Raw genomic sequence first — 465,638 nt, 5'->3', positions numbered from 1 at the left:
TAAACAACCTCACTCCCTGTTGTGTCTGTGGTAAGGCTGAATACCTCATCCTCTGTTGTTTCATTTCACATGTTATTTATAACATTGCTCATGTCAAACACTCTTAATAATACTGGACAAATCTTGAATGTATATTTTATTAATGAGAGTAAATGTTGAGAGGATGTTGCCCTTCATGGAGGAATCTACAATGAGACTGCCCAATTCAAAAATGTAGGGTATACTATTTAAGTTGGAGCTGAGGAGGGATTTCTTAATTCAGATGATTCTCGGTCTTTGGAATTCTGTTCTACAGAGGGTAATGGAGGCTGGATCAGGGAATATATTGAAGACTGAGTTAGAAATATTTCCAGTCAACAAGGAAGTCAAAAGCTATGCTGATAAACAGGAAAGTGGATGAAAGGTCACAGGCAGATCAGCTTTGATCTTATTGAATGGTGATACATTCTTGATTGAATAGTTAACTACTATTTTCATTTCTTCTGGAAGTGTCTTATCTTATTCTTTGGGCCTGGGGGCTGTAAGCTGTGGGAAGATGGAAGATAATTGTGAAGGGGGCACAAGAGTGTATACACGAAGTGGGACATGGTAAAGCCAGGAAAGGAAGGAGCTCATGTGGCAGAGGGGATTCATCCTTTGGGCAAGAGCACCATGGCTTCAAGAGAAGCCACCAGCTGTCCCCGAAGTGTCAGCAGCCTGGGGTGTTAGCAGAACTGTTGCAGTGAGGTAAAACCAAAGGAACTGCGGACGCTGTAAATCAGGAACAAAAACAAAGTTGCTGGAAAAGCTCAGCAGGTCTGGCAGCATCTGTGGGGGAGAAAACAGAGTTAACGTTTTGGGTCCGGTGACCCTTCCTCAGAGTGAGGTTGCAGTGAGGTACTCACTGAATTGTGTTACCATACCTACTAGGTCTAACATTCCAAGGTGTCAGTCTCTGGGGTGGATTCGGGTGCACGAGACAGCTTTATCTCAGGTCTCAATCCTCTCACTCTCAGAAGCCAAGGGGTAGGTGTGCTAACCTTCCAGGAAAAGATATCCTTTCCTTTGTACCACTCGCTCAACTAAGAGCTCCAGGCATCTGCTGGTGAATTGAAGAACCATATTCCCCATATCCAACATCTTCATGACACTCCATTGACACAACAAGGCAGCTTCAGAATGCCAACGCATCTGGTATACATGATGTGGATGCAAGGAATTCTGGTCTTTCAGTGGATATCCAATGTTTAGCAAGTTGTTCCGAGAACAGCACGTGGTAAGACAGGACTGGAATTGGATGAGTGGAAGGTAGTTAATGAAGTGAGGTTATATGGTAAGATAGGGTGAGAATACATGTTAGGTTTGCAGCACTAATATGACACAACTCACACCACCAAAAATAAAGATTCACCCCTACATATTTAGAAAGATTTGGATTTAGAGGAAATGCAATATAACAATATCAATCACGGTCAGAAATCACACGACACCAGGTTATAGTCCAACAGGTTTATTTGAAGGAGACTTACTCCTTCTTCAGGGGTAAGTGAGAGAGATGGCATCAGACCCAGAATTTATAACTAAAAGATCGAAGGATCACACAACTGATGAGGATGTATTAAACAAACCTAAGATGCTGTTAAATCTTTAATCAGTTAAAAGTTTTTAAATTGAATAGTATGTATATGTAAATCCCCAAACTTCTTCAAGCTAAGTTGAAGGATGCCCTCATAGGAACAGGATACGATGCTCAACTCGTTGATCGCCAATTTCAACATGCTATAGCGAAAAACCATAATGACCTCTTCAGAAGACAGACACGGGGATATATCCAATAGGGTTCCCTTCGGCGTCCAGTACATCCCAGAAGTGGAGAAACTATACCATTTTCTTCACAGCCTTCAGAACATCATTGATGACAATTAGCATCTTGCCAAGATCTTCCCCACACCTCTACTTCTCGCCTTCAAACAACCGCCAAACCTTAAACAGACCATTGTTCGAAGCAAATTACCCAGTCTTCAGGAAAACACTACACGACCCTGCAAGACATGGACACGACCATTGCACGTGGAAACACCACCCACCATGTGCATGGCAGATGCTCACGTGACTTGGCCAATGTTGTCTATCTCATACACTGCAGGCAAGGATGCCCCGAGACATGATATATTTGCAAAACCATAAGGGCAGTGCGACAACAGATGAATGGACACTGCACAACAATCACCAGACAGGAATGTGCCCTCCCAAAGGGGCAATAGTACAGCAAACAGGGACTTTCTGCCCCAGATCTTTGGGTAAACATTCTCCAAGGTGGACTTCAGGATACACAACAACGCAGGGTCACAGAGCAGAGGCTGTTGGCAAGTTTAGTACCCATGAGGATGGCCTCAACCGGCATCTCGGGTTCATGTTGCATTATAGGTGACACACTACACTATATACTCTCACAAACACACTCACACACACCCTCTTTCACACAAATCTGCTGTCATACACATACACTATCCCTCCCTCACAAATACATGCGTGTGCATGCACACACACTCATAGACACACACACACATACACACACACACACATTTGCATCTATGGAGTGAACTTGTATTTGCAGATACAATCTATTTTGTTCAAAAAGCACACAATTTATGACAGTAGTCAGTGTGGTGTTTTATAAATTCCTACTTTAGAAATAAAACCAACTGACTCCAAACCAAAACAGATCCTAAACAAGGCCTCACACCTAACATGCATTGTCTGACCTAAAATGTCACCTCTTCTTTACACTGACAAAACCTTTAGTCCTCTCAGGGCAGTGACTTGAACGAAATTCAGGGATTTATGTATATATATTAATCAGTTAAAACCTTCTAACTGATTAAAGATTTAACAGCATCTTAGTTTAATTCATCCTCACCAGTTGTGTGACACTTTGATCATTTAGTCATAAATTCTGTGTCTGAAGCCACCTCTGTCACTGATGCCTAAAGAAGGAGTGAGGCTCCGAAAGTTTGTACTTTCAAATAAACCTGTTGGACTACAGCCTGGTGTCATGTGATTTCTGACCTTGTCCACCCGAGTCCAACAGCAGCACCTCCATCATATCAGTCAAGTGAGAATAGCACTCCATCCAATATACATGAAGGGACGAAGTTTCGTTTGAGCATTTGTCAGATTAAAGAATATTTGAAACTAGAACATTACCATAGAAGTTTTAGGACATGACTGTCATGCAAGGAGTGCCAGTTATGCCTTAAGTACCAATGCACCTCTCCTGATGAGGATGAAGATCACACAGGAAGTCTGGAAAGCTGAGATTGGGTGGTGGGAGGGGTGAGAGCCAGAGAATGACCTGCAATGGTTCCTATTTGGTTGTAGCTACAAGTGATTTCTTTAAGAATTGCTGATTTAGTTCCTTCCTGGCCCCAGAAAACTGACCACAACAAGTTCGCTCATACTGCACTGATAATGCACTTTATAAAATCAGGTAAATGTTTGAGTCCAGAAGGCAGGCATTCAGCACATCCACACCACATTTCTGAATGAGCAATTCACTTAATTCAATTCTACCACCTTCACATGATAACATTGCAAATCCTTTTCGAATCCTTCAGTGCAGAAGATGACACAATGGTGATCCAGAGGCCCAGGTTAATGCTATGGGGATTTGGGTTCAATCGCCCATGGCACCTGGTGGAATTTGTATTGAATTAATTATATGTGAATTCACAATGTGTATAAATGGATGTACCTAAACCAATAGACTGTAATGATTCAAGAAATCAGCTCACCACTATCTTCACAAAGGCAACTGGAAATGGGCAATAAATGCTGGATCAGCTACTGAAGCCTGCATCCCATGTATGAATTAAAAACAAATCTAGCTTTGCTTACTATGACAACTGTCATCGACTGTGGTAAATGCCTATCTGCTTCATTAGTGCCCTTTAGGGAAGGAAGTCTCCCATCCTTACATTGTCTGTCTTACGTGAGACTCTATTTTGCCTAGCTAGCAACACCCACGCCCCATCACAGTAGGGGTTTGCTCCTATAACGCGATAGCTGTATTCTTGTGCAACTTCACACTAAAGAAAATCGCTGTACTGTACAGTGGAGAGTTTGTGTTATCCAGACAGTATCCACTATTGATCAATCATGTTACAGCCAATTCGCATTAATGGAACACGCATTATAGCAGAAATAACTGTATAAAGAAAAGAATTGAACCTGCTTGCACTACAATCTCACCAAGTGCATTTCAGATCTTAACCACTCGCTGTAGGTAAAACATCTTCTTCATGCCACGTTTGTATCTTTTGCCAATGACTTCACAGAAGTGTTATGGTGCAGAAGGAAGCCATTGAGCCCGTCGTGCCTGAACCAGTTCATTAATTAAACATCATGAAACTCGTGCCCTCTCTTTCTTGATCCTTTCACAAGAGACAACAGTTTCTCTCCTTCCACTTCATCCAGGCCCTTCAAATTTAGGATATCTCTATCAAATCTTTTTTCAGCACTCTTTCCTCCGAAGATAACAGTTCCAACTTGTCTAATTTTTCCTCATCCTTGGCAATTCATGCTGCTATAGATATCCGTGTGAAAGATATCTCATCATCTCTCAATTTGTGCTGTCTGTGACAATGGAAAATGCTTCCTGGCTTGCTGGACAGCAAAAATAATGTTTCCCCATTCCTTCCATCCAAAACATTATTTCTTTTTAAAGAATCGTTAATCTCTACAGTTTCTTTTCTCCAATATACTACCTGACCTACATGAATTTTCTTGATAGTTTTTACAGTTTTAAGGTTTTTCTAAAGTACATGTAGTATTCCACGCATGGCTCAACAAATGTTTGTAAAAATTAATTACTATCCTTTACTCTTTCATCTAATGTCCCACAAATCATTACCTACACTTGCATAATATGACCTATTTGAACCCCTAAATCTCACTGTTCATCAACCTTTTGGTGTCTTTCCATGAAGAGCAAACTCATATTTCTTGCCTCTTCCCGAAAGATATTGCCTCACTCACCCAATTTAAATTCCATCAGCCACCGTTCTGCGAGTTCTTGATAGTTTTCCGAAATATTTTACAGGCCTTCTTAATGTTGGTTAAATGTCCCACTCCTAAACCGTCAGCATGTTTTGTGGTTGTATTCCCTAAGTCTAAATCATCTACAGATCCTTAAAAATGTACTTATCTTTTACACTTAAAAGGACCCTTAAAAGTGATAGTAGAAAGGATAGGCTCAAACCAGACAAGGATTTTACTTCTTTCCTGCCACATTCTGTAAGGTTGTTCTGACAGGCAGCAATAAATGGGCCTGAAAGAATTAACAGTCTTGGATTCTTTCAAATAAGCAGAAAGCTTCAAATAGGTATCCCTTTCCTACAGTGTGAGCTGCTGTGGAGCCTTTGTTGGTCCTAATCTCTGCCAAGGCCTAAAATGCTGTTTCATTGCAAGTCTTAGTGGGTGCTTCTGCCTTTTAATTCTATAATCAGTCCTTTAGACAGAGCAGGGTGTTTCAGCATTTATTTTGAAGCCAATGGTGGGCTCGTAGTTAGATAATAAAAATAATGCTAACAGCTTGCAAAGGTGATTGGAGCTGGAGTAGAATTATAAAGACAAGTAGAAATGCTGCCTTGTCAGAATTAGAGAATACCAAACAATGTGTCAAATGGTACCTTATTTTGTTTGCCATGCATTTATAAGACGTTATAATAATGCCTTTGCTATTCTTTTAAAATTCTCCACAGGACATTTGTGGACAGTGCCTTAAGCAATCTCTTGAATAGAGAACTCTCCGTTGAAAAAGATAAATCTGCTGACAGTGTTGAATGACCCTATTTATTTTACAGGCTCTCTCAGGTGAATTTTGACTCAAGTTAAATATTTGAGGTACCATCACTTCAATCTCCTGTCAGCATTTATTGTATTGTTCCATCCTCTCGCACTGCTGACCATTTATCTTTCCTCTGCCTTTACACATCTTTCATTATCTGTGAGCCAACATTAGCTTTTCAGTTGATTTTGAGAGTGGTATTAGCAAAGGAAATGATTTTTTTTCATCTTGGTGTCTTTTCTCATAACTGTTCTTTTCAACACACTTCAAAGTATACTTTGTGAAAATGAAAAGATTGTGATGATTTAGACACTACAAAGAAAAGTCCTACTGATCTCTTTCTGGAGGATAATGAATTTTGTTTCTGACCGTGAAATAAATGAAGCATGGCTTTAGCCTCCTCCATCAAAGCCTACTACTCTTGAAATTTATTGTTGCTGTCATTCCCCTTCCATAAAGAATTGAGACTCCATTATTAAAGAGTTAAGTTGGAGCTGGAAGATAAATGCAGAGTGTAGTTACATACGCAATGCTAAAAAGAAGTTTCCAACAGCACTTCCCTTCAAAAGTGGAGAGTGAGCAATTTAGCTTGAAATGTATTTCATTTAGATAGCAATGTAAGTGATCTCCTCTCATTTCCTCAGAGAGGAATTGCTGGAGACTGTTTTGACATTTTGTTTGGTTTTTAAACTGCATTTTTATGTTTTTTTTTAGGCGCCTTCACTGATTTGGGTGATTTAGAGAATTATATTGTGTGATGCACAATATTTCACAATTGTGCAATACTGTTTGGATGAGTAAAAGCTACATATCTATCCATCATCGTTCATCCAATTCAAAAGCAGGCTTGGGAAGTTGTTGAATTTATTTTTAAGAAACTGTCTATTGTACTCCAAAATAACTAACAAATGATTCTGAATATTTTCAGAAAGTTGCTTTCAATATTTAAAGCTTGAGTTTCTCATGTGGACTGAACATTGTAATTATAATGTTTACTTAATTGATAAACTGAAGATCGGACATATTAATCAAACCGCTTACAGTTAGTTATTGAATATTACAGAACAAGGGGTGGAATTTTGCCCTCCCTGGTTTGGCTTAGGCATGAGGAGAACGTTGGGAAAATGCTAGAGAGTGATAGAATCAGCATCTTGACATTAAGAAAAAGTCCTGCAATTTTCCCCTTTGCCTCAAATGGCAGCCTCCAGTAAGCTTTTTGCCAGATGCCAACTATATATTTCTACAATTTACATTTTACTAATACCTCAACTCATCTTATTTATACACCACTTCCAATTCTCCTCACCTTCCCTGAGAAACTAGACAGCACAATATGTAAAACAATCCAGCTATCTAGTAGCAGCAGCTCATTGATTGCTTGTCCCAGCAATCATCTAATCATTTCTTCAGTACAAGGTCCCTGCATGCTTCATGGATACCACCCTATTTGATTTTTCACCCACGCAAGTGGATATTGTCAATCCCATTGCTTCACCAAGCCTGCTGTTGGACCAACTCTCATAGCACGCTGTTCCTCAGCTCTTTGGCAACCAGGGATGCTTACAACTTACAAATTTCTCCCAGGCTGCTTTGCACACAGGGACCTGCATGCAACCCATCTATATGCACAGGATGCCTCTTATGGCTCCTTTCTTGCTTTCTTAACTCACTCTGTTTGCACTCAGAGACTGCCAGTCGCTGTCTAATCCACAAAGCACACTCACTGACTTCAGCACGGACTTAGTGGCTGCCAGCCAATGTTTTTGGCTCACATTGCTCTCTTGGTGCATAGCATGTTTATTTCTCAGTTACAGGATGCCGAACTCTCTGATTTGCTTTGTTTTTTTCAAAGTAGGGGAAGAGGCAGAGAGGTTTTCATGGTGGAGAGCATTGAACAGCCAAAGGAGTGGGCATGTCCCAAACTTTGTCAATGTCACACCTGCAAAATGTGTCAGTTATTGCAGCAAACATATTGTATCTGCTTCAAAAAAATTGTTATGCTTTCCACTCAAAGACTGATTCCAGAGGTTTGGCCATAGTCAGTCAGGTGTTTGGTCCTACCGGTGTCTATGGATACATGTCTTTGCACTTGGGGGTCTGAGACCCAGTCTTGCAGTGCAACTATTCCAGGGATGACAAGTAGGCTGCTTGGGGTTTGTCGAGACAGCTAGATATGCTCAGTTGAGACTGTCCTGCCAAGTCAATCTGGAGAAAGTGATAACTGAAGCTTGAGAATGGACCTCATTGTCTTGGACCACTGAGGGAATGGTGACAATTGATGTGATAGTTACAGATAGTAGAATTGGAAGCAGTGGTCCATCTAGTTTTGTTGTTTACTTTAGACTTTGTAGCAGTTTGGCACACCTGAGTGGCTTGCTAGGCTATTTCATAGAGAAATTATGAGTCAACCACATTGCTATTGTTGTGTAGTCTCAGGTAGGCCAGATCAGGCAACAGCAGCAGTTTTCATTCCCTAAAAGATGTTCGTGAGCTAGATGGGCTTTTACCACAATCAACACTCTTTGCAATGAGATGAGCTTTTAATTCCAGATTTTATTGAATTCAAATTTCACCAGCTGACATGCTAGGATTTGAACCCATGTCCTCAAAACAGTAATCTCAGTTTCTGAATTCGAATGACATTACCTCTATATCACTGAGTCCTGTGTCTTAACTGTTTCGCAGCCTGGCTTTCTGGAAACAAGCAAAGTGTTTTCCTCCCCTCCCTTAAAAGGACCAAATCCGCTTTGAGTGTCCAGTAATCAGCCACATATTGTGGGTAATTGATTCAAATTTATCCCCTTATGTGCTAGTGGGCTTTTACGGCTGTCACTACAGTTTTAAAAGCTTGTTTCCCCTCTTACTGATGGTAAGGCTTTTTGAGACTTATAGGGTTCCATCAATTTCTCCTGAGGAGTTTTCTGTACACAAATGTTTCCTTCATAGTATTTGCTCAGTTCTTGGCTATTCTGACTGCCATCTGGTCCTAAAGCTGTATGGGTGATTTATTGAAGAAATGAATTTTTAAATTCCCTTCTCCAGATGGCCTGGCTCTTGATCATCACTGGTGTCGTGTCTTTTCTAGCCAGTGGATCCCATTGCTGCCTCCATCTTTTATCAAATGCTTTCCACTCTATGACTTTGGGTTCACAAGATACTGGTTGAGCAGAAGACAAAGTCAAGAATGGTCTTGAAGCTTAGATATTAAAGTGACACGGTTTATATATGGTAACCATAAGTATAGCAGGTTTGAAATATTAGCTACATTGGGTAAGGACTAATTCATATTCTTTATGCAATCATATGCGTGTGCTTTAAAGACTCTCTTTCATTCTAGAGTGTAGTGAGGCATGGTAACTTTCCTCACTGTATTGTAATCTGGTCTAACTCTGCTCAAATTGTGCATGTCCTATTCAGTGATGTGCAGTTCTATAGCATCATCACAGGGTTGTTGCAGTGAAGTGAAGCTCTTCTGTAACACACGTGGATCTGAGGATCTTCAGGTGCTGCTCTCTTCTTTGATTACCAGCCTGTCATTATCCTCTTGTGGTCTAAGGCAGACCTTCTCACCAATTTTTGTACCAAACTTGCTGACATTTAGCCCTTTTTTTTTAATGGCAGGTCTCAGTTTTTGCCCTGTAATCATCTTGCCACCATCTCTATCTGACCACATGTGCTGTTGGTTTTATTATCTATCCCACTGCAATTTCCAGATTCTACTATTACATTATTTCATTCTCCCATGACACAGCAATGAATCCTCCAATTTTTTTTTACCTTCAACACACCTAGAAATCCATCACCTCTATCCTGTTCTACTCAGATGCTTCACAGCATCTTTTTTATTTATTTCTATGTCATATCTGTACACATTGTATCCAGGAATATTAGAGTCATAGCATCAGAGATCAAAAACACAGAAAGGAGCCCATTAGCACATTGCATTTGAGCCAATCGAAAACAGCCACTTGACTTTTCTAAGATACCAGAGTGTGGAGTTTGAGGAATACAACAGTCTAGGCAGCATCAGAGAACCAGAAAAGTTCATGTTTCAGGTCAGAACCTTCTTCAGAAATGGGGAGGGGGAAGGGAGCCCTGAAATAAATGGAGAGAGGAGGGATGGGGCTGGGAAATGTAGGTGGGATGTTGATAGGTGAGTGCAACTAGGCAGTGGTGGGGATTGGTCAGTGAGGTGGGAGGAGCGGATAGGTGGAAGAGAAGATGGACAGGTTGTGTCAGGTCAAGGAGGCGGAGATGAGAGGGAGGGTGGTCATAGGTTGAGGAGATTTTGAAAGTGGTAAAGTCTACATTGGTACCGTTGGGTTGTAGGTTCCCAAGGCAGAAGATGAGGTGCAGCTCCTCCAGTTTCCGGATGGTGCCATTGTGACACTAGAGGAGGCCCAGGATGGACATGTTGCCCAGGGAGTGGGAGGGGAAGTTGAAATGGTTCATGACTGGAAGGTGTTGTCGTTTGTCAGGGACAGAGTGCATTTGCTCTACAAAGCAGTCTCCGGGCCTCCACTTGGCCTCATCAATGTAGAGGAGGTCACATCAGGACCAGCGTCAGGATAATTAATCTAATCCCATTTTCCAGCCCATCACCTTGTGGCATCACAAGTGCACATCTAAATAATTCTTAAATGTTACAAGGGTTTCAGCCCCTACTGCGCTTTTAAACAGTGAGTTCCAGATTCCCACCACTGTCTGGGTGAAAAAGATTTTCCTCACACCCCCTCACAACCTGCTGCCCCTTACCTTAAATCCATAGTCAATTATCCCTCCATCAAAGAGAAAGGTTTCTCCCTGTCCACTCTACCTAAGCCACTCATAATTGTATATATCTCAATCATGTCCCTTCTTAATCCTGCCTACTCGAAGGAAAACAATATGTTTTTGCAACTAATGCACCTCACTTTTCTGCATTAACCGACCTTCAGTTTATTATCAGATACCAGGAAGAATGAATGAGCAGTGTATGGGATCCCTACTTCTTCCACTTTGATGTAATTGTCCGTATAATCAGCAGGCAGAGTCTTTAGAAAATTGAAAAGTCCCCTATCTCCCTGTCTGTTTCCAGACTATTGTTCCATGGTTCTTTCTACAGATGTCAGCTGCAACTCTTGCTGCACAGGTTAAAAGGCTTCTTTGGCACATTTGAAGTGATCCCGTTTTATCAATTATTTCAATTTTCCTCCCCAAAATCATATTCATTACTATACTAAATTGTTTATCAAAGTTAGATTAATTGAACCAATTGTAATTACTTGCCTTCACCCAACTAATTATGAAAAGTAATATATTGTTGGTTTAGTACCTCTGGGCTTAATTTATGAATTGCAATGTGCCCTTGAAATGTATAAAATTCTATGTACAGCAGAGAAATACCTAGTAACTGTTTTGTAAATCAGGACAAATGTCCCTGTCAAACCACCATGAGCTCCAGGAAGGCAAATTTTATTCAAACCCTCTTAGGACTGACAAATAATATTCATGACTCTTCTGAATGTCCATTTTGGAGATCAGTAGGATAAGTTTCAAAGTCATTCATAGTACAAAAACTAAAATGTCAGAAAAACTGTCAACAAACTCTGTGTCATTGAACACAGCACAAAAGAAGTGCAATTGCAAACAAAAAAGGAACAAAACATGGTGATTTTTAGTTCAATGATGATTTTGCAATACTGTGAAGGAACAAAGCAATAAGAACACAAATGAGTTATGTTCAGATAAAGAAGAATTTTTTTTATATTTGTAAAATTCATCTGTGTTATGTAAAGCAAAGGAATAATAGCCCAAAAAATGGTCCGGTAATGTAATTGACCCATCTTAAATCACTGAATTTTTAATGTGGGCTCCCAACCTTGAGAGAGCTGGAAAGGGAAACTGGAGGAAACCTTTCTGCTGTCTTAGCCATCCTCTCTTGCCCATGTTTTTTAACAATAAGAGTTTTCATTTTCTAATTTATCCAGGAACTGTGGGCTCACTGGCTGTGTCAACAACCATTATATGATTTCAAGAAGTGGTGGTGAGCTGACTTCTTGAATTGCTGCAGCCCATTTGTCATAGGTAGACCCACAATGCCATTAGGGAGTTCCAGGTTTTTGACCCAGGACCACTGAAGGAACTGTGATATATTTCCAAGCCCAATTGGTGAGTGACTTGAGAAATGTGCTGCCCTTGTCTTTGTAGGTGGTAGTGATCATGGGTTTGCATTGGTGCTATCTAAGGAGCCACGGCGAATTTCCAGTGAAGGGATAGGCGGCATTGTGGTTTGCTGGTTCTCATTCACAGTAATTGTGCGAGAACTTGCACTAACAGATAACTTTGTGGAGAAATGAAAAGCATTCATATGGTCAGAGAGAGCCACAAAGAAAAATGTTTTCACTCATGCAGTGAATCAATACATTTATCCCTCCTGGGGCCTCTGCTGGGTGTCTGGCAGCTTTCACCAGCCGGCACAACCATAGCAGATACCTCACTAGGTTCTGATGAATGGACATGAGATATTACACTTCGGACACAAAAGCAGCTGACAATACAATCTAAATGAGGAAGGTGAAGGGAAGAAAAAGATTTGGAGACAAGATACCTAACTCTCCGCTCACTGATGGGCTATGAGATCAAAAGTCCAATTAGAATTCTGAGGCATCTGTAAGTAATTAGAAGTTTACCAGGTAATATCTAAGAATGTTGTTGAAATTTTATACACATCTGTAGTAAGGTGGCAGTACAACTCTAGCCCCAAATAATAATATAGTTCCAGGTACAAATGAAAATCACAGATACACAACTTACTTTCTTCATTGATATAGCTGCGCAGTGCTTGTTGCATTGGAAAGTACAAGTACAAGTTATTTTCAATTCAATCTGTTCAAAGATGTTGTTACTCACCTCTGGGATGGTTGAGACTTCAACTGAGATCTTTGGGCTCAGTGGTAGGGATACTGAAAGCTGTGACACAAGACCATTCACAAGAAGTCTTTAGGTCACATTCCTTTAAGCAAAATTTGTCTATTTATTCCAACATTATTATTCTTGTATTATGGCAAGTTGGTGTTCGGGTGGACTTTCATAATAAATTCTAGTTCTTTGCATTGGCAGAGGAAGAGGAAGTAAGAGGAAGCAAAGTTTTCTTGATGTCTTATGAAGAGAGAGACACTTCAACCAGGCCAAGTTATTTACGGTAGGTTATTATGGGTATATCTGACATTGAGAATTTGTTAAGGCAGCACTTTGAGAAAGCAGGACCAAATGATAAAATTAGAAATCACAAGACTAATGTCAAAATAAAGGACAACATGCAGCTGATACTTTGCGAGGCAAGGCCAGAGTCACAGTAAGTATCACGAAGCAGAGGTAAAAAGCTGAATAGAGAGAAAGACAGGGCAATGGAGAAGGTGAAGAAAAGTGAACGAGCTGTATTCATTGTTGTCTAAGTTAGGCAATTAGAAGCTGTTCAGTAAAATAGATCTGTCAACTGCATAATTGCAATCAAAATTAACTGACAAGCGTAAAGAATTTGTTGCCATTCATGCTTGTATGGGTTGTACCAGTATGTGAGGCTACTGTTTATGGCATCATGAGTCAAATGTTCATAGGGAAGAAGGGATTGTGCTGTTTCTTAAATTATATTCTAATCAGCAGTAAGACTGAGGAAGAAACAATTGTGAAATCCAGAATAAAGTTCTTGATTGTCTTCAAAGTTATGTCATGAAAACTAAAAGCAAATGTGTTGCTACATGATATCCAGTATAAATAGAGTGGACATGTATCCACCTGGTGCACAGGATGATTTTGAATGCAAAGGGACAAGAGAACAAATAAAAGTTTAAAATATTAACAGAAATTATTATGTATAATTCTAAATTTATAGCAAATGGAATATAGTCTACCAGTCTACAGGTGTGAGGCTGAAAAAACACAGCAGGTCAGACAGCATCCAAGGAGCAGGTAAGTCAACTTCTCAGGCCAAAACCCTTCATTAGGTTTCACCTAAAATGTTGGCTTTCTTGCTCCTCTGATACTGTGCTTTTCCAGCCTCACACTTATAGACTCTGGCTTCCAGCATCTGCAATTCTTATTGTCTTCAATTCACATGTGCTCCACCATCTCAACTGCTCCAAGATGGAATAGTTTGCCAATGGTCTGTGGAGTGTACGAAATCATTTGAAGAGGTGAAGAAAGCATTGACTATTTATGCCGTTTTGACTCACTATGATTCTAAGAAACGCTAGTCTATTGTATGTGATTGGGCTGCTTTCACACATCCAGAAGACAGTGTGGAGAAGCAACTGCATCACTTTAGTGAAGTTAAAGGATAATATACACAAGATGCATTGGCAATCATGAGTATGTAATAAACTTCCAAAAATACCTGTACAGTAAGGGGTCCACTTTATTAACTGCTCACCAAGCCCAAATGCTCATATTTGGCTTGAGGAAGGGTGTAACATCCTTGCTACTAGGATGGATTCACAAACTAATGGAAATGGAAGAAGACTTGGAAGCGTTATGATCTGGGAGGAGAATAGTGTAGAAATTCAACAGGTCAGAGACACTTTGGTAACATTTACAAAAAAGTATCAGATAAATATCAGTCGGAAGAATGTAAACAATAATAACAAATAAAATCCTAAAAGCATTGAAGGAGCAGAGGACCAGGGTAGAACTGTATATAAATCATTGAAGGTGACAAGACAAGTTGAGGGGTTGGTAAGGAATCAATCAACAATCTAGATTTCATTGAAAGGGGCATAAATTACAAAAGCAAGGGAATTATATTCAACATGCATCAAGCTGTGGATCAGACATTTCTTCAGCCAGAGAGTGGTGGGCTTGTGGAATTCATTGCCACGGAGTGCAGTGGAGGCCGGGACGCTGGACGCCTTCAAAGCAGAGATTGACAAATTCTTGATCTCAGAAGGAATCAAGGGCTATGGGGAGAGTGCGGGGAAGTGGAGTTGAAATGCCCATCAGCCATGATTTAAATGGCGGAGTGGACTTGATGGGCCGAATGGCCTTACTTCCACTCCTATGTCTTATGGTCTTATGGTCTTATAGCATTACACCCAGTTTTGGTTGACACAGCTGAAGAAGGATGTGAAGACTTTAAAGGGAGGACAGAAGATATTCAAGAATGAAGAGCTTCAGTTACACAGATTAAAGAAATTGGAGACAACAAAGTGTGGAGCTGGATGAACACAGCAGGACAAGCAGCACCTTAGGAGCACAAAAGCTGACGTTTCAGGCCTAGACCCTTCATCAGAAAAGGGGGAGGGGTGAGGGTTCTTAAATAAATAGGGAGAGGGGTGAGGCGGATCGAAGATGGATAGAAGAGAAAATAGGTGGAGAGGAGACGGACAAGTTAAAGTGTCTGTCTCTTCTCCACCTATTTTCTCCTCTAACCATCTTTGATCCGCCTCCCCCTTTTCTGATGAAGGGTCTAGGCCCGAAACGTCAGCTTTTATGCTCCTGGGGTGCTGCTTGGCCTGCTGTGTCCTTCCAGCTTCACACTTTGCTATCTCGGATTCTCCAGCATCTGCAGTTCCCATTATCTTAGAGCAATTGGAATTGTTTTCCTTCGTAAAGAGAAGGTTGAGTTGAGATTTCGTAAAGTTAATTAAACTCATCAGGCATCAGGATAAATGAAAAATAGCTCCTGTTATAGAATGAAAAAATAATGAATATAATTGGGAACTGAAGCAATAGAGACATGAGGAAAAAGCTTTTCAATCATCAAGTGGTTAGGATCTGGGTACAATACCTGAGTATGATGGAGGCAGGTTCAGTTAAGGCATTCAAGAGGGGAATGGATTATGATCTGAAGAGGAAGAAATGTCAGGCCTATAAGGAATGGCACCTGGCAGATTTCTCCTTTGGACAGCCAACATAGGCACTGAATGGCATCTTTCTATGTTGTAACCATTCTACTATCCTGTAAAGATATCCAGAGAAGCAAGGCAGATTAATTGAACCTATGTAGAAAAAAATGTTCATTTCAATATTTCTTGTCACATGATAATGTTTTTATTTAACACATTGTCATGAAGGTTTTCTTTTAACTTGTAAATTACAATGGTCAAACCATTCATATAGTTATGAATGCAAGAAGAAAAAATTGTAATCCAACCTGTTGGACATCAAGTACAATCAATATCTTTTTAATCGTTTTGTATTCTAGAAAATATAGGTGGTTTTGTTAATAACATGTTCGTTAACACGAATTGGCTCTAACATGATTGATGAATAGTGGATGCTGTTTGAGTAATGCAAACTTTCTACTGTACAAGTACAGCGATTTCTCTATATTGTGATTTTCTGTAGTATGAAGTCACAAGAAAGCGACTATCGTGTTATAGGAGATATATATATATGTTTACATTTTAATATATGAGTTTTTTTAAGTGGGAAGAAGTATAGTGTAGCATCCTCCCCATTAGCCTCTCTATTGGAAAAAAGTAAATTATTGCTCTTCAACATGGCAGCTCATACTTCAACAGTACACAAATTACTGTTTTTCCCTTGATTCCCATTCACTTCAATTTTCAAATTCATTCAAATGCTGCTCAGAAATCAAGGATATTATGTCCTCAGGAATTTAGTCTTTATTTGGACCAAGGCTGCAATGAGATCTGGCCCTGATAGAAGCCTGATGCAAACTGCCATAGTTGCATAGGCCTTATGAGAAAAATTGGTTTACTCCCATTATTACAGAAATACTTAGTGCAGGCTTTAAGGCACACAGACTAAAATGGTACTCTGACGTGGTCAGAGATGAATTCTGTAGCAAATAGCTTGTTAATGATAGCAGTGGTAGCATTTGAGATGGGGTGGCGTTGTAGTTAAAAAAAGGCCATGGTTCTGGAATCACTTTATTGTCATCCATTTTGTATGTCAGCCCCCAGTTAAAACTGTAAATAAATTCTGTTTGACTGTTAAATTCCCAACCATGGTCGTGTTGCTATTTTGAGTGCAATGTGAGCTCAAAGAAGGAAGCGGGAGATATTAGCTGTGCTAAAACCCCAAATCTGGTTTTGACTTCTTTGTTGAAGCTCTCACCCCAGGTTTGTGGAGAAAGATTGATTGTTAACACCATTCACAATGATTTAGGCATTTGAAATAACTGCACAAGTCACAGTCCAGTCCTAGAATGAGGAGACTCTCTGAATCTCCTGTTTATATCGTATCAGCCAGGGCTCCCTGTTTGGCCCAGGTTAGCAATCCCAACCAAGGATCTCAAAGTCAATAAGATCCACCTGGCCCTCATTCTAACCGCTATAACTCTCAACCCTAAGTCCGGGCAAAGTATACCTGTTCTTTCTCTTAATCTTCTCCTGGGCTGTTTTCACCTGAGGTCCAGTTCCTCTGACTCTGCCTCGGACACAGGCAGCATGTACTCCTGATAGCCCATCTCTTGTTCCTGGTGTGTCTCGAGAGGTTTTGTTGCCTTATTCAGGCAGTAACTGAATCGAGGCTGCATCTATCTCCATGTCTGTGGTTTCTTCGAAGCTCGATGGATGAGGAGAACCCACAGTTTCTGACAGGTCTTTCTGGCTGTTATAAGGGCTCCTCCCCATTTGCAAAGTAGCAGCTTTCATGTGATCCATATGTTTGTTCAGGACTGCCTCACATACCCGATCTTTATATGTCACAGAACCTGACCTCACACCAAACTCGCCTCATACCCACACAGGGCCCAGACTTCATCCCTTGAAGTAAACTCTCTCTCTCACTTAGAGGAGGCATGTGGTCAGCACTGGCGTCCTGCTGCCATTTCACCCTTCCCCATAGGCCTAAGAATATCAAGTTAACTCTCGAAATGTTTAGCATCTGGTACCTCAGGGAAAAATTAAGTTCCAAATACTGAAAATGCTATAGGTCCACAAGTAGCCATAAGGATTACTTATAGTTTTTCATCCTGCCCAATGTTATTCACCCCAAAATTTAAAAAAAATCCTTTCCTCATACTGGGCCCAGTCTTCGATGGCAGGGTTGAGTCAAGCTTCCAAAATAAAGGCATAATGCCTGAAATGCTTACCCCAATTCAACCATTACGAGCAAATTTTCCCCAGAGGCATATAGTTTTCTTGAATTACTGCTGAGATAACTGCACAGAGTTCAGTATCCATTAGCAAGCCACCCTTTATTTACACATGCACATTCCATGGACTCTCACTAACCAGTCCCTAGAATGAGGAGACTCTCTGAATCTCCTGTTTTCTTTTCTCCCTTTTCCTTAAACCCATTTTTTCCGAATCAACTTATTCAGTGACATTAGTCACACCTCTGGAGTAGGTGTAACTTGAACACAGGCCTCTCAGTCCAGGGGAATCTTCTGTTTATATCTGTCAGCAAGGACTCCCTGATTTGGCCCTGGTTAGCAACTTCAATCAAGGATCTCTTCATCAATAAGATCCACCTGTCCCTCACTCCAGTCACTACAGCATTCGTGGGAAAAAATGAAGTGCACAATTTTGTAGAATTAGAAATTGCAAGCTATGGACATAAACATTTGTATTTCGAGTTGTCAAGTGTCCAAGTTAAACTCTACAGAAATACTCAGTAGAAAGAAACTGTAATCAGAAATGAACTATGACGAATTATGTGAGTGAATCTGTCCTTATGATCTGCCAGAGGCCATTTGATTGTATGAGATATTTGAGTTATTTGAGTCTCTCTGTCATTAATCAAACAAAATCTTTAGTGTCTATCATGGAGTTTAGGATGAAACAGAACCAAAGTAAAGAATTGAAAAGCTTTGCAATTGATGAAGAGTTCAATCATGGCTCTGTGTCATGGAGAAATTCATAAACATATGGGTTAGTGGAGTAGCACAAAAGGGATTAACATCTATTTATGGCTGAAAGAACTGGGAATGGGCCACATTTCAGTAAATTAGAGTACCTTGGAAGCAAACATTTTCAAATACAATTGTGAAAGTGGTAATGCCAACCTTCACAGGACAGCTGCTCCTTCCAAGCTTACACAAAAAGCATTCTAAATGAAACAACTGAGAGAAAATGATCAGAATAGAAGCTGCACTTGAATACTCGTTGTATCCAATGTAACTAATGCTAAGTGCATGCAAAGCAACTTAAATGGCAGGCAGAATGCAGGAACTGTGAAGGGTGAAGCAAAGACTCATCACTCATCTTTTGTTGAAGCAGCAGATGCAATAGCAAAATACTGCTCTGTAAAGCAGATATTGATGAAAACTAAGGTCAGGGCAGTTTACAGGTTATACAACTGCTGAGAGAGACTCTTCTCTTAACAGTAAATAAAATGCCTCCAGGTACAGAATTGCTGTATGTAACATGAAAAGGGTCCCAACCCAAAACGTCAGCTTTCCTGCTCCTCTAATGCTGCTTGGCCTGCTGTGTTCATCCAGCTCTAAACCTCATTATCTCAGGAATTAGACCTGCCTGTCTTTCTTTGGCAGTCCCTCAAGCTCGAAAAAGGCTTATTCCCACTTGGCAGGGGGCGGGGTGAGGAGGGAGTGGGGTGCGGGGCCAGGATCTTACAGTGGGGAGAGGAGTGGGCTCTGGAGTGGCTGAATCCTCCAGTCCTGGAGCCCCAGACCCTGCCACCAGAGGGGCAGGTGGTGTTTGAGGAGACAGGTAAGTGGGACACCCCACACACTTCCTGCTGCTGGTGCTTGGCCTCCACATGCTCCACTCAGTGAGACTGAAGTGGTTGATACCTTTACAGATATTTCTTCTCCAGTTTGTGCTTTCTCGGGCAAACAATTCCCACATGTTGGCAGGTCTGTTGCATTTGTTCAGGAAGGCTTTCAGGGTTTCCTCCACATACTGTTGCAGTGATCGGAGTAGAGTACTTATTTAGGGAGGCTTGTATCGGGTGTGTGGACAATGTGGCCCACTCCTTATAGCTGGTCGCGCACACACAGTGCCTTGATACTGAGGGCCTGGGAGAGGATGCTCACATTGGTATGCCGATCCTGCCAGTGGATTTGCAGGAATTTGTGAGGGTAACACAGATGGTAACTGCCCAGGGATTCTACAATGGAGGCTGTTAAACAAAATAACAGCCCACTGTTAGGCAAGGTCCTGGTGTAAGGCAGGCAGCAGGAATCAAAGTCTTTATTTTTCAGGATGGCAGATGGTGAACTAGTAGAGTTTCAGAGGGGTCCATATTGGGACCACAACTATTAATGATATGGATGGAGGAAATCAGGGAATTAATTGCTAAGTTTGCAAATAGCACAAGGATTGGTGGATGGACTGGCAATGTTCAGGAAGTGAGAAGGGTGCAGAAGGAGTTTGACAGGCTAGGAAAGGGGCCAAAGAAAAGGCAGACAAGAACACATAGAAGATAGAACAGTACAGCACAGTACAGGCCCTTTAGCCCACGATGTTGTGCCGAATTTTTACCCTAATCCTAAGGTCTATCCATGCCAACCAAACGTCCTAAATTAATCTAATCCCACTTGCCAGCATTTGGTTCATGCCCCTCTAAACCCTTCCTATTCATGTACCCATCCAAATGCGTTTTAAATTTTGTAATTGTACCAGCCTCCACCACTTCCTCTGGGACCTCTTTCCAAACACCACACCATCCCCTGCATGAAAAATTGGCCCCTTTTAAATCTTTCCCCTCTCACCTTAAAACTATGCCCTCTAATTTTGGAGTCCCTCACTCTGAGGGAAAGACCTTGTCTATTTACCCTATCCATGCCCCCTTGATTTCATAAACCTCTATAAGGTCACCCCTCAGCCTCTGACCCTCCAGGGAAAATATCCCAACGTATTCAGGCTGTCCCTATAGCTCAAACCCTCCAAATCTGGCAACATCCCTGTAAATCTTTTCTGAACCATTTCAAGTGTCACAACATCCTTCGCATAGCAGGGAGTCCAGAATCCCATGCAGCATTCCAAAAATGGCCTAACCAATGTCCTGTACAGCTGCAACATGACCTTCCAACTCCTATACTCAGTGCACTGACCAATAAAGGCAAGCATATCAAATGCCTTCTTCACTATCCTGTCTACCTGCGACTTTGAAGGAACTATGAACCTGCACTCCAAGGCATCTTTGTTCAGCAACACTCCCCAGGACTTTATCATTAAATGTATAAGTTCTGATTTGCCTGTCCAAAGCACAGCACTTCACATTTATCTGAATTAAACTCCATCTGCCATTCCTCAGTCGATTGGCCCAATTGATCAAGATCCAGTTGTACTCTGAGGTAATCTTCTTTGCCCATCCACTTCACCACCAATTTTGGTACCATCCGCAAACTTACTAACTAAACCTCCTATGTTTACATCTGAATCATTTATATAAATGACAAAAAACAGTAGACTCAGCTCCAACACTTGCAACTCACTTCTGGTCACATCCAGTCTAAAAAGCAACCCTCCATCACCACCTACTGTCTCCTAACTTCACACTAGTCCTGTATCCAAATGGCTAGTTCTCCCGATATTTCTTGTGATCTAACCTTGTTAACTAGTCTACTGTACAGAACCTTTTCAAATGCCTTACTGAAGTCCATATAGATCAAGTCCACTGCTCTGCCTTCATCAATCCTCTTTGTTACTTCTCCAAAAAACTCAATCAAGTTAGTGAGACACAATTTCCCCTGTACAAAGCCATGTTGACTATCCCTAATCAGTCATTGTCTTTTCAAATACATGTCAATCCTGTCCCTCAGAATCCCCTCCAACCACTTGCCCACCACTGATGTGAGGCTCATTGGCCTATAGTTCCCTGGCTTTTCCTTACCACCTTACTTAACTAGGGGCACCATGTTAGTCTTGGAGATTCTGGATCTCCTGATCATTCTCATTGATCCAGAATTGATGTTTCCAGATCGATAGGTCAAGTGTGTCCATGATGGTGCTGGCTCTGTTGACTTTTAAGGCATACCATGGGCTGTGGGTACTCTGTCTCTGGCATATTGGTCATCACCAAGTTGGCTGTGAGGTATCACCTAAGTAGGTGTATCTTCTCAAGGTCTTTTGAGTCCAGCAACTTTGAGTCTCCAGCAGCAGAGATTTCTCAGCCTCCACTGGTTTGTGGCCACTTTGTTGGAGATGGTAGAGAGGTTTAGTTGGTCATCAGTCCAGTAGTCATTGGCTTTGGTCATGGCACAAGTGATGTGAACATCTTTGTTGTCCCTCCCTCAAACAATGAAGCAGTCTGTTAGGTATCAGTGCCTGGAGCGACAGCATAGCTATGGGGATATGATTTGTTCCTTTGGAGCAACAGGGAGATTGTTATGACAAGATCATGTTCTGGGCACTTCACCAGAGGGTGACTCCATTGGAGTTTGCCTTCCCTGTACCTTCCTTGTCTGACATGTCTTTCCGAATGTTTACATCCTCCTGACTCACGCATTGAAATCTCCTAAATGTTTTAATGAGATCACCTCTCATTCTTCTAATCTCCAGTGAGCAGAGATAACCTGGTTATTCTTTGCCTATAAGACAATCTCTCCATACCAGGGATCATCCTAGTGAACCTTCTCTGAATTGCCTCTAATTACATGATGTATTTTCCTAATGTTCTCTAACAAATGAACACAGGTCTATTCAATAGAAGAAAAACAACGCTATCTGTAATCTTTCTAAACTGTCATATATAAGACAGTTTAGAAATATTAACATAAACAGCAAAGCAAAGTTTAAATCAATTTCCTGCAATATTTCTGACAGATATTCAATTCCAGCAAAATAGAATGCCTACCTCAATTCTTCAATTTTTTACTTAACTGACTTTTGTCAATTTCCTTCATGAGTTGTTGAGATGGCTTTACAACATCTCTCTGAATCTCCTGGCAAGAGCCTTATTTCAATCCTCATGGTCTAAACTTATATTCAGTTCTGACACCTTGAAAAGTTTGACTCACATGCTCACCACTGAGACAGCTAGAAACTAAAATCCCATCTACTCAGTTGAAAATGTCTTCCGAACTGAAAACGTGAGCCTTTAACTCTAGAGTGAAAGCTCTCTGATGAAGGGTCTAGGCCCGAAACATCAGCTTTTGTGCTCCTGAGATGCTGCTTGGCCTGCTGTGTTCATCCAGCTCCACACTTTGTTATCTTGGATTCTCCAGCATCTGCAGTTCCCATTATCACTAATAGCCTCTAAGCTGTTTTTCTCTATCTGTCATAAATTCACAGCATATGCATTTTCTCATTAGTGCCTTTATCATCCTGTTAGATACCTGACTGGAACACATGCTTTCTTGGAAATTAGGACTTCAGTTCACTATTCCAAATGACCTTCTGACATCCGCTACGTAACTGAACTATAAACACACATTAACCTCGATTTTAAAAATACAATTTACAAATGATAATACACAGTATATCTTTTATCACAAATAGAAAAAGAATGACACCTTTAAATATGTAACCTTATTGCACAATGAAAAACATTCCCCTAAGCAACATTGAATGAAAATGGCCATGTAAAGCAAAAGAAGTTGTAAATCATGTTTTAATTATGCATTTACATTATTCCAAAATGAGAATAAGGAGAAATTTCTTCACTCAAATCAATCTGAATCTTTGGAATTCTCTGAACCAGATTGATATGAACAGTCCATCATTGTATATTTCAATGTTGATGTAGACAAATGTTTTGGTGTCTTGGGGAATCATCCATGATCATATTGAATGGCAGACCAGGCTCAAGGATCTGGAGAGACTGTCCCTATTTGCTATGCTCTTATGATTATGGCTTTGCTGACCACAGAATAGTGTGTGCTCCAAGATATGGGCACCAGCTTGGAGAATTTAGTGCCAAGGTTGGTCTACACATCAAGACAAGACAATAATTAGTGGACAGTTACAAAGCTTCCTCATCACTATCAGGAAACAGAATATGAAGGGCATTTGCTAGGAAGTAGACTCCAGGGAGGATGATGTGGAGTTTAATGGCCACTCAAGAATATGTAAAGTAGTATCAGTTTTCCAGAAACTGTACTTGCATCCAAAAACCATCAACATGGTGATGACGCTGTAGTTCCATTGTAGCACCAGCTGCAACCTAAGCCAGTGAGAAATGAAAGAGAACAGCAAATGTATAATATTTGATCCACATCTTCCACCGTCAATGTCTATGCGAGATCCAAGGCGTCCCATGGAGACACAACAATAAAAAATTGCTACACAGACTGAGTCGGGGCGCCTGTTAAACATTGTGATGGAGAAATATCTGAGCCTAGCAGCCACACTTCCTTTGCCTTTTGAACATACACCTCATCAGCATGGCGGTAGAATGGGCATCACTAGATGGGAAAAAAAGATGGGGCTGGTCAAACAAGGCCTGAAAATCTATTTAAAGAGGACATTCGAAAGCAAGACACCAGCTGAGCTGGTGATTACAATACACCAGAGCTGGCGGCAGCACATTGTCTCACATGAACAGAGTATTTAACTCTTAATAAAGAGAGTATGATTATGGAAATATCTAAAATCAAACTGCAAGGAAAAGAAAAAGCTATAAAACTGTAACATCTCTGCATAGTGCATAGAAATTCAAAGCAGGAGTAGGCCAGTTAGCCCCTTGAGCCTGCACTGCTAATTAATAAAATCATAGCTGATCTGATTACTCTACATTCCCCCTACCTCCAAATGCTTTTCGTTCCCTTTCTGAACAGGAATCTGCTTCTGCCTTAAAAATATTCAAAGGCTCTTCTTACACCACATTTTGAGGAACAGAGTTCTAAAAATACACAGACTGCTTGGACAAAATGTTTCTCCTAATCCCTAATCCCTGCTTTAAATGAATCAACCCCCTATTTTTAAACAGTGCCCTAGTTCCAGATTCTCTCCCATTCACCCTGACAAGACCATTCAGCATTTTCCATATTTCAATTAAGCTGCTTTTTACCCTTTCAAACTCCAGCAGATACAAGCCAAGCCTGCCTGCCTTCCTCTTAAGACAATCACTCCAAGCCAGGTAATAGAATAGCAATCCTTCTCTGGAGGTCAATACCATACACAGTACTCTGATGTGATTTCACCAATTCCCGGTATAAATGAAACATAATGCCAGAAATTTTTATGTAATTCATCTCATCAAAGAAAGGAACGTTCCATTAGCTTTGCTAATTACTGTTTTTAGTGCATAATAACCTTCTCTGACTCAAACATGGGGATGCCCAATTCCCTCTCCATCACAGTGCTCTGTAATCTTTCACCAATTAGATAAATGCCTGTTTTTATTCTTCCTGCCAAAATGGAGATGTTTTCCGACATTATACTTCATTTTCCAGATCTTTGTCGATTCAATTATTCGATCTGTATCAAGTTGTAACACCTTTATGAACTCCTCACAAGTCACTTGTAAAAGATTTGGGCCCAAGCATTCATACATGTAGCACACCACCCATTACATCTTGCAAACCAAAAAATGACCCATTTAGGTTTGATCGGTTTCCTATTAGCCAATTTATTCTATCTATGGCAATATGTTGACTGCTACTCTAAGACATTGTATTTTCTGCAATAGTATTGAACCATGGCCAGTTCCAACAACACTCAAGGAGCTCAAAATCATTCAGCCTGTTTGAATAGTAGCCCATCCACTACCTTCAATGTTCATGCCCTTATCATTGATGCACAGTGACAGTATTATGTACAGTCTGCAAGATGTACTGTGGTAACATACCAATCATGCTTCAACAGCACCTTCCATCCCATGGCTAAAAGGGCAAAGGCAGCAAACGTATGGGAGTACCACTATTTGTAAGTTCTCTCCAAGACACACACTAACCTAACCTTGGATGCTGTTGCTGTTCCTTCAATGAAGCTGGGTCAAAATCCTTCAAAACTCTTCCTAACGGCACTATGGGTGTCCCTACACCCTAAAGATTGTAATAGTTCAAGAAGACAGCTCACCATCACCTTCTCCAGGGTTATTAGGGATGGGCAATAAATGTTGTCCCAGCCAGTGACACTTATATCCCATAAATGATTATTAAATAACATTTGATGTGGTACTTTCTTAAATGCCTTCTGCAAATCCAAGTTTCCCTTTATCCACTATACATGTAATTCTTCAAAATTTTCAATAAATTGTTTAAGCATGACTTCCTCTTCAAAAAACTCCCAATTGGCTAGACACCGCTTTGAGGATAAGTATCTCTTACCACTATTATGTTTCATGGGGTTGGGCTAGCTTCTCCAGCAGTCATGTTCCACAGATCTCGTAGAGACATGAACCTTAATGTGGATTTAGGAAATTTTTGACAGGTAAGTTCAAAAGTTTCCATGATCTGTCCATGCCAACATAATGCCAATTCATGTCACCAATCCATCTCCAAATGGCCCCCATATCTTCCATGCCAATTCACTCAGTATGCACTATGTACAAAACAAAGATAATAACAATGATATGTGTAAATCTGCTTGGAAAATAAACAAAGCATCCATTTGTAATTTTATAGAAAAAAGTGGTGTTTTTACTTGTTTGTCAAGATGAGTCAAAGCTAACCCTATTATCAACCATGATATACCAAGGCTCATTATTAGACGATGAATTAGTTTGTCCGTAAATTGATGTGCATATAATATGCAACAAAGGAGGAAGCGATGGCCTAATGGTAATATGGCTGAACTGTTAATTCAGAGACCCAGGTAGTGTCCTGGGGAGCACGGGTTGAATCCCACCATGGCAGATGGTGGAATTTGACTTCAATAAATATCTGGAGTTAACAATCTAATGTTGACCATGAATCCTTTGTCGATTGTCGGAAAAGCCCATCTGGTTCACTAATGTGCTTTAGGGAAGGAAACTGGTCCTTACCTGGTCTGGTCTACATGTGACTCCAGACCCACAGCATTGGGATTGACTCTTATCTGCCCTCTGGGCAATTAGGGATGGGCAATAAATGCTGCCTGGCTAGCCACGCCCTCGTCCCGTGAATGAGTAAAGGGAAAAAATGTATATAATATGCAAGCATTCTAAGAGATATTCAGGTTTTAATTATTTTTATTGTGAGTTCAGTGGTGTGATTGTGATGCTATGTCATTTCTTAACGGCTGTCAGTATTATATAGATTCTCCATACTGTAAATCTTAAAGGTGATATGAATTTGAAAGATCTTCTCTCCATTATTTGGTGAAGTGCTGCCACTTTGTGGACATCTTAGCTACTTTGTTGAGAGTGCAGACAGATAGTCGACTCTTGGCATAACTTTCATCATTTTTCTTGAGTGGCCAAACTAATGTTGCTGTTACAGAAAATAGACCTTAGGCAATTATCTATTTCAAAATTGACATGAATCATATGAACAATTCTATGCTGAATTTGGTCCAGAAGAGTAATCAGACACAAAAGTAGCATGAGAATATAAGAATGTAAAAAAGAGAATGTAAGGGCTTGGACAAAGACATAAAGGAGACCTTAAGAGAAGAGGATGTCATGAAGAGGCAATGAGTTTTACAGAGGCAATTCCAGAATACTGGGACTGAAAGCATGGCCATCATTGCTGGGCAAATCAAGCTGAGGATGTGCAAATGACTAGAATTGAGAGAAGTGAATTCTTTTGATGGGTAAATTCAAAAGTTTCCATGATCCTGCCAACCTAACACAATGCTAACTCATGACCCCATCCATCTCTAAATGGCCTCTCATATCTTCCATGACAGTTCACCCAATACGCACTATGTACAAAACAATTGTAATAACAAGGTTATGTGTGAATCTGCTTAGAAAAAAAGACACCATATTTATAATTTTTTGGAGAAAGGTGGTGCTCCTACAACCTGTAAAAATGCCAATAAAACATATATATCAAGCTCTAGATGAGTGCCCTACCTCAAAAAACTGATCATATGAGTGGAAGATTGTTTACATACCTAGAAAGAATTCTTGAGTTTTAGTGATTGACATTATGTGATCATAAAAGTTAAGATAAAATTTTTATTTGTACAAAATTGTGATTTTTGAAATGCTTAAGCTTCTGTTAATTATATTGTAATAGTCTATTAAATACCATTTTAAATGGTAATAGGGATTTTTTTTCAAAAATTATGAACAACTTTTTTAAAAGCAGTTTCATACATCTGTTATGATTGTAATAAAATGGACTATAAATTTTTGACTTCCATTATTTGATTTTTAATGGCTGAGACCTTTCAAGAATTAAAATGTTTTCAAAAATGGAAGAAAACTGACTTAAGATATCTACAGTGATCACCCTACCAGGTGGAGCCAAGCTCTCAAGAAATCATCAATAAACAGGACCCAAAGTGAATTGAAATTAGCATCATCAAAATGTTTGAGTCATGGAGATCATGTTGGAAGTTGTGTGTATAGAGACGAAGGCATCCAACAGAACATTTAATTTGGAAAAAAAATGAAGTCAGACAATGGAATACACAAAATGAATTATATTTCAGGCAACAGCTTTGATCAAAGACAATGAGAGAGAGAACTGAAAAGCATGCACACTCTCTCAGAAATAGTAGGAACTGCCAATGCTGGAGTCTGAGATAACAAGGTATGGAGCTGGATGAACACAGCAGGCCATGAAAAGAAGGGCCCAGACCTGAAACATCAGCTTTCCTGTTCCTCTGGTGTTGCCTGGCTGCTGTGTTCATCCAACTCCACACTTTCTCACTCTCTCTCTCTCTCTCTCTCTCTCTCTCTCTCTCCATTGTCCAAGTCTCTTGGAAGACAAGAACCAGTGAAAAGCATTTTGGAAAAACAACACAATTCACCAAAAACTCAAAGTTGTGTACAAATTTTCACTACTGTTAAGGATACATGTTAAACAACCATGGTCTCTGTTTAAACTTAACACGTCAAAATGACTAAGAAATTTATTTTTTATAAATGTCTATTCTTGGTCTTCCATTTATTACAAGACACTCTTCCCATTTTAACTTTATACCTTCCTTTGTGTGTGTGTATTTGATACCTTATTTTTATCATTTTCTCCCCAGGTTAGTCGGCAATAAAATTCTTCTTTCCTTTGCTGAAGAAAATGTTGTAATTAGCTGCTTTGTTTATAAATCAGGAAACTACGTTCTAATTGAAATTTGATAGCTGCTTGTTAGAAAGGAATTAAAAATCTTCATTGTGGTTCATCACAGGTGTCAATGGGACATTGCAACTTGCTTTCCTTGTAGACAATGCCAACCCTAGGTAGGCATTCCAAAAGTTTGGGAGTTATCTTTCCCTTATTAGCAGCCAGCTAAAAGCATTATCCTTCTTACAATTCAATGTCTTAAAGTAAGCAAATGCAACATAGGTTTTGATGCCAGTCTTGGACCAAAGGTAACACTCACACCTCTGAGTCAAGGATGTATGACTGCATGCCTGAATCTGGGCTAATCTAGTCTTACAAATCAGTGCTATACCGAGGAATTGCTACAATGCTGATGGCATGATTTTGCAGACAAAATGTCAAACCCCATTTACTATTTCAGTTAGACATAAAATGTATAATACTGAAAAAGAGCAGGGAGTTCTCCATAAAATGTTGGCCAACACTATACATCATTCAACATTCCAAAAGAAGTGTTCTGATCACTATCAAATTACCCATTCTGTGGCCTTTCTGTGTATAAATTGGCCAGTGCGTTTTCCCATATTACAACAGGGAACATGTTTTGATGTATTTTATCAGCTGTGATTAATTTAGCAACATTCTGTAGTTTTGAAATGCAATGGATACACCACAAGCCATCATTCCTGAGAGGAGCATTCACCTATTAGTATAAGGGTGCAGGTATCTGACAGAAATTATTCAAGTCAGATGGGTCAAATAGCCCAGATAGCAAATCACACCTGAGTCTCACATTTTCCAGGTCTTGCACCAATGATGATGTTCAAGTATGTCTTGCCTTGGACCCCACCATCTGCCTCCATTTCCCCATCCTGTCACAAGGAAACCGGTCACATCAAAAATGATCAATCTGCATCTTACTGATGTGACAACCCCTGCAAAAGTAACTAACAGCAGTTCATCTACTGAGACAGCAAGAACTGCAGATGCTGGATTCAGACATAACCAAGGGTGGAGCTGGAGAAACACAGCTGACCAGGCAGCATAAGAGGAGCAGGAAAGTTGAGGTTTCGGGTCAGGAAGTGTATCAATTGATCTGCTAATTAAGTTATAACAAAGATATCAGGTATAACCAACTCAGTGACTCTTCAGCTCTGTGGCTAAAAAATGAACCAAATTTGAACCCCAATCAGCTCAGATAGAAATAACTTAAAGGTCCCATTTGAAATTTTCACCAAATGTTTAAGCTTAGAAGTGATACAGCATACTTTTGAATATCTTCTAACCACTGTAGAGATCATTGATTTATAGACTTTTTTTATTCCTTTTAATTATTATACACAAGTCCTGTCACTTTTAGGTTCATACGTTTCAGTGCAGCTAGAATCCAAAGGTATAAAAATTGTTTGATAGTGTAGAATTTAAACATTATCAAAATGGTGACAATTTTTCATCTTGCTCTCATCAGGACTGGGACACAAAAAACAAAAACAGGCGCTAACTTATACTGCATGAGAAAAGGGTGCTGATTAGTCACTCCATTGTTGGTACAGTGAACACAGTTAGAAGTTACAGGCTAAACAAAACTCACAAATGTAAATACCTACTAGTTTTTAGGGAACTATGGATAAAGGCTGCCATTGGTTTTTGTAAAATTTAAAGGTACAATGTTAAGTTTGTAACAGTGTATTGCAAATGAGCAAGAACATACGTCAAACAAAAACAGTACCTTACCAAATTTTAACCAGACAATATCATCCCACCCTCACTGGACAACAAACCCTTTCTACATCTCAATAGTTAAAGTTTCTATAAAAGTACACACAATTCCCAACTTATGTGTCTTTTTAGACTCTGGTTAACAGAAATCATGGATCAGTTCACTCAGATGATCCCTTTGCTTGTCAGGACATGTTGTTCATTGATCTCATTCTCTTCCAGGCATATTCCACTTTTCTTCAGGAGGCATGGAGACGTTGGTTCTCAAATTATAAGGTTTCCGACTTATTGATTAAAATCCACAGTTTATAGTAACTGGTGAGTTTACAGTAACTGTCAGATACCTGCACCCTTATACTAATAGGTGAATGCTCCTCTCAGGAATGAGGGAAAATAAACCTGCTTTTTTCAGAGAAGAGGATACCACTAGCCCTTCTGGAGTCCAAAGACTTCTGGTTATATCATTCACACCCACTCGGAGCAACAGCATTGTGCTATCTACAAGGTGCCCATGTCCCATGAATGAATTAGATAAAATTCTGTTCAGCTACCTGGAGCTAATGTCACAATGGTTGGCAGGCAGAAGGCTTCTGTCAGTGATAACAAAGTGTAAAGTTGGATGAACACAGTAGGCCAAGCAGCAACTTAGGAGCACTAAAGCTAATGGTTCGGGCCTAAACCCATCAGTGACATTTGATCGTTACTCCACAAACCAATTAGCTACTCACTAGTGGCCGAACCTCCCTTTGTACACATCCCTTTGAGGTCAGTTTCCTGTAACTAAACTTCCGCACTGTTCACACAAACAACAATGTAACCAACACTTAGAATACATGCTGGTCGCTTGCTTTTTAAAAATGCAGCAATTGCTTCCACAATCCTTGGTTTTTAAAACTGTCCTTTTCCCACGTCAGTCATCAGGCAGAATCTTGTTACTTATGGACACAAACTGCTTCAGTATCTCAGAAATTGTAAACAGTGCTGAACATTGTCCAATCAGCAGTAAACATCTTCATTTCTAATCCTATGATTCAGGCAAGGTTATCGATGCAACAGTTGAAAGTGGTTGTGTCTAGCTCACTATGACAATAAAATGCAGTAAAGTCCTTTGACTGAGATGATTGACCTTCAATACCATAACCATTTTACTTTGTGCTAGGTATGACTTGAATTAGTAGAGAGTTTTCCTTCTGTTTCCCAATGATTTCCAGTCTCCAGGTCTCTTGTTAATGTACTAAGTCAAATTGATACTAAGGGTAATCACTCTCACCTCATCTGTGGAGTTCAGCAGAATCCAAACTATGCATCAGTGAGCGGGTTGTCATTCTGTATGTGTTGTTTGATAATGCTATTGATGACACCTCTCATTGCCTTGATGGTGATCAAGAGAAAACTGATAAGTAGTTAATAGGCTAGTTTGAATTTGTCCTGCTTGGCACATCTGGACAAGTTTCCACATCATTCAGTTAATGCCAGTCTCATAAAAAACGGGCTTGTTCTGGGGCACAAGTCTTCACTGCTTGTGGCAGGATGCTGTCAGAGCCTATAAACCTTGCACAATACAGTACCTTCAACCATTTCTTAAAATCCCTTAGAATGAACCACATTATTTAAAGATTGACATCTATGCTGCTCAGGACCTCAGGAGGGGGCTGAGATCATCCACTTAGCACTTCTGGTTGAAATGCTCTTGCTCTTTTGCATTGATATGCTGGGATTCCTGATCATTGAAGATAGGGGTATTCATGGATCTTCCTCCTCTAGTGAATTATTTATTTGTCCTCAACTGGATATAGAAGATCTGCAGAGCTGAGGTCTGACCCATTGGCTGAGGAAGTTCTTGGTGCTGCCTAACAAATGCCTTTTCCACTCTTTGGCATTTAAGAAGCCATGCGGAAATAAAAACTAAAAGTGCTGGAAATAATCAGTTGGTCTAGCAGCATCTAGGGGGAGACAGTTAGTGTTTCAAGTCAAATTTGACACTTCATCGCACATTAAGTATTAACGGCATATCCCGCACATCTTTCACTGATCCAGTATTGATGCTCCTTGAAAAGAAAGAGCGGCTCAAAAAGGCAGCTCACCACCACCTACTCGAGGAGATGGGCAGTAGACACCAGCCTACTGATATTCCCATGAATGGCTTTTATTTAAATCCATTGCCAGGATGGGGATTTTAGATTGAAGGATATGCTGAACCATAGGTTTTCAGATTGTGCTTCAGTATAGTTCTGCTGTTAATGGGTACAGCAGTTCGTCAATGCCCAATTTTGAATTATTATGTGAGTTTGGAGTTTAACCTATCTAGCATAGTCGTAATGCTACACATGGTGGAAGGAAACCTCAATGTGAGAATAGGACTTCATCTTTGCGCTGTGAAGTTGTCACTCTATCTATATTTTTACTGCAGATGCATCTGCAATACGTAGGTATGTGAGAACTGGGTCTATCAGATTTCTCCGCTGAGGACATGTGGCAAGTAGAGAGGGAAATACTATCTGACAGATAGTCCTTCAGGACTCACCAACTCAGTCATTAGTGTTGCCATAGATGGGCATTCAAGTCCACCTTCCATCATATGTTCTACACTCTTGCCACTTTGAGAGATGCACCAATCAATGATAGTTTCACCATTACTGACACCAGCATTTCACATTTTTGTTCATTAACTAATTCCAGTTGCCATGGTGAGATTTGAACTTAAGACCTCGGTGTATTAGTCTGGGCCTTATTAGTCTAGTGCCTTGCAACCACATCACAATCTCCCTTTGGCAACAATTATTTCTTTGTTACTGGTGATGCTTTAAAAATCCACTACAACAGTTGAAACAAGCCATTAGATGAGGCTTAGTTTTAATTACAGGTGATGAACAAAGATTTGTAACTGCTTGTGATGAATGTTAATTGCAGTTTCATGAGCTGATTGAAGTATCTTTAACACATTGAGTTCATTTACTCATACTTCTCTTTCTTCACCAGATCCAGTCCCGTAGGGCTCAATGAAGATTTCTGTTCTATATCTGTCTTCAGTTAAATTCTGCATAGCAGAAGAGGTTTCAAAAGACTGTAGCAAATGTTTCATGCATGAAATAAATTGAAAATTACTGGCAAGATGGGAAGTGATAGATCTTTCTCATGTTTTCTAGAAGCCAAAGAACTTCCTGCCTTATGATTTTCTGAATGCCCTCATTAGTCTATTTGCTAAAATATGGAAATTAATGGTAGCAGAACGGAGATTTATTATATATTCAGTCCTTGGCTTTGCAGAAATGTATTACTGGTGTTCAGTTTTCACACTTCCTAGTGATGTTACTTTAACACATTAAAATGCATTTATGATGCTCTTTGTATTATTGACTCTACTTGATTTCACAGTTTATGACTTCTGTACACTTTATACCAAAAATCATACACATTCTGATATTACTGTGTCTGTCCCATCATACCTCAAGCATTGTACAGCGAATGACATCATACCTAGTGACCTATCAACATAAAACTTTGGCAAAGACAACACTAAATAGATCATAATATCCTTCATTGTATGAGTATATTTTCTACAACTTTACAGGAAAATTGAGCAGCCTAGCCAATAAGGACTGAAAAGTTAAATATCCCAATTAAAATCAAACATTCATTGCTTTTAAGGCCTTCTTCTGAAAACTCTGGAGTTGCCAAGTTCTTTATAGATTGCAATTTTGCAAAAGCATCATGCAAAGCAACACACATGCAACTACAGCACTTCCCTGGCAATGTTGCCACATGCAGCAGGCTGCCTTATGTGATCCATTGCTTCTCTCCCTAAAATTTGCACTCTATCATAACATAAACTTACATAATGAATATTGTATACACTCATCTAAGGCATCCTCTGTCTGTACCAGTATGGGTGATCCTTTGCTGCACCCAGAAAGGTAATAGATCACAGCAGTCATAACAATGAGTAAATGTCGGTACTGACAATGAAATACCACTGCCTGAAGTTATATTACACGGAAGAATTATTTTGCGCTGAACACATATGAGGAGTCAAGAATGCTAATACTGAAAGCAGGAGTGTCAACATGAAGTCTGCTTAAAGAGTCACAACTGTAAGTACCAAAAGTGACAACAAAGCAATTATTTGTGCCATATGTGTTTAATTCCCTGCAGTAATGTAAATGGTAGCAAATTCTGTTACTTCACTGACTTGGTGGATCTAAAAGTTCTTCCTCAATTACCCACTGATTCTGAGAACATTTGCTTTATGCAGCTCACCTTGTGATGCCGTGGTGGTGAATCCTAAACATGGCCCACTTACATGCCCCAAAAACTACTTTGTAAGCTACACCAAGAGATTTTGATTACACTTCTGACAAATATGGGGAGGAAAACAGCTATAACACCGGGTCCTTTCCTTATTGCCCATTTGTGTTTTTTGAAAGGAAGGTTTGCACGTCTTTCTTGACCCCTGAAAATGTGTGGAAAATTTTAACAAGAATAGTAAGAGAATAATGTATTCACACCAAAAATCTAATGCTCCATCAGTCACTGTCCCACACTCTCTCACACATATATACACAGTTGAGAAAGATAGAGTGAAAAGAGAGCTATGTGCTTCATTAGTTATAAACAAAGCCCAGTTGTAAAGCACGAGATTATAGAACATAGAACAATACAGTGCAGAACAGGCGCTTCAGCCCTCGATGTTGCGCCAACCTGTGAACTAATCTAAGCCCCTCCCCCTCCACTATTCCTTTGATTCTCCATTGAAAACTCCTGGGGCAGGCTAGTTGCACTCTGGTTGAATTCAATACCTGAAATTATTTTTCCCAGTTGTTGCAGGATTCTCTCAAAGAGACAGAGCCCTTACAGGTCACAATGTTGGTTACATGTAGTCTCCTTACAAGGACGGAATTCTGCATTGCTGGGCTCAGAAAAGAGCACAGTGCCTTGTGGGTGTCCAGTTTTGATTTTGTAGATCTTTTCAAACTCTACTCCAGTTAACATGGTAGAACTGTTACACTGAAATCCATTTTTCTCTTGTGTCCACTTATACTTGGTAAGTTAGCAAGCTGTGAAAATCGTAAAATTTAGTGTACTTGGCGTTCATTGCCCAGCTCAAGGAGTGATGTTACGAAGTTTTAAATACCTGACGTAAAGCAGTCCAAGGGTCACTGCAGAACCTTTCAAGAAGTTGAGTCAGCCAGATTAGTAAAACAATGAGGAACAAAGAACTAATTTGTGTGCAGGTGAAGCACTACTATTATCCCTGTGCTACTGAGAAGGCAATTGAAGGGCAGTTGCTTTGTGTCGTTGCAGTTCAAGGAGAAGTCCCAGGAGCTATTTGATAGCTCCATGCAGTCAGGTTCAGAAAGAGTTTCAGGAGTCATCTAGTTAGGGCATAGAAGAAATCTTTGTATAATTTCTAATTTAAGTTGGCAGACGGTGAGGTAAATGAAACCCATAAGCAGTATTTATTTGGTTCACCCTCACAGTACAGCACTCAGAAAAAAATCAGCAGTAGTAGTAACTTAGTGAAACTAGCTGTCTGCATAAATACTGGAGTTCTGGTTATGAGTAGGTGCTGAAGTGCAGTTTCCAGAAACCAAGGGAGACGTCGTCCCAAGAGAGTCATAGACAGGACGTGAGTAGTCATTGGCAGAGTGGCTTTTGAGGGAGTCCAGAAGCTAGGTCTTTGAAAGATAAAAATTGCAACCCTTGTAAAGTTTTGATGACATTTGATGACCCACACCATAACTGATGTCTGAGCTGAAAAGAATTGCTGAGAAATCCAGGCAATCTATCCTGACATTATTTTTTATTTGTTGTGCTCAAATGTATTTAACCAATATTATATTAGATATTATATTATATATTATATTATATTCTTTTATTTACTTTATGTTAATTATGGATGGTAGATTATGAATTGTATATTACTAGATATAAAGTAAATTGTCTTACTCTTCTAACTTTGTATAGAAATTAAATATATTTATCTTCTCAACAAGCTTGTTGGGATATCACATGTTGATCACCTTTTTTTAAAAATGTTACTGGTCTCTTGCTAGATTGTAATATAAATGCTTACGATCTACGAGATGCATTGCAGAAATTCAGCAAAGATCCTTAGGCAATCCTTCCCAACCCATGACCACTTCCATCTAGAAGGACATGGGCAGCATATACATGGGAACACCATTACCTGTATGTTCCCCTCCAAGCCATTCACCATCCTGACTTGGGAATATATTGCCATTCCTTCACTGTCTTGGGTCAACGTCCTGGAATTCCCTCCCCAACGACATTGGGGGTCAACCCAAAACACATGGACTTCAACAGTTCAAGAAGGCAGTTCACTGCCAACTTTTCAAGGGCAACCTAGGGACGGGCAATAACTGCTGGCCTATGAATTGACTTTTTTTTAAAATTAGCACTCTAGTCTGGGATCAGAATACAATAGAGGCTATCCTCATTATGAAAATGGGGCTTTGGCCTTACCAAGAGTGTGCAGTAGTCTCTCCCACCAATATTGTCATGGACAGCTGCATTTGCATGTAGGGGTAGCACCTTAGAGTGGATAAAATATTTGCTGTTTGGCAGAAAACAGACAGTGTGCATAAATAAATGCAGGAGTCTGTGCTAAGGTCTTAACTTTCATAGATTTCTTCAATGAATTAGACATGGGGACTAAAGGTATGGTAGCTAAATTCACAAATGGTATCAAGATAGGTAGAAACTTATGAAGGGTGTTCAAGGAAGTTGCTAACGGACATAAATACTTGAGTGAGTGAATAGGATCTGGTAGATGGAGCACAATGTATAAAATGGGAAGTTGCTCACTTTGGCAAGAAGAATAATAAAGCAAAATATTGCATAAATTGCAGAATTATGAGGTGCAGGGAGATTTAGGTCATGTGGTGCATGAGTCATGAAAGCTTAGATATACAGCATGTAGTGAAGAATGCGAATGAATTGCTACCTTTTTTGTTTGAAATGAATTGAACCTAAAAGTAAGGATATTATGCTACAGTTTTACAGATTTTTGGTGAGACCACATCTCAAACATACTGCACAATCTTGGTCTCTTTATTTATAGAGGAATGTAAATGTTTTGGAGGTGGTTTGCTAGATTAATGATTAGAATGAGTAAATTGCTGTATGAGGATACTTTGAACAGACTGGGCTTATTTTCACTGAAGTTTGGAAGAGTGATATTCTAAGGCACATCAATATTAAGAAAGAGAAGGCTGTCTTCAAAAATATTAAGGTAGATAAGTCCCCAGGTCTGGTGGAGCCTATCCCACGATACTGAAGGAGGCAAAGGAAAAGATTGCTAAGACTTTGACAGGAATCTTTGTATCTGCATTAGTCACAGGCAAGGCCCCAGAAAACTGGAAAATAAGCAATCTTGTTCCTTTGTTCAAGAAGGGCAACAGGGATAATCCAGGGAATTTTAGGTGATGAACCTTACATCAGTGGTAGGGAGACTATTAGAGAAAAATCTTAAGGACTGGATTTACTTGCACTTGGAGAATAATGGACTTTTCAGGGTCAGCCAGCATGGCTTTGCACATGAGGTGTTATCTCACACACACTTGACTCATATTTTTGAGGAAATGGTGAAGATGATCGATAAGGATGAGGCAGTGGATGTTGTCTACATTGACTTTACTAAAGCATTTGACAAGCCCATCATTGTAGGCTAGTCGAGAAGACCAAATCACACAGAATCTATGGTGAGTTGGAAAGTTGGATTCAATATTGGCTTGGCTGTAGATGACTGAGGGTAGTTGAAGAGGGATGTGTTTCTATCCAGAGGTCTGTGACTAATGATGTTCTGCAAAGATCAGTTCTGGGACCTCTGTTGTTTGTCATGTGCAAAAATGATTTGGATGAAAATGTCGATGGTCTGTTTAGTAAGTTTGCAGATCGCAAGAAAATTGGCAGAATTGTGGATAACAAATAATGACATCAAAAGATGCAGCACGACATAGATCAGCTGAAAATTTGGGTGGAGAAATGGCTGATGGAGTTTAATTTGGATTAAGTGCAAGGGAGGTCATTTTTGGGAGATCAAAAGCAATAAGGGTCTAAGCCCGAAACGTCAGCTTTCGTGCTCCTCTGATGGTGTTTGGCCTGCTGTGTTCATCTAACTCTACACCTTGTTATCATGGATACGTGGAGTCTCTTTCCCAGGGTGGAAATATCAAATATTAGGGAGCATAGGTTTAAGTTGAGAGGGGTAAGTTTACAGCAGATGTGCAAGGAAAGCTTTTTACTGTGAGAGTAGTAGGTGCCTGGAATGCATTGCCAGGGGAGGTGGTAGAAACAGATATGACAGCAAAGTTTAAGAGGCAGTTAGACAGATGCATGAATAGGCAGGGAATGGAGTGATATGGATCATGTGCATGCAGATAGGATTAGGTTAGAATACTGTCATGTTTAGCACAGACATGGTGGGCTGAAGGGCCTGGTATTCTGCTAATTATACCATCTTTTGTTGTGTCTTTAACAAATTTGTTAAACGAAGTAATGCTATCGTACTGAAAGTATACACAAATTTCCAGCAAAGCACATGGTTTCCCAAGTAATTTTATGCTTTCTCATTTAGTTTTAGGAACAGGGGATTCAATTACATCCGTCACTTTCATTGTCTTCGGCAAAAATATGGCCCAGGTAAATTACTCAACTTTCACATTTTCATTTTTGGTAAAATTTATTACCGTACCACTTAACTATAATTGCTTAAATAGATCTTCCACTTGTCTCACTTCCCCTCCCTATTTATAAGTATGGACCACAACATCATCTAAGTAAATGATGTAGTTGTGGACCTAAGCTACAACTTGGTTCTCAAGCCTACAGAATGTAGCTGGGGTGTTCTTTAATCAAAATGACATCGTTCTCTATTTCTTTAGCGCACGTCGTTAATTGCACTTGCCATTTTGCACTCAGAGCAGCATTTAACTACAGTCTTTTAGTTGTAGTTAAAGCTACAATTTGATTCGTGACATTTTCCTTTTGAGTTTTCATTTTGACTCATTCTTAAAAGCTCCAACAAGTTCTGCGAGATTCTATCAGTAAGTCAACCTGTAATTACATAAGGAGAGTCCTTGGCAGTAATCCAGCTCCCTCAGAACCAGCTCTCAGAATGAACAAAACCTCTGACATTCCTGTTTATATCTATTAGCCACGGCTCCCTGATTGGACCAGATTAACATCCCCAATCAGGGAACTCATGTACTATGAGGTCCACCTGGCTGAACTTGTTACAATCGCTACAAGCACATTTTATTTTACCAAGCCTTTTATGGTCATAATCTAACCATCAAAATTATTTTTCTTAACCCTCTTAAACTGAATATTGATTTGCTCATACTGTTCCTTTAAATTCTGGAACCTTTGCCGAAATATCTCAGGCAATAATTTATTCAGTCAATACAGTTTTTCACAGCATCGTCATCCAGCGAAACTGCCTCTGACAATTAAGCATAAATTTCCTTACCTGTCAACTTATTCTGCACATGCAGTGTCCATTCCTTGCTTGCCCAATTCATTTGTCTTGCCATTTTCTCAAATAAGTAGTGAATAGATTTTAGCTGTAGAAAAACAACTATAAATTGTTAACTCACAGCCTTATTAGATAAAACTATAACCTCCTCATCTTACACACACGGGCACAATGAGATGACAAAAGAAAACTGATGTTATGGATGCGGGGGTAAAATTGAGAATGCATTAAAATGGCACCTGTCCACAGGGTTCACCAAGATAATCCGCTTTGTCTTTCCAGGACTTGCTGATTTTCAATCTCTCTTCTTTAAGCATTTTCACTTCCTTACATGAGGCACTGAGTGAATGGTTTGCAAAATATAAAGTATCTGTCTTATTGAATAAGGGCCACAGCTTTAATTAACTACCTAGCCTGTTGAGTATTTGTTGCTTGCCCTGTTTATATTTCAGGTTTCTGCTATCTCTACTACTTTGCTGCTTATTATATGCTACATGCTGTGTATTTGCAAGATTGATTTGTTTCAATTTAAAATGAGGAAAAAATTTATCACTCCTGGAAACGTATAGATTTTCTGGAAACAAAGCCAAAGTCTTTTGGATGTTGCTGTTCAGATACTGATTGGGACCAGGTTCAAAGTGAGGGCGGATCTGTAGGAACAAACATATTCTTTGTAATTACCAGACAAAGCAGCATCTGTAATGGGCATCACACTGAAAGCGGAAGTTTTGATGGTTTCATAAATAGAAGTACCAAGTACAAAAATCAAGAAATTATGTTCAATCTGTATAAGACCATTCAAACCCACCATCTATGGCTCTCAGATGTGAGCACAGGAAACATTTAAAGGATGCGCTAAAGTGGTGTGTGGTCATTCAGGACTTGGAAACAGGCAATGTACCAGGGCCTATAAGTTCTCTCCCTCACCTTGGTCCAGTGACCTATTATGTCACCAACTGTGCACAGAACCTTTAACTCCATGCACATGGGTCTGTGGGTATCACATTTTAACAGGAACATGTATTATTAGGAGAACCATTCTCTCAGAACACACTGATGATGAAGTTGTGCTTTCTTGGCAGTAGCCATCCTGAAACAGTCAGCAGCTCCCAGCATATTTGAGCTTGGTGAAAAGGGCTAGTTGTTCTACACTTAGCTCATTATTTCCCTCCACCATCTGACTAAACACGCACACATACAAGAACCATGTTGCCACCAGGAATACTGTGGAGCAAATTGACGTTTCTGTTACCCAATATGCCAATGTAGAGGCCTCTACTCTGGTTATGTCCTTACACTCAAGGTTGTCTGCTGCATCATCCATGATCTGAGGATGCAAACCTCTCTACTTAATGGGAATCTTAGATGGAAGAAGGAAGAGGGGTATCCAGGATACCATTGTTCCAATGGATTGTCTGCGAATGGTTATTCAGATTCTGGTTCTCCTAAAGCCTTATCCCCATATCAGTCAGGGGTGCCAGGCAAGCATGCAACTGCAAGAAACAGATGTGGTAGTGGAGAGTGTGTAAATGTTGTCTGCCTAGCAGAGGCCAGCAGGTGTGTGCGTCACAGAATTACATTTACTTGATTTACACCTTGATAATCCTGGTTATCTGTGAAAGTGCAGATTGCTGGACTTCTAAAGGATAATGCAAGCCATTTTGAGCAGTGGTTATCGTAATAGCAAAGTGCTGTTCAACCTTGCAACTCCCAGGAAAGTGGACCACAGGAGGGATCGTCGTAATAGGGGACACGGAGTAGACACCCTGGTCAGAATGCTTCTAACTCTTACCCATGCTTTCACTATACCAACCTAACACATCATTCAGCCTCACCCCATCATGGTCTTTCCTGTTCTAACAACCAAGTCTGTTCTGCACAAACCTACCAGAGGACCGGAGAGCCAGAGCCCATTGCATCTGTGATCAGAACGTGGATCTGAGCAGCCTGTCTCTACCAGTGCTGAAGCAAAAGGGACTATACCACGTACAAGTGCTATGAAGAGCAAGGAGTCTTCTCGTTTCTGATGAATGATCAAACAAATGTTATCACAGAGTAATGGGTAACTGTGGAAGGGATGCTGAGTTGATTGTCAGACTCCTTTACCCTTATGGACAGGGCGAGAGGTGAGTTGTGGCGGGGAGAGGGCGATGGAAGGTGGATGTTGACTATGGCTACTAGGTTGGTGCAACCCAACTGAGACCTGCACTGGCATCCTGGGCAGGACTATGCAACACTGCTATTGCACCAACTACATCACATTTCTGCATCTTCTACCCTTCCTGAAGGTCCAAACCTCATTGTACACAATGTTTTGCATGATGCTGTACGCAAGGTATCGAGCAGAGCACAGCTTACAGACCATGACTGGTGCATATTGAAGGGCATTTCCAGCATCATGAGGGTTTGCTCAATGACACATCTCGGCATCAGCTTTTATTGTATTACTCCTTGTTACATTGTTATTGGTTACATTTCTTGTTGGTGAAATCCCATTTTAAGTGCTCCCTGCAAACAGCCAGTAAGTTTATTTCAATGTACATACAGGTGAGGATGAGTGGTGTGGTGCAGCATATAAAAAAAACATGTCAGCTCTGCTCACCTGTATTCCTCACTTCATTGCGATTTCACATCCACTGCACAGGATGCCATGTGGTTTATAAAACCCCTGGGTGATTCTGGAATGTCCCAACTACCACATCTTTGCAGTAAACATACAGATGTTCTATCCTGTGGGAAAATAGGCAAAGCTTCAAACCCAAACACTCATATCTCGATGAAATCTAGAACTAATCAGTGACAAAATACTGATTCTAGGGGTGGCACAGTGGTGAGCAGCATGGACCTGGGTTCAATTCCATTCTTGGGTGACTGTCTGTGTGGAATTTGCACATTTTTCCTATGTCTGCGTGGGTTTCCTCCAGCTGCTCCCAATTCCTCCCACAGTCCAAACATGTGCACGTTAGGTGGGTTGGCCATGCTAAATTGCCCATAGTGTCCAGGGAATGTGTAGGCCAGCTGGATTAGCCATGGGAAATGCAGCCTTGTGGGGATAAGGAAAGTCTGAGTGGGATGCTTTTCAGAGGGTCAGTGTGGACTTGATGGGCTAAATGGCCTGCTTCCACACTGTAGGGGTTCGATAATTCCAGCAGCTGCAGTGCTTTGTTTATGCACTCTCATTCTGATGGGTATTGTCAGTGACAAGTGTACAACTACCTTTGGCTTAAAAGCATCAGTCAGTTGAATGATCCATTTGTTAGCAGCTGACTGTGAAATCCTGTCAATGTCAAAAGCTAATCCCTGAAAGGTGTCAGAGACAAAGAAATCAAAGGTAGTGGTAGTTTTGATGGCTACTGGTAACAGCCACAGCACCAGGTCTGCTTTAAGCAGTCTGTAATTGGCCTAGTACAGGTCTCCGAACCTACTTTGATTCTCAGACATGACAAAGGAAGCTGTCTGCCTGCCTGCCTAAACACTCCAGGCTGTGCTTATAGTCTCCTATCAGCTGCACCCCTTTGCTTATCCTCTGTCATGAGGAGTGGCAGGTCTGAGGAAAAGGCTACAGCTCTAGCCTAGCAGGAGCTTTGCCTGTCATTTACTCAGCCCCCTCAAGTGCCACTGCCTTTTACCCAGGAAACTCATGTTCAGTCAAATCTCAAAAATCACTGCCAAAATAGTCTTTGATTAATTACTAACATAGCTCACATGCAGCCAAGAGCACTGTAATTAAAGGCAGAGGTCAGTACTGGAGCCTGCTTCTCAAATAAAACACTGTTGACCTCTAGATATGCCCAAAAGTTAAAAATTCCCTCTAATGGTGGAATTTACCCAGGATCTGAATGACATGAGTGAAAGCAAGAAATATGGGATAAATGAACGAGAAATGCACAAACACTAGGAGCAATGAGTTGTGTTTTGCAGCTACGTTCCTGACATCAAAATAAGATTCTGCCTTGTGGACAGCCAGAGACCTTTTAAGAGAGCTTATCGCTTGTTTTCACACATTATCAGCTAATTGAACATCATTTCACCATTCACATTCTACCACCCACCGAATATAAACTACGCACCAAGAACTCCTGACCTGTAAAGCAGAGAACGTACTTGGTGACTCCAACATGCAGATTGTTCCTTTGAACTTCCACCTTGAACATCAGGCGTCAACATCTAAGGTTATGGTCTATTAAGAGTGACACCTTGTGATCCATTGTCATAAATGCTGCCATCTGACACCTTCCACCCTTTTGCAATCTCAAGGTATACTTCCAATCCACTTGCATTATGTTCACTTCTGTACTTAAGAATGCATTTTGGAATGCACCAGCATCGCTTATTTGAATGCTATCACAAGGATACTTTGCACACAGGGACATCTCTGGGCAGGTTACTTGCTCTCTTAATGCTAACTTACATAGAGATGTCAAGAGAATCTGGGTATGCTCTGTCTTGGCTTCCCTTTTTTGCACTTTGCTCCTTTGTCGAGAGCGTGATGGTTCACAGTACTGTTGCATTGCCTTGCTACCCAGCACAGACACAAAGCCAAGCAGATTGCCACATTGATCAGCAAAGGGGTGGCACATTGTTATGTCAGTTTCACACTTTCACCATATACAGTACCTGACACAGAAAAGCACTGCATGTGGCAGAAGCAAATAGCCATGTCTAAAGTGCAAAGGTAGTCATCAGTGAATTGCAGGGAGACATCCATCGATCAGAGGATTCTTGGTACAGTATTGTAGGTCTAGGGACCATCTGGCATCAGTCCAGGTATTTCATAGAACATTACAGCACAGTACAGGCCCTTCAGCCCTCGATGTTGTGCCGACCTGTCATACCAATCTGAAGCCCATCTAACCTACACTATTCCACGTACGTCCATATGCTTATCCAATGACGACTTAAATGTACCTGAAGTTGGCGAATCTACTACCGTTGCAGGCAAAGCGTTCCATTCCCTTACTACTCTCTTTCACACAGTCAGTGAGGCACACAGGGCTTCAGGATCAGGACCATCTCCTCCTAAAGAATGAGATGCCCATCAGACACCCTACCTCTCAGCATGGGTCTTTCTGTGCTACTGTTGGCTGCTTTCTCTTGAAATGATAGAACATGTGGAACTGCATGAGATAGAAGTAGTTAGTGCTGGCGCAGGTACGGGGAAAAGTGGTGAGATGTGGTTCCTGGTTAGTAAGGTGATCAAGGGTTACAGGGAGAAAACAGGAGTATGGGGGTTGAGAAACAAATTAGCAACGATTGAGTATGCTCCTCCATTCAAAAGTCCCAAATGGGCTAAGTCTGCTCTGATATCTCTGGTCTTATGTACAGAATAAGTAGACAGTATATAGATGGTGCCTCGATTATAGTGTGGGATAGTTTGAGGTGGGTTAGAGGGAGGATGTAAGATGTTGCAGGCAATAGGGAGAATAGAGGACCATAAGTCTTGGTGAAAGGTGGGCTCAGTAGTAGAGATAGAGTATGAGGTTGCAGAGACGGGAGAGTAGCACTTATCCTGGTGGATCGGAGAGAGTCATTGACTTTGTTCCGATCCACTACTAGGCATTCCTCCAGATGGCTGAGAGTTACCCAACTGATAACCATGGGCCAGGTTGGCAGTATCTGGTGTTATGGCCTCTTCTGCTGGTCTCGGGGGGGGGAGGGGGGGGGGGGGATGGATGTCTGCACCACCCCATACAGAAGGATCTCCAAGTGTTTATCCCTTTCTCTGCTGGGACAGATGTTGCAAGCTGTGCATCACTGGAATAATAGTAGTTGACTGGGTGCACAACTGCCTTTTAAAGATGGCACCAATGCCAGCGTTATTCCAGCAAGTATTTCCACCTATGATGAGTGGGAGACCATAGGGTGTGGCAGGTAGTTAATGAAGTGAGTTTTGGATAATAATGAGAGAAAATCTGCGAGGTCCTGTGAAGACAGCTCCTCCATGAAACTCGAAAATGGCACTTTATTAAAATATAGCCCCGTGGGTCTGAAAATCTCCAGAAACCTCACATACAAAATGATTGAACTTAATGCATAATATTAAATACTGATGTTACCAATCAAATTCCAGAGGTCATGTCACACATTTAATTACAAAATGAATCAACTTATATTGAAGGAGTAGGTACATCAACGGAAACAGTAATAAGAACCTTCCTGTCTACAATTAATGTGACAGGAAATCAAAGAGAAACACTCTCAAAATTACAAGCAAGTTTCAATTAAATAAAGAGTAACCCACAACTGTAGTTTACGGACTGGAAGAGTTTATTGAAGAGATGTTCAGGAATTGTTGAACACTATTAATTTTTCATGCGTTTTAATTTTGCGGTTAAATAGTAATGCATACACAACAGCAGTACAAATGACTCACTTACAAGATCCTTTCAAGAAGGGAGCAGTGGGATCTGATTAGGATAAATCCAGCACCGAACACAAATATAGCTTAGCAAATGGGGAAATTGACTTAATGATATAAAAACAACAAAAGTTGAGAGAAATATAGTTCATCTTAAAACTAAAACTGAAAATGCCTGAAATGATCAGTACATTTTTTGATATCTAGAAAGGAAAACATAACTCTTCAGGCCTAGTGAAGATATTGGGAGGAATTACAGTCTTGATCTTTCTGGATGCTGTAATATTAATTTTTATATTATTGAGCCATCGATCAGGCTTATAGTGTGGGTATAACTCAACTACAACAGTCACCATCTAAATGACATGAATGGCACCATAACATATTGGCTTTACGCCCAGCAAAGCGTTATGCCAGAACCAGAGGGCAGGGTACATTTCAAAAATGTCCTGTTCCACAAAGCAAAGAAAAAAAAAATAAGAATGCTGTCTTCAAATCTCTGAAGCAGTCCTTTTCTATCCCCTACATTTCTATTACTAAATTTCCACTTTTGTTCCAAAGTCAGGGATTAAATTTGACTGGGTGTCATATCTTTCTAGAAAGCTTGATGATGTGACCCCACCTCTCCAGGTTTGGTCCTGAATGTCTAAGCTTGCGCACACACACACAAATCTTGTTACATTGTTAAATTCAAGACCAATCCTTTACACAAGGCTCTTTACCTGTTCCATAGATATCCACTTTAATATTAATAGTCTTTGTCCATGGCCCCACAAATATCCACCATCTTTCTGTTTTTTGTCTTGATTTTAATCAGTTATCCAGCATGTGTTTTTAAAAGTTAAAAGACTAACACAGAACTTAAATGTTAAGAACTGATTTTAAAACTGCCAATGAATATGACCAATTATAACTCAAACTGCAACACATCAGCAACTTTAAAACTGCATCATATACAAGACAAGGTGGTAGTGGTGTGCTGGTATGGCCTCTGGACCAGTAATTCAGAACACCCATACTCTGTGACCATGACTTCCAATTTCACCATAGCAGATGGTGGAATTTAAATTTAAATAATAAGCCTGGAATTGGAAGTGCACTATGAAGCAATTAATGATTTAGAAAACCCATCCTGTTCACTCATGTCCATTGGGGAAGGATATCTGCCTGCATTAGTGATTCCTGGCAATGTGGGTGATGCTGAATTACTGTCTGAAACACCCTAGCAAGAATCTCATTTTAAGGACAATTAGGGATAAACACATCCAAAACCCATAAAAGAATTAGAAGAAATAAATCATGGGTTGGATACAACTGTCTACATTATGATTAGCTTTACTTCCATTATATCTTCAGTTATTAAACCTAAAAAGTGTAAAGCTTGTTGTAAAACACAATTACATGATGCTATAATATGATGGTGATATGCAACAAATCTCAAATTTTCAAATTAAACAAGTGAAACTGCTGTACGCTTTGGTGCCAGATACAGGCATATAATCCAAAAATCCAAAAGTTGAATTATCATTCAAAACAACAGTATAAAAATTGTAAAAGGTATTAGAGGCTGACCAAAAAAAATGCTTTTTTAAGCATTACTAAAAATGTTGTCAAAAACAATAAACAATTTTACAAAGACAGCAACTAGTAAGTGATTATGATACAATGGTTTGACCTCGCTGACTTAAGTGGATTATTTCAACTATATGCAACAAAAAAGTTGCCTTAAAATTTACATACAAAATATTTATAATCCAATGAGCTGTTTTAAATAATTTTAAAACTATGAAAAATTTCATAGCGTTTATTAATCCATACATTTTGAGATTTATTTTGAAGAAAAAAGTACCACTTTATTTGATATCGTGTATTACCATCACATAGCTGTCATTTTAAAGTACTTAAGGATTTGGTTCATTCGGAGGACGAAGTTTACGTGTGTTGAAGTAGCACACCACTTGCTGAGGCAATTCAGCGAGGACACTTTGTGCAAGAGCTTCTTTTGTTGCCTGTAGAGATATAAATGTTCGTCTAATTAATATAAACAAATCAATTTAACTTGAAATCTAACAATTGTTTCTGAAATTTAAATAAAAATGCCACATCTCAAAAATATATCAAACGCATGTAGAGATTCAAATAATCTCTACATTTTATAAATGTAGAAGGGGAAAATTTCCTAGTAATTAAAGCCCAAGACAGAATATGTTCTTGAGAAGAGTCAGCACATTCCTGCCAATAGCTCAATAGTACTTCCGGCAAATTTGCATTCATAATTAAAATTGTGTAACCACAAAGGAAGAACTACAAAAAAGGTACAAATAAGTCAGGTAAACTAAAGCACATTGTTGTTAATAACTTTTGTTATAGAACAGAAGGTAAAATAGTCACAGCAAATAAAACTGAACTTAGGATGGAGGAGGCTACCACCTACTGGTCAGGCCACTGTATTATAATGATGCAAGTCATGAGTCAATTCCAGTAATACTCATCAGTAAAACAGATACTCCAAATCTGACAAACGTCGCTTTATAATTTGGTTAAAATGCATCGGTGAGAGAGGATTCCAATAATACATGAAAATAGAGTACAGAGTTAAGAGTTTGTGGGTAACTCCTGCAAAGATGTAAAGAGTTACTTGGCCATAATGAAGCACTTATAAAAGTTAGATAACAACGCTTTGGATTCTACAGAAAATCTAAACTAGACTTACCAGTTTTTTTTGGCAGGACAGTGCAACTTTTAGAATAAAAGTGGATGCAAAAAATAAGACCATTCAATAAAAGGTCCAAAGAAAAGTTCCCAAGTGTGATGCTCACAGTGCCGATTTTAAGTTACACAAAATCTCAATCTTACTACCATGTGATTATGGATACAGAATTGGACTGTTTTTGAGGTCTGTATTGGTGGATGGCTAAAGAGGCTAAGCTGATGCACTAATAATCCTTGGTACTTTAAAGGAAGGCAAGGCATTTTAGGACTGAGATGAGGAGTGGGATCAAAGGATTAGATGGTTCTTCTGATATGCTTAATTTGGTTTACTCTATAGTGAGACAAGTATTAACACGGAAAAAAAGTCAAGCATCCAGATATTATTGTTTTGCAATGAGTACATATACTTAAATGAATAAAAAAAACTTTGTGAACATGGAAACAGGCAATCAAATCACTTCACAACTCATTTTCCTATTTTATTCAATAGTTGCAAACTAATCAAAAATTGTAGTTTTCTCCTCGAACTTTCTTTCCAAATGGGTACAATGCAGTTACTCTTCTTATAGGATTGAACTAGAAGGAGTACTTAAATTGAATTTCATGTCCATCAGGTCACAGTGAATTTAACTACCCAAAATAGAGATTTAGAAATTGTAATAATCTCAAGAATTTATTAGAAATGGGAATATTGATAAATTATAAAGAAAAACACAAAACCTGCAGTGCATAAAGCATATGGTGATTAATAGAAAGCATATGGTGATTAATAGAAAGCTGCTTACTTCAGTAATGACAATGACAATAATGGTACTTGTTGTTATTTATACATAAATAGCTAATGTGGAAGCAGAATCTTACACTAAGACATGGTTAAAAATACAGATGTTGCTTTCCAATTTGTGCCACTCCAATATGAACTGCATGGAAATGGACAGCTCGTTAACTGCTTCACCGTGGAAATGTATTGAAAGTATGAAAGTTGTTTTACTTACCAGTAGGTGATCAATTAAAATTAAACTAGCCACAGAAAATTATATACTAGCAATTCTACTCAAATTGCCATTTAATGACATGGGTTAACAATGGCTCTAGCACTAAAAATAAATCAGGAAGCACAGAATCTTATTCTTTCAAGGTAGAGTTTCAGCTTTTCAATAGAACTGGTGATCTGGGCAGACGTTCTGAAGAAATTAATTTAATTCTTCGAAATAATATTTCAGGTTTCCATTCCAACCTATCTGCATGGTCACAAAGAAATTGTTTTACAAAATACAAAGTTGGACATTGGTTTTGCAACATGATTCTTTTTCCCCCATTTTTTACATTCAAAAAATTCTTGATACACTATTTTGCTGCTGCTAAGTGTATTTTTAATATAGGTTTATCATAAATAATATAAATCAAAAGAACTGTGGTTGCCAGAAATCTGACAAAAAAAAATCAGAAACTGAAGAAACTTACCAGGTCTGATGGCATCTGTGGAGAGAAAACAGTTCTGAAGAAGAGTCACAGGGCTTGAAACATTTGCTTGTGTTTTCCCTCCATAGATACTTTCAGATCTGCTGAGTTTCTCCAGCAATTTACACTAGGGTTTATCATAAAGGCAAGGACTTTCAATAAATGCCTGGTACATCAGCTATATGTAATTCAATTGTAAACTAAAAAGTGTAGAGGTCCATTTACTAGCTTTATTACTATACAATACAAGGTATCGACTTAATCTTCAAATTCCTCTAAGTCCCACAGATACAGTCAGTTAATGGAAACTTGTTGAGCTGATTCATTCAATTTAGGGTTTGTGGAGATTAGTTCATGGGGTAGCTTTCACAGCAAAGATTTTTAAAAATTGATACAATCCATTACTGAAACTCCCTTTACAATGGACATGCTAAAAATTTCTTGACACTGAACATTACAGAATCCCAAGTGCTGAGTGTCAAAAGCATTTTTGTTTATTTTTTCTTACTCTCCGAAGCTAATATTTCATATTCCTCCATTTCACTTTCTGTATCTGACTTGACATTAAACTCATTTGTTCTAATTTACCCTTATAACGAAGTTATCTATAAAGTACTGATAGCAGAGACATGGATGACTTACTCCAAGAGTTCCATGCAGTGTTTGTGTTCCATAAAAGCTTCCTCACACCTATCATCTAATCCCATCAACACTTCCTTGTATTCTCCCTCATCGGTGCGGCCAGGTGGCCAGCAGCAGCAGTATTTACAAGAATTGGTTAAGAGTTACAATCGAGCATGTTGGAAATTTTGACGAAGCTAGTATAAACTCTGGCCTCAGTTAAAACTGCAGCCAGGAAACGGCATGACCTGCAATTTCCTGTGTTGACCAAATAAAACAGGTGTCACGTGGCCAGTTAAACAGACTGGCATTTTACTATCTTCTATGGAGAATGGAATGTGACTTTAATTTTTGGGAATTTTTTTGACCAGCAAGACTTCATTGGCTGGGATCAAACAAACAATGCGATCAGGCTTTGATCAATTCATTTGCTGAGTGCCAGAAAACTTTCTGGAAAAGGAGCACATTTTGAAGTAAGTTAGTAGAAAAGAAGAATTTTTTTTCTGGAGAAGCCTTCAGGCCCACATTTGAGAAATACATGCCCTAAAGTTATCCTCAGAAGAACAGAGCCATGAGGTGTGATCTACAGAGAGCAAAGTTGGCCACTTCACTCAAATTGAGACAGTATTTGATCCAAGATAACAAAGTGTGGAGCTGGATGAGCACAGCAGGCCAAGAAGGATCTTAGGAGCACAAAAGCTTTTGTCTGGAGGGAGGAGGGCAACTGCTTCAGGTCAGGCATGCCTCTCTGATACAGTATTTGATCCAAGATGAACTTTGAGTTGAAGTTAGAGTTGGGATTAAATATGAATTAAGTAAAGTGAATTTAAATAAAGTGAGTTAAAGTTGAAGTTAAGTTAAACTATGGGAAACGTAAATATTGCAATGATGCATGTTTTACACTTAAACAGTTTAAATAAAAGGGCTGTTTAATTTTTCTATGTCTGTTCCCTGTCTTTGTCTGTCATACAAGAGGTAAGAATACCTTGGGTAAAAGTTTGAGTCTTCCTTTTCAGGCAATATCAGTTTATTAAGATCTTAAATATGTCCAAACTATTTCCTGTAATTTCTTACCATTTCAAGTTCTACATGCTTAGCACCATCTCAGTAAAGTGGTGTGCGCTAAACTCCCTGTTGCATTTATTAATGAAAGTTTATATTCATGGCTCTTAGTTTTGATCTTGCCTACAAGCAGAACAATTTCTCTATGCACACCCCTTCAATACCTGTCATAATCTCAAAAGGCCCGTTTCAGACCACAACTGAGTCTCTCTGCCCTTCAATGGCAATATTTGCCCGTTTATCTTGAGCTCACACCAGGAACTCCATGGCAAAGTAAATTTGAATAGTCAAATGACATACCCCTGCTCCTAGATTTTTCACATTCTTATTCTGCTGAAACCATCATCATCTACATCTTGAGATTCCAATAATTTAACTCTTGATTATCCTCTCACTCCAAACCCACTGCAAAATTCTCCTGACCATATCTTAACTGGCTCCAAGTCCAGCAAAGTGTCACCTTGAACATTTTCAAACTTGTTTTCAAATCCTAACAAGACCTTGTCATGCCCTATCGTTGTAATCTTTTCCAATCCAGAAACCCTCCAAACTCTAATTTTATCCTTGCCAGATTTCACCTTGTTTCTCCATCAGTAGTTGTGCTGCCAATACCCGGAATTCTGAAATTCCCTCCTTTAGCATCTCTAGACACCTTCAATCTCAATTCCCCTGTACCTATATATCCTTATATGGGTGTGTCAAGTTTTGTTTGCTAACACTCCCATGAAGTGTTATGCACAATATTAAAGATACCGCATAAATACAAGTTATTCCTGATGTTGCACTTGACTTTAACTAAAGGACATCTCAAAGCAATGTAATCAGTCCAAAGACAATTCATTTTGATGAATTCTGGAGAGAGAGTTGTTTTTAAGATATTTATCTAAATATGCTTAGTTTACGAGAATTTGGACTTAGGGTTTGAACTGCAATCTGCAACAATGGAAACGGGCAGGATAGAAGCCAGTACAAGAAACATGGTAGCTAAATTGGAACTGGTAGATGAGATACATGTCAGTTAATCCAATAAGACAAACTGCATTTCTGCATAAATCTGTACATAAAGTCAGTTTTTACAATAAAAAAAACCATGAAATAAATTCTTCAGACAGTGATGCTACCATTGTAAATAAGTAAAACTTACATTGTGAAACTTCCTAAAAGGCACAAACTGGACGATATCTCGAATAGCTATTTCCCCAGTGGGTGATTTAAGAACACATTCATCACCATCCAAAAATTCCATGGCACTGAAATCTGCTCCACCAACACCAACAATGATGATAGACATCGGCAATTTGGCAGCATTGACAATGGCCTGTCTGGTGTCATCCAAATCTGTAATCACTCCATCCGTGATGATCAGGAGGATGAAATATTGCTGTTCCAAGGAAAGAGAATAGCAGTTCATAATTTGCTATTCAATGTGCTGTAACTGCATTTTATACCAGGCACAGTAAGTACATATTTAATGGATACATAATTTATGTTATACATTAAATCTGCATTTATAATCCCACATGGCGATTAAAATCATGGCTGAAGTTTTTAAACTTGAAGATAAAGGGATGTTAGAAATATTAAAAGCATTCAGCAGATTAGTATGAATATTTATGATGACTAATATTTTAAAATACTTCATTTCTAATATAAATTGCAAACAATTTTCAAAACAGCTGAAATTAAAAGAAGGGCGATTCTCTTCTGCAATTCCAAACAAAAATTAGGTGATACTGCTGCACTGAATGTGGGAAAATTCAGGGACAGGCACCAATACCTTGTGGTGCTGACTGGGATTGTCATCCTTAACCTCTATAGGGGCTGCTGCTGCTGCTTCCCTACTCCCAGTATGCAAATGAACTGACTTTACCCCAGACTGTCATCCTTTCCACTCATTGCCACTTTCTGGGCTTGAGGTTGAAGGTGACAACACATCATTAGAAACAATAAGGACTCCCTTTTTGTAGCTTCTTCCTTCCAGTTTGCTCTTAATATCCACCCTCGGCTTTACCCTCAGCCAAAGTCAAAGTCAGAGAGTTATAGAGTAATGCAGCATGGAAACAGGCCCTTCAACCCAAACTGGTCCATGCTGACCATGGTGCCCACTCAGTTAGTTCCAATTGCTCGCATTTGATCAATATCCCTCTAAACCACTTCCATCCAAGTACCTATCCAAATGTTTTTTTTAAAATGTTGCTGTTGTACCTACTTCAACTTCTTTCTCCGACAGCCCATTCCATATATGCACCACTCTCAGTGTGAAGAAGTTACCCCTCAGGTCCTTCTTAAATCATCCCCCCACCCCCCACCTTAAACCTATGCCCTCTAGTTTTCAATTCCCCATCCCTGGGAAAAGGACTATATTCATTCATCCCATCTATTCCCCTCATGATTTTGTACACCTTGAAGAGGTCACCCCTCATTCTGCTATGTTCCAAGGAATAAAGTCCCATGCTGGCCGACCTCTCCCTATAACTCAGGCCTACTAGTCCTGGTAACATCCTCTTAAACCTTCTTTGCACATTTTTCAGTTTAACTATATCTTTCCAATAACAGGGCGACCAAAACAATACACAATATTCCAAGGCAGCCTCACCAACAACTTATACAACTGTAATGTAACGTCCCAACTCCCATACTCAGTGCCTCAACCAACAGAGGGCAGCATGCCAAATGCCTTCTTCACCACCCTGTCACCTGCGTTGCCATTTTCAATGAACTATGTATTTGTACTCCTAGGTCCTTCTGTTACACAACAATCCTCAGGACCTTACCATTTACTGTATAAGTACTACCTTGGTTTGACTTTCCAAAGTGCAATACCTCACATTTATCTGTATTGAATTGCATTTGCCAATCCTCAGAACATTTCCCCATCTGATAAAGATCCTTCTTTAATGTTTGATAACCTTCTTTGCTATCAACAATACCTCGTAATTTTCTATCATCTGCAAACTTACTGATCATGCCTTGTACATTCAAATGCAGGTCATTTATATAAATAACAAATAACAAAGGTCCCAGCACTGACCCCTGTGGCACATCAGTAGTCACAGTTCTCCAGCCCGAGAAACAACCTTTAACCATCACCCTCTGCTTCCTACCATCAGGCTAGTTTTGAATCCAATTAGCTAGCTCTCTCTCTAGATCCCATGCAACCTAACCTTTGCGACTAGCTTGTAGTGTGGGACCTTGTCTAAGGTATTACTGAAGTCCATTTAGACAACACCCACTGCCCTATCTTCATCCATCCCCTTGATCACTTCTTCAAAAAACTTTTAAAAGATTTTTCAGACGTGACTTCCCACATACAAATCCATCATAGCTATCCCTGTTCAGACGTGAAATATCCAAATGTTGGTTGATCCTGTCCTTCAGTATCCTCTCCAATAGCTTGCCTACCACTGATGTCAGGCTGACTGGCCTGTAGTTCCCCGGCTTCTCTTTGCTCCCTTTTTTAAACAATGGAATAACATTACCCATCCTCCAGTCTTCCAGAATGTCACCAGTGGCTAAAAAAATGAAGCAAAAATCTCTGCAAGGGCCCCTGCAATTTCGTACCTAGCCTCCCACAATATCCGAGGATGGACTTGATCAGGTCCAGAGGATTTATCCACCTTAATGTGCTTTAAGGTTGCAAATATGTCCTCTCTGGTAATGCGTCTGTGGTTCAAAACATCCCCACGTTTCCCGCATTTCCTCAGCATCCATAAACACCGAGGTGAAATATTTATAAACCCGAGGCTCAACACAGAGATGGTCATGCTGCTCTTTAACAGGAACCTATTCGCTCCCTAGCCACCTCTTTACTCTTAATATAGCCATAAAACCTTTTGGCATCATCTTTAACCTTATCTGTCACATCCATCTCATACCCTCTTTTTGCTTTTCTGATTTCCTTCTTAAGTGTGCTCCTACACTTTTTAAATCGTCATCTAGGGATTCAACTGAGCCCAAAAGCTTAAAGTCTTCAGTGGGTGCCTGGCTTCTGACCTTTAGAGAGCTTATGCCCCTTTTAAAAGGTCTTTCACTGTAAAAAATTCCTTCTTTGCAGTAAAGTGTTCTGTTATAATAGCTAGCAGGCTGTCACGTAAATGCAACAGCTCCCACTTCAAGAAATAGATCAAAATTGGGAGATCAAATCAAGCCTGATGGAACCACTGACTCAGAGGAGAATTCACCTCAAACTGTCTTGCTCATATGTAGTTCTCTGCTAATGTTAGACTATTCATTCGTGAAGAATAGCTTCACATGAGAAATGAACCCTGTAGCCCTTCAATCAGCCTCAGGCAGTAGAGGAAGATGGAAATTAGACTTCAGGGATTCCATGCCATTATTTATTTTTCTCCTTCTCTCAATGCATATTGGCATTGAAGCCCTGTACACTACTCAATACTAACCCACATGGCAATATTTTTTGACAGTAATCAAAAACACTCAATTTGACCATTATTGGTATTAGTTGTCTGATTTGATTTTGGTTAGGTAGTGTTAGTACTTGTGAAAGTGAAAATCTCTAACTCCAGTAAGACACTGCTTTGTTTCTTCAATTCAAACTGACTAGGAGATTCCAACTTAGCCTTCTGTGCTCTCGTGAATGCTAGACTTTTAACCTTTCCATTTGCAACAACATGGCATCCATGGCAGTCATCATCATCACTGTGTCAATCTACAATGCATTTTCTTTACTCCCAGTTTAAATACTTAACATGGCACACAGTAATATTTTGGAGCTTCAATTTTTGCCAGACACTGCATAAAGTTAGCACTACTTCATATGGAATGTAACAGCTTGGTGCAATATAACGTAATATTTTAAAACTAAAATACTTCATTACTGCAACAGAGTAACCTTCTTGAGGCACTTTACAGAGAAATGTCCCAAACGTAAAATGTAAAAATACTCACTGAAGCTATTGCCTGCTGTGCTGCTGCTGCAGCAAATCTTGCCACATGATTTATTATCGGCGAGAAGTTTGTAGGCCCATGGAGCTTGACTTGAGGCAGACAGTTTCGGTAGGCATCTACTATTCCCTCCACTCCTAACAAATGCAGACATTTGGAAATTTCAAAGAAAGAACACTTACAGTCATTCCAGTAACTAGTTTTGCAGAACAACAGATGAAATGGATTCCTGCTTTGCTGTTTCGCAAATCACCTGTTACAGAATGATGTACCATTTGGAATAATGCTAGGAAAGAACTGTCTGCATTTATATATCAAGCTATTCAAAAATACTTTGCCACCTAGCTCACCTATCCACTGGTCGCAAGCAATTTAGTTCCTTTCGTTAAAAAAAATTCAACAAACAACCCCTGCCTCCTACTGTTGCCCTAATGTCAGAGTAAATGGAGACAGCCCCTGCTGGATGGCAGTAGGGAAGCCAACTACTTTTCTTATTAGCCAGGAAGGCACCCAACCAGGCAGATGAAGAATTGATGCCCTCAATTTAGCACTTAAGTGCCTTAATCGCAAGCAAAACAAGAACATCCAAAATGGACCTAATTGCATAAGTGGGAAGGAAGGTAGTATCTCTCTATGGCAACTCAACCAATTATTTGCCCTTCTCTTCTCCTCCAGAGAGAAGGAAATTGTACCCTAAAATTGATATGTTGGGCTTGATGACCAAAACATGGGAAAAGATATGGAATTTAAGGAGGATATTAAATGAAGAATTTGTAGAAGTGGAATCATGTCACATAATGAACTGACGTTTTACAACCTAATCGTCCAAGACTGAAAATACAAGATCGATCATCGCCTATTGAAATGAACAAAGCAAGTGGGGAAACTGGCCTATTGGAAACATTGTTTGCATAAGGTTAAATTTTGGTGACCTTAATAGTAGGAGTCACAATTTTTTTTTAATTAAAATCACAGAATATTGGCATTGCAGATAAAGCCTATATTTACTGCTGATTCATTATTGCCTTAGAGAAGATTTAAACACTACAGTTCAAAATTTTCAATCTGGATGTCTCTTCTGCAGTTCCATTGAGAGTATTAATTTCACATCATCTTCTTCAAAATGTACACCTATAAACTGCATCCTAAATATTCTGAAATAAGTCGCTGATAAGAAATTACTTTCAAAGAAATAAAGCCACTATTTGAATATTAACTGAAAATACTAAAGAAACTCAGCAGGTCTGGCAGCATCTTTGCAGAGTGAAGCAGAGTTCGATCTTTTTCAGAATTATATTTAGCAGTACTTCACCTGATTTTAGATCTCTTAGCATCAGGGCTTACAAGTTACAAACAGCAAATAGAACAGCATAATCACTATCATTTCAGAATACGTTATATTGATTAGCATATGATCATTTAAATAAAATCATGTCAACCGTTCTCAGGGCATTTAAATATATTTTAGATCTTTCAGTCTTGTGTACAGACTAAACAGTTTAAAGAATTATTATTTGATTAAAACTCATTTTGCTTAAAAAATAAAATCTGATATAACCTTTCACATAATGTAGAACTTGAATTTACAGTTAATCTTCTAAAGCTTTTGCAATATTTATGCCTTTCAATCATTGTTTAGATGTTATTTTGTTTTTGTCTGATCATTCCCACCCTAAGCAGACAATGTCAAATTGCAGTGCTACAAAATATCGCCACCTCACACAATAGTGTAAATAGTTCATTATGAAACAGGGGTGGCACATGGCTCAGTGATTAGCACCGGTTTCTTCCCACAGTCCAAACGATATGCAGGGTAGATGGACTGGACATGCGAAATTGCCCAGTGTCTAGGGATGTACAGGCTAGGTGGGTTAGCCATGGGAATGCAGCAGTACAGGGACTGGCAGGGAGGAGATGTCTGGGTGGGATGGTGTGGACTAGATTCCACAATGTAGGGATTCTATGAAAAAGTTTTGTTTTTCCATAACCACAATTTTAAAATAGGTTTATAGAAAGTAATAAAAAAAAAGGAAGTGCCATACCTGCACAGAATGGATTGGTAGGGTTGAAATTAAGTGGAAATTCATGTGATACCTGCAGGGGAAGAAAGGTAAAGCATAAATTGTACTCAAAATATAAAATCACACTTAAAATCTCTTTCATCAATTGCTGCATATTTACCTGCCAGTTAGGGGGTATTTGTGCACCAAATCCAAATGCCGGAAACAATTTGTCTCTTTTAAAAAAAAACAATTAAATTCAGAGATAATGGGAACTGCAGATGCTGGAGAATCCAAGATAACTAAGTGTGAAGCTGGATGAACACAGCAGGCCAAGCAGCATCTCAGGAGCACAAAAGCTGATGTTTCGGGCCTAGACCCTTCATCTGATGAAGGGTCTAGTCCCGAAACATCAGCTTTTGTGCTCCTGAGATGCTGCTTGGCCTGCTGTGTTCATCCAGCTTCACACAATTAAATTCAGAAACTGCCACTAAACAAAGAAGCAAAGAAAACAGATATAATCAACAAATTCCACAAAAAAATGCTGTAACAGCAAGTCTAGCAACCTATGTTCACAGGGGCAGCACGGTGGCTCAGTGGTTTAGCACTGCTGCCTCACAGCGCCAGAGGCCCCGGTTCAGTTCCGACATTGTGCAAACTGCACACAGACGAGCCCATTCTCCCCGTGTATGCGTGGGTTTCCTCCGGGTGCTGCAGTTTCCTCCCACAGTCCAAAGATGTGCAGGCTAGGTGAACTGGCCATGCTAAATTGCCCATGGTGTTCAGGGATGTGTAGATTAGGTGGGTTATAGGGGGATGGATCTAGGTGGGATGCTCTGAGGTTCGGTGTGGACTTGTTGGGCAAAAGGGCCCGTTGCCACATTGTAGGGATTTTAATTACTTACGTGATGACCACATGTACCCAGAATGCCTTATTGTATATGTTTATCACATTCAGGTCAGAGTGTAATTTTCTTGTCAAAGGTATAGTTTGTGCGCTAACCAGCTAGAACAGAGCTTCATTTTGGTAAAAGTTAAAATGTCTTCAGGCAATTCAATGGAAATCATAAAAAATAAGTTTGTCAAGGAATTGAGGGCCTCTGAATCTAACTCGAGTAGACAAGTGACACACACTGCTTCTTTTCAAAGAAAGTCTGGCAGGCCACAAGCCAGGCTGTGGTCCCAGCAAGCAAGAGCTGTTAGCCAATCAAAAAAAACTGGCAGTTCTTGAGCTCTGCAGTACCAATGAGAAAGTTGACAAATGTCCTCTTCCAGAGTCTATGGATCCAGCCATAGTTAAGGAGCCAGCAGAAAGGGTTGCAGGAACCCAGGTGCGGGACAAGGATACATCAGGGAGAGGGATTTCTGGAGGAAGGGGAATGGCTCTCAACAGATCCCTACTTTTTGATGTCAACATCCTTCAAACAAGTATTTGATTGAAAGATACCCCCACCAACGTGGCCAGTGGCCTGCATAGTTTGGCAGTGTTCACTATATGCTAACAGGTGAAGTTGTAGCTAGATTAATCCCCATGATTGGTCACGACAGGGCATCAATTGCCTACGGAAAGATCAACCGGAGGTGAGAAGGCAGCAGTTTCATGCATAACACCTACTTTCTTGCTTAATTAAACGCTCAGCCCGCCTCCAGGCTCACTGCCCGCAACAGCACGATTGCATTCAACATTCCTGCCCTCCAGAAAGGCTTTAAACTTTCAAGTCCCCAGGCCAATGGTACTGCTGACACCAGTCCAAATCACCTTCTAATTGATGCAGCCTTTACAGGAGCCTTCTATTGCACAAAACTAAAGTGACTGTTCAAATTAAATAGAATTAGATATAATACAGAAAGAACGAGAGATGTATGGGTGAGAAAATACAAAATAATGGTCATGCCGAAATTTATCTTGCTGCAGTTCTAGTTGTTCATCCCAATGGCAATGGAGAAGAACAATAAAACTTCTGGCCTTGCCAGATGTGCTTACATCCTGAAATTGAATTAAAAAGCATGCGCAATATTACCAATATGAAATGTCGAATGAAATGGCAGGAGATAACGTATCAATAATTAGTTTACAGATATCTAATCACATAGATCAATCCTGGAAGACTTTCATTTGAAAATTTGGAATGCCAAATGATTTTAAGATTTATCTTAAGGACTTGAGCTGGAATTTTCATTTTACCACCAGACTGAGCAGACCCACCTCCAGGTTTAAAAGAGGAATGTTTTGGAGGTAGTCCCCAAACCCCCACCATCAAAATCAAAAATGACAGGGTCAGGAGAAGTACTGAGGTGGACAGATTAGAAAGTTCACCTCAGTTGTCTGGTACTTCTTCATAATTGCAATAAAAGCAGTTTAGCCCTCTAGCCCTCACCCGTCAAGGCCCATATATCCCCATGGGTAGTCTTTATTACACATGCTTAGCTGAGACCCCAATTCAATGAAAGCATGACCATCAAGAGATTCTGTTTAGACAAGCGAACCAAATTGTTGGTTTTGCTTGATTTACATCTTGCATTGGTTGTAGCAAGCTGTTCTTTGTGATCTCTCTTGTGTCAAATGTTTGTGGACAAGGTTAAGATGGAGGAAATGCTTGAAGCCTTTTGATACTGTAGTAGTCTGCTTGACAATTTTATTGAGTTCCAAAGACGAATCATTCCAAGTTCGTAGTTTCTCTCTGTTTCTCTCTCTACTGCTTCACCTGGAAGGTGTGTTTGGGACACCAGACAATGAGGTGAGAGGTGGTGAACAGGCCACGTGGCATAGTGGAGTGAGCAAGTAATAAGGCTGATGGAGAAGTGGACCAATGTGTTATTGGATGGATCAGTCCTTGCAGCATACTGACAGTGAGGGGCAAAGGAAAATGTGTTTGATGGTGGCATCCTACTGGAGATGGCAGAAAATGGTGTTTTGAATAGGGACATCGATGGGTGAAAAGTAAGGATAAAGGGGAACCTTTTGGTTACAGGTCAAGGAGGGGAAAAGATTGGAGGACCAAAGTGTGGGAGATGGGTTGGACACAGCTGAGGGCCCTGCCAACCGAGGTGGGATGAATACTCAGTTGAGAAAAAAAAAAGGTCATGTTGGAGGCATCCAGGTTGACTGTGAAACCAGTTTACCCATCTTCTGACAAGAATATAACCATAGTACAAGTAGACCAAGAAAGTGGCTGCATGATGAAAAATTAAGTCAGGCAGATAAAATAAGTAGTAATGCATTACGTATCGTAGTCTTGAATGATCATTCCAACAGACCAGATTGCCATCAGGTATTCATTAAATCCATTAGGACTAATATAATGTAGAGAGTCAGGTTTACGAGGGTCTCCATTTGAGCCTGTGAAATCAATACCAACCTGCAATTAAAGCAGCAAGAAAACATTTGCTAGAAAGTATTATAAAACAAAACTACAGATCCTTAACATGACATCCATTTAGCATTAATGAAGCTATGTTAGTTTTATTAAAAATGAAATTCTTTAGCTTTATTCTCCGCATTGCATTTTATTAGACTAAATACTGAAGCATTTTCATGTTCCCCCTCTGACTGGCAGGCATGTTGATTTTTTTTTTAAAATCCATTCATGGGATGAGGGTATCGCCAGCTAGGTCAGGCTTCATTGCCCATCCCTGAGGGCAATTATGGAGACAAACACATTGCTGTGGGTCTGAGTCACGTGTAGACCAGATCAGGTAAGAGTGGCAGTTTAGCTCGCAAAAGAATATTAACAAACCAGATGGATTTTTCCAACATTCAACAATACATTCATGGTCATCAGACTCTTAATTCTAGATTTTTATTGAATTCCAATTCCACCGTCTGCCACAGTGGGTTTTGAACTTTGCTCCCCAGAATATTACCTGACTCTCTGGATTAACAGTTCAGTGATAATACCACTAGGCCACTGCCTCCTTATTAACAGATCAATCTCTCGTTACTTGCTTTTGATTTCAATAATAATGCAATTATTGAATAGTAATTCATTTGGCACTATGACTTTAATAATAACTAATTTCCCTAATTTAAAGCACCCAGTAAGGAACTCACTTCTGGGAAGTCCAGGGATTGGATTTGCACTCACAAAGTGGGACTACAGCCACTGTTGACCTCAAAACAAGCCACCTATAGACATTTTGTGGGCTCTGAAATGCCAATGCCCCATTTTGAATTAACTTAAGTCTGATCTTTATCTATAGAGGACAAACCAGGTTCAAAACCAGTAAAGTTAATGAGGAAACTGAGCAGTCTCAGGAATTCTCACTGACAGAAAATTCAGATGTTAAAAATTACAGATTCACTTTAAATTATTTTTCCAATAGAAGAATAATGAAATGGGGCACAGCTTTCATTTAACATTGTAAAACTACACAAAAAGGTACATTACAGGATGGGTGGTCTTGGTGAAGGATAGAACATGGATATCTCCAAGATGAAAATGGTCTGGTACATCTTGGAAATATTTCTGTGCAGTATGTGGAGATCTCATTTCTTCATGACAGTGTTATTCTTAATCTCAGGAATGTTATTATGAGCAGATGGTACAAAGGGCTGCTTCATACATCCAATAGTGACACTTTTGGGATGGTGGCAAACACAGACCAGTCAGCTCACGCAGCCAAATCTGGCACGCAGCATAACAAAAAAAAACTGATAGCGTACTTCAACAAAAACTTACACTGATTATTTTTCCAGTACTTCAGTAAATACAGTAAAATAGTGCAAACATACAGTTATCAAGACTAGCAACTACATGTATGACATACATGCATGCATGTTCATAAGAAAGGACAGGTGACAAATGCACAAATATAATAGCATAATAAGCTATTCAACAAGAGGGCACATGGATACTGCAGTCATCTAAACGAACCATCTGAGATTAAGCACTATCACTCCATGGATAGAAACAAACTAATTAGGACCAACACCACCATTCATTACTTAGGAGAAAATATATTACCCAGGTATCAGTTTTGTTGTGGAAATTATATGGAGCAAAATAAAGCACAGAATAAAACAACAAAAGTAAAGTAAGCCATTTATATTGGTATGACAAAGGTCACATATTAATTTTCATACAGCATAGTATATCCCTATTCTCATTTTAGACCATTGCAGCCAAACTGTAAAATGAGAACAAAAAACAAACTAGAAAGAGATTAGCAATGAGGAAAGTTATGGATGAATGTAAACTCCAAGGATTAAAATTAATGAGGTCAACCCATTAAATGTGTAGAAAATTAATTTGTTAATTTCAACTCATTAAAAAATTAGGTTGACTGCTAAAACATCCTTACATTATTCATTTTCATTCCCAAAACAGGACGCAATTTTGGGCTCAACTTTCTTCATCAACTCACATACTTGAACAATTTACTCACAATGAAGTTCATCTGACAACCACCCATAATGTAGTCCAAGAAAGAGTATTCTTTCACAATCTGCAAATTAAATATTTAGAAGAATGTTGGATTTCAGTATAACAAACTGAATATCAACATATAAATCAGTGAATATTCCTACCTGAATATTAATATATTAGGCATAATGAACAAATGCTGGCATTGCCTGTGACATTCACATCCCATGAACGAGTAGAAAAGAAATCTGATCACTTAAAAAGCATTCAATTGTTTCAACCAGTGAGAAGAATTGTGAAATGCTTTTAATTATTTAATAAAGGAAACCACTAATTGTTTCTATTGATAAATTGTCCAGTTTGAAAACTAAATTGAGGAATAAAGAATTAGCATCATTCAAATCCTCAGGCCAGCTGAAAGCATTAATTACTTGCTCCCCATTTTCAGCCACTACAGCACAGGTTACTCACTATGAAGTGCAACTCTATGACAGACAGAGTTTGCAAATTATAGTGACATACCTGCCCATGGTACTTCTCACAGCAACATAGTGATCACAGACACAAAGTGAAAGTCAAGCATCACAGTGATAAAGTTATTGTGCTATAACGTAATGTGCCACAGTTATGACACTAAAAAAATTTACTGACATGAATTTCCCAAAAGAATGGGAAAAACACCTAAATTAACAAATCCACTGAAGCTGAAGAAATGCGAATGTATGCGCACAAAATTATTGTGAAACATGAGTAATTTTCCTCTAAATAAATCCATTAGAAAGAAAGTCATAAATCAGGATACCAGGCTTACTTAGGCTTCAGATATTCAACAGAAAAAGGTTGCAACTAGCCTAGTGTGGATTTGACTCCATTTTTCTTCAAAACACAAATAAATCCATGGAATTTGCGATAGGACTAGCTTCTCAAAAATGTCTCTGTTTTGAAAAGCATACTGTCAAAAGCTCTAAGTGTTTGTTGATTTTTAAGGAAATAGAACTACGGTGAAAGTCAGTTATAATGGCAATCAAGAAATCACAATTTTGATGCTAGCACAGGGGTATCATGGCTCTCATTTGTTGACATGACAGAAAATCGCACAAGTGGGGTGCCACAAAATCCTGGTGGCAGTGAAGTGGGGTTTCAGAGAATACTGTGAGAATCCACGCCTGTGCCCACATGGAATAAAAAAACACTGTATGAAACTCACCAAAATTGACACCGGGCAGATTTCTGGCAAGCTCATACTGTTCAAAACGATGGGGTAGAGGAAATGCTACAAAATCTAAAACTGAGAGATTGATAGGCAGAAATGGTCTGGGCAATCTCAAGCCAGCACGACACTGGCATAGGAGAGTTTACACAAGGATAGCTCAAGCGGGACAAATTCACGTCATTTTTGCATACTGTCAGTCAGTGACACTGAAGGACTAGACAGAATCAGAGCTCATGAGATAACAAAGTGTGGAGCTGGATGAACACAGCAGGCCAAGCAGTATCTTAGGAGCACAAAAGCTGATGTTGTTTCGGGCCTAGACCCTTCATCTGATGTGGAGCCAAATTGCTGAATATATTCAAGAAAGAGTTAGATATCTTTGTAGAGTTTAAAGGCAAAAGACAGTATAGGGAGAAAGTGGGAATGTGGCAATGAGATAAAGTTTCAGCAGTTATCATATTAAGTGGCAGAGCAGGCTCAGGCCAAATGGCCTACTCTGGATCCTAGTTTCTATGTCGGTTAAATCAAATGGCCTACCCTCATGCGGGAAAGAAGACGTAATGGTAAAAGCCAGTTGTAATGTAGACAACTGAGTCCAAAAGCTGAACCATGTCATAGTTGAGCTTTGAATTGTCAATAAATTAGAAAAGTTCTGAAGAAGGGTCTAGGTCCGAAACGTCAGCTTTTGTGTTCCTAAGATGCTGCTTGGCCTGCTGTGGTCTTCCAGCCCCACACTTTGTTATCTCGGATTCCCCAGCATCTGCAGTTCCCATTATCTCAGAATCAGAGCTCAAACCGTTCAGCTTTCACAAAAACCAAGGGACATGTACAGATGGAATCATAGAATCCCTACATCATGGAAACAGGCCATTCAGCCAAACAAGTCCACACCAACCCTGACAGCATTCACCCCCAGACCCACCTAATCGACACCTCCCTGAACACCATGGGCAATTTAGTACGGCCAATCCATCTAATCTGCACATCTTTGGATTGTAGGAGGAAATCTGAGCACCCGGAGGAAACCCACACAGGCATAGGGAAAGTGTGCAAACTCCACACAGGCAGTCATCCGAGGGTGGAATTGAACCTGGATCCCTGCGCTGTGAGGCATTAATTTTTCAAAGAAGAACTGAGACCGAATGTACTGCAATCTAACATTATTTCTGGAGACAGATTCTCGGAAATGCAGGGTTATTTTAAATTATAGGTACTTTTTAAATATTTTAAATACAAGTTACATTTTAAATATTGTAGCAAGTTTATGTCTAAACAAAACTCACTTTTCTAATTTATTGGCTCCTCTACAGGATGAGGATTCAAAGCTCAACCATAACATGGTTTAATTTTTGGACTCAGTTGTCTGATTATAACTGGCTTTCACTATTACGTCTTCTTTCCCGCATGAGGGTAAGCCATTTGATTTAACCAACACAGAAACTAGGATCCAGCGTAGGCCATTTGGCCTGAGCGTGTTCTGCCACTCAATATGATAACTGCTGAAACTTTATCTCATTGCCACATTCCCACTTTCTCTCTATACTGCCTTTTGCCTTTAAACTCTACAAAGATATCTAACTCTTTCTTGAATATATTCAGCGATTTGGCTCTACAGCCTTCTGGGGTGGAGAATTCCACAGGTTCACTGCACTTTGAGCGAAGAAATGCCTGCTGCTTCTCGCAACCCTAAATGGTTTACCCCGTATTCTGAGATTGAGGGGAAACCAGGTTTCCAACCCCGATCAGAATCCCGGGCCAATGTAATTTTGATAAACTAGGGAAAACAGTAAAGTTGAAAATGAAATTACTAAAGTCAAAAGACCTGATCCTTTCTGGTTTATAACAACAAGAAATCTCATCGTGGATCAGTAAAAAGAGGTAAACATGCATATTCTGGCAAATATGTTGTGGTTGGGTGGCACACAGGTTCATTATTCCACAGATGTTACATTACCCTGCTGGATAACATCATCAGTGCAGGCTCCGACGAAGGGCTGTTGTGTTTTCACACCTGTTATTTAAAGTCTGGTGTCCATTCAGCTGGGTTACCTCACTTCTGGTTTTCCTTCACAGTGGAGTATATATAGGGCCCAGCTCAATGTGTTTGTTGATGGCCTTCTTAGTGGAGAACCAGGCCTCTAGAAATTCCCATGCTTGTCTCTGCTTGACCTGTCCCATAATCCTGGTGTTGTCCCAATCAAACTGGTGGTTTTTCTTATCCATGTGGATGGAGATGGGCGAGTATTGGTCGTGTCTTTTTGGTGCTCGTTTATGTTAGTGTATTCTTGGGGCTAATTTCCTTCCTGTCTGTCCACTGTAATGTTTGTCAAAGTCTTTGATGGGAATCTTGTATATGACATTGGTCCTGTCCACAGTGAGTACTGGGTCTTTGGTTCGACTGAGCAGTTGGCGTAGGATTGATGTGTGTTTGTGTGCTACTCTGATGCCCAGCGGTTGTAGGTGTCTGGTGGTCAGTTCAGAAGTGTTCTTGATGTAAGGTAACACGAGGAGTGTGTCAGGGTGTGCAGTACCTTCCTGGTGCCATTCATGTAGTAGGTATCTTCTGACCCAGCTTTTCAGATATCCGTTATCATTGAATACTTGGAGGAAGTACTCTTCTTTTTGGCGTAGATCTGTGTTGCTGCAGCTACCCAGCAGGGTAATGAAACGTCTGCGGAACAACGAACCAGCTCAGCGAGGCAACCAACCACAACGTCCACAACTCGAACTACAAATCTACTCTAAAACCTCTAGCAAATATGATTAATCTCAGCAAGACAAAATACAAACCTGCACATAGTTGTGGTGATAGATTGGGCAGGACAGGAAGGGTCACAGAAAGTACTTAAGTTTACTGTTAACTTATGAAAAGGTCTGAAAGGGTTAATATTAGAGACTGTATCAAGTTTCTCCAAATCTTACGATATGAGGATCTGGGTGGAAAAGGATCTTAAAAAGAACAGACATGCATCGTAGGTCTCCCAATAACTTTAGTAACAATCATGAAATAAACTAACAAAATAACATTAAGAGACCATTTGTGTCAGATGACCCAGCGGGTTACCTTAACCACTTTAGACCAATGACACCCTGCTTCCTCAATCAGAGGATGAGGATGCAAAACAAAAGAATGAACTGTGGATGCTGGAAATCAGAAACACGTACAGAAATTGCCAGAAAAGGGGGTTGTAAAGAAGGGTCACTGGACCTGAAATGTTAACACCGATTTCTCTCCACAAATATTGCCAGACCTGCTGAGTTTTCCAGTAATTTCAGATTTTGTTTCAGAAGAGGAGGACAGTTGATGCAATCTGTCAAACCTCATGCTGGCAGTGATTGGCCTCACATACTCAGACACTAACTGATTAGATAGAAAACTGAATAAAACTTTTAACAAATTTTATAAAACAAAGCCTACACAACACTCACCTGGCACAATTTGAAACTCACTATCCCTGAGTTTTTGTATCTTCGCTTTTTTTGCTTCTTCTTTGGGTTAATACACTCAAACTCTGCCTGGAAATGAAAGGAATCAATGCACCACCATTATTCAGCTGACTTAAGATGTTCACTGTGAAAACAGAAATCATACTAAACTGGAAGGAAGAAAGGAATGTAATTAACACTGGCTAATTCAACAGTCTTTTATTTTCCCTCCACGTGGTTTTATTTGTATTTGGAATTATTCCTATGTTAAGCTTGCCAAGAATGCTGCTAAATCTTTTCCACAGCTTCACACAGTCTGGTTGCTATAGTCAGTCACACAGGTTGGAATCTCCCCAGGCCCTGAATGATGTGGGCTATGCTGAGAAATCTGGACAAAATTCCATGAAATATCAAGCAAGGCCTTTCTTGATGTTGGTACAACAGTGGTCAGAAGCTAAAATGGGATGCATTTTGTAGGCCTCACACTGCCTAGTTGCAGGGTTTGTATCATTCATTATTAGTAAATCTTGCTTTATTAGGTTGTTATTCTACCATAAACTAAATCAAAATTATTCTGAGAATTGCCAACATGAAAGTCAGCTCAAGTAGATGGCAATGCCAGTTGAGATGTGAATCTACTTGCTCCCAGATACTTGGATATCTACCATCAATGTCGAAGGGACACACCATGGACAGTGGCCACATCTACCTCACATCTACGGACGTGTATCAGCCTCACACACGCTCTGGTGCATCTCCGCTTCACTTTAAATACATCTTCTGCACTGTCATGCTGTACTTACTAGCATCCATCATTGCAATGTTGTTGCAAGGTTACACTGTGCATAGCAACAGGCACTCAACTCACGAATTGGAGCTGGCTGAATCTTGGACTTGTTGCTCTCTTACAGAACAATCACTTAGCGGCTATCTAGATGCCAAAATCACCATTACCTCAGCTTGTCTTGCACCATGGCCCCTCAGACAAGGCTGAAAGGCTTCGCACAGGTACAAAGCCAAACAGCATGCTTACCAGCAGCCAGTCTGGATATCTTGTATAGCACCATTAAACATGTGCACAACATGCTAGCAGCTTATGCTGCATTCACTGTAAGCAAATGGGCATGAGTCAAAGTCTAAGGGGAGTAGCCTCAATGAAGTCCATGAGGCAGCAGTTAGGGTGCCAGTAAAGTGAAGTCAAACACAGCCTCCGATACCAGTCAAGAGGAATGGGGGTCAGGAATCAGATCAAGGATTTGGTTACGGTCAACCCTGCAACTCCAATACAATCAATCCAGGGAGTTGTAGAAACATAATTGAGTAACTGAATAGATATCTTCAAGGGTCTGGTCACTCTCGTACTGGCTAAGTCACTCAAGGGGGTAGGACATGGTCAGTCCATGGGTTCTGCCCATGGAAAACCCAGATGTGTTATCAGCTGGCCTGCACTGTGGTAGGGAGGCTAGGGAACTTCATCATAAGGGCTGAACACTGGGATGTGGGAGGAATAAAATTCTGAAGGGGGAGCAACTCAATAAATAAGGGAGATGAAATAATAGAACATGGGAGGGAAAGGAATCATACGGAGGGTTCACTCACAGTCGGACCAAAAAGGGCAGGTACAGACTCAAATAGATGGATTGAGTAGAGACTTGGGGAGGTGCAAAGCCTATGGGGTTGATAGGCAGGATTATCAGAAGGCAACGTTCAGGGGTTTGGCACATGGAAAGCTGAAGCCCGGAAATCTCTGTCCAAGAAGTGGTCACCCTTTTCCTTCCATCATGATGTAAATAACAAAGCGAGCAATGGAAGTGAAAATGGCTGCAACCTTACCCAGAGTAGGCAGGTTAAGTGTTTACACTGAAGGGAGCAGGCTCCAGTTTAAGCAACGTGAGACCCTTTAAAAGGGTGTGTATTATATGTACCTCCACACACTGATACTGGAACACACCTCAGAACTATACTCCAGTGAACTTTAGGCATTTGCCTACTCTGTGAAATCCAACGTCTTGCCCCAAGCAATCATGACCATTTAATGAAGGAAAATTGCTGAACCCCACAAATGCTTCTGAAGTAAAAACATTATCTGTGCAGCCGAAAAGATGCATAGCTGCCAAAGTCAAGTCTCCTGCAATTTACTGACTGCCTGCACATGATAGACAAGTTGCTCTCTTCACACCTTGGCTCATGCAATACCACACAGAGGTAAGCATAGGTAGCTTAGTAATCAATCATTGCTGTTGCACAAAGATTCACACACACACATATAGTGAGAAAACAAGAGTGATAACTTATCCATGATAAAATGTCATCCATGCCATCCATATGCCCTTAGATGGGTCTTCAATTTCTTTGTTCTACCACGATGTCTCAGTAGAGATTTAGGTTTTGCAGCTGAGATGCAAGGAATCTGCCCTACTGTGAAGCCCACTTGGTTGGGTGACCTTTGTCTAGGCAGCCCAGACATACTCAATACATTTTTACCAGATTTACATACAGTCTTTGCAGCTTGAACTCCCTCAGGGCTGAGATTGGTAGGCAGGGCAAGATGAAAGGCCCAACCTCTTCGTGAGTATCCTGATGGGAGACTCCTCCAGGGCCTGTGATATTCCCACTCCTGCTGGGTGCCAACTAACATTGCCTGAGGAAGCAGGGTCCCAAACGTATTGTTGCATGGTTGCAACCTTTGTGTCATGTTGCCCAGTGCTCCTGAGGCTGTATGTGCATTTGTATGAAGTCCCTAATTGATGACACCATCGGGTTTTCTCCCGCCTGGGCCTGTGAAGGAGTTGACTGGTCTTCTGCAGCCCTCCACCACCTTCCCTGGCCCTTTCCAGCTCCAGTGAGGAATGAATGGAAGGGTAACACAACAGTTAGTGTTGGCACAGCTGGGAGGGCAAAAGATGGTGAGGCAGCCTGAGTGACTGAGTGGGTAGTGGCAGGCCAGGCTGGCAGAGTCTGGTGGCATGCCCTCTTCTGGCAGTCCTCAGGGAAGAGGACAACTCAACCCCATTTATCAAGGCTCGAGGACCCAATGCTCAAAGTGAGGTGCTAAATTTCCTTTGCCTGTCACCAAGGTCGGGGGGGGGGGGGGGGGGGGGGGGGGGGGTGTTATGTGCAGAATGCAGAGCTTTTCTGGAATTCCAGTGCTTATCTGGTTGCATGACAGCTTATTAAATCTATCACTGTCATCAGTACTGATAGTATATGCCGAAAACCAGCTGTGGTGAGAAACAGAACTGGCCAGGAAGTGGGCTGAGCATCAGACAAGAATGGTGCAAAAGGGTCAGAGCAGGTAGTTAATGAGGTGAGTTTGGGTTGATTGTGCGAGAAAATTCACTGGACTTCAGGGTGAAACTCTCAATGAAATTTGACGAAAATGACACTGTCAAAGAAATGCTAAGCTTTTCAGCCCAGGCTTACTCCCAGAAGTAGGAAGGCTAATCAGACAAGAGGTCTGCTAGACATAAATCACATTAGAAGGTTACTTCCACACCGAACACAATTGCTGTCACAGTGGGCAGGTATCTGTTGCATTGGGTGAAAAAGACAAGCATCAAGGAGCAAAAAAATTGATTCATTATTGGAAATGCAGGTTTAGATTAAAGCGAGTCATACTTTTGCGCACTGATCAAGGACAGCATTGGATCCTAAAAATCTCTGCTCTGTATCCAACATTAGAGGGTAGCACAATCCTTTCAACATAAAAGCTATACTGCACTAAGCTAACAGTACTGTAAACTTATGTACCTTAAAGATTTAATGACGTGTGTCAAGCTGGCTAGAAATCTTTTTAAAATCTGATTTCTACTGAAATAAAACTTAAAAAGTTAGCTACTAAAATATTACATAAGAAAGAACACAGTCGGCTTTGTTGCATATCAATTTAAAGTCCTGGAATTTCCATTACAACAGTAATGTCAAGAGCTACACCAATTACTGAATCGATCTATCAATGGGAATTTAAACAAAAATTTCCTCAGTGGATCATTTAGTCTCGTTGACACATCACAATAATGTAAAATTGACTAAATGCTTCACTATCAATATTTGCATTTATGTTGCACACGTAAGGGAGGACCTTACTTTCAAAGGTCAGGTATATTACTTTTCCAATTTTGATGGGAAATTCAGTACAACTACTTCAGGTCAGCAACCCAATGCCATGGTGCCAGTCTCCAATACAGGAGACTGATAAAATCCATCCCACAGTTTGCGAACACTCAAGTGCCCCGGGTCACCGCAGCCGGAACGCCACTGCTTTCGCTATCAGATATCTGGGCCCATCCGTACCCTGGAGCCAGACCCCTGCTGCTGGAACCGTGTTGCCATTCTTCGGCGCCACCTTGCCTCTGGCAATATTGGTCGATCTCAGCAATGCAGCCGCTGCTGAAGCTGCCGGGTACCGAACTGGGCCCATGACACCAAAACAGCCGGTGCCTCATTCTGGCTTACGCTGCTGCTGCTGCCACCTCCTGGAACTGCCACTTCAGCTAAAAAAAAACTCACTGCTGCGTACAGTCCAGGGCAAAACCGCTCCTGCCAGAGCCAAACGCTCTGGGAAGAAGATCGCAGCCGAAAAGAAACAAAAAGAGCAAAGTAGAAGAAAGAAAATAAAAAAGCCATATGGAAGAGGACCAGCCCTGTCTAAGGATTCAGCCCTGAACACTGAAACTTTGCTGCCGACATCTTGGTGGAGGCAGATTGCTGTTAGAAAATGAGTTTCCAGGTTTTGATCTGGGTATGACACACACAAACAGGGGTGGGGGCAAATATGCCAGCAATGGTTTTCCTATGCATCGGTCGCCCTTGTCCTTTTCAGTGATGGAGGTCAATGTTTGGAAGATGCTGCAGTGTACCTTGTGCATGGTGCTCATTGCTACCAGTGACACTGGTGGAGGGAGTGAACGTGGAAGGTGGTGGATTGGCAGCCAGACAGGTTGCTTTGTCTTTGGTTGTATCAAGCTTCATGCATGTTGTTGAAGCTGCATACATCCAGGCAAATGGGGGCATATTCCAGCACACTAAAAACTTGTAGTGGACAGGCTTTGGAGAATCAAGTGGTGAGTTACTTCCCAGAGTGGGGGACTCAATTACTAGGGGTCATGAGTTCAAAGTGAGAGAGGAGGAAAGTTTAAGGGAGATATGCGTGGCAAGTTCTTTACACAGAGGGTGGTGGGTGCCTGGAACGCGTTGCCAGCGGAGGTGGTAGACGCAGACACATTAGCGTCTTTTAAGATATATTTGGACAGGTACATGGATGGGCAGGGAGCAAATGGACACAGACCGTTAGAAAATAGATGACAGGTTAGACAGAGCATCTTGATCGGTGCAGGCTTGGAGGGCCGAAGGGCTGGTTCCTGTGCTGTAGATTTCTTTGTTTCTTTGTTTCCATAGAATTACTAGCTTCTTGACCACAATAGTTGTGTGGCTAATCCAACTGAATTTCTGACCAATGCTAACTTTAGATTAATTGATCCTCTTGGAACCAATAATTTACTTTTCAGACCATTCAGTAAGATTTCTTTACCAAAACAGAATAACATAAAATCCTTTTTTGAAAGAAATGAAAAATAAAAGGCCTCATTTATATTTCCAAGATTGTCATCAATAACTCCCAAATTTTCAAGTTACACACTCCATTATCTCTCATACCCTTCTCAACCCTGCCTCAATCATTCCTATGGCCTCATCCTTATGACCACCAGCATTGGACTGTGGCCACTGGTTCCCCACCCTGGCTATGTCGTCAACTGTCTCGGGGTTCAGGTTTGCCCCTGTACTTCTCAACTCTTCATTTGCTTCTTTCTCTCATTTTCTAACTGTCAAACTGGCATTCCAACAATTATTTTGTTAAGTGTTTAGCTACACTACAAGTCAGTATTCCATTAGGTTACATGTCGTGGATCAAAGCCAAGTGAAATATTTCAGTAAAGTGAATAATTGGACCATGACTGCAGATATATTTCAGTCTCTAATTTTGAAGTTCTCCTCTCTGTTTATTTTTAAATGAAGTTTTGATGACAATATTTGGGTGGGCTGATGCATATGAGATTGATGGCAGCACTTCAGCACTTGAGCAATGGTTTATCAGATAGGGTGGTGATTTCGGGGTGGAGGTGCAGTTATGTATTTAAAGCATTTACCATGTTATTTAAGTCAACTACATTTTTAGTTTTGAATTTCCAAAATTCACTACTTTAGAAATGCATTCTCCTGTCTGTCAAAGTCAGACAGCTCTGTGTTCTAGTCATACAAGAAGCCATTTAAGGGAGAAAAGAGAAATGTTGTGTTATCCACCTGGTACCCAGGTGCAGGGTCTCTCATCTGGGCTGCAGAGGAACTTGCTGTAGGAGGGGAAGATCCAGATGTCATGGTCAACTAGGTACCAACGATATAGGCAGAAAGAGGAAAGAGGTTCTGTGGAGGGAATAAGAGCAACTGGGGCTAAATTTAAAAAGGAGAACTGAAAAGGTAATTATCTCTGAATTGTAACCTGAGGCATCAGCAAATTGGTATGAGTCAACAAGATTAAAGAGGTAAAACAAGTGTACCTCAAGAAAAGGGATTTGCAAAATGTCTATGAAACGCTTTTTATAGAGCAGTGTGTGTTAGAACCCACTAGGGAATGGGCAATTCTGGATTTGGTGATATGTAATGAGGCTGACCTCATTAGGGGAACTAAAGTGAAGGAATCGCTGGGCATCAATGACGATAACATGGTAAAATTCACACTGCAGTTTGATAGGGAGAAGGCTAATTCAGATGGAACAGTACTACAACTGAGCAAAAGGTAACTACAAAGACATGAGGTAGGAGCTAACCAGAGTTGGATTAGTAGGAGAACCTAGCAGGGAAGATAGTGTAGTAGCAATGGCAGGAGTCTCTGGGGATAATTCAGGAGGCACAGTAGAAAAATTAATCTCAAGAAGAAAAAAAATAATCACACTAAGTGCAGGATTAGACAAGGGAAGTGAGGGACACCAAAATGGCAAAAGAAAAAGCCTACAGCATGATGAAGTTTAGTATGAAGCCAGAGGATTGGGAAAGCCTTTAAAAACCAACACAGGATAACTATAAAAGCAAAAGGTGGTGGGGAGATAGAAGACGAAATCTGAGAGTAAGCTAACAAGTAATATAAAGAAAGATTGTCAGAGTTTTTCTGATACCTAAAAGCTAAGAGAGAAGCAAGAGTGTGCATTGGATACTGGAAAATTATGTTGGCTTAACGGGGAACAAAGCAATAATGAATAAACTGAATAGGTACATTAGATTTCACAGTGGGAGACACCAGCAGCATAAAAGAACTTCAAAAAAGTTAGGGGACAGTGGTGACTGTAGTAGTCATCATGAAGGTGGGGGTGCTGGGAAGCTGAGGGATCTGAAGGTGGATAAATCACGTAGTAGGACTACCACAGAGTTCTGAAGGAGATAGCTGAGGAGATTATAGAGCCATTCTTGGTGATCTTTCAAACATCACTGGAATCAGGGAAAATCCCAAAGGACTGGAAAATAGCTAATATAACATTCCTGTCTAAGAAGGGAGTGAGGCAGAAAATGACAGGCAACTGTAGGCTAGTCAGCTGGATCTCGTGGTTGGTAAGATTTTAGAGACCACTATTAAGGACAAGATTGCGGAGTATTTAGAAGTGCATGGCTGAGTCAGTATGGCTTCATTCAGGAAGATCATACCTGACAAATCTATTAGAATCCTTGGAGGAGGTAACGAACAAGTTAGACACAGGAGAACCAGGAAATGTGATCTATTTGGATTTCTGGAAAGTCTTTGAGACGCCACACAGGAAACTGCAAAATAAGACGAGCACCTAGTGCCAGGAGCAATTTAAGGGTGTATATATAGAGGACTGGCTGACTGGCCAAAGGCAGATATAGGGATAAAGGGGTCTTTTTCAGGATGGCAGCTAGTGACTTGGGGAGTTCCACAGGTGTCAGTATTGGGACCACAACTATTCACAATATACAATAACAATCTGGATGAAGGAAATGAGGGCATTGTTGCTAAGTTTGCAGATAATGCAAAGATAGGTTGGGGGACAATTAATGTTGAGGAAGCAGGGAAGCTGTAGAAGGACTTGGACAGAGTGGGCAAATAAGTAGCAGATTGAATACAAAAGTAGGAAAGTGCGAGGTTATGCACTCCGGTAGGAAGAATGGAAGGATGGATTATTTTCTAAACAAGAACAGATTTGGAAATCTGAAGCACAAAGAGACTTGGGAGTGCTAGTTCAGGACTCTTTCAGTTAACAGGCAGGTTCAGCTGGCAGTTATGAAGACAAATGCAATGTTAGCATTCATTTCAAAATACATTTCTAGAATCCAGGTATTGCTGAGGCTGTATAGGCTCTGCTCAGACTGTATTTGGAATAGTGATCAGATTTGGGTTCTGCATCCGAGGAAGGAAATGCCGATACGGGATGGTGTCACGAGGAGGCTTACAAAAATGATCCCGGGGATGAAGAGCTTGTTATGTGAGGAACGGTTGAGGACTATGGGTCTCTACTCGATGGAGTTTAGAAGGATGAGGGGTGGGAACTGATTGATGCATACAGAACACTGAGAAACCTACATACCATGGACATGGAGATGTTTTCACTGTAGGAGAAACTGGAACTCAACGGCACAGCCTCAGGGTGAATGGATGACCCATTAGAACTGAGATGAAGAATTTCTTCTGCCAGAGGATGGTTAAGCTATGGAACTCATTGCCACGGAGGGCTTTGGAGGCCAGGCCATTCAGTCCATTTAAAACAGAAAAAGATAGGCTCTTGATTAATAAGCTGATCAAGGTTTATGGGGAGAAGGCAAGAGAATGGGGTTAAGAAACATATCAGCCAAGACTGAATGGGCCAAATGGCCTAATGCTGCTTCTGTATCTTATGGTCTATGGTCTATGGTCTAATCAGCATCCTGCCAGTAACTACCACCTGTTCTTCTCCAACTTTGTCTTCTCAGCATTTCTATACCTCCTTTCACTTTCCCAAACATTACTATTTGTATTTTTTCAATTCCCCCCAATATGGTCATACTATGGCGTCCCTGCAAATCTCCTCTCAGCACCTGGACATATTTCTCCCCACAATCAAACACCCAGGGGGTGAAAGTCGACTTCTGAGATATCACAAATGTATGATGAACAAATCACTAGCTTGTTTTGCACCCTGTCAACTGCTGAAGTCCATGAAAAAGAAAATTGAGTAAAGTGTAAAACAGGCTGTCAATTCGCAATCATCCAACATTGCATTACTTTCAAAGTCAAGTTTCATCCACTTCAACAGTCTTTTCCTACACTGTCACATCTGTCAATATTACCAAATACTCCAACCCCTAAGTGGGGGCGACTCCTGCAATCTAGTGCTTGCTTACTTGCTCACAACCAGGACAGTCTTCTCTATGACTTCCATGGAAGATTGGACTTTAAAAGAAAGTTCGAAAAAAAAATCACTTTTTCATTCACCAGGAATAACCTTGCCTGTTAATGTATGGTGCAGTATAAAGCTTGAAATTATATATCACTTATTTCAACAGGGGCAATACGGGAGATCAGTTTGTATCTTTTTCTAATCTTATATTTGATAGAACTTGCACATTTACCTCCCGTTACACATTCCAATACACAAGTCTCAGATATTGACCTGCTGCAATTCAAGTCAACCATCATCACTTTATTCCTCAGACCATCTTTGATCCGTGGCCTTGCAACCTACTAGCGCACCCCCATTTCCTTGTCCAAGTCTTTGAACTTATTGTCACCTCCAAAAATCAGCTTCCCTCACCCATCCCCCAAATATGGTTTGCAGATTTACAAAACACAAACAGCCCTTTTCTAAAGTCACAAATGATAGTTTGTGATTGCAACTATTGTTATCTCTTTATTCTTCTCAACCTGTTTATAACCTTTGCGTTTGGCATAGCTTTCTGCCTGAAAAGCTGCTCTTCTACTGTGCAGCTCAGTGAGGCTGCCATTGCTTGATCCATTCTTATTCATCCTGCCGTAGCTAGAAAATCATCTCTCATGGTGATGCTTCAAGTATGAAGGCTCCACCTTGAACTCTGGAGCCCCCAGAGTGCTGTATTTGCTCGTCCTCTTGCCCCAGCTACTTACTGCCTCTTGGAAAAGCTATCTGAAGGCATAGGTTTCCATGAGGACACCCAATGCTATAATTACCAGTAACTCTAAATGATCTCTTCACTCCCTCAGATTTGTCACTCTCTTGTCTGAAATTAGTCTTGGATGAGTAGAAGCTTCCTCCAAACAAATAATCACAAGTCTGGGACCATCCTCTTCTGTCCCTGCTACATTACCTAGTCACAACTGACTAACTCTACACTTTCACTTTCACTTTTAGACTGAAACAGAGAATTTGAAACTTAAGGACTTTTTTGATTCCAACATCATATCTTCTACATCACCGAGGCTGCTTATTTTTACCTCCATAGTGTTGACCATCTCCTTTCTACCTCAGCTTACCAGCTGCTAAAGCTCTCAATCATGCTGTTGCAGCAAACAGGCTGAATTACTTGACTGTTCTCTTGGACAGCCTTGTACCTTCCACACTCGGGGCATGAATGCAACCAAAACTCAGCTGTAGATGGTTCAGTGCGAGTGAAACTGCAAATCAACATCACTGCTCTATGCACTCACCTACATTGTGTTTTGGTCCAGCAATTACTTATTTTAAATTTTAAAATATTTTTAAAACCTTTTCTGCAACCTTATCTATCCCTATTTCTGCAGGGTCTTGCTGAAATGTTCTATGAGAATGTTGTGTTCCTCAATTGCTTGCCTCTGTGTATCCCTAATTTTAAATCAATTCATATGAGCAATCGCCTGAAAACTTAACCTGGGTCCTGTCTCAACAGGAAAAAAAAAAGCAGGATAAAATTGCTGCGCCCTTTTGTAGCAGAAACATAGTAACTTACTGGTGAACTCTGCGATGCCATTTGCAACACCTCCATATTGGTTTCAAACGTTCCGATTAGATCATGTGATCCATCATTGTCATAATCATAGCAGGTTACCTGAAATAAAAAACAACCTTCATCGAGTAGGCTACAGGGTACAAGAAACCAATTTACTGAAGGCAATACATGTGAAAGTATTTTGCTAATTCCTAAAGTACTTCATAGCTCTGAAATATTTTACAAGTTAACTCTTGGTTTATAGGTATGTTTTCTCTGAAAACTTTAAAGATCGTTTCTGCACTCAACTAATACATATACAGGTGAAACTAAAGCAAAAACAGAAACAAAAAATCAAAGCCAGCATTTTTCACGTGCTTATAGGGTGGAATTATCCCCTCCCTGGTTGTGGTGTGGGGAATGAGAGAAAGTTAGGAAAATACAAGAAGAATGGAAAAACATTAGAACCTTGATGTCAAGAAAATGGGATCAGTTCTTTCACTCAAGGTTTAACTGATGTCTTCATAATCTCAATAATGAGTGATAGCTATTTTATGTCAGTGCATCTGCATCTCATTCATACTCCAAAGTGTATTATACATATGCCACTTCCAATTCTCTTCACTGTGGGGCAGCACAGTGGCTCAGTGGTTAGCACTGCTGCCTCACAGTGCCAGGAACCTGGGTGACTGACTTTATGGAGTTTGCTCATTTTCCCCCATGTCTGTGTGGCTTTCCTCCTGATCCTCCAGTTTCCTCACACAGTCCAAAGATGTGAGGACTAGATGGATTAACCATGGGAAATACAGGGTACAAGGACAGGGTAGGGGGGTTGGGTCTGGGTGGAATGCTCTTCAGAGGGTCAGCGTGGACTTGATATGCCAAATGGCCTGTATCCACACTGTGGGGATTCCATGATTTCCAAGAAACTAGATGGTTCAAAATCTTAACATACAACTTAGAGCAGGAGTCTGGCAGCTGCAGCTCACAAATTGCTTATCCCAGGCATCATCCAACTGTGTCTTCATGTTCCATGTTTACCATCCTCAGACTCTTCATCCATGCAAGCTGGCAGCAGCCAACCACCAGCCATGGATTCACCATTCTACAGATCTGCGCCAAGCTTGTTTTCTTAGTGCTGACTCCACTTTGCCCTCATTTTCCAGGATGCTAGCCTCTGCACATTTAATACTGTTTCTTCCTTACCACACAGGCTCATTATTGGTTAGTTACAGCCTTGGTTACAGCTGCCATATTGCTATTTGGCACTGAAGGAGAGGGAAGAGATGTGTGTGTGTGTGCGCGCATGTGTGTGTGGGGTGTAGGAATGCTAAACAGCAAATGTCAGTCTATAGCATTGGTCTGCAAAAGCATCACAATTGCGGCATGTGCAACTTACATGGTAGCAAAAATACTTGCTTCCAGCAAAAGTCCAAAAGTCAAAGATGAGCAGTTCTTAGTGCATGGCAGGGAAGGGAGATTACCAGTCAAAGAATATTCCAATCTAGCACGTGGCCACACTGAGTTAGGTGATGCGAGGTATTGCGGCCTGGAGACTGGGCCATGGACTGTCCTGCAGGTCAAATGAAACTAGTCCAGGTGTTATGGAGGTATTAGCCGAGAGAATGGGCCAAGGTCAGTCATGAGGTATTAGGCAATAATGGTCAGGGGCTGGATAAAGGGGCAGTCAGTGGAATCCTAGGGAGAGCAGGCAACTTCAAGGATGGAGTTCATCGCACTGGGTTGATTGGGATAAAGGGCAGGACTTCACAGATCATAGAAGTGGATTGAAACCACCCTAGTGTGAGGGGAATAGGGAGAGGCCTGTGTAGTTCCTCCTCTCTATGAGTGTTTGCTAATACCACCATCACACCAAAGGGAGTGGTCACCTTGAGTGACATTAAGGTCCCTCATCCTGCTCTCTCACTGCACTGATATTGCCACTCCAGAGCCAGCACTGTATTGATAACGTTGGTAGACTCCACCACACTACAATCTTCTGCCTCTGACAAACCCGCTTGCTGTATTTTGACAAGTCATTAATGGCCAAGACTGCGGGATCATTTTCTGCCTGGTCTCTAGTAGCCCCCGAGTGCCAGAGACATGGGACTTCTCTTCTTCGGCTGAACGTGGAGACAAATGTGTGGTCCAGGCTGCTTCTGAGCCTAACCCAGATATAGCATCCATCAAGGTGTCAGGACAATGCAAGGAAAAGCCATTCTGGTGCATTTAAGATTTTGTGGATTCCCTCTCAGAGACGGAAGTGGAGCTGAGAATCTTCAGTACTGCCTCTTCCTGGTGGAAGTTTGCTGGGTACCACTAGTGCATGCATAAGAGAAAAATGAATCAGTTGTGTAAGAGGGATAAAAACTGGTGCAGTTTAAGAATGAATTAGCAATATAATGTTAATGGAAAATGGCTGTAAAACAGAACAAAGAAGCTTACTGCATAGGTTGATCATTGAGGCCTCCATGCCCCCATGAGCAATACTGCTGTTCTCTGGTCAATTCTAAGATTTTTTTCCTTGTAGGCAAACAGGAGTCTAAAATCTGGCATTCAACTGCTGATCTTGGTCCCCTCTGCCTGCTGTGGGCCAATATTTCCTGCAACGAGACAAAGAGAGGGATAGATCATGAAGAAATGGATGGAAGAACAGTTAATGGTGATTCACGACTAGCAAATGTCATGAGGCATCTCCAGGAAGTGCAGAAGGCAGAAAAAGCTAGTAATTTGAGAGGTTGAAGTGCATGACAGCCAGTGAATGGTCAAACTGCATGCAGTGGTGAGAGCTACAGTCTACAAGCCTTAGCGAGAGTTGTGTGCAGTAGCAGAGACAGTGTATGAGTGGTGACACGGTGAGTGAGCATTAAAAGAGAAGGTGGTGGCACTTACCCTTGTGGAGCACAGAGGGTCGCAGACTTTCTTTCTGCCGAATGGTCCTTCTATCCTGGGACACAGCAGTGACTTGGGCCTCTATCTAGATCAAGGCTGGCTCACGAATAAAGGATAGCCTTCCTCTTCACCACCCAACAGCACCTCCAGGGCATGATACAAGAAGCAGGATGCGATTTTTCCTTTCTGGATCACATCTTCAGTGATAACAGTGGAACACAACAGTGCGTGACGTGGTTCTTAGCCTTCAGCATTTGATGTTAGGTGCTGCTGGACTTTAACAATGGTGTCAGCAGCATGAACAATGGAAATCTTGACAATGGCAAGTACTTTGGGACCTTCCTTGTACCATTGTGTGGAAAGACAAACAGAAGAGCGTGGTGGTATAATTTGTCAAGTGAACAGCAGATGACAAAAGTGAGAATGGTCACAGTGAGCCAAATCTGATCAGAAACTATGAATTATATCTGGCAAATCACCGACTGAAAATGGGAAATTATGCCCATTATTCTGAAACTAGCTTGTCACTTGGAAAAATTTTCGAACAAATAATGTCTTTAAACAGTAACGGCAGTGCCACTCCTGTTCAGCCATTGCCACGAACACTACGCACTGAATTTGATGTTGGTGGTGATGCTGAATTGGAAATACTGCTGCAGCCATTCTGAGGCACAACTGCAATCAAACACCAAATCAGACACTTACTTGGATGGTGTCAGCAAGTTCATCATGTTCAGGAGCATTTTCCACTCAACAGCTACCAGAGGTCAGGAACTCTCTACTAATGCCAGCACCATCAGGAACGGTGGTCACTTCTGGTACTGCAGGTAGCCCAAGCCACAAGATCTTTGCTGGATAATAAAATGTGAGGCTGGACGAACACAGCAGGCCAAGCAGCATCTCAGGAGCACAAAAGCTGACGTTTCGGGCCTAGACCCTTTAGGCCCGAAACGTCAGCTTTTGTGCTCCTGAGATGCTGCTTGGCCTGCTGTGTTCGTCCAGCCTCACATTTTATTATCTTGGAATCTCCAGCATCTGCAGTTCCCATTATCTCAGATCTTTGCTGGAGCCTGGAATGGATTTTGTGCTCCTGAGATGCTGCTGGGCCTGCTGTGTTCATCCAGCCTCACATTTTATTATCTTGAACTTAGGTGGCGTTTCCTTGTTGGGCCAGTTGAGGAGGAACCTCTCCCTCCCTCCCCACCCCCCGCCACCCAATCTCAAACCAGAATTTCTAGTAGGTAGCTCAGATGCTATGATTGCCATCTGCCACTGGTTGAATACCAGCTACGCCGAAGAAGTGATTTTTAAGTGGCCACTTAAGAACTTCAGACATCCAAGTAGTAAGGTTATATATAAAAGTGAGGGAATAAGGAAGACAGCAGGATTGCCACATTTTCCTGTCTGATTTTACAGGCAATAGCGCCCCCAGCCCTAACCCCATCCCCATCCCCATCCCACCCCCCTTCTGTAATTAGCACTAAATTCCACCCAATATTCCAGTATACCTTACAAATAATTAGGTGCATGAAATAAAATTGAAAGCTGAACAGCAGTCACAAATCCAAGAAATTATCACACTCAATAAAGGCAGCAACAAATGTGTATGTTGGTAAACAGATGTAAAATTTGACAAAAAACCTCTGCTCATAGGCTTCAAGTTTATTTTCCACAAAATAAAAAGACTGCATGCCAGGCTAGGTAAATCAGTTTTATAGCAGGAAACAGGAAGGTGAGCACGTGAAAAAAGTGACATCCAAAGAATGGGTACATGAGGATGAGTTAGAGTATCACACTTTAAACTAGGTGGTAGTCGTTTGCACAGTCTAACCAATCCTCTCCCACTGAAGCTGGAGTGAATTTTCAGTCAATGACCTGTTTAATAATCTTTTCAAACAATAAGCTAACTAAACATTCTATTATTATTCAGTAACGAGAATGCAAGCTGAGAAAAACATGTCAAAAAATCTCTCTGGTAGGCAAAAATGAAAAATACCTTGATTGGTTTCTGTAAGTCACTGTTGCAAAGTGACTGCAAAGGAATTTTATATGGTTTCCAAGTGGGATTCAAATTTTTTTTAATAACCTGAAAATGACAAAGAAACATTAATGTAATAGCTGAAGGATCATAAAAAGTAATTGCTTTTCTACATCTGTTGTCACCCATAACTGTACTAAAGTTTGGCTTATGGAAAATATGACAAGTATAGAGGACGGCATGGTGGTTTAGTGATTGGCACTGCTGCCTCACAGTGCCCACAGTCAAAAGATGTGCAGATTAGGTGCATTGGCCATGCTAAATTGCCTACAGTATCTAGGGATAGGCAGGATGAGTGAATTAGCAGTGCAGAGGTAACATGGGTATGGATGCTCTTCAAAAGCTCAGTGTGGGCTGAATGGTCTGCTCCACACTGTAGGAATGCTATGGTTCTAACTGAAAATGTTACCCCCACATATTTAAGGACGTGTTTGTCTAAAGTAGTTTACAAACATTAACTGCTTTTGTTGATTGATGTTGCTTCCCCTCCAATATTCACATTGCATTGCACATGCAGAATAACTGTCTTGGGAGTATTTTCTTCAATTAATGAACTTAAATGGAAATCAGCAGAAACTAATTCACTCAAATGCACAATTTACTATTTTCTAAGAATAATGTTGCAATTATCAAGGACAAAAAGAAAACTCCTTGCAGGCAAGAATTTGTCACTGAGCTCTTTATCAATCTCCTTTCCTCCATATTCCACACATTACAGCTTGCCTGAAACTCCGCTGTCCACTTTCTTCCTTCTCACACTGTTCAGAAAACTACCAATTCCTTCTCTCCAACTGCCTCAAACTTAAAATTTTCATTCACTTATCTATATTCCACCATGGCCTTGCTGAATCGTTGTAATAATTTTTACTGTCTTTACAATGCTTTAGACGCACTGTGTTCCTCTGGCTCCGGCTGTGTGCTTCCATTATTCTACAACCAATGACAAACCCCTCAGCCACCTGGACCCAACAAGATAGAAAATTGTTCTTTAAACTGCTTTGTCTCCCAACCAAGTTATCCTCTTTTCAGATATTTTCTAAAATTTACCTATGACCAACTTTTAGTTAACCCTTCTCGTTCTGTTTTCAACATCCACTTTTAGAAATAACTCCATGAAACACCAGGGAATAATTCTCCACATTAAAGGAGCTATATAAGTTTTCAATACTGTTGAGATTATTGTGGATTGCATTGCAGCCATTGGACTGAAATTCATTTCCTGCTAATACTCCAGTGTGATGATGAAGCAATGCTACAATGTCAAGTTCAGCACAGAATTTTTTTTTTATTAACCTATTTTTCTGATCAACCAATTCAGAGATTTTATTATGTGCCTCTGGAGCAGGTGGGACTTCAACCACTATGAATTTTTTTTAAAATTCATTAATTTGAAACATGTGCAGTACAATGACATTAATTGGTGTATTTCATAAGAGTCATACAGCCCAGAAACATAGCCTATGGTCCAACCACCTCCTGCAGTTACAAAGCATTGGAAACAGACCTTTAGACCCAACTAGTCCATGCTGACCATGTTCTCAAACTAAACCAGTACCATTTATGTGCATTTGGCCCACATCCCTCAAACCTTTCCTATTCATGTGCTTACCCAAATGTCTTTTAAATATTGTAACTGTACCTGCATCCACCAATTCCTCTGGTAGTTCATTTCACACTGTGTAAAAAAAATTTCCCCTCATGTCTTAAATCTTTCTCCTCTCAACTTAAAAATATTTTCTGAAGCAGGGTCCATTCCCGCTCCTCTGATGCTGCTTGGCCTACTGTGTTTATCTAGCTCTACACCTTGTTATCTCAGGTTGTCCAGCATCGGCTGTTCTCATTATCTCTTAAAAATATACCCCTAGTTTAGAACTACCCCACCTTAGGAAAAAGGCCTTTGCTATTCATCCTATCTCTACTCATGATTTTACAAACCTCTGTAAAGGTCACCCTCAACATTCTACGCTCCAGTGAAAACATCCTTGCCAATTCAGCCTATTTTTAATGACACAAATGCTCCATTCTCAGTAACATCCTGTTAAATCTTTTCTGAACCCACTCCAGTTCAATAATATCCTTCCGATAACAGGATGGCCAGGATTGCTCACAGTACTGCAGAAGATGCCTCACAAACATCCTGTACAACCTCAACATGACATCCCCAATCCTATACTCAAAAGCTCTGAGCAATGAGTCATGGGCACTCTAACCATGCCTTCTCTCCTATTTCATAAAAACCACCCCTCCCAGCATGCTCATGAAGGTGGAATGAATTTTGACCATGGTATATCCTGGTAAGGGAGGGATGCGTAGCAAATGAGAGAAGTGGAGTTTTATTATATTTGTGCTTCATGAGAAATGGGCCCCACATTTCTACTAATTTAGCTTTATGGATTAAAGACAGTAGAGTTTCTCAAAATCAATTTAAAATATCAGTACTAATTTTCCTTTAGCCAGGTGAAATGTAACCTTTGTTACCCACAAAATCTGTGGCTATGTTTCAATGTAATGTCAAGTAGTAACAACATTATTTCAAAAATATAGTATACCTTAATTAAAAATCTTGGTCTGCAATTTTGAAACTTCCCACAATAAAACAAACTAACCAACTTGCTGTAGATCATTTGGAAAGAAAAATGACTGTTACCATACCATTTAACGAGTCAGGACATTGTATGAAGCAAAGGCACTATTACGATTGATACAAAATTTACAACATCATTGTGCCTTTCAGAACATATTTCTCACCTCTGTCCGATGCACCATTTGCCACTTTCCATCTTCTGTTTGTTTGCAGAATTCCAAATAAGGGTCTGATTTTCCCCAAAAATCCTACTCAATACAAGTAATAAAAGTAAAACACTAACTTAGTTCTAGAGATAAAAGAAACCCTTTAATACTGTAAATCGGTAAGTGGCAATAAAACAAAACTTTATATAATAACTTAAAGTCTGTGCTCTACCTTTTTGTCCAACTTGCGTGCTTGAACTTCAAAATTTACCACTCGGTTATCTTTTACTTCTTCTGCAAAAATCTACAGTAGATGAAGCCATTAGAAAAAAGTTTTACCAAAAAAATTACCTCTACTAGTCCATCTACTCCATTTATCACCTTTTTCCTCAAATCCCATCTGCATGCGAGACTTGGCATAAGTAAATCTTGCTCCAGGAAATCAGCTATGCTATCTTATACCTAGTTAAACAAAAACATACAAGTAGGGCCAAACAAATCTCCAGCCTGATGGGAAAGCTACCTCAGTTCCCTTCCTGCAGCAAAAGGTGGTGAGATAACAAGTACTCAGGCAGATTGGGAAATACTTATTCATGTCTAGAACGCAAGGTGAAACAAGGCCACTTTTTTTTAAAATATAGGTTCATGGGATGAGTGCGTCACTGGCAAGTGAAGTGTTTACCACCCTAAAAAAAATTGATAGTAAGCCACCTCTTGAAGTGCTGTTGTCCATATGCCGTTTGGGAGGCAGTTCCAGCATTTTGATCCAGCAACAGAGCAGGTCAGGCTATTTAGTTTCAAGTCAGGAAGATGGGAATGCCCATATATCTGCTGCTCTTTTTCTTGGAGGTAGCAGAATTCACAGGTTTGGAAGGTGCCATGAAAGGAAGTTGGGTGGGTTACTGCCTGTTGTAAATGGTACACACTGCTGCCACAATGGTGGAGACAGTGAATACTGAAGGTGGGATGCCAGCCAAGCAGGTTACTTTGGCACTGAATACTGTTACGCATGATTAATTTTGCAGCTGTATCCATCCAGACAAGTGCACAATACTCCATCACACTCCACACTCATGCCTATTACATGTCCAATGGACATGGAATAGCAGAAAATATAGTCACAAAGTTTCTACACTTTAGGCGAAAGTACTTTATTACAAATAAATCAATTCTCACCACAGAAATTGAAAAGTATGAACTGTCAATTTACATTTGCTAGCTAAAACCAGAAACCTCCCTTTGATGCAGAAACCTCCCTCTCTGATGAAAGGTCCAGGCCCGAAACATCAGCTTTTGTGCTCCCGAGATGCTGCTGGGCCTGCCGTGTTCATCCAGCCTCACATTTTATTATCTTGGATTCTCCAGAATCTGCAGTTCCCATTATCACCTCCCTTTAAAGCCCTATACAAACATAGACAGGCAAACATGGATGCTATGGCTGGTTTAATAGCTATTACAAAACACAGTTGAATGACACTAGTCCACAGAGTGCTAGGAAAGTGCAACGATCCATTAGATATGGGTCTAAGGGTGGGATGAAACTAAAAACAGGCAACCAATGTAATTTGCTCTTAAGGAGCAGTACACTTCAAAATGTGTGCTTGTATTTGCAAATAAAAATTATCAACTATTCCACCAATGTGCCTTTGAAAACAATTTTTGGATTCCCTTTTCATGACATGTCTGAAGGAGAGTCAGGTCTGGCTGGTAGCACTTCACCAGGTGCATGGCTTAAATTCAGGGAGGTCCAAGTAGTAGTAAGCATTTCCATGCTTACTGTGCAGAAGAAAGCACAAGCAGTTTACTACAGAGAACAGTATGAGAAATCTTGCTAGACTTCACAAAAAAGCCCTCAATGAAATTCAAAGTTCTGACTCTTGGCCAATCTCTGGTAATATTCAGCACAACATCTTTCAAATCAACTGCAAATACATACTTCACACAAATCCCATTCTTCACCAGACCAGCTGGACATTGTAATCACGTGGGAGCTCCTTCAAAGTTTGTTGATTTGCCGGATCCCATACGTACCAAGCAACAAACACTGGGACTGTAAGCATGTAAACCTGCCAGTGCCACAAAAACCCAATCAGGAAATTAAAGGGTTCACCTGACCACTATCATGCTCTAGTCACCACATAAGGTATTTTAGCTTCTACCGTGATTGTCCCTTTTCCTGCCGGCTTCCCATTGTGCAACACAAGTGGCCTGGTCAATTTCTTGCTGGAGACGATCTGTCAAAACAATTCAAATGTATTAGTTTATCGTAAAATAATTAACATAGAAACAAAAGCTAGAAGTCTGGGGAAAATCATCATTGTGCTCTAACAATAAACCTACATGCAAGAATTACACATAATGAACGAGTTGCCACTCTGTTACAGAATGAGTATTGCTAAGAAAAAAAGACATGTTCCGAAAGGGGATAAATGGGAATGTGGAATTCAGAATGGAAGATGATCAGCCATGATCTTATCGAATGGTGGAGCAGGCTCAAGAGACCGAATGGCCTACTTCTGCTCCGAATTCATTTGCTCATATATGCACTGCACACATCAGGGCAGATTAACAGTGTACGCTGAAACATAAGAGAATTTATACTAAAATCCATCACGCTGATATCATATCTAGAAACATTTTGACTACAAAAGAGAATGATGATAATTACTGCAGTGCTTAATAAAGGATACAATGACAAAACTATTTCCCATAAGCCATGGAGCACAAAATTAAACAGTTTTGTAGAAGTATTCAAAGCTCCAGCGACTTAGCAAACTAAAGAATGAAATATATGTAATTACCTGGCCCAGAGTACATTCAAATTCTCCGAGGAAATCATCATCACCCAGATCAAACGTTTCGTTATCAATATCATAAACTCCAAATTTCAGTTTCTGTACTTGTTCAAAATAGTAATCTATCATAAATTTCTTTGAAAATTTTGGGCTAAGGCAGTTCTTAACCATTTCTGTGCGGCCAATCTAGGAAAGATGAAGGAATGATTAACCAATTATAATAATATTTCTAATTTGAGCTTACTAAACCAAAAATCAGAAATGAATCAGAGGGTTACTATAGCACAAAAAGCGGCTTTTTGGCTAATTAATGTTCACACCAGAGAAATCTTCAAATCAGGTCTGAACAAATTTACAATCTTTTGTGACCAGACACATTACACTAATCCTATTCCAAAGGAATCAAAATCCAAATGCTGGAGGTTATATAATGCAACGTCAGGCCATTTTTCTCATCAATGCCACCACTTGATGGTACAGCAACTGTGCACACATGAAAACAGTTCTGTAGTCAAACTTGGACTCACTGAAATCAAATGGACATTACAGTGTGGCAGAATGGATTCATCAGTACAGGGTACCCTTAAACAAATAGCACAAATAGGTATTGGGCTGGATCAGACATTTAAAACAGGAGGCAAGGCTAGAGTGTTGCCGATTATAGGCAGCATCCAGCAGTATCGGAAGTTTGGGAGACGGAAGGAATGAGTGAGGATTGCACATTGGTCAGTGGCGAGCTAAAAGGGAGGAGGATGCAGGGCAGCATCCAGCAGTGAAAGAAATTGGGCAGAAGCCATTAGAGCGTGTGTGTGGCTGGCTAACAATCTAGAGGCCAGAAAGATGTCTTGCAAGCTGACGGCCACTGTCCAGAGGGTTCTTTTGCAATGATGTAATGCAACCATTGGTCACCTGCGCATACACAGGTGGTCAACAGCCAACTTGACATTGATAACACACTATCCATGAATGATAAACAAATTCTGAACTAGCTGTATTGTGTCAATCACACTTCTTACATGTGTACTAAAAAGATTTAGGAAGTTTCAGTCACTCAGTTTGGCCAATCAAACATCAAATCTAGCTGACAGACCATCAGTTGAAACCTAATAGCTTGGCTTCTGTAAAAAGATATCAATGCTAGTTCTAATATAAGTAGGAATTTATTATTCAAAAAGTTAAGTTGCACCAGTTTCACTCCATTGAGTGGGTGTAAAATAATTATGAATGCAAATGAAATAAAATAAAAACAAATTTAAAACTGAAGAAACAAGTAATAAATGATATTTTTCAGTATGTTCTATAGTATTGGTTACTGAATTAACTATAGGGCAGAAAAACAACAGTAGTATGATTTCTGCCCATTTAGTAGTCTACCTCCACTTCTGGAAATTAGTGTAATTATAACACATTATGCCTCTCATGGGAATAGAAAATATGTAAGACATTTTAAAATATTTCTTACCTCAACCCATTGGTTTCCACCAGTATTTAGCAGAAGTGCACACAGTGGATCAGATTTGGAGAAAACATCTTTATCCAGTAGATTTTCACATGAAATGCTTAATTCCACCTTACTCACACAATCTGCCATCTGCTAACCTGAAAAGCACATTATAATAAATGTATTACTGTAAAATCAAATGGTTACTACTTTGATGCTTGATGTTTTAAAAATCTTTTCAAAATGTGCAATATAAAACCATAAAAATACATTGTGAACTTAACTAGAACCTAGTTTCACTTTAAGAAAGCTTTTTGTCCATTCTTGTTCTTCAAAGTCAGTAGATTATCAGATGGAACTTTTGTTATTGTCAACAGAAAATATGATCAGGAGTAGGCCAATCAGCCCTTCAAGTCTGCACCACCATTCAGTATGATCATGGCTGATCATGCAATTTCAGTATCCTACTCCTACTTCCTCTCCATATCCCTTGATCCCTTTAGCCGCCAGGGCCACATCCAGCTCTCTCTTGAATATATCTAATGAACTGATCCCAATAGCATCTTGAGAGAGAGAATTCCACAGATTCACAACTCTGTGTAAAAGTTCTTCTTCATCCCAGTCCTGAATGAGTTACCCTTATTCTTTGACTTATTCTTCATGGGATGTGACATTCCTAGCAAAAGCAGTATGTGTGCCCCATGAATAATTGCCCTTGAACAAGGTGGTTGGCTTGGCCATTTCAAAGAGTTGTTAAGAATCAGTGTTGGAGTCTTGTTCAGGCCAGACTAGGTAAAGACAACAGATTTCATTCTGTGAAGGACACTAATAAACCAATAGGTTTTTAACAACAGTGATATTTTCCTGAGCATCTTTGTGGAGAGGAACTTACAACTTCAGACTTTTTTTTGAAAATTTGAATTTAAATTCCACCAGCTGTCATGGTAGGATTTGAACTTGCTTCCCCAGTGCATTCCCTTGGACGTCTTCGTTACTATTCCATTGACATACACACTACATCACCATTCCCCATTTTGTAACAATGACAAAATTTAAACTAAAGTTACACTCCTGGTCTGGTTTGAATTGTTTTTTCTTAGCCAAGCAGCAGCACAGAATCCTTGACTTATAGGAAGAATTAATTCATAATTACACTTACAAAATATGAATGGTCAGATGAGCAAAGGATTTCACTCAATTAGATTGGACACAGACTGGCAAGATGGAAAATCGTTACTTTCTTGGAACTGCACTTAACAGTTGCAAAAAAAAAAGTGGGGGGACAGGAGAAAAAATGGCAGGAAAAGTTGACAACAAAAAGTACAATAAAAAAAGTCTTGCTATCCAACACTTCGCAAATTTTAAAGACAACACTGAAACTTCTCTTCACGATCTCATTGCTTTTCCTTCCATCAGCAAGTCCTGGCCAATAGCCAACGATGGTGTTATGACTGCATATAGTCTGTTTGCTGTACAATCATGTTTCTTGGTTGGGGGGGGGGGGGAAGGAAAGATTATTACTGCACCGTTTGTTTTCTGGAACTGGTAGATCAAGCAGCAAGAGTGAATTTGTCACCAGACACACGCCATCAACAAACAAGTCCATAAGTTTGTACAATAAATTCCCCTCTTTAGCTCATTATCATTATTATTTATATTTATAAACTCTCCACATTTGTTGAACTTTTTTTTAAGAAATATCTGCCCTTAAGATACAGGTAGCGATACGGTCACGTGTTATCCGTTCTTGCTAGCATGAAAATTTGGCAGTAGGTTGGGCTTACAGCTGAATTATTATAGTCCCTCTAGTGATGGTACTTCCACAATCAGACCGAGACACTGATTAATAATGGTGAGTGAGGATGTTGTCTGGAGTTAGAATAACGTGTCTCTTGCAAATGAACTGGCTGATGATGGTGCTGCCCTACCATTGCAGCTTTTATTTTTCTTTCGTGATAACAGGCTGCAAAAGAGGATGATACTACAAAAGTATCATTCATGACTTGGAGCAATTCATGCTATTGATCGTACATGCTAGAATCAAAACGTACTGGAGATTACTAAAGTAAATGACAGCAACATACTATAATCAGTTGTTGAGTTTCTGAAGCATACTTGCATCTGAACCCACATGGCCAAGACATAAGTATTTGGGCATAATCCTGACTCACTCTCTATAAATGCTTTCGGCTTCCATGAGGAGAGCTATTTGTTTATGTACATAGTCACTTTCCCGTTTTATCGTAAGCAGGTCATCGATATTATTCATCCAGTGCACATTTTTGTCTAGCAAATAGGAAGGTCGGACTGGGGCTGTCACCACCAGCACTGAAAGTTTTGAGTAAGCTGGATGATTACAGAGGATGATGATCCCAATGATTTGCTGTCCAAATTATTTCTCTAGACTTTGTTTCATTCAGGGACACAACAAAATTCATCGTAGCTCTTGGATTTCTTATGGTGAAAATCAAAAGATTCTATCATCAACTGAAAGAAAGCTTTGTCACTCATTAGAACATAGAACGTAGAACGTAACAGCACAGTACAGGCCCTTCGGCCCTCGATGTTGTGCCGACCTGTCATACTGATCTCAAGCCCATCTAACCTACACTATTCCATGTTCGTCCATATGCTTGTCCAATGACGACTTAAATGCACCTAAAGTTGGCGAATCTACTACCGTTGCAGGCAAAGCGTTCCATTCCCTTACTACTCTGAGTAAAGAAACTACCTCTGACATCTGTCCTATATCTTTCACCCCTCAATTTAAAGTTATGCCCCCTCGTGCTCGCCGTCACCATCCTAGGAAAAAGGCTCTCCCTATCCAGCCTATCTAACCCTCTGATTATTTTATATGTTTCTATTAAGTCACCTCTCAACCTTCTTCTCACTAATGAAAACAGCCTCAAGTCCTTCAGCCTTTCCTCGTAAGACCTTCCCTCCATACCAGGCAACATCCTAATAAATCTCCTCTGCACCCTTTCCAAAGCTTCCACATCCTTCTTATAATGCGGTGACCAGAACTGTACACAATACTCCAAGTGCGGCCGCACCAGAGTTTTGTACAGCTTCACCATAACCTCTTGTTTCCGGAACTCGATCCCTCTATTAATAAAAGCTAAAACACTGTATGCCTTCTTAACAGAGATAGTGGGAGCTGCAGATGCTGGAGAATCCAAGATAATAAAATGTGAGGCTGGATGAACACAGCAGGCCAAGCAGCATCTCAGGAGCACAAAAGCTGACGTTTCGGGCCTAGACCCTTCATCAGAGAGGGGGATGGGGTGAGGGTTCTGGAATAAATAGGGAGAGAGGGGGAGGCGGGCCGAAGATGGAGAGAAAAGAAGATAGGTGGAGAGAGAGTATAGGTGGGGAGTAGGGAGGGGATAGGTCAGTCCAGGGAAGACGGACAGGTCAAGGAGGTGGGATGAGGTGCCTTCTTAATGATGACATGCCTTCTTAACAGCCCTGTCAACCTGGGTGGCAACTTTCAAGGATCTGTGTACATGGACACAGATCTCTCTGCTCATCTACACTGCTAAGTATCTTACCATTAGCCCTGTATTTTGCCTTCTGGTTACTCCTACCAAAGTGCATCACCTCACACTTGTCCGCATTAAACTCCATTTGCCACCTCTCAGCCCAGCTCTGCAGCTTATCTATGTCTCTCTGCAACCTACAGCATCCTTCGTCACTATCCACAACTCCACCGACCTTAGTGTCATCTGCAAATTTACTCACCCATCCTTCTACACCCTCATCCAGGTCATTTATAAAAATGACCAAGAGAAGTGGACCCAACACCGACCCTTGCGGTACACCACTAGTAACTGGTCTCCAGGATGAACATTTCCCATCAACTACCACCCTCTGTCTTCTTTCAGCAAGTCAATTTCCGATCCAAACTGCTATATCTCCCACAATTCCATTCCTCCGCATTTTGTACAATAGCCTATAGTGGGGAAACTTATCGAACGTCTTGCTGAAATCCATATACACCACATCAACCGGTTTACTCTCATCTACCTGTTTGGTCACCTTCTCAAAGGACTCAATAAGGTTTGTGAGGCACAACCTTCCCTTCACAAAACCAGGCTGACTATCCCTAATCAATTTATTCTTTTCTAGTTGATTATAAATCCTATCCCTTATAACCTTTTCCAACACTTTACCAATAACCGAGGTACGGCTCACTGGTCTAGAATTACCAGGGTTGTCTTTACTCCCCTTCTTGAACAGGGGAACCACATTTGCTATCCTCCAGTCGTCTGGCACTATTCCTGTAGACAATGACGAGTTAAAGATCAATGCCAAAGGCTCGGCAATCTCCTCCCTGGCTTCCCAGAGGATCCGAGGATAAATCCCATCCGGCCCAGGGGACTTATCTATCTTCACTCTCTGTAGGATTTCTCATACCACTTCCTTGTAGAAGGCTCCTTTCAAATTGGGCTCAACCACATTAAACCTGGCCTGTCAAAGTGACAGTCTGTGTGTAGTCTCTAAATGTTCTTGATCTCTGATAGGGTAGAAATGCATAACAGTGTCAGAAGTGGTACCTTCAACTGCAATGTTTCTGTCAGTCTGTGTTAGATGTGACTATCCCCTTTATTTACGGTGATCAAGGATTTCTTTAGAATCTTGGCTACTTCAACACCGATAACAGATTAGCAAGTCATTCGTGCAATTTACTATGCCTTCTTCTGTGTCACTTTCTAGCCTAATAATAATTAAACTTATTAGCTCCAGCATCAATAAATCTATTTGTAGCATGTAGAAGGCAAAATATTGAAAGTGATACATAAAAAGTTATACATTACTCAAGAGTCACCCATTTAAAAAAATTACATTAAAAATGTATTCTCTCAGAGGATCAGGAGTTTCCAGAATGCTTCCTGCAAAGATGGGAGGAGCAGAGCACTGAAATATTTTGAAGGCAGTGGTAATAAATCTTTGTTGAGCAATAGGGTGAAAGATTATCTGAAGTTGGTGGGAATGCAGATCTGAGATTACAATCAGAACAGCCATGAGTTTATTGAATGGCAGAGCAAACTAGAAAAGATGAATGACCCATTCCTGCTCCTAATTTGTGTGTTCATATAAATGTCCGAAGTCTCAAAGAATTAGAAGTGATCCTCACTGAAACATACAAGAGTGCACAGGGGGTTGGACAGGATGGACACAGGTCTTCTTCCCCCATCTGGCTGGAATATCGAGGACAAAAGGGCATAGTCTCACGATGGGGGACTGATCCTTTAGGACTGAGATGAAAAGACATTTCTTCACCCTGGAGAATAAAACGTGAGGCTGGATGAACACAGCAGGCCAAGCAGCATCTCAGGAGCACAAAAGCTGACGTTTCGGGCCTAGACCCTTCATCAGAGAGGGGGATGGGGTGAGGGTTCTGGAATAAATAGGGAGAGAGGGGGAGGCGGACTGAAGATGGAGAGAAAAGAAGATATGTGGAGAGGAGAGTATAGGTGGGGAGGTAGGGAGGGGATAGGTCAGTCCAGGGAAGACGGACAGGTCAAGGAGGTGGGATGAGGTTAGTAGGTAGATGGGGGTGCGGCTTGGGGTGGGAGGAAGAACAGGTTAGGGAGGCAGAGACAGGTTGGACTGGTTTTGGGATGCAGTGGGTGGAGGGGAAGAGCTGGGCTGGTTGTGTGGTGCAGTGGGGGGACGGGACGGGATGAACTGGGCTGGTTTAGGGATGCGGTGGGGGAAGGGGAGATTTTGAAACTGGTGAAGTCCACATTGATACCATTAGGCTGCAGGGTTCCCAGGCGGAATACGAGTTGCTGTTCCTGCAACCTTCAGGTGGCATCATTGTGGCACTGCAGGAGGCCCATGATGGACATGTCATCTAAAGAATGGGAGGGGGAGTGGAAATGGTTTGCGACTGGGAGATGCAGTTGTTTGTTGCGAACTGAGCGGAGGTGTTCTGCAAAGCGGTCCCCAAGCCTCCGCTTGGTTTCCCCAATGTAGAGGTAGCCACACCGGGTACAGTGGATGCAGTATACCACATTAAGCAGAGGTTCACCTGCACATCTGCCAATGTGGAATGTCATCTTGGGGCCTGGGATAGGGGTGAGGGAGGAGGTGTGCGGGCAAGTTTAGCATTTCCTGCGGTTGCAGGGGAAGGTGCCGGGTGTGGTGGGGTTGGAGGGCAGTGTGGAGCGAACAAGGGAGTCACGGAGAGTCACGGGGACCGCTTTGCGGGGAGTGAGACAGAAGATCAGATGTGATCATACTGACATTTGGGTGGCATAGTTCAATGCATTTGTTATACCAATCCATGGCCAAAGAACATCTCAAAATTGTTCTGAAGTGTGTACATCAGCCAATTTGAAAATTTGCATCCTTTACAGCCTGCAAAGACAAGCCAACCATAATTTTAAAAAATTAATCCTATGGATTATGACAAGGACACTGCAGCTTAATGGTTCCAGTAGTGATCTGGACAGTTCATGATTGAAACTGTGCTTTAGAAATTTGTGAAATTGACGGCAACAACAAATTTGATTTGATCTAGCCAGGAAAGATGCTCGGCTGCCTTAAAGAAGTAGCCAGTTTATTAATATCCTTCAATCCTGCAATCCTTATCTAGTCTCGAAGAACTACACAAACATGTGATTTAGCAGCACAAGTTGACCATTCGACCCCTCAAGCCTGTTCTGATGTTCAGCAAGATCCTTCATATTTTGTACCCCTAATTACCTATCACCTCCTTGCCAAACGAGCAGGTACCAGAAATCAATTTAAAAACAAACATTCAATGATTCCCGGATCAACCACCTTCCGAGGCAGAATATATTTCTCATCTCAGTCCTAAAAAGTGCCCTTTAATTCCAGATTCACCCTCAACGGGAACCATCAAATCCGCATCCACCTTGTCAAGGCCTTTCAAGATCTTATACACTTCAAACAAATTATCTCTCGCCCTTCTAAACTCCAGTGAAAATCTGAGTCTATAATCAACTTTCCTTATAAGACAACCTGCTCATTCCACTTAGCAATTTAGTAAACTCACAGTGAATCATTTCCAATGTGTTTACATCCTTCTTTAAATATGGGAACAAAACTCGAATTGTGTTTGAGATGTGGTCTCATTAATGCCCTTCATAACTTTTGACTCAAATGTCACTCTAAACTGTGTTTCACAATACTGTTTGGCAATAAGTACTACATTTTCAATAATGCCCACACCGTTAAAAATATTTTTAAAATGAATGTAACAAAGAAAAATGCTTAATATCTTTCACAAATATTGATAGGTCAAATCACAATTGTGTGTGTTAGCACATCTATTTTTTTAAAAAAAAGATAAATATACATGGATATTTTACAGTGACCCTTAGTTATTTTTCCCTCCATACAAATACTACATTGAACCAGTTTAAACTAGTAAAAATCACTTATTGTGTACATCAGTGCATTTCTTTTTACAACAATAAACTGGATCCATCAGATGTTAGCATTCTTCAAATCAGTCAGTAGAACTTGTTGAAGGCTGTGAGGGCCAGTATCGTTCACTCCAAGGATAAGAGTTGGTAAGAAATTTGTGTAACTGAACATGACTGATTAACCAGCAACTCTTGCCTTCATCTAACTCAAAACACTTTTTTTTTAAGAAAGAAGTGATAAACTATAAAACATTTTCTTGATTTACTTTACTTACCACTGGTTATACTAGCATGATTCAAAAACTAAACTCTTACATTCTTGCATTACGAATGCTTTCTCTTTACACAAATGGAACACTTGTTTTGTTTACAACACAATCTGTGTTACAATAGGATGATGTTAATTTATACAACAGGTGCTCACATAACATTACAATGTCTCAATCACCAGACTTGGGTGTGTCAAAATGTATCACCTGGTATGCTAACATCAAGATCTGAACTAAATTTTCCATGTTTGATTACTACAAACTTCCTATACTATATACAACACAACTGCAGCAGTAAGGCACTGGTTCTTCTTACACATGGTTCAGGGAAACTATTCCAGTATTTCAGTTTCTAGAATGAAGTCAGAGCTAGTAGATCTCAGTGGCACAATGAATTCGCTCAAATCATTTTCAAACAATTATATAATTCTTTCCTCATCAAGGACATTTTCTGTGATGGTGTTTCCTTTCTGACAGGAAGAGAAGTGAAGCAGACCATAGGGACATGGAATAATACAAATGTCAATTTAGCAGTAATCCAGGTAATGTTCTGGGGACACTGGTGCAAATCTCATCATGGTAGATGGTGCAATTTGAATTCAGTATTAATCAGTAATAAAAAGCTAACCTAATAATGATCATGAAAGCTGTGTCAATTGTCTTAAAAAGCCATCTCATTTACTAATGTCCTTTGGGAAAGAAAGTCTGCTAGCCTTACTTGTTCTACACACAATTCCAGACCTTCAGAAATATGACTGACTCTTAACTGCTCTGTTTAAGGATGGGCAACAAATTGTGGTTTGGCCAGCAACGGCCACTTGCCATGATTTTTTTTGTTGTTAAATGCTTTAACATCCATAATTAGAAACTAGACCAAACTAAAAATAGATTCACTAGTTGAAAAATCAAAATATTAATTAGATGTATTAATAATTGACATATATTTAACTCTGATACAGTAAAATACCTCAAGGGACTTGAAAGGAGAGGTAACTGTGACAGGGGTAGAGGGGGGAAAAACAAAAAAGAGTACAGGTAATAAACCATTCGATTTATCTGCAAACAAACAGGAGTCTGGGATATTGTTTGCAATTGAAAGGAATTGCAAAAGGAAATAAACAGGATGGCTCAGATCCTGTTAATATCAAGCTGGCTGTCTGATCTATACATTGTACTAACAGAGTCGAGCAGTCAGTGGCATAGAGAAAGGATGTACAACCTCAGTGTCACCAATGTAAAGGAAACAGCAAGGCAGTTATAGTATGCAGTTATGATGATCCAGGGTATCCAAGGCCAATTCAAAACTGTTGCTTTGATTTATCATGATTACTGGGTTATTTTAAACTGAAAAAAAAGTCAAAAATATTCTTAGCTTTCCCCGAGCTCAGATCCCATTTCTATATCTCTTCCATTATCAAAATTACTTACTTCCCTGCAATGCCATGCTCATCCAAAGCTTTCATTCTTTTACTTGTTCATGGATATGGGTGGCATTGACTTGGGATGATATTTATTGCCCACCTCTGATTGTCCTGGATGTGATGTCTTCCTGAAGCATTGCAAACAGTCAAGGGTAGATACACACACACACACAGTGCTGTGGAAGGAGCTTTTAAGTTACTGCAGTGTATCTTATAGATGGCTTCCACTGCATAATGGTGCTGGATGAAGTAAATGTTGAAGGCAGCGGATGTGGTGTCAATCAAGCAGACTGCGTTCTCCTAGATGGCACTGAGCTTCTGGATCATTGTAGCTCATGGCAAATGAAAAATATTTCAATACACTCCTGACTTCTGCCTTGTAGACAGTGGACAGGCATTGGAATGGGTGGGGGGGGCGCGAAGATAAGGGGAAACAGAGTGGTGAATTACTCGATACATTCCTAATCTCTGACCAGGTCTTATGTCCACTGCATTTATATGCATGGTCTAGTTCAGTTTCTAGCGAATAACAACTGCCAGGTTGTTGGTGCAAACTCAGCTGTTCCAACATTCTCCTGGCCAGCATCCAATCTTTCGTACTTAGTAAGTTTCATCTCATCCACAGCATTAACTAGGATCAAACGCCATGCACCTATCAGCCTCACGGGAATCAACCAACAATGGTTGTTGGTCCAGCAGTACAAGATATAATTCTAATGGTCACATCCCTCTGTGATTGCCACCTTCTGTAAATTCTCAACTTCTGAACTCTACATTTCCCACTTTGCTGATTTCTCAGCTCTAACACTGGCACTATGTTTCAACTGGCTAAGACACAAGCCTTGCAATTCTAACTTTAGACTAATCTACCTCTATACTGCACCCTGTTCCCACAGGATAATGCTTAAACTTGTGTCTGAGCAAGCCTTTGTTCTTCAATCCCAATATGGTATCAACTTTTCTGTAGGAACATTCTTGACATGTCCTGGTATGCTTTACTCACTAAATATGAAGACAATGTTAGCGAGTTTTGAGAAGATTTGTAGCTCAGGTTGAGTTTCTGGATGTGAGTTTGCTCGCTGAACTGGAAGTTTAGTTTTCAGACGTTTCGTCACCGTTCTAGGTGTCATCATCAGGGAGCCTCCGACGAAGCGCTGGTGTTATATCCCGCTTTCTATTGGACATAACACCAGCACTTCATCAGAGGCTCACCGATGATGTTACCTAGAATGGTGACGAAACGTCTGAAAACTAACCTTCCAGCTCAGCGAGCAAACTCACATGAAGATAATGTATTAGAGATAAGCAGCACAGCAAGGCCACACAAAGTAAATAAATGTCTGAACATTAGCAATCCCCAGATTGTTGCTAACAATAGGTTCAACTATTCCAATAGTCTCCTGGTCAGCTTCCTACGTTCTATCCTGAGTAAGTTTCAACTAATCTACAACAGCATTGCATGTCAGGAGCAAACTATATGGGGACTGTTTACTTTCTGAATATTGTCAATCTTTTACTTACACCCAAGCAACCTCATAGTCCATGACCTCTATCAATTAGAATGACCAAGGAATCAGATGCATGAGAACACCATCACCAGCAAGTTCCTCCACAAGCCACATCCCATCTTGACTTGGAAATGCATTACCATTCCTCTACTGTTGCTGGGCCAAAATCCTCAAAAGTCCCTCTTTAACGTAACTGTTGGTGTACATATACCACAAACGTTGAAGCAGTCTATGCGGGCAGCTCACCGCCACTTTTTAAAAAGAACAATAAGGGAGATTCCTCCTGTTCTGAGCGAGGGTCACTCAACCTGAAACGGCAAGTCTGACTTGTCTCCACAGATGCTGCCAGATCTGCTGAGCTTTTGCAGCAATGTGTGTTTCACATGCAATAAATGCTGGCCTTGCCACTGATGTCTACATCTCACGATTGAACACAAAAAAAAGGACATGACCTAGATCATGTCCTTGAATCCAGGATATGTGGATAAACCACCAAGCGGTAATGTGTCAACCAGGAGTCAGCCCATGATTCACCCTTAAAACATGTTAAAAGTTGCACTGATCAGATTTCAAGTTATCGTAACAGTTTATACTACTGGGCTAAACAGGACTTTCATTGGTTGGCAGGTAACGTCACAGAGAAACCAAAAGGGAACTATTAAATTTTTCAAACTTTCGGCAACTCAGAATAGACACAGGGCTTTAACATATTTCTCATGTTTGCAGAGTAAAATCTCTGCAAATGAATGTTGGCTACTTATAGCAAATGCAATGACTGATGATAGGATTGTGACTGATTATCTTAAACAGGTAAATTATACTCATTTATATGGTTAATTGTTGGTATAGCTATTAACACTCAGGACTGTTCATCAATTGCTGGTGAAATTATGCACTAAGAAACAACTTATCAAGATAATCAGTCAAGCTTGTAACCTAGTTGCATTATGGCATTGTTAATAACCAACTCCTTTCCACATCCTTTCATTTATCACAGAGTTGGTGGTGGGTGGCAATGGCAGCAGGGTGGGGGTGGAAGGCTGTACGTTAACACACCAAATCGACAAATCAGTAAGGTTACTGAAGGATTAGCTGCCTTTTGTACAGCTTATGTTAACAAATCCATATTTAATAAATGGTATAAGTACTAAGGGAATTTAGATGTTTGAATGAGCTTTCATGTATGGGAGATTCTTTGCACAATGAAATCAGTGAAAGATATTTAGAACAACTTTATCTTGTTTTATCTCAGCATGACTGAGGATCTGCCTTTGGCAGATACTTTACGAGTTTGCACAGAGATGGTGAGGGCAGGGGTTTCTGCATGACAAGTCATGGATTATCATGAGACAACACTAAATTAGGGTTACGTTTGGGATTGGGTGGGTGCCCATGACTTGAACATAGAGTCTGTAATGGTTCAAGGGGTGGGTGCAGGGTCAGGACAAAATCAAGAGCCTGCATGGGTTGATAAGACCTAATATTTAACAAGACACAGAAGCAACAAGAACCTTTTTTCCAGCTCATCTTGGCACTCAGCAGGCTGTGTGTCCACATTCATTGTGTATCATGGAGGCAGGCCCTAGCCCCTCCAAACTTTCACAATGTCATCCCTGATGCAGAGAATTCCAGGCTCTGTACACCAACCATGGGAGTGAAAATCCAGGCTTTAAACCTGTCACTGAATGATTAGTCTAGGCCTCTCAAACACATTTCCAATAATTCTACCACTTTGTCTGAAACAAGAATCAATAACTACGTGGTAGTACTGTAACAAAGTTGGGTTGAAATTGATTTTTTTTTTGATGGTCTGAACACCAGATCACCTAAATCTCCTTTCTTCAAAACGTGAATGCAACAGTAATTCTGCTGTGCAGGAGTACAAATATTTCTAAAAGCCCTGAACATGACAGTGAGAATGAGTCCTACTTTACAACATCAACGTACCAAACATTATTTAAAGGCTATCGCCAGCATACTCTCTTCAGTGGCTTAGAAACAAGGAAATGCTACTCAAACTTTTTTTTAAAATTCCCTTCAGCTGGGCTTATCATTTGCCGAATTACTGCACAACATAATGGCAGTAAACATCTAAGCATTTCAAGCCCCAATTAATCAGGACTTAAAATAATACGAATACATTGTTACATTCAAGAATGTAACATGTTACTTTTAGGCCAATCTCACTAGTTTCAACTAATCTGCTGCTATTTGTGATCTTGCCTCTGGCTCGACATTTCATCTTAAAAGAACAACAACTGGATACATATATGACAAGTACAAAAAAAGGCACAGATGTTAGGAGTTCTGAAAATGAACAGACTTTGAAAAAAATCTTCAACTCAAAATATGAATTGACAGCTCTATTTATTTTCAGTTGTCAGCGTCTGCTGCATTTTGCCTATTACTGAATATTACTTATTTGTCAGGTAACAAGCAAAATTAGCTTTTGCGCACTTGTTAAATGCAGTATAAATGTTTCCAAAGTTCAATGCTACGGCCCATCACCTTTTCTCATATACATAAATGTCCTGAATGCTGGAATTCAGAGTAAAATTTCAAACTTTGCTGGCGGTATCAAAAAAGCCGTGAAGGCAATACCAAATGACTTCAACAGGACAGACTGGCTTAGCAGAGCAGGCAAACAAATGGCAGATGGAATTTGATGCATATTTCTGGATTTTTTTGCTTGCAAACAAATACAAGGAGGAGTGGTGATACACAAGACAGCCAGATCTTTAAACAGTGAAGGAATCAAGAGTTGTAGGAACAAAGCAGAAAAATTGAGTTCCAGTTTATATCAGATCAGCTATAATTTCATTGGATGGAGGAGTTGACCAAATGGGTTTAAACAGACTACTTCTGTTCCTATTATCTTATAGCTTTATAATTAATGATACCGTTATAAAGAATGTGCAGGGGCCGAGAGTCCTGGTGGCCTTCACGTGCATAGACCACTGAAGATGGCAGGTCATGTTAAGAGATTAATAAGTGTAATGGATTTTAGTGATTGCTAAAAAGAAGTATTGCATTGAGCAGCAAGGAGATTGTGCTGAATCTTTATAAATGTTCCAGTTATGTAATAAGAAGACTACTGTATCCATTTCTAGTGACCATAACTCAAGGGCACGGAAGTCCCTAAGAGGGTGCAGAGAAGATATACTAGATTGCAGCTAAATTTCCTCAATCTGGGAACCGATGTTAGGTTACTAAAGCTGCAAATGGTCTCAATGAAGCAAAAAAAAGAGTTTGAAGAGAAATCATATACAGATGTATAAGATTATGGCAGGATTATATAGCACAGAATAAGAAAAGCTGTTTCCATTAGCACAAGCATTATATCACACTTCTTTACAGTTTGGAGTCGAGTTATGGGAGTGGAAGGAGAGAGGTGGCATATAAGGGAGGCATAAGGAAGGGTTTATTTTAAGCAACAGGTGGTAATGACAGGTAGAAACCTCTACCTATGAATGTGGTGGAGGCAAAGACAGAAACAAACAAGTCAAAAGATTTCAAAAGTGATTAGACAGACACATCACTGACTGGATTGCTCAAAAAAGAAAGCCAGTACAGACTTAAGAGGTGAATGGTGTTTTCCTGTGTGATAAAAATGCAATGACTCACTATATTCCTTAGACAAGTTTGAATTCATAATAATTAGTGAATATCATCAAGTGCCTAATTATAAAATACCAGTGAGAGTACTCACGGTAGGATTTTTTAAAAAGTATGTGAGAAATATTACCCAAAGTAACAATATCTTGTCAGCCTTGGGACTTCTGGCAAAGGTTTTAGGTTCTAAAGATACTTTGAGACAGTATCTAAGAACCTGGGATCATGGGAGGTGAGCCCTGGAGTTCTAGGGAGAGGAATCAGTCATGTAGCCATTCAAGCCTATTCCGCCATTCAATATGATCATGGCTGATTTACACCCTGTAGAGACCTCATCTTTTATTTTACTTTATTTCTGATTGTGGACTGAATTGGAAAAATTACCATCTTACAATAAATGGCTGAAGGACCTGCTGTAATTTTAAAATGCAGGTTATTGAAATTCACTGCAGGTCACATTGATCCTGCTGCTTTATAAAAGAATCAGGAGAAGATGCAAAAGGAGACAGTACAAGACTGGAGTGAGTATATAAAGTGATATTCAGCCAGCAACAAGTTGCTGATTGGTTTGTGGAATAGTGACCAGTTGTCGATGCTATAAGTCATCGACCCCTCAACAACTATTTGTTTAGCACATGGGCAGATGAACAGCTTGTAGGTGTGCACAGTACAATGAGAAACCTTTGAATCTCTAAGGGTAAATGACATGAGTCTCTCTCTGTCTCCAGTAATAAACCTGAAGCTTAGAAATAAAATTAGACATTTTCTTCTGCTGTAGGCTGTTGCTCTTAACCAATTAGTCAGCGACTTTATCATTCACAAACCAGATGCTCAGTACCACTTGTAAAGAACTGAAATAATCCCAAGGAAAATCTCAGAGAATTGAAAGGGCTTTGAAACAAGACGGAGTTCCTCCATTGAATCCTGAGGACTGGTGCCATTGAATTGTTTCCTCACTACCCTTTCCTCCCATCCATTGTATCAATGTCTTTGTCTGTGTCTCCACGTACGTGCATGCAGGAGGCTAAAGAAAGGAGCATCAAGATATTTATGTCAATATTCATAGTTGTTTACCTCATTTTCCATGTAGTATATTCCATCTGCCGAGCTTTTGCCCAATCATTCAATCTATTTCCAACTTTAAAAACTTTAATGAAGCCTACACCTTCAACCACTTTTAGCCACTATGCCCATTGCAGCTCAGAGTTTATTCTTTGCTTTCTTTGTAATGCACTTTGAGATGTTTTCCCTAATGTACAGCTACAATATAAACACAGGTTGATTAAGATTCTCAGTGGCCCAGAGGATGAGAGAAGGATGGAGGAATTGCAGGAGAGATAAATATGATTGGTGGTCAACAAAAGCCAGCAATCCAGAAATTGCCACAAGTAAAATTAAGATTAGGAACAGAAGAACAGGAACAGGCCAGTTAGCCAGTCAGGGCTGCCCTACCATTCAATACAATCATGGCTGATCAAACACTTCAATTCCTTTTATGCACCCCATTCCTGCAATCCCGTACACCACTGACAATCGGAAATCTACCAATCTCTACATTTAACGTAGATAAAGACTAAACCTCTGCTGTTTCCAAAGGTTCACAAACTTCCGAGTAAAATATAAAATATAGATTCACAGTACAGATGTATGCCATTTGGCCCAGTATGTCTGTAACGGCTCCTGAAAGAGCTACCCAGCTAGTCCCATTCTCTAGTCCTATCGCCGTAGTTCTCGAAATGCATCACTTTCAAAACACTGTATAGAGCCAGCTCTCTTTTGAAACCTCCTACAAAATCTGCCTTCAACATCCTCCCAGGCAGCACTTTCCAAATCCTATCAAACATTTGATTCACCCTAGCTCTCTTGCTAACAATCTTGAAACTGTGAACCCCTAGTTGCTAACATACTAAATATTGGCAACTGAACATCCTTCATTATCCTGTCAAAATTGTTCATAATTTTGAACACCTCAATAAGGTCACCTAAAGCTTCTCTGCTCTAAGAGAGAGACCCAATTTCTCTAATCTTTCTTTGTATCTAAAATCCCTTAATCCTGATAGCATTCAAATGAGATTTACTAGAACTTTCTCCAGGACTTTAATATCCTTCCTTAAATCAGGTATCCAGAAATGAACACTGTACTCCAAAATGTGGTCTGACTAACGATTTGTAGAGGTGTAGCATCACTCCTTTCTTTACACTCTCTGCCTCTATTTATAAAGCAAAGGATCCTACAAGCCTTAACAACTATTTCAACTGGCCTTGCTACCTTCAGAGCATCATACACCTGAACTCTGGAGGTCCCTTTGCTCCTGTACTCCCCTCAAAGTCTTACCATTGAATCTGAATTATCTCTCTGTGCTTCTTCTACTAAAACACATTACCTAACATTTCTCAGCATTGAAATGCATCTGCCAGGCATCTGTCCATTTGGCCAAACTTGACAATGACCCTCTGAAGTCATTCAGCATCATCCTCACAATTCACTTCTCTCCCCAGATTAACATCATCTGCTCAGTAAGAGATTTTGCCCCCAACACCAATTTCCAAATCATTTAAGTAGATCAGAAAAAGCAAGGGTCACCTCAATTCAGAATAAAGTGGCAACACCCTTATTTTTAAATTGTGCCCCCAGTTCTACACTACGTAACCAGGAATATGTCTTCCCTGCATCCATCCTGCCCATCACTTTGAAAGGAGTAGCCAAGCTACCATGACAAAGTCTAAGCTGTGTAGCTTCTTTTGATCCAAAGTTGTAAATAAAAATGGAGACAAATTTGACAGGGTTTCGTGAGGTAAAAGTTTGGTTTTAAGTGAGAAAAGGCATGCAGAACAAAAAGGAGATATACGTACAATACAGAGGGTAATACTCCACACCAATATTTCCACAGTGTCGAAAAACCAGTAATACAATCAGCCGTTTCTAGATTCCCAGTAAGTGACATTCAACTTGTGCCTTTTATGCCAGACATTGATGCCCACATCCAAAAGGGGGAAAAAAAGACATACAATAGCCTGTGAGAAATGTCAAGTAAAAACTCTATTTTGAGACACTGAATCTGGCTAAGTCTGGCCCAATGATTTCTTTGATGAAAACTGCTGAACACTCCCACAATATGTCTCTGCCATCAGCAAAAACGTTAATGCACATGAACCCTCAGTTTTTTGTTCTGATCCTGAACACTCTTTAGAACTGTGTTTTATGTTTATATTGCCTCTTCTTTAACCTCACTGTCATTCTATCGGCCACTTTTCTGCCCATTTTGCTATTCCACAAGTCCTGTCGCAAAATGATTTCCACTAATCTCACCGTTTGCTGCACTTCCAAATTGGGCATCGTAGGAAATATTAATAGTCTACCCTACATTCCAAAATCGAAATCAGTTATACAAAAGGAAAACAAAGTAGTGGCCCTCTTCCAGATTCTTGGTGAGTACAACTGCCTACCATTGTGAATAGTTGGAGCCCAAGCAATCTGTACGAATGATTAGACATAGGGAATAAAATGTAAAGATTCCAACACTAATATTTCCACATCTTTGTGTCATCAGCAATGCTGCAAGACAATTCAATTAGACTATGTGAGTGGGTAACTGGAATGCAGTGTGGCAAAATTCAGAAACTGAACTGGGCTATCCATATAAGATAATAAAATGTGAGGCTGGATGAACACAGCAGGCCAAGCAGCATCTCAGGAGCACAAAAGCTGACGTTTCGGGCCGAGACCCTTCATCAGAGAGGGGGATGGGGTGAGGGTTCTGGAATAAATAGGGAGAGAGGGGGAGGCGGACCGAAGATGGAGAGAAAAGAAGATAGATGGAGAGGAGAGTATAGGTGGGGAGGTAGAGAGGGGATAGGTCAGTCCAGGGAAGACAGACAGGTCAAGGAGGTGGGATGAGGCTAGTAGGTAGATGGGGGTGCGGCTTGGGGTGGGAGGAAGGGATGGGTGAGAGGAAGAACCGGTTAGGGAGGCAGAGACAGGTTGGACTGGTTTTGGGATGCAGTGGGTGGAGGGGAAGAGCTGGGCTGGTTGTGTGGTGCAGTGGGGGGAGGGGACAAACTGGGCTGTTTAGGGATGCGGTGGCGGAAGGGGAGATTTTGAAACTGGTGAAGTCCACATTGATACCAATAGGCTGCAGGGTTCCCAGGCGGAACATGAGTTGCTGTTCCTGCAACCTTCGGGTGGCATCATTGTGGCACGGCAGGAGGCCCATGATGGACATGTCATCTAAAGAATGGGAGGGGGAGTGGAAATGGTTTGCGACCGGGAGGTGCAGTTGTTTGTTGCGAACTGAGTGGACACCCGGCACGTTCCCCGGCAACTGCAGGAAATGCAACACTTGCCCCTACACCTCCTCCCTCACCCCTATCCCAGGCCCCAAGATGACATTCCACATTAAGCAGAGGTTCACCTGCACATCTGCCAATGTGGTATACTGCATCCACTGTACCCGGTGTGGCTTCCTCTACATTGGGGAAACCAAGCGGAGGCTTGGGGACCACTTTGCAGAACACCTCCGCTCAGTTCGCAACAAACAACTGCACCTCCCAGTCGCAAACCATTTCCACTCCCCCTCCCATTATTTAGATGACATGTCCATCATGGGCCTCCTGCAGTGCCACAATGATGCCACCCAAAGGTTGCAGGAACAGCAACTCATGTTCCGCCTGGGAACCCTGCAGCCTAATGGTATCAATGTGGACTTCACCAGTTTCAAAATCTCCCCTTCCCCCACCGCATCCCTAAACCAGCCCAGTTCATCCCCTCCCCCCACTGCACCACACAGCCAGCCCAGCTCTTCCCCTCCACCCACTGCATCCCAAAACCAGTCCAACCTGTCTCTGCCTCCCTAATCGGTTCTTCCTCTCACCCATCCCTTCCTCCCACCCCAAGCCGCACCCCCATCTACCTACTAACCTCATCCCACCTCCTTGACCTGTCCGTCTTCCCTGGACTGACCTATCCCCTCTCTACCTCCCCACCTATACTCTCCTCTCCATCTATCTTCTTTTCTCTCCATCTTCGGTCCGCCTCCCCCTCTCTCCTTATTTATTCCAGAACCCTCTCCCCATCCCCCTCTCTGATGAAGGGTCTAGGCCCGAAACGTCAGCTTTTGTGCTCCTGAGATGCTGCTTGGCCTGCTGTGTTCATCCAGCCTCACATTTTATTATCTTGGATTCTCCAGCATCTGCAGTTCCCATTATCTCTGGGCTATCTATATAATTACTTTGGCTACAACAACAGGTCAGCTTCATCTCTTGACTCCCCAAGACCTGTTTACTACCTACAAAGATATAACTTGCATGTGTGATGATGGAATATTCCTCATTTGCCTGGATGAGTGCAGCTCCAACAGTCAAGAGGCTTAACACCATCCAGGACAAACTAGTTCGCTTGATTGGTATCACGTCCACAAACATACACTCCCTATACCACCGAAGCTATGTAGCATCAGTGTATATCTACGAGATGCACTGCAGAAATTCACCAAGGTTTTCGAGAAAACACCTTTCAAACTCACAACCACTACTACCCAGAAGGACGAGAGCAGCAGCTAGATGGGAAAACCACTGCCTGCAAGTTCCCCTCCAAGCCATTCATCATCCTGGCTTGGAACAATATCACCATCCCTTCAATGTTGTTGCATCAACGTGGACAGCAGCAGTTCAAGAAAGCAGCTTCTCAAGGACAACGAGGTATGGGTAGTAAGTGCTAGCCCAGCCAGTGACACACACATCCCATGAATAAAATAAAATGTGAAGTTATCTACCCTGATAAAAAAAGGAAGTATTTTTTAAACTGGTGCGAGATGGGAAACTTTAATGTGCAAACGGACTGGAGTGTCTTTGTTAGAAGTCACTGAAAGCAAACAAACATCGAGGTGAAACAAGCAATTTAGAAAGCAAAGTAAACTGGGCAACACTGCAAGATTTAATTATCAGCACAAAGAAGTCTTCCTGCAATTTTATGGACTCTTGATGAGGCCTTATCATCAGATTTCCCATGGAAGGAAGGGTATATTTGCCATTAAAAAAAAAGGAGTGCCAGAAGATTAACAAAACTGAAACGGGGATGGCAAAATTGTCCTTTTAGAAAATCGCAAAGACCTGAACTATATCCTGCTTTTTCAAGATGGCAGAATAAGATACTTCGTCTGCTCCACTGGTTTCTTCCTTTTTTGTCCCCTCTTTTCTTTGTGCTTCTTTTCTTCTTCCAGCCTCACCATGGACCCAGTGAGGCATCCTCCCGACACAGCATGGTGGCCTCCTGTAGCCCATGCCGCTCTCTCAGCCCGGCATCCGAGGCAGCCGACAGTGAGAGTGGGTCCCAGTGCATACTCGGTGCTCAGACAGTACGAGTGGGTTCATGTTCTGGTGGCAACTTCAGCAACATCAATGACATCATGGCCCTAATGTGGGAAGGGCGAGCTGTAAAGGAGGTCCCTGGTATCAGCAGTGGCAGTGTCAAGACCATGCTGCTGAGATCACCCAATGAGCAGGTTAAGCAGAGGAGATCAGAACGCCAGCAAACACTCAAAGACAGGTGAACTTTTTTAAAAAAATTTTAATTTCTTTATTTTTCTAATTTATATTGAGGAACTTTAATGTTAACTATTACCGTGTTACTTTACGTTTCCACTTATTTTATGAAGGTCTGTAATGCTTAACTTTTCAATTGTTTCTTTTACTACTTTATACTTGCGCTTTTTGTACCTAGGTATCTAAGATGGTGCTGTGTGTGGTGGCATTAAACACTTGTCACTGTACTTGCAAACACCTGACAAATGAAATGTAAATCTCGAAACATTTACGTTCATATTCGAGAGGTTATAAAGAATGAGAGATGAAACCCTTACCAGGGTCAACACAGGACGTGCGAAGGATTAGTTCCCTGGCGGTTGGGGGCTGGGGCGTAGAACCAGTACACACACACACACACACACACACACACACAGAGTCTCGAATTAGCGGTTAATGGTCAAGTATATTCAAGACAGATGAAGCAATTTCTAAAATTTCAAAACATATCAAGAATATGAGAATAAATGGTATTGAGGTGGAAGATTAGCTATAATCACATTCTAAAGCACAGCAGGCTCAATCTACTCCTACTTCCTATATTCCTCCAGTCTGAAATAAAGCCATCAACTTCAAGCAGCAAGTTGTGGCTAAGTTTTGAACCAATTGGAGGAGACGGGTTTTCTATTGACCGAGTTTCAGGCTTCTACGTAATACTTTGTCAAACACTTCCTTGAAATCCATGTTGACAACATATACCACGTTCCCTTAATAAAGCATTACCATTACTTTACCAAAACATTTGATTAGAATGGTCAAGTACCATCTGCTTTTTACAAATCCATGCTGGTTCTCCTTAATTAACTTAAAACACTCCAAGTGCCTGTGGATTTTATTTTTCCTTTCTATTGTTTCTAAAATTTTACCCATCCCTGATGTTAAAATAACTGGCCTGTAATTGCTAAGATTATCTTGATATATTTTATTAAGTAAACGTGTCATTTTCACAACACTTCAATTCTTTTGCATCTCCTCCATATCTAGGGAAGTTTGAAAGATTAAAGTAAACTCTTGATTAACTTTCCCGCGGTTCCTTTTAATAATCTGAAAGGAAAGCCATCCAGACAAGGTAACTTGTCAACCACAAGCATAATCAAATTTTCAAGTACCAATCTCCGTTTCAACTCTGCACAAATCATTGCCCCCATTGACTTCACTTTAGCCAACAGTTTTACATCAGTGCCTGAACAACCTGAAGCTCTCCCTCTTCCACTATACTTCAAGCCATATTTTATTCCTCTATCTTCTTGTAATATATGGCCTTAGGTACAATCCTGTGATTACTACCTTCGAGATGATATTTCTTTATGGGTGCTAGTAGCTATGCCAGTATTAATTTTTCAGCCTTAATTATCATTGTGAAGGTACAAGTGAGGTACCATTTTGAATCATAGGAGCTTTGTTTGTTAGGTCGACCCATAATGCTGCTAACAAGGTCTGAATGTAACAAGGTCGGCCAGGTGAGCCTCACTGAATGTGAGTTCCATGATTGGACCAGATTAACAGCCCCAATCAGGGAGCCCTGATAAACAGGAGTGCCAGACATCTCATTCACTCAGATCTGGCTGGGGGGAAGACAGACTAGTGACAAGTACTATGCACCTGCCAACAAGCAAAGTGCCTGGGTGGACCAACCTCTGAGGAGTTACTTCAGTGGTGACAAGAGAAAAAGACACAGAGTCCTTCAGAAATTCACTTGTAACAGTCAACTTTGAGTTGGGGGTGAACATTTTTGCATCATGCCATTATTTGGGAAGTGTGACTTGTTTGAACTTGAAGACCAGGTCCAGTTCCAGGTCCAGTATGTGGAAACAGTGCGTTTCTTTATCCCTCTGGGCAAATAATGCTATTGATTTCACTCGGCATTGAGATCTGGGGGAAGCCATGCAGGATTTTTGATGAGGTTAAAGAAAACTGGCAGAGGCCTGTGACTTTGGCTTAACCCTGAATGGCCATTTGGCATGTGGGATTAATAATGTAACCATGCAAAAGCATCTCCCACCTGAACTTCATACATTTTTCTAATGACAACTGTGGTGCATGTATCAAGTAGAGACTGAATTACAGGAAATGTGGACAAGAGGGACACCATCTCCAGACTGAGCTTGGGGGACACCACTTGAGTGAAGGTAACTGCACAGCTTCACTCCAGAACCTGTCCTGAAACAGAGGCTTTAAGGTCAGCCCACAACACTACAAGGATCAACCAAACAGTTAGTATTTTCTTCAGGATCTGGGTCAGCAAACTGTTGTAGTTGCTGCTGGTATGACAGTCAAGGCAGCAAGAGTCCCACTAGGCCTGAACTGAGTAACAGTGTACACCCTGAAAAGCCCATTTAGATCTGGTTTGGAACAGTTAAATTGCTTAGCTACATCCAAAACAAAATGTTTGGTTAAATGGTCACCCGGTTCTGATGGAGATTGATACTCCTGCAAATTTAATCAGTGATTGCAAAAACAATATTTAACAAAATTTGCTCTGGACTCCAACTCATAAGTTTGGATAAGATCTCGCCTGAACTGGGAACTTACACCAGGGAACCTTTATAGATTAAGCAAGACAACTTTGGTTCCGGTCTCATATGAGAAGCAGCTAGTTCAGTTACCACCAATTTGTAGTAAGAGGCCCAGATCCAATCCTGGTGGGGCGGAATTGGGTGAGAAAGATTCACCTTCATTGGCTCGACATTTTTAGATTCGAAAATGATGGCCTCTGTGAGGTTCTACCTGAATGCTTTTCGGGAAGGAATAGGGACTATCAAAAGGAGTCACCTTGCATGTTGACCAGGGAGCCACAAGGCCCACATGCAGAAGTAGAGGTAGAAGTCCAGCAGGCTGGAAAGCAAAGGAATCATCAAACCAGTACAGTTTGCAGAATAGGCCGCACTAGTCATACCAATCGTGAAGCCTGATGGATTTGCCTTTCTGGCGATTTAAAACAGTAAACCACTTCTCACACCTGGATAAATACTCAAAATCATTCGCACAGGGGACTTGTATGTAAAGCTGGAGGGGAGGGGGAGGGGGTGGTCCTTGTCCTTCACGAAGCTGGACAGTAGCCATGCGGACCTGCAATCGTGATTAGATAAGGATTGCCAGAAGTATGCTACAAATAATACCCATAATTGTTTGTACCGTTATGAGACTGCCATCTGGGGTATCATCAGCCTGTGCCATTTTTCAGTGGTCAAGGGAAGATTTTAAAAGTTCACATTTATCTAGATGATGTACTACAACAGGAAAGACCAATAAAAGAGGACTTAGAGAACTTAGGCACAGAGTTTACATGTTTCTCCAAGGCAGATGTACATCTTAGAAGGTTCCAGGCACTCTAACTAACTGGCTTACAGAGTCAACAAGATGGGATTACACCATTAAAAAATAAAGGGAGGGTAATCAGAAGTGCCCCGGCTCCTACGTCTGTAGGAGAGTTTAGGTTTTTCCTTGGATTGATGAATTATTATGAACAGTTCATTTGTAACCTGGCCTACATCCTGGCACCTGTACATCCGCTATTGAAAGTGGATCAGCCTTGGAAATAGTCTCCTAGCCAAGATGTATTCTTTAGGGAAGTGAAGCAGCTATCATCTAAAAAGGTACTGGTACGCAACAAACCCAAGTGAGATCTGGTGCTGACATGCAATGCCATCCTGTCTGGTATCAGTGGCATTGGCTCACAGATGGCCCAATGGAGAAGAATGCCCAATACAATGCATCAACTGAAGTCTGGGAAGTACAGAGTACAAATATGCCCAGATACAGAAAGAGGGTTTGTTGATTATGTTTAGTATGAGAAAGTTCTATCAATGCCTTTACGAATGTAAATATGTAACAGTAATAGGCCAAAAACTCCACCAGGGCTACCGAGGACAAAACTTAACACACATTAGTACTAGGTCGAATTCAGTGGTGAGCTCTCATTCTAAGTGCGTACGATTACAAGTTGGGATACTGTCTGGGAGGCCAAGCAGTAAACGCTGATGCTTTGAGCTGCTCCTGCTGGCAAATACATCAGTGGTACTGTCACTGGAAGAGGCTGTTCCAGTTTTAAACTTTCTGGACACTCTTCCAGTCACCACTGGCAATAATCAGACTGTGGACACAAAAGGTTCCAGTCCTGGCAAACTAAAACAGACGGTGATGATCGGAGAAACAAAAAAAAAAAAATGGGTTGTCACAACCAGAAGTGAAGCCCTTCTGGACCTGGACAGACCAAGATCACCTTTGGAGGACAGCATAGTATCATGGAGAGTAAGTGTGATTGACCTATGTTTGGGACAACACCAGATACTTGCTAAACTTCAAAGTCATTCACGGGTATCCAAAATGAATATGTTGGCAAGAAGTTATGTCTGGAGCCAACAGCTGTATGCAGGCATAGCCAAGTTAGTGGGGCAGTGCCTAACGTGCCAAAGGACAAAAATTACCACTAGCAGCTCCCTCATTTTTGTGGAAATGTCCAAGTAAACCCTGGACTCGGTTATACAAGGACCACTCCAAACCATCCATCACCTAATGGTCCAACTGAAAGAGCAGTCTAAAAACTTTGAAAGCAGGCTTAAAAGAACCAGCCTACAGCGTCACAGCAATACCAAACCATCCTGGTTCCTATTTGATTATAGGACCACACCTCAAGCAATTACAGAGGTAGCTCCAGCAGAGTTGCTAGTGGGTAGTAGACGCCACACCAGGTTAAAATCGGATCTTCCTGGACCTGGGTTGGAGGGTGCTGGTGGTGAAATGCATTAGGAATGCCAATGCTGGACACATGACTTCTCTAAGTGAGACAGTCACTTCAAGGAACGAGGTTTGGTACCAAAACAACAGAAGTGGCCCTCTATACTGTAAGAGGCATGGTCAATGCAAGGTCAGGTCCTACAACTGACAAAATTCAAGTTGGTGAAACAGTCCTAAACAAGCACAAAAAAAAAATCGATCACATGAAAACTGCAAACTCACAAGACAGGATAGCAACAAATACCCAAACACTCAGAAAACCCAAAAAGACTGCTGGAACATGTGGGTTCTCCCCCTCTATCTAGAAGAAACTTAGCATCTTGGAAACGGACATGGCGAAAGTTGTAGCCCTGGCACCTTTACTGCCTGGAGAGTAGAAACAATTTCTTCTGAGATACTCCAGGCACAAGGGGCAGGCTACAGTCCAGTGCACACTGCCACATCTGACGCGGAGTCCGAGGAACCGGGCCCAGTATGAACACCCTCCAGGAGAGGCCACAAGAAAATGAACAGCCCTAGATCCCTCAGAGGGATAGGTATGCTCAACAGCCCTAGATCCCTCAGAATAGGAGTTCTCTGATTGGACCAGATTAACAGCCCCAATCAGGGAGCCCTGACTGACAGATGTAACCAGGAGAGTCAAAGGTTCTGTTCACTAAGAGCTGGCTGAAGAAACCCAACCAGTGTCAAGTACTGTGCACATGTAAACAATGGGTGACTTGGTAACAGGATACTGGCCTCTGTCCAGTTATTTCAGAATACAGTTCCAGGATTTTAACCCAATGAGTGAAGGACTGGTGATCTTGCTCAAGTCAGGGTGTCACACTTGTTCTTCCAGACGCGAGATGTCACAATTTTGAAAGGTGGTTTAGCAGGAGTTTGAGAGTTGCATTGCACTTTATAGATAATACACAATGCTGTCAATTTGGAGCAGTGCTGAAGGAAGTCAACATTGAAAATGGTGAATGAGATTCCAATTAATCAAGCTGTTTGTTGTGGGTAGTTTTGAGCTTCGAGTGGTGCTAGAAGTACACTTATTTAGATTAATGGTGAGTATTTCATCACAATGACTTGTGCCTTGTACATGGCTTTGGGGAGTCAGGAGGTGAATTATGCACGATAGAATTCCCAGCCTCTGAGCTTCTCATGAAGAGGAGTATTTATTCGCTGGTTCAATTCCATTTCTGGCCAAAGGTGCACATCCCTCCCCCTCACAGGATTGTGGATGCTGGGAGATTCAGCTGAGGTGAATGTTCAAGTTCGGAGTTGTAACTTAGATCACAGAATCCCGACAGTGTAGAAACAGGCCCTTTGGTCCATCAAATACTCCTATTCTCAATGATGAAATAGTTCAGCACATCAGTGCAAAAGACAAAGCTTAAGCATTCACAGCAATCTTCAGCCAGCAGTGCCAAGTGGAGGATCCATCTCTGCCTCCTCCAGTGGTCCCCAGCATTGCAGATATCAGTCTTCAGCCAATTTGATTCATTCCACGTGAAATCGAGAAACCATTAGAGACGCTGGATACTGCAAAGGCTACCAGCCCTGACAACATTCCAGCAACAATATTGAAGACTTGTGCTCCAGAACTTGCTGCTCCCCTAGCTAAGCTGTTCCAGGACAGTTACAATACTGGTATCTACCCAACAATGTGGAAAATTGCCCAAGTATGTCCTGTACATGAAAAGCATGACAAATCCAACCCAGCCAATTACCACCCCATCCGTCTCCTCTTGATCATCAGTAAAGTGATGGAAGGTGTCATCAATGGTGCTATGAAGCAGCACCTGCTCAACGACACCCTGCTTGGGTTCTACCAGGGCCACTCAGCTCCTGACCTCATTACAGCCCTGGTTCAAAACATGAACAAAATAGCTGAATTCCGTAAGTGAGAGGAGTGTGACAGCCCTTGACATCAAGGCTGGATTCGACTGAGTGTGGCATCAAAAAGCCCTAGCAAAACTGGAATCAATGGGTATCAGGAGGTAAACGCTCCGGTGTTAGTAGTCATACCTGACACATAGGAAGATATCAGAGATAATGGGAACTGCAGATGCTGGAGATTCCAAGATAATAAAATGTGAGGCTGGATGAACACTGCAGGCCAAGCAGCATCTCAGGAGCACAAAAGCTGACGTTTCGGGCCTAGACCCTTCATCAGAGAGGGGGATGGGGGGAGGGAACTGGAATAAATAGGGCGAGAGGGGGAGGTGGACCGAAGATGGAGAGTAAAGAAGATAGGTGGAGAGGGTGTAGGTGGGGAGGTAGGGAGGGGATAGGTCAGTCCAGGGAAGACGGACAGGTCAAGGAGGTGGGATGAGGTTAGTAGGTACTGGGGGTGCGGCTTGGGGTGGGAGGAAGGGATGGGTGAGAGGAAGAACCGGTTAGGGAGGCAGAGACAGGTTGGACTGGTTTTGGGATGCAGTGGGTGGGGGGGGAAGAGCTGGGCTGGTTGTGTGGTGCAGTGGGGGGAGGGGATGAACTGGGCTGGTTTAGGGATGCAGTGGGGGAAGGGGAGATTTTGAAACTGGTGAAGTCCACATTGATACCATATGGCTGCAGGGTTCCCAGGCGGAATATGAGTTGCTGTTCCTGCAACCTTCGGGTGGCATCATTGTGGCAGTGCAGGAGGCCCATGATGGACATGTCATCAAGAGAATGGGAGGGGGAGTGGAAATCCACTCCCGCACATCCCAGATGTCCAAGTTCTTTAAGGACCGCAACTTTCCCCCCACGGTGATTGAGAACGCCCTTGACCGCGTCTCCCGCATCTCCCGCGACACATCCCTCACACCCCGCCCCCGCCACAACCGCCCCAAGAGGATCCCCCTCGTTCTCACACACCACCCTACCAACCTCCGGATATAACGCATTATCCTCCGACACTTCCGCCATTTACAATCCGACCCCACCACCCAAGACATTTTTCCATCCCCTCCCCTGTCTGCTTTCCGGAGAGACCACTCTCTCCGTGACTCCCTTGTTCGCTCCACACTGCCCTCCAACCCCACCACACCCAGCACCTTCCCCTGCAACCGCAGGAAATGCTACACTTGTCCCCACACCTCCTCCCTCACCCCCATCCCAGGCCCCAAGATGACATTCCACATTAAGCAGAGGTTCACCTGCACATCTGCCAATGTGGTATACTGCATCCACTGTACCCGGTGCGGCTTCCTCTACATTGGGGAAACCAAGCGGAGGCTTGGGGACCGCTTTGCAGAACACCTCCGCTCAGTTCGCAACAAACAACTGCACCTCCCAGTCGCAAACCATTTCCACTCCCCCTCCCATTCTCTTGATGACATGTCCATCATGGGCCTCCTGCACTGCCACAACGATGCCACCCGAAGGTTGCAGGAACAGCAACTCATATTCCGCCTGGGAACCCTGCAGCCATATGGTATCAATGTGGACTTCACCAGTTTCAAAATCTCCCCTTCCCCCACTGCATCCCTAAACCAGCCCAGTTCATCCCCTCCCCCCACTGCACCACACAACCAGCCCAGCTCTTCCCCCCCACCCACTGCATCCCAAAACCAGTCCAACCTGTCTCTGCCTCCCTAACCGGTTCTTCCTCTCACCCATCCCTTCCTCCCACCCCAAGCCGCACCCCCAGCTACCTACTAACCTCATCCCACCTCCTTGACCTGTCCGTCTTCCCTGGACTGACCTATCCCCTCCCTACCTCCCCACCTACACCCTCTCCACTTATCTTCTTTACTCTCCATCTTCGGTCCGCCTCCCCCTCTCTCCCTATTTATTCCAGTTCCCTCCCCCCATCCCCCTCTCTGATGAAGGGTCTAGGCCCGAAACGTCAGCTTTTGTGCTCCTGAGATGCTGCTTGGCCTGCTGTGTTCATCCAGCCTCACATTTTATTAACATAGGAAGATAGTCACGGTTGCTGGCAGTCAATCAATCATCTCAGTTCCAGGACAGCTCTGCAGGAGTTCCTCAGGGTAGTATCCTAGGCCCAACCATCTTCAGCTGCTTCAATGACCTTCCCACCATCATAAGGTCAGAAGTGGGGACGTTTGCTGACAACTGCACAATGTTCGTGACTCCTCAGATACTGAAGCAGTCCATGTTCACACGCAACAAGATCTGGAGAATATCCAGGCTTCGGGTGACAAGTGGCAATTGACAGTCGTGCCACACAAATGCCAGGCTATGACTATCACCAATAAGAGACAGTCCACCCACAACCCCTTGACATTCAATGGTGTTGCCATCACTGAATCCCATACTATCAACATCATGGAGGTTACCATTGACCAGAAACTCAACTGGACACGACATTAACAGTTGCTACAAGAACAGGCCAGAAGCTAGGAATACTGTGGCAAATAACTCACGTTCTGACTCCTGAAAGCCTGTCCACATTCTAGAAGGCACAAGTCAGGAGTGCATCAGAATACTCCCCACTTGCCTGGATGAGTGCAGCCCCAACACCACAAGAAGCTTGACACCATCCAGGACAAAGCGGCCCACTTGACTGGCCCCACATCCACAAGCATTCACCCCCTCCGCCACCACTCAGCAGCATCAGTGTGTACTATCTACAAGATGCACTGCAGAAATTCACCAAAGATCCTCAAACAGCAGCTTCCAAACCCACAACCACTTCCATCTAGAAGGACAAGGGCAGCAGATATACAGGAACACCATCAACCCCGAGTTCCCCTCTAAGTTACTCACCATTGGAAATGTATCACCATTCCTTCAATGTCACTGGGTCAAAATCCTGGAATTCCCTCCCTAGTATCATTGCGGGTGTACCTATAGCAGGTGGACTGCAAAAGTTGAAGAAAAAAAGCCCAAACTTCTCAAGGGCGACTAGGGATAGGCAAGTAATACTGGCCAGCCAGCAACACCCACATCCCACAAACCAATAGAAAAAAGATAAGTCCACACATACCCCCAGATCCACCCCTCCTAATCTACACCTCCATGAACATTATGGGCAATTTAACATGGCCAATCCATCTAGAGGGAATATCTTTGGACTGTGGGAGGAAACCAGAGCACCTGAAGGAAACCCACACAGACACTGGGAGAACATGCAAAAATCCAAAACAGACAGTCACCCAAGGCTGGGATTAAACTTGGGTCCCTGGTGCTGTGAGGCAGCAGTGCTAACCACTGAGTCACCATGCCACCTGTTGGTTATGTCATTTAATGTCAAGAAATTGGACTCCATCTTGTTGGAGACCATCACTGCCTAATACCTATCTGACATGAATGTTCCTTGGCAATTGCCAGCCCATGCTTCAGCCTTGCATTTATATGTGGACTGCGCTGATGATGAGGAAAAACAGATCATGCTGAATATTGATGATTACACAGATCCCATTTCTGGTCTTATGATGGAGAGAAGATTGTTGATAAAGTTGGTTGATTAATTGTCCCTTGTACTGAAGTACTGTGAAAAGCTTTGCTTACGAGCAGTACAGGCAGATCATAGTAAACAAGGATGTGCAGATCAGAGATTGTAAAAAGACTTAGAGAGGCATATAGGCTCAATAATGTTAGGATTCTGAGGAACTCCTGTAGTGACTTTCTGTGGCAGAGATGACTGACGTCTAACAACCACTATGATACCATTGTGCGTTAAGTACAATGCCAAGTAGCTTGCTCATTGACACCAGTTTTGCTGAGGGTGTGTTATATTATAGAAACTTCAGAACTTAACAGTTCATGGATTGAATGAGTCAACAGAAGATAAACTGTTATACGCGGAAAGCTGCAGCCATAACTCTGTCTGGAATAAGGTGCCAAGGAACAAAGACAAACTGTTACAAAGGACTGAAAGCAATTAACCACACATTGGAAAGGGGAGTCAAAATTACATAAACAAAATTAATGATACCCACTTGATAAACTAGATGCTTTAGTGCCATAAAAGGACAAAGGAAGATCGTCCTGCAGAAGAATTTAAGGAGTTTATCACAGGAAAGCTGTCTGTTTTTGAACAAACAGTTAAAGGTCAAATGTAACAAGGAACAAAGAAATTACTTCCGATAAGGAAGCAAGATGCAGACTCAAGAATTCCAGGATAATCAATATTTTAGATGAAAAGAATCATCAATACATCACCTCATAGATCTGAAGAACAGATTTTTATAAGAAACAGAACACCAGAACTCCCCTTTAGCAGAACTCCAGAGTACAACTTGGCATAGGGTCACTTCCAGAGACAGACATTGTTGTTGGGATCATGGCCAAGTTCCACCATTAACCGGGTAATAGCCAACTTGCATTGTGAGGCTTAAACCTGTTTATTTGAGGAGTCTTATTTAGCTGCTACATGCAATTAAATTTAAATCATTGTTTCAGTGTTTGATTTTCTGTGATATTTCTCAATACATAGCCAAATTAAAAACAACTTGTTGGTGAATCACCAACATCATCAGGTTTGTCAAATGTTGCCTTGATGTAATGGACAGTTATCCTCACTTCCCATCAGCATTTTTGTCCGTGTTTGGATGAAGTCTGCAATGAGATTAGGGGTTGAGTGACCCAGTCAGAACAAACTGATCATCAAAAGGCAGGGTACTGTTGATCATACTGTTGATGACACCTATTGTTCCTTTACTGATGGAGAACAGACTGCTTTAACAGTAATTGATTGGATTGGGTTTTTTTTTAAATTGCAGACAGAGCATCCTGGGCAATTTTCTACATTGTTCGTTACGTGACAGTTTTATGGTCTAGGACAGTTTGGCTAGGGGTACAGCTAGTCATAGAGAAAAAGTCTTCTGTATTATTGCCAGAATATTCTTAGAATCCACAGCCTTTAGTATCTGGTGCTTTCAGCTATTTCTGAATAGCATTTTGAGTAAATCAAATTAGCTAAAGATTGACATCTGTGTTGCTGGACACCTCAGGAGGATAACGTCATTGTCCACTCGAAACTGCTGACTGAAGAAGATGCAATATTGATGTTTGCACTGATGTATTGGGTGCCTTCATCATCGAGGCAGGAAATACTTGTGGACACATCTTCCTCTGGTGGGTTATTTAAAACGCCCATTGACATTCATGACTGGATGTGACCGGACTGAATTTGGATCTGATCCACTGGTCTTGAGTTCACTCCACCCCATCTGCTGCTGCTGCTGCTGTTTGGCATACAAGTAATCCTGTGGGGTAAGTTCACTAGATAAACATTTTTTAAAAGGTACTAGTTTGCCCATTGAACCAAAGTTACAGGTGCTGACTTTTACATTTGGTTTAGAACTATTAGGCGTCAGAGGTCAATTCATTGGATCATCATTTACTGAGATCAGTATCCAGTGATGTTCCAATGACAGCTGCTCTCACAAGGGCCACGCTGAAAATTTCCAAGTTTTCCAATTCTGTAATAGGAAGATCAGGAGCAGTGTTGTACAGTCCCAGACTGTTGTCACAAATATTCCTCTACCTTTATCAATCCTTCTCCACGGCTATCTGGAAGATTTCAATTAAGTTCCTTTTTGTTTCAAATGTTGACTAAAAGGAATCCTCAACTGGGAGAGACAAATGATTCACTCCTTTCCTAACTTCTTGCATTTCAATAAAAAGATTGAAGTTATTCAATTTGTGTTGCCTTAAACCATCCCTGTACTTGGTCCTGTTCCACATGTGGTACAGTAATAGCTAATGTAGCATTATGAAACTGATGAAAAGAAAATCCTTTCCAGTTGGAGAATTAAAGCAGCTAAATTTTAGTAATCAATGTAGGAACTCATGGCAAATGTTGGTTGTATCACACTCATTTAGAAAGCCTTAGTGGAGATCAGAAAACTCTCACTCTATATTTATAGTGGATGTTTCATGCTGCTTGTGGTACATCATCGCACTCTTGAACCAAAGTTGACTTCCCAATGGCCATCTTCAATATTGATTCCCTTCACACCATCACATTGCGATGGCAGTGTGCATCATCTACAAGACGTACTGCAACTAAGCTCCTGCAAAGGTAACTTCCAAATCTACACGTTATACCACCCACAAGAACATGCACAATATCCTGACTTTGAACCAGATCTTGACGACTCCGTGTTGAAGTTCTAGAATCACAGAACCCAGGATCCCTACAGTATGGAAACAGGCCCTTTGACCTAACGAGTCCACACCAAACCTCAGAGCATTCCACCTCGACCCATCTCCCTGTAATCCATCTAAATCTACACATCCCTGAACACTACAGGCAATTTAGCATGGCCAATCCACCTAGCATGCACATCTTTGGCTTGTGGTAGGAAACCAGAGGATCCTGAGGAAACCCATGCAGACACAGGAAGAATGTGCAAACTCCACACAGTCACCTGAGGGTGGAATTGAACCTGGGTTTCTGGTGCAGTGAGGCAGCAATGCTAACCGCTGAGCCACCACGCCTAGTTTGATAGGACTAGAACAGTGGAGGCTACAGACTGAAGCTGAACACAAGTCAACTGTTGCTTATGGCCCACAGCCCTTCAAGGATTCCCAGTCTTGAGGTTACTGAACTTTTAAAAATCTAACCTATTCAGCACAATGGCAGTGCCAGACAACATGACACAGGGTATTCTCAATGTGAAGGTGGGACGTTGTCGCCACAAAGACGATGCAATGTTTATTCTTGCTGATACTGCTTCGGTCAGATGTAAATGCTACTGGTGGATTGGCAAGGACGAGGCCAAGTATGTCTTTCTGTCTTATTGATTCTGTTGCCATCTGCCGCAGCCCGTTCTAGCATCTACATTCATTGGGACTCCACCACCTTGACCAGTAATGGTCCTAATAAGCCCCCCCTCAGACATTTCAGAGAACACTGAAATCCCCCAATCCAGAGAACATTTTGTGCCTGTGTCACCCTCTGCGAAATACTCCATGAAGGAGTACTGATTTGTTAGCTTGGGGAAGATGGCAAATGGTATTCAGGATTTGTTTGATCATATGGTAAAAAAAATCTCAAATATCTTCTGTTCCTCCAATTCCAGTAAATTTATTGGATTGAAACATCATGGGGTCCAGTGTCCTGAGGCTCCGAGCACAAATACCACTGACTGTATGCCATCATGCAATCACCTCTGGTAGTTCAGTCCTATTGGATGAACAGGTTGTCCACAATAGTGGTGACTGTGCGTCTGGAATAATGTCTGTAAGACATGCTTCTTTGAAAGTAACTTTGTCAGTGTACTGCCTGATTAGTCTGTGAAACAGCTCTCCTAATGTTGGCTGAAGTCCCCAGAGGTTAGTAAGGAGTGCTTTGCAGTGTCGCCAAGTCTAGGCTTACCACTGTGGTTTCTGAGGCCAGTGTCAATGCTGGGCAATCTGTCTTGTTTAATTCTCTTTATCATATTTTGTAACAGTTGGCTACAAGTGAATAACTTGTTCAGTCGTTTCCAAAGGTATTTGAGAGTCAGTCACGTGACTACATTAAGGCAGATGGCTAAAGTCTTGGCTTAAAGAGATAGATTTTAAGGGTTTCTTAAAGAAAGTAAAAGAAGCAGAAGAACTTAGGGAAGGAATAACAAAGATTAGAACCTAACCAGTTAAAATACAAACACAAAAGCAAGAGTGATTCAAATGCTCAAGGGCAATGGTCCAGATTCTTCAGACGCTTGTAGGGTTGGATGAAAATTAGGGACTAACAAATGTGACGCCATAAAAGGAATATGAGCACATGGATGAGAGTTCTAACATCAAAGCAATACTTAACAGAAATCCAATGTAGGTTAGCGAACAGATGGGTGATAGGCCAACACATGCGAGTTATGACACAGTAGAGTTTTCAATGGCCTCAAGCGTACACACGCCTTTGAATTTGGAAAAACAGCGAGTGCAATAGTCAACTCCAAGGCATGGCTGGGGTTTTTCAGCAGATCAAACAACAAACTGGATAGTGCAAAGAGCAGAACGTAATTATGAGTGAAGTGCAAAGTAAAATGGGGGAAGGGGTGTGGAGAAGGCGAGTAAATAAAAGAAAGCACATAAATAACTCAAAGCGTAGTGCTAAAGAAATATTGCAAGGTATCCACAAACTGTCCATTTCACAAATAGTTATCTGTAAATATGATCCAATCTCCGAATCGCCTGTGTGTACAAACTGAAACCTGCTACTGAAATGCTAACAGCGTCAAGACGTGCCTTTTGAAACTGTTCACTATGGTACATTGCATTAGTACGTCAAATATTTTGCATGACCTCATATCGAAAGAAACAAAAGTTGTCTTGTAAGATCTTTAGAAGCGAAAGAACCTTATGTTTTCAGAGGGAAAGCCTGTTCACGCCCCTTTTCCCGGGCCGTCACTGCTAGTGCTGACGGGGGTGTTTTTTTTTAGCACTTATTTGGGACAAAGCGTCTTACCTCCCACACTGCCACCACAGCGTGAGGGAGACATTCCGAACACCCCCCGCCCCCGCCACGAAACAGACAGGCGGCACCTCACCTCCTTTCTCTCTTTCGAGATTGTGGGGGACAGCACGTTTGTAGCAGGTGGTTGTACTGTGGAGATCGCAGCGTTTTCCTTTCGCTTGTTTACCCCCCTACAGCACGTGGCAAAGTGACAGAAGCACTCTCCCGTTTTGGGGAGCTGGTTAAGACAAGGGCGGAATTGTACCTCAGTTGTTTGAATCCGCGCCAACATTGTCAGCCCTGTCTTTTTAAAAAAATACCAAGATCTAAACGATTCCTACTCATACGCAGAGACAGAAAAAAAATCTGCTGACTGACAACCGGAAAGCCTGACTTCCAGAATCTACACTTATTAATTACAATTCTTTTCACTTTTGGTAAAGCTGGCTACGCCCTCGAAAGTTTCAACACTCGCCGACAGCAAACGTATGTCTTCAAATCGGATTTTGTTTTTAAATTTAATTCCAGGAATGAAACATACGGACGCAAACCTTACCTGAAAAGTGACCCAAACTCCTTCAATAATCCACCCCTCGGTCTGGGCGCAGCCAGAGAGAAGGAAAACACGTCGAAATGAATTAATCAGCGGCTGGAAAAAAAACAGATTTTAACAGCGACCTCCTCGTCCAAGCCGCTAGCTGAAGTGAAAATCCAGAGTGTGTTTAGTGAATCGGGCGGTCAGCCAGCTCCGTTCACTCTGACCACTCACTGCTCCCTCTGCTCCAGTTTTACTCAGACAACTTCCCAGAGCACGGGCACTGCGCATGTACCGAGCGCAGGAAGGCGACTGTTTCCCGCACAGGAGTTTTTCTCTAGCATTAACTTTTCATGTTGTCCCCTTTGTATTTGTAACATTCAATGGTTTTAGACCCCACTTATTCGACCTGGAGTTTCACTCGTGATTTAATTTATTTATACTTTTTTTCAGTGGATACCTTCCTGAAGAATTTATTTTGTAGTCTGTTAAATTCACTCTCACTTCATTAAAAATTTGGGGTCAGCTTCTTCAGCGCTTGATCCGTTTCTTGCTGAGAATTGGATATTTTTCTCCTTCTTGGACTCTTACGCGGTTCGATCAGTGAACTCTGACGTTTGACCACTTAATTTCTAACTATGCTATTTTTGCTCTGTACGAGCTGAACATATTTAGTGTCTATTAAAATTCCGAAGGTCAATTTCAGGTTCATTTATTAGCACTTGGTGTGCAGGCTGATAGGAAGAAAAATAATGTTAAGTCAAAATGCTGGAGAATCAATAACGGGTACAAAGCTACGAAATAAGCATATTTTATTTGAGTTTAATCACCCGACAATCTCCTCTCACCCTGCCTTCTAGTTCCCTAGTTTCCCCCCCAGGATATTTGCTTCAATTATCTAAATGGGAAATCATTTAAGGTTAATTTTCTGACATTAGTGGTGATATTTCCTTCATTTGGTTTAATGCCACAGATGTACCATCAACAAGATGCACTGCAGAAATTCACCAAAGATCCCTATATAGCATCTTCCAAACCCAGGACCAGTTCCACTTGACCCAGGACAGGGGCAAAGATACATGGGAACATCACCACCTACAAGTACATCTCCAAGCCACTCAGTCCTGACTTGGAAATGTATCGCCATTCCTTCACGGTTGCTGGGTCAAACCCTGGAGCTTCCTACCCAACAGCATTGTTAGTCTCCCTGGAGCATTTCTACTATAGCGGTTCAAGAAGGCAGCTCATCACCACTTTCTGAAGGGCAAATTGGGTTTGCAACGAATGCTCACCCAGCCAGTGATGTTCACGTGAATAATTTAAAAAATCTTTGCTCCTTTGAACTAACTCCAAGTCGCTTGAGTTTGAGTTGCTTTCCACATATACATCTTTCTTGCACCATTTAGTATTTTTTACCTAACCAATATGCACAGACCGTTGACACTAATTGCAACAATCTCTAATTAAAGTTAGAGAAACCTACATCCATCTTAAAATATGTTGAAAAATTGCAACGTCATCTTTCTGCTTCCCAATTCATGCATATGTACTTATCCTAATGACCAGTTGGTGGTGCAGAAATTCGGCATTCGCTGCTTGCTTCTTCGCAACGCAATCCAAAAATATGTGTATTATCATATTCAACTGCCTACGAATGGCTTCAACCAGCTGTAATCAAAGTAGGAATACAACAGCATAATGATTGTCTCTCTCTTATTCCCTTGAACTAACGCTGAGTTATATGTTTGAGTTGCTTTTTAGATGTCTTTCTTGCACAATTTAGTTTTTTTTCACCTGACTGGATGAATGTGCATTATCCACAGAACTTTGTCACTAACTGTAACAATCTCTAAATAATTTAGAGAAAGCTACATTGATCTTAAAGTATGTTAAAAATTGCAAAGTCATCTTTCTCCTTATGGTTTTATGCATATGCACTTATCCTAATGACAAGATGCTGATGCAGAACTTCAGCATTCACTGCTTGCTTCTTCACAATCCAATCCAAAAATCTGTGTATTTGCATATTCACTTACAGACAAATGGCTTTCACCTGCTGTAATCAAAGTAAGAATACAACAGCATAATGATTGTCTTTATTCCAGAGTTCCAGATTAATAATTTGGAAAATGAAACTTCAAATCTAATCATTGCAGTCTGAAATTTGTTTGGAGATAGTAGGAACTGCCGATGCTGGCATATCTGAGATAACAAGATGTAGAGCTGGATGAACACAGCAGGCCGAGCAGGAAAGCTGACATTTCAGGCCTAGACCCTTCTTTAGAAATGGGGCAGGGGAAGGGGATTCTGAAATAAATAGGGAGAGGGGGAGGTGGATGTAAGATAGATAAAGGAGAAGATAGGTGGAGAGGAGACGGACAGGTCAAGGAGGCGGAAGTAGAGCCAGGAAAGGTGCATATAGGTAGGGTGTTAGGATGGGGGTTGATCAGTCAAGGGAAGACGGACAGGTCAAGGAGGTGGGGATGAGGCTTGTGGAACAACTATCCTGGGTTTGTGACAAATGACTGCATCTCCCAGTCACAAACTACTTCAACTCTCCCTCCCACTCCTTGGATGACATGTCCATCCTGGGCCTCCTCCAGTGCCACAACAATGCCACCTGAAGGCTGTAGGAACAGCACCTCATATTCCACTTGGGAACCCTGCAGCCTAATGGTGTCAATGTGGATTTCACAAGCTTCAAAAATCTCCCCTCCTACTACCACATCCAAAACAAGTCCAGCTCATCCTCATCACAACCTCAAACAAAGCCAGCCTAGCTCGTCCCTACCTCCCTGACCTGTCCAACTTTTCTCCCACCTCAACCACCAACCCCCGCCTCTGACCTACCAGCCTCATCCCCACCTCCTTGACCTGTCCATCTTCCCTTGACTGAACAACCCCCATCCTAACTCCCCACCTACACTCACCTTTACTGACTCCATCCCTGCCTCCCTGACCTGTCCATCTTTTCTCCCACCTATCCATTCCTCCCACCTCAACCCCACCCCCAGCCTCCTACCTACCAGGCTCATCCCTGCTTCCTTGACCTGTCCATCTCCTCTCCACCTATCTGCTCCTTTATCCATCTTCCATCTGCCTCCCCCTCTCTTTCTATTTATTTCAGAATCCCCTCCCCCCCATTTCTAAAGAAGGGTCCAAACCCAAAATGTCAGCTTTCCTGCTCCTCTGATGCTGCTTGGCCTGCTGTATTCATTCAGCTCTACACCTTGTCACCTTAATTTGAAATTTGTACTGTGTTCAGTTTACAAATTTTCAAAAAAAATCTGGCATTTTATGACTGTGTTGCCAGAAAAAAATGTTTGAACTTCAAACAGCTTTGCCTCAGATTTTATGAGCAACAGTTAGAACTACCTACACTGTGATGTGTGGCAAGTAGGGCGACTCAGAGGACACCAGTGCAGGAATGTCAACTTCTGCAGTTGTCCAGTAGGTTTGAGTTCTCTGGATTTGTACTGATGAGAGGGATGGGGGTTGCTGTAGGATGGATAAAAAACGGTGGTACAGGAAGCTCAAGCAAGGGGAGTCAAAAGGAATGTAGTGGGAGTAGAGGGCAGCATAGTCAGACTGACTGACAATGTTCTGTACAGCAGGGAGTCCAAATAGCTGTGTTTGCCAGCTGCGAGGTTTCAAGATATCTGCCCTGGGCTGGAAAAGAACTGATGGTGGGAGGGGTAGCATTCAGTTGCTGTTGACCATCTAGGCACCAAAGGCACAGGAAGAACTAGGAAAAAAGTTCTGCATAGCCAGTATGAAGAACGTGACACCAAATTAAGAAGAGCCTCAAATCTCTAGATTATCACTTGAGCCACGTGCAAATTGGCAGAGGGTAAACAGGGTTAAAGAGGTGAATATGCAGCTGAAGGCTGTTGGGGTGAAGTGGGTTCTGGTTCGTGCAGCACAGACACTAATACTGGGGAATTCAGATCTATCCTGTTGGGGAAGTCTGCTCCTGAACTATATTGGGACTGATGTTACTGCGAGCTGCATAAATAGGGAAGTACAGGAGATTTTAAACTAAATTGTGAGGCAAGGCCCCAAATTTGAGAAGTTGTAGTGAATCAAAGTGTGGCAAAAAGACAGCAGAGGAAGAAGTTAATATGGGAAAAGTTAAACAGGTACTGACAGGATGGGACAGAGATTGCAGGTCTAAGAGCAAGTCAGCAGGTAAGATGAGAAGTTACAAAATTAATAAAAAGACAAACTTTAGGCACTGTACCTGAATGCACATCCTGCTTGAAACAAAACAAGTGAACTAATAGTACAAATTAACATAAATATGTACGGTCTGGTGGCCATTACTGAGACATGGCTGCAGGATGACCGAGATTATGATTAGGATTGAAGGGAATGTAACATTTACGAAAGACATTGTACTCAAAGTGCAGAGGACTGGTTCTGTTAATGAAATATGATATTAGCACAATAGAGAGGGATACCCTAAGTTCGGGAAGCCAGAATATAGCCGAAATTTGGGTAAAGATGAAAGATATATAAGCCAGTTTTCAGAACAACGTTCTTTTGTAAGCACAGTAGTCGGCACAACATCGAGGGCTGAAGGGCCTGTACTGTGCTGTAATGTTCTATGTTCTACGTTCTATGTTCTATATAACTATTGGGAGTTGTATACAGGGCCCTCTAACAGCAGCCACCAGGTAGTACAGGGTTTCAAGGAAGAAATAATGGGAGCTTGTCAAAAGGGTACAATCATTATCATGTATTTTTAAACATACACATAAACTGGAAAGATCAGGTGGCAAAAATGAGGAATTTATTGACTGTTTTCAGGAATTTTTTCAAAAAATTGTTATGAAATTACACAAACCAGAGAGCAGGCTATTACTGGACTTGGATTTGACCAATGAAATTGGACTAATTATTGATGACATAGTTAAAACACCCCTAAGTAGTCACAACCATAATATGATTGAATTTTACATATCGTTTGAGGGAGAGAAATGTGGGTTTAAGACTAGTGATCCTATTAAATTGCATGGTTGTGCACACACCCAGCCACTCCAAGATTCCATGCAGAGTGACTGACATCGGCATTAGAACCATGGCATTGAGTTCTGTGTCTGGAAGTCATTGCTATGCATAGATCTCAGAGGCCCATGCAGCTGATAAGGAAGTTAAGGGAATACTGTCCAAGAGTCAAATATAAACATGGGCAATTATGAGGATATGAAAGCAGAGCTAGAAAAGGTAAATTGGCAATATAGATTAAGGGATAGATCCATACAGATTGTGACAAACTTTAAAAGGTACATTCCAGAAAGTTCAGAATAAGCATATTCCAACAAGTAAGAAAAATTATATGGAACAGACCCACCATCCGTGGTTAACTAAAAATATCAAAGATTGTTTCAAACTCAAGATATTCACTTGCATAAATGTCCGATTAAACAGAACATTAAAAACTGCAAAGAATTACTAAAAGATAGGGAAGAAAAAAAATTAGAGTACCAGAGAATGTTATCCAAAAATATAAAAACAGATTGGAAAAGTTTCTTCAGACATTCATGGAGTGATGGGAGTCAACTGCAACAGAAGGAATGTAAAATGCAGAGATGTTACCACAAGCAGCATCAAGCAAACCTAGAAATCAGATGACAACTTGTCAAGTGACAACATTGGACTACATGCATGCTAAAGAGTGGAAGTGGCATACAAACCAGATCGCTACACATACCATCAACCATCTGATTGATAAAAGCTCTGCAGACCTATTACATCCAGTTGTGAATGGTTGCAGAGGAAAGTCGAAAATATTCTCATCCTCACGGCCATGGGATTTCAACATGTCAATGAAAATGACAAGGCTGAAGTATTTCCGAACCTTGTGTAATGATCTCAGCCGAAGTTATTACAGGGCAAGTCAGATCTCAGACAGAATTCTGGCCTGTTAGATCATATTTCATTTTGTTTCAACTTCGATGAAGCGATCCCTTCTACCTCAAAAGAACATCTCAGGCAGCTTCAGCTGATTAAAAAGGACATCAGTAGATTGCACCATTACTGGAAGACCTAACATCCATGAACTCAGCACCAGTTAGGACAGAAACTGTTGAGGTGCTGGACAGGATTTTAGGAGGATGGAGTCTTCCATTGATTTTTTTAAAATTTCCACTGGGATGGGCATCGCTGACTGACCAGCATTTCTTGCCCAATCCTAGCTGCCCTTGAGAAGGTGATGGTCAGCTGCCTCTTGAGCCGCTGCAGTCCCTGTGCTGTAGATATTCCCATAGTGCACTTGGGGAGAAATTCTGCATCATGACCAGGAGAGAAGCCAACAGCTCCTTCTTGACAACTTCAAATCTAAAGTGTTGTTACATATTCATGATCAAGTAGGACCCAGCAACAGAAAAAACAACAGCTGAAACAAGAGAATGGTGTTACTGACTCAGGTACTGATATTGATGATTACTATCAACTGTGAGAAGTGTACTTTGGCACAAAGAACCACCATGCAACAGCTTAGCAAGCACTTACTGTGCACTATGTGTAGTTGCCTGGTCAGCATATTTCAAGCAGAGAAGTGTGTAACAGAGCTACCAGGCGCAGGTGGCAACCACGAGGGAGGGTAACTGCAACAGTTAAATAGACCCTCTTTGGAAAAACGTGTGTCTCTGGGGCAAGGAGTCTTCTAAGAAGAAAAAGAACAGACCAACAAAAGGTTCAATCACCCAATATAGATCACAGGCATATACTTTGCACATACTCTAAATACTTCTTTGTTGACCATCAATTCCCTCAAGTTTGTAATGAGCTGATTCCATTGGAATAAAGAATCACTACTTCATCCATTTGTTCAAATCTCACATCACAGTTGTAATGTCACAGATGCACAACTTGGGCTGAATGTTGCAGGGCTACCTTGAAAAAAATGATAGAAAAATAGGGCACTTGCCAAGGAAGCTTTGCACTAGCCACAGTTATACATTTAACGAGAGGGATGTTGCTAAAGTGGGCTCTTGCTGGAAGAAAAGATGGAAATTGTGGAAAGGTATCAGGAACATAACCAGTCAATGATTACTCAGGTTAAGGATTTTCTGTAAGGTATCCAGCTATAAGTATGAAGTCAATCTTAGCATCACTATTATTAAGGCTAAAGAAAGTGCAAATAGCACATAATTGTTAGGAAGGTGTTTTTAGCAGAAAGTACTCAGCATCAGCTTTTTCCTACTGTGACACCATTTAGCCTATCAAATCTGCACTACCCCTTTTAAAAGCATCCCAACCACAGTCTCACTCAATGTCCATAACCCTGCATTTACTGAGGTTAATCCACCTAGCCTACACATCCTGGGACACTACAGGCGATTGACCAATCCACCCAACCTACACATTTGTGGACTGTGGGAGGAAACTGGAACACCTGGCAGGTGCCCACATAGACAGGGAGAGAATGTACAAACTCCACAGAGGCAGACACCCAAGGTTGGAATCAGATCAGATCCATAGTGCTGTGAGGTAGCAGTGCTAATCACTGTGCCTCCATGCCACCCTAAGAAGAACAGTATTTGGTTAAATGGACCCTAATAAGAACTTAATTAAGTTAAGTTGACTAAATCAAAACTTTGAAGTATGCTATGAGCAAAACGATTAAGTCAAGGAACCAAAAAGACTTCAGAAGTCCCAGAGTCTATGGAAAGATAGGCCGACATGCAATTAATCTGTGAAGTCCATAAAACCTGTTAGTTTTCATTCTAAAATAGTGATTGCACTTGTTGTCAATAGTTATTTGCTGACAATAAATCTTATTCTGGAGTTGAATAGAATCCAAATACCAACACGAGTTAGTCATTAGACAGTTTACTTTCTTAGTTCAATCCTCTGCTTGGTAAATAGATATTTCGTTTTCTTGGTCAAACAATAAAATTGATATTTAATTACGTTAAAATATTTAAGAATACACTGAAAAATAATGGAAAATTGTTTTAAAATACCTGTACTGTGAAATAACACTCATCAGCTGTCAATTTTGAGCGGTCAGCAGTACATTGTACTCACTGATGAAACAATATCATCAAGTTATAATAAATAAAATGTGGATGCTAAGAACCTGAAACTGGAGGAGTTCAACAGGCTGCCATCATCTGTGGAGAAAGAAACTGAGTTCATATTTTGAGTTCAGTGACCCTTTTCATAACTAATATTAGCTAGGGATATTTATGCCCATGATTGGTTGGGGGGGTGGTGGTAATTTTTCTAATAAAGTTTATATTTTGAAGTGGTGATTGGTTTGATTTTGTGTAAATATTATGACTGAAGAACATTATGAAAGCTTTTCATGTCTACATTTAGATGTAAGAAGGTTGCATTGCCACAGTGCGCTTTAAAAAAAATGAGTGAGGAAAATAGAAAGTGTTTAAAGAATTACGTGGGCGGAATGGTGGCTCAGTGGTTAGCACTGCTGCCTCACAGCACTGGGGACCTGGGTTCAATTTAACCCTTGGGCCACTGTCTGTGTGAAGGTTGCACATTCTCCCTTTGGGTTTCCTCCGGGTGCTCCAGTTTCCTCCCACAGTCCAAAGATGTGCAGGCTAGGTGGATTGGGCTTGCTAAATTGCCTGGGATGTGTAGATGGGATGGGTATGGGTGGGATGCTCTGAGGGTCAGTGTGGATTTGTTGGACAAAGGGCCTGATTCCACACTGTAGGAAATCTATGATATCTGATGCTATGCTGTAATGCCTCAACAAAGTTGCTTGTTAGAGATCAAGACCTGTTATGTGCAAAGTCATCGCAAAACTTAAAGATTATATAGAAGTATGAAAATTCCACAGTCTTTTAGACCTGTTGACTGAAACCATTGGCCAAGTTTGTGTTCTTAGCAAAAACTGTTATTTATTAAAAATAAATAGGCTTTATCTGCAAGTAAATACTTACCAACCATTAACATATAACCCTGGTTAAAATCTAATCCCCTTATGAAACTCCTCCTGCACACACACACACAAAAATGAGTCACGACAGAGGGTAATACTGGGAAGGCAGGTCACTTGCCCATGTTCACAAGATTCACTGAGATGAGCCTTTTGGTTGGCAGGTTCCACTGCTCCTCAGTCTTCCTTCTGCAGTAACTTCACTTGCTTGCAGGAGGCAAAGGTCAACTGGCTCACACTTTGAATATCTTAGATTTACTGGTTAAGAGCCACAGCCTACAGAAACTAATGAGGGGAAATAAATTAGCTTCTGTTGGCAGAGGTGTCATTTACTCCTTTCCAGAGGTATCATGTCTTCTGCTCATTCACATATTTCTTGACAGGCAGAGTGTTGATGTGAACTATAACACCATGAATTCTTGTGCAAAGTGCACTGTTCAGTGGCTCACCTCAGCAGGGTCTGCAAGTTCATGCGAAACAAACACCATTTAATGCTAGTTTATAAAGAGGTTCAATTCGACCACAGCCGGGAACAGCTGGGGAAGTGTGTCTGACCTGTAGGGAGAATAAACATGGCACAGGAGAGCACAGAGTGTGTTCCGAGTTTCTTTAATGGAAGCCTTGTTGTAGGAGGTGGATTGGAGGACAAGGGGCCAGTGGGCCTCGAGGCAGACATTGAAGAGACAGTAAACACAGATAACCATTAAGTCAATATCACCACCTAACACTGAGGACTTTAGTCCGGAATTGAAAAGAGTTCCCCGACTTTACATGAGTGGTCAAGAACTTGATATCTCCTGTAGCAGTTTAGAAAGATCCCACAGCACTTTCCTTCCCCTGGTCTAAAGACAAAGGTTTGCTAACAATTTTCATGAGTATTTCCTTATTAAAGAGAGATGTCACATGCATGACTCCTTACTCAAGTTGACCTAAGAGAAAAGGTCCTTGAAGACTGTGGGTGCAGGCACACTCCTGTCTAGAGTCCCTCTTCCTTCTTCACCTGCAATCAGTTTATTGTCCTCTATGTTCCCTCTGTTCAAACTCCTTTCCACACTGTATGTCAATGAAGATTGTAACTGTCATGGTCAGAGGGTATGATGAGAAATTAACAAGGAAACTCAATGTTGTTCTAACTTTTCATGTTTGAAGTGTTTCTTTTTAAAATGGGCAACTTTTCTGGATTCAAAATGGCTGGGGCTAATCACGTGATCATATTTCCAGAAGCTTCTGAGCCCACTGAAGCATACAGATTCCAGCTAAAGGTGACACAAAAGACTTGGGAAACAAAATGCCTGCCTCCATCCAATCTCTGGACAGAGGCAAAACCAATAATGATAAAACAAGCACTTATATATAGTTACCTTACAAGGGAAATTTTGATCAGGAGCCAAAGCCGCATTCTTAACTTATTGTCCAATTAGCCCTGCGAAATGGGTCTTCAACACCTGAAAACCCCACCTTTGTCCCATAATTGAAATCAGAGCTTGTTGAATTGATTACGTACACAATTCTGGAATTCTAAGTCAATCGCAGTTTAACCTCTGGAATAATACGAGGTCTGGGCTGAGTTAGCAGCTGACCCTATATTACGGTCTTCAAGTTGCTGATACGGTTTCCCAGCAAGAAGGAAAATGATTGGGCCCAACTCACTGAGAAAATTACTATTGGATACTGACATCCTTAACTGATCTTAATTTGTCTGGATTTACCAAAGCGCGTGATCTCCTCACCTATTCTGGCTTCCTTAATTTTCTGAGTGCTTATGTACCTGGATGGAGTCGTGAAGAAATTCCCAAGTGTTCTGAATTTCCTTTATTGATAAAGCTTATCTTTGAGTTCAACATGAAGAATTTTACTGAGTTTATTTCAAAAAATGAAATTGAAAAACCTGAGTCTCTCACATTTCCCGCAACTCATGCCTCACATTCCCTCCCTGCAATAACAACCAAAACAAAATTCCCCTTATCCTCACATACCACCCCACCAACCTCCAGATCCAACGCATCGTCCTCCGACACTTCCGCCATCTGCAATATGACCCCACCACCAAAGACATTTTTCCCTCCCCACCCTCATCTGCTTTCCGGAGGGACCACACTCTCTGTGACTCCCTTGTCCGCTCCACACTCCCCACCAGCCCCACCACCCCCAACACTTTTCCCTGCAACTGCAGGAAGTGCTACACCTGCCCCTACACCTCCCACCTCACCCCCATCCCAGGCCCCAAGAAGACCTTCCACATCAAACATATGTTCACCTGCACATCACTAACGTGGTACTGCATTCGCCGTTCCCATTGTGGCCTCCTCTACATCGGGGACACTAAGCGGATGTTCGGGGACCACTTTGTGGAACACCTATGCTTTGTTTGTAACAAACAACTGCACGTCCCAGTCGCGAACTATTTCAACTCCCCCTCCCATTCCTCAGACATGTCCATCCTGGGCCTCCTGCAGTGCCACAATGATGCCACCCAAAGGTTGCAGGAACAGCAACTCACATTTCGCTTGGGAACCCTTGCAGCCCAATGGTGGACTTCATAAGCTTCAAAATCTCCCCTCCCCCTACCGCATCCCAAAACCAGCCTAGCTTGTCCCCGCCTCCCTGTCATTTGTCCCACATATCCATTCCTCCCTCCTCAAGCCCCACCCCCACCTCCTTGGCCTGTCCATCCTCCCTGAACTGACCTATCCCCTCCCTAACTCCCCACATACACTCACCTTTACAGGCTTCATACCCGCCTCTTTGACCCAACTGTCTCCTCTCCACCTATTTTCTTTATCCATCTTCCATCTGCCTCCCCCCCCCCTCTCTATTTATTACAGAATCCCCTTCCCCTCCCCCATTTCTGAAGAAGGGTCTAGACCTGAAATGTTAGCTTGCCTGCTCCTCTGATGCTGCTTGGCCTGCTGTGTTCATCCAGCTCCACACCTTGTTACCTCAGAACTACAAGGTATCTTTGCTTTTTCTTGGAAAGACGGCCAGTAAAGAACATCAACTCCTTGTGAAGGACAAAGGATGTAAAGAGAATGAGGTAACACATAGATAATCACAATTTTTAAAAAAATTCATTCATGGGATGTGGGTGTCACTGACTGGTCAGCATTTATTGCCCATCCCTATTTGACCTTAGGAAGGTGGTGTCCAGTTGCATTCCTGAACTGCCAGAGTCCATGTGCTGTAGGTGGATCCACAATGCCCTTAGGGACGGAGTTTGAGGATTTTGACCCAGTTACAGTTAAGGAAAAGTGATAATATTTCCAAGCCAGAATGGTGACTGGCCTGCAGGTGGTAGTGTTCCCATGGATCTGTTGTCCTCATCCTTCTATATTAAGTGGTCATGGGAACGGCAGAAATTTGCCAGAGATCCTTATACAGCACATTTCAAACCTCTAAGCACCACCATCTAGAAGGACAGGGGCAATAGCTAAATGGGAACACTGCCATTTGCAAATTCCCTCCAAGCCACTCACCATCCGGACTTGGAAATGTACTGCCTTTCCTTCAGTGTTGATGGGTCTCGCTAATTACATTGTGGGTCTACCCGCAGCACATGGACTGCAACAGGTCAAGAAGGCAGTTCAACACAACCTTTTCAAGTGCAAGTCAGGTTGAGCAATCCAGCATTACCATTGTCCCAAGAAAGAAGTGTTTAAAAAAAGGTCAAAGTCTGCAGTCACCCCAGCTCTGACCAAAGGTTGCTCGGGAATAGTTACAAATTGATTTCACAAGTCCTCTCCATTAAGTCAGTGAAAGACCTATTGTTTGGACATTGTGGTTCAATTTATGAGGTGAGTGAAAGTTTGCCTAACAAGAGATTGTCAATTACAACTGCGGCTCAAGGAACGGTAAGACAGGTAATCCTTGAATAGTGGATATACGTACAGATGGATTCAGATTGGAGAACACATATTTTAGGAAAAATAATTAAAGGTTTCGAAGTTGCTGAGCATCAAACAAAAATTTCTCAGCTTCTGCTGCCTACAGATCTCAGACATCTTAGAGGTATGAATGGAACGTTAAAGAGAGGGTTAGCTAAAGCCATCCATGAGACCGGAGTGTCTGGACACACCTGTTGCCTAATATCTTAATGGGACTCGGGGCAAAACCAGTAAAAAGGACCAGAGTAACTCTATATGAGCTAATGACTGGAAAGGTGAGAAATTGTCAGAGGATGTTGTGAATGGTAGAAAGGAATTGGACCCTGAAGAGCTAGAGTTAAACTGTTTGACAGAGCTGTGCAATCAGCTGCATGAACTGAGACAATAAAATCAAGAATCAGTAGACTGAAGTAGATGTAGGAACAGAACACGATGAGGTCCCCCCAAGTGGGGGATGAGGTGTGACACCCCAGAAAAACAGATTATGTGCCTAAGTTGTTGGAGCTTTTAGGTAATAATGATTAGTTATACTTGCATCTGGGTGGATAGGCAAGAGAAGGGCCATAGAAGTCCTTATCATGATTGAACAAACTGTTTTCTGGAGTAATTATTCATGGAAATAAACTGAGCCACATTAATTATGGTAACAAAGTGTGAAGCTGGATGAACACAGCAGGCTAAGCAGCATTTTGTGCTCCTGAGATGCTGCTTGGCCTGCTGTGTTCATCCAGCTCCACACTTTGTTATCTTGGATTCTCCAGCATCTGCAGTTCCCATTATCTCTGATCACATTAATTATGGTAGTGGCCAACCTATCTTTCCACCTGGGTGGCAGTGATTTCAGAACTGAAAGTCAATATGTTGATAGTGGTATGTGTTGTGAGAATACTAACTGACTCCCCGATAACTCCAACAATTGAATGGTTACTGTACAACGGAACAGCTCACTACTGCACAAAGGGCAACTTAGCCTCATTGTGATATGCAATGGTTTTTAATGCAGCAAAATTAGAAAGAGAAGGAAGAAAAAGTAGTGAAGTTATTACCCTGTGCTTAAATTTAATGAACTATATTACAATACTGTGCAGATCCTCCACAGGTCAACCAACAACTGCGACATTGACAAGTAATTTCTGCAGCTTTCTATCACTGCCGCCACCCTCATTTATAACTGCACATAAACACTTCAATATCAACTCCAAGAATGGGCTAAATGACAAAATGGTTTAGAAATACGTTCAACAAAACTGGGAATGTTAACAGGACAGAAGTGGGTCTGCACCCAGAAACCTACCGTAACAGTAACAAGTGCAGAAACCAGCCATTCCAGCCAAACCAGCCTACTGTAACAATAACAAGTGCAGAAACCAGCCATGAAGGATCAGGGGATCAAGAACCAAAGGCAAAAATATTTGACCCAACTGGACTTGCCACAAGCTCAGGACCAAAGAATGGACTAGTGTTGACAAATCATGATAAAATTTTATACGATAATGTACACCATGAGCCGTTAACCTGTCATTGTAAACATCTGCAATATTTCCTTGCCTGAGTGGCATTAGATTCAGACCTGGGATTTGTACGCGGCTTTGGTCAACCAAATTACTGTACAGGAAGCCTGGACTAATGCTGAACTAACGTTAGTTCTTTGGTGTTGCTGAGTTTTACAACATTCCATTTGAACCCAAATCACACATGAATGTCAATCCCTCTAAAAGTAACCATGGAAACAGTGACCTTATGAATTTTACATGAACATGGATGGTAAAGGCATCTCGTGCATTTACACATTGTGATTTATTTGTTAGTAAATTATGTTCAGTGTATGCATTCTATGATCACTATTCTGAAGCATATACAATACCTGAATTACATTTCAAAGAGCTGAACTAATTACATTCATACAGAACCAAATCCTGTTATCAAAACACCTTCAAGTGTCTTAGTTTGTAATATCTTACACAGTAACAGGTGTACATGTCAAAATTTTGTTATTGTGTTGAATTTGGAAACATATTTAACTGAGCAGTTGAATTTTTAATGCAACATGATAACTTTGTCAATATGTTTAAGAACATTTGTCTGATACATTGCTATTATTTTAAATACAAGCTATAATTCTGGATTTATTTTGTTTTTAAACTGCTGAAGCTGAAGTGACCAATGCAATAGATATTTATACTTCAAAAATATGCTAATGAAAGAGATATTTGATCATTGCATTAAGAACATAGCCTGGATTTATCATTTAGCAGATCTTTAAAGACCTTATTAAACTTTTTTCACAATTAAATATGATGATGATGCTAAAAAATAAAAACACTAGCCATTCTCAATTTTTTAATAAAAGCACCTATTTCATGTATGAGTTTTTGGCCCCAGTCTAAGAATTCAAATTGGACATTTCCCAACAGAAAGTTATAAACTTCAAAATAAAATATCTGCAGAATAATACAGAAATTTGTAGCACAATTTAAAGAAAACAGACTGCAATGATGGGAGTGAAAATTAAAACCAGAAAGTAGCCTTTAGTATTCATAAAATAGACAGATAACTTTTCAACAGAACAGGTACAACTCAAAGAACTGCAAACGTAAAGGACCAAGGGTGCGAGAGATGCCACAAACTAGACAGCTAATAAACCGTTATTGCATTGATTCACACAATATTGTAAAATCATGCAATTTAGTTAAACCTTGACAAATGTCATTATACTGTTTTATCAAGGTTATTCAAAATATTAACACGTAATTGAATTTAGATTCATATACATTTGAAACACTTTTATATAAAATATGTCATAAAAGTTTTTAGTGGCTAATACTGTAGGATTGAACATTTTTCACTCCAATATTTGTAGATCATGACTGAAATCAGACCAAACATTCAGATATTTAAACACTTGGCTCATTCGGTGGACTGAGTTTGCAAGTGTTGAAGTAGGACATCACTTGCTGAGGTAATTCAGCCAGTACGCTTTGTGCAAGAACTTCTTTGGGTGCCTGTTGAATGAAATGAGAATTTCATTACCTAGAATACAACAATTTCATGGAAAACAAACAGTAAATCATTAAACACAAACTGTTAATCTGCACTGTCTTTACAGAATTATACAACACAGAAGTCATTGAGCCCATGGTGACAGTTTGGAAGAACTCTGTAGTCTCATTCCCTGTTCCTCCAGCATAACCTTTCAATTTTTCTCTTTTAAGTACTTATTAAATTCCTTTTTGAAAGTTTCTTTGAAACTTTTAATCATGAATAGGGGCTGGATAATCTCGGATTGTTTTCACTGGAAAGACAGAAGCTGAGGAGCAACCTGATTGAGGTCTATGAAACTATGAGAGGCACAGAAAGGGTGGCTAGTGAGAGGCTTTTTACCAGGGTGGAAAGGTCAACTATAAAACGGCACAGGTTCAAGGTGAGGGGAAAAGTTTAGGGGAGAAGTGTACGGAAAATTTTTCACAGAGGATGGTGGATGCCTGGGATGCACTGCCAGTACAGGTGGTGGAAACAGGCACGTGAGCAACGTTTAAAACACGTGGATGTGACAGCACATGGGCAATAAGTAGCAGGTCTAAATAAGGACTGGGAATCAACACAGGCTTGGTGGGCTGAAGGGCCTGTTCCTATGTTGCATATTATAGAAATGTATTGTATAAATTACTTGCATAATACTTCCAGGCAGGGGATTCGAGCACATAACTTGTTGCTTAAGAGAAAATTTGTCTTATCTCTGGTCCTTTTGCCAATTATGTTAAACCTTCATCCTTTGGATACTGGTTCTCTTACCAGTGATAACAATTTCTATTTATTCTGTATACATGATGTTGCAAAATGAAGTACACCTCACCCTCATCCCATGTGGAATAAACAATGCTTGTTAGAATGGATGGATATTTTTGTTCTTTGCTCACCAGCCAGTAATTTAACTGAATGGTCAGGAAATTATATTCTGAAGAGCTTAGAAACAGAAACTTCTAACCAATGACTTCCGTACATATGGGCAGGCTGAATACAATTATCTTGACAAGTTGACTTTTTTTATGTGCTACCAAATCTGAGCACATAAACACTGACTGATGCTCCTTCTTTCCATCGTTATCTGGGTGAAACTGGAACAAAAATGGAACATGAATGGACAATGGATGCAGTGTAAAGAGGGAACACCACCGAATTTCCAAATGGAAGGGACAGATGATGGTCACTATATATGCTCTGCTCAAAGTGGGCATATTGAAATTTTCAACCAAAATGATGCATCACCAACGTTCCCTTTTCCATCAATGGGTTGTTTGCTATGGCAACAGAATGAGGCAAGTTCAATTTAAAAAAACTGGAAATCTTGAGTAGTTTCCTGGTTCAAAACTGTTAAAAGTCTTATCAACAGACTACTGCAAATATATCTTCACTCTTTTTTCTGTTGGGTACTTGGTGGAAACCCAAGTATCTTCTAAAATTATTTTGATGACCCATGCCCATAAGATTAACTGAGGTCAGAGCATATCTTGTGGTGCTACTTTTGCTTTCCAATGCCAAAAATATACTTCAATTCCACACGTGGAAAATCTGGGCCATACTGTTCTACTTCTGTGGTTGTTAAAAGAAATTTTTGTTCAATGATTCGCTGCAGGAACAGAAATGCATCTCTTCTGGTATTGAGTTTCGTGCACATTTTGCAACCTCATACTAAATGTCTGTTTTTGAACTTCTAACATACATAATCTGGTGCAATCAACTTATTGTGCTAGTTTGTTAAGAACCATTCAAAGATCCACAATGTAAACAGTTTTCGCCTCAACGATTTGATGTTATGCTGTTCACTGGCATTTAAGAACAATCCCTTTATCAGCTTTATTTCATTTGTGACTCAAACTTTACTACATGGCCATGATACACTATAATTACACAATCCACGTGAGGTGGGTTTTCTTTTCAAAAATATATTATTTAATGGTAGAAGTAGCTAAAACAAAATTCTTTCCCATTACATAAACAGGCATGTTTAAAGGGACCCCCTAGATACAAACACTTTCAGCTTTGTTGCTTGTATCTTATATCAGGTCATCAAATAGTTAGAGACATGAGAAAGAAAATTTTAAGATCTGCTTCTTTCTACATCCCAAGAAATCCCAGCTGCACAGTATAATATTCTTAATTCAATAATTTTCACTTTTACCAGTTACACTTAATATCCTTGTGAAGATGATTTAAGATTTTACAAAGCTTCATAGATTCGTCTAGTCCAACACTAGTTTATTTCAAAGCTGTGAAGCCAAGATTCATAAATACTTAATTGGTGTACAGTGTTACACACTTACATTTTGAAATTTTCTAAATGGCACAAACTGGACAATATCCCGGATTGCCACTTCTCCAGTCGGTGATCTGAGAACACCATTATCGCCATCCAGAAATTCCATGGTACTAAAATCTGCTCCACCAACACCAACAATAATGATGGACATTGGCAACTTAGAAGCATTCACAATGGCCTGTCTTGTTTCATCTAAATCTGTTATCACGCCATCTGTGATGATCAACAGGATGAAATATTGCTGCCAAAATAATAATCCCAGAATAAATAGTTAATTAAAATCACATGGAGCAAATGGATTAAATCGTTAAGATCTAATACAAAGCACAGCTTAAGGAACAGTTTGGTTACAAACATAATAAAACAGCTGGATGGAGATTATTTCATACAACAACCACCACGTGTTCAAATTGATTTTATTACCTTTGTTGAACTTTGTATATTAACTCAGTTTATTTAAAAATCAGATGTCACTAATGTAATATGGTAACATGTTCATTAGGTATCTAAATGGTAAATCATGAATGTATAACTAAAACACAAGATCAAAATATTGAGCACTTTCAGAGATTGCCAAATATTTCAGCAGTTACTTGACATTTGTAAACAAAAACATGCCCAATCCTTCACATCAAAATTACAAAGAAGGTCAAGAGTTATTCTGTCCTCACAAATGCATTTCCTAATATGGAACACAGTTGCGCAGGCTAAAGTAAGACTATTTAAAAAATTAATGATTAATATTTAAATACACATTAGTAACTCTAGAATAGACAAAATGTAGCTATGAATAGCAAATCTAAGCAAGGCTATACGTATGATGAGATATGTAGTCAATTCTATGGGAACCTAGCTAAGAATACAAGTTAAACAACAACCCTCACAAAGTAATACCTTTGATGTGTTAAGGGAGCAGGCAAGAAGGTGAAGTTGACAGTTATTGACAGCGCCAACAATGATAACATTTCACAGGGTTAATGAGAACATGTAAGGGACATCTACAGTATCGTCCTGTTTATTGGTAAAGATATGCGATGTAAATGCTATGACAGTTGATGACAAGTGAACTATAAAACACTGTCGCAAAAGATGAGAGTTAAGACTTTAAAATTGTCATGTTGACTGACATGGTAGAAAGCTTGGTGGACTTTGTAACCAAATGTGTCTCCAACATATCCTTAAATAATGGCTCTAATGACTGGACTAAGACTCAAAAGATGTTTTTAAATTACCACAACATTGGGCAAGAAAATTCCAAGTTCAATATATCTACACTGGAAATTAAGCTAGAATTTTCCACCAAGAAACGAGGGTAAAAGCAAGTTCATTCTCCTAATCATCAAGAACTATATGAAAAATGTGTAGTCAGGGACAAATCAGAATTCACCATTATTTATGTAATAAAATACAAAAAACATATAAATGGAAACACAGGTCAGAAAGCATCTGTGAATAAAAACAGAAAAACCTGAGTTCTGAAGAAGAGTCGTACAGGATTTGAAACATTAACTGTTTCTCTCTTCAAAGATGCTGCCAGACCTGCTGATTTTGTCCAGCATTCTCTGTGTTTGTTTCAGATTTCCAGCACCTGCAGTGTTTTATTTTTATTTCAAGTACTGAGGCTATTCCCCTGTCAATGGAACTACACACAGTAAAAAGCCGTATCTTCAGCAAAACAAAAATATTTAACAAGGACTCTTTGACCTCCCAAAATAGTAATATGGTTTTGAATTTTAAATCGGTCTGTCCACGTCCTAAACATTTAATCCTTTGTTATCAACAGCTTTTTAAATTCTAAACAGTTGCGTTACCACTGTCCATTCAAATTTAGCACATACGATTCTCACTGACATAATGGTATAATGAGAAGCTTCCTGTCAAAGCTACTTTAAGTGGGTGAAATTGTAGATAAAGAAACACTTACTGAGGCTTTATGCTGTTGTGCTGCTACAGTTGCAAATCTTCCCACATGGTTTATTATTGGAGAGAAGTTTGTGGGTCCATATAACCTGACTTGAGGAAGGCAGTTGCGGTAGGCATCAGCTATACCTTGGACTCCTACAGAATCCAATTAGTGACAAAGTATCAAACAATGCGTTTGTTAAGATCCCCTATGATGCTAGATTCAGGACACTGACCCCATTATGCTTTATCATGAGGGATTCATTATGAGCTGGTTGTTACTTAAGCAATCATGAAATAACTAAACACAGTGTGAAATGCAATGGAATACAATAACAGAGAACAATGGAGGCTGAGCTATTGAAAATAGTCTAGGCCAAGTTCAACAGACAGTTGATCCATAAGGGAGTCAGGGTCATGTACAGGTTGGCAGGAAAGTGGCGTTAAGGCCACAATTAGATCAATCATGATTTTACTAAATTGCGAAGTAAGCTTCAAGGCTCAAATAGCCTATTCTTGCCTCTACTTAACAAGATCTCATAATAAGGAACAGCAGGACATGTTTAAGAATCAACAGAGTTCCTTTCACATGACAACAAAGTATTCTTTTCCTCCATTTGTTCACAGAATGTGGGAGCTGCTGACTACGGGCATTTATTACCCATTCATAATTGCCCTCAGTGAGCTACATAATGTCACATTAACAGCTCGACGTTTTAACTGGAAGTGTAATAACCGCACTATTCCCTACTGCATCATCGTGTGAAGTTATATTACAAAATAAATAGATGTTTCATACCTCCACAAAATGGGTTTTCAGGGTTGAAGTTAAGTGGGAACTCATGCGATACCTACAGGAAAAATGCCACTGCATGGAATGAATTGTATACACAAATAAGGTATATGAATACATCTATTTTACAAATTGTCTATTGTTACCTGCCAGGTTGGAGGTATTTGTGCACCAAATCCAAATGCTGGAAATAACTTGTCTCTGTAAATATACAACAATAACTAGACACCTGCATGTAAATTACTAATAATTAAGGATGAAATACCACAGCAGTGACTCATAATAAATAGCTCAAGAAATTAGAAACCAGATAACCACCTGTGGTACGCAAACTATGGTATGTTAGCTTTCAAGGCAATCCTGGCCTACATGGTCATTCTACAAATTGCCCACCATTACAGCCTATGTCTTATGGGTGGCAAAGATAGATTTTTAGTGGCAATAGAAAAAAACCTGTTCAACTAGATTTGACCATTATTGCAAAAGCAGAGGCCAACATAAAATCTTCAGCCTCACAATATTCTGGTTTAGTGTTATATTTCCACAAATAGCTTCCAACATAAATCTGACTAGTACTAGACAGGTACTGAAGATAATATCATTCCTATAGTTAGAAATATGTATCATAAAGCTTTTATTTTCATATGGAAACTGAGATTTTATATTGGGTTTTTCAGGAGACATTGAAATGGAACATTAACTTCATAAAAGATAAATGAATGCTTTACGTATCATAGTCTTGAATGATTGTCCCAATAGACCAGATGGCCATCAGGTATTCATTAAATCCATTAGGGTTTATAAAATGTAGAGAGTTGGGTGTACGTGGATCTCCATTAGATGCAGTGAAGTCAATTCCGACCTGCAATTTAGAAACATTAAAATATTTGTGAATATTATTGGAGAGAAATGTGGAATGCAGATACTTGGTTTAATGTCTATCCAAACAAATTTGACTGAAGTAACGTAAGAACATTTATGGTCAGAATTAAGGACGCATTCAGCAATATCTGTAATTTTTAAAAATTCTAAATACGGATCAATGTTCTTTCTATTCAACAATAACGTTGAAGTAAAAGAAATGGATGTTAATTTACCAATTGTTTTGCTGGAAAACTTGGACCAACACAGGTATAAATGGAGATTCACGCTGTATTTACTACTGGTAATTTACGCTCTCAGTAAGCCACTTGCTTGGGAGATATATTTACTTACAGTTTAATTTTTATGACATTGTATCATACAGAAAAGAAAAGCCTGGCAGATTAAAGAGCTGGTCCCCAAAAGGCAGGGTACACAGAAATAAAAGACCAAAAATATAAAAGTCATTTGAAAAAAAGTAGTAATAATGCTACTGTAATAGCAGCTCACATTCTTCCAAATATCAACTGGGTTTGTATATAATATTTAATCAATTTTACTTAAATAATTAGAACAGACAAAGCAGTGACCAACTTCACATGTTTTGATTTCATCAATGAGGATGTATAACTCACAGTAAAGTTCAGCTGACAGCCACCCATGATGTAATCCAAGAAAGTGTACTCTTTCACAATCTGCAAATTAAACACTGCTTTAGTTCTTTCAAAAATGTTGTCTTATTTCAGGTTTTCTTAAGCATTTGAGTACTATAGGAAGTCAGCACCTTAACAGGGCATTTTAAGCCCTACTTCTCCCAAGCACTACTAACATGCAAAAAAATTACACTAAATTTTGCAATTTGAAAATAAATCTGGGTTTTATTAAAGTGGACACACATTCATCCATGTTTCCAGGGAGACAAAAGACTTATTTATTTATCCAGCTATGAAATTTGTTCATCCGATTTTCCAGTCACAAATAATCAATCCAAACTTGCCAGGTATCCATTCAAGATTTAGAATCCTGTTGTGTTAAATCTAGGGCCTACCGCAACAAAAATATAAAAGTGCTGGAAAAACTCAGGTGGTCTGCCAGCATCAATAGAGAGAAAAAAACAGAATTAACATTTTGTGTCCAGTGACAAAACTTCGTTAGGACAATCCCCTAATGCTATCAGACTTTTTCCATTTCCACATTGCTCTAATAATAGATATCTAGGAATCCAGAGCGGTTAGATGAGGATTCCCAGAAGTATGTTACAAGTAATACCCATGAGGGTTTGTATCAATATACGAGACTGTTATTTGGGGTATCATCAGCGGACAATGGAGAACACTTTACAAGGGCTACCCCGATCACCATTTATCTGGATGACATGCTAATAAACAGGGAAAATGAATAAGGAGCACTTAGAGAACTTGGACATAGTCCTTTGACCTTAGTTTCTCCTAGGTAGGCGTACGCTTTATAAGTGGAAAATGTGTACTCCATTGGGCTACAGAGTCAACAAGACCAGGTTATATTCTTTGGAAAATAAAGTGAGGGTGATCAAAGGGGCCCGGGCTCCCAGGTCTGTACCGGAGCTTAGGTATTTGCTTGGGCTGAGGAATTATAATGGAAAGTTCATACATAACCTGACATCCAAACTGGCACCACTGCGTCAACTCCTCATCATAGGTCAGCTTTGGAGATGGTCACATAGCCAAGTCGTAGCTTTCAGAGAAGGGAAGAAACACCTATCATCCTCCAAGACGTTGGCAAACTACTATCCCAAGTGAAATCTGGTATTGACATGCCTATACGGCAACAGGCTAGGTTTAGCTCATAGGTGGCCTAATGGAGAGGAGCACTCAATAGCGCATACATCCAGAAGTTTGGCTAATGCAAGAGTGTGGTTATCCCCAGATGGAAAAGAAAGGTGTGGCAGTCATATTTGGAGTCAAGAAGTTCCACCAATACCTTTAAAGATGTAAATTCATAATAATAAAGGATCCCAATCCCCTGCTAGGTCTAAGTAAAGTGGACAAGGCAGTGCAACCCATAGCTTCAGGCTGAATTCAGCAGTGGGCTCTAACACTAAGTGCGCATAATTACAAGTTGGAACACCATCTGGGAAGCCAGGTGGCAATTCCAGATGCAATGAGCCACCTCCCACTGGCAGATACACCACCTGTGGTATAGCCACTGGGAGACTCTGGAATGATCTTAAATTTTCTGGGCACACTTCCAGTCACAGCTGATGTTATCAGACTTTGGACGCAGAAAGATCCGGTCCTGGAAAAACAGAAATGGCTGATGATGATGGCAGAAACCAGAGGACCGTTATTCCAGAACTGCAACTGCTTTGGACCAGAGGGACCAGATCACAGTAAAGGATGGCATATTAATATGGGGAAGCAAGAGTGATTGTCCTGAGCAAAGGTTGCTGCAGATACTGGCTGAACTCTACCAGGGCCATCAAGGGTTTCCAAAATGAAGGTGTGGGCAGGAGGTTATGCCTGGATTGACCGCAGACATAGCTGTGTTGGTGGGACAGCGCCCAGGGTGCCAACAAGGACAAAATTTACCGCCAGCAGCTCCCCCACATAGGTGGGAATGGCTAGGTAAACCCTGGACTCACTTACACATTGACAATGCAGGTCTTTTCACGGGCTAAATGTTCTTAATCATTGCGGACACCCACTCACAGTGAGCAAGTGTGCAGAGCTCATTCGCTAAACACAGGGATGATGATAGAAAATCTATGCGCAGCTTTTGCAATGCAGGGGCTCCCAGAAGTGTTGGTCACAGATAATGGGCCATCATTTACCAGCAGAGAATTTCAGTATTTCGTAAAGTCAAATGCCATGTGACATTCAAGGACAGCTCCATACCATTCATCATCTAGTAGTCTGGCAGAAAGAGCAGTTCAAACTTTGAAACCAGGCTTAAATAAGCAGCCTACAACTTCATGAGATACCAAATTGCCCAGTTCCTGTTTAATTATAGGACCACCTCTCACGCAACTACAGGAATATCTCCAACAGAGTGGCTAATGGGGAGAAGCCTCCACACTGGGTTAAATCTAATCTTTCCAGGCCTCAGGGAATGCCAATGCTGGAAACAAGACTCTGCTAAGCAAGAAGAACAATTTACTTCAAGGGATGAAGTTTGGTATAGGAACCACAGGAATTGCCCTGCATAGGTAAGGTTCATGGTCAAAACCAGTGATGTATAAAGTTTGGGTGGGTGCCTCAGTCCAGAACAAGCATGTGGGCCACAAGAAAGGTATAAATTTGCAAATGGTGCAGGACTATTGTGCCTGGCTCCTCTACTGCCTTTCCAACTGTCCCAGAACCTGTAGGTTCACCCTGCTAAACATACCTTGTAATCTGAGATAGACACAGTAGATGTTGCCACCTCGATGCCTTTGCCACCTGAAGGGGAGAATGAACTTTATCCGAGATGCTCCAGGCACAAGAGGTGAGCTAATGTGTGTTACATACTGCCTGTTGCAGAGGCAATGTTAAAACGCCCAGAAAAAAAACAGAACCAGCCTATATCTTCAAACCAGAAGGACATAGTGATTGTAGTAAAGACAATCAGGTAGACCTCACAGAATGAGTTCCCCCGATTGGGGTTGTTAATCTGGTCTAATCAGGGAGCCCTGGCTGACAGATGTGAACAGGAGCATCAGACATCCTGTTCACTCCGAGAGCTGGCTGTGTAGGTGCTGGATCAGCGCCAAGGACTCTCTGTGCGCAAATAATGAGTGACTTAATGATGGGATAACAGCCTCTGTGGAGTTATTTCACCGACTGCCTCGCATTATGCAAAATTCTTAAAATTTCAAAACATTTTATCTTACCCCATAAACAAAACAAGCTATCAGTTTCTAAAATGCTTCCTCTGTATTTGCAGTCAAAAAACAGAACAATTTGGCCATTAAATTCGCCATCATTTTTCAGGTGCAAATTACAGTCACAAAGCAAACTGCTGATAGCTGGAGCTTGTCACTTCAAGTATGAGGAAGGAACCAATCTGTGTTTTCTCCAAGCATTTCATGCATTATTTCTGTCACTCCTACATATTATCCTATTGTAATGTTCAGCTTCAAAAAGATGGAACTAGGCAATAAACTTTTAAATTTTTTTTAAGAATCAAAAAAGTATATTTCCAAGAGCAATGAACCATGAAGAATGGGGATACAGTGGATGAGAAACTGAATGATTGGAGAACAAGCCACAAATTACAGCATGAGTTCTGGATAGGTCGGAAGCCTGACAGAGATATTGCGGGTGTGTAGCTGTAGACTCAAAACATCAACAGGGAAAACAGTGGCAGAAGTGGGGATGCTCAGGCAGGGTAGACCAAAGTTCAAAACATCAAAAGGGCAGAAATGAATCTCCCAAATCTGAACAAGACAGTCAACAGGAGAGGTATAGATTAAGCATCGGCAGCAGCTGAGCTTTTGGGGAGAGTTTTTTGCCTGTTTCTTGGATCTATACCTAGGGGTCAAAAAGGGACAAGGCTAGAACTGTATGATGGCCTTGGAGAGACGTGGGCTGCAACGGACAGTCATATCCCCTCATGGTCCTTCAACTCATCACCTCGCTGTCATCCCACCCTTTGTCTTTCTTCCTATCTTACTTTTTTTTCTCCTTTCTTCTTGTGTCTTTCTTTCCTGCCTTCCGCTCTTCTGGCAAACATTTGCCCACTTTCTTTCACTCTTTGCTGTCGCAATCCAATATATTCTCAAAGCCCCTCGGCCCAATTCACTACTTGCATCAGTCAATCCTCACAACAGGCCAATGGCACATGATTCAGTGGTTTCCAGTACTGAGTTGGGAGGCAGCAATTCAGTTTTTAAAACATAGGATGCATTGCTTTAGGGCAATACCACTGGACTAATAATCCACATATCCAGACTAATGCACTGAGGTCAGGTGCTCAATTGTCACCATGGTAGCAGGTAGAATTTAAACTCAGTTAAAAATATCTGTAATTAAAAGCTTAATAATGGTGCCATGAAACTATCACTAAGTGTGGTTTGAACAAAAAGGTCACTGATGATCTTTATTGAAGGGAATCTGCCAGGCCTACTAGATTTGACCTGCATGGGACTCCAGTTCCAATGTGGTTGACTCTTAATTGCCCTCTGAATGAGTGACTCTATTCAAGGGCAATTCAGAATGGGCAACAATGCTGGCCTTGCCAGCAATGCACTGTATCTTGTGAAAGAATGAAGAATAAAACATCCATACAATGTATTTGCCAAATAGATTGATTGTCAGCATAAAAACTAAGCTGCTGACTCAATGCTGCAACATTTATAAAGATATAGGAGCAACAAACAGAGCTTCTGAGGCCAGTGGCACTCCTGGGATTAAAATTGGAAAATAAGCAGCAGCTGAGACTTCAAGCATAAACGAGTAAACTGAGAATAATGGGTGTGACACAACAGAAAGCAAGAGAGGAGAGAGAGCAAGAGCGTGTCAGAAACAATGAAACAGAAATAAACAGATGAGAAAGAAGGTAACTAAAATAACATTAAAAGAAATTACCATTGTAATCAACATAAAACAACTCAGAATTAGATAAAGATCAACATTTCCTACCTGACAAAATTTAAAACTCACTATTCCCGAGTTTTTGTAATTTTTCTTTTTCTGTTTCTTCTTTGGATTAATACACTCAAACTCTGCCTACAAGAGAAACACCATGGACTATATGACGGTAAATCATAAGATGAAATTATAACAGGCTTTATAATCAAACACATTTAAAGTTGAAATCGTCAAGGCAATAAGACCATAAGAGCAGCATTAGGCCATTCAGCCCATTGAGCCTGTTCCACCATTCAATCATGGCTGATATGTTTCTTAACCCCATTCTCCTGCCTTCTGTCTGTAACCTGTGATCCCTTTCCTAATCATGACATTTCTACCTCTGTCTTAAATACTTTCAATGACTGTGCGTACTGAAAGATGGGAGACATTTGAACAGGAAAAGAGATTTGTGGAGGAAATCCCACAGCTTAGTCATTTGTTGGCTAAAGACACAAGATAGAATAATTAAAATCTGGGACATGCAACAGGCCAGAATTGGAGGAGAACAAGATCTTGCAGGATTTTAAGACTGGAAGAGATTATTTGGATAAGAACAAGGAAGGTTGTTGTGGAGATTTGAAAATGTGGATCAAAACAATAAAAATGATCTAGTGATTAAGCTGAATCTAAAGTAGCTGAGCTAATACAGGGCTGACGGGTGAATGGGTCTTGATAGTTAGGATGGGGGCTAGAGTTCTGGATCAGCTCAAGTTTATGAAGGGGGAATGATGGGTGGCAGTCAGGACACCACTGGTCTAATTAACTGTAAATGTAACAAAGGCACAGATGAAGATTTCAGCAACAAGCTGAGTTGTGTACAGTGGTGTTGACTGTTATTATGGACTGGAAATAGCAGGTCCTAAAGTTAAATTGGACGTGTGCTCATCTTGGTGTTAAATATAACATTAATCCCAGTCTGGATCTGCTTTAAAGATCCCAAGGGGAAGGAGGTATTTGGTGACTATGGAATGGATTTTGTGAGTGAGTTTTAAGACAAGAGCTTCAGCCTGCTCAATATTTATTTGGAGGACATTTCTCCTCATTCAGTATAAGATGTCAGACAAGGTGTGTAGCAAATTAGAGACAAGGGAGTAATCGAGAGAATAAAAAGTGTTTTCTTTTTCAATCACAAGGTGTGGACATTGCTGGCCAAGCCAGTATGTAAGCTCCATTCCGCATTGTCCTAATTGGAGAAAGAATTGATGAGTCATCTTCATGAACCACTGCCGTCCTTGGGATCTAGGGACAGCAGAGTTAAGGAGTTCCACAATGTTGATCCTGTGACATTTAAGGAATGGAGACATAATTTTAAGTCATGATCATGTGTGGCTTGGAAGAGAGATTATAGTTGGTAGTGGTCCCATATTCTGCTGCCCTTCTTCAAGATGGTGGAGAAGGTAGATTTAGAGGGCTTTATTCAAGGAGCGTTAGTGAGTTACTTCAGTAGATCCTGTAAATAGAACGCGCATCAGCAACTAGATGCCCGTGATGAACAGTTGCACGTCGAAGTGGAGAATGGGCTGCTAATCAAGCAGGTTACTTCCTCCTGGATGGTGTCAAGCTTCTTCAGTATTGTTGGAGCAGCAGTAATCTAGGTAATGGTGAGTAATCCATTATATTCCTGTGCCTTGTAGATGGTGAACGGGATTTAGGGAGTCAGGACAATAGTTACTCACTTCAGACTGCTTAGCTTTTTGTAGCCACAGTATTTAAATAGCTGGCCCAGTTCAGTTTCTGATCAATGGTACCCCTCCAGGATGTCGATCATGGAAGAGATTCAGTGATAATAATGTGACTGAACAGAGAGGAGATGTTGAAATTTTTTGTTTCTGGATATGGTTGTTGCCTGACGCTTGTATAGTAAGAACATTACCTGATACCCGGAGGCCTGAATTTTGTCCAAATCTTGCTGCACTTGCACCCAAACTACTTTAGTATCTGAGAAGTCATGAAAGGTGCCAAATATGGGCAATCATCAGAGAACATCCCCACTTCTGACCTTACAAGAGGTGGAATGTCATTGATGATGAAACTGAAGATAAGTGAGCTAGGAAATCCTACAGATAGTTCTTTGGGACTGAGATGACTGGCCTTTAAAACCAACTTTCTTTGTAGTGTTCCCCATGATTCCCATTGGTTTTAGATTTGCTAGAGCTCCTTGATGCCACAGTCAGACAAATGCTGTATTGCTGTCAAGTGAAGTCACTCTCGCCTCACACTGACGGTGAGGCAGAACAAAGTACTGACAGCATGAACATATGCAACCTGAAGTTGTGTTTTTGGGTAATGTTGGGTAAGGGCAGCATGCAAGTACTGTAAGTGAGGAACAGAGATCAAGAATGAGTGCTTTGGAGTACTCTTGAGATAACGATGTGGCTAAGAAGTCATTGCAGATAATTCTCGGGGCATGAATCGATTTAAAAAAGAATGGATCCAGGCAAATACAGGTACAATCCAGCTGGAAAATGGCGTGATCTATGGTCAACCATGCCAAATACTGTAGATTGGTTGAGAAGAATAACGAAGGATAGTTTACCATGGCCACAGTTACATACGGCATAATTTGTGACTTTTATAAAGTAAGTTTCAGTGTTGGAAACCTGATTGAAGAGATTGAAATACAGAGCTGTGACAAAGATGGGCACAGATTTGGTAATCAATGATACTTTCAAGTAAATAGAGCGAGGTCTTGGGGGTAGCAGTTGAAGTTGGGCTTTATTTTATGGGGGCCTTTGAGGGTTTGCACCAAATTTGAATATAAGTGAGACAGCGTCTGCGTAGAAGAATCAGTTAACAATATCAGCTGTGCGGGGTCCAGAATAGCAAGGTGAATGATCTGTGATTTATTGGGAAAATAATTAAGGAAGCAGGAGGTAGGTGCCTCGGACTCAGCATGACCATCTGTCCTGGATTTTCCAGAATTGCAGCAGAATTTTCACTGATATTTGCGTCTAGGCTTAAACACCTCAAGGTGCCCTGTAAACTGGATTCTGCCCAGAAACCACTCAGTGCATTCCTAAGTGCGCAGTGCACTCAGCCACAAGGGAGCAGCAGCTTATGATAGCATAATGCCTCCCCAATCCAACTCTTATCAAAACCCTCCAAAACTCCATCACCATGCACCCCCAACTGTCCTTGAAACATTCCACCATTTCTGTCAGGACACATACACATATAAACCCGCCTCACCTATTTCACTGTGCCAACTAAACCTGCACCCCTGCCTTCCAGTTTTGCCTGTACCCTTGGAAAATGTACCTATTCTTTTCCCCTCCCGATCTGCTCACCCTGTATGTACAAGTAGAGCACGAGCTTAGATACATAGAGAATGATGCAGGTTCAGGACTAGAACAGGGGCAACCTTAGGAGAAATCTGAACCAGAGGCCATGGAAAAGAAAAGAAACGAAGAAATCAAATGGTTTCTCTAGAGGATGTGCATGTTCATATTCTCCCATTTTTAACTCTTCTTGATCACTGATATACCTGCAGCTAATTCAACAGTGCTAGTAATAGGACAGTGAAGGATATGTATTCAAAGTTCTGGTGTTATCCTTTTCCACACAACATACAGAACTAATTGCCACACCTAGTATATTCTCAACCATACATAAAAATCAGATCTGATCAACAGAAAGATTACAGTTACATAAAATGTTATTTGTGGCTATAAAAAAAGAACTGTCAAAGTAAACTACTAAAATACCAAATCAGTGTACAGACATGCCGCAGTGTCAGCAGGACAGATTGCTCACCCTCAATTTCACAGTTCATACTCACAGCTAAATTACATGCAAGTATTCAAAAATCATTGTTATCGAGATACTTCATTATTTCATCATTATTTCTTCTATCCTTTAACCTGCCACACCCACAAATGGAATTTCACTTGGAGGTATTTCTCCTTTATGTTGTGCATAAGCCATGTTTGAGTGCATCTACCCTTTACAGAGCTTTTAAAGGATTGCCTAAAGTGCTATACTACAGCATTAGCAAATAATGTGATGCAAAGCCATATGCAGAGATACTAGGTCAAGTTGTCCAAAGGTACATCACTGAAATAGGATGGGTATTGTCATTGTAGCCAAACAAATTAGCAACAATGTGAGAATTTAAACAATTTATTAAAATGTAATTTTGCTAAGTGTTGCAAGAACCTTCATCAGATATAATTCTCAGTGACACAGTGGCTAACACTGTTGCCTCACAGCTTTTTGTGGCTGCGGGCAGCGAGTATGCTTGTTGTCCCTGTCTCTCTATGGATTTATGGTGGGTGCTCCAGTTTCCCCTCACAGGTTAAGGAATTGGTCGTGCTAAACCACGGGATGTGCAGTCTAGGCTGATAAGCCATGGTAAATGCAGGGGTTACGGGATAGAGTGAGTGGGCGTGAATCTTGATTTGATGCCCTTCGAATGGTTGATGCAGATTCAATAGGCTACATGGCTTCTATCTGCTCTGTAGGGATTCTGTGAATTCCATAAAATCACAATAAACACAGGTCTGTTGAACATTTAAAATTATTTGGAAATGTAGGCACTATTATAATATAAGCATTAGAGTAAAATAAAACATGTCAAACATCTTTACGTACCTGGTGAGAACCCTTGCTTGAGACAAAAAAATGTACCAGTCAGTGTACCTAATTTTCAACAACTAATGTTCAAAAATTGGGTGAACTTCAATATCCAAGTTATATTCCTGGAGTTAAAACTTCTCCAGTCAATGCAACAATCTTAAAGTCACTCCTTTAGGGCACTGTTGCTGTAAAAGTAACTAAAGATATTGCAATTTATACCTGAATTGAAATAACAATAATAATGGACCCAAACACCAAGATAGTTACTAATACATCTAGGTTAAAGCATATTTTCTTAGGGAATGATTAGAACACGGAAACTCACTTCCACAAGAAGCGATTGTGGTAAATATAGATTAATGCTTTCAAAAGGAGGTCAGACCAGTATATGTGAGAAAGGAAATGTAAAATGTTGAGATGAAGTAGATAGAACGGGAGGAAACTTGTGGTGAGCAGAGGCTTGTGGTTGAGTGAGTGGCTGTTTCTAATTCAACACATTCTATACAAATTAATTCACAAACCTACCGGTGAATTGTAGGAAGCTTCCAGTAGCTTAGTCATATTAGTCTCAAATATACCAATTAGATCATGTGATCCATCATTGTCATAGTCATAACAATCCACCTGAAAAAGATTGAAATTACATTTTGTTGAGATCAGTAAAATTGCTATTTTCAAGTTGCTACACTCTGCTACCTTTAATTATCAGTATTAAAGAGCCTACTGCCATTGATAAATGCAACTTTCCTCCATGCGTTACCCTCTTGTTGAAGTATTGCTCTTGTATAATTCTCAGTTCAAAACTGCAAAGGCTTTAAGCAACCCAACAAGCTGCAAGATAAATCATCATTTTCAAATACTGGAATTATGACATTGACAACAGCTGATGTCTCAGGTGCAACTGCATTTAAATGATGAGGTTGAGGAGTAAAACACTGCGTTTGTGCAAATTGGTCCTGAAGTGTCATCAGCATTTGGAACTTGAGCTCCTTAAACAATCTTATTCTCACATATTAGACTATACTAGCATCCATATGGAAACATTTGTTAATGTGTTTTTATTCAATCACTTATGGGCATCACTGACTGGAGCAGCATTTATTGCTTCTCCCAGTTGCTCTTGAGCAAGTGGTGGTGGGTTGTCTTCTTGAACCACTGCAGTCCATGTGATGTAGGTAGACACACAATGCTGTTCGAGAAACAATTCCAGGATTTTGACCCTGAGGCAGTGAAAGAACAGTGGTAGACACCTCAGCCAAGACAATGAGTGGGTTCAAGGAAAACTTGCAGGTAGAGTTGTTCCCATGCATATACTGCTCTTGCCTTTCTAGTTGAAAGTGTTGTGGGCTTGGAAGGTGCTGCCTAAGTATCTTTGGTTAATTTCTGCAGTGCATTTTGTAGACATTACACAGTGCTACTACTGAGTGTAGTGATGAAAGGAGTAGATGTTTGTGGATGTGTTGCCAATCAAGTGGGCCGCTGTGTCTCTGATGGTGTCAAGCCTCAAGTGTTGTTGGAGCTGTGCCCATCCAGGCAAGTGGGGAGAATTTCATCACAGTCCTGACTTGTGCCTTGTAGACAGTAGACAGGCTTTGGAGATACAGGAAGTGAGATACTCACTACACTACTCCTAGCCTCTGACCCTGTCTTCCAACCTCTGCATTTATTGAGCAAGTCAAATTGAGTTTCTAGTCAATGGCAACCCCCTGGATGTTGATAGTGGGGGTCTCAGTGATGATAACATCATTGAATGTCAAGCAACAGTGGTTAGATCTTCTCTTATTGGAGTTGGGCTTTGCCTGGAATTTGTATGGCATGAATGTTACCTGTCACTTGTCAGCCCAAATCTGGATATTGTCCAGATCTTATTGCACTTGAACATGGGCTGCTTCAGTGTCTGAGGAGTTGTGAATGGTGCTCACCAGTGAACATTCTCACTTCTAAACTTATGATGAAGGGAAGATCAATCAATAAGCAGCTGAAGACACTCCCTGAGGAACTAATCAGTACATAAGACAATTAAATATACTAAATATTTCACACACTTTCTTTTAACGTCAATATTCTTAAGAAAATGTGGAAAGTATTTATTTCCTCTTCAATATATAGATAAATGTAAAGTACCTTGATAGATCTCTCTAAGTCCCCATTACACAGAGACCGCAAAGGAATTCTAAATGGTTTCCAACTTGGATTCAAGTTATTCTTTATTACCTGAAAAATAAAGTAGAAAATATAACAATATCACAGAAGTATTACTTTAATTTTTTTTTTAAAAACACTTCATAATCCCTTGCGGGAGCCACATTATAGGAAAGATGCGAACACATTGAAGACAGTGCAGAAGCTATTTACAAGAACAGTTTCAGATTTGAGAAACTTTAATTATGAGAACAGCTTGAAGCAATAGGGACTGTTCTCCTTGGAGGGAAGATGATTGAGAGGAGATCTGATAGATGTTTTCAAAATATAGATAGAGATAGGGCCAGATACAGTAGATAGCGAGAATCCATTCCCACTTGTAAAAGGAAAAAGAATGACAGGGCATAGATTTAAAGAGATGTGGGAACAAAGCAAGGGTGATGTGAGAGAAAAACTTTTTCACATTGCGAGTACTCGAGATGTGGAGTGCACAGCATGGAGATGTGGTAGGAGCAGGTTCAATTGAGGCCTTCAAGAGGTGGTGTGCAAGGGCATGGTGAAGAGGCAGGAGATCAGTACCAGGTAATCAAACCCATCAGACACATTGTGCTGAATGCCTTCTTCTGCACCATTACAATTCTGATCTGTTCAGTAGTTCAAACAGATTATGCCACTGATTTTGTGCAAACAAGTTGACGTACAATGGAGTATGATCTGATCCTGGAATAAAGCTGATTAAAGAACATATTTTATCTGAAATAAATGGTATCACATTTACTCTTATTATGAACACTGATTCCTGGTTAAACAAGTGAAATGTTAAATACGTGAAACCATAATTTTCTTTCGAAGTCTCAAACCACCACTTGAAATGATCAATTCTACTTTTGCATTGTCACAATTACTTGGCTAACATTAACAGCAAACACCAATACGTTTGGTTTGACTGGACTCATGTTTGAGTAAATTTATAGATTTGAGGAGCAGCATCCTAATTTGCCATTGTGACACTATTACAACGAGGTTGTTGACTTGCTCGCCAATCTGGCTTGTTACCGTTCAGATGTTTTGTCGCCTTGCTATGTAACATCATCAGCGAGGCCATAACCTGAGCTACAAATCTTTGCTAAAACTTTGTACTACCACAATAAGTGGGAAATATTGACCTTTATACTGTCGCTTCACTCATTTTAAAAGCTACATAATTTCTAACACAATGTGCTGTTTTATTGAATGACACCACTGCAGTTACATTTGAAAAGATCAGTGTATTTGTTTAAATCGAGTCAAAGGATTAAATGAGAGACCTCTCCTTTTTAAAGAGTAAAGACAAGTTCTTGACCTTCCCATCCTCTCCACATTCAACCAGTTAGTTAAAATGAGTTGCTTGTACAAGAAAAGTAGACAACAGCTTATTCAAAACAAGAGCCAACATGTTTGCATCAGGTCCTCAATATCTACCTCTTACCTCTGTTCGATGCACCATTTGCCATCTTCCATCTTCAGTCTGTTTGTAGAATTCTAAATAAGGATCTGACTTCCCGAAGAAATCCTGATCACCCCCAGCACAATGGAACAAATAATGTTAGTATTACAGACTGAAAATTTGAACACACAATCACTGAACAAATAATACTGTTCTGTGGCTCTTAAAACCGAGAAATTAAAAGCAAAACTTGTATTGGTGTGGTTGTTAACTTGCTTACTGGTAAGTTTGTTTGCAGATGTTTCGTGACCATATACAGCACATCATAAGTGCACCTCCAGTGAAGAGTCGGTATTCTGTCCCTTACTATTTGTGTGTCTCAGTTTACTGAGGTAGGTGGCACCACTTCCAGATTTGTTTCTTAGTGGTGGACATAGGGTCCAGTTCTACATGTTTGCTAATAGATTTCCAGTCATTGCAAGACACATGGACAAAGAGGGACACTAATTCGACTGGGACAACATAGTCATTCTAGAAAAACCAAGCGAAGACGTGCGCGAGAACTCCCGGAGGCCTGGCGCTCAAACCAGAACTCAAACAACAAACATGCAGAGCTGGGCCCCATATATTAACCATGAAGAAACAAATCCAGAGGTGATGCCACCCACCCTAGCAACTGAGACACAAAAATATCAAGCGGGACAGAACATTGGCACTTCACCGGAGGCACATTGACGATGTTACCCAGTATAGTTATGAAATGTCTGTGAACAAACCTACCAGCTTGGCAAGCAAGTCAACAACCGTTTCACCTACCCAAGCTACAAATCTTCTCAAAAACCCTAAACTTATATCTGTTAATCTGAAACAGAAAATGACATGAAAGTGTTGATAGAATGGTTCTGTCAAAATCATTGGGGAATCTTCCCTCTTTCCACTTAAAGGATCAAATGCGTATTGTTAACTTCTACATATATATAAAAAACCCACCTTATTATCCAGATTCCGTGCTTGAGCTTCAAAGTTTACCACCCGGCTATCCTTCACTTCCTCTGCAAAAATCTGAGGCATGAAAATAAAATACAGAATAGGAATCAATTAACAACAAGATGCTCAAATAACTTACGCTTCAAATGCACAAATCAGAAGCATTGCTCCAAAAATCAGAAAGAGTTCAGGATCAACCATTCCTATGCTTGCAGAGAGCACAGGGCAAATGCCTTGCCCCACAATGATGAGGTCCAAAATGCCTGTGATATTGAGCACTGGATAATGTTGCAATGGAACAATAGCAGTACAATCTGCTGAAGAAGAATGGAAAAGGTGGGTAAGAATCGAGCTACTGCCATACGAGTTAGTATGGCAGAGGCTTCAGTAAAGTTGTTTTGTGAGACTGATTGGGAATACAGCAATGTCATGTGGGCCTGGAAGAACTTGGAATAACAGGGATTTTGATCTCTGAGCCTGCAATGTATAGGGATAGCAGTGGCCATCAAGAGGGCCCTTTAATGTGCACTGGGGAAGTGCACTGCTGTTTCTTTCAGATTTGCATTCACTTAAGTACTCAATTAGCTAAACAAAAGTCTCGAATAGCCGATAAGAGAGCGTAAGAACTGCTGATGCTTGAGCCAAAAATAACAGTGTGGAGCTGGAGGAACACAGCAGGCCAGGCAGCAGAGAGGAGATGGAAAGTTGATGTTTCAGGTCGGGACCCTTCTTCCGAAACGTCAACTTTCCTGCTCCTCTGATGCTGCCTGGCCTGCTGTGTTCATCCAGATCCACATTGTGTTATCTCTGGAATAGCCAATAATTTCTCTTTCAGGGACTGTGTGGGAGACAGTGTGTTAGGTATCAACTAACTCACTGCACCCACAGGGAGAAAGCTCACTGTATCATATGTTAATCAACTCCAGAGCTGGCAGGTGAGCTTTGCAAGCATTTTGGATATCACAGGGCTCGACAGCAGTGTCCACCGCATGGGGAGCTTCTGGATCCAAAAGATAATTGGTCAAGGCCTACACTTCAGGGAATCAAGACAGTGACAGGATAGATCATTTTCTTTATCGCTAAAGACTAGTTCCCTCACCTGAGCTCCCAATAGTCTCCAGATTAGAACAAATGGATTTCCCCCACCTCCAGTTGAAACTCAACAGGCGATCGGGAAGTGTAAACTGAGGCAGCTGATTAATCACTTCCGGTCCTGGATTGCTGCCAAACTGAGAAAATCGCTGGTGGAAAATCCCTTGCCCTGCCCTTAGTCGATGAGGTGGCAAATTGAGGCTAGAATCTTTTCAGGGCCAACTTGCCCAGAGATTTTCCCTTTTGTCACACCTCTTATCACCTTTGGGAAGGGAAAATTGTGGCCACAGACTCATTAATGAAACTACTATCACTTATTTTAAACGCATTCAGTTCAATAATGTCTATTTTTAGGGAAGAAAATCTGCCATACTTTCCAGTCTGGCCTACTTGTGCCTCAAGCTCTACAGCAATGTCAAGGCGGCGGCTGTAATGTTGCACTGTCCAGTAAGTGGGCTTGCGGCAGTGGGGCATCGGCTGTGGCAGTGTCAGTGCCCAGGGCAGTGACTACTGGCTGAAGTAGGCTTGGAGCCTGGACTCTTGGCAGCGTCTGCGACAGTGTCAGTGCTCACAGCAGGTACTCCTAGCTTCGGTAGGCCCATAGCCTAGGATCTTGGCACTGGCAGTAAGTAACGGGCTGCAGCAGAAGTGGAGCACAAAGTCCTGGCTATGGTAGGCCTGGAGCAGAGACAGTCAGTGCCTGGAGCGGTGACACATTGCAGTGGTGGTGCGGCAGCGGCATACACAGCCAGGGACCCCTTGGGCATCTACATTAGTATCGTCGTTGCTGTACCTAGATTTCTTTCCGAATCCCTGGAGCTGTGTTTGGGACCCCCACTGAGGAAGATGATCTCTATTTAAGTATTTTCTTTTCATTCTTCTTGTAACTCAAAATGGCAACAGACTGTGGTGTTAAAACACTTTTCACTGTATCTCTCTAGATATATGTGACAATAAAGTCATTCATTTAACTGCCCCTTGAAATAGCCTATTAAGCCGATCAATTCAAGGATAATAAGGTACGCACAACAAACCTCTGACATGGGTAAGAGAACCTGTTTTGCCATCATCTCATATAATCCAGAAGTGCACAGGTAGCTCCTGCTCCCTATTTTGGGCATTAGGTACCAAATAAAATGCTGCTGCATGACTGTGTTTCTATGCCACATTGAGCTTTTCGATTCTTCAGTTTGGAGTTCCTTTCCTTATTGTTCAGATGCAAATCATGCAACTTAGGGTAAGTTACAGAAAAGGATTCTAACTAATAAAGAAACCAGATAAGGGGGAGGTGATGGCCTAGTGGTATCGTCACTAGACTATTAATCCAGAAACTCAGCTAGTGTTCTGAGGACCTGGGTTCAAATACCGCTGCAGCAGATGGAAGAATTTGAATTCAATCTTTAAAAAAATCTGGAATTAGGTACCTACTGATAACCATGAAAGCACTGTTTGTTGAAAAAAACCCATCTGGTTCAAAAAGTCAGGGAAAGAAATGTGCCATCCTCACCTAGTCTGGCCTACATGTGACTCTGGACTCACAGCAATGTGGTTCACTCTTACCTGCCTTCTGGGAAATTATGGATGGGCAATAAATGCTGCCTAGCTATCAATGTCCTTATCTCGTGAATGATTTAAAAGAAAGCATGCTTTTTATGGGTCAGACAAGTATATTTAAATATTTAACCAATTATCCCAAATGGTAACCTATTCACCAATCTTTACGTTCCAAGGCAATTAAAATTTGTATGTTTGTAGAATGCACTGTTCTGAACAGGTGCCCCACAAACACAAGATGACAGGACTGGCAGATATGTCAGTAATGAAGAAGCATTTCCTTACCACTGGCTCCACCTCCTTCCCTAATCACCAACTCCAGCTGAATAAGAATGTGCAAAACCTTGAACAAAAACAAAGTTGCTGGAAAAGCTCAGCAGGTCAGGCAGCATCTGTGGAGGAGAAAATAGAGTTAATGTTTTGGTTCCGGTGACCCTTCCTCAGAACCGATGGTGGCTGGGAAAACGTCAGTTTATATGCAGAAAATAGTGAGGTAGATGGGGTAGGGAGTAAATGATAGGATAGAGTCCAAACAGAGAGAGAGAAAGACAGTTGGACAGACAAAGGAGTTGCTAACGATCAGGCTGGGAGGGTGAGTAGTTGTTAATGGGGGCTGTTAGTGACTAACAACAGGGGGTGTGTAATGGCAGGCTATGTGGTAACAAAGCCTGGCGTGTGGGATGGGGGGCTACTGGGACATGGGAGAGTTTAGGCCCTAAAATTATGAGCTCAATATTGAGTCCGGAGGGCTGTAGGGTCCCCAAGTGGAAATGTGTTCATCCAGCCTCACATTGTATTATCTTGGAATTCTCCAGCATCTGCAGTTCCCATTATCTCTGTTGTTCCTCCAGCTTGCGTTGGGCTTCACTGGAACACTGCAACAAGGCAGAGACAGAGATCTTAGTCAAGGAGCAGGGTGCGTTAAAGTGGCAGGCAACAGGTAGGTCAGGGTCTTTTTTGTGAGCAGAACATAGATGTTCTGTGAAGCAGTCACCAAGTCTATGTTTCATTTCCCCTATACAGGAGACCACATTTTGAGCATCGAATGCAGTAGACTAGATTGTGTGAAGTGCAAATGAAGTGTTGCTTCACCTGGAACGTATGTTTGGGCCCTTGGATACTGTGGAGAGAGGAGGTAAATGCGCAGGTGTTACACCTTCACCAGTTACAGGGGATGGTGCTGTATGGCAGTGGGGAGGTGTTGGGAGTGAAGGAAGAATAGACCAGGGAGGTCCATTCCTCGAGAAAATGGTTCCTGCGGAAGGCGGCAAGGGAGGGGAGAGGAATACATGCAAAACCTTAATGTGAGGCTGGATGAACACAGCAGGCCAAGCAGCATCTCAGTGTGCTCCTGAGATGCTGCTTGGCCTGCTGTGTTCATCCAGCCTCACATTTTGTTGTCTTGGCTTCTCCAGCATCTGCAGTTCCCATTATCTCTGCAAAACCTTAATGTCTTGTTTAAATTAGCTGAGCTTCAAAAATACATCTTCTTCCTTACCCATCCTAATTGTTCAATTCCCCTGGCTGGCAACCATTCGTTATTCTAGCATGTGTAAGGCCATTTGTACATTACAAGGGCTGTCTATTTCAGGCTATTCAGAGCAGGAAAATTGTTAAGAACTCAACCCCAAACAAAATAAGCCTCTATGCGACAAGAGGAACACTTCCAGCAACGTCATCTGGACATGCTAATGCCTAAACTCAGGCCTAATCACGTGTGATTATCTGGGCAAGGTATCAGAGAACTCCAGCACAAGATACTACCTTCAACGGAGAGAAGAATAAAAGAAAACAAATGTTGAAGGCAATTTGTATGATTCACTGATATAACACGGTGTGAAGCTGGATGAATATAGCAGGCCAAGCAGCATCACAACAGCAGGAAAGCTTGACGTTTCAGGGTCCCGACCCAAAACGTCAAGCTTTCCTACTCCTCTGATGCTGTTTGGCCTGCTGTGTTCTTCCAGCTTCACACCGTGTTATCTCAGATTCTCCAGCATCAGCAGTTCCTACTATCTCTGTAGGAAGAAGGGTTCCGACCCAAAACGTCAAGCTTTCCTGCTCCTGTGATGCTGCTTGGCCTGCTGTGTTCATCCAGCTTCATACCGTGTTATCTTAGATTCTCCAGTATCGGCAGTTCCTACTATCTTGGTATGGTTGACTTGTTACTTTTCCTAAAGTTGTTGACATAATAGTAAAACTACATTGTCGCTGCATTTGCCAATTGCACACCCAACAACTAAATAAGAAAAAAAACATTCAACTCTGTACCGTGATAGTTCCTTTTCCTGCTGGTCTTCTACTTCGCAGCACAAGAGGTCTGGTCAGTTTTTTGCTGGATACAATCTGTCAAAATAAGTTAACTATAGTGCTCAGTTTCAAACAGAAACAACTACCAGAGGCACAAATGAAGAAATCAGTGAGCAGAAATGCTAATGTTTCGTCACACTTAAATCTGATCAGATTGTGCATTATACAACTGCATAGCCTAAAGAGTGGAATACTACCTCGACTCTGATTTCATTTATTCATGTGTTGCGTTGTTGTGATCAAGGCAGAACATACAAAAATAAATAAGACAAATAAACAAATATGAAAAAAAAGCCTGTGTAATGAAATTGCGAAATGCGTAATGAAAAATGAAACTTCAAAATCCAATGTACAAGTGGGAAATCATTGTAGGAATTGAAAAATTGTCAGCTGTCTTTAGATAGCACACTGTTACTGCACGATGCATCGTTCATCAGAAGTTTCATAATCAAACTAAGTAAAATAACAGAACATGATTTTCTTATTAGTATCAAAAAGCTTTCATCTTTATGCTCCAAGCCTTTTTTGCTACTACATACTGTTATGTTCTTACATATACTGAAAGACGCCTCTCTGAATTTCTTGTGCTGTAACTTGGTTATTATCCTGCTGGAAGTACTTATGTTCCACAAAGAACAGGAAGTGATAGTTCCAGTGTGACAAGATTAAATACGCAATTTCCATTACAAATGTAGATATAGGAATTATAAGGGAAATATTTAAAGCTCAAATTTTAAAACTTTAACTGAAGTGCACTGGATCATTTTGAACCAACTGTCTCCACACTCTAACACTATTTCGTCTGAAGATTACACTTGGTTTTCACTCCACTGTGCAATGTATAAGCAAATTGCTTTGCCAAAAAGTGTTTTGGTAGCTGTAAGACTGACACTGCAATATGCCCTGTACAAAATAATTTCCTGTCAGCATCAACATTACTCTCAAAAAATTACTGTAATTTCATACGACCGCACACAAGCAGAATAAACTGGAATTTCAGAAGTTCTTGTCAGTGATTCCATGCATTTCCAAGGGTGCACAATTGAGGTCCCCACTGAGAATAGAAAGAGGGCTTTAAAAAAGACTATGCCATGTTTGATGAGATGTAACTGGGTTTGTAAAAGCATTCAAGTATCATTAGCTAATGCTAAATACTTCTGCTTGCCTAAAATACATTGCACAAATTTTAAACAATGTCAAATTTCTTCCTTAAGAAAATAAATTCCATTCAATATATGCACAGATTTTAGTCATATTTAAATAGTATTTTAGCTTCTGTGCTAATTCATAACCATTTATCTTCTTTTCTTAAATTTTAAATCAAAAGTGAAGATATTCAGTGCATTTAACTTCCTAGTTTCTAAGAACTCTTGCTTACCCTGCTTGCTGACAACATTGCTCCTATACAACTATAAACTTGGCATGAGGTTGAAATTGCTACTGGTAAAGGAAAGGTCTGTAGATGTTGGTCTGTTTGCCGAGCTGGGAGATTTGATAGCAGAATTTGACAGCAAAATTCCCAGCTTGGCGAACACACCAACATCTACAACCAGCACCTGGGCTACAAATTTTCACTCAAACCCTAAGAGGCATGATCGGCACCACACAGATCACCAGATCATTGCGGAGCAGCTTCCATGGAGAATGCTTAATACTGATCTCAAACGAAAGAAGAGTGAAGTAATTTTTCCCCTATTCATTCTCTCAAACCCCTTCAGAATGTTAAAAGCCTCAACTGAATATTCTCTCAAAATCTGGGCCAAAATTGTGCATATTTTGTTAATTTAAAAGGGCTGTTCAAGCACTGGGGGAAGTCATGGTAACGTAACATACCAGGTTAATGTTCTAGCGACATGGGTTTGATTCCCACCACGACTTACTGTGAAATTTGAACTCAGGAATATGGAATAAAAAGCGAGTTAATACAATCATTGCTAACTGGAAAAACCTATCTAGTTCACTAAAGCTCCTTAGAGAAGTAGATCTTACATAGCCTGGCTTACATTTGAATCCAGACTCTCAGCAACACGGCTAACTTTTAACTGCCCGCTGGGCAATTAAAAATAGGCAATAAATGCTGGTCAAGCCAGCAATGCCCACATCCAATAAACAAATAAACAATGCGCCGAATGTAACAGAGATAACCTAAAGGTTTATATATTGTAATTCAGTGTTGTAAAAAGAAGTGTCCAAAGTACGGCAACAAAATCTTAAAGATTTTATTTGTATTTACCTGTCCCAGAGTACATTCCAGCTCTCCCAAGAAGTCATCATCACTCAAATCAATCGTTCTATTGTCTATATCGTAAATTCCAAACTTCAGTTTCTGGACTTGCTCAAAGCAGTAATCTATCAGGAATTTCTTTGCGAACTTTGGAGACAGGCAGTTGTTAATTCTCTCTGTGCGATCAATCTAGAAAAAGTAGAATTCCCAAATTAAAACCATTGGAGTGAAATGAATCAACAATCACAGCTCCATTGCCAATAGTACATTTTAAACCTAAACTGCAATGTTATCCTGCTCCAAGGCATAAAATTTACACCAGCTCTATTTACACCATTTTAAAATTTATTTTAGAACCAATGAATGATTTCAAACTGAATTATTTTCATAAAGTATCAAATTAGGCTACTAAAAAAGTAAACCACAATCACCTTATACAAGATACAAAAGTCTGGTGGACAATTTACTCTGATCTGAAACGCAATGGAACCAAGGATGACAATAGTGCTTAATGCTGAATTGGAGAAGGGCAAGAAACATTGATGAGAGCTGCTTGTAAGCCACCAAACAGTGAAGAAGCAGGTTATGCATCAAATTTCACAGCACCATTCCTATGAATATGAACGTGAGAATTCCTGCAGGCTTTTACGATCATATCCTATTTGGTATCAAAGACTGGACTTGTGCGTGAACAGTAGTGATGGTGGGAGATTAAAAAAAACTGGCAACAGACAGCCCCTTCAACCTGTTTTTTTTACCTATCGGAGCCGAAGTGTGACATTTGGGGGAAGCGGATAGGATTTTCTTTCATTTGTCTTTTTATTGGCCAAGTGGTTTAATTTAGGAGATATTATTACAGTTGAAGAGCACAGGTAAGAAATTAACTTTTAAAATACTTAACATTCAAATTAACTAACTAACCAGAATAGAGATGGTTATATGTGGGAACTGGTGGATGCCAGCATGAAACATGGTGACCACACCAACAGCAAGAGTTGGCTGCTTGAGGATCTTTGTCTCAGAGTTGATGTGATGGAGTCCAAGCTGTTGACACTGGGATGCATCAAGTAAGGGGAACAGGTACCTGGACACACTGTTTCAGGAGACAGTCACACCCGTTTTAGTAACTGCATCAAATTTGGTCCATTGTCATGGTCAGAGGGTGCGAGTGCCATTGAAGCAGGTAATAGGATCCAAAATTTTGGAGGAGCCTCAGCCAGTGCACTTTTCAAACAGGCATGAGGTTCTTTCTCCTGATGTATATGAAGACACAGACTGCAGAGATGAAAAAACTAACCAGTGCACAGAGTGCCATTCAGGTAGGGGATAAAAAGAGAAATGTGATAGTAATAGGGGTTAGCATAGCTCGGAGAACACATAGGGTTCTCTGTATCAAGTCCTAAAAGCTGTATTGCCCATCTGGTACCGTGGTGACAAAACAGTTCTGTGGAGAAGAACTTGCAGTGAAGAACAACTTCGTTTTCATGGTCCATGTACATATCAATGAAATAAGTACATCTAGATAAGAGGTTCTGCTGATGGATTCTGAACAGCTTGAGGCTAAATAAAAAGCAGATCCACAAAAGGTAATAATCTCAAAATTACTATCTGAACTATGTGCAAATAAATAAGATTAGACAGGTAAATTTATGGCTTAAGGATTGGTGTTAAAGAGACAGGTTCTGAGTCGTGGGACACTGACACCAGTTGTTAAGAAAAGGGAGAGCTGTTCTGTTGGGATGAACCTTATTTGAACTCATGCTAGGGATGTGGAAAGCTGGTTGAAATAATTAATGGGAGGTGTGTGCAATTGAAAGCAAGTTTAAAAGCCAAAAAGAAACAAGACTGCTGAAGTGCAGAACAGCAAAAAGGTGAATGATAATCAAAATGTATCAGGAAGGAGCAGAAAAATTAAAACTGAAGAGTGCAGCATAAACTGACAGCCAGTGTGAGTAAATTACATTAAACTGTCTAAGCAGAAGACTCTTTAGCTGAATGCACACAATATTTGTAACAAGACAGATAAGTTGACAGCATAAATAGAAATAAATGAATATGACATGACAGCTATTTGGAGACATAGGTGCAAGATGAAGAAGGCTGGAAACTTACTATTGAGAGTATTCAACGTTCTGGAAAACTAAACAAAAAGGACAGGGGGTGGACAGCGTTGTTAATAAAGAAGGTTAGCAGTGCAGTGCTGGGTAGTGATGCAGGTGCTTTAGATGCTGATGTGACATCAGTTTAGGTGGAAAAAAGGAACAGCAAAGAAAAGAAATCACTGGTGACAGTCATCTACATGCACCCAAACATCTGCATCGGTGTAGGACAAAGTATAAATTAGGAAATCACAGTGGTGTTTAAAAAGGGTACAACAATTTTCGTAGGTGATTTTAATCTGCAAATTGATTAGAATTGGAGATGGGTAAAATGGATGATGAATTTATGGAATGGTCCACTGATTTCTTTTAACTATTCATAGAAATTACAGGTGCAAGTGAGACCAGTATGCAGTTATTACTTGTTAGTGACATTTTGGTTGCTGATGTTACAGCCCTGGGTTATCAGCATAAAAACTGTATCTTTCAAACTATCTGGGCAATAAAGGAAAAAGAAGGAAAGCAAAATAACATCTATTTATAGCACATTGTCCTATGAAGATATTTTTACTTATGAATGTAGTGAATTTGTGTTGGGTTTTAACATAGTCTTTTCATTGATCGATTTACTTTGGTATTTTTAATATTTGCCACTGGAATCTGCAGAATACTCGTTACTGTATAAGCAAGATCTATAGTTTTGTTTTGGTATTAATAGGAACACAAGACAGATATAGGACATTCAGCCCATCAAGCCTGTTGCACCAGTTTGATCTTGGCCTATCATCTACTTCATTTCCACGCTTCCAGTTTTCCAAATATCTTTTGATGTCTTTAGCATCCAGTAATCTACTGACTTCTGTCTTGAACATGCTCAATGATGGAGCTTCCAGAGACCTCAGTGGCTGACATTTTAGTAGCTAGTTCATAATATCTCAGCAAAAATTTATTCCAGTCAGGAATAAAAGGACTCAACTAGATGATGAGCACCTCTAGGTCCCCCGTAGTTAACAAAGGCAGTCAAAATGAGGGTAGGGTAGCAAAAGCTGGTGGCATTTAATGTTGGAAAGTGAGATGGCACGCACTTTATTCAGAAGAGTAAAAAGGAAGATTATTTTTTAAATGGGCAAAGATTCCAAAAATACAGTGCAAAGGAATCTAGATGACCTTGTGCATTAAATGAAAATGTTAGCATACAAATGAGCAAATAATGAAGGAAGGAAATTTTTTTGGTCTTTATTGCTTCGAGGTTGGAGTTTAAGAATAGAAAAATCTTGTTACAAATGCACAGGTGAGGTTACAGCTCCCTGTACTTTGTACAGTTTTGATCCTCGTATTTAAGAAAACACATATTGGCATTGGAGGCAGTTCATTAGGCTGATTATTGGGATGAAGGGGTTGAGTTACCAAGAATGCTAGACAAGGAAAGAAAGGAAGGAGGATGTAATTGTGAAAGACAAGTTGGTAAATTATATGAGAAAGCATTCATCATCAGCTGAATAGAAGGAAAAATAAAGCATCACTTTTATAAATTTGCTTTCTCATGATGCAAGATTAAACAACTCATCTGATGAAAATTACTTACTTCAACCCACTGATTTCCACCAACATTCATTAGCAGTGCACACAGTGGATCTGATTTGGAAGTGACATCTCTATCCAGTAAGTTCTCACAGCAGACACTCAGTTCAACCTTAGTCACACAATCTGCCATCTGCTGCCCTGCAAAATAAACAGAGTAAAATTACACATAGACAGTGCAACCAGAGTGAATCACTACATTTTCCTCTTTCTTTCTTTGCTGGTTTAATTCCCAAAGCCAAATTTCTGAGCATTTTGTTTAAACAATATGGCTAAGAATCAAAGTGTGGAGCTGGACAGCAGGCCAAGCAGGATCTTAGGAGCACAAAAGCTGACATTTCGGGCCTAGACCCTTCATCAGAAAAGGTTGCTTGGCCTGCTGTGTTCATCCAGCTCCACACATTGTTATCTCGGATTCTTCAGCATCTGCGGTTCCCATTATCTCTGATGGCTAAGAATCATTTACCCAGGATGCTCAATTTTCAAACCAGCACATGACAAAAAGTCATCAGTCTCAAAATCTAACAGCTTCTAGACTGCTGAATATTTGCAACATGCTTCCTTTCTAATACATGAAAGTACTTCATTGTTAAGTTCGGGGTTTTCTACATTATGATTTACACAGTGTCAGGAAAAACAGCATATGAGCCAATTATTTAAACATGTATAGCAAGGAAGTCAATGCTTTTGCAAGGCTCCAGGTGGCAAAACTAAATGAGAACATTCTGTATTAGCAACTCACTCATCTTGTATTTTATTTATATTTTTCATGGAAAATGGGCATCGCTGATAGGATCACCATTTCTTGTCCACATCTAAAAGCCCTACACCTGCTAGACCATTTCAGAGGGCATTTAAGAGTTAGCCACATATTGGGGGTCTACAAGCGTAGCTAGATCATAACAGGAGAAAATGGTAGATTTCTTTTCCAAATGGACATTAGTGAACGAGATAGAGTTTTAAAATAATTGACGTTACAATCATGGCACCATCACAGAGTATTTATACTCCAGATTTAATCAATCAGTGAATTTAAATTCAACCAGCCACTGTAGTGGAACTGAACCGATGTCCTCATAGTATTAGCCTGAACTTCTGGATTACCAGTCCAGTGATGCCATCACTACACCATCATTTTTCCTTTAATCTGGAGTTAAAACAGAAGCAATGAAAACTGGGGTAATATAGATGAAACTAAATGCAATTTTAAAGCACTGCTCCACTTTTATGATTAAGGAACAATTACCATTTGTCTCTATTTATAGGAATATATTTTGTTGCAATCTATATGGGAGAAACCATGAACTAAAATAGCCAAATTTACCAACGACACAAAAATGAGGAAATTGCCAGCATGATTTTACATTTTGTAACTTTACTTTCATACAAACTGGAAACAATGTAAATTTAAAATGAACAGAGAAATGATAGTTCAAAATAAAAAGGTTCATTCACTTCAAATAGCTAATGCAATAAAGGTACGTTTTACACAATCACAAGGTCTAAATCACTCCCCACAGGCATATGGAAATACAAAGCCACATAGTTCCAAGGTATATTGTTCTTCAGATGTAGAATGGGTCAGGAGTCTAAAAGCAGCTTTCATCTTAGTGTTTTTCAAGTAAGAGTATCATCGGAAAAGCACACTTTTATGAACTCTGTCTCCAAAATGATCACAATGGTCTAATGGCGTAGATAGAGAGTTTCTTTACATCCAACCAACTACTGAACACCCAATTCATAATTTGGCCGCTTTTGGTAAACACCCATCTCTCTCATCTCCAATTGTTTACAAAGCTTTCCAGGTTTTAGACCCATTTCCGGCAGCTGGAGCATTGCTTCCTGTTTTCGTCTAACCTCTTCCGCATATAGATCTACATCTTTTCCTTACAGGAATTCTGAACAAACCTCTTTCTGTCTTTGAAGAAAAATCAGAGTTAATGTTTCGGGTCCGGCGACCCTCCCTCAGAACCTGTTCCGCTTTGCGTTAGGAAATCTCTAAGGACTTAAATAAGGGGTACTTTGATTGTGGACAGGAATGGATTTGAGAGCTAGGGGTCTGACTGGGAGAACCTGCACGTAAACTGTTAATCTAGCAGAGATAGTAGGAACTGCCGATGCTGCAGAATCTGAGATAACAAGGTGTAGAACTGGATTAACACAGCAGGCCAAGCAGCATCAGAGGAGCAGGAAAGCTGACGTTTTGGGTCTAGACCTTTCTGAAGAAGGGTCTAGACCCAAAACATCAGCTTTCTTGCTCCTCTGATGCTGCTTGGCCTGCTGTGTTCATCCAGCTCTATACCTTGATGTCTCTGTTAATCTAGCAGCCCCTCTGTCTCTACCACACTCAGTGCTCCCCCAACACTAATAACTAATTCTCTCTCTCCTTCCTGGTATTTTCAATCACCCACTCAGTGTGTTACAATAAACTAAATAATACTATCACTGCACCCACAAGTGTTCCTTCTCTATTCTCCACAATACACATTAATTAGCTCCCTCCCCTTCATACATAATGGGCAGGTGGAAGCACTGTCATAATACAAACAGATAAATTAGTTTCTGGCATTGGCCTCAAAAACTTTGTCACAGTAGTTAAATGATATTAGTTAGCTCTTGCACCTTAGAAGGATTATGCATTTTTAAAACCAATATTGCTTAGCTAAGTTTGCCCTTAGTGATTATTGTCCCTCACGTAAAAGCAATGCAGTATTTTATTTTGATAGCATAGTCATAACTAGTCATCCCTATTAGTGCAACTTTGCAAAAACATAATTTCATACTTTATACATAAGAGAAAGAAAACACTTTAAAATTTGGAAGTCAGGTGTACCACAAGTATGAAACCCTGTGGTTTATAGAATAAGATTATTTAATGTGTAGAAGATCTGTATTTATATATTCATTAAGTTGTTATGGGACAACATGGAGAAATTACTATAACATTTAAAAAAAATACATAAATATATCATAAACCTTGACAAGCTCCAGGCCATTCCAGAGGTCAATTCATTTACTTTTAAGAAACCTTGTTTAATTTTTCATGATAGGATGGCATTACTGACAGTGCCAGTGTCCTGCCTCTAGTGACCCGTGGAATCCCACTCAATTTTGCATGTTGTGTAAAACTTTGTGCGCAGAAATGCAAAGTGTAGTCCGGTACAAGGTCTTTCTTGAATCCTTAAACACTTCACGGAGGAAAATCAGCAAGTTTCCAGAAATTATCTTCAGATGGTCACAAGCAGGTTATTCCATGCTGTATGGGCATGCCAGTTCACTCTACTGTGTTGAGGTTGCTCCTAACATGCTCTTAAATTCACATTACCAGATTGCTCGGTCTGGTGTTGCAAAGGAAAACATACTGCCTAACCAGAAAAATCGCTTGTAGTTAACAAGATATAATTTACTGCATATTAGCAAATAGTTACAGGTTACATTGATGAGATACGTTGTTGCTATGAGGAGAACCAGATGCTAGTTCTAACTCCTTCAAAATCCTTTTCAGTTCTGCCCACAAGTCTGTACAGACATCATGACTGTAGGTGGTGCTTTTGGCACCCCTCAGTAGTATTCCTTTCAGATGCACAAACAGCATCTCCCCCAAGCTATATTTTAATATTATGGGCAACATAATACAATAAATAACGGGGGTAGGAGGACATAGTGGGCTCCTTCTGGCTGCGGCGGAGTTCAGAGACAGAAGTACAGCTAGATTAACAGTTTACCTACTGGTTCTCCCAGTCCATATAAAATTACGTTTACCTCTACTTCACTTCACTTCATGCAGTTCGACCACCTTTGGAATACTGCATACAGTTCTGGTCACCACATTACCAAAAGGATGTGGATGCTTTGGAGAGGGTGCAGAGGAGGTTCACCAGGATGTTGCCTGGTATGGAGGGTGCTAGCTATGAAGAGAGGTTGAGTAGATTAGGATTATTTACATTAGAAAGACGGAGGTTGAGGGGGGACCTTGAGGTCTACAAAATTATGAGAGGTATAGACAGGGTGGATAGCAAGAAGCATTTTCCACCCAGAGTGGGGGACTCAATTACTAGGGATCACTATTTCAAGGTAAGAAGGGAAAAGTTTAAGGGAGAAATGCATGGAAAGTTCTTTACACAGAGGGTCGTGAGTGCCTGGAATGTGTTGCCAGCAGAGGTGGTAGAGGCGGGCATGATAGAGTCATTTAAGTTGTATCTAGACAGATACACGAATGGGCAGGGAGCAGAGGGATACAGATCTTCAGAAAATAGGCGACAGGTTTAGATAGAGGATCTGGATCGGCGCAGGCTTGGAGGGCCGAAGGGCCTGTTCCTGTGCTGTAATTTCTTTGTTCTTTGTCCTTTGTTCTATTTCCTGCAACTCTCTGATTTTATAAATTCAGTTGATCTGGAGCCTCCCCTATTCTCCTGGAACACATTCTCTCTTGTCTTGCAACACTAGTACTTTTCCAGGTTGAAAGCTGTTGTCTTTCATTTTCTTCTTATCAAAGAGGTTGATAGATTCCTTTAAACTGAGGACATTTAATCTCCTGCACTTTTCTTCCTAGAGGACCACTTCCCTGCTGAAACAGCAATTCCTCCCTTGCAGTGTCTTGAATCATAAGGACAATAGCTGGCCATTCTCAGTGGTGACTTCCATGGGAGTTGTGCACACAACATCTTCAGTCAATGTCAGCAGTTCTTCATTGTCAATATGCCTGCAGTTACGCCAGTGGTACAAGACAGATGGGATATGTTCCAGGAGAACAGTGAAAGGTCCAGATCACCTGAACTTATAAAGTCTGAAACTTGCAGAAAAAAGAGTAGTGAGAAATTTAATTTTGTATACACATTCATGTATAATAATGATACAAAATATAGCTTAGGGGAGATGTTGTATGTGGGCCTGAGAGAAGTAAAACTGAGGAGTGCCATAAGTACCACCTACCATCATGATGTCCATGCAGACTGTGGGCAGAAGACAATTTGTGTTTAAGCATGCAAACGTTTTGCTTGAATATGTTGATTAGTTTAGATTCTTTCATTTACCCTCAGTAATTGCATTACTGGTGAAACCATTATGCTTACTTCCTCAAATAGGTGTAATATTCATTGGCAATCATTTTGTTCACTTACAAATAAAAAGGTACACAAGGCCCTGTCCCAGTACTAACTGAAAAAGCTGATGTTGCTTTGTGGGGAAAATAGATTTCATCTAGTTACTGATTTACTGTGGTCCCTGACTAAGTGGGTAAGAAAGCAGATGAAAGAGAAGCCAACTACACAGCAGATACAAGTCACTTGGTACCTTATCACATACCTTGCATTTACTGTTGTTATTATTCACAGTTCCTGTAATCCTATTAAATCATTTAATTTTTTCCATTCAGAACATTAAAGTTACCCCGTGTGCAGTTAATCTAATAATTTGTATTAAAATATAACCTAAATACATAAAGAACAAAAAAAACTCAACCACTTTTCTTCCTAGAACTACTTGTTATTCTGACATGGAAGTGTCTCTAGCCAGGCATTTGCTAGTGATGAGGAAAATAATATTTTACGTAATCGGGATGGAAACAGAAGACATGCCTTCCCCACCATGCTGAATAACATCTTGTAAGAACAATTAGTTAAATTATTAGCATGTCAGCAATTGTCAATTTTCTAAAAATATTGTTAAGTATTTGGAACAGCTTTCAAAACATATTGCAACCCTTGCATTAGCTATCAGTATCAGATGCAATAGAAATCAATCCTGGATATTGCCAATGCACTTAATACACACACAAAAAAACAGATTTCACTAGTTCAAAGACACTGGTAAGTTAATAACTGTCTTTGCTGTGAAAAATGGAGGCAAATAGTGACAGAAAAGTTAAAAACAGCCAGAGTTTTTTTTGGGGATAATGGGAACTGCAGATGCTGGAGAATTCCAAGATAATAAAATGCGAGGCTGGATGAACACAGCAGGCCAAGCAGCATCTCAGGAGCACAAAAGCTGACGTTTCGGGCCTAGACCCTTCATCAGAGGCTCTGATGAAGGGTCTAGGCCCGAAACGTCAGCTTTTGTGCTCCTGAGATGCTGCTTGGCCTGCTGTGTTCATCCAGCCTCACATTTTATTATCTCAGAGTTTTTTTTTAATTGATTAAAAAAGGTACACAAGAGGTTGGGAGTATATAGCGTTCTGATAACAGCTGGGTCCCAAGTACCGATTCTTGCATTATCCCACTAGTCACTGTCATTTGTCACCGCCCACATAGAAAAAGACACATTTATTCACACTTTGTTTCATGTCTGCAACCAACTGTCAAGCCTTGCCAATAGGCCACCTCCAATCCATGTGCTTTAATTATGCACACTGTGGAGTCAAATGTGTCAAAAACAGCAGATAGGTAAAGAAATTTGAGAAGAGACAGTTTATCCCTAATGCAGCGTTAGGCATCGTAACACTGTACAAATTACACAGCTAAATGTTCATGAAAACATGGGAATAGGCTTTTAGAAAATGTACAAAATGCAAATAGCAGTCTTTAGCACAGGTCGTACTGATTCCTATGGGAGTGCAGAATTAGTGGGGGGGGGGGGGGTTGTTCCTGGACAATCGTATGGTTAGAAAATGATGCAAATTTTAATCATAGCAATTATAAAACATTCCAACACCACATGCAGCAACATTTCCATTAAAAATTAGGCAGGGGAGGCATCACCAGGTGTGAGCATGAGAATCCTTGTAAACTCCATAAATCTGTGTTCTTTTATTACTAGATCAATATCTTGAAACTCCCTAACAAATAATTATGGGATCACCAGTGCTATAGACCTGCAACAGCTTAAGGAGCAGATACACAATCACCTCCTCAGGGAAACTGCATAACATCATCAACAATAAATTTGATCTTACCAGTGTTCCGACAAGTCACAAACAAGTATTGATTAAAAAGAGCCAAGGGCAGGAAGCTTTATTGAAACAATGACAGAACATACTATATGGAAAGACTGGGGACAGAAAAGAAACACAGTTAACTTGGTTTGATGCTGACAATGTTGAGTTGCAGCAGTTTTAAATAAATAGAGTTAGGAAATGTGGGGCGAGGTGGAGCAGAGCCAAGTAGATAGTCTGTGAAAGGTAGAAGACAGAAATGATTAAAGGGCAAGGCAAAAAAAAGTTGGCAAGTGGGCAAGTGAAGAATCAGGAGTTGGAAATAGGACGAGGTGTAAGTGGGGGAAAAAGCATATTTCTGCAGATCTGAGTGGGGCAGTCCTCGAGTCCATCTTTAGTGCTCTCCCCTCACATAAGGCAGAAAGTTGGCATATCCGCAGTGTTCAGTTCCTCAAAACTCGTCAGATGAAGTAACTCCATACAGCCTGGTATCCTGTCACCAAGTCACCCTTTATTTACATGTGGAGAGTCCTTGACACTGAGGCAGCTCCCTTAGAGCCAGCTCTCAGAGTGACCAGGATGTCTGACACTCCTGTTCTCATCTGCCAGCCAGGGCTCCCCAACTGAACCAGATTAACAGGCCCAATCAGGGAACTCATTCTATGAGGTCCACCCAGCTAACATCACTGGAATCACTATACAGTCTGCGCAGGAAGACCTGGGTAACGTTCAGGGTTAGGGCATGACACATTTCACACCTTGGCAGGCAAAGACCATTTCCGAAAAACAGCCCACACATTCTCCTGACATTTACCTTCAATACCATCATCAGCATGGCGGAGGGAGAGGTCAATATTGATCAGAAACTTCAGATCAGTTCACAAACGCAACTCAATCAATAATGTCAGTCTCACAACAAGAGCCTTCAGTTGAAAATAAACCACTGGAACTGCACTGCAGAGGTTCAATACAAAGCAACGGGAAGAAGAAACGAAGGCACAGATTTCGCACGAACATGACAATACAAACATACACAGAGAACTTGGTGCTTGAGGTTCAGTTCCAACTCTGACGACGCCCTATAACGTGAGGCGCGTTAATTCTTGTCTCCAGGAACAAATCGCACACTAACAAACAGACGTGAACGACTACCCGAGAAGGAGCCACATCTCTTCATCCTCGTACTGAAATGAGCTTTAGTAGGACTCCGAGAAACGAAAGTATAACATAAGGAGATAACAAGAAGCGCCTCAGCGCGTTTAGGAGGTAATAAAGTTTTTTAATACCACTGAAAGTCGCGCTCATCTCTTACAGCAGCTCGCGCACTAAACCAACCTCTGCCGACACTGGGTTCGATCACACTGCGCATGCCCGAGTGCTAGGCGGCGCTGCAGGAGACGTCAGCCGTGTTGACAGTGTTACAGTGCAGCGCACTAATTGAGACAACGGTGGCACGGCATTTCAATGGGGCATTCAAACCAAAGGTTTCAGTCAGCCCAGAGTCTCGAAGAGGCGCCCGAATGTTGGTGTGGATTAGGCAGATTTCATTGAAAAAATAGACGGAATCCCTAAGTTGCACAACAAATGACTCAAAACAGAAGACATGCAATTAGACTGTTCTGATGTGTTACATGAGCATTAAACAGAGGAGTAAAACGTTTATTTTCTGACACGTGGGGGGTTACTACACATGAATGCATACTTTAAATTAATTCAGTTAACTCTGCTGAAGTGGCTGGGAAAGAACGAAGAAATGAATTACATTATTTTATAGAAAAAATGTGCTCCTGACAATGTATTATAAAGTAACATAAATGTTATGATAACAAAGTGTGAAGCTGGGTGAACACAGCAGGCCAAGCAGCATCTCAGGAGCACAAAAGCTGACGTTTCGGGCCTGGACCCTTCATCAGAGAGGGGGATGGGGAGAGGGAACTGGAATAAATATGGAGAGAGGGGGAGGCAGACCGAAGATGGAGAGAAAAGAAGATAGGTGGAGAAGAGAGTATAGGTGAGGAGGGGATAGGTCAGTCCGGGGAGGATGGACACATCAAGGAGGTGGGATGAGGTTAGTCGGTGGGAAATGGAGGTGCGGCTTGGGGTGGGAGGGGGTTAGGTGAGAGGAAGAACAGGTTAGGGAGGCGGAGACGAGCTGGGCTGGTTTTGGGATGCAGTGGGGGCAAGGGAGATTTTGAAGCTTGTGAAGTCCACATTGATACCATTGGGCTGTAGGTTTCCCAAGCGAAATATGAGTTGCTGTTCCTGCAACCTTCCGATGGCATCATTGTGGTACTGTAGGAGGCCCATGATGGACATGTCGTCTAAGGAATGGGAGGGGGAGTTGAAATGGTTCGCAACTGGGAGGTGCAGTTGTTTATTGCGAACCGAGCAGAGGTGTTCTGCAAAGCGGTCCCCAAGCCTCTGCTTGGTTTCCCCAATGTAGAGGATTGCAACGAGGGAGAATAAAGCCTCAACAAAAAACAATCAAGGGCGGAAATTAAAAATAACAGGTAAGTAATTGGTTAGATATGCTAAATTGGAAAGGCTGTAAAAGCAAACACAGGATGGCAATGCCTATAAATCCTGCCCTTACCTATTGTAATACAACAGTATGACAACCTCAGGCTAAAATGTGAAGGGTCTAGGCCCGAAACATTGACACTCTTGCTCCTCTGATGCCTGGCCTGCTGTGTCCTACCAGCTCCACACTGTACTGATTCAAACTAAATTCACAATTGTGTGATTTGTGCCCAGCCAGCATTGAATTGTTGTTGATCAAAATTAACCTGCACTTCTAAGGGAGAGATGCATTTTGGCTAGAACACAGCCTCATAGCACAGAGCAAGAGATCAAGAAAAAAAATGTATTTCCAGAGAGAAAGAAGACCCTCTAGCCACATTGTCATAGGGGGAGCAGAGAGCCCAGGAGGATGTTATAGGGAGTGCTGAGAAAATACCTCATCTGACAAATTAATTTTGAAAATACATTTTGATGCTAAAAGTGTGTAGTATTCAATAATCAGGTATTTGATTACATACATTTATTGGTTGTTCTCTGTGCTGCTAGTTAATTATAGGTCTAGTTACACAGAAACTAAACTGAAAAACCAGCAGCTGGAATTATGTGTGCAGATATTTTAAAAGCACTCGTAAATAAAATTCCTGTTCAGACATAAAACCCAGGGTTTCAACTCTCAGACGCATAGAACACAACAAATCCTACCACTGTACCAGCGGCCTCTGCCATGAATTAGCGAACCTCATTCACTCCACTGCCATCAATCTAACCTTCCACTAAATATTCCCATGCTTCACTCTGTTTTCACCTATCGAACAGTGATGCAAGACTGGCTGCAGAATTCTCAGGCCACACACAGACCCAACTATTCAATCTTGACAGCCACATCAGCCAAACAGATTGCATAGCTCATTGATATAATTCTCCCTTTATTATATAGCAAGATGGTGCACAGCTTACACAGTAGGAACCAACTAACTGGAAAGAACACGCAGAATGTCTAAACTCATAGTGCTAGGACACAGCTAGATAACATTGACTTGAAACATTAACTCTGTTTCTCTCAGATAATGCTTGACCTACTGCGTAATTCCAGAATTTTGTTCTTTGTCAATTTTCCAGGATCCATTATTTTACATTTTCACTAACTAGATGCTGTTCTAATATGACACGTCAGTTTGTAAGCTATAGTTTAGAATGCAGTTGGAGTTGTTGGTTGGTTGGCCGAACTGACTGGTTTGTGTGCAAATATTTTGTCTCCCCTCTAGGTGACATCATTGGTGCTGTGTAGCCTCCGTTGAAATGCTGTTGTTCTGTCCTGCTCTGAATTTATATGGTCTGGTCTGTTAATCTTGTTTCCAGTTTTGTGCCATGGTGGTGTGTAGATGGGGGTCTATTTCAACATGTTTGTTAATTGTGTTGGTGAGTGAAAACCAGGCCTTCAGGAATTCTTGTGCTTGTCTTTGTCTCACTTGTCCTAGTACTGTAATTTTGTCCCAGTCAGATTGAGTGTATCAAAACGAGGGAGAATGGGTTGTGCTGTTTGGTGTGAGTCAGTGTTCATGGATCCTGGTGGTGAGTTTCCTGCCTATCTATCCTATGTACTGTTTCTCACAGTTGCTGCATGGTATTTTACATATCACACTTGTCCTGCTCATTGTGGGTATGGGGTCTTTCATCTTCGAGAGTAACTGGCAAAGCATGGCTGTTGCTTTGTGTGCTATCCTTATTCAAAGAGGTCATAAGAGTCTTGTACTCAGTTCTGGTATGTTTCTAACATGGGTAGGGTGATAAATTAAGAACGAGACAGGACAACAGTGCTTCAACAGAGGGTACACAGCACTGACAATGTCATCTAGAAGGGAGAGTAAACATTTGCATGAAAACCAGTCAGCTCGGTGAACCAACCAACAGCTCCAACTGCAACCCGAGCTACAGATCTTCATTAAAAGGTTTAGAATTTAACTTTTTTTTTCTGTTATTTTAGCAGGTCATGGGAAAGACAGTATGTACTGAATGCAAGTACGTATTCAAGCAGTATATGCAGGCTTCTCGCCCCTAATTTACTGGAACCCATGGAGCCTTGTTGGCTTTCACAGAGCATCAAGAAGCAGGACGGTTTTGGAATGGAGTGAGAAGGTTTCAGCTGCTACATTGGAAATTTAGCTAGTAAGAGATCCAGAGGAGGCAAAATGCTTTGTAGCCAAAAGAAAACAACAATTCCACCCCCCCCTCAATCTTAGCCTGTCTCTCCTGCAACAGAAGATCAGCGGAGCAGATGAACAAGAAAGTACCACCTCAGGCAAGTTCCCCTCCAAGCCTCTTATCATCTTGACTTGTAACTATAATAATCATTCCTTCACTACTGCTGGGTCAAAGTCCTGGGATTCCCTTCCGAACTGTACAGTGGGTGCCACTACATTCTAAGGACTGCAGCAATTCAAGGTGGCCGTTCACAATCAATGTCTCCAGAGCAACTAGGTTTGGGCAATAAATGCCGGCCTACCCAGCAATGCCTAAATATCAATAACTAAAACAGAATAAATGTTTCTGCTTTGGCTGGCCTTATATCCACATCTAATTTCTCAAAGACCAAAGGGAAACCCTAGCAAGGACCCAGTGACCAAGGCCTCACTTGTCCTGGTGACTCTTAAAACTCAACTCCTAATAAGTTTGAACAGTACAATATTCACTATTTCCAAGTAAAGCTGAATAAGAATATTTATTTGGGGGCGGCACAGTGGTTAGCACTGCTGCCTCAGAGCGCCAGGGACCCAGGTTCGATTCCAGACTTGGGCAACTGTCTGTGTTGAGTTTGTATATTCTCCCTGTGTCTACATGGGTTTCCTCCGGGTGCTCTGGTTTCCTCCCGCAGTCCAAAGATGTGCAGGCTAGGCCATGCTAAATTGCCCATAGTGCCCAGGCATGTTTAGGTTAGGTGGGTTGAACAAGGGAAATGCAGAGGTAGGAGAATGGGTCTGGGTGGGATTTTCTTTGGTGGGGCGGCGGTGGCGTGGACTTGTTGGGCCAAATAGCCTGTTTCCACACTGAAGGGATTCTATGATTCTATGGGATTCCGTGATAAGTGTTGGTGAAACCTTAACAAATTGTCTCAAAGTGTTTTAAAAGTCCTGTTCAGCAATTGAACAAAAAACTCCAAGTCCTGCTGTAACTCCTCCCCAAGTTTTTTGTTTAAACACTGATCAAGAGCCTTTAGATCAAGTAACAAAATAGCCTCATTAGTTTCTGTTGGTATTGTTGTGTTAGGAGAGATGATGGAAGTCATGGTTTCAACTCTATAGAAACATTCCCTGGCGTATGATCACCTCTCTAGCAATAATAGTCTCTGGCACATTTGCTACACAGGAAGACTGAGTTGAGAAGGGCAGGTTTCATTGGCTGGTTTTTCTCTAGGCCATCTCATCCAGCTGAGTTTTTTTTTGTTTCTGCTCACCTTGTCCAATGCCATTTCAGATAATCAACCTTCAGAGATCACAGTCATCAGTTACTACCTGTTTGTTGGCCCTATCAATGTCCACAATCTTCATCTCATTTCCACAATGAGCACCATCAAACAACTAGAATTTAAAAAACCAGTCTGGGTTATCAAGGTGGCATCTTGTAAAGAAGACAAGTAAAATCAGCATCACAGTTCTGAACCTCACCTTTGGTCACCTCTCTGACTCCTTCAAATGTTCAAGAGTATCGGGAAAAGAAAAAGAAAATCACCCCCCAGTATGTGGAGAATATGAATAAACAACTGAGTATTTCCAGTCTTTCCAATTTATTACAATGGATTTATGATTTATTTCCCAACATTCCCTCTCTTACCCAACATCCCCAATAAAAATGCATTAATTAATACTAAAATATGTTTTTGGAATTTTGTTATCTGACAGTATAGAGTGCACCACTTTATAATCCCGATATTGAGAATGTAGCCCAGTACATCAGTTAACTATTTGCAATACAAGATGCAAGTTAAAAACATCAGCAACAATGAAATAGTTGGATTTTTCCCAGCAATACTCATAGATGATTCAAGTACAGAACTCGCAGCTAAACAAATTAATCTCTAAAACAAACAGCATAAGAAAGTGATATTTTCATGATTTCTTTATTGTGGAAAGTGCAACAGCAGAATACATTGTTCACAGATTCTCCATAGCAAATATGGTTTCATCAAAAAAGCCTTAACTTCCACAAATTAATTGTTAATCTTTGGTAATGTTAGCCAAGTATTTGATGATTTCAATACAATATACTGCATATAATACTATATGAAAAACATAGCATACTAAGTCACTTTCCAATTCAGTGTTACAACTGATGCTTTACCAAAATGTGTGTGTTTGGCCAAAGTGGTAAACAAGACCACTATGTAAATACAGTAAACCTACCAACTGAAAGAAAAGTTTACTCAAACAACTTTTTACACAATTTTAACAGAACAAAAATTGTATGATTCATTCTAAATATTGTTTCAAAATAATCATACATTTAAAATGTTAAGTAGTAAATTTATCTAAAGTTTAAACATGAAGCATGTTTCTGGGGAAAAAAAAGTTGTGCAGAGATGTTTTGATGACTAACAACAAAATACTGTTCCATGGATTACAAAATACAGGAAATGCCAACTTCTAGAATAAAAGGTGCTTTCATTTTGGTTCCACTTCTCTCCTCCCACACACAACAAATCACCACTTCATGTCTAGAAAGAGCAATCGTACAGTTTCACTTGAAGTGCCTACCAATTTGCTTCTCTTGGTATTGGTGAACTGATCAGGATAGGGTTGGTCTCAGCTTTACACAACAGCCATTGGAAAATTCTAGCAGTCAAGAGCAAGAAGTCTGATTGAAAATTTCCCTTCAACAGCCTGGAAATGCTGAGGCTAATTGACAGCAATTAATTTTGCTGGTTATAACTCAGTGCTGTGACATATAGCTGAACATGAAAAGCTGTTTTACTAGTATTTTCATTTCCCAGTTCAAGCACCCTTAGATCACTTTTGTGCAAAGCAATGGAATTACATGCAAAAAAACAGCTTGTAGCATGAGGGCTGCTAAGTGAATATTCATTTTGGAAACAGGTACAATCTGGTAAGGCCTTAATCAAAAAGATAATTCTTTATGTTACACAAAGGGGGAAAGAAAAATTAACCTTTTCATTTATAAGAGACTAACCATATGCAATTATTTTGCAAACACATTTACAAGAACTTAACAAAAGAAATGGCACAAATTAAGTTTGAAAAATTCACAGCCTATCAACTAGAAATCCAGAAAATCTTCAGGTTTTTGCTCAGTTGGAGGGTTTATTTTGCGTGTGTTGAAATAGTAGACTACTTGTTGAGGCACTTCGGCAAGTACACTTTGTGCAAGAGCTTCTTTTGGAGCCTACAGAAAGATTAAAATTCAATTTGTATGGGTTTTAAGTCATATTGAACACATTTGGATAATTTTTAAACTAGCTAAAATATAACAGATTTGAAATATTATTAATCCAGTCACAGGAATCAAGTATTTACAGAAAACTAATTCAATAAATTAAATTCTGTTATCCATTTTCAGATGTGCATTTTTGTTCACATCAGAGAGAAAACAAATGTAAACTCATAATTCAAGCAAATACTACAACATACAGCAATTTTTAGTTTTCCTGAACACCTACAATAAAAAGTTCAATTTAAACCTTATTTCCCATTCTAATAACTCAACTGATATTTACGGTGGGAAACTGAGTTTTATTCGCTTCTTTAGATTATTTTGAATGTGTTTAAACTTAGAGAGATAACTGAAGGACCACATTGGTCTCTGAAAAGACTTCACAGCAGGCTAGGTATGGGGATTAAAACAGTAATGAAGAGCTAACCAAGTCCCATTTGCATTGATAATAAAATGTGAGGCTGGATGAACACAGCAGGCCAAGCAGCATCTCAGGAGCACAAAAGCTGACGTTTCGGGCCTAGACCCTTCATCAGAGAGGGGGATGGGGTGAGGGAACTGGAATAAATAGGGAGAGAGGGGGAGGCGGACCGAAGATGGAGAGTAAAGAAGATAGGTGGAGAGGGTGTAGGTGGGGAGGTAGGGAGGGGATAGGTCAGTCCAGGGAAGACGGACAGGTCAAGGAGGTGGGATGAGGTTAGTAGGTAGCTGGGGGTGCGGCTTGGGGTGGGAGGAAGGGATGGGTGAGAGGAAGAACCGGTTAGGGAGGCAGAGACAAGTTGGACTGGTTTTGGGATGCAGTGGGTGGGGGGGGGGGGGGGTGGGGGGGGGGGGGGGGGGGGGGGGGGGGAGAAAGAGCTGGGCTGGTTGTGTGGTGCAGTGGGGGGAGGGGATGAACTGGGCTGGTTTAGGGATGCAGTAGGGGAAGGGGAGATTTTGAAACTGGTGAAGTCCACATTGATACCATATGACTGCAGGGTTCCCAGGCGGAATATGAGTTGCTGTTCCTGCAACCTTCGGGTGGCATCATTGTGGCAGTGCAGGAGGCCCATGATGGACATGTCATCAAGAGAATGGGAGGGGGAGTGGAAATGGTTTGCGACTGGGAGGTGCAGTTGTTTGTTGCGAACTGAGCGGAGGTGTTCTGCAAAGCGGTCCCCAAGCCTCCGCTTGGTTTCCCCAATGTAGAGGAAGCCGCACCGGGTACAGTGGATGCAGTATACCACATTGGCAGATGTGCAGGTGAACCTCTGCTTAATGTGGAATGTCATCTTGGGGCCTGGGATGGGGGTGAGGGAGGAGGTGTGGGGACAAGTGTAGCATTTCCTGCGGTTGCAGGGGAAGGTGCCGGGTGTGGTGGGGTTGGAGGGCAGTGTGGAGCGAACAAGGGAGTCACGGAGAGAGTGGTCTCTCCGGAAAGCAGACAGGGGAGGGGATGGAAAAATGTCTTGGGTGGTGGGGTCGGATTGTAAATGGCGGAAGTGTCGGAGGATAATGCGTTGTATCCGGAGGTTGGTAGGGTGGTGTGTGAGAACGAGGGGGATCCTCTTGGGGCGGTTGTGGCGGGGGCGGGGTGTCAGGGATGTGTCGCGGGAAATGCGGGAGACGCGGTCAAGGGCGTTCTCGATCACCGTGGGGGGAAAGTTGCGGTCCTTAAAGGACTTGGACATCTGGGATGTGCGGGAGTGGAATGTCTTATCGTGGGAGCAGATGCGGCGGAGGCGGAGGAATTGGGAATAGGGGATGGAATTTTTGCAGGAGGGTGGGTGGGAGGAGGTGTATTCTAGGTAGCTGTGGGAGTCGGTGGGCTTGAAATGGATATCAGTTACAAGCTGGTTGCCTGAGATGGAGACTGAGAGGTCCAGGAAGGTGAGGGATGTGCTGGAGATGGCCCAGGTGAACTGAAGGTTGGGGTGGAAGGTGTTGGTGAAGTGGATGAACTGTTCGAGCTCCTCTGGGGAGCAAGAGGCGGCGCCGATACAGTCATCAATGTACCGGAGGAAGAGGTGGGGTTTGGGGCCTGTGTAGGTGCGGAAGAGGGACTGTTCCACGTAACCTACAAAGAGGCAGGCATAGCTGGGGCCCATGCGGGTGCCCATGGCCACCCCCTTAGTCTGTAGGAAGTGGGAGGAGTCAAAAGAGAAGTTGTTGAGTGTGAGGACGAGTTCAGCTAGGCGGATGAGAGTGTCGGTGGAGGGGGCCTGGTCGGGCCTGCGGGACAGGAAGAAGCGGAGGGCCTTGAGGCCATCTCCATGCGGAATGCAGGTGTACAGGGACTGGACGTCCATGGTGAATATGAGGTGTTGGGGGCCAGGGAATTGGAAGTCCTGGAGGAGGTGGAGGGCGTGGGTGGTGTCACGGACATAGGTGGGGAGTTCCTGGACCAAAGGGGAGAAAATGGAGTCCAGATAGGTGGAGATGAGTTCGGTGGGGCAGGAGCAGGCTGAGACGATGGGTCGACCAGGGCAGGCAGGTTTGTGGATTTTGGGAAGGAGATAGAAACGGGCCGTGCGGGGTTGGGGAACAATGAGGTTGAGGGAAGGGTCTAGGCCCGAAACGTCAGCTTTTGTGCTCCTGAGATGCTGCTTGGCCTGCTGTGTTCATCCAGCCTCACATTTTATTATCTTGGAATCTCCAGCATCTGCAGTTCCCATTATCTCTCTCCCATTTGCATTGATTATCACTTTGAAGAATATCCTTTAAGTTTGAACTCACCAAAATGCTTGCAAACAAAGGTTCAAATAAGCAAAAAGCAAATTTAAGACTGATGTCAGGAGGTTTTCTGTATGGAGATAAAGTAAATGGACTCCCAAATATTCCAGAGTCATAGAATTATATTGCATCAAGGAAAGATATTTAGATAATGTCAGTACTGACCGTTGTGAAGAGCAATTGATAAATGCTGTACCCTAGTTCTTTTATTCGTCCTTCTGCAACTTTGTCAATTTTTGCCTCCACATACTCACTATCCATTTAATACTATTAGCTTTAATTTTGCGAATAAAACTATTATGTGCTACTATGACAAGGCCACTCAAAAGTCAAAACCCACAACATCAACAACATTATGACTATAAAACATTAACTTAGCCTCAGTTACTTCAAAAAAAATTCAAAGCAATTTAATCTAATATGATCTGCCTTTCAGCAAATCCATATTAACTTTCATTCATTAACTCATAGAACATAGAACAATACAGCGCAGAACAAGCCCTTCGGCCCTCGATGTTGCGCCAACCTGTGAACTAAACTAAGCCCCTCCCCCTACACTATCCCATCATTATCCATATGCTTATCCAAGGACTGTTTAAATGCCCCTAATGTGGCTGAGTTAACTACATTGGCAGGCAGGGCGTTCCACGTCCTTACCACTCTCTGAGTAAAGAACCTGCCTCTGACATCTGTCTTAAATCTATCACCCCTCAATTTGTAGCTGTGCCCCTTGTACACGCTGAAGCCATCATCCTCAGAAAAAGACTCACTGTCCACCCTGTCTAATCCTCTGATCACCTTGTATGTCTCTATCAAATCCCCTCTTAGCCTCCTTCTCTCCTATGAGAACAGATCCAAGTCCCTCAACTTTCTTCATAGGGCCTGCACTCCTGACCAGGCAACATCCTGGTAAATCTCCTCTGCACCTTTTTCAATGCTTCCACATCCTTCCTGTAATGGGCCGACCAGAACTGCATGCAATATTAAATGAGGCCGCACTAGCGTTTTGTACAGTTGCGGCATGACATCACAGCTCCGGAACGCAATCCCTCTACCAATAAAACCTAAAACACCGTCAGCCTTCTAAACAGCTCTATCAACCTGGGTGGCAACTTTCAGGGATCTATGTACATGGACACCAAGATCCCTCCGCACATCCACACTACCAAGAATTTTTCCATTGACCTGGTATTCTGCCTTCCTATTATTCCTCCCAAAGTGAATCACCTCACATTTAAACTCAAACTTTTTCAAATGCCAATTAATTTTGTCCAAGAAAATTGTTTCAAATTTTCCTTATTCTAAGCTAGGTAACCTATAGTCATCAAGTTATCACTCTTCCCTTTTAAAGTGGATATAATATTTGCAATCTTTCAGTCCTCTGGATTTTCCCTAAGCAAGGAGAATAGCATTTTATTTAGAATGATGAGAAAGGCTACTATAAATGGTTAATGCCAGACATTTAATTCAAATGAACTTCTTTCAAATCAGCAATATCATAACTATATTCACATAAACTGTGAAATAGGCTTCAAATCGTTTGTCATCATATACCGTAACATACTCACCTTTTGAAATTTCCTAAAAGGCACAAACTGGACAATATCCCGGACAGCTACTTCTCCAGTGGGTGCTCTCAGTACACCATCATCACCATCCAGAAATTCCATGGCACTGAAATCTGCTCCACCAACACCGACAATGATGATGGACATTGGCAACTTAGAAGCATTAACAATAGCCTGTTTTGTGTTATCCAAATCTGTGATCACTCCATCTGTGATGATCAGTAGGATGAAATACTGCTGTTAAGACAAAAATTTGCATAGGTCAAGATAAGTTGCCAAATGGGGTCGCTTCAGCGGTGTACTTAAATATAATTACTTTTCCATCAGAGTTGACAGAAAATATGCTAAATACATAAAAATTAAACAATAATTTTTTGCGGTTTGAATAAAAAAATGTTGAGATATTCTGATATCTCACACCCTTATGTTGGATTTTCCTTTTCAGTTAAACAAGTTGAGAAGTTGAGCTGCTGATGCCACTTCTGTGATTTTCTATTTGAAATCATGCAGGATGAACAACACAGCGCAAATATCAGATGTATAATCTGAAGATGGAAAGGACAGGATGACATCAATTGCATCTTTGCTGTGTTGCTCATAGAAGCATTGTATTTCTTACATCCAGATGTTTCTAAAGTGCAAATATCAGAAAATCAAACTATGCCACTGGATTATCATTAACATTTCATGATTATTTGCCTTCCTGGGTCTGTGCAGCTTGTGAATGGAGAGTTTAATGGAGACTAGTGTAGAGCAGATTGATGCCAACAGTGCAGGGTTCCATCCCCATTCTGGATGAGGTAGATTCAGGGCATGTTGTCTCCCTGGCCTAACCACAGTGGATGTCATGGTGCTGTAGGTCAGACTTGGCTCCAGGCAGAGAACTCAAGATGCTGATTTGGGCAAAAATAGATATACCCAATTCTAGAGATAGTAGGCTCTGCAGATGTTGGAGAATCTGAGATAACAAGGTGTAGAGCTGGTTGAACACAACAGGCTGAACAGCATCAGAGGAGCAGGAAAGCTGACTTTTCGGGATCTAGACCCTTCTTCAGAAATGGGGGAAGAGGAAAGGAGTTCTGAAATAAATAGGGAGAGAGGGGAAGGCGGGTAGAAGATGGATATACTGGCTCCACCCCCGCCTCTCTGACCTGTCTGTCTCCTCTTCACCTATCTTCTCCTCTATCCATCTTCTATCCACCTCCCCCTCTCTCCCCATTTATTTCAGAATCCCCTTCCCCACCCCTATTTCTGAAGGAGGGTCTGGGCTCAAAACATCAGCTTTCCTGCTCCTCCGATGCTGCTTGGCATGCTGTGTTCATCCAGCTCTACACCTTGTTATCTATACCCAATTCTATCTTGGTAAAAAACAGGTGGCAAATTGAACATCGTACTAACATTTATCATGTCACCTCCTGCTCATAAAACAACAGACACATAGATTGAGGTGAGAGAGGACTATCATACTTGTAAAATCATATTTTTTACTATGCTTTCAAGCGATGCCAACAGAAAAAAGGGGAAAATAAATTGAAAATGGAATTAGAATCCAAGGGGAAATAATCTTAAAACTGAAATGGATGATGTACAAAACAAAGCTTGTAACAGCAGTTTATTCATTTTTTAAAAAGTCTGTAATAGGTGACATGATAAACATCAAAGTTTGATACAACTTTTATCTACGTTTGTAATTCACCTTCCAGATTAACACCAGGTAAATATCTCACATTGTGCAAATATTTTTGGTTCCGCTTCAGTATCTTTAAATACAAAACACTCTTCTTCTCCATTACTGAATTATCTCTTATCACACCATTACCATGATTAACATTTAAAATTGTAATTGAAACTATCTACAAATTGAATTTTGTGGTCAATCTTTTATCATACTTTATCAAACATGTAAACATTGCAGATGAATACTTCAAAAACTCTGAATTAACCTTAGGAGAAAACACGGACTTTAGCGACACATATCCTTTCTAAACAGCAGGCTTAGCAGATGTGTTTTGAACCTCAACTCCCTACTGCCTCAGGGGAATAATTTTTCCATTGTGACCAAGACTGATAAAATGGAAAGTACCGGTGATTTCTATTGCCACCAGTGAGTCATGTAGTCACTTACGACATAGGAGGGCATTCAAATGTAGAGAAACAAAGATTATTAGAAGGATTGGGAACCATCCAAACTTTTAGATGTAGAATTTCCCTAGAATGGTTATAAAATTTAGTGCAATGCTGAAACTATAATCCAACTAAAATCTTCCACGAGTTCAGCAATATTTCCCTATTACTGTATACTGTGCCTTAAATCCAAATCTAGGGATTCCTTCCCTTCGTATCAATTTATTTATGCTCCAGATTTTAGTGAGTCATACATCAGAATAACATCACACTACTTCTGTAAATCATTTGACACCTTAACATCTATAAAATAGTATGGACTTTCCATATCCTTACTTTCAATATATTACTGTAAGTTTTAGTATGGGGAAAAAAACTGAACACTGACAAACATAAGAAGATTCTCACTTTGTGAGAAAATGCTGGAAGTACAAGATTAATAAAAAGGAGCCCACAAAAAATGTTACCTTATCCTTCATAATTTTCCCCCACAGACATTGACAGAATTGTCTTGCGTTTTCAGTTTTAGCTCATATTACGAGTATCTGGGGTTTCTCCTTTTGTACTTACAGAAGCTGTTGGCTGTTGTGCTGCCGCAGCTGCAAATCTTGCCACATGATTAATGATGGGAGCAAAGTTTGTTGGTCCATATAGTTTGACTTGTGGAAGACAGTTGCGGTAAGCATCCACAATTCCTTGCACTCCTGATAAGCAAATTGGTGAAGCAATTTTTTTTATTGCAGACAATCTAGCTTGGTTGCAAATTTAGCTTTCATTAAGATATCTCACCTGTTTACAAAGCTGAAAGATCATTCCTGCACAAAGCATAATGCAACTTCAGGCTCACAATATCTAACAATGTAATTGCATACTAAGATTGAACAGTAACAGTAGTAACTCAGGCTAAATTTATATAAGCTTCCGGCATTCTGCTTTCCAGAAGAATACAGTAAGCAAAGTAACAAAGACTTATAATTCAAAGCAAATGTCTAGACTTCAAAGAAATATTTCTACCTTAAAATAATGGAAGAAAGTTTCAAACGTACATGCATTCTCACATGTGAAAAATGACAAAATTGTTTCATGCACCTGTAGATTTGAGACCTGATGTGCAGGGAACTTCTTCTAATCTTTAATTTTTTGAAGATCACTTCTTTTTCCCCTCCCAAGGAGACTTAAAACATTCAAAATTTAGCAGTCAGCCTTGGCTCATTAGCTGATTTCCTAAAACAGAAGCTATCAATTCAAAGCCCACTCGCAGAATTTGAATACAACCTCATAAACTGACATTTCATCACAGTGCTGAAGTAGTGCTGGACAGAAGGCAGGAGATATTTTGCTTTAAACAAAGTTGATGCATATTTAGTGACTGAAGTAGGAGACAATGGTGTAGATCTTCTGGTTAGCAGAGGACCTGAAGTGCACACCACTGATCCAGTTTAAAACTGCATGCTTATCTATTTGTGATGGACCCTCAACTGATTTCTGTTTCAACAATGGGCAAACCTGTTGGGGGTGGGGGGTCCTGGTGCCAGCAAGTAATATAACAGCAAAACCACTTCTCACCATAAACAGAGGTCATGGCCATTCAGATGTGTTTTTTCAGTTCATTGCCTTGAGTTTTTAAGTGTCCCTAGCTTTATTAGGTTACCCCCTAACTCCCAGTTTCAACACAGCTCATTGAATATGGAACATCTTCATGATAATTACCTTCAAAGCATATATAAAGCATCAAAAATGTCCCCTTTTCAAAATATTTACGTAAGCCCATGAAAAACTAATTTCAAAAACACAAAATCCAAAAAGCAAGGGAAAATCTCAATAATCAGTAAATTTCTCCATTGCTCTCCAATTGTCAAAAGCCAACGACTGATGGAATTTGCTAGACTTGTAAAATTCTGACACAATGCATCTTATTGTATAGCATATTCTCTCTCTTCTTTGTCCTCAGAGGTGAAAATGATTATGTTCATCACCTGGTGTTTGTTTTTGGTAGGCTTCAGGTGGGTATATAGCCATTTGATGATACCAATCTGCTCCCAGAAAGTTCTGCCTCGAATAGTACAGCTTTTGTGTACTTTGCCTTCAAGAGAATTGCATGAGCCATGTGTATTGAGACTCTATCTGACCGGCCGCTTTTAGTTTGTAAGCTGCACACCAAATAGTTGGTTTGCTATAGTGTCTGCTTAATAATATAAAATTTACAGTTTTATATAAAGAAACCAAGTTAATTAATGTCTGATGAGTGATTAGACTATTAACATGGCACAGGGAACAGCGGTGGAAAACATCACACTGATGGGGCCTATCATACTCTAACAGAGAGAAAGCAAGTCAGTTTATGGGTCAAACACACTATTAACAGTCTTAAAGACTGTTAAAGTGCATGAGACAATCCTCAATATCATTATTTGTTATTACACCAGAATGTGAGAAAAAACAGTTGTACTGGTAAATAGACAAATCCCTGTTGAGGCAATTTAGTTCACTCGAGAAAGTGATCAGCATGTGTGCCAGATTGATAGTGAGCAAGGAAAGGCCAAAGAATTGTCAGAATGACTGTTATAGTATAACAGGTTAAATGTGAAATTATGTACTTGGTGTGAGAAACAAAAAAATGAAGTTTATTATATAAATGGTGGCATATTGGGAAGTGTGGATGCACAAAAGGATTTGCATGTCTTTGCATGCCTGTCAGTGGAAATAGATAATTATGTGCAGGAAGCAATCAGGAAGGTAAATGACATATTGGCTTTCCTTGCAGGGGGATTTGAGATCAGAAGTAGGTACATCTTACCTTAGTTTGAAAGGGCCTTGGTGAGACCACATCTGGAGTAGTACACGCAGTTTTGGTCTCCCCACTTAAGAAAGGATACCTTCCATAGTTTGAGTGCAGTGAAGGTTCACTAGGTTGATAGCAAGCATGGAAGGACTGTCCAATGAGGAGAGATTCGTTCAACTAGGCCTGTATTTCTCAGAGTTTAGGAGTATCAGATTTAGAAAAATAATATTCTGACAGGGCTGGACATACGAGATGCAGGGAGGATTTTCCGGGTGTAGATTTTAAAACCAGGGGCATAATATCAAGATATGCGGTAGATCATTTGGGACCAAGATGAGAAAAAATTGCTTCACTCCAAGAGTGACGAACCTGTGGAATCCTCTACCACAAGTCACTGAACACTTAAAGAAATTTGTCTATACATGTTGCCGTTTTACATGTAGGTTGAACTACACAAGACTGACAGATTCCAGGCTCTAACAAGGACATCAGTGGCTCAGAAGGGTTTTTAGGACAACCAACAATTATTCAATGATTGCAGTTAGGCTCCTTGTGAAAATATATGATTCAACATGTAATATGTCCCAGATTAACACCAATGTTGTTTCCAATTTTGTAGGTCCACTATTCCCAACATCCATGATGGACTGTTTTCAACCCAATAGTACACATTTTTGGACAATTCCATACCTGCGCAGAATGGGTTGTCAGAGTTGAAGTTAATTGGAAATTCATGTGACACCTAAAAGGGGACAAAAAAAATTGTATAAGGTTTGATAACCAAGGTTCAAATGATTTTTAAAGTAACTGTTTGATATATACCTGCCAGGTAGGGGGTATCTGTGCACCAAATCCTAACGCAGGGAACAACTTGTCGCTATGAAAGAAATAAATAACATCATCAAATCTCTCATGAGTAAGAGATCAATTATAAGCATTCCCCAGTTTATGTTTATACAACATGGCTGGACTTTCCTCTCCAGTAAAGGCAAGAATGAGATTGGTTAATTAAACATTTTAAGATTTTTGACTGAAAATTCCACTTTGCAATGCCCTCCCAACCTTGAGCTATTTTTATGATCCAGAAGACCTTGAGGGCAAACCCTCAGAGGTTGAATCAGAGATAACACAGTGTGAAGCTGGAAAAACTCAGCAGGGCCAGCAGCATCAGAGAAGAGGGAAAGTTGACATTTCGGCTCAGGACCCTTCTTCAGAAATGGAGAGGGGGAAGGAGCTCAGAAATAAATAGAGGTGAGGTGAGGCTGGGGAAGGTAGGTGGGATAGTCATAGGCGTGTGCTAGTAGGGAGTGCTGTGGATTGGTCAGTGAGGTGGAAGGGACAGTTAGGTGGGAGAGATGGATAGATTGTGTCAGGTCAAGGAGGCACGGATGAGGAGGAGGATTGGTAATGGGATGAGGTCGGGGGGCGGGGCGGAGGAAAAGAGATTTTGAAACTGGTAAAACCCACATTTAGGCCATTGGGCTGTAAGCTCCCGAGGCGGAATATGAGGTGATGCTCCTCCAGTTTGCGGGTGGTGTCATTGTGACACTGGAGGCAGCCCAGGATGGACACGTCACCCAGGGACTGGAAGGGGGAGTTAAAATGATTCACGACCAAAGTTCCTCGACCTCATTTTTGCTTTGAGCTAGTGCAGGCTCTTTTCTCCCCCAGAGGAAGGGAAAAACACAGTTGTCACGTCTCAGAGAAGAAAACAGAGTTAATGTTTCGGGTCCATTGACCCTTCCGCAGAAAGGGTCACCAGACCCGAAACGTTAACTCTGTTTTCTCCTTCACAGATGCTGCCAGACTTGCTGAGCTTTTCCAGCAACATTATTTTTGTTCCTGATTTGCAGCATCCGCAGTTCTTTCGGTTTCCATTACGTCACGTCTCCGAGCTGAGCCTGCTGGTTGAAGGCTCCTGAGGAGCTGAAAACAGTGTGATCAATAATGTTCAATACTTTTACACCTTCAAATGTTATCACTACAAGCTGCATTGTAATGTGAATGTGTTTTTAGTGGATGATTAATGCTCTGTCCTGCAAAGGACTGTTACATTGACCAACTTTGTCTAAGTGTTGAAATGCATTACAGTACTTCTCCTATTTGACAACTGCCATAACGTACTCAAAACTGTGAAAAAGGTGCAGAGAATTCCTTCCCTCATGTATTGCATTCTGATTCTCTGACTTCGAGAAAAGCATAGTTCTGCTGTTGAAGTTTCAAGTATAACAGTAGTTGATGACAAATACTTCAAATGTGACACTGCTGATACTTCGCAAAATGCTGCAAATCCACTAATAGGATAGATACTCCAAAATCAGTGTCCTTTCTCAGTCCAACATTCCAACTACTGAGCCACTGTTTATAGTTATTCAACAGGGTTGGCCATGCCGCATTTTCTACATACCTGACACAAGACAAACTGTCTAGTCTGAACTTTGTACCAGCAAATGGTAAAGATGAAGGCAGTGGAAATCCTTCAAGGTCTATCTTAAAAGGTTCTCTGAAAAAACTCATCATCCCCACTGATTCATCAAAGTCCAGAGCCTAACACTATGCAGACTAGAGAAGATATATCCAAAAAGGTACCAATTATTGAACGTAGCTGACAGGCCCAGACAGATTTTAAATGTAATTGTTGGAAGGAGTGTGCACAAAAGCCCACAACATCATACCCAGCCACCTGCCACATCTCTAACAGGGTTTGTGGATTAAACATCGATTCCTTAGGCACCTCAAGGCCAATACACCAGAGTGGAGAATGTTATCTTCAGTTCTGAGGATCATCCTAAGAAGAAGGTCTAACTAACTTTAAACAAGTTCTGAGATTAATTAAATATCAGAAGAAATTGGGGTGATGTGACTGGATTTCTGTCTCTTTTAAATATTGTTTTAAAAAAACAAACTTGAGTTGAGTAAAGTGTGACTTAAAATGATGTATTGCCCAACAAAATTGTTGGATGACAAAAAGCAATTCAAAATAAAGGTGTGTAAAGAACAATGTAGATCTGCCGTAGCCCTTACAAAAGCAGGTTGTCAAGAAGATAATCTTGTACCATCTCTCACCACATACCAACATCTGATGTGCTGGCACATCAGCAACCGCATTCTCTAATTACATTTGTGTTTGTCAGTTGACAACATGCATATTCTATTTCACACAATCATAGAAATTGCATCATAGACTAGAAGGAGATAATAAACCTGTATGCATTGTGTATTTAACTATTTCAAATCACAAAAGTCATTTACTGCAATGATGAAAATGACAAGGCATATCGCAAACCTGCTGCAAATTATTCATAGAGATTGAGAGGTACACAGATATAGATCTCAGGTGAAAAACGTTTTAACCAAATAATAAGACAATTTTCATTGATATCTTTAGGAAATGTTAGACAGCTAATAACAAAAATTTAGTCATGTAAAAGAACACATGCATTAATCAGAGATAACAAGGTGTGAAGCTGGATGTACACGGCAGGCCAGGCAACATCAGAGGAGCAGGAAAGCTGACATTTCAGGCCTGGACCCTTCTTCAGAAGTGGGGGAGGGGAAGGGGGCTCTGAAATAAATAGAGAGGTGGGGGAGGTAATGATAGAAGGTGGATTAGAGGAGCAGATATGTGGACAGAAGGTCAAGGAGGTGGGGATGAAGCGAGTAAAAGGCGTGGGTAGGTAGGATGTGGGGGTAGGGGTTGGTCAGTGAGTAGGAGGAGCGGATAGGTGGGAGAGAAGACGGACAGGTCAGGGAGGTGGGGACGAGAGGGGCTGCTGGTCTTGGGATGAGGTCAGGGGTGGGGAGATTTTGAAACTGGTAAAGGCCACGGTGAGACCATTGGGTTGTAGGGCTCCAAGGCAGAATATGAGGCGCTGTTCCTCCCGTTTCTGGGTGGCAACATTGTGACACTGGAGGTGGCCCAGGATAGACATGTCGTCCAAGGAGTGGGAGGAGGAGTTGAAGTGGTTTGTGTCTGGGAGGTGTTGTCATTTGTCGCGAACCAAGTGTAGGTGCTCCACAAAGCGATCTCAGAGTCTCCGCTTCGTCACCCCGCTGTAAAGGGGGCCACATCAAGAATAGCAAATACAATAGACCACATTGGCGGACGTGCAGGTAAACATCTGTTTAATGTGGAAGGTTTTCTTCGGACCTGGGATGGAGGTGAGAAGGGGAGGTGTAGGGGAGGTGCAGCACCTCCAGCAGTTGCAGGGAAAGATGCCGGAGGTGCATTTATCAGTTTGTTCACAGGTCAAAATCCTCTCATTTGCAGCATCCTACTTTATCTCAACAATGCCATTAACAAAGCAGACAGGAATACATTACGTATCGTAGTCTTGAATGACCATTCCAACAGACCAGATCGCCATCAAATATTCATTAAATCCATTAGGATTTACAAAATGTAAAGAATCAGCTGAACGAGGATCCCCATTAGAGCCTGTGAAATCAATACCAACCTGAGAATGAACAGACCAAAAAAAATTAGTGAATGTTTACACTCCATTTCAAGTAATCGCTCAGAGGCAAATAAAAACATTTTATTGCATTTCATGAGCTATTCCTTTTGTTTTTTGGTTTATAAAATCATGACCTCAAATAAGGTGCTCATCTCTGACTGGAAATGAAAGAAAATTACATTCTTGAGCTTCATATAATGGATCATTTACCACTGGATATTGACAGTGTACTTTGTGAACATATGAAATCTGATGACAGGTCTGTGACCTGAAACATTTAGGAAAATTTTGATGTCTGCGCAAGCTTGCAGATTTGTGTGTACAAAAGACGACGCTGGTCGATTCCTGACAAAAACCCCCCGAATGCATTGGAAACACTGTTCCAAACAGCCAACTTCCACATTTCACTACAGTGTATTAGGCCACACTTCCCTCGGGTCAGATGGGTTGTCAATAACCGAAGCTGCATTACATCACTTTTGTAATTGTGGACAGATGTTTCCCAGTTTTATTTTAAGAATGAGAAACTGAGGACACTGGTAACATGGCAGTGAATTATGCCAGTAATTTTTTATTAAGTTTCTCAGTCAGGATACTTTCAAGGGATGTGCTCATCATCTCATCACTATGTCACTAAATGTTATGTTATAAGGGATAACGTAGGCATCGTCCAACAAGTATACATGCTTGGCTGAAGGCAGAACACACATCAGATAAGTCAACACAATGTGGAGCCGGAGGAACACAGCAGATCAGGCAGCATCAGAGGAGCAGGAGAGTCAATGTTTTGGGTCAGGACCCTCCACCAGGATGTGTTCGTCCAGTTCCACATTGTATTGACTCCAACTCCAGCATCTGCAGTTCTTGTTATCTCTGCACATCGGCTAGGTACTGCTAACTCAGCTGCTGTATTGCTTTCTTCGTCTAAAGCCCTTATTCACATCAGTTGTGATGGAAGGTTAGTTTTATAACATGAAGCTTCATAATTTCCATCTGTATTTTGGAGCCCTGTTCTACTGGATCAGCACCTCATTGCTGTAGACTTCTGACAGCCGAGAGACTATGATCAGCACCTGGAGCTGGAACAGTAACAGCCTGCTGCTCACAGAATCAGAGAGAACTACAGATACTTTCGCGGGTGCATCAAGTTGTTAAAATTGCTGATAGGCAGTTGGTGAACACAAAACCAAAGTCAATATTCAGTTTAGATTTATTTAAATGAACATTGCAAGAATATACAACCCAACCCAATCCCCACCCCAGTGTCAGTAAGTATCTCTTTTTATGTGCTCAAGTAATACCTTAAATCAATGCCTTCCACCCAAATGTAGTAAATAATAACTGATATTCAATTAACAGTATTTCGGATAACGCGTGGCAGACATTTGCATCATATTGAAAGAAAGTGCTCTTCTACCAGAAGGATGGCTGAGGACTTGTTTGCCAGGCCGAAAATTAGATCCCCTCCCCTTCCCAGATGAAACCAGTCAGAATAAGGAGATGCTCAGGATCAGGGTCATGAATTTGACTGGGTTATCACAACTGTACAGCATCAGTGGCTTCATACATGGCAATTAAAACAGCCCCAAGATCAACCAGGGTATTTGTCAGCTACAAGGACTTCCACTTCAATTCAGCACTGGCATGCAATCAAAACAAATCTTTATTCCAGTTACTTCAAGATTCGTGAAAGCAGCTAAAATACTTTACTCTAATCATATTCTGTTCTCTGATAGGTGCTTGAAAACACACAACGATTGGTTGCTCAGGGGCAAAGGTCGTCCACTTAAAATGTTGTTGATGGCACATGCAAGAAATCCAAGGAATGTGGTTGCGAAGCAACTCAATGCAAGCCATGAGAAGGTGCTGTTGAGAAAATCATCAGCCTGCTGAAGACATAATAGATGCTTGGACAGACCAGGAGGTACCTTCTGTCCAGTCAGTCAGGTCCCTTAGAATGGTGTCACTGTGCCAGAATCTGCACAAGCTTGGACAACAAGATCCAGGCCTTCAGACAGCAACGTCCTAGGCCCAAATATCTTCAGACGATTTATCAGTGACCTTTCTCCATCATCAGGTCAGAAGTGGGGATGCACACTTCCGATTGTCAAAGTTCAGCACCATTCATGACTCCTCAGGTACTGAAATAGTTCACATCCAAACACAAGGCTCGGACAATATCCAAATTTGCACTGACAAGTGGTAAGTTACCTTTTGTGGTATAAATGTATCAGGCAATCTCAAATCACTGCCCATGACTTGAAGCACTCAGTGACATTATCATCACTGCAGCCTCCACTGTCAACACCTGGGAGGCTCCCATTGCCGAGAAATTGAAACTGACCCACACAAGAACAGGAGCAGTTCAGGGACTAAGATTTCTGCAGCAAGTAACTCACCACCTGACTCCGCAAAAGGTATTCCACTAGCTACAAGGCACAAGTCAAGAGTATGGTGGAATAATCCCCACCTGTTTAGATAACTGCAGCAGCAAAAGCCATCAGGCAACACAATATTATCCAGGACAAAGGAGACCATTTGATTGGCACCATGTCTGCAAACATTCAGCCTCTCTACCACTGAAGCTCAGCAGCAAGGTGTATCATCGACATTCACCAAGGCTTTTTAAACGGCACCTTCCAAACTGATGACCATTTCCTAGAAGAACAAGGGCAGCAGATATATGGGAACACCACCATCTAATGTGTTCCGCCCAAGCAACTCACCATCCAAACTTGAAGTATATTGCTATTCCTTCAGCATTGCTGGGTCAAAATCCTGGAACTCCCTCCCTAACAGCATTGTGGAGTTACTTAAACAGACCACATGAGTTCAAGAAGGCAGCTCACCACCAACTTCTCATGGGGAACTAGTGATAAATGCTGGTCAGCCACTGACACCCACATCCCCTGAATGAATTTAAAAAAAAGCACGATTAGCGGTGGATGAACACGATGCAGTCAGTCACTGCGAGCAAGTTGCCTTCATTATTTAAGGATCACTTAAACTCCACCACTCCACTTTCTTTTTGAAATCCTAAAAAGGAATTCTTCCTCCTCCATTCTCTCCTGACACTAAAACAAGGCACAGTCTTAGCACACCTGGACTTCATTCTTCCAATTCCTTCTGTTGTTTTCCCAACTGCTAAATTATTTCTCAATTCTATTGAGACCTTCATTGTGTTTAGGGTTGAGTAGCTTTGGTGGGCTATAGGAGGATGAGTCTGGGTGGGATGCTCCAAGGGTCAGTGTGGACTTGTTGGGCCGAAGGGCCTGTTTCCACACTGTAGGGATTCTATGATCATTCTATTATCTCTATCAGTTTTTGTTTGGAGCGGTGAACTGTGAGCTGAGACCTGGAGATGATCAGCTGTGAACAGCAGCTTGTTTGTTTAGATCGTGTGCAGACCAGCTGGAAGATGTATTCACTGACATCTTCAACTTCTCCTTTCTTCTACAAGTCGAGGCCTCCCACCTGCTTCAAAAAGACCACCATCATCTCAGTACCAAAGAAAACACATCCTTAATGACTACCGCCCATTGGCTCTGACCTCCACAATCATGAAGTGCTTTGGGAGACTAGTCATGGCCAACATTAACCCTAGTCTCCCAGCCCACCTCGATCCCTACTTACTGATGGAGCAGATCCATGATGAACGCCGTTTCCCTTACACACATCTCTGGAGTCTCTAGATAACAGGGACACCTACGTCAGGCTATTACTCATGCCTTCAACACCATAATCACTACCAAATTAATCTCAAAACACTGAGGCCTAGGTCTTGGCTTTGCCCTCTGCAACTGGAACCTCAGCTTCCTGACCCATAGACCACAATCAGCAAAGATAGCCAACAGCACCTCCGCCACAATAACCCTCAACACTGACACCCGCAAGGATATGTTCTCAGTCCCCTACTGTACTCCCTGTACACATGGCTGTGTAGCCAAATTCTGAACAAACACAATCCAAAAGTCTCCTGACGATACCACCATGGAGGATGGATAACAAACAAGGAGTCATAATACAGGAAGGAGTTAGAGGGCTTTGTTCAATGATAACGATCTTTCTCTCAATGTCAGTAAAACAAAAGAACTTTTCGTGGACGACAGGAAGAAAGGAGGAGGACACACCCCTATCCGTACCAACAGAGTTGAGGTGGAGAGGGTCAAAGTGTCAAGCTCCTCACAGTGACAATAACCATCAAACTATCCTGAACTTCCCACATACATACAATGGTCAAGAAGGCACGACAACACTTTTCTTCCTCCAGCAGCTTAAAAGTTTGACATGACCATAAGGAGCCTCAGCAACTTTTCAAATTTCGACTGATACAAGTAACCATATAAAATATCGGGTTGTTACTTAGAGAGGGAAATACAGTAAAGTCTGAACATACATGTTTCCGGCAATGGTTAATCAGATCTGAAACTTGAATTCTGTCTCCATCTCTCCATGGATACAGCCTGATCTGTTGCGCATTTCTGACATTTTATGTACTTTACTTCAACGTTTTTTGAAACCATTTTAGAAAAGGTCCATCCAAATCATATCGGCAATGCACAAAAAATACTACAAGTATTGCATATTTGTTCAACATGGCAATTCATTACCAAAAGCAACTGCAAGCTCTACTGATACTAACTTAAGTCATTGAAAATTGAAAACAAAAGTTTACTTACAGTGAAGTTCATCTGACAGCCACCCATAATATAGTCCAGGAAAGAGTATTCTTTCACAATCTGTTGATTGAATATTTAATATTCAAATCATAAGGCAAATCAATCATTTATTTATTTTATAGATTAAATGCAATTTAATCATCTCAAAAATGATGCAGATGGCAATTCAGAAAATACAGTCAATTGTCTGCCTATCTTGATGTTACTATTTCTGTAACCATCATCCTATCCCGGTCTCTTTTCTGTCTTGTTTTGGAGAAGTTGTGGGTGATGTGAAAATAGTAGGGATGGCACAAATGGCTGCACTTGGAGGAGGTTAGAAGGAATATATGGCACCCAGGAGATCCTCTTCCCAGTTCCTTTGCATTTCTTGATCTCTTTAATCCCAATCAACTCCATTTTCTCACTATTACCATATTCTCTTCTTTCACTTTTTTCCCTTTCCACACCATCGTTACCCCACAACTCGAAGTTTCCAATTTCTCTTTCCTCTCCTCACCTTGTACCATGGTTACACAATTTACTCAACCCTCCATACTACAGTGATGAAAGACTACAGATCTCCTCACTTTCTGCTTGCTTTGATGAGCAACTCAGCTAATCAAACTTACGTATTGAATGCTTCTGTATGTTAATTGTTTAATTTGAGAACAATTACATTCGAATGAGGAAATGGCAATGGGGTAGAATAGACCTCTTCGCAGAAGAATCAGGGGAGATCTCACAGAAACCTGTAAAATTCTAACAGGACTAGATAGGGTAGATGCAGAAAGGATGTTCCGGTAGCAGGTAAGTCCAGAATGGGGTCACAGTCTATGGATATAGCGTAAACTATTTAGGACTGACAGGAGGAGAAATTTCTTCACTAAGTGAGTGATAAAGCTGTGGAATTCCTCACCACAGAAATATTGTAGGCAAAATACTGTATGACTTCATGGAGTTGGATATAGCAAAGGGGCTAAAGGGACTGAGGGATACTGGGAAAGTAGGGACATATTTTGTTTTGATGATCAGCCATGATCATAATGAATGGAACAGGATCTAAGGGCTGAATGGCCTACTCCTGTTCTGATCATGCTTTCATGTATTCCATTCCAGATATCAGTTACCTTCCACGTGAAGCAATCACCAATTCTCTGATCATTCTTAAAATCATAGGGAACGATATGAGCCGCAAGTATGAGGGAAAACGAGGCTATGACTGGTGGAGCATCTCTTCAGAGAATGCATCCATCCTATGAACATCACAAGGAATTATTCTTCTACAATTGGATTCCTCCACTCTAAGTGAAATTTCATGCACATTGGGGACAGTGAATTAACCCACAACCATGTACTTTGAGTGGTGTGCACACAGACGTTGCATCTTGTTTCAAAACTGCACATGTAGCCCACACAAAAGAAAAAATTCAAGGTACCATGCATTAAAAAAAACTGACTACCCATAAAGCAGTGAAACATTATGTGCTATGTGTCTCCACTTGACGAGTTTATATTCTTAAGCCTGTTATTATTCTACTCACTATTTAATACATTGTCAAAAATTGTTTCGTCTGCAAATTTAAAATTTGTACTCCCTGTACTCATGTCAAAGCTAAGAAATGAAGGGTTTTAATGGTGAACCTCACGGAGTACATCACGTCAGACTGATAAACATCCATGTACTTTAGCTCAATGCTTAATATTCCTGAGACAATTTTATACCCAACTTCCCATCATTTGTTTAATACGTGTGATTCTATCGTTTGAGCAGGAACTCTGATGTAATGCTTAAACAGCTTTCATCAGCCTTTGCCAAACTACAAAGTTCTCATGCAAGGTCTTAAATGTTAAATAATTGCTTGGTATTCCAGAAATTAAACATTGCAAAAAGGTTGGGACAAAGTCAAAGCTTTTCATCTTGCACTCATCAGAACTAGAGTGCAAGAAACCAGATTTGGAAAAGGAACACCAATTTCTATAGCATGAGAAGAAAATTTCAATTACTAGGGGTCATGGTTTCAAGGTGAAAGGGGAGAAGTTTAAGGGAGATATAGGTGGAAAGTTCTTTACGCAGAGGGTGGTGGATGCCTGGAACGCGTTGCCAGCAGAGGTGGTAGAGGCAGGCACGATAGCGTCATTTAAAATGTATCGAGACATACATGAATGGCCAGGGAGCAGAGGGATACAGGTCATTGGAAAATAGGTGACAGGTTTAGATAAAGGATCTGGATCAGCGCAGGCTTGGAAAGCTGAATGACCTGTTCCTGTGCTAGAATTTTCTTTGTTCTTTGATCTAGATTGATTGGACCAATGTTGGCATAGAGATGCAGCAAAAACAGTTAATTGTCAATTTTTGTTCTCATACTAGACAGGGTGACTGATCTGTCAGTATTCCCATTAGGAATGAAGCAAAGATTGGCAACTTCTATAACTTGTTTCCTAATGAAAAAGCCGCAATGTACAGAACAGTATACAAATATGTCCCATTGGCCATTCACAGTGGCAGCATGCTGACTGAGCGCAAACATATGTTTGCTAGCCTCAGGACACTATGTCAATATGAGATGTGATTCTGCCATTAGACCCTTAACTAAATAATGCAGTGTTTCTAAGAATTACAATTTAAGATCACCTGTCAGGATTGGAATGTGATGTATTTGCATATTCTAGAAACAATATATACTAATGGACAGAATTTTGTCTGATTAGCAGCATTTTCAGCGAGAAGAGAATCATGGAGACTGTCAATCTCTGCTGAAATCTCCATGTCAATGTCCTGACAAATTAGAGTCAACCTGAAAAGGGTGAGAAAGACGACTGATAGCTAACTGTGATAATGGGAACTGCAGATGCTGGAGAATCCAAGACAATAAAATGTGAGGCTGGATGAACACAGCAGGCCCAGCAGCATCTCAGGAGCACAAAAGCTGACATTTCGGGCCTAGACCCTTCATCAGAGAGGGGGATGGGGTGAGGGTTCTGGAATAAATAGGGAGAGAGGGGGAGGCGGACCGAAGATGGAGAGAAAAGAAGATAGGTGGAGAGGAGAGTATAGGTGGGGAGGTAGGAAGGGGGTAGGTCAGTCCAGGGAAGACGGACAGGTCAAGGAGGTGGGATGAGGTTAGTAGGTAGGAGATGGAGGTGCGGCTTGGGGTGGGAGGAAGGGATGGATGAGAGGAAGAACAGGTTAGGGAAGCAGAGACAGGTTGGACTGGTTTTGGGATGCAGTGGGTGGAGGGGACGAGCTGGGCTGGTTTTGGGATGCGGTGGGGGAAGGGGAGATTTGGAAGCTGGTGATGTCCACATTGATACCATTGGGCTGCAAGGTTCTCAAGTGGAATATGAGTTGCTGTTCCTGCAACCTTCGGGTGGCATCATTGTGGCACTGCAGGAGGATGCAGTATACCACATTGGCAGATGTGCAGGTGAACCTCTGCTTAATATGGAAAGTCATCTTGGGGCCTGGGATAGGGGTGAAGGAGGTGGTGTGGGGGCAGGTGTAGCATTTCCTGCGGTTGCAGGGGAAGGTGCCGGGTGTGGTGGGGTTGGAGGGCAGTGTGGACCGAACAAGGGAGTCACGGAGAGTGTGGTCTCTCCGGACAGTAGACAAGCGTGGGGATGGAAAAATGTCTTGGGTGGTGGGGTCAGATTGTAGATGGCGGAACTGTTGGAGGATGATGCGTTGTATCTGGAAGTTGGTGGGGTGGTGTGTGAGAACGAACGAACATCTGCCAATGTGGATCCATTGTACCCGGTGTGGTTTCCTCTACACTGGGGAAACCAAGCAGAGGCTTGGGGACCGCTTTGAAGAACACCTCCGCTCGGTTCGCAATAAACAACTGCACCTCCCAGTCGCAAACCATTTCCACTCCCCCTCCCATTCTTTAGATGACATGTCCATCATGGGCCTCCTGCAGTGCCACAATGATGCCACCCTAAGGTTGCAAGAACAGCAACTCATATTCTGCTTGGGAACCTTGCAGCCCAATGGTATCAATGTGGACTTCACCAGCTTCAAAATCTCCCCTTCCCCCACCGCATCCTAAAACCAGCCCAGTTCGTCCCCTCCCCCCACTGCACCACACAACCAGCCCAGCTCTTCCCCCCCCCCCACCCACTGCATCCCAAAACCAGCCCAGCCTGTCTCTGCCTCCCTAAACTGTTCTTCCTCTCACCCATCCCTTCCTCCCACCCCAAGCCGCACCTCCATTTCCTACCTACTAACCTCATCCCACCTCCTTGACCTGTCCGTCTTCCCTGGACTGACCTATCCTCTCCCCACCTCCCCACGTATACTGTCCTCTCCACCTATCTTCTTTTCTCTCCATCTTCGGTCTGCCTCCCCCTCTCTCCCTGTTTATTCCAGAATCCTCACTCCATCCCCCTCTCTGATGAAGGGCCTAGGCCCAAAACATCAGCTTTTGTGCTCCTGAGATGCTGCTGGGCCTGCTGTGTTCATCCAGCCTCACATTTTATTATCTTGATAGTTAACTGTTCCTGCTGCATATCCATGCTGACAAGGGCCCAATCAATCAACACCCTGTTCAGGATATTTACATTAGTCTTTCTTTCTCCTACTTTAATTTCTCACATCACTGTTGCGATAAGTCCAAGGTGAAATGCTTTGGAAATCCTGACTTCTTCTATCAAAACTAATTTTTTTTTGAAACTACGATCTGGCTCAGATACATGTATACCCTTACCAAACATCAGCAATCCACAAGAAGATCATTTATAAGCTTCAAAATTCTATTGTTTAAGCATGTGAAAATTGAACAAGTATTAGTATGGAGTACTTTTGTCCCTTTCACCTCTTTTCCCTTCCAGCTAAGTGCACTTGACAGATGTGTACTTGGAGAAATATCAACAGGATCTTCAAATACAAATTGTATTTTTAATGCTTCTGCCAAAAGATAATCAGGCTATCATAAAATACATATCAAATGTTATTTTGCCTAAGTAACTATTTTAGGCATTAGAAATTGGAACTCAATGGCAGATTTAAAAGTTCTGCGAACATTTTTGACAATCTGACGGTTCTTTCATTTTCCTTTCCTGAACCTGAAGCTAGTTTATTGCTTAGGGCTACATGTGTAGTGATTGCTGCAATTTCTGGATAATTGTACCTTTGATATCCCAAGTTAAATTCAGGCTTCTAGTTAACATATGTTCAGTGCCCTTCAGTGCAGGGCACCAAGGCCACCGTGGCCAACTCAAAAAAACACTGGGTCAAACTGAAGGCATCTTGGTAAAGATTATCTCTCTTATTCATTTGGATTGTCATCAAAACATCTTGATCACCTGTTACCTTCATTTCTTACACTACAAGTTTGTCCTGCGTTTTCACCATAGCAATTATTGATAACACAAGAGAGAGTTTCTAAAGTGAAATGCTCAGAACACATAAGGTTATATTAAAATGATGTAAATTTGACTTAGCAAGAGCAATACCAGTTTATTAAAATAAATATACAAAGACAAATACTGTGTGTTTTGAGTTTTTAAGTATTAACAAAGAAGATTGATGAAGGCAGAGCAGTGGACATGCGGACTTCAGTAAGGTTCCACATGGCAGACTGGTTATCCAGGTTAGACCACATGCAATACAAGGAGAACTAACCATCTGGATACAGAACTGGCTCAAAGGTAGGAGACCAATGGAGGGCTGCATTTCAGACTGGAGGCCTGTGACCAACATGTGCCACAAGGATTAGTGCTGGGTCCACTGCTTTTTTTTTGTCATTTATAGAAATGATTTGGATGTGAATGTAGGAGGTATGTAAGTTTGCAGATGACACTAAAATTGGTGGTGCAGTGAACAGCCAAGAAAGTTATCTCAGTACAACGGAACCTTGATCAGATGGGCTGATGAACTGAGTGACAGATGGAGTTTAACTTAGATAAATTTGAGGTGCTGCCTTTTGGAAAGGCAAATCAGGGCAGGACTTTTACACTTAATGGTAAAGTCCTTAGGAGTGTTGCTGAAAAAGAGAGAGATCTTGGAGTGCAAGTTCATAGCTTCTTGAAAGTGGAATCCCAGGTCTTCAGAACAGTGAAGAAAGCATTTGGTATATTTGCCCTTACTGGTCAATACATGGAGTATAGGAGTTGTGCTGCCACGTTGAAACTGTACAGGGCACTGGTTAGGCGACTTTTGGAAAACTGCAGGCGATTTTGGTCTCCCTGATGTAGGAAGGATGTTATGAAACTTGAAAAGGTTCTGAAAAGATTTACAAGGATGTTGTAAGGGTTAGAGGGTTTGACCCAAAAGGAGAGATTGAACAGGCTGCGGCTATTTTCCCTGGAGCAAAGGCTAAGGGGTGACCTTCTAGAAGTTTATAAACTTATGAGGAGGCATGGATAGGGTGAGTGGCCAAAGTCTTTTCCTGAGGGGAGCGAAGTCTAAAATTAGAGGGCACAGGATTAAGTTGAGAGGGGAAAGATTTAAAAGGGACAACATTTTCATGCAAAAGGCGGTGCACGTATGGAATAAACTGTAAGAGGAAGTGGAGGCTGGTACAATTACAATATTTAAAAGGAATCTAGATGAGTACATGAATTGGAAGGGTTTAAAAGAGACTGGGGCCAAATTTATTTTGGATGTCTGGTCACCATGGAAGAGTTGGACCAAAGGGTCTGTTTCCATGCTGTGCATCTAAAACGCTCCAGGCGTATAGATTAAATATTTAAGTTCAAGGAGTGAAGTTTGCATCACATACAGGTGGTTAAAAAGGCATTTGACATGTTTGCCTTCATTGCTCAATCCTTTGAGCACAATAGTTGGAAAGTCATGTTGAGATTGTATAAGACACTGGTGAGGCCTCTTCTGAATACTATGTTCAGTTCTAGTTGCCCGATTATAGCAAGAATATTAAGCTGGAGAGAGATAATAAAATGTGAGGCTGGATGAACACAGCAGGCCCAGCAGCATCTCAGGAGCACAAAAGCTGACGTTTCTGGTGTAGCTGCAGTTCCCATTATCACTTAAGCTGGAGAGAGTTCAGAAGAGATTCACCAGTATGTTGCAGGGTATGGAAGGTTTGAGTTATAAAGAAAGGCTGGATAGGCTCGGATATTTTTCACCTAAACATAGGAGGTTGAGAGGCGACATGATAGAAGTTTCTAAAATAATGACAGGTATACATAGAGTTAATGGTAGTTTCTTTTCCTAGGATGGAGGTTTCAAGACTAGGAGGCACATTTTCAAGGTGAGAGGAGAGAGATTTAAAAAAGACATGGGGGGAAATTTTTTTTTTAACAGAGGGTGGATCGCGTGTGGAATGAATCTCGTGAGGAAGTGGCGGATCTGGGTACAATTATCATGTTTAAAACACATTTGGATATTTTGGTTTGGAGGGATATGGTTCAGGAGCAGGCAGGTGGGACTAGTTTAGTTTGGAATTATGTTCGGCATGGACTGGTTGGACTGAAGGGTCTGTTTCTGTGCTGTATGGCTCTATGACTGTAAGAAAAAATTATTTTGTTGCCTAGAACAAATGTGTTTTATGTAAATTAGTCATAATGAAAAATGCAAGTCATTCTAAAGAAAATAATTTGCATTATTATTTTGATTTAGCTACAGTGAAATTGATTGAGATAAACTTGAGAGTTTCAGTCACAGTATAGACTCCAGCATTAAGGTCGACTGATATTTTACTGCACTATTGGATGAGCGCAACATTCATGGAAGTGCTGCCTTTAAAGTGTGACAGTGCATCTAAAACTGGCCTGCCAATGAGAATGTCTATAAGAATTATTCGATTCACTGTGACCTTGCTATTCAGAAACTGGTTGTATCAGTTCCCTAAAAAACTATGCAGCTTTTGGCACTGGGACTTTGCCAAAAAAGTGAAAAACAATTCATTGCATCTTTAAACACTCGACAACAAAGGAGGGGACTTACACAGCCACCTATTTCAGCTTTTATAACAGGACTAATCCACGATCCCCAAGATCACACATAGGATATATTCCTGTAACATTATGCTTAATTTAGAGACAAACACTTTGTCAAAGAGAGAAATCTAATGGAACATACCTGACATGATTTAACAAGCACAGTCCCTGAATTTTTGTAGTTCTTTTTCTTCTGTTTTTTCTTTGGGTTAATACATTCAAACTCCGTCTGTGAAAGAAACATCAAGATTGGAATCAGAGTACAATACCTCTTAATAATATTGTGTAATTATATCCCTGAACCCAATAGTTGAGCAAAACAGTTTAATATTTCCTTTCAATGTTAAAACAAACAAACAAACAAGTTTATTATTTAAAAATATAATTTAACAACATTGATGGCTTCTCTACTGACTCTGGGGTAAAAACTGATTTGAGATTGACCCCATTTTATGCTCAAGAAAACATGTTGCAACCAACTTATACTGGCTTTAGTCCCACTGCTATGTGACCCTTGAGTATGTAAATGAGAGACGGAGTGAATGACCTGTGAAAGATCCATTTACAAAATTAGTTAATAAGCAGAACATGTTTCACTCAGGCTTTATTAACAGTGCCCAAAATCACCAACTGAAGACAATTTAAAAACACAGTTTCTTAAAGTTAGGAGCAGCAAAAGTACTTTTAGGCTTGAATGTGCAAGAATTGCTCATCTGTCCCAGCAGAACCCACTCCATTCTGTTTGGGTCCCCACGTGGCCCCCAGTTATGCCTGTCTCCTTGTGGGGTACATGGAACATTCCTCGTTCCAGTCCTATTACAGACCCCGCCGACAACTCTTCCTCCGGTGTTTTGATAACATTATCAATGCTCCTTCCCTCTCTCGTCCGGAATTGGAAAAGTTTAGCAGTTTGACTTCCAAATTCTATGCTGCTCTCACCTTCACCTGGTCCATCTCTGACTTCTCTCTTCCTTCCTCAACCTCTGTTTCCATTTCTGAGGGTAGACTGGCTGCCAATATCCACTACAAATCAACTGACTCCTGAAGTTACCTTGACTATTACAGAAGCAGGCTGTGAAGATGTAATGTGCAATCCATTCTCCCAGTTCCTCCATCTCCATCACATCTGTTCTGACGATATGAATTTCAACAAAGTGGCTTCGAAACATCCACCTCTTTCTTCAACCAAGGATCCCCAGCACCATTATTGACAGGGCCCTCAGCTGGGTCCAACCCATCTCCTGAACTTCCACCCTTGCCTTGTCTCTCTTTCCTCCCACAACAGTGATAGGGTTCTCTTTGTCCTTACCTACCACCCCACCAACATCCATATCCAGAGGATCAGTAGCTGCCATTTCTGTCACCTGCAGCATGATGCCACCAACAGACACTTATTCTCCTCCCCTCCCCTGACAGCCTTCTGTAAGGACAGTTCTGTTTGGCACACCCTAATTCACTCCTCCTTCACTCCCAACACCACCAACCCCTGATAGCACCCTGGCGCCATCCCCTGGAACCTCAGAATGCATTACACCTACCCATTTACTTCCTCCCTCCTTGGTATCCAAGGGCCTAAACAGACCTGCTCCACCTACACTTCACCCAATCTAGTCTGCTGTATTTGCTGTTCACAATGTGGTCTCCTCCACATTTGGGAAACAAAGCACAGAGTGAGTGACCACATCGAAGGACACCTACACTTTGACTGTAAAAGTGCCCCTGAGCATTCTGTTGCCTGCCACTTCAACACACAACCATGTCTGTCAACAGCTAACGTGTGACTCAGGCTTGCTGCAGTGTTCCAGCAAAGCTCAGCACAAACTGGAAGAACAGCACTTCATTTTCTGCTTACCAACTCTGAGGCCTCTGGACTCGATATAGAGTTCAACATTTTTAGGGCTTGAGGCATCTTCTTCCATATGCTTACCACAAACGCTACACAGCAGGCCTGGTGATCTGCTATTACACATAACTCATTGTCGGTCACTAATAGTCCCCATTAGCAGCTATTCGTTCTGCCAGGCTGACCATTATCCACTTCTTTGTCTGTCCAACTCTTCTTCTCATTCTTTGGGCTATATCTCTACCATTTGTTTACTCTTTATAGAGTCTGTCCACACTATCATCTGCATAAAATCCAATTCTTTCCTAGCTACCATCAGTTCTGAGGAACGGTCACTGGACCCGAAATGTTTCTCTCCACAAATGGTGCCGGAGCTGCTGAACATTTCCAGCAATTTGTGTCTTTGTTCTACTCGATTCTCCTTAAGCAGCAAAATGTTCGCTCCCATTCAATTAGTTACCTGTGGAAGATACATACAGGGTTGGCAACTCACAGAAGGGGCAAACAAAACCAAAGGACAGTGGATGTGATTGCGCTACATATGAGCAATAATACCTCTGGACAGAGCCACAAACGTATTGTTACAATCACATCAAAAATGTAATGCAATTGCCAAGACAGAAGTCTAATCCTTCCAATGTGCAACAACAGAATTCACCAACTTTCCTTGTTAAAGTTTTATTGACCTAGACTTTTTTGGATAGTGGGACAAGTTCATGCAAAATGCAATGTGCTGATCACAACAGCCCCAAGAGCGTTAAAGGCTGGAGATGAGCTCGTGCCCTCACTCCAGAGGATATTCTGGTTCAAAGACCTGCTAGCCAACCTGACCAGCTGGCATTCCTGAAATCAAAGCAGCATTAAGATTCATCACAAAGACTGGAACTACAAATGCATAATACATGTTAAATACTATCGTTTAAGGAAAAGTAAGTTTGGGGGTGTGGACAGGAGTTCTGCTCCAAACAGCCCAAGAGTTAAGTGGCCCCTTACATGTTAGTCGTTGGATAGAGGGACGGTAGACCATTCTGAGACATCATAAAATTGCCAAGGTCAGGAACAGGTATGAGAATTAGCTGTGGAACTCGAGAAACTTCATACCCGCCACTCCCAAAGGAAAACAGAAAGGTAGAGCCAAATATAAATGCTAAGCTACACATAAAAACTGCAGACTTCACTGTCATACACATATCACATGACCAGAGAGCAATTGAAGTCAAATTCAAGAAAAGACCTTACTCCATTCTGTGATGCCTCTTGAAGTTGGGCAACATTGGTTTCAAATGTACCTATTAGATCATGTGATCCATCATTGTCATAGTCATAGCACTCCACCTGATAAAGAAAGTTGAGAGGTGTGTTAACTTTAAAACTAAAGCATAGTTTAGTACAAGATAATAAAAATGTGAGGCTGGATGAACACAGCAGGCCAAGTAGCATCTCAGGAGCACAAAAGCTGACGTTTCGGGCCTAGACCCTTCATCAGAGAGGGGGATGGGGTGAGGGTTCTGGAATAAATAGGGAGAGAGGGGGAGGCGGACTGAAGATGGAGAGAAAAGAAGATAGGTGGAGAGAGTATAGGTGGGGAGGTAGGGAGGGGATAGGTCAGTCTAGGGAAGACGGACAGGTCAAGGAGGTGGGATGAGGTTAGGAGGTAGATGGGGGTGCGGCTTGGGATGGGAGGAAGGGATGGGTGAGAGGAAGAACAGGTTAGGGAGGCAGAGACAGGTTGGACTGGTTTTGGGATGCAGTGGGTGGGGGGGGGGAAAGAGCTGGGCTGGTTGTGTGGTGCAGTGGGGGGAGGGGACGGGATGAACTGGGCTGGTTTAGGGATGCGGTGGGGGAAGGGGAGATTTTGAAACTGGTGAAGTCCACATTGATACCATTCGGCTGCAGGGTTCCCAGGCAGAATATGAGTTGCTGTTCCTGCAACCTTCGGGTGGCATCATTGTGGCACTGCAGGAGGCCCATGATGGACATATCATCTAAAGAATGGGAGGGGGAGTGGAAATGGTTTGCGACTGGGAGGTGCAGTTGTTTGTTGCGAACTGAGCGGAGGTGTTCTGCAAAGCGGTCCCCAAGCCTCCGCTTGGTTTCCCCAATGTAGAGGAAGCCACACCGGGTACAGTGGATGCAGTATACCACATTAAGCAGAGGTTCACCTGCACATCTGCCAATGTGGAACGTCATCTTGGGGCCTGGGATAGGGGCGAGGGAGGAGGTGTGGGGGCAAGTGTAGCATTTCCTGCGGTTGCAGGGGAAGGTGCCGGGTGTGGTGGGGTTGGAGAGCAGTGTGGAGCGAACAAGGGAGTCACGGAGAGAGTGGTCTCTCCTGAAAGCAGACAGGGGTGGGGATGGAAAAAGTCTTGGGTGGTGGGGTCGGATTGTAGATGGCGGAAGTGTCGGAGGATGTGCTCCTGAGATGCTGCTTGGCCTGCTGTGTTCAACCAGCCTCACATTTTATTATCTTCAGAAAGTATAGGATGTTTTATAAGTAGAGACAATGTACAGTAAAATAAATAAAAGACAGGTAAGTTCATTTTAGGCCAAAAATGAAATACTGTATCCAGTTCTGTCATCTGTGCTAAAAAGTTACACAATTTATTACACATACGTGTACATGCTTGTTAGAGTTTGGATTTAAAAATTAGTGATATAAGCGTGTTGGTTACTTTTGTGGAGGATTTTTAAAAAAATATCTTCCAAAACAGTTACCTAAACCAGTTTGTGTCACGGAGCAACAGACCATGAACTCTTGAATTTCTATGGAAAACTCTGAACTGTAGTGATTGGCAACAAGAACAGTAAACAATAGAGGCCAATAATTTATTTTCAGTTCAGAATAATTAAGGTTGTGATTTAGTAAACCCAGAGACTGAAAGTTTTTTGGGTAGTATGGAGGTGACCTGACTGGAATCAGAAGTCTGACTTCTCTCATGGAAAGAGGATTTTTAGAGCAGTCAAGGGAATACATTGCCAGAGTAAAAAGGTTTAGTTACTACAACTATCAGACCAGGTATTTTGTTAGAAATCTGCTGGCAATTGGAAACTGAGGAGATCTGAAGACTCAGTTTTGAGAGTATTCATGCAATAAAGGTTTCATAGTTTTCAGGAAATAAACTGGGGTGAATCAAATAAATTGAACGTAAAGATCTGAAGTACTGATGTAATTTCTTCGGACTTGAGTCGCTATAAAAAGTAACCATGTTGGGAAGTAGATTGAAAAAAAAATGTTTTGTGTGCATTTTCAGAACTGTTTCTATTGCTAGAAAGCTTGGTTTGCTGATTTTTTGATCTTTGTTTAAAGGAACTTCTGTTCCCTTGTTAAAGAAACAATGCAGCCCCCATGTGATCATATTTCAGTGAACTGACTACCATAACAACTGAAGTAAAATAAAAAAATTACAATCGATTAAGCCAGATTTTGGGATCCAACTTGTCCAGTAGTACTATCACACTTCAGGAAGAATGTGAACACTCAGGACCACTGCTGAAGCAATTTCCAACAATGGTTCCAAGGATGGTGACTTTTAGTTACAAAGATCAATTCAAAACGTTGGAGTTTTCCTCTTTGGAGTAAAAGAAGCTTAAGGAGAAATTCAGTAGAATTTTAGAAGATTTTGCAGGTTTAGTTAAAAGTAAACAAGAAAACAGCTTCCATTAATTAATAGTACAAGGACTGGGGTAACACAGATTTTGAGGCAATGCATGTAGAATCTGAAGCGAAACTACTCCTGCAGCAAGCCTTAAGGATCTGGAATCACGTGCCTACAGGGGTGGTGGAAATCGAAAGGAACAATAATTTCAAAAGTAAATTGCAAGGCAACTTGAAGGAACGTAACCCGCAGTGCCCCAGGGATTGTGGGGTACCAAGGGATTGACTGGGTTGTTCAGAGGAGAGTCAGCATGGACTTAATGTGCTGAACAGCTTCCACCTGAAACATAAATGAAATAATAGGAGAAAAGAAAACTTGCTGGTTTAACATTGTTTGATCAACAGTTAACCATGGTTATTTTAAAATTCTGCAAGATGAATCCTGAATGGAAAAGCAAGTGAAATTTATATTATAGATTTGCTGCCTTGAAAATAATTTGATTGGCATATTTACTGCAAAAGAAAAAAAATTACAGACAATAAAAGCTGCTTAATACTATTTTACCTGTGACTTTCATAAACCATAACTTGGTCTTTTTAGAGAGCTCTTTCCAGCTTTACTTTTATTTACAACAATGTCGCAGTGACTGGTATTTATTCAGCTGAATTGGTTGCATGGTTCAAAATGGATGGTGACAGTTCACCTAAAACTTTTGAGAAAATACTAAGTTTCGGTCCTGAACATTTCAATATTCGACTAGGAGCAACCTACACCTTGTTATATTACTTCAACAATGCCGACCTCCTAAAATTCTACTTCAAAATCCCATCTTTATGAAGTATATGGCCCACAATTTGAAAATCAGCAAATGGAAGAAAATGACAATTAAATATATTGCAACATTCTTTCACAACCACAGAATGAACTAATACTGACTTAAGCTAAGACATAAAACTAAGTGGCCACATTTTGGCAGTGCACTTTACAATGTGCATTTGTTTTTAATTTTATTCACCACATGGCCTGTTACACTGGAATAAGCTCTCTCAGGCTCAGTGAAAAGATGTACTTAATAAAATTTACATATGTAACAGTAAACACAGGAAAGATAGAGTGTTAACCATGGGCCTAACCCTCCCTCTACTGACCCCTTCTCCCACCTCCAACGCACCCCATCCACCTGGGCACCACCCCAAGGCCTCCTACCCTCCCTCAACCTCTTCGTCTCCAACTGCCATCATGACATCAATCGCCTCAACCTCTCCACCCCAACTATCCCCCCAAGAACATACAGCCCTCCGCTCTCTCTGCTCCAATCCCAAACTCACCATAAAACCCGTTGACAAGGGAGGCACTGTTGTAGTATGGCATACTGACCTCTACATCGCCGAGGCCAGGCACCAACTCTACGACACCTCCTCCTACCACCCCCTTCATCATGACCCCAACCCCGGCCACCAAACCATCATCTCCCAAAGCAACCACAACCTCATCACCTCAGGTGACCTCCCACCCACAGCCTCCAACCTCATCGTTCCTCAACCCCACACCGCCCGCTTCTATCTCCTTCCCAAATTCCACAAATCTGGCTGCCCTGGTCGACACATTGTTTCCACCTGCTCCTGCCCACCGAACTTATCTGCACCTATCTCGACTCATCTTCTCCTCCTTGGTCCAGGAACTGCCTTCCTATGTCCGTGACACCACCATGCCCTCCACCTCCTCCATAACTTCCAATTCCCTGGTCCACAACACCTCATCTTTACCACAGACGTCCAGTCCCAATACACCTGCATTCCCCATGCAGATGGCCGAAATGCCCTCTGCTTCTTCCTGTTCTGCAGGCCCGACCAATGCCCTCCCACTGACATCTTCATCTGTTAAGCCAAACACATCCTCACCCACAATGACTTCTCTTTCAATTTCTCCCACTTCCTACAGACAAAGGGGGTGGCCATTGGTGCCTGCGTGGGCCCAAGCTATGCCTGCCTCTTTGTAGGTTATGTGGAACAATACTTCTTCTGTAGCTAAACTGGCAACCTCTTCCTATCGGCGCTGCCTCGTGCTCCCACGATGAACTCGAACAGTTCATCCACTTCACCAACACGTTCCACCCCAACCTTAAGTTCACCTGGACCATCTCCAATACCCCTCTCTCCTTTCTGGACCTCTGTTTCCATCTCTGGCAACCACCTGGAAACCAAAATCCATTTCAAGCCCACCGACTCCCACAGTTACTTCGAATACACCTCCTTCCCCAACCTTCCTGCAAAAATGCCATCGCCCATTCCCAATTCCTTCACCTCCACCGCATCTGCTCACAGTATGGGGCATTCTACTCCTAAACATCTCAGATGTCCTCGTTTTTCAAGGACCACAACATGTACCCCATCAGTGGTCGAGAACACCCTCGACTGTGACTCCCGCATTTCTCACAACTCATCCCTCACACTCCCTCCCTACAAGAACAACCAAAACAGAAACATCCTCATCCTCACGAACCACCCCAATCTCCGGATCCAACGCATCATTTTCCGATACTTATGTCATCTGCAATCTGAACCCACCACCAAAGACATTTTTCCCTCCCCACCCTTATCTGCTTTCTGGACGAACCACTTTCTCCGAGACTCCCTGTCCACTCCACACTCCCCTCCAGCCCCACCACACCCGGCACTTTTTCCTGCAACCGCAGAAAGTGCTACTACACCTGCCCCTACACCTCTCCCCTCACCCCCATCCCCATCCCAGATCCTGGGACGACTTTCCACATCAAGCAGATGTTCACCTGCACATCTGCCAATGTGGTATACTGTATCCACTGTTCCCATTGTGGCCTCTTCTACATTGGGGAAACCAAGTGGAGGCTTGGGGACCACCTTGCGGAACACCTACGCTTGGTTCGCACTAAACAACTGCACCTCCCAGTCGCGAACCATTTCAACTCTCCCTTCCATTCCTCAGACGACATGTCCATCCTGGACCTCCTGCAGTGCCACAACGACGTCACTGAAGGTTGCAGGAACAGCAACTCATATTCCGCTTGGGAACTCTGCAGCCCAATGGCATCAATGTGGACTTGACAAGCTTCAAAATCTCCCCTCCCCCACCGCATCCCAAAACCAGCCCAGCTTGTCCCCACCTCCCTGACCTTGTCCTTCCTCCCACCTATCCCCTCCTCCCACCTAAAGCCCCAACCCCATCTCTTACCTCCTAGCCACATCCCGCCCCCTTGTCCTGTCCATTCTCCCTGGACTGACCTATCTCCTCCCTACCTACACTCACCTTTACTGGCTCCATCCTCGCCTCTTTGACCTGTCTGTCTCCTCTCCACCTGCCTTCTCATCTATCCATCTTCTATCAACCTCCCCCTCTCTCCTTATTTATTTATTTCAGAACCCCCTTCCTCTCCCCCATTTTTGAAGCAGAGTCTAGGCCTGAAACGTCAGCTTTCCTGCTCCTCTGATGCTGCTTGGCCTGCTGTGTTCATCCAGCTCTACACCTTGTTATCTAAGATAGAGGATGTGTGGGAGCTAGAATGGATGATTAGAATGTCAAATTAAGCAAAATAAAGATATAGAACGAAGTTTGGATTCGGACAGAATAGAAGGCAACAAAGAAAAGTAACAACAAAATTACAAATACCATATTATTTAAGTTGCCAATTATGTGTCTGAAACTTGTGTGGCAAGCTTAAGTGGTGAATGAGCAAATGTAGCAACTTCATGAAATCAATGGTCAGTTTGATGTGAGATGCTGCTTTGTAAAGCAAATGACATGGGTGTTTATTGAACTGTAATTTGTACAAATACGCAATTCAGCAGGGTATAATTTCTTAACTCTAGGTTTCTGGCTGACCCGCAATGGTGCATTTAAAGTGTGCACCATTCAATCCTTGACATTATTTTCTCCAGAAAAGTCTGGCCCAATTGTCAAACATAGTTAAGCATACATTTCAGAAAAAGATCAGCATGATAGTCAAACCTTTCATATGTATTATTTTCAGAGTTGAAACAACTAAATTTCTTTAAAAACTATATTTCAATATGAACAAATATCCCACCATATAGTCATAGAACAATGAAATCATAAACTTTATCCTCAAGGGGGAATGTGATGCCCAGAATTGCTTGCACACATTTAAACATTAACACATTACCCAATAGCTAGCAACAGAAACAGATGTCAGTTCCTCAGAAGGATCAAATTGCATGCCAAGCTGAAAGCAATAAAAACCTGCTCTGTAACTCAACAATCAGTTCAGTAAACTTTAGCAAATATTTTCCTAGCTTCTAAATTAGCAAAAACTAATCTTTCAACCACGTGAAGTACATCTTTTTTAAAGCAACAGTGAATACCTTGACTGGCTTCTGCAAGTCACCACTACAGAGTGAATGCAAAGGGATTTTGAATGCTTTCCAACTGGGATTCAAGTTGTTCTTAATTACCTGAAAAGAGAGAGAGAGAGAGAGAGAGAAGAAACTGAAAGAACAAAATTAAAAACATGCCTTTTCTCCAATGAGTATACATACACACAACTTATTTTAATCATTTTCCTCTTCCCAGTATGAATTTGAGATTTTAACTGATCCTATTTTTATTTCAATATTTTATGTGCATTACCTGGGAGGTTTGCAGATTTCCTCCAACAAAGAATTATCGCTTAGCTCTAAATTCTTCCCTAAGGAATGCTGCATAATGCTAACAATGGGTGGGATTTATTTTCTTTACACTTCCCAACACATGAGAAATAAAGCTTTCAAAACCAGGCATCATGAGAAAGTTGAAGCATGCCCATTCTCGGAGTTTTCCATTACAGTTTATTGTCAAGTGATTCTAAGCCTTGTCCCATTTTTATGGCACTGAGTTCTGTATTGAGCCTTAAAGGTTCCACAGGCAATTTGACAGAGATAAGGTAAGTCTGTAAGAGTGAGAGAGTGTAGGTCATGTCTATGCTGGCACTTTGTAAGAGCTACTCCTATTTGTCCCACTTACCCACATTTTTCTCGTAGCCCTTCTGTCCTCTTTCACTTCAGTCACTTAGCGAATTCTCTTTCAAAAGCTACAACTGAATTATCTTTCACCACATTCTCAGACAGTGCATTCCAGATTATAATCACTTGATGCTCAAAAACGATTGACCGCATGGAATGTCTGCTTCTTTTACCAATCTCTTTAAATTGGAATCCTCTGTCTTCTGACCCTTCTTGCAATAAGAATATGGCCCGTCTGGACACCTCACATCTTTCAACGTATTATCAAATCTTTTCTATGCTCTAATGAGAACAATCCCAGCTTCTCCAATCTAACCATGTATATGAAATGTCTCATTCCTGGAACTATCCTTGTAGATCTTCAATGTACTTTCTCCAACACCTTCATGTACTAAAATGCAGTGTTAAGAACTGGACACAATACTCTTACCAAGGCTGACCAGGGTTTTATAAAGGTTCATCACAATTTCATTTTTTGTACTGCATGCCTCTATTTATAAAGCCTAGAATCCTGTGTACTCAGAGTCATACAACACGGAAACAGACTCTTTGGACTAACTCATCCATGCCGACCAGACATTCCAATTTGGCCTAATCTCATTTGGCAGCATTTGGTCCGTATCCCTCCAAACCCTTCCCATTCGTATACTCATCCAGATGCCTTGTAAATGTTGTAAATATACCCACCCCACTTCCTCCGGCAGCTTGTTCCATACACGCACTGCCCTCTGAATGAAAATGTTACCCCTCAGGTTCTTTTTAAATACTTCCCCTCTCACATTAAACCAGTGTCCTCTAGTTTTGAACTCCCCCAAATGTCTTGACACTTTCAACATTAACAAAGAGCAAAAGCACCACTATGTCTGAAAGTACCAAGTAAACTATTAGAAACCTTACAAAAGAAAGACTAAAGCAAAACGATCAGAAATGAAAGCAAACTGTTACCAGTTCTGCGTTAGGGCCGATATCTTACCTCTGTTCTGTGTGCTATTTGCCACTTGCCATCCTCAGTTTGTTTGTGTAACTCCAAATAAGGATCGGATTTGCCAAAGAGATCCTGACCAGCATCATGAGGAGTAATAAATTGTAAGACAGTTATAGTTTCAATATTAATAACAAATTGTAGAACAGCAACATTTTAAATTATCGATATATTACAATGAAAATAATAACACTGCAAAGTATAAAGCCACAAAATAGTGGCAAATGGGACATCAGTAAAACATTTAATGTTCCTAGATTAACTATCCAGATTCTAATAATAACCGAAATTCAAATCCTAACTGTCTGAAAATTTGAATTCCTTTATTTTGACATTTGGAATTTAGAAGCTGGTATGTGAAAGTGTGTGTCGCAGCTGTCAGGATGTTTAGAAAAAATAGTTCTTGTTATCTGAAGTGTAATTGGGTGAGAACAGTGGGGTATGAGAATTGGAATAAAACTCTGACTGGAAAAATGTATGTTTGGGCTCCAGCAAACCAAAATTTAACCTCTTGTGTTTAACATACACCACCCCCTGGTCCCCCACCCTGTCACCCCCTTATACTGACTGGATGGCTCCAGTCTTATATCATCATGGTAGACTCATAACTGTCCAATAAAAATGGATTAGCAAGCACTCAGATGTATTAAATTGCAACAACTTTATCACATGGTTTAAGACGACCCATCATTACCTTCTCAGGGCACAGAGATTGCCAATAAATCCAAAGGCACTGATGTAACACAGGGCCTTCTTAAAACAAAATTGGAATTTTTGGAAAAACAAGTGACTACCTTATTATCCAGGTTCCGTGCTTGAACTTGAAGGTTAACCATTCTGTTGTCTTTTACTTCTTCTGCGAAAATCTAAGAGCCAAAATTTTTAAGCCAAGAATTAAACAATATTCATGATTCTATAATCTACTTCTGTGGCTTTCTTGCTTTAATAACTTGCTATGATGTTTGAATGATTTCTACTTTTATTGAATCCTAACTTAAAGATTGAGCAGTCTATTTACTTCTTTGTTATTAGATTTACTCACAGCCTGATTAATTTGATGCATACCATTTTACTTGCTGTTACTTCAGAAGACATTGTACCTTTTTTGTACTTCAATAAACATTATTGACCACTAATCTTGAAAGTTACAACAGTAGCGATATTTGACCTATGGCCTGCAGCAGGTGGACAAATTCACTTCCTGGAACCATATCATAGAACATGGTGTGAGATGTTGGGAGAAAGGCAGCTAGCTCAGTTGCCTTGACATTTGTGTTGATCGCATTAAACACCAACAGCATGGGGTTCGATCTCTATTTTAGCAGAATGAGGCTTGTGGCTTGCCTCCTCACCTCATCAGTAACATGAAAAGCACAGCACTTAGCTATCATTCACCAATCAGTAAGGACCTGGTTTTGGCCAGAGGACTGAAGAGCACGATATTGTGACAGTTTTGGAATTAAAAATCACTCGGGCGGTTTACTTTTGACTAAACTTCTAAGTTTCAAGAGTACACTGACATACGCCCCAACAGATGAACAATAGTGCCTTTGCCCTAAGAGCGAATAACAGAGATTAGTGCTTTCAAATAAAAAGTACATTTAAACCTTTAAATAAATGCACTTTGCTGAAACATTGGTTGAACTACAAAAGATTGCTTGAAAGCTTTCAAGCAGTTACATAATTAAAACATTGCCACAATACTTTATGTAATTTGAACACTGCACTGCCTTAATACACATGTCATTTGGAGCATAGAGAATGTCTAAACCAGATTAGATTTTTACCGAGATTACTCCTTTCCCTGCAAGCTTCCCGTTTTTCAGCATTAGTGGTCTCATCAGTTTCTTACTTGAGACAATCTGTCAAAACAATTGAACCATTATCAGAATTATGATAAGCTTTTAATACACATGGTACAACTGTTTACAAAAGAAGATTTCACAATAGCAGCTAAAACTTAGAAGTAAATAAAACTAACTATCACTAGGGATGGGCAATAAATGTTGCCTTGCTACCAAGCCCTCATTCCGTTAATGAATAAAAAAGAAACTATTGTGGTACCAAAGGAAAGACAGGCAGCACACTGGACCAGGACACACCAATATTCCCTTACCACAATACAGATTGTTCATGCCACCCGGAAAGATCAAGAAATTCCCTGTAGGAAGGGGCTGTATAAAAATATTGTCAGATAAGACATAGTGAATTATTCTTGCACAAAATCCTTCAAATACTGTTCTGTTAAGAAGATTGATATATTTATTAAGCACAGCAGCACTGAAAGCTTCTGTCAATTGCTATAATTTCACAAACTGATTGGCATCCTTCCATCAGCAAATTAGGATAGGAATATAGTCTCAGAGCTTGACAGGTAAGTTGGGAACATCTGCTACATTTCTTTTACTGGCAGAACAAACTGATTCTGGAAAGGTAAAGTCTGTCACTTGTGTCACAAATGAAACAGTGTCTTCCTGCTGGTGTGGGTTGATCTCTGTTCACACTGTTCGCAGGCTTACTTCTGCTTTGGAGTCTTTAGCAATACATGCCATTGCAAAGGCAAATTCCTGTCCAATTGAGTCAATCAGCAGCGACAGAGTTTCCTGTTTGTTGCAGTTATGTTCAGGATTTTTATGTTTCTTTTGACAGTAACCTTGAATCTGAGCTTTGGGTGCCCTGATTTCTGTGCACAGATGTATGTCAAACAGAGCTAAAGACAATAAAAAAAGCTCTTCAGCCCGTCTGATCTGTGCCTGTCAAAAACAATTACCTAACTATTTAGTCTAATCCCATTTTCTGGCACTTGGCCCATAGCCTTGCATGCCTTGGTATCGCAAATGGACATCTAAATACTTTAATATTATGAGGCATTCTACCTCCCTTACAGGCAAGTTCCAGGTAGCCACCACCCTCTGGGGAAAAAAAAATTCCTCACATTCCCCCTAAATCTCTTGCCCCTACCTTAGATCTATGCTCCTTTGTCATTGATTCGTTCAACAAGGAGAAAGGTCCTTCCTGTCTAGCCTACCCATGTCCCTCAATTTTATACATCTTAATCATGTACGTGGGAGAACTTCCACAGGAAGTGTTGGATGCAGGTACAATTACAATGTTTAAAAAGACATTTGGATAAGTACATCAATAAGAAAAAGATTTGGAGGGATATGGATCTGGCAGGTGGGACAAGTTTAGTTTGGGAAAGTGGTCAGCATTGATTGGTTGGACTGAACAGTCTGTGTCTGTGCAACATGGCCATGTACCCTTCAGTCTTTTCTGCTTCCAGGAAAACAACGGCAGTCCAGCTATGATACACGTCAACTGTCCACATGCTACTATTTTTCAGCCTGGGATAACGGTGGTGTTGACCTTTTGTTTGCCTGCCCACATTTGAGAGCTCAGTAGAAACAGGTTTATGGCTTCTATACTGCCAGGCCCTCAAGCCTCAAAGCATTCAGATTGGAACAGAGGCAAACAGGAAGCTTCATTCTTGGCCTTGCTACTGTGGCTGATCTAAATCCAAATGCAATCAAGCCACTGTCAAAGGAGCATTATTACCATTAACCTAGCTTTTGACACCTTTACATTTTAAAGGTAATAAAAATCAATATTACACTTCATTCATTTATAAAGCATCAAATGAAGGGGCAACAGTGGCGTAGCAGTAATGTGACTGGACTAGTATTCTAGTGGGCTGGGTTTCGGTTCTGTGAACACAAGTTCACACAATTTTAAAAATGATCAATCGGCAACATCTGGAATTGAAAGCCAGTCTCAGTAATGGTGTCCAGGAAATTGTCATCATAACATCGCTACAGTGTGGAAGCAGGCCACACCACGCATCCCACTCAAACACACCTCCGGCAATTTACCATGGCAAGTCCACCTAACCTGCAAACGTTTGGACTGACAGAGGAAACTGGAGCACCCGGAGGAAACCCACGCAGACACTGGGAGAATGTCCGTGTGGAGTCTGCTCAGTCACCCGGAGCTGGATTCGAACACTTGTCCCTGGGCTGTGAAGCCGCAGTGCTAACCACTCAGCTACCGCGCCATCACCAATTGCTGTTAACACGCCATCTGGCTCATGAATGGCCTTTAGTGAAAAGCGATTTGCCATCTTTACCTGGCCTACCCTGCATTTGATTATGATTGATCCTTAACTGCCTTCTGAAATGTCCAACAAGCCGCTCAGTTCAAGGGCGATTAAGAGTGGGCAATGCATGCTGGCCTTGCCAGTGAAACAGCAAAAACAATCACAATGTTTTTACAGTCGGTCCATCCTTTCAATTTGGCTTGATATCTCAAAACAACAAAGTCCAAATTAAGGGATACCAGAGAAAACTATAATGAAGACCAACGTAAGTTGGAATCAAAGATTGGCAGGGCATAGTTGCAGCTGAACAATGAGCTGCCTTCAAAGAGAAAATAGCTCAAGTACAATTTAAGTACATTACCATGAAGAACGACAAGAGGTAGATAGTAAGGAGATTGAGAACCAGGCAGACTGCAGAATGTCCAAGAGTTGATTCTTCAACCCCACAAGCTAAATTCTTTTATATAGGTACAAAAATGATACAAGGTCCTCCCAATGAGGACTGTTATGAAACAAATCATTCAGCTTTTAGAGAAATGTCTCTACTGTAGTCATATTACATCTTAAACACAACAATTAAAATAATGCTGCAATTAAAATGTTAAAATCTGAAGGATGTATTCTTGTGATTAATAGATCCAAACCCAGAGGCTGTGTATCTGATTTCCTGATAAACATGTTCCAATGTGTGCCACAGCCTGACAACAGACCCAAAATATGGGGTAGAGTCTGCATCAGAAGATGTGGTGTCTCAACAGCCAAAGAGAAAGCCCATGAGAGATCACCACTGACTCGCTTTGGGTAGGTCCACAGGCCACTCAGGCAATGGCGAGGCCAGCAGTAGGCATGCAGCAGTGCCAGACACTTGATGGGGCAGGGAAGAAGAGATCTCACCCACCAAGAACTACCAGCATCTCATGGTCAACAGTGGCAATGCGGAGATCAAGGCTTCAGAGTCTCAGGGCCAAAATGACCCAGGCCAAACGGTAACTCATGAAAAGAGAGAGGTTTTACAGGAATGGGAATGGTGGGGAGTTATAAGGGGGCAAGGCATGGGGCCCAGCAGCAAGGGCAGGGCAGGTCCGGTCCCTGTTCCTGCAACCACCCCCACCTACTGATGTGGTTTCACTCCGTAAGACACTGAGTGCCTTTGATCAAAACAAAATCCTTTCCCACCCCAATGGAGGACCTGAAAAGACAGTCGCACAGAGATAGTTACTACACACAATACATAGCAACATGCCCAGCTACAAATGGGTTCAAGGTATTGCAGATGCTTTCAAATCAGAGATGTTATTACACATCTTTGCAGCAGGGGAGATTAAACATTGGCCTCCTGGCTCAGAGGTAGGGGCACAATCACTGCCAAAGGGCCCCTACGGCTGAGTTTTTTAAAAAGGGATGCCAGAGGAGGCATGTAAATGGTCTTTAAACAGCCTCTTGATATCATTGCAGTGAGAGGTCACTTAGGTACCTTTCCACAACCCAAACATAACACTTAACTGTGGTGAAGGCAAAAAAAAAAAGAGATGGATTGCAGTGGCTGGGACCTGGGGGAAGGTGGGAGAGTGTAGTTTGGGTACTATCCCAGGTCATGAATGTCTTCATCCAACTTTTATCTTTAAAGCACCCTTCTTACTGGCCTCTTGAAATCTACCCTAAACAAACTCCAATTTAAGATAACAAGGTGTAGAGCTGGATGAACACGTTTCGGGCCTAGACCCTTCATCAGAACTGGGGGGAGAGGATGATGGTTCTGAAATAAATAGGGAGACAGGGGGAGGTGGATTGAAGATGGATAGAGGAGAAAATAGGTGGAAAGGAGACAGACAAGTTAAAGAGGCGGGTATGGAGCGAATAAAGGTGAATGTAGGTGGGGACGTAGGGAGGAGATAGGTCAGTCCAGAGAGGACGGACAGGTCAAGGGGTTGGGATGAGGTTAGTAGGTAGGAAATGGGGGTAAAGCTTGAGGTGGGAGGAGGGGATAGGTGAGAGGAAGAACAGGGGATGAGCTGGACTGGTTTTGGGATGCAGTGGGGGAGGGGGAGATTTTGAAGCTTGTGAAGTCCACATTGATAGCATTGGGCTGCAGGGTTCCCAAGCAGAATATGAGTTGCTATTCCTGCAAGCTTCAAGTGGCATCGTTGCAGCACTGCAGGAGGCCCATGATGGACATGTCGTCAGAGGAATGGGAGGGGGTGTTGAAACGGTTCGCAACTGGGAGGTGCAGTTGTTTATTGCGAACCGAGCGGAGGTGTTCTGCAAAGCGGTCCCCAAGCCTCCGCTTGGTTTCCCCGATGTAGAGGAGGTCACAACGGGTACAGCGGATATAGTATACCACATTGGCAGATATGCAGGTGAACATCCGCTTGATGTTGGAAGTCTTCTTGGGGCCAGGGATGGGGGCGAGAGAGGAGGTGTGGGGGCTGGTGTAGCAGTTCCTGCGGGTTGCAGGGAAAAGTGCTGGGTGTGGTGGAGCTAGAGGGGAGTGTGGAGTGGACAAGGGCGTTTGGAGCAAGTGGTCCCTCCAGAAAGCAGGGCGGGGAGGGAAAAATGTCTTTGGTGGTGGGATCGGGTTGCAGAATGCATAAGTGTCGGAGGATGATGGGTTGGATCCGGAGGTTGGTGGGGCGGATCTCTGTCCCACTGCAATTCTCTCGCCCATCCCCGGCTCTTTAACTTCCTCTCCACCTATCTTCTCCTCTATCCATCTTCGATCTGCTTCCGCCCTCTCCCTATTTATTTCAGAACCCCCTTCCCACCCTGCCATTTCTGAAGAACAGTCTAGGCCCGAAACGTCAGCTTTCCTGCTCCTCTGATGCTGCTTGGTCTGCTGTGTTCATCCAGCTCTACACCTTGTTATCTCGAATTCTCCAGCATCTGCAGTTCCTCTCTAACTCCAATTTAAAGCCATTTCATTCTCCACCTCAAACATTATCTAAATACAGAGCTGTTACTCAGTTGATGCTGGAGGATAAAGCCACTCATGGTTAGGATTAGTGATAATGGGAACTGCAGATGCTGGAGAATCCAAGATAGTAAAATGTGAGGCTGGATGAACACAGCAGGCCCAGCAGCATCTTAGGAGCGCAAAAGCTGACGTTTCGGGCCTAGACCCTTCATCAGAGAGGGGGATGGGGTGAGGGTTCTGGAATAAATAGGGAGAGAGGGGGAGGCGGACCGAAGATGGAGAGTAAAGAAGATAGGTGGGGAGGAGAGTATAGGTGGGGAGGTAGGGAGGGGATAGGTCAGTCCAGGGAAGACGGACAGGTCAAGGAGGTGGGATGAGGTTAGTAGGTAGGAGATGGAGGTGCGGCTTGGGGTGAGAGGAAGGGATGGGTGAGAGGAAGAACAGGTTAGGGAGGCAGAGACAGGTTGGACTGGTTTTGGGATGCAGTGGGTGGAGGGGAAGAGCTGGGCTGGTTGTGTGGTGCAGTGGGGGGAGGGGACGAACTGGGCTGGTTTTGGGATGCGGTGGGGGAAGGGGAGATTTTGAAGCTGGTGAAGTCCACATTGATACCATTGGGTTGCAGGGTTCCCAAGTGGAATACGAGTTGCTGTTCCTGCAACCTTCGGGTGGCATCATTGTGGCACTGCAGGAGGCCCATGATGGACATGTCATCTAAAGAATGGGAGGGGGAGTGGAAATGGTTTGCGACTGGGAGGTGCAGTTGTTTATTGCGAACTGAGCGGAGGTGTTCTGCAAAGCGGTCCCCAAGCCTCCGCTTGGTTTCCCCCATGTAGAGGAAGCCACACCGGGTACAGTGGATGCAGTATACCACATTGGCAGAATTGGTGATACCAAGCAGAGGCTTGGGGACCGCTTTGCAGAACACCTCCGCTCGGTTCGCAATAAACAACTGCACCTCCCACCCCAAGCCGCACCTCCATCTCCTACCTACTAACCTCATTCCACCTCCTTGACCTGTCCGTCTTCCCTGGACTGACCTATCCCCTCCTTACCTATCTTCTTTTCTCTCCATCTTCGGTCCGCCTCCCCCCTCTCCCTATTTATTCCAGAACCCTCACCCCATCCCCCTCTCTGATGAAGGGTCTAGGCCCGAAACGTCAGCTTTTGTGCTCCTGAGATTCTGCTGGGCCTGCTGTGTTCATCCAGCCTCACATGGTTTGGATTAGATGATTTATTTAAAGATGGGGAGGAGTTGGGCAGTAAAGACAATTAATGAACAGTGGTGGAGCTAGAGAAACAGAGCAGGCCAGGCAGCATCAGAGGAGCAGGAAAGTTGATGTTTTGTGTCAGAACCCTTCTTCAGAAAAGGGCCCTGACTCGTAACATCAACTTTCCTCTCCTGTGCTGCATGGCCTGCTGTGTTCCTCTAGCTCCACACTTTGTTATCTCCAGCATCTGCAATTCTTGCTTTCTCTCTGATGAACAATGGCAGACATTTTAGGAGAAAAGTAGCTCATGACTCACAATAAAGATCTGTTCCATTGTGGAAGGAGGATTCTAGGAAGGGGATAAACCACACATGGTAAACCGAGGCAGTTTAGGAATTTGCAATTCATCCTTGCTACATTGAAAGCCAAAGGATCGGGAGAGTTTTGAAAGCCAAAACATAGGAAGAAAATAAATATAGTTAAACTAACACCCAAATGAAAAATAAATACATAAAGCCAAAGTGAATATAGGCCCCTTGAAAAGAAAGCTGAGGAAGAAATAACAGAACCAGGAAATGGCAGTACAACGGAATAAATGTTTTCTATCAATTTTCAAGTTAGAAGACATGAACAGCATTCCAAAAATTCTAAATTTGCAAGGGCAGTAGGTGGGATAAGGAAGTAATACAATGATCTTCACGACAGAAAAGTTACAAGGGGAGCTAATGGTGCTAATGGATCGTATCTTAGAATTTTAACGCCTTGGTGGCTCAGTGGCCAGCGCTGCTGTCTCACAGTACCAGTGACCTAGGCTCAAATCCAGCCTTGGTTATATACTTGCCTTATTTGTCCTGCTCAAAAACTCGACTTCGTATTTCTTCAATTTGAATTCTATTTGCAACATTGTAGTGAAAGGTTGCATTACTGTCTAACATTCAAGGTTACAAATCAATTTTCTTCTGCAAAATTTTAACTCAGAACTTGTGTTGCAGAGAAGTAAGTAAAATTTTGTTGCTTTACTTTTCGTCCCCGTTGGGAGCACAGCCAATCCACCTAATCGGACATGTTTGGACTATGGAATACCTGGTAGAAACCAATGGAGAGAATGTGTAAACTTCACACAGTTTACAGATGGACAGACAAAGGATCAGTGAGCAGGCATGTAATTTAAACTTCAAAGAGCAGATTGCTACAAAGAGAAATTATTGCTCCTATTACGATGTGCACACTAGTTACAGGGAAAAAAAGTAAAGCAACTAAAATTTACTTCATTCTCTGCAAAACTCGTTCTGCCTTAAAATTTTACAGAAGAAAACTGACTCTAAGCTCTAGAATAATTATACAACCTTTCACTACAAGGCAATAATGTTGCAAATGGAATTCAAATGGGACAAATATGGAGTAATGTATTTGAGGAATTTAAGTCAAGACAAAAAAGGAATATACAATAAATTGTAAGATATTCAGAAGTGTAAAGGAGACACGGGTATATGCAGTGGTCCGTATTTGTCTGAAGGTAGGAGAAGTTAATAAATTGTGTGAGATGGTTTAAAGGCTACATCTTCCAATAACCAACACAAAGATAGGTAGCTATTCTCTCCCATTATTTGCTACAAATTGTTGCCTCTAACCAGTGACTGAAAGACTGAACAATTAATGTGTCAACCGTCCAGTGTCTTCAGCAAAGAACTGCAAGGTTCTGGAGACAAGGAGAACAGAGATTAGAAGGACTTAGAAGCAGCAAAACAGACATCTTATTGAATACTATGGACTGTTGCTACTGAACCGATTTATTCCCCCTACTTGTGCCAATCATCCATAATATCGGATTGTTGGTTTGTCTGCCAATCTGCAAATGGGCGTTTTTTAAAAATTCATTCATGGGATGTGGGCATTGCTGATTGGCAAGCATTCATCGTCCATTCATATATGTCCTTAAGGTGATGGGGCTGATTTGCCTTCTTAAATTATTGCAGTCAATTTGCTATATGGAGATCCACAATGCCATGAGGGAGGGAATTCCAGGATTTTGACCTCATGACACTGAAGGAATGGTGATATATTTCTAAGTCAGAATCCTGAGTGGTTTTGAGGGCAACTTGCAAGTGGTGGTGTCCCATGCATCTGCTGTCCTTGTCCTTTTTAATGAAAGTGGTCACGGATTTGGAAGGTGCTGGCTAAGGAGCACTGATGAAGGTCTGCAGTGCATCATGTAGGTAGGTGGCTCACACTGCAGCTATGAATTTCAGTGGTGAAGGAAGTGAATGTTTATGGAGCTAGTGCCAATCAAGCAGGCTGCTGGTGTCCTGGATGGTGTCAAGTTTCCTGACTGTTGGAGCTGTACTTATCTAGGCAGGTGGAAGTATTCCATCACATCCCTGTCTTCTGCTTTGTAGCTTGTGGACAGGCTTTGAGGATTCAGGAAGGGAGTTACTTGCTGCTGGATTCCTAGCCTCTAACCTGCTCTGTATTTATATGGCTTGTCCAGTTCAGTTTCTGGTTAATGATAACCCCAATGATGTTGATAGTGGGGATTCAGTGATGGTAACACCATTGAATGTCAATTTCTTTTATTGGAGATGGTCATTACATGGCACAAATGTGACTTGCCAGTTGTCAGCTTATACTTAGATACTGTCCAGGTCTTGCTATCATGGGAGTCTGGACTGCCTCAGCATTTGAGGAATCATGAATGGTGCTGAACTTCATGCATTGCCGATTGCACACCCACACTTATGACTTTATGATGGAAGGAAGGTCATTGCTTCGCACCGGAGGTTGGTGGGGTACTAGGACGTTTCTGAGGAACTCCTGCTGAGATGGTCTGGAGCTGAGACAACTCATCTCCAGCAACTAAAACCGTCTTTCTTTGTGCTAAATATGACTCCATTGGGGTTTAGGATGGGAATAGAAGCCTGTCAGCTTAAGCTCTATGTTGATAATTCAATTTTATTTAGAACGTTTGGTTAGAAGTGATAAATAGCAAGTCATGGTACATAAAAAAAACATGGTTTAGGTTTCTATGTTATCCTGAGTCCATCACACATTGATGATTTTGAGTATTTTGATTAAACCTCAGGAATTGTGGGATTCAAATATCACACTTCCCAAGCAGGATGTAAACCACTATTATGGAATATAGTATCTTCTTTAGCCACAATGGGGAATACAAAAGCAGGGTGGTCCTGCTAGGATTGTATATAAACAGCAGTCATACCACAGTTGAGTACTGATCGCTGCAGTAGGGCAAGGACTCGACCACACTGGAGATCTGGTACAGAAGAAATTTACTAGGATGTACCGAGCAGAGGAGTGATTGAACAGGCTCTGGTTATTATTTTCTTTGTAACAGAATAGGCTGCGGTAAATTGTGGTGGTGATGTGTAAATTGAGGGCCCTGGATACAGCAGTTAAGGAGGACCCATTTCCTATAGTAGGGAGGTCAATAACCGGGATAATTAGGAGAGTTGTGGAGAAGTACTTTCACTACATCACCCAAAAAGGTGCTCAAGATAGAAAACTTCATCAGGTACAGTACTTAGATGGCTGGATAATTAGACGTGTTGTTTGGTCACCATGGACAAGATGAGCTCAATAGCCTCCCTCTATGTTGTATATGTCTTCATTTCTATACTTAAGGTACACAGCTCAATTCCAGAACAATTAATTGTTAATTCCTTGGGTTGTTAGTGTTTTAATCTAAATCTGGGATTTTAACACACACAAGACTGTATGTTCCACATACAAGTATTGAAAAATAGGCAGATTTGAAACAGAAGAGCAGCAAAGAAAGCAAATTAAAATTTCTGATGATGGATAATTGCTAAGAACAGAATCTGGAAAAGATTGAAAAAGCATTCTTGGCTTTATACCAGAACGGCTTTGAACCATGTCACAGCAGACATCTTAAAAGTTTTATGATCTCGGTGATTGGAAGTGCAAAGCAAATAGTCCAATTTTAAAGAGAAATGAAATTGATAGAAGATTTTTTGACACTGTCAGAGAGAGAAGTTGCTTTTAAAGGCAGAAAAATATCGAAGGTGCCAAGCTCGGATTAAAACAATAAGTCAACCAAATCAATTCTCAAAAGAGGGATTATAGAGGAAACAAAACAGCTGGGTCAATAGGAGGCCTAGTTCAGTGACTGAACACAATGACGTACTCCACAATGAGAAACAGAGACAGATACACAGGTTTTTTTTCTGCCTTTCATGGGCACTGTTTCACTGGCTACGTTAAAACTTTTCGCCAATCCCTAACTGCATTATCAGAGTGGCTTGCTAGACCATTCCAGAGGTCAACCGCATTGCTGTGATCTGGAGAGTCACATACAAGTCAGATTGGGCAAGTTTAACAGATTTCCTTCCTTAAAAAGAAATGAGGGAAAAAAAGATAAGGTCCTGCGAAGAATTAGTAATGGTTTCTTACCAGTACCACACACTAGTCAGAGTAGTCAGATGTCGTGGAGGAGTACTTGCTGGTGCATTTGGGGGGGGGAGGGGGGGGGGGGTGGTGGCGGGGCGGTGTCGGGATGCCTTAAACTAAAATGGCATGGGATCCTGTATAGGGAGGCAAAAGTAACAAAAACAAATAGACAAGAAGAAATAAGAGAAGAGACAGGCAGAGAATTCAAGAGCAAAGACTAAACCGGGTCACGGTGCAAAATAAATGTGAACGGGACTAAATGTCAAAAAGAAAAGACTTAAAGGTCTTATGTCTTAATGTGTGGTGCAATAGCTATAAAGTGAACAAATTGCTGTAAATCCTCTGAATCTGCAAGATCACGATTTGCAAATTTGTCTATCTACACCAAAAAGTATGTAATAAAATTCAACATTTGCAAGCAAAACTCGTGCTATTTTTAGCCCATTTTTAATGAGCTCCACAGTCACAAACTTCATCATATCCAGGGGTCTCAGGAACAGAATCCTTGCACATATGGAGGAATGACTACAGTTCCACAAATACATATACATGAGTATGATATGGTTGGGGATTACAGAGATGTAGCCACAGGGCGACCAGGGACAGGAGCTGAAAATCCAGGAGTATTGAGTTTTTAGGAAGGACAGGCAAAAAAGGAAAAGGAGGTGGAATAGCATTAAAGAGGTCATCAGAGCAATATTGAGGAAGGATATCAGCTCTGGTGAAGTACTGTCCGTATTAGGTAGAGCGAAGAGACACAAAGTGGCCAAAACCAATTGTGGACATTGGATATAGACCCTTGAACTTCAGCGGTAATGTTGTGAAGATGTTAAAGAGGAAAACAGAAATGTGAATGACAAAGGTGAAGCTGTAATTACGGATGACTTTAATATGCATATAGATTGGACAAATCCAATCAGTAACAATGTCGCAGCAGAAGAATTCTTGGATTGTGTAAGAGGTGGTTTCCGGAATCAATTTACCAAGGTACCAAGTGGAGAACAGGCCATTTTAGACTAGGTATTGTGTAATGAGAAAGACATAATTAGCAATCTAGTGGTGTGAGGACCCTTGGGAAACAGTGCCATAATATAACAGAATTCTTCATCAACAGAAGGAGTGACACACACATTATTTAGAGTCAGAAGTTTTAGAATCAAGTAAACTATGATGATAAAAAGTAGGAACTGGCTATGATGAATTGGAAAACATTTCTTTAAAGGCACGTGGAGTGGATAGACAGTGGCAAACACTTAAAGCGTGCAGGAATGAACTGCAACAATTGTTCATGTTTGTTTGACACAAAAGTGAAACAGGTTAAGTGCATGACGATGACTAGGCAAGGGAAACTAGGGATATTGTTAGAATCAAGAGAGGGAAAAGAGCTTGACTATAAAAAGCAGCAGATCTGAAGTTTGGGAGTGGTTTACATTTCAAGAGAGGAGGTAAAGGGAATTTGTTAAGGAGAAAGGGAACAGTAAACTTTTAGGGAATACACAAATGAGTTATAAAAGTTTCTATAGGCATTTGAAGAGATAAAGATTAGTTAAGACAATATAGGTCACTTTACGTCCAGAAACAGGGTAAAGGGAGAAAGTGAGAGCAGGATACCGAGTTGCAATCATCAGACATGATTATACTGAATGGTGGAGCAGGCTCACAGAGCTAAATGACCTACGCCTGCTCCTATTACTGAGAACAGATTTCACTTCCATATTTTTAATTAATTATAACTTCCATTTATATTTCTCCAGCTACCATGGTAGGATATAGAGATAGTAAGAACTGCAGATGCTAGAGTCTGAGACAACGTAGTGTGGAGCTGGATGAACACTGCAGGCCAGGCAGCATCAGAGGAACAGAAAAGCTGACATTTCGGGTCAGGACCCTTCTTCATCTATGGTAATATATGGACCTGTGATACTTCACAACTTTGATAACTGCTCAAATTTGATCAGCAATAACTCTTTCTGGAATAAATTCTTTCCTGAGATGAAAGGAACAAAGAGCAACTGTTACAAGGGAATTAAAAATAACAGGCTAACTAACCATCACTGGAAAGAAGGAGGTGAAGCAACATTAAAAAAAGCTGTTTTCTGAGAGGTAATGTGACAAGAAATAAGCAAGTTGTGGTGCAGAGCTAATGTCCTGACCCTGAACCATGAGACCCAGGTTCACGACCCACCTGCTCCGAAGGTGTGTAATAACATCTCTGAACAGATTAATTAGAAAAATAGGTGAAATCAAAAAGAAAAGGATAGAAGCTACAGACTTGATAACCCCAGAAATGCAATCAATGTTGTAGATGAACGGACTTATAGGATCATCGATAATGTCACATCTGAAACTTCACCAGACAGAAAATCCTAAAAGAATTCAATTTCAGGATGCTTTGTTAGCAGAACTTGAGAATGATACAGCACAAGGATTGAACCCTAGACATCCAGAGACAGGTGCTGTTGGTTGGAATTGTAGCTAATTTCACCCAATAAAATCAGGCAATAGCTAAGTTGAGTTATGAGGCTTATCATGCTGACTCGAGAGACCTTATTTTTGTTGCTACTTGCAATAAATTGAAGTAATTGTTTCAATATTTGATTGAGAGATTTCTTAGGTCATCAAATTAAAAGCTGCTAATGGTAATTTACATACAACAACCTATGCTCTCAAACAATAGACTCTGAATAGCTATTCCTGAGATGTACAGTTCACCACAGGGCAATTGAATAATGTCCATATAATCCTACTAGAATTCTAAATTACATTATGCTTTGCACAATTAAAAAAATGTCCAAGATGGTGATAATGCTGAACACAAATTCTGCATGTTCAATGAGGCATGAAGTAAGTTATCGTACTGTGTGTAACTATTACTTCAATAATTCGCCTTTGTATGTGTACAGTTGGTAAGTACAACTTGGTATGATCATTTCTTTCTTGGATTTTGGCAAGCGAAGAAGTAAATGTTCAATCAATGCTGCATTTTCATTTTATTCTATCTTGTTTAATTTCGGGCAAAAATGGGTAAGAGAAATTTTGAGGTTGAAATTTTGCTTTGAAGAAAAAGTTCTAAACATCAATAATTTCTGATTACTGAATGACCCAAAATAGTGAAGTTCCCAAAATATTTGAAACAAGGAACTGCAACAAAATCATTCGATTTACCTGTCCCAGAGTGCATTCAAAATGTCCCAGGAAGTCATCATCTTTCAAGTCAATTGTTTTGTTGTCAATATCATAAATTCCAAACTTCAATTTCTGAACCTGCTCAAAGTAGTAATCCACAAGGAATCTCTTTGAGAACTTTGGGGCGAGGCAGTTTTTAACTCTCTCTGTCCGATCAATCTAAAAAAAAGACATCCCAAGTTATTAAACAAAATTAAATCAAATCAAAAAGAATAAAACAAATATATGCAGGTACTGGATACCTTCAAATTATACAAAGTTATTAACTAGAGGGTTGCTAAGGCAAATAAGCCACACCTCGCTGAAAAAACAGGTTTTAACAATGCATACTATTGTTGAAGCATATATCAGGATGCAAGTTCAGGGTTACAAACTTAGCTATGAATCTTCAAAATCTGTTAGCTGATACTGGCTGAGGGGTGCCTTATAGAGGTTTATAAAATCATGAAGGGCATGGATAGACTAAAAAGGCAAGGTCTTGTCTACAGGGTTGGGGCGTCCAAAAACTAGAGGGCGTAGGTTTTAGGTGAGAGAGGGAAGCTATGAAAAAAAGTGGACCCAGAGGCAACATTTTCATGCAGAGATTGATATGTACACTGAATGAGGTGCCAGAGGAAGTGGTGGATGCTAGCACAAAAACAACAACATTTAAAGGTCATTTAGATGGATACATGAATAGGAAGGGCTCAGAGGGATATGGGTCAAATGCTGAAAATGGGACAAATTTATACAGGATATCTGGTAGGCATGGACGAGTTGGACCAAGAGGTGTATTTCCATGCATATATCTCTATGACTCTAAGTCATGCACACATATGCCACAGGACAATATGGAAAATTGCTAGTTATGTCAATCCATCACCCTGGTCTGGAAAGGGAATATTTTAAACAACCAAGTCTCATTCTAGCATGTGGTTGCATTAGAAAATTTCAGAATGTCCAAAATTTACACTTAATGTTATTACTTCTTGCTTCAATATCTCTCTCCGTCTAAGATTATCTAATTCACCCTCCTTCGTGGTCATTTCTCTTATTTCCTTTGCAATCCATGGTTAATCTCAATCCATCACCTAGATCCCCTTTCTCTTATTCTTTGAATTTAAAATTCTTAACAGGCAACTTCCCTTTCAATTTTTAATTCTACTCAAGGGCTCTCTTAAAACTTCCAGGATCTTGAGGATTCCTTCAATTCTCTTGCAGCCAAAGCAACATGTGCTCCAGCTCTTAGGAATTCACTTTGATTTACCTCAGTGCTCCAGTTATCATCCAAGGTGTAAGATTTTTGGGGCCTCTCTGCTAATACTGGGCCAGGAAACCCTCCACTCAATATTTCCTTGCTCAGTTACTCCAGAATCACAACAGTTTTGTTTCCAGCAGCCTTTTGCTACGAGCCTCAACTACTTCCAACAACAAAACTTCCAAGCTCTCTTTCCCTCTGCTTCAAACATTTAATTAACACACTTCTGCTGCTGCGAAAACAGATGAATAAACCTAATACAAAACTGCATCTCCATTATAATCCATTCTCTTGGCAACGTGATGTACTTGGGAATGTCTCAAAAATTTGAATTAGTTTTTGAATACTTCAAAGAACAGAACAGTATAACACAATACAGGCCCTTCAGCCCACTATGTTGTGCTGACCTGTTACCCTACTCCAAGATCAAACTACCCTGCATACCCTACACTTTACTATCATCCATGAGCCTATCCAAGAGTCACTTAAATGTCCCTAATGTATCTGACTCCACTGCCACTACTGGCAGCGCATTCCACGCACCCACCACTCCATGTGTGAAGAACCTACCTCTGACATCTCCCCTATATCTTCCTCCAATAACCTTAAAACTACGCCCCCTCATCATAGCTATTTCCACCCTGAGAAAAAGCCTCTGGCTATCCAATCTATCTATGCCTCTCATCATCTTGTACACCTCTATCAAGTCACCTCTCAACCTTCTTCGCTCCAATGAGAAAAGCCTTAGCTCCCTCAATCTTTCCTCATAAGCCTTGCCCTCCAGTCCAGGCAGCATCCTGGTAAATCTCCTCTGCACCCTCTCTAAAGCTTCCACATCCTTCCTATAATGAAGCGACCAGAACAGAACATAATATTCCAAGTGTGGTCTAACCAGGGTTTTATAGAGCTGCAGCATAACCTCGCAGCTCTTAAACTCCCCCTGCCAATGAAAGCCACCACACCAAATGCCTTCATAACAACTCTATCAACTTGGGTAACAACTTTGAGGATTCTATGGATGTGGACCCCAAGATCCCTCTGTTCCTCCACACTGTCAAGAATCCTGCCATTAACCCTGTATTCTGCATTCAAATTCGACCTTCCAAAATGAATCACTTCACACTTTTCCAGGTTGAATTCCATCTGCCACTTCTTTGGCCAGCTCTGCATCCTGTCAATGTCCTGTTGCAACCTACAACAGCCCTCCACACTATCCACAACTCCACCAACCTATGTGTCATCAACAAACTTACTAACCCACCTTTCCACTTCCTCATCCAAGTCAATTATAAAGATCACAGAGCAGAGATCCCAGAACAGATCCCTGTGGAACACCACTAGTCACCGAGCTCAGGCTGAATATATTTCCATCTATTACCACCCTCTGTCTTCTACTAGACAGCCAATTCTATAACCAGACAGCCAAATTTCCCCGAATCCCATGCTTCCTTACTGTCTGAATGAGCCTACCATGGGGAACCATCCACTGTTTACCCACTGCTTTCAATTTTTTTTTCTTCTTCAATCTAGGACCCATACGAATATTTTAAACCCCTTATGTAGATTTCCATTGTCATTGTCTCACCACCAAGACTCAAAAGGTTCAATCCCCTGATCATCGGTTTTCCCAATTCCAACTCTAACCTTGTAACATAACGACTGGCAATCCCATGAACTGTAATTACTTCACACTTGTTTATCAGCCTCTCAAATGCAGATTCTTTCAATTAATCTTTTTGAAGTTAAAATATAAATCATTAGCTTAAACACTGTAACAACATCATCTCCAGCTGCAAACTCCATCCCTCTCTCTCTGGCAATCTTGAAATTAAATCAGCTTGTTTGCAACCTTGGTGTCAAACTTGATACTGAAATAGGCTTCCAATCAGATATATTTGTGCCATTACCCTACCTAGCCTGACTCAACTCATCTGCTACTGAAACCCTCATTTCTGCTTTTGAACTTGATTATTTCAGTGTATTTCTTGCTGCTCTCTCAACTTTCACTCTCTATAAAATAGAAATCAAACTGCCCTTAACTCATTCCAAATCCTACCCCCCACATCACCCCAATGGATGTTGAGCTACATTGACTCCTGATCAATTAACGTTCCAATTTTAATATTCTCTTATCTCCAAATCCCTCAGCAGCCTTACTCTTCCACAACTCTAATCTCCACCAGTACCACAATCTTGGAAATATCTGCTCCTCTAATTCTGGCCTCTTGAATCACCATGCTTTAATTGCACCATAACTACCTCAGCTCAAAGCTCTGAAATCGTAGAAAAATGGACTTGTGACAGTGCAGAAGGCCATTCAACTACATCTGTCCATACTTGGAAGGAGCAGTTCACTTGCAGCCACTTCCCTGCCTTCTTCACACAGGTCTGCACTTTCTTTCAGATAACAATCCATTTCTCTCATTAATTCCTCAAATGAATCTGCCTTCATCTCTCACACACAGACAGCATATTCCACATCCAAATCACTTTCTCAGTGAAAAAGATTTCTACATGTCATCATTGTTTTTGACGTTTAAAAATGAGCTTACAGTAGCAAGACCTGACTGGGTTTCTGGGTAGCATTAAAAGATTCAAAACCACTCAGCAAGTCTCAACATTCGGAATTTAATCAATTACGTAGAATTTAAAACACAGAAACAGGCTTTATTTGATTTCTACTGCTGTTTATGCCCCTCGGCTTGCCTGCTTCCAATCTATTTCATCTATTTGTATCAGCATATCCTCTTAGAACAACAAATTATATCGGAGAAACTTTTTTTCATAAAGCGTGCAAGGCTGTTCACAGGAGCATTATAAAAGAAAAAATAGACATCAAGCCACAGAAGGTGCAATTAAAGATGGAGGGCAATACGCTTAGTCAAAGGAATATTTCTTGACACCAGCTGCACAATGCACATTTCCCCTTCTTATCAAGATCGGATCTGACTAGCCAAACGGAAATGAATTATCCAATATATTAAAATAATAAGATAACTGAAGAACACAGGTCAACAAACTTTATTTCCTGTACATTGAGTTCTTTGCAGAGATCCATTGACAAGATTCAATTTAATCTTGTCACATGTAAAACATATGTACTCCACATGGCATTGCATTTCTTGCATTTACCAAAATCACTCATGAACTACAGCTAACACTGGCACAAACTACTCAGGATAACTGGTCTGTTTCTGACCTATACATCCACATATAACTGTAATTTTTAGGACCTGATCCCACACTATATTATTCATATGATATAATCTATAAATGCAAATGTCTTGATTGGCCCACATTCTTCCAATGTCTGCATGGGCTTCCACCAGGTGCACCTTTTTCCTCTCACAGTAAAAACATGTGCAGGTTAGGTGGATTGACCATACTAAGTTGTCCTGAAGTGTCCAGGGATTTGTTGGCTAGGTGGATTAGCCAATGGGAAAAGTGGAAATAGGGTTGGAGAGTTGGTCTGGGTGGGATGCTGTTCAGGTGGTCAGTGTGGACACCAGGGGCCAAATGACATCTATCTATGCTATAGGGATTCTATGATTCTAGGATGCCCAATTAGCACCAGCAAGCATTCTTTAGATTCATGAGCTTCCTTCCAAGTACAACGGGAAATAACATACATGATGGAGACTGCTGCTGTTTGAATGGAGAGGAGGCAATACATCAGAATATCATCAACCTCAACACACAAAAGTAGGCAAAGACACAATGAAAGGGTAACGTTTCTGATCCATCACAAGATCTTTCTGCAAACGTAAAATTGTTTAACTTTGTCTGAACCTGACAGCTATGCACTAATAATCACCAGTCTGCCCTAGGTTGGCAACAAATAATTGTATTCGCGCATTTCCTGACCTGTTAACAAGGTCTTCAAGGAGCTCAACAGGCTGTCAACTGGAGACAAGTTGGTCCTGACCATACCTCTATCAGCTTAAAGTATACAAATGGAGGCATTGGGGACACTGTCATTCCAGGGCACTATTTTCAAAGTACAATCGCTCTTCTCTGAGCCTCTAGAATAACTGAAAGACACTGCTGTTAACTCCAATCAGGAACTCCCACTGAAATGTAATGTGAGAACATGAGCAAACTTAGCTCTGAGACCATGTCCTCATCCAAATGTTAAAGGTTCTGATGGCATCGACATTTTAGATTTACAGAATGGCCCCTCTGGCAAGACATCAAGGCCAGCCAGGTGTTTTAAATAATCACCAAGCACATATCTTTTCATGATTTTTAAACATTCATGGATCGGGACCCATTACAATTATATACACAAATCATTACAGATGTAGGGCAAGTTGATAAGTTAGTTGAAAAAAAACTGGATTAATTGGTCTTCTAAAACAAAAATTGGAACATAAAAGCAAAGTGGTCATGCCAGAACTTTATCAATCTCAAGTATGGCCTCAGCTGTAGACACTTCAGAAAAGATGTAAAAGATTGAGAAAAGTTTACCAAGGAGATTCGTCAGGATATTCCTGCATACGAGGGATTTTAAGTTACAAAGAGGTTAGAAAACTGAGCATCTGATAACCTTCCCTGTAGCCAATTGAGAGGAGTCTGATGTGGTTTTTACGATTAGGAGAAACTTCGATATTAAAGAAGGACTATGCCTCTGATGACTGGGTCAAAAATTAGAGGTAACAAATGCAAAATTCAATTATAGACATCTAGAAGGGAGACCAAAAGGGGCTTTTTCAGAACTGTCAAGACCAGGATTATTCCAGTGAAAATGTGATGGAAGACAATTTCTTAAAATAATTTTAAAACATATTTTAGAAAAGCATTCAAGGACAAGGGTCTTAACAGTCTATAGGCAAAATACAGGAATGTAAAGCTAAATACAATTGTTGTGATCCAAAAAAAAACAAGAAGCGCTGAAGAATATTTCTAATTTATCTAAATTGCTTGTGGAATCTATTTGTTTTTATAAGAAGGTGCAAAATGACTTAAAGAGCAGTTGTAAAGGAGTCAACTGCAATTTTCTTGGCCATTAAATACTGGTAGTGATGACTTTTGACTTTGCTGGAAATAATATCAACAAAGAAGTTAAGTCATAGAGATTGCAAACGCAAAAGGAGAGAATTATAACGCAAATGACATTTAAAATTAGAAGATGAGCAGGTGACACGTACAAACACAAAGACCAGAGACATAATGGAACGTGGAACGTGCAGAATTTGTGCGAGGTAAAGACAGAAAAGCTCTCTACATGTTCTGTTTTCTGTGCAGCAGCAAGAAAGAACACAAGAAACTCTTGGGAAGCAACATACAAGCAATCTAAAAGAAACTGAATACTTATAAAAAAGGTACTGCAAATAGTTCTGGTATCCAAAAGGCAGCTCATAAATTGCATCTGAAGATGAGATCATGAACTGAGTTTGTTAACTTGGTCAACTATAAAGGAACTCTCGAAAGCTATGCAATTAGGCTGTTTGTGACCTAAGAAGGTGAGGGTTCAAAGCAACCTGGGTTTACCGATGACAACTATACCAATGAAAGCTTGTGTTAGACTGGATTCCTGACCTACTCTGAGGGAGTAAAGAACAGCATGTAGTGTAGCACCCCATGCATGCGGAGAGTAATGCAGCTGTTTTTGGTTGTGTAAGATGTATCTTTGTTGTATTGACTATTCCAAGTAATATTTATCTTTTTGTTTGATTCATCATTTATCTCTTAACTCATGTTAAAGTTACAAAAAGTGAAACCTTGTTGGTAAAAATTTCTTAATTTGGGGGCAGCTGGCAGATTTATTTATTTTATTTCAGCTCTACCTTCAGAAATTTTAATGTTTCAATAAAGTAGCACAGACAAAAGAGACGTTACGGCCTCCAGCTGTGATGCAAGTTTCTACAACTGGCAAACAGTTTAGGACTAGGACAAGGAAGTGAACTGGGAGAAGACGGAGGGGAAGAATAGCATTAAAAGTCTGTCATTTTTGGAGAGTTTCCCTTGAGCGCTTTTGAGAGTCAATATAAACAGCATACATAGTAAGAATTTCTCTCATCATTATTTCTATATACAAGATAAAACAAACATTGAAATCCTTCCACAATCAGATGGAGAAAATGGAAAATGCTTGGGGAAAAGGTGAGAAAAGGAAATACAAAAGCTAACACTGAATATGAATTAGATTACAATATCTTGAACTAGGTTAATATTGAAAATAAATGGACTTTCAGGACAAGCTTGAAGAAAAATACATTGGGGAGAAATGCTTACCTCAGCCCATTGATTTTCACCAGTACTGACGAGTAACACACACAATGGATCAGATTTGGAACCAACATCTTTATCTAATAGATTCTCACAGGAGACACTCAATTCAACTTTAGTCATGCACTGCGCCATTTGTTAACTTGTTAAAAGCTGACGAAAAATCTGTAGAACAATTAAATTGAGCAAATTGTCAACTTTTAAATAAAGAATTAAAATGCAAAAAATGAAATATTTGTGCAAAACACAATTTTCTTTAACATCCCCCTCACCATTCCACATTTTATCAAGAGAGGAATGCAAGCTTCTCAACTGCTCCCAAGATTACATACACTAATTTGCATTTTTTTTGAAAAATCAGCAAGTCACTTGGTGTCCACTCGGCACCTTCCTGATCACTTGGCCAAAGTTGAAATCCACTCACATGAATACAGGAAGAAGCTGTAATTCTACAAGTCTGTGTAGTTGTCTTTGGTGCAACTCTCTTGTGCTACAGGATAGTATGACATATAACTCCATACACAGCTGAGCATTACTTACAGAGCTGGTATCTTATCTCTAATTAAGTACAGCATGAAGGCAGGTCTAACTGATACTGCGGCATTCATTATTTAAGATAAGCCAAAGCTCTGATATACAGTTTAGCTGTCAACAGAAGAATTCTGGTAGGTAGAAAAAATAAAAAAAATTAAAAAGTCTAAAGCACAAATTCTAAAGATTTTTTAATAAATGTTTAAGCTACATTATGATTTTATTGTTTAAAATTAATTGCTGGAAAAATTGAAGTTCAATTCAATTTGAAACGGCAACAAACGTTGGAAGAGAACAGTCATCCACACAAGCATTTCGCTCTCTTGGCCAATTCGACAACATGAAAACAAATTGTTGTTGCAGTCTAATCTAAAGTAAGCGTTGTATATCATACAACAGTTCCAGTCATCTGTAAAAGGCCTCCTTTGATTTCTATTTTAATTAGTAGGACGTCTAGCCAAGTACTAAAGGGCAGGCAAATATTCAAATACCTACTGATTGGGGCAGGCCAGACTGAAAGCAGCACTACCTTTACTCCCTTGTGAACTTCTAGAAAATTTATGCAAGGTCATAACTTAGTTATAATAATCAGAGAATTATTGCTCAATGCAAAGCATGTAAGTACTTCGGCTAAACCAATTCGAAGAATTGCAAAAGGTGAGTCATAGCAGGGGCCTGGCAGCAGTATTGCAGTGAGAAGTGAGCAAGCTCCAAACTGTAACATTGAAGTGATGAACTGGGTTATAAAAGTGAGTCCAAATATGCTTGGACAACGTGGTACTTTGCCAATGTGAACCTCGGTGGATGGAGAATGCAGACAGCTGTTGCCCATGGGTTATGCCCTGAAGCGTACAGAAATGCTGACCAAGGTGAATACCTGGTGAAGAATGCCACACAGATGCAGCTCCCATTTGTCCACTTGGGTTTTCACGTGTCAGGAATTGTTGCCATCTACTTTCTCTCCATGGCCTGGGCAATAATGTAATGCCATTGCATGCAAAATGGGCCTCTCATCAATCATTGGCGAGACTCATGTTTCATTATTAAAACCTTGCATGGAAAAAAAGTTGACATTCAATTATCAGGAATCTCACTTTTTCTATTCTTGGCCATTCTTTCTTAGCTGACTCATCATTTTCCACATTCGAGGGCTGGGTGATTCCATCCTATAGATCAAAATGAAGGGATGGGCCAAATGCAAATAATACATTGAGATCAAAGATGAGTTGTCAAAGTAACATCCTCACCTGTTACTTATGGAAATTAAGACTATGCTAAATCAAAATAGCTGGGGTATCTAAATAAAATATCAGAATTCCAATGAATCTGACTTTATAGACCAAGACTTTTAATCTTGGTGTGTCAGCAGACTAAGGAATTTCATTTGTGTAGTGAAAGGCATCAAGAAAAATAAGACATATCAAATGTGACCTCTTAACTGTTCATGTTCCTTAGTGATGGCCAGAGAGCATGATCATGTCCGACAAAAAGAGAATCTAACCATTATCCGTTGACATTTAAGGGCAGAACCATTGATGAAACCCTGACTATCACATTCTAAGCTTTACTATTGACTAGAAACTGAACCAGACTAGGCATACATCAACCGTGATTACAGGAGCAGGTTGGAGGCTAGGCATCTCGCAGCAAGCAACTCACCTCATGACCCCCCAAAGCCTGTCCATCATCTACAAGTCAAGTCAATAATGGGATGAAATATTCCGTTGTCTGAACGACTGTAGCTCAAAGAAGTGAGACATGATCCAGGGCAGAAACAGCCTGCAGGACTAGCATCACATCCACAAACATTTACTCCTTTTATCATCAACACTCAGGATCTACAGCGTGTACTGCAGAAATTCACTAAAGCTCCTTCCAAATAGCACCTTTCAAATTCATGACCATACTACCTCAAAAGGACAGAGCAGCAGACATCATGGGAACACCACCACCTGCAAGTTCTCCCCCAAGTCACGCACCATTCTGACTTGGAAATACATCGCTGGTGTTGCTGAGTCAAAATTTCCTAATGGCATTTGGGTATACCAGTGGTCCAAAAAGGCAAATCACCACCACATTCTCAAGGTCAACTAGGGACAGACAACAAGTGTTGGTCCAACCAGCGACACTCAAATCCTGTGAACAAATTTTAAAACGATATGGGCAAAGAGTAGGATCTCTGACTTGCATTGTAGTTGGACTCTGTTTAAATGTTGTAAATCATTTCAATGCACTTCATAAGCGTGCTATCAGATAAATTGTAACATTGAGCTACAGAAGATAAAAGAACTGATAATCAAAAGCTTGTTAACAAAGTAGGACAGGGATTCCCAAACGCTGAGGCTGAAAGTCAGACAGATGCAAAGAATGTTAAAGAGGGAGTTCCAGGTTGTGCAAAACTAATGCACTGCTGCTAAAGATGGGGGCAAAGGAACTGAAGGATACAAAAAAAAGACAGAATTAAAATAATGTAGAAATCTTAAGGATATAGGGCTGGAGGGGGCCATGACAACATCCTACAAAGTCCATTTTGGGTATAGAAACATGACTGAATGAGTTCAGACAGAATTTGGGAATGACGGGTACAAATTTGGAATTAACAAATTACTCAACAACTTGATGAGAAGAAGAATTTGAGCATAATTTGACAGTATGCAAGGACAACTAAAAACAACTGGATGAAAAAAACTTAGTTATTTTCAAAGTTATGTGACATATAATTATGGCACACAACAGCAGATGGTGCATTTTAAGTATATACTGTCTGTTTACTTTACCCAGTATAATTCATATTTTGACAACATAAGGCTACTATCTTGTTAATCATATCAAGACAACCCATCTATTTTCTCACCACTGTGGAATACATTTTTACGGTTCCAACAACATATATTTCAATGTTGACTCTTCTTGTTCTGTTTTTAGAACAGTGAGACTACTTCACTCAACTGCCTTTCGGAGCAATGAATGCAGTCTGGTCATATCCCGAGAGGAAATGCTGTCAGGGATGCCAGGAATGTTAAAACAATGAATGATTTATACAACATCCATTGTTTACTATCCACAAACTGATGTGCTACAGAATGGGCTAATGATATTTTGCCAGCCGTTTGCACAATACAATGTGCTATGACTGGGATAAGCCAACCTCAAGATTCTAAACAGATAATTATATACAAACATAGGTTATTTGCAAATTTGATTATTCTAATATCATATGACTTCCATATTTTGGTGGGGTGGTTTCAGACAAGAGTTGCAAAATACTTTGCAGCAGGCATTGGTATAGAAACTATAGAATTGGTAACTGAATTCAAATTTGGTCATTGGGTTTATAGTTAGATATGATCACCACAGTTTTCTGAATATTGAAGTGAGGTTATATCAAATTTTTCTTTTAAAGTTATAGTTTGCATGCAATCGATTATACCTTCATCAAATGCCACTGCATCAGCAGATAAGGACTGCCAACAAGATACACAATCATTTTCTGTCAATTGTATCTGCATTCTGCTTAGCTGGCTGCATCAATATCTTGTTACACGCACAGAGGTTAGACTGAGCATTATCTTTTTCATTTTCCCATCAATTTATAAGAGTGCCCCACTCTGAAGAATGTTCAGACCCTCAGATATTACACCACAAGTGTAATTGTACTAATGGGAGGATGGGTGCATAAGGTATCGCAAATCCTCTATCAATAGCTGGGAAATTTAACTGATACAAAACACATACCACATATTACCTTTTACTGCAGTTATGAATCTAAGAAATCCTCTTCCGGTTATTCTAGCTAAAAAGCTGCAAGTCAGAGAATTGCTGCATTTTAGACCATCAAGCATAGATGTCTCGAGGAACTGACTTTTGTCGACAGCTATTCCTTGCTTACCACAAAACAGCATGTTAAACGATACAAAATGCCAAAGGAGAAAGAGGCCCGAAAGGGAGTTGTGTACTCTCTTTGGTGCACAAAGAGTAGCAGTAGTCAGAATGTGGAGAAGAATATAAATCAGGTCATAGAAAAGGCACACAAAAATGCACCATTACAATAACTATAGGGAGCTTCAATATGCAGGTGGACTGGGCAAATCAGTTTGGTAACAGATCAAGAAAAGGAATTTGTGGGATTCCTACAAGATGGATTTTTAGGGCTGCTTGTGGTACAGCCCACTAGGGAACAGGCAATTCTGGATTTAGTGAGATGCAATCAGGCAGACTTGATTAGGGAACTTAAATTCTTCACTGCTAGAGGAGCTGTGACCATAATATGATAGAATTCACCCTGCAGTTTGAGAGGGAGAAGACTGAATCAAATGTAATGGTATTACAATTGAGTGAACATAACTACAAAGACATGAGGGAGGAGCTAGCCATAGTTGATTGCAAGGAGAGCTTAGTGGAAATTCATCCCATGGAAAAAGAAACCTATTAAGGGAAGGGTGAGGCAACCATGGTTGACAAGAGAAGTCTGGGACAGCATTGAAGCAAAAGAACAAGCATACAATGTGATGAAGATCTAAACAAAGCAATAAGTTGGAGAAAAGATGAAATATAAAAGTAAGCTTGCTCATAATATACAGGTTTTTTTAAGATATGAAAATGGCAAGAAAGAGGCAAAAGTGGACATTGGACCACTGAACAATGAGGCTTGAGAAGTATTAATAGGGAACAAAGAAATAGTAGCGGAGCTGAATAGGTACTTTCCATCAGTTTTCACTGTGGAAAGCACCAGCGGCATAACAGAACTTCAAGAGAGTTGGGACAGAAATGACTGTAGCAGTCATCACAAAGGAGGTGGTGATGGGGAAGTGGAAAGATTTGAAGGTTGATAAATTGCCTGGGCCAGATGGACTACCTGTCCCAGATCTCTTAAGGAGGTAGTTGAGGAGAGTGTAGAGGCATTGGTGGTCGTCTTTCAGGAAGCACTGGAGTCAGGGAAGGTCTCAGAGGATTGGAAAATGGCTAATGTAGCACCCTTGTTTAAGACAGGAGGGGTGCAGAAGATAGAAAACTATAGGCCAGTTAGCCTGTCCTCAGATGTTGGTAAGATGTTAATTTATCCATTATTAAGGATAACATTGTGGAGTACTTGGAAGTGCATGGAAAAATAGACCCAAGAGAACACGGCTTCGTCAAAGGGACATCATGCCTGACAAATCTGTTTGAATTCTTCGAAGTGGTAACAAGCAAGAGAGAGGTTGTGGATGAAATCTGAAGGGCAGAGAAATTGGGGAGTCCTAGTTCAAGATTTTTTTCAGGTCAACTTGCAAGTTTGGTTAGCATTTAGGAAGGCCAACGCAATGTTAGCATGTCAAGAGGGCTAGAATACGGAACAGAGAAACTGCTGAGGCTGTTAGAGGCTCTGGTCAGACCACATTTGGAATATTGTGAGCAGTTTTGAGCCCCACATTTAAGTAAGTACATGCTGCCATTGGAGGGGTTCCAGAGGAGATTTGCTATAATGATCCCAGGTATGAATGGTTTATTGGATGAGGAGCAGTTGAGCACTATAGGGAGAGCTTGGCCAGGATAGGAGATATGGTTAGTAAGTTTGCAGACAACATCAAAATTGGTGCTAGAGTAGACAAGGAAGAAGGTTATCTAAGAGTACAACAGGATCTTGATCATCTGGGCTAGTGGGCTGAGAAATGGCAGATGGAATTTAATTTAGATAAATGTGAGGTGTTGCATTTTGATAAAATAAACCAAGGCAGGACTTACAGAGTTAATGGTAGGGCCCTGTGGAATGTTGTCAAACAGAGAGACCTAGGGGTAGAGGTACAAATACAAAATGCCCTTGAAAATTGCATCGCACATAGTGTGGGTAGTGAAAAAGCTGTTTGGCACACTTACCTTCATCAGTCAGTGCACAGAGTACAGAAGTTGGGAAGTCATGTTACAATTGCACAAGATACTGGTAAGGCAACATTTGGTGCGCCAAATGTAATTCTGATCACCATACTATAGGAAGGATGTAATTAAACTGCATAGGGTGCAAAGAAATTTACAAATATATTGTCAAGGTTGATGAGTTTGCATTATATGGAGAGGCTGGGAGCGTGGGAGGCTAGAGAGAGGTTTATAAAATCATGAGGGGCATGGCTAAGAAGAGTAACCAAGGTCTTTCCCCCTGGGTAGGGGAGTCTAAAACACGAGAGCATAGGTTTAAGGTGAGAGGGGTAAGATCTAGAAGGAACATGAGGGGCAACTTTTTCCACACAGGAGGTGGTGCGGGCATGGAACAAGAGGAAGTGGTGGAGGGGAGTACAATTACAACATTTAAAAGACATCTGGACGGGTGCATGAATAGGAGTGCAAATAGAATAGAAGAGCAAATAGAATAGAAAATAGAACAGGTTCAGTTTAGGAAACCAAATCAGCATGGACTTGTTGAACTGAAGGTTCTGTTTCTGTGCTGTATGACTCTAGATAGGGTATAGGATGCACTGCCTGGAAACATGCAGAGGCAGGTTCAATTGAAGCACTTAAGAGGGCACTGGATGATTATAAAGGATAGAAATAGTGTTCAGGGATACAGGGAAGGGCAGGAGATTGGAACTAGGTAATATAATAGGCTGAATGGCCTCTTTCTGCACTGTAACAGTTCTGAGATACTGTGACATTATTCTCTAGCTTTTGCTACAGGATAAGACCTTAATAGGCTACACTTAATGGACCATGGGTTTTACCTGAAGAATGCTGGAAATCACGTTCTGAGGAAGGATCATTGAACCTGAAACACTGATTTCTCTCCACAGACGCTGCTAGACCTGTGTGCCTTTCTAGCAATTTCTGTTTTAGTCAGAAGTTTTGCCTTTTTGTTCATTGTGGAGGTCAGTCACTGAATAAGAGTCTGTCAATGTACTTTACATTATTTTGTTTAACATTTTGACAAAAGAATAAACATGAACTACATTACAATATGCAAGAACCATTATAAATGAAACTAAAAATATCAGAAAGTAAGATTCAGTCCTATTAACCATTCAACAACTTTACAGACACAATCCTGTCTCTGTGCGAAAAGGCTCAGCTTGCACAGCAATAGTTAGTTTCTTGTCAAATCTCTGCATTCGGTCAATGTTACTTTCTTCAATTAGCATCTCATTCTGAAACTATTAAAAGAAGCTGGCTCAGCTTACTTAGTGCTGAACACAATTTCCTTAATCTCATGTTGACAATAGTTTACAGGTTGTCATCTTCTCCAATCTCCACAGTTTTTCTTTCTGGCTTTCTTCCAAGCAGTTCAGGATATGTCCCCCAGCCCCAACTGCTCGGGCCGCTAATAATAATCCCTCTTCTGTCTGAGTTAATCTGCTGTGAGCCCCTTTTTCTTCCCCTCTCTCTGGACTGTAAACTCAAGTCAGCAAATACCCTAGTACTCATCTCCTTTTATGGCTTACTGTTCATTTACCTAAAACCACATGCTTCCCTGAAATTTTTTTTAAAAACGCACCTCTTCAAAATGATTTTCTTACCTTTACAGAACTGAAAAAGTCAGTATCCATTATTCCTCCATTTTAGAACCCTAGTTCCCAAATAGTAATGCATTGGCACACTGTAAGTACATAGATAACACTGAATCAAAGTGAGAGCAGTCTGGCCCAGCTGGATGATGGTGAACAGGGTGGGGGAAGAAGCTTTGTCACAACTGCACAGGGTGTCATTTCTCATGTTGGCATGAGCCGTTCCTGGAAAGGAGGGAATGAGTTCAGGTGGTGACAACAGATTTTTGGGCCCTGGAGTTCAAAGGGAGCAGAAGATGGGAATCAAACCAGAAATTGGTAGAAAAACTCAGCAGGTCTGGCAGCATCTGTGGAGATAAATCAGATTTAATGGGTCAAGTGACCCTTCCTCAGAACTTGGGAGTCAGGTGAAGGCAGTATATTTAAAAGGACAAAGGATCAAAACCTGAAGAGGAGACCGTTTACCATTCTGTTTAACAGCATACAATAGCATTTTAGTGGCAATAGGAGGTCTCATGGACAAGATGAGCTCAGAAGGGACATGGGGGCAGTGTGGGTAGCTAGAAGGGAAACATGTAAACTTAGTACATGTCTAAAAGTGTGGGAATTTGGAAGGATGAGGGGACGTTCATTCACGGTCCTGATAGGACATATTCTAAGAGCGCAGCGTTACCCTCGAAATAAAACTGATCATGATTACAGGCACCTTCCAAGTGAAATATCTTTTTTTCCCTCGGGAGTAGCAGATATAGATATTTATTCCCCCCGCTGAATGTTCTGCCAATAAGCCTTTTTGAAACAGGAACTCAAACACCTTGTCATTATCGGGACTGAACTTTCTCTAGATGCTCCAAATATTGAGATACTCACGTGAACCTTAACGTTTAGTTACATTGGTTTGGTCAATGTCTCCGATATAAACGTTAAACATAATTTAACTCGTAAAACCCCAATTTCAAAGCAAATGTTCAATTCTAGCATTGCTGCAATTTGCAGAAATGATCATAAATGATCAAGGGCGTCAATTCCATCAGGCCTCAGCGATCCCAGCAAACATCGCACCACTTTCACTGGGCAGGAGGAGTTTGATAGTGACTTCCACATCCGAGAATGAATGAAAAATATTTTGCAAACTCAGGCATCCTAGTACTGTACACAACCGGTTCAACAATGCAAATGGACCGCTGTACTTAATGTCTTGTGCATCAAAACAACAGAGGATATACGTGTACCCACTATACACAAAAGTTAGCAGAAACCATTTGTGGCTGTACGGCACCTCAGTATTCCCGAAATGAAGCCAATAAAATTCCCTTGTAGCTTCACAACACTAAGTAACGCCCAGCCTCTGCAACAATAACCCTGCAATCTGAGAAGCCACGGCTCACTCGTTTACTACTTACTCAAAGACTATTTCTTTCTATAACATTTTTAAAAATGTAGCATTAACTACTAAATAATGGCATTAATTGTGAGATCGATTAAAATCTTACGCTTCTCCCCGTGAAGCGGTGAAATATGCTCACCGCATTTAGGCTTTGACTCCACCCTCAGCACACGCAACTGCTTTCAATAAGATAGCGAGCATTGTTTACAAACTATGAATAAGCAACAGTGTAAAAGTTCCCCCCTTTCCGGAGTAAGAGAAGAGGAAATCGCACTTACTAAAAATGACAGCTAAAAATCTGGATAGGATTACAAACGGTGTGGATTGCTGTCACTACCGCTTCACTCAGTACTTCCTGTAGCAGGAATTAGCAGCGCGGAACCACCTCCCACTCTCTTTGCAGACACACAGATAGACGGAAAGAGACAGAGGGAGAAAATGAGTGAATCCAAGAGGGAGGTACTATAGTCTCGGCCTTCGCATTTACTCAGTGCCTGAATCAAATAGTCAGCTCACCTAGAACAACACTCATTTTCGGAAAATGTAATTCAAATTTTTTTTAAAAATCCAACGATAGAAATTTAAAGCTACCAAAACTTTCCGATTAATTATGCCTAGGGAATTTATTTCTGTCCCTCCTGACACTTTCGGGGGCGGTGTCCGTCCCAAGACTAATGTTTTCAACTTGGTTCTTTTTTGGGATGTGCACCCAAACAAATACACGTGATACAGAAATGAGTTTACGCCGGTGTATGAAAACTAAGCGTCTGATACAATTGACTCCCCGAGTCCAGGGGACGCTCTTTGCAGAATTGACAAATGAGTCCAGTCAGATTGTGTTTACGACTGCCTTCTTAAAAGGGACATTGCAAAACATCGCAATGGGGAATCCAGTACCATCTTCGCCAAGTTCGATTTTTTTTACAGAAGACAAACCTTAGGTAAACACTTAGGAGATAGTGGACTTTGATTCAACTTGCACAATCAAGCCCAAACAAGTAAAATTAAACTGACAAGTGAGGATGTTCCAGACGACCTCAAAAGTCTGCCCAAGCCTTGTTTATATCTAATGGCCAAATCTTATTGATATAAGCCGTCTGCCAAAAAACAGTTGATAGGTAATGTTCAAAATTGGATAGGTACAGTATGCAAGTATACTTGCAAATATCTTGCATTTTGTAATCCACCAGAATGAATGTAAAATGTAAACTTTTTTCTAATTTAGTATAATTTGTTACTTGACAATGGTGATTATTGAATTTAGTTTACATTGCACGTGCTTTTTAGTGAAAATGCATATAGTTCTGCAGTGACTTTGTGTTTTATCTTAACCTTAACTGTAAAGTGTAATTAATTTGGCAATATAAATTCTATGGTAATTATACCGTTGCTCGGGCTGGGCATTTGGTACAGCTCTGCTTACTTAGCTGTGAGTGGATTACAGGCCCAGGGTCGTCAACAAAAAAAAACTAACAAATGTGCCCTCTTTTCTGAGAAGCGCAACTCATGTTATGTTAAAAACACAAGCTAAAACTTCTATGGAACTAAATAATCTTGTTACCTGTATCTACATATGCCATCCTTGTCATCGCCCTTGAATCTCCTTAAAATTCAAGAGATTTAGTGTAATAAAATCATAAGCTTTTTTAAAAACATAAACTAATATAAATTGACAGTTGGTTTTTACACCTCATTGTAAGTATTGTTCTAGGTTTCCTCTTTTATCAATTATCTTGCATAGCTTCATACTGTCTTACTGAGATATATTTTGTTTCAAGGCCGTAGTGTTCCATTTTATCTTTTTTTAATTAATTCACTCATGAAAGGTGTGCATCAATGGCTGGATGGGTATTTATTATCCATCCCTAGTTTCTCTTGAGAAGGTGGTGGTCAGCATCTTTCTTGGACTGCTACTGTCCATTGGTGTGAATGGCTTAGAAAGAAACTTTCAGGGGGTGGTCTTCCCATGTATCTGCTGCCCTTGTCCGTCCAAATGGTAACAGTTATAGGTTTGGAAAGTGCTGTCCAAAGAGTCTTGGTGAATTTCTGCAGTGCATTTTCCAGATGGTATACACTGGTGCAACTGAGTTTCTCTTATCATTTCCCCTAGGCTTTTCTTAAACATAAGTGATCAGATAAAGTACTGTTCTCCACAGTGATCTTTTATGGTCAGGGTGATAAAGATTTGCTCATGTTAGGCTACTTCAGGAGGTAAGAGCAATGCTGTTAAGGTGGTATATTAGAATAGATATGTTAGCTAACAAACAAAAGACAGGGAGCCTGGATATTGGGATCATTTTCACAACTGCTACCTGAAACTGGTGCAATGCCACAGGATCAGTGCTGGAGCCACAGTTATTTAGAATATATATTAATAATGTGGATGAGGAAAGTGGATATATTGTAGTCAAACTTTCAAAAGGCACGAGAATAGTTGTGAAGTAAGTAGTGAGGATAACATGAAGAGTGAAATAAATAGGTTAACTGAGTGGGCCAAAAGATGACAGATGGAGCATTGTGCACTTGGCAAGAAGAAGAGGAGCTTTATATAATTTAAATGGAGAATGACTCAGAAAGCTACAATACAGAGGGATTGAGACTCCTCACGCATGAATTGCAAAAAACTAGCATGCAAGTTCAATGGGTAATATGGAAGATAAATGAAATGTTGACATTTACTTTGAAGAGAATGGAGGATTTAAATAGGGAAGTTTTGTTAAAACTATACAAGATCATACTTGGAATATTGTGAACAGTTTTGGGCTACTTAGCAAAGGAAATATGTGCTGGCATCAGATAGTGAAAATTCTTTCAATTAGGTTGACCTTGGGTATGGAGACACTGTCTTGTGTGGAGCAGTTGAGTAGATTGGGCCTGTACTCATTGAAATATAGAAGAATGTGATTGAACCCTTACTGAAGAATACAAGATTTTTGGTGGATATGAAGAGGTTGTTTTCCCTTGTGGGAAAATCTCAGATCAGAGGGCATAATCTCAGAGAAAGAGGTTACCCATTTAAGACAGAGGTGAGGAAGACATTGTTCTCCTAGAGGATAGTGAATATGTGAAATGCTTTACAGCAGAGGGCTACAGAGGCTGCATTGTTAAATACATTCAAAGCTGAGATAGACAGATTTTCAATCAATGGGCTATGGGAGGAAAGCTGGAAAGTGGCATTGAGGATTATCAGATTAGTCATGATCTCATTGAATGGCACAGCAGACTCAATGTGCTGAATGGCCTACTTCTGATCATGTCTTACAGTTTTATGTGTAAAGGTGAAGTCACCATTGTCTTACCAGACTGTAGAGCTGCTCTTTCATTCCAGAGAAATGACCGCTGGTGGTTTGACCAGAGGTTCAGTGCACCTCAGGTGAAGGGGGAGATTGAGAAGGAGAGTCATTCATTGGTAACCTCAGCCATTGTAGGAATTAAACCCACACTGTTGGCATGGCTGTGCCTTCCAAACCAGCCGTCCAGCCAACTGGTGATGTACAACTTCAGTGTGACTGTGGGAATTCAAGTTATTTTTATACATTAGGAAGGGGGGGATGTATGGGCATCAATGTCTGTTTAAGTCTCCAGTGATAACTGCAGGCATTTAATTATAAAAGTGAATTCTTTATCAGAATGATGTTGAAGGCTGGGCATTATAAGCTGAAGAGATTTTGTTGACATTGGGTGCAAGTATAATGACCATCAGAAGTATGGAATATAAAGGAGACACACTATGAAGTTAATTAATGAATATCCTTTGGTTATACAATAAATACAATTCAAACAGAACAGCCCACCATTCTTTATTTAGATAGGCACTTATTGCCCGTGCACAGTAACTATCCTTCTGTTCGCCTACCATTCATGTATCTATCAAGATATGCAGTAATAGCTGCTGATGTGCCTGCTTCCCTCACCTCCACTGGCAGCATGTTCCATGCACCAAACACCCTCTTTGGGAAAGATTTTCTCTGCACTTGTCCCCTAAACTTTCCCCTTTCAAGCTGAACCTGTGCCCTTGCATTTGAATAGTTGAAAGTTATGTGATAACCTGGCCAGCTACAATGTCGTCACTGCTGTCTGTGGATTATGGAATCGAACCTAAGTGCTCTATTTGCCTAAGTGAGTTGACACTGAATGATATTTAAGCAACTCCAGGATGACTTTTGGAAAAGTCACTTATTACTGGGTGCTCTTTTCCACTCCTAAGTGTCTCGAGTGTGAATTTAGTGTTGAGTTCAGCACCGAGAGAACTAAGAGCTTTCAGACTAACATATTGTTTCTGAGGATTAATTTAGCCTGTGCTGGGTATTTATTAACATTTCCTAGGTGACTGGAAATTCTGGCATCTGCCTGGCTGCCTGTGTGTCATTTCAGTCAGCCTTGCAGGTATTTTTCGAATCAATCCATTCAGAGATGTTATTACACCCCTGTGGAGCAGATGAGACTTGAACTTTAGACTCATGCATGCCTTTCCCCCCCACAACTCCCTGTCTTCAGTTTATTTCCTAGCTACTGTCACTCTGTGAGAAGGGACACTGGCCCAAACTTAACTCTATAAATCTCTCCACAGGTCCTAGCAGAACTGCTCTGTTTTTGTTGCTGGGTACTCACAGTGTGCTCCTGGATTAAGGGGAGAGGTGATAGCCTGGTGGTATTATTGCTGGACTGTTAACGCAGAGAACGCAGTTAACGCTGGGAATGTGGGTTTGAATCCCGCCACTGTAGATGGTGGGATTTGAATTCACTTTAAAAAATCTGGAATTATTAGTCTAATGATGACCTTGAATCAATTGTCGGGGAAATAAGAAACATATGGTTTTTAGGGAAGGAAACTACCATCCTTATCTGATTTACACGTGACTCTAGACACTCTTAACTGCCTCCGGGCGCTTAGGGATGCACAATAAATGCTGGTCTAGTCAACGATCCCCTCACCCCGTGAGTGAGTTAAAAAAAAGGACTGGGTGCTCATTGGCCTGATCTTGGATTAAATCATGGCCATGTACTCTCAGTGTGACCAGGATTAAATCAGGTGATGTCAGTGTGATTCTGGATTAAATCAGGACTGGGTGCTGTCAGTCTGATACTGTGTAAAATCAGGATTGTGTTCTCAGTATGATCCTGGATTAAATCAGATCTAGGTGCAATCAGTGTGATGCTGGAACAAATCAATACTGACTGGTCTCAATGCGATCCTCGATGAAATCTGAACTGGGTGTTATTACAGGGACCGACCGCTAGTGAGCAGCCGAGGTCCTTATGACTGCGCCCCTACCGGTCACTGCGGGGAAGTGCGCAGCGGCCGCGGGGACAATGGCGGCTGTTGGTGGGAGCGCCGTTTTTCGGGTCATGTTTAAAGCCCCAGGGATCGGCCGCAGCGGGTGCTGCCGAGTGTGGTCCGGCACTTCTCGACCCGGATTGAGAGCGCAGGTGGGTGGCAGGGCTGCCGGCCTGTGGATGTGTTATTATCGCGTTCAGGTCGTGTCTTTACCCGTCTCCTGTCCCGGTGAGAGTTGGGCAAGTGGCGGTGATCGCGCATGCGCGTTTAGCTTTACCTGCTCTCCAATTGACACCCTGAGCTCTCAGTGTTGTTCATCTTCACGTTTGCAGCCTCCAGTGTGGACATTACATCTCCCAGTTTAATCTTCAACCCTGGCAAATTCCTCAACAGTTTTGGAGAGTTTGTAACCCCAGATATGTTCCAGTCTCATTCCAAATCTCATATTTTCAACCTCCATCTCATCAGAGTTCTTAATACGTATTGTCACTAAGACCCTTGCCCCTAAATTCCTGTCCAGCATCTTACCAATTGGATTTCTGCCCCGCAGGTCCACTCTTTTATGTTTGCACTCTTAAATATTCTGTGAATGAAAGGTATCTGCAAAAATTTGCATGTTTGGATATCAAAGCAGCATACCAGAACTTCAAGAGAGTTGGGGGCAGAGGTGAGTGTAGTGTCCGTCACTAAGGAGAAGGTGCTGGGGGAGCTGAAAGGTCTGAAGATAGATAAGTCACCCAGACCAAATGGACTACATCTCAAAATTCTGAAGGAGATAGTTCAGGAGATTGTAGAGGCATTGATGGTGGTCTGTCAGAAGCTAGGGAAGGTCCCAGAGGACTGGAAAATGGCTAATACAACAATTAAGAAGGGACGGAGGCAGAAGACAGGAAACTGTAGGCTGGTAAGCCTGATTTTGGTTAGTGGTAAGATTTATCAGACCATTATTAAGGATGAGATTGCAGAATATTTGGAAGTTCATTGTAAAATAAGGCAGAGTCAACACGGCTTTGTCAAGGAGAGGTCATACCTGACAAATCGGTTGTAACTCTTTGGAAAGGTAATGAGCAAGTTAGGCAAAGGAGAGCTAGTGGAAGTGATCTATTTGGATTTCCAGAACACCTTTTGACAAGGTGCTGTCTCGGAGAAAGGCTGCAGAAACCTAAAGCACAGAGGGACTTGGGAGCCCTAGTTCAGATTCTCTTAAAGTTAGCTTGCAAGTTCAATTGGCAGTTAGGAAGGCAAATGCAATGTCAGCATTTGTTTCAAGACAGCTAAAATACAAGAGCAGAGATGTACTGCTGAGGCTGCATAAGGCTCAAGTCAGACCATGGAGTATCATGGTTGACCTGCGGAGCTCCTTGCCACAGGGGGCTTCAGAGGACAAGTCATTGAGTGTATATTTAAGACAGGAATAGATAGGTACTGAAAACAATGCTGGAGATCATAGCAGGTCAGACAGCATCCATTGAGAGACAGTAAGCTGACGTTTTTAGTCTAGATGACCTTCATCAGATAAGTACTTGATTAGGAAGGGGATTGAGAGTTATGCGGAGAAAGTAGAAGGATGGGGTTGAGGAGCATCAGTCCTGATTGAATGGCAGAGCTGACTGGATGGGCCAAATGGCCTAATTCTCAGTGCCCTGCAGTTTCAATGTAATATGGAAATCTCCAGTAAGACACAGAAGTTGCTTTTTGCAATGTCTTCTAATATAGCCTGCGTCAAAAAATTTCACTTTAGATACCATGGATGGTATTAGGAGACATGTCTGAAGGGGCTGTTTAAAAGATGGTGAGGAGGTTTACGTGTTGGGGGTTTGAGTGCAAGACTCAAATCAGGACTGGGTGCTGTCAGTCTGATACTGTGTAAAATCAGGATTGTGTTCTCAGTATGATCCTGGATTAAATCAGATCTAGGTGCAATCAGTGTGATGCTGGAACAAATCAATACTGACTGGTCTCAATGCGATCCTCGATGAAATCTGAACTGGGTGTTATTACAGGGACCGACCTGTAATCATGGTTGACCTGCGGAGCTCCTTGCCACAGGGGGCTTCAGAGGACAAGGTTTAGCTGTGATGATGGGAATTGAACAATAAAGCTGTTTGTTGTCACTATGTACTGTGTTATGGATACTGACATTTTACTTGTTGATAATTAAAATACTACAAATAATACTGTAAAAACTGATATATTTGTCCAACATTTGTACAAATCATTGATTATGAATTCAGTTTACAGTCGCTTAGTTTATGACTAGTGGAAGAAAAGGTGGTTTGCTACTGTTTTATAATGTGGAAACTGGTAAATCACTTGCTTCTATTTTAAAATGCCTCTGTGATTTATTCCTGACTTTATGGTTTATTATCCATTGTAATTAGAAATGAAAATGGATTCAGGACCAGGGCTCCCAGTGTATATGAAACAAACTTTCAGGGGAAGAGAAGGAAATACAGTGTAAATTACTGTTTATGATTAGTGGACTGCCAGAGCATTTGGTTCTTACTCTAAGCAGCTGTCCTGGATTGTTGGGTTTGCTGTTGCATGGCTGGCCCATCTTTTTTTATCCTATTACCGTTATGGGTCAGTGTCACACAACACGGAAACAGACCTTTGGTCTAATCAGTCCATGCCAACCATGTTCCCAAACTAAACTAGTCTCACCTGCCTGCACTTGGCCCATATCCCTCCAAGCTGTTCCTCTTCATGAACTTATCCAAATATCTTTCAAATGTCTATACCTGCATCCACCACTTTCTCTGGCAGTTCATTCCACACACGAACTACTGCCTGTGTAAAGTCATTGCGCTTCATGTCCTTTTTAAAGCTTTCTCCTCTTATCTTAAAAAAATGCCCCCGAGTTTGGGACCCCCCAGCCTAGGAAAAGGACACCTACCATTCACTTTATCTACACCCTCATGATTTTATAAGGTCATCCCTAAACCTCCCTATAAAGATCCCAGCGTTTCCAGTCTATTTTGATATCTTAACCTTTCATTCCTGGCAACATTCTGGTACATCTTTTCTGAACCCTCTCCAGTTTGACCATATCCTTCGTTTAGCAGGATGACTGGAACTGCACACAGTTCTCCAGAAGTGGTCTCACCAACATCCTGTATAATCTCAACATTACATCCCAACCTCTATACTCAAAAGTTCTGAGTAATGAAAGCAAGTGTGCTAAATGCCTTCTTAACTACCCTGTTTACCTGTGTCACAGAATTATGTTCCTGAGCCCCTAGTTCTACACTACTACTCAAGGCCTAACCATTAATTGTGTAAGTTCTGCGCTTGTTTGGAAATATTAAGTGTTTTCTCCAAGAGATGGAATTATTTCTCTTTGTTTTGTGGTGCTCCTTTGATGCATGAAATAGCCAGCTAAGCTGTATGAGCAAAGGCCAGGCAGCAAGTTTGTTTGATCAGGTGTGCAAGTTACCTTATATTTTAAAGTGATGCTCTATCTACTTTTTACTATGACTTTGTAATTTAATTGTGTTTAACCATATCACTTCTTTCCCATGTCTAGATTTTGAGAGGTGGTAAAAATTTAGGAAGAGGACTAACTCTATCATTATTGACCTTTCTGGGTTACGATGTTTACAGAAACATTCCAGGATTTCTTGTAGTTCATGCTGATGAAAAAGGTAAACCTAGTATTGAAGATTATCATCGTGATTTTCACTGTGAAGTAACTGCTCATTTTGTAAATGAGAAAATCAGACCAGCAATGATTCAAGTTATGTATTTTTTCTTGCCTGACAAATCTGTTAAAATTCTTTGAGAAGGTAACAAGCAAGTTAGACAAAGGAGATTCGGTGGACATGACCTGTTTGGATTTCCAGAAAGCTTTTGACAGGGTGTTGCACAGAGGGTCACTAAATAAGAGTGCATGGTGCTAGGTACTGGTGCATGGTACTGGGAGGGATAAAGAATCAACTGACTGGCAGAAAGCAGAGAGTGGGAATAAAGTCTTTTTCAGGGTGGTAGCTGCTGACTAGTAGAAGTTTGTAGGGGTCAGTGTTGGGACTACAACCATTCGTTACATATTAATGATCTGTGCAAAGGAACTGAGCGGTCAGAGATAATGGGAACTGTAGATGCTGGAGAATCCGAGATTACAAAGTGTGGAGCTGCATGAACACAGCAGGCCAAGCAGCATCTTAGGACAACAAAAGCTGACGTTTCAGGCTAAGACCCATCATCAGAAAATTTTCTGATGAAGGGTCTAGGCCTGAAACGTCAGCTTTTGTGCTCCTAAGATGCTGCTTGGCTTGCTGTGTTCATGCAGCTCCGCGCTTTGTTATCAAAGGAACTGAGTGCATTGCTGCTCGGTTTGCAGATGAGACAAAGATAAGTGAAGAGACAAGTAGTGTTGAGCAAGGGAATAGGCTGCAGAAGGACTTGGACAGACTAGGAGAGAGGTCAAAGAAGTGGCAGATTGAATACAACATAGCAAACTGTGAAGTTATGCACTTTGGTAGGAAGAATAGAGGTGCAGACTATTTTCTGAATGGGGAAAGACTCCAGAAATCTGAAGCTCAAAGGGCCTAAGGAATCTTAGTTCAGGATTCTGTTACGATTAACATACAGGTTCAGTTAGCTGATATGAAATCCAATGCAGTGTGAGCATTCATTTCAAAAGGACTAGAATAGAAGAGCAGAGATGTGCTGCTGAGGCTATATAAGGCTCTGGTCAGACCACGTCTGGAATATGAGCAGTTTTGGGCTCCTATCTAAGGAAGGATGTGCTGGCGTTGGAGGGGTTCCAGAGGAGATTTACAAGAATGATGCTGGAGTTGAAGGATTTATCATATGAGAAGCAGTTAAGGACTTTGTGTCTGCACTCAAAAGGAGTTTAGAATCCAAACAGGTCATGTCCACTGAATCTCCTTTGTCTAACTTGCTTGTTACCTTCTCAAAGAATTTTAACAGATTTGTCAGGCAAGAAAAAATACATAACCTGAATCATTGCTGGTCTGATTTTCTCATTTACAAGGGGTCTGATTGAAACTTAAGTAATACTGAGAGGCCTGGATAGAGTGGACATAGAGAAAGTGTTTCCACTAGTAGGAAAGACTTAGACCCGAGTTCACAGCTTCAGAGTGAAGATATGACCCTTTTGAATTGAGATGAAGAGGAATTTCTTCAGCCAGAGGTTAGCTAATCTGTGGAACTTATTGCAGTGGCGGCGAAGTCATTGAGTATATTTGAGACATAGATAGATATGTTCTTGATTAATAAGGGGATCAACGGTTACGAGAGAATGGTATTGAGAAACATATCAGCCATATTGAATGGTAGAGCAGACCCGATGGGCTGAATGCCTAATTCTCCTATATCTTATGGTTGTGTGGCCTAATTGGACATTTGAGTCAATACTTGAACAAAATATATTCTGAACATTTTATCATTTCTTGCATAAGGCCCATCTTTCTAAACAAAGACTAAATGTCATAATATATAACCTTGATCCTACCAGCCTGCTCAAAATTGTGGTCTAGAAGTTTGGCAGCATCCATTTTTGGGCACCTTCCCTGAAATTTCTAATGTGGGTGTGTTCCAATGTAGAGTCTTAAGCAAAAACAGAAAGTCAGCAGGCCTGGCAGCATCTGTGAAGAGAAAAACACAACTGGTGTCTTGAGTCCAGTGACCCTTCGTCAGAACTGGTGGTAGTTATGTAGTTGATGGGTGTGGGTGTGGGAGTGGAGTGAATGAATGAGACAGATAGATGAAGACTGTACCCAGAAAGAGCGAGAAAACAAGAAACTGACAAAAAAGTTGCTTATTGTAAACTGGGAAAGAAATAAATGCTGAATAGGTGCAGATAGGATGTGTGAATTGTTGAAAATGGGTTATGCTGGAAGCAACTTATTCAAAACAGGGCCAGGGGTCATGGTTTTGTTTAACAAACATGGAGGGAGGTATTCATGCTCTGAAGTGGTCACACTCAATTTGAATCCTCAGGCCTGTATGGTACCTAGGTGGAAGATGAGGTGATGTTCCTGCTGCTTGCGTTGAGCTTTGCTAGAAGATTAAGTTGCAGCTTTCTTAATTACAGAGCACTAAGTCCTCCCTCTACTTGTGCTGTAATCACTGTATTCTCTAAACCTTCTTAGATTTATTGACCAACGAGGTAAGTAGAGCATGACTGCATTATTGGAAATTAACATAACTGGACTGAAAACTGGCTGTTCAGTTTTTAATGTGGTTTCAACACACCTTGCAAAGTGAGACAAGAATATGACTTCTGGAAACTTAGTTTGAATAAGTTTGAGGATTGTGGCTGACACCATTATATTTGCAGAAATCGGTTGTAATGATTCCGAGTTCTTCTTACATAACAGTAATTTGTATTTATGAAGGAATGTTGATCTAATAAGATGTTCTGAGGTGTTTGACAGGAGAATTAGGTTTGGCCAAAGATCTAGGCTATCAAGAGTGTCCTAAAGGAGGAAAAAGAGGTGGAAAGTGAAAGGATTCCAGGAGGGAATTTCATGTTTAGGGTTTGGAGAGCTGAAGGCATGGTGAAAGATGATGGAGTGATTAAAATTGAGAATGCTCATGGGGGTGAAATCTATGGGGCATAGAAATCTTAGAGGATTGTGGATTTTTAAAAATTATAAAATATGGGCTTCATTAGCAGGGTCACCATTTATTACCCATCCCTTATTGCCTATCCCTAATTGGTTTTGAGAGGATGGAGAGTTGCCTTCTGTATCAGTTCATGGAGGGTAGTTATGCTCACTGTGCTGTTAGGAAGGGAGTTCGAGGATTTTGACCCAGTGACTGCTGGAAGGAACAGTTATATAGTTTCACATCAGGATGGTGTTTGGCTTGGAGGGGAACACAGCGGGTGGTGGTGTTCCTAGGCATTGACAGCTTTTGTCCCTCTCGTGGTAGAGGATATGGGTTTGAGAGATGTTGTTGGAACTGATCATTTGCTATAGACCATATACAGATGGTCCACACAGAAATCACAGTGGTGGACTTTGTGAACGATTAAGGTGTTGAACTGGGTGCCAGTAGGCCAGTTTTGCTGAAGGTGTTGAGTTTCTTGACACGGCTGTTGCAGTTTTACTATCCTGGCAAGTGAAGATTACCCATCACACCTCCATATTGTGCCTTGCAGATGATGAACAAGCAGTTGTTCATTGTAATTTGCAAAGACTTATTTAATAAAATACAGTTTGTAGGTAGCTTATATTGTTTACTTGCTTTATCACCTGCCTTCATGCTGCACTGGGATCCAAAACAGTGTATGCCCGTTGTTGCTCCTTCACACTTTCAGATTTGCCGCCTGTCCCCTCCTTGCCAGCCACCTCAGTTCATGCTTATCATTGGTGACCGTATCCGTATTTTCGTTACCCCACTGTACATTCTTACCATTACTGGCTGCCTCCTCACCACTGGCCATCCCTGCCTGTTGCCAGCCATCCCATTGGCTGCTCCCTCCATCACTGGCCAACCAGTTAGCTACTCACTATCCATTCTTGTCGTGTTGGCTGTCCCAACCCTTGCTGCCTGTCATCCTGGTTTGCACTTACTCAGTTTTGGCCATCCCACTGGCCAAGCCCATCCCCGTCACTGGTGACTGACCTGCCTGACTTGCCATATGGCTCTGGAATTGTGTGGTGAGGGACTGTGGGCTCCTTCTGAGTGCTCCATTGGGTCAACAGTTTTGTAATTATTTCAGGAGCGTAGGGCTGTTCATGAGATAAATTTGATGTAAGAAGCCATTACACAAGTTCTGGGCCACCAAACTGTGACGTCAAAAGGACCACGACTGCATGGGCTGTGAGTGTGCCCCCTGCATTTATAGTGGCAACAAGCGCATTGCTGTTTAAACCCTGTTTACTGAATACATTGACTTTGCACTAAAATATACTGTTTGCAGTGAGCTCTGCCGTAAACGATGCTCCATCTCCAATTTACTGTATGACAGTAGTGCTCATAAATAATTTGAATTTGTACAATTTTTTTTATTATGGAGACTGATGTTTGTGGATCTCAATCATGTTCCACTCCATATGTTTAAATTTAGGAATTACTAAAATCAATTGAATCCCTATTTCTAAGTGAAATGGCATAAACAAAATGCTTGTAAATAAATTGTAATTCAGGATCGGTGGTGGACTATTTAAATTTATTTTTAAGTGTAATTTTAGAACTGATAACAGGAAGTTCATTACAAGAATGATTTTTGTGCACATTCAGGTAAAGTCGTGTAATTTACTTAACATTTTGGAATCTTTACAGCAACAATTATATTCTATTATGTTGTGGGGTGGGGAAGGGAAAGAGTATTGTTCAGAATAAAAGAATCAAGAATGGCCTTGCACTTCTGTAGTTACCTCAAGATTTTGTTTGTTTTTGGGCCTTTAGTCACTAAAGTTGAATTGTGTTGGATGGCTACTCACTCCGTTGATCCTTATCTTAAAGCCTTTACCATTTATATCTTAGAGAACTTAGACTTTAACAATACAAAAACTTCAATGAGATTTGACAATGATTTTAAATTTCAATAAAAGCGATGTATTTGCCCTGCACGGATAGACTGTCTGAGTTAGATGGGTTAATAAGCAGCTTAAGTCTAGAATTTTAGGCATAGAACTAGATTATTTGTCAGGAGATTGTTTATTTTCACAGAGAGTTGTCGTTTTATGGAACATGTTGCCGGCTTTTGCAGTGAGTTTGAATTTTCTGCAGTTGTTTAACAGAAAACTGGATGAGTTCTTGAGTGGCCTTTATAGAAGATAGGTTGGCACTTAAGGGAGGTAACTTCCAGTCACTGTAGTGCCATAAACTTGTTGTCAGGCTTTAAGGTTTGGTAAGTAATTTGTCATTTTCTCCCACATTAGTCATTGGATTTTCTCTCATTTTGTCTCCCCCAAGAAATTGGGATGGGTAGCTATGTCTCTGTTTTGGAGGTGGTAGGGAGGGAAAACGTGACTGGGATCACAGCTGTATAACTTGCAACGTGACTGTAGGATGGCCTTGATGGACCTGATATTCTGAAGTTTGTTTTTTATCAGATTGTTGGGACATGTTATGACACACGTCTCCAGGGCAGGTGAGATCTGAACTCAGACCTTCTGACCCAGGAGTAGGGATACTACCATTCTGCCAAAAAATGTCCTTGATCTGTTATAGATTCCCTATTTGCCTTTTTTCTGAAGACGACAATTTGACTAGTGCTGCAATACTGCCATCTGTTGCTTAGAAATGGAAATACATGAACTAAAATACATTTGTCAGCTTACAGCTGTGGGAAATACTGAGAATCTGAAGTTTGCACTGTGTCATTCCACTGCCTTTCTGAGTGAATTAGCAGAGGGATGAGAAATTATTGACCTTTCTATGTTCACAATTGCTACATAAATTCTTGTGGTGCAATTCTGGAGTTTTTATCACTGTTCTTAATCAAGAAGCAATTCATCACATTGAAAAATGCCTTTCACTTCCTGCATTGGATTATTTTGGTCTTTATCTGATTATGATAAGTCAGTAAATGTTAGACCACTATAAATGTGTCAGCTTTTGCAATAAAAACAGTAGCTGAGTCAGAGGCTGTAGAGAAGAAAGGATGTGAAAGAGATGTAGACAAAGAAACAAAGAGAACATTTCAAGTCTGAAATGACTTTTCTTTGGAGCCCAATGAACCTGAACCTCAGTTCCAAAGACTAGACAGTTCAGACTTGAAACGTTAATTTTGTTTCTGCCTCCAAAGATGCTACCAAATCTACTAAGTTTCTCCAGCAACTTCTGTTTATATTTCAGAGATTCAGTATCTGTCGTATTTTGCTTTTATTTTTATCACCGACTGAAATTGGAATTGTATGTCCTCTGGATGTGGCTGTTGCTTTCTGGGCCTGCATTTATGGTCAATCCCTAGTTGGCCTTGCTTGTTCACAGACAAGTTGCAACAACTGAACTGTGTAAAGCTGATCATAGTTACTGTTTTGGAAAATCTTCAGAAAATGTGGAGGAAATAAATGTGTCTATTTTACTTATAGAGGTTGTGTCCCTTCCATTGCAAAAGATATTAGGGAATGTGAGATGCAAAATCCACTAATTGGAGTGACTGACACCGTAGGTAAAATTACTTAGGAATGACATTTTTGGTGCAACTGGTCTGTGGGCTTTACCCAAGTCTCCTCTCATGCTACCTCATCAAACCCTATTAATATATCCTATTCTGTTCTCCACCTTGTATTATTCCCAGTCTGATATACATCTATACTACTTCCCTGTTCCAGTGAGAATATAAATGAGGACAAATACAAATAAGCAAAAAAATAGAAAGCGGGACATAACACCAGCGCTTCACCGGAGGCTCACTGATGATATTACCTAGAATGGTGACGAAACATCTGAAAATGAACCTTCCAGCTCAGCGAGCAAACTTGCACCCAGAACCTCAACCTGAGCTACACATCTTCTCAAAACTCACTAGCACCTATGGGCACAATATGCTAAAACTGGCCCGAAGATGGGAAACCAACGCCATTCGACAGAGTGCCACCCGCGAACAGCTGTACCGAATCCAAGAAAACCTAAACACATAAATAGAAAGAGGAACATAACACCAGCACTTCACTGGAGGCTCACTGATGATGTTACCTAGAATGGTGACGAAACGTAGGAAAACGAACCTTCTAGCTCAGCGAGCAAACTTACATCCACAAATAAGCAACTTAGCTTAAAGCGTGAAAATATATGCAGTACTGTGATACTACATATAACTTAGTGATTAATTTTTAAAAAACTCTTCAATTTACCTCTGGTTCTTTTACTGTTCACTTTAAATCTCTTGTCTTTTGGTTTCTTACTGTTTTTTGACAATGGCAGTAACAAATTTCCTAAACTTTTTCTGCTCTTTGCTTTGGATTGAAAGAGAAATGGTGGATGCTGCAGGCAATATGTCAGAGGTGTTGGTAACATTGTTAAGCCATGTTCGTCAACCAGACCTAATGTAGCATGATCTGCACAGGTCTTTAACCACTAAGCTCCATTTTTTGCAAGCTCCCATCTCAGTTTGTTTCGTTGAGTATGCTCCCTGCACAGGACTACTGAAGCATCATGATTAGGCACTTCAGCCCTGTTTCATACCTGTCACTCAGCTATATTATTTCCTAATAGGCATAATTCAAGGGATAATAAGGAAAGAAAAGGGATTCTGGAAAATTTTTCTTTCAATCTCTTGGGCAATCAAAACTGGTTTAGTTTATATTTTAATTTTCTAATCAAATTTTCTAATTCTGTCACACATCTCTGGAGCAGGTGGAACTCGAACCTGAGCCTCCTGGTTCAGAAGTAGGGACATTACCCCTGTGCCGCAAGAGTCCCTTCAAAGCTGTTAGGATAATTTCTAATCAACATGTTCACAGATTTTTACACACCTCTCGAGCAGAGCCCGTAGAGTTCCCAAGTGAAAAACGAGAAGTTGTTCTTCAAGCTTGCATTGGGCCTTGCTTGAGCACTGCAGCAAGCCTGCAACAGTAATGTTGGCCAGGGAAAATGGTGGTGTGTTGAAGTGGCAAGCAATTGGAAGCTCAGGGTCATTTTTACAGACAGAATTTAGGCATTCTGCAAAACAGTCGCGCAGTATGCATTTGTCTCCCCAATGTAGAGGGGAATACATTGTAAACTGTGAGTACAGTATGTCTTCGTCCTTGGATGTAAGAAGGGAGGGAGGAAATGGATAGATGTTACGCATTCTGTGATTTCATGGGAAGAATTGGGGAATTCTGTTTACTTTGATAAAATCTTTAAATTCTGTGACAACCTTGGGATTAGCGGAACTTGATTTCCATGAATGGAGTATGGGTTGTAATTCAATGCTGCCTGTGCATCAGCTTTCAAATACCACATTAAATAAACTAATGTTTAAATCGAGCAGGCTGGCATAACTTTCTTGCCATACAGTGTGTTATTTTGAAGAAAGATATTTCGTGATGTGATGTATTTTTATGTTGGTGATAATGGGTATAACATTAGGTTTCACATCCATGCAACCAAGGAATCAGATAGGATAAACTGAGTGAGGTTAAAAAACACATTAATGTTAGTAAATTAGCATGTTCAATATAACCTTTTACTTTCATACTATTTTGTAGAACAAAGAATATTTTATGTGTAGACCTTTTTAAAAAGTCAAGATTCTGTATTTCGCATGGGATTTTTTTCTACACAAGTGAAATCTAATAAGCCTCCAATATTTCAGTGACATGTCTACCCTAATCGTTATTGCTATCTTAGCAAAGTGAGGAACCATCTGTAGTCTTTTGCGGTGGTGTGACTCTTGGGCAGGTATTACAGTATTGAGCCACTTACACTGCTGAATGCACAATGACCAGAACTGATCCCAGTGGAACATTGCTAGTGACAGGGCTCCAGTCTGAAAAGGTGTCTCCTGCCATTAAGTCAATTATGTATCCAATTGGCAAGCTCACCCTGAATCCCGCAAGACCTAACTTTACTAATTAGTATGCCATGCAGAACCTTGTCAAAGGTTTTACTAAAATCCAAGTAAACAGTTCTGCTTCAAAAAACTCAGTTATGTTTGTCCTTAAAATTGCTTAGATTTTACTAACCTACAGAATTGCTTTACCACTCAAGAGTTTCTCTGCCTTGTGAGTTGATAAAATGCGTAATGTTCCCAGAAATATCTGCAAATTTTGATTGTTACATAGATATGTAAGTGTTTTGTGTGATAGCAATTATTTTTTGGATTTCCAGTGGAAGAAATTATAGACCGGGCTGACTATCTTTATGGCACTGGAGAAGTGGAAAAACTTTATCACCTCCTTATTGACCACAAGAACAGGTAAATATATCAACAAAATTGTACTGGAAATATTCAGCTGTGTTGATTGAATGCCTCATGTTTCTTTAAACTGAGCTTGCAACCCGTGGAATGCCATTAATAACTTGAATTCTCAAAGAATAAATGGACCTGAGGGATCACTTACTGTTAAGCAGAAGCAAATCAAGTGTGCTTTAGTGGTGCTTTTTAATCACCCATGGATATTTTCAGCGCAAATTAAACTTAGCATTTCTCATCACCTCAGGACATGCTTCAGCAATTGCACATACCCTCCATCATGGAGGTTAGCATTAGTAAGCCTCACTACATCATAATGGCACAAACTTTCAATGTAGTTTGGCACCTCAATACTAAAATCTGGAGCTCACTGTCCCCTTTCACTCCAGCTTCCAGACCATTTTGTGCACAGGAACAGGCAACGGGGTGCATCTCAATGTCCTAGGGCTTACCATTGACCAATAACTGCACTAGACTATCCATTGTACAAAAACAGTGGCTCCAAGAGCAGGTTAGATGCTAGGAAGTCAACAGCAAGTAAATCACCCCCTTACTCCCTAAAGCCTGTCCACAAGATACAAGTCAGGATTGTGACACAATACTTCTATTTGATGAGTGCAACTCTAACAACACTCAATAAGTTTGATACCATTCAAGACAAAGCAGCTTGGTTGATTGGCACCACATCCACACTGTTGATTCACTCCTTCCACTGCAGACATACAGTAGCAACAATGTGCATAATTTCCAAGATGCACTGTACACATTCACTAAGCCTCTTTAGTAACTATCTTTAAACCTGTAATCACTGGTATCTAGGAGCACAAAAGCAGCAGATGCACTGGGAACACCATCACTTGCAAATTTCCCTTCAAACCACATACCACCCCGATTTGGAAATATACCACTGTTGCTTCAGTGTTGCTGGATCAAAATTCTGGAACTTTCTTCCTAATAGTATTGTGGGTCTATCTCTACCATTCGGACCGCAGTGGGTCAAGAAGGCAGTTCACCATCAATTAGGGATGGGCAGTAAATCCTGACCCAGCTAGGACAGCCCACTTCCCATGAATGAGTAAACAAAAAAATTTCATTTGCCTGTCATTTTAATTCTCCATCTTGCTCACATTCTGACCTCAACCTCTGATACTGTTCCACTGAAGCTCAGTTTAAATTTGAGCAACGGTATCTTATCTGTCAACTTGGCATCTTATAGACTTTTGGATTCACAAATAGGAATTATAATTTCAATTTATAACCACTGCCTCCACTTTCTTTTTCTTTGCAGATTCTTGCTTTTTAATGTTTTCTTTTCGACAGAAACTGTTATAATCCTGTCATATGCAGGCCTTCTAGACACTTGCATTGTTCTTTCATTGTTCCATTACCGTTGCTACTTTCCTTGCAATATCAACCCATTTACCATTTAATAGCTGCTATCTTCCACTGCGTCACACACATTTTATTCCTTTTCCACCGCCATCCACCTTTGTTTGCTTAAAGTCTATTACACCTCTAATTTTTCCCAGTTCTGGTAAAAGTCCATCAACCTGAAAAGTTAATTCCTATTCTTTTATCACAGAATCTGCCAAACTGCCAAGTATTTCAAAGATTTTGTTATTATTTCAAAATCTGCGCTCATCTATTTGACGCTTTTGGAAAGAATTGGGGTTAATCTGTGCCTTTACAAGAGCATGAGTACAGCAAAATGAAAAGTAGTCAGAATTCTGAAGGGAGCTGGCTGGATTGAATTACTTGTTCAAATTTGTTAGTTCTTATATCCTTAAAGCCTACTATTAGCTATGTATTTATAAGATGTACATATGTTCTCAAACAACCAAAAGAATTATGAATGTGGAAATCTGAAGCAAAAACAGTAATTGTTGGAAAAGCTCAGCAGCCTGGCAGCATCTGTGGAAAGAAATCAGAATTAATGTTTTAGATGCAGTGATCTTTCTTCAGAACCTCAGTTTTGCCAGACCTGCTGAGATTTTCCAGCAATTTCTGTTTTTGTTTCTCATATGATCAGAAGCCATTTATTCAAGTGGTACAGCATTTATTCTACATTTAGAAAACTCAAAAAAATCGGAATTGAGTATCTTTGTGAATGCTATTTTGTTTATAATTCCCGCAGAAAGGACTACTGCAATGCATTGGACTGTGGAAGTCAGTTGAATGTGTTTTTCTAATATTAAACTGTACACCAGATTTTCAAGGAGGATTTAATTTTTCTAGACATGTAGTATTATACAGTTTAGGGTACCAAGCAATGACTTGTTAATGAGAATGATAAAGATGATTTCACAGTAGCTGCTTTAGACACAAGAATGTTCAGATAATTTTGATTGGCACTAATTAATAAAATCGAGCAATCTCCTGTCTCCTCTTCTACTGCAGCACACCATTTCTATCTAAACTATCAACCAATGACCTCTTGAATGCCTTAACTGAACCCCTCTTCACCACATTTCCAGGCAGTACATTCAATACCTTAACTACGCACTGTGTGAAAAGGTTTTCTCTTACTTTGTTTGCACATCACTTTAATCCTTCCCCTTCTCATTGTTTCTTCTCCATGTGGGAACAGCTTCTCCCTATCTACTCTGGCCAGTCTGCTCATGATTTTGAAAACAATATCAAATCACCTCTCAGAAATAATGGGAACTGCAGATGCTGGAGAATCCAAGACAACCGAACGTGAGGTTGGATGAACACAGCAGGCCAAGCAGCATCTCAGGAGCGCAAAAGCTGATGTTTCGGGCCGAGACCCTTCATCAGAGAGGGGGATGGGGTGAGGGTTCTGGAATAAATAGGGAGAGAGGGGGAGGCGGACCGAAGATGGAGAGAAAAGAAGATAGGTGGAGAGAGTATAGGTAGGGAGGGGATAGGTCAGTCCAGGGAAGACGGACAGGTCAAGGAGGTGGGATGAGGTTAGTAGGTAGGAGATGGGGGTGCGGCTTGGGGTGGGAGGAAGGGATGGGTGAGAGGAAGAACAGGTTAGGGAGGCGGAGACAGGTTGGACTGGTTTTGGGATGCAGTGGGTGGAGTGGAGGAGCTGGGCTGGTTGTGTGGTGCAGTGGGGGGAGGAGACGAACTGGGCTGGTTTAGGGATGCAGTAGGGGAAGGGGAGATTTTGAAACTGGTGAAGTCCACATTGATACCATTAGGCTGCAGGGTTCCCAGGCGGAATATGAGTTGCTGTTCCTGCAACCTTCGGGTGGCATCATGGTGGCACTGCAGGAGGCCCATGATGGACATGTCATCTAAAGAATGGGAGGGGGAGTTTGCGACTGGGAGGTGCAGTAGTTTGTTGCGAACTGAGCGGAGGTGTTCTGCAAAGCGGTCTCCAAGCCTCCGCTTGGTTTCCCCAATGTGGAGGAAGCCACACCGGGTACAGTGGATGCAGTATACCACATTGGCAGATGTGCAGGTGAACCTCTGCTTAATGTGGAATGTCATCTTGGGGCCTGGGATGGGGTGAGGGAGGAGGTGTGGGGCAAGTGTAGCATTTCCTGCGGTTGCAGGGGAAGGTGCCGGGTGTGGTGGGGTTGGAGGGCAGTGTGGAGCGAACAAGGGAGTCACGGAGAGAGTGGTCTCTCCGGAAAGCAGACAGGGGTGGGGATGTAAAAATGTCTTGGGTGGTGGGGTCGGATTGTAGATGGCGGAAGTGTTGGAGGATGATGCGTTGTATCCGGAGGTTGGTGGGGTGGTGTGTGAGAACGAGGGGGATCCTCTTAGGGCGGTTGTGGCGGGGGCGGGGTGTGAGAGACGTGTTGCGGGAAATACGGGAGACGCGGTCGAGGGCGTTCTCGATCACTGTGGGGGGAAAGTTGCGGTCCTTGAAGAATTTGGACATCTGGGATGTGCGGGAGTGGAATGTCTTGTCGTGGGAGCAGATGCGGCGGAGGCGGAGGAATTGGGAATAGGGGATGGAATTTTTGCAGGAGGGTGGGTGGGAGGAGGTGTATTCTAGGTAGCTGTGGGAGTCGTTGGGCTTGAAATGGACATCAGTTACAAGCTGGTTGCCTGAGATGGAGACTGAGAGGTCCAGGAAGTTGAGGGATGTGCTGGAGATGGCCCAGGTGAACATGAGGTTGGGGTGGAAGGTGTTGGTGAAGTGGATGAACTGTTCGAGCTCCTCTGGGGAGCAAGAGGCAGCGCCGATACAGTCAACAATGTACTGGAGGAAGAGGTGGGGTTTGGGGCCTGTGTAGGTGCGGAAGAGGGACTGTTCCACGTAACCTACAAAGAGGCAGGCATAGCTGGGGCCCATGCGGGTGCCCATGGCCACCCCCTTAGTCTGTAGGAAGTGGGAGGAGTCAAAAGAGAAGTTGTTGAGGGTGAGGACGAGTTCGGCTAGGCGGATGAGGGTGTCGGTGGAGGGACTGGTCGGGCCTGCGGGACAGGAAGAAGCGGAGGGCCTTGAGGCCATCTGCATGTGGAATACAGGTGTATAGGGACTGGACGTCCATGGTGAAGATGAGGTGTTGGGGGCCAGGGAATTGGAAGTCCTGGAGGAGGTGGAGGGCGTGGGTGGTGTCACGGACGTAGGTGGGGAGTTCCTGGACCAAGGGGGAGAAAATGGAGTCCAGATAGGTGGAGATGAGTTCGGTGGGGCAGGAGCAGGCTGAGATGATTGGTCGACCGGGGCAGGCAGGTTTGTGGATTTTGGGAAGGAGATAGAAACGGGCCGTGCGGGGTTGGGGAACAATGAGGTTGGAGGCTGTGGGAGGGAGGTCCCCTGAGGTGATGAGGTCATGAATGGTGTTGGAGATGATGGTTTGGTGCTCGGGTGTGGGGTCATGATCGAGGGGGCGGTAGGAGGTGGTGTCGGAGAGTTGGCGCCTGGCCTCGGCGATTTAGAGGTCAGTGCGCCATACTACCACTGCGCCACCCTTGTCTGCGGGTTTGATGGTGAGGTTGGGGTTGGAGCGGAGGGAGCGGAGGGCTGCCCGTTCTGCAGGGGAGAGGTTGGAGTGGGTGAGAGGGGTGGACAAGTTGAGGCAGTTGATGTCTCGACGGCAGTTAGAGATGAAGAGGTCGAGGGAGGGTAGGAGGCCTGGGGGTGGTACCAGCCTCCGGATACAACGCATCATCCTCCAACACTTCCGCCATCTACAATCCGACCCCACCACCCAAGACATTTTTCCATCCCCACCCCTGTCTGCTTTCCGGAGAGACCACTCTCTCCGTGACTCCCTTGTTCGCTCCACACTGCCCTCCAACCCCACCACACCCGGCACCTTCCCCTGCAACCGCAGGAAATGCTACACTTGCCCCCACACCACCTCCCTCACCCCTATCCCAGGCCCCAAGATGACATTCCACATTAAGCAGAGGTTCACCTGCACATCTGCCAATGTGGTATACTGCATCCACTGTCCCCGGTGTGGCTTCCTCCACATTGGGGAAACCAAGCGTGGGCTTGGAGACCGCTTTGCAGTACACCTCCGCTCAGTTCGCAACAAACTACTGCATCTCCCAGTCGCAAACCATTTCCACTCCCCCTCCCATTCTTTAGATGACATGTCCATCTTGGGCCTCCTGCAGTGCCACACTGATGCCACCTGAAAGTTGCAGGAACAGCAACTCATATTCCGCCTGGGAACCCTGCAGCCTAATGGTATCAATGTGGACTTCACCAGTTTCAAAATCTCCCCTTCCCCTACTGCATCCCTAAACCAGCCCAGTTCGTCCCCTCCCCCCACTGCACCACACAACCAGCCCAGCTCCTCCACTCCACCCACTGCATCCCAAAACCAGTCCAACCTGTCTCCGCCTCCCTATCCGGTTCTTCCTCTCACCCATCCCTTCCTCCCACCCCAAGCCGCACCCCCATCTCCTACCTACTAACCTCATCCCACCTCCTTGACCTGTCCGTCTTCCCTGGACTGACCTATCCCCTCCCTACCTCCCCACCTATACTCTCTCCACCTATCTTCTTTTCTCTCCATCTTCAGTCCGCCTCCCCCTCTCTCCCTATTTATTCCAGAACCCTCACCCCATCCCCCTCTCTGATGAAGGGTCTAGGCCCGAAACGTCAGCTTTTGTGCTCCTGCGATGCTGCTTTGCCTGCTGTGTTCATCCAGCCTCACATTTTGTTGTCTCAAATCACCTCTCAGTCTTCTCTCCTTGGAGAACACCGCAATTTCCACAAACTGTACTCATAATAGAAGTTTCTAATTCATGGAACTGATCTTGTAAATTACGTCTTTAGTCTCTCCAGTGCATTCACATCTTTCTTACAATGTGGTGCCCATACTGTTAATGATCAAGCTGAAATCTGACAAGTGTCTTGAATAAGTTGAATATCACTTCCTTGCTGTTAAATTGTATGCCCCTATTAATAATTGTATGCCTTATCAACTATTCTCTACCTGTCCTACTACCTTCAGTGATCTGTGCACATATACACCCAGGTCTGTCTGCTCCTGCACCCCCTAATTAATGTTTTCTTTCAACGTTTATCCAACGTCTTTTGATTGTGGGCCAACTTAACCCAAGTCCATGTACTGTATTGAGATGAACATTAATGTTGGTCTCAGAATTTGGGTTTTCCCATTTAGAATATGGTCCTGAATTAAAGTCATAAGGAAAAAAAGTTGCAAGAAGGAAACTTGTTCATTTAAAATAGACAAGTTTAATTCCTTATTTTATCTAGTACAAATGATGAGCTCCTGTGGCGCCTAGCTCGTGCATCACGAGATTTGGCACAGTTGGAAAGCACTTCTGTGGAAAGGAAGAAACAGCTGACATATGAGGCTTTGGATTTTGCTGGAAAAGCGCTGGAGAAAAATGAATTGAGCTTTGCAGCTCATAAGGTAATGCATATTTATTTGCCATGTTCTCATTTTAAAGTTTCTACCTGCTTGTGATCTTAATTTTCTTTTAATCTTTGCAGTGGTATGCTATATGCATCAGTGATGTTGGAGACTATGAGGGTATCAAGGCTAAAATTGCAAATGCTTATGTCATTAAAGAACATTTTCAGGTAAACGCGAAATTTTACAATATCACCGCATTTATTTACATGGTTTTTGTTTCTTAAAATGTCGTTCTGCTAGTAAAGGTAAGATTGAGAAACCTAATTAGGGGTAACTTGGGAAGGAATTAGGAATAAATGCTGTGAAGTGTCAAAATACTTTTTTAAATTTAAAAAATTTAAAATTTAATTTAAAAAAGAGAGAATTAAAGTGGGGGGAGAAAAGAAAAGGAAAAGCCTTTTGAGTAATATGAGTGGGTTAGCATTTCATTGTTCAGCTGTAAATACATAAAACATAAGAATAAGAAAACTGAAAGGAACTGGTGTATTTCGACAGAAACATGACTTCAATTGATTTGGTAGCTCAATATTTCTAGATACAAAATATTGAGAACTAGAAGAGGAATGCAGAATAGGTGTGTGTATGGTTTAATTAAGAACTTCTTCACAAATTTGGAAAGGAAAGGTTTATGTCTGAAGAAAGATCATTAGATTTGAAACATTAACTCTGCTTTCTCTCCACAGATTCTGCAGACATGCTGAATTTCTCCAGCAATTTCTGTGTTTGTTTTATCACTTATGCTCAGATGCAGGTCCATTGCTGAGCTGAGTTAAAGAATAATAGGTGCGGGTCAATGTTCCGTGGCCTTTGCACCCGGGCTGTAAATGTCATTTTCAGGATAATTTGGGTTAGAGAATGGACAGTAATTGGATCTTAATGTCTCCTTAATTGGGTGAAAGGAGCATGCAGATTTGGCTGTAGAATATGAAGCAGGAGAAGTGGGATTTAGATTGTCATCTGGAAAGGAGCAATGTACAGAGTGACAGGGAGAAGGTGGGAGAATGGCACTTGGAAGAATTGTTTATTTTACTAAGCTAGTGCAGACATGAAGGACCAAATGGGCTCTTTCTGTGCTGTAACAGTTCTGTGATTCTGTAAACAGCACATTAAATTGAGAAACAGCTTTTAATAAAACCAAACGTCACTTCTTCTGTGGAGACTTTCTGAAATAAACTTTTATAAATGGAAGTAATAAAATCTTGATGATAGGAAATTATTTGAAAAACTTCTCTTGTCTTTCAGAAAGCCATTGAGCTTAATCCCAAAGATGCAACATCAATTCATTTAATGGGATTATGGTAGGAACTTTATCACTTTGGGCAGTTCTATTTACTGAGATTTCGTCTAACATTGATGAATTTAAATACCTTTATAAATTTAAATAATGGAATCTCAAATATCTCACGTTGCTGCTTTTAAACATTTTTGTTGTATCATCTGTTAAAGAGCATATGTTGAAGTTAAATTGTTTCATCTCTTGTTTTATTTGCAGTTACCTTCAGTGCACCAATTTAGTTAGAAATTGATAGATCAGTCTGCTGAAAACCAATGGATAACTCAGCTTTTGAGTGTAATCAGTATTCTGTTGGGAGAGAAGCAGTTAAAATATCGATTATATTGATCTGCATTGACTGTGATCCTACATCACTGTTGTTACGTTTGATATTACACTGGGCAACAAGCAAATTGAAGATTGTTTGTAACCCACTAATGGTGTCAAATCAAAGATGGTGTCAAAATCCCTCATATTACAGAGATGTAGTTGAAAGTTTTATTCATTGTCATTTATTTCTGTCAAGGTGTTTTACATTTGCAGAATTGCCCTGGATCCAACAGAAAATAGCTGCTATGTTCTTTGCCACCCCACCAAGCTCCTCTTACGAAGAGGTAATTTAAATATAATAACTCAGTATTTTTTGCAGGTCGGTGTGAAATTGCAAGCATGTGCTTGTAATGGTCTTTCGCAAAAATTCCCTTTTGGTTACAGCTTGTGTTTCCTTCAAATTTTGCTCTTTTTGAGTTACAAATACAGTGGAATGCTGTTCCCAGACTACTTAATGGCAATAAATGCTGGCCTAGCCAGTGACACCCAAATCCTGTGACCCAGATAAGAACAATGTAATGCTCTGAAAATGACATTAGTGGATATTCTGAGTGTTCTTTCTTTATTGTGACAGAGCTGAGGTTAGGATTATGGGAAGGCATTGTGCACATGATTTCTTCATTCCATGTCTCTGTGCTATTGTGCTTTCTGCTGCTTCTTATAATGGCCTCTGCTAATTCAGGCCATATTTATATTTGTCAAAGGAAAAATAATTCAAATTGCACTCATATTCTAGAAACTTACAGCCCTTAATTAAGTTGTTCCTTCTTAATCACTGCTGAAAAAGAGCTTGGACTCAGAGCAGTCTGTATTTTGTGTCAACAGAAGCATTGTAAGTTCTTGTTCTCCTGGTTCACAAACATGTAAAGCTTTGTCATTTCGTTGTCCATTGGCTTACTCCCTTCAGTCAATGCTAATTTGTAAATTTCTTACAAATGTTGATGATCAGTTTTGTCATCTTAAATCTTTTTTGTGCTTTAGGTACTCAAAGTACAAACAAAATTTATGAAAATATCTTCATCTCCACCTTCAGGTTTCTGCAAACTTTTCCATCATTGTTTTCTTGGGAATAAATGTGGATTTTACTGTCAAGAAAAAGTAGGACAGACTGGATCTCTTCTCTGTAGAGGAAAGGAAACTGAGATGAACTGGTGTCTTGAAAACTATGATGACGTTTGGTTGGGCAAATGTAGAAAAGTTATTTTCACTTACAGGAGAATCCATAATCAGGGTCTGTAAAGATGAAATTGCAGAATGATAAAAGCACAGGAGAATGTTGGCTTATTATTCCTTTGCTGGCTGTTTGGTGGAGCACGTTTATGAATCCACTTGCTTGTTCCTTTTCCGTAGCTGCACAGAACCTGTCCTTCAAGTATTTAGCCTTCTGAAAGTTACCACTGAAACAGCTTCCCTAATTTTGTTAGATACTAATTCATGACAATTCACAATGTTTTTTTTAAGAAAAGTTGCCTCACATCACTTCTTCTTTTGCTGATTGTCTTAAATCTGTGGCCCTTATACAGGTGCTTCAGCCACTGGAAACAATTTTTCTACTGTGTCAAATACATTCATGTTTTTGATGACCTCTGATTTAATTTCCTTTACTCTAAGATGAGCAATCCCAGCTTCCCCACTCTGCCCCACATAACCAAATCTGTATCCCTGGTATCATTCTAATAAATTAATATTTGGGCCTGTACTCACTGGATTTTAGATGCATGAGTAGTGATCTTATTGAAACACATAAGATCCTTAGGGGCTGAGAGTATACCTCCCACAGTGGATAAGTCGAGAACTGGGGCGTGGTTTCAAAATAGGAGTTCTCCTGTTTGAGATGAGGAGGAATTCCCTCTTTTAAAGTGTTGTTAGTGTTTGGAATTCTGTCCCCCAGCTAGCTATGGAGACGGTGCTGGGTTACAGGGGATTCCAGGGTTATGGAGGACAGGGAGAAAAATGGACTAAATTCCACATTGCATCAGCCTTGATTCTGTTGAACGACACATGGCCCACCTGTGCTTCCAATTTTCTTCTCACTGTAAACTTGATGTTGTTCTCAAAGTGGTATCCAGAATTCAACAGGGTACTCCAGCTGAGGAGAATTATTTTATAAAGATGTAAGTTTTCTGGTATTATGTTCTGTGCTTCTACTAACAAGAACAGAAATTGAGTATCAGTTTCTAATCATCTGCTCAACATATCTTGCCACCCTCTAAGAATTGTGGCCATACAACCCTAACTCTCCTTGCTCCACCATCACATTTAAATTGGTACTATTTAGTTCATATTTTCAGTCCTTCCATCCAAAATGTAACATTTGACACTTTCTCTGTTAAATTTCACCAACCACATGCTTGCCTGTGTTTCTCTATGTTTGTGGTTACTAGTTTCTTCTGACACAGGACAGTAGCCTGTCACCAGAGGTTATATCTTAAGGGTCTCTAATTCAAGGACAGTCTTCTGCTCTGATTGCCTGCCATTGTGATTGGAAAAATTTAAAAGTTGATAATTACCTCTTTAGCCATGTCATGAATGCACCTTCTATGTCCTTCATATCCTGGAGTGGGACTCGAACCCAAAGCTCAGGCTTAAAGAGAGGAACACCACTTACTGTGCCACATAATCAATATAGTAAAACAGCTTCTATTGAAAACAAATATGGGGTGAATGTAACCAACAAAGAATTCATGAGAAATAACAGCTAATTTATACACAGTAATTGAAAACAAGGCCTGGTACGTGGGCTAGGGGACGAGGATACAGCAGAATTTGGGCCCTAAATTTATTGAACTCAATACTGAGTCCAGAGAGCTGCAGTGTCCCCAAGTGGAAAATGAGGCATTGTTCATCCAACTTGCATTCAGCTTTGCTGGAACTCTGCAGCAATCCAGAGACAGAGATGTTGGCCAGGGAGCACGGTGGTGCGTTAAAGTGGCAGGCAACAGGTAGGTCAGGTTAGAGGTGGTTGTAGTGGCAGAGTTAACATGAATGTGAGGTAGCAGAGTGAATATGGTGGGACTTTGTGGAATGCAGAATGTTATTCATATTCTTGCTGTATTGTTGCACCTTCCTCCAAAAGGTGGCCATTGCAGTGATCTTGGTAACGGTTTGAAAGTCTGTTGCCGGCAGTTGATGAAGTGTGCAGCTGGAGTTTAAAATATGGCTCTGATGGCATAAATGCCTTGGTACCGATCAGCACTTTTCTATTACTGTATAGAAATGGTACAAGATGGAAAGGGATAGGTGTATACCACTGGGCAGGAGTTATAGCTGGGGGAAAGGCAATTACGATGAGATTAGGCAAGATTTAGGGACCATAGGATGAGGAAGGAAACTGCAGCGGATGGGCACATTAGAAATGTGGAGCCTATTCAAGGAAAAGCTCCTGTGTGTCCTAGATAAGTATGTACCTGTCAGGCAGGGAGTAAGCTGTAGAGCGCAGGAGCCGTGGTTTACAAAGGAAGTGGAATCTCTAGTCAAGAGGAAGAAGAAGACTTATGTTAGGATGAGATGTGAAGGCTCAGTTAGGGCGCTTGAGGGCTACGAGGTAGCCAGGAAAGACCTAAAGAGAGAGCTCAGAAGAGCCAGGAGGAGATTTAAGTCGTCATTGGATAAGCATATGGACGTACATGGAATAGCGTAGGTTAGATGGGCTTGAGATCGGTATGACAGGTTGGCACAACATTGAGGGCCGAAGGGCCTGTACTGTGCTGTAATGTTATATGTTCTAATGTTCTATGAGACATGAGAAGTTGTTGGCGGATAAGATCAGGGTAAACCCTAAGGCTTTCTATAGGTATTTAAGGAATAAAAGAATGACGAAAGTAAGATTAGGGCCAATCAAGGATAGTAGTGGGAAGTTGTGTGTGGAGTCAGAGGAGATAGGGGAAGCACTAAATGAATATATTTCGACAGCATTCACTCCAGAAAACGACAATGTTGTCGAGGAGAATACTGAGATACAGGCTACTAGACGAGGTGGGATTGAGGTTCAAAAGGAAGAGGTGTTAGAAATCCTACAGAGTGTGAAGATAGATAAGTCCCCTGGGCCGGTTGGGATTTATCCTCGGATCCTCTGGGAAGCCAGGGAGGAGATTGCCGAGCGTTTGGCATTGATCTTTAACTCGTCATTGCCTACAGGAATAGTGCCACACAACTGGAGGATAGCAAATGTCATTCTCCTGTTCAAGAAGGGGAGTAGAGACAACCCTGGTAATTATAGACCAGTGAGCCTTACCTCAGTTGTTGTAAAGTGTTGGAAAAGGTTATAAGAGATAGGATTTATAATCATCTAGAAAAGAATAGTTTGATTCGGGATAGGCAGCACGGTTTTGTGAAGGGAAGGTCGTGCCTCACAAACCTTATTGAGTTCTTTGAGAAGGTGACCAAACAGGTAGATGAGAGTAAACCAGTTGATGTGGCGTATATGGATTTCAGCAAGGCGTTCGATAAGGTTCCCCACAGTAGGCTATTGCACAAAATGCGGAGGAATGGGATTGTGGGAGATACAGTAGTTTGGATCGGAAATTGGCTTGCTGAAAGAAGAAAGAGGGTGGTAGTTGATGAGAAATGTTCATCCTGGAGAGCAGTTACTAGTGGTGTACCGCAAGAGTCGGTGTTGGGTCCACTGCTGTTTGTCATTTTATAAATGACCTGGATGAGGGCATAGAAGGATGGGTTAGTAAATTTGCAGATGACACTAAGGTCGGTGGAGTTGTGGATAGTGACGAAGGATGCTGTAGGTTGCAGAGAGACATAGATAAGCTGCAGAGCTGGGCTGAGAGGTGGCAAATGGAGTTTAATGCGGACAAGTGTGAAGTGATGCACTTTGGTAGGAGTAACCGGAAGGCAAAGTACTGGGCTCATGGTAAGATTCTTGGTAGTGCAGTTGAGCAGAGAGATCTCGGTGTCCATGTACACAGATCCTTGAAAGTTGCCAGGGGTTGTTAGTGCTGTTACGAAGGCATACAGTGTTTTAGCTTTTATTAATAGAGGGATTGGGTTCCGGAACCAAGAGGTTATGCTGCAGCTGTGCAAAACTCTGATGCAGCTCCACTTGGAGTACTGCGTACAGTTCTGGTCACCGCATTATAAGAAGGATGTGGAAGCTTTGGAAAGGGTGCAGAGGAGATTTACTAGGAAGTTGCCTGGTATGGAGGGAAGGTCTTATGAGGAAGGCTGAGGGACTTGACGCTGTTTTCATTAGAGAGAAGAAGGTTGAGATGTGACTGAATTGAGACATATAAGATAATCAGAGGGTTAGATAGGGTGGATAGGGAGAGCCTTTTTCCTAGGATGGTGACAGCGAGCATGAGGGGGCATAAATTTAAATTGAGGGGTGAAAGATATAGGACAGATGTCAGAGGTGGTTTCTTTACTCAGAGAGTAGGAAGGGAATGGAACGCTTTGCCTGCAACGGTAGTAGATTCGCCAACTTTAAGTACATTTAAGTCATCATTGGACAAGCATATGGACATACATGGAATAGTGTAGGTTAGATGTACTTGAGATCAGTATGACAGGTCGGCACAACATTGAGGGCCGAAGGGCCTGTACTGTGCTGTAATGTTCTATGTGTCTATGTAATAACACTAGTATTTGACCAGATCAGATCAAATCTGAGAATTTCAGTGTTCATTTTAAATATTTTCTGTTGGATCATGGTCCTAATTAAAGGACAAGCTACATTCAAGGAATAGCAATGACCACAGGGAAAATAGTCATAATACAGATGGACTTGTGATTAATCAGTACAACATAGCAGATAAAGTAATGCAGCAATGGTGTGCTGAAGCAAAGTGTTTACGTTACATATTACATAATGTCAACATCTGATGAGCAGTGTTTGTTTAAAATTGGCTTTCTGTTGCATTTAGGAATGGAAGCCAGCAATGACTTTATCAACGTGTCTTTCTTGACCCTTAAAGCATGGGCTTTAAGGTGACTCCTCAATTGTCGTCAGTCATGGCTCAGTTGGTCGCAATCTTGCCTGAGTCAAAAGTTAAGACTCACTCCAGAGATTTAAACACCAAGTCTAGAACAGCCCACTAGGGAAGTACTGAGGGAATAATACAGTGTACAATAAAATGTTGAACAAGAATCTGTCCACTGTTAGGTAGGTGTAAAAGTTCTCATGCTGGAAATTTGAAGATGAATTGGGGAATTCTCTTCAATGGCCTGGCCAATTTTTAATGACTGAACCAACATCGCTGAAAGTGATGAGCAGTTTTTCCGCCGCCTTCGCCTTTACGCTTACTTCTTCGACCGGGAACCTAACCCTCCCTCCACTGACCCCTTCGCTTGCTTCCAACACAAGTCCTCCTCGTGGACACCACCCCCAGGCCTCCTACCTTCCCTCGACCTCTTCACCTCCAACTGCCGTCGAGACATTAACCGCCTCAACCTCTCCACCCCTCTCACCCACTCCAACCTCTCCCCCGCAGAACGGGCAGCCCTCCGCTCCCACCCCAACCTCACCATCGAACCCGCAGACAAGGGTGGCGCAGTGGTAGTATGGCGCACTGACCTCTACATCGCCGAGGCCAAACGCCAACTCTCCGACACCACCTCCTACCGCCCCCTTGATCATGACCCCACCCCCGAGCACCAAACCATCATCTCCAACGCCATTCATGACCTCATCACCTCAGGGACCTCCCACCCACAGTCTCCAACCTCATTGTTCCCCAACCCCGCTCGGCCCGTTTCTATCTCCTTCCCAAAATCCACAAACCTGCCTGCCCTGGTCGACCCATTGTCTCAGCCTGTTCCTGCCCCACCGAACTCATCTCCACCTATCTGGACTCCATTTTCTCCCCTTTGGTCCAGGAACTCACTACCTACGTCCGTGACACCACCCATGCCCTCCACCTCCTCCAGGACTTCCAATTCCCTGGTCCCCAACACCTCATCTTCACCATGGACGTCCAGTCCCTATACACCTGTATTCCGCATGCAGATGGCCTCAAGGCCCTCCGCTTCTTCCTGTCCCGCAGGCCCGACCAGTCCCCCTCCACCGACACCCTCATCCGCCTAGCCGAACTCGTCCTCACCCTCAACAACTTCTCTTTCGATTCCTCCCACTTCCTACAGACAAAGGGGGTGGCCATGGGCACCCGCATGGGCCCCAGCTATGCCTGCCTCTTTGTAGGTTACGTGGAACAGTCCCTCTTCCGCACCTACACAGACCCCAAACCCCACCTCTTCCTCTGTTACATTGATGACTGTATCAGCGCCGCCTCTTGCTCCCCTGAGGAGCTCGAACAGTTCATCCACTTCACCAACACCTTCCACCCCAGCCTTCAGTTCACCTGGGCCATCTCCAGCGCATCCCTCACCTTCCTGTACCTCTCAGTCTCCATCTCAGGCAACCAGCTTGTAACTGATGTCCATTTCAAGCCCACCGACTCCCACAGCTACCTAGAATACACCTCCTCCGACTCACCCTCCTGCAAAAATTCCATCCCCTATTCCCAATTCCTCCGCCTCTGCCGCATCTGCTCCCACGATGAGGCATTCCACTCCCGCACATCCCAGATGTCCAAGTTCTTCAAGGACCGCAACTTTCCCCCCACAGTGGTCGAGAACGCTCTTGACTGCGTCTCCCACATTTCCCGTAACACATCCCTCACACCCTGCACCTGCCACGACCGCCCAAAGAGGATCCCCCTCGTTCTCACACACCACCCCACCAACCTCCGGATACAACGCATCATCCTCCAACACTGCCATCTACAATCCGACCCCACCACCCAAGACATTTTTACATCCCCACCCTTGTCGGCTTTCCAGAGAGACCACTCTCTCCGTGACTCCCTTGTTCGCTCCACACTGCCCTCCAACCCCACCACACCCGGTACCTTCCCCTGCAACCGCAGGAAATGCTACACTTGCCCCCACACCTCCTCCCTCACCCCTATCCCAGGCCCCAAGATGACTTTCCATGTTAAGCAGAGGTTCACCTGCACACCTGCCAATGTGGTATACTGCATCCATTGTACCCGGTGTGGCTTCCTCTACATTGGGGAAACCAAGCGGAGGCTAGGGGACCGCTTTGCAGAACACCTCTGCTCGGTTCGCAGTAAACAACTGCACCTCCCAGTCACAAACCATTTCCACTCCCCCTCCCATTCTCTAGATGACATGTCTTTCATGGGCCTCCTGCAATGCCACAATGATGCCACCCGAAGGTTGCAGGAACAGCAACTCATATTCCGCTTGGGAACCCTGCAACCCAATGGTATCAATGTGGACTTCACCAGCTTCAAAATCTCCCCTTACCCCACCGCATCCCAAAACCAGCCCAGTTCGTCCCCTCCCCCCACTGCACCACACAACCAGCCCAGCTCTTCCCCTCCACCCACTGCATCCCAAAACCAGCCTGGCCTGTCTCTGCCTCCCTAATCTGTTCTTCCTCTCACCCATCCCTTGCTCCCACCCCAAGCCGCACCTCCATTTCCTACCTACTAACCTCATCCCACCTCCTTGACCTGTCCGTCTTCCCAGGACTGACCTATCCCCTCCCCACCTCCCCACCTATACTCTCCTCTCCACCTATCTTCTTTTCTCTCCACCTTCGGTCCGCCTCCCCCTCTCTCCCTATTTATTCCAGAACCCTCACCCCATCCCCCTCTCTGATGAAGGGTCTAGGCCCGAAACGTCAGCTTTGGTGCTCCTGAGATGCTGCTGGGTCTGCTGTGTTCATCCAGCCTCACATTTTATTATCACTGAAAGTGAATTATTTGGTCCTGCTGAAGTTCTACATGTGTGATCTTACGGTGTGTAAATTAGCTGCTGGTGTTTCTTAAGGGTCCTTTTTGTTGGTAAAAAAAAACTTTAGGATGACAGAGCCATGAAAAACATGTTATAGGTTAATGATTAAAAATATTTTTGTCATTCCACAGAAGTGCTAATCTGTCTCTGTTTTTACGCTGTTTTTATTAGAAATATTGAATCCATTGCTAACTTCTCATATTTTGCAATTTCCTTTAAATGGGATGTTATTTAAAAGACTGGCATTTGCTCCTCATTCCTAACAACCATCAATAAGGTGGTGGTGAACCACTTTCTTGAAATGCAGCAGTTCATCTTACGTAGTTACATCAGTGGTGAAAGGAAAGTTCCAAGTTCTGATCCAGTGACTTTGAAAGAACCGTGATGTAGTTTCAAGTTGAGATGGTGGCACTCCCTCTAATGAAGGGTCTAGGCCCGAAACGTCAGCTTTTGTGCTCCTGAGATGCTGCTGGGCCTGCTGTGTTCATCCAGCCTCACATTTTATTATCTTGGATTCTCCAGCACCTGCAGTTCCCATTATCACTTCCCTTTCATCTGTTGCCTTTGTCCTCCAGCTTAAAGATGGCAGATAGGATGCCAACATATTTCAACCTGCTGAACTTCGTGTTTAGAGCTGCATTTCATCCAAGGAAGTATTCCATTATGTTGATGTGAGCCTTGTTGATAGTGCAGGGTCTTTAGAGGTTGCGAGGGGAGTTATTTCTTGCAGCGTTCTCTTAGACTTGTAGTATTTTTAAGTACAGTCCGATGTAACATCTGGATAACCCCAGGAGGTTGTTGGTGGAGGATTCAGCATATAATGGAGGTAATGCCATTATATTGTCAAGAAGAAATGATTATTGCTTGGCATTTGTGTGGTGCAAATGTTACCGATTGAAGTACATTATATAAGATAGTAAAATAGTGTCATTTTTTGTTTCAGGCTCTCCAATATTTTAACAAGGCTGAGCAAGGTAGGAGCTCAACAAACCTAATTCATTCAGTTGTGCAAAATTGTGTGTGGTCAGACTATTAAATACTGCATAATAAATATATTTTATTTGCATGTTAGATTAAGCTATGTAAATTATATCATTGGTACTCTACCCATTACTTTCGTAGTGTTTAAATCAGCATAACTTCAAAGTTTGCAAGATAACTGAATACAGACCAAAAAATGAGCATTCATGATTTTGTCAACAATGTTTGTTTTATAAAATGGGGCATGAGTAGAGAACTGTAAATTGCTCTTTAAAGAGTAGCAACTTTAAGTTTAGTATGTGTTTTGCTTCCAGTTGATCCAAATTTCTACAGTAAAAACTTACTAATGATGGGTAAAACTTACGTGAAATTAAAAAATGAGAAGCTGGCTCTGTTGTGGCTAACCAAAGCAAGAGACTATCCAGCACGTAATGAAGAAGACAAGCAAGTAAGCCCATTCATGCAATTTTATCTTACTTCCAAATACTTTTGTTACTGATGGGATACAATTAATTTTGCTTTGTCTCAGCCTAGGTAAAGTGAGTAGCTACAGTATTAGTTTAACAAAGTACTTGCAACTGGGAACACCATTATTAGCTTATTTCCGAAATCTGAAAGAATAGAAATGTTAATGTAATTATTTGAATCTCATCACTGTACTAGGTTGCAGAATGCGAAAAATTGTGCCAATACATGAAAAAAATATAAGAAAGTAAATATTCGTGTCTCTATCAAAGCCAACTGTTTTTCCACAGTACTTTCAAGACAGTGATTGCTTTAAGGATCCAATTTCATCAAACTTTCCCAGCACACCTACTTATGTAATTGCAGAAAGCTCAAGTGACAGACCTTATCCAAACAACGCAGAATTTGCCAAAAAATCTCACTAATGTAACCCTTCAAGAAAAATGCCTCATCACTGATTAGAGTCTTAAGTTCATTCTTGATCCTACTTTGCAGCTTTTTTTTTGACTTTATGATTGTGTTGTGACATTTCTGACGTAAAGCCGAATCTTGCTTATTCCCTGATGGGGTGTCAACCCTATAACTAGTTCAACCAACACAGTTAATTCTGTAATGAAAAGTACACTCTCACACTGAACAGCATCAGTAACAAAACACTCAATTATGCAAATGATAATTCAGTGTTTTGACCTTTGTAAAATGTTGTTGAACTCATTTTCCCAGAGCATTAGCCTGGGCCTCTGATTAATGACCAGTGACATTACTATACACTATAATCTTGCCTTCGTCTCTTCTTGAGGTCTTCTTTCTAATGCTTTCAATTTCAATGTACTTTAACTCTGAACTGTGTACTTCTACATTCTTCCCAATATCCAATAATAAGATTGTCCTCGTCGACTCATTGTTTCGGTCTGTTTTGGCCCACTTATTTCTTCCTATTTTGGCTGTATTGTTCCTCCCCTTGTACAAGTCTGTTTTGACATTCTACATCACTGCAACAAGTTTCAGTTTGTTGGCCTGTTTCCTCTTCAATATGAATGCCCAATCTCTCCACACTTTCATTCACCGTCGGAACAGTCATCAGCAACCCCTTCCTTGTGGCTGAACCTGTCCTGCAAATAAAAATCATTGTTGCAGGTATCTGCCTGGGTTATGCCTCTCTCCATCATTTTTTTTTGATACATTGCTGACTATTGATGCTGCCTTCTTATTCCTGCCATGAACTGGAAGATTTCATTGACTTTGTTTCCAATTTGCATCTTTCCCTCACTTTTATCTGTTGTGTATCTGACTAAAGATTTTGTTTCTGAAGGTACGCTATTTTTTAATGTTGGACTGCCACACCTACCTCAACTACACTTACATTCACTCTGCTTCCTGTCAAGACTCCATTACATTCTCCCAGTTTCTCTATCGCATCTGTTCCAATAACTGTTTGTCATACCAGTGCTCTGACATGTCTTCCCTTTTTCTTTGTGAGGATTTCCACTGAGTGGTAGTAATATCTGCGAACCACAATGTTTGAGAATGCACTGTTGCTCCACTGGGGAAAATATATGTTTCAGTGCTTTACCCAGCTGGGTAACTTCTCTCACTATCAGCAGGCTGCACCCCAATTGAATTTTAAACCATATCCAAAGCAGAAAAAACTTCTGACAACTATAAATCAGACACATGATCTCCAAAAAAACAAGGCTAAGGAAGTAACTTAAGCCACGTGACTTCCAAGAAGTATTTTTTATAAGACCACCACAATATGCCTTTTAATGATCTTAGGAGTAGACTAAGTCACCGCTAACACCTCTTCTCTCTCCCCCTCCCCCCCTCCCCCCCCCCCCCAACTTCCTTAGGGTACTGGCTCATGGAAATGTAGATGTAAGGAGGCAGTGCTAGGAAATCTAATGGGGATAAAGGTGGACAAGTCCTCCTGGTCCTGATGACATGCATCCCAGGGTACTAAAAGTGGTGATGGGGGAAATAGCAAATGTACTAGTAATTATGTACCAAAATTCACTGGACTCTGGCTGTTTTCTAATCTGCGGGAACCACCCCAACATGACGCCACTATTTAAAAAAGAAAGTAGGCAAAAAGCAACTAACTATAGGTCAGTTAGGATAACTTCGGTAGTAGGGAAAATTCTAGAATCTATCATTAAGGAAGAAACAGCAAGACATCTGGATACAAATTCTCCCATTGGGAACACCTAGCATGGGTTCATGAAGGGTAGGTCAATGTTTAACTAATTTGGTGGAATTCTTTGAGGACATTACTTGCATGATGGACAGTGGGGAACCTGTGGATGTAGTATATCTGGATTTCCAGGAGGCATTTGATAAGTAGCAGCCTTTGGTGTGGCCCTTAAGATAAAGTTGCACGGTAATGTATTGGTATGGATAGAGGATTGGTTGACTAGTAGAAAGCAAAGAGTAGGGGTAATTGGGTGTTTTTCCAGTTGGTGGTCAGTGGCTCGTGGTGTGCCTCAGGGATCACTGTTGGGACCGCAGTTATTTACATAGATGATTTGGAGTTGGGGACTAAGTGTGGTGTGTCAAAATTTGCAGATGACACTAAGATGAGTGGTAGAGCAAAGTGTGCAGAAGACACTGAAAGTCTGCAGAGGGATATATAGTCTAAATAAGTGGGCAAATGTCTGGCAGGTGGAATACAATGTTGATAAGTGTGAGATCATCCATTTTGGTAGGAATAACAGCAAAATGGGCTATGGAAAAGAAAATGCAGCACACTGCCGTGCAGAGGGACTTGGGTGTCCTTGTGCATGAATTGCTAAAATTAGGACTGCAGGTACAGCACGTAATTAAAAAGGCAAATAGAATTTTGTCTGTCATTGCTAGAGGAATGGAGTTTAAAAATAGGGTGTCTATGCTACAGCTGTATAGGGTTCTGGTGAGGCCACACCTGGACCACTGTGTGCAGTTTTGGCCTCCTTACTTGAGAAGGGATATACTAGCACTGGAGGGAGTACAGAGGAGATTCACTGTTAATTCCAGAGTTGAGTGTGTTGGATTATGAGGAGAGACAGAGTAGGCTGAGATTATACTCATTGAAATTCAGAAGAATGAGGGGAGATCTTTATAGAAACATATACAATTATGAAGGGAATAGATAAGGTGGAGGGAGGGAGGTTGTTTCCACTAAAGGGCAGCAGGACTGAGGTCAGAAGGAACTTCTTCACCCAAAGAGTTGTGAATTTGTGAAATTGCTTACCCAGCGAAGTGGTTGAAGCTACCTCATTGAATGTGGTTAAGGCAAGACTAGATAAATTTTTGCATAGTAAAGGAATTAAAGGTTATGTATATGAGCGGGTAGGTGGAGCTGACTCTCAAAAAGATCAGCCATGATCTTATTGAATGGCAGGGCAGGCGTAAGGAGTCAGATTGCCTACTGTCCTAGTTCTTAGGGTACCACCTACCCTTTCTCAAGTCTCAAGACCCAAGACCACAAATACTTAGTGAAAATAATTTTATTTCCACTTCAGTATGCTGTGCACACTGGTACCTCTATAAATGGGGAGACCAAATATACCCTTTGTGGAACAGAGCAGTTCTGTTCACAGCTTTACACTACTTAATTGAAATATCCGTTCTGCTCCCGTGGTGAACAGTGAAGCTCAATGCTGACTCTAGGAGCTATACTATTGAATGGTTCAGCCCTCAACAACCTTGTCTAAGCTGATTTGCGTGAGTTATACATATTTCTATAATATTACTTCTTGGTGTACTGTGCTGAAACATTAAATATAAGCTTCCTACACAAAACTATTTATTTGGTCATTTGTTGTAGGAGTTTCTTTGTAAAAGTTGTGAATAATCACTTCTCTTCTCTTTTTAGGTTCAGAAAGAAGCTAACGAATTACTGAAATTGATCAGCAAACATCACTGAGCACTGTCTCGGAACAATCAGGTTCATTAATACAGCCAGTGAACATTTTGTTTAATATTGAAAGATAAGTCAGTTGATTTCCCAGATCAATAAATCTAAAGGGTCTTTTTAGTATTGTTTGTAATCATGTAGAATTCTACATGAAGTTGTACAGGCCTGACATGGCATTAAGCAAATAAAAATATTAATATCATGTATATCCTGCACAATCTGTAAAACACCCGATTTGTGTAGTCAGTAACTCAGTGAGCAAAAAAGTCAAATAAAATTGCAAAGCTATTCAGCCCCAGCTTGTTGTCTCAATAGAAAAGAATATACAAGGCCCATTTCCACTGGAAATCTGACCATAACAAAAGAAAAAAAACACACTATTTTATTGTCTTGTGAAGAGATGCACTTTCAATACTCAGATTTCCAACAAAAAAATTCTTATGAAAAGATGTTTCCGACATGTGAGATAAAATGGAAGGGACCATGGGTGATTCATTTTATTATTTTAAAGTTCACTGTGATCTATAACTTTTTTTTTAATAACAGCTTGACAGGATAGCTTTCAGAACAAAAATGTAAAATAAATACGCAGAAAAGGTCAGGAAGAAATCAGTCATTTTATTATTCAACTTTCCTACCTGCAATTACTAGTCAGGTTTAAAAAGAGAATTTTATTATGAGCACCCAACAGAAGCTAAATAAGTGGTAATATTGATTTACTAGAGTAGAGATGACTTAGTTGGGTAATGGCACCGACTGATCACTTTTGTTTACTACAATTTTTTTTTTGAAAAATTGTAATGGGAAAAACTGACCAAACAAGTATTTACAAAATTTTTACAAATTAAAAACTTTAATTACAATGTTTAAATTTAAAGCATTACAAACATTACATTTCAAATATTCATATCTCCCCATTTACTGCATGGAAGCACGGTGTGTTAGAAGTTGCAGTTCCATATAATTCACAATTATTTTTAAATATATTTTTGTTACATGTAATTAAGTAAATGCCCTCAATACTGGTGAGACTATTTTAAAATCATTTTATTACATGTTTTGAAACTTCTGCATTTGAGGAAAAAATAAATCATGATATTTCTAGCAAAAATGAAGACCTATTAGAAATTATATTTGAAAGACAAAAAAACCTATATATAGAATGCAATTTACACAACAGCCATTAAAAAAGCAAGTATAACATTGCAATGAGGAAACCAATTACACAACATTCCTTAATGTGCAAAATTTATTTTTATTCCTGATTGATTAAATGTAACTGTAAAAGGCTGAACATAAAAGCAGCAGAGGTAATAATTTGCATAATTACTTAAATTGTCCACATTAGCTTCTTGTTTATAAAATTACATTTGTATTTTGGGGTACTACCCAGTACTTTTGCTTTCCTTTTTTTAGGTCTGCTATACACGAGACATACAAACAGCAATAACACAAGAAAGTAAAAGAAAACCTCATGTCAGCATTTACACATTCTATGATCTCAACAAGCCAGCAGCATTAATTCTAGATACTTGTGTGTTTGGCATAAGCCTTAAATACTTTAGTGAAAGCCATGCGAGAAATAACCCTGGCTGATTTGTTACATCAGTGGAAACTGATTTATAGGGCATGTGTTTTCTTCTGGAAGATGCAACTTACACTAAGGGGGCCTATTAGCACACCTACCAAATCTCAAGTAAGCTCTATAAAACTAGAGCCATTGATATTCTAGCTGTTCCTGCTTTTTTTTTTAAAAAAAAATCATGTTTCAGAAAGCAGCTAAACTGTTTTCTCCAAGACACTCATTTTAAGGGAAAACACAGGTATGTAAAATACTACGTATGGTTCAAGACAAAGTTGCATAATGATTGAGGAAGGAAAGCAGCTCAGTTCTATAGGATTCCAGAAGTGAATTACTTCTCTAGGCAAATAGCTTATATACAACAGTGGGCATCTGTGCAACTGTAGATGGTTGGATAGGAAAGAGTTACTTGATGTCATCAAGAACATGTGCTGCTTCTATTCCTGCCCAAATCCTTCAGTTTCTTCGATTGCAAAAAGCAATTTCTCTTTCAACTGTTCATAGCTTTTATAAGGCGGTAAGTCCAGGCGATTAAAGCTGTTAAACAAAACACAAATGAATAAATATTTAGCTCAATTTAAACAATCTCGGTGTTCTGAATAAATCAATCAAACCACATAGGGTTACCAGCAAATGTACTGCAGAATTACTATTCTTTCTCTTGGTACTAGTTGACCCAACATTATTCTGTATCTCTTGGATCTTGATTTACATTTTACATGCATCTCCTGGAGAAAGTGCTCTTTCCTTGCAAGCCAAAGCAGTTAATAAATTAGAGAAGCCAAAAAGATGGAAAACAGAAATCATATGAATGCAAGGAAACTTATCTGTGGATATGTTTACCTTTGTGATGCTGTGTCTGACAATACCAAAATATAAATTGTATACCACACCCTCCCACCTAAGCATGCATATCACCTTCAAAAAGCAGCCAAGAATGAAAACAAGATGATTGATATTTCAAAATATTAAAGGTTACTGTGTGCATAGTTATCTAGTCTGACTAGGATTTTGTACTATTGGCAAGATAACTATTTCAAAATTATTCCTTTCTAGTTTGACATAAATACAAACAATGAAGTAGCTGGATGATTATCAAAGACTCTGACCTTCTGAAAGCCACGATTAAAACTGTATACATCACCTGATAACTTCAAATCCTAATCATTTGTTGAGTAATAAGATTTCCCTCATGTCACCTTAAATCTTTTGACCTTTTTGGTGTCGGAAAGAGTTAGTTATGCAAGTGATCATGATTTGAAATATCAGATGATGGGTAGTTTTAATAGTGGCCTTCCAAAGGAAACGGAATAAATAATTGAAAATTAATTGCACCGATGAGAAGTGATCATATGAATCGCTCTATAAAGAAGTTGTACAGATTTAAGGGCCAAAGAGTCTTTTGTGGTGAATTATGAACAGTTGTATAATGGACTTCACATGGAAATAAGACAGACTGCTAATGAGTAGAGAGCATAGGGATTGTAAAACCAAATATTGGGGGAGGGGGGGGGGGGGTGAGGCAAGGGCAGGTGTATAAAGTAGTCATTAAGGAATGGACATGGATCTCCAGACAGGAGTTTATGGTTTCAACCCCTGCAAGTGAGCAGGGAGTTACACTCACTTATACGTGGACACTCAGCTCTTTCACACAGGCAAAAGGTGATAATCACGTTTCAACATTTTTTTAAAAAATGACAAAGTTTAAAATTGACTAGTCAGTGAGTATGTAGTGTAAGTATCAAATTTGATTCATTGGATCTGACTGATAAATATTTTACTGTCTACTTGCTAGTCTCTAGTTTGATGTCTGTAGTTGAAAGTAAGTTTAAGACATGGTCGGGCATCTCAACCGTGTGGAACACCCACCTGTGCTACATAGGGAGTGGTGAATGATCATGAAAAGAAAATGAAAATTACCTAACAGAAAATGTGACAACATAGCTAACAAGAGAAGGTGAAGACACATTAGATTTAGGGAGGCAGCTTATAAATTGAAGTTGGAGAGAATTTTAGAATTCAGCAAAGTTGAACCAAGAAATTGAGAGGGAACAGAAGATGAATTTAAATTTGCAAGAGACTTTTAAAAATGTACAAGATTCTGTCAGTGTGCAAAAATGAAAGGATTAGCAAAGGCAAATGTGGGTCCATTACAGGCAGAAGCAGGATAAATGATGGAAGATAGAAAAATGGCAGAGAAGTTAAATAAGTACTTCGCGCCTGTCTTCACAGATGATGCAACAAGATATTTCCGCAAAACAATGAAGATGGAAGCATACAATGAGTGAGGGACTGAAATAAATTAGCATTGTTTAAAAAAAAACAAATTAATGAGACTGAACTTGACAGATCCCCAGGACTGAATGATCTTTATCAAGAGAGTGCTGAAAGTCGTGGATGCATTGATGATCTTTCAAAACTATTATTTCTGTAGATTGGAAAGTAGTTTAAAAAAAGACGGAAAGAAAAAACAGGGAATTACAGTAATAGTGAAGACACCTAGCTATGATAAAGGATGCAAATACTAGATACTTAGATATTCACAACCTACAATGATTTGGACTAGGGACTAACTTAACATCCAGAGATTGCACTTGACACAAAACTTAAAAGAAATCTGAGATAATGGGAACTGCAGATGCTGGAGAATCCAAGATAACAAAGTGTGAAGCTGGATGAACACAGCAGGCCAAGCAGCATCTCAGGAGCACAAAAGCTGATGTTTCGGGCCTAGACCCTTCATCAGACTCTCTGATGAAGAGTCTAGGCCTGAAACGTCAGCTTTTGTGCTCCTGAGATGCTGCTTGGCCTGCTGTGTTCATCCAGTTTCGCACTTTGTTATCTTAAAAGAAATCTGAGTTGTGAGGAGAACGCAAAGTGACCTCAAGGGGATTTAGACAGCTGAGTAAAAGAGCAAGAGCACAGCAAATGGAATATAAAGTAGCTAAGTGTGACATTAACTACTGTAAGAGAATTGCACAATACTTCTTAAATGGTGAAAGATCGGAAAGTATTAAGGTCAAGGGCCAAGGGTGAGCTTGTTAATATTACACTGAAAACTAGTACACAGGCATAATGAGCCATCTCAAAGGCAAGTGGTATTTTATGTAGACCCTGGTGAGACCACACTGGAGACAGTGCTTGCAATTCTGAACTCTGACCTTAGGAAAGATAATAACCGTACAGGAAGTGCGGCAGAGGTTTACCAAACTGATTCCTAGGAGGGTGGGCTTGTCCACTGAGGAGAGATTGAGGAGACTGGGCCTGTGTTCTCTGGAGTTTAGAAGAATGAGAGGTAATCTCAAAAATTCCAACTATTTCAGAGGAATGTGTGAATATAGAAAGAAATATTTTTGCCCTTGCTTTGAGGTGTGGAAATCATCTCAGAACAAGACAAGGAGAATGTCTTCAGTCAAGAGATCGTGAATCTTTGGAAATCTCTACACCCTAGAGGATGCTGGAAGCCTAGTCATTAAATAATTTCAGAGAGACATTGATAGATTTCTAACAATTTCATTATTGGTGATAATGAAGGAATAAAGATGTGGTAGATGATGAGCCACGATCTAGAATGGTGAAGCAGGCTACAGGAGCTGAATGGCTTGCTCTTGTATGTGTGTGCCAATAAACAAACAAACAAAAACAGAAATTGTTGGAAAATCTCAGCAGGTCTCTCAGTATCTGTGGATAGAAATCAGAGTTAACGCTTCAGGTTCAATAACCCTTATTCAGAACTGGGAAATAACCATCTCAGTTTGGTTGCTATACATTTGGAAAAAAATTTAAATCATTCACCATGTGTTTGTGGAGGCTGAGAAGGGGTCAATAGATATGTTGGAAATGTAGAGCTGTGTGTCACTATCTGATTGATCCTTCACAAAATGATGTCATCAACAACCACAGCCACTTTGCCAGAGGATTATAGCTAGGGTAAGCAGAGACCTTGCAAATGGATGATTTTAATGTGGAAGGTGTGCAATTGTCCATTTTGACAAAGAATTTAAATAAAAAGCATTATCTAAATAGCAAGAGGCACAACAAGTAATCAGGAAAACTATCAAATGTTACATTCTGTTGCCAGGAGTAAGGAGGTTGTGCTTCAGTTATACAGGGCATTGGTTATACTACATTTGGAGTGTTGTATATAGTGCAGATTACTGTAGTTACAGAAGAATGTTAATAGATTGGAAATAGTTCAAAGGCGGCTTACAAGGCTAATAACTGGAATGAGCAGTTTCTATTAAGAAGTCAGGCTAGGCCTGTAACCTGTGGAGTTTAGAAGAATCAGAGGTGAATCAGTTGAATTGTATATTGTCAGGCTGGATGTTGAAAGGATGTTTCTTGTGGAAGAACTGAGAATTAGGGATCATAGTTCAAAATAAAGGGTTGCCCATTTAAAACAGAAATGAGTAAACACTTTCATCCCTCTCCGAGAGGTGAGTGTCTTTGGAGTTGTCTTCTTCAAAAGGCAGTGAATGCAGAGTTGTTAAATATTTTTAAGGCTTCCAATACATTACCATCCTTCTGTAACTATGGTGACCAGTGCTATACAATACTCTAGATGCAGTCTCACCAGTGCTCTGTATAAATGAAACATAACCTCCCTACTGTTGCATTCTTGATTACCAAGGCATTGAAAGATTATTGGGAGTTTGCAGTAGAGTTGAGATTAAAATCAGATCAGCAATGATCATATTGAATAGCGGAGCAAGCTCAAAAGGACCAAATGGCCTACTCCTACTCCTTGTTTTTACGGCAATAGATTGGTCTCCCAATCTGGAGCACAAAAAATGAGATAATAAAATGGCTACTCCAGGGTAATAAGCATTTCCTTGAGGGATTGGGGGTTACCTATTATTTAGCATTTTAAGCAGACAAAGCACAGTACTGATTTAAGATCATGGATATATTCCTGCATAAATAAAACTGATTATTAAGATTTTGTTCATTACTCACCAAGTATGACTTCTAGGGAGCCATGTTTCTTTCCCAACTTTTTCGATGCAAAACTTTTGAGGACCATTACTCCCTGTTCGAAATAATCAAAAGCCATTATTGTTTTGTCAAGAAGCTATGTTGCCACGCAAGGTTAAAAACATTTTCACAGTATGGCACAAGTGGGCAACTAAGTATCATAATTCAGTTTGTGTTTTTAAGTAGAGTGTAACACTTCCAAACATGAAAACAGTTCAGTTTCTTAAAATGATAATTCTTCTATTATTTTACTCATTGTCAAGATGTGGGTGTTTAATTCCCCTTCTTTGTTGCTTTTGAAGAGATGCAGGTGAAACAATTGAGTGGCTTTCCAAGTTACTTAACAGGGCTAATAAGCATCAATGCATTACATTTAAATATTTTAACTCCTTGTCACAAGTCCTTAACACTCACTGTACTAGTTTACCTGAGATTTGATTGTGCTGCTCAATCTCTGAGCTTCACTGCCTAACAGACTGTGCTGTTAAATTAGAAAAATGCTGGAAATATTTAGCTGGTCTGACAACATTTTGTCGACCGAAACATGGTTAATGTTTCAGATTGATACACTTTCAGACAGGTTTAGCCAAACCCATCTGATGAAAGGTCTTTGACTTTAAATCTTTACTTTGTAACTCTCACCATAGATGCTGTTAGACCTACTGAGTATTTCCAGGAATTCTGTTCTTATCCTCCTCACTTTTCTACACCAACTCCCTCATCTTCACTTTATGCAGTTACCTAGTCCACCTAATCACAATATTTCCCTCCCTTTCTACCCTACATCATGGTCTTTACCAATTGGCCAGACTGGGGCCAGAGGTTGGTAGTGCAATTTATCTTGATCATACAAAAACTATCTGCATCCAAGTGTCAGATGCATTCATTGGAGGGAAGGGAAATTTAAGAAAAGTCAGCTTTGTACACTTCCAAACGGCTGGTTATATAGCAAGAAAAATCTAGAAAAGTTAGCACACAGGCAATCTAATTAGGCAGAGATTAGATTAGATTAGATTAGATGATGGGAGCATTCAGAATTTGAGAAAACAACAAATAGAAATTAAAAATAAATAAGTATTCTCTGAAGACACCAAGAAACAACCGAAGACAGTGGATATTTGCAATTTCAGAGACACTGGCTGCGGGGTTATCAGGACGGGAAAACTGAACATCCAGGGATATTTAGGAAGGAAAGACAAAAAGAGAAAAGATGAGAGGTAGCATTGTAGTAAAGAATAAATCAATGTAATATTGAGGAAGGATATTAGTCTGGCAAATCATGGAGGCACAAAAAAGGATCTAAGTGTCCTTACACAATAGTCAATAAAAGCAAACAGGCAGTCACAGCAAGCAATCAGGAAAACAAAATAGTATATTGGCCTTCCTTGTAAAAGGATTTAAGTTCTGAAATAGGGATGTCTTATTGCAGTTATACAGGGCCTTGACGAGACCACAGCTGGAGTACTGACTGCAGCTTCAGTCTCCCTACCTAAGGAAGGACCTATCTGCCATAGGAGTGCTATGTTTAATTAGGCTGATACCAGGCTGGAAGAACTGTTCTAAAGTAATATTGGTTCAATTGGCTCCTGTATTCGAGAGTTTAGAAAGAGGAGAGGGTATCAGATTGAATCATAAAATTTTAAAAGGGTTGGATAGACTACATTCAGGGAGAATATCTTCCCTGCTTGGGGAGGCTAGAACCAAGGGATACAGTTTCAGGGTACGAGGTTGGCTATTTAGGACTGAGATGAGGAAACATTTCTCATTTGAACAGCCGTGAGTGTGTGGAATTCTCTACAAGAGAAGGCTGTGAAAGCTAAGTTATTAATATATTCAGAAGGAATTACGAAGATTTTAGACACATCAAGAGGTAGAGGTAGAAAGCAGAAGCATGGCACTGAGACAGAGGATCAGCCAGGACCATAATGAATGATGGAGTAGGCTCAAAGAGCTGAATGGCCTACTGCTACTCATAGTTCCTATACTGCAAAGGCCATGAACTGTGATAACATTCCAGCAATATCACTGAAGATTTATGGTCTGGTATCAAACCAAGCTATTTTAATACAATTACAAAGCTGTTGTTTTTCTGGAAATAGGCTTGTCCTCACCACAAAAAAAAAGGACAAATCAAACCTGACCCACTACCATCCAATTAGCTTACTCTCAATCATCAGCAAGTGTAGAAAGGAAGCAAGTGCTTTATAACCATCTTTCTTAAGGTTTCCAGTTTCAAAATGACATTAGTTAAAACTTTGCAGATTAAAAACAAACAAACAATCATTTGTAATGAAATTCTAAGTCGAGATTTAAATTATTTTAACTTGATTAAAAACCTGCCCAACATGCATATACTCCAAATTCAGAGTTTTGGAAACGAAATACTGAAGTCACATAATGGCAGTTCAGTCTCTAATTACAATTCTACTGACCAGTTCTGCTTACCCAGAAGCTCAGCAAATCCTCCCAGTGGTAAGCGGCAGGTACCCGTGACAAACTGCATCAATCGTAGACGCACCTCATTATCCATCTCTTTCACAAACTGTAAAATAAAACGTGAAGTCACATGGAAGGCAACATGTTTCAAAACATTGAATCCATTTTTGATATTGGGATATTGAAAAAAATCTCTATTTACAATAATGGAAGTGTTAACCCAATAAAATCCCGAATGCAATTGGAAATCTGTCTGGGGAAAACATGAACGCAGTTAATAAATGACGAAGCATGGTAAATAAGGTTGATGAGCTGCAGTAGAAAGCCATGATGGGTGAGGGGAGATAAATGATCCTGTTTCTGTGGCATTAACAAACCTAACTGAAGAAAACATTATAGTGCTAGAGACAGAGCTTGTCCTAAAAACGTCAAAGAAATAAGAAAGCTAATAAAATCAACTGAAGTACCATTACTCTTCTGGGTAGGTTCTATAACCAACAACTGTTGGGAATGCAATGAGGACTTGAATGATCTTAGCAATAATAAAGAGGGCAGAGGTTTCTCCTATACAGGGGATTCTGCTAAAACGCATGTTTCGGCAGTACAAATTGGCTATATCGCAACTAACAAATGGCGAATGCTATTTCTAAAACGCAAACTTGTGTTGGCTATAACACTTCCATTGGTGCGTGTCGACATCACGAGTGTTTCACAGGCTTTGCGCTGAGCATGCGCAATGGATTAATGCCAAGACACTCTCTACTGGCATCATGTGATTATCACAGCGTACAGTACTCCAGTTTTTTGTGTTTAGCAAATTCTGCTGTATTACCCACAAAATAAGAGGATAAAGTGACAAGAAATATTAGCATGGTGGTAAAATTGCATGGGGTAAATATAAAAGAAAGGCTATGACACTGGAAGAGAAGCTAGATGTTATAAAGAGTTTTGAGCATAATGAGAGAACATGTGAGATAGTTCACTTAACAGGAATAAAAGAGGCTACCTTATGCATCATTGGAGACAATGAAGAAACAGTTAAAGCAAGCTATTTTCTGGAACAAGTCCGATTGCTAGCAAATCAATGGAGTCACGGACAAAGGAACTTGACGAGTTGGAGCAGCTAAGTGCATGGATAGGAGATCAAATTAAAAAGTGATATGGGACTTCCCTTCTCACCATAAAACAAAGCCTTATCAATTTATGAAGATCTAACAAAGGAAGTTGAAAATCCTGCCGATTTCCTGCCTTTAGGTGATAGCAGCGGCAGGTTTGCTGGTTTTAAGAACCGCTATGCTTTTCATAAAGTGATGCGACGAAGCTGCCAGTGCAGACGAGGAGCACGTGACAGCATTTTTTCACAAAATTGATGAAGGAGGTTACACTTAGATCAAATTTTCAATTTGGATAAGACACATTTATTCTGGAAGCAAATGCCATCAAGAATGTTAGAATGCCATTGGGATGTTAAATGCCTTCAAGGCAGAGATTGATAAATTCTTAATCTCACAAGAAATCAAGGGCTACAGGGAGAGTGCAGGGAAGTGGAGTTGAAATGCCCATCAGCCATGATTTAAATGGTGGAGTGGACTCAATGAGCCGAATGGCCTTACATTCACTCTTATGTCTTAAGGTCCTATGGTCTTATGGAACCTACATTTCTATGAATGAAGCACGTACTCCAAGCTTTAGGGTAGCAAAGAATCATATATGAAAGGATCTGCTGCTGGTTGTCAATGCCAGTGGAGACTTCAAGCTTAAGCCTGAAGTGGTGTACCATTCCGCCAACCCATGAGCCTTGAAAGGTTACCTTGAGTCTACTCTGGGCGTCTACTTTAGATCAAGCAAAAAAAAGAGGTTGGACGATGGGGAAATTTTTTTCTGACCTCACTGATGTTTTGGAAGATGTTTTTAGAAATTACTGCAAGGGGAAAAAAAAAAATCTGGTTTCAAGATTCTCCTCATCCTGGATAATGCACCAGACCATCCTCCCACCATTGGTGAACTTTCTGAAAACATCAAAGTGCTATTTCTATCTGAAATATGACCTCTCTCCTCGAACCCATGGACCAGAGTACAAGAGCAACTTATTATTTAAGGCGCACATTTAACATACTTATTGCAGCTACTGAGGGGGATAAGGGTTTTCTTCAATTTTGAAAGAGCTTTAACATCGAGAATGTGATTGATATTATCGTGGAAGCCTGAGGTGATGTCAGGAAGGACGGCTTGCATGCAATTTGGCAGAAGCTTCACCTAGATTTTTTTTTCCAAGATTTTAAAAGTTTTCATCCATCAGAGGAGCTCCCAAGAATCAAAGAACACTGCATTATTCTTTTAAGTTTTGTTAGAGCTGCACCCAGCCAGGCAACTATGGAATATTTTCATCACACTCCTGACTTGTGGCTTGTAGGTGGTGAGGGGTTTGGGGTTCAGAAGGTGAGTTACTTGCTGCAAGATTCTTAGGCTCTGATCTTTTCTTGTAGTAACAGCACTTATACAACTAGTCCAGTTCAGCTTCTGGTCAATAGCAACCACCAGTAGATTCACTGATGGTAAATGTCTTGTGGCAATGGGTAGATTCTCTCGTTCGATATGGTCATGACACATAGCAAGTTGATGATACGAGTTGAGAGCCAAGCTGAATGCAGAAAGTTCTTAGGAAGGCAATAAAAGAAACGGGAGAGGCAAATAAAATAGGAGAGTCAGGCAACTAACACTGAAGTGAATCCAAAGTTTTCTATAGGCATATGTATAAAAAAGGGTAGGAAAATGAGAAGTGGGGCCAATGGAGACCAAAAAGCAGATGAATGCACTGAAGAATAGAGCACTCATGATTGTATGTATGGATTTCCAAAAGGCATTTGATGTAGTGCCACATAACAAGCCTACCAGCACAATGCTGCAATTGACTGTTAAAAGACTTTACACCCAGATTTTCCTGTCGGCATCAACATTGCGTGTACTTCCACTGCCTGCTCACTGGTTTGTATTATTTTAGCTGGAACTCATTCTGGTTGCAATGAGATTGGGTGAGAGGGTGAGCTGAGTGTTGGGATGGCAGTGGACAGTTAAATCAGAGATATTCCAGTCAGGCCAGGTATGTGAATGGCGGCTAGTACAGATCACAGGGTCATCCAACAGCAACCTAAGTCCAGATTTCACTGCTCTGAATTTAATTGAGATTCTGACTTAATATTTAAGGTTAGGTACATGAAGGATCGTGTGATTTGTTCCACAAGTTATCCACAAAGTGGTTCAATTGTTAGCTATCAAAGAAAGGCTTAGGTTGCTTTACTGAGAACAGGTGCATATTTACACTTAGAAATAAGAGCAGCCAAGTCTGAGTTTACAACAGTTTTCCAAAGAGACCAGAAAGTTGTTGCACTTCTAAGATGAAAGAGTCGATGTAAAGGAAAGCTAATTAGGCTGAATAGAGAAAGTCCGTAGGGCAGCAATAAAAGAAATGACAGAAGTAAACAGAGTTGGAAGAGAGTCTGACAGCCAACATATAACGTAATCCAATGTTTTGCGTTAAGCGTATGTATCTGGCTAAAAGTTATCTACTTATAAGGTGCATCTCTCTGCCACGGGGAAAAGGGCAAATAAAGCAATGCTTTCTTTACAAATCAATATCACAGGCTTTTAGCCTATCTTCATGATCAGCAAAGAGAAAAGTTAGCTTGACTTTGCAAGTCACTGTGGGTGGATGGGAGAGAGGGATAGTCTCTAGTCAAAGAGACACATCCTGCAGTCTTCTAAGGCTTCTGGAAGACATACCCAGGCATATCTAAGGGATGAGAGATCATTGGAACAGGCTTTACTGCTGGTGATTTTTTTTTCCTAAAGTAAATAGAAATGGAAGATAGCATCTGCAGATCACTAAACCTACTACTCAGTCAGAGAGAGATATGAAAACTCATTGGAAACTGGGAGCGACTGTGGACTGCTTGCTAAAGCGACTATAATTCTGTGGGAAGTTTGGTATGTCATAAGTATAGAGGGGAATCTTCCTCTCCGTATTCTAAAGAGTCTTTACCTCAAAAAGAAAACAGAATTTAGACAACAGTGCTTTAGTCATTGTTACAGTAAAAGTTTTTTTTAAAAAGAATCCTATTTTGTCATTTTCATTTAGTAACTAAAAATTAAAATCTTTTTGCAGACTGTCAGGATCAGACAGAGCAGCATATATTTATGAAAAGGAAGTTGTGTTTGCGAAAACCCACTGAATTTTCCAAGGATGGAACTAGCAGAGTTGACACAAGGGAGCCAGAGCATATGGTTTATTTGGATTTTCAGAAGACTTTTGACCTGTTGTTATCATATTGACAGAGACAGAATTACCTGGCTAATAGGAAGCAAATAATAGGTGTAAATGATATTTTTTCAGGTTGGTAAAATGTAATGCTTGGAATGCCAGTGAGGTCAGTGCTGGGTCCTCAACTGGTCAAAATACATAAATGATTTAGATGTATCAATGAAAGTTATGATGCCCAAAGTTGCTGACAAAGATAGGTAGGCAAGCAATAAAGTTGTGGGGAGGACACAAGGGAGTTTATAAAAAGAAGTCGGTAGTTTGAGTGAGTAGATAAAGACGTTACATATAGTAAAGTGCTGAACAATATGAAGTTGTCCATTTTAGCCAGGAGAATGAAAGAGAACCATATTATTTAAATGGTCAGATTTCATAGCTCTGAGATGCAGGAGGATCTGGTTGTTTCATGTATGAATCTCAAAAGGTTAGAATGTAGATGCGGCATGTTATTAGGAAAGTTAAGAGAGTTGTATTTATTGTATAATTGAAACTTAAAATCTTTGTTTCCTGTCACTCAGCCTTTTCTGCATGCTGTTACAGTCACTTTTATTCCATGGGCTTTCACTTTGTTGCAGTTTCTGTAGAATTTGATAACTTCTACGAAACATAGAAACAAAGAAAATACGAGCAGGAGTGGGTCATTCGGCCCTTCGAGCCTGGTCCACCATTCAATGTGATCGTGGCTGATCATTCATCCCAGGACCCTATTCCTGTGTTCTCCCATAACCTTTAATCCCTTTAGACCCATGAACTATAGCTACATATTTCTTGAAGGTCTTCACTGTTTTGGCCTCAACAATTTCCTGTGGCAAAGAATTGCACAGTCTCACCATGTTCTGGACTTCCAGCAGATCTCTCCTGCATCCATCCTGTCTAATCCTGTTAGAATTTTGTAGTTTTTCCTATGAGATTCTCCTCTCATTCTTTGAGACTCAAGCTAATATAGCTGTGACTGATCTGGTCTCTCCCCATAGGCCAGTCTTCCCATCCCAGGAATCGGTCTGCTAAACCATCTTTGCACGCCTCCAATAGCCAGAACATCCTTCTTCAGTTAAAGAGACAAAAACTACAGACAATATTCTAGGTCTTGTGAATGCCCTGTACTGTTGCAGCAAGGTATCTCTGCTTTGAAGACCAACATACAATTTGCCATCTTTACTACCTGCATGTTTACTTTCAGCTAATGGTGTACAAAGTCATACAGGTCCTGTCACACCTCTATCCCATTCAGATAATAATCTGCCTGCCTCTTTTTGCTACCAAAGCACATAACCTCACATTTATGCATCTGCCATGGCATGAGACTACATGATGTAGTTCTTCAAGACCCAGAGACTCAACAGTCTACAGCTCCAATAATTTACTCAGTATCACTTCCCTGGTGACTTTCCTGAATTGCTCTCTCCCTTTTATTTCCTGTTTACTTCTGAAATGTTACTTACATCCTCTTATGCAGACAGATGCAAAGTATCAGTTCAAGTTGTTTGTTATATCCTTTTTTCCATGATTGAATGTTCAATGAGACTTTCTCTGGGGCCAATGCTCACTCTTAATTCTTTCCTCCTTTAAATATTTATACAAACTTTTACTATCCATCTGTATGCCTGGTTAGCTTTCTCTCATACTCTAACTTTGCCTTGTTCATTAAAACGCAAAGAATGATCAAAAATTAATGTTTTGTCCAATCTTCTGACTTGCCAACTGTCTGTACAATCTCACACTTTTTCTTTTGTTTTCTATTGACAATTCTAGTTCTTGTGGATCCAATCTGTTGGAATTTTTCTTCCTTCAGAAGACATTCAGGCTGTGGAAAGGCAGACGTCTGACAGTTATCAAATCCATGATTAATAGCTTTGGTATGAAAGTGAGAGAATAGAAGATGAAGCGTGATGCTGGTCAAAAGAAGAGCTCAAGAAAAGAAACAGGACACAAAAACAGTAGTTTTCTGGTCAGAAGCTGTCAGTGGTGTACCTCATAAGTTCTTGTTTTGGAACTTGGTGAGTATGGACTTTTGAGTCTCTTATTGAATTCTGTAAAAACACAAGGTGCTATCCTGGAGGAAGCCAAGGAAAGAGAAAGAAAACCCAGGACAGCAAGATTTCTACAGCAAACTAGAAACATTGATTGGGAATGGCTCCGAGTCATGAAATCTATAAAAAGAACCCAGTATCGGTCTAAAAGGTAGATGGATAAATCAAAAGGTGTCTGGAAATCTGGACATCAAATAAACAAAATGCTTTTAAAAAGAGTCATGGTCACAATCTACAGCCCCAACGTTGGAACAAATTGGAAAATAGGTTAAAGGTGAGAAGTCAGGGCATCTGGATCCTAGCAAAACCTTTAAAAAATCTGTTCATTGAAATTCAGATAAGTACTTAGCGAAACAATGAAAAACATTTAAATAAAGAACTGTGGATACTGAAGATGTGAAACAAAAACAAGAAGATTCTGGAGAAACTCAGTAGGTCCGGCAGCATCTATGGAGAGAAAACAGTTAACATTTCATAGTTAGTGACCCTTAGTTCTGAAGAAGGGTTTTTTTTTGTTTAAGGAAATACATGATTTCATTGCAGGCAGCTTAGAGATGGTTAACCAGGATGATTGGGTATGCAGATATCGTCTTATCAGCAAAGATTAAATAGGTTTGGACTCATTGCACCTTAGAAGAAAAAGAGGTAACATCACTGAAACTCATCGGTTTCTTAAGAGTTTGACAGGATAAATGCTCAGTGGATATTTCCCCATATGAGAGTATGTAGGATTAGAAAGCATGGTCTCAGGGAAAAAAGGAGTGCCAATTTAAAACTGAGCTGAGGAGGAATTTCTTCTGGGAGTTGAGTCTTTAGAACTGCTTGCCACAGAGAGCTGTGGGTACAGAGTTCTTGTGCATATTTAAGGTTGTGATAATTGAATTATCAAGGATTATGGGGAAAGAGCAGCAAAGCGAATGTAAGGAATGTCAGATCAGCTGCAAATCTACTGAATGGCACAGCAAGCTTGAGGGGCTGAATGGCTACTCCTGTTCCCGTTTCTTATGGTCTTAAAGGGGGAAGTAATCGTAGTGGGAGTCAACAATTTTAAAGGGAAAAATGGCAGATTCAAAAGGTCATATGGCCAATTCTTATTTCTTATGCGAAGTATTGATTACGATGTTCTGGGTGCGTGCCATGACATACTAATTTATCATCTTGCTCTGTAGCTGCTAGTCTGCTAAATTAGTTATTTGACTTAATCTGCACTGTGTGGCTTCAACTTTGAAGACTTTGGCAGGGAGTTAAAATTACTGAATTACTGAAATGCCCTGCTGCATGGTATGAAGTGGAGTTCTTAAATAACTGGGATTGAAAGTTGGTTAAGTAGTAATCTAAAAGAGGAATCTTCGAAAATGGGGAAATTTCTTAACCTGAGACGTATGCAATAGAAATCCGGTCCTCTCTGTGTGGGAGGGATGCAAAGGTTAAAAAAAGTTCGGTTACCCACAGTTTATTAAGACTAAATTCAGAACATCTAAGAACTATTTTCCACAAAAGAGGCAAGTTCTATTGCCTACATTAACTTATGAATCCTTACTATTATGTAAATCATGTATACTGATTTGGGTATGCAAACTCTCCAAGTTTCCAGGTGATGTAAAATTAGCAGGAAGAACATGGAAATGAGTCAGATAGAGTTGAGAGGGCAATTACCCAGATTCAAGAAAATTTAGATCACTTAGGTAGCTAGGCCAATAGGCAAAGGAAAGCTAAGACGACAAGTTTGTGGCATAAGAAAACTTTAACACCATCGTGGAATTCACAACAGTAATCCAAGGAGGAGCAGAGAAGGTGAAGGAATTTAATGTGGCTTTTCTAGAAAGTGTGCTGGACGTATAGAAACTAGGGCTCTTCTCCACAGACCAACAAAGGCTGTAAGGGGATTGGAGTTGGTGTTTAAAATCAGGCAGAGCTCTCATAAGAGTAAAGAAAGTATGATTTCCAATGCTTGGCATCGTGATAGTCAAGTGCTGGGGGTGGGGTGGGGGGGAAGTAAGGAAAGAAGTGAGAGAGGGGGAGTGGGCAAAAGAGACAAGGAAAGCAAAAAAATCAGAGGTGACCCAAGGAAAAATATCTTGTACACAAAATAGAGATAGCAATTGCGACAGGCAGCGTCGGAGCAGGAAAGTTGACGTTTCGGTAGGGACTCATCTTCAGAAATGGGCCATTTCTGAAAGAAACTTGTTTTCTTGTACACTGAGATTCAGGTCCCAAACCATGTCATCCTGCAGCTATATCTTTTAATGGCTATCAGACTGTACTTATGCATGCCTATTTGGATTCTCATTTCCTCTGTTTTGTTTTGAATGCTATATGCTTGACATACAAAGCTTTTATTTTATCCTTTTACTCTGTAAATTCTAGCCATACTAGTTGTTTGACTCTTTGAGCAGATTCTCTATTTCTTCCTGTCACTGACTATCAATTCCAGTATTAAAACTTTTCATTTTGGCCTTGGTTTGATTCTTTGATTTAACACAGATTCTTAGACTGGATCGCTTGCCCCCACTGTTCAGTTTAAAATCCTCTCTACTTCTTCAGTAATGTGGTGCTCAGGAGCTCTGGGCCCAGCATGGTTAAGATCAAGACTGTCCTAGCTGTAAAGATAATACTTTCCCCAGCACTGGTGTCACTGCTCCACAATCCTGGGCCGACTTCTCTCTCACCAGTCTTTGAGCTGCACGTTGATCTCAAACGTGATTTGCCCTGTGATTCTGCTTTTTAATTTGCCAACTAGCTCTTCATATTGACTATACAGAACTTCCTTTTTCTATGTCACTGGTACTTACATGAACCGCATGTCGTCTTCCCACTCCAACTTCCTGTCCAGCCCTGAGTAGATGTCTCAATCTTTGGCACTTTGCAGACAACACAACCATCTGGATTTTCATTCTTTGCCTCAGAGAATGGAGTCAATCCCCCTCACTGCACTGTCCCCAATTACATCTAGATTCCTTCTTGGTCCCCCATGTTGAGAAGCTTGTCCTACTATGGAGCCATCATTCGTTAGCTGATCCACTTTGCCATCCTCACACTCATCCAGATAAGCTGATGGAACCTCAAATCTGTTGTACAACTGCAAGTGTTTCAGCTGTTGGACTCCTGCTGTCTGGGTTCCCTTATCTGGTTCATTTGCTAAACACTGACCAAATATCACATGATCCAATACTATGGACGTCAGCATTATTGATTCAGCAAGCATTTACTGCCCTAATTGTCAGAAGGCAAGCGTGAGTAAACCATGTTAACACAGAAGATATTTCCTTCCCTAAGGGCTATTAGTGAACCAAATATACAAGGTCGCCTCTAAGCAAGCTTTTTTTAATTCCATTATGATGGTCCTGGGGCTCTGTTTCTTCCTGGAAAGAAGGCCTGAACAATTTCCATCCACCACCACCCTCTTCTGCCTGGCCAAGCTTGTTCACACTTTAAACAATTTCTCCTTTAGCTCCTCTCACTTTCTCCAGGTCAAAAGTGTGGCCATGGGTACCTGCATGGGCTCCAGTCATGCCTATCTCCTTTGTGGGGTTTGTAGTACATTCCTTGTTCAAATCCTATGCTGGTCATTCCCCACAACTCTTTCTTCCAGGACATCATGACATCATTCATGCTGTTTCCCTCTCTCATCTGGACTGGAAAAATTTAATCAAATTTGCTTCTAATTTCCTTCCTCCCCTCAACACCAGTACCCCACAAGGCTCCATACTCAGCCCCTTACTATATTCCTCACACGCTCATGCCTGCGTGGCCGAATTCAGCTCTAACTCCATTTATAAATTTTTACTGATGACATCACCATAGTTCATCAGATCGTAAACAACAATGAGACAGGGTGGAAGAATGAGATGGAGTGCTTCATGGCATGGTGTGAAGACAACAATTTCTCCATCAATGTCAGCAAAACAGAAGAGCCGGTCATAAACTTCAAGGTGCAGAGTGCAGGACATGCTCTTGTCGGTATCAACGGTGGCGAGGTGGAGACTGACAAGAGCTTCAAGTTCCTAGGAATAAATATCACTGACAAAGAAATGGCATAAACTAGAAAATTTTGAAGAAACTTATTTTCTGGTCAATAGGGAGACCAATAAATCTTAGCCATTACAGCTGTGATCAACAAATCAGTAGAATAGGAGGGACTAAATCAATTATTTACTGTGTAACGTTGCATGTGGAAAGTTTTTCATAATTATTATTGCAGGTCTATATACATATGGTCAATCTAGTTGTCCTAATTACCGTACATATGGTTCAGCTTGTCAGAGTAGGGGCACTGTTCTTGTGCAACAGGATTTTTGAAGTTCTCAAATTCCATAATGCTTCAAACCATACCAACTATACAGAAATAACCCATACATGTGCTCTATCATGACCAAGATAATATAGCAGACCAGCTTCATAAAAGATGGCTGCAAAATTAATTTGTTTAGAATTATTGCAGTTAACTAGTTCAAAATTGATATTTAATAATCCTGTGATCCATACCTGCCAGAACCAAATGATTTGTTTGCTATTTCTGGTATAATGACGGTAGACCGTATTCCTCTGCCAATCAGTAAGATCTACCTCCTGCATGCCACAAAGCATTACCTGTAGAAAAAGACAATAAAGGTTTTACTCCACAAATATGTATCACAACAAAACAACAAGTAATCATGAGTGTCAGGTAAATCTCCAAAGTAAACACTATTATGTTGTAAGTACAGCCAAAACAGCAGCACAATTAAGTTTGGAAATGTTTTGGCAAATTGGGTATGATAGGTGGGGGGGAAATCAAAGATGATTCTCCACAGGAATTTCAGAAGGCAATTGATAAAGTACATGTTAGGCTAGTTATTAAATCAAAAACCCATGATTTTCAGAGTAATGCATTCAAAGTTGATACAGACAGATTTTTAAATCAGTAAGGGAATCCTTAAGGTGAAAAGGCAGGAAAGTGGAGTTTAGGACTATCAGATCAACTATGATCTCATTGAAGACTGGAGCAGACTTGATGGGCTAAATGGCCAACTTCTGCTACTTTGTCTAATGATCATTAATAATTGAATATTCATTTCATTTTTAACATACTTAATGACTAAGCTCTTGGGGGTCAAAATTTCAAAGATTCACCACCTCTGATCGAAGAAATTCTTTACCTTAGTCTTAAATGATTTGCCTTTTATTCTGAGGCTGTATTCATTGTTTCTACACCACAGAGCCAGGGGAAAACATTCTTTTTACACCTACTTACGTTGCTTTAAAAATTTTATGAGTAGGAGGGAAATACTAAAAGACCATTTTTCAAACTACAGAAGTATGTGACAATGTTCCTGAGTATTTGGCAATCAGACAACTGTTCTTTTGTTCCTTATTAACAGATTGAGTAAACTGTATAATTTCAAAATATATAGCTGACACAGAACTGAAGAGGTGTAGTAAAATTGGGACAATGATAATAGATTACAAGATGACATTTATTAGTGAAATGAGCAGATTCAATATGCATGAAATTAAACAGAATAAAGATCGAAGGGAAACATTTTAATGGGAAGATTGAAAAATAGCATTATAAACTAAATTACACAATTCTTTGAAGGTGCCATTGATAATTGAGAACTATGCAAAATAAATGTTTATTAATAGAGAAGTTGAAGAAGGCAACAAGCAAGTTTTGAATCATATAAAACACTCCTTTGGCTTCAGCCAAATTGTTGCGTTCATTCTGGAATCTCCTTTTGGAAAGATTTCAATGCTACAAAGGTGGTACAAATAGATTAAAAATAAGGGTACTGGGCAGAGGCAATTCAGTTATGAGGACAGCCTGGAGAAGTTGAGATTGTTTCCCTCAAGAGCGGGGACAGATAATTAAGATTTAATAATGATGTTAAAATACCTATCAGTTTCACAGAACATAGAAAATAATGTTTCCAGTAACCAAGTATTTGCCAACCAGAGGGCACAGATATAAGGTGATTGACAAAAGACCAAAAGGCAAAGTGATGAAAAACTTATGAGTTAGAAACATGGGTCTCAGGAGCAGAAATAGGTTAGAATTGAATGCAGTGAAATAGAAACTGGGTGGAGATACAGAATTGATTAGATAGCTTAGCCAAATGATCAGCACAGATGTAAGAATTTAATTGCCTCTATCATAACTCTGAACCTCCAAGTACACTCAAACTTAAAACATTTAAATGTAAATATGATCAAAGTACAAGTTAAAATCAGGTCTGATAAACCAAGAAATTACACACAATAAAGTAATGAAACAGATAGGTCATGTATGCATGACCGTAAAGTTCTATAATAGATTAAATTCTTTCCTACAGCTTTATTATTTGGAGAAATTTAATAGCAACAGTCTCACCTCAAGCTCTTTTTCATCAAAATACTGGAGCCACTGTAGAGGTACTACCTCATTGAAGCCGTCTAAAAAAGCTCTGGTTTGATCTTCCACCCCACGTGAAAATCGCCATTCTGCCATGAGACTGAAAAAGCAGAGGGCATGCTTTAAAGCAACTACACAAAAATACTACTTGTTTAGATAGTTACACTTATGTACAACAAAACTATTTGCTCTATAGCTTAATTAAGTAATACAACCAAATAAGTATTTGAATTCTGAGGATATTCAAGGTACTGAGAACAATAGCCAGCAGAAAATTCAGACAATTTTATTTTATATAAAAACAAGGGAGAGATAGGGGACTAGAAGTAGTCAGAGACTCGTTCAAATCCATTTTTAAATTTGTTTACACTCAGCAACATTACATACTGTTCCACATATTTATGTGGGAAATTCAATGAAGTAAGAAAGAATAACACTTATTAACTCTCAACAATCAGAAAAAATCTAGACTGAATAATTGTGAATGTTGTGTCTTTAACATCACATTTCTACGTTTACTTCATAAACTAATTAACTTTTTTGCAACTTTTAACTTATTCATGGGATACAAGTAGCATTGGCAAGGCCAACAGCTAATTTTGTCCCAGCGACAATGATGGAATGATGAAATAAGTCAGGACGGCATGGAACTTGGAGTGAACCTTATAGGTGGCAGTGGTGCTCCCATCTGAATTCATCCCTTCTAGGTAGTACAGGTTGTGGATTTGGATTGTGCATTTGTGTAAGCCTTAGTGAGTTGCTGTTGTGCATCTTGTTAATAGTGCACTTTGTTACTACTGAGTTTGGTTGTGTATGTTGCTTTATATTATACATTACCGTTTTGGAACAATCCTGTTGATTTTTAATGATTTTGCAAAGCAGAGTTGTGCTAACTGTCATCTTCAGATAAAGCATTTCCAGATGCCAAGTGAATAAAGGAATCAAGTATCACTTTGCCCCAGTTTTTATGTATTTCAATCATATAAATATGGTTGAACAGAAAAAACAGAGAGGTAGAAGTGGTCAGCATACAGGAATATCTGTGTAGTAGAGAAAGAGGACCCATGCGATGCAAAACTGAAGAGCTGCAAAGGCTGCTATCGGTGGAAATATGGGGTTATATGGGAAAATGCATTCTAAAAATAAGTTGGTACTTAGAATGATGAAAACTGAAAGGAACTGCAAGCAGTTGAGAGATTTTTAGCATGTTGTTATAGATACGTTTACTTAAATTGTTTTACCCAATGTATTCTTCTTTATTTTCTTCTGTCACTAAGATGTTTGATCCTCCTTGTTTCAGTTCATGGGAGGTAACTTTTCCTAAAATTTCCATGTCAACTGCAAAATACATTTCTAGACCACATTCTTCAATATTGTTGTCCCTGCAAGAAATTATTTAATAGCATTATGCAAAGAAATCACTAATTACATGTTGATCAATGATTTAATTAAACAGTATAAGATGCTGCTTTTGATCTTGCAGATCACCCATCTTCAATAGGTGAATGTGCTCAACCATACAGATCAGAAAGTTTACAATACTGAGTAGGCAGATTTCAGTGGATGAAGAGCTGCAAAATGGCCCCCAAACAAGTTATTAAACAGAATAAAAACCAAAAGAACTGTGGATGCTCTAAATCAGGAACAAAAACAGAAGTCGCTGAGAAAGCTCAGCAGCTCCGGCAGCATCTGTGAAGAAAAGAAAATCAGAGTTAATGTTTCGGGTCCAGTGACCCTTCTTCACAACAGTCATTAAAACAGGCTTGTTACCCAAGTGGTTTCGATACCCAACATTCCTGCGCTGAATTTGAACAGGGGGAGAAAAGTTTGTGAAAGCACTAAGGTGAAGATACGACACACATTTCTAACCATGGAGCCTCAGAAACTGGCCCAATCCAAAATCTTCATTTTTGATACTCCTTGTTTTGTGTCACAGATGAAACTAGCCATAATAAAAAAAATCTTGTTTTCTTGACTAAATTGTAATATAAATAGACAGTGCACTATTAAATCTGTAAAAAGAAATTTGTTGATTATTATTGGAAGCTGTTCTATTTCTGCTTTAAGTTTGTCCTTATCACAGAGTAACATTTGTGAACTGACAACAGCTTTTTTTTAAAAAAAGAAAAATGACATTTACAAGGTGATAACGATCAGATAACTATTTTCCATTTGTGGTGTTGATGGAAGGACAGATATTTTCTGGGATACCACAAATAAACTCCCCTTCTCTTCCTCAACAATGCCATCTTTTTACATCGACATGAATGGCAAATCAGGCCTTGGTCTAATGTCTCATCTGAAAAATAGCAACTCCAACAGTGAAATGTTCCTTCAGTACAATATGGAGTGACAGCTTAGTTTTTATGTGGGACTGTGTGGTCCAGAAGGGAGAATCAACAAGAGCCATAGCTGACACACAATCCTCACTGGTATTTGAAATGGTAATCCCCATAGTAGTGACAAATAAACCTTATTAGAAGACAAAGTTTAAAATAATGTTCTTGATTAAAGGATAATTCTAAGCAGGGCTTCTGGCAGGAATTGGAAAACTTTCAGTATCACTGATTCAAGTCTGCTACAGATAGTGTTTAGGTTCAGGTGCTCTGATCAAAAAGTGCAAGTTGAACATTTTAATTTTAATGGGGAGTTAACTTAAATGGCCCATAATTGACATTTAGAGAAGTGTAATCCGAGAGTCTAACAATAGTTAAACTATTGCAACCTCTTTAGGATCCAAACTGCACTTTTATGCCTTTTATATGTCCACCTCTTCAAAGTCTCTTGGCAGTCAGAAACAACTCAGAAATACAAATATCAGATAAAAATGTAAATTGCTTTATGTGACACTAAAGCAAACATACAGAAACAGCATTTATGATCAGATTCAGTTAGTTCAATCAAATTGCTGCTCATGTAGAGTAAGCCGACAGGACAATAATTGGCAAGCTGCTCATCAGTAGGCTTATAGCGCTGGCATTCTACCAATTACACCCAACCATAAAAACGAACCAGACCTCTGGTAAACATCATTGGATATACAGCTGCTTCACTCTGCTCACACCTGCTTGCCAAGGGGGATGGTGTGAAGAATTAGACTATTTCTCTTCTCCATCTGAGTGTGGACATAAGGTATACAAAAATATGATAACAAAATATGTGTCACTGTTAGTAGTAAAGACTAAGTAAACTCATGGAATCACCGACAGCTTAGAAGAATGGGCAGATTAAATAGATACATATGGAAGATGTGATGTAGAAGAGATTCTCTAAAAATGCTAGAGATGAGGAGCCTTAATCATGATGCATGTCATGAAACTGGAAGTTATGTCACTAGATGATGATATCAAGAGGGATTTCATCCCAGAGATACTCAAAAAATGTTGATAAATAGAAATCAAGAATAATTATTTCCACTGGTTAATGAAATGATTACAAAAACAACTAGGAGACAGATTGCAAGACCTTTTTTAATGCAGAAGATAATTTGATCTTTTTCAAAGTGGTGAGAGTAAATCGATAAAAGCTCCTAAAAATAAAGTAGAATCTATCAAATAGAAAATATTTAAAAGGAAGATAGGAGACAGAAAGAGAATAGCTTTAAGTGAATAATTCTTTCACACAGCAAAGATGCAAGGAATAATTTGGTTCTAAAAGGCTATAAAATCCTACAGTTTCATTTTGTATGTATAATTAAATAGCATGACATCAACCCAGAAAATTTAAATTAACGTAAACTAAAATCAACATAATTTAAGAACATGAATTTGCATGAATAATTTTTTTTAAAGAAACTGTCTAAGGAAAAACATTTTTGCAAAAGTTACACACTTTCAATGATAAACAAGGTAAAGTAGTAGAATTAAAGGAATTCTGAAAATTTGAGATACAGTCAGATGTTGACATGATGAGTTGAAACATTGAAGGAACAATTTCAATAGGCCATATGGTTTACTTTGTGGGAGCAATGATTTCTCAACCAGGATTAAAGCTTGGGGAAATTTGAGATCCACCACCAGTTGCACTGGTTTAGTCAATTTCACCAGACTGTGCTAGTACCAGTACAAACTAGAAGAATTATAGAACCACAGGGAGCTTACAGCTCAGAAATAGATCATTTCATCCATTATACCTCTGCTCTTGTATAATAAACATCCACTGCACTACCATGATCAACCCTCTTTGTTGCTTCCTCAAAAAATTCAATTAAGTTAGTAAGCTGCGTTAATCAAACCATGCTGATTACAACTGATTAAACCAAGTCTCTCCAAATAACAGTTAATCCTATCTCTCAATATTGATTCTAGTAATTCGCCTACCACAGAGATCAGATTGACTGGCCTACTCGTTGCACCTTTTCTGGAATAATGGTACATTTGCAGAAATCCAATGCTTTGCTACTTCACCTAAAATACCTCTGATATGTAGCAAGGACTGGAAAATGATCCTGAACATCAGCTATTTCACTCCTAGCTTCCTCAATAGCTGAGGGTATAATTCATCCAGTTCTGATTATTTCTCGACATTCATGAGGGTCAGTGCGTCCAGTACGTACTTTCTTACTTTGTTCATTTTCTTTAATATTTCACTGTCCTCCTCTTCAAGTGTCTGCACTATTCTTCTCTTTAATGAAAAGAATTAAAAACTGCTTATTTAGAACACTGATCACATCTTTATTAACCCACAAATTATGAAGTATAACCCATCTCTTGGTCATCCCCTTGTTCTTCACGTACAGATAAAACATCTTTGTATTTTCCTTTTTTTTTGTATCTTCTGTTCACTTTCCTAATTTCCTTTCTGACTTCATTACTGCACTTTTTCTGCTCCTCTATGCTTGCTTAATGTTAGGGTTTGGCTTTTTTCTGCTTTATTTTACTTCATATGCTTTGGAATAATCAGAGCACTTTTTTGGGGATGTCTCTAGACTGTACCTGTAGAATCTTGCTTCTAAATGCCTCCCATTGATATGCCACTGACTTTCTTTCATTGTAGTTACAACCTCTCTCCATTGCTGCCAGATCATTACCCATTTGGCTTCCTAATTTCTGTTTTTACTTCATCACTTTACGTCCTATTCATCTTTAAACTTCCTAAAGCTTTGCATTTTCCAATTTAGAACTTTTACTTGTTGGCCTCTTCATAATGATGGTAAGTCTAACTGCATTATGATCACTATCTCTAAAATGGTCACCTACTGATATTTCATCCACCAGCCCAGCTTCATTTTCTAAACTTAAACCTGGGATTGTGCTTTCATCAGGCTTGGAGTATACAAGTTTATAAAACGTTCCCCAGAATGTAGTTCAAGTGTGGTGTGTCCTCTGTGGTTGAAACCCCAACTATTACTGCCTTGTTATTTTTGCTGTCAGAAATTGGCTTCCATGTTTGTTTCTCTTTTTCCCCACTATTTCAAGGTCTATCGTGGCTGTCATCTTTTTATTTGAGCTTAATCCATATGGTCTCATTTGATGCTTCATTTACCCCTCCTTAAAGCTGTGTTAATCTATAATGCTCCACTTATCACACATTTTATCCACTTTCTTTTCATGCCTGAAAATACTTTAATCCAGGGTTGTTGTGCTGCCTTCCTTCCCCAGGGAGTCAAATTTCCATTACAACAATGGCTCAATCTGTCGAATTGTGACCTCAGCTGGTCTTTATTGACCATAGTCCTATTTACATATGTATCTTTTAACTGAGCCAGTTTTATGTGCTGTACATTTAAAAACTCTACTTCCTTTGTCTTTCACAATCATTCATTTAGTTTCTGCTTTCAGTTCCTTGTTCTGAATTTTCCCTCAAGTTCTCATTTCTCTGCACATCTAGTTTATACCCTCGCCCACAACACCAACAAATTCCCCTGCAAATGTATTTAGCCTATCCTGTTTAAGTGTACACCATTCATCTTGTGTTGGTCCCAGAACTGGTACCAATGCCCTAGAGTGTACTGCTCTCCTCCAGAAGAGAGCAAAAGTGATGGATGTGCAATTCTGTTTGGAATAAATAGTTTTAAAGTTACGAAATGGCAGTTTTCCCAAATGAACACAACTACGATTCCATCCTCGGGTGACTGTCTGTGTGCAGTTTGTACATTCTCCCCATGTCTGTGTGGGTTTCCTCCATGTGCGCCAGTCTCCTCCCACAGTCCAAAGATGTCGAGGCTAGGTGGGTTGGCCATGCTAAATTGCCCATAGTGTTCAAGGAGGTGTAGATCAGGTGTGTTATGGGGGATGGGTCTGGGTATGGGTGGGATGCTGTGTAGTTTGGTGTGGACATGTTGGGCTGAAGGGGCCGTCTCCACACTGTAGGAATTCTACGATTCTATACAATGTGTTTGGCTTCACCAGCTCAAGTTCTGAAAGCTAACATTCTCTCCAAGCATCTTCATCCCTTGTACCAAAGTAGAAGCCAATTAAAGGTCCTCCTAGTACAATGCCCCTCTTGCAATGTTCAGAGTCTCAGACTACTCTGCTCCCATGATGTTTTCATTAGGTCATGCAACTTCCTGTCTCGGGGGTCCTCACCTCACTTGCTCCTTTGAGAACTCTAGGCCCAATTTTGTTCTAAATTGAGTGGGCTGCTCAGAGTCATTTATTTTTAGGAGATAGTTATAATGTGTAATCTAATGGCAGAGTATACTTGGGCATTGATAATTTGTTCCTATGCTGAGTATCAGATCAGCCATGATCACAGTGAACAGCAGAGGAGACTCGATAGGCCAAATGGCCTACTTCCACTCCTACATTTTATGGTCTTACAACTCACATTCGTGACTTCACCAAATGGTTAATTCCCAAAATTCTCTTTGTCCCCAAAAGAAACTAGAGTTAGAGGGTTTGATACTAACTGCATATAGGGGAATAGAAGAGATCAGACATTCATGTGTAATGGCCAGCAAGTCATTATAATTTGACACTGGCAGCAGCCTGGAGAATGTCACTTAATCTTAATTTTACCAGCAATTTCATTTTTCATTTTGACCAATTCAAAGATTTAAAAGCCATAGGTAATCTATTTTCAAGTTGTTAAATTCTAAGACAAATGTAGCAATTTCAGCCAAAGTGAATGATTTACACTTCGCTATTTACTGAGGCCAAATTAAAATATTAATTTACTTAAAATAGTATTCTAATACAACATACCTAATCCAAATAAGGGAATTGTAAAATTCAGGGTCAATAGATTCCAAATCCTTAATTGTGAGCTTCTTGTTCAGCATACGCTTGTAGAATGGTAACGAGAATCCAGTGTCAATAAATTTTCCATGGAAGAGAGCCTATGGAAAAACAGAATTTTACTTTGAGTTGTTTGATAAAAGTAATAATAACATGTTATACGTTAACTATTAAAATGCAGAACAACGAATGACCACTCTAATCAGGTAAAGTTAGTGTCAAGTAAACCTACTTTTTAAAAAAGTTTCTCAATCAATTTTTGATTTGAGTTGGTGCGTGCTACTTAAGTTCTCAGACACATGTATAGGACTTTAATATCAACCCCAATAATGGGGAAATAAGAAGCCTGACCCAAACCAATAGCATACCCACATCCAATACAACATTTATAGCAATGGATTTTGGAACATTTAAGTATTCAGGGAGGTGAATTTATCATTAACAAAACTAGATCAGGATCAAACACTGCATTTGAGATCCTGATTTAAAACTCACTTTTCTACAGGTTTCCCACGCGTCAGAAAGCCAAGTAATGGAAAGGAGATGGTAACCACCTTTTCCACAGCTAGCATAAACATGGTGGGCCAAAGGGTCTGACTTTATGCCGTAAGACTTTGGCTCCCTGTGGACTAAATGGTGCAAGGTCTGTCTCAGCCAGTCAAGGAACTTCTCAAACTTTCCTTTATTGACTATAGCCGTCTTCCCTGTCCCAGTTACTGTGCTTCTCTCTCTCTTCAGTGCCAACTCTTCCACCTCAGAGCTGATACCTGAAATTCTCCAGTCCACCTACAATGTTCAATCTTCACCCCCACCCTCCCCCAAAGGATTCCCAGTTATCACCACCTGCTATTTATTTTCTTCTTACCAGGCTGTCAATTTGGTTGGTTGCTGGGGAAAGATTGAATTTAATAAATGATAATGTAGTTTGTGGAACCACCGAGCTATTACATCATTGTGTTCCATATTTTACACCTCAAAACATTAACTGCAGTGTTGTTAGTTTCCTTGCTCAATTTTAAGGGCAGCACTTATTCATGGCCTTTGAGAAATTCTTCTAGATTACCCTAAGCATTACAAATAAATTAAAACACACCCCTCTGGAAGCTGTCCAGAGGATTTCTTCATTTATATATAATCTACTTGTATCATCTTCGCTACACAATTATTCTAAAATAATCTTATTTACACTGTCACTGAAATCGAACTTATTTTCACAAACTGATAAACTTCAACAGAAAATGAAACATTGCAACAAAATATTGTTTTAAGCAACTAAAAGAAACTAACAGGATTTTAATATCTGCCAGGTCAATTTTATATGTACAAAACATGTGCATATAAAAAGCTGGTCAAACTTCAATGACCTTGCATGACAGATTAGCAAGAATTCCACTCCTGACAGAGTGCAGAAATTGACAGACAACTAGCCCTCAAACTGACGCTCACTACTGTCGGGTCCATCTTCTCCACTGAACACAATTAATCTCCATGACACCTGTGGGCCACATCAGTTGACTTCATAAAGTGATCAATCATTTATACTGCAGTAACTGCTTCTGCCATTTGCTTACTTACATTGCTGCCATATAAAGGAAGAGTCAAATTAAAACTATGCTGCCCTGGTGAAAGTTGCTGCAAAACGAACCAGACTCCACTACAAGTGCGTGCTTAAGTAAAGTGTTTACTCACTTTCAGGGGCTTCTGTTAGCCTCCACATCTAAGCTCTCAATGGAGTTACAGTTTTAAAAAAACTCTATACATTTAAATATACTCGTGTGGAAAGCCATCATCTCTGCTGAAATCAATGCTGGAGAGAAGCCAAATTAATTCATGATTGCTAATCTACTACTTTACAATGCTCACGCTGTACCTTAGGGAGAGGTGGAAGGAAGACAATTACTGGCATTAGGAAATCATTTTAAAGACAGACTTTGCATTAATGCATTGCCTTTCATGACCTCAGGATTTTCTAGAGCAATTTGCAGCAAGGAAACTCCTTTTGAAGTAGATAAAGAAACACAGCAACCAATTTGCACAGAGCAAGTCTCTCAAAGTGCATTGCGTTAAATAACACAGTAATCTGTTTCAGTAATGTTGGGTGAGGGATAAATGTGATCCCCAACTTGGAAGAACTCTCCTATTCTTCTTCCAGTAGTAGACAAGTCTCAGCTTGATAGTTCCTTTGTAAGATGGTCCCTCCTGTAAATGGCAAATTCAAATACTGCACTAAATTAAGCATCTCCATGACTCAAAAGGCATGATGCAATCTGAGAAATCTGAACATTTTCTGTGTGCAGCAAAAATGGGTACTCACTACAATGAAGATGACTGCAGAGAGTCAGGAATGTAGCACGCTCTAATGTTACTTAGTAGCACCTCTTACAATCAAGATTAATTTGATGACAACAGTTAGGTCATCAGGAAACAATTGGAGGAATACCTTGACATCTACAAAATTTTTCTTATTTGACAAATATAATTATTATGCATCCTCCAGAGGACTATCCAATGCTCGAGAGAGAGAAGACATTTGGGTAAATGAGACAGCAGATGATCTTCAGTTCTATCCAAATCACAACATCAGGAAGCAATTATTACAGTGCGCAGTAATGTCTCTTTGGACCTCAATTTACAATTCCATCACTAAACATCAGTGTTGAAGAGATCAATATTGCTCACAGAATTATTACAGTGCAGAAGGCGGCTGTTCAACCCATTGTACCTGCATAGGGTCTGCAAATTAGCATCAGAACCATTCTTCCGCAAGCATACAAATAATCATCTCACTTCCTCTTGATTACCTCAAATGAACCTACCTCCACTACACTTCCAGGCAGTATGTGTATTCCCTCCTGACGTCTCAATTTTGAAAACTGCTCAAACTTACCCTTAGCTTTCTCCTCTCCAAGGAAATCAGTCCAAACACTTTTTTCTTTATTCTTGTACAGTATGACAACATCACTATCAAAGCCCAGCATTTGTTACCCATCCCTGGTTGTCCTTGAACTCATTAGCACCCTGGAGGCATTTCAGACGGCAGTTGAGACTCAACCATATTGTTGCCAGTCTGGAGTCTCATGGAGGCCAGACCAGGTAAAGAGAGCAGATTTCCTTCTCTAAAAAGATATTCACAAACTAGATGAATTTTCATGACATTGGTTACATGGTCACGATTAGGCCACTGTTTTTAATTCTAGATGTTATTATGAATTAAAATTACATCATCTCCCATGGTTGGTTTCAAAACCATGTCCCCCCGCTCCGCCCAAACACTACGCTGGGGCTCTGGATTACCGGTCCAGTGAAATTACTAATACCTGCCACATCTCCAAAGTTCTCGAATTGTAACTGAGATTTCTCACCTCTGAAACCATCGTATTCACATCCTTCATAAAGTTTGATGCTCAGAAACGTACACAATACTGTGCTGATATCTAATCAATGACTTTTATAGGTTGAGTATAACTTTCAGTCTGGTACTCTAGGTCTCTATTAATAAAGAAAAGGATACTGCATGCTTCATTAACAGCTTTCTTCAGCTGTGCTGCCACCTTTAATCATTTGTGCACTTACACACGCAGCTCTCTCTGCTCCTGTGCATCCTTTAAAGTAATACTCTTTATTTTGTACTGCCTGTGCAGGTCCTTTCTGTCAGGATGTATTACTTCACATTTCCCTGCCTACTCTACCAACTTATCAACGTATTTTGAAGTTCCACACTGTTTCGTTCACAATTAAGAATGCTACCAAGTTTTGTACTGCCCACAAACTTTGAAATTGTCTTGTATTTTTCAAGAGCTAGATCATTAATACAAACCAGTAAAAGTAGGGGTCCCAATACCAGTCCACTAAAACCTTCCTTCGGCCCAAAGATTATCCATTAATCCTTTCTGTTTTCTACTAGTCAGCCAATTTGGTATTCCGAATGATATTAAGTCTTCTGATTTATTCATAATCACTGATGAAGTTACATGGAGCTCTAAGCAAATGCCAATTCTCTTCAGCATTGGCCTTTCACAATAGTGATCCTGGAATTATTACTAAATATCAGTGGACATGAACCTATCCAACGTGAGATGATTCCAGGCAAAACCCAAGGTCTCAAAGCACAAACTTTGCAATTTTCTGTTTGCTGATAACAGTGCAGTGCCACCAATTCAAAGTCAGACATGCAATAAAGCAGACATTCAATAACTTCGGCCTTACAACCATCACAAAGCAAACTGAAATAATGTCCCAGAAAAGCCCTTTCTCAATTTCAGTTTTCAGTCTATAAGCAGATTCTGTCACAGCAGAGGACAGCACAATCTCTTAAACTGTCTATATTAATGATGAAACACACGTAAGAATTATCAAAGCAAGCATTGTCTTTGAACATCAGTCAAGCAATGAAGAGATGCAGGTCTACCTATCAAACAGTGTATAAAGCAAAAGTCCTGCTCATGCAAGACATGGTCTGTGGACCAACATCATGACAAGAAGTTCAATCATTTTCAGTCAATCTACTTATGGAAGCTTCTGAAAGTCAGATGGCAGGACAGAATACCAGACACAGAGGTACTCACCCAAATTGACATGCCAAGCTTCACCAAACATCATATTGGGACAGTCACAATGGGGCTTGACTGGTCACATAATCAGAGTGCCTGAAATTCACTTAGCAAAGTGAACCTTGTAAGAACAGGTGAGGGTATGGTCTTACGATAAAAAGGAAACACTACAAGAACATTAAAGGCTTTACTAAAGAGCTTTCAACTTCAAGTCCTGGGAGAAGATTGCCCCAGGTTTGCAATTTTTGGGAGAAATCATATGAAACAAAACCTAGTGGCTTCCATTGAATGTAAGCAAATTTCAGAAGCAAGAGCGAATCACAAACAAAGACAAATCCTGACAAATCATCTGAGGTATCCTGTTCTCAGATCAGTCCTAACGGTATCTGGTGGTTAGACAGATGACTATCATACAACCCATACAGTCATATGGTCATCTTAACGAGTTGGACAATACAACTTGTAGAGATGCCAGCTGGGGCCACAGAGAATAGGATCTACTGTCCCCTTACACATAACTTTTCAAGCGTGCCTACCTTATGGGTCCTAGTATTGTGGCATATCCTGCTAGCTTTACCCTCTTCCACACAGGCAGCAAGAATAAATTATAGCTTTTGCATTTCATCAATTTAGCATAATTTTTTCTTCAAGTTTTTATCTAATTGCTCACTTTAGTTTAAATTACAAACGAATGAAATATTTTCTGTGGCACCCCTACTAATTTCATAAAAAGCTCTGATAAAACCTGGCCCTCCCCAACCCTCTCAGGACACCAATTTGGGAAAGTGGAGAAAATACCTGAAGAGTACCCCATTCGGTGAAATTTAAAATTTTCCTTAGCAAACTGTTTCACAGGTACAGCACTATTACTCTGCTGATATCACTGAAACTGTGATTAGATGGCATGCAAAACTGTAGCTTAGGGACTAGGCTTCAGATTTTCAAAACCATGTCTCAATTTGGTTCATATTTTGTGTAGACATCCAACCTAAGATTAGAAACTCTTTACAATCACACTCAGTACGCTAATACTTTAATTTGTGAAAGTAAACGCCTGTATTTTAATGCAGAAAATTGCGGAATGCAAATTGTAAAATCCAAACAAACAATCTCATTTTAGATTTATTCCCATAACAAATTAGAATGTTTTGAGCGATGTAAAGCTCATATTATCCACAAACCTGTAGAACTTTAAATTAACATTTAAGTAACTATCTACTCACCATTGCAATAAATCGTCCAATGAAACAAAAATATGATAGGTGATCTGGATTTATCGTGGATGCTGGATTTATCTGCAAACAATAGTTGCTCTTGCCAGCATATTCAAAAAGACAATACATTGGATTTAACACCTCATGGGATAGCAGAAAAAACCATTCTCTGTACAAAGAAAATTAAACATAGCTATTAAAATATACCATCCATCACTTGATAATTAAAAAGTTAAAATTCCACTTCCTTCTACATAATAAAAATGGAATTTCTACTCTACAAGTTTGAAAGCTAATAGATGAAACAGTTCTTAAATTGCAAGAATAACAATAACTTGTTAGAAAAATGCTGAAAATACTCAGGTCTGGTAGTATCTGCAGAACGTGAAACAAAGTTAACATTTCAGGTCAATGGGCTTTGACAAGAATCTGGGTTCTGATGAATATTCAAACTGAATTATTTACTTTTTTCTCTCTGCACACGGGAACCAAATCTACTCATTTTAGATTTAAAGCATCTGCAGTCTTTTGCTTTTGTAATAAACTGTTTTGTATTTAGACAAGCTTAGTCAACCTACTGCAACCAAATCTGCAATATTAACAAAATCCAATCCACTCAAAATAAATTTTTTTTTTGAAATCATTTAGCAGACTCAATGATTTGAACTAACCTCACAACATTAAAAAAATACAAATCTTTATACGCGACAGAAGTTATGGGTAGGTCAAAAAAAGTAAAGATCGGATCCATCCTGGATTGTTGCAAGAGACTAAGATGGAAATAACCTGTGACCTCAATCATTCAAATGTCCTTGGGCATACAAGTGGCTCAAAAGAATTGGAGAATTTCAAGTGTTATCGTTCTATTCAAAACAGGGAAGAGGGATGAACCAGGTTAACAGAGGCCAGTTATGTGGCAAGATTGAAAAAGCTGGAATTGTTCTCCTTATATGCAGTGGAAAGCACAATGGGTAGAGATAAGTCTCTAGTTAGTCAGTAGCCGGACATCAAAGATTTATAATTATTTGTGAAGGAACTAGAGGGGAAATGAGATCCAACTCCCACCACCTAGGTTAAGGAGGTCAGGAATACATTGCATGAAAGAAAATGCACTTGAAAACAACTAATTTGTCCGGTTATTTGGAAATGGTGAAGTCTGGGACTATATTGGGCAGCTCTTTCAAACAGTCATGGTGGATCGAATGCCTTTTGTCATGTAGTAAACTCCAAGGAGTCTTCACACAAATAATGAATTAGTTCTGCAAATACATATTCAAATGTAATCTGGTACATTAGGATTTTTACAGACAGTATCACCAATAGTTTCTTAGTCACGCTTGATAAAATGAGCACTTACTAGAAATTACATTCTGCCTTAGTTCTTTGGGTAAATGTACTCGAAGGCGGAAATCAGAACGCACAACAACACGAAGTCCCTGAGCAGAGGCTGATAGCCAAGTCTGGTACCCGTAAGGATGGCTGCCACCAAACCCCACCAACTCCTCCCCCCAACACACACACACACACTCTATTTGCAGATACATTCTACGTTGCTCAAAAAGCACACAATTTACAGACAGTAGTCAATGCGGCATTTCATTAATTTCTACTTTAGAAGTAAAACCAAACTGACTCCAAACCAAAATAAACAGATTGTAAACAAGGCCTCACATGTAGCATGCATTGTCTGACCTAAAATGCCACTTATTCTCTACACTGATAAAAACTTCAGTTCTCTCAGGGCAGTGACTTGAAAGAAATTCAGGGACTTATACATAAGCATTAATTAAAACTTTCTAACTGATTAAAGATTTAACAGCATCGTAGGTTTGTTTCATACATCCTCAATGTGTGACCCTTTGATCTTTTACTGATAAATTATGTGTGCTTGTTTCTCACTTCATCTGATCAAGGGGCTACACTCCGAAAGCTTGTGTTTTCAAATAAACCTTTTGGACTATAATCTGGTGTTGTGTGATTTCTGACACTGCCCATGCCAGTTCAACGCCACTTATTAAATTAAGACCTTTATTTGCAAACCACTGCAATGGTGTTTTACCTGGCTAATCCACCGTAATCCAATCCCTCCTCTCCTCTAAATATTACATATAATCGCCTTCGAAGGTCATACGGTTTTAAGGCCATGATCTGTTTTAAAAAAAATCATTTTTAGTAAGATTTTGTTTTTCATTTATCAAGAAATGTGAAAGTATACAGCTCAAAATCGCAAGAAACAATGGTCAAATCCACTGAAATTGAAGTAGCAGATCAGAAATTCCACAGCCTTTCAAGTGCACCACCATTAACTTTGGCAAACGTGCACCAACTGGGTTAGAAAATAATGTGTGACTTGAATAAATCATTACGGTCAGTGCTGGTGGTCTTTAATGGCTCATAATTCAAACATAATTGACGAGATTACTAGGAACAGATCTTTAGGGCCATAAATCATACCTATTGCTACGACAGAAGTTGCACTCTAGTAGACTACTCCAGCGCGTAAAAATGTATTATCCAGTGACCAATATGACCAATTATATACTGCACTTTATCTACATTAGTTTCAGAATAAAAAGATTAATTTTTTCATCTTCAAGACTTCTTTAATAAATAAAATTTGATTATAGAATTATGACAATTTTTGACAAAAAGTATTAACAGTTTGAAATATGAAAACTAAATATTTATTCTTCTAAGTTTCCCAACTCACATGCATGCACAGACACATACTAGTTAAAGAAAAAAAATTTTTCCCTGAACAGCTTAGTTTCAGAAAAATATATTTGGACAAATAGTTGCTAGCTCTAGGAGATGAAATATGATAATAAGTGCACTAGATTCTGTCTGGCATCCTGGTGTTAAGAGGAAGCCTGCAACAAGTATCTTGGAGAAGTGCTATTTTTCCCTTGTTTTCTCGGTTGCAGTTCCCACACAGAATTCTAAAAACAGTTTCTCAGGAACGTAGCAAAGACTGAGCTGTGGGTCTTGTCTTTTCACAGGCTACAAACCAACTAAACTCCAAAATAATACGAAATGGCCACAATCCCTGATAACATAAACTTATTAGTGTTTGCACATGTCCAAGCAGTTCCACAGTCTATCAAACTTGGCTACATACTTTGCATAAGATTATAAAACCTCCAGCAAGTGGGTTGGAAAGAAGTCCCACTTGCCTTTCAGTGACCTTTCTTAGAAAAAAGTCTAAATATCTCCTCAGTGCTTCAAACAAATAAACATTCATAATCACAAAACCATAGTACATAAAAGAGGCCCTTCAGCCCACTGAGTTTACACTGACTAAACTACTCAATCTACACTAGCCTCACTTTTCAGTATTTGGCCCACAGTCTTGAATGTTACGGCATTTCAAGTGCTCATCCAAATACTTTTAAGAAGTTTGAGGGGTTTGTCTCTTCTGGGCAGTTCGTTCAAGATGCTGGTAGAAATCTGGGTGAGCAAAAAAACTTACCTCAACATCTCTCTATACCTCATGCCTTTCACTTTAAAATTATGTCCTCTTGTTTTTGACTCAAGTAAGGGGAAGAGCTGCATTCTATTCACCTTTTCAATCCCACTCATAATCTAACACACCTGAATCAGAGCTCTCAGACTTCTTCGCTCTGAAGAAAACAAGCAGAGTTTTCAAGTCTCTTCAAAGCAAAAATGACTGATCATAGGCAACATGCTGGTGAATCCCCTCTGTGCCCCCTCCAGTACAATCACATTGTTCCTAAATTGCACTGTCCAGAACCACACAGTACTGCAGGTGCAGCTTAACCAAAGTCCTGTACAACTCCAACATAACCTCCCTGCTGTTAAAATATATGCCATAACTTCCCAGTGTCCTATCATTCATTGAAAAAGGTAACAAGACAAGGGAGAATTCAAAGTCCATCACCTCACACTCCTCACAGTTAAATTCCAAGTGCCACTCACCTGCCCAAGCCATCACATCCTCCTGTAACCTTAGATAGTCTTCCTCACTATTAACCACCTGGCCAATCTTTATGTCATCTGCAAACTTATTTACTATTCCTTCCACCTTCTCACCTATAGAGTTAATACATAAGCAAAGAATAAGGGACACAGCACTGATTCCTGTGGTATCCACTGGACACTGGGCTTCAATCACACAAGCAGCATTATACCCCTACCCTCTGACTCCTTCCATGAGGCCAATTTTGGATACAACTTACCAAATTACCCAAAGTTCCATGTGCTTTTACCTTCTCTATTAGTCTCTCATGTAGGACCTTGCCAAAGGCTTTGCTTAAAATCTCACAAACTACATCTGCTGCACTACCCTCATCTGGTCCCTTCCTCAAAAAATTCAATCAAATTTGTTAGGTATGACCTCCCTCTGACAAAGCCTTTCGACTGGAATCCTTTTTTTGGAGCAAATGTATTCAGGGAAGTGAGCCAAAGGCAGGAAAATGGAGCTCGGCCACAGATCAGCCATGATCTCAATGAATGCTGGAGCAGACTCAATGGGCTGAATGGCCTACTCCTGTTCCTACGTTTCCCAATCCTACCAGCCATGCTGCTCCACCAGATACTTTGGTTATTCATAGTTTAAGTGGTAAACCCATTAAAAGACAAAAGACATTTTTTTTTAAAAACTGACATCACAAAACTGAAATCAGTACAGCATTTTGTTAAGTCTGGGGTTGTGGAGTCTCATTTCTCAGTTAAGTTGATTCTGGTGACTGCAAAAGTAGCTTGCAGTCATTTGTACCAGCTTCTGCCTGCACCCTTGCACACTAGAGCACCAGGCTTTAGGGTGGCATGGTGGCTCATTGGTCAGCACAGCTGCCTCAGTGCCAGGGGCCCAGGTTTGATTCCAGCCTTGGGTGACTGTGTGGAGTTTGCACGTTCTCCCTGCGCCTGTGCGCATTTCTACAGGGTTCTCCGGTTTCCTGTCACAGTTGAAAGATGTGTAGGCCAGGCGGGTTCAGGGCTGGGGATGGGTGCTGAAATACAGTGATGAAGTAGGGACTACCAGGTAGGAGGAGAAGAGGAAAGCCCAAGACCAGGTGAAATGATGCAGTGGCAAGAAACTTTTACACAGCAAGATTGGAAGAAGCTTCAACGGCTCTCAGGAGGAGATGTAGAAGGACAATCTACTGGCAATATGGTGATCCAAGTAAAATGAGAAGCCAAAAGCAGCAATAACACTGCCTGTCTGGGCACTTTCTATTCTCTATCTGAACTATTTGGATTTAGATAAGTGAGATGTATCTCAAGATAACGTACGTGCAAATTCTCCAATTGTGTAAACAGATATCCTATGCAATTCAGTTACATTTCTTTTTTGTCTCTAGCCAGTAAAGAAGCAACATGATTGTTAAAGCACAAGCAGCAAATCAACTGAATGACTCGCGTGACGAAGTTTGCTCATCCTGAACGCATGAACAAATTTGTATAGAGTGAAACATGATTGCATAGTTAGAAAGACCGAACATATTTTCTTTATAATCCTGTGAAATTTCAGCTAAAAGCATTACCTTAAGTTTTTATTTCAAATTTTTAACAAGTACTTCGACTGCAGATATTTGAGGAGCTACTTACTTGCTGAAAGGAGTCTTCAAATAAAGTCTGTCTAGATACAGTGATCTTTACATGACTGGGCAACGCATTAGACTGAAAGACCAAAGTGAATCACATTAAACTTAATCCTCAACTTTTACATGCAAAAGTTACTTTTCCTCAATGTTGAACAATTTACCTTAGTGATTAGAGATATGTAAAAGTTTCGAAGTAAGAATAAATTAGTGTGGAGGAGAAAGAAATTTATTTACCTGACACAAATACCGGAAATGTGCTAACTTCCATCGAAAACTGCGTTCATAGGCAATTTGTGGGCCCTTTGCACTATGAAAGTAAAATTACATTTCATCTATAAGAAATAACTGAAGTTGATAATGACTGAATTTTCATACAAACATTCTTTTGAGATACCATTAAATAATATTGTGTGGATTTTGAACGTAGAACCCTCCAAAAACAACAGACAAAAATTATGCAAACAGGACGAGGAAGTCTGTTGCATCCAAGACTTGTCAAGCTTGGTGAAGGTTTCATTGGTTGGACCATTATTGCCCATTCCAACTGCACAGAGAGCAGTTAAGAGTCAATTGCATTGTTTAGATCTGGAATCACATGTTGGCTAGACCAGATATTGGTGACAAATTTCCTTCTCACAAGGCCATTAGTGTACCAGATAGGTTTTTAACAACAATTGACAACAATTTCATGGTCTCCATTCATCTCCTAATTCCAGATTTTTTTGAATTCACATTTTACCATCTGCCACAGTGGGATTCAAACTTGGGTCCCCAGAACATGACTGGAATCTTGTTGGAGTAATAGTCTAGCAATAACACCACTAGGCCATCATCTCCCTAAAACAGCAAGGCGTGAAAACAAATCCTAATATTATACTAAACGTGTCACCATTATTGAAAAAAAATGATTTCTCAAAAACTCAAAACAGAATTATAAACCTTTACAGCATAGGATGAAGCCTATCAGCTCATCACGCCTACATCAATTCAATTTTGTATCATATTCTACCCTTACCCTCAAATCTACAGATTTGTCCTCTTTCAAGTTCATAGCCAACTGGCTCTTGAGAAGTCCTGCAGAATTGAATTCTTCTGCTTTTTGAGCTAGTGTGCTTCATATCCTAACCTTCTGCAGTAAAGGATCTCAATTTAAGAACATAAGAATAGGAGCAGTAAGCAATTTAGCCCTTCCAGCCTGCTCCGCCATTCCATACAATCATGGTTGATCTCATCTCTGCCTCAATTCCACTTTCTGTCCATTCCTCATCTCTCTTCAACCCATTAATTAAAAATATGTCTATCTCCTCCTTAAATTTACTTAACAATTCCCCCCCCCCTCAAACCATTGGGGTAATGGATTCCACAGATTCATAATCCTGAGAAAATTAACTTCTCATATCTAATTTAAATCTGTTACACCTTATACTAAAACTGTGATCTTTTATTCTAGGTTGCCCACAAGAGAAAACATCCTCTCCAATTTGTCAATCTCCTTTAACATCCTGTATATCTCAATTAGACCTCCTTCTATTCTTCTCAACTCCAAGTAGAATTGGACAAAATTGCTCAATTTCTCTTCATAAAAACAAAACCCTCACCTATAGATTCACTCTCGCAAATCTCTCTTGAAAAGCTTCCGATGCAATTACATCCCTCCTCAAGTAAGGGGACCAAAACTGCATGCAATACTCCAGGTATGATCTCATTAATGCTTTGTGAATTGCAGCACCATTTCTCTAATTCTATACTCTATTCCTTTAGTAATAAATGTCACAAAATTCCATTTGCCTTTCTTATTACCTGCTGTACCTACATATTTGTTTTGTGATTCATGCTAGAGGATACCCAATCACACTGTACCAAAGCACTCTGAACTTTCTCTCCATATAGATAGTAAGTTTCCTTTCCATTCTTACGATCAAAACCAATAACCTGACACATCTACGTTAAACTCCTTCTGCCAAATTTTGGCCTATCCACCTCACCTATCTATTTGTAAATTTCTCACTTCTTTATTGCAACTTACCATCCCATCTGTTTTAATATCATTTGCAAATTTGGTTACAGTACCATCCATCCCAGGATCCAAGTCATTAATATAGGCTGTAAATAATTGGGACCCCAAGGACTGAATCATCTGAAAATCTACTTATCCCAAAGCTCTGCCTTCTGTTGGTTAGCCTATCCTCTGTCAAAGTTAATAGCTTACCCCAATATCTTGCCAAAGGTGACAGATTTTCCTTTTTTGTTTAAAAGCAAAAACCTTCAAATTTTGAAGGTTAGGGAGGCGGGGACGAACTGTCCCTAACCTGTCCTTCCTCCCACCTCAAGTCCCACACCCATCTCCTGACTACCAACCTCATCCCATCCTCTTGACCTGTCCGTCCTCCCTAGACTGACCTATCTCCACCCTACCTCCCCACCTACACTCACCTTTACTGGCTCCATCCCCACTTCTTTGACTTGTGTCTCCTCTCCATCTACCTTCTCCTCCATCCATCTTCTATGTGCCTCCCCCTCTCTCCCTATTTCAGAACCTCCTTGCCCTCCCCCATTTCTGGAGGAGGGTCTAGGCCCGAAACATCAGCCTTACTGGTCCTCTGATTCTGCTTGGTCTGCTGTGTTCATCCAGCTCTACACCTTGTCATCTCAGATTCTCCAGCATCTGCAGGTCCTACTATCTCCAGAATAGTTTGGTGCTTGCTTTTGACTGGTACAGACTCAATGGCCCAAATAGCCTTTTTCTGTGCTCTAGATCTCTACGACTGTGATGGTAACGAAGTACTTATCAACTTACTTTAGAATATCCAATAGTTACATTGAAAGTCCAGTTAAGATTTGTCTTTAACAGATCTACTCCTGAAATGTCCATGGCTCTCTGGATGAGATGCCACATTGGTCCCTTGCAAAACACATTACTCACATTTGCAATAACTTCAGACTGATTGCCCTGTTATTAGAATACGCATCACTTTTCCCTTTCTCATTTCTGAAGAGGATTCAAAGAAGATGGTTAGATATTCTTATTGCTTCAGGTGAACTTTGCTCAGCAACTTAGCTGACTCAAATGAGTGATTTCAATCTATTCTTTACCTTTTATGTATCGTTATCTTTTTTGTATTTCCACTCCTTCCCTCCTACACTGCAACATTAATTTATCCACTTCATTAATGAAGAGAGATACAAAGTATTTATTCAGTCACGTTCTTGGCCTTTTTTCCTCCGCATAATTTGCCCTATCATCTCTATAACTATCTTTTAACTTCTTAATGTTTTAAAATTTTTTGTTAAAAAAATTGTGGTTTTCACCTTTCATGCATCTATTTAAGCTTTACTTTCACAATTGATATTTTAACTTAATTTCTCTCTACTGCTCCTCTCCTGAATGCACTTGATATAGCTTGAAGCTAATAGTTTCCTCTATAAAAGGGCAAACAAGAACTTTTCCTGAAACATTAAACGAAAACGGCTGAATCAAGTGATGAACAAAGAATTTGTAATGTCTAAGTTATGCAGGTAAACATAATATTGCTTTCCCTATACATAGTGACTTACCCCTCTACATCTCAAAAAAGTGAGAAAGATTAGGGAGTATTGTCTGGATAGTCTAGCTGCTGAAAAAAACATCAACTTGGATCATGTTGAAAAGGAACATTGCATTATTGGGAAAAAAAACTTCCTTTAGAAGAATAAGTGGTTGGTGTAGGACCTCCCTCCCTGGCTCTATGAATTCAGACTAGAGATTAATGAGGGATGCACAGCGAGACATTTCTAACTTATTCATCAAGTGGTGCTGAATTATTCAGCGTGAACTGGTCTGGCAGCAAGGTGGCAATCGTATAATTCAGCAGCTCCAGTTTAATATTCAGAAAATTAAATATGCTCTAATTAAAAGGTCACAGGCCTGAGACACCAATTCTGTTCTTTTCTCCACAAATACTGTCAGACTTGCTGAGTATTTCTAGCAAGAATAGCTATCTGAATGGGACAATACAGGTGTTTAAAACCCATGCAATGATATCTCTTGAGATGAGCACAGAAAATGTGGCGTGCAAAGAGTAACAATAAAGAAAATAGCTGGGTAGAAAAAGCTGTAGAATTAAAATCTTGTCTCAATCTGTTTTTTTTTAAAGATGTCATCATTATTCATGCTGGTTACACTTCTAAGAAATCATAAAAAGTAGTTTACTTAAATATTAATATAATTGAAGAAAAAATGTAAACTATTTCCGAACATGCAAATCGCAAGTTTTAAGTTTAAAAATGCCAAAATAATTACAGCATGATTTCGATACACAAGGCTTCTTAATTCCTCCCAATTTGTTCAAGAACAGGACTTACACTGATGATTTGCCTGTACGAGGATCTTGAAAGGTAGTTGTTCGAGTGTTGTGATCAACAAAATAACGAACACCTTCCCTTGTGTACCTAATTTCCCAGCCTTCTGGAAGGGGATCTTCATTCTGTAAACTGCACAAAGAATCATAGAAATATGGAACTAAAACTAACTGCAGTCATAGAACACAAGGTTCAATCAGAGTTACATTCAAAGAACAAAGAAAATTACGGCACAGGAACAGGTCATTTGGCCCTCCAAGCCTATACCGATCAGATCCTTTATCTAAACCTGTTGCCTATTTTCCAAAGATCTGCATCCTTCTGCTCCCTGGCCATTCACATATCTGTCTGGATAGATCTTAAATGACGCTATCATGCCCGCCTCTACCACCTCTGCTGGCAACACATTCCAGGCACCCACCACCCTCTGCGTAAAGAACTTTCCACACGTATCTCCCTCAAACTTTTCTCCTCCTACCTTGAAATCGTGACCCCTGGTAATTGAGACCCCACTCTGGGATAAAGCTTCTTGCTACCGACCCTGTCTATACCTCTCATGATTTTGTAGACCTCAATCAGGTCCCCCCGCTTAACCTCTGTCTTTCTAATGTAAATAATCCTAATCTACTCACCCTCTCTTCATAGCTAGTGCCCTCCATACCAGGCAATATCCTGGTGAATCTCCTCTGCACCCTCTCCAAAGCATCCACATCCTTTTAGTAATGCGGCAACCAGAGCTGTACACAGTATTCCAAATGTGGTTGAACCAAAGTCCTATACAACTGTAACATGACCTGCCAAGTCTTGTACTCAATACCCCATCCGATGAACAAAAGCATGACGTATGCCTGCTTGACCATTCTATCGACCTGCATTGCACCTTCAGGGTACAATGGACCGGAACACCCAGATCTCACTGTGCATCAATTTTCCCCAGGGCACTTCTGTTTACCGTGTAGTTCGCTCTTGAATTGGATCTTCCAAAATGCTTCACCTCGCATTTGCCTGGATTGAACTCCATCGGCCATTTCTCTGCCCAACTCTCCAATCTATCTATATTCTGCTGCATTCTCTGACAGTCCCCTTCACTATCTGCTACTCCTTTCTCTATACCAAGATCAGATGGAAATGAGATAAGGGCTAGAGCAGAAGCAACCAACTTCTGCCCTAGTCCTATTCATGCCTCTCCATTAAATGCCAGACTTCCACGGTTAAAGACGCAAAGCAAGTTATATCAGAGACTTCCAGCCTCACTAAAATATTTAATTAGCCAATTCACCTCTGGGATAAGGTTGGCTAGGTGGCCCATATCGCTCTCCATTAAAAAGGTCTGGTTCAGGTTCAAGATTTTTCTATCTAACCCCAAGAGGCTGTATGGGGTAGATACCAGAACAACGCCGCCTCATATTAAATGAAAAAACAAACTAGGGACATAGAGGTGAGAACTACTATTTTCTCAGAGGGCTGTCACTGTGTGGAATTCTCTTTCCCAGCAGGTAGTGGATACAGGGTCGCTATATCATATCAAGGCTGAGTCGGATATATTTTTGATGGACAAGGCAGTGAAGAGTTTTGACGTAGAGGCAGGAAAGTGGAACTTATGATTACAACTAGTTAGCAATCATACTGAATGATGGAACACGCTAAAAGGGCCAACTGACCTACTTCTGATTATATGAGCCATCTAAACTCGACCCAAGTGTTTTAGACTTAAGTTTTATTACAAAGTTAGGTTGATAGAATATTTTCCTTTCCAAAGTTGAATCAATTGCTTATGTTATTACCATACAAATAATTATTTTGCAATAATCGACTATTATTTCTTCTGTTCTTGAAAACAGAGAGTCTATATTTTTCTTGATTTAGGATTGCTTCAGTGGTCATTGAATAATCAGTAATCAACAGCATAAATCACAAAACAAATGTATTTACTATCTATAACTTCAAAATCATTTCTCAAGTAAAACCATGATAAATCAACCACTTATCTATTGTTATTGTTGACAAAATTTGGTTTTGTGAGCTGTATTAATTTAAAAATTAACAAGTCACTGCAACTATTTAATATTTTAGATTTTCATAACATCTTAAGGAAACAATGCAGCACATGACTCTTACTACTGAACAGTTAGATCGTGTTTCAAAAGTTTACGTGGAAACAAAACAAAGAATTATAAGGTAACTACCTGAGTAATTATGGCTTCAGCTGGTCTTAAGATATCAACATACTCATTTGACTAAGAGTATATTTATTTGACTAACAGTATGCTTACTAGATTCTTACCCCTGTGTTCTTGGATCCTCCCACTGAGTGGTCTTCGTATTATGATTCACAAAGTAAACTCTATCATTTGCATCCACTCTCCTTTCTGTCACAGAGAGAAAGGAAGAACTTAGATATAGGGGAGCAGAGCCAGTACTGCTGAGGTCTAAAGTAGAAGTGTGTGCAATTTCTCCAATTTTGCTACCCTGCACTTCTCCGTAACTTGACAACAGCAAGGGTGTCATACGAGATTCATGACATTGTACCCAGAATCAAATCCTGCATTTCTAAGATTTTGGTTTCCATTCATTGTGCTGTGTTCATCAATTCAAAACTTATCAGGTGGCTATTAAAATAAATTCTTAACTTATTTCAAAATGCTTGACTTGGTATGAGAAGAGAGTAGAGGCAAGTTAGTCAGCAAATTGAATAATTCTTTAATTTACACAGTTAAAATTGAAATAACGTTAAAGGAAACCTGAATTCATGTGCACATACCTTCAATACTGTTAGAGAAACATCAATTATAGCATTTTTCCAACAAATGACACAAATTACAGCTATTCTAATTTAGAGGCAGGATTGATTTCCTGAAGCATGTATTTCATGGATACCATATTTTAAGCAATACAGTATGATCTTTCCAAAAACTGAGAGAAACATACCCCAGCCAGGTGGTAAAGGGCCAAGAGGATCATTTTCTGCTGATAACATTGATGCCTGTTGAAAACAATATTAAGTTTAGGATATTTTTCCACCCAGAATGCATTACGAAATGCTGAGTGAAGGAACAGTATCATTAACCTTCTCCTGTTCAGCCTAGGCTATTATTGCCATGAAACCATTTCAATTTGGAGGGAAGTATGCTACTAATAATCACCTGGCTGTGTACCAGCATTCACTGCATGAGATTGGAGGTGCGAATTTAAATATTATCTGTAAGCAGCACAGAGTAAAACAAGTTGTAAATTTAAGTTTCTAGCTAAACTAAAAATATTCTTCAGTACATTCCTTGGTACATTAAGAATGAAGCACAATTCTGGCTATAGGAAAGGAACAGTTCCTAACACAATAGAACTGCTGTAAACAAAATATACAATGTCAATGTCAATGACAAGTAGCAAATATTTTATCTAAATGAAACGCTCGTCGACATGATGTGCAAACCCAAGTGGGAAACAAAATGAAGGAATATCTACCGAATAGAGGTATCGTTGGTTAAATTGCTGCATAGCTCCCTGTAGTTGATTCCTTTGAGATTGCCATTGTTCAAAATTCCTTACTGATTCCATTGTTGGCCGTTGCCATGTTGTTGTCCTGGTGTTATGATCTACGTAGTACACTCTACCTCGATCATCCACCCGTCTTTCCCAACTGAGAGACAAAATACAGTTTTAAAATTAGCTCAAAGTCACTCAAACATGGATTAATTAATTCAATTCATTATGGCTTACCCTGGTGGCAAGGGCTGTGGTCTTTCCCATGTTGTAGTCCTTGTGTTGTGATCAACATAATACGTTCTACCATGAGGATCCTTCCTCTGCTCCCACCTTCATAAAATGGAAATAATTTGGGAAAGGGTTATTCAAATAATCTGCACATGTACAAACTGTAAACAATGAGGATATTAGAAGGATAGTGAAATAGTAAACAGCAACTAAATATATCTTTCAGAGTCAGCTGCAAAAGACCATGATAGGTTTTATATAGAACAGTACAGCACAGAACAGGCCCTTCAGCCCACAATGTTGTGCCGACCATTGATCCTCATGTATGCACCCTCAAATTTCTGTGACCATATACATGTCCAGCAGTCTCTTAAATGACCCCAATGACCTTGCTTCCACAACTGCTGCTGGCAACGCATTCCATGCTCTCACGACTCTCTGCGTAAAGAACCTGCCTCTGACATCCCCTCTATACTTTCCACCAACCAGCTTAAAACTATGACCCCTCGTGCTAGCCATTTCTGCCCTGGGAAACAGTCTCTGGCTATCAACTCTATCTATGCCTCTCATTATCTTGTACACCTCAATTAGGTCCCCTCTCCTCCTCCTTTTCTCCAATGAAAAGAGACCGAGCTCAGTCAACCTCTCTTCATAAGATAAGCCCTCCAGTCCAGGCAGCATCCTGGTAAACCTCCTCTGAACCCTCTCCAAAGCATCCACATCTTTCCTATAATAGGGCGCCCAGAACTGGACGCAGTATTCCAAGTGCGGTCTAACCAAAGTTTTATAGAGCTGCAACAAGATCTAACGACTCTTAAACTCAATCCCCCTGTTAATGAAAGCCAAAACACCATATGCTTTCTTAACAACCCTGTCCACTTGGGTGGCCATTTTAAGGGATCTATGTATCTGCACACCAAGATCCCTCTGTTCCTCCACGCTGCCAAGAATCCTATCCTTAATCCTGTACTCAGCTTTCAAATTCAAGTGAAATGCCATAAGATAACACAAATAATGCAGCATAATTGTTAAATTTGCTCCACTCTCTTCAAAATGAATTCTGGTGCACTATTATTTTTCTGTATTGACTTGAATTAAAGGGACAAATAAAGCTAAAGTTCAAATTTCCTTTGTGTGTGTTTAGGAAGGTAATCAGTCTTCCCTGAGAAAACTCCTTATAAAATTTAGATCAAGGATGTGTAACCAAGCACAGCATCCTTCAACAATGCAACTCAATGTTGTTGGAACTAATTATAAAATGTGTTTAATGTTTAGATAATTTGTCAGCTTTGTATTCTGAAAGCAGCAATACTGCAACAAGACTTGAATTGCTGAAAACCTCTCAAAATTCATAATTCTCAATACTCATCTTTGACTTAACAACAAACATTATAAGTATAAATGAAGTTTACAGTAATCCAAACTTAACCACATTAAACATTTACTCCCTCCATAGTGCACAACAGCAGCAACCGTACCAACTGTAAGATGCAGTGCAGAATCTCACCAAATCTCATTAGACAGCATATTAAGCACACTCACCACAACCATCCAGAAGGTGGAGGGGAAAAGATTCATTTGAACACCATTATCTGCAAGTTGCTCTCCAAGCCAGTCAACATGCTGACTTGGAAGTATATCATTATTCCTTGTGTCACTGGGTCAAAATCCTGGAACTGTCATCTTAACAATATTGCGGCTGCAGCTGCAGCAGTTCACGGCAGCCACTCACCACCACCTTCACAAGGGCAATTAAGCATAGTAAGTACTGGCTCAGCTGGAATAGCCTATATCCCATGAATAAATGAAAATACCACTGTGCAATATTCCAAGATGAACTGTGGAGGAATTGATACTGAGGTGGTGTGTTAGGGAAGTTACCAATATATAAAATGTCTTACATATCTTGTTTTTTCAAATTCAAAAATGCAAAACAATATTCAGCAGGATTTCTATCCAGATTAGCAAGCTATGAATATTAGTAATCTCCAAAGTTGTTGTACAATATATATTAACATTAGTATTGAATCAAAAATAAATTGAAATAAATGCATTCCAATATATATGCATATAAACACAACCACAGATGTGAGTGAAGCACATGCCAGCAAATTTCCAGATTTTATCTCAAGCATTCGCTAAGCTTGCCAAATTTAATCAACTGGCATGCCGAGTGGAGCAGCTGATCACAGGTTGCTCAGCTGGAGAGAGAGATCAGGAAGGACAAACAGACAGTGTCAGGTTACTATTTTTACTTGTCATCTAGAAGGGCCTACATGAAACAAATGTATACTGAATGCTGAATACTCAATGCATAGACTAACAAATAAATGATACTCAAACTGCATCCTCACTTGAATCATCTGGAGAGAGGCATGATAAGTGGAAGGGTTAGCAAACCAGCAATATATGAAGTACAAAAACCCTCATGATACACAAATATTCCTCATAGAATCAGATTTGATCAAGGATTGTGGAGAATCTCCACCATTAAAAAAGAATTGCATGCATACATTTTAAAAGAAAACAATGCACCCCGAGAGCTCAAATTATTTACAGCTGTGAAAATACAGTTGCTGTTTACAATTTTGCACATCCTATACTTGGCTTATTTCAGAAAATAAAATGCATAAATTTTAAAAGCAATTGATAAGTCAGACATGTTTGACTTAATCAACTGAGCCATGTTACTATCTAATGAAACTAATTCTAAGACAGGAGCATATATTTAAATAGTTTTTTTTTCAGTCATCTCCAATCCTACAACATTTCTAATAGTAATAAACAAAATCAGTATGAGGTACATACCCAGCTGGCAAAGGTTCTGTGCTAATGCTGTTTGGTTGCTGTCTGACAGGCCCAGCAGATGCATTTGAAGTTGAATGTCTAGGCTTGCCACTGTCTGTCTCTGTATTGCTTCTGGTGGTTGACTCTGTTGCTGTGGCTGCTGTGGGAGCATTAGCAGTTGTACCGATAGATGTGGTGGTTGTGCTAATAATGCTGGTAACAGCTGTAGCTGTTTCTGCTGAACTTGCTGTTGATATTGAAGGTGAAGTTGTACTAGTAGTATTAGTAGTTGTAGTAGTAGTAGTAGTACTACTACTACTAGTAGCAGTAGTGCAAACCATGGTGATGGAGTTTTCTGTAGATTCTGTTACAACTCCACTACTAGATGTCATTGTCACAGCTACTGTGGGTGAAGAAATTGATGATGTTGACGGATGCGTTGGAGGTGCTGCTGGTGCTGGTTCTCCATTTACTGCAGAAAAATAAGCAAAATAACAAAATCAGACAACTATCCATCCAACAGTATGAAACAGATGTATGTATAAAAGTTCACTCACAGACAGTAGGAACTGCCGATGCTGGAGTCAGAGATAACAAGGTGTACAGCTGGATGAACACAGCAGGCCAGGCAACATCAGAGGGAGCAGGAATGCTGACGTTTTGGGTCTGGGCCCTTCTTCAGAAATGGAGGAGAGGAAGGGGACTCTGAAATAAAGAGAGAGAGGGGGAGGCGATGATGGAAGGTGGATAAAGGAACAGATAAGTGGAGAGAAGATGGACAGGTCAAGAAGGCGGGGATGGAACCAGTAAAGGTGAGTGTAGATAGGGAGTTGGGAAGGGAGTTGGGAAGGGGGTTGTTCGGTTGGGAGAGAAGGCGGACAGGTCAAGGAGGCTGGATGAGGCTCATAGATAGTAAGTCAGGGTGGGGGTGGTCAGTGAGGTGGGAGGAATGGATAGGTGGGAGAAAAGATGGACAGGTCAAGGAGGTGGAACGAGCTGGGCTGGTCTTGGGATGAGGTCGGGGGTGGGGAGATTTTGAAGCTTGTGAAGTCCACATTGAGACCATTGGGCTGCAGGGTTCCCAAGCGAAATATATAGAACGCTGCAGCTCAATGGTCTCAATGTGGACTTCCCAAGCTTCAAAATCTCTCCACCCCCTCATCCCAAGACCAGCCCAGCTCGTCTCCGCCTCCTTGACCAGTCTGTCTTTTCTCCTTCCTACCTTCTCCTCCCACCTCACTGACCAACACCCACCCCCACTTCCTACCTGCACTCACCTTTACTGGTTCCATCTCCACCTTCTTGACCTGTCCATCTTCTCTCCAACTATCTGCTCCACTATCCACCTTCCATCACTGCCTCCCGTTCTCACTATTTATTTGGGTCCCCTTCTTCTCCCCCATTTCTGAAGAAGGGTCCAGACCCAAAAAGTTAGCTTTCCTGTTCCTCTGATGCTGCCTGGCATGCTGTGTTCATCCAGCTCTACATCTATGTATAAAAGTTGAACCTTCCATTTGTTTTTTAGAATCTGGTGTAAACTATTGAAGTCAGTGTCACTTCTGCAAAGTGCTAAAAACGTTAGCATTCATACATTAGAAAATGTGTACCTTAAGCACATCTCCTGAGTATCATTAACTGCATCACTCAGGTACAAATGCCTAAAATTAATTTGGATTGAGTATTTCTGTACTTATCATTACGTCTTTCTGTCAATGTAATTACTTATCTTTCAGGTCTCCTAATATACCCTATTGCTGCTGCAATCTTCATCTTGCCAATTCATTTTTCTAGATGATTGTACAAGTAGATAAAAGTGGATTGTATCTTCAACTAGTACAAACTTGCATGTTTTGGCCATTTACAACTGCTCCCTGATATCCTCTGCTTTAGATAACCACCTACCTTCTGACACAAAGTAACTAACTACTGACACTGACCCCTCAACCATGTGAATAAATAAACTTAGCAATTATAGGATAATTATAGCTCAGGAAGAGGCCATCCAGCCTCGTGGGTTCATGCCAGGTCATTCACGAGCAAATCAACCAAGCCAGACTCCTCAGATCATTCCTCCACTGTACTCAATTGTTTTCTCCTCAGATTTTTATCTAAGTCCTTATTGAGAATCACAATCTGACTCCACCATATTCTCAAGCATTACAGCTCTGAAACATTCAATCACGACAGCAGTGCATCTTTATCTCATAGCTGTTAGTGAAGTCTTGTTGCTTGCAAAGTGGCTGCTAGACTTCCTATATAAATATAGTGATGACACTTCCAAAATATGAAACTGGTTGTAAAGTGCTCAGGACAACCTGGAATTGTGACAGGCACTACAGAAATGCATGTCTCTCTTGATACTTCTCAAACCATCCACAAACTCTTACCAGTACTGCTGGAGCCTTCAGTGGTGAAGCTTTTTGGCGTCGTTGTACTTTTAGGCCTGGCAGCTAAATGACAAGGAGAACGATTACTCTCTCCATTCACAATTGGAGAACTAGCAGCAGACTGCCGTGAAGAACTTGTTGATGGACTATCTGCACAGTTGGAGGTTTCGGTGTTAGATCTTGAAAACAAAATTTCAAGTTAGTACATCAGAAGCTAACAGATTGCACTGCTGTTCGTGAGGATACCCGATTAAACTGAGATTCATAAGATTTTTCCCTAATGAGCAGTTAAATCTTCTGTGATCTTATTAACGGCAGAGCAGGATCAAGGGTCCAAATGGCCAGCTCTTTATTCTTATACTCAAAAATCTTCTACACAGGAAATCTTTTTCTCTGCTGATAGTGCCCCCTTCAGAAAGGGGGAAAATGTAAAGTTCCATTATGTGTGCTATCTATCCAAGGAAAGTGACTACAGTCATGTCTAAGCTGGTCCTCATCCAAAGTACAAATGTGACGACTTTGAACACAGTGACTCAAGTGAACAATAAATGTGACTTATGGCCAATTTTTTTCCTTCCAAACCTGTTATTATTTCACCATACTCTGGTAGGATAATTCAACTTAGTGTAGATAGAGTTTGATTGATGAGCCTTACAATCAGAGCAAGTGGCAGAACCGAAGGTATTTCTATACACAATGCCATAGCTAGTTAGCGTATGGTCAATGAGATGCGATTGAATAGAATGGATCTGTATGCTCTGGGGTTTAGAAGAATGAGCGCTAAATTCCTTGAAACTTATAAAATTCTTAAAGGGGCTGTACAGGGTGGATATAGAAAAGATGTTTCCTCTGGCTGGATGGTAGAGTGAACTTAGGACTGAGAAGTGTGGGGTTTGGGGTGGTGTTTGGGACAGTCTCAGAATAAGTGGCAAGCCATTTTGGACTGAGATGAGGAGGAACTTAGAGGGCTGTGGAAGCTCGCTTATCAAGTACATTCAACAAAGCAACATAGGCAACGGGAGCTGGCTATCCAATCCCTCGAGCCTGTTCTGCTATTTAATGAGATCACGGAGCAAATTAGAATTCAGCAAAGAAGGGCCAAGGGATCGATTAAGGAGGGGGAAATAGAGCATGAAAGCAAGCTTGCAGGGAACATAAAGAATAACGCTAAGAGTTTCTACAGGAACGTGAAGAGAAAAAAGATTGGTAAAGACAAATGTTGGTCACTTACAGACAGAAACAGGGGAATGTCTAATAGGGGTCAAAGACATGGCCAAGGAACTGATTATATACTTTGTTTCTGTCTTCACAAGAGAGGCTCAGATATCAGAATTGCTGGAGGATGCAAGATTTAGTGAGATGGAAGAACTGAGGGAGATCAATACTAGTAGAGAAATGGTGCTGGAAAAATTGTAGAGCTTGAAGGGCAATAAATCCCCAAGTCCTGATAACCTACATCCCAGAGTGCTTAAAGAAGTAGCTCTAGAAGTAGTGGACGCATTGGTGGTCATCTTCCAGAATTCTATTGACTCTGGAACAGTCCCTCCAGAATGGAGGGTGGCTAATATCACTCCAATATTCAAAAAGGGAGGTAGAGAGTAAAGAGGGAATTATAGACCAGTGAGCCTAACGTCAGTAGCGGGAAAAATTCTCAAATCCATTGACAAGGATTTTATAACAGAGCATTGAGAAAGCATTGGCAGGATCAGACAGGGTCAGGACGGATTTGGTGGATCTCAGAGACTTAAATTCTAACAGGACTGGACTGGGCAGATGTAGGGCGGATGTTCCCAATGGTGGGTGTAACAACCACCAGGGGTCACAGCACGAGAATTTGGGGTAGACAATTTAGGATGGAGCTGAGCCTGTGGAATTCATTACCGCAGGAAGCAGTTGATGCCAAAACAATGAATGTATTCTTGAGGTGACTAGATATAGCACTTTGGGTGAGTGGGATCAGAAGTTACGAGGGGAAAGCAAGATTAGGCTATTGAGTTGGACAATCAGCCATCATGAAGAGCAGTGGAGTAGGCTTGAAGGGCCAAATGGCTGCCTCTTGCTCCTATCTTTCCATGATCTGTGGCCTAACTCCATATACCTGCCGTTGGCCCTTAATATCTTGGCTTCACAAAAATTATCTACCTCAGATTTGAAACTAACAACTGATCTAACATCAATTAACATTTTTGGAATTGAATCTACCAACCTGTGTGTGTAGAAGTGCCCCAATATCTCTCCTGGATCCCTGAAGTCCAGGTATCATTCTCGTTAACCTACACTGTGCTCCCTCCAAGGTCAATATGTCCTTCCTAAGGTGTGATGCCACGATCTGCTCACACTACTCCAAATGGGGATTAACCAGGGTTTTGTATAGCTGCAACATAACTTCTGCATCGTTCTACACCAGTCTTCTAGATGCAAAGGCCAGCATTCCATTAGCTTTCTTGATTATTTTCTGCACCTGTTCATTAATTTTAAAGATCTATGCACCTGAACTCTCAAATGTCTTTGGACATCCACTGTATTTAGCTTCATACTACCAAAGTATTGATGTACCCTTTGAGTCCAAAATGGAACTATAATAAACAAAATACAAACAGAAATAGATTCAAGAACAGTTTCTACCCTGCTGTAACTAGTTTTCTGAATGGACCACTCAAATTTTAATGTTGATCTGATGCTCTGTGCACCTTCTCTGCAACCGTACTTTTTTTTGGTCTGTTCTATTACCCTACGTACTTTGTATGGTATGCTTAGCTTGTAGTACAAGCAAAACAAAAACTTTTCACTGCACCTAGATATACATGATAATAATACATCAAATCAAAAGTAATTTACTGGTCCTAAGCACTCTTGAAAAAGGGCAAGTGGATATAATTCTGTTCAAACAAGCCATTTGAATCGGCAGGCAGAGTGTAGGAATAGAGGGGTCTTTTCAGGACGGCAGCCAGTAATGAATACAGTTCCACGGGGACCATGTTGAGACTACAATATTCACATTATAGGTTAACCACCTGGACAAAAGGAACTGAGGGCATTGTTGCTAAGTTTGCAGATGACAAAGATAATTGGAGGGAAAGGTAGTGTTGAGCTAGCAGGGAGGCTGTAGCAAAACTTGGATAGGCTAGGACAGTGGGCAAAGAAGTGACAGATGAAATAAAATGTGGGAAAGTGGGAAGTCATGTACCAAGATCAGAGGCGAAAAGCATTTTCTAAACAGGGAAAGGTTTTGGAAATCTGAAGCACAAAGGGATTGGAATTCCTGGTTTGGTATTCTCTTAAGCTTAAGATTCAACTGGCCGTTGTGGAAGGAAAAAGCATGTGAGCACACATTTCATGAGGGTTAGAATACAAGAGCAGAGATGTACTACTGAGGCTGTTAAAGGCTTTGGTCAAACCACATTTGGAATGTTGAGAGAAGTTTTGGGCTCTATCTCTATGGAAGGGTGTGCTGATATTGAAGGGGGTTTAGAGGTGGTTTACAGGAATGATCATGGGATTGAAGGTTTGTCATATGAGTTGTTGATGAGGACTCTGAGTCTGTACATATTGGAGCTTAGAAGTATGAGGGGCATCCAGCTGAAACTTACAGAATAACGCAAGGCTTGGATACAGTGGGTGTGGAGGTGTTTCCACTAGTGGGAGAAACAGGGACCCAAGGTCACAGCCTCAGAATGAACAGACAGTTCTTTAGAACTAAATTTCTCAGGCATTGCTATGAAACTCATTGCTGCAGCGGGCTGTGGAGGTCAATTCACTGAGTGTACTTATGACAGAAATAGATAACTTTTTGACTGGCAAAGGGATTAGGCAGGAGAACACGGTACAGAAATATATTAGCCATGATCAAATGGCAAAAAAAAAACCTGATGGGCCAAATGGTTGAGTTTTTCCCTTCTGTCTTATAAAGGATTGCCGAATTGGGAATAGAGAACTGAAGTAAGTTTTAGGCACCTCGAGTCTGCTCAGCCAATGAGATCATGGCTGAACTGATTACTCTGCATTTTCATCCATTCTCAATAACCTTTCATTCTCTCACTACTCAGTGATCTACCTACCTCAGCCTTAAAAATATTTGAAAACTACATTTTCCCTCCATTCATGGCTCACTGATCATGTTTTGACTATCCATTTGCTAAACAACTCTTGCAATAGCTTAGTTTGACTTAGTCTATGCTGTTGTGAATTTCAAGTTCAACCTTGCTTATGTTTTGTCTATGAAATAGCTAGATAAACTCTTCCCCACACACCTGCTCACATTTGAACTAAATATATTAATCAAAAGATCTACTTCTACTTTCAAACTTTTACGCCAATCCTTATTTAGAAGGCATTTCTTAACTTTTTAAAAAAATAGCTACAAACATTTGAAAAAGATTAGGCTCTTTTCCAGATTACTTTCTTTTCTTTATTCCTTAATTGGATGTAAGTATCACTGACAAGGCCAACATTTGTTGCCCCTTTCTAACTGCCCTCGAGATAAGTGGTTTACTAGGCCATTTCAGGGGTAATTTAAGAGTCACTCACATTGTTTTGGATCTGGAAATCAGATTAGAAAAAGATGGCTATTTCCTATTCCAAACAAAGTCCCTAAAGCTAACAGTGAATAAAACAGGATTTTTTGCATCAAATTGGCAGCAGTTTCACAGTCAATATTGGAGACTGGGCCTTCAATTCCAGACCTCATTAATTGAATTGGAATTCCACCAGCAGCTCAAATGGGATTTGAACCCATGTCCCCAAAGCATTCTACACATCCTCTGGATTACTGGTTCATTGACAAGACTACTGGTATGCACTGGTTGTGACATAATATCCTAATTTTCAACATTAATGGTTAATGTATATTTTGTACAATTGTACTGTAGCATCAACTGCTTCTTATTTAATGTTCAGTTACATTAAGTAGCACATATCTTACTCCAGATTTCCCGACACATGTTTCTGCAGTGCTTTATTTCACACCCAAAATAACATTTAAAGAGAACTTTCTCTGTTAGGAACTTTCTAGCAATATTTCAAGTCACAATTTCTTTTTTTTTTACATACCTTGTTCTAGCCCTTGAGGATGTTTCATCACCATTTACATGGATGGCATCTCCATTCTGCTGAACTTCTGTGCAAAAGTATTTGGTTAAATAGATATACTTTTAACAATTTCTAGAAAACTATTTTCAAGCAAGTGTACGAAACATTTATCATACTAGTCAGCAGATTAGGTGGGCGTGTTACTTACTGGTTGCTGATGCAGTGCCATTGGGTACAGATTCTTCATCCACTGTCATACCATCAAGGAAAACAGTCAAGTCCCCGGTTTGCACCGTCCCATTCTTATTTTCTAATGTTAGCTTCAATACTTCTTTAACGTTCTCCACTGCTCAAACACAAAGGGCGCATTTTAAAATAAAATGCTTGCTGTTTATGAAAACACAGCAACAGTTACAACTGTGTAATCAGAATTCTAAAACAACTTTTTTCTTGTTATGGAAACGATGTTACAAAGGGCATTCACAAGATAACAGTTAAGTTTCAGCCCTTAGCTATAAATAATCAATCAAAACAATGGCAAACAAAGTTAAGGATAAAAGCAATAACTTATATCTGCTGTTCAATTAACACAGAATAACAGAAACATATGAACAAGGAGCAGGGGTACACCATTCGACCCCTTGACCCTGTTTCAGCACCAAAATGCCAGACTACTTTACAGAAAACCAAGAAATAAAAAGCACATCGAGCAAGCAATGGGCAAATTAGTACGGCTGATCAAAATGTGTACGAAAGCTAGGAGGTGGGTTTTATAGAAACTTATACAGGAGGAAAAAGAAGTTACAAAACAGAGGTATTAGATAAGATTCCAGAATGGAAGGTGGGGAGTGCTGGGACAAGGCAGCTCAAAACACAACTATGAATGAAGGGCCATCAAAAGGAGAATGTAAAAGATGCAACAATCAGACAAAGTTTGAAGAAGATGCATGAGTACCTGATGCTAGACTGCTTACATGAGTAGTTGCCTCCTGCAACATCCACACTATGTGGTAAATGAATTTCAGCAGTCCATCAGAATGGGTGTGCTTAAGTTAACAGTAAAACTTACATTTTCTGTTGTGCGATTCCAAAGCTTGGTTGATGTCTAAAGTGGCTTTCCCTAGTAAAGCATCGGATTTTAACGTATGATGGCTCCAGATCTTAAAGTCCAACTTGGTGTGTGGTGTTACATTCCTGCAAACAGGAAAAAAAGTTTAGGTTTTGTAACTTGCATGTTTATGTGACAGAATTAATTTCATAATATCTTAATTCATGATTATTCTGAAAGCCCATTTGTTTGCACAATGGCTGCATTAAACATTTACGATAACGTAAAGACTCCTGGACTACTTGAAGGATGCATGTCCTCTAGAAATATTTTACAGTGACATGTTGACTAAGAAGATATAGCTGGTGGAGACTGCTTAATAGGACAGTTCGATATTTCGTGGTTATTATGAATTAGTGAGTTGAAAATGAATTTATTTTAATAAGGCTTTACAGCATTAGATTAGATATCTTCCACTCAATAGTATTTTATTCATTGTAGAAAACCAAAAATAAGCCATGCCGAAAACTAGGAAATCTGCATAAGAACATAAAGTTCAGAATAAGAGCTTATCAAGCTCACTGTATTGACCAGCCACCTACATTTATTCTACCATGGATCTCCCTCAATTTATCTTTAGAGTGTACTGCTACTTTCCCTGAGTTGAATATTTGAAGATTGGCACAGGACAGGAGAAACCAAACTTTTGTTTCTAATAATGTTGGTTGGAGAAATTCAAAAATTTAGCTGATATCGGAATAGCTTCATGTGAAAAGAATCTTGATTCAAAGCCAGCACAAAAAAGTTGATGGGCTTTTGATTATAATTTTGAATTATATTGTCTTTGCACAAACACAAAGAAATGGGATTTGTCCATCAGTCATAGGACAAGCTCAACAGACTGAATAGCTTCCACCTGTTCCTGTGCTCGCAGTTCCACAGAGCCACAATGCAATTTAGAGATTGGTTAGGAACATATTCTCAAGAAATTATATTAACATTTGTATAAATTGAAATATCATAGAAGGTTAATTATTCATTTCATAATTTTGCTTACATTGTTAAGTGCTCATCCCATTTTGGATTGGAAGAACTATGTGACTTTGCAGATTTCTTTAGTTCTCCGTCTGCTGATAATTCCACATAGATTGCAGTTCCAAACCAATTCTTTCTTCTTTTTAGTTTTGCAGAAGCAACTATTAAGTAAAATTGTGGTACAAATTTAAGTAAGTACAATTATGAAAATCTCTTACACCCCCAGTTGATGGTATAGAAACTGCTCTAAACAAATCCTATTTCAACGATACCATATATTTAAATATTTGATAATACAGACCAATGGAAAAGTTCTGTTAGAAAAGAAGTCAGTTCAATGTCACTAAAACAGTTCCTTATTTCATTTTAAAACATGTTACGCATGCACGTTATTTTCATCCATCATATAAATATCATCTTCCGCAACTAAAGTTTCAAAATATTAGATATATATTCAAAATCATTGATACTGTTCTAGTGATAACAATTAGTATAAATATATAGACATTGTCCAGTGTCCAAAATAATCAGGATTAGCTTTCTCCTATTTATGCATTCAGAAATCCCTTATTAAATGTTACCCTTGCATGCCTGAAAAGTGCAACTTTAAATCAAAGTTATGCAAATCACCACTGAAATAAAAGATTTTAAAAGAAGTCTAAAAATTCAAAAGAAAATGCTGACTTTTTACTCATCTCCTTTCCCACTACCTAGTCCTCTGGCTTACTTCATCACCCAGTCCCTGACCTTTCAGTTCACTGTCTCTTCTGTTCCAAACCCTTCCAATTACTGCAATATGTGCTCCTAACATTCCTCTTGTCATCTATTTGGCCCATTACTTCCCTCTCAAAGCCTCGTGTCAAATAAGGGGTTATAAGATAAACAGGCAGAGGTAGTTAAAAGAAGCTACAGCGATGCAGAGATAGACTGCATGCTAGTGAAGATGTGAGTGGGAAGATCAACGAATACTGGGAGGATCAGCAAGAGGGATGGTCAGCAGCAACCAAGAATGTCAGTAATGGTGGGGTATATCAGGGAATGGAAGACAACATAAAAATAGCAGAGATTGGGTCAGGTCTGACAAAATATTAGAACAATTTCCTCACAGTAGATTCAAATACATGCCATTCTGGTCAACATTAAAACAGAATGACTTGCAGTCATGGAGTGGGGTTGAATCTACAAACTTCTGACCTAAGCAGGAGAATTTGCAATTGGTCCACAGCTGACACAACTTACTTGAACATTCATCAACATCCTTTGGTACATTGCCACTACATAAGAGGTAACAAAAGAAGTCTTGTAGTGCCCTGTTTCTGAGCCAGGCTCTCTAGTTCAAGTCCCACTCCATCACTTGATGGCCAAGGAAGTTGTTTTCATAATTAACTTGAGTATCAACTGGCAAATCATTCCAACATGGGAAGCCACTAAGAGTGGGAGAAATTCTTGGTCAGCAACACAATGGAACAAAATTAGATCCTCTATCATCACTAGCCATAGCTCCAAAAATAGGGAAATTTGGGGACACACTGATTTATAAAAGTTTTGATTATCTTGCTTGATATGAGAAAGTCACTAAGTGTAAGAAGGATTAAGAAAAATAAAAGTGCTAAATCACACTATGATCATTAACTGTTTTCAAAACCAAACACTTTTGGCTCTATCTCAAGTGGCAGATTATTCCAATCGTTTATCCCTTTGGCTAAAACTAGAGTGACTGATTTTTTTGAAATAAGAGAAGAGTGTTGGAGAAAAATAAACATCAGGCAGTATCTATGGAGAGAAGACAAAAAGAATTAACCAGAGGTTTTTCTCTTCTCTCTACAGATGCTGGCAGGCCTGCAGTTTGTTCAGCACAAGGATTTTACTTTACATTTCCAGCATTTACACATAAAAGAGTCACAGAAATGTACAGTAGGGAAACAGGACTTTCAGTCCAACTAGTCCATGCTGATGTGCTATCCTAAATAAATCTAGTCCCATTTGCCAACATTTCACCCATATCCCTCCAAACTCTTCTTGCTGATATACCCTTTTAAATGTTATAATTGTACCAGCCTCCACCACTTCCTCTGGCAGCTCATTCCATACACAAACCAACCTGTGCATGAAAAAGTTGTCCCACAAGTCCCTTTTATATCTTTCCTCTCTCACCTTAATCCTATTTCCCCTGCCCATGCCCCTCACGATTTTATAAAGTCAGCTCCTTCCTGTAGCTCAAATCCTCCAACCCTGGCAACATCCTTGTAAATCTTTTCTTGCCCCTTTCAAGTTGCACAAAATCTTTCCTTTAGCAGAAACACCAGAACTATATGCAGTACTTCAAAACTAGCCTGACAAATGTCCTGTACAGCTGCAACATGATCTCCCAAATCCTATACTCAATGCATTGATCAATAAAGACAAGCATACCAAACACCTTTTTCACTATCTTTTCTACCTGCAACTTCACTTTCAAGGAACTCTGAACCTGTAGTCCAAGGTCTCTTTGTTCAACAACACTCCCCAGGACCATACCATTAAGCGAGTAAGTCCTGCCCTGATTTGCCTTTCCAAAATGGAGCAGTTCACATTTATCTAAATTAAATTTAAATTAGATTGAATTGTTTTTGTTTACTTTTCAGTTCTCAAAATATGCCTTCCACTTTCTTGTCATATTTTGAATATTGTGGGTCATGAAGGGCCACTGGTTTTAATCTCCACCAAAAACTCTACATGTTAGCTGTGTATTGTTGAATGAGTGCGTTTACAATTTAGGTGTTCTTTTTACCCTAACACAAGCTCAACATAAAATTATTAGGAGAAGTAAATATAGTAGAGACAATGTGACAGTTTATCTGGAACAGCATTTTAGCCATTGAGGTTGTTTGATAATTAAATGGTCCATTTTCCAAACATCTAAAATTACCCATCACCAATATTAAGATCAGAAAGAGAAATATCCGGAGGAATTCCACAGGTCTGGCAGGACATGTGGAAAGAAACAGTTAAAGTTTTAGGTTCAGTGTCCCTTCTGCAGGACTTAGTTCTTCACAAAAATTTATGAATTTCAATAGTAATTGCCTGACACGTTTGTTACTTTTCCTACGTCACATTTGGTGACCTATTTATCTTAAAATAAAAAGTAATTTTTTTAACAAAGTGAATCAGACCATAATATCTGTTAAAAAACTTACTACAAAAAAAAAACATTCTTACATATTCCTTTGCCATTTACCGATTTTGAATAAAGTTCTCCCTGGTACAGGTATCTACTTCTCTGCCATTTCAGAAAGATAATCTCATGTGATAATTCCCCTAATGAACCATTCACAAAACATATACCAAATTCATCAAGTGAGTTAGTGAAATTCTCCACTCAAAACTTGGGTTTCAGTTAATATGGCAGATTTATTTGGGAAAATTTTTAGTTCCCTCCTAAATTATTTCATGAGGCACTCTTTCACCCTAGAGTATAAAGTGGCTCTCCTTTCCTCTTCAGTTTATTCTTTTAAAAAACTCATTTATGGTGCACGAGTATTTCTGACTAGGTCAGCACCTCTAATTGCCCTCAAAGTGGTGAACAGCTTTAGGGTGTAGGTATGCCCACTGTACTGTCAGGAAGGGAGTTCCAGGATTTTGATGCAACAGTGAAGGGGCAGAAATATAGTTCCAGGTTATAATGGTGTATGACTGGAATGTGATGGTGTCCTGATGTTTTCACTTTATGCCTCCACCAAATCATCCGGCTGAATGGGGCATAGTGGAAGGGCAAATTGTTACAGATGTTGGAATCAACACTGAAAACAAATGCTGGAGATCGCTACAGGTCAGACAGCATCCATGAAGAAACATCAAGCTAACTTTTCTAGGCTAGAAAACTCATCATCAAGAGGTGAAGTGAAGAAGTGTGGAGGGGGCAGCATTTATGCTATAGTGTGGGGCAGGGGGCACATAGAGGCCTGTGGGAGAAAGGATGTTGATAATTCAGGTTAAGTGATGGGATTGGAAGAACGGCATAACAATGGTGTGTCCAAATACCAGATTTAAAAGAACAGACAGTACCACTGGAGTGAGGGGAGGGAAAGAAGACATTGTGACAGAGAATGCAAGTAAAGCCAAAAGAAAGGGAAGAAATAGGAGTCGGTTCACAATTTGAAGGTGTTGAACTCAATAAGTCCATTAGGCTATAAAGTGACGAGTCTAAAGATGAGATGTTGTTCCTCCGGTTTGCACTGTGATTCACTGGAACACTGCAACATGCCAAGGACAGACATATAGGAATGCGAGCAGGACTCTTAAAATGACCCGCTACAGGAAGGTCACAGTCATGCTTGCGCACAGACCAGCAGTGTTCTGTAAAGCGGTCACCTGGTCTGTGTTTGGTTTCGACAATGTAGAGTAGACTACGTTGCGTGCACAGAATACAACACACAAAACTGGACGAGGTACAGGCGAAATGCTGCTTCACCTGGTAAGCAGCATTATGCCCTTAGATGGTGATCATGCACATGGTGAAGGGACAGGTGTTGCACCTTCTGCAGTTAAATGGGTAGGTGCTTTGGAAAGCAAGATGGTTGGGGGGTTGTGAAACGTTAGTATGGTGTTCTGGGGGAAAACGATCCCTGCAAAATGCAGAGAGCCGGGGGTGGGGGGAGGGGTGATGTTTGGCACGATGGGCAGATGTGTTTGGTGATGGCATTCGGCAGTAGTCTGAAATGTCTGAGAATGATCCTTTCAATGCAGAGGCTGGTGGGATGAAGAGTGAGAACAAGGGGGGCTGATTATGCTGTTGAGTGTGATGAAAAGGGGCAAGGGTGGAAGCACAGGTGATAGAACAGTGGTACTTTGGTTGTAGCCCAGAAAGCGAAGTAATGCTCTGGGGACTTGGGTTCAAATGACAACATGGCAAATTGTGGAATTTGAGTTCCTTCACATTTGGATTTAAAGGTCTAATGACAGCAATGACAACACTGTTAACTGTCATTAAACTCCATCTGTTTCATTAGGCCAGGGTCTGGCCTAAACATGACTCCAGCCCAGAGAAATGTCGGTTATCTTGACTGCCCCTTTAAATGGCTGAGCAATTCATTTAAGTTGTATCAAACAGACAAAAAAAACTCAAGAAAAAAATTGGAATTGGGTGGACAACCTGGTTCTGTTAAGATCCTGGAAGTAACGATGGCAAACTCAGTCCTGTCAACCCTGCAGAGTACTCCTTAACTAACATTGGGATCTGGTGTCAAGATTAAGAGTCAAGCAACAAACCAACACAGTCATACTCATGGAATCACAACCATCGGACAACATTCCAGCAACACAATGTTAGGTTCTATTCTGTCCTATCAAGCAGGAGTAGCAGTACAAGTGGCATACAGTCAGGAGGCAGTTGCACCTGGGCATCCTCAGCAGGGACTCCAGACTCCAAGTCTCATAGCATCAGGTGAAGCATGGGCAAGGAAACTCCGTATCGGAACGCCTTGCCTGCCCAACTCGCTGCTGAATTCGTATCCCTCCATTTTGGAGGAGAAAGCACTCAGGGTAGCAAAGGCACAAAATATACACTGGGTGAGGGACCTCAATGTCCATTAAAAAAGACATAGCTACTAAACTGGGTCTGAAGCAGGTGGTGAATGAGGGAAAAACATAATTGACATAATTAGTGACAATCTGAATGCGCTGAAGTACCAGTCAACAACAGCAAAATCATAGACTCCTTACAGTGTGGAAGCAGGCCATTCAGCCCATTGAGTACGTACCAACTTTCCAAAGAGCATCCTACCCAGGCCCACCTCTCTACCCTCTCTCTATAACCACATCTTTCCCATGGCTTATCCACCTAAGCCATACATCCTTGGACACTGTGCAATTGAGCATGGCCAATCCACCAAGCCTGCACATCTTTGGACCATGGGAAGAAACCCACACAGACACGGGGATAATGTGCAATGGGTGGAATCAAACCCAAGGCACTGGTGCTGTGAGGCAACAGTGCTACCCACTGAGCCACTGTGCTGCCCGCTGAGACACCCAGCATCACCCAGGAGTGAGCTGAACACAGTCCGTGAAGATGAAGTCACATCTTCACATTAAGGATGTCCTCCCTTGTGTTATATGGCTCTACAACCATGCTAAATAGGATAGATATCAATCAGATTGAGCAAATCAAGACAGCACAACCACGAAGTGCTGTGAGCCATCACGAAAAACCGAACTGAACTCCAACACAATCTGCAATCTCGTGCCCTGGCATATGCCCCACCCTATCAAACAATGAAGCCACTGAATCAACCCTAGTTCAAAGAGGAGTGCAGGAGGTCACACCAGGAGCAACATCAGGCATATCTAAAAATGAGGTGCAACACAGGACTACCTGCATGCAAACTGGTATAAGTGGTAAGAGATAGGATTAAATGATTCCACAATGAACAGAATCAAAGCTCGGAAGCCTGCCACAACTAATCAAGGTGATAGGTAATTAAACAATTCACTGGAAGAAGCAGGTCCACAAACATCACCAACGATGGGACAGGTCAGGATATCAGTGCAAAAGACAATTCTAAGAATCTTCAGCCGGAAGTGCTGAGTGGATGATCAATCTTGGCCTCTTCTGGAGGTCCCAACACAGGTGCCCATCTTCAGCCAATTCTATTCACTTGACATGAAGTCAAAAGGACACTGCCATGGCTATTGGTTCTTACAAGATTCCAGAAATAGCAGTGAAGACAAGTGCTCCAGAACTTGCTGCACCTTAGCCAAGTTCTTCTAATACAGCCACAACACTGGTATTTACCTGAAAAAGTGGAAAATTGCCCAGATGCATCATATACAATTTTTAAAAAAGCAGGATGGATTGATCCCTGCCAATCACCAGCCCATCAGCCTACTCTTACTCATCAGTTAAGTGATGAACGTGTGGGGAGGTCATCAACAGTGCTATAAAGCAGCACTAGTTTAGCAATAACCTACCCACTAATACTCAGTTTGAATTTAACCACGGCCATTCATCTCCTGACCTCATTACAACTGCAGTTTAAACATGGTCAAAAGAGTGGAACTCCAGTGGGGTGATAAGACTGACTGCTTTTGGCATCAAGGCTACATTTGACCAAGTGTGACATCAAGATGCCCTTTTAACTCAATTACTCTCCACGGGTTAGGGTCATACCTGACTCAAAAGGGATATGGTTCTGATTGTTGGAAGTCAGTCATCTCATCTCTGCACGGGTTCCACATGGTCAGGTCCTCGGTCCAACCATTTGTAGGTACTTCATCAATGAACTTCTCTCCATTGTAAATCAAAAATGGGGATATTAACAGATAATTGCATAATGCTCAGCATTATTCACAAATCTGCAAACATTGAAATAATTCGTGGCCAAATTCAGGAAGACCTGGGTAATAACTGGACAAATTGCAAGCAATGTTCTCTCTAAGCCACATGCATGCACATCCACTCCAAAGTTCTGTGCACAGTGACTGATGTCGTAATGCTGACTGTGGCATTCGTTTGTGGCTCTGCAACGAACTCCGAGAACCACACAGACAATGAAAATTAGAGGAAATGCTGATGTCAAGTAATATACACACACCACACAAGTGCCAGACAATGATGATCTCCAACAAGACAATTTTTAATTGTCACTCCTGGACATTCAAGAACATTACCATTGCTAAGTATCTGATGACCAATGAGGGGTAGAGTGGCAACCTGGTGACCATCGACCAGAAACTGAACAAAACTAGCCATTTCAACGATGCGGCTGCCACACATACAGCAATTAATTCACGTTCTGACTCCCCACAGCCTGTCCACCATCAATTAGGCACAAGCCAGGAGTACTAAGAAATACTCACTTGGGCTGGAAGAGTGCAGATCCAACAACACACAAGCTTGAAACCATCCAGGACAAAGCTACTTGCTTGCCTGGCATCAATTCACATGCACCACAACCAACACACAGTAGCAGCAACATGCACCATTGACAAGATACACGACAGAAATTCTCCAAGGTTCGTTGGACAGAATCTTCTAAACTCATGACCACTACCATCTCGAAGGACACAGGCACCAGATAAATAAAAGCCCCACTACCTGCAAGTTCCCTCCAAACCACTCACCACCTTGACTTGGAAATATATTACTATTTCTTCAATGCTGCTGGGTCAAAGTTCTGGAGTTCCGTCCCAATAGCATCTTGGGGGTACCTACACCAAATGGACTACAGTACTTCAAGGAAGCAGCTCACTACCACCTTCTCAAGGTTAAATAAGAATGTGCAATAAATGCTGGACCAGCCTGTGAAGTCAACATCCCATGAATAAATAAAACAAATCCATTTTTGATTTGAATATCTATTTGTACATTCCTTTTCTCTTTTCATCACTTTCTAGTGCTGCTGAAAGAAGTTATTTTGCCCACTGCATTTGTAAATGAGAACTCTTATTGTCACAGTAGTTCTGTCTATAACATGCATTGCTCAGAACCAGTTCCATTTATAACTAAAGACTTATAAGAGCAACAATAATGCACGGGGGGCCTAACTGTGCTTGTTTTGTCACTAAATATGGACACATTAACTAGGCTTCCAGATCAGCGATTGAAAATATCATATTTCAAACATTTAAAAGCAGAAACTCTGACAATAAGGGAAAGTGAGTGCACTTGTGCAGAAGTTGTTTTTTAGCTCAGACTTTCCGATTGCTCACATAACACTTCTTTAATTAGAGTACACAGAAACAATTTTTAATTAGGCGAAAACTGTCTAATTCAATCACTTACTCTGGCTGGGTATTGACCACAGTTAGTTACTCTTGATAGGGTGGTAGTGAGTTGCCCTCTTGAACAACTATAGTCCATTTAATGCATATATGCTCACAATGCTGATAGGGAGGGAATTAAAGGATTTTGACCCAGTGGCATTGAAGGGTAGATTTTATTTGTTTATCCTAAACTTTTCAGTTTAAATGCATCTTGATTCTGAATGTCTCTAATAAAACATTAGAGACAACAAGATGTAGACCTGGATGAACACAGCAGGCCAAGCAGCCTTCCTGTTCATCTGATGCGGCTTGGCCTGCTGTGTTCATCCAGCTCTACATCTTGTTATCCCAGATTCTCCAACATCTGCAGTTCCTACTGCCTTTGAAAACACATTAGTTGGTCCAAGTGAAATTCAGAGTACTGTTGAACGACTTACTCAGATATTTGAGACTATTGCTACAGAGCTACAATGTCAGGACAACCCATGTCACATAATAATCAGATTGAAAGTATCAAAAAAATTCCAGTTACGACAGGAAAATCTGACTGACATAGTAGCACAATAGAAAACATCCTAAACTGCAGAACAGGTTCCAAGCTAACCATAAATGTCATCACAGGAGATCTAATAGGTTAGTTGGAAGTCTCAATTTGTTTTTAAATTAAAAGAGGCAGCAATTCAGTGTGTCATGTTGTGTTGACCCTCTGCAAGAACAAGTTAGTCCCATTGTGTCCCACTTTCCCTGCACATTTTCACACAATTATCCAAAATGCTTTTAAAAAGCATGTTTTAGTTTTGCCTTACTTTGCCACATTTCTTGACATGAATCCAAATCCAAACGACTCACTGCATAAAACTGTATTGCTTCATGTCTCCTTTGATTCTTTTGCCAGTCACATGAAATCAGCGTGTGTTGATTTTCAACCCATCTGTCAATGGGAAAGGTTTATCCTAAACTTTTCAGTTTAAATGTATCTTGATTCTGAATGTCTCTATCAAATCTTCTCTCATTCTAATCTTCTCAAATGATAATGGCTCAGCATCTCCAGGCCATCCAGATCACGGAGGTCCCTCATCCCTGGAACTAATCTTGTAAATCTTTTCAGCATCTCCTCTAATGCTTTCTCACCTCTTTCTTTAAAAAAAGTATATTCCCCAAAATTCAGCACAATACTTCAACTGAAGTTGAACCAGTGTTTTATAAATTCTACTTGTAATTCTTTTGTTTTATATTCTCCGACTCTATTTAGAAACTTTAGGACCCTAACTGCCTTAATAATTATTTTCTTAACCTCTACGCTACTGTTAACAATTCACGTACATGCTTTGCCATCTCCACACCCCCTCTCCCGACCACACCCCACCCTTTTCTGCACTTGCTTTAGAACTGCATCTCCTCACTCTCTGTGGCCAAAGTTAATTGCCACACATTTCTGCATTAAATTTAATTTCCCCTTTTGTCTCTGCTAATTCCACCATCCTAGGCCCTTTAGGTCTGTCACTATCCTTTTTACAAATTCACAACACTTCCAAATCTTATGTTATCCATAAATTTTGCCCTGTAAACTAAAATTAACGTCATTAATAGAGCTCAAGAAAACCAGAACAGTAACACTGACCCCTGAGGTACTACAGTTTGAAAAACACCCATTCACAAGTGTTCTGTCTTTCTTGCTATTCCATAAACTTTATATCTATTCTGCCTTTGTTCCTTTTATTCCTTGGGGTTTAACTTAGTTGACAAGATTATATGGCACTTTATCAAATACATGTACACCACATTAATCACCCTCATCAACGTTTTTTACTACTTTATCAAAAAAGCCTCAGTCAATTCAGTTAAATGCAACCACTCTTCTGCAAATTCACGCTGGTCTTCTTCAATTCATCCAATTCTGGACTGTATTATAAAAGGTTTCCCATCACCAAGGCTAAACTAACTGGCTTATACCAACTCCTTTTGAACACAAGAACACTTGCAATTCTCCAGTATTCTGGCTTCACCCCATATCTAAGAAGGATTAGAAGACTGAGTCTCGTATCTCTGCAATTTCTGCTTTTCTCAGAATCCTTAAACGCATCTGCTCAGGTCCTGGAGACTTACTGAATTTAAGTATGACCTGCCTTTTCAATCCTCCTGAAATTTTTTTCAGCCCATCCAGTGTCTCTCTTACGTTCTCTTTTCACTTTCGATTTGGACAGTACCATTTATCTTGGCAAAGGTAGATGCGAAGTACTCATGTAGTAGCTTTTAGGCATGGCCACTACCTCCATGCACAAATTGCCCTTTTTAATCCCCAGTCAGCCCAACTTCTATAGAAGACATCCAGTTTCACCAAGGATAACTGCCGGTCTCATCTCTCAATCTATCTTTTTGCTTCTAATTTCTTTTTTCACCTCCCCTCTCAACTTTCTATATTCTGCCTGACTTTCACAGCATTATCCATCTGACATCCATCATACATATCCTTTTTCTGCTTCTTCTAATTCTCTTCATCTCTAATCAACCAAGGAATACTGATTTTGCTATTTCCACCTTCCTTGCAGGAATACAGTTCAATTATACTCCAAACCATCTCCTCTTTAAAAGTTACCAACAGTTCTATTAACCTTTCAATCTTCAATTCCAATTTAAATGTCCCAGATCCCTTCTTGCCCAAACAATACTGGCTCTCCTCTAATTATTTTTACCCTGATTGCTCCTCATTCTTTTCCAATACAAACTTAAATATAACGATTCTATGAACAAAACGTTCTCCTAAAAGTTCTACTAACACATAACCCACTTGACTTCACCTCATTGTCCAAACCAGTCAAAACATCTCCTCCTTCCTAAATTGGTCAAGCAGCACTAATCTGAAAAAAGTCCTTAACTACAGTTACAGAAACTCTCCATTACTATCTCAGAACTGGAACAATTTGAATCCCTTCATAAGAAAAAACACATGGTTTTTGTACTTTCCTTCCAAATTTGTTTCTTCTAGTGGGTGGCCAACAAAATACACTACAAGTGTAACAAAACCATTACAACACTAACCAAATAAAGCTATGACCTTTATCGTCTGCGGACATCTTCACTCAATAGCAATGTAATATTTTGTGTGATCAATTCCACCAACCTGCCCTATTCTTTCCTTAACACACTGGAATCTAAATGTTCTAATTACCATCTCTTTCTCCTTTTTGAGCCAGGTGTTTCCATAAATCAACTTGACACCATATTCACCATTAAGCCATCTGTACCCGAAGCTCACCAACTTCATTGACCATAATCTGTGCATTCCACACATACTCTGCACACAGATTTTAGCACAGTCACTCTTATTTTGGTCCTAAATAATAATTTATATTTCTTTATCTATTACTAGCTGTCTTGCAAATTCTTTGCATACCTTATTTTTTCCCTTCGGATATTACATCCCGTTTCCCAAACCCCTACCAATGATCGCTATGCATATGATATTTTCATTACTGATGCATTATGGTTAGACTTTGTAAAAAGAAAGGAAGTCAAAAATTGCATGCTAATATTTATTTTCCCTGACCTGGTTCCTACAATTTAGAATCAGTTACTACTATTTAGCCATTTTCCGACACGCAGCATTTTGAACAACGGTTTTGGAACTTAAATATCACATATGCACTCTGGATTTTAAACAACTGTCAACTAATTGAGAGATGGTTTATTTCTTCATAAAAAGCTTGTAGTTTCAAGCAAAGTATCATGAAATTAAAAGAACTACATACCAGTTACATGCAACTGTGATCTTCCATTTTGATTGTTACTTGAACAGGCTGTTGCCATGTCACAGGCTGCAACGTCAGCCTACAACAAAAATTAAACAATGTAGGATCAGTCAAATATCCACACATTTATCGAAATTATCCTAAGGAATTCATGATTGCATTTTTACTTCTTCACATAAAAAACTATAAGGCAGTGAAAATTTACTTTTATTTCTATAGCACAGCTTGCGATCCCAGATGAGCCAAAAGTACGTCACAGTCAATGAAGTCCTTTACACTTTTTTATGCATAGCATAAAGACCACAACTTTTAATTTTTCTGTATTATGACTGAGGATTGAAATCAGAAAAGATCATAAAAAGTGAAAGATTGTTGAAGGATTGATGCAATGTTTAAAAGTAAATAAACTGACACTCACTGTTAATACTGTTCAGGTCTAAAGAATGAGCTGGAGCCAAGGAACGTGCAAGAATGGAGCTTTGGCTGACAACAAGTAGTTGACTGGTCTATGAACCCAGGAGCAGTTATTGATGACAGAGGCCTTCTGCTCCCAGGTGCGTGAATAGTTTAGGGAAGAAACCATTACATCTCTGAGGAGGAGAATCTGTTCCTGCATTATTAGTAAAAAGCATCTCAAGCCTGAAGATGGCCAATTTATTTGCTTTTTCCTGTTACTGTAAGCTGTGCCTTTTAATCAACAAGTCAAAGACCACTGTAAATGTGAAGCGGTCATCTACCTCATACAAAGTGAAAGTATCAGGTGAAGAAACATCAAGAAGCAGCAAGATCTTATCAGCACAAGAACCATCTTAGCAAATCCTGCAGACAGGGATCACTGAAATGCCTTTCTAGTCTCTCTGTCTGCATATAATGGCCAGATTTTCTTTCCCATTTGTGTCTACGTAGAGTGGCATTTATCAGAGACGTAAAGTTACAGGTTGATAATTCATAACTGTTTACACATAGCTAGAATCTATTTGCAATAAATAGCAATTCTTATTAAACATATAAACTTGGCTCATGGTGTGTATCAACCCAGGTTTAGAAAACAGGCAAAGTGTCAATTTTTAAAATTTACCACTTTTGTGATGACTCCAGGAACAACAGGGCTTGATTCCCAATAAGGAATAACAACAGCAACTTAGTGAATTCAGAAAATGCAGCATCCATTTTTAAAGTTTGTTCTTTAGCATAGCTGAAAGGGAAGCTTTTATTGCCCATTCATAAATGAAGGAGATGGTGAGCTGCATTCTTAAATAAGTGTAGCCCATGGGATGCAAATATATCTACAGTGTTATTCACAAGTTGCACACAGTGAGGAAGCTACAATATAATATCAAATCAAACAAAGGGTTTTGTCTTAGATGGTGTCAAATTTCTTGAATATTATGGAGACCCACATTAATCCAAGCAAGTGGACAACATTCAAACACATTACTGACATGTACCTTGCGGACATGCTTTCAAGAGTCAGGAGGTTAAGTAACATGCTACAGACTCCCTAGCCTCTGACCTGCACTTGAACCTGCAGTGTTTAGGTGCATGATCCAGTGCAATTTATGGTCAATGCCAATCCACAGGATACCACTAGCGAGGAATTTATCCATAAGCAAGCCATTGAGTGTCAAGAGAAAATGGTTACATTCTCTCTTAAGCATTTAGACATAGTAAGCTCCCCAAAACAGCACAGACCCAATAATAGTAATGATAACTGAAACAGACCGATTATTATGTTGATTAAGCCATAAATATTGATCAAGACAAAAGGAATAATCAGGTAACCAGTTTTACAAAACCAACTCATGAAATTTTAAATTAAAGGTTATGTTCATAAAACGTGAACATGTTCTGCTCCACGTCTCATTCTCTCATATCCTTTGTTAAGAAAAAGCACTGTTTTGTTTATTGTGAGGGGAATTAACATGCTCCTAAGTCATGTTAGTTATTTTGTTACAACCAAGACTTTTGCTGGATGCAGCATAAGAACAGAAGGCATAGCGGGTGGTCATAAAGCCTTTCAAGCCTGTTCTATCATTTGATAGTATTATGGCTTATCTGAATTTCACTTCAATTCCATTTTCTTGCCTGTTCCTCATAACCCAATATGCTTCACGTAAACAGAATACAAGTACAAACTGACTGCTTGTCAGTTGCTGCAAATACTGTTAACAGAAGGCAATGGATTTAAGCCCCACTCCAGAGACTCAAGAGCAAAAAATTCCAGACCTTAGGGCATGCTGCATTATCAGAAGTACTTTGTTTCAGATGATACATTAAAACTCATCCACTCTCTAAGGTGGATTTTAAAGTTATTATGGCACTGTTTCAAAAATGAGCAATTCTTGGTCAAAATTTATCCATCATGCAATAATGCAAAAAGAAATTATCTGGTTGTTAACACACTTGTGAGCAAAGTGGCTAGTCCATTTCCTACATTACAACCAAAGACTACACTTCAAGTGTACTTCATTGGCAATAAAGTGTATGGCATATCCTGGGCTACGACAAGCACTATATAAATTAAGTGTTTTCTTTTAATCCCACAATGAGCTCTTTCACAAAATTACTGGTAATGGTGACTTATCCGTTTCAAATTTAGTTAGAAATTCAGAAATTGAGACTCTTACAATTTAACATTTAACAAAACAATGAGATGATTTAGGTTACAGGAAAAAATACTTTAACACAATTCTCCAACATCTAGTTCATACAAATTAATAAAATAATCAGAAAACATTTGCACCATTACCATTTTGCAGAGATTAACAGGACTTTTTTTTAAATCATAACGGGGCAGCAGGAAATCATCTGATTACCAGATAACATTTAATGTCAACTATGATTTATTTTATAAAATGGAAGTCACTGTATTCTCGTGTCTGTCCATAAAATGTATTCTCCTGACATGTAATATGGCATACAAGTCAAAGATTAAATGCCTGTCACAGTCTGCCTCACAGGTCCACTGGTCTTGAACTCCAAGGCATTTCAGTTTCCCTCACAGATATAAATTATTGCTATATATTGTGCAACATAGTAGATTTTCTTGCATAACTTACCATGTTAATAGAACAGATAGAAACTCAGAACTGTATAGCGCAATGTAGCTTACAACAAAACAAAGTTATGTAACCAAAGATAAAACAGAAGTTTGCATGTAGATATACCTTAACACATGGAGTCAAACTACATTCATATTTTTACTTTCACTGTGTATTTCTGCGGGGTAAGCAAATATTTCTGTGAAGCAGTCAGTGCTTGATACAAGACCATTCAGTCCAGTTTATATCCAAATCTACTTCCAAGTCTCTCAGCAGTTAGCACAGCTGTCTCATTGTGCCAGGGACCCAGGTTCGATTTCAGCCTTGGATGACTGAGCGGAGTTTGCGCATTGTCCCCATGTCTACATGGGTTCCTTCTGGATGATTGGTTTCCTCCCACAGTCCAAAGATGTGCAAGTTAGGTGGACTGGCCATGCTAAATTGCCCATATAGTGTCTAGGGAAGTGGAGGCTAGGTGGATTCACCATAGGAAATGCAGGCTAACAGGAATACCTTAGGAGAGTGGGTCCGAGTGGAATGATATTTTGTGGGGCAGTGTGGACTGAACGGCCTGCTTTTACAAATCTTTGTTACCAATATTAATAAATATTCAGAGACATTACAAGCACTAAATGGTATTGCAGGAGATGTAGTATCTCAAAACATTCTTATATTTGCTAGATAAAAGGCATCCATATACTTTTGCTAAGTTTCCGCTGACAAAGGTACTATTTATTTCAGTCTGATATTCATAAGAGAATCAACAAAAAACATAGGCACAGCTTCTCCCTGGCTCCTGTGGAAACTGACAGACATCGTCCCCACAGAATTCACATGAACAGCGATGACAAGAATGTTAACAACAAAGATAAGGCCTGTGCAATACATTACTGAGCATTTAGAAGTGCTACAACCATTCCCAAACATACAATTTGTCTGTATAACGTAACCCATTTTTCTCCTTTTAGTGTCATGAATTAGAATACTGGTGGCCCACTGGAGTAACTGCAAATTACAGAGGATTTAAAAAAAATTCTTGGAATATGAAAAGGCGAACAAGGTTTTTCCCAGCCCTAACTGTGCCGAGACATGATCGGTCTCTTGCTTGAACAGTTTCATCCCCTGTGGCAATGGTGCTCCTACAACAGTAGTAGGAAAGTTTGAATTTCAGAAATAAAGAATGTAAGAGAATAGATGTACAAGTACTGACACTTCAAGGGCTGCACCACCACCTTTTGTGGAGCAACTAGGGATGAGCAATAACTGATAGCCTAGGCAGGGAAAAATAATGTCAAAACAGCTTGCGACTTGGAGGAATATCTTGCAGTAATCATGTTTCTGTGACTTGGATTCTACTGTCCTCAACTGCACAGCTAGTAGGAGAGGAAAAGGCTGTCGAAGTAACCTTGCTTATTTGCAGAAGTGTATTTTGTACAGTGGTTAGCACTGCTGCCTCACAGCACAAGGGACCTGGGTTCGATTCCAGCCTTGGGCGACTGTCTGTGTGGAGTTTACACATTCTCCCCGTGTCTGCGTGGGTTTCCTCCCGGTGCTCAGGTTTACTCCCACAGTCCAAAGATGTGCAGGCTAGGTGGATTGGCCATGCTAAATTGCCCATACTGTTCAGGGGTGTGTGAGTTATAGGGGGATGGGTCTGGGTGGGATGCTTCAAGGGGCGGTGTGGACTTGTTGGGCCGAAGGCCTGTTTCCACACTGTAGGGAATCTAATCTAATCTTACATAGAACATAGAACAGTACAGCACAGAACAGGCCCTTCAGCCCACGATGTTGTGCTGACCATTGATCCTCATGTATGCACCCTCAAATTTCTGTGACCATATGCATGTCCAGCAGTCTCTTAAATGACCCCAATGACCTTGCTTCCACAACTGCTGCTGGCAACTCATTCCATGCTCTCACAACTCTCTGTGTAAAGAACCCGCCTCTGACATCCCCTCTATACTTTCCTCCAACTAGCTTAAAACTATGACCCCTCGTGTTAGCCATTTCTGCCCTGGAAAACACAGTCTCTGGCTATCAACTCTATCTATGCCTCTCATTATCTTGTACACCTCAATTAGGTCCCCTCTCCTCCTCCTTTTCTCCAACGAAAAAAGTCCGAGCTCAGTCAACCTCTCTTCATAAGATAAGCCCTCCAGTACAGGCAGCATCCTGGTAAATCTCCTCTGAACCCTCTCCAAAGCATCCACAATTTTCCTATAATGGGGCGCCCAGAACTGGACGCAGTATTCCAAGTGCAGTCTAACCAAAGTTTTATAGAACTGCAACAAGATCTCACGACTCTTAAACTCAATCCCCCTGTTAATGAAAGCCAAAACACCATATGCTTTCTTAACAACCCTGTCCACTTGGGTGGCCATTTTAAGGGATCTATGTATCTGCACATCAAGATCCCTCTGTTCCTCCACACTGCCAAGAATCCTATTCTTAATCCTGTACTCAGCTTTCAAATTCGACCTTCCAAAATGCATCACCTCGCACTTATCCAGGTTGAACTCCATCTGCCACCTCTCAGCCCATCTCTGCATCCTGTCAATGTCCCGCTGCAGTCTACAACAGTCCTCTATACTGTCAACGACACCTTCAACCTTCATGTCGTCTGCAAACTTGCTGACCCATCCTTCAATCCCCTCATCCAAGTCATTAATAAAAATTACAAACAGTAGAGGCCCAAGGACAGATCCCTGTGGAACACCACTCACCTCCAGGCAGAATATTTTCCTTCTACTACCACTCGCTGTCTTCTGTTGGCCAGCCGATTCTGTATCCAGACAGCTAAGTTCCCCTGTATCCCATTCCTCCTGACCTTCTGAATGAGCCTACCATGGGGAACCTTATCAAATGCCTTGCTGAAGTCCATATACACATCCACAGCTCGACCCTCATCAACTTTTCTAGTCACATCCTCAGAGAACTCAATCAGGTTTGTGAGGCATGACCTGCCCCTCACAAAGCCATGTTGACTGCATTTAATCAAGCCATGCTCTTCCAGATGGTCATAAATCCTATCCCTCAGAATCCTTTCTAACACCTTGCAGACGACAGACGTGAGACTTACTGGTCTGTAATTGCCGGGGATTTCCTTATTTCCTTTCTTGAAGAGAGGAATTACATTTGCCTCTCTCCAGTCCTCAGGTACGACTCCAGTGGAGAGCGAGGATGCAAAGATCTTCGCGAGTGGCGAAGCAATTGCATTTCTCGTTTCCAAAAGCAGCCGAGGACAAATCTGGTCCAGGCCTGGCGACTTGTCAATCTTAATGTTTGACAAAATTTTCAGCACATCAGCTTCCTCTATCTCTATCCATTTCAGCATGCACACCTGTTCTTCAAAGGTTTCATTCACTACAAAGTTCGTTTCTTTCATAAAGACAGAAGCAAAAAACTCATTTAGAGCTTCCCCTACCTCCTCCGACTCCACACACAAGTTCCCTATGCTATCCCTGATTGGCCCTACTCTTTCTTTGACCATTCTCTTATTCCTCATGTAAGTGTAAAATGCCTTTGTGTTCTCCCTAATCCGTTCTGCCAAGCCTTTCTCGTGCCCCCTCCTGGCTCTCCTCAGACCATTTTTGAGCTCTTTCCTCACCTGCCTGTAATCTTCTAGAGCTGAGCTTGACCCTAGCTTCCTCCATCTTGTAAATCTTGCTGACAAAGTCCATGTATGCTGGTGGCTGAGTGGAGGAGTTGGGGTGGTTCTGGCTCTTGTGCTAAGTAGTGGAAATACTACTGCTGATCAAGTAATCAGTTCTAACAACAGTCAAAAAGCTTGATACCATCCAGGACAAAGCACCACATGCATTCCCTCCAAAACTGTAGCAACAGTACATACCGTCTACAAGATACACTGCAAAAATACACCAAGGTTCCTTATACAGTACCGTCCAAACCCATGTCCACCTCCATCTCGAAGGACAAGGGATGATGATATTTGGGAACACTATCCTCCAAGCCACTCACCACTCAGACTTGGAAATGTATTGCCAATCCTTCAGTGTTGCTGGGTCAAAGTCCTGGAATTGCTTCCCGAATGGCTTCATGGGTCTACTTATAGCACATGGGCTGCTACAGTTCAAGAAGGCAGCTCACCATCACCTTGTCAAGGACTACTAAGGATGGACAATAAATGCTGATCCAGCCTGCAGTGCCCACATGAAAGAGTTTTTAAAAACTCTATCTCCGATGACATTGGGCTTCTTGAGTTATTACATGAAAGATGGGAGGAGTACAATTTCTTCAGTCTTACTACTCCAGGTCAGACCACAAATGTAAATATGTCACCAGTTCCCAAAAAAGGCCAACTGAATGCTGTCTTTATAGAAGATTTAGAATAAAAAGATCCATCAACCAAATGCCTTTGATAAATACAAAATTATTGATCATCATAAACTAGAACTTACTCCACAAAGATTATGAATGGATTACCAGACAGCTTTCAATATGAAAATAATTTTTTTTTCCCTCTAAATAACCTAAAACATACAAACATACACAAATTAAAAAAGAAAATAATTTCAGTCTACAGACATTCATTGAGGGAAACAAATCACTTGTGGCCAATAATCATCAGTATTCTCCAAGAAAACAAGAGAATCGTGTGTAGAATGTTAAAGTGAGTGTGTCAAATTACCAGATTAACAGTGTGGTCAACAGATACAGCAGTTTTCTTTGCTTTCTTAGAAGACAGTTCTCTCACGAAACAAAGTATTGAGAAGTCTTCCAGTTGCTCCTCTAGAAGACAATCAGATTTCACACTCGATTCACAACTGTCCTTCAAAGACAGGGGTGACCAGCTGAGCAGCCTGTTCATCAGCATGTATTTCCCAACTGAAATCTACAGAATTCAACAGGCAGCAAAGCAATCTTTGAAGGCCATCAGCATACAAGTCCACCAATTAGCAGAAGTCACATGATTTCCAAGTAATATCATGTTTTAACAAAAAGTTCCACACGTGGCTTTTCATCCACCTTGGCTTCAGAAAAGGCAGTGTTTTGTCATACTGGCAAGAGTGACTGTGCATGTGTGCTCATTCAGCAACATATTGTGCCTGGACTTGTGCGCATGTATGTCATTATGTAGAATTTGAGAGTGACACCACAAGCAGGTTGTGTGATGTTCATGCACAGGGAAGAGGATGCAACTTTGAAATGGGGCTCAGTAGGCTGGTGTTAAACATCCCTAAAGGAAGAGGTCATGGGGGTGCCATGCTCCTTCTGTTTCTCTCAACTCAGATCATGGTTCCATCTGTGAATTGGATCCAATCCCCTCCAGGCCCCAATTTCCCCACCCCTCTGTCCTCCTGAATCCCAAATCTTCAACCCCCCACCCCTGTCACCCTCTTTCCAAGTCCCAATCTCCCCCTTCCCCAAGCCACGTCTCTCCTCCACCACTCAAAAATCATTTGTACATTCACATGTGATTTTAAGTGGCATATTGCGTACATTCGCTGGTGTCAAAGATGCAGCCTTAAAAAAAATTCTAAGCATCTCACGGAGCTTGAAATTAACCCATTCTCCCATTAGCTTTCAAAACTTAAGTCCTCAAAAAAAAACTGAAACCTTCATATCACCTTTACCCTTGCATTAAATAAAATGATATTGTCAAATAAATTTCATTAAAGTGTAACAGCAATAAAAACTAACGTGGACAATATTTAAGTTACATGGCTGTAGTATCAAACTCCATTGAAATGGGCTGGTATGTCGGTTTTTGAACTTTTCATCAAAGGTTGAGGAATTTGATCAGAATACACCAGCTTCCCTGTAAGACTGGCTCCCCTATACCTTAAAATATCTAAGAAACAGCAGTATTCCACGGGGGTCTTTTTACCACCGTAGCACATCTTGTCAATTTATGACCTTACAAAAGTACAGCACTGACTTCTCTATACCTGACTCATCATCCTCTAAGAGCACCTACACTGAGTTACTAGCGTTGATTATTATCTTGAAGGATTTAATGAAATCAAGGCAGCCAACACTTTGTTCAGTAATCAAAATGGCTTTCAGGTTCTCAAAAGCTGCTTGGTACTAGCCTAAGATAACAAAGCGTGGAGCTGGATGAACACAGCAGGCCAAGCAGCATCTCAAGAGCACAAAAGCTGATGTTTCGGGCCTAGACCCTTCCTGCGATAGGGTTAATTTTAACCTCACTGCGAAGCCTCTTCCAGGGATGCCTAACCTGAAGAAGTTACCCTCCACCCTTCAGACCAACCTCAGGGAATCTCTCTCCCACTGCAACTCTCTTGTAATCTCTTCAGCCTTGAAACCGCTCGACCACGTCCTGAAGCAAACCAGGTACCACAGTCACATCACCTTCCTCAGCACCAGGAAGGGTCTAAGCCCAAAATATCAGCTTTCGTGCTCCTGAGATGCTGCTTGGCTTGCTGTGTTCATCCAGCTTCACGCTTTGTTATCTTGGATTCTCCAGCATCTGCAGTTCCCATTATCATTGGTACTAGCCTGACCACATTACTTTGACTTTCTCTTCTCGTAAATCCATCAGTGGAGCACCTGTAATTGTAAATAAACCACCGCACACCAGAAGTCTCAATTTTTTGCTTCATTTAAGGGTCAGAGAATTTCACTAAAGTTTGTATTTTTTTTTTACTTTGTTGCTCCATTCGGTGCTCATCCTTGCCCTCCTGTATGTCCAAAGTAGATTTTTTATAAACTCATTTTTGGAGAAGTTTATCACATTGTCAGCTGATTCTAATTTTCTAAATAGAGCTTTCAAATGTTGCTCCATGTGTCATGATGTACTAACAAGTGATAAAAGTAGACCAGTGTTAGGAACACTGGTCACTATTTGATTTATTACTTTCTGGAAAGTGATTGGCACTTCTTTGTAAGCTCAAATGGCATTACTCAGCATTGAAAAAGAAAGTTTGGGGCAATGAAGGCTGATACCTGCTTAGTTTGGGGCAGTGAAGGAACCTGCCAATGTCCCTTTACTGAATCTTAGTTAAGATATCCGAAATTTCATTGCAGAGAAAAAAAGATCAAGACATTCTAGAACAGATGGAGGAACTGATGTACAGTTGGAAGTCATGTCTTTCAGGTGAGATATTAAACTGCAGTTCCACCTGCTCTCTCCAAACAGAATTGTTGCTCATGGTTGATAGCTCCTATGGCTACATTACTGGGATAAACTTTATATTCCATGTGTCCATAGTCTGCGTCTGGGTATGACACATGACCACCATCTCCACAGCTTTTGTGGGACTGGAAACGCTCGAGATGTGTCAGAAGTGAATTTAACACCAGCGAATGTGATTCTTAAATGACTGGCTAAATTTGATAAAACTTGTTGATAAAGTTTGTTGGCAAAACTGATAGGTGAAACAGTCAATATGCATCAGAACCTGGTGAACCAGCAGTACTGGTATGCACAAAATGCTGGAAAGGGATCCAGGGCATAGTGGTATGAGAGACTGGAGAAAATGCTCTGACTGGTCAGAGAGAAGCTGAGGAGTTTGGATGAAAGAGCAAAGATTAGAGAACACAGATACCAGAAGCAAAAAGGAGGTGTATTACTGGAACGTAATAGTGGGAAGTTAGCTCTTTTCTCTCGGATATTGCCAAATTAGTCCAGTAACTTGTTTTAGTTGTTTGTTTCAATGAAACAGAAATCAGCCAGCCATTCAGTTCATAGAGTCTGCACTGCCATTCAATTACATCATGGTTGATGTGATAATGCTCAACCCCATTTTCCTGCCTTTTTCCCAGAACCTCAATTCCGCTACTGATTAAAAATCTGTCCCAGTCATGAATATACTTAACAACTCAAGACTTAACAGTCCTCTGCGATAAAGAATTCCACAGATTCACTACCCTCTAAAAGAAGAAATGCCTTCTCATTTAAAAGTACACCTCTTCTTGAGATTATGCCCAGTGGCGCTGGACTCGCCTATAAGGAGGAACAACTTATCTACACATACCCTGTCAAGTCCCCTGAAATTCTTGTTTATTTCAATAATATCACTTCTCATTTTTCTAAATTCCAAGTTCTACCGACCCAAACTACTCCACCTCTCTTTGTAAGATAATCCTTCCATACCAGGTATCAGTCCAGAGAATGATCACTAGGCTGACTTCAATGCCAGTATGTCTTTCCTTGGATAAGGGACCCAAAACAGACCACGGCTGTGAACAGACTATAGCCGTCTATAGTTTTGGCAAAATCTTTTCTTAACACTCCAATCCCTTTTGAATAGAAGCCAACATTCTCCTTGCCTTCCTTACTGCCCAAACTTGGATGCTGGCTTTTTCTAATTGCTGGACAAGGATTCCCAAAATCCTCTGTTATATAGCATTCTGCAGTCTTCCTCCATTTAAATAATATTTAGCTCCTCTATTCTTCCTGCCGAAGTGCATAACCTCACATTTCCATGCATTATATTCTATCTACCAAGTCTTTGCCCACTTGATTAACCTGTCAATATCCCTCTAAAGGCTCAGTCTTCCTCAACACATGCCTTCCCACCTATTTTGGCGTCAACCACAAACTTGGCTCTAGGATATTTATTTCCTCATTCAAGTCATTAATATATTGCTAATTATTATAGCCCCAACACTGATCCCTGTGGCATTCCAATACTCAGAGACTGTCATCCTGAAAATGTCCTCTTTATCCCAACTCTGTCTTCTATCACTTAGCCAATTATGTATCCATGCAAATATAATACCCCCAGCATTGTGGGCTCTTAGCTTAAGCAGCCTAATGTACGTACCATATTAAATGCCTCCTGAAAACTCAAACATATCACATCTATTGCTTCCCCTTATCTATCCTGCTTGTCAACTCCTCAAAGATAACTTAGTAAATTTGTCAGGCATGATCTCTGCCCACCTTTATGATGCCATGCTGACTCTGCTTGATCATATTTCTAAATACTCTATTTCATTCTTTTAACAGGCTCTAACATTTTTGTAATAAATGACATTAAGCTAACTGGCCCATAGTTCCCTGCTTTGTCTCCTTCATTTTTTAACAAAGGTATTAGATCAACAGTTTTCCAAACTTCTGGGGCTTTTCCAGAATCTAACGAGTTGAAAGGAAATATGAAAGGGGAGGCTCTGACTTATCAAAATGACTGTAGTCAATCAGGGGATTTACAATAATCAACAGCAAAATAAGGTAATAAAACTTTATTAAATAATTCAAAATCCATTTTTGTACTCTGACATCTCGACAAGAGAATATCCAATCAAGGTGGTCTATTTTATTATGAATGCATGTTTGTTAAAATTCTCTACAGTAAAGTTATTTACCTGTAATTTTTCAACAAACAATTTCAGATGACAGTTCAAACTAAATTTATATGTTTAAACAGTCTAATTGATCGATTTGTGCTCATAGACAACTTAGAACTGAGAGTTTTTGGGGGAAAATCAATGAACTTAAGAAATATGGCTCTGTCAATAAAATCTTTACTTCTGTCCTTATAGTTACAACACTTTTGAAGCATCTTGTAAGATTCAAGGTTCTCAAAAATAGAAAACACTAATTTGGATACAGATTTATTTCAACCAAATAAAACCAATATAAAGAAATACTATTAAGATGAATCATTTAAACTTACATCATGAAAATAAATTGCCATATAGCTTTTCCACAGCAGAGTTTTTAAATCCACTGGGCTACAATACAGTCACAGGATACTTTCGATTTTGCCTCATTACATCTCTGACGTGTCTGGGGATATTAGTTGTTATGTCAATAAAAGATTTTGTTGAATTTGTCATGCAGTTACCTTATAACACTCTAGCCACTGACGCAAATTTAACCTCAGTCTCAATCGCAAACCACGGGAAATGAAGCAACAAAACTGAAGACTTCACTAAAGGCTATGCAAAATCTTGTTGTAAGCATTAATTAAAGATGGCTGAGACGCTACTGCTCATAAGAAGTTCTGATTTCTGAATATAGCAAAAACATTTTGCATCCAAACAAATAGCTCTAAAATGTTATTTTTGAATTCTACTGAACTAAACAACAAATTCCAGAAATGTTTTTCTCGTGCCCCCTCTAATTTTTTAGAAATCAACTTAACTCTGTGCCTTCTGATAAATGATCTGTTCACGCAAGGAGGTGGTTTCCCCTGGCTGTTGTTATCTTGCACATTTCAATTAAGTTAGCCATCAGTTTCCTTTATTGAGAAAACCAATACTTGCCTATCTGGAGATAAGAGTGTGGAGCTGGAGGAACACAGCAGGCCAGGCAGCATTAGAGGAGTAGGAGAGTTGACATTTGGGATTTCTTCAGAAATGGGGAGGGTGAAGAGAGCTGGGATGGTTATAGGTGAGTGCAGGTAGGGATTGGTCAGTGGAATGGATGGGCGGAAGGTGGGAGAGAAGATGGACAGGTTGTGTCAGGTCAAAGAGGCAGGGATGAAAGGGAGAGTTGGATATGGGATGAAGCTGGAGTGGGGAGATTTTAAAACTGGAGAATTCCTGGCCATCGGGCTGTAGGCTCCTGAGGCAGAATATGAGGTGCTGTTCCTCCAGTTGGTGGGTGTCATTGTAACACTGGAGGAGGCCCAGAATGGACATGTCACCCAGTGAGTGGGAGGTGGAGTTAAAATGGTTGGCAACCAAAAAGGTGGCGCTGCTTGTCAATAAAGTCTTTACTTCTGTCCTTATAGTTACAACACTTTTCAAGTTTCTCAAACATAGAAAAAAAAACTAATTTGGATTCTGATTTATTTCAACCAACCAAAACAAATATAAAAAGATACTATTAAGATTAATCATTGTTGTTTGTTGTGTACCGGACGCAGACGCTCTACGAAACGGTCTCCAAGTCAATGCTTGGTCTCACCGATGTACAGGAGGCCACATCAGGAGCAGCAGATACAGTAGACCAAGTTAACGGATGTGCAGGTGAACCTATCTGACATGAACGGTTTGTTTTGGGCCTTGCATGGAGGGGAGGTGGGAGGTGTGGGGCAGGTGTAGTACTTCCTGTGGTTGCAGGGAAACTCTGCTGCTCCTCTGGTACTGCCTGGCCTGCTGTATTCCTCCAGCTCTACACTGTCTCTGACTCCAGCATCTGCAGTTCTTGTTACCTCTTGCCTATCTAGTCTCTCCATATAGGTATAATTTTCAAAGATCTGGTAACATTCTTTAAAATTTCCTCTGTACTCTTTCTAGAATAATTGCTCCTTTCCGGTGATTTGGTGACCAGAACTATTCACAAACCCCAACTTGTGACTAAACCAGTGTATTACATAGCTTCAGCATTATATCCCCAATTTTGTATTCAATACCTTGCTTGAAGAAGGAAAACATCCCATAGCTTTCTTTGCCATATTATATGTACCTTTGATGGATATTCACTTTTGCATTCTCTACCTCACTTAATTCTGCTGTTTGTCTAAACCTTGGTTTACTATTCCCCCGAAATGCATAACCTTAACTCTTCCGTGGATTGAATTCCATTTGCCACATTTTCACCCATTCAACCAAACCAGTGATATCATCTTGAAGTTGTTGGATTTCATTTTCACTACCAACTATGCAGACACTTGCATTAACTATAAAAACTTTCCAATCCATACCTCCCACATTTAAGTCCAAATAACTACTATGTACTGCAATCCAAAACTGAGCCCTGTGGAACACCAATGGAAACCACTTTTCTTTTACAAAAGTATCCAAATCACCATTTTTTTATTATTACGCATTAATAGGATGAGTGTGTCGCTGGCTAGGTCAGCACTTATTGCCTATCCCTAAAATTGCCCAGAGGGCAGTTAAGAGTCAACCATATTGCTGTGGGTCTGAAGCCACATGTAGGGCAGACCAGGTAAGGATTACAGTTTCCTTCCCTCAAGGATGGGTCTTTCCAACAATTAATGGATTCATGGTCATCATTAGACCCTTAATTCTAGATTTTTTTTTAGAAACTGAATTCAAATTCCACCTTCTGCTGTGGTGCGATTCGAACCCGGGTCGCCAGAACATTAACTGGGTCTCTGAATTAACAGTCCAGTTATAATACCAGTAGACCATCATCTCCATTGTTATTTGTAGTCCTCCTGGATTCAACATACCACATCCCCCTGTATACCATGGGCTTTAGATTTTCTTAATACTGCCATGAAAGGCCTGGTTAAATATCTTTCTTAAATCCATACAAACAAAATCCGATGCAATATCCTCATCAATTCGCCTTGATATTTTCTCAAAATAATTAAGTACACAAGACATTACTTTATCTTAGCAAAATCTATGATTGGCCTCCACCTTTCCCAGTAACAGTTAATCCTACCTCTCAATCTTGATTCCAGTCATTTTCACACTAGCAAGGTCAGACTGACAGGCTTACAATTACTTGGCCAATCCCTCACTTTTGAATAATGGTATAATGTTCTTAAATTTCCAAACCTCTGGTACCTCACCTATAGCTAGTGAGGATTAGAAAACAATCCTCAGAGTTTTCATTTTTTCCTCCCTGGCTTCTTTTAACAGCTTAAGATACAACAAACCCAGTCCTGTTGATTTATCTACTTAAAGGACACCAATCCCTCCAGTACTTCCCTTTTTAGTTTGTCTAATGCTTCACACACTTCTTTAACAAGACTGTCTGCATCATCCTTATTTTTTGAGAAGACAGAATCAAAGTACTCATTTTAGAATCTGGCCACATCTACTGCATCCACACACAAAAGTTACCATATCCTTCTCTTAGTTTGTTTTCAGTGGCAGCAACACGAGCCAGTGCACCAATGGGAAGGCAAGGTGGCTGTTTTTTTCTTCCATGCTGAGCAGGAGTGGATGCAGGATGGCTAAATGAGGTCATATTTGGGCAGTTGCTTCACTCGAAACAGTACTTAGGTAGTGTCTCCCACCCATCCTCTTGCTCGAACAAAAAAAAAACAGGTTCTAAGCACCGATTTGGTAAGGTTACTAGTTTTTCTTTTCTTTAAATAGAATTCAGAACAGCCGGAATGGAAGTTAGGGCAGTTGCATGCTCCTCCTGTAGAACGTGGAAGGTAAGGGTCACCACTAGTGTCCCTGCTGACTTCATCTGCGGGAAGTGCACCCAACTCTAGCGCCTCAGAAACCACGTTGGGGAGCTGGAACTGGATGACCTTCGGATCATTCGGGAGGCTGAGGGGGTAATTGAGAGGAGTTACCGGGGGGGGGGGGTAGTCACACCCCAGGTACAGGGGTTACAGTCAGGGGATGGAAAGGGAACAGGCAGACAGTGCAGGGATCCCGTGGCTGTTCCCCTCAATAACAAGCATACCATTTTGGATACTGCTGGGGGGGGGGGGGGGGGGACTTACCAGGGGTAAGTCATGGGGTACAGGTCTCAGGCACAGAGTCTGTCCCTGTTGCTCAGAAGGGAATGGGGGAGGGGAAGAGAGCAATAGTCACTGGAGACACCATAGTTAGGGGGACAGATGGGAGATTTTGTGGGGGGGGGGGGGGGGAGAGAGAGAGAGAGAGAGAGAGAGAGAGAGAGAGAGAGAGAGAGAGAGAGAGAGAGAGAGAGAGAGAGAGAGAGAGTGTGTGTGTGTGCCAGGGTCCATGATGTTTCGGATCGCGTTTTCGGGATCCTCAAGGGGGAAGGGCGAGCAGCCCCAAGTCGTGGTCCGAATAGGCACATAGGTAGGAAAAGGGTTGGGGATGTAAGGCAGAAATTCAAGGAGCTAGGGTGGAAGCCGAGAGCCAGAGCAAGCAGAGTTGTTATCTCTGGTTTGTAACTCATGCCACATGCTAGCGAGGCGAGGAATAGGGAGAGACAGCAATTGAACATGCGGTTACAGGGATGGTGCAGGAGGGAGGGATTCAGATACCTGGATAATTGGGGCTCATTCTGGGGCGGGGGGGGTGCCTCTACAAATGGCATGGTCTACACCTGAACCAGAGGGGTACCAATACGGAGGGGGGGGGGTGTAGTGGAGGAATTTGCTGATGCTCTTCGGGAGGGTTTAAATTAGTTCAACAGGGGGATGGGAACTTTAATTGTAGCTCCAGTGTACAGGAGGTTGAGAGTAGTGACGTCATAAATAAGGTTTCAAGATTGCAGGAGTGTACTGGCAGGCACGAAAGTGGCTCAAAGTGTGTCTACTTCAACGCCAGGAGCATCTGGAATAAGGTGGGCAAACTTGTAGCATGGGTCGGTACCTGGGACTTCAATGTTGTGGCCATTTGAGACATGGATAGAGCAGGTTCGGTTACTTTTACTTTAGCGATGGAAAGGGATAGGTATGTACTGCAGGGCAAGAGTTATAACTGGGAGAAAGGCAACCATGAGGTGATTAGGCAAGATTTAGGATGCACAGGATGGGGAAGGAAACTGCAGGGGCTGGGCACAATTGAAATGTGGAGCTTGTTCAAGGAACAGCTACTGCGTGTCCCTGATAAGTATGTAACTGTCAGTCAAGGAGGAAGTGGTCGAGCAAGGGAACCATGGCTTACTAAAGAAGTTGAGTCTCTTGTCAAGAGGAAGAAGGAGGCTTATGTAAAGAGGAGGCATGGAGGCTCAGTTCAGGCGCTTGAGAGTTACAAGTTAGCCAGGAAGGACCTAAAGAGAGCTGAGAAGAGCCAGGAGGGGACAGGGGAAGTCTTTGCCACGTAGGATCAAGGAAAACCTTAAAGCCTTCTATAGGTATGTCAGGAATAAAAGAATGACTAGAATAAGATTAGGGCCAGTCAAGGACAGTAGTGGGAAGTTGTGCATGGAGTCCAAAGAGATGTGAGAGGCGCTAAATGAATATTTTTCATCAGTATTCACACAGGAAAAAGACAATGTTGTCGAGGAGAATACTGAGATACAGGCAATTAGACGAGACGGGATTGAGGTTCATAAGGAGGTGGTGTTAGCAATTCTGCAAAGTGTCAAAATAGGTAAGTGCCCTGGGCTGGATGGGATTTATCCTAGGATTCTCTGGGAAGCTAGGAAGGAGATTGCAGAGCCATTGGCTTTGATCTTTATGTCGCCATTGTCTACAGGAATAGTGCCAGAAGACTGGAGGAGAGCAAAATGCTGTCCCCTTGTTCAGGAAGGGGAGTAGAGACAACTCCGGTAATTACAGACCAGTGAGCCTTACTTTGGTTGTGGGTAAAGTGCTGGAAAGGATTAAGAGATAGGATTTATAATCATCTAGAAAAGAATAATTTGATTAGGGATAGTCAACAAGGTTTTGAGAAGGCTAGGTCGTGCCTCACAAACCTTATTGAGTTCTTTGAGAAGGTGGCCAAACAGGTGGATGATGGTAAAGCAGTTAATGTGGTGTATATGGATTTCAGTGAAGTGTTTGAGAAGGCACCCCACAGTAGGCAACTGCAGAAAACACGGAGGCATAGGATTGAGGGAGATTTAGCGGTTTGGATCAGAAATTGGCCAGCTATCAGTCAGAGGGTCATGGGCTGATGAGAAATGTTCATCCTGGAGTTTAGTTGCTAATGGTGTATTGCAGGGATCTGTTTTGGGGTGACTGCTGTTTGTCATTTTTATTAAATGACCTGGATGAGGGCATAGCAGGAGGGGTTAGTAAATGTGCGATGACACTAAAGTTGGTGGAGTTGTGGATAGTGCGGAAGGATGTTGCAGATTACAGAGGGACATAGATAAGCTGCAGAGTTGGGCTGAGAGCTGGCAAATGGAGTTTAATGCAGAAAAGTATGAGGGGATTCACTCTGGCAGGAGCAGCAGGAATACAGAGTACTGAGCTCATGCTAAGATTCTTGGTAGTGTGAATGAGCAGAGAGATCGTGGTGTCCATGTACATAGATCCCTGAAAGTTGCCACCCAGGTTGATAGGGTTTTCAGGAAGACGTACGTTGTGTTAGGTTTTATTAGTAGAGAGATTGAGTTTCGGAGCCATGAGGTCATGTTGCAGCTGCACAAAAAACTCTGGTGCGGCCGCACTTGGAGTATTGCGTACAGTTCTGGTCACCACATTTTAGGAAGGAAGTGAAAACATTGGAAAGGGTGCAGAGGAGATTTATCAGGATGTTGCCTGGTATGGAAGGGAGGTCTTATGAGGAAAGGCTGAGGGGCTTGAGGCTGTTTTCATTAGAGAGAGAAGAAGGTTAAGAGGGGACTTAATAGAGACATACAAGATGATCAGAGGCTTAGACAGGGCAGACAGTGAGAGCCTTTTTCCTCGGATGGTGATGGCTAGCATGAGGGGACATAGCTTTAAACTGAGGGGTGACAGATATAGGACAGGTGTCAGAGGTAGGTTCTTTACTCAGTAGTAAGGGCGTGGAATGCCCTGCCTGCAACAGTAGTAGACTTGCCAACTTTAAGGGCATTTAAATGGTCACTGGATAAACATATGGATGATAACGGAATGGTGTAGGTTAGATGGGCTTCAGATTGGTTTCACAGGTCAGTGCAACAGAGGGCATAATGTTCAATGTTCTAGAGACATTACCCTTTTCTAAAGTCATCCTAACATATGGATAAAATATTATTATTAATTTTATTCAGCCAATATTTTCTTGTTTGCTCTCATTGCTTTCCCAAGTTCCTTTTTCACCTTACCCCTATACTTTCTATGTTCCTCTAAGCTTCACAAAGCAATACCTTTCTGCGATTTTTCAAAACCTCAATTTTTCTGTTTTATTTTAGCCTCTATGCTTCTGGATAACTAGAGAGCTATACATTTGATGGTACCACATGTTTTTTTTTGGGGATATGTCCACAATGCTGGCACAAACTTGATTTTGAATGCCTTCCACTGAGTTGCTATTAACTTCATTACAAATAGCTGTAACCAGTCCACTTCTCCCATAAAAAGAAAAAAAAATCAACCAAGATTAGTGTAACTGTCTCAGGACAACTCTAAACTGTAGAAACTTTAGTGCCTCGTTGGATTAGATCTCTCTGTACTTGATCAAGAACAAGTGGCAATGCAGCTAGTATTCTCCAGTGACAAATTCTCTATTCAAGCAATCCAAAACATTGCCTCATTCTTAATGTGGCTTGTTTTGCAGATCTGGAGAAAATAGTGATCATCTCTTTCCTATACCTGGCAAACTTTACTAAAAAAAAATCCTAAACCTAATCAAATTTCCTTTAAATGGGACTTTCGACAAATGAGTAAATAACAATAGAATTTCAATTTTTACATGTCAACCCTCTTGTGGAAGGGTGGTAGTGCCCCTACTCCTGGACCAGGAGGCCCAGGTTCAACTCCGAAATGCTCCAGAGGCATGTAACAATACCTCTGAAGATTAGAAAAATTAGTTATTAATAATAAAAAAAACACTTTGGTGGAATTCTAATTTTGAAGTCACACAATTTTGCAACTTCTCCAAAACTAAATACACATACAGGAGTTAGCCTCTTTCAGCTTGGATTAGCTCAAAACCAGGTGACATACTGGCCAGCAAGTAACATGCTATCCCCTTTCCAGCAATAAATAAGTATTTTCTAACTTTCCAACTGGCCAAGAAAATACTTTCTTTCCCTTAACGATTTAATATGGATACAGTATGGACTCAAGAAATTGGGAACGTTCAGCAGAATCTTAATCTTTTACCAGAATGAACTATATTCAGTGTTGGAAAATGCATCAAAAATAAACATCAAATGCCCAAAGTTTTCTTCGTGGGAGCTCCTGCTACATACTAAATTACACAACATAACATCACATTTTTCCAAAATTTCTATATTCACCACTGTATTGTATTTTTGGCTGCCATAGATTTTCCCCATTATATAACACCCAGACTATTATTTAAACTTTTTTTGTTTCAAACTTATGAATTTATGTCCCACCAAATTCCCATTTCACAGACATATTCTACATCTTATGAGGACATTCGGTCAAGTTTATCACAGCACAAAAAGTGAATTGTGGATTATGATTCCAAAATAGTGGCAAATCATGCCCCCGGGTTTAATTTCTGACGCATCCACCTCATGACTATTTTCAGTCAGGTAGGTTCAATTATTAGTTTGCATGGGCAGATTGTGGTTTCAAGATTAATTTCAGGCCTTGAACACAAAATCTAGACCACTGCAATGCTGATGAGGTGCTGGCCTAAGAACTCATCTCAACAGCGTTTTCTGTATTTTGTTTTGTGTTTGCTCTGCCCGTATTAATTCTAATTCTAATTTTCTAGACTGGTTTCCTTTACAATACTGTATTTTTCTCTACTTTAAACTATTATGGGCAAACTCCAGTTAACCAGTGAGGCCATCCCCTAAGCATTTCCCTTGTCTATGTGGGGCTCACTTGCCATTTTGGAGCTAGCAGTAGAATGCCTGCTTGGGAGCTCTCAGGTCCATCACGCGGACAACATGCGCAGCGCACTGTAGCTGATCAAGGGTGATCGGTGCCTCAATGCTAGGGATGTTGAAGTGGTCGAGGCGCTGGTGTTGGTTTGTCTTTATTCCTGGCGGATTTGCAGGATCTTATGCAGACACCATTGATGGTACTGCTCCAGTGCCTTGGGGTGTCTGCCGTAGACAGTCCATGTATGAGGGCCATATTGGAGTGCAGGAACCATCTCAGCTCTGTACATCATGAGCTGTGTGTCAAATCTGTTGCTGACCTGGGTGACACACTTCCTCAGGCAACCAAAGACTACGCTAGCACATTGTAGTTGGTGGTGGATCTCTTCAACAATAACTGCTGATAGGACACTCCTGAGGTACTGGAAATGGCCTACATTCTTTCAGGCCTCCCTGTGGACACTGATGATCAGGGGTTCACTCCACAATGCCAGGCCAGATTGGTGGAGAACCTTTGTCTTGCCATTATTCACAGTGAGATCCATGATCTCACATGCCTCCTTAAAGGTCTTGACAATAGTTTGGAGTTCGTCCTTTGATTATGCGTATGAGGCTGTGTTTTCCAGATCTTTGACTGCCTCAAATGTTGAACTTCTTGCAGCACTGTTTCTGTTGTCTCCATGGACAGACTATATTTATGTTAATCCTGGCTCGGATCAGGTGATGGCCTGTCCAGTCATCAGCTCCTGTCGTGGCATGGTGATTTTAATGTCTTTCTGATTCCTTGCTGTGACAAGGATATAGTCAAGGAGGTGTCAGTGTTTGAAGCGCTAGTGCAGCTATGCTGTCTTGTGTTTGCCCATTTGGCAGAACAGTGTGTTGTGATGAGGAGGTTGTGCTGGCGGCATTTGGTGGTTAGAGTTTTGCTACCTTACACCCTCTTTCCCAATTACATCGTCCCAAATGTCTGCACTTTTGCTGGCTCTGGAAATGAAGTCACCCAGGATGATTAGTTTGTCTGCTGTAGGGGCCCATGAAAGGCATTGGTCAGAGTTGGAATAGAATTCCTCCCTTTCCTCAGCTGCACATCAAGCGTTGGTTCATTCATACTGAATACAGTGACATACTGGTTCTGAGCAAGGGTTTTTCAGAGTGTCATGAGGCATTCGCCATTCCACAGGGAGTGTCTTTGAGTTGGTCCATCAGTTCGATTTTGATAGAAAAGCAGACTCCATGGAAGTGGCGCTCTTCTTTGGCCTTGTAGTAATAGACTTGTACTTGTATTTCTACTCCAGAAGAGTCCTCACCAACGTGCTGTACAACCTCAATATCATCCTAATTCCTACGCACGAAGGTCCGCGTAATGAAGGCAAGTATGCTAAACTCCTTCTTAACCACCCTTTCTACCTGTGAGGCAATTTTCAAAGAATTATGTACCTGAATCCCTAGGTCTTTCGGTTTTACAACACTATCCAGGGCCCTACCATCAATTGAGTAAGTCGTCCCCTCATTTGTATTACCAATGCAAGACATTTATCATCCGCCGTTCTTCAGCTCATTGACCTAACTGATCATGATTGTTCCTAAACTAGGTCACCTCTCTCATTAATGGCTACCAGGTCAAATATATTTCAGCTACCTTACAGCAAGTGCCTGATGCATTCAGATTCTGCGTCTCCTATTTTAACTTATTATTTATCCCAATGCTGCCTTTGGGGCTCACACCCTAATGCTGTTGTTAAACACAGTGTCCCATTCTGACAATCTGACTAATTTTACCCAAATTGCTGCTCTACACCATGACCTTGACCTTTTCCTTCAGAATTACAAGACTAAAACAGTTGATGGCTGATCTCAAGGAGTGTCGTCCACAAATATTCGGCAGGCTCTGTGATCTAAACTTACCTTTTGACAGCCACCAGTGATGTAATGAAACAAGCTAAGACGACAAGCGCACTAACAAATTCTCAGAGACAGCAAACGAAGAAAGAAAACTTAGGCTTAATCATTCATTTTTATAACTTAAATGGAAGTTAACTATGGAACATTAAGATAACTCATAATTAAGATTAAAATTGAAATGTCGTTATCAAACAATAATTGATGGAATTATCTAATAGAGAAATTTAGCATTCTGCAAACATTAAATTTAACGCTCAGAGCACAGTTGTTACTCAGTGGTAATTATTATTCAACATTTAGAGAATTATTATATCAATAATTATTACTTATGGATTGCAAAGATTGAGATTGCTGCCCTTGCAAGAAGGAAGGTTAAAGAGAGATTTGCTAGGGGTGCTAAGAATCATGAGGATTCCAGAGTAGACAGAAACAATTTCCAGCAGAAGAATCAAGACAAATAAAACCATAAAACATAAAACCATAAGTCGGCCATTCAGCATACCAGGTTTACTCCATCATCAGTGATAAGATGGGAGACACAAAATTAAACAGACTGATAAAAGACTGCCAAACAACAGATGGAACAAATTTTCTTGCATATTGAGTGTTTACGCTGTGGAAGCGCTGCCTGAAATGACAATAAAGGCAGATGATTCAGCGCTTTCAGAAGGAAATGGAGCAAAACACTTCAAGGGGAATGAAAAGCAAGGGCTAGAGAGACTCCAATACAGCAGCACTATATTTATCATTAATTAAATTGACAACCAATAATCCATAATGATAAACCATCGTGGAAGGAATCGCCGCAGACTTCATGGTCTATATTAGTGAGAGATAACTGAAGGTGGATTAACCGGAGGGTCACCACATCTAAAGCAAGCAGAAAGTTTAAGAATGGAGTGCCACGTGATAACCTCAACCAGTGCCGAAACTGAACCCATGTTAATGACATCATTCTGCATTGCAAACTAGCTGCCTAGCTAACTAAGCATTAGACAGACGACTAGTGCTGGTTCAACTTCAGGGTCACCGTGACTCAAGTAAAGTGCACAGTCGAGAAGGCAATACCAGCATAATGACCTCAGCTGTTACAGGAAGCGAACCTGCAATGTTGCATCACAAACCAGCTGCCCAACCAACTGACACCCCCCCTCCTGATAGTTACATGCAGTTTGTAAACATTTACATATTGTATTGTTAAAAACACTAAGTTTTTTTTAGAGGGAATAAATAAGTTAAAATATTCGTCATTCAATTACTTTAGGAAGAAGTAGCAAACTTCCCAGAGTTTCTCAGTAAATTAGAATAATTAGATCCAGCTATAAAACAAATTTATGAACAGTGCTTTTGTTTTAACTTTATGGTTCTATTTGAGAAGGCCTTGCAACAGGGCATTATCAACGTTCTCTCTGGACCCCAGAATTTAGGTCAAGTATCCAGTAACATTATTAGCCTTTGGATCTTCAAAATTTCTGGAAGAAAACCATACACACCCAGCTCTCAGGAAGCTAGTGTAACAATCCACAACTCTTCTGACACAGTAATCAATTGTGGTTGCAATAGAATCTAACCAAATGTTATCCTTTCTCTTTATATCCAAATCCAACAAGACCCTTTTTTAAAATTCACTTCTGATATGGGTGTCGCTAGCTGGCCAGCATTTATGGCCTGTCCGGAGTTGCCTTTGAGAAGCTAGTGGTGAGATGTTTTCTTGAGCTGCAGTCAAAGAGTGCAAAGAATTTTACAGGAAACGTAAGATATTAGAAGACAAGGAAAAAGGTAAACTGGCAAAATGACAAATAGTTATGAATGAAAAACAGCCGCTAGCACTAAGTCCCAACCATAGCAGTATCCCTTTGCTAGCCTTACACAATCTATTTCACACCAAGATTAAACAGCAAACTTTTCATTAAGTGGCACCTTTGAGACCAGGAGTGTACCGGCTGATCAAATATTCCAGTTGATCCAGAGATCCACACGAAGTAAGAGAAACAATGTACATCACTATTATACTTTATTTATAGTGTAAATCATTTAAATAAAAGAAAATACCAGCAGAGAGCCTTCCAACTCAGACCCTCAACCAACTACTTAACATTGCAATAAAACAGTAAACTTCCGAAATTTCAGGTATATAATTTTCGCCACTATATCAAGTGTTCATAGGGTGCTACTTAAAACAAAGTTCCAACATTTAAAGTCATAACACAAACTAGGGCTTGGACAAAGTTCAATAATGTTTTTGAAAAACTAATTATCTCTGTAAACACTCAGTAATGTGAAATGTTGCCTAGTTTATAACCATAAATTATGGCATGTTATTTGTCATATTCTATAGTGTTAAGTCAGACAAATTACAAGCAAATATTGCAATATAAAAAGTGGCTGTTCAAAACGTATGAGAGATACGAGCAGCAACACAATTTAACACCACTATAGTCTGTAATCTCATGGTTTGGCTCATTGCATTCTTTTCCATCAACATTAAATAAGATAACAAGAGCAGTTCATTGAGGAAAGCAAAACAACATTGCCTGGAATAGCACTAAGTGTACCTGAAAATTAGATGCTGACAAAGCTACGTACATATTACACAGCAGAAACAGCACAGTACGGTTGCATCTAAGTAATTCCACAACCAATGATAAACTCATGGTTTAGCAGTCCAGCCACATCCATTCATGAATTCAGGCAGACAATTAAGCATCTAACAGATGGAGATGGCCCCTGAATATCAACCCTTAATAACTGAAAGCAGATGATCAGCAAAGATTATAGGCCAATCAAACGTAGCAATTACAGTGCTGAAGCTGTCTTAAGATGCTCCACTACAACGAACAGTCAATGGGGAACTTCAAACCTGCGTCTACAGGAAAACACATACAGACCAAATACTGAACTACAGAAGCAACCATCCCAACACCCACAAACAAAGCTGCATTAGAACATTATTCCAACGAGCCACCACACACTGTAGTACAGAGGAACTACGAAGAGCAGAAAAAAAATCACCTATACAGCATATTCAAAAAGAACGGGTACCCAATGAACACAGTCCACCGAATTCTCAGCAACAAACCCAAACAAACAGACAAAACGGGCCCAGAAACCATAACCACTCACCCCTACAAAGACATCTCAAATGACTGTCAGACTACTCAGACCTCTTGGCATCATGGTAGCCCACAAAACCCACCAACACACTAAAACAGCAGCTAGTGAACTTAAAAGACCCTATACAGACAACAAGCAAAACGAATGTCATTTACAAAATACCTTGCAAGAACTGTGACAAACACTACATTGGACAAACAGGCAGAAAGCTAGCCACCAGGATACATGAACATCAACTAGCCACAAAAAAACATGACCCACTATCACTCGTATCCTTACATACGGATGAGGAAGGACACCACTTTGATTGGGACAACACATCCATCCTAGGACAAGCCAAACAGAGGCATGCACAAGAATTCCTAGAAGCATGGCATTCCAACCGGAACTCCATCAACAAACACATTGATTTGGAGCCCATCTATGGGGAGAAAGAACAGGAAATGACCAACACATTAAATGACCAACACAGGAAGTGACATCACCAACCCAAGGAAACCTAAACCAATAAATAGAAGGCAGGACATAACACCAGCGCTTCACCGGAGGCTCACTGATCTTACCTAGAATGGTGACGAAACGTCTGAAAACGAACCATCCAGCTCAGCAAGCAAACTTACATCCAGAACCTCAACCTGAGCTACAAATCTTCTCAAAACTCGCTAACAACTAAATTCTGCAATGTAGCCAGTGTAATATTGTTTGGATATACCTTGTCCCATAAAACTTAGATTGAATCAAATCTCTTGCACATGCCAAATGATCACCCAAAGATGTAAAAATAATTAAGAGGGCAGGTGGCATAAACTTACAAAAAATCTGTTCAGTAGATCTGACAAAACAGAAATTGTGCATCAACTATCTCCAGTACAGACCTGATCCAGACACAGGCAGAGGAGACAAGTCTCAGAGGTAAGGGAAGAATAACTACCCAAGCATCGAGCATTTTGATTGAGAATGGCTGGCAAATCAACATGAGTGAGGTGCCAAGGGGACAACACTTCATTTGCTCAAGTCAGTGCCAAAGAAAATGCTTACAGTCCATATATCTCAGTCTTACAGTGGTTGGAGACTTTCTCAGGGCACTGCCTTAAGTCAAACCATCTACAGTTGGTTCAACAACTTTTCACTGAATCATAATTTCAGCAGTAACACTGTTCTGGCAATTACAGAGCTCAAATCCATTCACAAAGTAACGAATGAGAGAGAGAGGTGGTATCAGACACAGAATTTATAAGTAAAACATCAAAGGATCACACCACTGATTAGGAAGTATTAAACAAACCTGAGATGATGTTGAATCTTTAATCAGTTAGAAGGTTTTAATTGATTAATACATACACGTAAATCCCCAAATTCCTTTCAAGTCACTGTCCTGAGAGAAGTAAATGTTTTATCAGCGTAAAAGTGGTGAGACATTTTAGGTCAGACAATACATGTTAGGTGTGAGGCCTTGTTTAGAATCTGTGATAATGGGAACTGCAGATGCTGGAGAATCCAAGATAATAAAATGTGAGGCTGGATGAACACAGCAGGCCCAGCAGCATCTCAGGAGCTCCTGAGATGCTGCTGGGCCTGCTGTGTTCATCCAGCCTCACATTTTATTATCTTGTTTAGAATCTGTTTGTGTTTTGGTTTGAAGTCAGGCTGGTTTGGCTTCAGAAATACTACATTTCAGAATAAGGGTCCTGGCCTGAAATGTCAGCTTTCCTGCTCCTCTGATGCTGCCTGGCCTGCTGTGTTCCTCCAGCTCCACACTGTGTTACATTTCTTTTGCAGACACTTTTAAATCTGTGACCTCTCATTCACAATCCTTTTAAAACGCGTCCATTCTTCAAGACCCCTTAGGTTTTGAAAAACTTTAAAATTTACGTGTATCATTCTCCTCAAAAGATAAACAATCCCACCTTCTCCAATTTATCTTTAAAAAAGGTTTCTCAACCCTAAAACATGCTTGCAAACCTCTTCAACACTTTCTTCAATGCCTTGATGCCTCCCTAAAGTGTGGCACTGAGAAGTGTACACAATACTTCAGGTGAGATTATAACTACTATCGTGCACAAGTGTAGTATAACCTCCCTGCTCTTATACTCTATGCCACTATTAAATTCGTTGCTACTTTCAATTACTCATGCAAATATAAGTTCTTTGGAAACATATTTTTTTTTATATTGTTCTCTCCACGTCAATTGACCAAAATTACTTAGCATTCTCCACACTGAAGTTCATTTTCCACCTATCCTTTCAACCCACAAACTTCTATATGTCCTTTTGAAGTCCTATACTGTTTACAAAGCTTACAACTTTGTTAGCGAGTTTTGAGAAGATATAAGCGGGACATAACACCAGCGCTTCGTCGGAGGCTCACTGATGATGTTACATAGAACATAACAGCACAGTACAGGCCCTTCGGCCCTCCATGTTGTGCCGACCTGTCATACCGATCTCAAGCCCATCTAACCTACATTATTCCATGTACATCCATATGCTTATCCAATGACGACTTAAATGTACCTAAAGTTGGCAAATCTACAACCGTTGCAGGCAAAGCGTTCCATTCCCTTACTACTCTGAGTAAAGAAACTACCTCTGACATCTGTCCTATATCTTTCACTCCTCAATTTAAAGCTATGCCCCCTCGTGCTCGCCATCACCATCCTAGGAAAAAGGCTCTCCCTATCCACCCTATTTAACCCACTGATTATTTTATATGTTTCAATTAAGTCACCTCTCAACCTTCTGCTCTCTAATGAAAACAGCCTCAAGTCCCTCCTCCTTTCCTTGTAAGACCTTCCCTCCATACCAGGCAACATCCTAGTAAATCTCCTCTGCACCCTTTCCAAAGCTTCCACATCCTTCTTATAATGCGGTGACCAGAACTGTACACGATACTCCAAGTGCGGCCGCACCAGAGTTTTGTACAGCGGCAGCATAACCTCTTGGTTCCAGAACTCGATCCCTCTATTAATAAAAGCTAAAACACTGTATGCCTTCTTAACAGCCCTGTCAACCTGGGTGGCAACTTTCAAGGATCTGTGTACATGGACACCGAGATCTCTCTGCTCATCTACACTACTAAGAATCTTAGCATTAGCCCAGTACTTTGACTTCTGGTTACTCCTATCAAAGTGCATCACCTCACACTTGTCTGCATTAAACTCCATTTGCCACCTCTCAGCCCAGCTCTGCAGCATATCTGAATGGTGACGAAACGTCTAAAAACTAACCTTCCAGCTCAGCGAGCAAACTCAAATCCTTACAACTTGGTATTAGCCACAAACTTTGAAACTATATGTTATGCTCCAAGACCTCGAATATTAATACAAAGCAAAGTCATAAAAAAAAATCCCAATACTGAACCCTGGGAAATGTCACTACAAACATTCCTCCCACAAGAAAAATATCCATTGACCATTACTCTTTCTCATCAATCAGTAGCAACGTGCATGCAGAATTGGCTGTCTTTTTATTTCATGAGATAGAACTTATAAGTCCACCGTGTGGCTCTTTATCACCTTTTATTTTGGAAGTCCGTGTACGCCACATCCTCATCATTACCCTCATCAACCTTGTCTACTATCTCTTCAAACAATTCCAACAAGTTATTTAAACATTATTTTCCCATACAAAATCTATACTGGCTCCCCTTAATTAACTTATATTTGCAAGTGACTTAATTCTAACATAAATTTGTTTCTAGATGGTACCCCAACATTGAAGTTACAACTGTTTTTGAACAATCACCAGCACTCTCCATGTCCAAGGAAGATTATAGTTAGTGCCTCTGCAATTTTCACTCTCACTTTCTTGAATTTCCTTGGATATGTTTCACCTAGAAATCACAATGCACTTGAACTAAGAACCCACAGCTTACTCAGTGCCTCGCCCTAATCAACAGTTAAGTACCTCAAGGTTCAATACAAGAACAGATTGTCAAGCATACGTTGCAACACTCCCTCGGTACTGCACCTGATGCTCATTATTCAAAGTGTTATCTTTTGATTAAGATGTTCAAGTAAGGCCTAATTCACTGCACTGGTGTTTGAAGTGATTGCTCAACATTTTTAGGGCATTTTATGATCAAAATTTCCTCCTGCTGTAATGGCCAATATTTTCCCTTGATTAACAGTACCAAGAATCAATTAGCCATAAATAAACATATGCAATTCTTGAAACAACACATTAGTCTGTCAATGGAACCTGCCTAGATCAAAACAGATTCAGCAACATGGGCTTCGAATCAATCTCTATTAAAAAAATAATTCTCTGCGTTCAAATATTTTCATGGCTCCTTGGAGCTTTATTTGTAAGTGTCTAATTGCTGCTTTGCAGATGTTAAATACTTGGGCATCAACTTGAAATATATTGTTAACCCTAAAATTGCTCGACAGGTGTTCGGACAATGTCATCTAAATTACAAAATAGCATGAATCAACATGAAACCAGAAGAAACGGAACCTGCACGCTAACTGTAGAAAAGCTTAAGCTGACCTGTCAGAGATGATACTTACTTTTAGTAGTAAAGAATATCACGTCACAAGCAACATCTTAAGGCAGTAAAGTGTTCAGAAAACAAGACTGTGTTTGGAAGGTTGTGAAAGGTGCTTGACAAAATCCCAAAGCACTTTACAGCCAATTAAATACTTCTGGAGTGTAGGCATGCTTCTAATGTAGGTAATGTGGCAGCCAATCTGCACACAACAACTTCCACAAACAGCATGTGATGATGATGATCAGATAATATGTTTTTGTGTTGCGGATTGAAGGGGCAGCATACCGTTAATAATTCCCTATTCCTCTTCTATTGTACTGTAGACCTGAGAGCAGACAGGACTTCGGTTTAACATCTCATTTCAAAGATACTTTGCCAATAGTGCAGTATTCTCATTGAACAAGGGCACATAGGCTCAAACCAAATGCAATATAACTGTAGGAATAATAAAAAAGCATTTCACCCAAAGAATATTCAAAATTTCAAATCAATGGGCAAAGAAACCCAGGAATCTTTTAACAGCATACATTACTGAAGAAGAATTTCAGATCTTTCTCAAATGGTTACAATAAAATTTGTCAGATAAGGTTTCTCATTTTGATTATCCAACATGCATTCTCTTATACAGGACCATTAGAAAATACCCAAACTCTGGATAGCCTGTATTGTATGGCAGGGGGTCAGTTAACTTAGGTGCTGAAAGTATGTTGCTAAATAAGCAGGTGAAGCAAATTCAGTTCATACACCTGAGGTAGTTCTTGTTTTTTGCCACTGCTTTTTGCCCAGTTTGATGTTATGGGGTAGAGTTGTGTGGACAGCTGTTACTAGCAAACCTCTGATACTAAGGATCTACATGAAAGGAGCTAGGGAGATATTCTAAAAGTACTTCAGCTAGGAAAATTGAAATTTTTGTGCATGAAATTGAATATTTTCAATTAAAATAAACAATTTTCATTCATAAAAAAATTTGTTTAGACACCAAGGTGATTTATTTATAAAAATTCAAAACACTCAGACTGCCAGAGAAACTAAGCAGGTCCGACAACAACTGTGGAGACACTAAGAGTTAAATGTTGAGTCCAATATGATTCTTCTCTAGTTCTGAAGAAGTCATACCAAGCCCAAACTGTTTACTCTGTTTTTCCCTCCACAAATGCTGCCAGACCTGTTAGTTTCTCCAGCACTTTGTTTTTACTTCAGATTTTCAGCATCCACCATATTTGCTTTTCCATAAACTCAACTACACAAAGCTACTTGAATTGATGATATAATCATGGAGACACCCCACCATGTTTGTAGTGAAAAACTGGCAGCAGTTGGCTCATAAGTTCTTTGCAAAGTTAGTGTGACATTTTGAATATGTAGTTTTCTTTAAAATGTACTTTAAACAAAGTGTATTTTCTTATAAAAGTGAATAGTGCAAGCTGCGGAGTTCTAGATTTATTATATTTGTTTTACATTTCAAGGGCAACTAGGCAGGCAATAAATGTACATTTTTTACTGACCTAAGTAATTTTGTTCAAATATTTATTGCTTGTCTGATCATATTTTAAGCTTCTGACAAATTGGGGGAAGCAGCATTTTCTTCCCAAAACAAAAATGTCAGGAGAAAAGTAGAGAAGAAAACAGAACAAAACTACAAGAAAGCCTGCTCAAAAACTTAACATTCTGATAATATAAGCAATGCGCCAGAACAAAAGAAAATGCAAGAAAGCTCAGCAGCTTTGTTTTTAAAATCTAAGATTAAGAAAATGGCTACAAAAATAAGTTATAAAGAAATTCTGGTAGGCTGCCAAAATTTTATAGATTTCTTCATTTATTGGAATAAAGAATTCTGTAAATGTTTTATTCCACCCCCCCCACCCAAGTACATCAAATAGCTCCACAAGCACAATAGCATAACAGTAAATTGTAAAAAAAAACCCATCAGCTTATGATGATGATATCCTGGAAGAAACTATTTACTTTCAAGACTAAACATCGAAACTAAATAACCATTTAACTGTAAAGTTACAAATTTAGCAACTCGTTCACAGCTGTAGTCTCTGCATGTATTATTTCTAGAATTCTAGTTAGAATTTTAATTTCTATAGTCACACACATCCAGTAGATCAGCTATATACTCACTGCACCCTATTAAGTTATAATTGTGCATACATATTTGAATGTTAACATGCAGCTTGACTCGTTGGGTGGTAAAGATTGGAAGTTATAAAACTACAAACAAGCTTTTATATTTCCCTCTGAATATAAAGTTTTAAAGCTATTGCGATAAATGTACGAGCATGTTTAAAGCACAACTCTGTGCCAGGTTTAATTTTAGTGTATAGAGAAGAACACAAGAGGTACAAGAAAAGCACCAATAAAAAGGTGCAGAACTCATTCTTTTGTATTTGTTTTACTGATCTTTGCTGTATTTAGTGATAAAATTACTCAAGTCTAGGCATATGATGTAAACTAAAAATTAATGACCTTGAATTCTGAAAGTTAGTTTGTAACTCCTGTAATCTCTCCCTATAAACTAAAAGGAGGAAAGGCAGATAAGAAACACATCCTAAATTCCTCGTTCACTTATAGGAAGTATATCACAATTTCCAGGAGAAAATTGTTGGTACTGGAGGAGTGATCTTGACATGATGTAATTAAAGTGTGTGGTGGGAGTGGAAAACAATGGATAGGGACTGTGACAGAACAGATGGAAAAACTGCAGTCTGTGGCAGGAACCAAAGAATATAGAATAAAAACCAAAAAGAAAAAGCCAAAACTTCTGAGGAAGGGTCACCGGACCCGAAATGTTAACTCTGTTCTCTCCTTCACTGATGCTGCCAGACCTGCTGAGCTTTTCCAGCAAATTTGTCTTTGTTACCAAAGAATATAGTTTCAGTTTCCTTAATGCCTACATGGAAGAAATTCTGGCTTATCCAACACAGTGTCAAACAAGCAGTGCAAGAGCCCAGAGACAGTGAAAAGCATAATGGAGAAGAAGCGAAGACGATTGTCATTAACTGCTTATTAAGGTGATCCCACATCTGCAGCTAATATCACCAGTGGCAGTGCAAATAAAGATGCAGGGACAGGAATCAATGGATCACAGTACTGCTACAGCTAAGACAGCCACCAACAAACTGGTCCGTGAATAAACATTTCGTTTAGTGATGCAAATTTTTTCTTGCATTTATGAATGATTATTTTGTACCATACTGTATTGTATTCCAACTGCATACAAATCAACTTACAGACTTCACTTAAGCAAGTATTTACAGATACATCTTGATATTTCATCCAAAGTCAGCAGCTCCAGAACTGCAGCTTTCTTTCAGTGCATCACTGAATCAGGAGCATTCAGGATTGTGTGCTCAATTCTAAAGTGAATCTCTTAAGTCGTAAGCTTCTGACTCAAAAAAGAACACCACTATTGAACAAGCATACAGATATTTATACATGAAGGTATTTTGATGGAGATGGCTCACAACATGGCTGCATTGTACTGAACTGAACTGCATATTAGAATGAAGTAACTTTGCAACCTTATCAGTTCACTTAGACAGACCATCTCCAAATCTCAAATGGTCCATTATTACATATTCTGGAGACAATTGAAGGTGTGTTAACTTCAACCCAATAGAACAATTACCTAATCTCTAACTTGCATCTGAAAAAGAAACTTTGATTAGACTATCAAATAGATTTTTGGCTTCTACCCACATAGTTGACTGGTTTGGTAATCCACAGGCTTTGAATAAATACCCTGTATAAAAAGATTCCATTCATTAATAATTCTGGTTGCTTTAATAGAAATTGGTAGAGAAAGCGTAACCAAAAATTTGTATTTATCTGGGACCTTTAACATCGTGAAATAGTTTTATAACACAAAGATCCAAAAGCATGCAAAGTAGCCGGTGTTTCAACTCTAAGTATTCAAGTACTGGTAGCATAAATTCAGAAGAGAAGCTCAAGCATGTATGCTACATTCCTAGCATGATCCTTCAGATGGCAAAATTGTTCTTTAAAAGGACAGAGTGAGGAAGCTGGCTTGTATTTTCTGGAAGAGTGAAGGAGGTAATGCAAAATTCTTTCACGTTGTGAATAGGGTAGGTGCAGGATGGATGTTTCCCTTGGCTGACGTTCTAGAACCGTGATCTCTGAATAAGAGACTGGCCATCGAAGACTGAGATAACGAGGGATTTCATCATTCAGAAGTTGGTGAATCTTTGAAGCTGTTTACCCAAAATGGTAGAGGCCAATAATTAAGGATATTCAAGACAAATATAATCTCCATTTGTCAGGAAATCAGTGTGGAGGGGCTTGGAGGAGAATCTGCAGGTTCCCATAGATCTGATGTTCTTAGCCTACCAAATGATAGTGCTCAAGTGTTTGGGAGGTGGTATTTAAGGAGCCTTAGTGAACTTCTCCAATGGATCTTTTAGATGATACATAGTGTTGCTACTGAGCATGGTCAGTGGATGAGTGACTTCGACAGCTATCAAGGAGCCTGGTTTTGTCAAGTTCCTTCAAACGATTTTGGAATAGCTCTCATCCAGGCAAATGTGGAGTATTCCATCACACTGACTTTTGGCTTGTCCTTGTGGGCATGATTTAAGCAGCCAGGTGCCGAATTACTCGCAGTATTCCTTGCTTTGGACCTAATTTGTTGCCACAGTATTTATATGGCAAGTCCAGCTCAGTTTCTAGTCAAAGGCAACACTTGAGAAGTTGGTAGCGGGGGTTTCTGCAGTGGTAATGCCATCATTTGTCAAGGAGTAACAGTCAAATTTTCTTTCATTGGGGATGGTCATTTCCTGGCATTTGCTTGGTGCAAATATTACAATATTGTGCTTTAAATGCTGGGTCAAAACTCTTCCAAAAAAACTGTGCACATCACTATACCTTAAGGGCTACAGCGGTTTGAGAAACATTTTATTACCTTCCCCATGGTAAATCAGAAAGAGGTAATAAATCATACCCTAACCTACAATGCCCACATTCCATGAACGATGTCAAAAAACTATTCAGTTGAGTGTCAGACATGTTCAAGGAGCTGAATGGTGTACTTCTGCTCCCACTTCCTATGTTTTCAGAACTGACAACTTATTTAAGTCTGGTAAGTTGCCAAGCCTCATGGGGCTGGGAAAAGCACTGCAGTTAACATAAGATCTATCACTACCAGCAATGAAATCTTGTTCTCACATTGAGGTATTGAAATTTTTCAAATGTAAAGCTCATTTGGAGAAGATTTTCAACAAGATTTAAAACTGTATGCTTTGTCAAAATTCAAATCTGTTTTATAAGAATGGAATTCTCTCAGTTCCTCCGTCTCCCTCGCATATGTTCAGATGAGGTCAACTTCGACAAGGGAGCCTCCGAAATGTCAAAATTCTTCCTCAACCGAGGATTCCCCAGCTCCGTTGTCGACAGTGCCCTCAAATCGAGTCTGAACAATCTCCGCACTTCTGCCCTTACCCTTTCTCTTCCCTCCCACAACAGCGATAGGGTTCCTCTTATCCTCACCTACCTTCCCACCAGCATCCACATCCAGAAGATCAGATGCCATTTCTGCCACCACCTTGTCTGCCTTCCACAGGGACCGTTCCCTCTAGGACTCCCTGGTCCATACTTCCTTCACCCGCAACACTTCCCCACAGCCCTACGGCACCTTCCCTTGTAACCGACGAAGGTGCAACACCTGCATATTTACCTCCTCCCTCCCCAGTATCCAAGGGCTCAAACATACCTTCCACGTGAAGCAACATTTGGTGACCACTTCGCAGAACATCTACGTTCTGCATACAAAAAAGACCCTGAAGTACCTGTTGCCTGCCACTTCAACGCACTACCTTGCTCCCTGGCCAACATGTGTCTCTGGCTTGCTGCAGTGTTGTAGTGAAGCCCAGTGCAAGCTGGAGGAACAATGCCTTATTTTCCATTTGGGGACCATACAGCCCTCCGGACTCAATATTGAGTTCAATAATTTTAGGGCCTAAATTCTCCCATGTCCCAGCTCCCCACCCCACACACCAGGTTTTGTTGCCACGTAGCCTGCCACTACACACCCCGTGTTGTTAGTCACTATCAGTCCCCATTAACAACTATTCACCCTCCCAGCCTGATCGTTAGCAACTCCTTTGTCTGTCCAACTGCCTCTCTCTCTTTGGGCTCTATCCTATCATTTAATCCCTATCCCACCCACCTCCCTATTTTCTGCATATAAACTGACGTTTTCCCAGCCACCACCAGTTCTGAGGAAGGGTCACCAGACCTGAAACGTTAACTGTTTTCTCCTCCACAGATGCTGCCTGATCTGCTGAGCTTTTCCAGCAACTTTGTTTTTGTTCCTCATGTCCCACTTCCTAATCCACCAATTTCTCTTTGCCCTGCGAAGTTTTACATTCCCCCTAATAGGTTACAATGTTTCAAATCCTCTGCAAACTGTGAGACCGTTACCTGCACACCATGATCTAGATCATTAATCTATGTCAAGGTAAGCAAGAGAACCCTTGGGGAACTTCACTGCAAATTTCCTCAGGCTGGAAAATGTTCATTGAACATTATGCTGCCTTCTGTCACTCAGCATCAACATCACTGCTGTCCCTCTTATTCCATGAGCTATAACTTCCACCTGTCAAGTGCCACTGTATACAGTACCTACTGAAAAAAATAAACATTCCTGGGACAGATTAATATGAAGTGAAGCAAATAAGCATTCACAGTCTCACATCTCCAAAGCTGAAAGTGCCACTAACTTTTACTAGGGTAAAATAGGGGTGGCACGGTGGCTCAGTGGATAGCACTGCAGCCTCACAGCACCAGGGACCGAGGTTCAGTTCCCGCCTCGGGCGACTGTGTGGAGTTTGCACATTCTCCCTGTATCTGCATGGGTTTCCTCCAGGTGCTCCAGTTTCCTCCCACAGCCCAAAGGTGTGCAGGTTAGGTGGATTGGCTGTGCTAAATTGTCTGTAGTGTTCGGGGGTGTGTGGGTTATAGGGGCATGGGTCTGGGTGGGATGCTTCAAGGGGCAGTGTGGACTTGTTGGGCCAAAGGGCCTGTTTCCACACTGTAGGGAATCTAAAAAAAATCCCATACGCAAATACTTTAGTTCTATAAGTCCATTCAAAAGTCCCACCTACCGTTCAGGACTAAAAGGTGTTAAAAGTCAGGTTATTGTTGTATTACAGCTATTAGAACTACGAAAACAATTGATGTACAGATTAACTCCTTCCGAAGTTAATTCGTATCTGACAAAAGTTTTGTTTTCTATTTACACAACACAAGGATGAAGTGATTTCTTCAGGTAAAAAAGTTTGTCTGGTAGCAGTAAGAGTGCGTTGATGCTATCAGTTAAGATTAAAGAAGCAGATTGCAAAACTTTGTAAATTTTCCATTATGTATTGTTACTAATTCTGTAAATAAGCTAGTGATAATGCAATGGATATCACATAAAATTCTTCTACATCGTATTGCAAAATACACCTACTGATGCCATTTCATTCATATAATTAGCATTAATCCAATCCAGATTGCAACACCATCAATATTCACGCAGTTGTAGCCCCCTCACAAAATCTCACCGTACAGAAGAAATCTCAATTCAGTTTTCACTAGCAAACTCCCTGGTCCTAGATCTGGTCTGTTAAGCACAACATTTACAGATGGAGAGAAATTTAGCCCAGTCTATTCTTTAAATGTATGGTTTATCTCATTGAAATGAATAGCACTATGAATTTGACAAATGGAATGCTAATTTTCCAGCAGTGTTAAAATTCTTGACTTGGTTAGAAGTTTTATTTCTGTGAATTATATCTAACAACTCATTTCCAAATTAATCATGACCAGTTTGAGTCCGAATTTTCACCTATCATTTGCAAACTTACCCATTTCCTCCCGCATCATGTTATATACAAACTAGGAGCAAAAATATTCCATTTGGCCCCTCAAGCCTGATCTGCCTCTGAAGTAGATTTGTTTAAGTTTTGAATTTCACATTGCTCTGTACAATGTTATTCAAACACCAACATGTACAATAAATCAGTGTATTATAATACTGGACGATTTTTCAAGAACAAAATCAAAATGACAAGATTACTCTTCCTTCACTTAAAGAGTGGAGCAATGCAAATCAACTCAGGTGGGATGACACTCTCATTCTGCTAGTTCATCCTGCATTAAATGAAATTGTGCAGACACAATCCAACTCCCAAAAGCTGCAAACTCACAACATAAAACTGCAACATTTTTCATGGCTAACTAGTTAGTTAAATCAGTGGCCACGAGGACATTATCACCCAGAATTATTTTTCAGCATCCAGTGCCGAAACCTCAAAAACACCCTACTTGTACAAATGAAAATATTCCAGAGGGTATGAAATAAATTAGGCAATAGCAACATGAAATTAAAAATTAAATATATCATTCTGTATGATGAACTTATTTAGAATCCTACTCCCAGATTTAATCCCTCACTAGGAGATGCAGGCATTAAGCAAACTTCAGAGCAAGTCTATTATATTAATAGAGATAAGATGCTGCTTGGCCTGCTGTGTTCATCCAGCTCCACACTTTGTTATCTAGGATTCTCCAGCATCCGCAGTTCTCATTATCTCTATAATATTAATTCCCAGTTTACAACAATTTAACATATGTGACTGGCTTTAAACACTACTCATCCTCGGTATAACTGAAGGAACAGCCAATTTGAGTGATGTCTATGAAATAATGAAGGGACTAGATTGTGTTTACACTGACAAATTATTTTGATCAGATAGACTAGGGAGGTCACGGTCACATAGGGTGCACAAGGATAAACATGCAGAGGAATTAGGTGGCTCCTCTTTTCCTAGAGAACATATATAATAAATTATTTGCACACACAGGGTATGTAATTTGCTGTAAACCTAGCAAGTAGCTGAACTGGTTTCTTATGGGGCTCATGGCATCGAAAACTAGGTAATCAGTAATGCATTCATGGTTAATGTTGCTACCTTGAGGAATTTCAATCACTTAACTGAGTCAAAGCAATTCCCTGATGTGTAGGAATATCCTTGTAATGTATAAAGTCATGTTGCTAGATGGAGCGTACAGACGGATTTGCTGAACTTTTCTTTCAACATTTTCGAATGTTGTGTCATAACTATGCAGAAATAATGCTCCATTGTTAGAAGTTTGATATTAACCAGAAACTAAACAGCAAGTAATAAAAGATGTCATAGTATTCAAAGAGCAGGCCATTTTCTAGGCGTCCTTGTGCATACTCCTCCTCTAACCAACACCAATAAGAGGTATTAATTGAATATTAATGCAAATTGTGTCTTTAACATTGTGTTGTGTCCAGTTTGCTGCTACAGAGAACTAGGGGTCACCCTTTTAGGAAAGCAATGAGGGATTTTTTTTTCCCCTCAGATCTTGAGGCTTTGGATCTTTTTGCCTCAGAAGGCACAGTCCTTCAACATTTTTAAATCAGAGAAAGACAGAGTCCAGTTCGGCTGGAGAATCAACACTTGTTGGGGAATTTGGAACACAAATAGATCAGTTATAGCTTTTTTGAATGGTACAGCAGACCTGAGGGGCCAAATGGCCTAATTCTGCTCCTAAGTTTTATGTTCATATGATATTTTCCAAGTACAGCAAACTTTTTGTTAACCAAGACCTATTGGCAGGAGTGCGTCGGTTGATCAAATTTTCCAGATAAGAGGTCCACATAATGAACGTAAAAACATGCTAAGTAATAGAAACACAATGCAGGAGATATATGCACTTATACTTTATTTACAGCATAAATCACAAATAATATTTTAATAAATAAGCCTCCCTTAATTAGGAGCAAATAAGCCGAGCAGTAATGGAGAGCTTGACGTTAGTGAATTGATGAACTGAACAGATATTTTGCGTCAGTTCTTACTAGACGGGATACAAGTAATGTCATGGAAATAGTTATAAATCGAGAATTGAAAGGGAGGGAGGAGCTACACAAAAATAACAATTAAAAGGGAAGTTGTATCAAGTCAATTGCTGGAAGTGCAGTGCGAGTTGACAAGTCGCAGTTCTGATAGATTTCCTCCTGAAGTCTTAGAAGAAACAGCTGGCGAGATGCTTGATGCATTGATTTTAATTTTCCCAAATGCATTAGATTCAGGAAAGGTTCCTTTAGATTGAAAAATAGCTAAATGTAACTCCTTTATTCAAAAAAGGAAGGAGGCAGAAATTATGGGACCTGCAGCCATTAAGCTTAATGTCGATCATAAGGAAAATTTTAGAAGCTATTTAAGAACAATAAAGGAAACACTTTTACAAAAGTAGACCATACGACCATACCTTGCACCTGCTCATCTATTCAATACAATCTCAACTCAACCTCTGTTTCCACCTGGTTCACATATTTTTCGATTCAAAGAAAAAAACCTGTCTATACCAGCCTTCGACAGAGATTGCATCAAAAACCCTTTGAAGTACAGAAATCCAAAACTTTACAGCACTTTAAGTGAAGAAACATCTCATGAGTCATAAAGAATCAAAACCATAAACTAATGCTATGATCCAATGTTCTGGGCTCACCGGCTAGCAGAAACAATTTCTCAATGTCTACTCATTCAAAAACAAGTAAAGTATTTCATTCATCTAAACTCCAGAACAGAGGCCCAATTTACTTAGCCTTGCATCAAAAGGAACCAATCGAGTGAACACTCACTGAACCACACCCAATTCAAGCATATCCTTCCTCAGTTGAGTGCAGTATTCCAGCTGATATCAATTTTTTTTTACAACTGTGCAATTCCTTATTGTTCTATTACAATCCCCTTGAAATAAAGGCAAACCATTTGCCTGCCTAGTTATTTTCAGCACTTGGTTGCTAAAGTTCTTTGTTGCTTGTATGAGTAAATCCAAGTTCCTCTGATCATTTCATGGTTACAATTTTCATGCCTATTAAAACTATTTTGTGTTTCTATCCTTACTAACAAAGAAAATAATGTCACACTTCTCTGTATTATGGGACTCAATGGGCCAAAGAGCCTGATTCCTACGATTCTATGATTATAAACTATTATCTTGTTGGCCACTCAATTAATATATCACTGTTCAAATCACTTTGAGACTCTGTGTCCTCCCTGCTTGGATTCCCATGCAGCTTAGTATCATCAGCAAACTTGAATACATTACTCCAGGCCCTTTCATCAAAACTAGTATAGAATGCAAATAACTGAGACCTCAGTATTGATTCTTGTGACACAACACTAAGTCTAGACTGTCTACTTGAAAGTTAGGAACCTAGGAGTGTAAGAACGTAGGAACTGGGAGCAGGAGTAGACCATTTGGTCTCTCACGCCTGCTTTGCCATACAGATCATGGCTCATCTTCCATCTTGATGTCATTTCCCCCCACAAATTCCATGTCCTTGATGTCATAATCCAGTATCCAGAAAAATACTGATTTCTGTCTTGAAACTGTTCACTGATTGAGCTTTCATAGCCCTCTGGGGTACAGAATTCCAAGATTCACCACTCTCTGCATAAATCAATCACACAAGAAAATCCACCATTCCAGGGATAGTCTAGAGAACATCTGGTGTACTCCCTTCCACAGCAAACATATCCTTGCTGAGATAAGCTGGCCAAAGCTGTACACAATATGCCAATAATCTCACCAAGGTTCGATATAATCAAAAGACATCATGAATCTGTATTCAAATCCCCTCAAGGAGTAGGCCATTATACTATTTGCCTTTGTGCTTCTTGCATTTGCATCTTAGCTTTCAGTAACTCATAAACAAGACCAAGTTTGGATATTAACGCTTCCCAACCTCTCACCACTAATGCAATACACTTTCTCTGGAAGTTTTCCTACCAAAGTAGATAACTTCATACTTATTCACATCATATTTCAACTGCCATGTTCTTGCCCATTCATTTAATCTAAGTTGCCTTGCATCCTTCTCACAACTAATAGTCCCACCTAATTTTTCCTGTCATCAGCAAATTTTAAAAATATTATAGGGGGTCACGACATCTAAATCACAGAATCATAGAGCATGGAAACAGACCACTATATGTGATGCAAATTTCAAAAACTAAATTATGTACTGAATTCCTAGGTCATGCTCTGTTTTACAACATTACCCATAGCTCTACTTTTAATTATGTAAGTCTTGTTCTTGCTTGTTTTATCAAAGTGCAATACCTCACATTTATCCAAATTGAACACCATTTACCATTCTTTAGCCCACGACCCAATTGATCAAGATCTCTTTGTACTCCTCAGATAACCTTCTTCACTGTCCACTATATGACCAATCTAGATGTCATCCGCAAACTTACTAACCATGCCGTTATATTCTCATAACAACAGGGAAAATAATGTGGACCCAGCACCAATCCCTGTGAAACATCGCTGGTCACAGACTTCCAATCCGAAAAACAAGTCTCCACCATCACACTGTCTCCTGTCGTTAAGTCAGTTTTATATCCAATTTGTAAGCTCACCCTGAATCCCATGTGATCTAATTTTATGAGTTAGTTTATCACGCTGAAGCTTGTCAAAAACCTGAGTAAAGTCCAAGAAAACAATGTTTATCACTCTGCCCTCAGTCTTCTTGGTTACTTCCTCAAAAAACTCAATCAAGTCTGTGAAACATGATTTCCCTCTGACAAAGTCATGCTGATGATCCCTGATTACTCCTTGCTGATCCAAATGCATATAAATCCTATCTTTCAGAATCACTTCCAACAACATACCCACCAAAGTCAGATCCACAGGTCAGTAATGCTTAGGCTTCTCCTTACATCACCTCAAACAAAATCACAACATTAACCACTCTCCAGTCATCCAGCACTTCACCTGTAATTATTCATTATACAAATATATATGCAATGGGCCTCACAATTTCCTCCGTAACTTTATGTAAATGATTTATTTGAAAATATAGAAGACTATTAATGAGTTTGCAGATGACACCAAGATTGGTGGTGTAGAGGACAGGGAAGATCAACTAAGACTACAAAGAGATCTTGAACGATTAGGTCAATGGGCCGAAGAGAGACAGATGAAGTTTAACTTGGATAAATGTGATGTCTTGTATTTTGGTAAAACAAACAAGGACAGGACTTATGCAGCTAAAAGTAGGGTCTTGGGTAGTGTTGTAGAAGAGAGAGACCTAAGGGTTCAGATACATAATTCTTTGAAGTTTGCATCACATATAGATGGAGTGGTTAAGGCAGCATTCAGTATATTTGCCTTCAATGATCAGGCCTTTGACTATAGGAGTTGGGACGTTGTGTGGAAGTTGTACAAGACATTGATGAGGCCTCTTCTGGAGTACTATGTCCAGTTCCCTTCTAGTTGCAATAGGAAGGATACTATTAAACTGGAGTATGTTCACAAGAGATTTATCAGGGTGTTGCCAGGTATGGAGGATTTGAGTTATAAGGGCAGGCTGGGACATTTTTCATTCGAGCAAAGGCAGTTCAGCCATGACCTTACAGACTTATAAAATCATGAAGGGCGCAGATAAGGTTAATGGCAGGTGTCTGTCCCCTACAGTGGGGGATTTCAGGAGTAGGGGCAGATTTTTAGGGCAAGAGGAGAAAGAGAGACATGAGGGGCAATTTTTTTCTCACCCCCACAGAGGGTGGTTCGTGTGTGGAATGAACTTCCAGAGGAAGTAGTGGATGCTGGCACAGTTACAACGTTTAAAAGATATTTAGATAAGTACATGAATAAGAAAAATTTGGAATATTATGGGCTAAGCACAGGCATGTGGGATTTGTTTAGTTTGGAATATGGTTGGCACAGACTGGTTGGATCAAAGGGTCTGTTTCCGTGCTGTAGGACTCTAGAAAATGGGAAATGAGAATTTCTTCATGCTTCTCTGGGTGGAATAGTTTTAGTGCCCTTTGATAAAAATGTTAATTTCAGCATTGACAGTTATAACGTCATAGCGATATACAGCACAGAAACAGACCCTTCAGTCTAACTCTTCTATGTCAAACAGATATCCTCAATAAATCCAGTTCCATTTGCCAGCATTTGGCCTGTATCTCTCTCAACCCTTCCAGACGATTTTGTTTATTCTATGAGTTTCAAAAAATTTGGCTAACCTGTGAGATCACCTGGCAACCATGACCATTTTACCCTTTTTAAACAATTTTAATCCATGCAAGTACCGTGCAGTAAAATTAGATCATAGAATTTAAAAATCAACAGTCCACTTTTTACCGGTATCATGACGTCTATGAACTCTAAACAGTTGTTAAAGGTGAAGGTAGAGATGAAGGGAACATGGTAAAGGAGTTGAATAAGGGATTTGTCAATTGAATAAATAAGGTTAGGATTGTCTTTGTGATCCTGGAGTGGTTACCAGTTATAGCAGAAATGAGTAAAGCCCAATTGTGTTGAAGTCATGCAGTTGGATCAGGCAATGCATGATGACTAAACAAGTTGTGCACACATTGCACCAAGACTGAAATATTAGTAGCAGAGAAGACAGCAAGAACTTCACTGGGGCCAAGAACTAAGGTAGGGATGAGGCAGTAATTGAGCAGACAGGACAGCTACAGAAATAGTATTTCAATTGGTCAGGAAAAAGTTTGACAATTGGAGCTTAAACTTCAACTGCAGCTGTAAATGACTTGCCCAATTTTTTTTTTATAAATGGACCCTTGTCATGAATTGTAGTGTCACCACTGCTGACCAAGGAAGCATGGGTTCAACCTGCAGCAGAGATGTTTAATGATGTCTCTGAGTAAGTTGATTAGAAAAGATCTAACAGGGCTGAAATTAGTGATTGAAAAGGCTTGGAGGAGACAAATAGTGAGAAACAAGGATGTTGTCAGAGACCTCCTTGTCCATAGACAGCACAATAAACACTGAGATACTACTCAAAACAGTAAAGGAAGCCGCTGCAAATATGTTTAAGAATACAGTTTATACAGGAAGAGTTAAAAGCGAACTGACAAGAAAAAAACCACAAAGTGAGTTGAGATTGAGGCTGAAAAAAATCACTGCAAACAAAGAATTGACAACTTACAATTTTTTACATTTCAGTTTTGATGTCAGTATTCATGTCAACCAGAATTTCTAAAAAAACCCAAAAACAACAAAAGCATGAAACCAAGTTGGATTAAATCTCAATTTTTTTGAAAAGCTAAGATAAATGCCAAAAGTACATAAATCTCCTAAACAGGAGAAAGAGGTTACCTTTTCTCTCATGTTGAAAAGAACTTGTAATGCACAGAACCATGCAGCACATGAGGAGGCGACTCAGTCCATTTAGTCTGTGGTGGCACACTACAAGTGATACTGATTCCCTAATCCTTTCCTACAGTCCTGAAAATTTATCCTGTTTAAATGAGAGATCCAATTATCTCTGGGGAAACTCGGACTGATTCCCCATTCCCCATTCCACCAACTTTTAATGTAATCAGGTAAGCATTGCCTGAAGTCTAACCCTCTGTTGTTTTGCCAACAATCTTAATCTTTGTCCTCTGACACTGGACTCCACTTTTTTCTCTCTTTCTACTTTATCAAAACCATTTGCAATTTTGAATATCTCCATAAAACTCAAAGATAATAGGTACTGCACATGCTGGAGAATCCGTGATAACAAGGTTAGATTAGATTAGATTACCTACAGTGTGGAAACAGGCCCTTCAGCCCAACAAGTCCACACCGCCCCTTGAAGCATCCCACCCAGGCCCATCCCTGAACACTACGGGCAATTTAGCATGGCCAATCCACCTAGCCTGCACATCTTTGGACTGTGGGAGGAAACCGGAGGAAACCCACGCAGACACAGGGAGAATGTGCAAACGCCGCACAGTCACCTGAGGGTGGAATTGAGCCTGGGTCCCTGGTGCTGTGAGGATGCAGCACTAGCCACTGAGCCACCCAAAAGCGTGGAGCTGGATGAACACAGCAGGCCAAGCAGCATCATAGGAGCAGGAAAGCTGATGTTTCGGGCCTAGACCCTTCATCAGAAAACTTCTAGGCCCGAAACATCAGCCTTCCTGCTCCTATGCTGCTGCTTGGCCTGCTGTGTTTATCCATAAAACTCAAACCTGGTTCAGACAGCCAAATGATTATGGATTCAAGTCCCATTCCTGGGATCTAGGCTGACATTCCACTGCAATAATGCCTGCAAGGCATGTTGGCACATCCTGTGGTCCTGATAGAGGCTACATAAATGCTTTCATTCTTTTTATTAAATCTTCATTTACCTTTTGTTTCTCTAAAGCGGGAACATTCCAAACTTCACCAGTCTCTGCACACAACTGAAATGCATCTTCCCTGGTTCATTCTCGTTAATCTCTTCCAAGGTCTTGATGTTCTTTCTAAAGTCAAAAATTGGACACAATACTCTGGCTGTGATCTAACCATTATCCTTGAAAGTGTTGTTGACTTCCAAATTAGTAACTAGAATCATCTATTTATAAGGCCCACAATTCTTGCACTTTTTTTTAAGAGAGCAGATTATTTAAACTTGTCTCATCACCTAGAAGGATTTCTGTACGTGAACTTACAGGTGTCCTGTTCCTACATTCTCATTAAAATTGCACGCATTAATTCATACTACCTCATTGAGTAATGCGATTAGAGAAAACAATCTCACCAATCTACTTTCTTCTGAAGTCAGCCATTGTTTTATTCATTATTTAAATGATTTTAGAAATGTAGAAAATAGGAGCAAAAGCAAGCCTTAAATGGAGAAAAACTGCAGAAAGCTGCAGTACAGCTTCCATTGGAGGAAGCTCATGGAAGGCTCACTAGGATGATCCACAGTACAGTCTTATGGTCTTAAAGGCTATTCAGCTCATGCTTTCTTCGCCATTCAATATGATATCACTGATTATCCAGCTCAGCACACTGCTCCTACTTTCTCCTACAAATTTTCAGCCCGAAGCACGAAATCTAAATCCTTCTTGAAAGTGTTCAATGTTTTGGTCTCACCTACTTTCTACTGCAGAGAATTCCACAGGCTTACCATTCTCTAGGTGAAGAAATTTCTCATCTCAGTCCTAAATAATCTACTCCTTATCCTTAGACTGTGACTCTTGATTCTGGACTTCCTAGTCGTTTGGAACATCCTTCCAACATTTACCTTGCATTGTCAAGTTAGAATTTTATAAGCTTCAATCAGATTCTTCTGATTCTTCAAAACAGCAATGAAAATAATCCTAACCAATATGGACTGCCTTCATTCGTCAGCCCTGCCATCTCAGGAATCAGTCTGGTAAAATTTTGTTGCATTCTCTCCATTGCAAAATCTTTCCCCCAATAAAGGATACAGAAACTGCACACAGTAACTCAACCAAAGTTTCACTGAAGCCCTGTACAATTGCAGCAAAACATTCCTACTCCTATACTCGAGTCCTCTTGCTGTGAAGGCCAACATGCCATTCGCTTTCTTCACTGCCTGCTGCCCCATGAATGTTTATTTTCAGCAACTGGTTTACAGGGACACACAGGTCTTGTTGCACCACCGTCCTTCCCAACCTATTCTCATTCAGATAATAATCCGCCTTGTGTTTGCTTTTGCTATCAAAGTGAATAACCTTACAGTTATCCAGATTATACTTCATATGCAATTCATCTGCCTACTCAATCAACTGGCCCAAATCACAATGAAGAATTGCTATATCCTCCTCACAGTTCACCCTCAGCTGTGTATCATCCACTGACTTAGAGATATTACATTTCAGTCCCTCATCTAAATCATTGATATATATTGTGAACAGCTGGGGTCCAAGCACTTAATCCTACAATACCCAACGTGCCATTTGCTTTTGTCACTGCCTACCACTTGGAAAAAGACCTGGTTATTCCTCGATAATGGGAAGTGCAGATGCTGGAGAATCCGAGATAAAGTGTGGAGCTGGATGAACACAGCAGGCCAAGCAGCATCTCAGGAGCACAAAAGCTGACATTTTGGGCCTCGACCCTTCATCAGAAAAGCTTTGTACTATACCTAATCCCATGCAGTTTAATTTTATATAGTAACCCCCTTAAGAGGACCCTTATCTAGAGTTTTATGGAAGTTCAGAATACAAAAGAACGTGGCCATAGAAAATGTGAATTCATTGACGGACACCTTCAAGATTCTATAGTCTCTGTTAAAGTTCCTACAAATTGGAGGGTGGCCGATGTAACCCCACTACTTTAAAAAAATGGAGCAGTAACAGGAATGTATTGACCAGTTAGCCCAATGCTGGTAGCGGAGAAAATGCTTGAGTCCATTCTAAAAGACATAATAGCAGAGCACGTGGAAAACAGTGACATGATCAGGTAGGTTCACCATGGATTAATGAAAAGGAAACCATTCCAAACAAAGCTACAGTTTTTCAAGCATGTAACTAGAACAGTTGGTAAGGGAGAGCTAATGGATGTAGATTAGTTGGATTTTCAGAACAGAGGAGATGGGCACTTGGATTTATTGGCCTTTAAACCGATGAATTTCCCCAACTCTACTTCCCTACTAATACTGATTTCCTTCAATTGCCCCTTCTCCATAGGCTCTGAAGTGCCTAATGTTTTGGGGCATTACTTGTGTAGTCAATTGTGAAGGCAGAGCCAAAGTGTATATTTTCAGTCTACCATCTGTTTGCTCCCCAACATAACTTCCCAGTTTTTGATCGTAATGGATCTTCATTTAGCTTCACTTATGTTTTTCTCTTCACGCATTTATAGAAGATTTTACAGTTTGTATACTCCCTGCAAGATTACACGTGCCCTAATTTTCCTCTCTTAAATCAATCCCTTTGTCTTCCTTTGCTAAAATCTAAACTGCTCCCAATTATCAGGGATTTTTTTTGGATAGTTTGTATGCCCTTTTCTTGGATAAAATATTATCCCTAAAATTCCGTTGTTATACACAGTCAGGTCACCTCTCCAGTTTTGTTTCTGTGCCAGTCAGTAATTATCAATTGTTACAGTTCCTCCATGCATTGTTTAAATGTTTGTCATTGCCTACCCATGGTCATCCCTTTAAGAAGAATTCCCCAATTAACACTGCAACTTACAGTGAATACTATTGTAGTTTCCTTTACTTAGATTCAGAAACTTAGTCTCAGAACCACCCTCAACACTCTCCATCTGAAAGAAGAATACTAACATTATGATCACTCTTCCTCATGGAACCTTGCACAACTAGATTGCCAACTCTTCCTTTTTCATCTCACAATATGCAGTCTCACATGGCCTGCTGTCTAGCTGGTTCCCCAATGTACTGATCCAGAAACATAACTCCTGGAATTCCTCAACTGTATCATTACTGATTTGATTAGCCAAATCTACATGTAAATTAAAGCTGCCCTTAATTACAGCCGTATCTTTATTGTTTGCATTTCTAATGTCCTGTTTAATGCCTTCCCCAACACACCACTACAGTTTAGAGGTCTATATAAAACAACCAGTAGTATTTTCTGTTCTTTGATGTTCCTAAGCTCTACCAATGTAGGTTCCACTTTGCCTGAGCTAGTATCCTTCAAGTTGTGTGTCATTTTCAAATTTGAAATTATACATCTATGTGCAATTACACACAATTCCAGATTATTAATCTATTATGAGAGCACAGTGGTTCCAAACTAAATATAACAGATATCACATATTTTACTGCAATCCAAAAGAGTACAACGCTCTGCGTTATGGCTGGAAGTAATATCCATACATTCTTTGCTAATGCCTCTTTAATCCCACAGATTTAAAATTATGCAACAAATCTATTATGTGGCCCTTTATCACAGCCCTGGGACATCAATGGCTTGTTTCACAACCAGTGCCTTAGTCCTGAAGTACATTATCCATTACATGACAAATAAATCAACTTTCTTTTTCCTCCCACAAAAATCAAATGAATGAGCCTATAATCTGATTTGAATGGTATTAGCTTCAAGACGAGTGTGGGTCAGACACCAAGTGCATCTGCCGTTTTTCTTTGAACTTCAGTTTAAAGAGTCTGCCAAAAATAGCTTCTCTGCCAATACAACATTTCCAAAGCACCCCAGTAAAAAATCCACCTAGATTCAGTCCTCAAACCTGTAGTCATAACCCACTGATTGAGAAGAAACTGAGCCATGGTAACATTTAACGTATTAGTGCTGGATTAAAACTTGCTTCAAGAAACACAATATGGTGGTGCAGGAGATGTGGAGGGCATGTTTATTACTCCAGAATATCTCAGTTTGTCCAGGTTGATTGACACAGCAAGACAGCTAGGAAATCAGATTCCACCACTTTTCCTGGACCACAATACAAGCATTTTGTAGATGGACATGTCATTGATTTTGCTGTTCAATTTTTCAGTACATTAAAATTGGTTTAATGTTTCAATTTTAAGAAATCACCATGGATATCAGTTCTATGCCTTTCTAATTGGCTTTACATATGGTTATAATGATTCAACAGGTTAGAATTAACTGGACCTAGTGATCTATTTTGCCTTAAACCAACGCAAAATAGTCCGTAATTCTGTTTATCTCACTTGCCGCTTAAGAGTTTAACTTTATCATTTATGCCCTGTTTATACTGTCAACTGAAAACGAAAGCAATTCCAGTTTCCAGTGCACACTGGTTTACAATTGACAGTACAAACTCTGCAGTCTGATTCTGCATTAGATTTTGAGATCTGCAAGATTCTTTAAACTAACCCATTCAGACATGCCATACCAAATCTCTGTGAGAGGCAGAAGTTGAACCTGGATCTTCTGGAGATTTGGAATTAGATATTTTCTAACCAACCTGTTCAGAGCTGTTATTACATTCTCCTGGAACAAGTGGGACTTGAACCCAGACCTTGTGCTCCAGAAGAGCAGGAGCGCCTCTAGTATTTGGAATTAGTGATATTTTGATAACTTTAGCATTTTTGTCAACTTTCAAATATTACAATACAGAACGAGGCCATTCTGTCCTTCAAACTTGTTACTGTTTTATTTCCCCTTGGGGTAAGAAATCTAATCTCTCTCCTGCTTGCCTTCCATATCCTCTTATGTTAACTCACAAGTAGCTACTAATTTTAAATACTTTCTAATCAACCTGAGATGTCATTACACACTTCTGGAGCAGATCTAAATACAGGCCTGGAGGTCCAGAGTTAGGGACACTACCAAGTCACCAGAGCTCTAAAGTTTGGAATTAAGATTTTTTATAAATCAACTTGTTCAGAGATGTTATTACACAGCTCTGGAATGGGTGAGGTTTGAACCTGGACCTCCTGGCCCAGAGGTAGGGACACTAACACTACACTAGTGCCTATTGAGATCTGGAATCTCTTATAATTAATTAAGGTCTGGAATTATTAGTGCTTGCACAACTTGGATCAGGTACACCAAGAATAAAGATAAATTCACACATTTTACTCCAAACATACAAGAATACAGAAATTATTTGTAAAATATTTGGAGAAATTTCATTGTGATAAAGTACACAAAGTAAAGCCAGGGTAAAACAAGAAATAATAAGTTATTTTGATAAAAAGGTACTTGGTGACAAATGACAACCATCAATTTATTCACATTTGCAGATTATTCCCTGCTAATGTTATTTGTAACTCTAATCTTCCAGCAAAAACAGCCCTTGGCCTACCAAGGCTAATTCAAAAGATCAAAACATTAGTATTGCTGTTGAATCAATATAAACTATATGCAAGTTGAATTGGAAAGGCATGGAACTGTTATTCATGGTGATTTCTAAAAAAATGAAATCTTAAACCTATACTTACATCAAAATATTGATGCACCATCATTTTTCTATAGAACAAAAATATAATCTCTCTCACAAATATTTGAAAAGTAAGTAGTTTTATGGCAGAAAACATATGGCCTGATTATCTGTCCTGTTTTACATAGAGGAAAAGAAAACATCATGCATCAAAAACAGGTGTTTTTCTAATTGAAAACCTGGTGTTTGAATAGACTCTATCCGAATGAGCTAGTAAAGCACTTGGTGTGGCTGATCGAACTGTAATTGCCTTTACCTCACCTGCCTTTTCCAAATAAATAACATCTACCACAAAGCAAATTTAATGCAACACCTGTATGGTCAATTTGATTATACTGCTGCAAAGGTGAAGAAGAAATAAAGCCATCACCACTTCAAAGAAAATAATTCTAAATATCTAATTTCAGGCTTTTTTTCTAATAGTTTTGTTTTGACACATCGCTATTAATTTTATAAGTGTTCACAACTGGGCTCTCACAAATGAACGTTATCACTTCTCTGATTTATCTAAGCAGAGCTGCAAAATGATGCAGTAAGACTGCATGGAAAACATTAAAATTCAACTATTGTCTTCACATGTATAACCAGGTGTCGATTACTCAGTTGGCTGGATAGCTTGTTTTCAATGCAGAACAGATTGGATTCCTGTACTGGCTGAGATAACCATGAGGGATGCCCTTTCTCAACCTCACCTGAGGCATGGTAACCCTCAGGTTAAACTACCACCCATCAACTTGCTCTTAACAAAGCACAGTCCTCTGGGACCATGACAACTATGCTTCTATACTGTAAACAGATTCTCAATGGAGTATAACATATTCTTCATAAAGATACACATCATTAAATGCAAATCTTGAACATAAAACACATAGTATAACTAATAATATTATTTTGTTTTGTATTTTTATATTTAATGCTTCCCCCCAGTCGCCTAAGGACATGAACCATTTTTAGACAAGATAATAGCCAAATTAATTTCTCACATAGTAGTCAACCATGAGGAGAAGCATGAAACGACACTAAGTAGCTCAGCTTCCAACTTTCTGCCCCGATCTCTCATTTACAAACTTCCTTTGTTCCTGTTCCTTTAGGAATGTTATTCGCTCTCCATCACCATCTTTCCAGCACATTTCAAGTAACAGCTAATTGTCAGAAAATTATATAAAGGATTCTGACTATGAGTTTATATCAAAGTACTCATTTGTATTCTTGCCTTGCACAAATATCCAACAATTTTTCTTTCAGATTTTTAGTTTTATGACAATCCTAGGACAGTCCTTTATGACAATTACACTGATCGATACGACTGCCTTCAGCATGTTTGGAAAACTAAAGACTACCCTGGCCTTCTTGCCTTCATACACAAATTTTTGTGTGATATCAGGATGCCAAAATATATTTATTTTACCCAAGACACAAGAAACAGAAACTGAAGGAGGCCATTTAGTCCTTTGAACCTACTCTGCCATTCATTAAGAAATTCACCAAGTTCCTGAGATAGTTCCTTCCAAATCCACGACTATTCCCATTAGGACAAAGGCAACAGATACACAGAATACCACCATCTGCAACCTTCTCTCCAAGCCACTCAGCAAAATGACTTGGAAATATATTGCTGTTCCTTCAGTATCATTGGCTCAAAATCCTGGAACACCCTCCCTGCTAGCATTTTGGGTCAACCAACAGCATAATGAATTCAATGGTTCAAGAAGGGAGCTCACCACCACCTTCAAGGGCAACTAGAGATGGTCAATGAATGTCGGCTCAGCCAGCAACACCTACATCATATGAATGAACAAGAAAAATTTTGATGTTCCACCCAAACTCCACCTTTCCACATTATCCTCTTATTTTCCTCAGTACCCAAAAATCTAACAACCTTGGTCTTAAATGCATTCATCATCCAAATCTCCAAAGATCCCTCAAGTAGTAAACTCCAAAGACAAACAACTAATCGTCATGAATGTTTCTTCATTTGATGGCAAGTATCAATATGTCTTCTTAACCACTCTATCTTCCACTATCTCAAGTGACCAGTGGACGGACGGACAGACGCACCAGCTCCCTCTGATCCTCACTGCTTTGCAAGGTCCAAGCCATTCGTACATACTCCCTTATCTTGTTTTTCCTACCCAAGTGAATCATCTCACACTTACTTGGATTATATCCGTTTGCCACTGATCAGCCATCTGGCCAGCCCATCCACGTCCTCCTGTAATCTAAGGCTATCCACCTCACTAATGTCTGGGCCATCAGTGAACTTACTGATTAAACTTCTTACGTTCAAGGCTAAACCATTTATATATACCACAAACAGCAAGCGCCACAATACTGATCTCTGCAGAATCCCACCTGGCACAGGCTTCCAGTCAAAAACACATCTCAACCATCAGCCTCTTCTTCCTGTCATTCAGCCAATTCTGGATCCCATAGGCTTTTACCTTTGCTATCAGTCTCCCGTACAAGATCTTATCAACTGCCTTGCTTCCAATCAATTACGTCCAATGTATTGCCCTCATCTACACACCCAGTTATCTCTTTGAAGGATTCAAATTGGTCAGACATGTACTCCGCTTAACGACACTATGTTATTATTCTTGATGAATTCTTGCCTATCCAAAAGGCAGATTAATTTTGTACTTCAGAATTGTTCCTATTAGCTTCCCGACTATTGGGGTTAGATTGAGATGCTAGGAACTGCAGATGCTGGAGAATCTGAGATAACAAGGTGTAGAGCTGGATGGACACCAGGCCAAACAAAGGAGCAGGAATCTCTATCGCTTCCCTAACTCCCCACCTACATTCAACTTTACTGGCTCCATCCCCGCCTCTTTGACCTGTCTGTCTCCTCTCACCCTACTTTCTCCTTTATCCATCTGCTATTCACCTCCCCCGTCTCCCTTTTCATTTCAGAATCCCCTTCCCCTCCCCCATTTCTGAAGAAGGGTCTTGACCCGAAACGTCAGCCTTCCTGCTCCTTTGATGCTGCTTGGCCTGCTGTGTTCATCCAGCTCTGCACCTTGTTATCAGAGGTTTGACTGACTGGTCTGTAGTTTCCTGCTTCATCCCTAGCTCACTTCTTGAATAACAGTTTGAAAACCAAGCTAAACTAATGTCAAATCACAAGAACTTCTTTTAAAGGTGTTCTTGTATGTACTTTGACCCTCTTCTGATTTATAGGACAATCAAATATGTAAGTTCATAAATGCAAAAACTCCAAACTGCAGTAACTGAAAAGGCTGTACTCTTAGTCACTGGTCAAACCATGGGTTCATGCAGTCCTATACAGTACTACAAATGAATTAGCTATCAAGAGGAGGTGATTTAGCAAAATATCTGCAACTTGGAGATAACTGTCCAGGTGGCCACAGCAAACGAAGCATCATGGGCTGTGTAAGAAAACCAGACATTCAACATAAATATATTATAGGTATCAGGCTTGAGACAAGTCAAGATTTTGTTCAAAAAAGCTCTCAACATAAATACTTAGCATGAACAGAATTCAAGACCTGTAATTTAAGATACAGTTTTAACTAATTTCAAATAATATTTTGGACATTAATTTGAATACTGACAACCAATAACTTTCATACAACCATAAGCCATAAACAACACAAACAGCAAACTAATACACTATTAAACACGAGAAATTGAGGCTTTGCACTCTGCACACATCTTCCTAAAGTAATTATGATTAAATTTCATGTTACGGTCTTAACTCCTTGGCTAAGCATATGGGTGATGATGGGATAGTGTAGGGGGAGGGGCTTAGATTAGTTCACAGGTCGGCGCAACATCGAGGGCCGAAGGGCCTGTTCTGCGCTGTATTGTTCTATGTTCTTTTTGATTTTACAGAGAAGAAATTTTATTTTACAAAGACAATCTAAATTCAACGGATTTGCAGGGCTTTCCTGAATTATACCAGCTGTCATTTGAGCAACGTTAGTGGGTCACGACAACTGTAATTTTCCTTTTCAGATTTTTAAATCTCCCATATATCTATACACAGTAATTACAAAGCTGTAAACAGCTCATCGGGCTGTATACTTGCAGATATTACTGGGCCTTTTTTAGAGGCCTGGTACTAAGATGCTGCAATATTCTACTTCTGTCAGCAGAGGCAGAGGAATCCAGGAATTCTCGGATCTTGGAACTTGCAAGCAAGGGGCGGGCGGGGAGTCAGCTACAGCTGACAGGAATCCAGAAAACATTTTTAAAACACCCTGAGAAAATGCATTTCGTTAAACGGCAAAACCTGCAAACGCTGCTCCCTCTTCAATCACATCGGGTGCCCTGGATTGTAATGCCCACTACCAGCAAGAAGATCGAGAAAGATTTTGGCCAAAAGCGCTTGTGTACAAATATTAAGACGTGCTGCTGGCTGCTTCGTCATGGTCACGGACACTTTGTGATTGCCAGGAGGGCAGCATGCAGTTGGAATTGCAGTGGTCCCTTCTCACAAACAACAACCGCCCGCCCCCACACACCACAACCAAGCCATCTCATCCTCCCGGCTCGAAGACAGAGACCAGACAAGAGTCCACTTCAGTCCCGAACACAAACTAAACCCATGTCTCCCAGTTGGCCCAGGTCAACTCTCATCCATGTATCAGCAATTTTAAAGAAAACAAACCTGGGGGGGGGGGGGAGAAGAGAGCGTGCTGCAAATGTCCACTCCTTTGACAAGGAGTTTTATTAATGTAACATTTCTATTCTCCACAGTCTGGATTGAGTAAGAGGTGCCAGCTGAAACTCGGCTGGAAAGCCGGATCAGCAGCTCCATGTTGTCTCTCCTTCCCCCAGTCCCGACCCCCAGGCCCTTTGCCGGCATTCGGTTTATCTCCATGGGCTCAGGGTCGGGGCCTCGGCCTCCTCCGCCGTGGCTGCCCTGAGGGAAGGGAAGGGGAGGGGAGGGGAGGGGAGGAGAGGCAGGGCCCAGCCGCAGCCTCCTCCATCCCCATCACTCACAATTCCGGTCAGAACCCAGAGCGTCCGAAGAGTCTCCCTGCTCGGAGTGGGCCAAACGGGAACAGCATCCAAACCGGACGGACATACAGACAAGGGCCACGGTTTGCAGCCCGCAGTCCGGGGCCTACACCACTCACCCGTTTAAAGGCCGTCCTCACCCTCCTCCTCCTCCCTGGCCCTGCCGATCCGGCTCTGGCTCCCCCTCACTCTCCGTATCTCCGCTCCGCCGCGCAGCCCCACTCGCCAATCCCCATCTCCGGCGCGGCACCGTCACCGCTCGAGTGCGCGCGACACCCCGCGAGTGCGAGAGCGCGCACGTGCGACGCCCAGACCGTCCGGACGGCGCGCACGTCAGAGCCGTGCTCCTCTTGCTTGCTGTCCGGCGGTGCACCCGCGGTGTCGGGGGAGTTGGAAAGCTGTAGGGTGTTTATGCTGAACGGCTAGAGCAATTGTATCTCTCTAAATGCACCGAGTAAACGATGTTCAGATTCTTCAGCCTCCATCCCACAAACATTCTCAGGCGGTATTGTGTGTTCAAGCAATAAAAGCAAAATACGGAGGACACTGCAAACCTGAAACGAAAACAGAAATTACCTGAGAAACTCAGGTCTGGCAGCTTCTGTGGAGAGAAACTGGGGTTGCGCCTCCAGTCCAGAATGATACCTCGCTGACCTGCAGACTTTGCCACATGCAGAATAAGTTGTGCTTGAAGGGTCAAGAACATTAGGTATTTGGAGATTTCTGTGCTGTCACCAACGCTTCAGTTTTGCTTCAGCATGCTCCCAATGCCTTCCTTTTGCATTTGAGTTCATCGACAAGCGAGGGACTCCCATGAGGTGATGGGAAAGTTCATGCCTTTGAGGGCATCCGTGAAATGTGTCTGAAGTCTTCTTCGGAGTCTCTTGCCACAACAAAGTTCCGAACAGCGCAATTACTTAAGGAATCTGATGTCTGGGACAAATAGTATTATATGCTGAAGATATAGGATAAACGATAGCTAGCCATCTTGTCAAAATCTGCGCATAGAAATCCTCGCAACCTGCACACCGAGAATTCTACGTACTTCTAGGCAGCACATTATATAAATTTATCTTTTACTGCCAGCAAATTCAGAAATTGAAACAAGTTGCTGGAAAAGCTCAGCAAGTCTGGCAGCGTCTGTGGAGGAAATATCAATGTTAACGTTTCGGGTCCAGTGATCCTTCCTCAGAACTCAAGGTTCTGACCTGCTCAGCTTTTCCAGCAACTTCTGTTTTTGCTCCTCATGTACAGCATCTGCAGTTCTTTCAGTTTTTGTTACGTTCAGAAACTGGTCACCTTCTGCTGTAAAAGTCATTGAGACAGGTATGGTTGATCACATACTACAACCATAATAACATATAAAACACGTGCTTAACAATGTGCTTTATCAGTAAAAATATTTTTGACTGTAGCTGGAGGAAGTATAAGAACAAATGGCCAAAAACTTGATCAAAAAATTGGTTTTAAGTAATGTATTAGATAGAGTAATAGAGGTCTACAGCATGGAAACAGACCCTTAGGCCCCACTTACCCATGCGTCCAGTTTTAGATTAGATTAGATTACCTACAGCGTGGAAACAGGCCCTTCGGTCCAACAAGTCCACACCGCCCCTTGAAGCATCCCACCCAGACCCATTCCCCTATAACCCACACACCCCTGAACACTATGGGCAATTTAGCATGGCCAATCCACTAGACTGCACATCTTTGGACTGTGGGAGTAAACCGGAGCACCTGGAGGAAACCCAGGCAGACACGGGGAGAATGTGCGACTCCACACAGACAGTCGCCGGAGGCTGGGATTGAACCTGGGTCCCTGGTGCTTTGAGGCTGTAGTGCTAACCACTAAGCCACCAAGGTGATCTCATTGAAACCCCTGAAGTGGTCTCAATTAAACTAGTCTCATTTGCATACATTTGGTCGATATCCTTCCATATCTATCCCATCCATGTATGTGTCTAAATGTTTCCTAAATGATGATGAAGTTGTAGTCACTTCTACCACTATGTCTTGCAGGCTGTTCCAGACACTCTCTACCCTCTGTGTGAAAAATTTGCCCCTCTAGATCCTGGTTTATGTTTTCCCTCTCAAGCTAAACCTATGGCCTCTGGTTTTAGACTCCCCTTCCAAGGGGAAAAGCTGTTGGCTATCTACCTTATCAATAACTCGTATGATTTTGTAGACATTCATAAGATTGCCTTCAGCCTTCTTTGCTCCAAGGAACAAAGTCCCAGCCTATCCAACCTCTCCTTAGAACTCAAACCTTCCAGTCCTGATAGAATCCTAGTAAATCTTTCTGAGCTCTTCCTAGTTTACTTATATTCTTTCTATAATGGAGGCCAGAATGCATGCAGTGCTCCAAACATCTTGTATAGCTGCAACAAGACATCCCAACTTCTATACCCAGTGCTCTGACTGATGAAAACAAGCATGTTGAAAGTCTTCTTCACCACTCTGTCTACCTGTGACTCTAATTTCAAGGAGCTATGAACCTGTACCTTTAGATCTCTGTCCTGCTCTGGTTTGACCCCCCAAAACGCAACATCGTGCCTTTATCTAAGTTAAACTCCATCTGCTATTCCTCAGCCCACTGGCTCAGTTGATCAAGATCTCGCTGCATTCGAAGATAACCTTCTTCACTGTCACTATACCACTAAGTTTCATCCATACCCCCTAAATTCTCATTCAAATCATTTATATAAATGACAAATAACAGTGGACCCAGCACCAAACCCTGTGGCACACTGCTGGTCACAGGACTCCAGTGTGAAAAACAATCTCTTATCACCATCATTTGTCTTCTACTGTCAAGCTACTTTTGTATACAGTTGGCTACTTCTCTCTGGATCTCATGAGATATAACCATACTCAACAGCCTTTTGTTTGGTATTGTGTCAAAGGCCTTGCTAAAGACCATGTAGACATCATCGACCACTTAGTCTTCATCTACTCTCTTGGTCCCCTCTTCAAAAAACTCAAATTCGTGAGACATGCTGACTATCCCAAATGAGTTGTTGCCTCTCCAAATGCCCTCGAACAACTCACCCATCACAGATGTTAGGCTCACCAGTCTATAGTTCCCAGGCGTTTCCCTTCAGTGTTTCTTAAATAATGACACAACATTAGCCACCCTCCAATCTTCAGTTGCATCACAGGTGGCTGTTGATTATACAAATATCTCCACCCCCTGCAATTTCCTCCCTAGCCTCTGACAATGATACTGTTCATTGGGTTCTGGGGATTCATCTACCTTAATGCTTCTTAAAGCTTCCAGCACCTCCTCTTCTGTAATGTGAATTCTTTTCAAGGCATCACTATTTATTTCCCCCAAGTTCCCTCGTGTCCATTCCATTCTTGATGGTAAATATCAATGACAAATATGCATTTAGGATATCACCCATCTTTTTTGGCTCTGCTCATAAACAATGTTGTTGATCTTTAAGAGACCCTATTCTGTCCCCAGATACTCTTTTGCCCTTTGTATACTTGTAGAATTGCTTTGGATTCTCCTTTAACTTATCTGCCAAAGCCATCTTGTGTCCACTTTTAGCCCTCCTGATTTCTCTCTTAAGTGTACTCCGAAATCCTTTATACTTCTCAGGGAATTCACTTCGTCCCTGCTGCCTATACATGTCATATGCCTCCTTCTTTATTTTGACCAGGGCCTCAATAACTCATCCAGGGTTCCCTGCTCCTGCCAACCTTACCCTTCACTCTAACAGGAACATGCTGGTCCTGAATCCCCATCTCAATTTTGAAAGCCTTCCACTTACCAGATGTCACTTTACATGCAAACAGCCTCCTGTAATCAACTTTGAAAGTTCCTGTCTAAGACCATCAAAATTGGCTAAGCCCAATTGAGAACTTTAGCTTGTTGAACAGACTTATCCTTTTCCATAGCTAAGTTAAAACTAATGGAATCATGGTCACTGGTTCCAAAGTGCTACTGCATTAACACTTCCATCACTTTCCCTGCCATATTTCCCAAGAGAAGCTCAAGTTTTTCCCCAATTCTAGTCGGGTCATATACATACTGATTGAGAAATTCTTCCTGAACACACTTAACCAATTTATGCCCATCCAAGCCCTTAACACTATGGCAATCCCATTCGATGTGAAGGAAGTAAAAATCCTCTACTATTACAACCCTATTAGTCTTGCAGCTATCTGTGATATCCTTACATATTTGCTCCTCAATCTCTGGCTGACTATTTTGGAGACCTATTGTACAATGCTATCAAAGTGATCCCGTCACCTTTTTGTTTCTGAGTTCTACCCATATCGACTCAGTGGATGAACCCTCAAGAATATCTTCTCTCAGCACTGCTGTGATGTTCTCCCCAACCAAAAACACTACTCCCCCTCCTTTCTTGCCTCCCCTTCTATACTTCCAATACCATCTGTGCCCTGGAATATTGAGCTGCCAGTTCTGTCCTTCCCTCAGCCATGTCTCTATAACAACTATAATATCCCAGTTCCCATGTTCCCATGTATCCATCCATGCCAAAATTCATTCGCCTTACCTGTCAGGCCTCTTGCATTGAAATAAATGCAGTTTAACACAGACATCCCTTCCTTCCAGCTGTGCCCTTGCTGGCCCTGCCTAGTCCTGAGAATGGCAACACTGCCTTTACTATTTAACTTGTTCTCAGTAACCTCTGTACTATCCTCAACTTTCTCTTTCATCTTCCTACTGCTTTGGACCCCACCCCTAGCCAGACTATATTAAATCCTCCCAAGGAGCTCTAGCAAATTTCCCCACCAGGATATTGGTCCCCTAATGAAGAAAGATAGAAAGAAATGCAAAAGAGTTTAGGGAGGAAAAGCTTAGGAACCAGTCAACTGAAAGCACAACCACCAACAAAGGAAAAATATGTCAATTATATCTCCACCAATGCCACTAGTGAGCAAAGGACCAGCAGCATATTCAGCCCTCAGTTTCCTCATGGATGGGGAATTCTTACAACTGGCAAAGCTTGGCTGTTGCACATTACATGGGCAGAACAAATTAATATTGTTAGATTTAACCATTCATCCAAATCCAGCAGTGTGTTTCAATGGGAAGATTGTTTATCATAAATTTGTGTATGTTTTGCGGTTTAAAAGTCCCTTGGCTGATTCACTGTTTTCTTCAATATGTTAACCACCCGATTTGCAGATTGCTTTAATAGAACCAGTTATAGCAGCTGTCCTTGCTTCCCTATCAGCCCTTTATCCCTCAGAAATATTGGTAAACAGATGAGGGCACTCCTCCTTCAGACCAGTAGGATTTGAGGGTTGGTATATGGCCTCCATGGCAGGTGAAAGCCCACAGCCTCTAGGTCCTCTGGTGCTGAACCTGAATGCTTTTGATCACTCTTGTCCAACTTCACAAGAAGACCAAACTGTTTACATTGACAAGCAGGTCATTGGAGATAATCACTAAATCCAAAACAGTTTCTGGTTATGGACGTTCAAATGCTGCAGTGCCTCAGTTATTGGCCATTTCAGACAATTAACTTTTGTATTTGAAAATAAGGAGCTCTTCCCTCAAGAGGCGATGTGGTGGTGGAGAGAGTGCTTGGTACAGTTATTTATTTCACCTGGGAAGCTATAGTGATGCAGAATTGGACCCAATTGAGTAGGTGGGATTTAGGGTCTTGATTTCATGTGGAAATGCTTGCTCTTTTTCCAAAGCTATAAATCACATTGTCATGCTTTTGTTTCATTATGTCCTTTTTGCCGGTTTCCACTTTGAGACAGTAGTATCTCTCCTGCTGGATTGAAGTAGCATTGACATCTGTTTATATGAAGGTTCAACCCCTAATCAGATTCGTTTCCTGACTCATTCACTCCAGCATTTCTAAGAGCTGCCAGATTTGAAGCTGACCAGCAAAGGATCTCAGTTCAACAAAGGCTCACTGGACTTGAAACATTAACATTGCTTTTTTTCTCAACAGCTGCTGCCAGACTTGGTCTGTTTCTGCAGCATTTTCTGTTTTTGTAACACTGAGAGTCTGTTTGGAATCTGTGACCGAGAAATTCATTGACATTGAGTATATAGTACATTGTTATATAGGTACAGCGGGCACGTTATCATTGAATATGGTAAGAAGGATGGACCTACATATTAAGTGCTTATGTACTCTTCTCTGGATTGAGGACAGTTGAAGTATCCAGGACTGCACAAAGAACAGGCATTTCAGAACCTTCACATGTGCTAATGGTATGATTTGGAGCCATTTTCAACAAAGAATAGACCAACACGATAGAGTGAAAAAGGATAGCAGGCCCAGCAGCATCAGAGGAGCAGGAAAGCTGACGTTTCAGGTCGAGACCTGAAACGTCAGCTTTCCTGCTCCTCTGATGCTGCTTGGCCTGCTGTGTTCATCCAGCTGTAAACTTTGTTTTCTCAGATTCTCCAGCATTGGCAGTTCCTACTATCTCTGTAAACAAGGATATTCTGTTTCCATTAATGGGTATGTCAGTAACTAGGATACACAATTTCAAGATTATCAGCAAGAGAGTTAGGAGTGAGATGAACAGAAACTCCTTTACTCAGAATTTTTAGGATTTGGCATTTCCTGGGATAGTGGTGTCGGTAGAATCCCTAGGAGGTTTCAGAGGAGAGCTACATATGCATTTGAAAGTGATGAATTTAGAAGGCAATGGCAATAGAGCTGTAGAATGGGACTAGCTGGGTATCTCTTTCAGGAGCCAGTAGTTTCTCTACTTCGGAGCCTGTCAGGTCGGGTTCAAATACCCTGTTCTGGAAGCGTACCATAAGAAGGGGGCCCGCTTGTAGTGCAGTAATAGTGTCCCTGCCCCTCTACCAGGATGCCCAGGTTCAAGTTCCACCTCCTCCAGCAGTGTGTAATAACACCACTGAACAGTTGATTCGAAGAATAGGTCGAATTGTCTCCTTCTGTACTGTAAAATTCTATGATTCCACATCCTTTCGAGGAAGTTTGCTGAAGTTTAAATTAGTTCTTCATGGAGATGGGGATTTGGCTGGAGCTACAGTAGGTGGATAATGCAGAGACAAGTATAGAAACGGACCAAGTCAGTGTAGCAAAGGTCTTTTCCTGAGAGTAGGGGAGTTCAAAACTAGAGGGCATAGGTTTAAGGTGAGAGGAAAATGATTTAAAAAGGACCTGAGGGGCAACTTTTTCACACAGGGGTATGAATTGCCAGAGGAAGTGGTCGAGGCATAAGAATGGTCAAGTGAGAATGCAGGTACTGGTGCAACATTTAAAAATCATTTGGATATAAAATAGAAAAATTTTGGAGGGATATGAGCCAAAGCAGGCAAATTGGACCAATTTAAATTTGTGAAACCTGGTTGGCATGGACAAGTTGGACTGAAGGTTCTGTTTCCGTGCTGTATGACTCTATGACCACTGGCATACCACAGAGTTGGGTTCTGGGTGCTTTGCTGTTTGTTGTGTACATTAATGATCTAGACGTGAATGTAGGAGATACTATCAGTAAGTTCACAATTGATAGAACAATTGGCAACATGGTAAATAGTGAGGAAGAAAGTCTTAGATTACGGGGTGATATAAACAGGCTGGTCAGATGGGTTTAAAAATGGCAAATGGAATTTAATCCTGAAAAGTGTGAGGTGATGCAATTCAGGAGGACTAACAAGGCGAGGAAGGACATGCTTATTAGTAGGGTTCTAGGAAGTACAAAGGGTCAGAGGGACCTTGTTTTGTTTGTCCATATAAACCTGAAGGCAACAGGACAGATAGGTAAGGCGAATAAGAATGCATGTGGGATACTTATGTTTATTAGTCAAGACATTGAATACATGAGCAAGGAGGTCATGATGGAGGTGTAGATAATATTATTTAGGCCGTAGTTGGAGTACTGTGTGCAGTTGTGGTCACCATGTTTTAGGAAGAATTTGACTGCATTAGAGAAGGTATAGAACAGGTTCATCAGGATGTTACTTGGGCTGGATCAGTTTAGCTGTGAAGAGAACCTAAATAAACTGGGTTTGTTATTCTTAGAGCAGAGAGGGCTGAGAATGAACCTGATGTTCTCAGAGCATAGACAGCGTGGATTGGGTTGAACTGTTCCCCAATAACCAGAAGTCGCAGTTTTAAAATAAGGAGCAGGGGATTTGAGGAAACATGTTTTACCCTGAAGGATGGTAGAGGTGGGAACCTCAAGACTTTTAAGAAGTATTTAGATGAGCACTTGAAGCACTGTAGCATACAAGGCTACCAGCTAAGTGCTGGAAAATGGGATAAGAATAGGTGGATATTTCATGAATGGCATGGATGCAAGGGGCCACTTTTCATGTTGTAAGAACTCTATGGCTATGAATCTGAAGAACCTTTGATATTTCTGACTATTAGAGAGACATAATCAGTTATGTGTAGTTTGTGTGTAACTGCTCCACAAATGTGGTGCATTGTGAGGAGGTAGGCCTCCATGAATGAAAATATTGAACCCACTACATATTGCAGGACGTCTTCTCAAAACTGGACTCATCACAGCCAGTGTCAGTTCAGATGTGTTCAGAATAACAAATTCCACATTTCCCCTATCTGTTTTTGGAAACTGGATTATTCTAGAAAGTGAGATGATAAGGAAGATTTCATTGGATTTGTTCTCACAGTTATTGAAATAATGGGGTACCGCAAAGTTGGGCAGAGCTAAACAGATCATGTAAAAGAATCCATGTATGTTTGTACCGTGTGGAACTGTCAGACAGATCTTAGGCTGGGAAAATCTGTGATAGAATTATGACAGAATGTTTTTTCTCCTTATTAATGAGCTGGATAAAGACATTGGAAGAAGAGACTACAGGTTTTGCTAATGGATCCTGATAGAATTTAGAATCTTGGACGAGATAAATATTCTACAAATAAATATGTACATGCCAGCCATTGTGCCCACAACTTTTGTCTTTCATTATTGATGAATGCAGCATGATGTGTTTGAACTGTAGTTTTAGGCTTGTGCACATCATGCATAGTTGTCTGGTTTAGGCTTCTGAGCATTAGAAAGATCTGAGGATTTTTCTTCATGAAATATTGAATGTCTGTGATCACTGCTACAAGGTTATTGCAAAAATGGATTCGTTGTTTAGCTGGAACAATTAACTTTAAAACTAGAAGTACAATTTTTACAAGAAAAATGTCTTGACTCAGCTACATCTAGAATATTGTGTCCAGTTTTGTTAGTTTACATCGAAGGAAATTTTCAAGGCCTTGGAAAAGATCTGGAGGAGGGACACTAAAATGATACTTAGTTTAAGGGTCTTTAGTTATCAGAATAGGGAAATGGGATTATTTACTTTGGGAAAAGTGTAGACTTTGGGGGAAGCCATTAAGGTGCTTAAAATAGTGAAGGGATTCTACGCATTGGACAATTTATTTGAATAAAATGATAAAGAAGAAACCTGGCATGTAGCACTTTTCAGAACTACCAGATACCTCCATTTTACAGCTAATGAAGTATTCTGAAATGTACTGACTTGTAAGATTGGAAATATGGCAACTAATTTTATGGACAACAAAATCTCTCAAATTATGTAATAATGATCAAATAATCTGTGTTAATGATGTTGATTGAGAGATAAATATTGCTGAGGACCTCGAACTAGGAGCCACTGTTTAAAAATAAGGAATCACTCATTTAAAACAGAGATGGTGTGAATTTATTTTCTCACACAGTGTGTTTGGAACGCTCTTCTTGAAAAGAAGTGGAAGCAAAGTCTTTGGATACTTATAAGGCAGAGCTGGATAGATTCTAGATAAGGAAAGGATTGATAGATTTTTGGGGTCAGTGGGAATGTGGATTTATGGTTACAACCAGATACGTCATAATTTTATTAAATGGCAGAGCAGGCTTGAGGGGCCAAACGCCCTTAGTCTCTTGTCTTATGTTCATGTTCGTACATCGGGCACAAGGGATAACCCCAATGCTACTCCACTTTTTTCGAAATAGAACTATGGAAACATTTCATCTCCATGAATAGGCAGTTGAACAGGGCTTTGGTTTGATATCTCATCAGAAAGGTGATAGGGGAGTACTCCCTCAGCACTGCATTTAAGAGTCCCCCATGATTTTTGTGCTGAAGCCTTCAAGCAGGAAGAAATAAGAAACATCATTTTAAGTTTTAGGCTAACTGGGACTAAAAATACTCATCCTTCTGCTTATCTGAATCTTGCTTGTTTGTCTTTAGGGTCAGAAAGCAATTTCAAAGAACTTTTTTGTTACTTGTTTTGACTTGTATTCTTGGTGGTGGCACAGTGGCTCAGTGGTTAGCACTGCTGCCTCACAGTGCCAGGGATCCAGGTTTGATTCCAGCCTCAGGTGACTGTCTGTGTGGAGTTTTAACATTCTCCCTGTGTCTGTGTGGGTTTCCTCTAGGTGGTCTGGTTTCCTCCCACAGAGCAAAGGTTTGTAGGCTAGGTGGATTGGCCATGCTGAATTGCCTGTAATGTTCATGGATGTATAGATTATACGGGTTATAGAGGGATGGGTCTGGGTGGGATGTTCTGAGAGTCAGTGTGGGATTGTTGGGTCAAAGGGCCTGTTTCCCCACTGTAGGGATTCTATGATCTATGATCTTTTCCAAGAGATTGATAGTAAAGGTAGGTTGCACCACTGAGTTGGGATGGAATTTTTGGGTCAATTGCTCACTCTCTAACCTTTGTTCACTGGAAAAGTTTATATTGGCTATGTTTTTATGTCTGTAAGTCCAAATAAATGTCATTGTTCAAAGTTTGAGAACAGTGTGGCAAAATATGTGGTATCGTAATGACAACACATGTAGTGTCTGATCATTATTTCCATCGACATGTTACAGTGAAACAGGAGGTAGTTGAGATACCGGATTGGCTAATACTAAATGAAGAGGTATTAGAAAGGCTTTTTGTACTTAAATTGTTCATTCACTAGGACACTAGATTCACTAGACGAGATGCATTCAAGGATGCTATTAGACCATAAAACGTAGGAGCAGAAGTAGATCATTCAGCCATTGAGACTGTTCCAACATTCAATGAGGTCACAACTGCTTTGATAATCCTCAACTTCACTTTCCTGCCCAAATCCTAAAAGCCTTGATATCCTTAATGATTGAAAATTTTGCCTATTTCAACCTTGCATACATTTAATTATCCAGCTTCTTCAACACTCAATGGTAAAGAGTTCCATTGATTCAGTAACAACATACTCAATTACTGAACTTTCACAACTACTTCCACAGAAAGAACAGAAATTCGTTGGAAGTTTAAGTTCAGAAAAGTTTCTTTGTCTAATTCCTGGGATAAAAGGGTTAACCTTATGAGGATAGGTCAGACAGGTTGGTTCTGCATCCATTGGGGTTTAGAAGAATGAGAAATGTAAAAAAGAAGAAAGTGAAACAAAGATCTTGAAGAGACTTGACAGAGTGGATGCTAAAAGGATGTTTTCTCTTGTGGCAGAGACTAAAACTAGAGCAGATTAATAATAAAGGGTCTCTCACTTAAAATGGAGGAAAGGAGAATCTGTTTTTGTTCAAGGGTAAGAATCTTAGAAATTCTCTTACTCAGAAAGAGTGGAGACATGAACATTGAATATTTTCTATAGTAAATATATAGACAGATTCTTGACAAACAAGAGAGTCAAAGGGCATTCGGCCTATGCAGGAAAGTAGAGCCGATGCCATAATCATATCAGATCTTCTGGGTTTGAATAACCTACTCCCATTGAGAGAATAGAACCAGAGGACGCAAATTTAAGATGATTGGTAAAAGCTCCAACAGCAATTTAAGGAAAACCCTCAGCAAGTGGTTATGGTCAGTGAGGTACTTCCTGGCAGCATGCTCGATGCAGATTGAAAATTGGTTTTTACAAAGAAATTAAATAAGCATCAAAAAGGGAACCAATCGTTGCAATACTGGAACAGAATTGGGGACCAGTACTGTCTGAGTTGTTCTTGCAGGGAGCTGGGCTGAATGGTGTCCTTTGGTGTTGCAACCATTCTATATTTCTCTACAGTTGAACTGAATTCAGCTGATTTGACACTTTTTGAACAACTAGCCAAGAACAATTTCTACTGTTCATTCCAGATCCTAATTCTCCAATCTTTCTTAGTAATTGAAATTCCACATCACTGGAACCATTTTCAGAAAGGTCTTCCACACTCTTGGCAATGCCTTCATGAATTTCCAAAACAGTGGCATCCAGAATTGGATGCAATACTCCAAATGATGCTGAGTTAGTGCCTTATGTAAATTTAACACAACCTCTTATACTCTGTGCCCTAATAATAAAAGCTCAGGATACTGTATGTTTTATTAACTGAACTCTGCATCTGTCCTGCTACTTTTGATGACTTTGCACATATACATCCAGATCCCTCTGGTCGTTTGGAGTTGTATCCTTTACTTTATATTGTCTTTCCACTTTCTTTCCAACAAAATGAACCACTTCGCACTTCTCAGTATCAAACTTCATTTGCCACCTACTCACCCACTCCACCAACTCACCTGTCATTTTTGAAGTTTGACCTAGCCTTCCCACAGTTTACAATGTTTCCATGTTTCATATCACCCATAATTTTAAAATTGTGTTCTATACACCAAAATCTAGATCACTAATATACATCAAGTGCAACAAGGGTCCCAGCACTGATCACTGGGGTGCTTCACTGTAAATCTTCAAGCATGAAAAGCAACAATTAACCATTACTCTTTGTTTTCTGTCACTAGAACAATTTTATATTCATGTTTCTACTTTCTTAAAATTTGTTAACTCTAACTTTGCTCACAAGTCTGCCAGGCTGAACTGTATCCAATGCCTTCTCAAAGTCCATGTACACTACATCAACAGCGTTGCGCTTGTCAAACCTCTCTGCAACCTCTTCAAAAATCTCCAGTAAGCTAGTTAAACATGATTCTCCATGAATAAATCTGTACTGGCTCTCCTCAAAGAACCTGCTTTTGTACATGTAATGGTTACTTTTGACAAGAACTGTTGTTTCCAAAAGTGTTCCAATCACCAAACCTGATCATCACTGTGACTGTGATTGCTTGGCTTATCCTTACACCCTTTTTTGAATAAGTGCATAAGATTTTTATTATCCAATCGTTGGATACAATCCTTAAATTTAAGAAAGACGCTTCTTGCCAGAGGCTCTGCAATTTCCATTCTCACTTCCCTCACTTATTATTGGGTGCATCACAACTGGTTCTTAAGCTGTGTCAATTTTAAGTACAGACAGACTATCCATTACCTCCTGCTTGTCAACTTTAAGCACTTGAAATGGCTGAATGTCCTCCTCTTATACTATGGCCTGGTTGGCATTTTTTTTTGTTGGTAAGCAGATTCAATGAATTATTTCAGCCATGCACTCTGCCTCTGTGTGTTGGTCCCATTCCTTTTTTTTCCATTCATTCATGGCCTAAGGGCTTCACTGGCTAGGCCAGCATTTATTGCTCTGAGGGCATTTAAGAGTCAACCGTATTTCTGTAGGTTTGGAGTCACAGATAGGCCTGAACAGTAAGGACAGCAGGTTCCTTTCTTAAAGGGTTAGTGAACCAGATACATTTTTCCCTACAATTGACAATGGATTCACTCTAAATTTCAGATTTTTCTGGGATTCAAATTCCACCGGCTGCCATGGTGGGATTTGAATCCAGGTCCCTGGATTAACCGTCCAGTGATTATACCACTGTTGCCTTTCCTTAATATCGCTATTACCTTACATATGCCTATATAAAACTTCAGCATTCCCTTTCATATCTCTTTCTATCCCTCTACACCTTCCACATCTAGCTTGGTTCTCAATTTTATTTTTTTACCAAACATCTATCACAAGTACACATTTTCTTTTTTATCGTAGTTTCTACCATTTTGTCGTCCAGGGAACTCAGGATTTCTTTGCCATTCTTCTCTGTTTTGAGGAACGAACATCTTTACTCTGTACAATCGTCTCTTAGTAGTCAGCCCATTGTTCAGCTGCAGATTTTTCTGCCAAGTCTTACTGCAATTTATTTGATCCAAGTCCATTCTTATGCCACTGAAGTTGGCTTTCTCCCAATTAATTATTCTTATTTAGGGTTGTTCAGTATCCTTTTTCAAAGTCACCATAAATTTTGTGACACATTGATCACAATTCAAAGGTGCTGTCATTGACACTTGATTACTTGACCCACTTCAATTCCAAGAATGAGGCCTATCAGTTAGTGCTTCCTTTCTTCTTGGACTGGACACATAATACTGCAGATAATTTCCCCAAACACATTCTTGAGTCTGAGGAATGTTCGCTGGATTGAAACATTAACTATGATTTTTCCTTACAGTTCTGCCAGACTTGTTGAGCTTTTCCAGCAACTTTGGTTTTTGTTCTAGGAACTCTTAGCCCTCTCTGTTCTTTATACTGAATATATTAGTATTGGAATTAAGAGCTGGAGTAGGCCATTCGGATCCTTGAGCCTTCCCTGCCATTCAATAAGATCATGGCTGATCTGATTATCACCCCAAATCTACATTGCTACCTATGCCCAATAACCATTCATCCTTTTGCTTAGCCAGAATCTATCTATCTCAGTTCTAAAAATAGAATAGCATTCAAACAGTTCGAGCAACTCAAGACTGGCATCCATGAAACACTGTGACCCATTAGAAGCAGCAGAGTTCGACTCCAAAATAATCTGCAACCTCATAACCTGGCATATCCCCCACTCTGCCTTTACCATCAAGCCAGGCGATCAACCTTAGTCAGTGAAGAATACAAAAGGTCATGCCAGGAGCAGCACCAGGCACACTTAAAAATGAAGCGTCAACCTGATGAATCTACAAAATGTACTTTAAATATAATTCCAAAACAGAATCACATGTGTGCCAAGCAGCATAAATAGATAGGTAGATAAAGTGATAGACAGGGCTAAGTTATTCCAACAGATTAAATCTTAGCTCTGCAATCCTGCCACAGCTAGTTATGAATGTTGGTGGATAATCAGTCAACTCACTGGAGGAGGAGGAGGCTGCATCTGCAATGATCAGGGAGCACAGCACCTCAGTACAAAAAAAGTCTGAAACATTTACAACGATCTTCAGCCATAAGGTCCCAGTGGATGATACAGAGATCTCCAGCACCATAGATGCTAGACTTCAACCAATTTGATTCATTTCATGTGATATCAAGAAATGTGTGGAAGCACTGGATAATGCAAACACAATGGGCTCTAGCACCATTCACTGATGTTATTAAAGATGTATACTCCTTGCTGCATCTCTAACCAAGCTGTTCCAATGCAGCTACAACACTGGCATCTACCTGACAAGGTAGACAATTGTCCAAGTTGCTGTAAATTCTGAGCATCTGACATACTCTTGTAGCCACAGTACTTAAATGGCTAGTTTCTGATCAGTGGTATGTTGATTATGTGATTCAATGATAGTAATGCCATTGATTGTCAAGGGACAATGGTTAAATTCTGTCTTGCTGGAGATAGTCATTGCCTGACACAGGCAAGAAGTTACTTGCCACTTGTCAGCCCATATTTAGGCATTGCCGTGTTTGGTGTTGGACATCCCGGCAGTTCCTTTGTCTTCCCTTGCCTCACTATGCTTGCATCAGTCATTAGTCAAGGGCGAGGACATGTTTCTATGTGTTATCGTACAGTAACAATCTTATACCTGAACCATGTACAATAGTGTTCACACCAAACATATTGCATGTGCATCAACCGGATGGCCATGTTTCAATGTATAAGGGGAGTGTTTTGTTCTGTGAGGGAGGAGACTTGACTTTTGAGTGGCTTGAGACTCTTCAAAATGCGATAGCATTACATGGACGCCCATACAGTAAGGGTGAGATATATTTGCAAACACTACTTGCTGTGTGAACCTTAGCCATTAAGTTGTGCTGATTATAAGGGATGGGATCATTTCTTTAGTAAGGGATAAAGTCAGAACACAATGTAGAATCTATTTGAGTGGAGCTGTGAAACAGCAAGGGTGGGAAACATTGGTTGGAGTTACTTATAGGCCACCAAACAGTGGTAGTGCAAGGCATAGTATTAATCAGGAGGTGAGAGAAATACATAGCACGGGCAACAAAGTCATGATGGGTGACCTCCAACTGTATATAGACTGGGTAAACAAATTGAGCCCTTAACCTGTGGAGGACGAGTTTCTGGAATGTGCTAGGGATTGGTTTCTATAGCAGTATTTTGAGTAACTAACTGGAGGACCAACTATTTTTGAATCAGCATTAGGCAATGAGAAAGAGCTAATTACTAATCTTGTAGAAGAGCCTTTCAGAATAAGGGACCACAATATGATAGAATTTTTACAGTGAGATAATACATCCTGAAGCAAGAGTGTAAATTTGAATAAAGGAAATCATGAAAACATAACGCACAAATTGCTTGAGGTGGATTTGGAAATACATTAAAAGGCATTACTGTACATCAGCAATAGATAGTCTTTAAAGAACCATTACATGACTTACAGCAACTATTAATTTGTTCAAGTTGGAAAAACTCACAAAATATCAGCCAACCATGGTTAATCAAATGATGAAGCAGTTTCATGAAGATCCACCGGAACATTAGCCAAGATTTCCCAGATTTAAGACTAAGTGTGGGGGTGTATGCATTAGAGTCAACTAATTTGTGACATCCACTATTGAGAAAGCTCACTGTGTTATGTGCCAATCAGCTTGATAAAAATTGAATGGTGGGCTTCTCAGCTTATCAAAGGCCTTGACTTGTCACTAGATTGGAGTAAACAGGATGTCCTTACCGACCCTGCAGGTATGTTACCCTGGTTAGTCATTTAGGAAACCACAAGACTTTTAAGTGGCTATTAATTGATCACTTAATCACTGGTGAGTTGTGAACATCTCACCTCACATCACTTATTTGTTGAGGTGGTGAGAAGGGAGTGAGTACCTTGACAGTGCCAACTTCCTAAATTTTTCTTCTCTTGCCACCTGCGGGAAGGGGTTCTGGTTAATATCTTGAAAGGCAAAACTTCAAATAACGTAGCACTTCCTCAGTACTTTAAGTTCTGCGTTAGGGTTAATCCAACATCCTTCTGTTACTATGCTGTGACTTACTATTTCCTGCGGCAAAAACAATTGAATGCGGTGACAAATCAATGTGCAAGTAAAATTCAATCTCTTTGTGGCAATTTTAAATTCATGACTTCTTGTCATCCATTCCCCATCCAATTAATAACTTCACCTTTTCTATTGGAATTCATCACAATTTTGAAAAGCAACATTAAATATATTCTTTCTTCAGCAATTGAAATTGTCTAGTGTTTTTAATCTCTCGGCATAACTGTAGTTTTAATAATCTTAGAGAAATTACATTAAATTCTGTCCATTGTTATAATGTCCTGGAATTGTCATGATCTGTCAATGATCAGTAAATTTATTTTGTTTTGGCTTGAAATAATGAACTAAATTGTTAACCAATTGGTTTGATGAAAGGGTAAAACAATTGACAGGCATGTGCAGGAATCAGTCACAAAAGACTAAATTCAGTGTCAGCAGAATTTTTAGTCTTGCAAATTGATGCTGCCACTCCAGGGCTCTTCCTTCACTCCAAGAATGTTGTTTAATTGGTAATCTCTGAATCCTCTTGCACTGACACACATCAAGATTCCAGCAGAGACATAGAAATCCCAATATTCCCCTGATCTAGCATACCTGAATTCTGCCAATCTCCAGATTCCCCTTTATTAGTGATAACATTTCAAACCCCTATGCTTTTAACCCCAGAACTTTAGACCTAATTAATTCTGAGGCTAATATACAAAACTTGGAATTAGTCAGAGTACTATTTTAGTTCAGAAACATTTCTGAAAGTAACTGAATTCTAGTCCCTTCCAGCTACTGCTAAGCCAAAAGGTTGAAAAATTGGATAGCGTTGTGTTTTGGATGCAAAGATTGAGGTGGGCTACAGATATATTTGGTATACCCATCTCATCTGCATTATTATAGTCTGTCCCAAATGACTCCCATTCTTCTATTCAGCATAATTCATACAAGCTGACTACATTCTCTGTGTTCAAAGCATTATTTTTAGACACATGAACAGCCAGACTGCTCTCTAAAGACTGAACCTTTAGGGAAGCTGCATTGAAAGGTAAAGTGCAGTGATCACCAAGGCAGACAGACTCTCCCACAGTGATGAAAATGATATTGGAGGCATTAAATATGGTCAAACTAGAGTTTTATACAATAGTAGAATAAGTTTACATCCCATGAGGGAAAGGTTAACATTGCATTTGTCTTTCTAGTATTTTTTTTCTGTCCATTAGTCTCTAGTGAATGGACAATCTCTGTTTCTCTGCTGCTCCTAGATTAGAAAAATCTAGAAAATTATTTAGAAAATCATTTAGAAAATACCCCAATCTTTCTTTCTTGGATACAAAGTGGATGAGTTCACATTTCTCCACATAAAACTTAATTTGCCTGAATTTTGCCCACTCACATAATCTATCAATGTCCATCTGCAGCTTCTGCAATGATACTATTCACCGTGCATCCAAGTATCAGCAACTTTGGATATCTAACTTTATATTCTTTAATCTAAGATACAGACCAAAATAGTGAGAAGTTAGGCCTAATACAGCTCGTTTCGGGACACCACGCATCACATCCTGCCAATTACATTATCCTGACGGTCTTTCTCATATCTCCTCACCAATTCCCTACTAAATAAAAGCCATCCATTTTGGGTTAACAGACTGAGTTGTTTAAATTCAATCCCAAAATAACCATAAAGTATTGCAATAAAAATACATATCAATACACATACATTACATTAACATCACAGTTGTTTGTAGACAGTATAGCCTGATTCAGCATGAGGAGGGCCACAGGAGATCTGTCAATTTATGTAAAACTTCAGATATCTTAATGGGCTGCAGTTCATGTTTAAATACATGATTTCACTTGAAGGTAAGTGATTACATATGGGAACAAGTATTGAGTTTTTATAAAGGTTCAAGACAGATTTTAATTATTTTACAACGTTTGTAATGGCTCTGCATTTTGAAGGCATAGGGGAATTTATTTTTGTCAAAATAAAATTAAGATAATTCCATTATGGAAGTCTACAAGAAAAGTGACTTGAGTGTCTCAGCACGAGAAATTCTGCCCAGTATTGACCTGAATGGTCTATTGGCTGAGGTGAATACAACAAAGATTGCCCTGCTTGGTCTTTCTGGGTATGCAAGTTGCTCTGTACCATGCCTAGTGTGAGATCACAGTCAGGCCCAATGCAACCCTTATGTTATTTGCAGCCTATTAGAGCAGATGTAGGAGAAGGCAACATGATAAAGATCTGATAACTATGCCATGTAAAAGGCCCAGCATTGCATGTCACTGCAACCTGCTTCACAATTTCTGGCTATTTTTAGTAAGCCCTCACATGATCATTGAATTCTAATATTTATTCCTTTTTGTACGTTGGCCTGGATAATCAAGATCACCAATGGCCAAAACTACGGAAACACTGCTTGCATCCCTTTCACTGAAGTTAGGAATCTCTAGCAGAGATGCCAGAAGATACTGTTAGCAACCTTGAGGAAGCAGAATTCCCTGTAGCACAGTGAGGAACAGCAGCTGCTTTGTCACATGGCTGACATCAATAATCCTTCATAGTTTTTGAAATGCAACATGCAACAAAATAGGGCAGCGGTGTCAATCTCATTGATAATGGGAACTGCAGATGCTGGAGAATCCAAGATAATGAAATGTGAGGCTGGATGAACACAGCAGGCCCAGCAGCATCTCAGGAGCACAAAAGCTGACGTTTCGGGCCTAAACCCTTCATCAGAGAGATGATGAAGGGTCTAGGCCCGAAACGTCAGCTTTTGTGCTCCTGAGATGCTGCTGGGCCTGCTGTGTTCATCCAGCCTCACATTTCATTATCTTGGTGTCAATCTCATGTTAGTTTTTAATGGGTAAGGAGATGAAAAGGTTGACCACACTGAATGATGACCAGTGTATTGTCTTTATGTTTGCATTTAATAGACACATTTACCATTTGAACTATTGTAGATGTCATCATAAATATATATCTTAAGATAGGAATATAATGAACAAGTAAAAGTGATCTTTTACAAAATACTTTTCATCATTCCTTGTTTAAAATCACATGAAAATTTGATTTCAAACCAGAATTGAGAGCTTGTAATGTTGAAAGATTTTTTGCAAGGGATCAGATTACACTTTTGCTAGCATTCTATCATGTTATCTTCTAAACTGTACTGATAGTATTTGTCATACAGCATGTACAGGATTGGATGTTCAAAACTGCCATTTGATCACAAAAAGCAATCAGTATAAGGAACTCAGTATAAGGAGGTAAGCTGCTATTCTAAATGAATAATGAATAAAATAAATTTGTTGATTTGTTTTGTTTTTATAAATTTAAAGTTTTAATAGACAGAGCAGGTTAAGTTAATTACATAATATCACAGTTTAAATCAATATTTTACATTGCGGCAGATATTTCTATTACTGTATTTGTATACCGAAACCAATATTACACTATCCGCACCATCAAGAAATGGTTTACTAAACAGTTTGAAAAAAATCATTTGATTATTGTTGTTCTTTATGAATTAGGAGTTTGCTTTGACTTAGATTTTGATTTTGCACAGACTTTATATCTGCCTTATTTTAGTATGGCAATCATATTTCTAATAGATTTATTAAAATCATAATCTTTAATATACTAATTAATTTTTTTCAATCATCAAACACAGAAAGGTATAGTTAATGGATACATTTTTTAAAATCCTTGTAACTTTGAAGAGGAATGAGCATTGTTTTGTTTTGCCAATGTTTTGTTGATATATTTCGTCCTTAAAAGTATCTTAATTATTGATATGAAATTGAATTCACATGGTGCAGTCACAGAGCTATTCAAGCAGTACTTTGCTAAGTGTCAAAATGTATTAAGTTATTTTACTGTATAAATTTGTTATTTTAACTTGTGATATGATAATAATTGAACTCTTTCAGTTAAACTGAAGAATGCCGCTTATTCAATACTCATATTTTGATCCCTTTTTCCCTTCCCATTGAACCTATGTAATTTTGCATGCATTTCTCATAACCAGCCTTTTAAAAATGCTTTTCATGTTAATTTCTGTAAATATATTTTAGGATTAGAGCTCTGTCACGAGTAGCAGGACATATGAACAAATTTCATTTGCTGTGAGTTTTGCATGTTGTTTACACCATATACTTCCTTCATAAAATGGATGCACGAAGGAAAACATGGCCATTAGCCTTTTTTGTCTCAGCTACAATGTACAGTTCTGTAATCTGAGATCCAGTGGGCTGTTTCTATTGTTTATCATGATTTGTCAACAACTGAGTAAAATGCCAGTTGCTTATCATTACAATACAGCAAATGTACTGCAAGCATGAATAACAATTATTCATAATTTTTTGGATCCTCCACATAATGAAATATCCTTAGGCAATTAAGAAAGCACCTAAGAAAGAGAAAAAAAACACATCACTAACACTGAAAGATATTGGGATGAATTTTCCACTCCATTGAGCAGCTTAGGGAGAAAGTTGGGAAAGTACAGAGAAAATTGAAATATCATATTCTTGATAGAAAAAATACCCAATTTTCCCCTTAGGGTTTAAATGGTGAGTTCTGAATTTCACTAATGAATGGCAACTGTCGAATTTACATGTAATAACATCTCATTAGTATCTAGTCTTACCTTATTTAGACAGCTTCCAATTCTCTCCTCCTTCCCTGAGACACTAGATTTGCCAATTTCAATCATGCAAGTCAAAGAGGTACCTGATGGCAGCAGCTCATTGCTTGCTTCTCTGGGCGTTCATACTACTGCACCTTCCTCACCATTTCTTTGCATGGTCTATGAACAGCGTCCTGGTCCACCTTTCGTCCATGCAACTGTGTGTTCCCAAACCACCAGCCTCATCACATCATCATGTCTATTTCACATCAACCCTCAAACTGCTTTAGCCTTAAAGACATCACCTCGGAGCTCAGGGACACTTATGATTGTATGTTTCTGCCACTTCACATTGTACAGGGACACATGCGCATCTTATGCATTTACACAATAAGACTATAGAGATTATTTTCTTGATGCTCCCCCAATTTGCAGCCTCTTGGAGGCTGCCAGTCTCTGTGGGTTTCACTGCTTTTCAGCAAATGGGCCCATCACTCCAATTTACAGGCTGCCAGCCTGAATTGCTTGAGTTCCTTTTAGTCCAAAGAGTAGTCACACTGCTTGTGATAACTCAGGGCACTGAACAATCAATGGGCTGGACGTGTTGCTGTATGGCACCAGGCTACATCAACATCAAATCTAAAGCATGTGCCAGCAGTTTAGATGGCAAACACACTGAATGTGCTTCAACCAAATGTCCATGTCTGAAAGTCAAACGGGACCAGTCCTTAACGGGATCAAGGGGAAACTACGTTCAGTCAGGAAGTGTCACCCCAGTTAGCCAAGAGGCTCATCTAATCCCAGTCAAGTGAGTTGACAACTGTCAAAGCGGAGATTTACCATACCTGGACCCAGGACCCCATGGTCACTACAGCCTGGGAATTGGCCACAGTCAGTTGTGCATGGCAGGTCCAACCAATCTAGAAAGTACTGGTATGTCAGTTGGGGTGATATCAATCTGGGACAACTTAATCCAGGCCATTCTGTACTGTGCCAAGCTGGGCAGTTCTCAGTTAGGGATGTTTTCATGACTTAGGCCAAGGTGGCTAACAGCCCGACCTGGGTATTTGCTCAGTAATGTTCAGGGTGTTCACTGGGGAAAATTCAAGAAGTCCTGGGAAAGGTGGGAAACTGGTTTGGGGTTGACTGAACTGGGCCGCTCAAGGAATGGTGATAGTTAAAGTGGATCACAGCAACAGCAACATAACAGGAACCATGGAGGATTCTCTTCTGTCTCAGGCTGCGCGTACAAATCACTTACAATGACATGAAGCTGGCATGAAAGCTCAGGGTTACATCTGCCCTCAGCTTAGGCAGAACAACAATCTTCAGTGGCTGCCAGAAAGCCTGCAGAGCCAGAATCAGCAGGTGAAGATTCACCAAGGAGATAGAGGAGAATGACCATAACCCCATTTACTGTCATTTTCTACAGCTTTCAGAAAACCAGTGCAGGCACTGCTGTGTTCTCTCTCTCTAATTTTTTTTTCTTCCTTCATTTACCTTATTACAAGAATTTTGGAGGTAGTAATCCTTAGGTCAGAGACTTGGGAATACTTATTTACTGGGTGCTGAGCATAGGAAATAGGGCTATTAATCCATTATCCTGAGTATATCTGATAACTTATCAACATGAGATATAGGAGTAGGAATACACCACTTTAACTCACTCCACCATTCAATAACATCATGGCTGCTCTGACTGTGGTCTTGGCTTCAATTTCATGGCGGCCATCCAGAACCCTTCCTTATAGATCAAATATCTATCCAACTCAATCTTGAAAATACTCAATGACTCAACCTCCATTGTTGTGTGGAGTGAAGAATCTCTTTGTTATCATTGTATTTCTGAGATTACCCCTGACATAACAGACAGTTATCCTGCCTCTGTAAACTGCACAGGCTGGACCAGTCTTATACATTAAGTAACTGTATCTGTTGCTTCCAATGTGGTCTCCTGTATGTCAGGGATGCAGACTCGGGGACCAGTTTACGGAGTATCTGAGCTCTGTACACACCAATCAACCCGACCTTCCAGTTGCCATCCACTTTAACTCCCCCTCTCAATCCCCAGGTGACATGTCACCCTTGGCCTCCTCTACTGTCACAGTGAGGCCAAACATAAACTGGAGGAACTTGAGTATTGATCTCACCAGCTTCAAAATCTCTCCTCCCCCAACCTGTCCATCTTCTGACTCACCTGTCTGCTCCATCCTTCCCGGTGAGCAACCACAATAATCCCCTACCTGATTCTACCTATTTCCGTCTCACCACCAACCCCCAACCCCTCCCTTTATTTATTTCTGGGCTCCCCTGCCCCTCCCCAATCCCGATGAAAGGTTTTGGCCCAAAACATTGACTTTCCTGCTTCTCGGATGCTATCTGACCTGCTGTACCTTTCCAGCTCCTCATTTATTGACTCTAGCTTCCAGCATATACTTACGCTCTCCAAGTTGATTAACCCAGAATGTCTTAGGGATCTTGGCCCAGCCTGTTGTGGGTAGTATTTTTATAGCATATTTCCAGTGGAGTTGTAATAATAGCCCGGAAGCAAACCACTACAATGCTGGTGCCTACAACAGTGCAAATTTCTGAAATTCTGATAATTGTAGGTAAAGATCAAAAGGAGAATGAATAGCTATTACTGATTGCTGGATGGAGAGCATTTTCTGTTGTTTTAACACAGCTAGATATTTCCCTACTCTTTACCAGCAATCATTATCACATTGGGTTGAGGAGAAGGTTCTATACTAGGCTGATTATGATACTCTAAAGTAAAAAATCCGAAATACTCTACAGTCAACATTTCAATACCTTGAGTAAGTATTTATCACCAACAGTTGAGAATAGGCCTGAAACGTCAGCTTTTGTGCTCCTGAGATGCTGCTTGGCCTGCTGTGTTCATCCAGCCTCACATTTTATTATCTTAGTTAAGAATAGTTATGTGGCTTAAAACTTTGTCTTGCTCATATGGAAATTTGAGTGCTGTGATGATTATCATTGCCATCCTTAAAACAATAGAAGACCTATTTTCTGTTCAAACCATGATCCAATCTTTTGACAGTCTCTCTGTGCTCTAAGCAAACGCTGAGGTTAATTTTATCTCAGTTGTTTCTAGCTGCACCTTGTTGTTATGCAACAGTTATAGAATCGAAAGCTCAACAACAACCCCTTCATTGGCGCCCACTTGGGAATTTCCCAGCACATCTGTTTACTAAAATTGTTTTCGAAACTTACAGTAGTTACTGCTGGGAGACATTTCCATTTATTATGTTGGTGAAGGTTCACTATTCTTTGTTGAGTCAATTATGCATCTTAATTCAACATTTTTATTTTGTTCTGCTTCCCTGACAGTTCTTCATGGCATTCTTCTTCTGTCAAGTTGAATTGGTCAAATCAGTTATTTCTGTCTTCTTGGTGCCCCCTGCACCATCCATATGATGAATATGGTACAACCTCCTACCTGTCTTTTTGGTGCAACGTGAAATGCAGGAGCTGAACATAAAGGGAATAATATTATTGAATTGGGCCTCTCCTTACAGAAGGTATTGTTTATGGTATTTTAGAATTTTGCATTTAACTGCAACACATCATTTTGCATGTGAATGATTTTCATACAATATTACTATGGGATCTGCTTTTTCAAAATATAATTCTGAAAGTAGCAACCACAATTTTTTTTCTTTTTTAAATGACAAATAAAATTCATAGATGGGCGGCGCAATGGCTCAGTGGTTAGCACTGCTGCCTCACAGCACTAGGGACCCGGGTTCCATTCCACCGTCGAACGACTGTGTGGAGTTCACCCATTCTCCCCCTGTCTGCGAGGGTTTCCTCCGGGTGCTCTGGTTTCCTCCCACAGTCCAAAGATGTGCAGGGTAGGTGGATTGGCCATGCTAAATTGCCCATAGTGTCCAGGGAAGTTTAGGTTAGGTGGGTTAGACAGAGGGAAATGCAGGGGTAGGGGAATGAGTTGGAGTGGGATGCTGTTTGGACGGGCGGTGCGGACTTATTGGGCCGAATGGCCTGTTTCCACACTGTTGGGATTCTATGATTCTATGATCATGATGGAACAATGCCGTTTTGGTGAAAAACTGACAGTGTGTAGTAAAATATGGCTTCACACTGTGATCCCTATAAGAAATAGAATTAGAGGGAGCAGTGGCCAAATGATACTAAAATAGGAGGCAGAGTTCAATCATTTGCAGACTAAATTAAAGTGTAAAGGGATATTACTAGAAGATGAAATCAGAAATGAAGTGGTATGTGGAATTCAGTCCCAAAGAGAATGAAGTGGTACATTTTTGTAAAAAAATTAGAAGTAGTAGCTCGAGGAAATCTGGGTAATGTTGGGTGCCAGAGGAATTATGGGCTTCTGGTTCAAAATAAATATAGTGAGTAAAATAAAAATACTGCAGATGCTGGAAATCTGAAACAAATACAAAGCATGCTAGAGAAACTCAGCAGGTCTGACAGCATCTGTAGAGAGAAAAACAGAGTTCAAGTTTCAAGTCCAGTATGATTGCCCTTCAATTCTGAAGGACAGTCAAATTACAGAGATAGTAGGAACTGCAGATGCTGGAGAATAACAAGGTGTAGAGATGGATGAACACAGCAGGCCAAGCAGCATCAGAGGACCAGGAAAGTTGACATTTCAGGCCTAGACCCTTTCTGAAGAAGAGTCTAGGCCCAAAATGTCAGCTTTCCTGCTTCTCTGATGCTGCTTGGCCTACTGTGTTCATCCCACTCTACACCTTGTTATCTCTTCAGTCAAATTATAGAAACGTCTTAAATAGCTAAGACCATAAAACAATCTAATGGAGTATTGTATTTCATGGCAGATGCATAAGATGGAAAAGTTGAAATGCAATGGTAAATCTAGACAAAACTTTAGTGCAATTATTATTGGAGTTCAGTTTGTATTTGTGGATTTCACACAATAAGAAGGTTTTTGAGACATGAAAGGGATGAAACAAATAAATTGGGATGTTGCCAGTGGGAATACAAATATGAATAAAATCTTGAAAAATTAATTCTAATTTTATTGCAAGATAGGAGGTAAAGGATGATTTGACAATGCTTTTGTGTTTTGTGATTCCCAATAGATTAAAGGAAAATAATTTTTAAACTCAATGGTGGAACTTGATAAAATATATTTTTTAGATCACACCATGTATGATGGTCTGATAAATCATTTTTGATAAGAAGACTAAAGTGCAGCAGTGAATGATGTAACATTCTGGATGTAAAAATGTACATGAATACACTGATGTAAATATTTTTGAATAAAAGAACAAAACAATAATAAATATTTAAAATTACAAAAGGTTGAGCAAAGCAGACAGGTACATACTGTTTCTGATGTTTGAGAAGTCTACTTCAAGGAAACACAGACATGATTGAATGGAAACTTTTTTTAAATCACAGCGAGTTCTGAATTAATATATTATTTAGTGATTGAGGGAAAGGCTAGGCATTCTTTTAAGAACAGCTTTAGATAAAATGTCGAAGGAAAAGGGGACAATGGGAAATGAGAATAGGCTGGAACGTGGGAATAGGATTATTGCTCATATGGAGCATAAACACTAACAAGGGTTATTTATCTTTCAGCCTGTGATTGTGCACAGTGTAGAGAAACCTTAAATAAATAGAGGGGCTAAAATATGAAACAACTTAGACAAGAAAGAAAAATAGTACTGAAAGTCAAGTAGCATTGGAAAGTATATTCAAATGTGACTTTTGGCTGGCATTCAAATTCACAATCTTTTATTTGGGAGTTAAACCATCTTGCAGAAACTACAGGCACACCCTTAAACAACCTGTTATTTCAAGCTGCATTTAAATGATAAAAGACCCAATATTATGGAGCCTAAGATCAAATTGAATGTTAGATTTATACAGTTTTAAAGTCATTTTTATAGTGATTGTACTTATTAAACAACATAGATGCTACTTTGGCAGTTTATTTTATGTTGCAGTCTTGCAGCTGGGACAAAACTGAAATGCATTTCTACAAGTTCAAAAATATTGCAAACAGATATTTGTACCAACTTTAAAAGGTGATGCAGAGCTTGCGCTGTGTCAGGATTGTTGGCTTCGATTCGGAATGGAAATTCTGCTGTTTCGAGGTCTTCTGTGCCAAAAGTTCACATCGTATTCAGCCTTTATTTTTAAAATGTGTACTTTTTGAAAACTACATTGTTAATACTCAGAATTGTGGGCTAAAGTTTACCAAAAATCAGCTAAGTGCCAATTTTGGGGAGTTTCATGGAGGGTTTTTTCTCCATGAGCTCTAGCAAGTTACTTCATAACCACATTTAAAGCCCAGCTGTGCAGCAGGTCAATTGCAACAAGCCAGAGACTGCAGGGAAGGCAGAGGGGACCTGATTGAGGTGTACACAGTTTTGGGGTTACAGACAAGATTTCCCCTTAGTTGAAGGGTCAATATCCGGGGAGATCCACTTTAAGATCAGGAGCAGGAGATAAAGAAGGGATTTGAGGAAGAAAGGTTACATCCAGAGGGCGGTGGGTATCTGGAACTCATTGCCTGTAAGGGTGGTGCAGGCAGGAACTACCAAGATGCTCAAGATCCATTTAGACAAGCACTCAAAACAAGGCTACCTGCTAAGTGCCAGAAAACTTGATTAGAATAGATGGATATCTGATGACAGGCATGATGGGCCAAAGGGCCTTTCTATGCTGTGAAATCTCTATGACCCTATGAAAGCAGAGATATTGGAGGCATGATTGAAATATGCCAAATCTCACTGAATTGTGAAGGAATAGGAAAATGTCACTGTGATCCCCCTGTTTCAGAAGGTGCAGAAACAGAAAACTGTTAGCCTAATTGTTAGCTGGGCGGCACAGTGGCTCAGTGGTTAGCACTGCAGCCTCACAGCACCAGGGACACTGGTTCAATTCCAGCCTTGGGTGACTGTCTGTGTGGAGTTTGCACATTCTCTGCGTGTCTGCATGGGTTTCCTCCTGGTCCTCCGGTTTCCTCCCACAGTCCAAAGATGTGCAGCTAGGTGAATCGGCCACGCTAAATTGCCCGTAGTGTTCGGGGGTGTGTGGGTTATAGGGGGATGCGCCTGGGTGGGATGCTTCAAGCGGCGGTGTGGACTTGTTGGGCCGAAGGGCCTGTTTCTACACTGTAGGGAATCGAATCTAATACCTGTTGTTGGGAAAATGCTCAAGTCCATTATCAAGGAAGAAATGATAGACATTTTAAACGTTTAACACAATAAAACAGATCTAACCTAGTTTTATGAAAGGGAAATCATGTTTGACAAATTGGCTATAGTTCTTTGAGGATATTACAAGCAGAGTTGATAAAGAGGAACTAGTGGATGTATATAATTATTACTGTATAATAATAATAGGTGGAAGGGCATGTTGTGATGAGAACATAAGGAATGTACTAAGGGATATAGATAGGTTAAGTGAGTAGGCAAAAACTTGGCAGATGGAATTTGATGTAGGAAAGTGTGAGATCATACAGTTTGGAAGAAAGAACCAAGAGGCAGGCTATTATTTTAATAGAGAGACACTCCTGAAAAGTTCAGCACAGATGGATCTGGCTGCTCCAGTGCATAAAACACAATAGCTGGCATCCAGGTGCAGCAACTAATTAACAGGGCAAATTGAAATCTTGCCTTATTGCTAGGGGGTTAGTTGAAAATAGTGAAGTCTATTATGACTGGTAAGGCTACATCTGGAATATTATGTACAGTATTTAAGAAAGGATATCCTGACTTTAGAGGCAGTTCAAAAAATAGACTCACTTGGTTGATTGCTGGGATGAAGGGATTGACTCATCAAGAATTACTGAACAGGTTAGGAGTTTATTGATTAGAGTTTAGAAGAATGAGGGGTGATTTGTTGAAACATGCAAGATTCTGAGGGGTCTTAACAAAGTAGATGTTGAGAGGAAAAGCAAAATACGACAAATGTTGAAAATCTGAATTAAAAAACTAAATGCTGGAGAAATTCAGCAGGTCTGGCAGCACCTATGTAGTGAGAAACACAGTTAATGTTTTGAATCTGATATAATTGTTCTTCAGAAGAAGAGTCATATCAAACTCGTTGATGCGGAGATGCTGAGAAGATATTTCCACTGGTGGAAGAGTCTCAAACTAGAGGCATAGTTACAAAATAAAGGTGGGGGGTGGGTCACTCAATTAAAAATGAGATGCGAGGGAATTTCTTCTCCCAGAGGGTAGTGAATGCCTGGAATTCCCTACCTCAGAGACCTGTGGAGTCTGGACCTCTGAAAGAGTTTAAAACAGGTAGATAGATTTTTGAAATACTGGGGAAATTGACATCTACAAGGATCAGGCACAAAAGACGACTTGAGCCTTGAGCCAGAGCCATGATCTTTTAGAATGGCAGAGCAAGCTTAAAAGACTGAATAGCGTACTCCCACTCCTCTTTCTTACATTCGTATGTCATATCTCTCAAACAAATCTAACATCCTGAGAAAAATGTTCAAAATGTAGTTTGAACAAAGGGTTGAGCTAGATTGCAATTTCATTTAGTTGAATTCATTCTTAGTTTTAGGCACAAATGCCAGCTTCATACTGCTTCATAACTTTCAAGCAAAAGGTTGAATGTGATTCTTTGAGTAAGTGTTAGCTACTTTATGAAGCAGCCTTTTGGAGCTTGATGAATTTCTGTTTTATCTTTGCGTGTCTGTGCACCTTTATCTTAGAGTTCAACAACAAAATAAAGGGATGAGGTAGAACTTAATGATCTCCCCTGCAGTGGGATTGGAGAGGCAGCATTTAATCTGCCAGGTGGGTGCCGGATTTGGGCTCTCCTGCTTTCCTACCTTAGCCCCAATTAATCTGGGAAGGCGTGTGGATGGTCTTCCTGCTTTGCTGTGAACTGGTGTCCTTAAATGGGCAGGGCCTCAGCACATTGCTGCTGATGTTCAACCATAGCGGGGGCAGGTAGTTGTCCTTGCTGCTGACCCCACTTTCCCCTGCCCTGACTCCACCCCAGAGATCCCTTGGTGCTCCCACTTGATAGAAGCCTGGATTCCTTGACATTCCTAGGTCTCTCTCGGGGTGCATTTCTAGCAGCTGCTGCTTTTTCTGCCAATGTTGCCTCCAATGAATGATTGCTGACCTCTGATTAGCTGACCGACTTTGGTGGGCACAATTTCTGCTCCCAGGATCTTCGATTCCATAGAAGGAAGTGCATTAATTAATACTGCAACTTACTGTCACCACAAGAGGTAATGCTACTATCTTGCTTCTAAGAACCATGACATTTGCATTAAATACCACACTAGCTATGGCACTGTTGGTTCACCTTTACCAAATGGACTGTAGCATATCAAGAAGATAGCTCACCAACCCCTTCTTAAAGATAACTGGGCATGATAGAGTGAATGCTTTCCAGCAAGCAAAATCCACACTCTATGAATGGATAAATAAAAAGAAATAGCAAGAAAATAAAATTTAAGAGGTAAGCATGAGAGAACAGCTGGAAGAGATGAACCTGTGGAAAGTATGGAGAAGCAACAACACATAATTAATTTAAAGAATACGTTTAAATAAATAACACAGGCATATGATAGAAATAAATGAGAGGGTAAGTAGAAAAAAAGGATGAATGAAAGGAATAAGAGGCATGGGAATACTTGAACTGGTTTCTATACTGGCATATAAGAAGCATAAGTATTAGTTTTCAGGTGTTTTTTTCACTGAATTCACATTATTGAAAACAATTATACCAAACGATCCACAGGATCAAACCTGAAATAATCTTCCTAATATTCTAATCAGCAACACCGTTTTGGAAGCATTATACAAGATATTTCTAATTAAATAATAACTACTGATAACTGCGTACTAAATTATTTTGATGCCTATCATTAACATCATTAACTGCTTGTTTATCACTTTCCCTTGATGGGCTGTTGTGCAGCCTGACTAGGATGCAAGTAACAGAAAGAACAATTTAACATTCATTCTACCTTTCAGTACAGAGAGAAGATAAAATGCTTTTGGCTTAAATCATTTCAAAAAATGGAACTCCAAAGCCTTAACAAAGAGAAAGGTGATATTTTTCAGGGTTTGCATGCTGCCATAATCACAACCTGCACAGATAATACAGTATGAGGAATATCAATAGTGGAAGTGATGTGCTCTCGCACCTTAATCTAATGTTAACACTAACTCTCACTCTAAATTCAGCCATATGGGGTGATTATTCACTAATATCACCTACCAATGGATTGGATGCATGTATTATTTGACTACTCCTTCCAAAAATGTCAGAAAAAGACAGCAAGCAACTGAAAAAGGGGCTGCATAATCACATCATGTTCAGATGCTTTTGGAATAATTATTGGGGTTAATCCATAAAATATAGAATCCCTACGGGCCATTTGGTCCATGCTGACTCTCTGAAGAACATCCCACCCAATCCTTACAACCCTGCATTTCCTTTGGTTAATCTACTTAACCTGCACACAAAAAGGCAGTTTAGCCAATCCACCTAAATGGCACATCTTTGGACTATGTGAGGAAATCAGAGGACCCAAAGGAAACCCACGCAGACACGGAGAGAATGTGCAAACTCTACACAGTCAGTTGCCAGATGGTGGAACTGAACCTGTGTCCCTGGCACTTTGAGGCAGCAGTGATAACTACTCAGCCACCAGGCCAGCCCAAATTATGAATCATATCATTTTATTGAGATATGTATGTCCAAGTGCTGACTTTGCACCAGGCAAATTGGAACTCTGTAGAGTAATGAACAACATTTTCAAATGTTTTGAACTGAAAAAGTTTGAGCTTTATGCAGCCAAACAGTTAAATTTACACTGGCTATATTTGAGGCCCTCTGTCAGCAGTATTAGTTCATAAAATAAGCCACTAAATATAATACTTAACCCTGATGTGGGTCGTGAATATGTTTCTGCAACAAAAAGGCTTTATTTATTTTTCTTGGCAGGTTCACATTTCAGTCATGGATACAAAATTCTGTTTGAAGCATACATAGAAACCAGAGTAAAAGAAGCACAATAGGCAAAGTTTGATCCTTATCTTAAGACACTCAGCACACAAGTCATTGCCATAACCAGAGCAGAATCCAATTGATTAATCAACCTTGCCAAGTATGTACAATTTAATTACTATTTATTGATTTGAGTGTTATTGCAAGGTTATCATTTGCTGGCCATCCCTAATTGACCTTGAGAAAATAGTGGCAAGCTGTCTTCTTGAAATACTATTGTACATCTAGTGTTAGGGAATGAATTCCAGCATTTTCATCCAGTATCAGTGAAATAATGGTGATATAATTCCAAGTCAGTCTAGCGTGTATCTTGAGGAGTAACTTGGTGTTTCTATCCACCTGCTGCACTTGGCTTTTTAGGTGATAATGATCGTGCATTTAAAAGGTGTTGTTAAAAGGAGACTTAGCAGTTTACTGCATGCATCTTGTATATGGTACAAGCTGCTGTCACTGTTCATCAGTGGTGGAGTGTATGAATAAAGCAGCCTGCTTTGTCCTGGACAGTATTAAGCTTTTTGACTCAGCTGCTCAATGACCTATTTTCAACTATGCCAAGCCATTAAGAGTAGATTCAATGTTGCAATTTTTCAACAGTCGTTGTTTGAAATATATTTCTATGGTGTAAAATACTTCTATTCTTGATCATTGAAGTAGTGGTTAATTTTAACTTAACTAGCCTGATGAAAACCCTATAGGTCAGACCAGATGCTTGCTAAGGTTTTTAAACAAGAGTCTTGTCTGGCCTTTGAAACCTTGAGAGGAAAATCAGATTTTTTCTTCTAGACGTAAAATATCTCATTTTCATATTCTGACAATATCTTCCAATTTTTCTGCCACTGTCCACATTGATCAGATGTGGGGAACATTCTGACTCAAAGTCAGAGTCAAAGACATTTGAACAGGGTCTGGGAGTTGGTGGGGGTGAGTGCGGGAAATAATCCATCAGGAGATGAAATTTCTCAGCCAATTACAGCATAAGTCTGTGTGTCAGAACTCTGGTAGGGTCACGTCACATATCTTCATTTTCTGGAAATTTAGAGACTGGATGATTTTGTACAAGAGGCTTTGAGATCCTCACAGGGTCAATGCAATGTTTACCATCT

General features: G+C 40.7%; 5 protein-coding genes across 20 annotated transcripts; 1 reads left to right on the top strand and 4 right to left on the bottom strand.

Moving 5' to 3' along the window:
• Nucleotides 1-46,175: 46,175 nt before the first annotated feature.
• Nucleotides 46,176-128,622, bottom strand: LOC125451693 (copine-3-like). Of its 2 annotated transcripts, XM_048529184.2 has the most exons (16): nucleotides 128,370-128,622; nucleotides 91,988-92,124; nucleotides 90,532-90,711; nucleotides 89,890-89,964; nucleotides 87,963-88,034; nucleotides 87,749-87,832; nucleotides 84,959-85,048; nucleotides 80,092-80,190; nucleotides 69,154-69,240; nucleotides 64,534-64,593; nucleotides 62,374-62,507; nucleotides 59,330-59,384; nucleotides 59,191-59,242; nucleotides 57,152-57,285; nucleotides 53,388-53,624; nucleotides 46,178-48,396 (listed from the first exon to the last, which is right to left on the bottom strand). In XM_048529184.2, exons 2-16 carry the CDS (start codon nucleotides 92,114-92,116, stop codon nucleotides 48,289-48,291), a joined length of 1,596 nt encoding a protein of 531 aa, XP_048385141.1. In that variant the 5' UTR covers nucleotides 92,117-92,124; nucleotides 128,370-128,622; the 3' UTR covers nucleotides 46,178-48,288. The 2 variants fall into 2 exon arrangements, with proteins under 2 accessions (XP_059502100.1, XP_048385141.1); XM_059646117.1 differs by lacking the exon at nucleotides 128,370-128,622 and having other exon boundaries at nucleotides 46,176-48,396; nucleotides 91,988-92,122.
• A 15,013-nt stretch (nucleotides 128,623-143,635) lies between these two features.
• On the bottom strand, nucleotides 143,636-183,816 carry LOC125451714 (copine-3-like). Of its 6 annotated transcripts, none has more exons than XM_048529240.2 (16): nucleotides 183,743-183,816; nucleotides 175,593-175,729; nucleotides 171,918-172,097; nucleotides 169,646-169,720; nucleotides 164,732-164,803; nucleotides 163,784-163,867; nucleotides 162,298-162,387; nucleotides 160,699-160,797; nucleotides 155,608-155,694; nucleotides 150,646-150,705; nucleotides 149,878-150,011; nucleotides 149,296-149,350; nucleotides 149,156-149,207; nucleotides 148,379-148,512; nucleotides 146,459-146,695; nucleotides 143,636-144,139 (listed from the first exon to the last, which is right to left on the bottom strand). In XM_048529240.2, the coding sequence occupies exons 1-16, from the start codon at nucleotides 183,759-183,761 to the stop codon at nucleotides 144,032-144,034; spliced, it is 1,623 nt and encodes a 540-aa protein (XP_048385197.2). In that variant the 5' UTR covers nucleotides 183,762-183,816; the 3' UTR covers nucleotides 143,636-144,031. The 6 variants fall into 6 exon arrangements, with proteins under 6 accessions (XP_048385197.2, XP_048385201.2, XP_048385199.2 ...); XM_048529244.2 differs by having other exon boundaries at nucleotides 183,792-183,808; XM_048529242.2 differs by having other exon boundaries at nucleotides 183,490-183,805.
• Nucleotides 183,817-189,074: 5,258 nt separating this feature from the next.
• LOC125451712 (copine-3-like) lies at nucleotides 189,075-261,119 on the bottom strand. 7 transcript variants are annotated; one of them, XM_048529235.2, is made up of 17 exons: nucleotides 260,984-261,106; nucleotides 252,730-252,902; nucleotides 251,328-251,486; nucleotides 243,836-244,015; nucleotides 229,821-229,895; nucleotides 228,828-228,899; nucleotides 228,025-228,108; nucleotides 226,416-226,505; nucleotides 219,701-219,796; nucleotides 216,761-216,847; nucleotides 208,741-208,800; nucleotides 203,928-204,061; nucleotides 200,427-200,481; nucleotides 200,295-200,346; nucleotides 197,393-197,526; nucleotides 194,699-194,935; nucleotides 189,075-190,370 (listed from the first exon to the last, which is right to left on the bottom strand). In XM_048529235.2, exons 3-17 carry the CDS (start codon nucleotides 251,454-251,456, stop codon nucleotides 190,245-190,247), a joined length of 1,611 nt encoding a protein of 536 aa, XP_048385192.1. In that variant the 5' UTR covers nucleotides 251,457-251,486; nucleotides 252,730-252,902; nucleotides 260,984-261,106; the 3' UTR covers nucleotides 189,075-190,244. The 7 variants fall into 7 exon arrangements, with proteins under 7 accessions (XP_048385192.1, XP_048385189.1, XP_048385194.1 ...); XM_048529232.2 differs by lacking the exon at nucleotides 252,730-252,902 and having other exon boundaries at nucleotides 260,984-261,119; XM_048529237.2 differs by lacking the exon at nucleotides 252,730-252,902 and having other exon boundaries at nucleotides 194,699-194,932; nucleotides 260,984-261,119.
• A 4,883-nt stretch (nucleotides 261,120-266,002) lies between these two features.
• Nucleotides 266,003-303,853, top strand: rmdn1 (regulator of microtubule dynamics 1). The gene is made up of 10 exons (XM_048529956.2): nucleotides 266,003-266,135; nucleotides 269,510-269,627; nucleotides 278,722-278,809; nucleotides 285,468-285,627; nucleotides 285,708-285,797; nucleotides 286,873-286,928; nucleotides 287,430-287,517; nucleotides 296,946-296,976; nucleotides 297,298-297,431; nucleotides 301,299-303,853. Exons 1-10 carry the CDS (start codon nucleotides 266,019-266,021, stop codon nucleotides 301,347-301,349), a joined length of 933 nt encoding a protein of 310 aa, XP_048385913.1. The 5' UTR covers nucleotides 266,003-266,018; the 3' UTR covers nucleotides 301,350-303,853.
• LOC125452044 (NEDD4-like E3 ubiquitin-protein ligase WWP1) lies at nucleotides 301,962-432,080 on the bottom strand. Of its 4 annotated transcripts, none has more exons than XM_048529952.2 (24): nucleotides 431,949-432,080; nucleotides 374,379-374,457; nucleotides 361,910-362,048; nucleotides 360,874-360,998; nucleotides 360,013-360,150; nucleotides 359,826-359,892; nucleotides 354,777-354,955; nucleotides 352,411-352,861; nucleotides 349,609-349,704; nucleotides 349,354-349,528; nucleotides 348,820-348,874; nucleotides 348,176-348,260; nucleotides 345,895-346,023; nucleotides 341,788-341,860; nucleotides 341,558-341,629; nucleotides 338,049-338,137; nucleotides 335,999-336,158; nucleotides 330,193-330,326; nucleotides 324,289-324,429; nucleotides 323,027-323,147; nucleotides 321,163-321,267; nucleotides 310,342-310,438; nucleotides 307,879-307,951; nucleotides 301,963-303,459 (listed from the first exon to the last, which is right to left on the bottom strand). In XM_048529952.2, the coding sequence occupies exons 2-24, from the start codon at nucleotides 374,434-374,436 to the stop codon at nucleotides 303,360-303,362; spliced, it is 2,862 nt and encodes a 953-aa protein (XP_048385909.1). In that variant the 5' UTR covers nucleotides 374,437-374,457; nucleotides 431,949-432,080; the 3' UTR covers nucleotides 301,963-303,359. The 4 variants fall into 4 exon arrangements, with proteins under 4 accessions (XP_048385911.1, XP_048385909.1, XP_048385910.1 ...); XM_048529953.2 differs by having other exon boundaries at nucleotides 359,826-359,889; XM_048529954.2 differs by lacking the exon at nucleotides 361,910-362,048 and having other exon boundaries at nucleotides 301,962-303,459.
• Nucleotides 432,081-465,638: the final 33,558 nt, after the last annotated feature.

Source organism: Stegostoma tigrinum, chromosome 5 (genome assembly GCF_030684315.1).
Source record: "Stegostoma tigrinum isolate sSteTig4 chromosome 5, sSteTig4.hap1, whole genome shotgun sequence".
NCBI classification, from domain to species: domain Eukaryota; kingdom Metazoa; phylum Chordata; class Chondrichthyes; order Orectolobiformes; family Stegostomatidae; genus Stegostoma; species Stegostoma tigrinum.
Note: the sequence above shows the minus strand (reverse complement) of the source record. Positions and strands in the feature narration are given on the sequence as shown.

Excerpts from the sequence above, each read along its gene's own strand:
- LOC125451693 (XM_048529184.2), bottom strand. The coding sequence starts at position 92,116 with ATGGCAGATTGTGTGAGTAAGGTGGAATTAAGCATTTCATGTGAAAAT. Across the intron at positions 90,712-91,987 it reads GTGGAAACCAATGGGTTGAG|ATTGGCCGCACAGAAATGGT; the intron begins GTAAGAAATATT and ends CATCTTTCCTAG. Across the intron at positions 57,286-59,190 it reads TACCAATCCATTCTGTGCAG|GAGTGGAGGGAATAGTAGAT; the intron begins GTATGGCACTTC and ends TGCATTTGTTAG.
- LOC125451712 (XM_048529232.2), bottom strand. The coding sequence starts at position 251,456 with ATGGCGCAGTGCATGACTAAAGTTGAATTGAGTGTCTCCTGTGAGAAT. Across the intron at positions 226,506-228,024 it reads AAATAGCACACAGAACAGAG|GTAATTAAGAACAACTTGAA; the intron begins GTAAGATATCGG and ends CTCTCTTTTCAG. Across the intron at positions 200,347-200,426 it reads AGATACCCCCTACCTGGCAG|GTGTCACATGAATTTCCAAT; the intron begins GTATATATCAAA and ends GTCCCCTTTTAG.
- LOC125452044 (XM_048529952.2), bottom strand. The coding sequence starts at position 374,436 with ATGGCAACAGCCTGTTCAAGTAACAATCAAAATGGAAGATCACAGTTG. Across the intron at positions 359,893-360,012 it reads TGGCACTGCATCAGCAACCA|AAGTTCAGCAGAATGGAGAT; the intron begins GTAAGTAACACG and ends ACTTTTGCACAG. Across the intron at positions 349,529-349,608 it reads CCACAGCCCTTGCCACCAGG|TTGGGAAAGACGGGTGGATG; the intron begins GTAAGCCATAAT and ends TTTGTCTCTCAG.
- LOC125451714 (XM_048529240.2), bottom strand. Across the intron at positions 163,868-164,731 it reads CACGGAATCTGGATAATAAG|GATTTCTTCGGGAAGTCAGA; the intron begins GTGGGTTTTTTA and ends GGGGGTGATCAG. Across the intron at positions 160,798-162,297 it reads ACTTAGAGAGATCTATCAAG|GTGGATTGTTATGACTATGA; the intron begins GTACTTTACATT and ends AATCTTTTTCAG.
- rmdn1 (XM_048529956.2), top strand. The coding sequence starts at position 266,019 with ATGGCGGCTGTTGGTGGGAGCGCCGTTTTTCGGGTCATGTTTAAAGCC. Across the intron at positions 287,518-296,945 it reads CAAGCTCCTCTTACGAAGAG|GCTCTCCAATATTTTAACAA; the intron begins GTAATTTAAATA and ends TTTTTGTTTCAG. Across the intron at positions 297,432-301,298 it reads GTAATGAAGAAGACAAGCAA|GTTCAGAAAGAAGCTAACGA; the intron begins GTAAGCCCATTC and ends TTCTCTTTTTAG.